Here is a 576,716-nt window from a genome sequence, read left to right as displayed (position 1 = left end):
TTCCACGATGATCGAAAGCGGCGCCCGTCCTCTTTAAGAGGAAAGAGGACGGCCGATTCTCCATACGAACGTAGTCCCCATTTTCCTCTTTGGATTTTGGAAAATATTTTTACATAATTTGGTGTATGTTAACCATAGCTATGCCCCTACGTTTGACTTTTTTAGATTTTTGTATTATTATAAAAAAAAACCGGCCAAGTGCGAGTCGGACTCGCGCACGAAGTGTTCCGTACTATTATTTATAAAAACGGCAAAAAAATATGTTTGTTGTATGGGAGCCCCCCTTAAATATTTATTTTATTATGTTTTTAGTATTTGTTGTTATAGCGGCAATAATCACGGTTCATGAGATACAGCTTGGTGACAGACTGACGGACGGACAGCGAAGTCTCAGTAATAGGGTCCCGTTTGACCCTTTGGGTACGGAACCCTAAAAATTAGGAGCAGAAAACAGATTTAAATGCATCTAACTTCTGTAATAATTAAAAATTCTAAAAAAACAAACGTAGGGGCATAGCTGTGGTTGATATACAACAAATTGTATCAAAATATTTTCAATAATGTTAAAATCCGGAGAGGAAAATGAGGACCACGTATGTATTTTCGTACATAGGTGATTTCGCGCGGGTCCTCCACTTTCGTCTGAAGGCTGGCTGGGGTACGCTAATATAAATAAATGTACAGACCGCATAGCCAACGTGTTAATCGTTAACGCTCCGTAGCGTAGCGTAGTCATCCCTCTGTATCACTCTTTCATATTAATGCAACAGTGACAATTGCGTTTCGTTCGCTACGGAGCGCTAATGATTGGCATGTTGGCTACGCGGGCTGGACGCGTAGCCAACATGCCAATCGCTTAAGCTTCTTAGCGAACGAAACGCAACTGTCACTGTCGCACTAATATGGATGAGTGATAGAAAGACACAAAGCAAGTTAAGTTAGTAGAGTAACCGATTGTCACCTTGGTGAGGCCGCCAGGGGGCCTAACCAAGATGACAAACATTGATAGAAATCAACAATTGAAACTTAAAATATATGGAAAAAGTCACGTTCCATACATTCTATATTTTGTTTAGTGTTTGTCGATGTACGATTGCCGTCTTGGTTAGGCCCCCAGAGAGCAAAATGGCAACAGTTTATAAAAAATGCCAATCGATCAAAACATAATGGAAATGATGACGTGAGATTTAAACTCAATTTTATTTTTATTTGAATTATTTATGGTTTACCAACAAATACATGCTAGTAGTAGAGTAACTGATTGTCACCTTGGTGAGGCCGCCAGGGGGCCTAACCAAGATGACAAACATTGATAGAAATCGACAATTGAAACTTAAAATATATGGAAAAAGTCACGTTCCATACATTCTATATTTTGTTTAGTGTTTGTCGATGTACGATTGCCGTCTTGGTTAGGCCCCCAGAGAGCAAAATGTCAACAGTTTATAAAAAATGCCAATCGATCAAAACATAATGGAAATGATGACGTGAGATTTAAACTCAATTTTATTTTTATTTGAATTATTTATGGTTTACCAACAAATACATGCTACGATATAACGCGTAAAAAGCCAAAAATACACTCTAACACACTTAAAATAGTTAAATTTAGTACTTAGCTTACATATAGCTAGCGTTTTTATCCAAGAAATTCTTATAACTGCTTTGACTTGAAGATAATATGTCGACTTGGGAGGCTTTAAATAACTTGTTATGTTCCCTACATACAATTGGATACTTGACTCATGTCATATTGAGGTTATACAAAAGACATATTGAGGTTATAAAAAATACAAGGCTAAAAAAATATTTAAACTTCCAAAAAGTAAAAATAAAATGGTAACATTCGATTCCTTATTTTTTTATGATAAATAAGTTGTATGACAACTATGTACGTAAACGCAATATTTCAAGGTCAAAATAGCAATTTTCTTGATCTTCCATACATTAAGGACAAACTATTGTAATGTGACGTCATATTACAATATCATTTTGTTATGCATGCATTAGAGATCGCTTACAGCGATAAGACCGCCTGTTACCTTTCTTTACATTGTAAATCTGTTTTTTAAATTTGTTTTCTTTGTGGTGCAATAAAGAATATTTTACTTTACTTTACATTTGATCCTCAGGAAAATCGAGATCGATTGACATTATTTACTAAAATCTGTCAAGCAGCCAATTAATGTTCAGTTGGCGTTTGTTGATAAAGGATTGTCATCTTGATGACGGGCCATGTACAGTCACCATCAGATATATCGGAGCGGCCAAGGAGCCCAAAAATATTTGAACACGCACTCTAACGCCTTGACAATAGAGGCGTGTTCAGATATTTGTGAACACCTCGGCCGCTCCGATATATCTGATGGTGACTGTACGGCTTCTGTACCTAACCTACTTTACTTATTATTCTACCTAAGATATTACGTAAAACATTTAAATCTAAAATATTATCAATGAACTTCGGTAAATCGTGGTCGGACCTATAAGGGTTGACATGGTTTGATTACTTTATTGATATTTGTCATTTTATAACCAGTACGGAATCAAATATATGCAAAACAACATCAACAACACTTTATCTATAAATAATTCTGTTTATATCTGCTGTGATCAAAACATTATAAAGCCGAACCTTACGAAGACGACAGAGATGGAAAATACGACAAGAGAGTCGTAAAATATCAATAAAAAATTGGTTATTCATTACAATATTCACAATATAAGTATAATTCTTCTTAAAGGTATGACTTCGTCTTTTATTTTAATATAATTTTTTACACATTCAAAATCAATAAATAAATATGCAAAAATTTCAGAAAGCACGCAATAGATATTGGTGCAACTAGAGAGCAAATTTTGATATTTCTTCGAATGCTTATTTTGATTGAATATTATTTTAATTTAGAATCTTGAGCGCAGTAAGGGTCTCAAAAGCGCACGAGATGTAAATAACTTTGATCTCGTGTTTGACACAAAACTTTTCACATTAGCAGTGAGAATGAGAACATATTTAGTAAAAAAACAACTTAAAAAATTTAATCCGTCTTCATCACTATTTCACCAATGTTTTCTTAAAGTATTCTAACAATTGAGTTTAATTACCGCAATAAAACATAATAAAAGAAATTACAATAAAATAATACAGAAATAACGAACATCAATTGACAGGTCAATTGACTACTTTTAAGGCATCGTTAAATCGGAGTAGACATCGTTAAAAGTAGAAATATTTATTTTACGTAATACAAAGCTTAGTATTTTTTTAATTTTGATTGTACAGTCACGTCTAAAAATATCGATATATAAACATTGCCAAAAATATGTATACACTACCTTAATATATGTGCAATAAAGTCGTGTATACATATATTTGGCACTTTTCATATAATTATTTTCAGACGTGACCGTACAATATAAATATGGTGTTTTATCAAATATTAAACTTTCTTTTTTCATTATCTAATTATTACGAATGAATAATCTTAGGGTGATTTGGAACGATGCGGTCTGGCTTATTTCGGGGGTGTATGATAAACCGCCAATATACCGTTGAATTACCTTTAAATTTTTTTGTCTCTTTTTTTGCTAATGACGTGAAAGGGACAGAGAGAATAGGATCCAAATATTTCGAACTTGTAATTAGATCCATTTTGGATCTATGGACTGGATCTATCGAGAATGAAGGTAGGCCCCGCACCTAGAAATGACGTTCGAATATAAAGGTCACTTGAATGTCTTTTTGTCTCACTCAGTGAGCAAAATACCAATTTTCTCACTGTTTTAAGCAGCAAATTACCCTTGTTCGAGTTGCTGAGGTGAAAATAAAATTTTAGTTAGAGCGAACAACATTTTTTTTTTCATAATGAGCACTGCAATATTCGAAGAATATAAGTTTCAAATATGTGCGTTATCTAAGTAACGGGACTGTTTTATGTACATAGATTGTGGTTATGGCCGGGTGATGTGAATATTGTGAACAAAGAGCATATAATCACTACGTTTTAAGAGACGGGACTTCCATACTAGCGAGTGGAATCCCTTTGTTTCGCAAATCATTACCAAAATGTACGACAAAGAACTGTCAAAGAACCATAGTACCAACATAAGCAATTTAAATAGTGTAGTACGCTACACGCTTGCGTTTCTTATCGATATCGATAAAATGGGGAGGGTTGAAATATAGACTCTTGTCTACAAATTTTGAACTCGAAAACAAGTTAGGATCGAGTCCACATTTAAGTTGTATGTTATATAGTGGATAGTTCTATGAGTGGACTTATACGTGGTCGAGCTTAATGTGGACTCGATTTTTTTTAGAACACCTTGTTGTTCTTCACCACTAGGAAGGATCAAAGTAGCACTTTTCTTCCCTACTAGGAGGGATCACTTTTTTTCCTCTTTTTGCATACTTCTTAGGTTAAATTATTTAATTTAATTACTGTGCTACTTAAAATATCATCTTCGAGTAAGAAATTATTTATATGCGGCGACTTTAATGTAAATATTCTGGAAAATTCAACAATGTCTTGTAGATTGTTGAATCTATTCAAATCTGGTAATCTCAACCACATGTTTATGGAGCCTACTAGAGTGACTGCTACTAGTGCAACCTGTATAGATAATATTTTCACTGATATTGTTCCTATTACTAAAAAAGTTATCAGTAATTTAGAATCAGACCACTTAGGTCAATTAATGGTATTTGAGACATTAAGGAAAAATACTTTGAGAAAACAAATAACTTTTGTACCAGTAACCTCGGACCGCGTAGAAAGAATGAAGCAAAGTCTAGTTCAGGCGCTACCCTTTTTGTCTTCCGATATGGGTCCAAATAGTATGTATAATTCATTCTTTCACACTTTTATGGATCATTATAATGCGATATTTACTTCAAAATCGGTCGTAGTTAGTGGTGCATCAGTTTTTAGTGAGTGGGCTACTGCGGACTTACATCAACGAAGACGTGCACTGTATGCCTTGTATGAGGAACGGCGGTTTAACACGAGTGATGAATTTAAAGAACATGTCAAGCAATATTCGAAAAAGTTTAAAATAGATTGTCATATAGCTAAGCGAAATTATCTAAGTCAAAGAATAAAAAATAGTCCCAACATTATTAAAGCAACCTGGAAAGTAATCAATGTGGAGACTGGTCGCTCGAAACACAGAGTGAATGATTTTAAACTAAATATTGATAACAAAATTATAGATTCCAATTTAGAAGTAGCTACAGAATTTGAAAATTTTTTCACTGACGTACGAGTTTTCACAACTAAGGATTTAAATTCATCACCCTCATCCGCTGTTACTCTATTAAAAGATAACGCTCCAGAGTGTTGTGGAGATTTTCATTTTGAACGTGTTTGTACCTCCGATGTAGTAAAGGCGTTTAATTCGGTTAATGTCAAAAAAACGAATGACCTCTGGGGAGTCTCTGTCCATGCTGTCAAATCCTTAGTAGAAATTATAGCGCCTGACTTAGTAATTATATTTAACAACAGTGTTGATTGCGGCGAGTTTCCTGATTTAATGAAACATAGTAAAATAACTCCTTTATTTAAATCGGGTAGCAACTCTGACCCCACTAACTTTAGACCGATATCTGTGCTACCAACGTTCAGTAAGATTTTTGAAAAATTAATTCTTTCTCAATTAGTACGACATTTTAACGTCAATAATTTAATGCATAATAAGCAGTTTGGTTTTACACGGGGTCGCTCGACAACCGATGCTGGTGTTGAGCTAATTAAGCATATCTTCGATGCCTGGGAGGAGTCACGAGATGCTATAGGTATCTTCTGTGATTTGTCTAAGGCCTTCGACTGCGTTTGTCATGAAACATTAATCAGGAAACTACACTATTATGGAGTTAGAGGAGCGGCACTGGATTTACTTAAGTCCTACTTAAATGGTAGAATACAAAGGGTCGATGTGAATGGACAGCGATCACCGGGGTCATTGGTCTCTATGGGTGTACCACAGGGGTCAATATTGGGACCTTTCCTGTTCCTTATCTACATAAATGACTTGCCATTCCTTGTAAAGACCCACCATGATATAGTATTGTTTGCAGACGACACTTCACTTATTTTCAAAGTCAAACGACAGCAACAAGCTTACAATGATGTAAACGATGCTATTTCAAAAGTAGTAAATTGGTTCAATGTTAATAATTTATTGTTAAATGAGAATAAGACTAAATGTATTAAGTTTGTCACTAGTAATGTAAGGCATGTAAAAACAAGTGTCATTGTGAAGGATGAGGAATTGGAATTAGTTGATAGTACAGTTTTTCTTGGTATAACTTTAGATTCTAAACTCCAGTGGGGTCCCCATATTGCTACTCTTTCGAATAGACTGAGTTCTGCAGCTTTTGCAGTAAGCAAAATCCGTCAGTTAACTGATGTCAAAACAGCTCGATTAGTATATTTTAGTTACTTCCATAGCATTATGTCATATGGTATTTTACTGTGGGGTGGTGCTTCAGATATAAATACCATTTTTGTTCTGCAGAAGAGGGCTATTCGAGCAATATATAAAATGAACCATAGAGACTCACTGAGAGATAAATTTAAGGAAATTGACATCATGACAGTGCACTGTCAATACATTTATGAGAATATTCTGTATGTGCATAAAAATATTGCCGATTTTAAGAAAAATTGTGACATTCATAATATTAATACTAGAAATAAACATAAGTTCGCCGTGCCCTTCACTCGGCTCCATAAAATTAAAAAATCATTCATGGGTAATTGTGTGAGATTTTATAATAAACTTCCAAACCATATTACTGAGTTACCAATTAATAAATTTAAGAATCATGTAAAGCGTAAACTTATTTCTAAAGCTTATTATACCACACAAGACTACATGAATGATAAAACAACGTGGGATTAATTGTGATTCGAAATGATTAATTATTTATTATATTTGAATAATGATGATGAAATGGATATTCCAATGCATGTATTTCCTTTGTTGTTTTTATTATATTTGTTTGACATTTAGAATTTATTCTAGAAACAATCTAGACTAGTATTTTTTATACATTTTTTTTTTTGCATGACTATATTTTGTGAAAGTTTTAGTATTAAATTTGATCTATGAATTATATTCATTAGTATTATATATGGAATAATATTTACAACATCAATAAATTGCTCTGATAATTAGATTAAGATAATTATATGTAATACTGTCTTACTATTCATAAGTGCTTGTTGCTAGGCCTACATGAATAAAGTATATTTGAATTTGAATTGAATTACCATTAATTAAATTTATTTATTTTTTATTTGTACCATAATAATTTCTTCATTGGTGATGTGAAAAGCAGTATGTAAATTTATCACGTGGTAGCAAAAATATTTCCACCTTAGGGTGGTATTCCACCTATCCAATTTCTTGTTTCAATGTCATTGCGTCTCACTCTGTCATTAATCAAAATGTGAGACGCAATACACATTGGACAAAGAAATTGCATAGGTGGAATACCACCCATAGGCGTTAACACTTGAACCCCTCACTACGCTAGGATTCTATTTTAGAATACCTCGTTACACTCAGAATGTAATTAAAAAATCCTTCACTATTTTTTTTCTTAATTTTTTATTATTAAAAGCACTATTTTCAAAATGATACATGTTTCAATAAATGTAACTTTTCTATGGGAAGATGTATCAGGTCTTCGTTCCCAACAAATTTAACCCACTGCCTGCATCTGAAAACATACAGCCTTGGTTATGTACAGTTTATATTCCAAGTATTTGCTAATGAGATGATCAACTGATTATTGAGCGCTAATATTCATCTATAAATCATGTTTTTTTGGCATTCAATTATCAACAACCCTTTATCAATGCTCCAACTTTTTATGTATTTATATGTCTGTTAATCATGAGAACCGGTCTGGCCTACTGGGCAGTAACCCTGCCTATGAAGCCGATGGTCCCAGGTTCAAATCCTGGTACGGGCATTTATTTATGTGATGACCATGCATATTTGTTCCTGAGTCATGTGTGTTTTCTATGTATTTATATGTATATATCGTTGTCTAAGTACCCACAACACATGTCTTATTGAGCTTCCTATGGGATTAAGTCAATTTGTGTAATAATGTCGTATAATATTTTTAATTGATCACAAAAAGAGAGATTAATTTACTTACATTTCAGATTAATATATTAAATAATTACTAGATGAAAAAAATATGTTAAATAATGACCATTAATGCATAGATGATAGATAATTTTCCACTGAAAATCTTCGACGAATTAATTTTGTGTCATATTGCATGCAAGGGAAATTTCACATATTTTATTTAATTACTTACACTGATATACAAATATACATACAATTATCGATAGTTTTAGTACATCCCTAGTTCACAACTAAAAATAATATAAAATATCAAATTTTCGATGTGTTTAAAGACTGCTGCACCAAAATAAGGTCAAAAGTATCTAAAGCAATACGTACCGGTCTTTATCCAAGGGAAATTTCGCCATAAAATCCCTTTTTTCGTGATTTTCTCGAGTGGCTCGCTTGCCACATATTTCACACTTAGTAAACCGTTTTCTCGGTGGCATTGTAACAAACTCGTTCTTTACTCTGATGACGGTTCACTATTTTCGATATTTTCACTAAATAATAAAGAAATTGCACGAAATACACGAACGAAACATTGAAGCCTTCATAACAAACAAAACAATTAGGCTGACAGTTGACTTGATGTAAACTTGACAGAATAAATAGCACTGACGTTTTATTTTTCTTCGTTGGCAAAGATTTGCGAAACAAGTTCCATACAAAACTTATTTTGTTCCTAGTTGCGTCAGCCTGATTGTGAATACATTCGCCTATAGGTAAAGGATTTGTTTGCCCTGTAACACGATTTGCTGTTTGTGGCCAGTCACCTTGGTTACGACTGCTTTCATCCTCCTTCCTTCATCGAGATTACGATCCCTTTATGAAAATGGACAGATGCCTCTATTTTACATACGCATGTAGGGTCAGCATCAATAGTAGCGGATGAAACAACGCGCCAAAAGTATCTGATATTCCGGATAACTTTACCAAATATAGATAAATTGTTAAAATTTGCGCTCAAAAGTATATCTTTTACAGTCTTAGTTATTCTATATTAAAGACTTCACTTTTTGGTAAGATTTTACAGAATGGTAGATACTTATTATTTTATTTGAACTTATCAAGACACTACGTAGTGCGTAAAGTTAGTCCTTCAGCCTTCGCATAGAGACACTTATACTATTAATCTATGATTTAACAAAAAAGGCGAGTCTTTCTTAGACACATTAGGCCTTCAGAGTTTAGCACTATGCAGAGCTCGGCCTTCGGCTTTCTACTTGTGGAAATTGCAGGAAGCAGGAAGCCTTCAGTGTACCTACCTACATTGTTCTGTGTACCTATACTTACGTCTTTGGTTGGAAGCCTTCGGTTTCGCTTAATGCTCTAATGTGTTTACTCGTAAATACTGACCTGCCGCAACTTGGCCTTCGCGCGTATTGGAGCCTTCGGCCCTACCCACAACTCGGCCATGGGTCTTCGCAATTAAGATATTTGTGGAAATTGCAGGAAGCACGCACATGTCGGAGGCTCGAGTCCTTCGACCCACGCAGAGCATAGTCTACGACCTTCGCATTTAGACACTTGTACTATTATTTTGTATTTTAAGCACTAATCTCTCGAAGCTCGACCTACGGTCTCAAATGTAGGCGCGCCTCTCCCAGTCTCTTTGGATCTTACTTCGGGCCCTACGCGGAACTCGGTCTTTGCAATAGCTCTCCAGACCAGTCACACCACGATTTTAGTAACCATTGCGACTGTGTATTTTTTTTAATGTTTACTTAAATAACTTTTTTTGTATTTAAAAAGTGCATTAGCTTCGTATTTTGATACGTAAATTAAGGAAACTATAGGTCAATTTACTGCTGCTTAATCTACTGTTCAATGTTATTGAATGACTGTTTGTTTCTGAATGAAATAAAAAAAAACTTCTAAACTATTATCTTTAAATTGTAATTATTTATATCAGATTCTCATAATGCCCGTTCATTTAATATACATTGCGATATAAATATCAAAACATTTTTTTCTCATTTAGCCCAAAAAAAAACTGTTTAAAATTCATTCATACACGTTCTATGTCCGTCTGTAGATACACAGAGTTAGATTATGTATGCCAAATTTCAAACTAATTGATCCAGTAGTTTCGGAGCAAATAGACAGACGAATACTATTAAGGTTCCGTTTTTTTCCTTTGAGGTACGGAACCCTACAAAAGCCCCAAATTTTTCTTTACAATTTGTTAGCTAATTTTCCAAATTTTGCAATACAAAATGAGTCTTAGTTAGTATGCGCACATACATGAAATGTCCCAAACGTGTATTTATTTATTAAAATATTGAATAAATAATTAAATGAGTATATATATATTAAAAAAATTCAGATAGGTACTCCAAACTTTCAAAAAATACGTGTTATTATTACTGTTCTTTCTTGCAATAATTATTATAATAAAAAATATGAGTCTCCTTACAAGGAACTCATTAAGGTCGCTGTGTAGAGTAATAATGACCGCCATCTTGAATGTCTCACTTCCGGTCAAGATCTCGATCGGGCAACCGGCAAATTCGGATTCAGCGGGGTCAAATTAGGTTAAAAACCCGGTTTCCAAAAACTAATATGATTTGCCAGTCGCATCAAGAAGGAGAGCGATTTTGATTTTTTTAGTCTAGACTAATACAAAATGTTTCGTTAAAACTTTGGTTTTTATTCAATTTTTTGGTCCTAAGTTACATCTACATGACTGAATGTAAATTAAAGAATGGTTGTATGGAAATATTGCCTTCATGAACATCATAGGGGTTCGCCGGAACATAGAATGGGTTCAACATTCGTCAATAAATCGTTGAGTCTTTTTTTTTTCAGTTAACTTTTATGCACTTTTCTTCTCTCTTTTGGCACGTTCCTCTTGGTCATTTATATATCTATAAGCATTTTGGTTCATAGATATATGCTTTTAAACCTAGATTGTTCCTTTTTCATTTATCCGCGGCCACTCTGACGGACGTTAACGGAGTCTTATTATAGTATTTTATGCAACAGTTGTATAAGAAGGGTCAAAAAAGGCGAGTGGCGTGAGTTACAATGTGAGCCGGAGCCGAAGGCGTAGGCGAACATTGTAAAGGAATACGCCACGAGAATTTTTTGACCTACTTATACAACGTTGCATACAATATTTTTCCTACGAGTCAACAAAAATAAATCTTAATTTAGGTAAACAAATTACAGCAAAAGTATATAGCCAAGACGCGCGAGCATACCTTGTTACGCGCCCGGCCCGCCCCTGGCCGCGGCCGGCCGGTCGGCGATACCTCCTCGTAACTCATGAGGCCCTGGTACTTGCTACTTGCTAAATTAATTTTTTGGACAGTTTTTTCTCAATTTTGGCCACCGTAGCCTACGGAGACTAACAAGCAACGCTAAGCGGTCTTCGTAGTCTATGGGTGTTGCTATATTACGGGTGTCACATGCGTGTTTCTGACTTATGAAGTAATTATTTTTACTATGCAACCAAATGAATATTTTGTAAGTTGGCCGCAATGCACTTAGTTTAAAACTGTATTCGTTTTGGTTTTGTTAGGTTGGTAGCCATTAATCGCAGTAACATTATAGCTTATAAAAGCACAAGAGCTTTTATGAGGAATAGACAATATAGACTTTTCTTGAAATCTTTTATGTATGTTCTTATATTCGTGTTAATGAATGCATAAATGACAGATAACAGTAGAGGAGTAGGAAAAAATCGATTTTAATTCAGTTAATGATTCGAGGTACCGATTTTCCTATTTCTTCCCGGAATTTCCTTAAAACGAATCACATCAGTTTCTTCAAAATGTTTAGTATTCTTTATACTTATATTATAATTTATAATATCCCACCGGGTTGATGATGAAAACGAATACTTGTACTTACCAATATTTTAACTTTATTCATTTGTTACAAACATATTATTATGTAACCAATGCAACCAATTTACAAGACGTCTTCACTATAATTTGTCCGTACTCGAACTGACCGCTTGTCACTTTGTTACCGTCTTTTTTTAACAATTCAAAATGGCGGGAACTAAGGAAGAGTCAATTGATAGTCTTTTTATAAATCCATAAACGCCTACCCTCTACCCTATATACTTAACAGCCTGCCCTCTGACGTCAGACAGGAAGCCAATAAAGTTAAATTTGGTAAGAAGCTGCGTAGTTACCTTGTAAACTGCATATAGTAATGTATTTAGTTACGAATTTTATTACAATATAGAAATAAGAGAGTAGAGACTGCACGAAGCCACGGTCATACCGTGTAAACTGTTTTGTGGGACTCCGTATCTATTTAAGATGTATCTTTTTATGTTAATAATAAATAAATAAGTAATAATAATAAATAAGCTAATCATAGATAAAAGTAACAATAATCAAAATATAAGCTTTTTGTATTATCCTTACAATTGTATATACTAGTTTCTCTAGCTCTTCCTTCAAGAAAGTGTCTTAATACGAGTCTATCCTTTTTAACATTAGACTCGTAAAATAAAGTCAATTATGCAAAATCCTATTACCAAGTGTTTCATAATCTAATCCTTGAATTTGAAAAACGAAATTTCCGCTTAAAATGACAGATTTTGAAACCATAGATGCAATGACACCAAAACTTTTATTTTATTTTAATAAAACTTTCAGGCAGTAAGACTTTGTAAACTTTTCTTTACTTCTGGGACACTCTTTATTATATATTATTTAAAAATGGTTTAATGACATTATGCCATTGCATATAAAATTGCTTATTATAATGTAATTGTTATTATACGTTAATTTTGTTATCTTATAATTTAAACTAAACCGTAATTGATACAATATAATGCCTGTTTTAATATAATTTTAACTAGTATAAATACATATCCGCCTGCACCTTATCTGCTTTGCCTAAAGATTGACTGGTAGAGAATGTCTTATGGCATTAAGTTCGCCTTTTGTACAGTGTGTTTTCTTAAGTGCAATAAAGATCTTAATTGAAATAAAAATAATTAATATTGTTTTATGGCTATTGTTATATATATATATTATATTTCAATAATTATAATGGTGTATATTAGACGAGGTGTAAATATACCCAAGAATAAAATAAAAAATAAATGATGACTACTTAATTTTTTTCGTTAAAACTTACCACATCTAGAACAGAATATTACGGTTACCCAATTTACGATATAGTAATTCGGTCCTCTATGAGAAATAAGTATGATTGAAAAGTTGGTAAGCTAGCATGCCTGTATTCACGATGTTTGCCGATCATACCGCCTCAGACGGACCAGTAAAAGGAGTCCACACAAAGTATTGCTAACACTTATCTTTTGTATCAAGTTAAAAACGTGATAATTAAATAGTAGATTGTTAACCAAGGGATGAAACGTCTGAGTTAAAAACTTTACTTTTTATTTCGAATACGAGGAAAAGTAAAATACATGTGTTTTTTTTTAACATGACTAAGTATATTTTTTAAAACATTTATTTAGGGTAAATTAACGTCGTTATTTATGGAAAGGGGAGTTAAATATCAGAACGAAATTTTTATAACAAACACACTTCAAACCAAATTTCAATTGCTTATAGTAAAAAAAAAAAAATGTACTTGGACAGTAAAATGCTCTAGTGCAGGAAGTGCTCTGCACACTTTTTAGAACAAAAATGACCCTCTTTCAAAGCATGAGTAATGTTTTTTTTTTTTAAATAACCGTTAAAAAGAAAATGAAACATAATTATCTTTATATATATATAGATTTTTTTGTTGAGATTTATAGTCGCGGCGGAGCAACGCTATTTATAATTTGTCACGTTATGTGGACTGGTTATTATGAATGACTAGGTGAATAGCGAATGTGCATGCGTAATCGCAGTATAATAGCAATGTCGAGGTCGAGCTATATTAAGACGTCCAGACATCTAGGGTGCAAAAGAGTCATAAGGGTCGAGAGGTGCTCAGGCAACGAACAACCTATCAGAGTTCGCCGTGTGAAAATCTTATTAAAAGGCACAACACTTAAGACAAGTGTTTTTCTTCATGTAATCCCTCTCTCCCAGTGAAATCATCTCATCAAAAATATAACTATAGACCATTGAATCTCCTCGGATATCACGGGCCTATAAATCCCGGTCTTTTGATAGGCTGCGTGGGGATATAGATGCAACACGTAGAGGCCCCTTGAAGACCTCTAATGTCATGTAGAACGCCTGCTGGAACCCTTTCACAGGCGCAACAATCGACACCCACGAACCGGTCACAGCAGACCAGCTTGGGCCCTTCGACTCAGTTCAAAGACGTGCTGTACGAATCGTCGACGATCCCAAACTCACAAGCGGTATTGAACCTTTAAGTCTAAGGAGAGACTTTGCCTTCTTATGTGTGTTCTACCGCTTGTACAATGGGCTGTGCTCTGAAGAATTGTTTGACATGATGCCCACGGCAACTTTCTATCACCGCACCGCCCGCCGTCGGCAGGGTGTTCATCCTCACACCCTAGAACCTAAATGGTCACGCACTGTGCGGTTTAAGAGGAACTTCCTCCCGCGCACGCTCCGGATGTGGAATGAGCTACCTGCCGAGGTTTTCCCGAGGGTCTACAGTATGACGTTCTTCAAAAAAGGAGTGTACAGATTTTTAAAGGGTCGGCAACGCGCATGTAACACCTCTGGAGTTGCAGGCGTCCATAGGCTACGGTGACTGCTTACCATCAGGCGGGCCGTATCAAAGGCATAGTATTGCTCCCGCGGCAGTTATGGATTGTGAAAAAACAGCTATAACTATAACTAAAAGTATAACGGGGGAGTTATAGTTTTTTTTTTATTATGTCACTAATTCCTACGAACCAAGTAGGCATAAATGAGTTGTACTTTTAAAATCGTTGCACAAGGTACTATTATAGGGTGCCTACCGGGCGTTGAATAACAAGTCCGTTGTAGACACACTATGTTTAATTTAAAAGTTTAAGGACAGTTACAAGAGAGAAGAAGCACAGGCACAAGAGCATAGAAAGCACAGATTACAGTCAGAAGGAAGGAAACACGAAAGAAAGCGAAATAACACAAAATTAGGCGTAAGCACTGCACTCGCGTATGTAGCGGATCGATAAGCGGAGAGACATGCATTCGCCGTCATACGCGAGTGCAGTGCTTACGCCTAATTTTGTGTTATTTCGCTTTCTTTCGTGTTTCCTTTCTTCTGACTGTAATCTGTGCTTTCTATGCTCTTGTGCCTGTGCTATTTCTCTCTTGTAACTGTCCTTAAACTTTTAAATTAAACATAGTGTGTCTACAACGGACTTGTTATTCAACGCCCGGTAGGCACCCTATATTGGTGACCCCGACGTGATCTATGCAATTCCCAACCATACGCTCGCGCGCTGATTCTATTTAACCGACTCCGGCGGGGAGGTTCATGCGTTAATCATGATAATTATGCTGTGTGCAGTGATCGCCACACTATTGATGTACACTTTTCATACATAGAGATTTTGCTCCTTTTTCAACCACAATAATTTTTGTATGGAGTAAATGTCAAGGTCAAATGTTTTTGGACTTTTTTGGTACTTTAACACAATTTTCATTTTGAAATGTAACAATTAAGTAATAAAAATACAGTAAAAACCTGTTTTACCATTATTTTTTAAATTTAAGTTGTAAGTCATTGCCCGCGTCAAGTATAGTTGTTACGGATCTCGAGGTTGTAGCAGTTATGGATCATACTCATAATTAGCGATCGACTTGTCTAGGGTAGACAATAAGAGCCTGCTCGAGTGATCAAACAGCTACTCTCACTAAGTGAGCGAAACTAGTTTATTTTCAAAAGCCTCTGATTTATTGGATGTTTTCGGAAGATTGCCGCCGCTAGCCTTGTTATTTTAACATTTTACCTGTTTTTGGGTTCAGTTCACAAATAAATCATTCGTAAAAGTTGTGCTCCATTACGTGGGGCTATCAGCAAGTAATATTTTTGCCATTTACATGATTTCCATGATGTTAAGCAAAATGGCTTTTTTTCAAAATAAAACATTCAGTTTTCGATAGCGGGTACGCTTTAGAGGCTTACGAGTATTCCTGAGAATTTTTACCAGGTAGGTTCAAGGAGGGTACAGTGGCTCGGTAGAAAAAGCAGGGTACAGTGGCTCACTCAACTTAATGTCAACACGAGAGAGGCGATATTTGGGCGACGCGCGGAAACGCTAGGATTTACCATGTGCGAAACCGTTATCGGTTCGGTATGTGCCTGATCCATAGCTGGAAGTAACGGCCATCAGGATGGAAGCTGTTCGGACTCAGACGTCAACTCGACAAGTTCTCTTGTCCCTACCTATATCACAGCTTGAGCTTGATATCGTATTGCTCCCTCGTGTTTTTATGGTACCTATTTTCTAAGGTCGTGCTCGATTATATATTGCTCCCTACTTGTTATTGTAATTTGTGTTAGTTTAGTTTTTGAATTGTGTTAATATATATTTATTATTCTAACCGCGTCTGAACGTTTATTTGCAACAATCCCAACACCTTGGTACTTATACCAAACTTCACTGCCAAGTTGGTGACCCGGACGTAATGTATCTCCCGCCATTTCGATGACCGTTACTTCCAGCTATGGAACAGGCACATCGGGATAACGGTACCGAACCGATAACGGTTTCGCACATGGTGAATCCTAGCGTTTCCCACTATGACTATTAATTACTATAAGGTACAATGTCTCAAGCGTATCATATATATACCTATGAGACTTTTTGTTATAAAAGATGGAATTCCGAACAACTACAAGAGGAGCCGGAAAAGATAAGTTTCGAGGCAAAGTCACGAGCGTCGTTAAACTATGTAAACATTCACAGTTTAAGTAGTAAACAGTATAGGTTATTATTTTGTCTAATTGTACTTACATGGTACCGTTTGGAATCAGATTACACCAGGCCCATCCAACAATACTTACAATTACAATTTAAAAGGGTTACAAAATTGTAACAAATTTGCAATTTTTTTCTGTTTCTATTTTATAAGGTATACATATAATTGTGGAATATATTCAAGGTATTGTAAAAGTTTGTAACCTTCACAGTCTTTTGGTAGGTAACTGGCAACAATTATATATTTGAATTCAGAACTATCGCCCTGCTAGAGGAATAAAAATCGGCAGGCGGGCATTCCGTTGGTGGCATCAGTCATTAAGAGTAGTCGATATTTGTGATCCAGCTGAATGATATAAAAAAATATGAAGTCAGAAAACTACGACGAGTGTCATCATCCTCCCAGAAAGACGTTCCCTCATTACAGTATACATATAGTGTCTCTCAAATAGATACTCAGCCTTGTACAAAATACCTATATAAACTGTTCAAATGATTTGTTCAAATTTTATCTTTGATAGTTTGCACCTTTTATTTAAAATTTATTGCACAGTAATTTATTTCAAAAAGCGAACATACTCGTAATGCCGGAAGGCTGTTAACAAAATTGAATTAACAAACAGCTTGTCCTTCTACTTTACAAGAGCCATTCAAAATCAAATTAACCAAATCAGGTTGAACAATTGAGAGGCCGTAAGAGCGCCGTAGGTAATTGAATAAAATATCTTCGTTATACGGAATTCACGTGAAAATTCCGTTGTTAAAACATTCGTAATTAATTAAAACAAATGGAACGTAACATTGCAGCACACATCGGAGTTCGTATTACAATTAAGTCTGTTTTGTAAATGTACGTGAGACTGGAAAATTGGCAAGATTTTACTCTCTTTTCGAACGAGCCAGTAAAGTTCTTACATTCAACTTGGAACACGGCTGCTAGCCAGTCACCGTAAAAACCCGTTTTCCCTAATCAAAACCAGTTTAGCGTATCAAGGCCTCGGTGAATACCATTTTTTTAACGGTAACCTGTATATTGGTACAAAGTTGTATTGTATTATTTATTTAATCGTATGGCATTATATTGAGGGCAATCAGAGTGTAGCCTTGAGGTTGCTAAGCCAGGCAACTAAGTCAGGTGTCACGGTGTTTAGGTCCTCAGCAGGCCCAGGATATGAGTGGAGTGGGCAGCGCTGGAAAATATGTTCGATGGTCTGCTCTTCCTCTCCGCATTCGCAAAGTGGGGAAGCCGTCCATCCCCATTTGTGTGTGGCTGAATTGCAGCGGCCATGTCCGGTTCTCAGCCTGTTCAGGCGGCACCAGATTTTCTGAGGAAGGTCGAACCCTTGTGGTTTTTTAGTCGGGTCGGATATATGGCTGTTCTGTGTTGCCGAAGCAGACCAATCCGCTTTCCACCTATCCGAAATGTTAAAGCTGCTCAGACTCTCAGCTGCAGTACAGGGTGGATTCCGGGATTTTAATCGCCGAGGGGGTGGGCGGCAGAATTCCTCGTGGGCAGGCATTACGGGGTTATTCGTGATCTTCTCAGCCTCCCTCTTTAACGCCTGGAGTCGTCGGAGGTGAGGAGGGGCAATGTGACTCAATGCCGGCAGCCAGTGTACGGGTGTAGATCGGATAGTGCCAGAGATGTATTGTATTGTAGCACGGGCACGCAACTCAACGACTAACGTTTATTTTGTGTAAGAAGTACAAAGTTAAAGTGCTGCTTATTTTTACTACGATAGTGTTGTTAAAAGTGAACTTACCCTTATGCAAGGAAAAAACCCTGCTGCGGGTTTGCATTCACTTTCAAAGTTCATGGCATTAAACTCTTCAAAGTCACACGAAGCCGCCACCAAAACGCCGCTCCCAGACAATCGAAGTTACGCTTTAAAACGACATTACATGGAACTTGGCATGAACATTCAATAATAGTACATTATGATACAAGTGTGCTAAGTTGGTCACGCACGAGGCGATATTGTGCGCGCGAGCTGCAAGCGAGCGCGCAATAAGAAAGCCGATGTGGGTAATGACCAATGCACACGCGTTTCATACGACGTTTTTCAACACGAAAAAACAAAACTTATAAATTCGTTTTTTTTTTTGTCAAAACAGTAAAAGTACTATTTTCAAAATGGTGACTTACAGGTTTAACATCGAATAATTGCACCGTGCTGGGCTTGTAGGCACTTATTCGCCAGTTCATTGAACTAAGCTACCAACAAGTTTTCCAAGAAAGACTGGGCGTTTTTGCTGATTTTCCATTGAATAGAAGTTTCATATGCCGCCAATTATTTTTCATCCGATTTTGATGGTAAAAGGCTATCGTTCTTACTTAGTATTACTGGCAGCGTTAATTTTGTGTGTTCTTTATTTTCAATACTTGAAAATGATATTTTCGTCAATATACAAACTAAAAACATGCAAAATAATTCCAATTTTATGACAAATACGGAAAATGGCTTGCGTGTTATTTTTTTACACACGATTTCAATGCGCGCGCAAGGCAAAGGCGCGAACGAAATCGACAAACAGCCAATTAAAAAAATTAAAAAAAAGCTAATATTTTCATATTTATATTCGACGGATGGAGATCAAATCGATAAAATGTTATGTTTATTCAAAAATGTAATTAACGTGATAATTTAATCTATAAATTATGTTTGGTGTGATAAAACCTCTTTGAACTAACATTTGAAACCTAATAGTTAGTTAAAAAAAAGTATTACTTGACCAAATTAAGAAGGCTCCGTTCCCATGCATATTATTAGCAATCAGTTCCTTCTTAACTTAGTCGGATAATATAATTAAAAAGTACGAGTGTTATAATATACTGAAAAAGCACGCGTGTTTAATATCTAGGATTATGAGCCAAAAATCGGTAGAATAAAAACGTCGTTTTGAGTCGTCGTCGTTACATTTCGGCTTTGTCCAATGGCTAGGGACACACTGTATGTTACTTGAATGTTCATGTCCAAATTCATGACTGTTCAGAATGTGGTTTTAAAATGAGCGCGTAATTTATATATTGTATGGCGGCGGCTAAATTTGTTATTATCCTAAAAGTACCAACTTATAAAAAAGTATCTTTCTAAATAATTATGAAAATTTGTTATTTGAAAAAACAGACCAGCGCGACCTTTAGATTCGCATGGTATATGTTAATGGTAAGTGTCAAAGCCAGAGTACTGTAAGGCTAAGATGGTCGGCTCTTTATCATTTGTCACCATGCCTGTCACGTTCTAACAAGATGTAAGCGTGAAAGTGACGGACATAGTGACAAGTGATTAAAAATGGAACCATGCTCCCACCGCTGTAGGGCTAAGATGGTCGGCTGAGTCGGCTCTATATCATTGGTTGGTCACCATGCCTGTCACGTTCTCACATGTATGTAAGTGCCAAGGTGACGCATGCCATGACAAGTGATAAAAATGCGACCAGGATACTGCTGCTAAATTAACACTTCTCGTTTAGTATAAGTTTTAGGTAAGAAGTATTTCCGAAGTTATCCGCAACGTGCCTACCTATTTATTTTGTTCGCAATATTATAAAAATAACATAGGATATTGGAAGACCTTTTCCAAATATCCCTTTTTATCCAATCCACATACAATAATCTATCCAAGCGTAAATGCTTCAAAAATCACTACGAGTATATCTGATATTTTGGGAGTTCAGTTTAATTTTCATGGATCGCAGCATCTCTATTCTCACAATAATGTAGCCGTTTGGAAGTTTCAAGCTTTGATGTTCAATAGAGTTAGGTATAAACATAAAAAATATTTGCGGATCCATTTTTAGGGTTCCGTACCCAAAGGGTAAAACGGGATCCTATTACTAAGACTTCACTGTCCGTCTGTCTGTCTGTCACAAGGCCGTATCTCATGAACCGTGATAGCTAGTTGAAATTTCACAGATGATTATTTCTATTGCGGCTATAACAACAAATATTATAAAACAGCATAAAATGTTTTTTTTTTTGCAGAACGGTACGGAATCCTTCGTGCGCCAGTCCGACTCGCACTTGACCGGTTTTTTAGAGATCGGTAAAAAGAAATACTTATGGGTAAAGATGCAGGACTTGTTTGTGACACTCTTAAATATTATAAATAAAAGGAGCAAAACTTGCCAATTTCCCCGTTACACGTAGGTACATATGCGCAAAACAATCTTAATTGGAACACGAACTCTGATGATTGCTGTAATGACGTAACATCTGTTTTCATTAATTAGGAATGCTTTGACAACGGATTGTTTGAAATCGATGTGCGTATAACGCGCTACGAGTATTTCACCACATTACCCACAGCGCTCGTATGTCCTTTCGTATTTTGTACAACCTGATTTGGTTAATTTGATTTTGAATGGCTCTTGAAAAGTAGAAGGATCAGCTCGCTGTTAATCTGATACTGTTAAATGAGATGCATTATTAATAAATTGTATTCGATTTTAAAAATACTTAATTATATTCCGGATCGTATTTAGAGACAAGAATGGTATATAATAGTACATTACGATACAAGTGCGAAAAATAGGAAATTCTAAACGAGTGGCGATAAATTAAAACACGACCGAAGGGAGTGTTTTAAATCGACACGAGTTGCGAATTACCTATTCGCACATGTATCGTACAACGTTTTACAGTACATATGCCCCTTTAAATGTTCGGCACAGTAACGTAATATGCTAATTTTCGCACTCGTGCGTTAAAGTAGCACCATATGTACTGTAAACTTTTTTTTAATTTGCCTAGTTTCAGAGCTAATAGCAATTACAAAAAACCTTTTTTTTTATTGTGTTTCAGTGCATAACGCCTTTTTGATGGCAATGTCACCACTATGGGACCTAGTCTAGATGCCCTTATTGACAGATATCAAGGTGACAAGGAACACTTTGAATAGACTAGTTATGGAACGCAATCTCCATAGGCAGAACTTATGCAAAAGTGTCCAGTGGTCAGTTATAAATAATAGTTCCAAATCTCTCCAGTAGCACTAGAGTAGCTAAGAACCTAGGCGTTATTGACGGAGTGAAGTGCGCTGTTTATGATTTGATTTTCTTTTCAAGTAGGTATTCTAGGTATTGTAGCACCACCTATTTAAGGTTTTTTGATGGCACTTTTTGGTATATCGAGATTCCATTCCTTATCTCCACCTTGCGTAAGACTAGTTTTTACGAAAACAAAATGTACCAATATGGTTGTTTCCATCTACAAGTCTTGGGGCAGAATTGTATCCCAATATTTTTTTATGGATTATAAGAACATGTTAAACTACCTTTAGTGGACCTCTAATGAGCATAGAGTCTGGCTAGCCAAATATTGTTGACAGATTTATCCATGTTCCATCACTAATTGTCTATGATTTAAAAAAAAACTTAAAGGATGTTGTCATTTATGTCATTCATTCAAACTGTTCGCGGTTTATAAAGGGTTTATTTTAAATAATATTAATAATGACTATACCGAGTGGGGTCCGCAAACTATTATTTAAGCTCGTAAATAATTACGACAATGTGCGAAGTTGACGTGAAGCGTTGTTTAACCAAAACTACTATGTTTACAAGTCGTAAACAATTTAGTAGGTTGGTGATCTATTACTATTTTGCTACTTTAAGTACTAGTTCTAACATTTGCCTATAACTTTAATTAAGTACGTGAATTTATTAATACCTGAAAGTGTGTAAAGAAATGGATAATCTAGAAGTTCTGGAAAATATCAATAAAATCCAAACATTGGAACGTAATGAGTTACTGAAAACCAATATTTAGAAGAAATCTGTGGAGTGAAGTGACTGGTCAGCATTGGTCAGTAGTAATTTGATTTAACAATATAAAATATATAAAAAATATCTTGGCGAAACATATCTATATACGTCTTTGTATTTTATATAGTTGTAGAAATTATGTGAGCTGACTTTTTATGTGAGCTGACTTTGAGTGCACGTCAACGTATATTTAACTGATTTCCTTAGGTACCATACGTGTGCCCAGAAAATCAAAAATATGTTCTAGTATCAAAACTATAATTCCTACTATACAAAGTGTGACCAGCCCAAGATTTTTTTAATTTCCCACCATAAATTTGTGTAATATTTCGGTAGCCAGACTCTATTTTTGTAAATATTTAATTTAAAATATCTTTTAACACACGTCACGTGACCCAGGTCGAAACGACATTGAAAATTCTGTCTGATGACGTCACGACTCTCGGTTTGACACTGGGCTATAACCGCGAAAATCGAAGTTCGTCAATTGCGGGTATTTTTCTCTGTCACTCTAATTAAGTCTTCGTAAGAGTAAAAGAGAAAGATCCCCGCAATATGCGATTTTCGGTTTTCGCGGTAGGTCCCCTGTTGTCTGTTCTCAGTACAAAATTTAATACTCAAGCCGTAGCCATTTTGGTGGTAGGCAATTAATTGAAGCTTCGATATCTTTACAAAAAATTAACATCATAGAAATGCTAATGAATACTTTATGATATAATATTTTATTAGTTGGTTAAAAACCCACACATACACAGCTTGCCCACCACCTAAATGGCTACGGCTTGAGTATCAAATTTTGTACTGAGAACAGACAACGGGGGGCCTTGGTGTTACATGAACGTCAAACCGTAAACTGTAACGTCACACAATTTTTCAAAGAGCGTTTTGGGCGCGAAGGCATGTGTTAAAATATATTTTGTTAATTTAATAATAATAAGCTCCCAGGGCAGCTTGTGGCGAGCTGAAAGGGGACGTGACGTCCTTTGGGTCCCATATCCCCGAGAGTCGGTCAGGCCCCTCTCTCCGGCTTGCCTTGATTGGCCGGCTGGAGTGAACACTGAGCAGGGGCCGCAGGACTCTCACCTCTGGCTTGCCTTTACCGGCCGTCCAGAGTACACTAACTGGGGCTTGTCCTTGGGTGCACTGCTATAGTGTGAACAGGCCCTGTTCAACAGGGATAATCGTCGGTTGGTGTCACGTTACATTTAGAGTAAATTGTCTTATTACAAGGGGCCTCTACGTGTTGGCTTCGGCCCCACGCACGCCTTCCAAATGTCCGGGACCCCATGGTCCCGAGAATTTGTAAAAAACAGACATAATAATAATAATTCAGTCTATATACGTCCCACTGCTGAGCACAGGCCTCCTCTCATGTGCGAGAGGGCTCGGCCTATAGTCCCCACGCTAGCCCAATGCGGATTGGGGACTTCACATACACCTTTGAATTTCTTCGCAGATAACCACGATTTTAAAATCTAACGAGGTGGGCGTGAAATACAAATCCCCTGTTGGGGTGCGATGGGGTTGAAATGACTAAATATCAATATGGGTGTCGTTTTTATGGTTTTTTGCTCTTCGGACCGAACCCTGATATCGAGGAGTTAGATTCAATTTAATCGACGCTCAATAGTTGTGACCAACAGTCGGACGTCGGTCATGACGCTAGCAACTGACAATGAGTCCACGAATGCTGGCGACGACAAAGAAATTGATATTGTTGCTGACAGAGAGCGACTCGGTTTATTGTATTTAAATTGATTGTTTTGTAATTTGAAATAAGTGAGACACTTACATTAATTTCTATGTTAATAACTATAAATTATGATTAAAATTCGAAATGAATCATGTTTTTTTTAAATCCCAATTCGGTTGATTTTATTGCACAGCGCAGGGGGCGATGTGACAGACTGTGCAACCCGAACGCGGGCAGACGGCGGTGAGTGAGACGTCGTTGTCAGTCGTATGATTCTTTGGTCATATGCTATAAATGCGAAAATATTGTTTTTTATAGTTACTTATCTGTTTTTTAACGTTCTTCTTTACCTTTGGTAGTTAGGTGTCTATTTCACATTTATTATTCCACTTTTGTTGTTTGTCGTAGGATTAAGCTTTAAATATTATTATAGCGTATTACTGCAATATTCTGCCGCCAGAGTGCAGCACTAGCACTTGTCGAAAACCATAGAGTAACTTATAAATACTGTGCTTAAACTGTTTTTTGACAAGTCTTCACGGATAATAAAATATGACATTGATGCATCAAGGTTTACAAAGGGCATACCGGGAAACGTTAAAACCGAAATTTAGTTATCTGCCTCTTTATCGCTCGAACACGCAAGAGTGATGGAGAGGTTAGATAACGAAATTTCGATTAGACCTCTAGATTTTGATGGATTGTGGTAGTGGCGCCCCCTGCGTAGAGTTTCGCGTAATATTCCATATTCTCACTTTTTTCTTAGTAGGTTTATATTTCCTTAGTACGTAATACCTATAGAAGGTAAGTGTGTGTAGGTAGGTGTGATAGTTTAGTTTGTTATTTATACTGTAGGTATTAGATACGCTTTTTTCATGCATTATTTTTACTTATTATCTTTTTTACTTATCTTCCCTTTGATTTCAAAAGGCTCCAGTTTCCCCTGAAGGTGTGTTTCGCCATGTCCATAAATAAGTCGCAGGGGAAAACTCTCAAATTCGCCGGAGTAGACCTACGACAAGACTGTTTTTCCCACGGTCAGTTCTATGTGGCGTGCTCCCGTGTAAGTTCACCTCTAAGTTTAGTTCTATTGCTACTACCTTCAAACATGGCAAAAAATGTTGTTCATAAGGAAGTACTTTAACAAGTATAAAGTTGTTGAACACTTCATGTATTTTTCAGAACATGATTCGAAATCTAATAATCGCGGACAATCATACATACCTACATGCGTTCATACAAACATACGGGACAAACTGAGAACCTTTTTTTTTTGCCTAAATCGCGGGCGAAGCCGCGGGCAAAAGCTAGTATAAATATCTAAAGAGAAATATTATAAAAGTTCTTTACTAACAATAACACAGGTGCATAATATTTTCAATACTGTGAAGCCAGGCATCCAAACTGGAGAGTCACTTAATATTATTATTTCGCTTTTAATTTAAAAAAAAAACTCAATTGGTTCGAGAGTGATATTCTTGTTCTCAAATTTCGTTATCTAAAATATCTCTTATTGATTTTCTTCTGCGAAACAAATATTAATATCGATGACAAATTCTATTAGTTCAGTAGGTAGCTAATAGAATTTATGATGCGGAGTTCGTTCAGATTTTATTGGGGCATTTATTCTCATATATATTTTACTGTAACAAAATAATTATGAAAATCATATTGTTTTTGCGCGAGTGCTAGCTTCGGGAACCTTTTTCAAAAGGCATAAATAAGTAGAAGACAATACGGCAATAAGCTTAATAGTGTCGTTCGCAGACGTTTTTGCTTGTTAAAAATTAATTTAGTATGAGTAGCACATTGTAACTGGTGAATATCCAATATCAAATCATATTGTGATAGTGCGAACCACAACTCCGGTAGCCGTTTTAAAAGTGTAACGCTCTTACAGTAGATGTCGCTAGGGTCCCCTAGACACATGGTGGAAAGATTCGCTGGCTATGGATGAGCTATTGGTGGCTCACTTGGCAGAGCGCTGGAGTATCGATCCAGAGATCGTGAGTTCGAGTCCCACCCAGTATTTTCCATTTTTAAAATGTATTCTAAGCTTAATACGGCAATTTTTAAACATGGTCCAACGTAAACGTTTGCAGTGTAGGTTTTTGAAAACTTTAAATTGAAAGTACTCGCCTCATTCGCTTTGCATTATCATATTTTGCGGATATTCATATTGAATACAGGAATACTTACTTATCATTAATCGATAACTAATTACGAGTATGTGACCGTGAGCTTTCATCCAATTGGCAATCCAGTGGGGCTAATTTTCAAATACGGCATTAGCTTAAATCGAAAACTACGCACACGTAGACCGATTCCATTGAAACATTTTTTTTAAGTCTTGATCTTGTTTTGATATGACCTTGAAGTCGGCTGACGCTGATTAGTGCATGCGAAATGCAATACACGTCGTGCGTGAGATGCGTCAAGGTCATATCAAAACAAGATCAAAACCATAACAAATTGAAACAGAATCAGCCTCACTCTCGACAAGTGCCTTGCCTCATATTGTCAAGGTTAAATTTGACATCTGCGTGTCATCGTGGATGGGATGACACGAACTACAATGTGATAAGTAGATTCAAATAGTTGACAATGTTAGAACCAGTTACAATTATTGCTTATAAGTCTTTATATTTAATGTTTAGTTAACAAAAAAATTGTTTAGTAGAAAAAAAACAAATATGGTTAAGAAAAGTAAGCAACTTTTCTTAACCATCTTTGTTTTTTTTTTCCTCCATAATTCGAAATTTTATTTAAATTTAAAAATTATTCAAATGATTACAAAGACTTACAGTTATGATATAAAATAATTAATAGAATTAATAGTAAATTCTCTAAGTATAGTAAAACTAAAATATTACTAAAATAAATCTAAAAATGGCCCCTGCGGCATAGTACCGAAGATGCTGGCAACATTTCCTCGCTGGATCGCTAGACTGATGCGTATGACCATATTTATATATTTACAGTATTGAAGTACTAAATATTTAAGTGTATTATGATTGTTATAATTTTGGATATTTTTCAATGAAATAAATATTATCTTATCTATCGAAGCACTGTTATTTAGATTAAATTAACATTTTATTGTTTTCACCGAATGTACGCCTGGGAATTCTTAGAATCCGAAAATTGCCAAATGGAACACGAACATGGTAATAATATGCCTATTGTATTTTCTTGCAGGTAAGTACATGTCAAATAATTGGAGGGTACGACGAGCTCACGTACACGGAAACGCGTTTTTTGAATATCTTACGAAATATTCGTATTCTCATTACTGGAATATCGGTGTATCCGTGACTGTTTGGCGAAACCTCTGAGTATCGTACTACGCGCAATAGAGGGTTTCGTACCTCAAGAAATCATACGACAAGAAAAACGCAGCAAATGAAACACCTTGGACCCGGGTACGTCCTTAAACTACGTCCAAAAGAGAGGTATGGGCATTGTAAATTTCATCTCGCTTTGTGTGGTAGGGCACAGCCAGTGGATGTCATTCCAGACCTAGAGCAGAGCCCAACTGGGGAAGTACCTCCACCTTACAGAAAACCGCAGCCAAATAACACTAGACCCTACTCATAGTGTTCCTGCCGGTGAGTAAGGTTGCCAGAGCTCAACGAGGGGGGGGGGGGGGGTTAGGGTCGGCAACGCGCATGTAACTCCTCTGGAGTTGCAAGCGTACATAGGCTACGGAGACTGCTTACCATCAGGCGGGCCGTATGCTTGTTTGCCATCGACGTAGTATTAAAAAAAAAACCGTACAATTTACAGTTGGATATGGCAGAAAAAATATTAGAACGAAATGAGCGCAGTAGAAGTGAGAGTTGAAAAATAATGTGCAGTGCGTAAGAGTCATAATTCGAATTATGAATAACATAAAAGCGGTAAAATAAAAGTGTACTCAGTAAATGTCTACACATTAAGTAAATGTTTATGTTTATGCACCGTTCACCATCGTATTTACGTAAAACTATCACACCGTTTTCCTGTTTTTAACTTTTTTCAGTAAGGACAAATTTAATTATCTACAATCATTGTCACCCTACAACATGTACTTAATAAAGGAAAAAACCTGTTTGACAGCTCTTTCATTATGTAGAATAAGTCACACTTGAGTGAGATACGATTTTCCATTACGTCGTAAATAAATTAATTAGAAAAAAACTAACGTCAATCTCACTAATACTGGTACGAAATAGTGGCTTATAATTACTTAATGCGCAGTTTTGATCCTGCTCACGTCTCTTAAATCACCATGTATGTAACAAAAATTGTAACCGCTGCCTACATAAATACATATGTCGAGATTATTTGGAAACGTGGAGAAAATGGATAAAAGAAGACTTATTTATTTATTTAATCGTATGGCGATATAGTCACATAGGCAAAATTTTATTATACATATACAGTATTATTTATAAGGCAACATCCAAGTTTTGCAACCATTGCACAGCATCGGGCGTCAAGTCTAATAGATCATCCGGGCTACCCGAGTATGCGCGGAGTGGGCACCGCTGGATGATGTGCTCCATAGTCTGGTCCTCGATGCCGCAGTCGCATAGCGCGGAGTCTCTCCAACCCCACTTATGCCGGTCGTATGAGGGGAAAGTGAACGCGATAGTTAAAAGGGGAACGGGAAACCTCGACGAACTTCCTCCGATAAAAATCGGATGAATATTCCACTTATTTCCGATAAATTTACTTATTTTTTTTAAGGCACCTATTTATTTTTTCCAACGACGGTCCACAATTTATTAATATCCACTGCGTGTATGAGAGGTAAGTACCTACCCTACTTTTTGCTACATTATAGGCGACCTCATTGAGCGAAGCGGCAGACTCTCAGAATGGAAAATTGATTACGGAACCCAAAATACGGAAATGAGTGTAACGAACAAAATGTTAGATATGGATGGTGTATATACCTATATGTAGAGGTAGGTATAAAGCTCCCGTGAGCCTCGAACATATTAAAATTACCACGCTCTCGCGAAAGGCGCACAGCACCTCCTTGCAACCTTTACACCTTATTAAGCTTCGGAATCTTTTAAGATAAGTATATTTATTATACTTAAACATTGAGCCGGGCATTAAAACAGCAATTTACTGTAAATGGATACCAAGATATTTTGTAATTACGCTATTCCAGCAGTATGGCTTACGTCATAAATTTATTAAAATGGCGGCACGAAGCCGAAAAAGTGGTGCCTCCGCCTTGGAGGTTTTATTGACTGGGCATAAATTATCCTGTCTCCCGCAGAATTGAGACAAATGAATATCAGGCAGCGATTACAGATATGCCATTCATAAAATAGGTGTGACCGCTGTAAGCTTGTTCCTTATATAAACTGATCTCGCTTTTCGTACCCTATGCGCACATTGGGGTATAAGTCTCAGTATTTAATCTCTGTGAGTGTTGTGAATAAACTTCAAAACCACAAACTTCGCGGCGATGAATGGATAAAAGGAACTTTTAGGGAGGAAATGTTTAGCTGCGTCCGGCTCTCAAACGGTAAGGTTTTTGTATTTGTTTCAAAAATGTATTATTTTAAAAACACTGCCACAAATATACAATAAGTTTTAAAAATGTCCTGTTGTATTATAGAAAATAAGTAGGTACAGTAACATTAAGGCCCCTTAGTTCGTGTTCTTTTCTCACTCTCACTGAGCAAAAACGGGAGAAGGATGTGCATGCTCAGGACCGCGGATATCATGTTTTTGAATTTAATTTGTAAGTTTTAAACTAGAAAAAAGTAATCACTGATTTCCCTCAAAAATAAAATTGTAGAAGCAATTTTTATTCGAATGTAAAAAAATCAAGATTCGAATCGCTGAAGTTCTTCGAGAAAATCCTAAAGATTGCTGATTACAATTTGGGCAACCGTAGTGCAGTAGCTTTTTAAAGTAACTGCCAACAATCGTTGACAGTAAACTCGTACCTTGTGTGTTGCTTTATACTGCGGGCTGAATTACATATTTTGTATGATTAATATTTTCATTGTATTTTTAAGCAAAATTTATCTCGATATTATTTCTTAGGGCCTATGCTAACCACTATACACACTGTACTTAAATAGTTAAAATTTTAATGGTGTTTGAAGTTTACAGAGTTTTATTGAATACCTATCAATACTATTGTAGAAAAAAGAGGACTTCTATTGCAGACTTATTTGGCTTCGAATTCTCGAAGTCCTTGGCTATTGCAATTTTTTTGACAATAACTGACGCTAGAAAATATACGTGAGAATTGCGAGAGATTTTAACAGTATATTCCTGATTATATTTAAAGACTAAAATGCCCTATGAACTTTTTTAGAATTCTTACTAAGTGCGAAACGCCAAATTTTTTAAGAAAAAAAAACCGACTTCAATGAGGGAGACCGGTGAAAGAACGATTATTGTTATTTTGGATTTCATACAATGAAATTAAAAAGAGCGTCCTACGCCTAAATATATAGAAAAGGAGGTAACATGTTTTTTTTTGTCACTGTATCCACCTTGACACATTTCAGATTTTCCCTATGGTTGACTGGTAAGATAACCGCAAAAGGGTATTCGACTGTATTTAAGATAAATTATTTCACACCATGCATGAAATAAAGCACCAGATAATTATTAAAAAAATTAAATAGGATAGAAATATCAAAATGTGCCTTGAAAACCTAACTGCTTGACAAACATGCAAAGAGAACAAATTGCCAAACGTGAACTATGCATCGTTGAAGAGTTCCGTTCTGTTCATCATCAGCAGTTCCACTTTATCAAATGTCACTTTTCCAAATGTAAATACTTGATTTATTGATGAAAACATTAAGATTCCTCGATTCCTCATAGACCCTATCGTCAGAACTCGAACTTGACAAAAATTTGTCTTGAAAATCTAATTTGCTTAACAAACAAAGCCAAGACGACAAATCTCCAAACGTGTACTATGCGTTGTTGAAGAGTTCCATTCTGATCATCATCAGCAGTTCCACTTCATCAAATTTCACTTTTTTAAATGTAAATGCTTGTTTTGTTAAAGAAAATACAAACATCACTATATGTATGCCTATCACATTTGAAGAGTTCCCTAGATTCCTCATGGACTCCATCGTCAGAACTCGAACTTGACAAAAATTTGTCTTGAAAATTTAATTTACTTAACAAACACAGCGAAGAGGACAAATCGCCAAACGTGTACTATGCGTCGTTGAAGAGTTCCACCCGCGCAGGAGGTTAAATGCCAAATATAATTAGAAAATGTTTTTATTTTTATATTTTTTTTATCAAGATCGAGGTGTGATTATTATATATGTTTCCTATAATATTTATAGTACTGTTAATGTTACGTAAAAATTTGATAATTTTTCATTGGTAGCCTTCGAAGATAAAAGGGGCGGGGGGGGTGTTTTCACATTTCCCTTCAAAAATAATTTTCTTTTCACTATGAAAAAATATAAAAGAATATATTTGAAAAGCTTGTTCAAAAAGTGAATCTTACTATCAAGTTAGCTTGTGCAAAGTTAGTGTGGTCAGAGTCTATATAATATGGTCGCTGTCGTGGCCGTTATCACTTGCGTCTTCGCAAAGTCCAATCACTAGCCTTTGGCGTGGGCATCAAACGTATACTTTGTTCATGACACTCGTTATCAAGAAAGAATGGAAGACATTAGGGGACCCGTATGCCTTATAATGGTTCGATAAATGCTCAGTATATGTGATAAAATCGTGACTCTGACAGTATGTCTATTTCGAGAATAACATAAATCTTTTAGTGCTATTCTAGCGAAGATAGTCCACTGTACAGATAAAAGCCAACACTGTTTTTTTCCTTATATCACCTTAATATTGTATTACAACTATGGAGACTAAATATTACGTTGAAACACCTGATACACTTTCAATCTATTATATTTTCACCTCACCTATTCGGAGAAGGCCTTTCTTCCCTGCTAGGAAGGACCAAAGTGACACTTTTCTTCCCTACCAGGAGAGATCAAAGTGGAACTTTTCTGATATTTTTTGCACTCTATTTTTTTAGCTTAAATAAAATAATATTTGGGAACTTTGTAATTTCCTCATAGGTGATGTGAAAAGCAGTATGACGAATAAGTCACATGGAAGCAAATTAAAAATAAATTACAGCTTGGGCGGTAGCGAAAAGTTTTAAGAAAGATGCCAATTTTATGTAGAATTTTACGCTGACATTTATCTTGCAGTAAATTATTAGCGCAACAGTCTGATATGCAAGGACGAGGTTACGTATCGAGACTAGCTGGAGCCGCAAACAACTCTCATAAAATACCTATAATCTAGAGACAAAGTAATTTAAGATGTCAAAGGAACACGTAGCTACCGTGCGTTTCGTATTCCTGCAGAAATGCCAGAACTTCAGAAACTACGTAGGGACTTCAAGAACTACTAAAGCTACATGATATGTTAAACATTTTCGGGACGAGATACCATCCCGCGGGGAACTCAAACTGTGAGTTGCTTTACTTAACCACGGTAATACTCGTAGCTACTCCGTTCCTAAAAATAAATAAATGTTACTAAACCTAGTAACTAGATATTTTATTAACCCGAAGTAACAACATGTGGTAAAAATCGGTTTATTTCATTTTAGACTCTTAAACCTATTTTTTGAATACTTGTAAAGATTTACTTCCTACTTCAGCCATAAGCTGAATAGCCCTCACCTATTAATTTTATCACCCAAATAGGCTATTTGCCGCAGGCTTTACGATTGCCCCTGTGTGGAAAGACGCCTTTACCCGAACTCATAACAATAAACTCGTTTAATAGAATCCCGCAACTTGCAAAAACGTCGCGTTCACAATGGCGGTGATAATTAAGTTTTGCGGACAACTTAATCACCGTGTATTAAGGTGTAGTGTAAGGGTGAAATATGAGCCTAAATCATTATTGGCGTCCACCTAAGTCGGTTTTGCTTCGTTCTTTTTGTACGCTTTTAATATCGAGAATAAATTTGAGGGCGCCTCATAAATATGTACATACATATATACATTATACATCAGTCTAGACTTCGGTATATTTTTGGAACAAATTATAAATTACACGCCGAAGGTGTCTTATTCACCGTTAACATGAAAAATTATAATAGCCTGCAGTGGCAGCATGGTTCCATTTTTATCACTTGTCACTATGCCCGTCACTTTCGCACTTACATACTTGTCAGAACGTGACAGACATGGTGACAAATGATAAAGAGCCGACCATCTTAGCCCTACTGGACTTAAATCGAATGGGATATAAACCGTGATTACCTTTTATATTGTTTAAGTCTAGTGAAACTAACCGTGAATCATTCAAATTTGTTATTATAATAGTCTGATTTTTTAAATACCATTAAAAAAGATGGTATGGAATGTTGGACTGTAATGAATAAAAGGGAGGAATATACCTTCGATATTATTTAAATAAATATTTACAATAAACAGAAAATCACATCAACGACACAACTAATCAGTATACATATGTAACCTGAAGTAATCGGAATGACAATTTCTTTTTAAGTCTAGTTTAAGCTATAATTCCCTAGGGAGTTATAGCTTTTTTTCACAATCCATAACTCCCGCGGTAACAAAATAGGCCTTTGTCCTTCAGTACACCTGCATGAAAGAAGATATTTTTCGAGCAAATATGATGAAAAGCTATATCTATTAAAACCACGAAATGCCTACAATCATCTTCGTCTCGAGCTCATTCATTAATTTGCGCTAATGTTAAGAAATGTAATATTATTTTTTAATTTAATCAAGTAAATTCAGCAAATATTGTTAAAACATTCAAGTCACTCAATTTAAAGAAAACGGAAGATTTATGGGGAACATCAGTTAGAGTCATTAGTCATGTCATAGACGTAATAGCGCCTTATTTAGCCGTAAATCTCACAAGGCGTCTTTCCAGATCTTATGAAATATAGTAAAGTCATACCTCTTTTTAAATCGGGTGATTCGAGTGATATGACTAATTTCCGTCCAATATCAATACTCCATGTACTAAGTAAAGTTTTTGAAAAGTTAATGTTAAATGATTTATTGGGTCACTTCAACAGACATAGATTACTTACAAGCAATCAGTTCGGTTTCACAAAGGGCCGTTCCACAACCGATGCTACTTCGGTACTCATTAAACATATTTATAATATTTGGGAAAATTCTTGTGATGCAATTGGCATATTTTGTGATCTCTCTAAAGCATTTGATTGTGTGGAGCATGGAACGCTCATTATGAAATTAGAATACTATGGTCTATCAGAAAATGCCCTAAACTTTATGTCTTCCTATCTTAGCATTAGAACACAAACCGTTGTTGTAAACAAAACCCAGTCTAGCGGAACTGTAGTCCAATTAAGAGTGCCACAAGGTTCTATTTTGGGTCCATTCCTGTTTTTGGTTTATATAAATGATTTGCCATGTATAGTAGAAAATCTTTGTGAAATAGTTCTTTTTGCTGATGATACATCACTAAATAATTTTTAAAGTTGATCGGAAATCTACCGATTACAGTGTAATTAATAGCACACTCGTTGATGTACTTAACAGGTTTACTATTAACAATTTGCTTCTTATTGCTAAGAAAACTAAATGTATTAGATTTTCTTTGCCGAATGTTAAACCAGCCGAGACTAAGATACTTTTGAATAATGAATGCTTAGAGTTGGTAGATAAATCACTGTTTCTTGGTTTAACATTGGACAAAAATCTACAATGGAGTCCTCATATAAGAACGCTAGCCATTACGAAAATCATATATAACACTAGAAATAAAAATAAGCTTTCTATCAGAAAGTTTCGTGTCCGCAAAGTACAAAAGTCATTAGTTGGGCAATGCATTCATTTTTATAACAAGTTACCTGACGATGCTTTAAGATTACCCTTGCCAGCTCTTAAGAATTACTTAAAGAAGTCATTGATGTTGAAGGCTTATTACAGAGTCGAGGACTACTTGACAGACAAACATGCATCGTCCAAACTAGAAACTGTAAAAACAAGTAGCAATTAAAATCATTGTACTATGTGTATATGTAAAATCATTGTATCACAGGTGACACAGCTCAGGTAAGAAAGCACATCAAATATTTTTTGTAGGTATAGCAATGTGTCAGACTTATATAATGTATGTTCTCATTTCTTTTTTAATTTAATTTTTCTTTTTCTTTTGTAAGAATTCGATATGTTTTCTGAAAGAGCTACGTATTTGTATGATTTTATATGACATACCTACATATATTTTTTTTATCAATTTTCTATAAAGAAAAGTAGCTACAGCTACTGTATATAATTGCATGATTTCTATAGTAATCTAAATTATATTTTATTTTTCTTATTTAATGCATGTTAATTAATTAACATGTAATTTTTTGAAAAGATATGTCCCGCCGAGTTTCTTGCCGGTCCATATTGGGATACCCTCATCCAATTGAGGGGGATTTAAATCTTCTCGGGTCAGAGGTGTAGGGTTAGAGCCGGTGTAGCTTTATTTGACGTTCATAAGCGCATTGTAATATGCCTACTTGAATAATAAACTATCTTTATCTCTTTATCTTTATCTAAAAGAAGGAATGGTAATTATAAGCAATTTTACACAATTAGTGGAGAAGTTAGTGCAGTTAGTTTACGCTTTAGTCCTATGCCGATGCCGGTTGGTACGATTGTACGATTGTTCCTTAGATCATACTTAGTTGATCTAATGCTCTAGCAACCACATTAACTCTTGGCTGCTCCTCAAAAAGGGAGTGGGGAAAGGCGGTTCCGGCGGTCAAGTTTGCGTTCTGTTTCTACCTACCCTGTAGCTGCTCAAGTCAAGTTTGGTATCATTTTCGTATAAATCAGGAACGAGGAATTTATTTATAAATTATTTACAATTCGCCGTACCTCTGGCCCGGCCCGTAAAATGACTGTTGCACCTATATGTTTCTCAATCCTATTGGCTCAAATATAACATACAATAAGTTTGAGGTCAAATCAAACATGTGCCTGGTAAATAAAAATAACTAACATAAAACTAACGTTCACTGTTCGTGCCCTGTTTATGGGTTACGGCAAGCCTCTATTACGGATTCGTAATTCAGATTGGGATAGTGAACGTGTTAAAAATGAACATTTTTGATAAAGAAAGCTCAGAATATCTCGAAACTCATTTATGCGACTTGACATGCACGTATCTTCCACAGAGTAAATTAGTCTGTCCCTATCTTTTGTTTTCATAAAGGCCCTTGAAATGAGACAAGTCGAGAGTAAAGTCAATTGGCTTTTTGTGATGTAAAGAGAAACACAAAGTTCATACTAAACTCAGACAACTTCATCAAATCAAATTAAAACGCTAGACAGTTGTATAATAATAATATTCGAAATGGCTCTGCCTTTGTAAGCAAGGTAAATAAATATAATAAAATAAATAAATAACTAAATACATTTTATAGGACATTATTACACAAATTGACTAAGTCCCACGGTAAGCTCAATAAGGCTTGTGTTGTGGTTACTTAGACAACGATATATATATACATATTTATAAATACTTAAATACATAAGAAACATCCATGACTCAGGAACAAATATCCATGCTCATCATACGAATAAATGCCCTTACCAGGATTTGAACCCAGGACCATCGGCTTCATAGGCAGGGTCACTACCCACTAGGCCAGACATTGTCGTAGGTTAGGTTTTTTTAAGAAAGCTTATTTAATAATTGGAAAGTTTTTTTGCTTTTCAGTTGTCAGATATACAAAGTATATGTATGGAAAGACTCAAAGATGCACAGCTACACTACGACTATAGATGGTGTCATTCACGAAGACGCGGGCCTTGCTTCGTTTTGTCATGTTATTAAACGTTAGATTGGACAAATCTGCGCGTGATGGCACGAATCATACACTCCAACTATGCTACTAGTTGCTACTAGGTACTATACTGTATACTGTAGAGGTTATGTCCCGTGTTTGAAATTAAATTAGGAACATTGTACGGTCAAGTCTGAAAATATCGATACGAAAAAAGTGTCAAAATTATGTATACACGACTTAATTGCCCATATATTAAAGTAGTGTATACATATTTTTGGCACATTTTTCGTATCGATATTTTCAGACGTGACTGTACCTAGTCGCATCCCTTTCGATGAAAATAGGTGTTTATAAAGCACATATTATCAATTCAAAACACAAACAACAGCTTCATATATTCATTTCGATGCAGACGCGTACGAGCATCATTTATTGTCGTAATATATTTACCACAAAAATTTCCCGCAGATTTGTTGAGCCATTTCCGTTTACAAAAGGAATTCCTCTGATGTCGGAAACGATGCTTTATGTATAGAAATAGATCTTGGTCTTTTCAGTGGCAAAAATGATAAAAAAAAATGTGCCGTAAACTCACGGATATTAATTTCCATCTTCATTATTATTAACTGGGAGTTTATAACGGCAACGCTATTATATTCGCTATTCAGATTTCAAAATCGGCTTTTAGTAGAAGATTTAATAACTGCGCTATCTCGCTTCTCCGTACGAACATAGTCCCCATTTTCCTCTCTGGGTATTGACATTATGGAAAATATTTTTACATAATTTGATGTATATTAATCATAGCTATGCTCCCACGTTTGACATTTTTCGATTATTGTAAAAGTTAGGAGCGAAAAACAGATTTCATACACATTTTTGACCACACATTCAGGTATAGACAGCACATTCAGTTGTCGGACGGCAGACCGTCAACATCTCCAGCATCTCCTGAGGATGCCTCGTAGAGAGGCGAAACACGTGTCGAGTTTAGCTAGTACTTTTGGTGGTTGGTTGTTATATTTATTTGCGTATTTATATTTATTTTTTTAACTTTAACTACATGTAAAAATGCGCGAATAAGTATAACGGGTTAGCACTAATTGACTAGCTCTTTATCTTTTCGCGGATTAGCAAAGTAATATTTTTTGTTTTAATTTATCGAGCCAACTTTAGCCTTTTAAGGTTTTGCTTAAGAGTCTGCCGTCGCAAATAGGTATAGGTAGTCTAGTTTCCGAGTGAATTTAGTCATGGTATTTGCTTTTTAATAAAACGTGTAAAAATTCAATACAAAAAATACAATTTTGCGTTAGCCCGCTCTTAAAAAGAACACCCCTCATTATTAATTTATAAGGCGCTGCTCTTAAGTTTTCTTTGAAAATACGTCAGTGGCAAACAAACATACGGCCCGCCTGATGGTAGTCTCCGTAGCCTATGTACGACCGGAGGAAAGGTGGCGTGGTGGGTGGCGTTGCCGACCCTTGCACAGCACTCCGCTCCAAGGGTTCCGTACCATTATCTATAAAAAAAACGGTCACCCATCCAAGTACTGGCCCCGCCCGACGTTGCTTAACTTCGGTGATTGGATGAGAACCTCGAGATTGGAAAGAAATATTTATTTTATTCTGTTTTTAGTATTTGTTGTTATAGCGGCAACAGAAATACATAATCTGTAGAAATTTCAACTGGCTAACTATCACAGTTCATAAGATACAGCCTGGTGACAGACGGGCAGACGGACGGACGGACAGCGGAGTCTCAGTAATAGGGTCCCGTTTGACCCTAAAAATGAAGTTGGTTTTTACTATAATTCGAAAGTTTCGAAACTGAATTACGAAAATAAGATCCGTCCGCGTCCATCCGTATTCGGTTTTAATTCAGTCCAAAACTGAATAAAAACAGTGAGCGTTTTACAGTAAACAGTGAATCATTTGACGTCCGCAGTCGCTATCGCGGACTCTGGTTGGTCAACGCGTGTCACGCGTTTGTTTTCCTCCTCGCACCTCATCCAATTTATCTTTATTACCAAATTGCCCAAGGACCACGTAGCAATATTCATAATGACCAGACAATGTGATAAATATTGAAGTTCAGATAATTATTTCTCACTTGGCCCGATATAGCTTGTATATATAATGCCCTCATTAATCACTTGGTCCATGACATATATATTATATATATCGTTGTCTAAGTACCCTCAACACAAGCCTTATTGAGCTTACTGTGTGTGGGACTTAGTCAATTTGTGTAATAATGGCCTATAATATGTATTTAATATGTATTTATTTATAACTATATGTCGTCCGGCAAACCAGGGGCCTTATTCGAGATGCACAACTGTCAAATTTCGCGTCCACATCAAATCAACACTTGATTCTATCGCATGTTGATTGTATCAAGTGTTGATTCTATCAACTGTGGATATTATCATTTGGAACAATCAAAACTCATTCATAGAAAAAATAATCAAACAAAAATCAATTTTGTTTATTACTACTATATAGTTTGAAATGGCTCTGAACTCGAAGTGGTTCGGTTTGATTTGATTGTCACCTGACTGGGGATTGCTAATGTCAAATTTTGACAAGTGTTGATTTTATTGCTAGACTTTATTGTCCATGGGCTTGGGCACCATCTTGGATTTTTTGACGTACGACAGGGAATACCCTTCCTTTCCTACAATATATGGCATAGAGTAAAGCGTCTTTTTTTTTTAAACATAAGTTTACAGGAATCAGCGACATCTTGTATTCGATAGGATAAGTAATGCGCTATGAACAATGCGGCGGCGAGTAGTGAAACTGTACCTGACAACGTCAATCAATTAAAAAGTGACCACACAGTTGATGGTCGATAAAGGCGATTATTAATTGAATTTTAACGACAATAAAGAACTATTGACATGCGATGTTTTTGTTGAACCCACACCTACACGTCGAATAATGCTCGCTCCACATATTCTCCTATAAACGCTCAAAATTGTAAAAAAAATTGATGCAATTTACTCCGCACCCAGTCTCAAGTTGCTTCTAAACCACGTTCACGAACCAAGTTGTAACCTAACACATCTGTAAATATAAGGCATATGATTTAGAGATAGTCCGTTTTTTTTTAAATTACGAGATGGTTCATGAATAACCTTTATTACCTACTATAAAAATAATACTACATTTGTCAATTTTTTTTTCTGTATTGCGCTATTACATAATGAATAAAATTGATATAAAGATAGGTACCATAGTAGCTCGCTCACTTGGTCTATCAACAACTATTTTAATGCTCTTTGTACTCGTATACGCGACCCCATTGTATGTACAGTCGCCATCAGAAATATTACTTACCAAGACCTACGTACCTATTATTTATATGTACCTACACAAAGAGAATTCCTATGTTAAAAGGAGATTAAATACATATTTTGTTATTCAACTACAAATAAAATAAAATTTATCTTTTTCAGTTAAAACATTTTTTTACCGATTTCTTTAATAAAATAAAACATTAAAGTATTATGTGACTATATTTCATTGTCTTCGGTGTAGATTATTTACTGATGTTCCAATTTCCTGTATCAGTTTGGTACCAGGAAATATAAAAACTACACCTCTTCAAAAACTTTGCTGGTAGTTCGATATCTGTAAGTTTAAATATAAAACATGATAAAAACACTTAAGTCAAAAACGTATACATAGTATATTTGCCCTATATTCTGGTCGCTCGGTAGGGTGCTCAGAAGGCTGGGTGCATTTCCGCGCTGGTTAACAATGCTGATCCTCTGGTCACCAGAAGCCTATATAAGGCGCTCTCATAGAGCCACACTAGTGCCCTAGAGTTTCAAATTCAACCCCAAGTGCCACAAATATGTAGTAAAGGGTTTAAATTCTGGATCAAGAACATGGAATACTGTTCGCTAGTAAGGCCATAGGTATTAGAAATAAATAATAGTAGGACACGGCCGTGGTCATGGTAGGTGGTACAGGTGGGCCAGGCAAGCTCTGAAATTATGCACCTATTTTACTATAACTTTGTTCACCTGTGTATATTTACTGTTTCCATGATAATCATTTTTAATATGTAGCCCGTGTAATTGGGCTGTATCATTGGTCTCATATTTTTTAACACAAAATCATAATTTTAATTCGATAATTAATGGTGTTTTACATATTAATCATTAATGTACCTATTTTGCAAAATTTTCTTGCATATAATAATATTGTTTACTTCAATTGACGTGTTTATTATTTTCGTTACTATGTCAACGTTAATACTTAAAAAATTATAACGTGAAGGTTGAGTCCGCAGTACAGTTACAGTTTACGTACATAGTGGCATTAGCACAGTCGGATTAGGACCAAACTCGAAATGTCTGAACAGTCATGAAATTTGGTATGTATATACGTTAAAGGCCCCTTTTTCATGCCCACACCATTTGACATTTGGGGAACTCGAGGAACCGCAGCCATCTTGGAAAATGTGGACCATCCAGGAGAAATTCGCGTTTTACTCTAAATCTACGTTCTTTATTCAATAATCGTGTAAGGCAACATTCAAGCTTATAAAATTCTACATAAAATAGTTTTAGACATCTTTGCGAAAAAAAATGATCTTGCTTTAAAAAATACTTGTTAAACCCAGATTTAGCCCTTATACCCTTTCATGGGATATTCTCTTAATAGGAAACTTGGAAGAATAAAAATTCCACTTTTAACTTTACATTTGTACATAATCTACCCCAATATCAATATTTTACTTGACTGCAACTTAACCAGAAAGTAGGGTTATGGGTATAAGTACTGAGGATTCAGGACACCCTGTAGCTTAGGATACTGGACGGATTTTTTAAATAACGTATTATTTAGCCCTAAACCTTTTTCTTCCGTTAATTTTAGTAACTTTGTATTGCATAGCACTTGTATACTAACTGTGGATCTACTGATGTCTGTTTTACTGTACTCCGCTCAATAGTTTAGGCGCTAGAAGAAAAAATATGATTTAATATTCGGAGTCCTCTCAAGGCGGCTGTATTGATTTTTCTTTAATAGAACAAGTAAAAGTAAGTTGTGAATGGCAAGAGGAATCTAACGATACGTCATTTAAAAAAATCCGTCCAGTATCCTAATACCTAGCTACTGGGTGTACTGAATCATCAATACCCATAACCCTTTTTTCTGGTTTAGTCATAGTAGAGTAAAATGTTAATATTGGGGTAGACCACGTACAAATGTATAGTTAAAAATAGAATTCATATTCCTCCGAGTTTCCTTTTAAGAGAATGTCCCCTGGAAGTGTATAAGCGTTAAACTTAGACTCAGCAAGTATTCTCTATAACAAGATGTATTGTTCTGCAAAGATATCGAGGACTTTTTTGTGTAGAATTTAATGTGTTGATGGTACACATTTTCCAAGATGGCTCGGATTCCTCGAGGTCCCCAAATGTTAAATGGTTTGGGCATGAAAAAGGGGCCTTTAATTTATATACATAATAAATTTCATGACTGTTACAGAGATTTCGAGGTTGGTCCTAATCCGATTATGCTACATTGTGCGTCCGCAGCAAATTCGGTTCTCCATACAAATGTAGTTACGCTCTCATTTTAAAATGACTTGCTAGATTGCTCTGAAACTTTGTACTTACAATAGGATATGGTATGTCTATGCCTATAATTAATTTAAAACATAAATGTGAAATGAGAGCCAATTAAGTTCAATATTAAGAATATGTGTCGTTGTTGACTCGCCGACAACGGAATTGAGATCTATATGGGTGCCATGTTCTGTGCTGTGTAGAAAATCCTGAAATTATAAAGGATTTGTCTTGGCTAGTTTTTACGTATAGGCTACGTATCACCGAAACGTCACAAACACCACGAAGGTTCGGCTTGTACGGGCCCTCGTTTTTCCTATATTCTTATACGCTGCGGAGACCTGGACTATCCGAAAGACAGAGGAGAAGACGATAGACGCCCTAGAAATATGGTGCTGGAGGAAAATGCTGGGGATATCCTGGACCGAGTTTCGGACTAATGTCTCCATCCTTAAAGAACTCCGTATCAAGCAGCGCCTTTCGACTCTCGTAAAGACCCGCATACTCAGTTTTTTCGGTCACGTCTCGAGGAGGAACAACGACTCCATAGAGCGTGCAGTGGTGCAGGGTAGAGCAAACGGAAAAAGACCGCGCAAAAGGCCACCTATGCGATGGACTGACCAAATCAAATCTGCCATGAAGGGTCCCCTGAACGCATTTGCCAGAATGGCCCCCAACCGCGAAAAATGGCGAGAAATCGTACGGCAAGCAACATCTGCGCCTGATATCAGCAGTTGACCACGACGCTCTGCAAAGAGTACAACGACAAAGAAGAAGAAGACGTATCATATTTGTCTAAAATTTGGTTTGTTGGTACACACACAAGGGATAGTCTCTAGCTAGGTACGGGGTGCCACACTCGTCAGCGCGACGGCGATATTTTTTACCTTTTACCTAAAAATCTCAAATTTGTGTACGGGCTCAGCTCCTGTTTCGTCTTAAGCCTGAATTTAACAGATTCTGACTCACAGGGGGCTTTGAGCATGCTGTTGCGTTCGTTTTCAAATTTTGAAAAAAAGAACTAGCCTAACAACACAATAAATGCTTGTTTTTCCGCATTCTTCACTATATCTCCCTGTCTCACTACTATCTGACCTTCTAACCCAGAGGGTAAAATATACCTTATTGGGGCTACTCCATCTTCCTCATGATAATATATTTTACTTTACTGAAAAGCAATCGGTACATGTTACAAGATGCACATTGTTAAGAGCCGGGGTTAGAACCCACGACCATTGGTTTTAAAATGAAGCTTTGTATATAATTTGTATTTTTATAATAAATCTGTTTTCTTGTTGACATTTTGTGGTATTGTATTGCTTTATGTTAATTGTCAAGATAGTTCTTTCATCCTGGACAATTGTCACATGCGTCACATGTACGTTTTATGATAGATCTACATCGACGCAACTGCATGTCATTGTCAAAGAGCATATAATCACTACGTTTTAAGAGACGGGACTTCCATACTAGCGAGTGGAATCAGTTTGTTTCGCAAATCATTACCAAAATGTACGACAAAGAACTGTCAAAGAACCATAGTACCAACATAAGCGATTTAAATAGTGTAGTACGCTACACGCTTACGATTCTTATCGATATCGATAAAATGGGGAGGGTTGAAACATAGGCTCCTGTCTACAAATTTTGTACTCGAAATCAGGTTAGCATCGAGTCCACATTTAAGTTGTATGTTATATAGTGGATAGTTCTTAATTGGACTACTATCTGGTCGGGCTTAATGTGGACCCGAATTATTTTAATACAGTTTTTAAGTCGTGTTTTTTTATTTTATTAAATGCTTGATTTTCATAATTATGTGCACATACATGTTTGAATAAATGTAACTTTTCTATGGGAAGATGTATCAGGTCTTCGTTCCCAACAAATTTGGCCCACTGCCTGCATCTGAAAACATACAGCCTTGGAAAAACATGACTTTATCTACAGTTTATATTCCATGTGTTTGCTAATGAGATGATCAACTGATTATTTCGCGCTAATATGCATCTATAAATCATGTTTTTCGGCATCCAGTTATCAACAACCCTTTATCAATGCTTTAACTTTTTATGTATTTATATGTCTGTTAATCATGAGAACGGGTCTGGCCTTGTTGGCAGCGACCCTGCCTATGAAGCCGATGGTCCCAGGTTCAAATCCTGGAACGGGCATTTATTAGTGTGATGAGCATGAATATTTGTTCCTGAGACATGGGTATTTCCTATGTATTTATAAATACTTATAAATTAGGACTATGTACATATATATATATATATATATATATATATACATTATTACACAAACTGACTTAGTACTAAAGTATGAATGGCATGTGTTGTGGGTATATATATATATATTGTTGTCTAAGTACCCACAACACATGCCATTCATACTTTAGTACTAAGTCAGTTTGTGTAATAATGTCCTATAATATTTCTTTATTTGTCATAAAAACAGAGATTAATTTTCTTACATTTTAGAATAAAGATAAAAAAAATATGTTAAGTAATGACCATTAATGCATAAGTAATAGATAATTTATGCATTATTAATCTTCGACGAATTAATTATGGTCATATTGCATGCTAGTTCTAAGGAAATTTCACATATTTAATTTAATTATTTACACTGATATACAAATAAAACTACAGTTATCGATACTTATAGTACATCCCTAGTTCACAACGAAAAATAATGTAAAATATCTAATTTTCGATGTGTTTATAGCCTGCTGACCCAAAATAAGGTCAAAAGTATCTAAAGCAATACTTACCAGTCTTCATCCAAGGGAAATTTCGCCATAAAATCCCTTTTTTCGTGATTTTCTCGAGTGGCTCGCTTGCCACATATTTCACACTTAGTAAACCGTTTTCTCGCTGGCATTGTAACAAACTCGCTCTTTACTCTGATCACGGTTGACTATTTTCGATTTTTGCACTAAATATTAAAGAAATTACACGAAATTCCCGAACAAAACATTGAATCCTTCAAAACAAACAAAGCAATTAGGCTGACAGTAGACTTGATGTAAACTTGACAGAATAAATAGCACTGACGTTTTCTTTTTCTTCGTTGGCAATGATTTGCGAAACAAATTCCATACAAAACTTTTTTCTTCCTAGTTGCGTCAGCCTGATCGGAATTTGGCAGCTAACTCCATCTTGCGTCCAGTAGAAGAATCAAAATCGTACAGGTAAAACTACTCTCTGCCTTAGGATCCCCTTTTAAATGTCATAAATCCAAACATGGCAGCCATACCCATCGACAAAAAAGTCTACCGTTGATCTAATTTCATTTGACAGTTAACTAATACGTATTCGACACGCTTATATTTGACAACTAGAATCCTGACTAGAGCTGGGACTGCGTACCAAAAGTACGTCTCTGTTACTCGTACCAAAAGTACGTCTAAAATACCAGTTTTACGAGTATGACCCCCAATAGGCAGTTTACGTATTTGCCGTGCTTAGGCGTCTTACAAATAAGGATTATTTATACAAATATCGACTTATTATTTCGGTAAGGGTCGGAAATATGGTGACGTTTTGAGTGAAGGCTATGAATCTATTGTCATATTTTTGTTATATATTATTACATTATTTTTAGATACAACAGACACCCAGACGACCATCTGTTAACAAAATTTTATTTTACCTAAAGTAACGGTAAGAATGGAGGTACGAGGTGATAAAAGTTTCATATTTGTTTTATTTCAGAAATCAAAGTCCGTATTTTTAAATACTCGATAAGCTAAAAGAAGTCTATTACAAATAACCTGTTCCAAAAACTATTCCGGTACAACGCCCCGCCTCTAGTGTGGATATTGTTCATTGACAGGTGGTGATAATAGCAATTCGACAAGTCACAATATTTCTCACATCAAATGGAAATCAACACGAAACGTCACTTTTAGCATGTCGAATAAGGGCCCAGTTTTGTCAGTAGTTTTCAAAATATTAAAATATAGGCGCGAAGGTTCAGTCTCCCGTACGAAATTTAAATTGCGCGCTTTTTTTTCCTTTGCTTGGTTTACCTCCTAAGGAGGTGAAAATTACATTCAATATTTATAAAAATTTCTACGCGAACAAAATCGCAAGCGCAGCGGAGGCTAGTAATGTAATTATATGACAGTGACAAACAGGCGCCCAAATTGTCTCGATAAAATGAAAGCGACTTATCACAAAAGTAACGATATGATAGCATATGGCTTCCACCTTCTTCCTTCCATTTCTCGAGACAAATTGAGATGTATTTACCTGTCGCTGTACCGTCTTGCTATATGTATATGTAGCTTCTTGTACTTCTATTTTTTGTATGTTTTTTATGATTATATCATGTCTCGCAATTTTTAATTTAATTTATTAAATAATGTTTAATTTTTATTTTACATGGCAGTTAATTGTTTTAGCCCCGCAGAAAACTATGCTAAAATCATCACACGTATATGTATAATCGTAGGTACAATATACGTCGACTTACTGGGCACAAGACTTTTTTCACACGAGGGTTTTGTGTTCAAGCTAGCCTTAGGCACTTCACACACTTTTAAATTTCTTTGCAAATTTATGCTGTTTATATCACGATTCTTCTTCACTGTCAAGCAAGTGTTAAGAGGCTGTCAACATCCAATGTCCTTGAAATTGATGTTACTTAAACAGTTTTTTAAGAAAGACTATTTGTTTTAGTCAAGTAAGAAAAATATATGTTCATATTAATTATATTTCAAAGACCGTGGTTGTACTCGATACACGATTGAACGAAATCGGCTCGACAGAAAATAATTGCAAAGATTGGTTTTAAAATCACAATTAAACGGTTTTATGTCTTTATTATTTTGACTTATGGGTCTGCAATGAAAATCACAATTTCAAAATATTTATATCTAAACCGTGGTTGAGTAAAATATTACACTAATAAATAATCCACTTTTATTATTTAAATATTTTTCTTATTATTCCCTTGCCCAGGCCCAGTAACATGCGACAGTGCTATCTCATTTACTCCGATACAAATAGACAGTGTGCGCGCTTTAGGTATTGACAGCCTCTTAAATACTGCATGACTACCTACGCACAACAATTAATCGAAAACGAAAACTCATGAATTTTTTACCGGAATGTCACGCAAAAGATAAACTCAGCGAATCGCAGTTACGGTTGTTATGCGCAAATGCAAATGAAATTTCATCAACTGGACACTAGCCAAGGTGACAATCCCTATCGCTACGACAACGAAACGCTTTCCCGGGGGTACGTCCTTAAACTACGTCCAAAAGAGAGGTATGGGCATTGTGAATGTCATCTGGCTTTATTTGGTAGGGCACAGCGCAGCGGATGGCATTCCAAATCTAGAGCAGAGCCCAACTGTGGAAGTACCTCCACCTTACAGAAAACCGCAGCCAAATAACACTAGACCCTACTCATAGTGTTGTGTTCCTGCCGGTGAGTAAGGTTGCCAGAGCTCAACGAGGGGGGAAGGGGTTTACGGTCGGCAACGCGCATGTAACTCCTCTGGAGTTGCAGGCGTACATAGGCTACGGAGACTGCATACCATCAGGCGGGCCGTAAGCGTATTTGCCACCGACGTAGATAAAAAAAAAACGCTTTGTGTCTCTCTATCACTCTTTCATATAAGTGCGACAGTGACGATTGCATTTCGATCGCTACGGAGCGTAAGCCAGGCCGCGTAGCCAACATGCAAATCGCTTACGCTTGGCTAGGCCGGCAGTTCCGATAAGTTCATTCGTTGTACAGTCAGCATCAAAAGTACCTAGCGGATGAAACAACGCGCCTAAAGTATCTGATATTCCGGATAACTTTTCCAAATATAGATAAATTGTTAAAACTCGCGTTTACAGTCCTAGTTATTCTATATATTAAATACATCACTTTTTGGTAAGCGTTATTTGATCCGCTACTTTTGATGCTGGCTGTACCACCGTCCACATTTTTTAACTAACATTTCATAAATGGCCACAAGTTCTTACATATTGCTTTGTTAGCAGGGCTTTGCCGATTGACTTATAAAATAATAAATATACTTACCAATTTTATTTCAGGCATACACCCCTATTAAACATAGTGAAATACAAAAACTAAAACTGGTGACTATGATAAAATTATTATGAAAACGGTATTGAAATTGAAAAGGGCTCCCTTGTGAACTATTATAGTTTTGCCAATGGCCTTCCGTTCCTGTTTGTCTGATCGCGGCCTACTAACTTATCAATCACGCCGACAAAGATACAGTATAAAATCTAGAAATACATCGCAAATTACCTCTAATAAGGTCCTCCTGAAGGTGGACGTCCAAAATGCTTTCAACAGTATCGACAGCTGCTCAGTCTCTTAGAACAAACACGCATGAAAGTACCATGTAATATATATTACTTTATTTGGCAATGTTATAGCAATGCTTCCCAATTACTTTTTAAAGAAAATCATCTCTCCTCAGCCGTAATAAGCTGCCAACAGGGCGACCCGCTTGGCCCAGCGCTTTTCAGTTTAGCAATTCACCCAATAATTTTGAAATTCAATTCCAAATTTAAGGTGTGGTACTTAGACAACGGCACCCTAGGAGGCATTTTAATTGAAAAATTCAGCGGGCTTGGACTAGAACTGAACTCTTCTAAATGTGAACTTATCTTTTCCGATACATATTCGGACAAAGATTTTGCCATATCTAAATTCCGTCATCTTGCTCCTATTATTAAAATTACAGAGAAAAGCTCACTTCGCCTCCTAGGGGCACCTGCGTTGGATGAATCATTTTCAGATTTTTTAGAGGACCATATTAAAAATTTCAACGAAGTTTCATATCGCATGTCGAGAACAAATGCTCATGTAGCTACACCATTATCCGATACTGCCTTTTGGTACCAAAATTTATCATTGACCATCTGTTATGTAATCACTCATACGTAAAACTTTTATTTACGGCTGTTGTTGTCCTAAATATTAATAAATAAAAAACCAGCCTTCAAGAGCGCGCTCGCCAGCTTGCCGCTTTCGAATGGGGATCCGGGCAGTGGCTCCAAGCTCTGCCTTCCATATCAACTGGAACCCTTCTGGACGACTCCACCTTCCGCCTCTTCATCGCTCTCCGCCTGGGAGTGACCTGTGTTGCCCCACATCGTTGCCGCTGTGGTAACCCTGTTGACCAGTTAGGTCACCATGGACTATCCTGCGGCAGAAGCGCTGGGCGTGCCCCCCACCATGCTGCCCTTAATGATACCATCCGTCGGGCCTTAGCCAGTGCGGGAGCTCCGGCCGTTTTGGAACCGACCGGCGTCGCCCGCGATGATAGTAAGAGACCCGACGGTATGACCCTAACGGCCGTTGGTCTGGGACGCAACCTGTGCCGATACTCTGGCGCTGTCTCATCTCCATGGCACCGCAGTGAAGGCTAAGGCCAATTCGACTGAGCTCTTCAAGCGGCGCAAGTTGCATAATTGAGCCGTTTTGGGTTGAGATTCTAGGGCCCTGGGGTGAAAGCGCCCACAAAGTCTTCAAAGAATGTAGCCGCAGGTTAGTCGACTTGACTCCTGACCAGAGGGCTGGGTCATATCTAGCACAGCGGATCAGCATTGCCATACAACGTGGCAATGCTGCCAGCCTTCTGGGCACGCTACCACTAGACGACGATTTGGGGCAAATTTTCTATATATGTATAGCTTATTTTTAAGTTTAGTTTTTAATTTTAGTTTAAAAAAAATTGGTATGAAGTCCCCAACAATGGGAATAATTTTATTTTCGCTTCAACCTTATGGATTAAAATGAATGGTGTGGTCAGATCTGACATGTCAGTCTGGCATGTTTAAAAATAATAGGGGTCTTCACTTGTTCTTTTTTTTATACATGAATATTTTTAAATATAATAGCTCCAAAAGTCTAAAAAAATTCACCCCTCCCCTCGAATCTATTCAATATTGATTGGATTAACTGTTTTTAAATTTATAAAATTCATGTGCAAATTCGAAAATATTCGCTTTTGCTTGTATTTATAGTTTTTAAACGTACAATTATGCGTAGTCCGACACGAACTGTTTTTTATTAATAAAATTCACGCGAAGCGGCGACAAGAAAGATTTATATAGTGAATAGCATTCAGTGGCACAGGCATGCAATAAATAAAGCTACAGAATTGTGAAACCATGCCAGGGGAGCTGCGGGAAATATTCACTTTCAATTTGTTTCTTTTCCCCAGTTGTGATATGGGCTATGGAGGAACCTCTGAATTATTCAAACACCTTCTTCATAGGTTTGTGGCCAAATAATGTTACGCCCCACTTTGCTTTTATTCGTTTTTTTATAGGATTTTGTACTTGTAAAGTTAAATAAGGGCATATTTCACAATGTCCAAGTAAAGTATTGGATAGCTAATTAACAAATAAATTAACTTCCAATTGCCCTATAAAACTTCCTACAAAACTTAGCACTTTATTTACCAGTAGCTTATTTCAAGATTGTGAAACACCAACGATGACATATAAGTAGCAAGTAGCTTATTCAGAACTTTACTTGGATATTGTGAAACAGGCCCTAAGTATAATTAACAATTACTAACATGGTATCTTTCTTTATTATACGAGTACATTGGCTGTGAAATATGTTTTTTACCACACTAGCTCGTATGCTCGTACAGCCAGTTGCATTTTATTCACATGTTTATTCAATATTGAGTTGTATGCTTATGTTGGCTGATAGAATTGACGTTTAAATATGATGATTTTGAGTGATAAACATTTAATAACGTCCATTTGAAATTGATTTGTAATGTTTTGAAGGTAGTATTTTCCTTGCGCAGGGCGGTGAAAAAATGTGTTTTTTTTTATGATACAGGAGGCAAACGAGCAGACGGATCACCTGATGGTAAGCGATTACCGCCGCCCATGGACACCTGCAATTCTTTTCACTCGGGAGCAAAGTTTGTTTAACCCTCGTGCTTTGAAACCCTCGCAACGCTCAAAATCCCACTTTAAGAACCACGGCGGCGTACGTACGTGAGCGCGTGTGACAAGTGTGACAACCAACTGGCTTGCTTTTGTACCGTGGACGGGACGAGATTCGTAGGTATAAATCCGAGCTCACGCGGAGAGTTCCATAGGCCTGATAACATGTAAATGTAGACAACAAACGTACCTTTATCTTATAACTATATTTACAGTACATATGGGGCTACTTTATAGCACTAGTGCGAGAAGTAGCATATTACGTTACTGTGTCGAACATTTAAAGGGCCATATGTACTGTAAAACGTTGTACGATACATGTGCGAATAGGTAATTCGCAACTCGTGTCGATTTAAAACACTCCCTTCGGTCGTGTTTTAATTTATCGCCACTCGTTTCGAATTTCCTATTTTTCGCACTTGTATCGTAATGTACTATTATGTAGTTAATAGACCAAAGTCTAGGCTGAAGAATAGGCTGAATTTGTATGTCAATTAAATCCGAGAAGAGAGCATTTTCCAAATTTCAGTAAATATTATTTACATATCAATTAAAGAAGCACTTTATGCTTTGACTACCCTTGCCAAGGATGGAATGCCTAAAATAGGTACCATACTTTGCAACTTCGGCATTAACTTTGTTTTCGCCTTTGCACTAACCATTTAGAAAATATCATAAGATGAAAGCCAAAGCGGGAGAGACTTCTTAATAAATCAACGAACATTTTATACCTCAATAAAAAATGCTCTTTAATAGAAAAACGTTTATTCCAAGCCAAATCATATCACAACGACATTGTCGATAACAATTTAAAAAGTGAGAATATGAGTACGAGTACAAAAGTGTTAGATCTACATGTGCTTACAGACGAATCACAATAACACTCCTTGACGAAATCCTTATTGTTGTGAATTTTCAAATCTTTTACAATTTCCTTAATAAGTGCATCTTGATTAACATCATAAACAATCCCTTTTGTAGATTCCTTCTTACTGTCATGATAATATTCGTTATCATCGTAAGGTCTTCTTTCGCGACTATCGTTGTCTTCATAATATAAATCGTCGTCTAAACGCGTTGTGAGCTTACGGCACTTGTGTTTATGTTTCCGAGGAATTTTCAAATCGCTGAATATTGGTTGAGGATAGCTAACTGTGTAGGGAATCATCGGAGCTTCACTAGCAAAATATGTATAGGGTACGTAAACTGGGTAGAAACTGTATGGATTAGAAGTTACAAAATCTTGGAATGGCTGACTCTGACTGCAAGAATGGTTAGTTACAGCGCCATAGCGCGAGCACTCGTGAGCTCTAACGTTCGGAGTAGAGTGAGTACATCTTTTTTTATTATGACTAGTACCCGAACATTTACATGGACTTGATGGATTCGTTTTTTTACACTTACACTTTTCTTTGACTCCAGGGTCAGATAAACTTCTCATCCCGATGACTTTACTGTTAAATGGTATGTTTTTTGAAGATTTATTAATTTCTGGTTTTAACGACAGTATCTTATTATGATTTGTTTCGTCATGTTCTGCAAGTTTATTTGCTTCCAATTTTAACTCCGATGCTATCTCAGATTTCGATAAAGGGTCTAAATATTCATCGTTGTTGTTTATTTTGATATTAACGAGCTTGTTCTGATCTCTTATGTCAACATCCCTTACGTTATTTATGTGCTTGAAAATTGGCCATTTCTGTTTTATTTCCAGAGTTGGAGTAATCAAATGATGCTTACTTGAAAGGGGTAAAGGATTTTTAGAACTTTCTTTTTGGTCATGTTTGTGTTCCACCACAGATAGCAGCATTTCATCGCTAAGTATTTTGTCAAAAATATTGGACTTTAAATCATTATTAAGATTGCTTGTTTTATGGTTCGTTCGTTTAAGTTGAGCAGCATCTGAAAAAAAATACGTTTATTACAGACCGTGTAACGTTTTAATAATATGCAACGGGAGAGGAAATTTACATCAAGTTTACCTCTTGAGTTGGAAATTTCTTCGAGTTCTCCTACATAATTCGTAGTCCTTATGGATCTTTGGGCGAAACAGTTTATCTCCGAATGAGTAAAATATGCAAACACTAAAAAATAGAATACAAAAAACATAACAGAAAATGAACATTTTACTGACACCAGTTGAGAGCTGCCAAGTCGTTATAAAACGAATCTATTAGGCCGTGTTTGACAATTCTTTTGGATAGGGTATTTCGATTTAGGATATTTTATTATGATAAATGTAAAATTGCTCGTGTTGTTTATTTGTGTCAGTAACATTGGTGGGTGCTGCTGTGATTACTGCAGGATATGTCCGAGCCACACGCTCTGCATGTATAAGGTGGGTTAATTACTTGATTAGTGGCGTGTCCGTGTATCCGTAGTGTGCAGGCCAAGCCCTGTATTCTATACAAGTGGTATGTGACACTTGCATACCATGCAGTCACGTAGCCATTAAGGTAATAAAGCTCCGTACGTATGAAATGTAGCTATTATTGTTACAGAAAATATTATAATAAAATGTCTTAAGACTTCATTTTCTACTGGTACAAATTTCTTAAAACAATACGACGTACGTACCCATACGAACTTACTCTATGAACATCTAGCTTACATACAGTGGTTTTCCACTGAACTCCCTAATAAATCCCGTATAACCGGTGAAATATGACCACTACTACTGGTAAGAATTAGATATAAACAGACAGATGTTGAAAACTTCAAAAAGTCAAACAATGATTGGCATGTAAGACAATATTAAGAAACATACTGGTTCTCGGAAAACTGTATAAATATAAAAAGCAGATTCAGAGATAAATAGCAAAAACACAGTGATGGAATATATATATATATACCAAGGTCTTCGCTTCGAAAAACAGTCTGTAATGTATGACACATTTTCCCGCTAATAAAGAAAATATTAGTTTAAATAAAATTATATATGTCAAACTACATTACCATTACCATACCATTACAATATTTGACGTTGTCAAACTACGCGCTGTACAGTTGAGTTCCTCGTGGCATAATACAACAAGTGGGGTCATTTGTGAGCTCTAATGACACTTCAAGAGTCTATGTAGAAAGAGAAAAGTTGTTGAATGTATGGGGCCCAATACATTCCACGACTGTTCTCTTTCCGAACAGACGCTAACAATTATTTCAGTTCATTGCAAACACACAACGCACATAACTCCAGTTCCCAAAACGGGAACTTTTTAATCAGCTGGCTTTTGAGAAAACTCACGTTGAACGATTGCCAGTTTCGTGGTTTTAATTTGTACCGAAGAACCTGCGAAAAAGTACGAAAAGTTTTAATTTAGAAAACAAACAAAACAACAGCTTTCTTCATTTACTTTTAATCAACAGAAATGCAAAATATGTGTAGCTAGGGTAGAATAGAACAACTGAAGCTATACCAAATTATACCGTTGTAGACGTCGAGATAAACTTAAAATATATTTAATTTAAAATTTCATTCTTTGTTGAGTCATTATCACAGCGAACTCACAATGATCTTTAAGCACAATAAACCCTACCTACTAGCGCTTAAGTCCTCTATGCCATCATATTCCGCCATTTTGAACCTTTCTACTGAACCTGCTCACATAATTTTACTAGAATCGGTTGAATAATGCAGCCTGCAGAGGAGAATATCCGGACATGCGAAAGAATTTTTGCTCCACCTGTAATGGAGACCTTCGCTGACGTTCGGTCATTTTTTTTGTAAGTAATAAAAAAGCGTAAAATTGTACATAAACATTAACCCCTCTTGTTCAAAAAGCTGTACCAGCCTGAATAAGTTAATTTTTGGTCTTTCCTTCAAATGCTTAAACCAAAATGACAGATAAAGACAAATGATGAGGCTTGTCGCGAGTTTATTGACCGAGGGTTAACGTAGGTCTCCATTTCAGCTTGAAATAAAATGCTTTCGTATGTCCGGATGTTCTCCTCTACAAGTCGCATTTCTCAACCGATTCTCGTGAAATGTGAGCAGGTTCAAAAATGAAATAGAATTGTATTTTCGATGCAGCATTTTTTTTTTAACATGGCGGAGCCATGGGGGTTCACGAGGTCTACAGCTCACAGAGCCTCTAATGAATAATTTAATAACGCTTTTACCACCCATATAACCATTCTCTATTAAAGCAACATAGGAATATATGTTAAATTATGTGTATATTTCTAAGTTTCACTCCTGTTGGTATGGAAACAATCGGCCCGAGGAGTCCCGGTACCCTGAATTTTTTTGGGGCTTTATCAAAGAGGCTGGTGGATGCGACTGGGGACCGTAGGGCTGGCAGCTTCCTCGCACAGCGTATTAGTATTGCAATTCGGCGGGATAATAAACTTACAAGTAAACCGCAGAGCAAGTTCGTATTAAAGAATATTGAATACAATGAATACATTTCAATACTGAATGTGCTACATTTACGCTCCTTCATTGTGCGACTACTTCGTCCCCGTAGCGGTAGCGCTATTACGCCTTAGTGTAAAGCCTGAGTGGACGCTCGAAGCGGAGCGTTCGGCGGGACGCACAGCGTGGCGTCGGGCTAACAAATGCTGTGCAAATGCTTTAAGTACGTATATCTCATTATAATTATTTATTTTTACAGAGACCGGGGCCGGGCCCTAACTGCAGATCGTACGACAAGACTGCTTTAATAACAAAGGAGGATGTCGAGACGATCGTCAACAAAATTAACCAAAGGAGGAACTTTGTCGCTCTCGGTCTGGCCAAGAACTTACCTAGTGCCGCTAACATGAATGAAATGGTTAGTCTCAGAAAACTATTTACACTTAGGTCCGAGTACAATTACTGATCTGACTTGGTAGACATGGCGGCGTTACAGCAAAGTAAATAACTTTTGTGTAAACTCATTTTCTCAAACATTTGAAAAAATATCTCGTGATTAAAGGTTTTTTTCTAATAACAAAAATGAGCAACCGAGGCATAAAACCTAAATTTTTAAATTCGAAAATGTATTTCTAGAAATATGAAATAGGTAAGTACGTTTCCTATATAATCAATTTATAGCGTCTTGCAATAGTCATTTTAATCTACGTAATGTACAAGCGTAGTTACATTTAGTGATGTCTAAATCAATATTTTCATCTAGCAACTATAAATCCCACTTTTTGCCACAAAATAGACATGCACGCACATATAAGCAGCTTTCATGCGAGTAAATATTGGCATATTGACAGTATATATTCTGTTCGTGCTTCATGCTTAATCTCCGCTGACGGGAAACTATGTGCAATAGTCCTGCAGTCTGTTCCGAATTATAAAAACTTAAATTTCTATCTAACAAACAAAAATAATATGTCCAAATGATATCAAACAGCAACAATTTCAAAAGTATCTTAAGTAATCCCATCCGAAGAGGCATGCAACTTGGCAAGCACGTAGCTTACGTAGATAAGAAAAAGTAGAAGACCCAAAATAGTTTTTGATTGCAAACGGTTTTGTATGACCGAAAAAGTTTTGAATCGCATCTGGTTACGAAGCTCCGGTTACGTACGAGGCCGACCTTCAGGCATGAGGAAAAGACGAAGAATTTCAAGCAATAACTTCAATTAAGACGGAATTATTATTTTCCCAGAAGGGGTGCCCGCTGTTATTGGAAAGAAGGCAGAGGCATTGTCTGCATCGCTTATTCATCTTAAGCAGTTGTCGGCTCATGTTGCGTTGGTTTTGTTACGTAGCTCCTTTTCCATGCCACGTATGGTGTATACTTTGCGGACATCCCCGTCATGGTTATTTCAGCAGTCGGTTAAGGACTTTGACCAAATATTGCGGCGTGGCCTTGGTCTCGTATCTCGGATCTTGTCACTCGTATTCTGTCCGTAGATGGTGGCAATTTCGAAATCCCGTTTTTGCAAGAAGCTTTAATGGAGTGGCAGCTTAGATGTCCAAGTGATGCACGACCCGATAATTTGAAGTCACAGAGGTCCTGGGACGACTTGCTTAGTAAAATGACCTATGATAATTTATTGGAGGGTGCTGTCGGTGTGGATGCTGCCCGGTTGAGAGCTGTGGGGGAGCCTGAATCTGGAGCTTGGCTACACGCGCTACCGTCGTCGCATCTGGGGACTCTCTAAGATAATGAGTCTCTTAGGATCGGGGCGGCTTTGAGGTTAGGGTGTGCGGTTTGCCAGCCTCACCAGTGCATCTGCGGAGCCATGGTTGAGGCGAACGGCCACCATGGCCTAAGTTGTGCACGATGTGCTGGTAAATTTTCGAGGCATCATTCCATAAATGATATCGTTCGTCGGGCATTGATATCCGCCCAACTGCCTTGTGTTTTAGAGCCTCAGGGTTTGAGTAGGACAGACGGCAAACGACTGGATGGGTTAACGCTGGTTCCTTAGGCGAGGGGGTAAGTAGTCACACGGTGCGGAGAACGGGGGCTACGGCGGAGGGTGCAGCAAAGCTCAAGCACCTCGTTACCCATGGTTTGAAAAATTAAAAATAAAACGCAAGTACATTGTAACAGTTGTAACATTGGTGTAACAGTGCCTTGGCCTCACCATCATCAGATGATGCTAAGGAACTGCTTAAAATTTATTTTTCCTCATTGTTAAATGTTACCTAGAGTCATACATGTAATTTTTTGGATTACGGGGGTGGCTTAGCGTAAAGCTAAAACTCCCAGGTAAAATAAATGAAAAAAAAAAAAAAAAAAAGCTCAAGCATTCCAAATACTCGAACTTGGAACCAGTTTACGACTTTGTCCCGGTTGCGGTGGAAACTGGTGGACCCTGGTGTTCTGAGGCGAAAACCTTCATTAAAAATCTGGGGCGGCGGTTAAGAAAGCGAGGTTTGGGTCCCCGTTCTGGCTCATACCTGGTCCAGCAAATATCATTGGCAGTATAGCGCGGTAATGCGGCCAGTATTTTTAGAACTTTTGCGCCGGGTACGTGTCGTCTCGGGGATTAACGGGGAGGCGTAGGTAGTTTTAGGTTTTTGGACAAAGCTTGTTGCGGATTTTATGTTGTACCTACATTAATGGCGAAGCCTGTGGCGGATTTTCACTTATGTAAATTGTACGAAGTTTGTTGCGGATTCTGTTTTGTATCTATGCTTTTGACGAAGCTTTTGTGGATGATGGTTATGGATTAAACATTTTTTTTTATTAGACGGAAGTATACCACGTCCATACAAAAAGAGAAAACGTTTTTCCACTTCTAAATATTTTCCACCCTCCATGAATTTTTGGATGTTATTAACACAATAAACAACTAGGTTTATAGGTTTTCCTTTTTTTTTCAAAATTTGCAAAACAAACAAAAAAAATATTTTTTCAAAAAAGCGAAACCTATAAACCTAGAATATATTATGTTGAAGCGGTTGACATCAAAATCAAAGTGATTTGTTAAAATTTAGTTAGTGGAAAACGTTTCCTCCCAAAATGGAATTACATAGAGAAATTACCGTTATTTCGTAAGATTTGAAAAGCTATATACTTCCTTCATAACAAAATATTCACCATTAAATTTTATACATAGGTACAATAGTTGCCAATAATTTAGAGTCTGTTGCTAGGACATAGTTTTCGAATTATGTGTGGCCCAAAGGGTGTAGCAGGGTAGCCTAGGAAAAATTGCCCCCAGCGATTTTGGGCCGAAACTGTAATCAAACGATGCCTTTAGGGGAGGTTAAACTCTGCACAAAGTTTCATCCCTCTGTTACCCCCTGGGGGTGAAAAACAACCGATTAACCCCAAAACTGTTTTAATTATTCTTTCATAAACTATGAAAGTGACGAATTTCAAATTTTGTACAAATATTAATAAGACTAAAAGCTAATCGGGTGTTTTTCACCCCCAGGGGGTAACAGAGGGATGAAACTTTGTGCAGAGTATAACCTCCCCAAAAGGCATCGTTTAATTACAGTTTCGGCCCAAAATCGCTGGGAGCAATTTTTCCTAGGCTATCCTGCTACACCCTTTTGAATAGACCTGTTTTTCTGCCGTACGACGCTGTACCAAAAATAGTTTTATTTGTCAAGGGAAATACTGTTAATCAACATTTAGTGGTCTTTATATTCATTGCCTCCTTAGCCTTTCTCTTGACATATTACCTAAGCCTTTCTTGTTTGGTTTTAGTTACTCAAGTTGCCCATAATATGATTTATGGCAGAACAAAGTCGCTCGTCAAAATTTGCACGTCACGTAATTTGAACTATAATTCCTAGCAATATTTTTAAAAGGCAACTATTGTAGTAAAATTTATAAAGGATTTATTGTTCATTGTCAGTTTTGTTGTATCTTCAATCGTTTTTCTAATAACATTGAAATACCGCAAAATGGGAGACTAAAGTGGGAACATTAATAGGAAAGTTAAATATCCACGTGACAAGTGGTTTACTCTTCTATGTTTTCTCTAAATAAATCATATTACTAACAATTAATTAAACATCCAACAGAAAATCGGAGCAGAAAATCACAAGTAATTCTTTCGGTAGGTACCCATAAATTGATAATTAATCAAGTTTATTCTTAGACCGACGGTAAGCGAGGCAATCACAATTTTCTGAGACCAATATCTAGGTGACTGAGAAAAAACATTCATTAAAGCTAGTTTCTCCGAAAATGGGACCAGCTAGGCACACTTATTATCTTTTTAACTTCCTACTGATTTGCTACTGATACTGTAAATATCAAACATTTATGTACGATTAACACCGACCGGCTGGAGTCGGGCCGCGCCGGTGAGTATTTTCAATGTGCCTGTACATAATGTATTAAACACAGTTAAAAACCCTTATGTCCTTAGTGACCGGTGTTAAGTATTATTTTTAATGTCCTCTCTTTTAAAATTTCCGGCTACCGGAAGAAGAATCGATAAAATATATACGTATTGCCCGGAAGCACTCCGATTGAGCTGTCTGCTACATAATGCAATATCCCACCGGGTTGATGATGAAAACGAATACTTATACAGTCAAGGTATTAAATATCGATGAGTGCCAAAATATGGTCACACTACCTTAATATATAGGCATTAAGCAAAATTTTAAACAGAAGTATACTTTATTAACTATTAACGGGACTTAATCGCGTATTAAGTTTTAAATTTACCTTCGACGTTTCGAGGACTGCATACGTTGCGGGGACACCCGTGCTCTCGGACAAGACTGGCTAAAGTTGACATCAACATCTTCTAGCCGCGCGAGATTCCCGAACTACCCGGACCTGGGGGCGGATTTTTGAATTTCGATCGCTCGATTTCGTGGTCTACCTTTAATAATATCTTACTAGGCATTTCAATTCCACTAATAGAATTAAAAACCGGCCAAGAGCATGTCGGGCCACGCTCAGTGTAGGGTTCCGTAGTTACTCTTCCGTCACAATAAGCTAAACTCGAGCTTAAAGTATAGTAAATTGTTAACCAAGGGATGAAACGGTACCTTTCACCTGAGTTAAACAAATAGGCAAATTTGCATAATCAGTACCTAATTAAAATAAGTCTTTTTACTATGAAGGGAAAACTTTTTGCGATAACTCAAAAACAGCTAAACTGATCATGTCCGCTATAGTTTTCATTTAATGTCTTTCTTAAGCTCTACTTCCACGATTTTTTTCATATTTTTTGGACCTATGGTTCAAAAGTTAGAGGGGGGGGGACACATTTTTTTTTTCTTTCGGAGCGATTATCTCCGAATATATTCACTTTATCACAAAATGTTTCTTGAAACTCCCTATTAGTTTTGAAAGACCTTTCCAACGATACCCCACACTCTAGGGTTGAAGCGAAAAAAAAAATTCACCTTCACTTTACGTGTAGGGGAGGTACCCTAAAAAAAATTAAATTTTTAGATTTTATTGTACGACTTTCTCGGCTTTATTGATTTATATATCCATGCCAAATTTCAGCTTTCTAGCACTAACGACCACGGAGCAAAGCCTCGGACAGACAGACAGACAGACAGACAGACAGACAGACAGACAGACAGACAGACAGACGGACATGGCGAAACTATAAGGGTTCCGTTTTATGCCATTTGGCTACGGAACCCTAAAAACGAGTGGTCAATACCACTGGATTCCCAATCTCTATCGCTCGTATTTCAAGAATGTTATTTCGCCGTTTTTCACAGATTTTCGAGTGACGAAATCGAGCGCTCGAAATTCAAAAATCGCCCTCTGGTCTTGTTTATTGACTTGAACATTTTGCGCACTAGGGGTGTCCCTCTTAAGAGGAAAGAATTGCTTTTTGAACCTAAAGAAGTAAAACTTTTCTATGAAATTCCATTTCGGAAGAAAACGTTTTCCACTAACTAAATCTTAACAAATCACTTTGATTTTGATGTCGATCGCTTCAGCATAATATATTCTAGGTATGGCTTTATAAAAAAAAATAGTATTTCAAATTTTGAAAAAAAAAGGAAAACCTGTAAACCTAGTTTTTCATTGTGTCAATAATATACTAAAAATCATGGAGAGTGGAATATGTTTAGAAGTGGAAAAACATTGTCTTGGTATACTTCTATAAAGATCTCAAATAATAATCTTGTTTAGATCGCTAAAAAACCAAACCAACCCATTGTTTAGCAAGTAAATTAAAGACAAATAATACTATTTAATCAATAAGGTTTTTTTCCTAATTACAGCGTTGGTCTGAAGAACTGGCTTTATCTGCCCAACGATGGGCAGACCAGTGCGACCCCGCCGTCCGACCCGATAGGAAGGACCTATGTCGCGATTTGGGTACACAATACTATATATTTTCTGTTAATTAATCAATACACAACTATATTATATATGTAGTCACTGTAGTCAGCCTTATTTTTTCTAGAAAAGTTAAAAATCACCTCAGTGTGTCAAAGTTATGCCTAGTACTTAAGAAACATTCAATATAGATGACCACACAGTGCACAACATCTACCTATAGAGATGGGTAGGGGTGAGTAAATACTGAGTATTGTAGTGTCCAAATACTGAGTATTTACTCAAAGCACCCGATAAATACCCGTCTTTGCTCTTTTAAGTGGGTAAAAACGATTGCTAATAAAATATTTAAAAAGTGAGATTTAAGAACTGAATTACAATACAATACAAATCCTCTTTATTGCACAACCTCAGAATATACGTACATACATACGTAATATACGTACGAGGTTGACAAGTTAGCCAAAGCTGCCTGCACGAGAGGGGCGGAGGTATATGTTACTCCAGAGTTTACAGAAAAACTACATATATACAGTAGAAAAACACGATGTACCTGGAAGGAACATTTTGACGAACGTTGCAAGGAGAAAGGTGTGTGGTACAAAACTATGCAATGTGAACCTCCTCATATACCTTGGTTCACAAAAGCAGATTTAAGTAGGAAATTAATTAAGATAGCTTTAAGGTTACGTTCTGGACACATTCCGCTTAACAAGTTTGCTTACATGATGAAAAAAGAACCATCGCCAAACTGTGAGGCCTGCAATAAAATAGAAGACGTTCAGCATGTTTTGACGGAATGTGTACGGAATGAAGGCGAAAGATTAGCTCTGTTTCGCTTACTCAGTCTGAATAGGTTGGATATGGGTGGATTCCAGTGTATTTTGGCAGAGCCTTCGTCAGTTGAGGCCAAACAAATTTATTTATTTGTGTTAGACTATTTAAGTAGATATAAGACTATAACATAAATATTGACTGTAATATTGATTAAGGTACGATGGGGCTGACATAATCATTAAGGATTGTAAGTCCCTAAATAATAAAAGAAAAAAAAAAAAGAGCGATCTCTTCCAGACAACCTTTAGGTAGTGGAGAAATGGAACTCTTAATTTAACTAATTAGAAGGTACAATAAATCTAAATAGCAGTAGAGAGAATACCTTTAAAATTTAAGTCTACAACAGTAAGACAATACGACTGAATTGTTGAGTGTTAACGTGTATTAACAATATATACATAATAAAAACAATAAGGACGCTTAATTTATAAAAAAAGAATGGTAGGAGGTAATTCCCGACAGCCGCAGGCGAGCTTGCAATATTCTTACCCCCAGAGTTACACACAATGTTTTTCATCACACTTACGAAGAAAAAAACTAAATATTAACCGAAATAATTCTTAAATACGGTGACATATCAAACATTCGTCCGCCATTTTGTAATTTCTTGATAGGTTAGGCATCGAAGGCACAGACCTATTTGGCATTCAGCCACGATTGAAAATTATGTAAAAAAATTAAACGGCTGTTAAAGTGATCAAATTGAATAATTTTAAACAAACAAAAATATTAAATTATAAACGTCAGTAATTTAAAAGTAAAACTATTTTTTTTTCACAATCCATGATTCCCGCGGGATCAATAAATATAGGTGCTTCAGTGCAACTGCATGAAATTAGATCTTTTACGAACAAGTGTGATGAAAACATATATTTCTTACAATTTTGAGTACTTACTCCAGTAGCGGCTTAAGATGAGATGCCACGGTCCGGGCTGTCAGTACCGCTACTTTGTGGGCATCTACAGTTTAGGGGAACCTCGACACGAGAGAAGAAGTAGCGGCTTAAAAAATACACCTATATTTCAAATTTATGTCCTTTTCAGCACTCTAAATAGTTTATACCCACCGATTTGGGTATCAACGAGTAAATACAGTGTAGGTATATTGAGTAAATACTGAGTTTTTACTGTTTGCATTTACTCAGTATTTACCCGTCAGTATTTACTCACTACCCATCTCTAACAACAACCGTTATGACGCATATATTATTTAGTAGTATGTAGTACTCGTACAAATAAATTAAGTTTTAGTTTAGAAAGTATAAGAAAAACGTCTGTTGTTACAGTGGACACAAAAGTCGGACAGAGCATTGCTACTGTTATGGGTCTGTCGCCTGGATTGAGCGTTAAAAGTTTCGTGGAAATGTGGTACATGCAAGCTCTAGACTACAACGGAAGTGTCACTTATTACAACCAGTAAGTAACTGTATGTTTGTTACAATTATTTATAATAACTTTAAAAACTCTCGTAAATTTGACGATATTTACGTAGATTCTATGCGTTATAGTACATTACGTTACAAGTGCGAAAAATAGGAAATTCGAAACGAGTGGCGATAAATTAAACTTGTTACGAATTTCCTATTTTTCGCACTTGTATCGTAAATAACTATTAACTTTTAGGTAGATTAGATACCTAGAATGTATTATACGAATACATTACACCTAGGTGTCATATATGACAACTAGTACTTGCCGTTCATGGCAATACACATATAACATATTGTTTGGCTTGATTCATTTATAAAGGCCGCTTTCAATAATTATATTTTTTAAACTATTGTACAATTATTCCCACTGCTATAGTTCTTGTCTACGCTGCAATATCCTGAAGTTTTCAGAATTCAATAATAACACTGTTTGCTTGATTGTGATTGACCAATCAAAGAAAACCTTTTCAGAACAGAGGGCCGTAAAACTGATGATTTCACACAATTAATCTGGGCAGAAACAACGCTAGTCGGCTGCGGTAAAGCAAGATTTAACGTGAGTATCGCAATATTGAATGACGGTAGGTAAGTATTCGACTGTTGCATTCGCTTTCTCAGGTTAAGAGGGAGAGTTTCCCGATTTTTAAACCTCATTGTGGTTAGTTAAATATACACTATAATACTACAATTTAAGCTTAAGACACATTTAGCTGGTATTTGCTAAATAATTAATTTTAAACTTAGGTACATATGCGTGCGAGTGTTCGTTCGCAAGGCAGAAAAAGTTTGATGAAAATTGAAAGGCCAATAAACTAACATAATAATACTTTCCAGATAGACGACAAAGGCACGATGATAGACAGAATCGTTTGTAACTTTGCTCCCAAAGGAAACGTTCGAGGCAAACCAGTGTACACAATTGGATACCCGGCCACGCAATGCAAAGAAAACTCTCATAAAGATGAAAGATTTACGGGCCTTTGTAAATCTGTGACAGAAAAACGTAAAATGTTCAGATATTTACTTAACTCTTTGAACGTCAAGCGCCAGACACGTGTGGTCCAGACGCAATCCCCCTAAACCTGTATGATTCTATCCACAAAATTTAGTTGATCTAACTAAATATTTAATGAATACCCATTCATATATTTAGGTTGGTTATTAGAATATTAGAATAGGTTATTGCAGTAAGTCAAGCGCTGGTGGCCTAGCGGTAAGAGCGTGCGACTTGCAATCCAAGGGAGGCGGGTTCAAACCTCTGCTTGTACCAATAAGTTTTTCGGAACTTGTGTACAAAATATCATTTGATATTTACCAGTCGCTTTTCGGTGAAGGAAAACACCGTGAGGAAACCGGACTAATCCCAACAAGGCCTAGTTTTACCCTCTAGGTTGGAAGATCAGATGGCAGTCGCTTTCATAAAAACTAGTGCCTACGCCAAATCTTGGGATTAGTTGTCAAGCGGACCCCAAACTCCCATGAGCCGTGGCAATATGCCGTGACAACGCTAGGAAGAAGAAGAGAATAAGTTATTACAGTATTTATTCTCTTGGCGTTGAATGAAGTCGTGCCACTCATGGCGTTCATGATAAATATATAATTTTGTACTCCCAAAAAGTTAAATCATATGATTTCGTTTATGAATTACTTGCTTAGAAAGCATCTGATTGTGATAACAACAACTCATATGTGTTATTTTAGCTCAAAGAACTATAGCAACAACCGAAAACAGTCTGCTGAGAATCATTAACTTGTCAAAAAATACAGTGAAGTTGGATATGGACCCTCTTCGACTCGACTACAAAAACCGAGAAATAAAACAAGATAGATTGAATTTCATGAGACATCAGAATTTGAGACATATCCCAAATAGCACGCGCGGTAAGAAGAATTAGAGAAAAATGTCGCAAAGTTAATTTTTTCTATACGGCTTTTGTTATGTATAATTAAAGAAATTTATTGTCTTTCGATTTCAGGACTCGTGCACCACATAACACCAGTAAGGCAACAAAATATACAGGAATTACCAAATATGACTCCATGGCATGATGTTATAGCTCGCCAAAACCTTTTAGGACATTCTCAGAACATTTACGGTGCTTTTTATAGAACGAGATCTCCCATAGAACATAACAGAAGGAATGACTACATGAGAGACACGGGTAACGCTAATTATTATGATATCAACCTGGAACCACTAACTTTTGATGGGAAATGTACTCGTAAGTCAGGAATTGTTCATAATGATAATACGTGCTACTATGCTAGTGAAATAGGACAACCTCAATGTACTCGAAAAGCCAAAGAAAGAAATGAATACATACTAACATCTCCTCCTTCGTGCAAGAAAAAAGACCACGCATCTATAAATGTATGTGACTCTCAAAAACTTACTTGCATACCGAATCCAGCCACAACTGTAAACAATTGCAATTACAATTGTCACTGTCTTAATATGGAGAATCCGGGCTCGGAACATCGTCGCCGCATCCCAGGCGAATATGTGTACTACGATTACCTTCCCAACTTAGCCCTTCGGGGTGGAGTAGAATTCGAGGATAGGCACCCTACAAAGCATCGCACGGGTTCAATTACCTCATTGCCTAAAGACCAAAGTATTGGAAAGTACAAAGGAGGTTATTTCACCCGCAACATAAATATATATAAGCAAATAACAAATACACAAAAATCGGTGCGAAAGAATTATCGTGACCACAATCCCTATTTCGTAAATCCTAGAGAACGGTTTAAAAGACAAATAGAAACACAGTTTTCAGATTTTTGGAAAGTAGATGAATTGCTTAAACGATCAAAACGAAATCCAAGATATACGACACTGCGAAACAATTTAAAAACTAAATTCAAAACATTTGGTAACCTTGAAATTACTTCAGAACCCATAACTATACCCGGAAAAGATTTCAATGAACATCGTCATGACAGTGCAGACAAGTCTTTGTCGTTTGACGAGTTAATGTATTTTAGAAAAAACCGCGGTGGGGAAATTGACTTTAATATAAGAAGAAAAAACAAAAACGACAAAAAAACCACTAAACCTAAAACCACTAAACCTAAAACCACTAAACCTAAAACCACTAAACCTACAACCGCTAAACCTAAATCCACTAAACCTATAACCACTAAACCTAAAACTAGTAAACGTAAACTCGCACTCGTTGACGGTGCATCATCAACAGAACCAAAGAAGCCAATCACAACACCACCAGATACAACTACGCAGATACAAATGACTATAATCGGTAGCTTTTCTCCGCAGAGCGCTTGTACACGTAGAATTACATGTACGTGGACAATGCCAAAAATGACTGATGCGAATGGCAATATCATTAATAATGGTGGTGGTGGAGGAGGTGGAGGTGGCGGTGGCGGAGGTAGCTGGAATGGTGGGGGTGGTGGAGGCTTTCCAAACGGGAGGACGCCGTGGGGACACGTTGAAAACTGTACCCGAAGATATACTTGTAGTCGCATATTCTATAATCGAAATGTACAAGCAAGTGATACTGCTGCCGGAGAAACGACCCTTCCAGATGAAGATTATTGTGAGCGACGAGCACTCGACGTAAGACGAAAAGATTTGCATGAAACCGAAACTGTACAACGTTTACATCGTTATAAACATTCCAATGAACCTACTCTAGTTACGCCTTCAATGAAATTTGAAAGTACTGGAAAAGCTTATGTCGATTGCTTATGCAACGATAAAAAGACAAGAAAAAAAAGAAGTTACACTTGCAAACACAAGGAAGATAAAGAACTTCAAGAATGTAAATCAAAGAAAAAGGAGATCCCTAAAAATTTATTGCTTTTAGCTTTTAGTAAAATTTTACAATCGTGGGGAAATAATCGTAATAAGCATAGAAAAACTCGTAGTGAGTGTCATTGTAATGCAAGTGTACCGACACGTATGTATAGTAGTCACATGTTTATATTCTTTATTTTATTACACGTACTAAATTAAACAAAGGATTAATAACTGAGCTTGTTTATTTATCTCTGGTAATATAAACAATTCACGACAGGCAATACAAGCATTGATACTAAAGGGATCAATGTCAAACATTTACTTCGGGGGAAAATTTTATTGTATTCTAACACAAATTTTTCTACTTCACTGTCATGTTTTACAGGTGACTGTTTCTTATGAAACGAAATATGTTTCCCATTAGGGCGCTCATAAAATCTCGACATCATACGTAAATCGTAGTCTAACCCAAAAGTTTTATGTTTTTTAACATTTTTGTTTCTTCGTTTTTTCCTTTTAGATGGAGTTGTTTGTTTTCTTATAGACATATCATTCAAACCTAAAAATATAATAGATTTAATTAATACATATTTATTTAAGCGTAACTCTCTGCATATTTCGCCTCTTCCCCCGGACCTCCGTGAGGAGTAGACGTGTAAACCATATGTACGCTCATTAAAAAAGTAAATAAAATGTATTTAATACCATAAAATAAATTAAATTTAAATAGTGAAAATCCGCCGTAAACTACCAGGATCGCATAACAGCTGCGCCAACTGTGAGTAGTATCTGTGCAACAAGAACACTACCGTGACACTACCAATCACGTTAGCAAGAAAGAGACAGCTATAGTTATCTTACTTCGCCGCTCGCGTGCGACGCGCCTTAACCGGCGCGAGCGCATGCTACACCACTTTGCTTTGCTGCTCGCCTGGTACCTCTCGCCTGCATCGCCCCGTGATTTGTGAAATATTGCTGAGTTGCTGAACTGTTTTGTTTTGCTGTGTGTGTATGAAAAGTACTGTTATTGGTCAATCGACTGCTATCTCCTTATAATTGTTGCTCTCCTGGTTACTACGCTACAACAAGAATCGCAATCGCCTCCTCGACCATCTACTAAACTCAAGATTCTATCATCTCTTATTATTGCTGATTACCTAGTATATCTAGCGCCCAGAATGCCACTAAAACGCACTCCACCGGTATCCCCGGCCACAGAAGGTATGTCGAAAAAGCTGGACCCGCAGTCGCAGCCACAGAGGACGGTGCCGGCATCGATGTCGGCCTTACAAACACCCGCAATACAAGGACCGGGGAGCGGGAACGACTCTGAATCGAGCCTGACTGGCATGTCGGCCTCAGATCGCGACGAGCGCCGCCGTAACGTCACTCACAGGTCAAAGCGCAAGAGAGATGACGAGCCTACTATGTCAGACGTTATGGACCAAATGAAAAAGATGTTTGATCAATTCCAAGTTCAACAAAATGGAAAGTTAGACTCACTGCAAATGTCTTTTGACGAATTAAAACAGCAGAATAATAAAATCAGTGAGTCTATTGATTTTATCTCCGCTCAATACGATGACATGAAAAATAAACTGTCAAGTTTGGAAAACGAACGCCGTGCTGACCGTGAGTATATACAAACTCTAGAAAGCAAGATCGAGGACCTGGAAAGAGTAAGCCGATCGGCAAGCTTTGAAATCAAAAATATCCCTGTGACTAAACAATTTGAAACAAAGGAGGATCTAACGAAGGTAGTAGTTGAAACCGCAAAGGCATTACAACTTGACGTGCAGCCAGCTGATGTCCGAGACGTGTTCCGTGTCAATACAAAAAATGCGAACAAACCAATTGTTGTGGAGCTTACGACAGTCATTAAAAAAGAAAAAATACTGACCGCAATCAAAAGCTACAATAAGCAAAACAGGGGAAATAAATTTAATACCAGTACCATTGGCCTGAACTGCCCTCCGGCCCCTGTGTACATCTCTGAAAACTTACTGCCTAAAACTAGGAGACTACTTTACCTTGCACGCATGTTTGCCGATACCAACGACTGCGCATACTGGACCTACCGCGGTAAGGTGTATGTCCGTCTGACAGAGGGCGGTAAACCTCTTCATATAGCATCCGAAGCCGACCTCAAGCTGGATATTCTTAAGTCCCGCGTAATATGACTAGACCTAATGTACTTTACTTTTTGCATGTTCATTATTTCTCTTTATCAAGATTATATACTCAAAATAAGTGTAAAAATCATTATTTTAGGTGTATCTACTTTTTTAGCTGCTGTTAATTGTAAAAATGATATCACGAGTTGCCAACATAATTCTCACACCAAAATCTCGTACCACACACAATACCTACACACTAAACAAACTTCAATCGTAAACAAATATACACATGATCACCTCATTATGCTTTGTTTATTTCAAATAGATTCACTGCTTACTTTAACAATAACAACTATTTGCCACGTTTCTTGCGACTTGTATTTTACCTCACTAAATTGTAATGGATGATTTCACTCTAGTAATAAATGAAATTGACAAAATCTCACCTGCAAGCTCATTGCTATGTGACCCTGAAGACTGCAAGAGTTACTTGGAACCGCACACTGAGTATCTAAAAGTTCTCCATCTTAATATCAGGAGCATAAAATGTAACTTTAATGGATTACAGGTATTGCTGCACCGAGTTGGTTTTCAACTAGATGTGGTAATTCTCTCTGAATGCTGGCTAAGTTCTGCTGGCTTAATCCCCACTTTACCGGGTTATGTCATTTTCAAATCTAAGCATCAAAATCAAAACGATGGTGTTGTAATATATGTCAGAAACATATATAGTGTAACGGTCGAAGAGCCCGCCTTACAAGACGCAAACTGTCTTATTTTAAAAATTAGAAATGATATGGCCATTGTTGCAATCTATCGATCCCCATCGACATACTGTACTAATCCTTTTGTAGAAAGCTTAGATACAACTTTATCTGCATTATCATCTTTTCGGTCTCTCGCTGTCATTGGTGACATAAATATCAATATATCTCCAAACTCTGTTGATCCTCGTTCAGATGACTATCTTCTCCTGACAGCATCACATGCTTTACTTCCGGCGCATACATATCCCACTCGAAATGAAAACTGTTTAGACCACGTAATGTTAAAGACTAATAATAAGGCCAAGGTTTTTGTCTTAAAATCTTTTATTACTGACCACGCCCCGGTGGTCTTCTGTCTGGAATTCAAATCTAAACCTTGCACCTATCACTCATCAGTTAGGGTAGACAAATGCGCAATATCTAAGGATATATCAAATACGGATTTTTCAAACATACTATCACTTAAAGATTCGGATGCAGCCGCTGAAACTTTAATTAACATACTTTCTTCAATTATAACATCAAATTCAACTAATGTACTCAAACCAAGAAGAAGTCGTATATTTAAACCTTGGATTACCCCTGGTCTTCTCCGCTGCATCAAACAACGTGACAGACTTCATTTAAAGTCCAAAAAATATCCGGATAATGCTATCTTAAAAACGACCTACACTAGGTATAGAAACTTTTGTAACAACCTCCTAAAAAATGTCAAAACCACTTACGATAAGCAACAAATGGAGAAGGCCAAGGGTAGGCCTAAGGAAACTTGGAAAGTAATTAAGCAAATAGCTAACATTCAACAAGCTACAGCTACACCAAATGAGCTATTGACCTTGTCCTCGGATCCTACATCTTCTGTTGATTCTGTAAATAATTATTTTGCGAATGTCGGCAGTGTTCTAGCACAAAATATAATTCGTGACACACATAATCAGCAGCCTGCAAGTTATATCCCTACATTGACTCGTCCCCCTGACCCGAACTCCATGGTGATTCTATATGTCCATGATTCAGAAGTCGAGGAAACTATTCTCAGTTTAAAAAATGATTGTTCAGTTGGCTATGATGGCATCTCTACAAGTATTCTAAAGTCTAATCGCACGAAACTTATACCAATTCTTACCTTTATATTCAACTTGAGCATTTCGACGGGTAACTTTCCGAAAGTTTTTAAAAGGGCTCTTATACACCCAATACATAAAAGCGGCATCAAAAATAATGTTAGTAACTATCGTCCCATCTCGGTCCTCACCTGTATCTCAAAGGTTTTCGAAAAGATTCTCAACAAACGCCTAGTTGACTATCTTAATAAACATAATATTTTGGCAGACAATCAATACGGTTTTCGAAGGGGGCGATCTACAGAAGATGCTGTTGTCAAACTTACGTCTCTAATTATTAAGAACCTGGAAGATAAACATAAAACGATTGGTATATTTTTAGACCTCTCTAAGGCGTTTGACACAGTGTCTATACCGACTCTCCTAAAAAAAATGGAAACCATTGGTATTAGAGGAATCTCTTTAGATATCTTTAAAAGTTATTTGACTGACCGATCTCAGAGTGTAATTATTAATAGAACAACAAGTAACGAAGTTCAACTAAACTATGGGGTACCTCAGGGCAGTGTTTTGGGGCCAACACTTTTTCTGATATATATTAACGACCTGTGCTCTCTCCAACTAAAAAATTGCGAGATTATTACGTATGCCGACGACACGGCTCTGATTGTGCATGGGGAGGATTGGTCTAGCGCTAAAGAGGCATCGGAGAATGCACTACATCATGTGTCGCAGTGGCTGTCATCTAATCTTCTTACACTAAATGTAGATAAATCTAAGTTTATAACCTTTTCGCCAACATCTGTTTCGCAACCGAGCGCGGAGTTCTCGGAAATTATTGCTCACAGATGTCCTAGGCAATTAGCTGAGTGTACTTGTTCCTCACTATCGCGTACTTACAGCATTAAATACCTGGGTGTAATAGTTGATAGCAACCTCCGGTGGGAAATACATATTGATACACTTAGTAAGAAAATTAGGAAATTAATCTATATTTTTAAAAACCTTCGCTCAGTAGTCGACCAAATGACATTAAAAATGGTGTACTTTGCCTTGGCACAATCACTGCTAACCTATTGCATTAGTGTATGGGGTGGTGCTGCGAAAACCTTACTCTTGCGCTTAGAAAGAGCGCAACGTGCAGTCTTAAAGGTAATTTTCAAGAAACCCTTCAGGTATCCTACCATTGATCTTTATAGAGAGAGTAAAGTGCTGTCGGTACGAAGTCTATTTTTCCGCCAAGTCATTTTAAAAAAACATAAGACCATAACCTTTGATAAAAATCTCACGAAAAATAAACGTCGAGTTCGTGTCTGTGGTATACAGAAATTTCGCTTGGCAGTTTCAGGACGTCATGTTGATTACCTTAGTTCTAAATTGTACAATAAGGTTAACGACCTTACCGATATATATGCTCTCACACTAAGAGAATGTAAGCAGAAAGTCACTGATTGGCTACAAACGCTAACTTATAACGAGATTGAGGATTGCCTAGCCTCTCATTATTAAAATATAATTCGAGCAACTCTCACACACACACACACACACACACACACACACACACATACACACACACACACACACACGAGCATATTTACAAATTAATCACACTTTCAACTCCTGTGTAACACTAATAGACATTGTGATACGTAAATAGTGTTAACTCTTTGTTTACATATTTTGTATTATTCCGATATTTTTAGTTTTATTTTATTATCAGTTCTGTTGTACACTTGTAGATTTAGTACCAAAACCTATATATTAATATAGGTATACTTAATGTTTTCTCGGGGGTGAGAGCCTGGTGAACTGTAATACAGGTTTATACCTAGTTCAGACTCCAGTCTCTCACAAAGGATCACAACCTCATCTCGAATTTAAATGTTGTTATCATACTGTGAAATTGTTACAAATCCTTTGTGAGCTGATAAATAAACATTTTTATTATTATTATTATTATTATTGTATATGTTGCCTTAACGTAGAGTCCGTCCAAGCTAACTCTGCTTCTATTTTCAGAGAACTAAGTGCAGACGTGCCTTTTTTATTATGGCATTATATTTTCAAAAGTAAAATTTATTATTTATGACGATATTTCCACGGTTTGTCATTGCAGATATAGCTTGGCCTGACTCTAGTCATAATGAACGACATATAGTTTGCATCGATTCGCCGTGGGTTTGTACAATGTACACGGTGTTCGAAAGATGGGTGCAAATTATAAATTGTCACAATATATTCATGTCACCAAACATATATTGGAACGATAGGGTCACTTACACATAATATGAATTTATCTTCTTTTTAACAAAGAATAAAATACAATTAATTAGTGAAAAAAATGGCCAAGAGCATGTCGGGCCATGCTCAGTGTAGGGTTCCGTAGTTACCCGCTTGTCACAATAGGCTGTCTTGAACAGTGGCTATTAGGTGGTGTCCTGTGTATAAGTATTTATAACAAGCAAAAGGGAGTACCATTGCACCACTTTTACTAAAAAGGGAAGACTTTTTGCAAAAACTCAAAAACTGATCAATCGATAATGATTTAGTTTTCATTGAAAGTATTTATTAAGCTTTACTTGCATGAAGGTTTTCATAATATTTGGACCCATGGTTCAAAAGTTAGAAGATTTTTCTTTCGGAGCGAATATTTCCTAAAATATTCTCTTTATCAATGAATGCTTTTTGAAGGCCGCCATTCATTTTAAAAGACTAAAGGCGAAGAAATAACTCCTTTCCTTTACATTACTGTTTTATGTAGGTATTGCAGCTTTCTAGCGATAGACAGACTATAAGGGTTCCTGATTGACTAAGGAACCCTAACAAGTCATGTAAAAACTATGTAGTTATTTGCTTATAATTTATTATTTACTTTCAGATTTTTCAGCAATATCCTTTAGAAAATTCCTCATATTATTGTAACCACTAGTTTGTAGCCTCATATCATCAGGTGAAAGAGGTTTCATTCTTGTTGTAGTTTCTATGATGGGTTCCGTTTCAAGTATTTCTTCTATAAAATCTCGGGTAGGTCTGCTTTTTCTTATTTCTTCAATTTCTTGTACTACATCTTGCTCCGGAGGTTTATAAGTAATATCATAATCAGTGTCCCTAAAAATTTTAGTTGTTTCTTCCCCGTCGTATTCAGGAAAAAAGTAATGCCCAGTAAAATCATAACTTGATTTAACTGCAGAAACTGCTTGTATTTTAATGGGATTGACAAATGGTCTCAGTATTTCTTGTGTTACTTGGTCATTTATTCCATCTGCAACAAGAAATAAGTACAGTCTGTGTGTAAAGAAAAGAGTCGTAGAATGTATCATATCATATCATTTATTCCATTGAAATCATGTTCTTTTGTACATTTTCATGTATTCCCTTACATTCCACGACTCTTCTGTTTCCGCACGGGCTCTATGAAGTTCTTAAAAGCAGAGGAATAATTATATAATATCTCATCTTCTATGCCGAAAAAAAATATATCCGTGAAATTTTATAACCTGTGTGCCTGAACATAACTGCTTCCACCAGATTAACAAGTAATGTTGAATTAACGTAATCTGTGCTGATTGTTTCGGGTTTAGTTGGTGATGTTGCCTTTTTGTAAATTTTATTCAAGAACTCAGCCACTTTTTCATCTTTAAGAATATTTCCAGACGAAGTAGGTACAGTAGTTGCAAGAATAGCTTTCAAAGCTGGGTCATCACTTAGTTTATTTTTTACAATTTTAACAATTTCATCAACTGCTAATTCGTTTTTACATTTGGATACCCCTGGAGTAGTACTGATCGAAAAATGTTCTTTTGTTAATTGAAACAAATGTGAAAAATAATCAAAAGTCGTATTGTCGTCCCCGTACAGGTTTGGGTCATCTGTAGTCAAATTTGTTGTTTGATTATTAATTACGGAGGTTTCGTCTACACGTATAATATCTGTTGTGAGTTCAGCTTCGTCAGATCCAGAGTCTTCTAAATCAGCATTATCAATTCCATGTAAATTAATTGGTTGAGAATCTGAAATAAAGTCAAAATTAATTCTTTTTCTTTCATTTGTTTGTAAACCTAATAATAATGCGGGGTTCTGATAACCCCATCGCCCGCTGGTTTTCCTAGTGCAGTCAAAATGGGACAGCTTGTGGCGAGCTGTTGAGAAAACGCGACCCCACGTACCCGAGTATTCCTGGGGAGTTCTGTCACCCGACAGGCAGGTGGGTACGACAGGATCCTCTGCCTCTGGCTTGCCTTAGCCAGCGATCCCGACTTGAGCCGTGAGAACTGCGTTCTCCAAGGGTAGAAGTGGAAACGTAAGTGGAAAGCCAACTGGCTATATGTTTAAAATCCAGTGACACCTATCGACCTTCAGCCCTCATACTTGGCCTTGAGCCATTGTATGTCGCTTTTTGTGAGGATGAGTCACTGTCAACCGTAAATGTTGGAAAGGTGGTTTTTTATTAGCCCAGTTTTTAGTCCAGTATTTAGTCCCTCGCTTTCACTCAATAGCCTAGTTCATTTTAGATTCCATCAACTCTCAATAGTCCTTACACCCTAACGGGTGCTGGCTCTGCGTCCCATGCCCCCATGACACGTGGGTCAGGGCAGCATCCACTCGATGTACCCCTTACTTTTCATTGAAGGGTCTCTACACTCATTTGTGTTGTTGACATCTCAAATGTCCGGATCACCATTGTTCATCAACACATACAAAATAAAACTTGTACGCTAAACAACTTTTATATCTATCTTCCACAATAAACTTATTTCAGAAAAAAATATTAATATAATCCACTTACTACATAATGTCTTATAAGTGTCACTAGTACCATAGTCACATTTGCCAGGTCGCCCAGCTGTATAAACTGGTTGATTTATTTGGTTCCCTAAAGGAGCGAAATTGCATACTAATCTGTATACTACTCGATCTTTTTTCTCCTCTGAATCTTTGAAATACTCCTGTAAATAAAGATTATTAATAACCACTTATTATAAAATAAGACCATTGTGTTCCATCTTGATAAATGATTACTTATTCCAACTAGATAAATAATACTAGCCTCCAAACTCAACTAAGAAATTAAATACAATTACAAATATGAAATCAATGAAATATGTAGGTATTTAGATAAGTATTTTAATAATTGCTTCTTTAAGGTCAATCAAAACTCAATTAATTATCATTGATTAATCTGCCATATACGAATAACCATGACGATGGTGATGGTGATTCGATCCTATTATCCTTCATTAGGGGCATAGGACTCGCAGAAAAAAAAACATTTGTCACGATTTTGAGCGGTAAATTACATCTCTTCACAGCTGAGACCAGGCGGGGCAGCATGGTTGCATTTTTATCGCCTGTCACTATACCTGTGACTTTCGCACGTAAGTGCCTCTTAGAACGTGACAGGCATGGTTACAGGCGATAAAAATGCCACCATGCTGCCCCCGCAGTTAAGGCAACCTCATTCTCAACTGATCACCTCGATGTACTGTGAGGCCGCCCCGACCGTCTACTGCCATTCGATTGCCAGCAAAGACTCAGCTTGGGGCGCTTGGACAGGATTAACCACTTTAGTACCTAACCGTCACGTCCGTGGCATAATAATATCTTACTTTGAATTTCACTCCTCCACACCCCACTTGGTATGAAGCTGCCCATACGAGTTGAGTGAATTGATTGTAACTGGAAGGTCCTGATTCCCTGGATCTGAAAAAATACATTATACGGCGTACAGTGAATAAACCGAGAGCCAAAAACAGATTTCCATGACCAATCGCCACCCGGGCGAAACTCGTATATTGGTGAACGGCCATGTATAGTGAAACCTTGTAGACGTCAGATGCCGCTCCGTTGGTAGATAAGGTGCCGCTCCGTGGGGACCTTATACATCTCCAAACTTAATGTATTAACCGCGGAGACTATACGTCTCTGTCATATTGTATCATATACTTGACTTGGTACATACTAGTTATGTACAGAATGTAGAATTAGTTTATGAGACTGCTAGTTTAACAGTCCAGACGCGGTTTATTTATTTAGTATAAATTTTATTTTGACACTTGAAGAGACTTTACACCTCCAAATTTTATTAGTATTAGTACTCTGACATTGGGGACCTTTTACATCTCCAGATTTAATGTGTTTTTAACCATAGAGACATTTCTATTGAATTGTAGTAATTATTTATTTTAAGATTATTATAATGTAATGTTTATCCAGGTATTGGCTGTTGTAGTTATAAATGTTGTTATGTATTTTTCATGTCACTAATGATGTTACTATAAATGTTGTATTAACTTGTAAAAGAGCCCTTGAGGCCTACTTGCAGAATACATTTTTGAATTTTGAATTGAGGAATGGCAACCACCGAAACACGAAAAAAAAATTTTTTCATCGCCTCCCGTTTGATACTTTGTCACATGATAGTTCAGATGCTATTGTTAGTTAAAAAAATCGTCAGTCGGTTTTATCGCGGTGGTAAGAACGTCAGCTGGTCGCATGAACATGTAAAAAATAAGCGCTTTTATTTTAAATTATGATAGCATCTAAACTATCATCTGACAAAGTATCCGCCGAGAGGCGAGGCGATCACTGACGATATAAGCTCCTGGCCTGGGCTGGCTGGATATAAGTCTAGACCATTTCCACTCGATCGAACAGGCCTCGGTCCGTCCATACCAAGACTATTTTTAAAAACTAAAGTATTCCTCATTTTACTGTATAAGTGTGACTTCAAATTAGGCTACGGTTTTCCTTAACAAGCGAGTGGGCCTTAGAAAAAAATTACTGTCGTAAAAATTAAATACATTTCATACAATTTCTTTCCAAGGTTATCTTTAAAAAAAATCGCTACGTAACCGAGAAAATTATACCAGGAATTGTACGAATATAATTATTTATAAAATTAAAATTCTGATTTCATTTCATTTTCATGGCGCCTACGGCTTTTCTGAAATTATATTCATTGTATCTTTGTTTGGGGAATATTATAAATACCTAAATATGACTGGAATAATAATATTAATATTGTAGCGAGTTATGACTCGCCAAGTAACGATACAATCATTAAAAACGTTCTTGATAATCACTGTTTAATCACTGGAAAAGCAGGCAGTGCAGTGGCTCTCGCTGATGCTTAATAATAGTAGGTAAGCATGGTGCCATTCACGTTCAATAGCGGCAGGCCTAGGGCGTACGCCTTGGCTGCTGTCGTGGTGTTTTCCCTTGTCATGTTCTCTATTACTAGCAACTCACGGGCGATATCTCGACATCACGCTTGCGTTCACGTTTAACAGTTGTAGGTACCACACGTCGACGAGCGCCGGCGGCGTCAAACCTGGTGCTTCGCCATACACTGTAGCGATGTTTTGTCCGACCCGCATACTCTCTATGGAATAGAATAATTAATAATATTTATAAACTGCAAGCTGTATGGTGGAATATCAGCGCCAATAGCGCCATTTATCAATACTGGTATTCTTAAAACACGAATTAGTTTACATACCTATAGTTCGAGTCATAATCATCCACGATGACGCGTAGATTTGTCAAATCTATCCTTTAATAACATGACAATACGAGTGAAGGAACGCGTCGCGCGTCGTCGTGAATAACACGACACTATCTATACCGGGTGGGCCTATACTATAACATGAGCAAAAAGGTGACACTTGTGTTCAACAACTTTTTAAACATTATGAAGTCTTTAAGCTTCCTATTTTTCATACAAATTAAATATTATCTTCAATGTATGCATCATCATTGTAATTAACGTTGCTTGTCAATCCTTAAACATAACAAAATTCACAATACATTTATATATATTATAAGACGAAATGTAGGTATTGCAAATTTAGTTATGTTTAAAACGTGACAAGCAACGTCAATTACACTGATGATGACGTACATTGAATATAATATATTTTAATTTGTATGAAAAATAGGAAGTTTAAAGACTTCATAATGTTTAAAAAATTGTTGAACAAAAGCGTCATCAGTTGAGGAGTATAGTTGATGTTTAATAAAACTTGTTTGCTCGTGTTACAGGTCACACCCCGTATATGTAGTAAAAAAAAGTCTTAGTCACAACCTGTTTCAAATGCATGTTTTTGTTTTAATATGTACAACCTACCTGATGTATTTAAAAGCTGCTACTTTCAAAGAGAAACGCAATAGGCCAATAAGTGAGAGAATCGGTCTATACAGAAAAGCGGTCGTCCCCTTTCCTCTTAACATTCTTAAATAGTTTTTACTGGTGCGTGAAATTGGTGTTTTATATTGGGTTTATTTCCTCGCCACGCTTCGCTACCTCGCTCTGCTCTAGTTCAATCTGGTGGATACTCACTCAATAGATAAGAATACGTAAGTAGCTACCTATATCGCGACATTCATCTTCCACTTCTCCAGCGTCTTTGTTAGACACGCATTGGTCGGCCCAGCGCTGCGCGGATTCGGCCAGCTCTTCATTCCACTCCTACATCGAGAAAATATGCCACTGTTATTAAGGCAAGGATATTTGCGTCGCACTGGTAGAAGTCAAATACATAACTCTGTCCCAAAAATACTCCAAGCGACAAAGGATACATTCGGGTTGTAACAGCGTTACAGCAGCGTTAGGTACTGCTACAGAGTCACTATTACGGTCAATTTCCTTGATAAATTGTGTTGTTGATGATACGATTAGAACGATCAATCCGTCACTCAGTTTATCAAGGATATTGATATTGACATCACCAGCTGCTGCAATCGTAAACGTCGCAATCACAATGCTTGTTGGTCCAGCGTTGCAGTAGCGGCAATTCGGTGATATCCAGTGATCGGCACGGACGGTGCCACACCGCGGGATTCCTATAGAAATTATAATATGAACATGAACGGAAATGACTCCATTTGGTAGTAATTTTATTGAGTGTTGTTATAAATAAGATTTTACTCAGAATCCCGCGGTGTGGCACCCTCCGTGCCGATCACTGGTGATGTAGTGAGTTGTGTTTCCAGAGTTTGCGGAGAGATTGCAATCCAGTGTTTTTGTCCTATATGTTAATCTTAACTTATGTACAAAATGATATTATGTACTTCTTCCGCAATTACTCTAATCATAGAAATAACACAGCGTAACTAAAACATCGGGCAACTACCAAACGAGCCGTCTAAGAGAAAGATGCAGTAAGTTTTGGTACCTATTCTAAAGCCTTATCTCAAAAGGCTTTATCTATTTGATCTAAGGTGCCACAATGTATTTTATGACTGACATCGGATGTTTTACCGGCTAGCTATAAAGAAGGCATATTGAAATAAAAACGAGATCGCCTACATTTTAGGGCGAAGAAATATTAACACGCATGATCTTAAATCATTATTTAAATTTCTATGCTGAGTATTAAGTTACCTATACATATTGGGCCAACGAAGGCCAATCTTAGTGACGCGGTTATGCGTTAGTGGAAGCAAGCGAAACTGCAATTAATCGGTCAATCTGTTGCAAAGATGAACGGAAAACCAACAAGTTATACACAAACAAGCATGTAGACTCTCACCTCATCCTGCAACGGCTGCAACTCACTTCGTGTTTTGTTATTGCGTTGCGTTGCGAGAAACATGAGTGCAACTCTCAAAGCAAGTATAATATAGAGTTGGCACATGCTTGCGAATGTGAGGGAGAAAACATATGCAGTACGCCATTCCGTAACGAAATTAAAAACACGTTTTAACATTCCTGACAACACACTACAGTTTTGACGTAGCAGTAGCACTTAGGCCTTTTTATATGTAGGCAGAAATAAAAAGTGAGACAATGACAAGAACAAACAATAATTGCGAAAGTTCCATAAGACCAGTTTCGTTCGGTCATCTGTCCCTCCCCTTGTCACCTCTACAGGTAGTAGTACCTATTCTCTCTCTGAGGCACAACTTAATAGCAAATCGCGAAGTAAATTGCGGTTATTTACAAAATAATGAAGCTAAACCATCTCAGTTGCGACATGGGTTTAGATATTTCATTCTAATGATGAAGGGACTAAGAATCCCAGTTTTGGGATCAACGCATATTATACTAGTAGCTCTGTGAGCTGTAGACCATAGCTTATGGCTCCTCTACACGATGGCCCAGCGTAGGCAAGTCCTAGGGGCGCATTTATGCGTTAGAGCAGCGGTTCCTAACTTGGGGTAATTACCCCCGTAGTGGTAAATCTGGTATTTTACGAAGGTAATAAGCTCAATTAAATATAGCAGAAATTAGACCTGTAAGAAAGAATATTGATATTTATTGGGAGTAGGGGTAAAATCGGGTTCCCTAGTTAGTCATAGGGGTGGCAGAACTGACAAGGTTAGGAACCACTGCGTTAGAGGGAGCAAGTGATATTGCTATCTCATTTCACCGCATAGCTGCGTCCCTTAGATTGGCCTACGCTGGGCCATCGTGTAGAGGATCCCTTAAAACTGAATAAATGTATGGCTCCGCTGTTTAGAAGAATTTATAAAAACTAAATTGACAAAAAAACATAATTATCGAATAGGATGGTCCAACTTTGTATGTAGAAAAAAGTTGAAAGGATTTTATCTTCACATGGCTCCCTTTATAGAACAGTAATCTATGTGCCAAAGAACTCATTTGCGAATGATTAGGTGGTCGCTATGATTTTGTGATTTTCAATATCCTCATACAAATAAAAAAATGTAAAGTTACCTAAAACAAAAAAAAAACGATCGGCATCTTTTTTAGCATACTTATAAATAATAAATAAAACGAATAAAGAGCCCTTAAAGACATTTCCAAAGCAGAATTATTGATGGGTCAATTTATTTTCATACTATTTTGTATAGCAGTATTGTTTCATTTATAGCGACCTCTAAATAATGTTAATAGCTTTTAATTTTTTAGACAATAGATACTTTTTCGTATATCAGAATTTAAAAAGCCCGCAGGGAAAAGGAATTTTCATTAATTATTAAATAAGAAAACTTTGTAGACACTTAAAGGGTGTAGCTGGATAGCCTAGGAAAAATTGCCCCCAGCGATTTTGGGCCGAAACTGTAATCAAACGATGCCTTTTGGGGAGGTTATACTCTGCACAAAGTTTCATCCCTCTGTTACCCCCTGGGGGTGAAAAACACCCGATTAACCCCAAAACTGTTTTAATTATTTTTTCCTAAACTATGAAAGTGACGAATTTGAAATTTTGTACAAATATTAATAAGACTAAAAGCTATGTGCTAAAAAAATATTAACCTGGTCGTTACTGCTAGAAAGCTGAAATTCGGCATGGATATATAAATCAATAAAGCCGACAAAGTCCTACAATAAAATCTAAAAATTTAATTTTTTTGAGGGTACCCCAAAAATTCACCCCTACACGTAAAGTGGGGGTGATTTTTTTTTTTGCTTCGATCCTACAGTGTGGGGTATCGTTGGAAAGGTATTTCAAAACTAATAGGGGTCTTCAACAAACATTTTTTTATAAAGTGAATATATTCGGAGATAATCGCTCCGAAAGAAAAAAAAAATGTGTCCCCCCCCTCTAACTTTTGAACCATAGGTCCAAAAAATATGAAAAAAATCGTGGAAGTAGAGCTTAAGAAAGACATTAAATGAAAACTATAGCGGACATGATCAGTTTAGCTGTTTTTGAGTTATCGCAAAAAGTTTCCCCTTCATAGTAAAAAGACTTTAATTAGGTACTGATTGTGCAAATTTGCCTATTTGTTTAACTCGCGTGAAAGGTACCGTTTCATCCCTTGGTTAAATTGTGACGGAAGAGTAACTACGGAACCCTACACTGAGCGTGGCCCGACATGCTCTTGGCCGGTTTTTTTTAATTATTTTGTTTTCGGGTCCGAGACGTTGCGTATTAAGCATGATATGAGTATAATGATTAGTGGCTACGAAATAGTACGTTTATTTTAATTTCGCAATGTTCCTTCTGGAGTAGGTCCATGAAACTTTTGTATAATGTAGAATATAAACTGGTTCATCTGTGAAAAAAAAATGGTGTGTGTACCATGAGCCAAACTTGATATACAGGGTGATTCTTTTTTTATTTTTGTTTTTTTTACAAGAAATTAAATGGTTAGGGGGTTAATATTTTTTTAGCACATAGCTTTTAGTCTTATTAATATTTGTACAAAATTTCAAATTCGTCACTTTCATAGTTTAGGAAAAAATAATTAAAACAGTTTTGGGGTTAATCGGGTGTTTTTCACCCCCAGGGGGTAACAGAGGGATGAAACTTTGTGCAGAGTATAACCTCCCCAAAAGGCATCGTTTGATTACAGTTTCGGCCCAAAATCGCTGGGGGCAATTTTTCCTAGGCTATCCTGCTACACCCTTTACTGCCATCTTTGGACACATGATTAAAACTTTTGGAACGTTATGGTGCCATCGCTCGAAACGATGCTGTCAATCATTTGGCCTTTTATCTATTAGATGGCGCCACTTTTAGGTCTTTAACAATTTTAACATATATTAGTAAACGAATAAGGATCAAAAAGATCATCAAGGAAAGGAAAGTCAAATGGCGTTCTACAAATCTCGTTTTCGTTCTCGTTTTTTATCATGTGTCGAAAGATATAGCAGCCATTTTACTGTAGTAACAAAATTTTGTTTGACAATCCACCTCCATTTCAATTTCTGTTTGCCAACGCCTACAAAATGGGAAGGAAAGAGAAAATACTCCCTTTCCCGTTTCCAAACGCCCACAGTTAGTCGGTCATCCCCTGAATGGTAAAAGTAGAACCACCTCCATCTTCGTCGGCAGAAGAAGGGCCATCAGAGCTTCACTCTGTAGTGTTTTATCTCTATAGGATTTGGCAATTTAATCCGCTAAAACATCATTTTGCTACATCGAATACCTTGACTAAAATATCAACAGAAGATATATAATAAATCTTCGGAACATTGTGTTCCTGCAAATTTGTGCCCTGAATTTTTGTAGACAAGATTATAGCAAGCATCGCTGGCTCTTAGTAATCTATATGCACCAAAATTTTCTAAATGAATGCCACGAACCGTACCGAAACTTTCTGCGGCGACTGCACGCAGGAAATATTCTAAAAAATCGTTTCCCTCTTTTAGCTATGATATATAAAAAAAAATATTAAGGCAATATAACATACATTTACGTTTAAACTTCTATTCCTAATATAATATCAATATTCCAATCTACAACTACATCTCTATAGCAAAGCCAAAGTTGATAAATTAATCTAAATGCAAAAACTGCTCAGATTTTTTTAAAACATGTACCCGTTTTCGCCTGCGCAACTGTCCGTCTCCTTGAACTTTAACGGCCGTAAAAAAAGTTGAAACAATAAAACTGAAACGAATACGCTTTGCTCGCGCTTCGTGCTCGCTTGATCAACAATACGAAATTTAAATACAAAAAAAATACAAAATGTTACAATTCAGGGAATAGATCCAGGGTCCTCTTCTCTCTCCCTGTTACAAAGCTTAGTCAATAAAAAATAGGAAATTAAAGTGCAAAAAAAAACAAAAAAGTTTCCATTGTTCGGGATTTAAGCCCGGAACCTCATGATTGTAAAGCTAGTGTATTCCAATTGAGCCACGAATGGATATATGTGACATGGTGAAATTAGGCTACTTATTCTCGAGTATAACCTAAATATCTAAATACCCCTAAACCAGCGTTCTAAAATATCTGAATTTTTCGCAAATCACTCTGTAACCATGTCTCACAAGGAGGAAACTCTTATGATATCGATACGGCTATTTGTTTAGGCGCGACGTACCATGACTCCGCCATTTTGAAAAAATTCCAAAAACTGGATCGACAAAAAAATTCTATTTGATCATAGAATATGGTCGCAAAATTTCACGCGAATCGGTTGAGAATTGCGACCTGTAGAGGAGAACATCCGGACATACGAAAGCAGATTGCGCGAGTCAAAACGTAGACCTACGCTACGCTTCGGTCAATCAACAAGCGAGAAGCAATCCCAACAGCTTTCTGAAAGTATTATCCGATAGATACGACTGTCGAATATGGAGGCACCTGGTAGTTTTGACTGGGCGACCTACGTTGTTTTGTTCCTTCTTAGTTGTATAGGTTAATTAGTAAATACTAACACTAGTTATTAGGTACGTAGCTTAGGTAAACTAACAAAATCTATGGATTATAAAGATCTGAAATAAATGATAATTTAATTTATATTTATGAGTTCGTGATACTGTGCGTACCTACCCCTTTTTAGGGTTCCGTAGTTAACTAGGAACCCTTATAGTTTCGCCATGTTCGTCTGTCTGTCTGTCTGTCCGAGGCTTTGCTCCGTGGTCGTTAGTGCTAGAAAGCTGAAATTTGGCATGGATATATAAATCAATAAAGCCGACAAAGTCGTAGAATAAAATCTAAAAAAATATTTTTTTTGGGTACCTCCCCTACACGTAAAGTGGGGGTGACATTTTTTTTGCTTCAACCCTATACAGTGTGGGATATCGTTTGAAAGGTCTTTCAAAACTAATAGGGGTCTTCAACAAACATGTTTTGATAAAGTGAATATATTCGGAGATAATCGCTCCGAGAGAAAAAAAATGTGCCCCCCCCCCCTCTAACTTTTGAACCAAAGGTCAAAAAAATATGAAAAAAATCGTGGAAGTAGAGCTTAAGAAAGACATTAAATGAAAACTATAGCGGACATGATCAGTTTAGCTGTTTTTGAGTTATCGCAAAAAGTTTCCCCTTCATAGTAAAAAGATGCAGTTCATCCCTTGGTTAATAATCTACTATACTTTAAGCTCCAGTTTAGCTTATTGTGACGGAAGAATAACTACGTAACCCTACTTTGAGCATAGCCCGATATGCTCTTGGCCGATTTTTTTTTCGATGTCGTACCGCCTCTAGATAACTCAATAGATAAAATAGCAAACATAATTCTCCGCTAGGTCGACACCCACACCCGAGAGACGTACCAAATTTACCCTTTGCAAAGATTACCATTTTAAACATATCCTCGGCGGGGGGCAATGACCGGATATCGCCTGATGCCACTTTATCGCGTCGGGCATTTATCTTGTCGAGGATTAACTGTTTGTCCTTGTCGCTTTTTATCGTCAGCTCGTAGTCGAAGCAGTGAGCGGCAGGACCCGGAGTCTGCAATGTGATATCAGTCCAAATAATTAAGAAAGAAAGACTGCTAGATATAGGTTTGCCGCCCATAAGGTTCTCCACAACGCGCGGTACCCTCATTAAAAGTTTCCCTGCGATCTTGAACAGATTATCGCCCACCTCATTAGGAGCTTTTTCATGCTACGATTTCGCAAATGAATAATTAGTGCATTTAAAACCATAATGTCGAGATTGTCGAGTATAAAGTTAAAAGCTCCTTAAAGGCAGTTGAGGCTAATGCACCAATAAACACAACAAAATAGGTTGATATATTTTTTCTTTATAACTTCAATATTGTTAGGTATTGGTAGGTAGGTAGTCTTTTTTAATTTCCCGGTAACAGTGTTTGATATTTAAGTACCTAGTGAAAGTGAAATCTTGACTCTGCGCACAAGTGTTGGCCGAACGTTAATTGCAACTGACCATTAACCATTACAAATTGAACCGTAAACCGTAACGTACGGTTACAGTTTACGGTTCAATTTGTAATGGTTAATGGTCAATTGCATTAACGTTTCAGCCAACACTGCTGCGCACCGTACCGGTGCTAAAGCTTTTGTAATAAACCCTTAATACTCTAACTGTACCCACGCTACTATGATTTAAAGTAGCAAAAGTCATCTAAGAGTAAGAAACCCCCTTCATGCTTATTACGTATTCATTTGCCAATTTGGATTCGTTGAGCTGAGTAGCGATAAAATCGCAAATTCAAATGAATGCTAGATGTGAGCAGCTTTAAATTATAATTTCTACCACAGTATTCTTCTGTTAGGTGGCGCAATTGTAATTGTAACCCTTCGCTTCCCATTGAAGCGATATCGGGTCAGCAAAGGGAATCAAAACTCAATTCTAAATTTGAAACTTCAAGCTCGTTTTTGGCTAGCAAGATCCCAGGGAGTTACAAGCGGGGTTAAAACATCAAAATCATATTATATTTCTCGATAGGTAAACTTTTACGGGACATGATACAAAGTCCATGTAATTATTCTATCTTATTATATATCTCTTACCTGAAATTTACACAAGGTATGTTGTTTTTTCATGCACAAGTTTGAATTGCAATATTTGTTAACACAATCTGAATAGAACACGCCGCAAAACAAAACGTAAAAAAATATGCGAGACAACATTTGGTTACGAAATAACGAATAAAATATAATCATAACAAATTAAAAACTGTATTGTATACAATGAAGTTAATAACATCATAAGGTCTAGGTGGCTGCGAGACTCGATGCAACAACTTGGCGCTCTTGGTAGTGATAAATATTACGCAGATTACGCGAGGCTCTGAAGATAAAAAGACCTGGAATGTTGACAAAGAAAGTTATCTTCCACCAGGACAATGCACGTGTTCACAGTCACTAAAATCGATGGCGGAGATTGCCAAATGTGGGTTTGAATTATAGCCCCACCAACCCTATTCACCCGATTTAAAAATTTAAAAAAACATATGGGTGGTATGAAATTTTCAAGCAACGCCGAGGTCCAAGCTGAAGTGGATGCCTATTTTGAAGGTCTCGAGGAAAGCTTCTTCAAAAGTGGTGAAATGGCTCTGGAATCCAGATGGAACAAGTGCAGTCAACTCGACGCCTCGACGGGGACTATGTAGAAAAATAAAATAAATTAAAAAACCTGTTTTTTTTTCCACCACCACCACCAATTTTTCAATCCACCCTCGTAATATAGAAACCAAATGCAGTAGATTTCATTAAATACATATAAAGGACGAATAGGACATTCAACCTTTAACGCAAAAACGGTAGAAATTTTACAGGTGTTGGTGAAATATCAAAAATACTCCAAATTTTCTCTTAAATGTCCCATGATTGGTGCCGTTAATACTTGACGTAAAACGTGGCGTATGAAATTATAAAGTCCATGAATCTAAATTACATATTAACACACAAACAGTAATGTCCCCTTTCACATCTATTCCAGTAGCATCCCAGTGATCGAATCCAGCACTGAACTGAATCGAATCGTTTACATTAATTCCAGTCATTTTCAACATCCAGTGAATATATATTATGATGGAGACTGTTACCAGAAAAACAATACGTTTTCACTATTTAACGTTTAATCCAGCCAGCACAAGATTGACGGTCTACATTATTCCAGAGGCGCTGATTTGGGCGAGCTGCACTCGAATAGGTGTCGTAATTGACAATCGCGCGACCAATTAGGACACCCTATTAGAGTACAGTATGTATTTTTCATGTCACTATATGATGTTACTACTGTGTTACTATTGTTACTATAGATGTTGTATTGACTTGTAAAAGAGGCCTTGAAGCCTACTTGCAGAATACATTTTTGAATTTTGAAACCTTACATACTAAATAAGAGGCAAATCCACGATCTTTCAATTTTGGGTTTCTTCGGAAAACGGTGTATTCCCATTACGGAGCGACTCAGGGCAATAATGAGTCGTGCTCGAGTTATTTTCGCAAGCATAAATAAAAACTATAGTCTGGCAAACCAAATTATCAGTTCAGTATCAGAAAATATATAGGAACAAAAAAAACTCATCCCTTTCTTTTGGGTGCCAGTACTAGCGTAAAACAAAGATAGTATGAGATGAGATAGATGAGACAGTCCCAGGTCAAATTAAACCTCCTCAAGGTTAGCTTTTAAAGCCTGACCTTATATGATCACGCGCCATATTGCGGAATTTGAATGGAACTAAATTTTTCATACTAAACTGAACTGTCACCCTATACTTGAGAATAAATGCGCCCTCTTGACAATGATCATATATTTTTGGTCGGGCTTTATAAGAATACCATTGTTGGCAATTTAATTTTGAAAACTACGTTAGTCAAATTTCCATTGATTGTATTCTTAAATCTTCGCCTCGCTCGATTGACGACGACTACACTGAGGGCCTACCGCAAACCACGTTCGACGTGTTGCCTCTCTGTCGCACTTGTAGATTCATACGCAAGTGTGACAGGGAGGCAACACGTCGAACGTGGTTTGCGGTAGGCCCTCAGTGTAGGCGAATTTCGGTTTTCGCGAAAACCGAAATTCGTAAATAGGGAGCGTGCATGAACTGTAGGAGGCAGCACAGGAGCCGTCAGATTTTTGGCGCGAGGCGTAAATGAGACGTTTATTGTTCCGATGTAGCCCACAAGATGGCAGAACCTACTATGCACAAGAAAACACGTGACGTGTAAATGTACATGTTTATGGTTCCGATTCAAGCCACAAGATGGCAGACCCTCCAACGCGCACGGTCCCTATTGCGGGGATCTTTTTCTTTTACTCTCACTAGACGTAATTAGAGTGACAGAGAAAAATGTCGCAATTGACGAACCTCAATTTTCGCGGTAGACCCCCTGTTCTCCGAACGCAATTTTAGGTACAATCTTTGGACGAAACGGAACGCAGCAATGACCTGTCAAGTGTCAAGTCAATGTCATACCAGCCGAAAGGACAAATAACCTATTTCTTTTTAGCATTTCGAATTGTTTTTCTTATTTAGGGGTACCTGTTATTATCATAAATAAGTTATAAGTTTACACATATCTTTAAACCATGACTTCACGTAATTTAAGAGCTTTAATTGGACCTTCAATTTTAAACGCAGATTTATCAAAACTATACGAAGAATCTCAAAAACTTCTCGATAATGGTGCAGATTATTTGCATTTAGACGTAATGGATGGGCATTTCGTTCCCAATTTGACATTTGGCCATCCTATAGTTAAGTGCCTTCGTTCTAAGATAAAAAATGCGTTCTTCGAAACACACATGATGGTGTCCAATCCTGAACAAGTGAGTATCTCAAAATGCTTTTTCACTCTAGTATCAATTGTTTAAATACGTTCGGTCTATATAATAACAATAGTAGTTAGTATAGTAGCCATGTATTAAACCACCCTTCAATATGAAGCTCATCCTAATAAGATTCTGATTTCAATGTTAAAATCACATTTTAAAATTGCAGTGGATTGCTCCAATGGCTGATGCAGGTGTCAACCAGTACACATTCCACATTGAGCCAGTCACAAATGTAGAGGATGTTTGTAGAAAGATTAAAGAAAGTGGCATGAAGGTAAGCAAATCTTCACAAATATTTTAGCTACATTGTTGAGTGTGCACCCATATGCTGCTCGTGATAAGTTAGTTTAAATTAAAATTTATATTTCTGTTATCCTATGTATATTGGTCCAATACAACTACATATACTCAACCTGTGGCCTGTGGCTTGTAGGCCACATGAAGCTCTCAGCTTTTTGTCAGAGGTTTGTATGGTATTTCTAGAATAATGTTACATCAGTTATTAAGTCCAATATAAAAATTTATTGTTTTGTAACCAAAGACCCCAGATATAATATGATATGACTTTGTGGCCCTGTGACAAAAAGAGTTAGCTTATGGGAAGTTATATAGTCATTCTCATCTAAGGTAACCTAAATGCCTAAATTAATCATTTTCTAGGTTGGAGTAGCGATCAAACCAGGTACACCAGTAGCAGAAGTGGAGAAATACATAAACATATCAGATATGGTGCTCATAATGACTGTGGAACCTGGGTTTGGGGGCCAGAAGTTCATGCAGGACCAGATGGCTAAAGTGCAGTATCTGAGAGAGCACTATCCACTATTGGACATTGAGGTGGATGGGGGTGTGGGACCATCTACCATTGACTGCTGTGCTAAGGTTAAAAACAATTTTCTATATATGGCAGTAATCTAATATTTAAAGACTATTTAACACAATGAACTAGTATAAGCCAGGAGATATTCATCATAAAACTAATCTAAGCTTGTACTCTGCTATTCAGTCTTCTACTAGAGGCCAAGGCAACCTAGTAATAGTTTTGAGATGGAGAAGGGGGCCTTCCCAAATTCTAAGTGATATACCAAGTCTCTAGGGGCAAGTGCTGGGTCTCTAAATTCGGGCCTACTGCTATACTCGTATTTACTATACTTGATACTAAAACAGATAAGTGTGGCATATGGGTAAGTGTGGCTCGGCTAGTCTACATATTGTGTGGGGCCTGTTAGCACATTGATTAGTGTTTATTGTGAGTTCATACATTGGCTTCTTGCACTTAGTGGCAAATGTATGAATTTGCAATAAACACTAATGAATGTGTAAACAGGCCCAATGTGTTAGCCAGCCACACTTACCTGTATTGACCTTATGTCAGTTTCATACTTGTTATTGATTTCTACAATGCTTATAATTTATAACCCTTTATAAGACATAAGGGTGTCAGGGATTATGCAAAATTGAACCCTATCACTTTATTTCAAAGTTCAAAATCATGTGAGGAATAAATATAATCCCTGTCTTATAAAGGCTTATATCTAGTGGTTTTTTTTTCAGGCAGGAGCTAACATGATAGTGTCTGGTACTGCTGTGATAGGTGCTCAGGACCAAGCTGCTACAATCGAACTCTTACGAAACTCCGTGCAAGAGGCTATTTCAAAGAAGCATTAGTCAGATTTTATGCATTCCTACTAAAAGTACATTAGGTCTTCCAAATGGATATTTTTGTAAGGGTTATACAATAAAAATATATTTAATACATACATTTTTAATCAAATCTACTTAAATCATCATTTTGTGTAGCTGTTTGTGTAGTTTCTGCCTTTGGAGCTGGAAATATAGAACTGGTAGCAACACCTTCCCCTTTGAATACCATGGGTTCATTATTAGCTTGCAATTTGCTCCGTAATCCTGAAAGTGTGACTAAAATAGCTTCTTCCGTTCTGATGGTTCTGGAACCCTGGTTGGGTAGGACATTGAGGTAATGGTCGAATAATAAACTGGCATCATCCACTTGCATCTGTTCATCACTTTCTAGTGCTGCCTCTATACCATGCAGTCCTCCAAATACTATGAGTGCATGGTTGTATTTTAGCTCCTTACTGGGAATGTTATCAATTGATTCTCCTCTGTCTGATGTTCCTATTGTCAGGTCGTATCTGAAAACGTAATTGATACCTAAATTTTACATCATAAAAATAATTGGGAGTGTGAATTAAAGAAAACAACCATGCACCATATACCATGTCAGTAAAGTTGATTCTGTGATTATAGTATAAGGCCAACAAGGTGTTTGTTATGGGTCCTAAATACTTATATAAAATAACTAATACTCTAGAGTAATCATGCCCATAACATAAACACAAAGTTATATTGATTAGCTACTTCACTACACATACTAATTATGTGAAAAGTTTTGTTATAATTAAGCCTTTTTATTTGTGCACTATGGTATGAAATACAACCGAATTTTCCTCAAAATTAATGAGTTGTGATCTAGGAAATATTATACAGGTTTTTACAGGCATAGTCACTGCAAATTTGGTTGATAATATTATGAATACTAACCCATCTTTATAAGGGCTTTGTGAGAACACTTGACTAAGATTCTGTGCAATCCGCACAGTGTAGCCCCAATACACTCCAGTCTCAGCCCTCGGAGTGGAGAGACTCACAACTTTCCCCTTCAGCTTCTTGCCTCCTTCCGGCAGCATCCGCACAGTCACTCGGATACCAGGGTTCAACAACTCATCAACAGAGATATCTTTAAGCAATCCAACATTGACTTGAGAACCTTTCCCTGGTTTAACTGGTTTGTTCATAGTTATACCTTCTCTGAAAAACCAAAATCACTAATGATTAATTACATAACACACTTGGAAAACTAATTCTTGCATTTCTGTTCATAATAAAGGATTTCATTATAAAAGCAAATCTAGTCAAGTAGTCAGTTAAGGAAATCTATCTCTTGTTTTATTTAATGTAATGCACATGTTTCTTTTTATTATGAGATAAACCGTACCTGAATGTAAAGTCATTTGATGACCGTAAATGATGTGGTGCATCCAAAGGATTGAGCAACCCAGCAAATTCCAAATCTTTATGGAGTGGAAAGAAATGTTTTCGCAAATATTGAGGGCACTCCAAGTACTGCAAAATCCGTGCTAGTTGCACACAACTCCTGCGAGCCACTTTGACACCATCCAAATCTTCAACTTTAGACTTCTTTGTGTCAATCTTGTCCCCGATGTCGTCGTAAACTATAACTTCATCAACGCAGAACACGCATGCCGCCCTTGCGATCTGGCCAGCCAGATAAGTCCGCAACTCTGCCGACTGCGCATTTTCCATAATAGAACCGGGCACCGCAATGCTAATTGTGGATATTTCAGCGTATTTCTTCTTTTTTTCCTGCTCTTCTCGTTCTTTCTCTTCGGCCTCCTTCTCCAATGCTAGACGCTTTTCTCGCTTCACTATCTTTTCCTCGTTGCGCTGGCGTTTTGAAGCTTTCCTTTCCTGGTTTATTTCTCGCCATGTTTTCCCAGGGGGCTTTATGGGAACGGTTGGTTGCGACATTTCTTTTATTAATGTATTTACCAAAAAGAAATATTAGCAACTCGAACACGTGAACTTTTATATAGTTACCATAACAATTTCATTCTCTTCACGCATGCATACTTCATGCGATCATGACATTGACGTTTCACTGACATTCCCAATAGACATAAAGCAGCCGTATTTTCGCACTTGTGCATGTAAAATGACATGTATCTTTTTTTGTCTTTTTTTTGTTCTGGCTTTTGATGACATGTATCTGTCGTTTTATTAGATAGCTCAAACAGAAGAGGGTGACCAAGCTTGCACAGAGAAACTCCCTATTTATGGGGAGCTAGCTACCACAACAATCAAAAAATCCAAACAACACATTTACTAGTAGCTGTGGAAGCTGTATACCTGTCCTATATTAATATTACTTAAAACTGAATAAATATATAGCACTGCCATTTCGAAAGAAATCCCAAAACTAATTCGCCAAAAAATAATTTATACTTACATTGAACCTGCTCACAACATATTCACGAGGATTGGTTGCATTTGCACATGCGAAAGCATTTTGTTCAAGCTTCGCTAACGCTAGGTTTGAAAATAAGTCTATTGTAGAATTTAATTTCTTTTTACGTTTGTCCTGCTTTATCATTAATTTAATTATATAGCTTTTGTATAATTGAACACGACGTCTGCAATAATGGAAAATGGTAATTTTGGTCGGGCATCACCAAGGTAATGTTTTTTTTTAAGAATGATTTCAAGTTACTTTTTTATTTTTTATTTGTAGACCACATTGTAGACTGTAAAATTGCCAGTCAGGCTGAAGGAACTAGGAACAAAAAAGTTTTGTATGGAATTTGTTTCGCAAATCATTGCCAACGAAGTAAAAGAAAACGTCAGTGCTATTATATTCTGTCAAGTTTACATCAAGTCAACTGTCAAACCTCTGCGCGGTAGCCATAGACAAAAGAGTGAAAGTGAAAGTGAACTGTCAAACCTAATTCTTTTGCTTGTTATGAAGACTTCAATGTTTTGTTCGGTATTTCGTGCAATTTCTTTTTTGTTTAGTGAAAAAATCGGAAATAGTGAACCGTGATCAGAGTAAAGAGCGAGTTTGCTACAATGCCACGGAGAAAACGGTTTACTAAGTGTGAAATATTTGGTAAGCGAGCTACTCGAGAAAATCACGAAAAAAGGGATTTTATGGCGAAATTTCCCTTGGATGAAGACCGGTAAGTATTGCTTTAGATATTTTATATTCTTTTTCGTTGTGAACTAGGGACGTACTTTAACTATCGGCAACTGTAGGTTTATTTGTATAGCGTAAATAATTTAATTAAATATGTGAAATTTCCTGAGAACTTGCATGCAATATGACCATAATTAATTCATCGAAGATTTTCAGTGGAAAATAATCTATCATTTGTGCATTAATGGTCATTACTTAACATCTATTCTTTTATCTAGTAATTATTTAATATATTAACCTAAAATGTAAGAAAATAATCTCTGCTTTTATAATAAATAAAGATATATTATAGGACACTATTACACAAATTGACTTAGTCCTAAAGTATGCATGGCATGTGTTGTGTGTACTTAGACAACGATATATATATATATATATATCACACCCATACATACATATACATAGAAAACACCCATGAATCAGGAACAAATATTCATGCTCATCACACAAATAAATGCCCGTAACATGATTTGAACCTGGGACCATCGACTTCATGGGCAGGGTCACTGCCAACTAGGTCAGACCGGTTTTCATGATTAACAGACATATAAATACATAAAAAGTTAGAGCACTGATAAAGGGTTGTTGATAACTGGATGCCAAAAAGCATGATTTATAGATGCATATTAGCGCTAAATAATCAGTTGATGATCTCATTAGTCATTAGCAAACACTTGGAATATAAACTGTAGATAAAGTCATGTTTATCCAAGTCTGTATGTTTTCAGATGCAGGCAGTGGGTGAAATTTGTTGGGAACGAAGACCTCATACATCTTCTCTTCATAAAAGTTACATTTATTGAAACATGTATGTGCAGTTTATTTTGAAAATAAAGCTTTATTAATAAATAATAAAAACCTCGACTTAAAAACTGTATAAAAATAATTCGGGTCCACATTAAGCTCGACCACGTATTAGTCCACTCAAAAAACTATCCACTATATAACATACAACTTAAATGTGGACTCGATACTAACCTGATTTCGAGTACAACATCTGTAGACAGGAGTCTAGTGTTTCAACCCTCCCCAATTTATCGATATCGATAAGAAACGCAAGCGTGTAGCGTACTACACTATTTAAATCGCTTATGTTGGTACTATAGGTCTTTGACAGTTCTTTGTCGTACATTTTGGTAATGAATTGCGAAATAAACTGATTCCACTCGCTAGTATGGGAGTCCCGTCTCTTAAAACGTAGATATTATATGCTCTTTGGTCCGTATTATGAAGTTTGGAACCTCTTTAAAAAAATAAGTGGAAAATAACCCCCAATTAATGTCAATAACATAGTAGTACCAAATAATATTCGTCCTTAATTTGTAGTCGAGAAGGTTAGTATTTTAACACAGGCTTAGAATACCATTTTAATTTTACAAGTTTCAGCTTCACCGTACCGAACGAAACCGGCACCGGCTTAAGCTATCGCAAACTTAGTTTTAAAAACTGGGTAAGTTGATTCATTTCTAATTACCAAGTACCTACTTATAACACTTTTATAAATGTAGTAGTTTATCGATGTACAATGTTACTGAAGTGATTGAAGCTCGATTTCGACAGCAAGTAGACCACAAAAGGGTTATATTATCAATTTCCTCGTGGTAAGACGTGGTTAAGTAGTGTTGAAACTTCACAAACTTTTAAGGAAAAAAAGTTGAAGTTTATACATTTTTGGAAGGTCTTGTCTAACTAACCGTTTACAGAAGTAGATACTAAAATCTATTATGAGAAAGATTTTTATAATGTGGTGCATAATATGATTTAACTAGGTACATTGTGGCTTTTAGAACATATTAAAAATTATTTCAAATGGGTCACTTACTTGACATGCTCGCTCGTTTAAAATAATTTTAATATGTCTGAGTCTTATAGGAGTTTTAAAATAATTTTAATATGTCTGAGTCTTATAGGAGTTTAATATTGTGGCTTATAGAATTCATTACATACATTAAAGATTTTAGAAGTTATAAGGTGACCAAATATTACTTATGAGTTGTTCTTAACATATTGACTTCTTAAAGAAATTCATTACCAATCTATTTCTTCTCGCTTAGTTCATTAATTTATGTAAAAGTAAATTAAGACCCTTATTGGAACGGTTATCATGAAATTTATAAATCAAATTTTCCTTCCTTGGTAATCTTCCTTAATTTCCAATTATATAACTAAATCAACTTATATTGATAATCAGCAATTAATGTTGTTTGCTCTAACTTATCAACTGACTGAAAGTGAAATATTTGTCAATTATATCATCACAGACATACATAAGGCAACAACAATAATATTTTCATCACAATGTGTATTGACGTACGGCAGTCAGGGTTGTCACATGCAAACAATATTAAATAGTAATAAATCCATCTTTGATTGATAAGCATACTTTGGTTGAATGGGGGCAAAAATGCATCAGTGCTAGTGACTATGGCAGAGGGAATAAATATATTTTCCACCTGATTTTGAACTTTATTTTAAAGTGATGACTTATAAATAACTTTCATTTACCCTCAAACTATTTAAGTCAAAATAAAATTGCCCCCTCAGACTGAGGTATGATAATAAGTACAATACAACCCTAAATATATGTCACCATAAAAATTACACAGAAAAATAAAGATGAATCTAGTCTTCATTTTCCTTACAAAATACAAAAAGTTGTACTATTCATAAATATAATTGGTTCATTCAATTCATCTATAGAAAATTATTTCTTGGCTCATAAATTAGATATCAATATCATACAGACAAATCAGAAGTATGAAATGAATAAAAAAATATGCTGTTAGGCGGGTCCATACATGGCGAGCATACGCGCGAGGCAATTTCCTCACGCACAAACCGGCCAGTGTAGACGTGCCTCGGCCGAGGCGGCGCGCTCAGGCGAGGGAAACGGTCAGGAAATTACCTCGCGCGTATGCACGCTCTGTGTGGACCCGCCTAAAGAGAAAAAAATACAGCCAAAACAATGTTGATCAATGTTCTATATGTCATAATTTTGTTATAATTGGCATTTAGGTTGATTTCATAATTTTCAGATGTGTGGATTCACAGGGCGTTAATTTTTCCCGTATACCGTATACGGAATTTTATCCCATACCTTAATGACAGCAAAATTCGTATGGCAACTTCCAAAGCCATGTAAACGATTTTGAAATTTGCTTTACAAATTTTACTGTCACTATGGTATTCGATAAGATCCCGTATACGGTATACGGCAAAAATTAACGTCATGTGAACCTAGCCGTAGTGTTTCCCATTTTATAATATAAAAAAATGAAAGTAAATCAAAACATTTTAATATAGGTGAAGCCAAGAATTTATTAAAAATAACAGATTTTGTTCAACCCTATGAATATGTAATAAACAAGATGTTGTTATCAGGAACCCCTGCGAAAGGTCATTCCATATTAACACAGGCGATTGTTGACTCTCAGTTGATTTCTACTTCTTCGAACATACAGACATGGCAGCCAATGGAAAGTTAGGTAAGTCATATATTTTTTTATAAGCAGAATGTAGAATGATGGTCGCTATGACAGTTCCTTCAAGTCTCTTTAGGTTGGGCTTAATTTAAAAAATAATTGATAAAATATTTTTTACCACATTTTTATTATTTAAATGTTACATTTCCAAATGGATTAATGTGCTAAACTTCTACAAACATTTTACGTGATAGCTAGGTATAGGTTGTAACTGATCAGGGCCCATAACCTTTTGAAACAAAGCATAAGTAATAATCCTTGAATGCTATGATTAATAATCAAAGAAGCCAGAAATACATTGAAAGAATAGTACTTAAGTACAAAACATGACCTGAGGGCCTGTTTAGTTGATGCATTCAACTCCTACAGTTAATTTCTTAAAAATTTTAGTTTACTTAGGTCAACAACCTTCCCGTTTACAAATAGAATGTAATCAATATGTAAGGTCACATGCTGTTGACTTAAATTAATGAAGATACAAATACCTTATTCGTCGAACATAGGTGTATACAACATGATACTGCATATGATGGTTATACATTTGCTTGTTTCAATATATCGTACCCAAGGCATACCAAATTATGTTTAGTTGATAATATCAATTAGCATGCAACCTGCACTAAATTAATCATCTATATTTTGTGCTTCAAGATAAGTTTCAAGTCATCAAATTGGTACAAAATTTTTGCATTCCAGCGCTTCTCAGCGTCTCCGACAAAACCGGCCTGGTGCCGCTAGCCAAATGCCTGTCAGACATCGGACTAGGTCTCGTCAGTACTGGGGGCACGGCGTCCGCGCTCCGCGCCGCCGGGCTGCAGGTGCGCGACGTGGCCGACATCACTGGAGCCCCGGAAATGCTCGGGGGACGCGTCAAGTCGCTGCATCCTGCGGTGCACGGAGGGATCCTGGCAAGGTAAAGATCTGTACTTGTTTATAACTTAACTTAGTGGTTCCCTGGGAAGGTGAGGGTATGGAAGGAGTATGGTGATGGAAAAAGTCTTAATGCCATTAGCTATATGCTTGTTAGACATCGGACTAGGTCTCGTCAGTAGGGGGGGCACGGCGACCGACATCACTGAAGCACCGGAGATGCTCAGTGGTCGCGTCAAGTTTCTGCATCCTGCAGTACACGGTCACATACTGGCGAAGTGAAAATCTGTTTACTTGTTTACCAAATAACCTAGTGGTTCTTTAGGAAGGTGCAGGTGCGGGAGAGGTGTAGTGACTTGTTGCCTGTTTTACGAGTGATGATATAATTAGCAATGTTATTGTTGCTATGTTGCTTCCAAAATTGAGTAAGATTATTAAAACTGCATTCTGTGAGTGGACCTATTACCTATAGTTTTGGTATAAAACAACAATGAATGTTTTTTTTAATGAAGGCACTTTAAATCTTGAATTTGGTCTGAGTATTTGACATTTAATACAAATATTTTAAAAAATTCTGTAAGTCTGTGTTTGAGTTATCAAGACAGTAATTTCATTAATTTCAGAAATGTATTGGTGGGATTCATCCTTACTATCATAAAATAAGAGACACACACACAACACACATTGATCAGCAGATAAATATTAATTGGTCATTGCATATTTGTATCTTTCATTTGTAATTGTCATAAAATTTCTTTCCCAGGCTAACTGACTCCGATCAGGCCGACATGAAACGCCAGAAGTTTGACATGATCAGTGTAGTGGTGTGCAATCTTTACCCCTTCGTCGACACCGTAGCCAAGCCCGATGTGACCATCGCAGACGCTGTGGAAAACATCGATATCGGTGGTGTTACTCTTCTCCGGGCTGCGGCAAAGAACCACGACCGTGTCACGATCCTATGTGATCCTAGCGATTACGTCAGTGTTATTGAGGAGTTGAACCAGAAGAAACAGACTTCTTTGGAAACTAGGTTAGTATAGCAACTGTAAAGATGTAGAACATAACTCTATGGCCTCGTTAAAAGTGGCTCAGACTTCTTTAGAAACCTGTCAATAATAGGCATTATTAAATACCAAGGGCGGATCCACCGTTGTGGGCACGATGGGCATGCCCACAACCCTAATAGGGTGCCCTATTGATTCGCTTGGTAAAATTACGCTGATTTTCGTTTCGCAGACGCTTTGGCAGAGGACGGTTTGGCAGAATTTCATTACGCAGAGTAGTCAGTTGGCAACTTGGCATAACATTGATAAGCAGATTTACTTTTGGTAAAATAATCGTTTAGTAACCGTCACAATTACCCGAGAAACCCTTGGTCGAAACACGATAGTTAGAGTGATTTTTAGTATTAATTAGAAATTCGAGCATGTTAATACCAGCTGATACTTATTTACAAGAATAATAATAATTTACTAACATTACAGGGGCCATTGTTTTTAGCTTAAGGAGTCTTAGAAACCTAAAACATTTACAAATATTAGTACAAATTTCTAAAAATAATACCAGCTTTTAATTTTCAGGCGTAGGAGTTTTTTAGCGTAGTTATCTGTTTAAACGGCTGATGAGGGGGGTGGGGTTAGGGTTGGGGGGACGGCACGGTAGAATGGTCTCGCGACCCCGTGGCGTCCCCCAATAACGGTAGAGCGGGCAACGCCGCAGGGGATGTTAGTGGGTATTCTCTTCCCCTCCCTCTGTTTAACAGAGGGAGTACCGGGAGGAGCGAGTCCCACATACCACCCCCCAAGCTGGCCTCCCCAGCCAGGGGGTGAGATGCGTAAATGCATTTACCCCTGCGTGAAAAAAAAAAAAAAAAAGGGTGGGGTTAGGGTCGGCAACGCGCATGTAACTCCTCTGGAGTTGCAGGTGTACATAGGCTACGGAGACTGCTTACCATCAGGCAGGCCGTATGCTTGTTTGCCACCGACGTAGTATAAAAAAACGGCTCCATGGACTGCAATAAATTGCTTGCGATTTCCGATACATTACTTTATACCCCGATAATACGTATGTAGTACCGCAATTGCTAAACTAACTAAACTGTTATAATTTAACTGTCACTATATTCGAAATTAAATGTAAAAAAACGTTACTCGAGTAAAATTTGTTTAATTGGACAGATTACTCTGCCAAATGAAATTCTTAGGTTACTAATGGATTACTAAGTTTTTTGCTAAATAAGAAAGTAAGAAATAAAGAAAAAAAGACACCAATTCAAAGACCCAAAAGATTACCAAAAGTTTTTTGCTTGATTCTCATTTTCCAAAGAATCTATCGCAAAAACATAAACGCCAAATAATCATTTTTCCACTCAATACATAGCATAAAAATGTATTGCATGAGATTTTTCGAAAAACAATGTTTATACATTTCCGTATTTCAAAAATTTTTGTCCCCATTTTTATTCCTCGAATTATTTAGTTGCCGTGCTTTCATAGAAAACCGGCCTTTCCATTAAATGTTTACAGTATTTTTTTTTTAATAAGCCTCATGTTTCAGCTTCCTATCTCTGTTATGTTCTCAGAAATAAATTTATAAAACTTTTTATAAATAATTAAAAAAAAAAACCGCACTGGCTAATGCGATCTACTTAAACTTTTGGTACGGTAATCTCTATGTAGATACTCTACTATCCTTTAAATAATGTTTTATTTTTATTTAAAAAAAAAAATAAAAATAGACTAAACATGTTTGATAAACTAAAAATTGTTAAACATTTTTAAACCAAGTGAAACATTTTGGTGTAATGAATGTTGTTTAATTATTGTTAGGGAAATGGTAATTTGTTAAATTGAAATCTGTCAAATAAGTATATAGGGAAAATTTGATTGAAAAATGTATAGTTGGAAAAAAAAAACTTGGGAAATGAAATTTGGTTATTTTTTTTTTACCCGACTGCCAAAGGGAGGATGTATTTCGTATGTATGTCTGTTTCTTTGTGGCCTCCTGTAGCCTAAACGCCTTGATGGATTTTGATGTATGAGGTATCGTTAGATTCGTCTTGATCACGGGAGTGTCATATGGGATGTTTTTTTGGGGTTAACTAAAAAATTATAAATAAAAAAAATAATTAAGTATTATAAAAAAACAACAAACCCGACTGCACACTAAAAAAGAGGAAAACAAGCCCCACAAGAATATTGTTGTTGATGGTAAGTATCGCAGGCGGGGACCAAGAACCAAAATGACTATAAGTAACCCTGTTGGTCCCCGCCTGCGATACTTACCATCTACAACATTATTCTTGTGGGGCTTGTTTTCCTCTTTTTTAGTGTGCAGTCGGGTTTTTTTGTTTTTTTATAATAACTATTATTTTTTATTGTAAAATAGCAATATTCCGCAATCCTTCCAATAATTGTAATTGAACGGTATGTGAACCTAGACTCTACCAAACGTTAGTCGACTAAAAGTTACATCTAGGTACGAATAAATCCCTTTGCCAAACGATGTTCGGCGAAACGTTGTCTGCGAATCGATAATCTACAAAAAAAGCGGCCAAGTGCAAGTCGGACTCGCCCATGAAGGGTTCCGTACCATTTATGACGTATTAAAAAAACTACTTACTAGATCTGGTTCAAACCAATTTTCGGTGGAAGTTTGCATGGTAATGTATATCATATATTTTTTTTTGATTTTTCATTCTGTTATTTTAGAAGTTACGGGGGGGGGCACACTTTTTACCACTTTGAGAGTGTCTCTCGCGCAAACTATTCAGTTTAGAAAAAAATGATATTTGATACCTCAATATCATTTTTAAAGACCTATCCATAGATACCCCACACGTATGGGTTTGATGAAAAAAGATTTTTAGAGTTTCAGTTCTAAGTATGGGGAACCCCCAATTTTTTTTTTTTTTTCTATTTTTGTTTAAACATCTTAATGCGGTTCATAGAATACATCTACTTACCAAGTTTGAACTGTATAGCTTTTATAGTTTCGGAAAAAAGTGGCTGTGACATAATCGGACAGACAGACGGACATGACGAATCTATAAGGGTTCCGTTTTTTGCCATTTGGCCACGGAACCCTAAAAATAGGTCTGGGAATCATTAGGTACCCCCTATACTTGTGACGTAACACTTTCACGGTCTATTGAGATCGATAGGCTGATGATCGTTCATGAACGATGATGATTGTTCATGAGTGAGTTCGTACTCCGACTCGCACTTGGCCGATTTTCGGGTGGCTGTGACCACAACCTTTTTTGAGGGCTGGATCCGCGCCTGTTAAATACCATTACACCTTCTAATGATCAGCTCAGTTGCAACTATTTCTGTGGTTTGGCATTAGTAACATTTCGCAACGCGTCTAGTCCGCAGCTTAATATACTTAATCTTAGGCATTTCTAAAAATCATGACTGTGGCAAGCTTCTTGAACTAGCGTTAACATAGATCATGTTGTTATCGTAAAACATAAATAGCCAAGTTACCAAGTGTCAATCAATATCTTATATGTGATAACCTTTCAGCTTGTCTTCAATTATAAATATTAACTTCTACCTATGGAAACTTGTAATATTGGCTTGCTATTTCTATTTCGCAACCTATTTTGTTACTGTAGCCGTAAGTTTTCCTAAGTAATAAAAAAAAAAAAATTGCCTTTGTACATCCGGCATCAGGAGTTTAATTTAATTTAGTATTGACCACATTCTAGTAATATTAGCAATAAAAAGTTATATTTAGGATATACTTTGGCTATCTAGTTTGTGATTGTTTTTATACATTTGATTTTATACCTTATCGCGATAGTCATAAAGTTTATATTCTAGATATATTACAAGTGGCATTATTCAAATATCGACTCTATTAGTATACTTAGAATTTAACCGATTTATTTGTGATATTCAGGCTGAATTCTAAAACTTATTCTAAAGAATGGTCCTGTTTCCAGGCAAAAGTTGGCCCTGAAGGCTTTCACCCACACGGCAGAATACGACACGGCGATCTCTGACTACTTCCGCAAGCAATACTCCGCAGGGAAGGCCCAGATGACTTTGCGTTATGGTAAGGGTTGTACAAACTATCCAGCTTTAGTTTAGCTTTTACATTTTGTACATAGTTAGTTTAGCTAGTTAGTAAGTAGTAATATTTGTACGCCAGTCATGGCAAACAAGAATCGTGATGTAATTAAACATTTAACACCTTGTATATATACGCTTGTTTAACGCAAATAAACGATCATTCATTCATTCATTCAATGATTAGCCATTCTAAAATACTGTCATTAATCACTTTTTATCCGACAACGCAACGCAAACGAAGGTAATGAAATGAGTCTATGCATAACATGCATGTATGTATGATTGTTCCTTTGTGGCACGCTAGCAATCAATAGTATTGGCTGATTTATTATTATTATTATTATTATTATTATTTATTATAGACAACATAATGGTCCACATAGTTGTTAGTTTTGAACTTAATCTACATGTTAGTTTACTAACGCTAATAATAAATTAATAAAAGTGATTTAGTCCTCTGGCTCATTTTGCACATAAGAGGACAATCAAACTTATTGGCTATCATGCTTAAAATGCTGTTGCCACTCCCGCGCACCCTGTCAAGCAGTGAGGCAGTTTTCTTGCGCCAGACGGCATCGAAGCCATCTGTGCGCGCCTCCGCAAACATGGAAGACGCGCTGCAGAACCGCGGGAGTCTCAACAGCATCCTAAACGCATTATTGTATTGGATGCGCAGGGCATCGTAAGCACGTTGAGTATATCTAACCCACAGACTTGACGTGTACAGCGATGTACAGTAAGCCTTGAAAAGTGTAGTTTTAACTTCAACTGTACATCGAGCAAATCTGCGGGCTAGCATGTTCGCTCGAACTGACAATGCCCTGCGCTCCCTCTCCATATCTACATCGTCCTTCAGGTCGTCAGTCAACAAATGCCCCAAGTACCTAAACTGTGTCACTCTTTCTAAGGGTACACCATTAAGTGTCACTGGTGGAAAAAAGAAAGGACATTTATTTCCCGCCCTGAACACCATGTAGCTGGTTTTATTCACATTGTAAGACAAACCATGCGATGTCGCGTACTTCTCACAGACACCAATAAGCTGACGCAATGCACTGACTGACGGAGCCAGCAGCACCATGTCATCTGCGTAACTCAAGTTATTGACACAGACTCCGTCAACAAAGCAGCCGACATGAGTGCTACTGAGCTCCTCAATCAGTGCATTCATGTACAAACTGAAGAGCAAGGGCGAGCTTAACCCTCCCTGCCTTACGCCGCACTCCAGCCGACATGGCGTCGAAAGCTCGTTTGCCCACTTCACTCGATTTTCCTGATTCAAGTACCAGTACTTAAACAGCGAGATCAACTCATTCAGCGAGATTTATTTTACTTTTTAATTTTCTTGTTTGAAGGAAAGTTGCCACTACTATTTTAAAATAAGGTTGAAGGAGCTTTAAATAAGCTGACATGACCTTAAAATAAGGAACACAAGAAAATTTTACGTAACGTTCAAGTTATTATTTCACGAAATGAAATGGGTCTTACAGCTATAGGAATAATGTGCACCCAAGATGTACAGTGTTAGCTTGCATTACGCTTTTCTATCTTCGACATTTGGCATTGCTTCAAATCAGACGAATTGACGGTACAAAACTAAATGAAATGCTATTTCAGGCATGAATCCCCACCAGAAGCCAGCCCAAGTGTTCACAACCCGCGACCGCCTGCCGCTGACAACCGTCAACGGTTCCCCCGGCTTCATCAACCTGTGTGACGCGCTCAACGCGTGGCAACTAGTACGGGAACTGAAGCAAGCCCTTGGAGTTCCTGCCGCCACTAGCTTCAAGCATGTGTCGCCCGCTGGCGCCGCTATAGGATTACCTCTTACGGAGCAGGAGGTTAGATATGTTGCTTGTAATCCTTCCAAGTCCACCGACCGCCACACAGGTCGCGACCTGTGTGACGCGTTCAACGCGTGACAATTAGTCGGGGAATTGAAACAAGCCATTAGAGTTCCAGCTACCACTAGCTTCAAGCATGTGTCGCCCGCTGGCGCCGCTATAGGATTACCTTTTACGGAGCAGGTTAGACTAGATATTTTGTTACAAGTGACATAAGGGTAGTTTGTGATAGTTAAGTGTTTATGTTACGCCAGCCGTTGACCACTACGTGTGATTATCACTAATTGACCAATATTAATTTTAGTGGCATAGCATATTACATTACAGTTGGCTCCATCAGCCACCTGAGACCACGAACATTGCTTCCACTAGTCAGTACAATTCAGTTGTCATAGCCGAAACTGGCCCGGACAGGACGATGCACTGTACGACGCCAGACTTGTGGTGGGATATGTATCTATTAACTATTAATATTTTTTTTATTTTATTTTTTTTATTTATAGCCTCATATCAGAAATACATTTTTTTATACTGTATCTATAGTTTTTCCTTAATCTACGATAACCGATTCTGTGTGCCTTTGGGCAAAGGCCTCCCCCAATCTTCTCCACTCTTCCTTATTTTGCACTAATCTGGTCCATATTTTAGTCCTTCCAGCCATGTCTTCTATTTCATCGGACCATCTTTTAAATTGCCTACCTCTGTTTCTTTTATGTCCTCTAGGATGCCATAGTGTTACAATTTTGCTCCATTTATCTCCTCCTCTAATAGTATGTCCAGCCCACTTCCATTTCAGTTGTTTTGTTTTGTATGTCACATCAGTAAATCCTGTTTTGTCTCTTAAATCCTTGTTACTTATTTTGTCAATTCTTCTTCTCTTTAAGATGCTTCTTTCCATGGCTCTCTGAGTTATACTCAACCTTTTACATTGTGCTTTGGTGAGTGCCCATGTCTGGCAGCCGTATGTGAAAATTGGTAGAATGCATGTATTGAAGAGTTTTCTTTTGATGTGCATACTTGTTTGACTATTTTTCATGACCTCTTTAAGAGATCAGTATCTCTTCCACGCGTTTCCAATTCTTCTGTCTATTTCCTTTGTTGTTGAGTCATGGTTGGATATTAGTTGACCTAAATATATATATTCTGTTACATACTCAATGGTGTTGTCATCTATTTTTATCTCTGTGGCCTCCATACTATTAGTAGTCATTGCTTTAGTCTTCTGGAGATTCATAGAGAGTCCGACTGCTTTACTAGCTGTATTCAGTTCTACGAGCATTTGCTGTAACTCTCTTGCTGTACTCGCGAAGACCACTATGTCGTCCGCGAATCTCAAATGGGTTAGTTTCTCGCCGTTTATATTTAAGCCGTTATTTGACCAATCAAATTTCCGAAATACTTCCTCTAAAACTGCTGTGAATAATTTGGGTGATAAAGGGTCGCCCTGTCTTACTCCTCTTTGTATATTTATGTCACAGCCTTCCTTTTCCAATTTAATTCTTGCTGTGGTGCCTGTGTAGATGTTCTTAATTATCCTTATGTATTTGTGCTCGACACCCTGATTTAGCAAAGCTTTCCAGATTTTTGAGTGGTCGAGTGAATCAAACGCCTTGCAATAGTCTACGAAGCAACAGTGATAATGAATGTTATATTCTTTGCATTTTTCTGCTATCTGTCTAGCTACGTGTATGTGATCCACTGTAGAGTAGTTGTTTCTAAAGCCTGCCTGTTCTCTCGGTTGATTTTCGTCTAAAGTTTTGGTAATACGGTTTAGAATAATTTTCGAAAATACTTTATACATATTTGACATTAAGCTTATAGGCCTATAATTTCCTATGTCATCTCTGTTGCCCTTTTTGTGTAATAGTTTAATTGAGGATACTGTCCATGATTTTGGTATCTTTTCTGTTTCCAGGATAATGTTGAAGATTTTAGTCAGGAGTGGTGTAATGATCTCTTTTGTTTCAAGTATCGCTTCATTTGATATATTATCAGGGCCTAATGCTTTGTCTCTCTTTTGAGTGCTGATTGCTTTTTCGACTTCGCTTTGCATAATCGATGGTACTTTGTCCGAATCAGGTAATTCAATTTGTTCAGTTGATGATTTTTTTGAGTATAAGTCGCTATAGTAATCTGTGGCAGTACTTATAATGTCTGGTCTTTTAGTTTTGTCTTTGCCGAAAGAATTTTTTAGTTTGGGTATCCATTGCTCCTTTCCTTGTAGTAGTTTCATGGCTTTTTTAGTTCCTCCGGTTTTTTCTATTAGGTTCTCCAAAGTCCGTAGTCTATGATCTTTCCTGTCTTTTCGCATATTCGTTCTTAGTTCTTTACTTAATTGAGTAATGACTCTTCTAATTTCTGCTGTTTTAGGAGAAGTTTCTAACAATTTTGCTCTGTTTTCCATGATTTGTTTTGTCTTTTCTGATAGTATGTCTTTGCCTTTTCCAAATCTCATTTTTCCATTGTTATATTTACTTAGAATATTTGCGAGTTTGTTGTAGATTTCTAGTATATTCCATTCTGAAAGATCTTCATCCATGTTCATCAATTCTTCTTCTACTTGTTTGTTTGTTAATTGTGGTTCATTATTTTTCATTATGTCTTTCTGGTGCTTTGTGAATTTCCTGGTAGATTTAATTGGTGTAGGTTTTAGCTGGGTCCGGACCATTCGGTGGTTAGTATTAAAATTCAATTTTGCAATGACATTACAGTCTTCGAATGATCTAGCACGGTTAGTGAGTATATAGTCAATTTCATTCTTATAACGACCGTCAGGCGATGACCATGTCCATCTTCTGTTTTGTTTTTTCTTGTATATTGAATTCAAAATTACTAAGTGTTGTTCAAAGGCTAAATCTATTAATTTCTGTCCGTTTCTTGTTCTTTTGCCTTGGTAGTGGGGTCCCATTATGATTTCCTCTCCGTCTCTCCTGTTCCCTATTTGAGCATTGAAGTCTCCCATCAGGATTAAATTTGTTGGACTTATTTTTGTTAATGTGTCATTTAATTTTTTATAGAATTCATTAATGGTGCTGTCAGAGGATTGTTCTGTAGGAGAGTACACTTGTACTATGGTCCATTCATTCTTATGTAAAGGTAGCATGATTTTGAGGACTGCTATGCGCTCTGAAATCCCTTGGACTTCAACAATATTGTGTTTCAGTTCTTTATGTATCATGAAACCTACTCCATATTGTCCTGGCGTCTCGCCCTTAGAGTATAGAACAAAATCGCCATAATCTTCTATTTTGTCGCCCATACGCCTTACCTCACTGATACCTATTATACTCCAATTTATGTTCTCCAGTGCCATTGTTAATTCTAGCAGATTATCTTCTGTTCTCAGTGTGCGTACATTTATGGTTGCTATATGTATCTGGTTCGTTTGTTGATATTTTTTTGGGGGGATATGGTCTAATTCCCCACGGGGACCAGCCGGGTTGGGGAATGTTATTTTTGTTGTGTTTTGTATGCTAGTTCTATTTATTTTAGTCAGTGTTTTCCGGTTACCGTAGTTTAATTGTTTTTTGATTGAGTCTGTTCAAGTGAGCTCCCTTCCTTTGTAATTATTTTATAATTATTCGTTTTTGGTACTTTATTGGGCTGAGAGTGTGGCACTCTGTTCTCTCCTGTTGTTGTACTGAAATTGCTTGGAGGGGTCTTGGGTGGGGAAGATGGAACCCGCTTTCTTTTATCATTGTTCTCTTTCTTTTCACGTTTCTCCTTCACAATAAGTTTATCATTTTTAATGATGGCATACTTGCCAGATTCTCTGGCTTCTATCATTTTTGGAACTAGAGCCTTTCTTTTTTCGAGGGTCTCTTTTGAGAAGTCCTCGGTTACACTTATATTCTTTGGGAAATTCTTTCTGTTTTTAAGGAGTTCCATTTTTCTCCAGCCGAGGGTGAGTACTAATTTTATTGGCCTGATTCTTGAATCTTCCTTTTTCCCAATTCTTTGCACTTCACTGATCTCCCACCTATCCCAGTCGTTGGACTTTATTGAGTTCTTATTGATACCATTTAGAGTTTCCAAAACTATGTCCATAAGTTCTATATTTTCGTTTTCCTCTTCTTTTATCCCAAAGAGTATTATGTTATTTTTCCTGGAATCAATTTCTAATCGCTTCACTGTAGATTTTAGTTTATCTATTTCTATTTTCATTTCTGTATTTTCTTGAATGATAGGTTTTAGTTTTTCATCAAATGCTAGGGAAAGGGATGTGTGGACCGACTCGGTAATAGCCGTGGTCTGCTTTTCTAACTCGTCCTTCAGTTTCTTCCAAAGCAAATCAAACTGTTCCTCCATTGTAATTTTTCCACCAAAGACGGGTAACTTTTCTACCCTGGCCACACTGGGTGTCAAGAACCGTAAAAAATTATAATTTCTGAACGCAATTCGATTTATTATGTTGTTTAGACTGCCGCTTCTTTTCTCTATGTCACTTTATAATTTTGACAGTGACAGATAACCTCACTTCAGTAAGATCGTTTTATATTGAGTTATTAGCACTGTAGTCACTGGATATGCCGAGTTTTTTATTTATTCCGACGCGCGGCCAGTTAAACTTTAAGGGGAAAGTCACTACTTTAAGCTATTGTTCTTTTTCACACTGTTTCGCGTAAGAAATACGAGAGCGTTCACATAAGCGTCTGACGTATTGTAAACCGGAACCGGAACTCTCTTAACTATTAATATATGTATCTATTAATTCTTAATCTATTAACTGAGCGCCACCTAGTCCATCCACTGGGCCTTACTGAAAATCAGCGTCGCAGAGTGTACCATGTGGTTCATACCGCGACACCATGCTGAGTGAGGACCATTTAGCGCAACTCTTAAATTTTGTGTAAATATTTTTAGTTAGTTTAAAATGTTATGTTATTGTGCTAATAAACGATTTTTTTTCTTCTTCATTTGAGAATTTTAGGTTTTTCGATGATAACTTTTTATGGTGTTGACAAAAAAACATGAAATTTGAGAGGGAAATTCCAGAACAGATTCCCAAAATCCTTACCAAATTCCATATATTTTTATTAGTATGGCATCGTTCCACAGTGCAAAGATGTTACATAAGCATAACCGTCTTTAACATTTTTATCATATACCTAGCATAGAATTCCATAGTCAATAAATGGTATATAATATTGAAATGGTTCCAGGCCGCAGTGTGCATGGTGGGCGACCTGCCGCCGCCGCTGCCGCCGCTGGCGTGCGCCTACGCGCGCGCGCGCGGCGCCGACCGCATGAGCTCGTTCGGGGACTTCGTGGCCCTGTCCGATGAGTGCGATGAAGTTACTGCCAGGATCATCTCCAGAGAAGTGTCCGATGGTGTCATCGCCCCGGGTTACAGCAAGGCAGCGTTGGAACTGTTAAAGAAGAAGAAGGGTGGAAGCTATTGTGTCTTGCAGGTCAGTATAAAAACATAGTTAAATAAGGACGGTTGGCGAATGGGGGCTAGGCGAAAAATGGAAGATTTTTCCATTGCAGCCCTCTTTTCTTTAAATTCTTTCTCAAGAATAAGTAGCCTAATTTCACCGACTTACAAAAAAAAAGTGTATCATATAATGACACAGTTGCCAAATAGCAACAGCTTCTAAGCAGAAGCAGATGGTAACAGCGATGATCATGATTCGATCCCCGGATGTACTTATATCCAGATATTACTTTTTTTTTGCATTTGTATTTCATATTTTAGATTGACTAAGCGTTTAGTTTCAGCTTGTACAAAAATGTTTTCTTATGTTTAGTTGTTGTTCCTGCCTGTAAGTCGTATTTCTGAACTGATTTGTGAAGTTTTCTGAGCAATTATTTCGATAGTTATTATTGTGTTGATTAAGTTTTTGATGTGAAAACTTCTTTAGCGGCGTTGTGCACTTTTTGTGATGGGGAAAAAATGTTAAACTCGCGACAGGTCACCGACAGATTCGTCTGATTGAAAATTCGTAAGACGGACACGTGACCTGATCGAAAAACTGTTACAATGTCATTGAAGCCGGTAGTCAAATTTTAAATGTAATATAAATTGTCATGTTTGTGTACAATAGTGTAATAAATGAATATTGTATTTTACCACATAAATGATAGTACTTTTATACTGATAGTTAAAGCAATTCATGCAAATTTATTCCATAACCATTCCAAAATATCAAAACTGCACAACGTTAATATTCAAGTTTTCACTTCTGCCGGCATTCCCGGAGTGCAACACGTTGTTTTTTTTTTTTTTGTTATTTAATTCCGATGGACTCATGGAAACTCATTTTAGATGGACCCCACCTACGACCCAGCCCTCCTCGAACAGAAGACAATCTTCGGTCTTACCTTAGAACAGAAGAGGAACGACGCTGTAATCACGCCGGAGTTGTTCAAGAACATTGTGACTGACAAGAAGGTGTTGCCTGAGAACGCTGTTAGAGATCTCATTGTGGCTACGATTGCGCTCAAATACACGCAGAGCAATTCAGTGTGCTTCGCTAGGGATGGACAGGTTAGTACAACTATGGGAGAACTAGTAAGGTATAGCGAACCGTCGTCTCGCGTACAGGTCAATTGACAACAGCTGGCACAAGTAGAACAAATGAGTGAATGAAAATATATATGTGTGTATGACTGTATACCGATACATGTTACACCCGTATAATGAATGTTTCGTTCATTCCATTCGTGCCAGCTTTTGTGAAACAACCAGTATATTTTTGGGACTGAAAAACTTGGTCTATCTTAAAGAAGGTTATATTATTAAGTCTAAGAACTTGGTTAATTCAGTTTGTGAGTATTTATAATGCATGAAACAATTCACGTGCGGCAACATTATTGTAATGTAGATCTTGTGAAACAGGGAATGATTTGCGTGATAGTATTAGACTTATACAATTATAACTAGTAGCATTAAGGAAAAGGGCAATCATAAGGCTGCTGGAACTCTCAAAAATGCTGTCTACAGACATCAGATATTTCGAATGAGCATCAATTTTAACTTGGTTAATATGGCGCCCAATAATGGAAAAAAAGACTTTAAATATATTTTTCTCAAACTTGCAATGAAATATTGAAATGACTTACTTCAAATTAAGCCCGGAAATACTACGTATCCGGTGCGATGAAGACAGGGTTGGGCAAAATACTGCCTTCATCGTATTTGAAATACAAATTACAAAATACATTAAAAATTGTATTTGAAATATAAAATGCAAATTACTTTGGTGACAGGTATTTGAAATACAAAATACAAAAATACTCTTTTCAAAATAATGTATTTTAAATACTAAATACATTTTACGATTTTTTGAAAACTTATGTGCCGATATTTTTTACAGGTTTTTATGAATTAAAGAACGAATTTCCTTCCATAAAACTTATTTCCTATAAGTATGTATTAGCTAGCTAGGAATATACGTATGGTAGGCATAAGGCATGATAGATTTTTTTTTAAGTGCCTTAATAAAGATTATACATTTTTTAACGACGTAAATAACGAACAACTTATTTTACATGAATCTTTCCATGCATTTTGGCGTACCCGTGCGCGCGCCACATTAATATACGCAACTTTAGAAGTTGTTAGGAAAAGTATAACAGATAGCAGGTTTATTAAAAAAAAAATCTCAGGGGAGGAAGAATCGATTGACATTCTCCAAAAATTTCATGCATGTAGCTAATTATAAGACAAGTTCAGAGTTGTTGGTGAATGAACGTATCCAGTTAATGGAAACATTATCTCGACTGGAGCGGAGGAGCAGAGGTTAAGTTATTTTTTCTTATTATTAAAAAGATAACTTATTATAATTGCTCCCAGATGCTGACGGCCTGCCATTTGTCATGCAAAGACGATAAAGACATCGTCATTATTCTTGCTAGATTCTTACAGATTCTAAATAAATAACTTTTGCCAATCCTCAAGGGAGCAGTATTCTGGATGCCATCGCATTTTATACCTATAAACACACACCCACTCACTTAGTCTAGCTTAGATCTAGCTAAATTTAATAACATTCCATAATACGACTTTATAAAATGTATTTTGTAGAAATGTATTTTTAAGCTTTAAGTATTTGAAATACAAAATACTAAATACATGTGAGTATAGTATTTGAAATACAAATACAAAATACGTAGACGTATTTCAAATACATGTAATTGAAATACTGCCGAACCCTGGATGAAGATGATATATGTAAAGGAATTTCATACAGTTTTACACACCTAGGCCTATAAAGCAACCTTCTTTTGGGCTACATTTTTTTTTTCATTGCAAGTTTGAGAAAAGCCCTATACAAATCTCGGCCAGAAACGGGGTTGCCGGCCGCGTATCCCTATCCGGGGTATATATCTACTTGGCCTGCAACCCTTCGTTTCCCGGCCTCTATAGTAATGTACTATTACTAGATGACAGATGAATGTGTAATTACTTGTGGCAGGTTATCGGCATCGGAGCAGGTCAACAGTCCCGCATCCACTGCACGCGCCTGGCGGGCAGCAAGGCGGCGCTGTGGTGGTCGCGCGCGCACCCGCGCGTGCGCGGCCTCCGCTTCAAGCAGGGCGTCACGCGCGCCGTGCAGGCCAACGCTATCGACAACTTCGTCAACGGGACCATTGGTCAGTGTTGCAGCATATCGTCAGATGTCAAACAAAACTCACTAATTAATACCTGTTCAGAGCCATTGTGAACCATAGTATAAAAACAAGGTTGATTTTTTGGTCATCATCTGGTAGTTAAAGCATCGCTATAAGACAGTATACTCGCGCCGTGCATTCTAATGTTATCGACTACTTCGTCAACGGCACCATTGGTCAGTGTTGCAGCATATCGTCAGATGTCAAACAAAACTCACTAATTAATACCTGTTCAGAGCCATTGTGAACCATAGTATAAAAACAAGGTTGATTTTTTTGGTCGTCATCTGACAATATGTATACTCGGCTTCGATGGTAGTTAAAGCATCGCTATAAGACAGTATACTCGCGCCGTGCATTCTAATGTTATCGACTACTTCGTCAACGGGACCATTGGTCAGTGTTGCAGCATATCGTCAGATGTCAAACAAAACTCACTAATTAATACCTGTTCAGAGCCATTGTGAACCATAGTATAAAAACAAGATTGATTTTTTTGGTCGTCATCTGACAATATGTATACTCGGCTTCGATGGTAGTTAAAGCATCGCTATAAGACAGTATACTCGCGCCGTGCAGTCTAATGTTATCGACTACTTCCTCAACGGGACCATTAGTCAGTGTTGCAGCATATCGTCAGATGTCAAACAAAACTCACTAATGAATACCTGTTCAGAGCCATTGTGAACCATAGTATCAAAATAAGGTTGATTTTTTTTGGTCGTCATCTGACAATATGTATACTCGGCTTCGATGGTAGTTAAAGCATCGCTATAAGACAGTATACTCGCGCCGTGCAGTCTAATGTTATCGACTACTTCCTCAACGGGACTAATGATTAGTACGGTTGTGTCATGTATTCGGTGTCGAGGCCGGAGAGAGCAAAGGCGCTCACATCGGTTTTTCTTGGAAAAATCATATTAATAAGCTATGTAAAAAATTAAGAATTGTACTAATAAAACTTCACCAGTTAAAATATGTATTGGCGCTGGCTGACTCTCTGCTTTCTTATGGTCTGGCATGCTACGGTAGACTGCTGACATTTAAGACTTATCTAGATAGGATTATGTCATTACAGATACGCTTTATGAAATTATTAGTAGACAAAAAAACTAAAATTAGCTGTAAAAAAAGTGATTATGAGGAATTATTTGTGCAATGCCGTATGCTGCCGGTTCATAGGTAGGTAGGAATTTTGCTGGCCTTAGAGCAGTTCAACAAAGATGAATTTAAACCCTACATAAACCGCCCTCGCCGTGTGGTGCCGGCGTTTAGAATAGCACCACCCCATCTCGTCCCGTGGGTGTCGTAAAAGGCGACTAAGGGAAAACCGACGGACGGGCAGCAGCGTCCGTTGAGTGCCTTCATTTATATCTACTGCGGTCCTTCCAACCACAACCAATTTCACCAACTCAAAATCTAAACTAATTCTCTATCCAATATCAAACATTTCGCAAATTTCACTCTAATTATAACACAAACCAAATTAAATTTCACCGAAAAACTAATAAAAACGCAACAACCTAAAACATAACTAAAATTTCACAAATCTCAACCTGGGCCCATGGCCGCCCGTACTCAATGCGGGGACCATGGGTCCATCAAAGCTCACACACATAAACAACGCCGGGTCTCAAAAACTGAGCATCACCATTGTTTGACTGATGGTGATGCCGGACCCGGCATCGCATAAAACACAAATATCATTCGCATATGTCACCTCGGGCACAGGGTCGCCCGTATCCCTAGCGAGGGCCCTGTGTCTTCAAATGACTCATTAAAACTTTCAAAAAAAAAACCGCCCTAGATTAACAAGAAACAATAGTAAGAAAATGTTAGAAGTTCCGTTGTGTGGTAATAATTATTATGGAAAAAGAAGTAGGAAGTATTTGGTCCCCAAATTGTATAATAAAATACCGTATGATATAAGGGAGTGTAAATCCCTTCAGATTTTCAAGTTTAAAATAAAAATGATTCTCTTAAGCAAAATCAAATTGAAATTACCACCATAAGCAATAAGATGTACTTAACAAGTAACTAGCCATTTAGTTAAGTCTACCCATCTATGTTTTAAGGGAGTCCCTCTGCCAACAAACTGTCCTGCAGTTTGGCAGAAGAGTTGTTTTGTAAAATGTGTTATAGTTATTCTGAATAAATGATTGATTTATTTATTTATCAATTGGATGCAACCGATCGGCAAGGCTGCTCTATAATGCGATTCTCAATTGGTCGTTTAACATAATATGTGTCGTTTTTATGCAAATAGTACAATATTGTCGCTTGCCACGAGGATGCTCTAATAGGTTATTCGTATAAAGATGTAAGCAAACTTATAAAAATGAACTATCATAAGGATCATCATACGACGTCATAAGTATAAGTAGTGTGTTACTAATATTACTGTAGTAACAAGTATAGTATATAATCCCACCCCCCAGGCACGGACATGCCGCTGTCGCAGTGGGAGTCCCTGTTCGACGGCCCGGCGCCCGCGCTGCTGACGGAACAGGAGCGTAGCGAGTGGCTCACGCACCTCGACAAGGTGGCGCTCGCTTCTGACGCCTTCTTCCCGTTCCGGGACAACATCGACCGTGCTGTACAGGTCAGTTATACACCGTCCACAGACCACCTCGACTACTAACTATGCTTATAAACGCTTCCCTACAAATTTAAATTTATAGTTTGACAACACAACTTGTTAGTCAGTGGGTAACAACTAGGAAAATTATGGTCATCCCTTTCTTTGGGGTCCTAGTACTAGCGTAAGACAAAGACAGTATGATTCTCTCTATGTTTGAAATGAGAAAGTACTGGGCCAAACTAAAGTATGGGAGCGCTAAGTTGCGCCCACACAACCAGTACTCGTGTAAATTGTAACGCCACACAAGTCTTATTGAACTTACTGTGGGACTTAATACATTTATATAATAATGTCTTATAATATTTACTTATTAAAGATATTGACTCAAGTTTAGCTTTGGGGGTTTAGGAAAAACTTGGCTATATGTATTAAAGGGTAATATGGTGTAAAATACAAGTCGGTTGTGCTCAAATTTTAGCATTTTACAAGTAAAACGGCAGTATGGTGAGAGAAAAGTACCTACAGTCAGCAATAAAAGCTGGTACTACTTGTAAAAATGAATTTTATTTTTGCCAAACACTTATTATGACAATGCACAAGAAACTGTTGATAAAAAAAGTTACCCATTTCGGTCGACCTGATAACGTTATCACAGAACTTGTTATCTCTTTAACGTCTGGCGCGTGTAAAGTTTTTATCACCTTCTCTTTTTACGGTTTATGGAATTCTAATATTTTATCCCTTTACACAAAAAATATCACAAAAAAAAATTAAACAAAAAGATTCGACATCCCAAAACAGTATGTCCATCATTCTAGTCTTCTACAGCAGTTTTACTTTGCAAAATGACGATGCTTTCCGAGAGCAAATACGTGACTTGGGTACTATGAAAATATCAAAAAAAGTTTATAATTTTATTGTACAAATGGCACTTAAAGTCATAAGTGAGAGTTCCCTCGATTTCTCCATGATCCCGTCATCAGATGACGATATTGACAATGGGACCAATAATCATACCCAATAAAATTGAAATCTGTCTAATAGTTTCTGAGTAACCAGTGAACATACCTTAAGAATCTCCTTTTCTCAAACTTGTAATGAAATGTTGACATGACTTACTTTAAATTAAGTCCGGAAATACTATATATCAGGTGCGATGAGTGAAGATGATATATAAATGAATTTCAAATTATGGCACGTCTTGGCATTCAACCATAAAAAACCTATAAGCAAAATACTGCCATTATGTTTTCTTTTTCTTTTTTTGTCTTTTTGTGTTTTTTTTCTTTTTTGTGTTTGTTAAATATTATATCAGGGATTCAAAGGAGGGGAACAAAAATTTCATTATTTTTGCGCTACGACGCACGGTTTAGGAGATACAGCCCCATAAAGTTTTTTTTTTCAGTCATGCAGTAATCTTTATAGGGCTATATCTCCTAAACCGTGCGTCGTAGTGTAAAAATAATCAAATTTTCGTTTCCCTTTAAATCACCCGAAAGTAATAATAACAATCATCATCAGCAATCATCATCATCCTATTTTTTTTTAAATTATTTCATTGCAAGTTTGAGAAAAGCACTATACAAATCTCGGCGAAAAACGGGGTTGCCGACCTCGCTACACTCGGCCGTCTATATCTACTTGGCCTGCAACCCTTCGTTTCCCGCCCTCTATAGTAATGTACTCTTTTTCCAAGTCCGTTAAAAAGCCATCAGTATTGTACCTAAGGTATTTTTTGGTCAACAGTGCGGCGTAGAGTACATCGGCAGCCCGGCCGGCTCCAACAACGATGCTGAGGTCATTACAGCCTGCAACGAGCACAAGATCACGCTGGCACACACCAACCTTAGGCTGTTCCACCACTAACGAGCCTACCATCCTACCCTTCTTTGGAGTCTAGGGGTATTTTGCCAGCCAGAAAACGGATTTGAGTTTTTAATTTTAGAATTGAATTTTGGCTATCGCTTCAAACGCGGTCATAGCGAGGGCTTAGGCATGAGTTCTATGTCCACGGACGCGATATCGAGTAGACAAAGACATTATGAATTCGAATCTAACTTTACAACTTGCAAATTACAAACTCTGGGACTCAATGGGTTAAGCTGTTTTTAAATCTCGGAACTAAAATGACAGTTCGGTTTGCCAAATTACTTTCTCGTTTTTGTACCAATTTTGTATTAAAATAACGGACTACTTGGACTAATTGAGGCAACCTAACTCTTATGTGTCTGCTAATATATAGCAAATCTAAAGTTGCACCAACCATAAAAAATATATGTAATAAAATATATAAATACCTAAAAAAAAATTAAGATTTTTCTGTAATTTTGTAATATAATGTACCTACAAGTAATTACAGTTGTGGAAGAGCGCGACGTCTCAACACAGGCTTTGTAAGCCTAAAGAGAGGCCCCAGCAAATGCTTACTATGTCTGTAAATAGATAATAGAAATATTTTTAATTTGTTTTTTTCATACCAACTATGAACATTTCCATAGGTATAATCAAATTTGTTAAGAACACAGACGGTTTGGTGGAATCTGCGAGTTCCTATTTGCTTTACTGTGATCATGCTAGCACGCGTATTTTATCGTCCCTCGCGAAACCATTGGGGACTCGATTAAACTGCAAAGCAATTAATTACATTTTATTGTCTATTCATCATTCCATATTTTTATTGTTACAATTTTATTATATAAGTAATTGTTAGCGTTTTTAAGAGAATGTATTTAGAGTGAATCTCTTTTATACTCGTATTTGTTAAAAGTATACATTGTGCCTTGTTAGACTTTAAGGATTCAATAAACGTATGACGTTTATTTTTTGTTTTATTTTATTATTAAAAAAATAAAAACTATAGAACGCGTTTATCGCACGATATAAATAATAGCCTTATTTATAGATGTTAATAATTTATTAAACAGCTTACATTATATTATAAGACATATCATACGACATTTTAGACATGAGGCTATTTGGAACCAATTGGAACTGCGGGAACAAGGGTCCTTTGGTTTCTTTGCTGTAGGGGAGATCTTGTCTGCTCCAATCTAGGTTCTCCCAAAAAAATGAAGAGGTAAACTAGTATAAATTGACCTGGAGATCCGAACAATATGCGTAATAGAAAAATATACTTACGCTGATTATATGAACCGATTCGATTAGTTGTCTGAGGGCCTACCCCGAAGCACTTCATCCTTTCGTTCCTCTATCGTTCGAATATGCAAGCGCGATAGAGAAGCAAATAACGATTTTCGCGATGTTGTAAACAACTACGTAAATAAAATTGATAACACGAAACTGCACGCTGGTTTGATATGATTGATTTGATAGAAATTTAAAAAAGCTAAAGCAAAGATGATCAGCCGTTTTTGAATTATTGCAAATTTTCTTAGTAAAAAGACATACACAGTGCTGCGAGCCCCGTTAACACATTGTGTTGTTTTGTATGCAGCTATAGACCACCGGTTTCTGGGGTAGTGCGCCGTTTTTTGTCTGGCAGTGAATGTGTTAAGCATATTCTAACAAAACGGTGACTACGGAACCCTACACTGAACATGGCCGGACATATTGCTCTTGGCCGATTTTTATTAAGTAGTCTATAAAGTGTTCCGAAGGTCCACTGCTGGGCAAAGGCCTGCCTCTTAGACTTCCAATCCTCCCGATTACTAATGGGTCCACACAGCAGAAGTTGTTAGTGGGCAAAATGTTCAAAATTATCTAAACCCAGGTGGGTTTATTTACTTACCCAATTTAACGATATTAGGTATTTCTTTAAATTGAGTAAGTAAATAAATATTCTTTATTGCAACACAAAACAATAATAGCAGATTTACAATAGAGATAAAGGTAGCAACAGGGTGGTTATTGTTGTAAGCGATCTCTTCCAAGCAACCTTAGGGTAGCAAAATAAAAAAAAACAAAAAAAATCTAAACAGGTAGTGCAGGAAAAAAAGAAATAAGAAAAATTACACATATATTAAGCAGATTACTACAGCACATACAAGTAAATAGTACAGTACATTTGGTAAATTAGTGTTTGTAGATCATTTTCCTTTACGGACCTACGTTTTCTTTGTGTGATATCAATGTCAAACAGAACTTTAGTAGTGACTGTTTTAACAGGCCTTGAATATAATTTATTAGTATTACCAATGCCATGGTGATTCAACGAGCGAAATTAAAGAGGAAGCCAGACACTTCCTAGTATAACTTTGTTTTTGTAAATACAGGCTACGATATTGTTTTTAGGATTCCGTACCCAAAGGGTAAAACGGGACCCTATTAGTAATACTCCGCTTTCCGTCCGTCTGTCTGTCTGTCCGTCTGTCACCAGGCTGTATCTCATGAACCGTGATAGTTGGACAGTTGAAATTTTCACAAATGATGTATTTCTGTTGCCGCTATAACAACAAGTACTAAGAAACAAAATAAAATAAATATTTAAGGGGGCTCCCATAGACCACACATGATTTTTTTGCCGTTTTTATAGATTCGGAACACTTCGTACGCGAATCCAACTCACACTAACCTTTTTCGTCTAATTGCTATACAGTAAGTAGTAATGCTGTTATAGGTAAGTACAGCATGTTTGTACTACTTGGGTGGTGGTTTTGGAAAATAATTCAAATTTTACAATAAGATGAATTAAAGTAGGTACCTATATTAATGCGGTCATCGCACTGGCGACATGGCGCCGCAACAGTTTTCGGAACCAGTGTGATAGCCGCTTAGTTAGTTATCTTTTGTAGGCAAGTACATATCTTAAACGCTTCACACAGCTTACTTAATTCAATCGTCCAACTGGCATCTTAATTAGGATCCTAAACAATACTCTTAGTTAGTGCAGACGGACTCTTACTAAACTTATTTGGATAGGTTTAGGTATAACTAATTATAACAATAAAGTTACATAATGTCTCAATACTGTTAGTGTTTTTATGTAAGTATGTACATAATATTGCGATGTGAGAGTGCTATCTTAGGTAGTATAATTCCAGTGAATAGCTAATTCAAAAATTACATTGAAATTGAAAATTGACCGAGCATCAGCGGATGTCTCCGTTTCAGCTTAAGCAAAAACTTCGTATAAGTATAAATAAATAAATATATGTCCGGATGCATGTTCTCCGCTGCAGGTTGTGTATTTCTTTAACGATTCTTGTGATTTTTTTTGAGCAGGTTCGGTACTTCGTTTTCGGTCGTTTTGTTTTTTGGAAAATATTCACAATGGCAGATATTGCCATAAAAGACTTAAGCGCCTGTAGGGTCTTTGGAACTTAAAGCTAAGTAAGTCGTAAGTCGGTTTTAAATTTTATTATTAGATTTTTTAAGCTTATTGCGAGGTCTACTGCAGCTTGTGAGCCACTAGTATTATTCTTATTTTCGGCAATAATCAAAATTATAATCATTTCTAATACTAAGGTCAATAAAATTCATCAATCATCATGCACCGAACGCGGACTCGGGGGTTTTCGTGACTCACCCGGCTGGTTCAAGTGCTGGTTCTTCCCCGGCTGTGTTACGTCATCAATATGCGAAACGTTCGGCAATACAGGTGTTGCCAGATTACAAGTTATCTTAACATTTTCTTTTTTTTTCGTCTTTTGAATAATGACGTGCCAAAGGTAAGAATAAATTAGAAAATGTGTTCATTTGCGTTGCTTTTGTGCTATATTATATACTCGTAAGGTCACGTCTGAAAATATCGATACAAAAAAGTGCCAAAAATATGTATACACGACTTTATTGCCCATATATTAACGTAGTGTATACATATTTTAGACACATTTTTTGTACCGATATTTATAGACGTGACTGTACGTTCAGAAACCAAACTTTATTGCTTTATATTTAGTTTAAATCTTGGTAGACTAGACCTGTTGTGAATAAATATATTTTCTACCTTTTTAAAGATAACTCTGCCTGTATCCATTGCCATTTGAAAGTAATCAATAAGTATAATGGTTTTGATTTTTATAGTAAAGGTGCATTGGGAATAAATTTACTGAAAGGGCTGTATTTGACTGTACACGTGACATAAATATGTAAAAAGACTTATTTTACTATTCTACTACTACCAGACCTACCACTGAAGACAGAGAATCCGTACTTCAAGGAAACAATGAAAATAAACACGAAACCTTTTCAAGATCAATCAGGTATGTTTGTACTTATGTCATTATACTTTAAAGATCATAATAAATTGATCGCATTACGTACATTGAGCTATTTTAAGTATTCGGACAAATATAGCTAAGTACGTCATTTTTGACTGTGATATTTTTTTGAAAAAAGAGAGGCAACACGAATAATACTCGTAGTAGAGCAAGAGAGGCAATTGTGTTCATACAACTGTTTCTCTCGCTCCGTTACTACCCTACCGGACCTTATTTTACTTAAAAAAAGAACGAAATATTCGAAATTATCCGTAGTTATTGTTTATCAAAAGATTAAATCTGTTCAACTTTTTTACTAACTAAGGGTTGCCAAGCCAAGGTCACTTTGCCTTCAAAGCTGGAGATTCCGAAATTATCCGTAGTTATTGTTTATCAAAAGATTAAATTTGTTCAACTTTTTTACTAACTAAGGGTTGCCAAACCAAGGTCACTTTGCCTTCAAAGCTGGAGATTCTGGGTTTGAATTTCGGTGAGGGTATTTAAGAGCAATTCCTAGCTGAGCAACTTTTCAAATCTCGAATTTTTGAAGCTATGTTTCTGTCGCGCTGCGGTGGGCGGGAGCCGGAGCTATCTAAGTGTGAGTGCGCGCACACAGACGCGAGACTCGTGCGCTCGCTCATTGCGCGCCGGTCCGTCGACATCGCCCGCGAACCAGACGGAATTTATTCTGCGCTGCCCGACGCAAGTTGTTTTTGTTGTTACCACGGGCCACGATACCACGTAATATTGTTTTTCATTTTTATATTATACTGTATCTATTACACCCTAATACCAAACACCCTATCACCTGTACTAAATGTATTTTACACCTATGATGACAAAATAATAAATGATTGATTGATATTAATTACCATATAGGTAAAAACTGCAAAAAAGAATGATGTCTCAGCTTCGGTTGTCGTCGTACAGTCAAGTGCAAAAATATGTATCGAAAGAATCGTCTCATAAATATGGTACTACGCTCTTATTACACTGGAATAAGATGCTATGGGACATATTTTTGAGTAAGATGTGTACACGCATATTTTTACACTTGACTGTACCTATCCGTATCAGTAAGTTGGGAGTGATCATGGTGTGTTGTGAAATTTTGTAAGTAGGTATAAAATATACCTATGGTTAAACTACAATCTATTTAACTTGTAGTACGATGGGGCTAAACTTGGGCCGCCTTATTGAAGAACGTATCGCAATGACAATCTGGGTAAAGTATGTTGGGATAATGCCGGACAATTTTGGGACTAATTGAGAGAACTCGTGAAAAAATGTTTTTTCGAGATCTCAACACGTGACAGATTCTTGAAGTACGTAGCGAATCGTTAAATAATAACCGTAGATTCGGCCTGAATTTTGGTAATCTTCAATATAGAACGGTTTTAGTTTTGTAACTGTGTAAAGATGAGACATACTTTTTTTTAGGGTAACGAGTGTTTTGCCATCAAGGGAGAACATTGGATGGTGAAAAAAAGTTGCTTCTAATGGAAAGAGAATAAGGTATCACAAAGAAATAGGTCCGGTGTCTACCCTTTTGTATCCGATCTTAACCCTGATACAAAAATTGATAAAATTGTGGCTCATCATATGTCATAAGGCAATTTGATAAGTAAACAATGTGCTAAGAAACCTCTTATTGTAAGGTTTACCCGAAGTAATAAAAAGAAACACTAAAATAATAGATACGTTGCGAAGTTTTGACAATTTAAGATTTCGTGAACTGTACAGGTTTAGGGAAAGTGTAAATGTACTCGTATTGTTTATTGAATGGAATGTCCTGGGAGATATTAAGTACTTAAGTAGGAGGGACAAAAATCAAAATAAAAAATATCGTGCCCAGTCATTTTTAATGAAGGTCGCCAAAAAAATAAGAATCAAACTTAGAAATCAAAAAGACTAAGTAGTTCTTTAAAAAGGTCAAGGTCACTGAGAGCCCATCTTGAAGTATGGAAAATAATTAAAATTGCGATTTTGTTGGTTTAATTTTGCAAAATTTTGTTGGTTTTTGTTTTTTTTTTGATAAAATGTAAGGATCGTATGTAAAGAGTAAAGTAAATATATAGGAAAAGAGAGCCCTCTTGAAGCATTTTAAGGAAACTAATTTCGAAGCCCTATCTCTATTTTGTATCCGAAACTAGCAATGTATGTATGCGTGCACATCTACATATGCATCCGTATGTGTAGGTACTTTATTGCGAAAAATTGCTCATTTATTTTACTCGATTTTGTTATAAATTTCAACATGTATCATCATCCCTATACAATATAAATACTCTTTATTGCACACTTCAATAAATAAATAAAATAAATAAATATTATGGGACATTATTACACAAATTGACTAAGTCCCACAGTAAGCTCAATAAGGCTTGTGTTGTAGGTACCTAGACAACGATATATATAATATATAATTATAAATACTTAAATACATAGAAAACACCCATGACTCAGAAACAAATATCCGTGTTCATCACACAAATATATGCTCTTACCAGGATTTGAACCCGGGACCATCAGCTTCATAGGCAGGGTCACTACCCACTAGGCCAGACCGATCGTCAATAAAAGAAAACAATACAAAAGAAAATTTAAAACACATAAGCACAGGTAAACAACATGCGGTCTTATCGCTAAAAGGCAACCTTTGGGTTGCGGAAATAAAAAAAATACATTGTCAGTAACTGTCGCGCTGGTAGTGGTACTGGATAAAAATAATGGTACGAAAGTGTGATCAAGAAAACAATAAATGTGATAATTAAGGTCAGTAGGTAAATTGAAGAAAATTTAAAGTTTGATAATCACTGCTGTTTTTTAAATAGGTAAAGATCTGATTGTTTCTGGTCCGATCTTTCCTGGAAGGGTCAAGATCGGATATCGGTCTACAGCAGTGCTAGGTCTGTTAACACAATTACAAAAACAAACATAGTTTCATCACAATACGCAAAATAAATTACAGAGCGAAGATCGGATAGAAGGAAGAATTCGCGAAATTTACCTTGCTCTCTGTGATTGCACATAGCACAAGCCCGACTCCCTGAGCGACGCGGGGACACTGACAGTCGAGGCGCAATGAAATGGCGTCTTACACAATGTTGCCAACATTAAAAAATAAAGCCAAATTAGGAGGGGAAATGAATGTCCTACGTTCTTCACCCGCATCCGGTATTTACCCAACATACCTTAATCGTTGAACCGCCGCATTTCAAAATGGCCCTTATTTTGATATCGGCTAGCCGTAATGTTAATATTAAGGACGCTGCTAACCTGAGCAGAATAGCAAAAGATAGAAATAAGTTCCGAGAGATGGTCGCCGACGTCAGATGATGACATGGCACAACAAGAAGAAGAAGCCGTAATGTAATACGGCGGATTATACAATACGACTGCGATACTTATATATAAATCCCCTCGTCAATGTAATTTCATTAAATTTGCTATCTAGTGGCAAACATCAAAGTAGTTATCTTTTACTTGTGACGCACAAGTGTGAGCAATGTAAAATACTATATTTCTAAAAAAAAAAAATGCCTACTACGTAATAAAAGAAAATGTGATTATTAAATTATACTACGAAAATCGCAAAATGCTGTCGTTTTATTTAAAATAATGAAATAATTAGACCAGTTCCGAAAGTACCGGGAAATCCCGGTTCTTTAAAACAGTACCGGTTCTGCAATCCCTAATAAGGATGTTATGCCCATCACTATTCCTTCTGTGTACGTATATTTAGAAACTGTCTCCGCCTCCAATTCGTGCGATAAGGACAACTGCAGCTCGGACCGAAATTCACTCGCAAAAAACTTTAAAATCGAGGTTTCGCTCTCGACTGTTTCCTCCTCCAAAACGCAACTAATCATTATGAAATTTTGGAAATTGCAAGAGGAAGAAATAATCTATGCCGCTATGTTTTGATTTTTTGGATATTTTTTGTCATATTTGTATACTGTGCCTTTTTTTACAGCCAATTCAATTTACCCGTTTTTGCGATTTTCGAGGCGCTGTATCTTTCTTCAAAATAAAATAATCCAAAAAAGCAACACATAGCGGCACAGATATTGATGATATTGATCTTATTTGAAAAAATCACTGCTCTAGGTTAAAAATCCAGGGAGGAATCAGTCGAGAGCGTTTGTATGGAAAAATCGCAACTAGGAATTCCTCTTAAGTTTGTGTTTGATACTAATATTTTCCTGTTTCTGAATTTTATTATGGTTGTTTTGCATATGTATTTATTACATATTATATACTCGTATACCGTCTACTAGACCTTATAACATGTGCTCTGGATGGAGCGTAAAGTGGGACTAGTTAGATTGATTTGATATGCAATACAATTTTAAAAATGTATTTCACAAATTATAATTATCTGGCAAACCTACTTTGTCAGTAGAAAAAAGCGAGGAATCCAAATTTTCTATGAGAGGACAACCCTTCACGCCAACGTGTTTTAAATTTGTCCCCTTTTTCAACTGACGGTAATGGCTTGCCGCACTATATATTCTTAGTCATCCAATTATTGTAAATCTTAACAGGTCGCTATATTTACACGTTTCTTTTTAGAATATCACATACTGCCTAAATATTCTTTTTTTCGTCGAATTTCGTTCGATTTCGATCGATTCTCGTTATATAGCCGGTCAAACAACTTGGTCAGTGGAAAAGGCGCGAAATTCAAATTTTCTACGGGACGTTAAATTGGCTCATTTGACCAATAAGGGCAAGCGGTATGTATGTCACCGGGTATGTTATTCTAAGCTGTAAAACTTTTATTATGGCAGGTAGTCCCAAATCTTTCTGGAAAAAAGTTATCGCCGTTAAAAGTGGTGTGAGTTTAACGCTATATAGTTTTTTTCGATACTAAGTTCCCGTGTCGCAGATCATGAAGGTTTTGTTTTTGTCGATGTTTTTGTGTCACGATATTTTAATTTATTATTGGTTTTCCTATGTTTTATTAACAGATTTGACAAGTCTCACCATACAAAAAATAGAGTATATAAAAACCTTTCCGATGGTATTCCGCTGAGCCAGTGTCAGGCCAGTGTCCATACAACTGTGTCCATCCTCCTTTATCTGTTTCATTAAAACTTGCGAATTAGTGGTAATTAAGCTGGCAGCACTTGGGATTGGATCTGTCAATGTCAGCCTAGCCAGCGAGATCTCTACAACTGAGTGCAAACAGAAATTTATATTTTATTTCGTTTCTTATTTTGATCAGAAGCGGTAGTACGTTGCTCAAAGAAAGAACAAGAACGTATTTCATTGTGAAAAATGATTCAACATTTTAGTTAATGATTGCATGATGAGCGAACAATATTTTTAGAGCACGTTCAAAATGATTTTCTTATTGTGAGGTTTTTAATCGGATTTTCCGTATTCTATTTCGCTCTGCCTAGTGTTTGTACTGTATGTAAGAGTGAGAAGTGGACAATCAAGTAATAATTGCAATTTTTAAGTTCTAAAAGTGTAGAAATTACAATGTCAACAAGTGAGCATGATACTATGAGTGAAACGGCGTCTTCGCCGGTGTCGTACACGGGGTCCCCGCATCGGTCGCCGTGCCAACAGGTGCCGCAGTTGGCTAATGTATTCACAGAACTTACGTGTGCCGAATTCAATGGCTACAATGAGATGAAAGGTAAATAATAAAATACAAAGTTGCTATACAAAACAGTGTTAACCATAATATTTTGATTAGGCTTTAATTTACGATTTGTAACAACACATGTACAGTGTACAGTCACCCTAAGATATATCGGAGCGGCTGAGGTGCTCAAAAGTTTCTGAACACGCACTCTAGCGCCTTGACAATAGAGGCATGTTCAGATATTTGTGAGCACCTTGACCACTCTGATATATCTGATGGCGACTGTACCTAGATGAAACGAGATGTGATGAAGAGGGATCAAAGTTGATAACACTTCAAGAAATTGCAGCAAAATGATGTTAGTATTTCATATTATTATAATTAAGGTCAAAGACAATTTCATTATATATTACATTTTATTAACTCAAAATATAAACACTGATACTTTTCTTTTCTTCTTTTCTTATTCACTTTAGGTATCTCAGAATGGTAAATGACTTTGTTATAATATAGAAATAATAGTTTATTATAACAATAAGTTCTTTAGAGAACACCATCTAAATACTCATACTCATTTATTGGTAAAATATAAGAATGTTACATGTCAGCAAATAAAATAGTTTGTACAATAACAGTGTTAAGTCAGGGGAAATTAAATATACAATTAACAATAGATATATAAATAAAATAATGAAATACTGGACAATCTTACGCAAATAAGTGTTTCTACATCAGATATATGTGTTTCTAAAGGGGTCCACTGATTACCAGTTTCCGGACAATATCAGCCTGTCATTTATTCACAATTGTCAGCTTTTGCGAATAACTGACAGGCTGATATTGTCCTGAAACTGATAATCATTGGGGCCCTTAACGTAAACCACATTCGGTCAACATATGCTATCCGCCTGCTCACATGTGTCATTTGACAAAAATATAACTCTATGATATGTTGTTTAAAAAAAATACAATTTCAGATAAATGAACTACAAACTTAAATAAAACAATGCATTGAGTGTGTAGATATGAGTGCCAATGCACATTTAACTGGTATTTACCTTGTATTTACCTTACTCTTATCTGGCCATTCACTAAGCATATACTAGTATAACAGCAGTCTGCAAACAATAATCCAAAGAGCCATCTATACTAAAAGTGAATAAAAAACATCAGCTTATGGATAAAATAATTATACCGCATTGGTAGCAAACAGGCATACAGCAACTTGATATGAATAAATAATTCATTATTTTTCAATGTCAGCAAAACTAAAGTCTGATGAATAATAAAATTGTACTTACCACAAAATCAATCTCAACTAAACAGTAAGTTTCAATAAATTCGCAAAAGCTTGTCTTATTTCACTCATTTTGATCACTTATTAATTTTCAAACAACTATATGATTAGAATCAAATTGATTGATTCAACTGGTTTGCCTGCCTGCCTGGATAGTAAACAGCAACTGTAACCTATAGCCGCCTGCAACTCTAGGGGTTTTACATGTGTGTTGCTGACCCTTTAAAACCTGTACACTCCTTTTCAATGGGTTACCTACATTTTTGGTTTGGTCTATCTAAATGGTCAATGGTTATGGAAATGATTTGATCTATCTAAGTGGTGAATGGTTGTGGAAACCAGAAGAGCCGCATGTTTGGAATACTATGACATGTGTTTAACCTCTAGGTACAAAATTACCTCCAATGGTTAATTAAATGAACAGTGTCGCTTTTATTTTGTTTAATTCAATTTTAAGTTGAATTAAATTTTCTAATACCATTCATTCAAATGGAAATCCCTTCTGAGAGCTCTCTGTCCCTGATGAGGGATAACAGGAATAACAGGATATCATCATTCATTCAAATTTGATCGGACTATGTAATTTTTCTTATATGGTGGGCATGTAGAGGTATATGTTGACCCTATGTCTCAATCACATAATTATTTACTTTCTTTGATATTATTTCTGCAGTAGATAATAATACTGATATCAGCAATTTTGAAAATAGAGATCTTTAGAGTTCACATGTTTAAATCCTTTGGTGGGTATATTTAGCTAAAAATAGCAAGACCTTTGTGCAGTCTAGATTATAAATGTGTTATAACTATTCAGGAGTTCAGGTCTAAGTAGCTACCTACTTTGTTGCATGCTATTGTCAGCAAACTAAGTAAACATTTTAGCTGAAAATGATACAATTGATGGTCACTATAAATTTTTTGTTCATGTCTGACTTACCAACTTACAGTGAAGACAAAATGAGACATAATGTTAGTTTTAAGAAAATAAAAATATTCCAAATTCACTACTTGCTTTTTTTCACTTCAGTATAGCACATAATAGTAGTTGTATCTAGATGTAACCTGCAGAATGGCAGACAATTCTGAGAATCAAAGCAATAAAACTGATAAGATGGCTTCTACATAAAATAAGGCATATCACTAGTTATACAGTTATAGCCATCCATGGCACTTATCAGTATTGAACATTTGAAGTTTTAACTTAGCCAAGTTCAATTCATTTAATTCTTCATCAAGTTCTTAAGGCTGACCTACACCAGTATACAGCAGAGTTGGCTGAACGTTAATTAGAATTGACAATTAACCATTACAAATTGAACCGTAAACTGTAACCGTTCGTAACGGTTTACGGTTCAATTTGTAATGGTTATTGATCAATTCTAATTAACGTTCGGCCAACACTGGTATACAGCACTGGTCCTTGCATTCTTCTTCTTACTCGCGTTGTCCCAGCATTTTGCCACGGCTCTTGGGAGTCTGGGCTCCGCTTGACAACTAATCCCAAGATGTGGCGTAGGCGCTAGTTTTTTACGAAAGCGACTGCCATCTGACCTTCCAACTCAGAGGGTAAACTAGGTCTTATTGGGGATTAGTCCGGTTTCTCACGATGTTTTTCTTCACCGAAAAGCGACTGGTAAGTATCAAATGATATTTCGTAGATAAGTTCCTAAAAAGTAAAAACTCATTGGTACGAACCGGGGTTTGAACCCGCGACCTCCGGATTACAAGTCGCACGCTCTTACCGCTAGGTTACCAGTGCTCAAGCATTGGTCCTTGCATAACACTAGTTAATTGTCAAGTAGTTGAAATAGGCGCCTGCTTGGTTATACCAGCAGGCAGTAGACAGTTGAGATTCAGGACTTGAGTTGGCTCATTGCTTGTGATAGTTTTGCGTGTCCATATAACGTAACACGTATCAGATCAGATTAAAGCTGATCAGTCAGAGCCAAACTGCAAAGAGCTACATGATTGAGCATTTTATGATGTTTTACTACATAAGCATTATTGAAAAAATTCTACAAATTTCATTCCTTAAATCCCTAACAAACTAGATACTTCAATCAATAATTAATTCAATATCAATAGTCTACATGTTAACTTATTATTACAATGGTATGGTTTTAGAAACATTTGGACTTGCATAAACTTCTGCTTTTATACATATCTTTTCCAGGCTTTTGTACCAATTGTACAGTCGTCATCATTGTTCACTGACCATTGATATATCTACTTTATACATTTGCGGCTATTGTTACCAAAAATTGTCTATATTAGTTATTATAGGTAGTTTCAATTAACAATTACAATTTAAATAAATCTCTATTACTTCTATATTATAACTATTATAAGATCTACTTATGGTCAACTTATAAAGAGATCTCACCCACACTTGCGTCTCCCAAGCGTCGGCGTCTAGTCAACTCTATGGCTACTGCTCGACGCAACGTTTGCGCAACTGCGCAGCAACGCTATTTTCCATAGCGCTGACTGGATGCCAACGCCAACGCTAAAAAACGCTAGTGTGAGGTGGCCCAAAGTGTTGTTAGTTTTGTTTATTGGTTGAATTACACAGTTACGGATTAATTTACTTGTTAATAAAGAAATATCTCATTATTCTGACGTATTATTATTACAGTAATACACAGCCTGAAATCACTGAACTACATTTAGATCATGAATCATGAGTGCCTACAGGCTGTTGACTTATCAGTCCTGCTTTAAGTATGAAGTATTTGTACAAACGTGACGCTTAGGCTGTTATTGACGATACTCTAATACTAATGCCTAATGCGGTGCCAAACGGCGTAAGCGCCAACAGCCATATGGTGTCTTTACCCGTGGAAGGTCACATATAATGTTTAGGTTTTTCAAGCGAACTATGTGTATTTTATTTACCATTTTTCCACCCCTATAACTGATAAAAACAATTTCTTATAAGATTAAGGCATTATTGATTGAAAAAGAAAAGTATCCGTCAACATTTTTATTTTAGTGCTCTATACAAAAAAATATTCATAGCAGTAAGCCCTAGTTTACCCTCTGGTTTGGAAGGTCAGGTGGCAGTCGCTGTCGTAAAAACTAGTGCCTACGCCAAATCTTGGGATTAGTTGTCAAGCGGACAAAATGCCGGGACAACGCGAGGAAGAAGAAGAAGATTCATAGCACTTATGGGATCAAAGCGGTCTTGCAAATCAGTTATTTAATTATGGACCGCCACAATTGGCAATAGCCGATAACGAACCAGTTTAAAACTTTAAAATCAACTTTCATACATTTCAATTAGGTTTACTATCGCGTGTCTAAAAATTTATAAAAGTTATTTTCCTACAGACAGGCCGTTCCTGCGCATAGTGGAGCAGCCGCAGGACCACTTCCGGTTCCGGTACAGGAGTGAGATGGTGGGCACACACGGCTGCCTGCTCGGAAAAACCAGCCTCACCAGTAAAGTCAAGACGCATCCTACGGTTGAGGTATGAATTAACCCCCTTATTCATAAACTTCCCTTTCCAATATACCAATACGTCGGAAAGGGACAAATGATTACCAGCTTGTCAACTTTAGCACACGTTTATGAATAAGGGGGTAAGAATATAAATAAGAGCTGCTGCCCGTGACTTCCTTTGGATAGGATGATGATAAAAAAACTATGCTATATCCTTCCCAGAGACTATATCTCCATACCAAATTTCATCTAAATCGGTTTAGGGTTTCTTTGAGCCGAAAATTGCTCCTTTTCACTTGAATATGCAAGAGTAATAGGTACATCGTTTTTTCCCGTTAATTTCAAGGGTGCATTCCTGAACTTAAATTATGTAACTTTCTCAGAGATACAGGTATTCTAACTCCATTTCAGAGAAAATATTTTTTTTATTTTCTAAAGTCCTTACTAGCATATACACTTGCCTTAGGGCATGTTTACATATTGATTAGTGTTTAGTACGAGTTTATACATTTGCTACTAAACATAGGTACTATCTCGGACCATTGTCACAGTTTTCAATTGTTTGGCTGAATTAAATGTAATGAAATATGCAACAGTTATATACTTTTTATATAAACAAAATATATTTTTTTTATTGACTGTGTCATTTAGTTTCCTTAAATGTACTTACGCATACCTTGGAGTTAACGGAATTTAATAAAAACACAGTGTAGAGTGAGGCAGATAACGAATTTTAGATTTTTGTGTTCCGCGGTAGGCCCTCAGTAAGTGCACTGAGTTTTGCTATTCCAACTAGTTTACTGTAAATATTGCTTATCAGAATGTGTTCCCATTTTGCACCATTACAAAGGACAATAACAACGCACATTTTATTTTTCATCTCTTCGTATTACAACACAAACGTATTTACAATACAAATAAGCACTATTATAAATAAAATAGTAATCTATATTTAGAACGCTATCACATACAGACAATAAAGGTCTATTCTAAAATTCTCAGAATCCAACCGAGTTTAGAACGCACCGCAACTGTTAATAAAAACAAAAAACCGGTCAAGTGCGAGTTCGTTTTACTCGCGCACCGAGGGTTCCGTAGAAACTTTGAATTATCTCGTGTAACTCGAAAGGCGAAAGACTTTTGATCAGAAGTACCTATACTAAATATAATTGTGTAAAGCGCTGTCTATATATCGGCAAATCACGGCAAAATGTCTAATTTGTGCGATGTAAGTAATGCACGTAATGTTGGTTTTTCGAGGATAATTCTCTATCATGTAGCTCGATTTCAAAAATCCTTCTTTTATTTAAAAATGTATTTGTGTAAATGTATTTAATGTTATCTCATAGAAAGGGTCTAGCAGGCTAAGCGAACTAGAGCTGCCCCCAACGACGGATTTGGTCATTCTTTCAGGTGGTGTATAATAAATTATACTGGCAAGTCCTAAGAACACTCTATGCTTAATATCAGTCCTCGATCTTCTTTTGTTTTCGAGTTATTCAGGATAATGTAAAATAATCAGCGTATCATTGAAAGTGGCATATTTTGTAAACTGTTCAAGTTAGATTAATGAAACAAAATTATATTTGACAACAATAAAATAGGCTACAAAATACACATTTTTAACCCACGTCATGTACTTATACTTCATTGTGTAAAAAAAACATTTTATTTTTCTTCAGATTTATTTTTTAAGTTTATAAATTAGATGTTTTTTGTCAATTACAATTTTCAAAATGGTGGCTTACAGTTTTAACATCGTATAATTGCACCAAAGCGTGCTGGGCTTGTGGGCACTTATTCGCCAGTTTATTTAAGCTTCCTACACGTTTTCCAAGAAAGACTGGGCGGTTTTGCTGATTTTCCATTGATTAAAAGTTTCATATGCCGCCAATTATTTTTCACCCGATTTTGATAGTAAAAAGCTATCGTTCTCGGCTCTTGCCTCTATTAGTATTACTGGCAGAGTCAATTTTATGTGTTCTTCATTTTCAATGCTTGAAAATGACATTTTCGTCAATATATAAACTAAAAACATGCAAAACTATTTCAATTTTATGACAAATGACAAATACGGAAAAAAGCTGGCGCGTTATTTTTCTTACACACGATTCCAATGCGCGCGCAAGGCAAAGGCGCGAACGAAATCGACAAACAGCCAATTAAAAAAATGTAAAAAGCTAACATTTTCGTATTTCTATTCGATGGATGGAGATCAAATCGATAAAATGTTATGTTTATCCATTAATGTAATTTACGAGATAATTTAATCTATAAATTATGTTTGGCGTGCTGAAACCTCTTTGAACTAACATTTGAAACTTAATAGTTGGTTAAAAAAAAATGTATTACTCGACCAAATTAAGAAGGCTCTGTTTCCATGCATATTATTAGTAATCAGTTAACTTCTTAACTCAGTCGAATAATATAATGAAAAATAATAATAATAAACGAGTGTTATACTGAAAAAGCACGCGTGTTTAATATCTAGGATTATGAGCCAATAATCGGTGGAATAAAAACGTCGTATTGAGCAAGTGTGTTGAAAAAGAACTTTAATTTCAAAATCTCATTGTCTGTACATGATTTGTTGTTGTCTGGTCGTGACTTCTCTATTATAATTGTCACATATTAAAATTGTCTTCAATAGTACGACGCTACGGTAAAACATAAAAGCAACCTTACTTACCACCACATAATCAATAATGTACGGAGCCATGTAGGAACTACTAGATAGATAGATAGATAGATAAAAACTTTATTCGTTTCCACAACATACATGGTAGGTAGGTATAGACAATAAGAAGAACATGCAGCTTAGAATTATTCTTAAAACTAGTTTACAATTCTTGAATGCAAAACCATGTGTCGTGGCAGAGAATAGGCGCTGGCTCAGCATGATGACGCGGCAAGCCACATCGCTGATATTCTGCCAGGACCTTACAAAAACAAAAAAGACTGTACAACGCTTAATTCTTATTAATATAACCTAATTATGCTCATGTTGTGTTGTGTGTGTAATGGCGTGTGCTTTTGTGTATTCGATATAGTAGGTAGCTAAATTGAGATTTAATTTATATGTTACAATACTATTTCACCTTATGTTATTCACGCGTAAAGTCGTATTAGTATTTCTTTGTATAACTATAGGTATCGTAAGAGAATCACAAGGCTTAATTACATGTTTTCATCCTGTAGTTGGTGAACTGGAACATGCGAGCACTGATCCGCTGCAGGCTCGCGCAGCACCTCAAGTCGGACGAGCATCCGCATCAGCTGCTCGAGGACGAGCAAGAAGACAGAGATGTTAGCGCGGAGGTGCCGGAGCGCGGTAGTTACCGGGTCGGGTACGTACATGTGCCTGGTGAACTACAAGCGAGCATGGTGCCGCTGCGGGCTCGTGCTCAAGCCGGAGCATCCGCACCAGCTCTTCATTTAACTTGCCCTGTTAGTATGTAAGTTTGTTAATTAGGGTGGGTCAAATTTTGGAAGCTGAATTTGACCCACTTCCTGATTACTGATTAAGCTGTAAATTTGTATAGGTACATAGTAAGTCGGGTGACAATACAATATTGTCGTACCATCGAGTTGATCTGATGATGGAGACAGGAGGTGGTCATAGGAACTCTGTGAAGAAACAACGCAATCTAATTGTGTTAGGGTTTTTAGAATTGTCTCGATGACTTCGATGACTATTAGTTGCCTCTGGTAAGAAAAGTACTGTCAGTGAGAAATGCTTGTACCAAAAATGAAATTTTTGCCAATAACTTATTTAAAGGACTTTTAGGTACATCACTTGTGTGATTAGTAACTAGTACACAGCTAGTTAATGTCGTTAGGCTGAAACTTTAACTAGCTACTTTACTAGGGATATAGGGTATAGTAATAGGAAATCTAATCTAAAATAAGACAAATTGCCCTAAATATGCCTAGTAATGCTTAAATTCGTAATCCCCTTCATTTTATAGCATGGGCCACTTTAGATTACACGTAGAAATAAGTTATAACTTTGTCACCAGGATTTTTTGTCAAAATCATCGCATTTGATTTCCTCTATAATTTTTTGTGACCTTCCTGTTCGGTTTTGTTGACAGTTTCGCTGGCATGAGCATCATACACACGGCTAAGAAAGATGTCCCTGCTCTTCTGTTCAAGAAATATAAGGATAAGAAAGGAAAACCTATCGACAACAGAGAAGTGAGTAGTCTTATATGTAAATTATGTAATGTACATTCATTTGTTTGTAACTAGACAAATACATAGCTTCTGCCTAAATCAAAAGGCTCAGTAGGTTGAGTAGGTATTTGGCATTTTAAGGTGGCCACTGGTTCATATATTTTTATGGCTGATATTAGGATATTATTGATTTCTAAAGATTAATTATCTGACTTACTAAATGACATTAACTCGTATCATGCCATTCTTCTTCCGGCCCGCTAGGGTTTTTAATGTCAAGTCCATTGAAAGGAGCAAATGTTTGTTGTAACCCAATGGAACGAAATTACTGATAATAATTACATTTTATACGAACAATGGAAAAAATTATACAATTGTTGTTCTCTTTTCACGTGATCTGCATTAAAACAAATCTCTTGCAAATTATTAACTAACACAAACGGGACTTAATCGCGTATTAAGTTTTAAATTTACCTCCGACGTTTCGAACTACCCGCACTTGATTGTTCGAAAAACTCGCTCAGCTAGAAGATGTTGATGTCAACTTTAACCAGTCTTCTCCGAGACCACGGGGATAACGCCGTCCTCGAAACGTCGGGGGTAAATTTAAAACTTAATACGCGATTAAGTCCCGTTTGTGTTCGTTAATTATGTGTAAAAATCGTGAAAGTTTAGATCAGTGTCTCTTGCAAATGTCTATTTACTTCTACTAATTAAACTACGTATTACTTTAGTTTATACTTGGCTCAATAAATATTGTACTCCACGCCTAGCAATACCGAGAACTAACTCATAACATTATCATAATAGCGTCGCGGTAGTTAGGTATCAACATCACGTGTATATTGCATCCGTATTGCCACCAAAAATATCTGTTGTCCCAGAATAGGTATCTTTAATGATGCTTACGAGTATTGTAGAGAATGTCTTTTCTGCCCTAGAGTTTGAGAGATCTTTACTCATTTAATTATATATCCTCGTGAGACTAACCATACGACAATTTCGATAAGAGTTTTAGTAGTTGTAAAATAAATTGGGTTATTTTTTAAAATTAATGTAGCAAAGAAATTTATGTAGCTAAGATGATCAAAATCTGATGATGATGAATATTCGAATTCGCGTTTATTCAATGAGTACACAAAGTAGAATATCGGTCTGTCTTACCCGCGACACTGTATGGAATATTATCGAGACGTACTTTTTACAGGACTTACTGAATGCAAAGTTAGACAAGATCTACTTACTTATTTTCCTGACTTGGCGTCCGTATTTCCGAAAGTAATTGTTTTCCTGACTTGGGGACCGTAAATAGTCTTCCTTAAAAAAGTAGCAATATTATTGGTGTACGTACTCGGAAATGTTGCCCTTCTGGATGCATAAATTTGAAGTTAGTATAATATCATACGCTAAATGTTGTTATAAGGCGTCCGTACTCGGGTTGTAAGTTTATTGTAGGTTAAAACACGGCACAAAGGCACACTGTAACTGAACGACTTATTGTACTTGGGCGTACGGGTGTCAAAGATATGTAAACAGTTTTGTAACTTATTTCAATCTAATAAAACCAATAATATATACATATTTTTGATAAGAACTGTACTAAGAGCGGGCGTGCTTTATCTGCCATTTTCTCATACGTGACCACAGTTCGAACTTTGCAGAACTCATTTTATGTTAAAGCCTACGTTGGGAGAACGTCACTTGCTCATATTGTTTCGTTTATTTAGTTCTTGCAGTTATTAGTGGCAGCGAATATAAGCAACTAAGCCCATTAAGTAACTAAGTAAAATAAAATTGTTACTCGTAATTCGCCGTGTGTGTTTATTGAACGTGAGTGACGACGAATGCATCAAGCATTGACTTATTTTTACGAGTAAGTTCAAATACAGTGTATACTCTATTTTGATCATCTTACTTAAAACATTGTGCGGATAATGTGCAAGCTTCACAATTAGCACGAGTCGTAAAGGACACATTTAGAAGGTATGATTTTGGTATTGTTTTGTTATATGCCCGGTCCGGTACAACGGTGCAACGGTGAACTTTCTGTATACTGTTTTGTTTCTCGAAATCGGGTGATACATGATCAAGTTCTGGATAATAAAAACAGAACATAATGAACACAATAAATGTCAGTTAGTTAAACCTAGAAAAAAAAGCTAATAGTTTTCACTATTATATCTTATGTTTTATTTAATAGCTTCGGGCTGCTTAAACTTTTTGTTACCACTTGAATAGTGAACTTTTATTTAACCAAACACATGCTCGTTTGTTCTCCCTTCAAATAATAATTAATGGCTCTGTTTTGTCGCCAAGCGTTATATTTATTGCTCACCCACTTCAGCTCACTGAAGAGGTTTGGATAAGTTTTTTTTCTATTTGGATAAGTTCTAAGCGTGTTACTGAAAAGTACCTTAAGTTTGACGGATAATATAGCTGAAGTTCAGCCTTGTCGGAGATCTAAATGCTGGTGACGAAATATGCTCCAATAAAGTAGTCTCGATAAGGAATACAATTATAACTATTTTATTCATGTGACAGTGATAATTACTCCCTTGTATAAAGTATAATTTTAGGAGCTTACAATCCAGCCGTGTGTTCGCGTCTAACGACAATCCCAAAGTAAACACGCAGTAAATAAAATCGCTATCAATATTTTAAACAAATTATATTACGTTTTGTTACCATAAAAGAAGCTTTCGAATCATGGCTACATTTTTAAATAAAAGCTTTGTATTATGTTTTATAAGTAAAAACCTTTGTGGCAGAACTTGTGGACCGATTAAGTATTTATTTGCATTGTGATTCTTAATTAATTTTTTTAGTAAAAGGTTAAGTCATTTAAACGCGTATATGATACCTACGAAAGTGCATATAATAAAATTTGCGTTCATTTACGTAAATGTTACTTACAAATCTGAGCTCTTAGTGTAATGATATTTATAATGTATGCAGGCAAATTCATTTTTAAGTCAAGATCTTACTAAGAAACCACCTAATAAAATTTAATAAAACACCTAATAAACTAGACTATATAAATTGTCAGGATTGAATGCAAATTAGGCTAGGGGCCAATAGAGACCTCGTGACATGGCAATATATGTATGTGTAAAAGTCTGGTGAATGTGGAAGAATAATAAATTGTAAACACGATTAAAAGTTTAACCATCTAAAAGGTTTTCATAAAATATAGACATTAACAAAAAACTTAATTTTAAACCATCTGTTATTTATACTTTAGGTATCTTAACTTCCTGTGCCTACGAATGCCTACGAATTTATCATAATTCATATTAGAGCAAGTGGGACCCATAACCACAACCTTGCTTCCCTCAGTTAGTTATAAACATTGACGCGCGGCGGTCGGACTGGCCGGATACGTCCCTAAATTTAAAAAGTTATAATATAAACATTAGTGACGTGTGCGCGGCCATATAATTCCAAATTTAAAAAAATTATGAAGGAAGTTGAGGTGTTCTATTTTACCGCACGTATCAAGCGCGCCAGAGTCAAAGGTGAGTTTTTTTTCTAGCTCATGAGCTTTTGCGAGACGGAGGCTCGAGGTATCAACCTGAACATCGTGAGGCTGAGGTTTAGCGCCCACGACATCGACACCGACCGCGAGATCTGCTCTCCGGTGTTCTCCGAGCCTATACATAACATGAGTGAGTTTTTATTCTTTATGCATAAATCTGAATTATAAAAATAAGAATAATTTAAGCTGAGTATACCTAAGAAAATTATTTTCACAAGGCCTTATTTAACCTGCAGTGTTTGTAGGTTTGTATGTAGCTAGTATATTGACTTAAAACTTAAAAAATCGAGCCGGTCTTATAATTATAACAAAGGTGGTCGTAGGAAATCTGTAAAACAACAAAGCAACCCCACTGAGCTTAGGTTCATTAGAATTGATGAATGAATATTTAATGACTAGGTGAGAGTTTCTCTTAGCGCCATATGGCAAAATATTGACTACAGCAGGCCACTATATTTTTTAGATACTTTAAATTCCGTGCCGCAGGCCACTGAAAATTCATTCGATTTAACTGCGGTTCCCGGCAGGCCATGTAGGCTGCGGGAAATGAGTTAATTAGAAATGTATAAGACATACCGGTCCAAAATGGTCTAGTTAAAATAATAATAATATTACAAGAACAGAGTAAAAACATTACAATACGTTACCTTAATTTTTATTTTTATTAATTTTATTGTAGCCGCAGGCGATAGACACTGGTTTGCTGTGTGGCACCTAGGTAAGGCGAAGAAGACAATAAGTGTAATAATGTACGACGTAAATCCAAGTCAAACGCTCTCTATTACGAAAATGACGTTTATTCGCGCTTGATTTTGGCCTGCTGGGTATAGACATTGACTTGTCAAGACCGAAAAATTACACTTGAATATGATTCCGATTTTTGGTACGCCGGCGCGGCGACCCACGTGGCCTGCTGCTGAGACTTGTGAAAATTGAACTAGCCTGCTACATTTGAATCAATGTGTTTTTCCTGCCGGTAAAGTTACTAAATATCCATAGCAGCCTGCTGGACTTGTTTTTTTTGGGGCGGCTGACAACTCATATGGCCTGCTATAGCAGAAATTTCGTATAGAGCAAACGAAATTTCTTCTAAGAGTGTTAAGACAATATGTAGTACAGCCGGCAGTTTGTTTTATAATCTCATGAAAATATTCCTTGTGTTTACATTTAGATATACATGTGTAGTGTGTGCAACTGTGCATGTGTTGTGTGAGTAATGGGTGTTATTGTGTTGTTGTTATGGTTTATTATGGTAATATGCTTTGGTTGGTAGTGTTGGTAGGAACTCGAGTGTTTTGAGTCTAAATTTGAAGAACGAGATGTTTTTACAAGACTCAGCGCTTACAAAACTTCCGAGTCTATTACCTAAGTCCAGAATCAAATTCTTTATTCAGCCTATCTTAATCGCAACTCAAAAAGACTATGAGGACTCCGTCAACATTTTTTTACGTTATATATAAAGAAAATAGTCGTTATTGTATCATTTGTATACCTATCCTATAAATATTACATGAGGACAATGCATTTAGTATTTTTATAGTTTGCTAGAGGCAGTTTCTGGTTTTTAAAACTGCCACGTGAAATCTATGTTAGAGGTCTTTCAGTTACTAATTGAATATTTGAATAATAACATTAATGACTCAGACTTTGCTCCTCTATAATCTGTAGTAAAACAGTTGTTTGTAGCTGCCCTTTTTATATTTCTACCTCGAATGCGTTTTTAGGGTTCCGTAGCCAAATGGCAAAAAACAGAACCCGTATGGATTCGTCATGTCTGTCTGTCTGTCTGTCTGTCCGCCCGTCCGTATGTCACAGCGACTTTTTTCCGAAACTATAAGAACTATACTGTTGAAACTTGGTAAGATGTATTCTGTGAACCGCATTAAGATTTTCACACAAAAATAGAAAAAAATAACAATAAATTTTGGGGGTTCCCCATACTTAGAATTGAAACTCATTTTTTTTTTCATCAAACCCATACGGTGTGGGGTATCTATGGATAAGTCTTCAAAAATGATATTGAGGTTTCTAATATCTTTTTTTTAACTGAATAGTTTGCGCGAGAGACACTTCCAAAGTGGTAAAATGTCTGTCCTCCCCCCTGTTACTTCTAAAATAAGAGAATGATAAAACTAAAAAAAATATATGATATACATTACCATGCAAACTTCCACCAAAAATTGGTTTGAACGAGATCTAGTAAGTAGTTTTTTTTTCAATACGTCATAAATGGTACGGAACCCTTCATGGACGCGTCCGACTCGTACTTGGCCGCATTTTTATTATTTTGTTTCAGATAGAGCAAAATGCTTGGGTCGGGGCGAGTCTTGCTACTGTCTTGACCTCTAGAGCTAGACTCTAATCACGATAGACGCGTCTCACAGTGCTAATATTACTAATATTAGTCAAAATTACCTCCAATGAAATTTAAATCATTATTGGAACAGAGTTGCTTTTGTTTTGGTTCGTTAGATTTTACGAGTAAAAGGAAACTCATTTCAAAAATCAATTCTATGTTCTAATGATTCAAATTTTCTGATTATTAATGACATGACCTACGTTACATTTAAACAGCAAGCCCGAATGCGGCCATTTGATCAGATTCGTCCATAATCTGCACTAAAGTGGCAAAAATAATTTTAGGTAAGCATGTATAATTGTTGCCGCTACTTTGTTGATATTCCGAAGGTCGAATGATTCATTTTACATTATTATGGTTGACTGATATATGGTTCAGTAATGTAAACGTCTCGATACTTAATCACAATAATATGTTCTTGTTAGTTGCAATAATATAATTATATATATATATATATATATTATATTTCGGTCACAGAAACAATCACAAGAAACAACCATAGAACAAACATGTATAGATATAGATGTTTCCTTGGATATATCTCACTAAGAACACAGTATATTCAGATGCGCAATGCGATAATACTTTGATAAATTTGGATACAACAAAACCGTGCGTTAAAATTGTTATATTTAATACGACGAAGCAGACGAGAAACTCTAAAGTCAACTGAGCATTTGCAATTTTTGCACTGATGTTAGTTATGGACTATGTGAGAATTATACATATATATTTAGTTATGGTTATCATTACGATTTCAAAATGTTTAATCCAACTCAAACCTTCATTGAACTCATATTACAATTACACATATACGGCGCGATAACAATAAATATAGCATGTTAAATCAGTAAAATGCGCAAGCTAAATAGCACGTACATAGTAAGCTCAGCAATAAGGCTTGTGTTGTGGGACTGTGGGTACTTAGACAATGATATACATAATATATAAATATTTACAAATACTTAGAAAACCCGTGACTCGGAACAAATATTCGTGCTCATCACACAAATAAATGCCCTTACTAGTATTTGAACCCGGCACCTTCGGCTTCATAGGCAGGGTCATTACCCACTAGGTCAGACAGGTCGTCAAAATTAAATGTTTTTGATTTCTCTACAGACGGGATTCCACCAGGGTGCAGCATAAGCATTTTTGTACTGAATATGCTTGTGTCGCACAGTGCCGCATACTGGTAGAATCCCGCCTTAATAACGCCGATGTTTCGCATGCATGTGATATTCTAAACATTCCAAATTATATGCGAACACCATAAACAAACGCCTAGGCAAGTTAGGAAGCACAGTAGTTGATATAACGTAATTTGAAGCCGCCTTCCGTGCAAACAATTTGTTATTAGAACAAAGATCGCTAGAGTATTTTAGTATTAGCAGTATCTCACTTTAATAACCGATGGTGAACCTTATCTCGTTGTAATAAGAGTTAGAAATGGTCAGTTAACTTTAGCGATTATGGTAATTATATGATTTTGGCAACAAACGCTGCTTCTGGTATTATCGAAATGCTAACTTGTACACCGGATGATGGGATTTGAAATCCTGTAAATGTATGTTAAATATCCCAAAACCCGTACACACAATCTCCTGTTTGGTTTCAGTTCTACGAGTGAAAAGATACTATCCAAAGAAATGGATTTCTTTTTAATATTTTATCCTTTCTTTGCTTCTCTCTCTCTTTCGTAAAAGATTATATCAGACGACGGGTCTGGCCTAGTGGGTAGTGATCCTGCCTATGAAGCCGATGGCCCCGGGTCCGAATCCCGATAAGGGCATTTTATTTGTGTGTTGAACACAGTTATTTGTTCCCGAGTCATGGATGTTTTCTATGTATGTATTTTATCTATATACGTATGTGTATCGTCGCCTAGATTCCATACTACAAGCTTTGCTTAATTGGGGCTAGGTCGATCTGTGTAAGATGTACATTAGATGTGTTTATATTATAGTACGGATAATATTATAGTTGACTGCTCATACCAGAGCTGGGCACCGTTAATCAAAAAGTAAACTTCGTTAATCGTTAATCCGATAAATGAAAGTTAACTTCGTTAAACGTTAAAACGTTACTTTTCAAATGTTTTAACGGAAGTTAAAGGTAATCGTTAACTCGAAATCGTAAATATACGCAATAGGAAGTACAATTTTTTTTTTATACTACGTCGGTGGCAAACAAGCATACGGCCCGCCTGATGGTAAGCAGTCTCCGTAGCCTATGTACGCCTGCAACTCCAGATGAGTTACATGCGCGTTGCCGACCCTAACCCCCCCCCCCCCCCCCCCCTCGTTGAGCTCTGGCAACCTTACTCACCGGCAGGACACAACACTATGAGTAGGGTCTAGTGTTATTTGGCTGCTGTTTTCTGCAAGGTAGAGGTACTTCCCCAGTTGGGCTCTGCTCTAGAACTGGAATGACATCCACACAAAGCGAGATGACATTCACAATGCCCATACCTCTCTTTTGGACGTAGTTTAAGGACGTACCCGGGTCCAAGGAAGTACTAGAAGAAATAATCATAAATTTTATTTTTATTAACGACTAATCTACTAATTAACATGGTAATCAATGATTACTAATCATTACTAAATAATAATAGCATAGCCAATAAAAATAGCATGTTCCACTTCATGAACATGAGAATATTAAAATTGTCGTCTGATAGCGACGCCCGTTTTGGAGAAAGAATATCTTTTCCCGCCGAAAACAGGCGTTCCACAGCAGCACTCGAAGGTATACTAGTGTTGGATTTGAGTAGGTACTTGGGTATTAACCTTAAGGAAAGTTAACGGAAGTTAACAAGTCCGTTACAGGTTTTTAAAGTTAACTTACAAGTTAATCCGTTACTAGAACACTTAACTTCGTTAATTAACGATTAACGGATTAACGGACTTCTGCCCAGCTATGGTTCATACTTACCATTAACAATCTTAGCAGAGGCACCTTTTGTGTCCAGTGCCTAGGTCCCGTCAAGCACATACCTTTATTGCAAACTTTTATTAATTTAAACTGTGATTCTGTTATCAACGTTCTTGACGTCATCATTATTCCCGAAGATGACATAATATGGCACTGTACTAGCTTTTATCAATTTTATTCCGCTATTGTTGACTTACGTTACTGTTTTTTAAACACATATGTGTATTTTTATTTCTTCTCTGTGTTTTTTACCAATGAAATCTTTGCAAGTGGTTGAGGTACAATATTACCATTAAAGCTTGTTTAATAGTATCTATGGTTTCGTCAATAAGTAATCTTGTCTGAGGTGTATGGTGCGAGGCGAGGTGTATGTATGGCAGGCCAGGCGACCGGTCTGGCCTAGTGGGTAGTGACCCTGCCTATGAAGCCGATAGTCTCGGGTTCTAATCCTGGTAAGGGCATTTATTTGAGTGATGAGAACGGATATTTGTTCCCGAGTCATGGGTGTTTTCTATGTATTTAAGTATTTATATATTATATAAATCGTTGTCTAAGGACCTTCAACACCAGCCTTATTGAGCTTAACTGTGGGACTTGGTCAATTTGTGTAATAATGTCCTATAATATTTAATTTAATACATTTAATGGTAAATGTCTTTAATCGAGTTTTCCCTAAGATATTTCATGTAATAGGTACTTAAAAAAGGAGCATTTGTTTTTGACGGGCCCGCTTTAATAGCCGCTTTCCACCAAGCGGAACGTGTGCTTATTTACCACCATTGTAGTCAGTGTTAAGTCTTGTTAATATTGTGTTGTTGATTTGTTTCCAGAAAGCGCAGCAACTAATGACCTCAAAATATGCCGCATAAGCAAATTCTACGGCCGTCCCAAAGGCGGCGAGGACGTTTACATTCTAGTAGAGAAAGTTAATAAGAGTAAGTGCACGTTTTTTATTACCCTAAAATACTTAATGAAAGACACAAAATACATAAAGTTATGCACAGTTTGATAACTCTATAGTTCAAACATTTCTCGAAGGTTTTTTAGTAATGAATTACCGTTACAACATAAAAGTTTCGAGTAAACCCAATCATTGTGTAATGGGGGCATTAAACAATGAAAGAAAGGAAAGGGGTTTCCAAGTCCACATTTTTTTATTGCTAAGAAACCCTTTTGCATGGACTTTTTAAAAACTATGCAACTTATAAATATTCTATTCAACCGAAATAAACGTAACCTGACTCTTATTATAATGATGTTAAAGTCTATTTTCGGTAAATCCATTCGTGAGATGACACTTCTATGGCTTACATGTGCAGTGGTCAGATGTCAAATAAAGGACAATCTATTATTGCGAAATGTTTTAAGACTTTTATTGCTACACAATTATTTAGTGAAGCTTAGGAGGGTTCTTTTGATCAAAATAAAGTTCTTTTAAACCGTCGACAAAGGAATATGTAAGGCCTCGTGATGAGATTATAAATGTTATCATTTCAGTTTAATTTGTTTTGTTGGAAATATTAGTTAATGATGATTTAATCTTTAAAATATATATCAGTTTTATGATTTAATCTCTCATTAATAATTAAGAATAATGACTTAATCTGAGGATTAACATTAATGATTCCAATAGTAAACTCGCATTGAACTTGTACGGTCACGTCTGAAAATATCGATACGGACAAAGTGCCAAAAATATGTATACACTACCCTAATATATGGGCCATAAAGACGTGTATACATATTTTTGTCACTTCGATCGTGTCAATGTTTTCAGACGTGACTGTACGTTAAGTATGTGTATTATATTTTAATTGATAATAGAAACCGGATCAATAGGCATTAAAATATTGTTTAATAATACTTTTCTTTATGACTATTTACACTGTAAAACGTTTTCCAAAAATGAACTTGATGATGATGATATTAATAATGTTTATAGTAGATTGTTAACCACGGGATGAGAGGCACTGATTCCGGTCAAGGTAGTTTGATGCTCGAGCGCAGTAAGAGCGCCAATAGTCCGAGACTGAAATGGTATCATTCACCCCAGTCACACTCTACTTTTCATTTCGAATACGATGAAAGTAAAATGCATATGTACTTTAAAATCATGTCTAAGTATATACTTTTATAATATTTCATGAGGGGTTTCTTTCAATTAACAATTTAGGTAAAAGTATCGTTGTTTATGGAATGGCGAGTTAAATATCGGAATGGAAATAGTACAACTAATCCCTTGAAAATCAAATTTTAATTGCTTGTCGAATAAAAATGGAAAAAACGTACTTGGGAAATGAAACGTATCACTTTTTGATATGATAGAGATATTATTAAAGGAAGAACACGAAATCGAGCGATCGAAATAATCTTATTTTTTGTTATTTTAATGTTCCGTAAGACTGGCAAGCTCTGGAACTACCATCAAGAGGTGTAATCTAGGAAATGGTTGATTTTGTCCCCAGAGAACATTGAGATCCGCTTCGTGGAGAGGAATGAAAATAATGCCATAACATGGTGGGCTAAAGCACACTTTCTTCAGAGCGACGTCCACCACCAATACGCTATCGTGTTCAGGTAAGTCCCAGTTGGTCATAGGGCCTTATTTCTTGTCAGATAAAACTCACCCTTATTAACTAGGAAATATAAATATTTAGTGCAAACAAAATTTTAATGTGACTTTTTAATAATAGTTACATCACCTACATATGAATCTTGTGAAGTCGGACTATGGTATAATACCCCGGATATTTTGCTTCCTGGCATACGTTAATTTAATAGGTAATTGGTATGACGCTTATTACTATAAACTAAAAACGACCAGTGAGATAATTAACTCAATGGGCATCAATAATTTATCACATTGATTCAGATCAGCACGCCACTCCGGTGTGAGTGAGATGGCGCTATGCACTTAAATAGATAAATAATTTCTTTATTCATACCCACAACATTGTAAACCATGGTATTGCCATCAGATAATTACAAAAAAGAAAAGTACAAGATAGAAACATGCAAAACTTAATTACTAAAAACTATTACATAATTAAGCCCTGTCGTAGCCGTAGTACAGAAAAGGCGCTGGCTCAGCATTGTGATGCGGCAAGCTACATCGCTAGTACTGTTCTGTTCTCAGGAATTGAAATCTTTATCTTTATTGCCATATTGTGAGTTACAATGATCTTAAAATTATATCAGGGTAGAATCATAACAATGAACCGCGATGCGGCGTACAATGTTAATACTGAAACTAATCTTACAGCTAAATACATCAATTACAAATATCATGCCATTACATGTGATGCGAATAAAATGATTGGTACTATGTCAATAGGTAAATTAATAAATAATATGTCATACTAATTGTTGCTCGACGGCATTAAGTGGTCACTTATCGAATAGTAGGCTTTGTCTAAGCACCATTTATAAAGTTTACGTCCGTATTAAGGTTGTTCAAGTATTTTAATTTCATTAGGCAACTGGTTAAATATGTAGTATTAGTAATATAGTGTATAGTTAGTGATGTCCCGTTCGTACACCGGGGTGGCGTGCGATGACCGTCTAAGAAATGTTTTGCATTCAGGACACCAGCGTACAAGAACCAGGAGATAACCGATGACGTGAAAGTGTCAGTGGAGCTAGTGAGGCCCTCTGACGGCCGCTGCAGCGACCCTAAGGAGTTCACGTATAAAGCAGACCCGTTCACAAAGCATAACAAGAAGAGGAAAGCTAACATGCAGTCGCCGTTTAGCTCCTTTAGCAGTTCCGGCTCTTTAGGTAACACCTCCACGTACTTGAGTCCGGCTAAGCTATTTTTTCACTGACTTGAACGGAATAAAGTTAGGGAGCGTCATTATAAACGTCATATTTTCATAGAAATATGACATTAATGATGACATCATCTTACTTTGTCATTGCAAATGCCATGCAAGAGCTAGCTTAGAGTTAGCTTGGTCTGTCTATATATTATATGGATAGGAGGATATTAGTAGTCAGATCAAGACAAATCTGCATTTGATAGCACACGCAGTGCAAGTGTTATTTTAAACGTCAGACTTCTATGAAATTATGACGTATAAATAACACTTGCACTGCCTGTGCTATCAAAATCGTTGCAGACTTGATCTACCTAACTCTAAACTCCTTTCTTTAATGAAACAAAAATACTGTTGAAAATGGCGTTAATATTGGCTAACATTCATTGCTTTTCTTACCATAAAAGGAGCATCCCACGGGCTGTCCCGTACGGACGCATTTTATTTTCCGTGTTAGTACTTTTATTTTCGGCGTTTAAAGCTGCCGAATCTGTGCTTTTTTTTACCATTAGTCACAGAAAAGTAAACTCTTGTTGCCTGCCTGCAAATATTCTGAAAATTTACGTTCGGTAGATAATTTCATGGAATGCTCCAAAATACCTTTGCTGTCACTTAATATGAAAAAAAAAAAACTCTGAAACGCAATGCTTGATCCTTTAAAAAACGTTATAAAGAGTTTACACTAAATTATTATTATTGAAATTGTTATTATCTTTGTTATAGGATCAATAAAAAGTTTTGGTCTACCGGCCACCGTTATGGAATTAAATGTAAGTATTATTGTCGTGGAAGAAACTCAATATTATTATTTTGGTTTGGTTATTTTATTTTGACATTGAAAAAAAAAATCATTTCATTAACTGTTTTTTTAGCAACAACCACAGAAGTCGGCTCTAGATAATGATGATTATATGATAAATCTGACGATGCCTAATGCCGTAAGTATTGACATAAATATAATCACTATTAATAAATTTGCATAAATGTGTCGTATAACCATACGACATATTGGCTTTCTATGAAAATAACATTAGTAAACACATAACACAATGTTATGATAATTCTCTTAAAAACAACATGAATATGTAGTATTTTAATACCTCTAGTGTCCCACAGTCCTAATATTATACTCTGTATTTATAGGAATTTAAATAAAAGTAAACCAACAGTTTGTACATTTTCGTGTAGTTATAACATTTATTGGTTAACCAATCAAATACAAAACCGCCTGAATCTGTCACTGAACGACCTGTCTTTAACCTACATTATTTGATCCTGTAATGTTTTCATCTACCCTCAACTAGCTTAAGGAGCCATTTGAGGGTAGATTTTGTTTACTTTTATTTAAATACCTAAAGATACACAGTATAGTACAAATGACATTTATCATTAATTGACATGGTTTAAAAAATGGCGGCTTACTGTTAAAATGACGCCATATTATTTCTTTTAGGTTCCCGTAATGATGGAAACCCAAACCAACGCCGATTTAGGCGACGCACTAATGGGGATGGCGTGTGATCAAGAACTAAGCCCCAATCCTTTGCAACTGCACTACACTGTCAGTCCTATGATGCCGCAGGCGGACCCGCCTACGATTAGCTTAAGTTCTACGGAGTTTGCAAACCTTCTGCGAGCGGATTTAGAACCAGATCAGAGGGATGATTTTACAGGTTAGTACTCAATTAAGCCAGAACAATAGATAGTTATTTGTTTTACAAGGGGGCAAAGTTATTGTTTAACCGCTCGTGCTAATGTTGATACCTGAGCAAGCGAAAAATTCCACAATTGAACCACGAGCGAAGCGCGTGCTTCGAAAAATGGAATCTTGAGCGTTGCGAGTCAAACACAAATTATTTTACCACACCAACAGAAGGAAAATACTAACTGTAACTTATCAAACAAACTCAAAGGAAATGAATTCAAAACTATGTTATTTAATATTTATCATTCAAAATCATCATTTCGTCAGGTGACAAGCAAAAAACTCCGTATTTCAGTATTAATATGGTTCATTATGGCTATGAAGTTGTGGTGGTGATTAGTGAGTTTTGCTTGTCACCTGACGATTTAAAAGTCAATTCTACCAGCCAACATAAGGAAACAACTCAAAATTTGATTACTTTGCCCCACATGTGGATAAAATGTAACTTTCTCAACAGTTTTTGAACAATCAAGAGAGCCTTTACCAGCTGGTGTGGTGAAATAAAATTATGGTGTCAAAAGGAAGTTACAGACCGATGTCACAGCCCTTTGCAAGTCCACTGTACCCTTAGTCCTATGAGGTCATGCCGCATGCAGATTGCAGACCCGCCCTCAGTCAGCCAATTTAACACGGCAAATACTCTATTTTTAGGGTTCCGTAATCAACTAGGAACCCTTATAGAGGTAGTTTCGCTATGTCCTTCTGTCTGTTTGTCTGTCTGAGGCTTTGCTCCGTGGTCGTTAGTACTAGTACCTGCAATTTGGCATGGATATATAAATTAAGCAATCCGATCAAATGGTAAAATAAAATCTAGAAACTATAATTTTTAGGGTACCTCCCCTACACGTAAAGTGGGGATGTTTTTTTTTTTAAGTCAAAAAATCCGGTTGTTTACAGCACTTTGCCAGCAGTACATGACTCCATCAATGACTGAGTTCATGCAAGACAGGTTGGAACCGGATTCAGGACGCGGAAAGGTTAGTTTACCAATATAATTGCGGTGGTGTTTTTGCTACTCTAATTATCTTTGATTAATATTTATCATGTATACATATTTCAGCCTATACTCCAAGGGAAAACGCAAGTACAGCAACAGGGCACCCGCCCGCAAGTGAAGACCCACAACACAACGGACAAGCCGAGTGAATACACCGCCGTCTACACGCCCGAACACGGATCGGAGGTTAAGAAAGTAAATATAAACAACGGGAAGAAATACGCATGGACGCTTGTTTCATCCTGTCACCCTAAACGGTCTGAGATTTTTGAATGTGCATTTGTCGTTTCGATAACTTAATCTTATTGGTTGCTTGCACGTTCCACAGCATTGTTTTTTTATTATAAATTTACGCTTATGGGTGTACTTCGTTTTGTTATTCTGTCTCTATTCAGGAGACATCATTGACACAGTTAAATAAATAAAATAAATAAATATTATAGGAAATTATTACACAAATTGACTAAGTCCCACAGTAAGCTCAATAAGGCTTGTGTTGAGGGTACCTAGACAACGATATATATAATATATAAATATTTATAAATACTTAAATACATAGAAAACACCCATGACTCGGGAACAAATATCCATGCTCATCACACGAATAAATGCCCTTACCAGGATTTGAACCCGGGACCATCAGCTTCGTAGGCAGGGTCACTACCCACTAGGCCAAACCGGTCGTCAGTTAAAGTAAATTAATGTTGTATAGTTGGATTTTTTTAAGATGACCGATGTTACTTAAGAGCATTCTTTAACACTTTGACCGCTAAAGACGTGAACTGACGCGCGCAATTCTAACTATAACACGTTGCACTAGCATGCTTTGTTACTTAGTAGATGACAAATTATAAAATAGTCGCAAGCAAGCCCCAAAAATGCATGTTAGTCTAATATTATAAAACTTATGATTTTAAATAGTAACACGAATTAAACCAAAGTCATTCCATCTTATTTGTAGCTATTAATATCTAGGTACTAAGAGTGTTTTGTATTTCAGTTGGTAAAGGAGATCTGTGATCATATACGGAACAAGGCTGCTTTCAAGAAGCAAGTGGTGAAAGAAAAACTAGAGAGACTGTTTGCGATGCGCCTTTCCAACGGAGACACGTGAGTACAACTCGCTGTTTTATTCACTAGTTATATATTAAATCCGAGCTTGATTGCCTATATCGTTTTTGGAATCTTAACGAGTCGCAAATGTTGTTTCATGAATTCTCAGAACACTGATGTGTTAATCTTTTGGGTGGTTTGAAGAGCCGCAATTATATAACGTCTATGAAAATCCATATTTACCATACTGTCTCTGTCCCTACTACCAAAGAGGATTTGAAATAGAGGTGGATTGTCAAAGTAAATTTTGTAGCCACAGTAAATTTAGTGCCATTCTTCGACACATGATTAAAACTTTTAAAACGGCATTTGACTTTGGTCCTTATTCTTTCATAGCCCAAAGGTCATGGCGCCATCCATTTAATAAATTTAACACATATCAGTGCAAGAATAAGGAGCAAAGTCAATGGCGTTTTAAAAGTTTTAATCATGTGTCGAAATGTAAACAGTAATGAAATAAACGTATTTGTATTTTGTATTTATTTTTCAAATAATAAATATTTCTACGCCGATGCATGCCGGCAGAATATGCTGACCTAACACCTTCTACTAACCAATATTGAAAAGATGTCAGTAAATTTACTGTAGCTACAAAATCTACTTTGACCATCCATCTCTATTTCAAATTCTTTTTGCTACAACTAATAATAATGCCAAAGTAACTCTGTGTTTTACTTAATCTCGTTTAAACCGCTGAACCGACTTACACGAAATTTCTTATGAAGACCCGGGGAAGGACTTAGGATAGTTATTTTCAATCATCAACATTCCACACAGACAAAGTTGCGGGGCGAAGTTAGTAATTTTTACACGTTTGTTACAGGTTCCTTCACATGAGCCTATACAACAATAGAGTCAGTTTTGAATACATAGTAAAATTACTGCACTCTATGAAAATGCACCATCTTATCAATCTCGCTAATGATCTCGAGCAGACGATTCTACACTTGGCCATCGTCTACGACCTTCCCCAGTTGGTGACTGTCATCATAGCCAACGGTATGATATTCTCTACGACCAAATACGCATATTTGTTCCTTTGCATGTGTTTATTCTTGACGACTGCAAAAAGATGTTTCTTGCATGAATATTATTATTATACTGTACTGTTTGCAAACGAAACTACTAAATTAAGGGAACGATCTAAATACCGCCTCATTGTTTTCATGGCTAAAGCTGGCCATACACTAGGGTATGCCTGTGCAGTTTTATCAACTGCACAGGTAAAACAGAGTGTGTGTGGCATTCACCTGTACATTTTCCTATACAGCTTTACCTGTACAGGCAAAACTGCGCAGGAATACCCGAGTGTGTATGGCCAGCTTTAGGGAACGTAATGACTTCTACTGAAAGAGCTCCGCTTGAAAATGAACAGGCGGTTTTTAACAGTTAAAAAAAGGTACATTTATTTTTATGAAATTTACTCTGCTTTGCATAATTTGCATAATTAGTTACCTATAGGGAATGCTAACCGGTTAACCGGTTAACCGGTTACCCGGTAATTTGACCAATATTACAGTCGGTAAAATACCGGTAATTTCCAGCCGTAACCGGGAATTTACCGAACGTTGTATAGGCAAATAAAAATGTAACAACCTGTTGAATTAGCCCATCTATGTCTTCGTACTTACAAAAAAAACCAATTACTACGGTTTACGATTACGAAGAGACACCTAAAATACTTACTTTTCTGCATCTTATGATCTCGTCGGAGTAGGAACTAGGAAGCAATGTTTTGTGACAAATGAGTGGTCGCTAATCCCTCGCCCTTTCCCTTCTCGCCACCCCTACCCGATCCGCCTTACTATGTTCAGTGTCCTTTGTTTTAGTCTGTAGTGTCAGACAAGTGTGGAATGCGAAAGAACATTTTCTACCGCTGGTTACTTGTGTTCAAGATATCGTTCACGAATGTCTAAGCAACGTTCTATATTTTATATATAATTAACAGAATGATTTGATGATGACATGTTCTTGATTCCAACTCCTATCTTAAGAGCCCGGTAACGATTTTAGAGCAAACATTTTAAATTGAAAGATTTAGTCGTTGGAATTGTACACCTTTTGTTACGTAATATCTAAATAACAAGTATTGGTTTCTATTAGCACGTTTTTTCATTTTGCCTTTTAATAATGAGGTCGCAAGCGTGCGTCCCCGGTAATAGGTGACGAGCAGGGATAGTTTTTAAAAATTCATATAAATTATGGTAGTAAATTATACAAAATGATGTATAAGAACAGTTTCAGCAAATGTTGTAGATTGTTTAAGTATCAAAATTACGTTGAAATTAAGTCAATTTTCAGAGAAATTGTCACTTGTTTTGAAGTAATTTCTGGAGAAAATTGATTTCGTCTAACTTTCATTTACACTACTTCAAATTTATAGTAACAAAAATGTAGTTTATTAAAGTTGAAGTACAGGATATGTGTAATACAAAATTACCATTTTTAGCAGTCCAAACTTAACGAAATTTACAAATAAGATCGACAAAATCACTGCTTTCCGCGCGTTTACCTAAACGTCCATCAGAAAAAAAATCATTACTAATTGAGTCTGTTTAAAAAAAAAAAATTATAATGAAAGATAACAAGACGTGCTAATAGAAACCAGTACTTGTTATTTTTAATAGTTAGACATTTTTGCGACTAAAATCGATAACGGCCTCTTAAAGTGCAATTTTAAAGTAACTAGTGTTAAAATGATATGAAACTAATCTGTTAAATATTTTTTTTCTTATATTTACTAGATTTTAATGAATGTTGATTACGGTTTTAGTTACTTTAATAACAATATTATATTGATAGATATGTAAATGCAAACGTGTATGACATTTAAATGACGACTGTCACTTTTTTGTTACCCTTTGATTACTGCGATTTTTAAAGAATTAATTTTTTTAATGTTGCTTATTTAATGTACAAGTTCATTTCGCTTTGAAATGATACATGTTTGATTTTTTATTCAATATGATTAGTAAATATATCTTGTTTAATGTTTATAGTTTATTTTCATTATTTTGTTTTGTCGATGTTTCCATAAAGTGCTGTTGATTACTTTTAAAGGTTACTGACGAAAATAAGGACACAATCAATAATAATGCAAAATCAATGTTTTTTATTTCATAAACGTATAACCGGTAATTTACCGGTTAACCGGTTAGTGAGACCTCGCGTCGGTAAATTACCGGTAATGAAAAACGCCCGGTTATTGCATTCCCTAGTTACCTATAAGGAAAAATACCGATATCAAAGAAAAAATATATAATAGGGGGTTAATGCAAATTTATAGTTCTTATATTGAATTATTACACGTCTTAATCAAGGGCAAATTCACACGGAAACAGGACTATATGTAACAGCTTAATACTTAGGTTAAAGTTGGCACGATAGAAAAAAATCAGGAATATTGTCTTTCGTATAAAATTCCTAGCGATACAGCCGAGAGACCTGACGAGCAAAATTTTAAACAGAAGTATATTTTTTGAGTAATTTAGATAAAAGGTGCGATGGCCATGTCTTCCGTCGCAAGTTTCGCGCGGCGCGTCATATCTTTTATTTCTTTCTGATTTCCTAGCTTTACGACCCCGCCTTACCAATATTAACTTGTCCAGGTGGCGACCCAATGCTATGCGACCAAGACGGCAACAACGCAGTTCACTACGCCACGCAATGCGGCGTCTGCATGCAGCCGTTACTCGACGCCATCAAGAAGAACAAAGTGCCGTGCGACCTCAACGCCGTCAACAAAGGTGAGAGTAGAGCAGTACTACAAAGTACAACGCCATATATTTTCTATGCAATAAACAAATGAGCGTTCCATCCATACTATTTTCTATGGGCAGTACTTTATAGTCCAAAAAAAAAAACAGTCAATCAACCTTTCTGAGGGTTTCTGGTGTCACCTGAGTTGGGCATTCTATGAAGCCACAAGCTGGTCAAACATTATATTTACTTACACTTACACTAAACTTGTTGAACTTGGTATTTTTATGAAACATGGCCTTAGTTTTTGTGGTAGACAACCATGACGAAAACCAAAAACACTTATCTAACATCTATAACAAACTCTATTGTAAAATATAAGTTATAGGTACTGAACAGCATATTTTTCTATGAGAAATTTTCATCATTCAATGTTTAGCGGCATCGTATACTGAAATCACTAATTATTGGCGACTTTCATACATACCTTTTTTGAGATTTTTTTCTAATAATAAATACTTTTTGTTTTACAGAGAAGCAAACGGCCCTCCACTTAGCCGCAGTCCCAGGAACCGAGCCCTCCGACATCGAAGCAGCAAAGCATTCCATAAGGTTACTCCTACAACACGGGGCCAGCCACAACGCACGCGACGCGGAGGGCCGCACGCCGCTGCACCTCGTCGCCTACGACGACCGCTTGGCTCTCGCTAGGGTGCTCTTGGACCACATGCCCGAGGTAGTATACATGTCACTAGTGTATACTACAGTTCATAAGATTACTCCTATAATACGGGCGTAGTCACAACGCCGCTCCACCTCTTCGCCCATGACGACCGATGGGCTCTCGCTAGGGTGCTCTTGGACCACATGCCCGAGGTAGTATACATGTCACTAGTGTATACTACAGTTCATAAGATTACTCCTATAATACGGGCGTAGTCACAACGCCGCTCCACCTCTTCGCCCATGACGACCGATGGGCTCTCGCTAGGGTGCTCTTGGACCACATGCCCGAGGTAGTATACATGTCACTAGTGTATACTACAGTTCATAAGATTACTCCTATAATACGGGCGTAGTCACAACGCCGCTCCACCTCTTCGCCCATGACGATCGATGGGCTCTCGCTAGGGTGCTCTTGGACCACATGCCCGAGGTAGTATACAGGTCACTAGTGTATACTACAGTTCATAAGATTACTCCTATAATACGGGCGTAGTCACAACGCCGCTCCACCTCTTCGCCCATGACGACCGATGGGATCTAGCTAGGGTGCTCTTGGACCACATGCCCGAGGTAGTATACATGTCACTAGTGTATACTACAGTTCATAAGATTACTCCTATAAGACGGGCGTAGTCACAACGCCGCTCCACCTCTTCGCCCATGACGACCGATGGGCTCTCGCTAGGGTGCTCTTGGACCACATGCCCGAGGTAGTATACATGTCACTAGTGTATACTACAGTTCATAAGATTACTCCTATAATACGGGCGTAGTCACAACGCCGCTCCACCTCGTCGCCCATGACGACCGATGGGCTCTCGCTAGGGTGCTCTTGGACCACATGCCCGAGGTAGTATACATGTCACTAGTGTATACTACAGTTCATAAGATTACTCCTATAATACGGGCGTAGTCACAACGCCGCTCCACCTCTTCGCCCATGACGACCGATGAGCTCTCGCTAGGGTGCTCTTGGACCACATGCCCGAGGTAGTATACATGTCACTAGTGTATACTACAGTTCATAAGATTACTCCTATAATACGGGCGTAGTCACAACGCCGCTCCACCTCTTCGCCCATGACGATCGATGGGCTCTCGCTAGGGTGCTCTTGGACCACATGCCCTAGGTAGTATACATGTCACTAGTGTATACTACAGTTCATAAGATTACTCCTATAATACGGGCGTAGTCACAACGCCGCTCCACCTCTTCGCCCATGACGACCGATGGGCTCTCGCTAGGGTGCTCTTGGACCACATGCCCGAGGTAGTATACATGTCACTAGTGTATACTACAGTTCATAAGATTACTCCTATAATACGGGCGTAGTCACAACGCCGCTCCACCTCTTCGCCCATGACGACCGATGGGCTCTCGCTAGGGTGCTCTTGGATCACATGCCCGAGGTAGTATACATGTCACTAGTGTATACTACAGTTCATAAGATTACTCCTATAATACGGGCGTAGTCACAACGCCGCTCCACCTCTTCGCCCATGACGACCGATGGGCTCTCGCTAGGGTGCTCTTGGACCACATGCCCGAGGTAGTATACATGTCACTAGTGTATACTACAGTTCATAAGATTACTCCTATAATACGGGCGTAGTCACAACGCCGCTCCACCTCTTCGCCCATGACGACCGATGGGCTCTCGCTAGGGTGCTCTTGGACCACATGCCCAAGGTAGTATACATGACACTAGTGTATACTACAGTTCATAAGATTACTCCTATAATACGGGCGTAGTCACAACGCCGCTCCACCTCTTCGCCCATGACGACCGATGGGCTCTCGCTAGGGTGCTCTTGGACCACATGCCCAAGGTAGTATACATGACACTAGTGTATACTACAGTTCATAAGATTACTCCTACAACGCGGGTGGTGGGGGAAGCCGGAACGTCATAGCGCTCGCTACGACTAAAAATGAAACCATTTAGGCTGAGGGCTTGCCGCGAAAAACTCAACTCGAAATTTTGCTATCCACCTCTCTATCGTTCTTGCATATTCGATTTTCCTTTTTTCGAGGTAGAGCCTCTAGCATGAGGTGTGGGATGTCATAAATTTTGCATATTTTCCTGTATCCATATCCAACGTTGTTATTTTTACTTTTTATCAAAAGTTTTAGTATAATTTTTATTTGTATACATTACAGAGTGACATCGATGCTGTGGACAGCCGCGGCTACACGGCCCTCCAAATCGTGTGCGGCGGGGAAATCAGAGAAAACACAATCGAATTTATGAAATTACTCATTGACAAAAAGGTAACTTTTAATCGTTTCTACTGTGGTATTTATTTCATTTATTATTTTCAACCTATTTCTGTAAAACACGGTAGTATGATAAAACGGCTAGACATTTTTGCAAGCACCGTGCGCCGCAGTCGATGCAATTTATTAAATATTAGCTTCTGCCCGCGACTTCATATGCGTATTAGTATAATGAAAATCCAACTCTTTGTATACCGAATTTCATCTAAATCGACAGTTCACTCACCTTGAGGCTTGAACGCCGAATTTATCATCGTTCATTAATATTTATGTTTATAGGCGGATCCTCACGCATACGAGCCACATACGGAGTCTGCATGGACTTTAGCACGCGACAAACTGGAGCTGCGCGCCGCGCTGGTGGCACTTCTCGACTGCGACACCGACGTCAAGTCCGAGCCGGAGGATGAGTACGAGTCGGCCGATGAGGGGGTGAGATATACTCGACATAGTCACTTGTCGCGCGACAAGACACTGCAGACACCGACGTCAAGTCCGAATCGGCCGATGATGGGTTTGTAATTGTATACATGCGAGACATACAACAATTCATGCGATAAGTCGGAGCTTTGCGCTGCGCCACCACGCCAGCAACAGTACTTTACTGCGAGTAGGTACGATATAGTATTTTGGGCAACCGTTGTATAAGAATGGTCAAATAGGCTAGTGGCGTGGGTTACTTATTCTAAAGGAATCGTCACGAGCATTTCTTGACCTCCGTATACAACGTTGCATACGATACTTTTCCTACGAGTCAACAAAAATAATAATGTAAACTAGTAGAAACAATATACTTAGGTAAACAAACCAAAACTATACACCTAAGATACGAGAGCATATTCTTACCCATCCCGGCCCGGCTAGTCAGCGACACCTTCTCGTAACTCATGAGGCCCCGGTACTTGCTCCTTGCTAAATTTAATTTTTGGACAGTTTTTTCTTGATTTTGGTATATATATATATATATAATATGTATTTTAATATATGTATGTATATGTATTTATATATCTTTTTTATTTATATTTGTATATGATATATTGTTTTGTTTTGTGTTTATTCTGTGCTAGACTTCTTTTATTGTATCTGGAACACCTACTGACATGACATAATTTTTTTTTAATTCCGCTACCTAAAGGTTGTCTGGAAGAGATCGCTCTTTAGCTATAAGACCGCCTGTTGTTTACCTCTTCTTTATGTGTTGTATTATTGTAGTACTGTTTCTGTATAGGGACCATGCGCGTTGGAGGGTCTGCCATCTTATGGCCTGAATCGGAACCATAAACATGTACATTTACACCTCACGTGTTTTCTTGTGCATAGTAAGTGCTGCCATCTTGTGGGCTACATCGGAACAATAAACATCACATTTACGCCTCGCGCCAAAAATCTGACGGGTCCTGTGCTGCCTCCTACAGTTCATGCACGCTCCCTATTGAGGTGTGCAATAAAGAGTATTTGCATTGTATTTTGTATTAATTTTGATTTTGTTAGGTTGGTAGCCATTAATCGCAGTAACGTTTTAGCGATTTTAAAGCATAAGTGTTATGAGAAATAGACAATAAATATAGACTTTTTTTACAAACCTAGTATGTTCTTATATTAGTGTTCATGTATGTATAAATGACAGATACTTAACAGTAGAGGTGTAGAAAAAGGCCATTATAGAGGTGAGTAGTATATCGGTATTAAGTCCGCATTGCACCATCTTCATGTGTAATAAGGAGCGTGATCTCTCGTCATTAGGTTCCTTCCTCATATTTTGCATTTTCTCGTTGGCATCTTAAATTAGTCCGCAGCGACGTGTATAATCCCATAAAGTTTGGTAAAGAACGTTGTATAGATCTGTACCCCTAGTGTAAATAAATTCGATTTCGAAACGTGACGTACGCGTTTGCGTTTAGTCTCATTTTGTATTGGATTTAGAAAGAGCGCGCCAAGCGGGACGTTTTGGAAACTCAAAATCCTATACAAAATGAGACTTAACGCAAACGCGTTCGTCACGTTATGATGTCGATCAAATTTACACTAGGGGTACTGATAAGGCTATTGACTACGATATTTATACGAAAATGTTGTGTACAGGAGGAGTCATGCCTGAGCGACCTATTTCTATACAGCAGTGAGCTAGCCGCGGAGCTCGACCAGTCGGGCGCGTGGCGCGCGCTGGCCGCGCGGCTGCGGCACGACGCGCTCGCCAACTGGTACGAGAACACGCCCAGCCCCACCCGCACCCTGCTGGCGCAGCTCAAGGTACTGTATATGACCAAATATAAACCTTAATGCAACTAGATAAGGTCCTTCATTCAACAGGCGATCCGTTTGCTCGTTTGTCTACTATATCATCATAATCCTGGACCTTTATCTGTATTTGGGGTCGTCCTAAGCCTCCGGTCGGTCGATATTTTGTACTTTAAGGTCTTTTTGGACCATCGTCAACCAAGTTCCAATTATTGGAAGCTAAATTTGACCCACTTCCCGATTTCCGATTCAGCTAAAAATTTGCACATGTAAGTCATCCAGCTGATCTGATGATGGAGACAGGAGGTGGCCATAGGAACTCTGTGATGTAACAACGCAACCTAATTGTGTTTGGGGTATTTAGAATTATCTCTACTTCTACTTGTGTGAATATAGGTTATGCTAGTTTTTTAATTTTGTCGTGTCTGTAGCAACGCATGCGAAAAATGCATTATAGTGGTAACACTATTTGTGTGCGTTGCCTCGTCCCCCGCGCCAAAATCGGCAGACTTTTCAGATAGAATATGTGCGCGTATTGTCTCCGTTTAGTTACATGCTCTAAGATAACGGGTTAGCATTGATTGACTAGCACGTTATTATTTCGCGGATTAGCAAAGTAATATTTTTATTTTAATCGATAAAATTATACCGATAATATATTGTGGCACTATCACAATCTATGTGGTTCCCATAAAGGGGTCTATAAACGATTTAGATTTATGCCCATCACAAGAAAAGTGATTGATCGATTGTACGGTTGTGTTTGTGACCGATCAAATCAGAAGGTGCGAACGCAAAAATGACAATTCTCAATGCTAATAAGCACGTTTGTGGGCAAGTTTTTTCATTTCAAGCGCTTGAATCTCACCATACATCTTAAGCTGTTGATTAAATTTTGTACATGTGGTTGTGGACGCTAGACGAGATTAACGTCAATTTAATTTCTGATCAAATTGTCTGGGCTGGCCAGACTAGTCTCAATTGCATACTTTTTTGACAATATCGATATGAACAACACTTGCCAAACTGTGGCAAAGAATAAATAATGGTACTGCCGTATAGAAATGACACTTCCTACAAAACCGAAGTCTGACAACGATTCAGGGACGAATCATGCTATCCCTTTCTAATATATGGCATTATCCCTTTCGGCTATTTAGGGTTATCAAAATTCAAGACATTATCTTATCTGTGGTCGTGCACGCATAGGGATAGGGACGTCAATTTGTGCCAACCCTAACCTAACCTCTCGGAGCAATGCTGAGCCGAATGGAGACAGAGCCGAAAATGCCTGAAAGAAGAAGTGTCGTCCCACTGACTATGGAAACATTTGTGCCTATTGAGTAGCAAATTTGTATAGTAGTAATTTGTTGATATTCTGTCTTTTGAACAGGAATGCCAGGACAGCACCATAACGTCGAAGTCTCTGATGCTGATACTCGAAGACCTAGGCCTGACGGAGGCGGCGCAAATTATTCGCAACAGAACCGGCACTCTCGACTAGTCGACTTGACCTTTATGGCTAGTATTATGTACAATACTCTCCTTGTCATTCCGTACTAAGTGAAAAATTACAGTCATTTTCGGGCATTGACATATATCTAAAGACGGGCCTTACGGAGCTACCCAATCGTGCAGTCTGACGCCACAACGCGATTGGCTGATGAGTTCGCATCACGCGCGCGATTGGTCGCAACTAGTTGCGTTAGACTGCACGATTGGCTCGAATTCGTGAGTGACACCACTGAACTAGCACCATTCTTAGTGCTTACGGGCCCGACCTTAGAAATATGTCAATATTTCCGGGCCACTATTTAATTGTAGCGCGCCGCTTAGAAGTAAATTTGAGATTTGTTAAAATTGTCTGTTCAACAATAAATTGAAATAACAGGTCCCAAAATTAACTTTTTACGACATTTGTTTCGAATCAAATTTGAATTGAATTTATTAGTGGTACATGGCGATAGTTATTTAGTTTATTGTTTTAGTATCATTGTGAGACAGTTTTATTATGTACTAGTTTATCTTAACCAAATGTTCAAAGAGTACAAACAAGTACTAGAATATGCAACACATATATATCATGTGTAGTTATAAGAATACACATAAATAACTTTCCTTTTATTAAATCGTATACTGTAGTTATTTATACGAGATATCTACCAATTTTAATTTGAATCGACTCAGTTGTATTACTGTACTATTTTACTGTTTATAACTTTTAGAATACGTGAGACATTAACAGAGCCCGGAATTCTCGTAGCATTATTTATAAGAAACAATAAAATATTATAATTATAATTTATATTTATAATTTCCTAAAAGTTGGTATCCAAAGGTTATCTCGAAGAGTTCGCTCATTCGCGATAAGACTGCCTATTGTTTACTTCTACTTGTAACCATATTTTTCATATTGTATTCTGTATTTATCGATATACATATGTATAATCGGAAGTCGATAAACCAGAAGTCCCTATGACAGCTCAAAAGTGCCACGAGAATTCCGGACTCTGGACATTAATTACTTGTTAGTTTAAATTTTTATCCAAATAATTTTCTTATGTGTCAAGTAAACTGAAATTGAATGAATGGAAATCGAAGGAATGGCGTGACGCGAAGCGTTTTCATGCATGCGGAGTGTGAAATGTGCCATGTGCTATTAGTAGTATTAATATGACCTCTAGCAGTCCAGGTAAAAAGGTATCCCATTCCATTCCTTAGTTTGACAAACCAAAACTGTTTTTGTCTCGGTGGCTAGAGAATGAAAATTACATATTCCAAGACGAGAAAAATATATCAGCAACAATTTATACATTTTTTAATTTTATAAGGTTTGAATTATTATTCAAACGTCAAATGGCCAGCGATTACCATTAAAAAAAAAAAATTACATTCGTATAACTCGTCAATACAATACAAATGTTCGAGTCGTTTGAACGATGTTTGCACGATGCATATGCAACTTGCGCAAGTTACGTGCACCGTGTTCAAGTGCATTCAACGTATCTCGTCTGTATGTATTAAGAACATAATTTGTTGAAACTTGTAACTGGCCCTGCGTTGAAAGCAATAGGTTATTTCAATCAGTAAAAACTTTAATGTTTAAATTACGAAACCAAACTTAGGTAAGCAGTATATTAAGAATCAATGGTGCATAATATGCATTATGCCTAATATCCTATTTTTCTAATTATTGTTATTGTTTAGAGAGGCCTTTCAGTCTGATGTGTTTGAAGACACATTTTTATTTCTAAGAGCTATATAGTAAGGAAACGTGATAATACACGTAAGCTTTATGTGGCTTACATTTTGATGTTGATAAATCAATTATATATAATTAAATCATATATTACTTGTAATTTCTATTGACAAAGTATTCGATGACGAAGTTTAAATAATTGACCATACGCTGTCGCATTCAATAGTTTATATATTTTAATAAATATGGGATAGAATATGCAACACATATATATCAAATATGTAATTATAAGAATAAAACAGGAATGAAAATGCATTTTTGTTATATGTTTATAGAAAAAATAAAGATGTTATTTTTAATTCGTCTTTCAATTGTACTCTTACACGATTATCAGTTATCACACTGATGTATATTCGCACCCCCTCGGGTGTGAGAGGTATGAGCGAAGCAGCGCTATGCACGTGTATAGAAATAGAAATGTCCCACTCGCATACCGGAGCGGCGAGCAGATCGCATCCAATGGGATGAAGCCCCAATAATATATAAGTTATAATTCATAATAGGTAATTACGACCTAAGTTCATTAAGAATTAGAATTTAATGTTAGCCACTTGCAGTAAAAAAAAAAATATTATCCTCATTTTGGCTTCGCACGGGGTTACACCAAACATTGATAAATTAAACACCTAAAGCATCATCAAGTATCACTATTGATAGGTGAAAACCGCATGAAAATCCGTTCAGTAGTTTTTGAGTTTATTGCGAACATACACACAAACAGACAGACGCGGCGGGGATTTTGTTTTATGAGGTATATTGATTATACAGGCAACAATAGAATGCGATTCTGGACAAATAGAAAGAAAAGCGAATGAATATACAAGATTTCTCAATATTACTTGCATCGGAGTTTTAGCAATCATTGGCTGTCAATCTTTCAAGCAGTATCTAAACGCACGCTCTTAGTGTCTCTGTCATACAATACGTCAAAAGCAGCTGTTTTCAGCTTTCGTAACAATCGTAATATTAATCTCTATTTTGCAAATTAATAATGGTTTTAGCTCAAAACCTTATTCATCGTATACTACAGAAGGTTTATAATAAAACAAGTATTTCAAGTTATTAATCTCTAAGAAAAAATGTCATTGAACATAGTTAAACAATTACTTAAGAAGAAACTAGTAGCCTTGCAAGTTTTGCGGATATTTAAACAAAAACCAGACGCTTCTGAAGTTCTTACCGCGTATTTGATGCAGTGTAATGAACCCCCTTGGACCTCTTACTTTGTAAAGGTAAAATCTAGCCTAATTTACAAAAATAAATAAGTTGTTTTGTTTTAGAATATATTTTATGCTATTCGTGCACTATGTAAATAATGTATATTATGATTGTTCGTATTTCTCTATGTAAGTCAATTGTAATATTCTTTTGGAGAAATAAATTCTTAAATCAAACCATAAACCATAAATATAAGATTCCTTGTTGAGGAAGCTAACTTATCGTAAAATACTCCAATATAAGTAGTACAAAATCCCCTAACTATTATTCCAATTAACTCGCACATCTTGGTTTAGGTATGTCTATTATTTGAATCTGTTAGTTCTGAGGCAACACAGTTTCATAAATGGCGGTAAACACACAGAAAATACTGAAAATTACATTGGTATTGCTAATTCATTTAGTGTTGAATTTGTGGACAAAAGTTGTAGAATTGAACTATAATTATGTGGTTTTACTGTGTAACTGTGTGTAATAGGCAATTATTCCAAGAGGACTTTATAATAAATTAAATCTTTAAATTATTTATCATTACATTATTATTCATTTGGGTCATTCTCAAATTATATGACTGCGGTCAGACTCAACTCCTTTAAACTTTTCAGACATTTAGCATGGTTCGACAGTGTTTAGACACAGGCACTAATCTGGAGAATGACCCATTTGCAATCTTTTTTCTATAACTAACTACAATTTCTCAATGTAACATAAATACATTTCCTTAACAAAACAAATTGATTTCAGTACAGTAGTGTAAAAGATGACCAGTTTGGCATGTCCAACTTCAACTGGAAAGTGGGTGAGTCCAACTACCAGATACTGCGGACCGGCTGCTACCCATACATCAAGTACCACTGCTCCCGGCGCCATGTGGAGGACCTCAGTGCTTCCGATAAGTTTATGAGAATTATCAAAGTTGCCAATTTTGGTAAGAACCTATTTTTTTGTAAGATTTGAGAACCTTCAGAACTATTTAGAATTTCAAACATAATTTAACTAAAAACATACTTAATGTGCAGTAGGTTCAGAAAACAGAGTTTAAAAAAGTTGTATATGTCATAATCTGTAGTTTAAAAAAAAGCGTTTTTGAATCACAATATGACTGCCATAAATTCAATTGGCAATTTTGACGGATTTCTCGAATGGGACTGTATTGATTCGAATCCTGAGTTTTTAACTTTTGCTCGTTAGAAAAAAGTAACGAACATAGGTCTAAAATGCACTTTAAAAATTTGTAACAAATTATGCACTTTAGCTGAAACTATGAAAATTGCTTATAGAAATCGCCAATATTATGTTTGAGGGAACATATCGATTTTTTTTATATCACGACGGTGGCAAAACCGGATTAGCACAGGATGGATGAAATGGCGACAGGTCACGGGAACAATTTGTGACGCCCGGATGCCCCTCCGACTGAAGGGTAAAATTAATAAAACCATTATAAGACCTGTCGTCATGTATGGATCAGAGTGTTGGGCCCTAAAAGTGACGGATGAAAAGAGATTGCATGTAGCGGAAATGAGAATGTTAAGATGGATGTGTGGTGTTACAAGAATGGATAGGATAAGGAATGAGTATATAAGAGGAAGTCTGAAAGTTGCACCCATAATAGAAAAAGTAAGAGCGAATCGCCTAGCGTGGTATGGGCATGTGATGCGGAGGGATGAAAGTCATGTGACGAGAAAGGTATTACGAATGAATGTGGAGGGATGGAACGGCAGAGGAAAACCTAGGAAACGGTGGATGGATTGTGTGAGAGATGACATGAAACGAACGCGAGTGAACGATGAGATGACGGGTGACAGAAAGATATGGAAGGAAAAGACATGCTGCGCCGACCCCAAATGAATGGGATAAGGGCAAGCGAATGATGATGGTGGCAAGCAAGCATACGGCCCGCCTGATGGTAAGCAGTCACAGCCTATGGACGCCTGCAACTCCAGAGGTGTTACATGCGCGTTGCCGAACCTGTAAAAATCTGTACACTCCTTATTTTGAAGAACCTCATACTGCGAGCATACTCGCTCTGTGTGGACCTGGCTATTGAAGAAATTTAAACCTTATGTATTTCTATTTTAAGTTCAAATTACTTCAATTTTATATCTCGTGCTATCAACTTCTTCCCGCCGTGTACCGAATTATTCAAACATATTCATACAGCGTGGACCATAAATATACATTTGAATCGGTTCCCAACTAGCAAAATTTCGTCATATAATGGTTGCGGCAACGTTTCTGCGGTATCCTTTTAGCTCTTACTATTAGTCATCATTACGAAATCATTACGTTTATATGACGCGATTTGGGCCCATTTTATTCAGCATTTCAGTCATATAAAAGTTGTTTAACTGCAACCACCGCCACTTATAGATCTTATAATAACCACCGACGTGACTATCTTATGACAATTTAGCTGTATATTAGCAAATTACATGACTTAAATATGACTGAACTGATCTGTAACTTCCATTTATATGACATATTTGTGGAGTAATCGCATCCCAGGCTACTAAACAATAGAATATAACTCGATACTACACGCGCGAGTTGAGTGTTGACGGTAAGTATTTTCTTTATTAGTCAGCCATGATGTTACATGTTTTTATTAAGAATGCTCATAACGTCGGCGTATGGTAGAAATGTATTGCGAAGGTAAGTTTATTGATGAAGTAAACTATGTTTAATAGTAAATATTTAATGCCCCACTATAATTCTTAGTTAATTAAATATAAATTTAATTAATATTGATGATTTTCTTGAACGCCGCGGTTATACGGCATTTATCCAGTTATAAGCTATATAATCGCATCTTATATATCAAGTTTAGCGGTCAAAGCGCCATTATACATATTTTGTCGGACATATTTTAGGGTTCGTTAGAGTTTCTGAAAAAACCTTTTTACAGATTTTAGTATTTTATTTCTAGAGACAAGTAGCACCGTGAAATATGGTCATTGTAGCTGATGTGGACTGTTTTTTAAGAAAAGAAGATCAATTGTGGAGTGATACTGATGTACAGTGGCTTTGGAGCGAGACTCATTTCATTTTGTCTTCGATGTGTATTGGATGCGGATACTCAACGTCCCCGTTGACAATTGATCCCACACATTTTATCATATCGGACAATAATATAAAAAATCTACACGACACCATTTTTTTCTGGTGCCCAAACTGTTCAGAGTACGCTATATATGATCACTATCCATTAGAGGAAAGTGAGTTTTGTGTGAATACTGACAATACTGACAATCATCCCCAAATCATCCAAATCTTCGGATCCACTGCTCTCATCAGCATTGAATTGCAGTTCCATTTCCTGTACGGAGCTATCTTCTACAGCGCCACCAACATCAACGTGCATGTTTTCCGACTCTGCAGTACTAGTTTTTTTTTCGGTCACATTTGTTATTTCTACGGAACCACTTGAAAAATTAGCACTTGTCACTTCACTTCGGTTTACCGAAATTCCTTGCGTAAGAGTAGTTTTTAAATTGGTGATAATAGATTGCCGCTTCTTTTTCATTTTCCTCTTGTATCCACCGGTCTTTTTCATGTTTTTCCATTTAATCCAGTCCATTTTCATATACTAAATGTTTATATCCAAACAACGTGTCGGATGTCTTTAAATGATGTTTAAGAGCTATAACAGTCATAAAAAGGTAGCATTTATACTAAATAGTGGTATAATAGCAAAGTTGTATCATTTACTCGACTACGTTTAATTCTGCTCCAATAAAGGCATATAAAATGTCATTACTCGACCAAATAGTCACATGAGCATCAGGTAGAGGTAAGTTATTCAGCAATATATAACATGTTCTATAATTCCCGTTTATATGACAGCATGTAACATATATAGCTATTGTGCTGTATAAGTTACATGATGTCATATAATAGCAAACTACATTGCTTTTACTCGACTGCACTTGACATGTCGTAAGTCAGATATATAAGTCACTGTTACTCGACTAAATAGTCATATAAGCCACGTAAAAACGTGACTTATTCAGCATTTCTTATATGACTTATTAGTCATATAATCAAGACGAGTAAACGTTTACTCGACTTGCTTACATGACTGATATGCTGAGTAACTAAAAAGCTGCATAAGCTGACTTTATACGACATGTGCTGTATAATTCACGTCTACATGACTTTTATATGATTTATTAGCTGAATAAGCTCAATCTTATATGACTACTTTGCTAGTTGGGTTGTTATATTTGTTCGATAGGGGATGGGATAATGCAGAGTATGTCAAAAGGAACCCCCCGCGGGTTGCCCACCTTGTCGCGGTTAAGCCCCTAAGTAGCCGTGGCTTGGTCACCCACGGTGAAGCGAAGAGGCAACCAGGGCCGGCCTGTTTGAGTTGCGGGCTGGCCCGAGGAGGACGCTCCAAGTGGGCTTGGTAAGCCCGCTTGTGACGCGTTGGAGGTGGACCGTCGAGGATGAGGAGTATCGGTATTGCGGTGAGCCGTTCTCCCTATACTCGACGGCCGAGGTGGGATCGCAGGGGAAGAGGCGTGATGGTATCACGATGCGCCACTCTCCCTATCCCCTGCGACCTTGGCGGGGCCGTTCCGCTGTAGCAGCGTTGGTGGGGCTGCAGAGGAAGAGGAGTGTCGGTGTTACGGTGTGCCGTTCTCCCTGTCCTCTGCAGCCGAGTTGTGGTTTGCGGCAGAACCATGGACCTCATCTGCCGCCGGGCGCTGGGGAGTTTTCTGGCGCCCGTGGCCTCCTTGTGGCGGGCTCGGGGGGGTCCGCTACACTGCAGGACGGAGGCCGAGGAGGAAGGCGCGTCGAACCATCTGGCGCGCCTCGCGTGAAGGGTCTTCGGGCATTCGCGAAGGAGCCGCTCGCGGGCGGCTACCGTCGGTGGGGTCGCGGATGAGTACGCAAGCGTTCCTGTAACCCCACCAATAAGGCGGCGAGGTGGCATATGGGGGATTTTTAGTGGGTATACCGTGGGCCTCATTAGCCTAGACGGGAGTCCCACATAACCACTCGGGTCAACCCCCGCACCCGGGTGGTATGCGGAATGCATTTTCCCCCCTAGAAAAAAAAGGGTATGTCTAAAGGAAGAGTAGCTATTGGGAATTTAGTAACATGATCTCATTTCCCGGAGAACAATTACCATTTCGCGCACGAATGTTACTTAAACCACGACTTTTTGCCCAGGCAACAATAACATTTTGTAATGTATAAAATATACAGAAAAACCCAAAAAGTATCAAGCCCCGCCTGCTCAAACAATTGGAAATGGGTTCAGAAGTCCAGGGACGAATGTCTAAAAGCAAAAATATTACAATCCAATAAGCCAAGAACATTACGTGGCCCTGTAAACATGGAGCAAGTTCAAGGTCAGCCTGGTTTCTTGACGACATAACGGTCTACTTTCATAAATCGTATCTGGGAAGCACTATGTAAAAGTATTGTAGATTATTTTCTGACCTTGCGTACATTGCTAGAAGTGCTCTAACCAACCTACTTGGTATCAAGAGGAAGGGTTAACTTTTCACCCTTTTCAACGACGCTATTTCAGCAGTTTGGAAAAAAATCGCCGGAAATCTTATTTCCAAAAAAGGCAATCTTAACTGATTGATTTATCTCCATTGGATTCTTCTTATCGGTTATAAATTAAAAATATTTTTTTTTGTCAGCCATAAGCTCCATTGAGGAATTCAAGAAATAAATATTTATACGGGGAAATGCAAGAATTTTTCCATCATGCTTTTCAGGCTGTAGGAAATGAAAAATTTCAGGTTCAGGTTGCAAGAGGAATAGGAATAAAACCGGTTACATTTTAGATTAATTGCTTTTGAAAAATAAAACCCCATTTTGTCTACTTTCATTACAAATAAACGTTTTTCCCTGTTTAAATGTTTTGTTATTCAAAATAAGATTTTAAATGTTGACTTATTTATGGTTCACTCTGTATAAACCTATGTAGTTGTGTCCACGACTCCGTCCGCGTAGGATTCAGCATTTTCCTAGGTAAAAAATATTCCGGAATATAAAACATCCAGTCTGTCTGTCTCAACCAAAGTTCATGAAAAGTGATTCAGTTATTTAGCCGACGTAGACAAAGTCGTAAGCAGAAGCTATGTCAGGTGATAACCAAATGAACCACACCTCACCAATTACCACAACAAGTTCAGAGCCATACTTACCCGTGCTATTATCAAAACAAGGTTGATTTTTTTGTTTAATTATTTTATTGCAATTAGTGAGTTGGTTGTGACCTTTTTACGATACGAGTATTCTATTGTTTCCAGGCATCCCATGCCTCCTGTACGGGCTGGCAGCGACACAGCTCATCCGCCACACTGAAATAGTCCATACATCGAAGGGCCCCGTTACCATATACTTCCTGCTGCCAGAACACAAAGGCTCCTTTCACTAACAAGTAATGAATACTACATATTATTGTAGATTAATTTATTGTTGATCAGTAAAAATATACGTAAGTTACACATTGAATTAATGTTTTTATGTACATTTGCTTAAGTTTTGCTATTACATGCAGGACGTAGGACTATCTAGGGTGTCGTGGGGGGGCGACGCCCCTGAGGACTAGGTATACCGGTCACCGGTCATCAAATAATTTATATGCGTGGATGGATGTAGGCCACTGTCTGTCGCAAGCAACTCATTGTTATCAATTCCGTGTGTTTGGCGTGTTTATAAACGACACCCAAGCCTAAGTGTAAGTTTATTGGGCCACTACACACTAGCGTCGGCGTCTGGTCAACTCTACTGCTGCTGCTCAACGTAACGTTGGCACAACTGCGCAGCAACGCCATTTTCTATGGCGCTGACTAGACGCTCAAAAGACGCTAGGGCGGTGGCTCAATACTCAATATTTGATTGAAAATTCACAAAGTAGTTGTACCAGGAGGATAGATGTAGGTTGTAGCCAGTAGTCGTATGATTTCGCCAGTCGCCTTCATCCATCAACCATCATCTTATTCATCCTACATCGTCCTGCATGTAAATGCACACTGACTTTACACTATATATTACCGTATTGCAAGGAAATAAAATTCGTCGATGGTTGACTAAGTGTTGCTGTTATTACAAGTGCTCATTAGTGTTGCAAACATTCATAACGAGAATGACAAAGTATCTGTAGCCTATATCATTCCTCCATCCTGTAATCATAAGTAATATCCAGTAATCATATTAGAATATAATTACCGTCTCGCGTCTTGCATTACTTGTACTGGCGCAACATGTTGAATAACGAGTATGCGTTGCTCATTATCTGCAACAAATAACTTAGGTTTAGGGTCACAGGAGCAAAGCTATCGGGTTTGTTTATAAAGCACAATTACTTAATTGTACCATTTTCCTTGTCCAAATATAAATTTACACAATAAAATAATGCTAATTTACGATTTGTTTCTGGCCGAGATGCCGAAATGTATGGTATAATTTTGCTAAGTATTCGTGCGAGCGAGACGCCCGCGTGATTCAAATATCATTAATCATTATATCGGTTTGATGTCAGTGCATGTTCGAATTGGTATGATAATATGGCATTCAGTCGTCCTCATTGTTATGATTACGAGTACTTGAATGCGTTTATTATCTTATTGACATAATGTTATTATTAGCTGGAAGTTCGTTCAGATAGTTTCTTGATGTCGACTTCCTGGTTAATAAATAACTTCAGTTACCTCTCCTTGAACAACTTGCCAGTAATATATTAATGAAATTAATTAAGTTAAATAAGGCCTTAGGCGAGCTTTTTAGGACTCTAATGACATTAAATTTTTAACGGCAATACGTTTACTTATTTGCAAATCGGTAACGTCAACTCGACTAAATTTTAAAAGATTTTTAAAGGGATTTTGTACCACCGACTTACAGCTGGTGTGATAGCCCAAAATAAAAGAGGGTACCAGCCTCGGAGTACCTACGCACTGGTGTAAAGATGCCGTGCGCAGAAAAGGAAAAAAGGGCGTTCTTTTGCGCCGCAACCCAACATTCTGTTTGGTTACTGAATCTATCTGCTCAGCCACGCATTAAGAAAGCACGCTCAGAAAACAGAGATGATGGTATTTAGGGCAGGCAGAGGTCCGGACAGGATACCGAAGTTGGTTCTAAGTGGCTCGCCAGTGCGTGTTGTAAATAGGTTTAAATACCTTGGTCACATTTTGTGTAGTGATTTAAAAGATGACCATGATATGGAAAGGGAAAGATGAGCCCTATCGATTAGGTGTAACATGCTCGCGCGCAAATTCGCAAGCTGTACAAACAGTGTCAAAGTGACTCTATTTCGTGCATTTTGTCAGTGTTTGTATACCTGCCAGCTCTGGGTGAACTTTAGTAGGAAAGCATTTTCAACTTTGCGAGTTCAATATAATGACGCTTTTCGCATCCTACTGAGGTTACCCAGGTGTTGCAGCGCGTCGGGCATGTTCGCTGAGGCAGGGGTGCCCGACTTCTTCGCCATCATCAGAAGTCGGATCGCAGGTTTTTGGGAGAGATTAAGAACTTCAGACAATCGCATACTTAAGACCATCTCAGAGAACCTAAATAGCCCTATATTCCGTTACTGGTCATCCGTTCATCAGAACCAGAACAAAAAGTAGGTCGACACGTGATATGATATAGAAAAAATATATATAATGCCACTATATTATATTGCAAAAATAATGTAAATAAATTGAGACTAGTCATACCTATCGACTGAAGCAGCTATTAGTATAAGTTTTAATTTTATTGTATTTTAGTTCTTATTTTTACCTTATTCTATTATTATGGACTTTTGTCTGAATTAAAGTGATTTTTATTTTTATTTTTTATTTTTATTAAAACCGTTTGTTGCATTGGAAAACCAGTTCAAATGTACATATTGCGCAACAATATCATAAGTTATGATTCATAAATAGGTGTCTCCAGATTGTTTGACATAAGGGCCACGGCGAGACTTTTGGCACTCCCGCTTTAAGGGCTTGCGGGTCGTCTTCAACCCGTGGGCGATTCTTTCATTAAGCAATTGAATGAGTTTTTCAATGTCAGATATGGAGCAGCTGTGTTGTATACTCGTAAGTAGTACCTATGCAAGCCATCTTACCGAAGAGAAAGTCTCAAGCTGCAAATGCGGTAGCCCGGTAAACTTGATGGCGACGGGCCGCTGCGTGCGCTGTATGAAGATGATGAGATCGGGCCGCAACAATCGCGACAATGGCGTCTCATGCCACCCGCAGTAGAAACAGCGGTCGCCAACGAAGAATCCCTGGAGACAGTAAAGTCCGCTATAGAAGGGCGTTTACCCGCGCGTTTGGGTATCTTGTCAGGTTTATTGTCACAATAGACGAACAAAGTGCAACAACGTGTATTAAATGTAGACTCATCAGTATCGATATTATGTTTTGTTTTTATTTGCTGTCTTATCTTTATGTCTCATGGCTATATTTGCTGTTGAGGTTATAAGTAAGGGCTCAGTTTTAACTGCAACTGCACGATTAAAAGAATCACATTTCTGTTGCAGCTCTAAGTATATAACTTTAAATAGTTACATGCGAGTGTGTCATGCGCTGTTAGAGAGTTGCCATTAAGGCACATAGAATTGTCTGACAGCAAAAATATGTCCCTTACTTTGTTGCGTAGCAAAGTCCCAATATAACACGGAATCCAGAGCTGCAGACAGGCGCCAATGCCCAAAATACCGAACAGGTAGTCTACTTTCCCTTCCGACAATTGCTGAAAAGTTTTACAACGATTATATGTTTTGATTATATGTTTACATTTGATTTGAAGTTAGAATTTGCACAGTTACAAGATGGAGCTTATAAGACAACACACCTAATAGTCACCACACACAGGCTCCGTACTTTACACGTAGTATGGCATTGTGACCGCTTATTTCGGTTGCGTCCACGTTTATGATTAGCCCCCGTAGCCAATATGCCAATCGTTAACGCTCCGTAGCGAACGAAACGCAACTGTCACTGTCGCACTAACATGGAAGAGTCATAGAGAGAGATGACTACGCTACGCTACGGAGCGTTAACGATTGGCATTTTGGCTACGCGGGCTGTTCTGTGTGTGTGTGAACATGGGCTGTTGTAGTATAAAATAGTGTTAGTGCATGCAGTAAATTAAGTACCACCAATATACGCACCTCTGCTACCTGATATGCCATTAAGCATATGACGATAGAACTGAACATCACTTGGTAGACCAGCGTCGGACCGTATACTGAAGATATGTCGTCTACAGAACTGAATGCAAAGTAGACAATGTAAGTAAAGGTTTCCTAGCTCGTATAAATATGCAGAGCCCGAAATTTACGAGAGAGCTTTTTCCTCTTTGCAGCTGTTAACTAGGACTTTTTGCAGCAGAAGCTTATTTTTAAAGCAAAGTGGGAAAATTTAACAACTGGCATGATGACATCGCCACCAACCACAACCACAATAGGTAGTGCCATTAGTGCACAATTTAAATTGTTACTAGACAAGTCTACCGGGCTCCCCATTATTATACTAATAAATATACAAGCATATCATACATATCAAGGAAATCAAGGGACCTACTCGAAGACTGACAGGTGCCAGCGCACAATCTGACCCATCCTGATGTTTAGCTCGTCCTGCACGGCCTGCCTCCGCGGGTCCCCGCGGTTCAGCGCCACCACCGACTCGTCCAGCCCGTCGAACAAATCGTCCAGTGCGATCAGGATCACGTCCATCAGGTTGTAGTAGTGCAGCAGGAGGTGGAATAGTATGTATACATACACTACAATTGTGGTAAAGATTTGAGCGTGAACAGATCAAAATGTTCAGGAGTTTTCAGGCAGCACTTTTTGGCATTGAGCGATTCGACTGTCTGAACCGCTGTTTATTCTGCCAATGAGGCGGATATATAAACGGTTTAGGGACGCATTAGTAGTTAATTGGTGAATGAGTAGTTAATTGTTAATTAGTAGTTAATTGGTGAATGAGGCTTGTGACTTATTTGTGAAATACTATTTTATAAGTGGAGTAGTAATAAAAGAATTTAAGGCTTAATAAATCAGTAGAAGCGACATAATTACACATATTTTTTGATAATTCTTATGAAATACAGTATTTAGTCAAGTATGTCATTTAAATATTTTAAAGACAAACTTACAGCCAAAGGTCACTAATACCACAAATATGAGTATAACTTCCAGAGCAAGAAAAATTTCATAGTTCGGTGTCCTGTAAGGGTCGTCTTCAGGCAGCCACATCGGGAAGATGAGAGGTCTAATCATATGCTCGTCTTGAGTGGCCAACGTGCTCTGGTACAGCAGGTACAACAGCGTGTTGGAAATGTACAAAAGTGATACGAAACTTATGAACACTATCCATGACCAACAGAGCCGCCAAATGAGTAGTTGGCCCGTTAAGAATGTGTCTCTAAAACATAAAAGAAATTCAATGCGTTCTTCCAAGCAATTATTGCTTATTTACAAAATCATTGTATTCTCAGTGTACAGTCAGCATCAATAGTACCGGATGAAACAACGCGCTGAAAGTATCTGATATTCCGAATAACTTTTCCAAATTACAGATAAATCACTAAAATGTACATTCAAAAGTATATCTTTTACAGTCTTTAGTGTTCTACATATATAAACACCACATTTTGGTAAGCTGTTTCAGAATGGTATATACTTTTGAAACCTTGTTTGATCCACTACTTTTGATGCTGACTGTACGAGTAGATGTTACGATGTATATGAATGATATCAAGCTCTTATATTTTCTAAAATAAACTGATATTGCCACGGTCGATTGGCTGGTCGGACGGCCGTTTATAAACCTAAGATACTTGTAACGATCGAATCGATAATATACAACACAAAGATGTTTCCTACACTAGCATTTTTGCAATCTGTGTTAGGTAGTTAGGCACTGTTAATTTATTACGTAAGACGAGTTTTTCCAGTTTTTGACCCTCTCCAACCCCTAAAAAGAATAGGCTGACCCCTCCTCATGTCTTGTCAGTCACCGAACAAAACCGAATCAAAACTTAACTAAGGAAAAAATGAATACACGTTTGGTTACTTTTAGGTTTAAAAAAAAAATTCGTACCTACAAAGGTACTGGGGTCAGACTAACCTAACTATGCATCATTTTTGATACCATAGAGTGTGGTAGTATTATTTCAAATATCAAAATTTCATCGAAATTGGAATGTTTTATGATCTTACGTAAGAACTATGAATATCTCTTCCCACCCGCTTGTAAAAAAAAGACATGTTCGAACCCCCTCCACCCCTAAATCGTCTTACATAATAAATTAATGGCGCCTTAAACTGTAATATTCATTGCATATACACCGCCCACTTTTTTTTTTGAGGTTCAATGCTTTTTATTGTTCATTCATATTGTGGTTGTACAAGCGATGGAGCTCCTACTTCGTTTTCTCTTGTTATTTATCTTTAGATTAAATAACTATTCATAAAACAGGACATTTAATTTATCTTTGCAATTGTGCTCAACTCCTTACCTGTATTCAGCCTTTAAATTACAAATAAAAAGAAAATCGTTGTTCATATTGTGCAAGAGTTTAAAGACTTTAACTCTATTAAGCAATACGCTGGAGTAGACGATCCCCACAGAGCCAAGGATGAAGAAGTAGCAAAAGCATTCGGTGGCGAACCCGTAGTCGTTCATGGAGATACCATGCCATATGAAAAATATTTCGAAAGCCACGGCCACCAATGTTATAAGGGTGCTTAGTACTGGCAATATGAATCTAAGGAAATCAGAGAAAATATTTGGTTTTTAATCAATAATTAAGAATATGATCACTTTGAAAATAAAGTGTGCAATACAAAAGAGGATTTATCATAACTATGCGTTTAAATCTCCAAATATGAGACGGTATTAACCTTATTTTCGACTCACGGTTGTTGAAGAAAACTCCATTAATCGCAAGGAATATTTGCAACTGTGGATGGAAATTTTGCAGCGTGATTTCTTTGTTCCACTCGAAATCATTTTTGTAAAGAAAAGTTTTTGCAGTGCTCACGAAAGCCTTCATGTCGCTGTCGATACTTTCGCAATATTAAGCTTACACGTGCTTACTGACATAATGGCCCTATTTAATCATTAGCAATTACAGCTTTACTGCGAAGATTCCCTAATGGGCTAATCAAGTTAACGACGGTAATGAGGAAATTGGAATAAAATCAGTGCATTATACCTTTGTCCTTGCCCTTGTCCTCTGTATTTTTATGGATCCGTAATAAAGTGAGAGAATAAGGAAGTTTAAAAAAGGAAATCTTTATGATTATAAATAAGTTTTTACTTACTTTTCTGTGCTAATTTATTTTCACCATAACATTTCACATTATATCCTATTAGGTGTAGATAAATCAAAGTACACATAAATGTGAAATTGCTGAGATTTCACTCGGAATTGTACTGCCGCAGCATATTGAAATAAGAGTATGCAGTGCTCATTATCTGGAACAATCCATCAGATTAAAATATACTATATATAATACTCGACCATTTAATAAAAATATATATTTTTTGTATACAGGATCGTCATATCGTCGTAATCGTCTGTCTTCATATATGCATCAGAGTGTGAGCTGAGTTGACGGATAAAAAGAGATTGCATTAAGCGGAGATGAGAATGTTGAAATGGATGTGTGGCGTGACGAGAATGGATAGAATAAGGAATGAATATATGAGAGGAATCCTGAAAGTTGCGCCATTAACCAAAAAAATCGGATTAAATCGCCTAGCGTGGTACTAAAATGTGGATGATGTGTGGGAGATGATATGAAAAGAAACAGGTGAATGACGAGATGACAAACGATAGAGAGGTATGAAGGAAAAACACGTGCTTGACCGACCGCCGACCCCTACTTATGGGAAAAGCGCAAGAAAATGATGACTCGTCCATTTAATAAGCCCAATAAGCTATTTTATTTTATAACTACCTGTAACCTCGGCATATTGATAAGCACTAGGCAGATTTGCTTTATTCTTTAGATGCTTAAGTAATACATTACATTACATTAGGTACTTACTTACGCCTGCCTACTTATCCTACTATGATGCTACTTAGCATCAAGAAACAATCTTCCGATATAGCTACAAAAACGTACCGAGGAGAAAGTCTCAAGCTGCAGTTCAGGCAGACCAGTAAACTTGATGGCGACAGGCTGCTGCGCGCGCAGGATGAAGATGGTGAGGTCGTGGCGTACCAGTAAGGCTAATGGTGTTCTATGCCAGCCACAGTAGAAGCAAGCGTCGGCTATCGACAATGCCTATACCACAGATAACATAGTATAGGTTTAAATATGGCCACCGATTAGAAGCGCACGATAACCTTTACGCAGGGTACAAATATTTGTACATATTCCATTAAATATCTATTTTAAAGTTTTATTGATTAACTAAGGGCTCCAAATGTAAAAACAAAACAAGTGCTTCTGGGTCTCAGGAGGTTAAAGATGGTGAGGTGCTGACGGATCAGTAACGCTAGTGATGTTCTATGCCAGCCGCAGTAGAAGTCAGACATATCGGTCAGTGATCAATTGATCATGCATGTAATCTGTATATAAGAACACACTACGATTTCCCCAAAACCACTTATTTTCGCTGAATATACCTACAGCAAAATATAGTTTGGCCGGTACTGCCCATACTGTCTTAGTTTTACGCTAGTACTAGCACCCAAAAGGGAAAGGGATGAGTATAGTTTTTTCTTATTATTTACTGACAAATTTGGTGTGGTTTGGACAAAATGAAATCGGTAGCTTTTAAGGTCCTCTATTGTTGGTGTTCGTTTCATGCCGTAGGCAGATACAACAGGCCCCCTCCCCTAAAGCTCTAATTTTACATACAATGCTGCCCCCCCCCCCCCCCCCTACTTCATTGGCTGGCTACGCCCTTGGTTCCATTGATTGATCCATTGATCTAGAATGACGCTTAGATTCTATTATATTGTTTGATACGTACTAAACGCGATCATAATGTTCATAAATTTAAAATAATTAAGTAATTTCTGTATTTACTTTATTCCGCAGCAGTGTGCCGATGTAGCACGGGATACGGGATCCACAACTGGATACAGGCGCCAAAGGTCAAAATTCCAAATAAGTAGTCGAACTTTCCAGCTGACAGTTCCTGAAAATCATAGAACTACACAGTTAAAACGTTTGAAGAGAAAATTCTGGTAAAGATAGAGGACAATTACCTATCTTCAAGGTGAAAATCCTTGGTCATTCCAATAACTTCACCTGCTTTGTATTGGTTTCGTTTAATTATGTATTTGTTTACCGTTATTTAGTCTGCGTTTGCAGGAATTATTAAGATAAAGAAACAGATGACATTGTATTGTCAACATGTTTTTATCATCCGTGTTTGTTTTGTCATAAATTAATGTAATTATTTTCTTTCTTTCTTTCTAAAGTTGAACTTACCGCTTTATACCTACATACTCATTAATTATTAGGTGTATGCCAGAAGTTTCAGGTTTAGCTAAAACGTAGGTATAAGATTGCACATATTTTTGTTTACATATTATTGTATGTTGGGGTCAATCAAAATCAAAAATCACAGCAATTACTTATGTAATTTACGTGTCTCTTGTGTCCACACAAGAGACACGTAAATTTACACATTTACATTAACATTAACACGTTACTCATTTTGGGTCCAATATCTTTATCTAAAGCTTTATTTCTGATTGAGTTCTCTTATCCAAATTCGTCCAAATAAAGGGGCAGTTACTTCTTTTCTATTAAATTTTGTTTTTAATATCATTACTTACTTATATGGGTAAATTTTATTATAGAGTGAATATACATGCCATTCATTTGCTGTAAATTTGCACGGTGACAATGAATTAAGTATGAGGCAGGATTCCAGCGTAAAAATGACCATAAATGTAGGTACATTAAAATTTTAACCATAAAGCAGATACTTACATATAGTTATCTAAGCTCACCCCTTGATATGCCATTAGACAGATAACGATTGATCTAAACATCACTTGATACACCAGCGTTGGCCCGTACACTGAGGATATGGTGTCCACGGAACTGTAAGATTTCAGTTCAATTACTTTTCTGTTTATTTGATAATAGGTTGTACGGGTAAAGTACGTCCATATGTACCTAATCATAAATAAGTAATTCGTTTTCGTCAGACAAAATTTCTCTCAAAAACATAATATTGTGCTTTAGAATCATCTTCGCAGCGATTGTGTCTGTAAGGAAACGAATCTACCTAAACCGGCGCCAATTTTTCCAAGCGACTGCCATCTGACATTTCAACACCGATGATCGAACTAGACGAACTTTTAAAATCCCGTTACTCCGATAGTAGGACTACGAGAATTAGAGAAGTCCTTAAATTCCGATCAATCGAGCCAGCGGGAAAAAAAATATTCGTATTCCGATTGATCGGACTAGCCAGTCGGACCATGCGACCTAAGGGTTCAACACAGTAAACTCTATTTCCTCATACTTGCACGTAAAAAAAAACTTTGAATTAGGAAACCTACTTGAATATGGAAAGATGCCAGCGCGCGATTCGGCCCATTCTGGTGTTAAGTTCTGACTGCACGGCCACGCGACGGGGGTCCTCGGGTGGCAGCGTGACCACTGACGCGTCCAGCCCGTCGAACAACTCATCCAGTGCGATCAGGATCACGTCCATCAGGTTGTAGTAGTGCAGCAGGAGGTGGAACAGTATGTATACGTACACTGAGAGAAAGATTAAATACACAGCTTAAAACGGGTAATGTAGTTTTAAGTAGAATTTAACACAGCAAACGATGATCAGTTTCCGTCGGGAGTTCGAGTTTCCTTAGAGATATAAGTAAGTAGATATAGATATTCAAAAACATCACTGATAATAAAATAAAATGTTTTTATTTAACCTCACAAAAAATAATTTTACAAAATAAACTGATATGCCGAATTTAGTTTTTTGGTCATGCCTATCATTACAGTTATTGTAAAGGTACCTGTATATATGCCTCATATATGCCCTGTCGTGTAGGAAAGAGATAATACTCACGACCGAATGTACAGAGCACTATGAATATCAATATTATCTCGAATGTCATGAATACTTCATAGTTAGGAGTTCTGTGGGGATCGTCTTTGGGAAGCCAGATAGGAAACATGAGCGGGCGGACCGTGTGTTCGTCCAGCGTGGCGAAAATGCTTTGCCACAGCAGATAGAATATCGTGTTTGCTATATACAATGACGCCACTCCGCAGACAAAGATCAGCCAATACCAGCAAAGCTTCCAAATGAGAAGTTGTCCATCTAAAAAGCATTTTCTGAAAACAATAACATGCTGCTCAATCTATCCACAAATCCATAATACAGGCCGCCTTGTTTTAAAACTTTTATTTTTTGAAAAAAGACGCGTACTTCGTTGGTCCCTAATACCCTGATAGATCCGGTTATATATGTATTCTTATGATATTAGGTCACTTTCATTCAAAACATAATTAAAGATTGTGGGATACCACAGCAGCGCATGTTCACTACGAGTCTTCGACTTTACGACTAAATGCGCACAATCAACCAAGCATTAATGGTAAACAATCATGCCTTGTGGCAGTGGAAATGCTTTTTCATCACACTTGCTCGAAAAAGATCCTATTTCATGCAGATGCCTTTAAAACCAAGCTACGTGCGTTTATAAATGTTTTATGTTGTGTAAATGTTTTGTGTTGTTGTTGTGCATAAATGTTTTTATACTATTGAAGAATTCTTTTATCATGACTTAGGGAATTAATTTTTTTTTTTTTTTTATTGCTGACATTTCGATTTCAATAGTTGATTACTGTTTGTTTGTATTTTTGCGCCTTTTTGGAAATTTTTACATAATAATATTTAATTTTTCTTGTCTTTTTACTTGTTCACTTTTTTATTTTATTTATTTTGCTTAATACCTTTTTACTAAGTGACATTTTTTCTCTTAATTTATAATTTATTTTCTTATTCTGACATGTTACTAATTTTTTTTCTCTTAATTTTTAAATGATATTATTTGATTAATTTTTCTTTTTACTTGTTGACATTTTTAGTTTTTTTTTTCTCGTATTTTTAATTTTTTACTGACAATTTTTTTAATTACTATTCATGTTTTATTTTTATTTTTGGGCTATCTATTTGAGCGGGCAATTTATTTGAATTAGTTTTAATATTTATTTTTATGATGTTTATTTTGATATATTTTTTTGTATGTATGTGCCTAGATTTAAGATTTTTCAAACACAATGTAATATTGTTATTGAATAAAAATGATGATGATGATGATGATGATGATGTAGTGAACTACATTGATCCCGCGGGAGTTATGGATTATGAAAAAAAAAGTATAATTCACGAGTGAGTTATATTAGCATCTTTTAAATTATGTCACTAATTCATACGTACCAAGTAGGTGAGTTTTACTTTTAAAATACTGAGGTAAAAATATTTTTACACAATTTTCAATCGTGGCTGAATACCGGATGGATCTGTGCCTTCGATGCCTAACCTGTCAAAAAATGGCGAACGAATGTTTGAAATGTCACCGTATTTAAGCATTATATCCATGGATATATTTTTTCGCTTCAAATTTGATTTTGTCTTCGCAAGCGTGATGAAAAACATTGTTACTCCGGGGGTAAAATTGTTACAAACCCGGGTCTTTAATTCACATTAACACCTTCCTCTTTCACTTACCCCCCCCCCCCCCCCCCCCCCACCTTGCACTATGTACTATTTATTGCTACATTAACAGCACTTGCTTTTTACGAATGGCCAAACAAAACAAATGCACCACACCCATAAAATTTGATGGCTACTCGTAATTACAATAGTGATACCTGTATTTCCTTCCCAAGCCGCAAATAAAAACGAAATCATTATTCATGTTATTCAGCAGCTCAAAGATCCTGGTCCTGTTAAGCAGTACGCTGGAGTAGACGATGCTGACTGAGCCGAGGATAAAGAAGTAGCAAACATGTAGTCCCTGATGGTGATGCCCCGCCATATAAACATCATCTCGAAAGCCGTGGCTATCAATGTGATTAGGGTGCTTAGGACTGGCCATATGAATCTGCAATAAACGACATCGTCGTCGCGGATTAGTCTTATTGCATTGTATCGCGATTCCTCAGTCTCTTCGCCTGTGGGAGTATCGCAAACGTGATCTTATTTAAGTTTGCAACCCTCATACGCCATTTATATTTATGTATTTAGAGCGTAGCTTGTTTTGTGGTGAAAGCGTGCTTATACAATAGTGAAGTATTGTGATTTCATTTATTTATTATCTGACGACATTGGAATGGAATTTGGAGGCTGCATCGTGTCAGTTACCTATGAGTTAAGTTGTCATTATCTTGGTAATGGGTGTCTATTGTTTCCCATAAAGTTTCAATGGATAAATGAGACAATATGAGAATTCTGATTATCAGACTCGTGCAAATACATATCAGATACTCATGGTTACACTACAAAGAATAAATACCGGCTTGATCATACTTAACGTATTAACCACTAATCAGATAATTAGAATCAAGGCTCTGAGAATACAAATAATGGATACTAGATCGAGCTTTATTATTTAGGATTAGTTACAGATCCAAATATCCCAGCATCTCCACCATGTTGTCATGACGACGCCCCATCTGATAATTGTCTAATGTTATCTATTATGTACTTAGAGACCGCGTATATTATAAAGGAAGATAGACATACATAGATAGTCATAGACAAGTTAAGCATCACGGTAGTATTTAATATACAGTTTATAATTACCGGGTAAGCATATAACCTCTCAATAGGACGAACCAACAACTTAGCTCATAGGTAGCTGGTCCGATGCAGATTCCAATTCTATTCAAATGTCGTCAGGTAATTAATAAAATAAATCACAATACTTGACTATTGAAGGCACACTTTGACCGTAAAACAAGCTACACACTATTAACCCCCTTATTCATAAACGTGTACTTAAGTTACGATGCCGCTAATCATCGTTTGTCCCTTTCCATCATACCAATACGTCGAAAAGGGACAAACGATGATTAGCGGCATCGTAACTTTAGTACACGTTTATGAATAAGGGGGTAAATACATAAATGCAAAATGGCGCGTGAGGGTTGCCAACTTAAAAGTACCTACACCACATGATCGTCGATGAAAACGTTTTGCCACTTCTAAATATTTTCCATTCTCCATGATTTTTTAGTATGTTATTGACAAAATAAAGAACTAGGTTTATAGGTTTTCCTTTTTTTCAAATTTTTTGCATATTACCATTTTATCCAGCATAGCTCAATCATTGAAATATAAAATAGGTTGGTAATATTTTTGTAACTTTGAAAAAAAAAAACTTTGAAAAGGCTAACTTTCGTTTAGATTATTTAAGTAAGCTATGAAATTAGCAATTTCTAGGGAATTGATATCAAAGGCTTAATTTTTGACTGGTGATTAAGGAATGAAATAGAATAAGGTATAATAACCTTATAATCGATTCGCGGTTATTAAAAAATATTCCGTTTATCGCGAAAAACAATTCAAACTGTGGGTGAAATAGCTGAAGCGTAATATCACTTCGGCCCCAGTCAAAATCTTCTTTATTAATGTGGTATTTTACCGTGTTTAATAAAGTCATTGTTCAAAGGGGTAGTCAGTTACAGAAGAAAATTGAACTTGCAATGCAATGTTGTAGTCATTTTCTTTTCCATCGATTTTTTACATGGAAAAAATAAAATTACGAACAAATGTCACAGAGAATCAAGACAATCAAGTTAATCACACCGATTGTATCAGTACCCCTAGTGTAACTTTGATCGACATCATAACGTGACGAACGCGTTTGCGTTAAGTGTCATTTTGTATAGGATTTTGGGTTTCCAAAACGTCCCGCTTGGCACGCTCTTTCGAAATCCAATACAAAATGAGACTAAACGCAAACGCGTACGTCACGTTTGGAAATCGAATTTATATACACTAGGGGTACAGATGGGTTAATTGCATATTACGTCCTATGGTTCTGCGACTACTACACGCATGCCTACTCAAATCTATCAGAGAGAGATCGGCAAACTTTTGAAAAGAAGAACTAACCAAGAGCAGAATAAATAATCAGTATTGAGAATGTCATGGAGCCGCAAATGTTATGTATCTGTTGATAATAACAAAGAAAAAGCGGCCAAGTGCGAGTCGGACTCGCCCATGAAGGGTTCCGTACCATTTATGACGTATTAAAAAAGCGGCCAAGTGCGAGTCGGACTCGCCCATGAAGGGTTCCGTACCATTTATGACGTATTAAAAAAAACTACTTACTAGATCTCGTTCAAACCAATTTTCGGTGGAAGTTTGCATGGTAATGTATATCATATATTTTTTTTAGATTTTTCATTCTGTTATTTTAGAAGTTACAGGGGGGGGGACACATTTTTTCACTTTGTAAGTGTCTCTCGCGCAAACTATTCAGTTTTGAAAAAAATGATATTAGGAACCTAAATATCATTTTTCAAGACCTATCCTATCCTATCCTATAGATACCCCACACGTATGTGTTTAATGAAAAAAATATTTTTTTTAATTTTATGACGTTTTAAAAAAAAACTACTTACTAGATCTCGTTCAAACCAATTTTCAGTGGAAGTTTGCATGGTAATGTATATCATATATTTTTTTTAGATTTTTCTATTTGTTATTTTAGAACTTACAGGGGGGGGTGGGGCACACATTTTTTCACTTTGGAAGTGTCTCTCGCGAAAACTATTCAGTTTAGAAAAATGATGTTAGAAACCTCAATATCATTTTTAAAGACCTATCCATATAGATACCCCACACGTATGGGTTAGATGAAAAAAGATTTTTTGAGTTTCCGTTCTAAGTATGGGGAACCCCCAAAATTTATTGTTTTTTTTTTCTATTTTTGTGTAAAAATCTTAATGCGGTTCATAGAATACATCTACTTACCAAGTTTCAACTGTATAGTTCTTATAGTTTCGGTGACAAGTGGCTGTGACATACGGACGGACAGACAGATAGACGTGACGAATCCATAAGGGTTCCGTTTTTTGCCATTTGGCTACGGAACCCTAAAAACGACGAAGCGCTTCAAGAAAAGGTAGGTAGTGCCCTTGCGCTTCGCTTAGGTAAAGGCTCTCTTGATTATTTAAACACTGATTAGAAAGTTGCATTTTATCCACATGTGGAGCAAAGTAATCTGACGCAAACTTCAAGTTGTTTCCTTATGTCGGCTGGTAGAATTGATGATTTGGAATGATAAATATTTAATCACGTTAATTTGAATTTGATTTGGTTTGACTTTTTTTGATATTTTACAGTTAGTCTTTTGCAAAATATGTTTAACCCTCGTGCCTTGAAACCCTCGCAACGCCCAAGATTCCACTTTTTTTGCTTGGATATCAAATTATCAATATTAGCACGAGCGGTTAAAGTACAACTTTTCCCCCTTGTAAAACAAATAACTACCTATTGTATGATCGTGTTTAAAATTGTATAAACCTATAAGTTATTTGTTTGTCAATAAGAAGCACACTCAAGTAAAATTAGAACAATATTCCCGTGTTTAATTAAAATGTAAGGCTTATTCCCACCAGCTACCAACAAGTTGTTACCAGTGGTAAAAATAGAGATTTTTTTTCTAAACTGTTCCTAGTGGTAACAATTGAGAAATAGTTGTTGTTTAAAACCTCGTACTTATATTTATACCCGAGCACGTAAAATATCCAAAATTCAACCACGAGCGTAACGAGTGGTTCAAAAAGTAGAATCTTGAGTGTTGCTAGGGCTTCAAGGCACGAAGGTTAAACAACCATTGCTACCGAGTGAAACACAACATTTTTCAAAACCCGAGGAAAATACTAAATATAAAACATTACAAATCAAACCCAAATGGACACTTGTAAATATTTATCATTTAAAATCATCACTTAGGTAATTCCACCAGCCATCATGAGGAAACAACTCAAAATTTTCATCTAATTTCTTTGCTGCCCTTGTGAATAAAATGCAACTTTTTCATCAGTTTTTGAAATATATAAATAAAGAGTGTTTACGAGCTGGTGTGGTGAAATAACCACCAACTCGCTATGGTGGTAACTAGTAGGATTTTTTTCTGTCCCTGCCCCTGACGCCAGAGCAAACTTTGTATGGATGATGGAATCTGGTCCAAACATCAACAGACTTGAGAGCTACTTCATTTCCTTCTATTGTAGGTATATCTCACAAAGTTTTGATGATAACTACTGATAAATAAATCCCCGCTCTTTTTACTCAGTTGTCCTACTGGGGTTGCGGAAACTTGATTTACAATTCCTTAAAGCCCTTTTGTGTAGGTTTCATTTGTATGGCCAATGGGAACAAATGAGAAAAAAATTCTCTTGTTACCACTGATAAACACTTATGGTGATCATTAACTAATTACTAATGGTAACTACCATCAATAACCCCAAATGTAATCTAGGTAGGTATATTTAGGGAAGTAAGCTTTCTATTATAATTATTTCACCAATACCCAAATAAGGTGATTGTACTTAAAAAAATAATTCCAGAGTTTTCCACAAACGGGGTTAAATATAGTAGAATTATAACAAAATTTCAAGCGGACGAAATAGCGGTCTAGTAATTATATTAATAAACATATATGGTAGATACCGACGTGATACGTTCATAATTTTGATAAATATGAGACAGGTCGCAAAGTAGTCAGTCGAGCCGACCCGAACTCACGCCGCGCGCGCCTCAAGATGTTCGCGGAAATCGTGGCCGCTGTGCTTTTCCCGCTTGTTCTGTTTTATGTGTATAAGAGCGCGTTTAAGAAGCCTGATAATTTTCCACCTGGTAAGATAATCTAAGAACACTTTATGTAGCTTTGATGGGCTACACAATTAGCATTGACGGTTTTACCATTTCCTCTTCATTCAATTCAAGTTTAAATGAGTAAAAAATAAATCCGTTGACACAAGAATTTCTCGGTCCTGCTGTCTCGTCCTTCACACATCGGGAACATAAGTGGAAATAATCCTAAAAAGAATTGAGAATCAACCCCTTAGATTTTTTAAAATCCGATAACTTTAAGGTCAAATCCCTTTGGTTAATACAGATTATTTCCCAAACCACTACTGTTGTTAAATTTATCTAATATGTTATTATTTGGAAATCTACAAGAATGTACCTCTCCCACTTTAATTTTATTTTCAACACACTTGCTCAAAACGGCGTTTTAAATCCACCGTTTCTTGGCTCATAATCCACACGCATCACATTAAACACGCGTGCTTTTTCAGTATATTATCCGACTGAGTAGAACTGATTGCTAATAACATGTATGGAAACGGAGCCTTCTTAAATTGGTCGAGTAGATTTTACAACGTGGACGGGCGGGAGACAGTATGACAGATGCAAGACTTTTACTAACCGATTTAACAATTAAAATTTGATTAATATGAAAGTTTCTTTTTTCCTCGCAAGTGTGTTGAAAAACGTCGTATGAAACGCGTGTGCATTGGTCATTACCCACATCGGATTTCTTATTGCGCCTTCGCTTACGGCTCGCGCGCACACTATCGCCGTGTGTGATGACCAGCTTAGCACACTTGTATCATAATGTACAATTATGGTATATGATTTAAATATTAAGAGTACAGATATTTCGAAGTTCGAAGCTAACGCAATTAAAATAAATCAGTCGTATTATGTTTATATGATTATGACGCTTGTAATATATATATTTTATTGTAATAATCACAACAAGTTATCCAATATAAAAAATAAATACTTAGGGATAATCTTACACAAATCGACGTACTCGTGGCCCCAAACCAAGGAAAGCTTGTATTCTGAGTACATAGATACTTAAATAGTTAAATACATATTACTTAGATACATAGAAGACATCCATAACTCAGGAACAAATATCTATGACAAACACTCAAATAAATGCCCTTACCGGAATTCGAAACCTTCCATACGAAGTCCTTGGGAAAGTATCAGTTAATTACAAACTAAAGGTAATAACCTACTGTACTGTTTTCATTGCTCTCAAGTGTAGGTCTGATGGTCTGACCCTATTTCTGCCTAGTTTTAGATAAGGACTGATTAACAGGCAGCTGCAAATTAATAGGGAATGCTAAGTCCAACAGGAAATTGGTGTCAGATAATGTGATTGGCAACAAAGGAATTATTCTCAATTTTGCAATAAGCCTGAATGGAAAAATTTAACCCATATTGATCTTCTTCTTCTTTTAAAATATGGCTTCCATCAAATCTATGATGATTTTGCCAAAGTCAAGTTACGTTGTAAGTTTTAAGTGTGCTCGTAGAGCATGACATTGTTCGGTATTCGGTAGTTGCTTTTAGTAAAGAGTTAGCTGGACTTAACTAAAAGCCACGATGGATTGCCGGGTGTTGATTAAAACATGGTTAATTCAACTCGTTTCAAGATAGTTTATTATTAGCTGCACACTTCCACGATAGTTCACTACATAATAAGCTATCAATGTTACACTTTAAACTACATGACTGAGCAAAATACAAAAAAATTGTCTCAACGACAACCCTCCACCCATATTGATAAAAATGATAAACTTAGATAAAATTGACTGTTTGTTGACATCTGCCTTCATATGGTACAGCAGTGTCAGCATGGTTCCATTTTTATCACTTGTCACTATGCCCGTCACTTTCGCACTTACATACTTGTTAGAACGTGACAGGAATGGTGACAAATGATAAAGACCCGACCATCTTAGCCCTACAGATACAGACATTGGAATTCATTTAATTTTTAGCCGTATTCTCGTGAAACAATTTCAGACTAGATGTAGGTACAATGTGTTATTTATGGTTTTTCGTATCTCTGAAAAATAAAGTAGATAACCTGCCTCACTCGTAATAATACGTTAAAATGGTTTTAAAAATCTTGAAAGTACGTAAACCGTAAAGATGAATTAAATACGAGAATAAGACATATAAAATAGGATATAGGGAAGAAATCCTCTATATGCTCTATACTATAGAAGAAAATTTACTAAATATTTTGCCAAGGACCCCAACTATTTGGAAGTAAATATATTGATGGTAATATCAGATAAGCTTTCCGACTTGTGCAGATAGTTGTCCTAATTATAAATTCGATTGTTTTGGATGTCTGCTTTAAATTATCTTATCAGTGTTATCTGCAACACAGGCCCGCCAAGCCTCCCAGTGTATGGAGCGTACTTCCTACTCTACGCCATATCTCCCAACAACTTAGCCGAAGCCTTCATCAAACTTGGTCAACGGTACAAGACGCGGCTGGTCGGCTGTTTCCTGGGACCTTTCCCGGCCGTGGTCGCCAACCACCCAGCCTTGGTTAAAGAAGTCCTGAACAGAGAGGAGTTTGATGGGCGTCTGGACATTATTCTTGGGAGGCTACGGGCTTTCTGGAAACAACTCGGTTAGTATCTTGACATTCTTAACGTTTTACGTATTGGTCACAACTCACAAGCACATGGTATGGGGCATTTTTATGTGCCGCGCGAATTTTGATGCTAGCGCTGATCATATGATGCTAGTAATAGATTCTTATACGATCAGTATGTAGTAGATACCTATTCTAAAGGTCCAACTACTTACTACGCCTACGTTTGGGCTTTTAATTTACCAAGCCATCACAGATGGACAGTTAGTTGTTCCTAGTTACTAGCTTTGCAGTAGTTGCGATCTATATTGGGTTAATGTTTCTTCAGATTTAGCATAGGTATCTAAAGTCATGTTTCTAGCGATTGTAGCGCCATCACCGTAAAGCTTTGCTCTAAGTGGTCTCGTGAGCTCGTGACTAGTTGCAAGCGTCGCAGCTCCTTATACAAAAATCTGCAGTAAGAGGTTTTATTGCAGGCATATTCTTCACTGACGGTTACTTCTGGCACACGCAGCGGAGGTTCTCCCTGCGCTACATGCGCGATTTTGGGTTCGGGCGGCGCAGCTCCAAGCTCGAAGATACCATCTCCCATGAGATCAAGGAGATGATCGACATGAGAATCAACGGCCCCAGGAACGACGATGAAAAGGTAAAAAAGAAACTAAGTTTTGAGGAAGGTGATACTGGTGGTCCAAGACTCTCTCGCTCCCGATGCGTGAGAGTCTTGGACTTGTTTTTACCTGACTAGAGCGCCTAGCCAAGGTGACAATCACTTGCGCTACGACAACGAAGCGCTTTGTGTCTCTCTATCACTCTTCCATGCTCGTATTAGTCTGCCAGTGACAGTTGCGTTTCGTTCGTGAAAGTCCCAGACGGAGTACAAAACCCTTATGTACGGTAAACTTATCCCCCTTTGGTCATTTTAAGTAGTTATAATAAATAGCTAGGTACCTATTTTCTGTAGAAATGTCACCATGCCATATAAAGTTCTCAGTCATTGGGTGCATCAGCCGACATTAAGTATATGTAGTCATAGTTTACCCAATTTTCAACAAGCTTGTTACTGTTGAATTAAAACATTTAAAACGCTTATACTTTACGCTTCACTTCACACCTTATTCCCTTTTAATAGGGTGCAAAACATATTCACAACTTGTACGTTGGCCCCAATCTCATATCATTTACGAGCTTGGTAAGCTTCTGGAAGCTGGAGCTTGTAAAAGTTCTTGCTTTTATTTTTTGTTAACTTACCTACTATCAACCATAGTAAATATTTGTATGTAATGGCCTACTTCAAATAACTTATCGGTAACAACTTTTATCATATATAAACAATAGGTTGCGTCCGTTTATAAGTGTTTACATTTACGTGTTTTGATTTCGCTGACCCGCACCTCACTGACTACGCACGATACACATTACCGTCCTCAAAGTTTTACTTTTATATAAGTTCAACCATTGAGAAATAAGTAGGTACAAGTACATAGTAAGTACCCTAAGCTAAGAGTACTCACTCCATATAACAGTTTCCTCGACCGGTTTAGCCTAGTGGGTTTAGTGACCCTGCCTACGAAGCCGGTGGTCCCGGGTTCAAATCCTGGTAAGGGCATTTATTCGTGTGATGAGCATGGATATTTGTTCCTGAGTCATGGGTGTTTTCTATGTATTTAAGTATAAATAAATAAATAAATAAATATTATAGGACATTATTACACAAATTGACAAGTCCTACAGTAAGCTCAATAAGGCTTGTGTTGAGGGTACTTAGACAACGATATATATATAATATATAAATATTTATAAATACTTAAATACATAGAAAACACCCATGACTCAGGAACAAATATCCATGCTCATCACACGAATATATGCCCTTACCAGGATTTGAACCCGGGACCATCAGCTTCGTAGGCAGGGTCACTACCCACTAGGCCAAACTGGTCGTCAAAGTATATATATATATATATTTATATATTACATATATCGTTGTCTAAGTACCCTCAACACAAGCCTTATTGAGCTTACTGTGGGGCTTAGTCAATTTGTGTAATAATGTCCTATAATATTTATTATTATTATTTATTATAATGAGAGGTGTAATAAATAAGTTTTAAACTAGCTTGTAACTTAATTACAAAATAAGTTTTCGAAAAACTCGCTTAATACTAATACATAAATGAGTTTTGATCTACGTATGGACAATCTATGCTTACTTATTTCTCTATGGTTCAACTTAAGTTCTTTATTCATATTCATAAATAGGTACCTACCTTATTTACTATTGCAAACAAATATTGACACAGCTGCATACCTAGCAATAGTATCAATCTACATAATATAACATTGAGCACTAATAGACACAGGGTTTTTTTTACAATTCACATTGCAGCAAGTTTACGAATCTCTACCGTTTCAACTCACAATTTATGTCTACGGACGGACCAAAGCAAACTTTGCGCAGTAGCTTGCGCACTGCGCAAAAAAAAATGCATTCTACAATAACAAAAAATGTCTCTGTAAGTAATTAATAGAATCAGGCGTTACTTTGCGGAAATCCATGCTAATTAAAGCAAGAATTATAACTTTACTAATCCGCGAGAAAATAACGTGCTAGTCAATCAGTGCTAACCCGTTATACTTACTTGCGTATTTTAACATGCAATTAATGATCCCACCCTCCCAGCGCAAAATAAATACACAAATAAATATACATAACAAACCACCACTAAAAGTACAAAACTCGACACGTGTTTCGCCTCTCTACGAGGCATCCGCAGGAGATGCTGGAGATGTTGACGGTCTGACACCCGACAACTGAATCATTTCAGTTGAACTGAAACTTTGGGTTAGCACTGATTGACTAGTACGTTATTTTCTCGCGGGTTAGCAAAGTAATAATTCTTGCTTTAGTTTCTGTAAGTAGAATAATTATAATTATAAATAATTATTACGTGCTAGTCAAAGGTTGTGAAAGATAATGCTGCCAGTCAGTCAGTCATCTCTCTCTATCATTCTTCCACACTAGTACGACAGTAATAGAGAAAGATGACTATGATACGCTACGGAACGTTAACGATGATACGACGATAACGACGTTGGCTACGCGGCCTGAACGCCTACTGTTGAGATGTCTTTATTTAGAAAATATTTTAGGGTGGCAGATACTTTTAGTGCGTGGTTTCATACGCTACTATTGATGCTGATAGTACAGAAAGCTGCATAGAAACTTGTTTGCAGTGGGAGTCAGTAATCACTGCAGCTTACTGTACATTCATTTTGGCTTTCAATAACCGACCGAACAGATAAGTCACATGGATAAGTATTTCATAGATTTCGACGGTAGATCACTGTTATTTTTTTCACCAATCCATTTGGTATTATTACCCATAAATTCCAGGGACTAGTGAACGGCGAACTGGTTTACCTGCCGCACTATCTCTCCGTACCTTTTATCAACGGTATGCTGCACGTGTTCAGCGGAATGACCCTGCCCCGTGAAGATTACCCCGCGCTCTGGGACCTGGCCAGAAACACCCTCAGGTGAGCTGATACAGCTGCCGCATTACCTAACGCTGTTACGTCAATAGCTCGGTAATCACACTGATGAGGAGCACACTGCTGCGATATGTGAGCGAGACAGTGCTACGTGCTAGAGCGGCTTACGCATCCGCATCCAGTATGAAGAGTTGAAGACCTACTCCATAGTCCATATGGCCTCGTAGGTGTATGCGCTCTGGCCAAAAGCACCGTTAGGCGAGCTGGTACACCTGGTACAGCTGCCGAACTATTTCCATCGATTGTGTGTAAGTGTTTAGCGGAATGACCCTACCCCGTGGATATTACCATGCGCTCTGACCAAAAAGTATCCTCATCGGCTCGTATGAATAACGATTCATCATTCACTGAACGACAGGTCATTCAATTGTTTATGACTTACTATATATGACAATACCTAAACTAAACAAAGTTAAAGCTATGGTTTATATTCATATCTAAATTATCTTATGTGTAATAGACGAACTGTATCTTTGGATTTATGGTTTACTTGATGACTCACTGTATTGACAGGTTCCAGCGCGGCAGCAACGATCTAGGCGGAGCTCTCTCCTTAACTCCGTGGCTCAAGGAACTATTTCCCAAATGGAGCGGCTATCAAGACTTGTATCAGGGGAACAAGTTTATAACGGACTTTTTCAGGGTACGTAGTAAGTAATATGTAATAAAAATAGCCACAACCGAATACAGAACCTCCTCCTTCTATGAAATTGAAGTCGGTTAATAAGGACCTAGTTATTTATTTAATAAGAGAGCACAGTTGCTCTTTATACCTCTTGCTAAATAATATTGAGACCCAGCAAATTAAAAATTTCAAAAAGAGAAATTTCGAGACAGGAGAGGTGAACAAATGCTGCCGAGTGAAACAACATTTTTTATAAGTAATACGAAGACGAGGAATATACTGGCTGTAAATGTCGCAGTCGGATCATATAATCCGCCGAATCACATTATGGCTAGCCGTTATCAAAAACAGGGCAGTTTTGAAATGTGGCGGTTCAACGATTAGTCGGATTGAATGCGGCTGAATGAAAATCCGCTGGAATGTATTCGGCGCCAAACGTTCTTCAATACGGCTAGCCGTTATATAACACAATGTAATACAGCGAATCATTACCCGCCTCTTTGACAGTTTTTAAGGTTACGTACCCAAAGGATCAACGGGACCCTATTACTGAGACTCCGCTGTCCGTCCGTCTGTCCGTCCGTCCATCCGTCCGTCTGTCACCAGGCTGTATCTCATGAACCGTGATAGTTAGCCAGGTGAAATTATTTCTGTTGCCGCTATAACAACAAAAACTAAAATAAACATACAAAAAAGTGATTTTTAGATAATGGTATGGAACTCTTCGTGCGCGAGTCCGACTCGCACTTTGCCGGTTTTTAGTTCCCATTTATAACACTCGTGGCGCTGCCTGACATAACAGGATATTTTTGTGTATATAGTAACTATGATAATTCTTGATTGGCAAGGAATATCGTTTCGTTGGCAGAAATCTGTTAGCATTTTCTTATCAAAATTGTTTTTTAATTAAATATTGTTTTATTTTGTAAGTATGGTCACCCTACAATCTAAATAGTAGTACGACGCGGCTAAACGCCGCCTTATTGACGAACGTATCACAATGACAATCTGGATAATCGTTGAACCGCCACATTTCAAAACGGCCCTGGTTTTTATAACAGCTAGCCGCAATATAATATGGCGGATTATACAATCTGGCTGCGACATAAACACTAAATCTAATCCAAATGAATGCTATTAATCAAATAAATAATAATAATAATAATAATTCAGCCTATATACTTACGTCCCACTGCTGGGCACAGGCCTCCTCTCATGTACAAGAGGGCTCGGGCTATAGTCCCCACGCTAGCCCAATGCGGATTGGGGATTTCACATACACCTTTGAATTTCTTCGCAGATGTATGCAGGTTTCCTCACGATGTTTTCCTTCACCGAAAAGTTAGTGGTAAATATCAAATGACATTTCGTACATAAGTTCCGAAAAACTCATTGGTACGAGCCAGGATTTGAACCCACGACCTCCGGATTGAAAGTCGGACGTCATATCTACTCGGCTACCACCGCCGAAAAAAAAAAATTAATTAGCATAATAAATAATTAATTTAATTTACTTAAAAGTCCATTTTACCAACAAACGTGAGGAAACAACTATTATTTGCATGACATGACTTTGCACACTTTCATATTAAAGAGAGAATTTCCAAGGTGCTGTGATAAACGATTTTAGGTATCTGTTTGCAACTTCACAGAGTAAATTACGTCTTTTCTAGAAACTAATAGAACACGCGATGGCGACGCATGATGAGAGCCACGACCGACACTTCTTAGACATGTACATCAGAAAAATGAAGGAGGAGATTCAAGACACCGGACGCACTACGTTCTCAGGTAGGCAGAGAACTAGAAAAATACCATACTTGACAACTTTTTCAGTGAGACCAACTACAAAATTACGAAAAATGCTTAGGTTATTCCAAGGAAAACTCTGAGCTTTGAGAGCTTAAATTAGGTAGCCGAAAAGTATAAAGGCAAGCGATTTTCATATTGGTACCATTGGAGAAAGTTGTTAAGTATGATAATTTTTATCGCATATCTCATTAAGGATCATGACCCGGTATTCAAAACGCCCATATACATAAAAATAGACTCCCGCGTGAAACATAAAATAACATTTGCTCGACACATAAAAGTAGGCGTTTTTTTAAATATACTACGTCGGTGGCAAGCATACGGCCCGCATGTTGGTAAGCGGCTACCGTAGCTTATGGACGCCTGCAACTCCAGAGGTGTCACATGTGCGTTGCCGACCCTAACACCCCGCACCCTCGTTGAGCTCTGGCAACCTTAAATAGAATCACGAGAATAGGGTTTGCACGATGGATCTGAAATGTGTGGCAAGATCCGTGAATCTGGATCCAGAACAGGATAATTTCATACATTTCGTATCCAGATTGCAAACCCTAAACGATCACCATGTAACATTTGTTTACATTTTTCCCTTTCTCCTTTTATGGAGTAAGATACAAAATGCCATGAATGTAGTTGGAATATAATGTACCTAACTTGTAACTATTTAGTCTATTTACCTATAATCTTCATTCTCGCAAATAAATACCTACTGCTACTACACAATATCTACATAATTTAGCGAATGGGTAAGGGAACATACATAACAGTATTCGATAGTATAGTGTCTAGGAAAAGGTAAAAAATATGGCTTGGTTAGCTTTTGCTATTTTTGAACAAAATGTGTTTCCACTCTAATTTAAATAATTAACAGTTGTTTACACTATAAATAAAAGTAAATACAATTAAATATAGATAAGATAATATATTGTTGATAGGCCAATGTCCGAACTTTAAAAGTGCATAATTACGAAATAGATAAAGTAAATTGCTTTGTTTACACTTTAGCCAATTTTTAATGAGCGGTACGAGTATAAAAACGTGTCAAGATAACGGGTAAGAAACGTGCGAATTTGGCATAACTACTCGTATCAGAGCAGAGGCTCTACCGCAAAAAAAAAAAACAAAAATCGACACTCATACACTCACTCGAATATGCAAGAGCGATAGAGAGGCAGATAACAACTTTTCGGTTTTCGCGGTAGGACCTCATTCCTCAGTTTTTCGCACTCAAGTGCCACCTTGCAAGTGCACATTCGCCGAGCGCGACGCATTGAAATTACTATTTAGTATTTTGGAAGTGGAACGCATAGCATAAAAACAGAGTCAAAGAAAACTCGGCTCTTTTCTTTCATTTTGAGTAAAATATAATAGCATAAACGGAATAGAACCAACCTCGAAATCTCTGGAACACTCCTGAAATTTGGTATGTATATAAATTAAAGGCCCTTTTTTCATGTGCACACCATTTGACATTTGGGGACCTCGAGGAATCGCAGCCATCATGGAAAATGTGTACCATCCTGGAGAAATTTGCGTTTTACTCTAAATCTACGTTCTCTATGAAAATATGGTGTAAATGTTGCCACATTAAGGTTTAATACATTCTACTCAAAAAATAAATTTTGTTGGTTTGGAGGTTGGTTCTATTCCTAATGTGCTATACAGAGTAATGTTCATCGTACAGTCAAGTGTACAAAATATGGGTGTACACATCTTACTCAAAAATATGTCCCATAGGCCATAGCATCTTATTCCAGTGTAATAAGAGCGTAGTACCATATTTATGAGACGTTTCTCTCGATACATATTTTTGCAGCTGACTGTACGCAACATGCTTGGTGTCCACGACTATGAACACGTCCACTTTTTATTTATTTCTCAAGGTGTCCGAATTTTACTGAACTTGCGCCATAGTAATCTATATTGGAAAGCTTGAAGCGTAATATTAAACTATACCGTGCGCGTCCGTAAACGTCTTTGGCATGGCAAAAAGGGTTTACATTTCTTCCTACAATTCGGAAAACTAAAATAATTCAACTATCTGTACCAAACTTTACATTTCAGCGGATCAATTGATCCTGATCTGCACGGACTACATGTTCCCGAGCGCGACGGCCGGCGAGTCCGTTATCCAGCTCCTGGTGGAACAAATGTTCCTGCATCCTGAGATCCAGGACAAGATCCACGAGGAGATCGATCGAGTCGTTGGCCGCGACCGCATGCCCAATCTGGACGACAGGAAAAAGTATGGAGTATTTTGTGTGAATTAGACTACTAGTTGATAATATGTATATATTAAAGTAAAGATAAAATACCCAGCTTTTGCGTTATGTAAGATTCAAGCATGTTAAAACAGACAAATTAATAAATTACGGTCAAAATCACCTTGAACAAGGAGCATGTTTTTTTTACATTTTTATCATTACTTTTTCCGAATATTGCTTAGATATCTGCAAAAGTACAACAGCAAATTACGTTGAAGTATACTGTAAGTAATTCATCATAAAATAAGCTTTTAAACAATCAACCATATGCATGAATAATAAGGGATCTGCTGTACCTATAACTTTATTATCAGTAAAAACCTTTGCGAGAGAACTTATGGACTGACTAGGTATTATTGAACTTTTAGTTTTTATTTTCTATTATCTACAACAAATTCGCAGCCTTTTTACGTAAGACGAATGGCATCCTGTACAAGGAACTATTCATATATTAGAGAGGTTTTACTAAAAGAAGCACATTTTACGAAAGAGACATTTTCATAATGTGACTTAAAGAGAAGGGAATGTTTTAATTACTAAAAGGACGCTTAGCGAATAGAACTAGAACTTTTTGCAAAGGCACATACCTGTTGCGTGTTTGAATGTTTAAATAGTATAGTAGCAGTAGTAGTAGGAACGTACTTTGGTTTTAAACGAAACAATTAAAATAATAGACGGTAAATTAACATTACCTATTTAGGTACCGATCTGCAAACACACGAGTAACGACAGACAAACGTCAACCATAATATCCATAAATCATAATGTCAAGGTAGTGTAATAATCCCATACAATACCCGCTCTTAACACTTCGGGATAAGGTTTTCTTTATATTTTCATCGTAAAGTAGGTAATTCATCTTTGTCTCAGAGATATGACATGTTGTTAACCTTGCATTTATAACTGTTTAGCGGCGACAGTCTTTCGTCCAAAGCTAAATAAGTTTTTTTGTAATTTTTTTTAAATATATTATTCGAGTAATAATGTCCTATAATATTTATATTTATATATTTATATCTCTGATTGTACTTTTCTTTTAATAGGCAACAAATACTCGTAGAGACAATTCTAACAAACCCAAACATAATTCGGCTACGTTGTTTTATCAGAGTTCCTATCGCCAGTATCGCTATCTGTCTCTATCATAAGATTAGCTCGATGGTACCATAATCTTGCATTGTCACGTAATCTACATATTACATATGGTACTTATGCGAATTTTCAGCTTAGGTAATTGAAAACTAGGAAGTGCCAAAATTTGATTACAGGCAATGGGACTTACGGGTCAGGTGAAACTAAATAAAAGCTTGTAAAATAGGAACAACGGACAAACGAAAAGGGACTGACAGGTCAACGACAGCAATTATGGTGAAATTTGTTCTAAAAAGAGATTATTACCGGTCAACGACCGCTATTATGATTAAATTTATTCGTGCGTTGAGAAGAAAGGGGACGACGTCATGTACCCGCTTATCCATACAAACGTAGTCCCCATTTTCCTCTGGATCATATAGAAAATACTAGCATTTGGAATATAAATATAAATATACAGGCTGCTTTTGTTATCACTGACCAAACTCTGAGGGGTAGTATACAGGGCATCCCAAAGACTATGGGACATCAAGGGAAAGTACCTTAAATATCGTAGATAGGATATTTTGCTGAAAGAAGACTTTACGTTATTTTTAAAAGTCAGAAATTCTGCATTTAAAGATTTTCTAAGAATTACTTGCTCAGACGAAGCACGTAAAGTCTTCTTTCAGCAAAATATCCTATCTACGATATTTAAGGTACTTTCCCTTGATGTCCCATAGTCTTGGGACGGCCTGTATAGGTCATACTGAACAACTTTTACTATGGGGCCAACCGCGAAATCGCAAAACAAAAATCTGCCATCTCAAACATTTCGGTAAATCGGAGTCAATGTTTTCTATAAAACAGCTATTTTTATTCAAGTGGATGAAAAGTTTTCAGACACGGAATTTAGAACTTTGACGGTTGTCCATAAATAAGACGGGCATAAAGATGCCATTTGTGATGGGTACCCTCAATTAAATATCGATATGGACCAAGTGCCAAATACATGTTCACACTACCTTAATTTATGGGCAATCATTTCTAGCTGTAGTCTACTTACTGTAGCTAGTAAACTGCATTAACATTCCAAATAAATAAATATTACTTTTATAACAATCAAACAATCGAAAAAAGTTAAGCAAAGGGGCATAGCTGTGGTTAATATACAATAAATTCTGTAAAAATATTTTCCATAATGACCACGGAGGAAAATGGGGATCGTGTTTGTATGGAGAAACGATCTTCGTCTTAAGACAGCTGCAGTAGTGCACAATCATTGGTAGCTACGTCTTAAAATACTTTCAAAATATATTTTTTGATCTGTAGCTACATGATTTTATCTCCGACTGCATTTCATCAGATTGTGTCATAGATGCTACATTTTTAATATCGGAAATTCTGAATAGACACATGACCCCTTCTTCTTCCCGCGCGGGAATATCTAGAATAACTACATGCGCGTTTTATTAAAGTACTTGTTATTGTCATTTCTAAGTTCATAAATTTGGTTTTTATTTAAGTAATATTCATTAGGTATTTTCACAGCATGCCGTACACAGAAGCGTGTCTGCGCGAAATGATGCGGTTTGAGACAACAGTACCACTCGCAGTACCACACCGATGCGTCGTCGACACCACCCTGGACGGCTACCATATTGCGGAGGTACCTCCTAGTCTTACGAGTAGTAACATGTTTAGACTGCGACTCGTAGATCTAAAAAAGTAATATATAGGTCTATGCTGCGACTACACTAAGTTTGCCCTGACTTGGCTTGGCCCATTAGGAGCGGCGTATGCAAACTTAGCGTGGTCGGGTTTCTAGTGTTTGTATACGCAGAACCCACACGGAGATCCAAGATGAGGCGGGTTAAGATTGGGTACCAACCACTAGCCGTACAACGCACATACGTCGTCGCACTGTAGCACAATCGGATTAGAACAAACCTCGAAATCTCTGGAACAATCCTGAAATTTGGTATGTATGTAAATTAAAGGCCCCTTTTTCATGTCCATACCATTTGACATTTGGGGACCTCCTGGAAGCGCAGCCATCTTGTGAAATGTGTACCATCCCGGAGATATTTACATGTGTTTTACTCTAAATCTACGTTATCTAGGAAAATATGGTATAAGACAACATTAAAGCTTATTAAATTCTACAAAAAAAAGTTGTAGATATCTTTGCGGAAAAAATACGAGAAGCGGAAAAAAATATGAAAATGGGGCCTTTTACATACATGCTAAATTTCAGAACAGTTCCAGAGATTTCGAGGTTTGTTCTAATTCGATTGTACTACTCTGTAGTCAGCTGCATTTGCGTTAGACACGATGTGTTGATAAAAAAAACATATAATAATTATCTTAACATATACTTTTAAAACATTGTAATAATACAATGTAATTACATATATTTTGATGACTCTGATGAATAGCGATAGATCACCTCGTATTATTTCCGCAGAACACCATAGTGGGAGTGAATCTGACGAGTCTACATACGGACAAGAGCATATGGGGCGACCCCGAAGTTTTTCGACCGGAGCGGTTTATCAAAAATGGCCGCCTCGATGTCGCTAGCGACAAGTCGTTGCCTTTTGGAGCGGGTAATTCTACGGCATTTCTTTCTCAATACCTGCAAGTGCATGTCCGATGGTGATTATGACGAAATCGTCATTGCATCTAGTGATACCAAAGAGTTACTGATTTTAGAAGAGGTGTGATTCAGAGTTTCGAAGGAAAAAATCGTGCCTCGAAAGGTACAACAGTTGATGAATGTGACGCTGTAAAGTAGCTGCGAAATTGCATGGCGAAATTATATGAATCAATTCATTGATAAAGTCGCCATGCAATTTTGCGGCTGATGGTACCTAATACAACGTTGAACAATTTGGTTACTAAAAGACATCCGGCATCTAGTTCAGGTGTCAAAATTGTGCGCTCAATTTTTTCTTAGGCTTTACTTACACCTCTTTTATAATCAGTAACTCTTCGGAGATACGGCCCATTTTCCGTTGGTCATGTCCGTCATTAAATACGTGCCGAGCGTAGTGGGAAGTTACAAAAAAAGAGTAAGAACTTGTCATTACAAAAAAACCGGCCAAGTGCGAGTCGGACTCGCACAGGAAGGGTTCCGTACCATTATATAAAAACGGTCACCCATCCAAGTACTGGCCCCGCCCGACGTTGCTTAACTTCGGTGATTGGATGAGAACCTCGAGATTGGAAATAATATTTATTTTATTGTTTTTAGTATTTGTTGTTATAGCGGCAGCAGCAATACATAATCTGTAAAATATTCAACTGGCTAACTATCACGGTTCATGATATACAGCCTGGTGACAGACAGACGGACGGACGGACGGACAGCGGAGTTCGATTCCCAGACGAAGCAAGTAATTCTTAGAAAATCTTTAAATGCAGAATTACTGACTTTTAAAAATAACGTAAAGTCTTCTTTCAGCAAAATATCCTATCTACGATATTTAAGGTACTTTCCCTTGATGTCCCATAGTCTTGGGACGCCCTGTATATTGCATATTACTATCCTATGTAACAACAGGGAGCTCATAGCGGTCAAGCTTGTTAACTATTATTAGAGGTGTAACACAAGGTAAAATCTAGATTTTAGATTTAGCAATATGTATTTAAATTAAAACAAAAATATCACTTTGCTAAACCGCGAAATATTATTATTTATTTCGCAGATTAGAAAGTAATATTTTAGCTTTAATTAATTTCCGCAATAATATGTAACGCGTGATTCTATTAATTAATGTGCATTTCATTTAAGCGAGATGCTCATCTTTGTATGCCAAGGTGCATTTCAAGTTCTGACATCAACTGTGCGGCTACCACGAACTTGTCACTGATCTGACACTGACATATTCGCTAACGTCTACGTAACTTACTTTCAATACATCTCGCTCGCACAGCACGCATGCCAGTACGAGCGAGATGCTTAGAAAGTAGGTTACGCAGTAGGCACACGCTAGCGTATTTGCCAGTTAAAAGCTCGTGTTAAGGCTACAGGATGCGTAACGAACGTGCCAATCGTTAACGCTTCGTAGCGAACGAAACGCAACTGTCACTATCGCACTAATATGAAAGAGTGATAGACAGAAATGCCTATGCTACGCTACGGAGTGTTAACGATTAGCACGTTGTCTAAGCACCCTGGTGCATTTAGTTATATTTTGCAACTGTTATGCAAACATAATCTACATACTTTAATTCCGTTACGGCTATAAGAAATGATAATCCTTGTCCCAATTCCAAGTCAAAGCTGTTTTTATGTAAATAGCAGTAGGATCACAATTAATATCAATTTAACTGACAGGATCATCTTAATGAATATCTCAGTCTCAGTAAAGTACATGGTCAACCGCTATTATGCAAGGGTGGGCAAAAACTATAATAGTACATTACGATACAAGTGCGAAAAATAGGAAATTCGAAACGAGTGGCGATAAATTAAAACACGACCGAAGGGAGTGTTTTAAATCGACACGAGCTGCGAATTACCTATTCGCACATGTATCGTACAACGTTTTACAGTACATATGGCCCCTTAAATGTTTGACACAGTAACGTAATAAGTATGCTAATTTGCGCACTAGTGCGGTAAAGTACTCGTAGCCCCATATGTACTGTAAATAATCTTAGTAGATCTCTGAATCGTTCGCTTCATGTTTCTCTTTTTTCAATTACTGAGGTACTAAGTGGTTAACCTTACGTGCAAAAATATAGACAATCATATTGTGTGTGTCCCAGTTCCTAAACTTGCAGTGATTCCGTTAAAACCCACGAGACACAATATAGCGTAATTTAAAAATATCTGGGGGCTTATTTGACTCGAGAAGTTGACACAGTGTGACGTGGTTGCTACATTATGACTACTTTTGCAACGTACAAATTTTGCAAATTACATAATTCTACATGTAGGTCGTGACCTGTGTACTACTCCACCTCGCAAAACGGCCGTAAGCATCAGTAATTGAATTCCATTTTGTATTAGGAATTTGTTGCGCGACAATACGGTTAAAAATATATGAATTGAGTTTTCTGATAGCTATTACTCAGGCCTGGATTTAAGGGGCCCACTGATTACCAGTTCACCGGACATATATATCAGCCTGTCAATTATTCGCGATTGTCGATATCGTCTCGCGAACTGGTAATCCTAATCAGTGAACCCCTTTAGAGACCTAAGGCCCTATGCCATTCAAAATCATTGCTAGGTTGCCTGGATCCGTATTAGGCCCGGGCCTTGTGATTTCCGCCTAGACCAGGCGGAAATCCGGCCTTACTATTATACTGTACGGTGTCGAGGTAGGCTTTCTGTCAAGTAACCAACCTAAATGTGTGTTGAATAATTGAAAGTGCTTATTTAAACCGTGTGCGTTTTTCTCAGGTCGACGACTGTGCGCCGGAGAGACGTACGCGCGGCAGTGCACCTTCCAAGTGTTCGCGAACTTCATGCAGGCGTTCCACGTATCCACGGCCGACGGCCGCCCGCTGACGAAGCCCGCCCGACGGATTCAGGGCATCATCACCACCATACCGGAGGGCTGGGTGCGCGTCACGCCGAGAATATAACGTTTATTAGGTTATGTTAGGTTAAGAGTTTTTTGATAACTTGAAATGTTGAAGGCTCATTCAGTGCATGTTCCAAGTGTTTCTCATTCAGATTTTAAAATAGATAAAAGGTTATTTTTTTAGTATGAGGGGAGGATTAAGTAAAACTAGTTTATATACCTACGTAGGTACTTAATTAACATAATTCAAACCAGCTTCATGCAGCCAAGTTGCCAACCAGTCCGTAGCTGACCATAACAACTTTTTACCAATCGCCTCAGAAACAGAGATTAATTAATGTTGGTCTGAATAAATGTCTCCTGAGGGCAACCGCGAAAAAGGAAAATCGTAAATCGTTTTTTTTTAGTTATCTGCCTAATCTATCGCTCTTGCATATTCGAGCTATAGAGAGTAGAGACGCAGATAAAGAAAACGGTTGGCCCTCAGGTTATTACCAACACTATACCAAGTTTTTCTATTAGTGCGCTTCACGAAGGACGTAGCGTTTAAACGTAACTATGCTCATGATATTGTTAGTAAATAGGTACCTAACAAATAGTTACGTGTTTTGTAATTCTTTCGCTCAGTTAGTAGTAAATAAGTACGTAATTAATAATTACGTATTTTGCATTTCTATTGCTCAATTAGCAGTTATTCAGTAAATTATCTTACAGTAAATAAACCGTGTTAATTATTGAGTTTTACCTACCTTTGACATGTTGCGAATGAGCAACCTTGTAGGGCACTTAGCAATAGCTTAATTAAGAGTTTATTGCGGCACTAGAAGCGATTATGCACATGCTAACTAGTTGCAGTAGCAAGTGATTCTAAACGGTTCGACACCTCATGGTTCACCAAGAAAAAAAGATATATATAATCTACTACGCACATAATTTATTTTATCTACACACATATCATAAACTCTCTATGATGCCTGTAAAATCCGTAAATAATGGCCAACATTACGATAAACTGTTTTGTTACAACAAATTTCTTATCTGTGAAAATGTTGTTATTACTTCATAACTACATAAGAATCGATTTGGTTATGACACTTATGACATTCAAATTTGGATAATCTCTCTGGATTCTAATATCAGTGGAGATGCCTTTTTGTTCGAAATGAAATGTCAATTGCAAACAATTTTGACAAATCTCGCATGTTGGTTTATATCGAATGATAGGGCAATAGGCCCCCGACTCTAGTTTGTCTCTGGATTTAAAAAAATTACGGATGCGTGACATGCGTGAAAAAAGTTTTCATTTACCGCCATTAGACGTACAGTTTATTTTTTAATTAGTTTATAGTATAAAATGAATTTGTTTTGTTGTTTTTAACGTAACTATAGCAAAAGTTTCGTCTAAAATGAGCGATAAAAATATTTCGGACACGCTGCCACATATCCGCGAGTTCCGTCAAGAGAGCAACGATGCCCCAACGTTGGCTGTAATTTGGGTTAGTGAATGTATCATAGAAAGTTTATAATATGTGTGTAGATAAAATAGTACGTGTAAAATACTGTACATAATTAGGCATTAAAACACTCGTGTGATCCTTGTAAGAAACTCACTTCGTTCCTTTCTTAAACCCACACTCGTGTATTTTAATGCCTTTTATTGTGTAGCAGACACATAAACTACAAGGGGGCAAAGTTGTTGTTTAATCGCTCATGCTGATATTGATACCCAAGCAAGCGAAAGATTCCAAAATAGAACTACAAGCGTAGCGAGTGGTTCGAGAAGTGGAATCTTGAGCGATGTGAGGGTTTCAACTTTTCAAGGCACGAGGGTTAAACAAAATTTTGCCTCCGAGTGAAACACAAAAATTTTCACCACACCAACGCGAGGAAAATACTAACTATGAAATACCAATAAATGCCTTTTATTATGTAGCAGTCGCATAAACTACTATAATTTTTGTAGTACTAAATGAAAACTAGGCGATTGAACTGCGTCCTAAACCAGAAAAATGTATGTGTATGTGTGTATTTTAAGTTTTCCCCGATGTTTGACATCGTATCATGTTATTCCTCTCTAACACATGAGTCGCATGATACGTTCTCTTTGTTCCTCATTAGACTGTGCCTTAATGACTACTCTGAGCAGGCGTGAGCCAAGTGCTCTCAGAAAAATGGGTGACATAGAAAATATCATGTATTATGTAGGTTTGCTAAAGTTAAGGACACTGGAGCCTAATTTCTGATCGTTACCAGCCCAAAACTAGTCCCGACGCAACTTGAATCGATACCACATAATAACTCTCGAAATTGGTTCCATTTACCGAATAAAGATTTTTCGAAACTCATGCTGGTATGCTCATTATATCGCCGGTCTGTGGCAACCGATAAGTCAGGCGCCGTGGCTGAGCCAGTTTACGCAACAAGTGTCAGGCACCAAGCAGCGGGCCCAACCCCGTCATTATATCTCTATAATAGCGCTGCGGGCAGCATATAGTCTAAGAGTTGGCCCGCAAAAAACTTAACAATTTATACAGCAACGAAACTGCCGTAGTTTTACTTCTAAGGTACTTGGAACCTAGCTTCAAATCAATATTTTTAATATTATTGAAATAGAATAGACCAAACAATTTGACAAACAGATAAAGCATTCTGTTCTGAATTAAAAACTAAGGTTAGGTGAAACTTTGGTACCTACTTAGTTAACTTACATGACTAGGTATGTATCTACATTTTTTTGCAATGTACCCAGTTAGCATACTAAGTTAGGCATAAAAAAATAAAAGTTTCGTTTCTCTATAAATTGCGTATATATTTCCGAGGCTAGCTCTCCATCTTAAACTTACCTACTTTGTGTTGTGTTTGGCAGCTTTACGTTGGGGCGTCGTGCTCCAGTTGCCGGATTTCATATCGGCAATGGTAAATCTTTACGATGAACCTCTAATGAAATTTAATGTTAGTTGGAGGTATGAGTTACAACAAGTTATGAAAATTTTATATGAATTGAGAGCGGTAACTACAAAGGGCCTGTTTACACATTGATTAGTATTTATTGAGAGTTCATACATTTGGCACTAAACCCAAGTAGCAAATGTATGAACGAGCAATGTTTGTTTACATTAATTAATGGGTAAACGGGTCCCAGTGTGCCCTCACACTTAGCCACACTTACCTATATGCCATGCTTACCTTACCTATAACAATGTTGAAACAGAATTTAACGAAAAATTTTAAGGAATTATTGGCAACCCTATGGTGTGGAGTGTTGTTAGATAGGCAAACGAATAGGGGTCTTCAACGACAATTTTTTTTTATAACGTGAATATTTTCGGAAATAATCGCACCGAAAGAAAATAAATTGAGCCGGTCATGGGATGGGGGGTTAAAGGGGGCGCGGTATCGCCCAAAACATGAACGTCCGCAATTACCCGCTGTCCGGGATTATTCCACTCTCTCCTACTAACTATTACCTACATGGTTTATTGTAAGCACGGTAAGATTATTCAACCCAAATTGTACGTAAAGTAGGTCCTCTGTTCTTTCGATCCGCCTTAAGAGTCACAAGAACCCGACACCAAAAAGTCGAACACGATACCGATGCCCTAAAACGGATCCCCACTATTTTTGTTAACTTACAAATAAATGCCCTTACCGGGATCAAACCCGCGGCCTCCGCTTTCGTACCTTCGTGGGCGACATAAATATAAGGTAGGCAGAGTCACTACCGACTCGGATACGGAGTTAACCATCTCATATCTCTTTGGTCTGTTAAAACCGCGTATTTCTGTGATTTCAGCCTACACGGCACTTCAAACAGGCGACTTGATTGGACAAAGACAGGACGACCAATTTTCAATTAGCAACTAATCAGAAACATTGCATCCTGCCTTGTTCGAGTTATGCAAACTATTACGCATGACAAGCGTGGAGTCACCTTCGAACTAACTTTACAATGTTAGTCGAACTCCAGTAGATTGTGCATTGTGAAGAGTTTACGTCTCGTACTGTGGTCACAAGTCATAACGGTCACGCCTTTCTTTTAGGTACTTGAATAGTGCCACGCCGCGAACCACGCTACGCCACGCCACTCAGTTGCATCTTATATCTTTGTTATACTTATTAATGCAAGGTGTCGCTATCAGTATGAATAAAATGTGAGCTAATAATAGATAACCTTAGGATGGGGGACCGTACGGACCCAAATTTGTCAGTGAAAATAATTAATGATTTCGGAGAATGTTATTCCCCTACTTATGTCTAAGTCAAAACTGGTTAATAAAATTAGTAGAATGTGGTATCCTGAGTATCCTGACCATTTTAAAAGCGCTTTCTACTAAGAACACAAAAAAGATAATTTGTCCAAAACCATTGATTTTCGCTGAACATGCATGGAGATGGAGGTCGGATCAGTAGTCCTTCTGGTCTTCTATGACTCGTCTTCGTTGAATTGCGATAATCTGTATAAGCTGATCGTTGCTGATTTTTTATACACATGCTTGTAGTCGTTAGTTTTCAAGCTGGTCCTTATCCTTACGGTTAACTCATTGTCTATTGTAAGTAAAACCTCACGTGCTACTTACATACCTGCAAAAAAAGGTTCGGCCACTTTAACCGATTGAGTTATAATTCCTATGGAAATTGCAATTCAAAATGAACTAATGGAAAAATATCCTGCGAGGTTGTCAGCCTGTGTGTGGTACAGTGGGTGGTCCCTCTACGGTTACTGAGTGCCGGCGAGTCGAACGCTACAGAACCTGTCTAAAATGTGTCACCGAGATGACCAAAAGCGCGTTATCGGAGCGCGCACTTACATTGGTTTTTTGAGCGTTAGACTGGCCCGCACTCAGGTGCCAATTAGAATTATACGCTAGTGACCGAACCTTTTTTCAAGAACCAGCTTGAATACTACCGTGTACCATTAGGATAGGTCGTAAACATGGACGCAAATAGAATGAGATGTAGTCGATGTAGAGTACGTCTAAGCTGATATGAACAGAACAAAGTGAGGGAGTGTTATTTAAAATGTCATATTTTCATAGAAATTTGACATTTATGATGATATTGCCACACTTTGTCATTGCAAATGCCATGCAGAGTAAGATTGGATGTATTTGGGCTCGGTTGTGCTGTATAGGGCAGAAAAATCGTTCTCGAAAAAAAACAAAAAGATGACTCAAAATTCGGTCAGGATCATTATAATACACAGAAAGAGGTAAAACTAAATGGGTTATTCCCACTAGTTACCGCCAAGTTGTTACAAGTGGTAACTACTGGGAATTTTTTTCCCACCTTTTACTACTGGTAACTACTGGGAAAAAAAATCCCACTAGTTACCACCAACTCGGTTTGGTGGTAACTATTGGGATTTTTTTTCCCAGTAGTTACCACCAAAATTTTGTTAGAGTTCAATACTACTAAAAATAGTAGAAAAAGTAAAGTATAAATAAAGAGTGCTTTAATAAATAGTAATAAGTAAGTCGATTAGTGTTTCAGTTAACTGCTTTAAAAGTGATAAAAAAAATTAAAACCGGTGCAAGTGCATAAAATTAAAAGTTAAAGAGAAATTAACGTTTGGTTGTAATTTATCTTATTAATTGTAAATTGAATTAATTGTGACTTTATCAATGAAACGTTGTATTTATATAAGAGTATCGCTGATAATGGCGTAAGCGTCATCGACTATAAGGTCCGTTTTTAGGGTTCCGTAGCCAAATGGCATAAAACGGAACCCTTATAGTGTCGCCATGTCCGTCTGTCTGTCTGTCTGTCTGTCCGAGGCTTTGCTCCGTGGTCGTTAGTGCTAGAAAGCTGAAATTTGGCATGGATATATAAATCAATAAAACCGACAAAGTCGTACAATAAAATCTAAAAAATTTTTTTTTTTAGGGTACCTCCCCTACACGTAAAGTGGGGGTGAAATTTTTTTTTCGCTTCAACCATAGAGTGTGGGGTATTGTTGGAAAGGTCTTTCAAAACTAATAGGGGTTTTCAAGAAACATTTTTTGATAGTTGAATATATTCGGAGATAATCGCTCCGAAAGAAAAAAAAAATGTGTCCCCCCTTCTAACTTTTGAACCATAGGTCCAAAAAATATGAAAAAAATCGTGGAAGTAGAGCTTAAGAAAGACATTAAATGAAAACTATAGCGGACATGATCAGTTTAGCTGTTTTTGAGTTATCGCAAAAAGTTTTCCCTTCATAGTAAAAAGACTTATTTTAATTAGGTACTGATTATGCAAATTTGCCTATTTGTTTAACTTAGGTGAAAGGTACCGTTTCATCCCTTGGTTAACAATTTACTAAGAGTAACTACGGAACCCTACACTGAGCGTGGCCCGACATGCTCTTGGCCGGTTATTATAAATAACGTCACAATTATACGAACAAACAAACAAATCAGTCAAAGATCGACTATTTTTGATCACTTTTAAGGCAGTTTACTGAAACATTAATCGACTTATAATTAACTTATAATTAATTCGACTAAATTAATTATTGATTAAAGCACCATATTTAGACTGTTTTTATTAGTATTCAACGCATACAAAATTTGGGTGGTGACTACTGGGAAAAAATTTCCCACCTTTTACCAGTGGTAACTACTGGGAAAAAATTCCCAGTAGTTACCACCAAATCGAGTTGGTGGCAACTAGTGGGTTTTTTTTCCCAGTAGTTACCAGTGGTAAAAGGTGGGAAAAAAAATCCCAGTAGTTACCACTGGTAACAACTTGGTGGTAACTAGTGGGAATAACCAACTAAATGTGTGTTGGGAGCGCCAATGCGTGGTGACCGTGAGTGTTATTTGCTCCATCTAGTGAGTAATGATATGCGTCTCAATGACAAATCGCTAGATGGCGTGCGGTCATTGTAGCGCAAAATGGGTTAATCCACAGACAATAAATGACAGCCCGACAAAGTTACTTATAAGTAGTTATTATGTTGCGGGTATCTTGATATCAGATATTGTTTGCAGATTTAAAAATTATTGTTCCTAAGAAAAAGAGAAAGAGACTGGGGATTAATTCACTAGTATGTGACATATCATCTGATGTTCTTATTGTAAAAAAAGTAGGCTAGTTAAAGGCAAGTTATTGCGGAAGAGGTGTAAAGTCTAAGAATTAAGAAAAATCGTGCCCTGGAGTTTGTCAGCTGAACTAACTAACTAAATTGCCAAATTTCTTCTTCCTCGCGTTGTCCCGGCATTTTGCCACGGCTCATGAGAGCCTGGGGTCCGCTTGACAACTAATCCCAAGATTTAGCGTAGAGACTAGTTTTTACGAAAGCGACTGCCATCTGACCTTCCAACCCAGAGGGTAAAACTAGGCCACTGGGGATTGGTCCGGTTTCCGCACGATGTTTTCCTTCACCGAAAAGCGACTGGTAAATATCAAATGATATTTCGTACATAAGTTCCGAAAAACTCATTGGTACGAGCCGGGGTTTGAACCCGCGACCTCCGGATTGCAAGTCGCACGCTCTTACCGCTAGGCCACCAGCGCTTCTAGCGCTTCTAACTAAATTGCCAAATTGTCAACTTTAAACACAACTACTCATTAACGCATAAGTATAAATAATACAATACGGGCCGTACAGTTCAAGACTCAATTTCTTCTGAGAATTCTCCTATTAAGTTTGTAGCTGGTTGTAGGTACCAATCTACATAAATAAATTTAGTAAAGTATCTAGTATTAGACACATTTGATAAGCGTGTTTAGATATAATTCATTAATCATATTTAATATAATTAGATAAAAATGTTTTGTATATACCCAATTGTATATTATGTATATATATAGTCGTCTAGTACTCAAAACACAAGCCTTAGATTATGAGCTTACCGTGAGACTAGGTCATTTGTATAGATTTTCCGATGATATTAATTATTTATAATGTAATCTATATGTTAGGTTGTAGGAACCAGTCCGTCCGGTTTACCTACATCGATGCAAGTCTAGTTTAACTTACTCAAACTAATTGCAGAATGTCTAAAAACCATGCACACTATCTTAGGGCCTCCTGTCCTGAATAAGCTATTTTGTCACTTATCTTACGAATAAATAGTCATCGTTGGCGTTTCACATTCTTCAAATAAGCTTAACTGGTAGATAAGTGCTAAGTTTTGCTTGAAGTTTTATCTGGCAGTGTTTTTTTTCTTTTTTTTTTAAATCGAAACTTAATTTATGTATGGAAATAGCCACGTGACTTTTTGCAGCTGCTGTCATCTTGGCTAGGCGTTATCTTTTCGTTTGGCGTTTGTCAATGTACGATTGTACGCCTTCCGCGGACATCGAAAATTGAAAAGTTTAGTATATATTTCGATTTCCGCAAGATTGTCAACTTTTGCGGTAAGCTCTCATGATACTGCCACTGGGAATTATGAGAGCTTACCACGAAAGTTGTTTTTTTTTCTTTATTTCACGATGAAAATTACACTATAAATTTGCATACCGGTCTGGGGAGGCGCCACTAAAACCAAATTTTTAGAGCTCGAAAGAACCGAGAGATCACTATTAAAAGTTATGCATTTTAAACCATTTAGATTTCCAACCTATTCGTATTCGTATTCGCGGGCTGGGTTTCCGCAACTCGACGTCGCAATTAGCGCCTATTTTGCGTGATGGTGGGTTGACGGCACTACTCCTGCCAACCCAACTCTACCAGGAAGCCTAGCAGACCCTTGATGTTGCCGACGACTTCTGGGAGAGACCCCGGAGAGCCGAGGTATTGTGCCCGGTATTCTGCCACCCCTGGGCATTCAAGAATGACGTGGGCGGCTGTCTCCTCCTCCTCCATGCACGCTCTGCAGAGGGGGCTATCTGTAACACGTAGGGTTAGTAGGTGTTTGTTTAGTGGGGCGTGGCCGGTTATGGCCCCAGTCAAAAGCCGAAGCTGTGGCCTCTTCAGCTGTCTCAGCCTCCTCGACAAACCGGGGTCGATTGTCGGGAGGGCCTCCTTCGCCTGCCTGCACGTGCCTAGGTTAGACCAGTACTGTTGGTGTTTTACCTTGGTGTTGCATCTCAGCATGTTCCGGAGCCAGGCATAAGGCAGAGGTATGATTGGCTCTGGTCCTGCCACCCTCAGTTCCGAGCCACCTCTCGCCAATATGTCGGCTGCATCGTTCCCTCGCGAGTTGCTGTGTCCCTTAATCCACTGCAGAGTTACGCTGGTGGTGGTGCTTACCTCTGACAGAGCCTTGTGGCATTCGTAGATTAGCCCTGAGGTCAAAGTATAACTTTGCAGAGCTTGCAGTACTGACCGACTGTCAGAGAGTATGCGGATGGGGTAGTCCTCTACTTTCCTTGAGACGATTGCGTGTGCTGCCATTATGATGCCCATACATTCTGCCTGGAAGACTGTGTTGTGGGCGCCTAGTGGTGTTGAGATATGTATGTTTAGGTCCTCTAAGAATACTCCCGCGCCAGTGCCTGACCTTGTCTTTGATCCATCCGTGAAGATTCTCAGCTCTCTCGGGTTAAGTCCTTCACGAGGTTCTTCGTGTAACTGTATCTTGTATTTCTTGTCGAAGATGTATTGCCTGGGTATCCTGTCAGTCACCGCTTCTATAAGCGGTTCCTTACCTATCGCCTCGTAGAGGATCTCGGTGTGTGGTACCCTAGGTGGTCTCCAGAGATTCGATTTTTTGAGACGTACCGCCGAAGCTAGCGCTTCCTGTTGTATAAAGAGGTGCAGCGGCGGCAGGCCCAGTAAAGCTTCCATGGCCGCGGTTGGTGTTGTCCTCATGCAGCCCGTAGTCGCCAAACAGGCCAACCTCTGGAGTCATTGTAGTTTAGCTTCAACTGTGGATAGTTTGGTGCGTGGCCACCAAACTATTGCACCGTAGCTTATTATTGGTCGTATGACTGCCTGGTAAAGCCATAGAGTTATCTTTGGGGTTAGCCCCCAGGTTCTACCCACCATTCTACGACATTGCCAGAATACGACTGTGGCTTTGTCAATTTTGCCGTTTAAGTGATTACTACAATTCAATTTGCTGTCAAGTATTACCCCTAAATACTTTACCTCCGCAGATAGTTGGAGTTCAGTGTCGAACAGTTTGGGAAGGCAGAAGTTTCCCAAGTTGCGTTTGTTGGTGAACATAACCAGCTCAGTTTTGTTGGGATTGACTGAGAGTTCGTTGTTAATACACCAGCGCTCCACGATGGCTAGTGCAGAGCGGGTAACATCGCATACCGTACCTGAATGATTGCCGCTCGTCAGTATCACTATGTCGTCAGCATAGCCGATTGTGTAATAGTGATTATTGTTTAGTGTGGTGATCAGGTCATTCACCACAAGGTTTCATAGTAGTGGTGATAGGACTCCTCCTTGGGGGCATCCTTTTGCCACTAATGCTTGTTGTGTTTCGCCCGTCCCGAGTTTGATGGTTCGCTGGCTCAACATGTTGTTTATCCATTCTGTCATAACTGCATTCGCGCCATGTCTTACCAGTGCTGCTGTAATGCTGCTGAACCTGGTCCTGTCGAAAGCCCCTTCTATGTCTATGAAGGTTCCTAAGCACATGGATCTGTTTTTGATCGCCACCTCAATCTCACTTACCACTGCATGAAGTGCCGATTCTGTAGATTTGCCAGGGCTATAGGCATGTTGGTTTGGATGCAAGGGCACATTAATTACCACCCTCTCCCTAAGGTACCTGTCACACAACCTCTCTAATGTTTTCAGCATGAAAGAGGTCAGACTGATGGGCCTGAAGGATTTGGGGTCCGAGTAGTCGCTTTTACCTGGTTTCAGTATGAAGATAACCTTGACCTCCCTCCATTGCTTCGGCACGTATCTGTGTGCCAGACAGGCGCGCAGAATGATGGTCAGCTTCAGAGTGAGATGCTTCCCGCCCCATTTAAGAAGCGCAGGGAAGATCCCATCCATTCCTGGAGATTTGAAGGAGTCAAAGCTGTTTAGGGCCCACTGCGTGCGCTGCGGGCTGATTACCTCATATGTCTGTAGCCACTCGTCTTCCGTCGGGGTGGTTGTCTCCATCTCGTCCCAACTTACTGGGTGCGATATCACGCAGTCCGGGAAGTGCGTTTGCACTAGGACCCGTTCCGCCTCCTCCGGTGAGTTTGTGAGAGAGTTGTCTGGCTTACGCAGGGATCCTAAGGTTATGGTCGAGTTGGTGGAGAGGACCTTCCTTACCCTGTTGGCCTGCGTGGTGGTCTCGATGTCTGTACAGAATTTGCGCCAAGAGTTTGTGCTTCTGTACCTGAGACGTTTTTTGTACTTGGCCTTGGTGGACTTATAGTTGTCCCAGTCCTCGTCAGCGCCTGTGTTCATAGCTCTGTTCAGTTGCCTCCTCATCTTGCCCCTGAGTCTCTCCATTTCCAACCTATATAAGCTTTCTGATGTATTAACAGTAAGACAACTCTACATATTATTTGCAACTTTAAAAATACACAAATCTAAACCATATACACCTACCACACGAAATACTAGGAGAAACGGTAACATACTTCCAACCACTTCAATAAATACCACATACGCTAGTAGACAGTTTGTCTTTCAATCCGGCAAATTATACAATTTCTTAAATAAGCACTTAAATATACATCATTTACCATTTTATGAATGTAAAATAATTATAACAGACTGGCTTAAATGTAAGAGTTATTATGATACAGAAAACTTAATTCAAAATATTTTAGGACTTTAAACACACACACGCACACGCACACACACACACACACACACACACACACACACATACACATACACACACACACACACACACACACACACACACACACACACACATATATATGGACTTGCAAGTCCATCTTCTCATTAGGTTAAATTAATCTATAAGCAATTACTTTTGTTAGTGTCTGATATGTTAATTTTATCTTTTTATTTCTATTTAAATTAAAAAAAAAAATTCTATTACTAATTAAGGAAGAGCGGTGCCTCTTAACACAAGTATTTGTTACTTAAAAAGAGGCGCCAACACTTACAACTGTATAAGTAATTCTTAAACAGAATAAACAATATTTCATTTTTTTATTTTCATTTTGCTACATTCGTCAAAAGTATGTTTATCTTCTCATCATGATCGTCAAACATTACATTATAAATTAAAAATAATAATATTAAAATTAATTGTGTCTCCCAATAAGGATCGTCATATGCAAAGAAAAATATGTTATTATTGTATTATTTTGCTTTAAATTTTGTTTTGTACAGGTGTACAATGATTTAGTGTAAAAGTGCTTTAGCAGCAATTACTTCAGCTAGACTATAAATACCTATAATTAAATCGTCAGGCATTTTAAACGTTCAATCTTATGTAAAGCTAACTAATCGTATAGGTTATAGGTACTAATTAGGTTCATGTCTCTGTCGCTGTCTAGGCACCAAAGAGTACCTAAGTATGCTCGCGTGCCTAGCAATTAATTACAATTTATAAATACAATGAAATAAAATAATACAAAAACAGAAATAATAAGTAGAGTCTGTTCGGAAAGAGAAGAGTCGTGGAATGTATTGGGCTCCATACATTCCACGACTCTTCTCTTTCCACACAGACTATAGTATCCGAATAGCTCAGTTGGTAAGAGCGAAAGCATAGTTAGACGGAAGTCGTGGGTTCACATCCGACGTCAGGTGACGTTTTGTACTGTTTCATTGTATTTATAAATTGTAATTTTCTATCAGACAGTTCTACAATTACCCAATAATTCATTTAATTTTTGACCATTTTTGTTAAAAGCTGTACCTACAGGAAAAAACCAATTAAAACAGTACCTCTGACTACTGAATTTATTGGATAAATAATATAATCCAGCGAGAAATACTAAAGGGAACACTTTATGCGAGCCTTAATCGTATTAGTAAGTTCAACGTTTTGCGTATTATGGTACAAAAGCGACGAATTGAGAAACCTAATTTTTTTAAGTCGGTTAAAAATCTTGGTTATAACTGAAACAAAACGACCTAGTCATCAGTTATCATGTTTATTATATATTTGAAAAAAAAAACCAACAAAATCTATTGCAACTTGGTAATCTGTTTTTCTAATAACGCAGCTTCTTTGGCAGCTCCTTCAAATTTTTTTTGCCTTTTTGCTTCTAGTTCTTTTTTTCTTTTTTCCTTTTTTATTTGAATCAAAAGAAGATTACAAAAAGCCTTAAACTACTAATCTGCCAAACTGCAGTACAGTTTGTTGGCAGAAAATCTCTGACTATTTCCGCAGTTTCTCTTTTTCCTGCTCTGATTTTCGCCTCTGAACTTAAATTTCCCTTCTTTTTGTGTAGATACAAGGAGTGAGCATAACCGTGGTAGGATATAGCGTCATAAACGCGTCTTTACGCAATTATAGACTCTTGCGAAAAAAAAATCACTAATATCTCCTTATTGATGGCAAAGCCACGCTCACTATAAGCGTTTCCGTGGGATAACACCATGACCATTATTATTAAATTTTGCAAGTCTTTATTTTCCTTTTTTATCAAACCGAGCCAAAGATCATCCAGTCGGTGACCATCCTTAATGGAAAATTGTTTCATTGATTTTTCAAATTCAGGTGATTTACAAATATCATTGAAGGCACTTTTGGCATTATTAACGTTCATATCCTTAAAGCCGGTTATTTTAGACAAATATGTCCAACACGTTATTGAGCCTCTCTCGTCGGAATTCTGCATTGACTGCGATTGCGGGATCAAAACAAGATATTCCCTTAGTCAAAGCATACGAAAGTGGGAATTTTTGGCACAATGACACGCAAAATTCTAACAGACTCTTTCGACAGACTTTACGAAAACGCAAGATATCGATCTTTGATATCGCGGCTATTTCGAAGAGCATTCGTTACAGCGAAGCCCGAGTCGATTTCTTTCGCGTTTATCAGATTAGACTCTTTTTTCAAGTCAATCGACGTGATATTAGTTGCAGAATCCAATACATCCGCTTTAACAAGTCTTTCACTCTTTGTATGATTTTTGTCAGTATGGCCAAAAGTGATTCATATAAAAGTGGAGCAAGTGGTGCGTCGGATTGAAATAATGTTAAAAATGGCTCCACTTGCATCGCCATCGATTGAAAAAAGGCCAATTTAGCCTTTAATAATTTGTCTTCCAATGCAGCATTTACTACTGTAAAGCTTGCGCTATCAGGTGCTTTGTTTTCGTTTTTAATTCCCTGCACATATTTTTCAACTTTGGGTATAATTTTAGTGGCGCGATCAACAACGCTAAAGTTATCGAGCCAACGTACTGCACAAAAATTTAGTGGGAATGTACTCGAGCCTGAAAACCTTGTGTAGTCTTCACGTCGCGCGGGGCTATAGCAGAATGGGTAGTCTAGAGAACGTAAAAACGCTACACATCCCCGCCGGCGGCGATTTCCGAGCAATACAGTGGCACGTGCGCCGCGCGGTCATTATGTACACATAGAGACAATTTTTATTCCCTGACCTCCATTAAATTTCCATGACTAGCGAAACTCCCTGACTTTTCCCGGTTTTTCAGAAAGTGACCACCCTGTTATATAAACAGCAGTCAGTAAAAAATATACATATAATAAAAAAATACGCATTAGTTTCAATTATTTCCTGGCCATCATTATCATTGAAATATCCCTTACAAAGACCATTAATATGACTCAGAAATAATAATGTAATCGTATGTGTAGTGCCGGAGCAGCTAATATTAACTTTCGGACCCCCCAGAGACATGTCAGTCGCTTCGCTTGACAGACAGATGAAGTGTGCGAAAGGGAAGCCATGACGTATATGAACAAGCCATAAGTGCGAAAGAGGCAGACTACATATGAGAAAACGTAACCAATTTTGAGTTCGAAGGCGGCCGAGGCGGCCAAAATCATATTTCCGTATTTTTTAACGTGAAAAATATAAGAGAATCAAAAAGAAAAATATATATTAAGTAATTTAGTGACGATGGTGTCATGTTGTGTGCCGGATTGTAGTGTTTCAGGGCCAAAAAACCCAGGAAAATACTCATTTCACAGGTAATTATGATATTCCTAGCGAAATTTTTGTAACGATATTTTATCAAATGAACAGCATAAAAAGTATAAAAAACCAATTTATACAGTTCATTAAAAGTTTTTCTTCAATTGTGTGTTAATATTTCATCATATTAGTCAATATTTTAGAATATTTTGTGTAAAAACCTAAACTGTTACTTTACGCTAGGGCTTGACAAAATGTTCATATGCCTGTATCGATAACTTGTCGGTATATAAGTAGGTATGGAATTAGTTGTTCACAAGATATCATTAAGATATTACCTTTACAACCGACTTAAAATAATAACGATTGTTATAATACCTTTTTTGAAGGTGCGCATGTTTAGCGATAAATTTAAACTTCACTTTCCAACACAGTACTTACATTTTAAACACTTTTCCACGGCTTTGCCGCCCACACAAGGAAACACAAGACAGCGTAAACTTGTACACAGCGTATACACACCCAACCCAACTTGTCAGCGGGAAAAGGCGGGAAATTCAAATTTTCTTTGGTAAATCAACTCTTTGCGAACACATTTTCAAACAACTTCAACTTTATCATTTTCAACTTTTTCAAACACATTTGAAAAAGTAGTCGATAAAGCAGTTAAACATCGATAGATTATTAATATGTTGTAACATGACATCACTATTTTTGTTCGCACATAGACAATTTACGCACACACTTGCATTTCATTTTTGGTCACACTTTTGAAGTTTGACAGTCGTTCTATACTATCATATTTCTATGGGACCCCCTCGTATCTGCAGAAGTGTCAAAGCCCTACCTACCTACCAGAATTCTCATTTTCATTTCTATTTACGTGTATAACAGGTGAAATCGTCAAAACAGCTTCCTCGAAAATACGAATACAAATATATTTTACATTATGATCGGTTCAAGGTAAGTCCAAAGGTTACGTAGTGACTAAAAATTGCCTCAAAGGAGTGTTCTACAATTGTAAATGGTACAGTTAGCATCAATAGTAGAGCTTATGAAACTACCTATGCGTTAAAAGTACCCTACTAGCATTCTGAAATAGCTTTACAAAAAGAGATACCTATAGCTATTTAGTGTCATGAACGGGTCTGCCGTGATATATATATATATTATAATTTCACCTTAAATTAAATCCGGCGTTTCAACTGAGTGAGTCACGGATGCCTGACGTCTCAGCAACATGACAACAGAGATATATCTAAACTACCCAAAAACAGCTTAGTTTAATTTTCGGGTAGTGTTGTATATTATATACCTATATCTCCGTTGACATTTTGCTAGGACGTCAGTCCGCGTTCACAGCTGCAACCCAGTAAAATTCGGATTTAAGGTAAAAATAATGAAATTATATCGCGGTAGAGGTCGTTCATATCATTAAATAAGTGTACAAAACGCGAAGGTTTAGAGTGACAAGAGATACCCGTATAGGCTGGTAGATACCTAGTTTTAGCCGTAAGCTAGTATCAGGTTTACAATGAAGATATCTAATTTAAAGTAAATTATATAGGTGGGAGTTACTTTTAGCGCGTTATTCTATCCACTCGTAGCTAGTAATAAGCTCATAAAATGCACGTACACATAGGTACAATGTTTCCACGTTCCAGACTGGACAGCGGAATAGGTACAAAATGATTCAATCGTTTAAGGATAATTTCCTTCTCAAGTCCCCCTCGCAAGACTAGGATCAAATGATAGAAATGATACAGACACCGAGATAGACAAAAACGTGTATTAACATTAACAGTTTCGGTACTTACACAGTTTTTTTTACAATTATTTACAATGTATTCTTATCGTGTCAACTTTTTTAGTTATATATGGATATATACAAAATATTATTATGGAAGAACACTTTTTGTTTACATATTTTTTATATTCAAATGGAATTAATTATGTTAGGTACAGTCAGCGTCAAATACTTCGTAGCAGTCAAAGTGGCCAAATAGTTCGGTACACCATACTAAATATATGGTGTACCGAACTATTTGGCCACTTTGACTGCTACGAAGTATTTGACGCTGACTGTACCATAAAACCACCCAAATATAGTTCAGTATAGTAAGGACGCTAAGTACGAAGAATTTCGTACATTGGACCTGTGGGGGCCATGTTATTATTTGTGTAGTTTTTATTTTATATCTATAGTCTGTTTCATATCTAGTATTCATTGACGGACGAGATCCGTACATAGTAGTTACGTATAGCGGAGACAGAGCGCCGGACGTCATCCTTTGTTCTAGTTCCCAACCGGTTGCGCGAGCGCTGTCCGCCGCAACGCGCCTGCGCCTCTAGCGCGGCGCGGCCAGTCGATCTATCCGCTCGATACTGAACGCACGTCGCTTTGCGCTCCGAAACCTTTACGTGATCCTATCTTGCTTTGCTTGTTTTGTGTTCCTTTCACCTTCTGTGCTTGTGTGCTGACTTTCTTCTGTGCTTGTGCTAATAAACTGCTGTGTCGTGAATTGCCGACTTTGATTTTTAGCGCCAAGGACAGTTCCTGCTAATTACCACAAAAAGTGCCACACTGGTGACCCCGTTGGACACGAAAACATTCGTAAACGGAACACAGGGAATAACCCGGAATATGTCAGATAACGAGTCTGAAGCAAGAAAAAAGAATAACGATGAACCGCGCAGCACGCGGGCGACATTGCGCGTTTCCACTGACGCATCCGAGATTTGCCGGGTCAGCGTCAAAGTACCACCGTTTTGGCCGGAGGAGCCGGAAATCTGGTTCGCCCAGATAGAAGGACAATTTCACGTTGGAAACATTACACAGGACGTGACGAAATTCAACTACGTCGTAAGTCAACTAGACCAACAATATTTAAAAGAAGTGAAAGACATTGTCATTTCCCCTCCCGCCACGGAAAAATATGATAAATTAAAAGCGGAATTAATCAAGCGACTCACGGCTTCAAAGGAAAAGAAGCAACTACAGATGGTAATGCACGAAGAGCTTGGGGACCGAAAACCATCGCAGTTTTTACGACAGCTAAAAAGCCTGGGAGGCCCAACCATGCCTGAAGATTTTATAAAAACCCTGTGGACAACGCGTCTTCCTATGAATATCCAAACTTTTATCGCAGGACAACCTGATACCAGCTTGGAAGATCTCGCAGAACGGGCAGATAGGATAAAAGACTTGGCAACCTCACCTCAAGTAGCCTCCACATCTACGTCCGGGCCTGGATCCCACATGGAATCATTAGCCAACGAAGTAGCCGAACTCAAAAAACAAATGCAATCAATGCACATGAAGCTGGACCGCAACAACCGCTACCCACGCTGCTCGCAATCTTATCAGCCATCTCGTAGCCAGTCAGGGCAACGATCTAACTCAAGCTACCGCAAGTTCCCAGTTTGCTGGGTTCACGCTAAATACGGGAAAAGGGCTACCAAATGCATTAAACCGTGTGATTTCGGGTCGGAAAACTTATCGGGCAATCAGTAGTGGCGGCCAATGATTGCCCCAAAGCTTCTAGCCGCTTGTTTGTAACAGATCGTAAATTGAAGACACGGTTCCTCATTGATACCGGCAGTGACCTCTGTGTCTTCCCGCATTCTGCACTCAAACAACGCCGGCCAAAGACCGATTTTCAACTGACCGCAGCTAATGAATCGATAATAAATACGTACGGTTACGTCCACCTTACTCTGGACTTGGGCCTTCGCCGCGATTACTCTTGGCGATTTGTCGTTGCCGACGTGACTAAAGCCATCATCGGAGCCGACTTCTTAGGTCATTATAACCTCTTAGTCGACATCCGACTACAGCGTTTAGTCGACAACACAACTTCATTGCATGTCGCGGGGTTTCTACCGAGTTCATCTAAAAATATTTCCTCGATTAAGGTAGTAGGCGGTGACAGCAAGTACCACGACATATTGAATGAATTCCCAGAGATAACACGACCATCAGGCGTACAGCGAGAGCTAAAACACAATACAGTGCATTTTATCAAAACCACCCCCGGGGCTCCAGTCTCTTCCTCCCCACGTAGACTAGCACCCGATAAGCTGCAGATAGCAAAGAAAGAGTTTGAAGCCATGTTAAAGGATGGCACTGCACGGCCTTCACAAAGTCCATGGTCATCTCCCCTTCACCTCGCGCCCAAGAAGGAAAACGGTTGGAGACCTTGCGGAGATTACCGGATGCTGAACGCAAGAACCATACCGGATCGGTACCCTATACGCCACATACATGACTTCGCGCATAACATTACCGGATGCAAGATATTCTCGAAGTTAGACCTCGTGAAGGCATATAACCAGATACCGGTCAGCCCCGAAGACATACCGAAAACCGCCATCACCACACCGTTCGGACTATTTGAATTCCCGTATATGACGTTCGGATTACGAAACGCAGGGCAAACTTTTCAGAGATTTGTAGACGAAATCACGCGAGGATTAGACAATTGTTACGCCTACCTCGATGATTTTCTCATTTTCTCAAGAAACAGCGAAGAGCATGAGACCCATCTTCGCCAGATCTTCAGGAGACTGTCCGAGTACGGCATGCTAATAAATACATCGAAATGTATCTTCGGCGTGTCAGAGATAAACTTCTTGGGCTATTCTATAACTGCTAGAGGAACCAAACCCCTGAACGACAAGGTCGAGGCCATTTCCAGCTTCCCAGTACCGAAGAACGTCAAGGGGCTAAGAAGATTTTTAGGAATGTTGAACTTTTATAGACGCTTCATTCCTAGGGCAGCTCAAGTTCAAGCACCACTTAACTCCCTCTTGGTTGGCCCAGTAAAAGGCTCACACCCTGTTGACATCACGGGCAGAGCACTAAAAGCTTTTAATGACTGCAAACAGAGTCTTTGCCAGGCTGCATTACTGGCTCACCCTGACTGCCATGCCAGGCTCGGATTGGCATGTGACGCATCAGATACAGCAATCGGGGCGGTCTTACAACAATTCAAGGAGAGTTCTTGGCAACCACTAGCATTCTTCTCAAGGAAGCTCAGCCCAGCTCAACAAAAATATTCACCATACGATAGAGAGTTGCTAGCGATTTATGAAGCCGTAAAATATTTTAGACACATGGTCGAAGCACGTAATTTCACCATTTATACCGACCACAAGCCTCTAACATTCGCGTTTCACAATCGCAAGGAGAAATGCCCACCTCGCCAATACCGCCATCTTGACTATATATCGCAATTCACAACGGATATTCGACATATAGCTGGTACAGATAACGTCGTAGCTGATACCTTATCCCGTATCGAAGAAATTTCATCGCCTGTGAACCTTGAGCATTTGGCCAAAAGTCAGGCCGAAGACCCAGAACTGGCCCAACTCTTGCAACAAACCACGTCATTACGACTTATAAAAACCAAGGTTCCTGGAACACACGCTGAACTTTATTGCGATATCAGTGTGAAAAACCCGAGGCCATACGTTCCGAAGATCTTTAGACGACAGATTTTTAACAGCCTTCACAGTCTGAGCCACCCAGGGGCTAATGCTTCAGTAAAGTTAGTAACAGAACGCTTCGTATGGCCTGAAATGAGGAAGGATTGCCGAGAATGGTCACGGTGCTGCCTGCCCTGTCAGCGGTCCAAGATATCGCGACACGTCTCTGCACCTATAGGAACATTCCAACTGCCTCGCGCAAGATTCAGACACATCCACATAGACCTCGTAGGACCACTACCACCTTCAGAAGGATTTCGATACTGCCTTACTGCGGTAGATAGGTTCACGAGGTGGCCCGAGGCAGTACCGATAACAGATGCAACTGCAGAGACCGTAGCCAAGGCCTTACTTTCCACATGGATCTCGAGGTTCGGCTGTCCTGAAGAAATAGTCACAGACCGTGGCCGCCAATTCGAGTCGTCTTTGTTTAAGCATCTTGCCCAAATATCCGGATTTCAACACAAGACAACCACTGCATATCATCCGGCGTGCAACGGTATCGTGGAGAGATTCCATAGACAACTTAAGGCAGCAATCTCTTGTCACTCGGCAGAAAAATGGACGGAGTCGTTACCGATAGTTCTTCTGGGTGTCCGAAGCGCATACAAGGAAGATCTACAGGCATCGTCAGCCGAAATAGTATACGGCGAAACCTTACGATTGCCAGGCGAATTCTTTGAGCCACATATGTCAGGATCTACGGATATTACTGATTACATGGCTCGTCTTCGCCAGTCAACTAAAAGACTTCGACCACTGCCAGCCTCACGCCATGACAATAAGTCAATATTTGTTTTTAAAGACTTAGCCACATGTAGCCACGTTTTCCTGAGGGAAGACGCATTGCGCGCCGCACTACAACCTGCATACACTGGACCGCATCAAGTACTAGAGAGAGATGCCAAGGTTTTCAAACTGATGATTAAAGGAAAACAGGTTTCCGTATCAATAGATCGGTTAAAACCGGCCTACATAATGGATAGCAACAATAATTCCGAAGAAACTAGAGCAAGTATGACCAAGGATCCAGTTGTAACCAGAACAAGGTCAGGTCGTGAAGTACGCCGGCCATGCTATTATCGCCCGTAGCGACGGTCTCAGGAGGGGAGTGATGTGGGGGCCATGTTATTATTTGTGTAGTTTTTATTTTATATCTATAGTCTGTTTCATATCTAGTATTCATTGAGGTACGTATAGCGGAGACAGAGCGCCGGACGTCATCCTTTGTTCTAGTTCCCAACCGGTTGCGCGAGCGCTGTCCGCCGCAACGCGCCTGCGCCTCTAGCGCGGCGCGGCCAGTCGATCTATCCGCTCGATACTGAACGCACGTCGCTTTGCGCTCCGAAACCTTTACGTGATCCTATCTTGCTTTGCTTGTTTTGTGTTCCTTTCACCTTCTGTGCTTGTGTGCTGACTTTCTTCTGTGCTTGTGCTAATAAACTGCTGTGTCGTGAATTGCCGACTTTGATTTTTAGCGCCAAGGACAGTTCCTGCTAATTACCACAAAAAGTGCCACAGACCCTCCTGTTCCTCTCTATCGCGCGCGTGTAATTATATTGCAGACCCGCCCATGCTGCCGGCGGCGGCGGTAATTGCCACGTGCGAACGGAACACAAAATATATATGCCCATGCGATAGACATAGGAACAGGCGGGTCAATGTACGGAATTCTTCGTATTTAGCGTTCTTACTTTAATACCACATCTATGATCCACAAGTTCAATATGAAATTATGTATAAAACCAATGTTCTTTTCAGTTTTATTAGAGAATTTTCTAAATTATACATTTTTGCCTCAGAACTATGGTATCTAAATAAATATTAGTCACACCTGAATGAAGATATTTGAGTTTCACGGCAATAAAATTGAAATTCAGGGGTGACTTGGGTCCATAAAATGTTTAAGTTTATAGTGTGCTTAAAGATAAAAGTCGTGGAATGTATGGGGCATAATACATTTCACGACTCTTCTCTTTCCGAACAGACTCTAAAAGTGTAGGCTGCTCCATTTATTACTGGCAGTATTGATTTCATTTCACTTAGACATCCCTTAGAATTATAAATAAAAAAAGACTGGAAAAAAATATTCTCGTCCCCGAGAATTGTATTCAGCACTGGTGGGAAATATTATTTAAAGCAAAATAATCAAAGGTAGGTAAGGTAGTGTGTTCAAATTACCAGCACGTGTACTAGGTTACTTCAAAAAGCATTAAAAACGGCCAAATAATGCGCCTTAAACGCCTTCAGCAACAATAAAGGCAAAAATAAAAAACACTTTTTTTCTAATTATGTACTTTTAAATGTCGTTACGATTGGTTAAGTTTTAGAAGAGGAAAATATCGAGAATCGAAACCTTGATTACTGAGCTTTTTATGCAGGATTTTTCGCCTAATCTGAAGTTGTCCTTATCGCACTAATTTTAGAAGCCGCCCACGTCAGCGCAATATTAGCTGGCTATGTAGCTGGTATTTCTTCTTAAATGTCCCAGATACGAATGTTATCGCCGATGTTCTGCTTTTCCAATTTGAGCATACAATAATTATTAATTAGTCAAATCAGATCTTAGCGAAGTATTTATGTATAGGCACCAGAGTTGAGGTTACATTAACATAATATGAGGTAATAACAGGGGGATTTTGAAATTACTCCTTTCGCTTCGTAGCGATTGCAAGTTCGACAGCCACCGAAGGATTAATGACATAAAAATCTTCGAGGTTTGTATTTAGCATAATATAGAGGTTTTTTTTTTAATAATAGAAGAGGCAAACGAGCAGATGGGTCACCTGATGGTAAGCGATTACCGCCGCCCATGGACACCTGCAACACCAGAGGGGTTGTAAGTGCGTTGCCACCCTTTTAAGATGGGAGTACGCTCTTTTCTTGAAGGTGTGAATTAAATTCATTCACTCGTTAAATAAAACTCTTCTGCCGATATTTGCATGCACATATTATAATATACTCGTAATTATATGGAATTGCAGCGGGTACACTCAGCTAGCTCACCAATCTCTAAAGGTCTTAGGTAGTTACTAAGTAATCTTATGGTGTCTTAAAAAAATTATCTAATTTAAGATTGAATCTACATAATATCAACAGTTTGAACGAACCGATAATTTATCATAATGAAGTTGTGATAAAGAACTAATACAATAACACAATCTGATTAAAGAGATACAATGTTATACACTTTTAACAAAACAGACAGTAACATAATGCTAGATTTAAAATAATGTGCGAGGTACAGCTGCTATGCTAGTTATGCTACCTCTGCTATGGGTAGGTAGTAAATAGGTAACATATTATTTACTAAAAGATAAAAATACATCTTTTACACTTTGCCCTACATGCATATATCCATCCCGCTGATAACCTATATTATACTTACTGATCGTGATTCATTATACTGTAAGTATTCATTAGTGTAACAGCGAGGAAAAATTATATCTCGCTACATACTCGCTACTAAACGGCCTGAATCCTGACTCTATGTGAGCGTCAATAGAGTCGACGCTAAGAATATGTTTGTAGCAGGCTGTACAAATAAATTAAATTAATTGCTTATAGAGATAATCATTCTCATAACCCTATGGCAAGGACAAGATAAACAAAGAAGATTTTACTAGTGGCTCTGTGAGCTGCAGACCTCACGATAAGCTTAATAAAAATAACTTCAAAAATTAAAACCACAGCGAATTCACAATAGTCTTAACTCAGTAAGCTTAAGCGCCACGAAACGAAAAAAAAAATCAAACTTAACTATTGAACTTGCTTACAAAATTTCACAAGAATCAGTTGCAACCTTTAGAGGAGAACATCCGGACACACGAAAACATTTTTGCACAAGGTGAAACGGGAACCTTCGCTAACGCTCGGTCAATAAGCAGAAAAAGTAATATAATTTCGAGTGACTACTCATATACCTACCTGGAGGTGATTAAACAGAATCACTCACAAAATCCTAAACAGTTTTTCCTAAAAATAACGTGACTAGTGAATAAAAATATATAATTAGTTGTTGTTACATTGTAATTTGTGGAACATGTATTTATTCATTAAACGTAATCTAATCTGTCGCTATCATCGTATAGTATCACACATTCTGAGCACGTGGTGGCCATGTTGCCGTACTAAAGACCGGAAGAGTAGCACGACGATCCATGAAAGCCGGCATAAGATTTGTCCATCCATCAACAGGCCCGGATTTAGTGACCTATATGACCTAGACACTTGGTAACGCATTTGGAATTTAGGGGGTTTCCTTCTCTATCTCAAAACCATTGCTAGGTTGCCTGTGCCCTTAGGCCCGGGCCTTGTGGGCCTAGGCGGAAATCCGGCCCTGCCCATCAACTTTTCTAGACACGCCAGCTTTTCAAATAAATTTATAGGCTTTGCCGTGAAAATTGCTAAATTCCGCAATTTTTTTAATCTGTTTCAAGAGCGTGTTGTTTTCCGTTCATTTCTACTTCTTCAGGCTCTTTTACATTTGATTTATGACCTGCCGGTCCTATTAGCGACAGGATCACTGGCAGAAACACCAATCCGTTGAATAAGCCGAAAATTATGACGAGAAGGAAAATTTTGGCAAATGTCTGGAAAGTGTACGCTTGAGACATGCTTAGAAGAGACAAGGACAGTAAGGTCGCTCCTCCACCTAACAGCACCGCACCGCCTATTGCTGTGATCGTTTTGAAAGCCCTATCGGAGCGAGACCCGTCAGGAATCGTGAGGAACGTGTGTCCAACGTGCGCAGCATAGTCTACGCACAAACCTATAGCAAGCTCTAGTCCGATGCAGCACACTATGTCCACAGTCATCCCCCATCTTTGCATAAAACCTAAAACATTGACTATCGTTAACAGAACACACATGAATATCCAAAAACACATCTGCAGATTTGTTATCAAGACTGCCGTGCAAACCATGACGCACAGCAGAGCCAGCTCTACGTTTCTCTCGACTTCGACCGCAATGATTTCATCTGTGACCCAGTTGGCGAAGACTTTCGACCATACGCTGCGATATCCATCACCGGAAGAAATGGACGCATTCTGCACTAAACCCTTTGCTTGATTCATTGCCGGTATGTATTCGTCTGGACCGTTGAATTTTGTAAATTTAAATGATAGATGAGATGCCTTTATGGTGGTTGCCGATTGACCACACTTAAACGGTTTCGAAAACTTTAAATCCGTCTGGTATCTTCCACCGATTGGGCTAAATAAGAACTTAGATAAATACAAATTGAACTGTTCCTCTGAAACAGCGGTTGAGTTGTACACATCTAAATGGAAGTTACTTTGTACATATCCGTGAAAAGGATGGAGCCAAGAAACAACATCCTTAACATACGACTTCTTTTCCAAAGATTTCGTCAAATTATGCAAATGCGACAGTTCTTGGCGATAATCCATTTCTCCGAGGAAAACCATTGCCGTATGGCCTTCTTCCGGGTAATAGTAGTCGTGAGCATTCAAATACTGTTTGTAGTCAGAATATTCGGGAATAAACCATTTAGGATCAAACCTCTGTTCCAGTTTAAGTATAGCTTCTATACTAAACCCTGTTACAGCCAATGTAAATAAAATGACTATTATTTTACCCGGTGTAGTAAAAACTACGTTTTTATAAAATTTTGCAAGCAATTTTTGAATAGTAGTCTTATCCTTAGACAGCGAGACTGGAAACTTGTGGCGATAACAGAATAGGATACCATTTCTATTCGCTTCTATTCTTTTTATATCCAGGGTAAACACAGCTACGTAGAAAGTCACAGAGTAACAAAATATGAAAAATACCCCAATTGCCGCGTATATACAAAAAGATTTTAGCGATGGTAAAATTGTAATGGCGCCAATCAGTAGGGCGACGATATCGGTGAAGGAAGTGATGACGATGGACACGCCTGCGTGTTTCAGCATCAGGCCCACTTTATAAGGGATGCTCTTTCGCGAATCAGCTTCAGATAAATTTTCCCAACAAGCTTGCATTACAAACATGTCGTCTACACCTAAACCCATTAGGAGAAATGGTAGTGACGAATGGACGGGACCAAATGAGACACCAATTGCGGAACACCAACTAACGGCCGAGATGTACGCCATACCGACACACAGTAAACCTACGCTTCCTAAAGTCAACCTTACCTCTAACCAGTTAAATCTAGAAAGGCCTAACTGTATATACATAAACATTAAAAGAATACCAATGAACAGTTTACCAAGTTCTTGCATTATAGCATCTCCGCTTACGTCTGCGAAACTACGTCCAGCTTCATAATACAATGTAACATTGCTCAGATCATTTGATAATGTGACCATTAAATCAACATATTTTTGCTCCCACAAACCAAGAGGCACCGTAACCCAGTCTTCAGTCCCTACTAAATTACCCACTTCATTCAAGTCAACGGCAGACATATTGACTTCTGTGAACCAAGTCAGTATAACAGACTTGGCCGCAACAATGTCTCCGCTTTCATCACGACTCACACCACCCAGCAACTCTGTATAATCAAAATCGTGACCCGAAACAGGATTAGTCTTAACACTATTTACTTTACTAACAATGTCATGTTTGGTTGCACCTTTAATTAAATCTAAGTCATTCCTAAACAAGTCCACAATATTATGCTGCAAACACGTCATCGGAAAGTTTTCAATAAATCCACAGTAAAAATCTTCACCGATCCAAGATGTTGGGTCTGAAAATTCACTATCACCATTTTTACTGTCTTTTGATAAGCTAGAATTATTACTTGATTGTTTCACATTTTTGGTGTTGAAATTGAAGAAATTTGTAATAGCAGGAACTTTATAGCATAGTTCATTAATGGAGTAATCACTGTGCTCATATCTAATTTGAAGAGTATTTACTTGTTCTGTAATGTTGTAGATGGCTTGTAGTACATCAGGCTGCAGGACATCATCGGCTTCCACCAGCACCCTCTGCAGGCGGAAAGCAGTTCCAAAGTGATTGATGTACCAATATGTGTCTCGGTAAAAATCAGATTCAGGTGGAACCCATAATTTCATGGGGTTCTTCTCTATACGGAACTTCATCAATCCAATTCCACTTAATAGCACAAAGGTCCAACTTAATACGATAGTCCGCACTGGATGTCTTCCAATGTGCACTCCGAGGATGAAAAATATTTTCTCCACAAAGTGGACAAATCTTGATGAAACATTCTCCCATAGTTGTTGAGGGGTCTTAATTTTCTCTTTTGATGGCATGCCTTTAATGTAACAGGATAATTTTCAATTTTCCAATTATATATGAGTAGAGTAAAAAAAGGCGCCAAATATCCAATTTAAAATGTTTGTGTACTTATGAAGCCAAATAGTTAAAATGTCATTATTTGGCCTGTCTTGAAAAACAATGCGCAGTCCGGCATTGCTTTTTCTCGCCCACTTTACTGATAAGGGACATCGCCAATACAATATTATTTTTGTCACAGTCACCGCCGCATCCCGGACAAATACAATATAAAATTAAAGCTACACTTTAACGGAATAATGAAGAGAGACTATCCATAGACTTCATGTTTAAAAAGGTCACTTCATAAGTAGTAAAAACTTTAACTAAGTTAATCCGTTGACGAACTAAAAGCGCCCGAACTTCTCGCTGATCACACAACAATGCAATGAAATGAATGAACGTGTTACACGACTTTGTAATGAATCAACACTGATTTTGTGTTCAACTGACTGGACTGACAGAAGTGGAAGTGACAGATAAGTGACAGATCGGAAATCGAATAAATGCTGAAAAATTAGCTTGCAATCGAAATAAAATCCAATGAGACGCTATAAATTTTAGGAAAAAATGCATTTAAAGATCATTTACGTTATAAAAGGATTTAGTAATTGTATATTAACAACTATTAGTGATATATTTTTTCTGCTGTGGCATCACTTATTAGTGTTACTAGCTTAAACGTCAGTGTCAGTGTTACGTTCAGTGTTGCCAGGCGTACGATAATTACCGTACTCGTACAATAATTCGGATTGTGGTACGTTGTACGGTCCAAAGAGCATTATCGTATGAAAAAGTACGATAATTTCAGCCCTTGGACGATATCACTCAAAAAGTCTAGTTTATGAACCAAAATATGAAACTTTCTTTCAGAAATAAGTTACAATTAGCAGCTTTTGAATGATCGGCTCCTTGGTTTACGTCATAAATTACGAAATTTCCTGTAAACCGTTTGGATTTATCACAAATCATACAAATATTAAACTGATTTTTGCGCAATTTAGACGAAAATAGCGTTTTCTTTGATTATACATTAGGCGTATTTTGCAAGAAATTTTGGGATAAGTGCCTTTTTGTTTTGATAGGCGTACAATAATTTTTTCTTCGGTACAATAATTTTGATCATAGATATAATAACGGTAAAGATGGAGCCTAAGCTAGCTGTCATCGTAACACAGGGTGGACACGCCATACATCGAAAATGATTTGCGTTCCTATGTGTGAACGGCACGTCTGTACACGCATCATTGTGTGAGTAAGTTGCTTAGGGCTGCCACGTGCGGCGTGCGGGAAAGCCGACGCTTGCCGATGCCGGCCGAAGTGACACGATAGGCCGCCGGCCTCGTTGGATAACCCAATCGAATTATTTAAACAAACTAAATGTTAAGGCTCCAATTGTTAATTCACTAGGTCGGTTTATATTCCAGCACGTACATTGGACATTCAAAGCGCCATTATCAAATGTGTTTGCAGTTTTTATTTCTTTTATAGCATACACTGTTTATTATAAAAGTGAAAAATCAACGCGAACGTCCGTTATAACATTCCTTTTTGCGAGAGATATAAATCAATAGGTAATTTCTAGAAAAGAAACGATTGTAGAATGTAAAAAAAATTACGTGCAATATTTGTGTATAATTGCATGTTGACAAACATTCACAAATTCAACGAACAGGTTGATAAAAATTTGTAGATGTCTTATATAACCACACATTTTACAAAACTACCTAACCGCACACGTCTTTTTGATTAAGTTCCGTCCGAAAGCCACAACTTTTTTTTAATTCGCCTTTATCGATGCGACCGATTGACACTGTCGAAGAGAAGACGGTAAGGAATTCCATAATTTAATAGCACACAGTAAAAGACTTGTCATAGGATCGGTGTTTGTGAGGCGGGATAGCCAGAGAGAGATTTGCGCTGGAACGGAGCCGGTGCCCGCTGCCATCTGCTAAAAATTTAAATCTCTCCGAGAGATAAGGAGGAGAAGAAGGAGAGAATAGGACGTTAAAGAGAAGGGAAAGTACATGTATGTCTCTACGACATACATGTACATTTTAATATTAATTGGTTTTGGCAGCACGACAAAGCGGCTAAAAGCTTCACTATCAACTTACTAAAAGTCACTGAACGTGTTTTCGCTATGATGGGTATTTATATTGTATTTAATACTAAATTATTACCAACTCAATAGTCCCCCTAAGTAATTAATATCCTACACGAAATTGGTAAGTATATTCATATAAAATGTATTAATTTTCATAAATATACAGGTCATTCATGTTCTTACAGTATTTGACAAACGATTTTGATACTTTGTCATTTTATGCATAATAATATATGTACTTCTAATTTATTTTCAGGATCTCTAATAAAATACCATTTAGTTAATGATATCAAAAGATATGCAAGAATTTTTAATCCACGTATCCGATTTAAGAGCATTCAATTCAGATGAAGATATCTCTGGTTATAATGAAGCTAATTCAATAATAAGTGACAATTATTAAAAAGATTCAAGGCTTCGATTATGATGAAATAAAAAGATTCTATTAAAATATTTATTTATTTTAAAATTGTATATGTATAGATATATTTGGTTTCAAGTGTGATGCTCAATACACACACACACCATTAAGATTAAGATATTTATTAATAAAATTATAAATAATTTTACGTGTCACACAGTAGTATATACATTGAGCCAATGTAGTAAAAAATAATTGTAGAGTTAGACCAATCAAGCTAAGTTGGCAGGGATTTTGATAGCCCAGGGTGTGTAAGTGTTATTTTATACGTCAAACTTCTATGAAATTGTGACGTTTATGCTGACGCCTGGGCCATGAAAATCGCTGCCAGTTTAGCTTGGTCTAACTTCTAAAGGTTATTGCAATAACATAAGGCCCACCGATGATGTTGTTGTTAGTTACGAAATATCATTTCATATTTAGAACTAGCTTTTGGACTAAGTAAAATGTCGTCAGAGAACGGAACTAATCCCAAAAAGACCTACTCATGTACTGTTTTTATATCATACATTCGATTGTCCAATTTCTACTTAATCTACCCATACAGTTTTGTGCTAAAATAACTATTGGACTGGGGAGATTAGGTTGTATATTGGACTTTTTCTGGTTTTGTACGAAAATGGCTGTTGAATTGGACAGATTCTTAACTAGTTTTAGTATTTTGTGTAGTGTGTTCACTGTGTAGAGATTGTCGATATATAACACGATTAAAATTGACAAGTCCACATCCCTAAAACGCACACATACACAGCTTGCCCACCACCTAAGTGGCTACGGCTTGAGTATGAGTAATTTTGTACTGAATTTTGTGGTAAATTCTCTTCCTCTCACCTGGCAACCCTGGTCACTTTACCGTCAGTCAAGTGTCATTACTGTCATTACCACAGCTATGCGCAGCTGTATGGAATATGATAGTTATTATATTGGTGAAAAAATAATTTTGTTTTATATGAAAAAATACTATTTAGCAGTATTAGGGTATTCTGTTGCTCATTTTGGATCATCATGTGGACTACAAAAACATTTTTAACTAAAACAAAACGCGGCAATATTTTGAAGGTAAGGTTATGTTTTTATTTTATAAATTCTGACCTTATATTTAAATCAAGATTACAGTAAAGTTTGTTTCTAGATTGTGAGGGAGCATTATCTGCGAGATGATTTACTCTGCGGGTCCGAAGCCTGCGTGATTTGTCCGCATAAGGACGATGAAATAGCGTTGGAATTAAAACCGAAATCAATTTGTGCGCTTTTCGAAGAACCACACTACCTGGTCCTCGACACCAACGTGGTGTTGCACCAGATCGACGTGCTGGAGGAAGACGCGCTGAAAAACGTGATCATATTGCAAACAGTGCTGGATGAAGTCAAGCATCAGAATACGGCTATATTTCAAAGACTGCTTGAGATTATAGGCAACAAGAAAAGGAAATTTTATTCGTTTGTAAACGAACATCATAAGTAAGTAACTTATTAGAATTTTTAAAATTTGTTCCACTTTATATCAGTTTGTTCCATTATAGTTTACAAAATGTGACTTTTATGTACATTGCAACCAATTGTAAGCCATAGATGTTACAGGCAAATGATAGCGAGTATATTATTATATCTTCTCAGAATTGTATTATTTTGAGCATGTCGTTACTAATATCTGGGAGACCGAGCTTTGCTTGGAAAACATATAAAAACTTTATATGTATATATATATATATATATATATGTACATACAAGAATTGTTCATTTAAAGATATAAGATATTAAGAAGAGATATTAAATGACCTTTTACAGAGACACATACATAGAACGAAATCCAGGGGAAAAGCAAAATGACAGGAATGACAGAGCTATTCGGAAAGCAGTCTCTTGGTATGCCACTCACCTGTCAACCAACAACACCGCTGGCTCATTCCCGCAGGTAGTTCTGCTTACTGATGATGAGAACAACAGGAAGTTGGCTCAGGAGGAAGGGATTGTGTGCTGTTCTGGTAAGCATAACATATTAGATTGTATGATAAGAGCATAAAACAATTTTACACTACCATTTAATCCATGAATATTAAAAAAACTGGCGAGAGGAGACCTTATCGAGTGTTTTAAGATTGTTACCCACTGTTACAACCTCCCCGACATTCACGATATAATCAACAAAAGAACTATCAGCCGCGAGACCCGAGGTCACAGCCTAAGAATTGTTCGCACTCCCACTACTACTAAAGCTGCATATCATTCTTTGTCCAACCGTGTCGTGGCGGCTTGGAACCGTTTACCGGATAGTGTTGTAACTGCTCCCTCGGTCAATGTTTTTAAAAACAGATTGGACAAGTGGCTTTTAAACAATAAGTTAGACTGATGTTACTTAGTGATGTGATACGACTTTACAAACTTTGAACTGTATAATACAGGACACTGTGTGACATAGGCTCATCAGCTAAATAGCTGCTCGCCTATAATTATATAATAATAATAATAATAATAAGTGTGAGTCAGACTCGCGCACAAAGGGTTCCGTACCATTATCTATAAAAACGGCAGAAAAAATCATGTTTGTTGTATGGGAGCCCCATTAAATATTTATTTTAGTATTTGTTGTTATAACTGCAACAGAAATACATCATCTGTGAAAATTTCAACTGTCTAACATCACGGTTCATCAGATACAGCCTGGATGGACAGCGCAGTCTTAGTAGTAATAGGGTCCCGTTTTACCCTTTGGTATGGAACTCTAAAAATAGTTTTATGGTACTAGTTTGTGATTGACCAATGGTATTTTTTTTTTAATAGTGTTCTTGTGTTTGTGTTATTTGGAAGTTTGTGTTAAGTTAGAAGGTAAGAGCCACAAATTGTCAATTATAACTATGACCAATTTACCTGCCTTATACATATTTTTCAGTCAAAGACTACATTGAAAATGTCAATGGTTTCCCCGGACTGGTTGACAAATTGTCCAAGAATGTGATACCCGAGAGCTGCACTAAGGATGCTTTGTATCCTGCCCACTTAACGTTGGGCCAGATCCGCACTGACATCAAGCATGGGAAACTGTACCAGGGTACCTTTCATGCTTCCAGGGATAACTTCCTGGAGGGCACTGCAACTGTCAGTGGATTTGATAAACCGGTAATTTAAAAAAATTGTTTAAATAACAAAAATCTTTATGAAAAAAAGTATAGTCAGCAGATACAATGCCATACTTTACAATTCTATAAGTTTAATCATCATAATCCATAAATTGGAAAGGGCTTTTTCACGATTTAAATCAGTTCCAATTTACCTCTTAATATTTAGAAAATTTGTTAAATTTGTACTAAATAGGGCAATTTAAATTTATTTAGTTAAATACATTTTTTTTTCATGTATTAATTTTATAATGCTTAATTTTAAAAAAATCTACCAATAAATCAGTATAAATTTTGTTTAAATATGTATTAATTCTGTATAAATTTTGTGTGGCCGAGTAGATATGACGTCCGACTTTCAATCCGGAGGTCGCGGTTTCAAATCCTGGCTCGTACCAATGAGTTTTTCGGAACTTATGTATGAAATATCATTTGATATTTACCACTAGCTTTTCGGTGAAGGAAAACATCGTGAGGAAACCTGCATACATCTGCGAAGAAATTCAAAGGTGTATGTGAAGTCCCCAATCCGCATTGGGCTAGCGTGGGGACTATAGCCCGAGCCCTCTCGCACATGAGAGGAGGCCTGTGCCCAGCAGTGGGACGTATATAGGCTGAATTATTATATTATTATTATTAAATTTTGTGTAAAAGTCACCTTTTAGTCTTCAATAGCCATGTAATAAATTGTTCCTTCAGATTCTTCTTCAAGGCCACATAGGCATCAACAGGGCTGTCGACGGCGACCTGGTGGCCATAGAAGTGTTTCCAAAAGGGGAATGGCGGAAGCCCAGTGACATCGTCCTTGAGGACAAGGTAACTCAATTTTTATAGTGAAAATTACTTTAATTGATAATCTCTACACATTTGCTTTCTGTGAGTGTGGCAAAACTCGGAATAATAAACTTATGAATCTCAAAATGTAAGGTAGATCTGACTCTTGCTTGGTTTTATAGTATTGAATTAAGACACTTGGAGGCTTTATACATTATTTCTGATTACCTTATGTACGCTTAGAGCCGATTCATATTAAGAATATAATATTTAGATTGACCTCCTTTATTTATAGGCAGATGACCCTGGAGACCTATTAGAAGAGGAAGCGGTGCTACTGAAGAACGCCCAACCGGCGGGCGACGATGAAATAACGCCCACCGGGAAAGTTGTAGGCATAATCAGGAGGAAGTGGAGGCAGTACTGTGGGATACTGATGCCTAGCAAATTCCCAGGTTTTTTATATAGTTTTTATCATAGCTAAAGAAATAAGACGTGTAATAATAGTTTTTGGACGGAATTTAGGTTTAAAGATCATTTATTACCATGAAGAATTTTACAATTCACTTATTATGAGAACATAAATTAATTACTTAGTAATAAGCGTTAAGAAAACAAGAAGAAGGTAGTTTACACAATACTCGGATAATAAGTTACTGATACACATTTCCGACTCATAATCAATTTGATAATGTAAAATAAAATAGTCTGTCATAAATGGCAGCCTCTGCCTCTTTTTTAGTTTTGAAGATTAGTTATTGTACTTTTGTTTTATATCATAGGTATTTAGTAACATTTTAAATAAATAAATGATTGTATTTTTATTATTTGCGCGCCCTGATGTTGTTTGCGCTACTTGGGCCTTAATAACAACTCAGTTGCTTGATATATTTCATTGATGTAAATGCTAAATTGCCTAGGTGACGGCTGATAGCAGTACCAAATGCAAAAGCGATAATAAATTGTTCCCAGGCGCTACACGTCATCTATTCACGCCGGCCGAGCGTCGCATCCCACGTGTGAGGATCGAGACGCGACAGAGCGACGTGCTGGCGTCACAGCGGATCCTAGTCGCACTCGACTCCTGGCCGAGGAACAGCCGCTACCCGCTCGGGCACTTCGTACGAGCCCTCGGACCTATCGGTGAGATAATCAAGAGACTAACCGGCTAGTCAGCTGGTTGTTAGTCAACAACGAGTGGTGATTGGCTGGTCACAGTGTGTGTTTTAAGAACAGCAGTTAGATAAGTCACATCAGATCCTAGCTGCGCTCTTTTGGCCGAGCAACAGCCGTAACCCGCCCTGGCGCTTCGTGCGAGCCTTTGGACCTATCGGTGAGTTTAGGTCTTGTTAGAAGGTAAAGAGGGTGCGACAGAGCGACGTACTGGCGTCGCAATTGGTCCTAGTCGCACTTGATTCGCGACCGAGAAACAGCCGTTACCCGCTCTTGTTAGAATGTTTAGGTAAAAAGTGTGCGACAGACCGTACTGCCGTCGTAACGGATCCTAGTCGCACTTCCCTGACCGAGTAATAACCACTACCTGCTCGGGCACTTCTTAAGAACCCTCTGATCTATTTATAAAACTTGTTACATTTGTGATATTGATATGGTTTACTTTCGTTTAGCATAGTTCTGATTTTTCTAAGTTTAAATCTTAATTCAAGAATGATAATAATGGGTAGTAACGGACTAGCTGCTCGTAACGGATCAAACTGAACTTGTTGATGAGACAGATTTTAAAAGTGTTAGTATATATCAATATTTACATTCTGCAAACAAGAATAACAGTATGTTTACATATGAAAGGAGTAGAATCATCCGAAAGAGTATTGTTTGTAACATAACTATTTACTAGTATTCTTCATTTTACCAGGGGACAAAGACGCAGAAAACGAAGTGCTTCTCTTAGAACACGATGTACCGCACGCGCGCTTCAGCGAAGCAGTCCTTGCTTGCCTACCGCCAACAGACTGGACCATCACCGACGAGGTACAACAAAAAAAAATACTGTTGCTTTTAAGTTTCAGAAGGATTAGGGCCGGCAGGTAATATCAGTTTCCTCGAAATACCAATCGTTTCACTATTATGAATGAGGAGCATATTACTTTATATGAACCTAGGACTTGATTCGGTACGTGACGTAGTAGACTAGCAAGTAAAAGTATGTCCTTTTCAGTATATTATTTTTCTTTGTATTTTTTTTCATGTCAAATATGTAAGAAACTAAACCAGTAATCAAAGACCGTTAGACAGTTATTCATGAGATAAACAATTCATCCATATTACGCGAATAATTCGTTTAAAATGTTTTAATGTCAAATAATTTATTTTCACGACAGTCCGAAACGCAATTGGAATCCATATGATAAATCCTACTCATTAGCATACTTTATTTTTGATATTTATTACTCAATGTCGGCGGTTTAACGTTTTCTCCACTTAAGAATTTGCTGTTATATGTAGATTACTTATTTAACTACTTGATAACAGGAAGTGAAAAAGCGTGTGGACCTCCGCGGCATCACTGTCTGCTCCGTGGACCCGCCCGGCTGCACGGACATCGACGACGCGCTGCACGCGCGGCCCGCGCCCGGCCTCACCGCCGACGGGCTGCAACGTTACGAGGTACACCTACATATTTTGTTTGAAAATGTTCCGACTGCCGCTTTACGCCATGGTTTTTGCAAAGAAAATGACTTTTGGTAGTTTCCATTGGTTGTAGATACGTATATGTATGGTTCCATAATAACATTTGCTAATTAAGTTTATTACACAATTTAACCGAGTTCGGTTCTTAAGGGCCGAGCCGTGGCAATGGGTACAAACGCTATGAAGATAATGATTGAATGCTGTTATAAATCTCGTGGTTAAACTTAAAATCAAATATTTGTCATGTATAGTCTCTGATTTCTTCTTGATATCTCATTAGGATTCACTAGCGCAATGGGGTTTCATAAGCTATTACAGCACCAATAAAATTACTTTGTCAGATGATGAATAATTTGAACGCCAGGTCGGGGTCCACATTGCTGACGTCACCCACTTCGTGAGGCCGAACACGGCGCTGGACAAGGAGGCCGCGCTCAGGTCCACCACGGTGTACCTGGTCGATAAAAGAATCGACATGGTTCCAGGTTAGTTGGAGTCTAATCAATCTTCTTCCTAGTCTCTCTCCTGCTAGTTTAGGTTGAGTCAGCTCTGTTTATTTCTCTCGATCCTTGTCTGTTATTATTACCAGTTAACGCCCGACATTACGTAGCCACTATTTATTATTTCGTCCGAAACGTTTTTTTGCCTTTAATTAAATATTAGTAACAGAAGTCTTATTGAGAGCACGGTGGTTTCCGTTTGGTTAAATAAATCAATATCCTAAATAAAGTGTTTTGTCGTATAAGAATGTGATCAAATAAACCAATGAGGTTTGACTCCATTTCTTTTTTATACACTTATATATTTTACTAGCTTTTGCCCGTGACTTCGTCTGTGTGGAATGATCCTCCCCCATGTCTTAGACTATCTCTATACCAAATTCATCTGTTAAAGCGTGAAGAGGTAACAGACAGACAGATAGACGTAGTTACTTTCGCATTTATAATATTAGTAGGGATTTAACTTATCATATACGTTTATTATTTTACAGGACTCAAATATTTTTGTTGATATCTATTGCAGATTTACTGAGTTCAAACCTGTGCTCGCTACGCGGCGGCGAAGAGCGGTTGGCGTTTTCCTGCGTTTGGGAGATCGACGAGAACGCCAACGTCCTCTCTACCAAGTTCCACAAAAGTGTCATCAAGGTTGATCATTGCTAGATTGTATTTCGTTGTAGTAAGGTTAACGAAGGGCCAGTTGACGCAGTACGTATACTACGTATCTTCGCCGAAACATTCATTTGTAAAGTCCCGTCAAGTTGAAATTCGTGGATATTATTCTCCATCTCTAAAATAGTAGTCTTAAAAATGGTGCATGGTTTTTCTACATTCACATGTTCATTTGCGTATTTTACAAGTATGGGTGCTCATAGCAGGGACCCGTCCACCCCTTCCCAGAAAAGAGCCTTTAAATGGCTTGGCCGTTCATCGAATAACCCCAACGACTGGCTTTTCCTTTGAATGGCTTACCCGTTCATTTGACTTAGCTCTAGGAAGGGGTTTCCGTTTCAGAGATACCGCTAAATGAAAGGGTATCCCCTTTTTAATTCAAAAAAATATGACGTATTTGCTGCCAACTCGCCAGACACCCAATCCTTCTCTTTAAACATAAATAAGCAATATTTGATTCTATTTTTACCAAGAGAAAGTTGAAAATGGCATAAGCGTTATAATTTATTATCGATACCCCTTCAAGGGGCGCTTAGGAACGGGTATCCGTATTATGAAGCGCTTAAAAAGCCAAATGAAAGGGTTTTAGTTAGCAACGGCTTTGGTAAGCAAAGCCTTAAAAAATACCCCTTCAAAAACCCTCGAAGGGGATACTGGACCGATCCCTGGCTCATAATAACATTTCAGTACCGGGCTAGGTAAGGGGCATACCTTACCTACCCCGATACTAGTTTTGTATGGTCGGTACTGGGAAATTCTCGGTTGCTTTCAAAACTAGTAGGGGAGACACTTTCAGAATTCCAGCCTTCGTGGACAGGTCAACAAAAATACTTATCACAGACATTTGTTCCTGAGTCATGGACGTTTTCTATGTATTTAAATATTTGTATATTATATATATCGTTGTCTGAGTACCCACAACACAAGTCTTCTTGGCTTACCGTGGGACTTAGTCAATTTGTGTAAGAATGTCCCTATAATATTTATATTTTATTTACTTGTTTCGTTAAGTCTGCAGCCGCGATGACGTACGAGGAGGCGCAGCTGGCGATCGACGACGCGCACCGACACGACGCCGTGGCGACGTCGCTCCGGATACTCAACGCGCTCGCTAAGAAACTCAAGAAAAAGCGGATGGACAACGGCGCGCTGCTGCTCGCCTCGCCCGAGATACGCTTCCAGGTCGGTACTAGCAGCAGGCTCGGACCAAGATAACTCTGCGTGCCATTTGTAATGACAATTTTTTTTTTTAATATGACGTTTATAATGACATCCCCATACTTCGTGGTATTAAAGTCGATGCACCGAGGTGGTATAAAAAAAGCTCAGACAGACTCTAATACTCTTAACTGATTGTGAACCTTATGTCTTTGCAATAAGGTTTAGGAATTGTTAGTTATAGTTGAAACTTTTTAAGCTGACCGTTTAGCACTTGAGAGATTTTCTTGTGAATGACATTGTTTTATAATGTTTAAGGCTAATAACAAATAATAGCAACTAATATCAACGTCATAAGATTTCATTCATCAAGAAAGCCATTATGTCACCCGAGTAAGGGTTTCAATGTCCAAATGCCATCGAATGTGCTATGCTATAGCAATTTCAACCTCAATAATTAGATAAGATGTAACATAATTCACAATTAGATAAGATGGTGGATATTTGTAGGTACAGTCTAGAGAACGAAAAAATTTATCGATTAATGCTTTACAAAGAGATAGTATGATTCGTAACCTTCCGTTGTCAAACATCGGTTTAATTAGACAGAGAGTTTAATTAGATATAGATACGTGATTTGTTTTATGAAATTATTGAAATATGGAAAATTCCTGGTGATAGAAAGTTTGCATTTTAGCTCTGTGGATGAAGACTATCAGTTTCCTACTTTTCATAGGTTCAAAATATTAAATTGGCTGATTACTCTTACAGATGCAAAATTACTATGACAGAATAATTAACATCTTAAGTCACGTGACCGCTTCTCCATACAAATGTAGTCCCCATTTTCGTCTCTGGATATTCTTAGAAGATATCGACACCAGATACTTTAATTTTATTGCAGGTGGATTCTGAAACCCACGATCCAATAGAAGTGCAAGCGAAGAAGATAGTCGACACTAACTCCATGGTAGAAGAGTTCATGTTGCTGGCCAACGTGAGCGTCGCAGAAAAGTTGGCCGCTGAGTTCCCACAGTGTGCATTGCTACGGCGGCATCCTTCGCCGCCACCGGGCAACTTCACATCATTCCTTAAGGCTGCGAGGCAGCAGGTACTAATGGCAACTAAATTGAACTTTAGTGGACCTTATCTCGTTTCAATAAGGTTGTGGTAGTGGTGTGTGTTTCTGCCAACGTGAGCGTCGCAGATAAGTTGGCCGTTGAGTTCCCACAGTGTGCATTGCTGCGGCGACATCCTTTGCCGCCACCGGGCAACTTTACATCAATGCTTAAAGCTGTGAGGCAGGAGGTTAGTACTATGAGCAACTTTGGTGGATCTTGCCTGGTAGTGGAGTGGATCAATTATGACAATGATGGGACATGTTTCTGCCTTTATGGCCGCAGAGAAGTTGGCCGCTTTTATTTCCCACAGTGTGCATTGCTACGGCGACATTGGTAGACCTTACCTCGTTGTAGTAAGGTTTACCATCGTTTAGTTAACTGTTTTGACGATGGATGGTTTCTATCTACGCGATCGTTAGAAGTTCACTGCCGAGATCCCTCAGCTTGCATCGTTAAGGCGATAAAACGTGCTGTCATGCCGGCCAACGGGGAAATTTACGCCATTCCTTACAACAGGCAGATATTCCGCAAGTTGTTAGCACATTAGCAACTTAACTGACCACAATATTGCGTTTCTAAGTTTTTAATTTTTGCATTGTATGCTTATTGTTGTATTGTATGCTGATTGTGACATTTATAAAATAAGGCAGTGCAATAACTTGCTCCAATCCCCAGGGCTTCGAAATCGACGTAGCAACAAACAAGTCGTTCTCCGCGTCTCTGGACGCGGCGCGCATCCCCGAGCGGCCGTTCTTCAACACGTTGCTCCGCATCATGGCGACGCGGTGTATGCAGCAGGCTGTCTATTTCTCCAGCGGATCCATGGCACAAGAGGAGTTCTACCATTACGGCTTGGCGTGTCCGATTTACACGCATTTCACGTCGCCCATCAGAAGGTGAGTTTTAAAACGATCAATGAAACAGTCGGCCGTTCTTCAGCACAATTGGTAAAAAGTTTTTAGTATTCCTATATGTATAATTTGTATTATGAATAATGAGACAGAGATTGTTTAGTGAACAGCTATTTCAACAATGACACGACATCACGATGGAGATCCGTTAGCCTAGGACAGGGGACAGAGATGCTTTGGCCTAGAGCAGGGGCAAAAACACAATTTTACAGTAGACACAAAAACATGTTTATTTTATAATTGTGTATAGAACACGAAAACTAGGGATGTCAACAATTTAAGTTTTCAATGGGATATTAATTAATGAGACATATGGAAATTTTAACTTCTTTCTTCAAGAAGCGGATCACATAGCGGATTTTTTTGTGTTGTATAAACCGATATGTGCTTTCTAAGACAGAAATCGTGCTATTTATTTTATAGAATATCACTTCGATGAACTAATAATCTGATTTGTACCACATAGAAACGAATGAAAATAAACATTGTTGTGTATTGAACAGTTTATTGACATCAATATAATTTAAATGTAGTAAAAATGTAACGTAATTCCAGATATGCCGACGTCATAGTCCACCGGCTCCTAGCGGCCTGTATAGGCGCCGACGTGACGCACGCCACGCTGCTCGACACCAAGCAAGCCGGCGCCGTCTGCGACAACCTCAACTACAGGCACAGGCAGGCTCAGTACGCCGGCCGCGCGTCCGTGGCATTGAACACGCATGTAAGTGGATCCGTGGAACGTATTACCTTGTCGTTACGGCTCATAATTGCTTGATATGTAAGAAGCAGGCGCCATATTTGAAAACCTCAACTGCAGGCACAGGCAGGCTCAGTACGCCGGCCGCGCGTCCGTGGCATTGAACACGCATGTAAGTGGATCCGTGGAACGTATTACCTTGTCGTTACGGCTCATAATTGCTTGATATGTAAGAAGCAGGCGCCATATTTGAAAACCTCAACTGCAGGCACAGGCAGGCTCAGTACGCCGGCCGCGCGTCCGTGGCATTGAACACGCATGTAAGTGGATCCGTGGAACGTATTACCTTGTCGTTACGGCTCATAATTGCTTGATATGTAAGAAGCAGGCGCCATATTTGAAAACCTCAACTGCAGGCACAGGCAGGCTCAGTACGCCGGCCGCGCGTCCGTGGCATTGAACACGCATGTAAGTGGATCCGTGGAACGTATTACCTTGTCGTTACGGCTCATAATTGCTTGATATGTAAGAAGCAGGCGCCATATTTGAAAACCTCAACTGCAGGCACAGGCAGGCTCAGTACGCCGGCCGCGCGTCCGTGGCATTGAACACGCATGTAAGTGGATCCGTGGAACGTATTACCTTGTCGTTACGGCTCATAATTGCTTGATATGTAAGAAGCAGGCGCCATATTTGAAAACCTCAACTGCAGGCACAGGCAGGCTCAGTACGCCGGCCGCGCGTCCGTGGCATTGAACACGCATGTAAGTGGATCCGTGGAACGTATTACCTTGTCGTTACGGCTCATAATTGCTTGATATGTAAGAAGCAGGCGCCATATTTGAAAACCTCAACTGCAGGCACAGGCAGGCTCAGTACGCCGGCCGCGCGTCCGTGGCATTGAACACGCATGTAAGTGGATCCGTGGAACGTATTACCTTGTCGTTACGGCTCATAATTGCTTGATATGTAAGAAGCAGGCGCCATATTTGAAAACCTCAACTGCAGGCACAGGCAGGCTCAGTACGCCGGCCGCGCGTCCGTGGCATTGAACACGCATGTAAGTGGATCCGTGGAACGTATTACCTTGTCGTTACGGCTCATAATTGCTTGATATGTAAGAAGCAGGCGCCATATTTGAAAACCTCAACTGCAGGCACAGGCAGGCTCAGTACGCCGGCCGCGCGTCCGTGGCATTGAACACGCATGTAAGTGGATCCGTGGAACGTATTACCTTGTCGTTACGGCTCATAATTGCTTGATATGTAAGAAGCAGGCGCCATATTTGAAAACCTCAACTGCAGGCACAGGCAGGCTCAGTACGCCGGCCGCGCGTCCGTGGCATTGAACACGCATGTAAGTGGATCCGTGGAACGTATTACCTTGTCGTTACGGCTCATAATTGCTTGATATGTAAGAAGCAGGCGCCATATTTGAAAACCTCAACTGCAGGCACAGGCAGGCTCAGTACGCCGGCCGCGCGTCCGTGGCATTGAACACGCATGTAAGTGGATCCGTGGAACGTATTACCTTGTCGTTACGGCTCATAATTGCTTGATATGTAAGAAGCAGGCGCCATATTTGAAAACCTCAACTGCAGGCACAGGCAGGCTCAGTACGCCGGCCGCGCGTCCGTGGCATTGAACACGCATGTAAGTGGATCCGTGGAACGTATCACCTTGTCGTTACGGCTCATAATTGCTTGATATGTAAGAAGCAGGCGCCATATTTGAAAACCTCAACTGCAGGCACAGGCAGGCTCAGTACGCCGGCCGCGCGTCCTTGGCATTGAACACGCATGTAAGTGGATCCGTGGAACGTATTACCTTGTCGTTACGGCTCATAATTGCTTGATATGTAAGAAGCAGGCGCCATATTTGAAAACCTCAACTGCAGGCACAGGCAGGCTCAGTACGCCGGCCGCGCGTCCGTGGCATTGAACACGCATGTAAGTGGATCCGTGGAACGTATTACCTTCTCGTTACGGCTCATAATTGCTTGATATGTAACAAGCAGGCGCCATATTTGAAAACCTCAACTGCAGGCACAGACGGCTAAGTATGCTGGTTGCGCTTCCGTGGCATTGAAAACGCATGTAGTGGACTAGGTATTATGGCTAATAATGGCTAATAATGGCTCGACATAAAAGCAGTAGGCGCGATATGTCACAACCTTAACTACATGCACAGACGAGTTCAATATGCTGGCCGAGCTTCTGAAGCAATGAAACATAAATGAACCGTAACATCTTGTCATTACGATTCATAGTCCGTTAGTGACTTACCAATTTGGTTACGTCATCGAGTGCTAGCGTCATTGGGACCTATATGACTCTTTGACATAAAACTAGCAGATGCTAACTACAGGCTCAGTATGCCGGCCGAGGCGTGGAATACGCATGAAAGTGGATCGTATCGTCTTGTCATTACGGTTCATAATCCTACTAACATCATATTATTACGTCATGGTTCTCTGAGTAGAGGATTTTATGTGGCCTACGTAACTTTCAGTACGTACGTCTCGTAGACGTCGGTAACTGATCTGTGGAATTGTGATAAAGATTAAAACTAAGTTGATCTCGTTTTTTCATAGATCCTGTTCAAGAATCGCGTAGAGACAGAGTCGGCGGTGGTGCTCGCTGTGAAGAGGAACGCCATACAAGTGCTCATTCCCAAGTACGGGTTGGAGGGGCCCATATACCTTCCTGAGGACAAGTTCACTTACAACGAGGAGGTAAATGACCTTTACAGTACATATGGGGCTACTTTATAGCACTAGTGCGAGAAGTAGCATATTACGTTACTGTGTCGAACATTTAAAGGGCCATATGTACTGTAAAACGTTGTACGATACATGTGCGAATAGGTAATTCGCAACTCGTGTCGATTTAAAACACTCCCTTCGGTCGTGTTTTAATTTATCGCCACTCGTTTCGAATTTCCTATTTTTCGCACTTGTATCGTAATGTACTATATTCACATGCCAGCCGTAGCTGAGCGCGAGGAATTACATTGACTAGTGTATGTGAACAGCGGCGGCCGGTGAATATATATTACGGATGTTCACTTACATTAAAGAAAATAACTAAAACTACCCAATTTATTAACAGTCGCATAATACCTATAGATATCGGTTTTCGTCCACCCGGTCATTGAACTCTCTTGTAGATTTTGGGTAAGTATGCGCAATGGAATCTAATGTTTTACGAATATCTTGACTACCGATAGACGTTAACTGCAGGTCATTTAACAAATGGTTGCGAGATTATGAATGTTTTTTTTTATTTCATAGAAATAATTTATATAAATAAATAAATTGCTAACACACCGGTTTCGGTCCAAACATTATAACGAAAGTTGAAGGTCGTCTTGTTGTATCTAACTTGAGTCGATTTTGTAAAGTTTTTTCAAATTATTTTATGGATGTCACGTTATATTCACTCACTTTTTTAATTCTTGACTAATTATTTAGAATGAAGAAAGCCAAAATTGCATTCCCGCGCGTACTTTAAAAAATACTAAGGTAAAAGGTATGTTTGCAAACAATGACAACATGGCGCGCGGAGTGCGCGCGCATTCGTCGAGAAGGCACAAGGTCACACGGCCTAGGAGCGCCGCTCCAATTTTACGTCTTTCTTCATAGAACATCTTCTGTTTCACGTGCGGAACTGTGGCTAAACTTCTCTTTCGCTCTGATGGAATTTCCTATTGATTCAATGTACTAAATCTTTTTTCATAGGAGCGCAATCCAAAGCACTCCGCTTCGCGCGTTACGTATGAAATATAGCAGTAGGCGAGTAGTCATAGGCTGTCTATAAACTTATAATGAATAATAATTACTTATTTAACACATCGAGTGCCGGGAACCCGCTCGGCGGGTCCTCTGTTCGTAGTCGCTTTTCTCCATAGAGCGGGAAAACGCTGGGATCGGCTACGAGCGTAGCGCTACGAAAACGTTGGTAGTAAATGTGTTAAATATTATTGACTTGTTTACGATAGATACATTAATTATGAATAAGTAGTATTATATTAATTAGGTGCTATTATTTACTGCACTTATTTGTTTTCTTTAACGCATTCACTGCCACCGACGCATATATGCGTTCACCGTCATACAAGTTTATTGTTCCTAGGCCACGCCCCCTGGTAGTGAATGCGTTAAGGCGGGCCGCTAGTGTATGTGAATCAAAAGCAATACATATTTATTTGCCTGCGAGCTCTTGAAAACAGACGATCTGTTTTATGTGTTTACTTGATTTTGCTCAGGTTAACTATAATAATATTTTGTATTGCGTCATAACGCTATCACAAATCCTTTCTTACTTTGAACGTCTGTTAATTTCGCCATCTTACTCGTATATGGGACACCGGCGTTGGCTCCTTTGTTAATCAAAATCTTACACTAATTAAGACTTAAACTTATTCACAGGAGAACATCCAAATATGCGGTGGCACGACACTAAAAACATTCGACGAGCTAACAGTCCGCCTGAGCCTGGACAGCACCAACCCGCAGCACAGGAAGCTGGCCTTCCAGCTCGTGCAGCCCCGCATCCCAGGGTTCAGTTACGAGCCCCCCGGCGAGGCCATGGACCTGGAACTTGTGGAAGTTAAGACAGGGGACAAGAGGAAGGACACCTCGGAGCCTAAGAGTAAGAAGAAATCTAAGAGGAAATAATGTTTGTATAAATATATGTTTATATAAAGTCTGTTTTGTACTTATGTTGTGTTCACACACCTAATTACTACTTACTTACGGAATGAGGCTCGAGTGTTTTCTGCAGCGATCGACTTTGAAGGTAAGTATGAAACACAATATAAGAAAGAGCAAACCTGTTAGAAAAGTTAGGCCCAAAGTTTCTGCAATTTACACATACGCGTAAAAAGTATTTATTTGAACCTAGCCATTAATAATGATTTTTTGTATTGAGTAAACTTGGGATTGGCAGTGGAGTGTTAGTAAAACATGACGTTTTATTATAGATTAATTTTAATAGTCGAAATTAAAACATAATAAGGCACCTTATAACTCGTAACACATACGGGTTTGATAATTATTTACCTAGTTACATATTTCCTTCATTTATATATGTAAATCTCACTAATTATTCACATTCATGTTACTTAATATTAGGTATTTGGTATAAAAAAACTTACAAACTAAATCTTGACTTAGGTATGTCCGCTGTCATGATCGCTCCCCGGATTACATTTGACTTGACTTTATTTTCATGCATAAATATTCGAAGAATATACTAGATAAGTATTTATATATCTCGAATATGTCTCCACAAGGAGTTTAGCTAGGTTTCTTCGAAACCAACCGAAGAATTCCTTTGACCGTCTATATGTAGTTTAATCCCGTAAAAAAATGATCTAATGATGCGTCGTCCGCCTACGAATAGGCGGCGGACTAGCTATCTGAGTCGCCGGCGGTCTTAAAGAGCTAGTACTAGAAGAAGCTTCTAGAACAGAATCGGAAGATTGTTCGCCCTCCTCCGTTTCTGGCGGCGTCAGTATTTGCGGTATGTCCCTGGCCTGGGCGGAGATGCGCGCGATCTCGGCGTCGACCTTCGCCACCAGGTGCTCCACCACGGCCGGCCAGCGGCTGGCGGGCACGCGCTGCGCCGGCGACAGGCGCGCGTCCGCCATCACCGCCAGCCGCACGCTGGCCGCGTACTGGATCACCGTGAGGGACATGCCTGGAATGTGACTAGAGTAACTCAACTAATATACATTTTGTTTGAGGTCGGTAGATAACATACTTCAGTTTGCTATAGGAAAGAATATGAGTCGTGTAAAGGGGAATGGACCGTCAGTGCGAAGTTCGCTAATGTCGTAAAACGAAATATCTACACTCGAGCATGTTGTTGTAATTTGGTGACTGAGAAGAAGAGAACAAATTCCTAGTAAATAAATCTACTTGATCTCTTTATAATACCTGACCGCCTATAGACCGCGGGCCAGGAGCATATTTCGTCAGTCATCGCCTCCCGGCTGATACTTTGTCAGATAGCTTAGATGCTGTTTTCAACAAAAAAAAACGTCAGCCGGTTCTATCGCGGTGAAATGAACATGTAAAAAATATGCGCCTTACCACTTTATGTGCGGCAAAGTATGCGTAATGTATAAATTTCGTAATCCGTTGATGGCTTTTCAGGCGTTTACGCCTGATGAAATGCTACATGCACAGTTTCATGATTTGTTATTGCTATCATAAAAGGTATGTTGTTGTTGTCCTAAAGCACCTCAGAGGTGCAAAGGGCCTTCACAAGCTCGCGCCACGCCTTCCTATCTTCAGCTCGTCTTCTGGCCTCGCTCCAGCTCAACCCGACCGCTCGTAACTCTCTTAGGACGGACCGGATAAAAGGTATAGCGATTGTTTTTTACATTTAAAAAATCGTCAGCTGGTTATATCGTGGTGGCAAGAACATCAGCTGGTCGCATGACAGCTGATATTCTTACCACCGCGATATAACCGGCTGACGATTTTTTAATTAACAACAGCATCTGAACTATCATTTGACAAAGTAAACGGGAGGCGATGACAATTTTTTTGTTTGTTTTTCATGTTTTGGTGGTTGCCATTCCTCAACCCACCAACGGAGCGGCAGCTGACGTCCACGAGGGTTCATCATAGCTAGCCGTTAACCACTACACGAGTTTTCAGCCGGGAGGCGATTGGTCATGGAAATTGTTACTGGCTCGCGGTCTACTAGCATGATTTGCGTTCTCGCGCGTGACTCCATATATCAAGCGCGCCATCGCAAGTAATGATAAGTGGTCCGTAGTGCTAAGTAATTATAATTACGTTTGATAACACGACGGCACGGAGTCGTTGTTAATTGTGTTAGTCCTTAATGCTTAAAACTTAATTGTGTATACCAATACACCGCGTCATCAAGTCCTAGTGTTGTCCTAGGCCGCGCGTCTACCAGCGCTCTAATCTCCGCATACGACACGGCATATTGCATCGATAGATTCAGAGTTAATCGTGACGTATGTGATTCAGACTTACTAATGTTAGCTTGCGGTGGCCGCCAATACACAACGGCATCGACAGTATGTCCCCAGAGCGTAGTCCTCGGGCGCGCGTTTACTGGCGCACTAATCTCCGCATAAGACACGGCATATTTCCTCGACAGCAGATTCAATGTCAGCCGTGCTATTGGGGAAGGCACGGCGCGGGTCAGAGCGCCGTAGCGTGCTTGAGCGGCCCAGGCACTCGCTAGCGCGCCTTGGCGTTGACATGCTTGTTCGACCACTGAAGCTATGCGACGCGGTGTTGCGCCCACGGGGAGAGATAGGCAGATCATTCCTGGAAAAAGTTTGTGGTTGTATAACAGTATAGTTACCTACGTAGACTAGACTAAGACATACATGGTTCTGAAAAACGACATAGTAAATGCATCTATTTCCCTCTAGCAGTAGTTACATAGTTATAAAAAAGTTATAAAAAGATTTATTACTGCAACCATCGCAGACTTCGCAGCATAATAAGTTCATTAGTAAAGATAATTTGAAATAGAGGTGTATTGTCAAAGATATCTTTGTATCCACATAAATTTACTGTCATCTTTCGACACATGATTAACACTTTTAGAACGCCATTTGACTTTGGTGATATGTGTTAATAATAATAATAATATTCTTTATTGTGCACAACGAAAACATGATTAAATACAGCAATTAACATAAAAAAACTAAGCAACAACAGGCGGTCTTAAAAACCGCCAAATTAGTTAAATATCAAAAAAGTGGCGCCATCTAATAGATCAAATGTCAAAGGTATGACACCATCCTTTCGAACAATGGCGCCATAAATTTTCGGTTGGTTTTGGGTAGATGGCGCCTATGGAGTGTAGAATTAAGAGGAGTGACATCTCTTATGGTAGAACTGTTGCAAATTGTCCAGCTGTTAGCTATAAATAATAGTTCCAAATCTCTCAGAGTAGCGCTAGAGTAGCTAAGAACCTAGGCGGTATTGACGGAGTGAAGTGCGCTGTCTATGATTTGATTTTCTTGTTCAAGTAGTCTAGGTATTGTAGCGCCACCTATTTAAGGTTTTTGATGACACTTTTTGGTACATGGAGATTTATTTCCTTACCTCCACCTTCCGTAATGGCGCCACTATTTGATATTTACAAATTTAACACATCAGTAAAATAATGTAGTCTTAGAGCATTTTACCATCCGGAGTCGCCTTTAAGAGCTTACGCCTCTGTCGAAAACCTCGGCCAATGGTCATACTCACGTCATACTTATTGTATGGACTGTTGTATTCGAGTACAAATAGCTATACAATTGACGTGCCCCTCCCCTGCAAAAATCAGCAGACTTTTTTGTACAGAAAATTACAGACAAGACGTCTCCAGTTGTTACTGCGTATTTTTTTACCGTTTATTTGGTAAGATAATTAACACATAATGATTATCTGACTGATGAACCATTAAAAAAATATGTACTTAATAGACCTAGCAATCTACAGGTAAAAAAGTAAAAATATTAGAGCAAAAATTGTCTCCACTCACCTCCCGTTTGCGACTTCTTATACTTCTTCCCATCTCCCTCGGAAAAAGTGAATAGGAAATCTTCCGGCGCGGCTCGCGCAGTAGTGAGGACCGTATCGGGCGTCCTGTTCTGCGAGAGGTCGAAGAAGGACCGCAGGGCTTCGGTGGCGGCGAACAGCGCCACGTCGGTGGAGGAGACGCCGAGAGCGCGCGCGGCGCGTTCCACGGCTGTTCGGGAAACGGGCCGCGACCAGGCCGCTACCTAAAATTATATTAATACTCGTAAGAAGCTTCTAAAGATTTTCAGAGATGTCACCACAGACATGTCTCTCAACAATTCGTTTTTTCGGAATTTGCTAAGCTCGCGAATGATATATATAATCAACTTATCAAACTTCAGTGATTGTGAAGGAATGAAGGATAACACCATGGTGTTGTTGCCGCTTTTTTAAACTTAACAACAGTATAAAACTGAAAAAAAAAACTCGGTTCTTTGGATGTTATACAAGCCTTATTTAGGAGCATTTGATACTTGCTCACCTTTCTTCCGCACAAATTGACAGTCTGCAGTTGATGGCGTTGTCCGTCATTAGCCCCAACAGTGTCGCTCCATAGCGTAGCCGGGGCCTTATAGATCTCTGCCATAGTCTGCCAAGCCTCTCCCATAGCCCGCACGGACAGCTGCGCAAGCCCAGCATACTTCCACGTCAACGTGTTGGGGTATATCACTTGGCCAGTCTTCTTCAATTCGTTCAGAGCTCGTATCTCGTCGCGGATGCGAATGGGGAGTCTCACCACCGCGCGAGTCACTGATATGAAGGTTCCGAAAGCACGCCGCGGCCATTTTCGAGGATCTGCGGTTACGAGTGGAGACAGTATGACCTGAAATCAGTATTATATTTACATTTAAATTCCTGAATCTTTTAATTTTTCCGTGATAGAAAAATATATGATCCCAGAGAGATCTCAAAAGTACTCTGCAAAATGTATATCTATAAAATGGTCTTGACATACAGACAGACGGATGGACATGATGAAACTATAAGGGTTCCGTTCTGCCATTTTACCTACGGAACTCTAAAAAAGCGTACGTAAGGGATACCCAGATATAGGTACAATAGCTACAATTGTATACCCACCTTTGGTATTGTCAAATTCCGACGTTTGCACTCTCGTTGAACCGCAGCTATAAACGTTGTAGCAGTTAGAGGCGCAACATTTCTAAACTCATCAGTTGACCTCCTCTTAGTGAGTTCTCTCAAAGCACAGGCGCCAGATATCAGTACTAAGCCGGCCACATGGAACGCACCAGGCAACGTTTTGTGGGCGCGTGGACTTTCTACAGGATCATACTCTGAGATGAATTCATTCCAAGCGTTGGATAGGTTATCACTCAGCTTCTCTATCAGTTCTGGAATAGCTGATGAGGTAGGCATGAGTTTGTTTAAAGGGCTCTGTTGCGTGTACTCGGTGTGTGGCATTCTGCCAGTGACATTGAGCGGTTCCACCATGAGCATGTCGCCGATATTGAGGGACTTCTTGCCAGAGAGGAGTAAATGGTGCACGCGGACTAGGATGTGGTACTTGGGCTCCGGTGACGTATTGGGGATGATTATGTACTGCCACGGTGACTGTTCACTTGGGAAGTATTTGGAGACTATTTCGCTGATAAATTCCTAAAGAAAAAAAAACACTATAATGAACTCATTAGTCTCACTTCATCAAGACATACCCAATAATCTTCACCAGACTTTTGAACCGATGTTTACACCTAAGTTATTTTCCCAAATACTGGAAAATTGCATTCATCAAAACTATTCCAAAGCCCAACAAAGCAGACTATTCTGATATAGCTTCATACAGACCAATAGGCTTACTGAACGTTTTCGGAAAAATATACGAAAAATTAATTGCCAAGAGATTAACTTATCATATGTACATCAACAACATAGCAAATTCCAAACAATACGGATTTAAAGAACAAAAATCCACCACAGATGCAATAATAAATGCAATAGAAATCATGAAAGAGGCAAAACTCCACAAAAAGATGGTCGTAGCTATTTCACTGGATATACAAGGCGCCTTCGATCACGCGTGGTGGCCCGCCCTATTCAGAAGACTACAATATATCAATTGTCCGGTAAATATATACAATGTCATCCAAAGTTACACACAGGACAGGAAAATAGTACTCAATTACGCCGACGCCACTGCCACCAAAATACAAAACCGAGGCTGCGTACAAGGCTCAGTGCTAGGACCAATAATGTGGAACTTAATCATGGACGACCTCCTAGATACAGAATTACCAAATGGGAACTACATCCAAGCATACGCCGACGACATCCTCCTAATTTGCACCGCCCAAAATAACGAACAACTACAAACTAATGCCAACCACATCCTTCAGACTATCTCTAATTGGGGCACCGAAAACTACCTTAAATTCGGCCCACAGAAAACACAACTGATGACATGCACGCCTAAAGCTAAAACTTGTAATATTACCATGGATAACATCCCAATCAAATTTTCCAACAACTTCAAACTCCTCGGCATTATAATCGATCAAAATTTCAAGTTTATCAACCATTGCGAATATGTCATCGGAAAAGCCTTGAAAATGTATGCAAAACTCTGCCAAATTATCCGCCCAACATGGGGAGTACATGCAGAAAATGTCTCCATTATCTATAATTACGCAATCGAACCCATTATAACTTACGGTGCCGAAGTATGGAGTAGTGCAACGAAATACAAAAAAGTGACCAAAGCGCTCCTCAGCCTACAACGTAGATTCGCAATAAAAATCATCCGAGGCTTCCGCACGCTGCCCACCATCGCCTCCATAGCTCTAGCGAACCTCACGCCGCTCCACCACAAATTAAACGAAGTAGCTGAAGTCGAAAAAACGAAACGGAGTGGAATCAGCAAATACTTACCCACTGATCTCACAATAACACCAGCGCAACTTCTCCACCCCTCGGACAGGATATCCATCAAAATTAATAAAATCCACAGTGCAACAGACCTCGAACCATACAATACAATAGACATGCACCGAATCTACACCGACGGGAGCAAACATGACGGAGGGGTCGGAGCAGCAGTCATAATACACCACCCTGATGGCCGACACACAATCAAACGCAAAAAGCTACATAAATTCTGTTCCGTATTCCAAGCCGAATGCGTAGCCATAGACACTGCCTGCGAAACATGTATCCACCTCCAAATAACCCATTGCACCGTGTTTTCCGACTCCTTGTCAGCATTACAGGAAATCGCCAATAGAAACAGCACAAACCGCATAGTCAACAGCATTCATCGGAAAATCCACCAAATCACACAAGGAGGCACAATACAGTTCAAATCATCTGTCATAATCTCCAAATTCAACCTTACAGCCTCCCAGACCTCATTAGCAGAGAAAGTACATTGACCTCATTTTGCAATCTATCCAGGACCATAATCAACAGTTTAAAAAAGTTCAACAACACATAACAACTCATCTACACCATCCATCTTCATATCTTAACATTCATTACCACCATCACCTTTCATAACAACACAACATCATCCCAGTGTCACATAATTAATTCATTAGAGATATAAAACATCCCACAGACCTTACGGATCCAGCCGCCCGTACACTTCGCGGGGACTGGCCCCAAAATTTTAAACGCATAATAAAAAAAAAATAAAAAAACTCATTAGTCCCATTTTGAAGTTAAATTTTTTGATGGTTATCAAAGGACATTGAAAAAATCGTTTGTAACTTGTTACATAACTTTCTTACACAGAAGTGAACTAAAGAATAACCTGTATGTTACTGTCAGTGACAGGTCTTCCCCGATGCACGCCACTGGCCACAATGATATGGTTTTCCGGCCTGAAGGGCACGTTCTTATTCCAAGCGTAGTTTCCCCAACAGGACACCAGCTGGTGCCGCAGCCGCGGGAATGTCAGCTCGCCGTTTTTGTCGCGCCGCTCGATCACGTGGTGGCTGAGCTGCTGCTTGATTTTCTCGGCATCTAATGTACCTGAAAAGCGAAACAATGTTTTAAGTGGATCGTTATAGCTCCTTAGCTGGTGATAAACCTAATGCCAATAGCTAGTTAGTTAGTTAGTTCTGCTGGGCATTCATGGACAACCAAGAAAAAAGAGGTAGTGCTACTCTAACCACCCTAGCTCCTCCACGAAATCTAGCAATGTCTTCAGGCTGCTAACTGCCTCCTTTAGTGTGCACGTAGTCCCTCCTCCTCCTGCGTCTCCTGGAGCTCCTGTATTCTTCAACCTGTTTATATCCCAGGAGAATTTTGAATGAGTTTTTCCTCGCTAGAGCATTTTGCGCTCTATGTCACTTACTACAGCATGGAGAGCTGAGTCAGGTGTTTTTTTAATTCTAAAAACGTTACTTTGGATGGATTTCTTTGTTTTTAGAGCCGTCTCTTTCAGTTCTCTGCCACAGTCTTTCTAGTGTTTTTAGCATGGTAACTGTGATAAAGGACTGATTGATCTGAAAGACTTGGGGTCTGAGTAGTCAATCGGTTTTGCCTAGTTTTGCTAAGAAAATCTTCACATTTATATGGTATGTATCTGAAGGCTATGCAGCTGCATAGTAGATTGGATAGGTGCTTCATTAGTTTATGTCCTCCCCACTTTAGTAGGGCTGGGTAGATTCCGTCTGTTTTCGGCTATTTAAAGTTGTCCAAACCGTTCACCGCCCAGGTCGTTTTGTTATATTTCATTATATTAAGTTACGCTATTGTCCATTCGCTTTCGGTTGGATGATAGTTTGTTTGCCGTTCTGGGTCATTAACTATGTATAACCACTTTGCATCCTGAGAAGTGAGTATCTACTAGTAGCCTTTTTGTCTCAGCTGGGGTGCTGGTGGTGCTATTATCTTGTCTCCTCAGCGAGCTCAATAGTTGTCTTGTTGTTCTGCAAGATTTTCCTTTTTCTGATTGCCTGAGTTACGGTAGATAAGTTGTCGCAGAAATTCTGCCATGCGGCTGATTTTCTGTATCTTAGTCTTTTCTTGTAGTCTGTTTTAGCTGTTTTATACCTAGGTATAAAGAGGACTGGGACAGGTGTCCCAGTCCTCTTTACCTTCAGCACTTGTGTTCATTCCTCTGTTAAGTGGCCCTCTCATTTTTGCTCTTACTCGTTCCAACTTCGGCCCCACCAGCTGTTGCTGTTATTACCTACTTTTTCCTCTAGCTGATGGTGTCGATGTGAACATGTGTAGCCAATAGCTAAAGGTGCGTCCAGATTTAGCGAATGTGATGCGAGTGCAAAGGCTAGTTTGCTATATATTGCACAAAGCATGCATTGCTAGATCTAGATGCACCTTAAAAACCGGCCAAGCGCGAGTCGGACTCGCACAGAAAGGGTTCCATACCATTATCTATAAAAACGGTCACCCATCCAAGTACTGACCCCGCCCGACGTTGCTTAACTTCGGTGATTGGATGAGAACCTCGAGCTTGGAAAGAAATATTTATTTTATTCTGTTTTTAGTATTTGTTGTTATAGCGGTAACAGAAATACATATAATCTGTAGAAATTTCAACTGGCTGATTGGATGAGAACCTCGAGATTGGAAAGAAATATTTATTTTATTCTGGTTTTAGTATTTGTTGTTATAGCGGTAACAGAAATACATATAATCTGTAGAACTTTCAACTGGCTAACTATCACGGTTCATGAGATACAGCCTGGTGACAGACGGACCGACGGACGGACGGACGACAGCGGAGTCTTGGAAGGTAATAGGGTCCCGTTTGACCCTTTGGGTACGGAACCCTAAAAATTGACAGGTGGACAGACTGGTTTGTCGGCTAGTAATAGACAGGTTGTATTAAGGCAGCAACAACTATGGATCCGATAGTTTTAGATATTGGCTATTCAAGGACATAATAAGCACTGTAGCTCTTTAAGATGTATATTTACCATTGACTGTAAGTAGCACGTTGATAATGCCTTGGTTGCGGTGCGTATCGAGCAGAGATCGCACTGTGTCGATGCGAATGAACTCCAGCTTTGAATATCGGCTGGACAGCAGCTTTAGCCATAGGTGTTGGCTGATGCTTACCACTGTAATTACAATCAAATTATTATCATAAATAGATACAATTATGTTTAAAGGCTGTCGCGTGCTGGATCTGTACTGTATTATATCCACACGCAATGTGCACTGTATAAGTTGTACGAGTGAAGGGACTGTTGAATTATAAATGAGATAAGTATTACAATTGGATTACATTATTCCCTCGCCACTCCCATGCCAGCCTCGAATGGCCTCATTGTATCAGAGACTTGACACTTGAGGAACCTCGCGGGAGCCACCTCTTTTATTATCTTGAGAATACTAAATTGAATGAAAAAGGCTTCTTGCTATTTTGTCCACTACTAGATTAGTCCACGCTTCGTTAGTCGTTTTTGTGACAACAGTTCAACTCACGTATGTAGGAGATAGCCAGCGCGGGTAGAGCCGACACGGCCAGCCAGAACGCGAAGCATATGAAGGCCTCCTGCGCGAGCCGGGCGCGCAGAGACAGCTCCGAGCCCCGCGGCGGCGCCATCGTGTCTGTCTGTCAAATGTTAAGATTCTATTTAGAACAACCTACAGGAAAATTGAAATGGGCCGGGCACGTCGCGTGCGACGCTCAAGACTAAACGACAACCGCAACGTGTTTTGCACTGGTTCACTAGACAAGCAGAGGGCATTTCGCCGCTGGGAAGACGACGTCGTGTTGGTTGCCGGAAACAACTGGACCCGCCTGGCTCAAAACAGAAACGACTGGCATGAGAAGGAGGAGGCCTTAGTCCAGAAATGGATGATCCCCGCATAGTACAGAAATTGTTGTACCTACTACCTTTATCTTATACGTTAAATAAGTTAATATGTAAACTTTTTAGGGGAATAAAGCCTATTTTAATTTTATGTTATTTACAAGATGCGGTTGCGGTGATTTTTTTAAATTAATTTATTGAGAAGTTCAACAGTGTTTACATGTACACTTATAATCATTCATAGCCAATAACAGAAGTCCCTGGAATTTATACAAAAAAAAACATCTGGGGGTAGACTTGTATTTTGTGCTGTATAAGAAATATAAATTGTAAATCATTGATATCCAAAGAAAAAGCTAGTGAATGAAAAAAAAGTAATCGTAACTGTAAATGACCGTATAATGCGTACAGTCACTACATGAATGAGGATCTATTATTTATGTTTTTACATGTCACGAAACTTTGTGTGTGTGTGTGTGTGTGTGTGTGCGTGTGTGCGTGCGTGCGTGCGTGCGTGTGTGTGTGTCGGTGCGTGCGTGCCTGAGCGAGTGTATGTGTGTGTGTGTGTGTGTGTTTTTGTGTGTTTGTGTGTGCGTGCGTGTGTGTTAGGTTAGCTTCGGGTTTCAATCATCATATTTTTCAATAACTATCACGCAATGGAGCGAGATACCGGTGCGGTGGAATCAGATCATCGGCTCTGAACACGATTCTTATCCACGAGGGACCGACTACAATGTTTGATGACATTATCACATAAAGTGATCCCATGTATCCTTGAGGAGTAAAGTATACGCAATAACTATAGCAAGCAGTGAAAATGACATGGTACCTATTCATATATTTTATATTGTCGAAAATAGTTATAAGTAGGTAAGTAAAAGAAAGGTCAGCAATAATACGTGTAAGTATTAAAATAGAGGTTACTAAGTCGAAATGCAACGTCGCCAATCTATAAATGAACGAAAATACGGATTTGATAAGTGCATAAAGTTTATTTTATCTGGTTGACTGACATGAATACCGTCGACTACCTTTGAACCGGTAAAGATTTTGATAAGTACCAGACGCTGCGTTTTATTTAACGTCTGAAGTAGGCACTAAATCAATATTAAGTACGAGTATAGGACAATTTTACACAGATCGACCTAAGCCCACAGTAAGCTCAATAAGGCTTGTATTATGTGTTCTTGAAGACGATATAATTATATAGGAAATTAAATATTGATTGATAGTTATATATAACACAATAAATGCCCGTTGTAGGCAGAGTCACTACCGAAGTACCGACTAGGTTATTAGGATTAATATCTAAAGCTGCTAAGGTTGCCGTCTATCAGTATTGGCCCGATTATTTAGTCATAGGTGTTTTCTATGCATATAAGTACGTATTTATCTTTATATTTATTACATCGTCGCCTAGTACCCATAGTACAAGCTTTGCTTAGTTTGGGGCTAGGTCGATTTGTGTAAGATTGTCCCCCCAATATTTATTTATTTACGTTTGCCATTACAGGCATTTCAATTAGATATGGTATAGTTCAGTGGTGGGCAAACTTTCATGGGGGGCCAGAAAGTTAAAGAAACTTAAGAGGAGGGCCAGAATTGCAACAAAACTGTATTTTGATATGCGATTATCGTGGGCCAATGCCATATATTTAAGAAATGTAATATTATTTTTGAAGTTAGTTAAGTAGATTGGTTCAGCAAATATTGTTAAAACATTCAAGTCACTCAAGTTAAAGAAAATGGAAGACTTATGGGGAACATCAGTTGGAGTAATTAGTCATGTCATAAACGTAATAGCGCTTTACTTAGCCGTAATTTATAATATTTCAATTTCACAAGGCGTCTTTCCAGATCTTATGAAATATAGTAAAGTTATACCTCTTTTTAAATCCGGTGATTCGAGTGATATGACTAATTTCCGCCCAATATTAATACTCCCTGTACTAAGTAAAGTTTTTGAAAAGTTAATGTTAAATGATTTTTTGGGTCACTTCAACAGACATAGCTTGTTTGTTTGTTGTTTCCAAAGCTTGTCATGTCTAAAAGTCGTATATTACGCATATGTGAGATCCATCCTTGAATATGCATCACCTATCTGGTCAGTTTGTTATGACGTTCATAAAGACCGCATCGAAAAAATTCAAAAAAAATTTGTTGCTCATTTAAATTATAAATTCAAGAAAACATCTGCTGGGTACAAAGGTAACTGTCGGGAATATAATCTCCATTCACTCGAGGATAGGCGCAAAGTGGCTGACATGAGCCTACTTTTCGATATAATTAGAAATGGTTTAGACTGCCCTGAACTGTTATCTGGCTTATCGTTTCGAGTTCCAAGACGTCGAACTCGACACACAACTCTGTTTCATGTTCCCTTCCACTCCACTAACTATGGTTCTAACGCCGTCTTATCACGGATCCCACACTTGTATAACACCGAATTCTGCTCTGCCGATCCTTTTGTAGGGTCTAAGTATAAATTTAAAAAAGACATATATTCCGTTTTGCTCAGAGATAACGAAAATTAATATAAAATCCGTTTTGTATTATATTATAAAATCCGTTTTGTATTATTTTTGCCACTTGTTCTAATTCGTTCGTAAAATAAGAAAACAAGTACAAATCTTATAATAATAATATCTAATGTGTTGATGGGTACTTGGGAAATGCAATGCAATTTGTTAGTTTTATTTTTATTTTTTAAGGAGTTTCTTTCTAAATATTGAAATTTTTATTTCTTACTACCTAATTCTACCATTAATAAAAATTCAGTTCAAATACTATGTTCAGGTATTTATTTGGATATGTTACTAATGCAAATTTTATGGTCTTCTGCCAAAAGCAAATTAAACTCGATTATTTATTAAGTACATATTTTACGACCGGTATGTATTTTTAAGGTTTCGAGCATTTGTGTGTATATTGTACATTTTCGTCGTTTTTAATTTTTTTGTTATTTTACTTTGTTATGTATTGCAATTTAATGGATGACTGTCATTGGCCTTCTTTTATGTAAGCATTTATATGTTTAGTTATATTTACGGCTGTTGTTATCCTGAATACCAATAAAATAAAAAATAAATAAAATAGATTACTTACAAGCTATCAGTTCGGTTTGACAAAGGGCCGTTCCACGACCGATGCGGCTTCGGTGCTCATTAAACATATTTATAATATTTGGGAAGATTATTGTGATGCAATTGGCATATTTTGTGATCTCTCTAAAGCATTTGATTGTGTGGAGCATGGAACGCTTATTATGAAATTAGAACACTATGGTCTATCAGAAAATGACCTAAACTTTATGTCTTCATATCTTAGCAATAGAACACAAACAGTCGTTGTAAACAAAACCCAGTCTAGCGGAACTGTAGTCCAATTAGGAGTGCCACAAAGTTCTATTTTGGGTACATTCCTGTTTTTGGTTTATATAAATGATTTGCCGTGTATAGTAGAAAACCTTTGTGAAATAGTTATTTTTGGTGATGATACATCACTACTTTTTAAAGTTGATCGGAAATCTACCGATTACAGTATAATTAATAGCACACTCGTTGATATATATATTTCCATGTATGTACAAATGTACCTAAGCTACCTTACGTATGATAACTATTAGTGTGCGTATATTTAATTGGGAAGCTGTAAATCATTGTCATAACAATAATTATTGAGACTTAATTGTAAAATCGTACATGAAAACACTTTTTGGCAAATGAAAGGGCACAGTGGAATCGGGCCCATAACCTAACACATAGTCGTACAGTAAAACTGGTAATAGGTATACAAAAAGTATACTTAATAAGCAAGTACATACACAATGTTTTCAGACTAAGTCTTTTCTTGTATTGATTATAAAAAGATCCAGTTAGTATTTACGTCATAAAACTGCCAGTCCATGCGAACCTCTACTTATTGCGAAAATATTAATTTGTCTTATATTAGAATATTATAGGCACATATGTAATGTAGGTATCTAGTAAGACCTTGTAGTAAAATGTATAATAATTAAACCAATATTTATAAGTAAATTCAATTTATCCTCCCGACGGTAGCTTAATATTGAAATGTTTGTTTTATATCACAGAAAATATTAATCAAAGAGGTAGATACGCACCGCAAGCTGTTTCCTAAACTTGATGAAATGAATTCCACCTATTTGCCCGTTGACATCAAACATGCGTGTCGGTGCCGATTGATTGCTACATTTGCAACACTGTGATGTGAATGATGTGATCCTACGAGCGTTTCGAGTGAATCACTTTCACTGGCGAGAGTGAAAGGCCCCCACTAGGCATATAGCTTCTTTGCATATTTATTTTATAAATAAGTAGGTATCTACAAGTTTTTATAAGATTCAATATTATAATGATTTTTATTTAAATAAATAAATTTCGGATAAAAATCCATAGTTGTTAGTTAAATTGACATTTAATTTATAAAATAGTGTTAGTGGAATTACAAATTAATTTTTACCTACATATTTATTTTGCTACAGTGTGGATTTTAGTCCACTGCTGCAGCAGAGGGGAGTCACCTATCCAACAACGCTATCACGATACTGTTAAAAGAGGGATAAATTTTAAAGTTTCATGACTTGTCAGATTAGATTTGGCATAACATTCGGAGGTACGTAGTTGAAAAGGGCATATTTGGCAAATACGTGTTATGGCCGACCACAAGATTTCGTTAGGAAGAGTCCGGACTTCTAGAAATCAGACTATCTCGAAAGCTGCCATTATGATTGATTAATTCATGGTGATGCTGAAATTACTTGCTCGTGTAAGACACATAAATTATGATGTTTATTGACGACACAAACAGTTTATCATAGTTATAAGTAGGTTAATTCATCAATAAAAGTAAGTAAGATAGGCAGACTTACGTTATAAATGAGATATATACATTTATCCACACGTGAAGATAGTTTCCACCTACGTCATCGCTTACGAAGAAAGTGCGTCATTTCTGACTGCCTGAACTGTGAACTTTTAGTTCGAAACCCTACTGTTTCTACTGTTATAAATAATATATGTTATACACAGTAAAAGTATTGTTTGAAGTTCATTGTGTGTTCAAACATGTAGTTGTATAAACAGAAATGAAAACCGAGATCTATGTATCTTTGATATACGTACGTCGTACATATTGTGTAATTTGAACATATATAACATGTCCTCTTCTTGACCTCTTGTGTGTGTATGATAAGGATCCTGACCGAATTTTTAGTCTACGTTGTGCATTTTTTTCGAGAAGAGAAAAATCATTTCTGCTCATGAAAGGTCATTCTTCTCGTCATATATGTTCATATGTACACAATTTGCGAAATTACTTCTCAGTTTCAGAAAACCCGTGTCTTGCTCGACCTTTCAAAGGCAAGGGCCATGTCAACTCAAAGACAGACTCTGTATATGAAAGACCATGGCTATTGCTGCCGAACGGACGTTATTCCATTAATGACGAATACTACCACTCACTCAATCGACCAATACTTGGGAACTACATAGATATGGCTGGGTATGTTTCTATTTTTACTGCCCGCATCATGTCTAGATACTGCCATCATTTGTACTGTTCGACTTGTTCGGCACACTAAAGCGGACGTCCAGTGGTACATCTTGACTCTGCCTATCGGCTCTGACCCGCTGATAGCCCTTATCGGCACTCTCTCATGCCCGTAACAGTTGACAATCGTTTGTGAAACAAATAAATAAACAAAATTAAGCTTGGCGGTCAATGTTAGTACACTTTAATTAAAATTCAAATGTAGCATTTCGTTGTAGGTTGTTTTTAGGGTTCCATAGTAAACTAGGAACCCTTATAGTTTCACCATGTCCGTCTGTCTGTTCGAGGCTTTGCTCCGTGGTCGTTAGTGCTAGTTTTAATCTGTATTTGAAAGCTTAGCTATATTGCTTGCTAAGAGAAAGTATCGATTATGATTACCTATTAAAACTATAGTTCTTCTAGATTATATTATATATAGTCAATATGAGCTTTATGTCTTCACCAGGGATCGGAACCGGTTTTTTGGAAAAACTTTGAAATAAACATATATTTCGGTTTATTTTATACTCCAAATATAGGACTCGGTTGTGTTTTTAGATAACGATTTCGTATTATTAGATTGCCCAATTAGAAATGAAATAATTAACAAAGAACGAAAAAATACCGTTTTCGTTCCCATAGAAAAAATACCGGTTTCCGATCCCTGGTTTTGATCAACCAACTGACCTTGATGAACAAACTGACCAAAAAATTTGAATATTTTGGTCAGTTTGTTCAACATACATTTTAGTCTTTTTAACAATTTCGTACGTGACGTTTTCCCGAAGGCTTTTTATTAAGATTTTCTTTAGTCATAGAGAAATAAGTAAACTTGGAGTGCTCATTCCATAAATGTCTACCCATACTTACTTACTAATAATACCTTAACGGAAACTTACTAGGTACCTACTTACAAAGCTTAAAGCTTATTCGAAATAAGCTGTTGCAAAGCTCGCTTAAAACTTACGCTAAATGGGTTTTTATCCATGTACGGAGTAAGCACCCTTAAGCTGATATTTATTGCTCTATGCTATGGTATAGTGCAAGCGAGTTTCGCCTTAAAGGTTTACTGGTAATGAGCTATTAATATTACTTACTAATAACACTGTAATGTAAACTGATGAAATAATTGAACTTTGATCTTAGTGATAATTTGTATATTTAAATACATTCATTAATGTAACTCGGTTTAGGTACATGATGCATTTTGGGATCACGGTGTGTCAAGGATTTTACCTTCAGACAGTCTCCTTCTGATAAATCGACGCATGTCATTAACGCACTGTTAACTTTAATTGCAAATAGTATTAATGAGAATTCCTTCTAGACTTGAGTTCGCTAAACCGGAATAAGGCCAAGAGTTTCCAATTACTTAATGTGAAAATAATAAAATAGGTTATCAATAGAATACCTACCTATATTGAACTCTCAGTCATACATCGTGTTTTTAGAATTCCGTACCTAAAGAGTAAAAACGGGACCCTATTACTAAGACTCCAACGTCCGTCCGTCCGGTCTTTCTGTCTGTCTGTAAGTCACCAGGCTGTATCTCATGAACCATGATAACCTAGACAGTTGAAATTTTCACAGATGATGTATTTCTGTCGCCGCTATAACAACAAATTGTAAACATAGAAAAAGGGTATACAAAAAACGTGATTTTTTTGACATTTTTTGCGTAATGGTACGCGACCCTACGCTATGTTAATTTCAAGGGTGCATTCTTAAACTTAAATTGAGTAACTTTTTGGAAGACAACGGTATTCTAATTGACTCCATTGTGGAGATAACCAATAATGTATTTTATCTTATAAGGCCACTAAGAACGTGTAAAGTAGGGCCTGTTTACATAATGATTAGTGTTTATACATTTGCTACTAAACACAAGTACTATCTCGGATTACTAATCAATATTTCTTAATGACATTGATATGTAATAGTTTTCAATTGTTTGGTTGCTGAGTTAAATACAATTCCCGTATTACACCAACGCTATATGCAGCATTTAATCACTTTTTTATGTTTTTTTTTACTTAACTACTTATGCAATTTAATTTTAGTGTGTCCTTAGCCATATTCCGAAGTTAACGGAGCTTAAAAAGAACACGGTGTAGTTAGTCTATTCTTTTTTGATCGACTTTTAAGTCTTAATTTTTAATAAGAACGAGATCGGTATCTTCTCTTGTCATGTTTTAGGACTAATCGACTTAGGTAGTTTCTAATTTACTCATTATCGGCCTATCTACTAATATTTACCTAATAGATACACCGTTAACATTGACGGTTTATCTTTGGAAAACCGGATTTTAATAATTAATAACACTATGTATAATCCCAATTGATTCGGCAGCATAATATTACAATGGAAATCATACATTTTCATTAATATAAATATAACCTAACAAACATAAGTAAAAAATTATAATCTGTTTTAAAAGCAAAGTTATTGTTTAACCCCTCGTGGTAACCCCAGCAAAAGATTCCAAAATTAAAAGGTTAGAAAAGTGGAATCTTGAGCGTTGAGAGGGTTTTAAGGTACTAGGGTTAAACAAACTTTGGTACCAAATGAAACACAACATTTTATCGTACACGTTGCAGAAATGGCCGAAATAAATAATAAAATAAATAAATATTATAGGGAGATTCTTACACAAATTGACTAAGTTCCACGGTAAGCTCAAGAAGGCTTGTGTTGTGGGTACTCAGACAACGATATATATATATATATATATATATAATATACAAATACTTAAAAACATAGAAAACATCCATGACTCAGGAACAGTTATCTGCGCTCATCACACAAATAAATGCCCTGACCAGGATTCGAACCCAGGACCATCGTCGGAAGGGTGATTAGGATTTTAAGGGTACCTAATATCCGGACTTTTGTCAGGATATTTCTGTGGCAACCCTACCCACACACGAACGTTAATAAACCGGCCTACCTACCTTTTAAATATCCTTTTCAATATTATTTCCAGTAGCGGGAATCCTTTTTAAAATTTTGAAACTCGTTTTCTGTTATTGTTTCGCGGTGCGATTTGTCAGACGTCGCGCGTGGCGTTGGCTGACCGCTGGCCAGCTTGCTACTGCCGGCCGCCCGAATTATGATGCCACCGCTGTTATCTAACCGTGACCAACATTTGCTCGAATGTTGGTTCGAGCTCCGAAAGCCACACAGACAATTAATATCCAAACTAATGGCGTTTCTAATGTAAACATTAATTGTGCGTGTTTGCAATGCGGCTTCGGCTTCATGTTTTATGGATGCAACTTCAAGGTTCATGTAAGTAGGATTTTTTAAACTCCTGTAACTGAAAATACGTACATATCTATCTAGGTAATCTTAAATAGAAAATAATATTCACACTACACAAATACATTTGCATAAGTATTTTTCAGTTCCATTATAAAAAATATTCATTTTTAATAGTTTCAGTTCACCGACTTACAATAAAATTGTTAGATATTGCCTGTTGACTTGGTTACCGACGAAAAATTAATGGTATTTATGGTTTTAACCAGATCACCAAGGATTAAATTAATTTTATTGCTTGTTCAAAATAAATAAAACCACACGCTCATGCTAACATAAAGCATGTCAACTTTAAACTGGAATTAAGTATAAATGGTTTTGACATCGGCGAACTATTTACGGCCATTACGCACGAGTTAACGAGGAGTCATCACGCACGATATGACCAACTACTTAGCTCCGCCTTGCACTGAAACGCATGAACCCACCGTGTTTAGGCCTCAGTGCAAAGTACTAAGTGTTAACATATTTACGGGACTTCTGTTCATAATTATAACACGAGTAAATTATGAATATCTAAGTAATCTCTCCAGTCGAGCTACAGTGGATGAAACCAATATTATCTGATCGTGTTTGTATTACCCGTGCAAGCGAATTGAGCGCTCTAAGTTTAAGACTGAAACTGAGTTGATGTAGCGAGGATCTCGAGATCCGTTGCATGTTTACGTATTGCTAAGCGCAGTTTTACTGGTTTGGCTGGGTGCTCGACTTCTTTTTTTCGGTAATGGAGTGTAATGTGGAATATCATCACCCCTCTTCTTCTTCCTCGTGTTGTCCCGGCATTTTGCCACGGCTCATGGGAGCCTGGGGTCCGCTTGACAACTAATCCCAAGATTTGGCGTAGGCACTAGTTTTTACGAAAGCGACTGCCATCTGACCTTCCAACCCAGAGGGTAAACTAGGCCTTGTTGGGATTAGTCCGGTTTCCTCACGATGTTTTCCTTCACCGAAAAGCGACTGGTAAATATCGAATGATATTTCGTACATAAGTTCCGAAAAACCCCTATTGAAAAATATTCACAACAGTCATAACATATGACTACTATATTTTTCACAGGCTATCTAATATAATCTGACATCCGATTACGTAGATAATACGAACCGTAAAATAGTGATACATTGCTCCAAGCTTTGCTCCACTTTAAGAAAATTTTGAATATTTTTTTAAACTATTTATTATTAAATATTCAGACAAATTTATATTAAGCAAATATAAAATATCTTATCTAACATATTTTTATTGGCAAATCGACGTCATGAAATATTGTTTTATATATCTGAAGCAATGAACAAGGAACAAAATATTCCCATTATTTGGGGTATTTTTGCTCCTACCTATATAGTTCACTTAGGGGCGCTATGTTACCCCATTGTGCTCCAAATTAGTAGGCCCCGCCAAAAAAAAGATTATTTTACGACTAAGTTAGCAAATCAATATCAATATATTCAATTTCGTTTATCTGATAAATAATAACATAGAAATATTATATTTGAATATATTAGACGTTAAGTCATTTTACTAAATTGGAGCATAGTTATTATACCCAGCGGGGAGCAAAGTAGCACCATTTTACAGAACCTCAGTGTCAAGTAAATCTAGGAGTGAGCTACACTCGGCTGTTATGGCCAATGGAAATCATTGGACAAATCTGCATTTTGGACAATCTGTCATGATTATTTTACGTTTTGTTTTAGATCCTAGACGATTTACGACTAAGGACAACCTTACTTACGAGACCATCTTGTTTTCTGGTTGGTAAATAAATTACCTATAAGTACTATGCAAGTAACCATTTTTCAGGCATAAGTAATACGATTTATCGACCATCGCACCAGTAGAATTTCAGCTTAAGTATTCAGATATAGGGTTCAAATTAGATTGTACTTTCGGGAAATGTGACTTGTCTTCAAATTAACTCATTAATAGGAATATTTCTTTTAAACCTTGTGGATTGACGCGATTGCGATCTGATCTTGCATACTCAACCGTTTGGTTTTACTAAGGGTAGCTTAACAACTGATGCTACAGCGAGTATTTTCGATGCCTTGAATGACTCGCATGATGCCATTGGGATTTATTGCGATTTATCCAAGGCATTCGATTGTATTCATCATTGGACATTGTTGGCTAAAGTAAATCATTATGGTGTCAGGGGAAAGACCTTGGGTGTTCTACAATCATATTTAACTAATAGAACTCAGTGTGTTGATGTTGATGGTTCTAAATCAATAGACATGGCCGTTGAAATAGGTATTCCCCAAGGATCTATATTGGGTCCTTTCTTATTTTTAACCTACATTAACGATTTACCATACGTACTAGAGGGCTTAACAAATATAGTACTATTCGCAGATGATACTTCGCTTTTATTTAAAGTATATACCACGGAATATCGATACAGTGGAACAAATTATTAATCCCGTTTTGCAAAAAATATTGAATTGGATCACAATAAATAATTTACTACTGAATCACAAAAAAATAAAATGCATTCGATTCTCCTCGTCAGACTCAAAAACAACACACCAAAACTGGTCCTGGGAAACCATACACTAGACTTCTCAGATAGTACTGTGTTTCTTGGTTTGACAGTAGTTGTGTTCTACTATTTATGTTGTGAAACAGATTAGGCAGTTAACAGACACAAGCACAGCTAAATTAGTTTATTACAGCTACTTCCATAGTTTCATGTGTTATGTGTCTGGTGTGGGGAAAATCTGCTAATATAGATAGTACCTATATTCGTTTTACAAAAGCGAGCCGTACGTGCCATTTACGATCTGAAGCCGCGAACATCCTTGAGAGATCTATTCAGGAAAGTCAGCATCATCACGCTACCGTCACAATAGATCTATGAAGTTATTAATTATTATGTACATACACTAGAAGAAACTACGAACACATTCCGAAAAATAAAGACAATCATACATTTAATACAAGAAACAAAGATAAACTTGCTGTGCACCGTTTACTACTTACTAAAGCTCGAAAATCAATTTATTGGAAAAGCAGTACATTTTTACAACAAAATTCCTTCAATTTGCCAGATTATAAATTCGAGAAAATGTCAAATATAAATTAATTGAAAAATCGTACTATAAAGTGTCAGATTATTTGGAAGAAAAAAGACGTAAGTATGGGATAATTGTATTTGTTAATTGTATTAGTCAAGTAATTAAAAATGTAATAGTTTTAAGGGAAAAATGTGCAATAATTGACGGACACAAGTGTATATTTTTATACTTATTTATGGAAAATAAAGTTTGAAAAGATTTAAAAATCTGTTAGCATTTGGTAAATTGTTCAAAGATCTAAGGCACTCAAGTAGCTGAATTTCATTCGATAAACCGAGCTAAATTAATTGAGTCTAACTCATCAAATTATTACGTTTATTATAACGGTTATAGTAAGTAAGTAAGTAAGTAATTTATTTGCATAAAATAGTGTACAGTAAGATGGTCAATAGGCAGGTACAATTTGGTTCAACTATTTTGCCTTAAGAAGGCGTGCAAATATTAATAGCTATTTAAATATTATACATATAGTACATTAATTCATTCATTAACAAATATTTTAATTACACAAATTATTACATAATATTAACTTAACTATGGTATAAGTCATCATGATGAATTAAAATACTACGACACAGACATTATAATAAAAATACTACACAATAACGAACAGGAACCACAATTCATTAAAATGTCATATAAAGAACATTAAACATTGAATCAACCGAATTACCTAGTAAATAGTGTAAATAATACATTTTACTCTGTCCATTATTGTGATAGGAACTCATTAATACTGTAAAATCTTTTTTCTAGTAGCCAATTATGCAATTTTGATATACAGGCTTTATATGGCAAGGATTTTATATCTTCTGGGACATGATTGTAAATTTTGATAGCCATGCAGTAACTGTTCTTGTCACACAGTTTCGTGGTCGTCTTAGGTTTTACGAGTCTTAATGGATATCTTGTATTAAAATTACATATATCTTTTAATTTTATAAACAATGATGGATTAGACTTTACAAATTTAGTAACTTCCAAAATGTATAAAGATGGTAATGTAAGTAACTTCAGCTCATAGAAAAGATCCTTGCAAGATGTTCTTGTAGGTTTCTTACAAATGGCTTTAATGCATTTTTTTTGACTGATAAAAAGTCGTTTTATTTCGCAACAGTTTCCCCAGAGTACCACTCCATATCTTAGCAAGGACGCCACATAGCCATGGTACGCAAGTAGAGCAGTTTCCTTGTTGACACGAGTTGAAAGTCTTCGGAGTGGATAAGCAAAACTGTTTAAACTTTTGCATTTCTTTTCAATTTGTGGTTTCCATGAACAATGTTTATCCATAATTATACCCAGAAACGTCACTACATCAGTTTCCTGTATAGTTTGGTCATTATATATGACATTCAATTCAGTTCCTTCTTTTCTATTACAGAATTGCATGACATTAGTTTTATTAAGGTTCACATTCAAATTATTTGCTTCTAGCCATTTAATTACTTTGGTAACTTCGCTATTGATGTCGTCGTTATAGGTAGCTGTATTATTAGATGTAATTACTAGGGAAATATCATCAGCAAATAAAGTACATTGATAATCTGTAATGTTTGGTAAATCATTAATATATAGTAAAAACAATAAAGGGCCTAACACACTTCCTTGTGGAACACCAACTCTATTCACTGCAATATCTGATCTAACGTAGCCTATGGTATTATTATCATTAATATTTTCAATTTGTACACATTGTTTTCGGTTATGTAGGTAACTTCTGATCCAGTCCAGTGCCTTACCCCGAATGCCATATTTATAACATTTATCAAGAAGACGCTGGTGTGAGACAAAGTCAAAAGCCTTGCTCATGTCAAAGAAAATGGCACAAACTGGTTGTCTTTTATCGACTTCTTCAGTTATTTTTTTGAGTAAAGTAAATGCAGCGAGTACAGTACTTTTCCCTTTCTGAAAACCATTTTGGTCCTTGTTAATTATTTCGTATTTATCGCAAAAGGAGGTTATTCTAGAGTACATAACTTTTTCGAATATTTTTGATAGAACAGGCACCAAAGTAATGGGACGGTAATTATTTAGATCCTCTTTCTCACCCTTTTTATGCAATGGTTTTACAATAGACATCTTAAGTTTATCTGGGAAAGTGCCACTAGTAAATGAAAGGTTTATTAGAAAACTTAAAACAGGTGCAATTAATGAAGCACAGTCTTTAATAACTGTAGTGGATATTTCGTCATATCCTACAGAACTAGTAGAATTTAATGATCTAATTGTTTTGATTATTTCATAGTCATCACAAGCATACAAGAACATTGTTGAGTTATGAGATGAAATATCACCCAAACTATGTTTCTCTGTGTTATATTCGTTATGCGTTAAGTGAATATAATACTCGTTAAAGACGTCGGCTATTTCTTTAGGTTTAGTCATTTCTTTGTTGTCCTTTACAATTTTGTCTAAATAATTTGGCTTAAAATTACAATACGCTCTATTTTTAACTAGATTAGAGAGACTAGATTTATCTTGGATAGTCTTTTTAATCAATGCGTAGAGCTAGGTTAAAACTTTTTTAACTAGCAGCTGCCCGTGACTCCGTCCGCGTAGAACTCGTTTATGGCACTCCCTTTTAATTTAGGAAAAAATAGTTGTAGTTACCTATTTATACGTTGTTGCTACCTAAATTGTACTAGATTATTATGCCATTGGTTCAATGTACTCGGACACAAACATAGTACATGATCAAATGGATTCGGGACGAGCAGGGCAAAATACAGTTGCCATCAGATATATATATCGGAGCGGCCAGGATGCTCACAAATACGCACGCCTCTATTGTCAAGGCACTAGAGTGCGTGTTCAGATATTTTTGAGCACCTCTGTCGCTCCGATATATATCTGTTGGCGACTGTACTTTGCCCTGCTGAATCCGTTTGATCATGTATTATGTTCGTGTACTGTAAACTTCGATATAAAGATAAGTAATTATCAATGTAATGGTGCTGAGTCAGTTCCTGAATATAATCACGATTATTTACCACGATTATTTATTTATATGTTGTTTGAATTGAGGTTAAAGAAATAAAAACCAATACAAAATTAAAACTATTTATTGAAACAATTTCAAAATAATATTTTTGTTTTACTAAAGCTAGTGGGCTTAAAACTCACGTAGATAACTAACATAGGAAAGCACTGAGAATGAATAAGATAAGCCATAAGTACGTTGAGTAACGCAAAGATGTTGTATTACACATTAATTATACTAGGTATCAATATAGGAGATTTATAATTAGGCTTCGTGGAAGATTAATACAACTTCACTATGTATGGCTAATTAGATTAAATTACGTTAACACTGATCATACAAAATGCTTTAAAATGACTTCCGGATAACACAAATGCCTGATCTTATTGTTATAAAGATACAAATTACTGTACAGATAATAACTGGCAACTTTGGTGTATGTAGGCAAATTAATGAAATCTGTCATCCGAGTTAATAGAGATTATCTTCTAAATAATAATTTGTAGCTTCATAATATTGGGACCTATAGAGGACATGTTTGTACCTATATATGATACCTACTGACGCTACAAAATAATTCTAAGGGGCAAATAAATAATGAAACAATCAATAATAGTTACAATGGTTAACAGGAAGATATAACGTGGAAACGAATCAAGTTTTTACAGCCACTCTTATCACATATTACAGCTTTATATCTACTAGTTTGTCTACCATAGAAAATCTAAGATAACCACTTTATCGCCTGTATACAAATTTGTAAATTAACCCTACAAAATTAGTTCCTGTTGTTCTTGCTAACCGTATGATACAGAGGTCAAATTTTAGCCTTAAAATTAGGATAATAAAAAATAATATGCTCTATGCAATTGAAAATTACGAAACGAAACATCAACTGTTTACATCTCAGGTCAATACAGTTATATATACTTCGAATACATCGAGATACATAATTTAATCGAAATGATTACACTTTTATAATTTGGCATCCAACAACTACTAAAGTACGCGTTCATATAGTAGCTTATTATTAGCCTTGCGAGTGGAATCAATAAATGCGAACAAGCGTTGCCCCAGCACCCGTGACACAGACTAATGGCACAATTCCTCCACACACATAGCCAGCCACGAATTTGTACCTATATAGTTTAAGTATACGATTCAAGATGTTTTTAAGTATCATGCAGTATGTGGGGAATTTATGTAAAATGGTATATAAGTATACGTGCTGAAAGCACTGTTGGCAAGTTAATGGGCCGATAATGTACATTTCGGTGCTGTCAAAATAAATCTACAAATTTTAACGAGACGCACCAGCATATTGCACAAATATTGTTACACAAAAGGCCCGTTAATAACAAATGATGCAATACTAGTGGATCCGACATCAGAATGAGAAATGTCGAATATAAATAAAATACACTTTCATGTACAAACATTAAATATGATGACGTTTGAATGCGAAACTGGCTCTCGAGACGAACGGACGCGGTTCAAACAGCGCTCGCTTTGACAGTCTTGGCGGAAAGAAACCTCTGCTCGATAGACCTCCGGGGGATACCACTGATCTTCTTCGGCGAATAACCATTACAGTTGATGGACGACGGTAGGGACTTGTATCCGCCGTCAGAGCTGTAGTCCGTGTCGGTGGACTGGCCATTTAAACTAGGACTGTGTCTGTTGCCGTTTACACTCTCCTTGCTGCTGATGCGACCATTATACAGGTCTCCGTACGATGTGTGGTGTTTGATCGTGTTCTCTTCGATCACTGCGTTTTTAGCGAGCAGCGGTTCCGCACTGGAATACGCTTGGTTGTGGAAGTTCTCAATGGAACGAGATCTGGTCGAGTATAGGCTCTTGCGTACCGTCTTCTCCCCTACGGAGGAATCCCGCTTGACGTACCGGTTGGAGTCGCTGTTGGCCAAGGCCTGGAGGTACTTGGAGCCGACCCGGCTGTTGGTCTTGAGCTGGACCGCGTCCGCTCGCCGCTCCTCGTCCTTCCGCGCACCACACTGGCACTTCACGGTCCCGTTGACTACAGGCCTCTTAGTCTTTTGTGCTTCACTGTACACCGGCAGCTTCCTCCCGCTAGCTTGTTCATTCCAACTGAGAAAAATAAATTCACATTAGTAGGTGTAATAACTTGTTTATTTTAACGGTAACTTGTTTGTTTATTTTACGGTAGATAACAAGAATCGTTTATAAAGTACTCCAGTTTACTGTTTTAAGTAAAGGATAATCGGGCTTAGAAGCTTACAAGAAAACAATCCTTTATATTGCTTGTTAACTCTTACTAGTAGTAGGTATGTGATAATAATTTTTAAAAGGGAATTTAATTTGTACTTTGAAACAAATTCTAAACAAAGGTTGTGCCTTTGAATCTCACCTTTACGTTCTGCGGGGCAGCGTGTAACAGAGAGCGATTTCATAATCAAAGTAAATTACAAATTAGTTCCAAACAAGAAAAAACTAGAACGACAAAACACTCGGACTACCTAAATATACAATACAACAATAATGCAACGTTCCTACATTCTGTAAACCACGCTTTTGAAAAAAGTGCCAAATCGTGCTGTTAAATCAATCGTTATGTAGCGTTCATACCCTTCAACCTATTCAGCATAGGCTTGAAGACAACAATAATCTCATTACATACTGCTTTAAAATAACTAGTAGTTACAGGCGATATATACATAGGCAATAGGCACAATATTACTTTTTTATTCGATTTCATCGAGTCTAACTCCCATGCATCACTTGATATATCTATAGCAAGAATCTTCAATATCCCTATCGGACGTTCTGAAGAGGTCGCTCGGCTGGTAGGCGAGATGCAGCAAGCACAACACATTGACGGAACACAAGAGGCAAACAGCGAGAAAGCAGTCGAGCCACGCTACCTGCTGCGACGGACGAACGCCCCCCAAGTGGAAACTGCACCGGTATCCAAAGACAACATTTGCCCAAAATCCAATTTGAATTAAAAGCAGCATGTGAGGAAATTAGAACATGATATTAAAGTCGATGTCGATAAAGCAGTACCACCACCAATTGACCAAAACACGGAGTTTAACTTTGAATTAGATAGGAGAAATGAAGCTAAATTTGCTTGACCTTGACCTATTGTAGTCTCTATAAGTTAGTTGTATTGAAGAAGCCAATTACTAATGTCCTGATAGTGGTAGCACTATAATGATTAAGATAGTAAGATCTAGATGAGGTAGCATTTACAAAAATAAATTAGAGATCATATGAAAATGCCTGCGAAATATGGAGGGACTGTGAGAGAGACACTGCACATCGAAGTGGGTGCAAAGGTCATCTTCATATTCATATAGTCTCTCAAGGCTAGAATCCATCTAGAGTTTCTGATGTCAGAGGCCAAGTTGTGAGTTTTAAAAACGGTGTTGTGTAATATAATGCTGCTATGTTCATTACATAATGAGAAATAATAAGAAGGGATTACAGGCGGCATGTAAAGGACGGTGATAAATGAGTGCAATGTGTGTAATATAGACTGCAACGAATTTATCGAAGTGATGATAAACCTAAAACAATAAATAATAAAATATTTAAATACATACAACAATAAGTTTATGTGAGAAAACTGCTGCTTTTAAAACACGTGTGACAAATTGAATATTTACATAGATAATAAAAGTGTGTCACAACGTAGCATCATAGGCTCGTAGCTATTGGTGTAAAATGGTGTTAAACCATAGAAATGGAGTCAAATTACCTCACTAAACCGGAATTTTCAGAACTCGTTAGCGCCGAGCTCATCGGCGGCCGCAACTGAAACGAAAACACGCGAATTTTAGATTAAACTCATGATTAATGTAATAAATGAGGTGTGATGCTAGAATACTCCAACGCAATTGTTTGTTGAGCACCTCTGACACTTCATATTAATGACTTCATAGCAGAAATGAATTTACGAGTTTATAATATAACTATTTCATCCCAGTGTGATTTAATAGATAAAGCGTGGTATTTCAAGCAACACTAGGAGTATAGCCCACTTTATTCTCTAGGGAGTAATGGATTTTTTCGGGAAATTATGTCGCTGAGTCATACAAATCAAGAAGTTTATAGATAAGTAATTATAATCATGCTATAAATGTGTTATAATACTATATAATACTTTTAAAATACGGATGCTTATTATAATGCAAAAAAAGAAGATTATAATAATAATAATTATTGTATCTCCTTGGATTTCACGGGCCTATAAATCCCGGTCTTTTGATAGGCTTGCATGGGGATATAGATCCAACACGTAGAGGCCTCTTGGAGAGCTTTAATGTCATGTAGAACGCCTGCTGGAACCCGTTCACAGGCGCAACAATAGACACCAATGAACCGGTCGCAACAGGCATTGGGACTATTGTAGTAAAGTGAACAGTATAACGGTCTATGGATTGAAGTTTGGGAGGACAATGAGACTGGGTTATTGCAAAGACGTCCGGACACCTGCCATAACAATGTTTTCACTAGTTATCGAGGCAGGCGGTGACTCGCCGCCCACTAGATGGGCCCCTGAAAATGCCGTCGTGAAGACGACCAGGAGCAACACCGGTGTGAGCGGCTCAGGGGTGTCGAGAGGTGTACGCCGCTTTCTACCCAGTGGCTGATAACAGCCACTGTGCCAACTCGCGTCTTATGCAAGTTTTCACTTCCACCCCTGGAGCATTTAGCTCTAACGACTTCTCTCTGGACGGCCAATGAAGGCAAGCCAGAGCTGAGAGTCCTGCGGGTCCCCTTGGGGTCCACTCCGACCGACGAAGACACGCCGGAGACGGAGACCCTGACCGACTCTCGGGAGTACTCGGGTCCGTGGGGTCGTTACTCCCCAACAGCTCGCCACAAGCTGCCCTGCGGTTTAATTAAAAAATAATAATAATAATTAAAAAATCAAATAATTATTATTATTTGATTTTTTAATTTTAATATATATGTCGACGCGCCTAAACAATAGTTTAATTGTTAAATTTAATAATTTAAATAAAAAAAATAACTAATAATAATAATAAAGTACCTTATAAACTTAATTAGTTTTAAGCAAAATTAGTTCAAGCGCTCTGTAAGCGGGATATCAGCGAGGTAGCTTACATATTGTGCTTAGATGCAAAAACTCGAAGATGCCGGCACCTTGCGGTGAGGGTTGGCAACTTGGCATTAAAATGTACGAATAGACAGTGAGAAGTAAACACCATTGATTGAATTTGGCGATATTCGGCCCACTTATATGGCGTCTGGACGTGTTCTCACGGGTCGAGGTTGGTAATTAATTATGTTAGTTATTTTTTGCGGCCAAGCTAATCCTAGGCGCCAGGCCAGGGATGGAGAGAGGACATTCTTTGATGTGACTTAGCGCATGACACACGCATTCGTGAAATTACGTTTCGCCTAAGGCCCGGCGCCCACTATCGGCATGGCACGGCAAGGGATCCTTCGGCAGATTACCGAGGCTTACTCGCTTGAGTATGCAAAGGCATAGTCAGGCATGCTAAGGCGTCCTCAAGCATGCCGAGGTCTGCTTGGGAATGGCGAGGCATCCCTCAGGCGTTCTCAGGCATACCAAGGTGTCCAGAAATGCTAAGAACGCCTCGGCATGTCTAAGATACCGGGCCTAAGTGGTCTATTTTAGATATAAGCTAGTTATAGTAACCATCTGTATATATCCATTATGTATATTGTTAGTGGTCTTTGCTTAGTCAGTTAGTCTATAACAACAAGTCTTGTCTCGCGTTAATATTTACGCTTTAGGGATGTACTACCTAGTGCATTTAGGGTTCTCTAAATCATTGCCGAAAATTATTTTTCGCATTATTTCATTTCATTTTGCCAATTCATGGCAGGAAACCGGGCTGGATTGGGACAGGTGGCGTTCTCTCGTTTCGGAGGCCAAGATTCTTTTTGGATCGCTGAGCCAAAGCAGTTAGTTATTATTTCATTCCGCCGTATGATCAAGTAGCAACTCAACATAATAATTCGTATTACGTATTTCCCAACCTAACAGTTAGCAACTGTATGTTGGGACAACAACTTAAAAATATACTTTTTAAAACGCAATGTTTTAAGAACCTAGAATGATTTTGTAAGTCTAATACGAAATATATTTTTATAAAAAGTATTTTTGTAATCTAACAGTTCACCTAACACGCTCCTCTTCGCTTCGCTCGTCGTCGCACCTATCTTGTCTCTGTCAAATTACTGACGTTATCGTATCATATATCTATATATCGTATCTAAAGAAATGTATTCCAAATGTTGTATATCATAAATAAATAATCTACTTAATAATAATTCCACGCACCAAATAAAACGTTGTCATAATGAAAGTTTGCCGAATGTTGCCAAAGTAAATAAAATCGAAAAGTTGGTTGGCAAGTGAAATTTGGTCAATAAAACTTCGGCGAAGAGGCAGAACACGGCGTAACAGTACAGTAGGGGCTCGGTAATCCGGTACCTGAAATTTTCCTCCTATGCCGGATTGTTGAATCTGCCGGATTTTTGTATTTGTGTGGGAAGCAAATGATCAGATGCTCACCCGATCAGTCTGCGTGGCCACGTTGCAGGTGTCGTCGGCGCGCGGCTCGTGCCCCTCGGACATGCGCAGCATCTGCGCCTGCAGCACGCGCACCAGCCGGTCGCGCTCTTCCAGTTGACTCTGCAAATGACAAGGTTATAAGGTGAACATCCGAATAATTTCTGAAGATAAAGTAATAACATTCCTCGAATATGAGAAGTTGGATGTTTGTTAGAGTGATATTACCGTGATCACGTGGGAGGTATGTATCTATTGATTGAAAATTAATAGACACTACTTCCGTCTCATTTCGCTATGCTCGATATTTTGTAACAAAAATAATTCCTGATTTCGGAATTCGAACAAACGTCGCTGTCTGTATGTGTAAGAAAGATGTAAATAATGTAAAACTTGCTTACCGCAATCAAAAAATTATGTACCTACATAATTAAATACATACATTACGAAATCTGCAATCAGTGAAGCAAAAATAGAAATCTGCCGTGAGGGAGTGCGAAAACTGCGAACAGCAACAGGTCGAGATGATAGTTCCAAACTAAGTGTGGTGTTCAAGTATGTACCTAAATGTAACAAATGCTCTGGCAACAATGGTCATGCTCCGGACAGCTGTCATGGCGCCGCGCCGGCGGTGTTAGTGTAAGGCCTGACTGGACGCTCGAAGCGGAGCGTTCGGCGAGGCGTGCAGCGTGGCGTCGGGCTCACAAGTGATTTGAGCAGCATGCCGTAAGGCCGCTCCTAAACGTTTGCATTTGTTTAATATGCACGCTGCGCGCCCCGCCCCACTGCACGCTCAACTCAAGCGTCCACTCAGGCCTTACACTTATTATATACTAGTGCACTGTATGGTGCAATACAAAACGTTTTCATTACAATCATCTCAAGAGTTATAAGAGTGAGTGAGACTGACCTGCAGGTAGAGGATCTGCCGTCGCATCTCGGCGCAAGCGTCCGGGTGCAGCGGCGAGGCGGGGGGCCGGCGCCCGTTGACGCGCGCGGGGCTCTCCGCGCACGCGGCCAGCAACGGGTCGAGAGTTTCGCTCTGCAACGCCAAAATACGTAGGTTAGTGTGGTGCTGGGTCTTAGTCTTTTTATTCCGTCTTCCCATCACCAGCAAGTATACGATACTCGTCGCGCTTGTCGCGCATGACATGATACGAAATAAAAGGAGGGAAAATATGTCGGGGTGTATCAAACAAACGCTCGAAGACCTATTTAAGCGAATAAATGGTTTATCTATCTATATATTTATTGCTCACCATTCTTCAATGGTGATATAACTTTTCTTCGTCCCCTTTGCGGGGAAATTATGGAAACTACTGAGATTCTTAAAGAACGGTTTTCCATGGCTAACTTGTTAAAGGTTCCATGTGACCAAAGGTATGTAGTTTATCTTCATAAATACGCATGTTTCTTTATTGTTGATTTATACTTATGTGGCGATAGTTTTTCTCCTTAGCGCGCGAGATCTGGGTCGCATTTTTGTAGTGCTTTTTGCATGCTGTTATTAAAGCTAGTGTGTTATCTAGTGATAACTATGATTATAGTTGATATAAAATCGGAGATTTTTAGTGGCATGCAAATATATGAAACAGTACTGCCTCACTGGTGTCACAATAAATATCACTTCAGAGCATCACAAATTAATTATGTATGGAAATTAGTCAGCCAGCCTTTATTAGTTCCTCGTCTCTAAGCATCTGTAAGAAATACCCGTAAACTGACACTAAACATCCCAGTGCTGTAAGCTAGTAACATGAGCTGTAAGATTGGAAGGAAGGAAATTATAAGCAAGTCATCTAAGTTACAGTATAGGTGAAAGTGCCGTAAAAGAAAGGTAGCAGCATTAACAGCGGTATTAAAGGCTGCCAGGACTTCATTAAATACAAATGTTATTGACTTTTAGTTGGTCTTTAATAAGAGTCAGTAATTCAAGATTAAGTACCTACAGATCTCCTCTTTTTAATAAGTGTAAAAGTATTTTTATGTACGTACACTGAAGTAACAGATTAAAATACATATTCGTACTTTTGTATTTAACGATTCCTCTGCATAAACTGTAAGCAATTCGACTTTTTAATGACATCTCATGACATGGCGGGCGAATGATCAATATTAAAAAAAAATACATTTCACTAGAGAACTGGCACCGCTTACTGTAAAAAATGCATTATCTAAGTTATAGAAAGTTTAAGTGACCACGGCGTTGTCATGTTACGAACTGTCAAAAACAAGGTGGAATTGCGTTCCATTAGGTACTTATTATTGCAATTGGCAGAGGCGTTACTTACACTCATCGAATGATGCTCGTCCCCCGGCTGCGTGCGGCAAACAAGGCGATGCAACCAAACAGACAATCGTTACAACAAACACGCAAACAAACAGAAATGTGCCAACTAGCCTATACATTAGCAAAACATTGATGCCTCATCCTAAGTGGAGCGATAAACGACAACACGACCGCAACAGTTGATAAAGACAACTGTCACTATCATGGTGATATGATGCTTCGAGTTGTCGCTTGATCGCGTCGGTTAGGACAATATATATTTATAGCGTTATAATTGACCAAACAGGAATATGAAGCTTCAATTAGCAAATTATAATTTGGAATGGAGAAAACATAAAATACTTAACTAATTGAGGCTTGTAAAGTTTTATAAATTTTTGTGCTCTAAAGAGAATTCGCTTGAGGGTTTTATAACATGAAAGTGAGAAAAACATAATTATAAAGGTTAAACGTTTGTAATACGTTCATGAGCACTTGATATGTGAGATATTTATATTTATTACTGCGACTATAGTTCGTGTCATCCACGATAAAGCGCAGATTTGTCCAATTTAAACTTTAATAACATGACATTACGAGTTAAGGCACGCGTCGTCGTCGTGTATAAGATGACTCTTTGAAACACAAAGTAACGGGCAAATAAACACCTTCCTTTCTGAGCCCACGTGCCCTGCCCTAATACGAACCCGACCTTCCTTTACTTAAGGCAAATGAACTTGTTAACCTGTAAACCGATACCGCGACATAAGTATCTATTGCACAACACTGGTTTACTCCAAACATAGCAAATGCCTTTTATTTTCAACCTTTCGTGTAACTTTATACACTTGTTTTCGCCCCGTTCATATCCTTACAAATGGTAGTGCCAACAAAGAACAAAAAAGTAGAAATTTGATAGCAAGCTTCGTGGGGACGTGATCTATCTGACACTGTTCATTGTTTCATTTTAATTATACATTAGCTACAAAAACATCTTAAATAAAGAAGATCTAAAGAAACGCAGTTTCAATTAGGCATTGTGTTAAAAAAGCGGATTGAAGTCATTAGCTATCTTAAATTTCCCAAACACTACGAGGGAACAATGAGTCTAGATTTCGATCTATGGGACCCATAGAGTAAATTGTTGAATCGCACATGGGAAAAGTTGCTTAAAGGGAATCACCACACGTACGAACACGACAGATATCGTTTGAGGTGATGACTCACACTTAATAACGACACAGTTCCACATTAGACCATTCGGCAGTATCGTTCTTCAGTATACGGTCGCGATTGAAGCTGTATGGGTGTCATGAAGTGCCAAGCCATTGTCAATGAATTACCGTTAGTTTATTAAGTGAAGAGAAATTAGGCATTAGGTAGGTGGTAGATTCGATGCTGGTTTTGGTCGCGTCATCCGAATGAAGGAAAAGAAAAAGATGTTTTTGGCCAAGCTCTTTTTGCTTGTATAATCGATTAAGGCTATGAAGCGATCAGAACTTAGGCATGATATGAGGTACCTGTATTCAATGCTGGAGTTTAGCCTCGTGGGCAGAACCGAGGGAGAGACCATGTATGCATGAGCTATTTTTGACTAACGGCCCGATTCGAATTTTAAGATGCGTCAAACATCGGATATTATATAATATAATAATAATACGGAAATAATGAACATCAATTGGCAGTTCAATCTACAACTTTTTTTGTTAAAAAAATCTTTGTAAGATACAGTCCGAATTGTGTTTTATTTTTATTTTTTTCCTTTATTGCAAACCATGGTACATATGTTGTTACAAAAGATTAGAGTATCACATGGACCCGGACAGGGTATAGCAAGTATATACTTAAAAATTATTCTTAAAGCTAGTTCTTAAAACAAATGTAATGGGGTGATAACAATTCTTACATTATAGGTCATATTAGTGTCAAAAGTGACGTTTCTTCAAACAAAAACGTCACATTTGACACTGACATATCCGATCTATATCGTATCTAGACCTAATATTTGACGTATCTTAACGTTCGAATTCGAATCGGGCCGTAAGTGGTACACAAAAATATGAAACGCGGGTCGTTCAATGTGGTGACGCCATAATGTTAACTCGCAGCTACACATGATTGGTTGGGAGGTAACGGCAACGCGTGCTATTAGAGTAACTAGGGGGAAATTACAAATGAGCACTACTTCCTACATTTACGCCCTTACTTGCACACGTCAACATAATAATCATGCTTTCTCGTTATGCATATCAAGCACGTAAATGTTACCTATATGTATTTACGCAACAGTAAATCACAATCAGAACAGTAAATCCCATTTCTACATTCAAACATGTTTCTAATGGAAAGAAAGGTCTGTAAACGCTGTTAGTTATTGCATTTCATTAACCTCCGACGTAATGCAAACTGACGGATAAGTTTAACGAGCAAGGAAATTGAGTTCACTCGTAACCTGGAAACGGAAGCACTGATTTTGATTGTTATAACCGACTTCAAAAAAAGGAGGAGGTTCTCAATTCCTCGCAATCCTTTATATGTATACATGTACATATGGTGCTACTTTAACGCACTAGAGCGGTAATTAGCACATTAGGTAACTATGTCGAAAATTTAAAGGGCCATATATGTACCTACTGTAAACCGTTACATGTGCGAATAGGTAATTCGCAATTCGTGTCGATTTAAAACACTCCCTTCGGCCGTGTTTTAATTTATCCTTACTCGTTGAAAATTTCCTATTTTTCGCATTTGTATCGTAATCGTAATGTTCTATTATAAGGTGAGTTGAGTTGACAGTCAGTGTTTAGCTGTGTATTTATAAGTTTATTACCTACTTATTATTTTGTGTTGCTCCGTTAGTTACTCTTATTACATAGAGGGTCCGTTTAAGTCCGGACGTTAAATGAAAGTACAAGGATTCGCATAGGTAAGCTTTATTCAAACCCGTTATTCTTAAACCGTATATGTAATTATGTGGGTTGATCTTCGCCTTGAACAATGTCACACTTGCAGTCAAATAACATGAATAATGACTTGTATATGTAAAGTAAAGTTGATTGAATAGGTAGATTTAGTGGGTAGAGATATAGGTATCTGGATCAAAAAACTTTTTTGCTGTGTGTGTAAATTTTCTTGCCGGATCCTTTCAGGCATCAACCTTCTACTTCTTAAAAGCTGTTAAAGCCTTAGTAAAATGCACCCAAATTTAACGTTCGAATTGTCCACAGGAAAACCGCCAGTTTCCACGAACAAGTTGCAATGCCTCTGGTTATTTATATTTTTTATTGAGATTATATTCTCAGGTTCTAATAGTCCATATTTGACGGTGTGTAAATATAATAATATTCAACCCAAAAATATTATTAAGTGTCGTCTAAAATGTTTCGTTACGGTTAATTTCATACTGCCCTATGTGCAATCTATTGAATATTGTTTACTATTCGCTATGAAACTAGATAGGTAATACCTACAAAAAGTAACAAGGAAGCTAATTATCATAGGTTAACAGACAGCTACCTGTAAAACTGTAATAAATATGATGTGAGCACTGATGAAATCAAAGACTATTTCATTTAAGAAGCACAGTTATTACAGGCCTGTAAAGTTGCTGAAAAGTAGAAAACTAAACGGATTAATGACAAAAAAAAAAACAGTTCTTGCAATTCACTACATGCATGCATTTACAAGACCGACCAATATTAACCATATTTAAATATCAAGTGTCATAAAATATGTAAGTAACTACCTAATGTTTGTTTGATCGATATGATCAAGTTAGGTATATAAAGTAGTTCGTTCAAAGGTATTTCAGTTATATTCTATTGGCCGGTAGTGTACGTATGCTAGTAACATAAAAACATAATTATTCTAGCTTATGTGTGACAAGGCACTAGCTAAGGCAGACATCCTAGGCAAAATTACAAATGCTGGAATTGTGGAAATGATGGCCATCCTCACTTGGCGGTAAGGAATCAGCACGATGATTCGAGTTACTAAGGCAAAACTGTGATTTCATAACACGCCGATTTCCTCGTGTTTAACTCACAACACGCACAAATTCGTAACTTATAGGTTGAGCGGTGAATGACTCAAATCCGATAAGTGAGTAGGTATGTCTGCGTGTGTATTCGGCTGGTCATGAAGTGTCCGTTTTGTCTTAACCGACCCTACCTCTGGTCACTACCTACTTTTATACCGATTCTGCACTGTAAAGTCAGAAAATTACCTGTAGTCGGACCAAACCAAGTCTGCACCGATATTAACTTGAAAGTGTTAAAGTACCTTAATAAACGTTATATGTATGTAGAAATTGAGGTTTATGCTGACACTCCGGCACTTTATAATTGCAAAGTCTGTGCAGTGCAGAGTCAGCTTGATCCAAATCTATCTAGGGGTCACATTGCATTGCGGCGCTATAAAAGGACTAATCATGCTATACGTGCCTCCTGTAAGACGCGTTTAAGCTGCAGCAGCAGCGTCTTGATGTCCACGACGTCCTGGAGCAGAGTCGCCGGCGCGGGAGCGGGCGACGCGGTGCCTTCGCTGGCGGCGTCGGACGGCGTCTGCGCGCGCGAGCGCTGCAGCAGCCGCGCCGTGCGCACTGGCAGGCTGGCCCTGGGGACAACAATGTCAACTTTAATAAAAGATTAACTTTAATAAATGTTTTAGACTTAAGACCAGTTGCACCCTCCACAATTAACGGACTGATAAACGAAACTCAGCAATGAGCTACAAAACTTTCCGTAAATACAATAAAATTTGGCAAACGCTTTATTGGACATAGACGGTTCAGTGCAATAGGCTAGCCAGTTTCACAAAACCATTTGTCACCGTTAAAAAGTATGCTAAATTGCATTGTATATAAAAAATGCCGTTTGTCAATTGTGATTTAATCAATTGGTCCTAGGAGTGGGTTAGATTACGTATATTTATTCTTTTTAGTAATTGCGGATGAACGTTAACTTTCTCTATCATTAACATCATTGGTTGGTGTAATGTGCCCTTAACGGAGCGTGGTTTATAGCTTGAAAATATTGTAATTGGGTTAGTATGTACTTCTCTTCCACACCGCTATTGGAAAACTTGTTCCATTTTATACCATATTCTCACGCAACTAATTCCAAACTCAAATTGGGCTTTCCACAGAGACAATATACATTTTTTCCACGGTTGTTACAGGTATTATGCGTGGTGTGGCATGCTTAGTCAACGAGATTTTATAAAATCATTTAGACATCAAAATCAATAATGTTTTCGTAACAAAATAAATAATAATCAATCAATTTTTCGTGTTATGGCTCCATCAAGGTGTTGATGATTCTGCCAATGTCGAGGTTGGATAAGACACGGCTAGTATATGAATCTTATTACGGTCATAGACAGTGTTCGGTGGAGTATCCGATCTGCAAAGAAATACAAATTACGACTAACTAATAGACTACATACAACTATTAAACAATATGAACACTACACTATGTACAGAACAAACTACAGTTAAGTATTAAATATTAATAATAGACCAAAGTGTCAACTGAACTTGTCAATCTCGCACAATCCTTCAAGCAATTCTCATCATTAATACCTGTCAAATATACCTAGCTCGTAGGTATAACAGATTGCCAATTCCATAAGTCATCGGGGTGGGTGCGAACGCGCCCTGTCAAATTAATTAGCGAAAATAGGGCGACACCCTCTGTACCTATGTCACCTGTAACCTAACACGCCTCAGTCTATATTTAGAAGCTGATAGTGTTTTGCGAATTATTTATTTATTATTTACATAAATAATTAGAGAGAGACCAGCTTTAAACAAAACTCATGAATCATATCTATGTACATCTAAACCATATTCTTGAATTTATCTATAGGTATTGATGAAAACCGCATTAAAAACCGTTATAAATTCAGAAGAAGCGTCTGCTCTCGAACCATACGTTTAAATTGTTTCATACTTTCTAGAGATGTTTTCAATTCAATTCAAATCAATTTATTGTACTTCGGACCATGTCCATAGTGTTAGTGTTCCCTTAATCCTATGTTAGTTAACTACTATACTAAATTATAATAAATTATACACTAAGCCTCTGGATCCCACATGAACATCTTCCCAGTGCAGAAGGCGCAAGCAGGCGACTCTAACACTAGGTGCAAGAGGCCGTTGGCACTGTCAGGCACGCGGCGCATCAGGGAGGCAGTTATTTTGCGTATTATTGCACCAAAACAGTCAGTGCGCGCCTCTGTGAACATACTTGACGCGCTGCAAAAACGAGGCATCCTAAACCCATTGTTGTACTGGACGCGCAGGGCAATGAGGGCCCTGTTAGTATAATTTGTCCACAGGTTGCACGTGTAAAAGGTCTGGCAAAAAGCTTTAAAATAGCGTTATTTTGACATTCCCATTACATCGCGCAAACCTGCGAGACAACATATTACAACGCACCGCCAATGCCCTGCGCTCCCTTTCTATACCGACGTCGTCCTGAAGATTATCAGTCACCCAGTGTCCGAGATACTTAAAGCGCATCACCCTTTTAAGCGCGATACCACACAAGCTGACAGGTGGTAGTTCGTCAAAAGCCTTGTTACCTGCTTTAAAAACTAACAACTCGCTCTTACTGGTATTGTACCTCAGACCATGAGCGACCGCATAATCTTCACACACCTTAAAAAGTTTCACTAGCGCACTGATTGATGGACACAGCAGCACCATATCATCTGCGTAGCTAATGTTGTTTACCATTGTTTTAAACGGTAGGGCAGATTATTTTAAATTATAAATTAAATCAGTTTATCGGTTTGATAAGCATAGATACACATACTGTAAAAATAGATACACATAATTATACCCCATTGTCATCGTGCAGTGTGTGTGGCGGAGACTCGGGGGTTTAAACTAGGCTGAATTCATTCTAAAAATACTATTTAAAAAAATAGGTATTTATTTCTAGCGAGACAGTATTTTTTAGATGCGTCTTCGACTGGCCACACTGCTTGTGAAAAGTTAGATTGTCTCATTTAATGGAACGCAATAAGAATGTTGGAAATAATGGAAATAAATATTGGGGTATCTTAATGATGTGAGTTATTGATTTGCTTCCTTGACTTCAGGAATTGTTAAAATAAAATATAAATTATTGCGCTAGCAGCCGGTATGTTTGAAGTTGGTGCTAAGCAAGTGTTTATTGCGAGATTGCGACTTCATATACATGTGCTCCTTGCGTGTACTAACTGGAAAACACCAAACAGACCCTACTAAACACCAAACAGACCTTGAAGGATAGCCACACTTACCCTTATGCCATACTTAACCATATTGCCCTTAGTTTTTTTCATGTGTACTAACACCAACACTATCTACTTAATTTACCGTGGTGGACGTTACGCCTTCACGTTACTTGACTGTTGTTGTTGTTAGACGGTGATATCACGAATTAATGTGTTGATACTCGCATTAATTTATTTCAGTAGGTATGCAGTACAGTCGAAATAATCCTTCTTTCAAATCCTTTTATCAACGATAGGACAATACCTGGTAAAAGTCAGCACTGATTAAATGATTTACAGTAAATAATGAGTCATCAATTAATCATTGGTACCTGTGACCAATTCATTTATAACCTTAAAATGCAAAATAATATTGAGATGACATCTGTCGCTGTACCCAAACTGTTTGAAAAATACAATAATACCGCATAAAGTACCGAATAATAAATATCAACATGCTTAATTCTGCGGAAGTTATTTCTGACGCTAATAGAAACCAAACTGTAGATATCTTACATATGTATTCTAAGTACCTATTCTCAGACTCTCGAGTGGATGACAATGCTCTGACATTTTGCAACGGAACGCTTCAGATGTTTGCTTGATACCTAACGCAGTTAGTAGGTCGCATATGGCACCTTATACAGAAGAATGCTAAGAATTGACACAATTATCTTTTCAAAGCGGTTGTGGAGGAAATATTGGCAAAACAAATGCATGTCGATGCTGTTGGAAATCATAAACATCCGGTTACGAAAGCATTGACTAATAATGCGTTAAGGGTAACTAAACACCCAGACAATGAAACAATAAGTCTCATTGAAACATGCAAATAGCATTGGCAAATAAATAATATCCACCTAACTGGACATTTACCTATCTTGCGGTTAACTGACACAGTTTGCTGATACGTACAGTCGACGTCAAAGATGTTTACATTTATTCACCTTATTACAAGGCAGTAAGGTGTAAATATATATTTGTCGTCAACTGTACATAAAACATTTACCTCGTTGGTGACTTCGCTGTAATCCAATTGAGACGTTGTATTAAGAACTATATTACATTACGTAGGATTAGGCACCAGGAAAAGCCTTGATAATTATTTTGGTAAACTTAATTCTTAATATAATGACGAAAACGTATAAAGTGAATCTAAATTGCACACGTTTGCCTCTCGTTTGGCCTTGCATTAGTTAGAGGCTTGGCCGAGTGTGTTTTTGGCCTTTCTGTACACACGAAACGAAACAATACTTACATTTATTTGTTTAAGATACTATTGTGTTTAATTCTTTGTTCCATCCAAGATTCGTGGAGCAAGGATCGAATAAAGAATACAAACCAATAATGCTTTATAACTATAGCATTGAACTGCCACAAACAGTTGTGGAAACATTTGTACCTAAGCGGAATATTGATATCTGATAATACACGCTGGCCTAAGATATCGTTATCGTCTTGAAAGATTCTAAGTTTGTTATTACAAATCAAACTTGCAATATGGCACAAAACAACAGTTAACACTAGATGCACTGAACTGTGTCAAATAATTTATATGGACCTGTATTGCTTGGCGCGCTGGCTGCGGAGGCTCGGGGCCGGGCTGCATGAGCGCGCCGTGCTGGGCTCGGCCACGTGCAGGTCGGTCTTCTGGCGCCGCGCGCTCGGCGCGGGCGCCGCGGGCGACACGGCCGGACGCATGCCGAGGAGACTTTCACGCCGCGCACGCACGCGGCCGACTGAAGACCGCGCGCTAGCGCTATCGCGCCCGCCACCGCCGACGCAGCTCGCCCGGAAAAATCAGATCTCGTGGCGACGACCCTATCCATTCAGGCTGAACGGATCACAATCAGCAAGCAGTTTTCTTTTTACACTCTGTTTGCAATCAACCCGATTACGCTCCATGATTCCACGTTATCGGAACCGAGTCATCACGAATCAAAAACGTCCAACTGTCAATTTAGTTTGGCAACAGTGGCATGTCGAATGCCGGGCAGGTGTGTCTGAAAGGCAGAACAGAGCGAGCGACAATAATGCCGCGTAGCACGGCGTCACGCTCACTGCCCGCACTGGGTCCACAACACTTTCTTTTGCAAGTGATTTTTGTTTGTTTTACGCGGTTGCTATCTAAATTCTCTTTCACTACTCTTGCATTCCCTCTTATAATAGCACTTGAAGTCGTCACATTTTGTTTTCACTCCAAATTGTCGGTAGTACTAAAAGTGGAGCGATGCTAGCTGTGTGGGTCAGTGTCACTGTCTGGCCCGTTTGTTTGTTTAGAGCGAAACGCCGGTCCATATGTCCTTGGTCTGGTGCAGGGCGCATGCGCTGCACCGCTCGATACCATCCCCCTCGCTCAGCTGTTTTATTTTGCGGAGGTGATTCAAGCTTTAAGTAGTAGTTTAATGAAAAAGACAAATAATGTGAACAAATATGATAAATTTTGTTAGGATTTAACGGATAACCCACAAGTTTTACGGTGGTTGTTTTAATTGAAATATTTATTATGAACATATACGTATTTTAATTAGTAATTGATATAAATAAAAGGTTTAAGTATATAAACTGTTGATAAAATCATGGATATCCACAAAAAATGCGAGATAACGAAGAAATCAAGGTAAATTGGTATATTTAAATTATAATTGGTCTTTTGTATTTAACTCCACTTTAGGCGACATGGTTAATTTAAAAAAAAGAAACGCCAAGGACGGTTCATCTAAATAAATAAATAAAATAAATAAAAAGCTTTATTTAGTTCCACACACAACAATATACAGGTAATAAAAAGAAAAATATATATTTAACATAAATGGAAAATAAAAATTAAGTATTAAAGAAAAAATATAAGAACTAAAATGAAGTTATAGGTGTGTGGACCCCTTCTGGGTAAAAGCCTCCCCCAAAGTGTTCCATGTATCTCTGTCTATGGCTGTATCGAGCCACCTTTGCCCTGCTGTCGCTACTATCTCGTCCGCCCACCTGGCGCGCGGACGTGCTCTGGCTCGCGTGCCCCGTGGTCCAAACCATTTTATTGCTCTGATGGTCCATCTATCGTCATTGTATCTGGCCACGTGACCAGCCCACGACCATTTTCGCTTTAGTGAGAAAGTTAGGTTCTAGTTAGGTCTAACTAACTAACTAACTAACTAACGGTTCATCTATAGAATCTATTTTTGTATCGCGGCCCGATTCGAACTTTATGAGATATCAAACACTTGCTAAATATACGATATGGATTAGACATGTCCGTGTCAAAAGTGACGTTTCTTTAACCCTTTTCCAGGCCGCACCAATCTACAAGGTTTTCCCAAAAAATTCAAATATATTTTTTTTATACTACGTCGGTGGCAAACAAGCATACGGCCCGCCTGATGGTAACAGTATCCGTAGCCTATGTACGCCTGCAACTCCAGAGGAGTTACATGCGCGTTGCCGACCCTAACCCCCTCCCACCCCTCGTTGAGCTCTGGCAACCTTACTCACCGGCAGGAACACAATACTATGAGTAGGGTCTAGTGTTGTTATATTCCAATTAATATAGCTTTGGTGATTTTGGTGATTTGTTTGAAGTGTAATCTAATTTGAACCTTGAATCGGAATGCTAAAGTTGAAATTCTAATGGCGCGTATGTGGTCGATAAATCGTACTACACCTACACAACGTCAATTTTGATACAGACATATCCAATCCATATCGTATTTTTAGGACATTTTTGACGTATCTTAAAGTTCGAATCGGGCCCAGAGGCTCATAGCTCATAACATAACCAAATTGTTCTTGACAGATTCTGATAAGTATGCAAAACTGCCATGGCCTTTATATCACTCCATCTCTTGGCATTTCGAATAAAGTAAAATTGACAGCTCGGTTGTGTTATCGCCCCTTCTCACAATGGCCACATCACAGACTCGCCGAGCCGCCACTTCACGCTCCCCTAGTAAGATGTTATCAAGGTATATTCACAGTCGTTAATTAGTAGGTATGTGTTTGCAGAATGTCATTTGCATGCAATACCGGCATCTATCTGAGCCACTTGATTTAATTAGCTCATGCGTGAGCGACGTGTATAATGTCATTTAACACGAGACTAAATGCCAGTAACGACCGTGGATGCTGATGAACCCGTCTGTTACGGCAGTCAACACCCAAAGCTAATAAGATTGTTCTTCTTATCTTTTACCGAGTATTCGCCTCAATGGAACCGTCATAAGCCGGAACAACTATGAGTAAATAAATAATCCTAGCCGTTTTCGACCACAGCGACTGCGTTCTACCGCTGAGAGCGTCGCTGGTGCACTCTCAGGTGACTGATATAGCCAATTTTTGCAGCAAATATACGACCACACTCGTTTCAAGTCAGCATCTCTGAATAAATATTATAGGACATTATTACACCAATTGACTAAGTCCCACAGTAAGCTCAATAAGGCTTGTGTTGAGGGTACTTAGACAACGACATTTATATGTAATATATAAATATTTATAAATACTTAAATATATAGAAAACACCCATGGCTCAAGAACAAATATCCATTCTCATCACACGAATAAATGCCTTTACCAGGATTTGAACCCAGGACCATCAACTTCGTAGGCAGGATCACTACCCACTAGGCCAAACCGGTCGTCAAATAGAGAGTAATCGGCGTACACACTGTACTGGTTTCTGGCGATAACTCTTTTAAGCTATGAGAATGAAAGACCAGTGAGGTGCATCCGACCGCATCGTTTGTTCAAAAAACGAAACACTACGGGACAGTACTAGATAATAGATAACAGTGTCTATGCCTACGTAATGTAATAGAAGGTTAATTTTATTCTCTGACAAACCCAACAAGAACGCGACAGTACCTACTGCCCTATTTCTGAATCTTGCATAACAGTTGCATCGCATAACTCGTGCACATTAGCTGCATGCGCAAGGATACCCTAAGCATCCTAAAACCCCAACAAACATTGGAACTCTTGGAAGTGCTCACTCACACTTATATATTTCTGTAACTACTAGAGTTAGACCAAGCTAAGTTGGCAGCGATTTTGATGGCCCACACTGTGCAAGTGTTATTTTAAATGTTTAACTTCTTATGAAATTATGACGTTTAAACAACACTTGCACTGCCTGAGCTATCAAAATCGCTGCCAACTTAGCTTGGTCTAACTCTAGTACTTACCTTGGTATTTCAAAACGAATTTAATACAAAGCTACGAGGAGGACTAGCAAATGAGGGTAGCTTTTAGTAAGTTTTAGAAACGACTATTAAGTTCAACTCTCGGGCTACCCCTCGGTCGTTTAAAATCCCTGCTGCTATTAAAATACTCAGAATATGAGAGCAGTAGCTAATGCGAAGCGACGCGGCGCCTGATTGTATTATTCTACTAAATGTTGCGATACAACGCACGAAGTAAAATAAATGATAAGGAACTTTTTTCTTGTATAATGAAAATGAACAATTTTATTATTCAATTTCAAATATATTATAAATAACAGTGAAAGGTAATATACTCGTATTCAGCGATCTAACTTATTATTTATAGGTACCTCTTGCGTCGAATGATAGTCCCTATATGGCAGTTCATTTTTAGAAGAGCGGTCACGTAGTGTTTGTGGTAAGTTTTTGGAGGTTTAGCACATTAGTTAATTTAGAAATGTAATATTTAAGTAATAATAATACGGTAAATACACATTTAAACGACTCTTTTTTTAAATTAAGCCCAACTAATTCACTTACAGAAACTGTCATTTGGACCATCATTTGACGCGAAAGGTATAGTACGTAGTGATTATATGCTCTTTGGGTATAGTTCAAGATCAACTGTCAATTATCAGTATTATCATTATCACCCATTGTCCAGAGCTTAAAAAAACTCCTTACTTAAAACATGTATTGTAATATTTGTAATAAAACTATTATAAGAAAAAAAAAATAATTTAGTACAGCAATGTATTTGAAAGTTCTACGCATACAAATGCTCCATAGTACAGAGGCCTATAAAACTATTATGTACCGACACAGATAGTGTTAATGACCGCTTAATAGGCCCCTAATTCCTACGTTACTTACTAGCTGGCCGTTAATGTTCCAATGTATACTAAACGGTAAACATACTCCTGATATCAAAGTTCGCGTTTTTGTTTAAGCTTCCATGGGACAACTACTGCCCTCTGCTGGGCATATGTTGCGATTGGAGCCCATTGTCCAATCATCATGTATTAAATGTATTAATGACTTATTAGTATTTAATGTTACTACTGTACTTAGTTCATAAGGATTTTTTTATGGCAATAAATATGTTTCTGATTCTGATTCTGAAATATGAATTAGGTATATGTGTCCTAGCTGAATCCGTAACCTCGTATACCTAATTGCATGGAGTGTGCTATGGTGTATCTCTAATAGGGTGACTCGGTCTCGGTCTATGAAAAAAAAAAATCTTGTGTATTGAAATCGTCATATGATCAAAAGTTGCACACATGCATAAAACATCAGAATATGAAATATTTTTAAAAATGGACGATGACAAGTACTGCCCCAACTTAATTCAAGTTTTGAAAAATTTAATGTAAAATTGCATATCAGGAATAAATTGATTTCTAATATACTATGTTAATATTATTAAAAATTAATAAATAAACAAGCAACTTATGAATACCTATATTTTGGCCAGTTAACATTGTTTTCCCTTAAATATCAGGGTAGTTTTAACCCAGCACACAACAGACCCGCGCAGGTTCTCATATGACCAATAGGAAAACTTTTGAAATACTGAAAATCTGAACTAAGTTTCTTTCAAGTCTTTTAAATGTGATTTACCAGTTATTACAAACAAATAAGATCTAAGCACAGATCAATTGTATTTGTATGATCTTTGTAACGCAATAAGTTGTGCCCATTGTAATACCAGACTGTCACGAACACATCCTGGTAATGGTTCACTCTAGGTGGCTTGCCACAGCAAACAGAATCCATAGACTCTGTTTCAATGATTTCTCCATCACTGAATTTACTACATTTATTAAATTTAATTTTGCAAGTATATGCTCCCATGTGGTTTGCGATTAAATCGAAATCGAATGGCACTGATGATGCGAGACATATATATATGTCTGTATAAAACTATTCAACTTTCAATATGCCACAATAATTAAAATCAGTGAGCTTCCTTTTTAGGGTTCCGTAGCCAAATGGCATAAAACGGAACCCTTATAGTTTCGCCATGTCCGTCTGTCTGTCTGTCTGTCTGTCTGTCTGTCTGTCCGAGGCTTTGCTCCGTGGTCGTTAGTGCTAGAAAGCTGAAATTTGGCATGGATATATAAATCAATAAAGCCCACAAAGTCGTACAATAAAATCTAAAAATTTTTTTTTTTTTAGGGTACCTCCCTCCCCTACACGTAAAGTGGGGGTGAAATTTTTTTTTCGCTTCAACCCTAGAGTGTGGGGTATCGTTGGAAAGGTCTTTCAAAACTAATACAGGTTTTCAAAAAACATTTTTTGATAAAGTGAATATATTCGGAGATAATCGCTCCGAAAGAAAAACAAAATGTGTCCCTCTAACTTTTGAACCATAGGTCCAAAAAATATGAAAAAAATCGTGGAAGTAGAGCTTAAGAAAGACATTAAATGAAAACTATAGCGGATATGATCAGTTTAGCTGGTTTTGAGTTATCGCAAAAAGTTTTCCCTTCATAGTGAAAAGACTTACTTTAATTAGGTACTGATTATGCAAATTTGCCTATTTGTTTAACTCGGGTGAAAGGTACCGTTTCATCCCTTGGTTAACAATTTACTATACTTTAAGCTCCAGTTTAGCTTATTGTGACGGAAGAGTAACTACGGAACCCTACACTGAGCGTGGCCCGACATGCTCTTGGCCGGTTATTTTAAATGTTATTTGTACTAGTTATGTAAGTTGACATGAATCACCTATTTATTACCCAATGATACAATGAAATGGTTTCTTGGGTCATGTAGAAAATATATAATTATTAATTATGCTAGATGATAACCAGAGATCGGACAAATTTGCGTCATTGCTCGCAATAATGTGGACATGACTCCAAAATTAATCAAATATGTAATCATTTAATTAATTTCTTACTTGACTTAAATTTTAATTCCTAGTCAATAAATACAAAAGTTTGTTAAAGTATAGATTTATTAAAGAAAATAATCAGTATTTTTTCCAAATTTTCTGCAGTCAGTCTATTTCTTTTTACATCAAAAATATACTTAAGTGCTGAAAAATTCCGCTCGCACTCCACTGATGTTAATGGGGCAAACTTAAGTAGTTTTATAGGAATATTATTATTCCAGTATAATTCAGAGTTTATTTTCTGTTCTTTGTTTAGTTTATCCCGATTTTGAGGTTATCGCCCACAACTTAGAACAGAAAATAAATTCTGATGTAAAAAGAAATAGACTGACTGCAGAAAATTTGGAAAAAAATACTGATTATTTTCTTTAATAAATCTATACTTTAACAAAGTTTTGTATTTATTGACTAGGAATTAAAATTTAAGTCAATTAAGAAATTAATTAAATGATTACATATTTGATTAATTTTGGAGTCATGTCCACATTATTGCGAGCAATGACGCAAATTTGTCCGATCTCTGATGATAACAGAAAGAAAGTAAAAAGTTTGGCAATACTGAAGTCAAGGGATCTTCGACTAATAAGCATAAAAATCGACTTTGCTTCTACAGATTGGGTACGTTGATATATCTTGGGCTTTCCAACAATTATATACTAACGACTAATTATAGTATTTGATGATGACCGATATGGCTTGCCTATGAAGCCGATGGTCCTGGGTTCGAATCCCGGTAAGGGCATTTATTTGTGTGATGAGCGCAGATATTTGTTCCTGAGTCATGGATGTGTTCTATGTATTTAAATATTTGTATATTATATATATCGTTGTCTGAGTATCTACAACACAAGCTTTCTTGGCTTGCTGTGGGACTTAACCAATTTGTGTAAGAATGTCCCTATAATATTTATTTATTTTTATTTTATTTATTTATTACTGAGAAACCAAAAAATAATAGTCATAATTTCTTATAAATATTTATAGTGTACTAGCTGCAAAACCCGGCGTTGCTCGGGTTAAAATAAATCGCATGTTTAATGGTATAAAAAATATTTGAGGATGCATTTTTTAACGTAGATAATATAGATTTCTATCTTAGATATTGAAAGACTTAGTCGACCATTAAATATGCGGTGTATAGAAAGTATATTTAATTAATTAACTAATTAACTAATTGAAATAATCATAAGTTAGAATAAAAAACACCTTAGTAAATGGAAAATTTATGTTTTATTCACACAATTATTTACATATGATATTCTACATACTACATATATGATAAATACATTAACATATTACACGTTATATTATACATTTACATTTTGTTTAATTTTTCTATAATACTTGCTTATAGACTACATTTATTGTTTTATTGCCCGGGCTGTAGATGAACAAATTTCGAGGTGATCCTGCTCGTGAGCATGCAACGTATAATTGACCATGTGCAAAGCATGGTTCCTTTAAGTCAACGCCACAGTATTTGAATGTTTGGCCCTGTGCTTTGTTGATGGTCATACTGTAAGCCAACTTCACCGGGAATTGTAAACGTTTAAACGTAAAGGGCAATCCATTTGATATTAAAGGTATTCGTGGTATAAATACTATTTGTCCTTTTTCTTTACCAGTCATTATACTGGCTTCGATGATGTTATTTTGTAGCTGTTTAATACAGAGTCTCGTACCATTACACAATTTTGGCGAGTTCAGATTTCGTAATAGAATAATTGGTGAACCAACTTTCAATTTAAGGCAGTGCAATGGCATTCCTGGAACATTTAGTGAATTCAAAAATTCAGAAGGAAAATTTACGCTTTCTTGTTCATCAGTCATTGTATCGATTGAGTTGTAGATTTTCTCTTCTCCCGGAATCATTTCCTGGATGATGTTGTTGATGCTATTGACAATTTCGTTTTTCGTGGCTAGAATAATGCGCTCCCGTAACCATTCTGAATTAGTATAATTTTCAGCAATACTTGGATACACTTCATTTATAAGTTGTTCCGGTGTTTCAACAGCATTACATAACTCATTAGTTAGTGTGATTTGGCCAGTATTTTCGTCTATTGGATAAGTGCCCTCTCCTATTTGTAAAAGTTTTTCAGCAAATTCTTGGGCCTTTTCATCTCCTGAAATCTGTGCTCTCATATTTGTTGTTAATTTAATTATTTTTACCTGTTCCCATATGAACGACTTCTTCAGGCAAGCGTTAATTTCATCTGCCGGCGTTGATTTCGGAATGACAGGTAGCGTTTGACGGAAATCGCCTGATAGTATTAACAATACACCTCCCATTATATTCGTGTTGTCGCGTAAATCTTGAAGTGTTCTGTTTAGTGCTTCTAGGGATTTTCTATGAGCCATTGTGCTTTCATCCCATATAATGGCTTTGCACTGTTTTAATATTTGTCCACGTGCCGATGATTTTGTGATGTCACATACCGGGAATTCGTAGTTAGCTACATCTAATGGTAATTTTAAACCAGAATGTGCCGTTCGTCCACCATCCATAAGTGTTGCCGCTATTCCAGATGATGCTAGGGCGAGAACGATTTCTTTATTTGCACGGATTTCAGCTAGAATTAAATTTATCAAAAATGTTTTCCCGGTGCCACCAGGTGCGTCTAAAAATATTATACCACTTCGCTGATTTTTATAATAATCCATTATTATGTCGTAAGCTTGTTTTTGACTCTCAATTAATAAGAGTTTGTTGTGTTGGATGTAAAGCCTCAATTCGTCGATATTATAATTTGTTTCTCTTAAAAATTCACTGTTCATAACATCCAAATGATTTCGTTTAGGAGATTGAACACCTAGTTGTATTAACGTTTGGTTAGAAATTGCTAAACATTTATCTTCTATCAATATCAAAGCTTTGTTAAAAATTTCTTCATTAAAATTAATTTCTAAGTCCGGATTTTGCTGTCGTAAATCAGCCAAGATGTCATCGCTCATATATTCTCGATATTTAAGCCATAGTCGATTTGGATTAGAAGGATTACATGTAGTTAATATGATTGCAAATAGCTCACGAATTTGACTTGCTGTTGCCGTTTGGGCTGCTTCATTCATAGCTAACTCCCAATGATTATCGTTTTCTAGTAGACCCAATCTTTGACATGCTTCACGATATGTCTCACAAATGTAACCATTGACAGTTTTTAGGTCTTCAAAACACGTTGGACCACGAATAGTGTGAAGTAATAAGCGTAGATAGAAACATTCAGCGTTTTTTGGATGCACTGTGTAGACTCGTCCTATTGTGTTACTCTTGAACACTCCATCATGTCCTTCTACTTGCATTCCACGTTTTCGAGGATTAAATTGTTTACTTGTTGTATCCCATGTATAATAGCTGGGTACTTCTGAGTAAAGTAAAGTCTTAGCAAATTGGTCTTTCTGGCATAATTCAAAAAATGCTGTTAAAGTTGTTCGAGTTGGTGGTTCCGTCGCAACTTTTTGTGCTGTTTCTGTTGTAAAAAACACACGTTGTCCATTTTCTAGGTGGACGGATAAATGTTGAACCGGTGGATCTCGATCGTGTATTGGAAAACTTAAAATTCGCCAAATTGCTTCGTTGGTATTAATGTAACGACCCATTTGATACTGTACTATTTCATCATGCTGGTTTTCATTGGTTAACGTAAAAACAGCCATATCACTGCCTTTGTTAATATATTTGCATACATATTTTATAGATTTAACAGAACTGCAGTATTCAACATTGATATGGGCATTGAACATTTTAGATAAAAGTGGATTATATGGTACTACCCATTGATTATTAACTTGAATTTCTGCATTACCTCGTATTTTAATTTTAGCTGTAAATCCGCCTTGTTCTGGTGATCGACGTCTATATTTAGGATATCCGTCTTCGCCTGTAACTGTTTCGTTCAAAAATGGCTTTGGATAACGTTTCGTACATTTTCCATCTTTCATACACGGAGAATTTCTATTTAGCTCACCACACGGGCCATGAACCATATTTTTTACGATTATACTATAAAGATCAGAATCTTCTTCCGGGTTTGGAAATTCAGCTTTGATGATATCATCTATTTGATTCGGTTGAATTTTATTTTGGAGCCAAATTAAGTTGTGTGAATGTGGCAATCCTCGTTTCTGCCATTCAATTGAAAACATCCAGCAGATAACAACACCAAATATTTGATTTTTCACAATGGCGTCTATAAATTTAATTTGTTTTTGACGGAAAACTCGGGCAACAATATCATGTCGATCGCTGGCCGTCTGACCATATTGTAATTCTTCTTTGATTTCCATCCATGAAGAATTACATGTGAATGTTATAAATAAATCTGGTCTGCCGTGTTGAGCATATTCATGCATGTGACGTGGACTTCCAGTGAATGTCGATGGCAAGATGACCAATTTTCCCATGTTATCGACGTTTCCATCATTTATCATTGCATCTTTCAAATGGATGTATTCATCCGAACGCAACTTTCGTTGATTATGGCGAATAAAATCTAATCTTTCCGTTTCAATTTTAGCATACATGTCTACAATAAACTGCTGAAATAGCTGCCGACAGTTTAAAATATGGTTATATTCACCATTTCTAGTCATAATTCGATAAGCATAGAATTGCATAGCTGATACTTTTTTGTTAGTTTCGACACCTGTAGCTGGATTGATTTGTTGAATATTGAAATGATAACCATCCTCACCTTGCCAAAAAATTAGCGGATATTGTAGCGCATCATAACTACGATGTGTTTCAGCAATACGTTGCAATTTATTACTTCGACGTTGAATAATAATATCACGACGACTACATTCGTTATCAACAATGACTACGGCAACTTCGTTCGTTTGAGGTGCATTAAACCTTCGTTCGTGTTGACCGGCTGGTCTTTTATCTGCTCGAATGACGATCTTATAATTATCTGCAGCCATTTGGTCTAGAGAAGTCTTGAACACATTGATTAGTTGATTATGATTATGAAGTAGACGTTGTAATTTTTGAATAATATCTCGTTGCAGTCCCTGAAAGTTAGAGCAACGTTGGTCTGTTTCAAGTTCATCGTTACCAACAAAGTATATTTGAAGAAATTTTGGAGATTCATTAGACATCGGCAAAAGAGAGCCTAATCGGTGATAAATTTGGCCTTGAACCTTAAAAACCGGGCTGAAATTTTCTTCCTGACATATTAATGAAGCTCCAAATGAAGTCATTTGAAAACAACAGTTGTATCGACGTATATTTTGTAGAAAATGATTGGAATCTGGTGTTTCTCCAGTCATATATGCGAGTAATTGAGGTGGTGGTACATCTAGTGCTGGTAAATTGACTTTACCACTCGAGCAGCATATACCAGCAGTTTCGCCTTTAAATTTCCGGGCATGACAATACTCGCATATCGTATCCATTTTTCCGATGACAATATTTGGATGTTCACTGTATTGTTTTTTTGCAATCATAATGGAAAGCCTGAAGTTCTAAACTTCCAACTTTACATGAAGCAGCTCGTCGTTGGCGTAAAGTAGCCATTCTTTCTTTTTTTTTGGTATTTTCCAGTTCACGTTGATCAGCAGATTGACGATTTCTGAGTGATCTTACTCGACATCTGGTTTCTTCATTAATACGTGCTCTTTCCTCTTCGGTTAAATTTTCTCTAATTCTTTTTACTCCTTTACGAATGTTTAAAACACGTTTTTCTTTTTGTTCTTCTGTTTCATTTTGACGTGCTATTTTTCTTCTTTTTGAAACCACTTTGGGTTTTGTAAATACTTTTTTTCGCCTTGGCATTGTAAATATAAAAAAAGTAATAAAATTAATCAAAACGAATATCTTGGTTGTTACAATGATAAAACTAACGAAAAGTTACTCACTTTCGGTTTATATACCGTTGAAAATCGAAATTTCTAGTATCAGAACACTCTAGAATAGTCAAATAGTTTTTACTTTTTCATTTGTTCAAATCACTTCAATTTATGTAATCACTGTTCACTCTTGGCTTCAATTGATCTTTTCGCGACTGTAAACACGGTTCAACTGACAAAAAGTCACTGATTTTCGGTTTATATACCGTTGGAAATCGAAATTTCTAGTATCAGAACACTCTAGAATAGTCAAATAGTTTTTACTTTTTCATTTGTTCAAATCACTTCAATTTATGTAATCACTGTTCACTCTTGGCTTCAATTGATCTTTTCGCGACTGTAAACACGGTTCAACTGACAAAAAGTCACTGATTTTCGGTTTATATACCGTTGGAAATCGAAATTTCTAGTATCAGAACACTCTAGAATAGTCAAATAGTTTTTACTTTTTCATTTGTTCAAATCACTTCAATTTATGTAATCACTGTTCACTCTTGGCTTCAATTGATCTTTTCGCGACTGTAAACACGGTTCAACTGACAAAAAGTCACTGATTTTCGGTTTATATACCGTTGGAAATCGAAATTTCTAGTATGAGAAAACTCTAGAACATTCAGAGGTACTTAATTACGATCTGGATCGTCAGGATTAATTTCAATAGTTGCACACATTTCGGAACTTTCTAGAAGCTTCTAGATTATTCTAGTCATTTCTAGAACTATCTAGAGCATTCCATATCGATTTTTACACTTGCAAACAATTTTGAATCTTTCTAGATCTTTCCAAACATTTCTAGAACTTTCTAGATCATTCCAGAAATTTTTAGAACTTTCTGGAACATTCTAGATCGATTCTAGCAGTCACACACAATTTTGGAACTTTTTAGATCATTCCAGAAATTTTTAGAACTTTCTGGAACATTCTAGATCGATTTTAGCAGTCACACACAATTTTGGAACTTTTTAGATCATTCTAGAAATTTTTAGAAATTTCTGGAACATTCTAGATCGATTTTAGCAGTCACACATAATTTTGGAACTTTTTAGATCATTCTAGAAATTTTTAGAACTTTTTGGAACATTCTAGATCGATTTTAGCAGTCACACACAATTTGGGAACTTTCTAGATCATTCTAGAAATTTTTAGAACTTTCTGGAACATTCTAGATCGATTTTAGCAGTCACACACAATTTTGGAACTTTTTAGATCATTCTAGAAATTTTTAGAACTTTCTGGAACATTCTAGATCGATTGTTACAGTCACACACAATTTGGGAACTTTCTAGATCATTCTAGAAATTTTTAGAACTTTCTGGAACATTCTAGGTCGATTTTAGCAGTCGCACACAATTTTGGAACTTTCTAGATCATTCCAGAAATTTCTAGAACTTTCTGGAACATTCTAGATCGATTGTTACAGTTGTACACATTCTGGAGTTTTCTAGATTATTCCAGAAATTCCAGAAATTTTTAGAACTTTCCAAAAGTTCCCATGAGTTAGAAAAGGACAGATATATATTTTTTCACATTTTAGCCACCCACAACCACCCACTTCCACCCACCGCGACCAAACTCCCTTACTCCCACCGGGAGACCAAGGGGTATTTACCACCCCAACAGGAAGTTGATTGGAAATAGTGGTGATAGAGAAAACCGTGTCTTTACTTACGCACATTAGCATTTTATATATATATTAAGATTTTAAATTATTACAAGTTGATATTCTGTAGCATGCAATTAAATAAAACATATTAAGTACCTATGAAAAAAATAGTATGTTATACAAATTTTAATGTTTATTGTAACTAGCAACTTTCTGATACCTGCCAAAATCTAAATTAGAAAAAAATAAAAAGCGATCCACCCTAATCTCTAACCCTTACCCTCTCCGTTTCATTCTAAATCTAGCGCACATAATACCCCAACGGTCAGTTGGCAAAGCAAATGAAACAATAGCCATTCTGGTCCCTGACTCTATTCAGAAAGTCAGGCCGGGCAGTTTTACATCGTCGTCCCTTTATCGTCCCTTAAATGGCTGTCATGTTCGAACAGGAGTAAATCTATAAATAAGTGCGATAGTGACTCATGACACGATAGAGTCGATAGACGATAAGGGCGGTTTCAGACTAGCGTATTTTTCTGCGCGTATACGGTTGTATCGGCGGTGCGAGCATACATGCGCGTTACGTTTCCCAACATTTGGTTTTTACGAGCTTACCCGCGGTTTAATTTTCCCTACATTTGGTCTACTCACGCGCGTATGCTTACGCTTTTATAAAACGCTAGTCTGAAACCGGCCAGAAAGCTCAACTATCCTTTCGGAGCAGATGACGTACGAATGAGGATCCTCGCGATCAATTCCATCTTGTTGGTAGACCCAGCGTAAAGCTGAATAAAATCAGTATGGATGGGTAGCACTCTCATTAGTCTCATTACCTCCGTTTGTACTACTCATGCAATGGTCGCCATGAGGCGCACTCGCTGGCTGTTGCCCCGGCAGGAGGGCAGTGTAAAGGATGTTGTGAAACAATGACGAAACACTCGACTTATCGGAACGCTATCTCACAATTATTCCGTTATTCACAATATCAACCACTATGCCACAAGAAAACTGCCTTAATTTGTGTCATTTGAAAAAGCTTGGTTCTTGCAGATTTGATACAGGGTGAACTTACACTGGCAACGAATGTACGAAGAGAAAACCCGATGTGAATACCACTCCAGTATTCTGATGAAAATGATTGAGTTACAACGCGAAAGGAAATTGGTTTTTAGAACATGGGATGTAGTGTTGTTACTATTTTCTTGGCAGTATACTCGTATTTCTACAACCAAGGAAGACAAGCAACTCGCACATGCCTAGTCAATGTGTATTATCTATATAATAACTATCATGACTGATTTATTTGTTACCTTGCCACTAATTTCTTTCACCTCACCCATAAGCTAGTAATTTCCAAATAGGTACCTCGCTTTAAACTAAACAGATCCGGTTTGCCTAAAAGGCTACTTAAAAAAAAGCCCGAAGGCTCGAATCCATTATGTAATATAATTAGGGTCATAACTTTTTTAAACACAACAATAATTTTATTATATCTGGCCACACCAGCGTTGTTATTCTCACCGTTCATCTATGAGCTTTGCCTCTAGAGAACCAACCACATTCGATCCACTTTTCGTATTGTGTGCTGATTCAAATTCAAAATCGTAGGCATGACTTCGGTCATGCCGTATAAAGCAGAAAAAAACACTCGAAAAAATGCAAAAAGATGATTGCATGAAGACGAAAAATTTGATCCTTGTAAATTGTAAAACATTAAAAGCTGACCAGCAATGAATAGAAGCGAGTGTTATTCTTTATATGAAATGAGATGAGATACACGCAAATAAGACATAGTTATTTTGCGTTTAATAGTGAGTGGTGATGAGTGAGATTTTTTAAGTGTTTTCACTTAGAATAAGTTCTCGCTGGCATTATGGCTAACAGTCCGCGATCAACTATAAATCTATCTATATGGCAGAATTGGCAGAGCAGGGCTAAAACTCGAAAAAATACTCAATCTGACGAATGGAGCCATGCATTTCATGTGTATTCTCCAAAATGTATCAGGTCAGTGCAAAGCTTTGCTTAGGTGCTTCGGATCTCTATGCCATCCATTATAACTTGTCAAGTTCACCCGAAAACTTTACTCGCCGGGGCTTGCGAGCCAACGGTAATACATTCCCCTGAATGCTGTAGTGTACTCTCCGATAAGGCTTAAGTGGCCTCTTAATTCCAGTCTGCTGGTATGATTTACTATAGCCGGCTAAGTGCCGGTATCGGTTTAAGTTAAAAATAATTAATGAGCCGTTCTGGTTTTTGGAAAGAAAATATTTACCGGTAAGTTTCTACGTTCAATTTGCATTCCTGATGTTAAAATAGCTTTGGCGGAGTAAGCATAATTGCCTTGTCAAAAGTAGCGTGACTACGACACGACAAGCGCGACTTGGCGTATGGAGTCGCCTTCTGACATAACTGTCCCGTCCCAGGAATGCTAAATGTCATTTATTGTTCTTTTTACGTGCCACATATACCTAATAGACATTATAGATAACATATAATACATATAACGCAAACCTTTACAGCACCCTCATATCTACCCATCATGAAGTGGATTTACAAGTATTACTCGTAGCTTATAAAGTCGGATATTATGCAACGATTAACTATTACAATTACATAATTATCACATTATTAAGCTGTCATTACACCATACATTACAGTACAGACAAATACCAAATATAAAGTTTACATAATAATTCCAGTTTTGTACAAATACAAAGCAAGATTCGGAGCATCCGGCCCATCCCATTAAATAACGGTCTCTTTGAGCACTCACATTTTGCTTTAGATATAAAAAATGGTTGCTGTATTGTATTGCATTTACTTACTGAAGCCAGAGCAGTCGCTAACTCAAAACAACCATTTTAACTGAGAACTCGAAAGCATTTACAACTAAGTTGAATTGGAGGTCAGAAATACGGTGTTTGGTTCCGACGATAGGGACGCGATGAGAATAATATTACGCTTTGGAAGTATTATTCAAAGGTATCCCTCGCAAATGCTCTTTTGAACGAATACTTTTTGCTATACGAGTATATATCTATTTAAGGGCAATGGGGTTTATCAATCGCAGCAACCTACGAAGAGCATGAATCATTTTAACATTATTTGATTTTGCTTTCATATTTTTCAGTACCTACCGAGTTTATTAAAATTATGGAAATACATACTTAAAAGTATTAACATTATTTAGTAATTATTATTCTGATTTATATATAACACCTACCTTTTATTTAAAACTGAATTTTACGTACAACTTTCGGCTATAAAAAGTTTAACGTTTTGACAGTGAAAGCTCATCCCGGTTTCGAAATCGTTACGATGTCGTAAAGCGATATTTAATTCTGTGGTTTACTCGTTTTTGTATGTAACCACACCGACATACAGCATATAATGCACTTAAAAACAAATTAGTTTTCGGTTCTCGAACGCACGATCTTGGATCAACAATAGAGTTAGGAAATTGTGAGCACTGCCTTGATGCAGTCGAGGTAGAGTTCAATGCGTGAGATTCAAAAAATAATTAAAAATAAAATGATCTAAATTCTAATCTCGTTTTAAACGAATGGTGTAGACAAAACGGTAGGTACACGAATAAAAAGCTAAATCATCTTAAATAAATAATTAAAATACGTACCTCTGCGCTTGGCCATTGAATATGGTAACCACCTGCGCCACGATGCCTTTCACTGGCGCCTCCTTCTCCAACATCACCGCCTTTTCCATCCTCATCACAACGCGATAATTTTCACTGCACTTTATACCATTTTCAGTTCAACGTATGTCGCGACTTTTCTAACACATTCGTTACGTAGTTTATGAGTGCAACGAGTAAGAGCTAATGTTTTACTGGCCCGAGAAAAAACGTTTTATCATAAATACCCGGAAAATTTAAACATGCCGAGTACTAATAAAAAGTTTCACTTCCTAATCTCCCCGGGGCGTATAGGAACAGCTCGACGCTTTAATTAAAATTAAGCATTTATACACGCGATCAAATACCCCATATTGAAATGGTTCATAAATTCCATTTCGTACGACGGTACGAACGACGCCATGAAAGAATTCGGCATCATAATAACATGTCAATCACTGCTTTCATTGCCGTAATGAACGAGTGCATAGCAATCATCTTTTGGGAAATGACAGTAGCCAGATTCAATTATTGAAATCAAACATGTCCGGTTCGCGTCGATGTGTGTTCGATTTGGCCTGAATTACTGATTACTACTCATATAATGCTGTTGATATTTCCGCATGTCTTATTTGCATCCGCTCGGTACAATTAATAATAGATAAATGAATTTTATTCCCTTGAGTTTTCATATAAAGCTATTGAATGTATCTTCCTATATGAGTAGACAATAAGTACATACATATATGTACCTAGCATTATTTTATGGACATGTTCAATCTTATACGTTTACCGTTTGGTGGAAGGCAAATTGGTATTATTATATGATATGATATGGTATCAGGGTGAAGTAACTGTTTAGTTTCATAATAATTTGCAGACGCTTTGAAAAACGAAATGAAACGCTACAAGTAAACAAATAACGTGCAACTTTTACCTACCTACTTAAATAAACAAGCAAACAATTCCTATTCAGCTCTAAACAAACATTTTATATAGTTTTGGCTTTCCCCAATTTTGAGTAAATTTGCAAATTCTTGAAAGTGGTAAATTCTTTGGGTCGGCTAATATTGATGACGTGATGACAATGACCACGATCATTAGGTACTGCAGCGTGAAAGGAACTGCTTGCAAAATAAATTACGTACTTTTTAAACCGCTAAACGTTATGTCTGCTAGACGTTTTTAGGGTCCCGTGCATGTAATTCGTAAAAATATGATTTTAATCCCCTTCTAAATGAGTTTGAAATTATTTTTTGTTACATTAAATAATATAGAAATAAATGTAAGTATATTATTTTAAAGAAATAGGTACTTATTGTACATTTAGTTTGGGTAAAATAAAATCAAACGATTTTATGTTTACTTACTTTTAAATAAGTACATTATAAGCTTTAGCATTTTATAAAGTTATACTTAAGAATATGACAAATAAATATACGTAAGTACATAAGGAATTTGAATTTTTCAGTAAGGAGTGCAGTTTTACTATGATTGGCCGGTTAAACCTTCTTTATATACAATTGATAACAAATTCTCGATTAAAATGTAGCGAAAATAAAGCCTTTACATAGAATATTATTCATAAAAAATATTTGGATTTTTAGGAAGATAAGGCCTTAAATTTAGCTTTTTAATTGAAATCTCACTTGGCCATTTTTTTCGTTCCGAAACGGAAAATCCGCAAAATAGACTTCGTTTTACAGAACATTAGTTACGTAAAGCCAGGTCAAGACGCTGCCAATTTGTTTTCTTCTTATTTTTGCAAAGCATTTTATTAGAATGTTACCTAATTCTCGTTGCAGTGGCTTCTCCATTATGCAGATATATATGGTAACAGTACCAATCATGAGACATTTAAGAGAAAATTTGGAGTATTTCCGATATTTCACTGATACTGTTAAGTTTCTTCCGCTTTGCGCGTTAAAAGTTGAATGTCCTATTTGTCTTTTATGTTTTCGATGTGTTAAATGACAGACACTGCATTCAACGCAATTAACAAATTTAACAATTTTTTTTCTTCAGCCATGGGTAATAGTATCTAACAAAATAAGTTCCGTAATTTTTCTATGAAATTCCATTTTATTTCGGGAGAAAACGGTTTCCACCAACTAAATCTTAACAAAGCACTTTGATTTTGATGTCGATCGCTTCAACATGTCTTCTAGGTTACGCTTTTTTGAAAAAAAAAAAGTTTTTATTGATTTGTAAATTTGGAAAAAAAAGAAAAACCCTATAAACCTAGTTTTCCATTGTGTCTATAACATACTGAAAATCATAGACAATGGAAAATATTTAGAAGTGGAAGAACTCTTTTTGTATGGAGGATACGATATACTTCCCTCTTAATTAAATGTCAAACTTGTTAATGTACAATGTGTCAATAATACTTATTTTACAGGATTTGCGGTTAATTGTCATTCTTGGTAGCGTCCATTATAGGTTAATTAACTATAGCCGAATAAAGCCGAAGTCGCAATAATTAATTATCTTTCACGGCATTAAAGTGTTTTTTTTTTTAGTTTTCCAGCATTTGATTCGCGTATAGTTTTAGATAGTTAGTCCCTATCTGCAGCGTGTCATAGGTATTTATATTACATGTAGTTATACATTATATTATCTAAAAATGACTCGGGCTACGGGTATTTGCTCCGCGATGGTGCGAGTTTAAAAATGTTAGGGATGTAATAATATTTTACTATTCTGCATGGGGACCTACCGCGAAAACCGAAAATCGCAAATTGTGGGATCTTTCTCGTTTACTCTTACTACGACGTAATTAGAGTCACAGAGCAAAATGACCGCAATAGACGAACTTCGATTTTGGCGGTTATAGCCCAGGTTATTGATTGACTTAACACGCACGTTAAGCCAGTTAAATCAGTAATATTAATAAACAATTGTTACGGCTTTCTAATTAAATACATTTCCTCTTACGTATCTATCTATAATATTTGCAGCAGTTTGATGAAATCATATAAAAATACTATTAAATGTGTAGGTATGTCGTATGTCTATCTACAGTTACATGAGCGCTTGCTAATTACCAACTAAGTTTAAAAGAAACGGTAATTTGCAATTAGGTGACTAACTGGAACCAGTTTTTAGCTACAAGTGAGTATTAACATATTCTCTCGGGTTTATGAAAGCGCAACATAAGGATCTAATTCACTAATTACTTAATTAACTCACGAGTCTCCGATACTGTTAGAGTCATCATCAATATCACAGACCGACATTTAGGTAGGTAGGTATTCTGAAATACTTAGACGCACATATATAGTTATTACACAAGTACAATAAATAGGTACGCTTAATATTACATGTCGAAGCAATATTTTTAACGCACTTTAACTTAGGATTGACCATTCGCATAATAGAACGATTGAATAACTTTAATACTGTATTTTAAATAACATTAGCACTCGAGCCATTTAGGTACCGCACTGCACAGTAAATGCCGAAAGTTACGCCGGTTAAAGCAATTCAATGTTGCCATGGCAACGGGATTTGGACAAACAGTACTAGCACGCACGCTTATACGATATCGTCCTACTCCATTTTCACAACCCCTAAAGTGAAATCACTGCTAAGAGTCACTACTGTTCTAACAAAAAAAACCCAGACTTAAAGCCCAACACACCCATTTGGAATTGGGTTTCTACGTAGCCCCAAAAAGGCAAGAGGATGCGTAGGTATACCCCATTTCATTTACCATGGCGCCCATTTTGTTGCCCGTCTCAAGTGGAATCCCGCCATGGTAAATGAAATGGGGCGCTAAGAGGATGTTTCAGAGAAGTTATTGCCGAATAATCGCTTTTATGCAGTTCGTTCGTACGGCAAACTGAATGAAGGCGAAATGAAAATGAAATTGGATTTATAATGAAAAATAACTATACAAAATTTCCATACAAAGTTACTTATTTTCTTTGGTCTTTAGTATAGATCGTATAAATGACAAAATAACAATTAATATTTATCTTAATTGAGTATTAGTTATCTAATTAAGTATTTAAGTAAAATTCACGTTCAAATTCCAGGTTTTTCTGAGCACATTCGCCCTACACTTCTTGCTGAGCACTGATTGCTATGCTATGTATCTAAGTTTAACAATGAAATCACTTGCTTGCATTCAAACGATCTAAACAATATATATTTATACTCGTATTATATAATGTATTATATCGAACCGATTCAATTGTGCGCATTCATATGGATAATGTCAATTATTTTCGATGCAGTTCGGTGATTGACGACGATTAACTACGGATGCCATGCGCCACAACACATGATATTTATTGGTGTCGAGCACGAATGATGAACATGAGAATTACTACGTGTTATGTCATGATGAACTTTGCAGAGTTCATGTTGCCCAGAATCAATGTCTAACGGTGTTAATATGTGCAGTTATGTTACTTATGTTATGATCATGCAGATCTCAATCAGATACATTGCTGCTTTAAAAAAACGTTGACGCAGCGATCACGCATCGAAATGTTATAACAAAACGGGGCAAGTGCAGACCATTCACAATTTCGAATTCGTAGAAAACGTAAAATAAAGCAAAGTCTAGAATTTTTTTTTTAAGTATAGCGGCAAAAGAAATGAACTCCTTTTCATTACAGATTTTGTAAATTGCATCTATCTTAAATTATTTTAACTAAGTACTTACGTAAGTAATATATATTTTAGACCAAAAATGTGGTTCGTATCTGTGAATCGATACGAGATTATTTCTGGAGCCGATAGAAGCTGTAGTGGAGAGGTAAATATTTGCTCTGCGATAGCCATTAGGCGTCATATCTAAAAGATAACAGGGTATTGGATTGCTAACGTGTGACAGCTAACATTCCAATAAATATGACACACAGCATAATGCATTTTATTTTAAGTACTATATCTAATTTTATTAAAGGCCTATGAAGCCGATGGTCCCGGGTTCAAATCCTGGTAAGGGCATTTATTTGTGTGATGAGCACGAATATTTGTTCCTAAGTCTTGGGTGTTACGTATGTATTTAAGTATTAATAAATATTTGTTTATTATATATATCGTTGTCTAAGTACCCTCAACACAAGCCTTATTGAGCTTACTGTGGGACTTAGTAAATTTGTATAATAATATTTTTTTAAGTTTTATTTGTTGCACGTGTTGAAACCTAAAGCTTCATGGTCAATGTCAATACTAAGGTGGTTAACTCTTGCATGGTTGTGGTTTGAAACAACGAGGATCTCGAGTTACGGATGGATAGGTATTTAATAACAATACCTATTTAGTCAGTAAAGAAATTGGTATCAGACTATGTATCTAATGTGATAGCATTTACGTTCCGTACGTTCGATAAGAAGTCGGCTCTTCATAACGTTATGAGCATAAGTTATTAATGTACATGTTGGTACATGTTTTGCGATCATGACAAATGAACGTCTTTTATCTTATCTTAAAACATATTGTAGTACTGTTATATGTCGGACATACAACCCGTTGAGTATAGTGGTGTTGGAATTTTTCAGCCTGTAATGATTGATTAAAATATATTGTACATAGGATAAAGTAACAGTATATAGATATACACGGTTTGTTTTTTTAAACGTCGTTAATTTCGGGATAAGGTACCGTTAAAAGAAGACAAACAACAAAAAAGACACTAGAGACCTCATACTATTGTCACTGTGGCAAGGTACGAAATAGGTCACAATTTAAATCTTTTGACTACATTTAAGGAAACTGAATGGCATAGTTATTTTTTCTAAAAACTAATTAATAGCGTTGTTTAACACGGACCGCATATTTAAATCCACCAAACAATTGACAACTATGACATATCGATGACATTTCGAATATCGTTTTTCCAAGACTTGCGTTTAGTAGGAAATGTATAAAACTCATACTAAATACTAATCACAAATGTCAACGCGCCATACGGGAAGTATCACACTCGTAGGGAATATCAGATAAAATAATAAATTATTGTTTATCTCCAAAATGGAGATAATTGAAATACCAGTTTCTTTGAGAAACATACTTAATTTAAGCTTAGGAATGCACCCTTGAAATTAACGGACTTAAAAAAACTCTTCTTAAAAGATATTGAAGAACTACTGATAATATAATTAAAAAATAAAATATCGTATCGTATCGTAGATCATTTCAAATATTTATTTAGATAAAAGTTTTGTCAAAATTGTATACCTAGTATATCTGTTTGAATGTTTTACCATAGCAGACAACGATTTTCATATTTAAGTTAGTCGTTATAATATTTAAATGATGACGGCGCGGCGGTACGTCAATATTTTATGTTTGGCAAGCAAGGAAGTGTGAAGAAAGGTGTTAAAAAGTTATGTCAGTAGAAAATGAAGGTATGAGAATTAGTGTCCGACCGAAGATTCGGTTTCGGCCAGTTTCGGCAAAAAACATGTTTCGGCCATAGTTTCGGTTTCGGTTAAAAAACGCCCGAACCTTTCGGCCGGGCTGAACGTTTCGGCTGGGCCGAAACTTACGAAATGGTACTTCGTACAATGAAACTATAAAACCATGTTACAAAAATCAAAAGTTGGGGAACAAGTAGGCCAACAGTTGGGGAACAAGTAGGACAACAATATTAATATAGGTACTAATTTATGTTTACAGAAATTAATTGGTTTATTAGAAAACACAATTATCCTAATGAGGGCGCCACTAGACGGTCGACGTAGTTTTAGTATGTGTATAAAAGTGGTTTTATGACATTTTTTCGCAAATTCAACAAAAGTTTCTGTTTCGGCCAAAACTAGACAAAACATGTTTCGGTTACAAATCCAATCCAAACATGCTTTATCAAAGGAAATATGTTATGAAATTGTTATCTTTGCTGTTGCAATTACAACAAATGTTATCTTTGCGCACTTATATAGAAAGTCAATGACCAGACACTGCAGTCAGTTTGAGTAATGATCCTCGTCCTGAATTATAACAAAGTGTAAACTGTTTGTATTGTACCCTACCCTACCGCAATAAATCATTAGTCCAAAAACGGAAGGACCATATTTGCTGCACGTGCAAAGCTAAAAATAAGTGCAATTTTTACATTTTATTGAACACGGCCGTCAAGGGACGGTTGCCATTTTCCGAGACCAATAAACGCAGGAGGGTGATTCTTAGGCAAATGTAAATACTAACACCGTATCACCCGCTGTTGGTCATTTCGTCTTGTTGCTGTGCTTTTAGGTGGTGCATCGGCCAGCAGGTTTCCTAAAATATCCGTCTCATTAAAAATGTATGTAAGAATGTAAACAATAATTATTAAATTTAGAACCTTTTTTTAGTAGTTAATAGCTACATAGCTATGTATGTTGTTTACTGATTCTAATTGTAACTAAATATTACTATTATATAAATTGCAATTGTTAGCGTTTAAAACGCTGCCGTTGAATGGGCCGTTCAGAATGACCCAGGATTTGTTTACGCACCGGCTAATTGAATTAACGACCTGCAAGCAGTAATCTCTGCCGAGTTTATTTATGTCAACCGGATTTCTTCCACTTCGACGATCACAATTACCCTGATATTTTCAAAACAAACGATATCTTACAATGGTGCACTCATAAACATGATATAGACATCACTAACTCGAACTTGGTGAACTAGCACATTTCAATTAGATCAATGACCCGCAATCAGATTTTTTGATTAACAATTCGATTGATTAGCACGTGTGTTGTGCCGGCGTGCAGTGCGCGTCGTGCTCGTGCAGCGTTCGTTCTCGCGCGCGACCATTGGCAGACTAGCTGCAACCCACCGCACTCGAGATGGACCGCGAAGCCCCATGCCAGGGGTGTTAATCTAATCGCCTGACGAGCGCAAGAGACAGGCGAACCTGTGTAAGCGCACGCTCAGATTACGTTTGGCTGTTAGAGATGTCGAGGCCATGATCGTATTGGTTTGCGTTCATGTTCGAGTTGCCTGAGCTCAATAAGCATTTGAATGTACCGCCAGCTGCGCCACGCTTTATCTGATTACCTCATGGAGCAAGGACCTTTCGTCACAAAGCTCGCCGTAAAATCCACCTTGAAAATTCGTGCCCGCGCGGCGAAATTCTCTTGCGCAATGCTTTTTTATGTAGATGGTTTGAAACCCGGTATTTTGCAATTATTGATTAGTTTTCTGAAATCCAATTAGGAATTTGCAACAGTTTAAGCAAAAAAGGGTTTTTACCACTGTGGAATACATTTTAGTACTTAAAAATAAAATAATAAACTTGCCTTACGGCTATGCGGTATAGGTATTTTTTATTTTAGGTGCGTTACGGTAAGTATAAGTAGTAAGTAATTTATGTGTATTAGTTATACGGAAGCAATCGGTAGTAGGAAATATGTATATCAAATATGGGATATTTATAGGTAGGGTTGCCATACGTCCTGTATATAGGTACGGAATTGTCACCGTACTGAAGAATCGCGTCCCGTATTTGTCCCGCATTTCGATACCTTTGTATAAATACCTAGAGAAATGGTCACAATCATCTCTGTGTAACCAGTTTTTTTCTCTATGTAACTACACAAAGAGACATAACAGCAAAGCTAATTATGTATTTGCACGGTATAGGTTCCAAATAATTATGGCAACCCGATGTATAGGTATATATCAATAGGAAAGTGGGGTAATAATACGAGTAGGCATCTATAATTACTATATAGTCTATATGTGACGAAAGGACTATAAGAAAGTGGAATTGCACCCGACGTTGAAATAGACAAACTGCCTAATCTAATGGTAATTGCTATATGTACTCGTACGTGACGATCCCTGAAAAGACAAAGGCAAATCTTTCGCATATCGTTTACCGCGTTAAAAAGCGCTACTAGAAGGCAGCTCCACTCTATTGTTGTGGAGCCGCTATTGTCGCACCGCGCGCACATGGAGGTCAAACAAACACCCACAATTAATATCATTGGAACCGAAACGGCTGCCTTTGTTCTAAATACGACACCTTTCATTATAATCCAATTGTGTCAACGTTAGACAAAAATACTTAGACGATCTTGTAAATTATACATTATTTTATCAATATACTGTGTATATACTATATGTATATAATGCATGATAGATAGAAGGTACCATATGACCTTCTTGCCTCAGTCCGATGACTTACTTAAAATAATATAAAACAACTGTAACCCACATTAAAACACATAAATTTTGTATTCATGTCTAAGTTTAATCAACATGTGTAGTCATTCTCGAGAGGTAACATGGTACATATCTACAGATATGTTATATATAGATTCAATTATACAAGCGAGGCGAAAATTAGTTGATACCTAGGGTTGCCATAAGTATTCGGAACGGATACGGGACAATAGGGTAGTACGGGCGTTACGGGGGGCTGTATTATTGCCACAGCTTTAACTCACATAGGTATAGAAACACTGTGGCTAAACAGAGGTGATTGTGACCAGCATATACGTATTCTCCAGCGACATTGATATACGGGACAAAGACGAGACGGGATTTGATACCACAAGTTTTAAGTTTGAAATTCAGACTGAATACGACTGGCTTTGTACAAATTAGCTTGCAAAGGGTGTAGCAGGATAGCCTAGGAAAAATTGCCCCCAGCGATTTTGGGCCGAAACTGTAATCAAACGATGCCTTTTGGGGAGGTTATACTCTGCACAAAGTTTCATCCCTCTGTTACCCCCTGGGGGTGAAAAATACCCGATTAACCCCAAAATTGTTTTAATTATTTTTTCCTAAACTATGAAAGTGACGAATTTCAAATTTTGTACAAATATTAATAAGACTAAAAGCTATGTGCAAAAAAAAAATTAACCCCCTAACCATTTAAATTCTTGTAAAAAAAACAAAAATAAAAAAAGAATCACCCTGTATATCAAGTTTGGCTCATGGTACACACACCATTTTTTTTCCAAAAATGAAGCAGTTTATATTCTACATTATACAAAAGTTTCATGGACCTACTCCAGAAGGAACATTGCGAAATTAATATGTATTGGCTCTTTGGTGCGTACTATTCATTGAACTCCCACTAAGAGCCTTGCATTATTAATAAACAATGGCTTGCGATCGGACCGCTGCTCGTGCCCGATTTGAAAAAGGTGGGGATAAAGAAGTATGAATCAAACTCATTTGTATTTATAAAAACATTTTTAGGGTTCCGTAGTCAACTAGGAACCCTTATAGTTTCGCCATGTCCGTCTGTCTGTCTGTCTGTCTGTCCGAGGATTTGCTCCGTGGTCGTTAGTGCTAAAAAAGCTGAAATTCGGCATGGAGATATAAATCAATAAAGCCGACAAAGTCGTATAATAAAATCTAAAAATTTTTTTTTTTTAGGGTACGTCCCCTACACGTAAAGTGGGGGTGAATTTTTTTTATGCTTCAATCCTACAGTGTGGGATACCCGTTGGAAAGGTATTTCAAAACTAATAGGAGTCTTCAACAAACATTTTTTGATAAAGTGAATATATTCGGAGATAATCGCTCCGAAAGAAAAAAAATAAGTCCTCCCCCCCTCTAACTTTTGAACCATAGGTCCAAAAAATATGAAAAAAATCGTGGAAGTAGAGCTTAAGAAAGACATTAAATGAAAACTATAGCGGACATGATCAGTTTAGCTGTTTTTGAGTTATCGCAAAAAGTTTCCCCTTCATAGTAAAAAGACTTACTTTAATTAGGTACTATATCACCGTTACTTCTGTTTTACTCATTTCCTCAAAGGTTAACTGGAAGAGATCCCATACAGGGATAAGTTCGTCTTTGTTGTATTTAATTTAATCTGTAACTGTGTTTTTCGTGTTTTTATTTCTATGTACAATAAAGTATATACATACATACATACATACATACATACATATATATGCAAATTTGCCTATTTATTTGACTCGCGTGAAAGGTACCGTTTCATCCGTCGGTTAACAATTTACTATACTTTAAGCTCCAGTTTAGCTTATTGTGACGGAAGAGTAACTACGGAACCCTACACTGAGCGTGGCCCGACATGCTCTTGGCCGGTTTTTTTTAAAATTATTTTGGTTTCGGGACCGAGACGTTGCGTATTAAGCATGATACGAGTATAACGATTAGTGGCTACGAAATAGTACGTTTAGTTTAATTTCGCAATGTTCCTTCTGGAGTAGGTCCATGAAACTTTTGTATAATGTAGAATATAAACTGCTTCATTTTTGAAAAAAAAATGGTGTGTGTACCATAAGCCAAACTTGATATACAGGCTGATTCTTTTTTTAATTTTGTTTTTTTTACAAGAATTTCAATGGTTAGGGGGTTAATATTTTTTTTGCACATAGCTTTTAGTCTTATTAATATTTGTACAAAATTTGAAATTCGTCACTTTCATAGTTTAGGAAATAATAATTAAAACAGTTTTGGGGTTAATCGGGTATTTTTCACCCCCAGGGGGTAACAGAGGGATGAAACTTTGTGCAGAGTATAACCTCCCCAAAAGGCATCGTTTGATTACAGTTTCGGCCCAAAATCGCTGGGGGCAATTTTTCCTAGGCTATCCTGCTACACCCTTTCTAATTAGAATAAGTGAAAAATATGTTAAGTATACAGGGTAATTTTTGAACGGTTAGCCATATTTGAATATGTCATTATAGATCAGTAGTACAACACAAAAAAGTGGTGTTTTTTTTGGCATTTTTAATCATCCAAAAAAAAAATATGGTCACTGTACTCGTTTGTTTTCATTCGTGAAATACTACGGCTATGATGATACACTAGGAAGGGATGCTAGAATTTTAGCCAATCAGTGCATCGCAAACGCCTTGTCTGTAGTTTTTGATTTAAGTCCACTTGCTTATCAAGCGCATCTGTGACCAACGCTAAGGAAAACCAGTACGAGCGTACCCCATAATTATGCAATGGGTAGTACCTCAAGGTTCAAGTTACAGTGGCTTACAAAGTACTACGTACTAACATAACTTTATTTGAACAAGTAAAATTAATGGTTGATACACTAGGAAGGGATGCTAGAATTTTAGCCTATCAGTGCATCGCAAACGCCTTGTCTGTAGTTTTTTGATTTAAGTCCACTTGCTTATCAAGCGCATCCATGACCAACGCTAAGGAAAACCAGTACGAGCGTACCCCATAATTATGCAATGGGTAGTACCTCAAGGTTCAAGTTACAGTGGCTTACTAAGTACTACGTACTAACATAACTTTATTTGAACAAGTAAAATTAATGGTACATACAATCATATAAAATAGCTACTTATATTAAAATTAAAAACTAATCTAAATTAAAACTGAGCAGTTACACTTACAGGATTGGGCGACTCGTTTAGTGCCCTCTCTTTAGTTACGGGTCCCGAGGTCATATTGTGCTGGTTCGCTCGATTGCAAGAAATCTACCCTCTTTTTATTCTTAGCGGAAAGTGAGATGGACAGATAAGGGTGTCTCGCGCTACTTGACAACGATATGGGGCATGGCACTCTACCTACGATTCGCACGTTGCTTCGTAGCGTTATCTCACTCAACTTCAGAGCGACGTCTGAATCTGACGCAGTGTGTCATGCCCCTGCCGCGTGCTTGGGCACCCTACAGTATGCACTCAGAGGCGCCGAGTGCGCACTTTACGTAGGGTGACCAATCTCGCGTTCAATATTTGGATTTTAAAAAGTAGCTACAAATTGAAAAATATAATAAAATGTATCCTTTTTATTTCATTCGGATTTTTTTGGGACTTTTCGCAACTTACTATTATTAGTTGAAACGTACACATGTAATTACATAACACGTCTGTAACACGGTCGTACAATAAAGAACTATCTTATCTTATCTTGTCTTATATTACTGTAGTGCGTCGAGAATGTTCGCGGAGGCGCACACGGATGACTTTTTTGCAATTATACGCAACAGATCGGCGTCACTTATGCAGAGACTGTGTGGCAGTACCAATAGCATCCTGAAAACGTTGGCAGGTAAGATAGATGCACCACTGCTCATGCACTGGAATGGACTGCATGTGGCAGCCACAGATGCTGAGAAGTGGTGCATCTAGATTGCCTAGTTATATTTATTTTTGATATTAATTTTTTTGTACTTGTAGATATGTTATTATTATTTTATATGTCACTAACCTTAATTAATTTTAAGATTTGTTGTAAATACTAACAATTATGGATCTATTGTGGATTCGAAATAAATAAATAATTGAAATTACCGTATGGCCAACTGCTCAAAAAGAACCCTGTGTAAGTAATAGTTACAGATTTAAAAAAACCATTTTTAATGAACAGACATGTCAAGACCCTTTTTCTAACATTAAAAAAAACGAACTTATGGTTCGTTTAAAAACTCATGCGAGGTAAAACCACGCAACACGATCAGCATCATAGCTAACTCGCAGCTTTACACTAAATTTTTAATCATGCATTCGGCCAATTAGCTTTGGTATCGGCCACGTTCATGTTACACGGATAGTTTACAATTGAGCATGGCAATATAGAAACTCACTTTAAATAAAATAACATTATTGACCTTAAACTTTACGTTAACATTAACCTTTCCAATTTATTATGCGCGGCCTGTGTCGGTATAATATTGGCAACGTGGCCCTTGGATTCTTTATGTAATTACAGTAAAAATGGACCATTTAAAATAATTGCAACTTTTCTTTCCGCATAATATTTCTCCATCTTACTATATGACTCTCTGACTATTATGTCCGCTAAATGCTTTAGTCTGGTCCTATTGAACATGTTAAATTATCTTTTAAATGCTTTAGCCTGAATTATTAGAATCAACTGTCGGGCGCTGTAATTAGCGTTTAGAAAGCTTTTGAGAGGTTTTCTCATTAATGTAGGTATTTGGAAATGAATGATATCTTGTTTTGAATTAGGGTGAAGTGAATTGAATTATAACTATACAGTTTGGAGCTTTAAAGTTATTTTATGTATAAACAAAATTACACAATTATTAATTACACGTACGAATGTATTTCTTGTTTCTTATCCTGACACCAATCTGGGTTCGTAATTTTTAAAAATCTGACAAGAATAAAGGTCGACTCATTTTAAAGACCGTAAACTCTTTCGCGTTGTCACGAAGCGATTGTTTATCGCGAAGCATGACGGCGTAGGAAGTCGTTAACGGGTTCAAACCGAGAAACGCATAATTGATATTGAGGCCCAGACGGTTAAATTGTGCATGCAGCGGCTTGGTGCATTGTTTACAGTTACAGAAGTTGACGAGACCTGATTGCCGGAAAGAGGGATATGCGCGCAATATGGTGGGATCAAGATCTGCATTAATTAAATGTTCGTTACTTTAAAAGTATCCAGGTACTTACCTACTGTAAATTGAGATTGTATAATTTTATTGTGTATGACTCGATACTTACATCGTTGCAATATCATCATTAACAAAAAGTTTTTTTTTAAGATCGCTCTTTAGCTATAAGGCGTTGACCTTAGTGTCCTAATAGAGGACACATAATATATGTATTGTATGCCTCTACAACAGGAGGTGCATGAGCTTGTACATTTGACTATATTACCTTTTTTTGTCGTTAGGTACTTAATATAACAGCGCGGCTTACGTTGGCGACGACTCGCGAATGCGATGCGGCGCGGCGTGGCGGCCTAACGGCATTCGGAGATCGCCCACGTAGGACACTTCCATAGGTATCAAAGGATTGAATTCACCCGCGCCGCACCGCCGCTTCGCGTTCGCGAGTTATTCGCTCAGGTAAGACACTGCCTTAGGAACCTAAAGAAGTGCTCAGGACTGAACTTTTAAACTTCGTTGTTGGCTTTATGCTGACTTTTACAAGCGAAAGTCCTTTTATTACACTTCCTCATTACCTATGGTATGAGAGCAATGTTGCGTAAGAAATTTCTGTTACCGTTTACCTGAAATGCCCAAAATGTTTGGTGTTACATCAAAGGCTACTTTCATACTTTGTTTATTAAATTTATTCATTGAATTTGCACTGAATAAGTTGGTCTGTACTGTAATACTCAGTAGGTACATAATGACGTTACGTCGCGATCATTTGTTTTTGTGTGAATTCCAATATTATTCAATTGTTTTCAAGTCTAATTGAAATAGCAACAGCATTACCAAGTTGTTTATATTGATTGGTATGTATGACAGTGAGTAGCCGTCATCTAAATACCAAATAAAAGGACAGTAACGAAAAGAAATTCTATGGTACATTAATTCCGCTTTGGACAGGTTTTTGAGAACACAAGAATACTCTAAAAACTACCTAATCTTATCTCAAAATCTGATAGAGCACATAGGGGCACATAAGGACAACGACAATAAATTTAAGACAGAATGAAATCACATTGACGACAAAAAAAAACCAATTAATTCATAATTCAGTCAGATGTAGGAATTCTTGGTATGTGAGTATAGAACTTATAGAAGCATCTAAACTAAAAGAATTACGGCTAAATAGTCAAGATTAGGCGCCCACACCGTCAGAGCTAGGGCAAAAATTGTAAACAACTCACCTAAATAGTAGGCAAAGTGACGGTTTTTGCTCTTTTCTCAGAATCAAATGGTGATCATATAGTGTTTCTTTTACAAAACCTAAATCTATCGGCCTGGGACGATCACTGTATTATTAAAAGTTCAGAATCTGTAATAGGTAAGTAGCTATAGTTAAACTTACCCAATGTTAGACAGGCTGGTGTTGCTCGCCGAGAGCGACTCTGTAGTGCTCTTGCCCTGCGCCATGGCAGCCAGCTGCCGGTCCAGGAAGTTGTTCTGTTCCAGCAGCTGACTCCACTGACGTACGGCGGTCTTGGACGAGGAGAGCTCCTGGCGGAGCTGCCGCTCGTCTAAGGAGTTAAGGCCGCTACGTAGAGAACTGTCTAGCCTGGCGGGTAGAAAAAAAATGTTTCTTAGATACAGTCATCTACGAGTAGGGTGAAAGTAGAAGGCGAATCGCTAAAACAAAAGTGTAATATTGTTATTGTTCTATTTACAATTTGGTTTCATTGCTCGAATCGGCGTGATCTTTTTAGACCAAACGAGTGTCCTAAGAGAAATTAGGTTTTTCCTGACAAAAAAATGTTTTGACTACCTAACCTGAAACTTTTGTTTGGCTCGAAATCTCGATGAATTGCCCCTTTCTGATACTGCAAGACTTTACCAGATTTTGTCCATATATCGTCCGAAAGGGTAATAAAAGGACGCCATAAATTAACCGTCTATGAGTTGCTGATATATATAAGAGAGTAGCTGTGTTAATTGGCGGAAACGAGCTTCCTTGTTTCCGCCATTAAGAAACAGCATCTGTCGTGAAGTAAAATAGAACCGCCACTTCAAAGACAATACGCGAAGAAAAATGACAGCGTAGTTAATATAAATGAATGACTTATTTTTATGCAAGCGTTTAAGATTCTTATTCATCTACAATATAAATTCATTGTTTTTTTTTCTTTTGAGGTTTGTGAATTAAAAAAGTAAAGTTAAGTGAATGGTAAATAAAACCGGACAAGTGCGAGTCGGACTCGCACACCGAGGCGAGGGTCCCGTACAAATTTAACTTATTTTTTATTATTTACAAATTTTTAGTTTTGAGATTTTTCCCTGGAGTACTGTAAGACGATATTATTTGCCAAATTTCATAGTTCTAGGTCAACGGGAAGTACCCTATAAATGTTGATTCCCTTGAGGGTGTCTTTTTTATTTACATATTTAATAAATTAATAGTTTAATAAACACTAGAAAAACACGCTTTTATAAATGCACGCACAAACCAAAAAATACTTCCAAGTCAATATATAATAGGTTTGTAATAACCTTGAAACCTGATCGTGTTCAAAGTCCATTACGTGACCTTTCTCACAAGTGCAAACACGACTATGATGCGATATTCCATCATGAAATGCCAGTGCCTATCTTCCGGCTTCATCATCAGACCTTGAAACCTAATCGTGATCAAAGTTCATTATTAGACTTTTCTAACAAATCCAAACACAGCTATGATACGATGTTCCATGATGAAGTTCCAGTTCATATCTTCCGGCTCCATCATCAGATCAGTTCGACAGTACCATATTATTGTATTGTCATCAGAACTACATACAGCTACCAATTTTAATGACGCTACGATCCTTGGAAGATGGTTAAATTAGTTACCTTAGATTCCATTACATAGTTACATATAGGTCGACCTAATAAAAGCGTATTAAAAAGAGCCTTTATCAATGAGATATGTCGGCTCCGTTGGGCCTCTACATTATAGTTACAATGAACTTACAAGTTATCAAAAACTTGAGAGCGTCGAAAATCGAAATATACGTTTTTTGCGGTATAAACGGCCGTATTTTACGTTAACTTTGAATGAATGAGAATGATACCTCCACGTGTTCTCAAGATCAAGGGTCTTGACAGATAGACAGACAGACCGACGGACGGACGGACAACAAAGTGATCCTATAAGGGTTCCGTTTTTTCCTTATAAGGTAAGTACGGAACCCTAAAAACTGTTAGAGATGGAATATAGCATGGTGCGTAATGTGGATATTTCAATACCTAAGGGGCCAACTAGCATTTTACGGTCACTGCTGGTCCGTAATGACAACATTGACATTTTATAACATCAACGTCTCCCACTTATATCCATTTCTAGACAATCATCCCACGGATTTCCACTTAATGACTCTATTTTAAACAAGGTTACAGTTGCGATATTTGGTTGGACAACAATATTTACCTATAGTAGAAATTATACGTATTTAAATATAAATTATAGGTATAATTTAATTTCATTTCGTGTGACTACGAACCATGCGCCTCATACCAGGAAAATTTGCTAAACAAGGCTACTCAGGTTCTTCTTCTTGTTCTGGAGCAGTGTGTACCTACGTAGCAGTATGTAGGTCGATTGTTCCACGGCGTGGTTCCACAGCCTGTACACTAACAAACAATGATACCTTTCGATGTAATCGTCGACACTCTGCAGGCTGGTGACGGATCGCGCGAGGTCATTGTCCATCATCAGGTCATCCGACGCTAGGCTGGACAACGTGTCCAGAGAAGGTGTCCGTTCTGCGCCACCATTCCGCAGCCCGTTCACTAATAAACAATACTTATTACAATAATATATTCATGGTATTTCTTTTATCTTATGTATAAGTAAATATTCCAAAATCCATAGGCATAGAAATCTACAACTTATCGATCTATCTCCTCTAATCTCCTAATAGAGTAATTAAAGTACTAAATAAGTATTACATGTTGTGTCTTAATGGTTTTTTGTAAATATTTTTAGTAAATCTTATCACTTGTTATATTTTGGTTACAGATAAAAAGTATTAGTTGCCTACCTTTACGATTTCTTTGAGCTAAAGGACTTGCGGGGATGCGTTCCCTGGACCTCCTCAGTTGTTTGCTGTTCTCAGCTTCCTGCTTCCTTGGTGGGCTCCCCTCGTTGTTTTCTGTAAACATGTTTTATACTAACAATTTTGTTATGATATGAACATAAGTAGACCAATTTGACAAATGGGTACGAAAAGTTTGATAAACGTCCTAGTGTTTCACAGACTAACACTAATAGTTGTGGTCATACCTATCATCTCTATTGCAAGGAATTAATATGGAATATGACAACTATTAGGATAATGTCACAAGCTCTTACAACAGAGAATAGATATGTCAAGCGCGATTTCAAGTATGCAGTCGCGCGTGACAACGCAATGAATGTGACCTGAAGCGAAGCACGCCGTACCGTTTAGCGCCCGGCAACAATTTACAAAATGTTACAAGCAGCTACACAGGGAGCCTAGCCAAAAAGTCAATCGTTTATCAACAAAACGTCGAAAAGTTTAGATTGGCGTTTTCTATATAGGTACAACTAATTTCACACTACTCTTGCAGTACGAATGACATTCATTCATAAAGGGGTACCCTTTACCATATAATTTTGCGACCGGGTATACCTACATGCCAGCATGCCACATGGCATCTACCTACTATGCGTTTACAGAGAAGTTAAAACCAGCTGGTACTCACTCCTGAACAGCAGGGCTGGTTGGTCGGCAATCTCATCGTCGAAAAAATCCCGGCCGTCCGAGAGCGACAGGGACCCCGAGGCGTGTGTGGGCGTGCCCGGGGACTCTGGCGACACGTTCTTGCTGTCGTCGCCATTCCGCGTCTCTTCGCTAATGAAAAATAAGAAAATTTAAATAACAAATTTATAGCGGAGATATCAATAATAGAGATTCAAAAGGCTTTTTGGACGTAAATCTCTAAAGCTGATATGTACAATTTAGACTAAAAATGAAACTATAAGGAACATCATGCTAGCGGCGTTTAATTTTTTTTTTACTAGTGTTTTAAATGTAACAGTCAAATTGTTCACTCACTTGACCAACCTTAAATCTAAATATTCTACTGGGTCAATTCTGGGAAATTTCACATCATAAGTATACCTTTACTTCCCTAGCAGTGCCTATCAAAACATGCCAGACTTTGGATTACATTGATACTTAGGCGGACACCTGGTTGCAACTGCGGACTTAAGCTAGCGACAGGGAATACCTGCTATGAGCTATGAGAAGACTTACACAACTTCATTAGCAGTCTGCAACAGCTCCCCATCTACTCCATCCTCATCGGCCGGCTCGGGCGACTTGGTCTTAGTGTTGGCTGTCTGATATGCTGACGAGATCGACGGCGGGTCTTTCTCCACTACCAGCTCGTTGACCGAGTCACTAGTACTGGTGGAGGAGATGAGGCTGTCCGCTGGAGATGTCTCGTCATCCAATAGGCTTTGGGTGGAAATCTCAAGGGCTGATATGTCAAATTTAGACTCTTCTAATGTGAGTGTTAGGTGGTGGTCCGCGCTTTGGTTTGTGCAAGTGCTTGTAGTGCTGTAATTGGAGCTTGTCATTGAACCTGTAAACAAATCGATTGTTATAATTAGAAGTTAGAATATTAGTTTACATTTTGAATTTATTGTGATGAGATTTCGAAAGATTCAAAGGTAGCTTCTCGACGTGCCGACCTACTTTTTTTAAATACTACGACGGTGGCAAATAAGCATACGGCCCGCCTGATGGTAAGCAGTCACCGTAGCCTATGGACGCCTGCAACACCAGAGGTATTACATGCGCGTTGCCGACCCTTTAAAAACCTGTACACTCCTTTTTTGAAGAACCCCATACTGTAGCCCCTCGGGAAAACCTCGGCAGGAAGCTCATTCCACAGCCGAAGCGTTCGTGGGAGGAAATTCCTCTTAAACCGCATAGTACGCGACCATTCACGTTCTAGGTTGTGAGGATGAACAACCTGCCGACGGCGAGCGGTGCGATGATAGAAAGCGGCCGTTGACATCATGTCAAACAATTCTTCAGAGAACAGCCCATTGTACAAGCGGTAGAACACACACAAGGAGGCAAAGTCTCTCCTTAGACTTAAAGGTTCAATACCGCTTGTGAGTTTGGGATCGTCGACGATTCGTACAGCGCGCCTTTGGACTGAGTCGAATGCTAGTCGAATGGTCCAAGCTGGCATGCAGGTGCTCCTGCCCAAAGGTGACAGCAATACTCCATATGGGGTCTTTGCCCCGGAGTAAAGTATCACCTCGCTTTATTGAGCACACCGAGTTTTTTGGATGTCAGCGCAGCCTTTCCTTCCAGGTGGCTACGGAATTGGACGTCACTGGAAATGTCGACATCGAGGATCCCAATATGTACCAGGGACCGGAAAACCCGTTCATTTGCCTTACCCGTTCGAATGGGTAACCCCTTCATATGATAAGCTAATCGTTTGGGTAACCCGTTCAACCGGTTACCCAACAATAATGATAACCCGTATTATTTCAGGTTAACCTAATCGTAACAAGTGGTTACCGCTTACAGGAGCTGATTCGGTTTGTGTTTTGCGTGTACTAACCGGTAACCTTTCGGTTTAGGGTAAGCCTTACCCGTCTCCCGCGCCTTTCCCCCACCGCTGCGGCATCGCGGCAGAGATGGGCATTACGTAATTGATTCGATAGGTATATTGTAACTACCGACGTAAAAGTACTTTTCGTTAATGTTGACTTACTATATAGATGCTTAGTTGCATCCGGTTTATAACAGGTTTTAGTAAGATGGCGGCCACACTCTTTGTCATAAAAATCATCATTTTTAGGTTTTAGGGAGTTCCGATTTCGAAAATGATGACGATTTTGGAATTCAAGATGGCGGCCATGCAGTAAGTCATAAAAGTCGCCATGTTAATCGGTTTTTAGGTTTATGGGAGTGCAGATTTAGAAAAAGATGACCATTTTGGAGTCCAAGATGGTGACCATGTACTATGTCATAAAAATCGTCATGGATGTCGTTATATAGGTTTTAGGGAGTGCAGATTTCGAATATCATGACTATTTTGGAATCCAAGATGGCGGCCATGCAATTTTTCATAAAAGTCGTCATGGATGTCGTTTTATACGTTTTAGGGAGTGCGGATTTCGAAAATGATGACCATTTTGGAGTCCAAGATGGCGGCCATGCAATTTGTCATAAAAGTCTTCATGGATGTCGTTTTATAGGTTTTAGGGAGTGCGGATTTCGAAAATCATGACTATTTTGGAATCCAAGATGGCGGCCATGCAATTTTTCATAGAAGTCGTCATGGATGTCGTTTTATACGTTTTAGGGAGTGCGGATGTCGAAAATGATGACCATTTTGGAGTCCAAGATGGCGGCCATGCAATTTGTCATAAAAGTCGTCATGGATGGAGTCCAAGATGGTGACCATGTACTATGTCATAAAAATCGTCATGGATGTCGTTTAATAGGTTTTAGGGAGTGCGGATTTCGAAAATCATGACTATTTTGTAATCCAAGATGGCGGCCATGCAATTTTTCATAAAAGTCGTCATGGATGTCGTTTTATACGTTTTAGGGAGTGCGGATTTCGAAAATGATGACCATTTTGGAGTCCAAGATGGCGGCCATGCAATTTGTCATAAGTCTTCATGGATGTCGTTTTATACGTTTTAGGGAGTGCGGATTTCGAAAATGATGACCATTTTGGAGTCCAAGATGGCGGCCATGCAATTTGTCATAAAAGTCTTCATGGATGTCGTTTTATAGGTTTTAGGGAGTGCGGATTTCGAAAATGATGACCATTTTGGAGTCCAAGATGGTGACCATGTACAATGTCATAAAAATCGTCATGGATGTCGTTATATAGGTTTTAGGGAGTGCAGATTTCGAAAATCATGACTATTTTGGAATCCAAGATGGCGGCCATGCAATTTGTCATAAAAGTCGTCATGGATGGAGTCCAAGATGGCGGCCATGCAAATTGTCATAAAAGTCGTCATGGATGTCGTTTTATACGTTTTAGGGAGTGCAGATTTCGAAAAAGATGACCATTTTGGAGTCCAAGATGGTGACCATGTACAATGTTATAAAAATCGTCATGGATGTCGTTATATAGGTTTCGAAAATCATGACTATTTTGGAATCCAAGATGGCGGCCATGCAACTTGTCATAAAAGTCGTCATGGATGGAGTCCAGTCCAAGATGGCGGCCATGCAATTTTTCATAAAAGTCGTCATGTATGTCGTTTTATACGTTTTAGGGAGTGCGGATTTCGAAAATGATGACCATTTTGGAGTCCAAGATGGCGGCCATGCAATTTGTCATAAAGTATTCATGGATGTCGTTTTATACGTTGTAGGGAGTGTGGATTTCGAAAATGATGACCATTTTGGAGTCCAAGATGGCGGCCGTGCAATTTGTCATAAAAGTCTTCATGGATGTCGTTTTATAGGTTTTAGGGAGTGCGGATTTCGAAAATCATGACTATTTTGGAATCCAAGATGGCGGCCATGCAACTTGTCATAAAAGTTGTCATGGATGGAGTCCAAGATGGCGGCCATGCAATTTTTCATAAAAGTCGTCATGTATGTCGTTTTATACGTTTTAGGGAGTGCGGATTTCGAAAATGATGACCATTTTGGAGTCCAAGATGGCGGCCATGCAATTTGTCATAAAGTATTCATGGATGTCGTTTTATACGTTGTAGGGAGTGTGGATTTCGAAAATGATGACCATTTTGGAGTCCAAGATGGCGGCCATGCAATTTGTCATAAAAGTCTTCATGGATGTCGTTTTATAGGTTTTAGGGTGTGCAGATTTCGAAAAAGATGACCATTTTGGAGTCCAAGATGGTGACCATGTACAATGTCATAAAAATCGTCATGGATGTCGTTATATAGGTTTTAGGGAGTGCAGATTTCGAAAATCATGACTATTTTGGAATCCAAGATGGCGGCCATGCAATTTGTCATAAAAGTCGTCATGGATGGAGTCCAAGATGGTGACCATGTACTATGTCATAAAAATCTTCATGGATGTCGTTTTATAGGTTTTAGGGAGTGCGGATTTCGAAAATGATGACTATTTTCGAATCCAAGATGGAGGCCATGCAATTTTCATAAAAGTCGTCATAGATGTCGTTTTATAGGTTTTAGGGAGTACGGATTTCGAAAATGATGACCATTTTGAAATCAAAGATGGCGGCCACACATTTTGTCATAAAAGTCATCATGGAAGTCGTTTTTTAGGTTTTAGGGAGTGCGGATTTCGAAAATCATGAACGTTTTGGAGTCCAAGATGGCGGCCATGCAATTTGTCATAAGTCTTCATGGATGTCGTTTTATACGTTTTAGGGAGTGCGGATTTCGAAAATCATGACTATTTTGGAATCCAAGATGGCGGCCATGCAATTTTTCATAGAAGTCGTCATGGATGTCGTTTTATACGTTTTAGGGAGTGCGGATGTCGAAAATGATGACCATTTTGGAGTCCAAGATGGCGGCCATGCAATTTGTCATAAAAGTCGTCATGGATGGAGTCCAAGATGGTGACCATGTACTATGTCATAAAAATCGTCATGGATGTCGTTTAATAGGTTTTAGGGAGTGCGGATTTCGAAAATCATGACTATTTTGTAATCCAAGATGGCGGCCATGCAATTTTTCATAAAAGTCGTCATGGATGTCGTTTTATACGTTTTAGGGAGTGCGGATTTCGAAAATGATGACCATTTTGGAGTCCAAGATGGCGGCCATGCAATTTGTCATAAGTCTTCATGGATGTCGTTTTATACGTTTTAGGGAGTGCGGATTTCGAAAATGATGACCATTTTGGAGTCCAAGATGGCGGCCATGCAATTTGTCATAAAAGTCTTCATGGATGTCGTTTTATAGGTTTTAGGGAGTGCGGATTTCGAAAATGATGACCATTTTGGAGTCCAAGATGGTGACCATGTACAATGTCATAAAAATCGTCATGGATGTCGTTATATAGGTTTTAGGGAGTGCAGATTTCGAAAATCATGACTATTTTGGAATCCAAGATGGCGGCCATGCAATTTGTCATAAAAGTCGTCATGGATGGAGTCCAAGATGGCGGCCATGCAAATTGTCATAAAAGTCGTCATGGATGTCGTTTTATACGTTTTAGGGAGTGCAGATTTCGAAAAAGATGACCATTTTGGAGTCCAAGATGGTGACCATGTACAATGTTATAAAAATCGTCATGGATGTCGTTATATCGGTTTCGAAAATCATGACTATTTTGGAATCCAAGATGGCGGCCATGCAACTTGTCATAAAAGTCGTCATGGATGGAGTCCAGTCCAAGATGGCGGCCATGCAATTTTTCATAAAAGTCGTCATGTATGTCGTTTTATACGTTTTAGGGAGTGCGGATTTCGAAAATGATGACCATTTTGGAGTCCAAGATGGCGGCCATGCAATTTGTCATAAAGTATTCATGGATGTCGTTTTATACGTTGTAGGGAGTGTGGATTTCGAAAATGATGACCATTTTGGAGTCCAAGATGGCGGCCGTGCAATTTGTCATAAAAGTCTTCATGGATGTCGTTTTATAGGTTTTAGGGAGTGCGGATTTCGAAAATCATGACTATTTTGGGATCCAAGATGGCGGCCATGCAACTTGTCATAAAAGTTGTCATGGATGGAGTCCAAGATGGCGGCCATGCAATTTTTCATAAAAGTCGTCATGTATGTCGTTTTATACGTTTTAGGGAGTGCGGATTTCGAAAATGATGACCATTTTGGAGTCCAAGATGGCGGCCATGCAATTTGTCATAAAGTATTCATGGATGTCGTTTTATACGTTGTAGGGAGTGTGGATTTCGAAAATGATGACCATTTTGGAGTCCAAGATGGTGACCATGTACAATGTCATAAAAATCGTCATGGATGTCGTTATATAGGTTTTAGGGAGTGCAGATTTCGAAAATCATGACTATTTTGGAATCCAAGATGGCGGCCATGCAATTTGTCATAAAAGTCGTCATGGATGGAGTCCAAGATGGTGACCATGTACTATGTCATAAAAATCTTCATGGATGTCGTTTTATAGGTTTTAGGGAGTGCGGATTTCGAAAATGATGACTATTTTCGAATCCAAGATGGAGGCCATGCAATTTTCATAAAAGTCGTCATAGATGTCGTTTTATAGGTTTTAGGGAGTACGGATTTCGAAAATGATGACCATTTTGAAATCAAAGATGGCGGCCACACATTTTGTCATAAAAGTCATCATGGAAGTCGTTTTTTAGGTTTTAGGGAGTGCGGATTTCGAAAATCATGAACGTTTTGGAGTCCAAGATGGCGGCCATGCAATTTGTCATAAGTCTTCATGGATGTCGTTTTATACGTTTTAGGGAGTGCGGATTTCGACAATGATGACCATTTTGGAATCCAAGATGGCGACCATGCAATTTGTCATAAAAGTCGTCATGGATGTCGTTTTATAGGTTTTCGGGAGTGCGGATTTCGAAAGTCATGACTATTTTGGAATCCAAGATAGCGGCCATGCAACTTGTCATAAAAGTTGTCATGGATGTTGTTTTATAGGTTTTAGGAAATGTGGTTTTCATAAATGATGAACCTCAACCATGTGTATCGTAAAGAACTCCTCAAGACATTTAAAATGAGCCTAAACTCGATAGCATTATGGGAAGTCATCGATGAGTTCCGCTGACACCTTCCGATTCCACCATCAGACCCTCGCCACCATGTGTATCGTAAAGAACTCGTCAAGACATTTAAAATGAGCCCAAATTCGATAGCATTACTAGTAGGTATCGATGAGTTCCATCGATACCTTTCCATTCCACCATCAGACCTTCGCCACCATGTGTATCGTAAAGAACTCGTCAAGACCTTTAAAATGAGCCCAAACTCGATAGCATTACTAGTAGTTATCGATGAGTTCCACTGACACCTTCTGATTCCACCATCAGACCCTCGCCACCATGTGTTTCGTAAAGAGCTCGTCAAGACCTTTAAAATGAGCCCAAACTCGATAGCATTACTTGTAGTTATCGATGAGTTCCACTGACACCTTCCATTTCCACCATCAGACCCTCGCCACCATGTGTTTCGTAAAGAACTCGTCAAGATATTTAAAATGAGCCCAAACTCGATAGCATTACTAGTAGTTATCGATGAGTTCCATCGACACCTTCCGATTCCACCATCAGACCCTCTCCACCATGTGTATCGTAAAGAACTCGTCAAGACCTTTAAAATGAGCCCTAACTCGATAGCATTATTAGTAGTTATCGATGAGTTCCACTGACACCTTCCATTTCCACCATCAGACCCTCGCCACCATGTGTATCGTAAAGAACTCGTCAAGATATTTAAAATGAGCCCAAACTCGATAGCATTACTAGTAGTTATCGATGAGTTCCATCGACACCTTCCGATTCCACCATCAGACCCTCTCCCCCATGTGTATCGTAAAGAACTCGTCAAGACCTTTAAAATGAGCCCTAACTCGATAGCATTACTAGTAGTTATCGATGAGTTCCATCGACACCTTCCGATTCCACCATCAGACCCTCGCCACCATGTGTATCGTAAAGAACTCGTCAAGACCTTTAAAATGAGCCCTAACTCGATAAAATTTTTAGAAGCCATTGATGAGTTCCACTGACACAGGAGATGTGCACAGACAGCAAACGATAAAGAAAGTGACAATAATAGGAGTAATAGGTACTAAACAAAAATATACCAAAATGAATGCAACGCCTTACCATATTAGGTAATTTGCCTTAAACCTTAGCATGTGTTTTGAAATTTACGTTGTGCGCTACTTGACTTAACGTACACTTTTGTTTGAATTAGCAATATTAGGTCGGCAAATTACAAAGCCTTTGACAAATACCGACTGCCGCCGCGCCGCGCCGCGCACTCGCACGTGCACGTAGGGAATGGAACCGCCGTGTTTCGCGTCGGGCGCTACGTTAATAGACCATATGCAGTTTACGTAAAAGCTAAAACAGCTTGTTCGTATTTAATCAGCGCTTGAAGCGATAACCCTTTCCCGGGTTTTTAGGGTTCCGTAGCCAAATGGCAAAAAACGGAACCCTTATAGATTCGTCATGTCCGTCTGTCTGTCCGATTCTGTCACAGCCACTTTTTTCCGAAACTATAAAAGCTTACTGTTCAAACTTGGTAAGTAGATGTATTCTATGAACCGCATTATGATGTTCACACAAAAATAGAAAAAAAACAATAAATTTTGGGGGTTCCCCATACTTAGAACTGAAACTCAAAAAATCTTTTTTCATCAAACTCATACGTGTGGGGTATCTATGGATAGGTCTTTAAAAATGATATTGAGGTTTCTAATATCATTTTTTTCTAAACTGAAAAGTTTGCGCGAGAGACACTTCCAAAGTGGTAAAAAGTGTGTCCCCCCCCCCCGTAACTTCTAAAATAACAGAATGAAAAATCTAAAAAAAATATATGATATACATTGCCATGCAAACTTCCACCGAAAATTGGTTCGAACGAGATCTAGTAAGTAGTTTTTTTTTAATACGTCATAAAAATTAAAAAAAAAAATTTTTTTTTCATCAAACCCATACGTGTGGGGTATCTATGGATAGGTCTTCAAAAATGATATTTAGGTTTCTAATATCATTTTTTTCTAAACTGAATAGTTTGCGCGAGAGACACTTCCAAAGTGAAAAAATGTGTGTCCCCCCCCCCTGTAACTTCTAAAATAACAGAATGAAAAATCTAAAAAAAATATATGATATACATTGCCATGCAAACTTCCACCGAAAATTGGTTCGAACGAGATCTAGTAAGTAGTTTTTTTTTGATACGTCATAAAAATTAAAAAAAAATTTTTTTTTCATCAAACCCATACGTGTGGGGTATCTATGGATAGGTCTTCAAAAATGATATTTAGGTTTCTAATATATTTTTTTTCTAAACTGAATAGTTTGCGCGAGAGACACTTCCAAAGTGAAAAAATGTGTGTCCCCCCCCCCTGTAACTTCTAAAATAACAGAATGAAAAATCTAAAAAAAAATATATGATATACATTACCATGCAAACTTCCACCGAAAATTGGTTTGAACGAGATCTAGTGAATAGTTTTTTTTTAATACGTCAATAAATTAAAAAAAAAAATTTTTCATCAAACCCATACGTGTGGGGTATCTATGGATAGGTCTTCAAAAATGATATTTAGGTTCCTAACATCATTTTTTTCTAAACTGAATAGTTTGCGCGAGAGACAGTTCCAAAGTGGTAAAATGTGTGTCCAAAGTGGTAAAATGTTGAACAAGATCTAGCAAGTAGATTTTTTTTTAATACGTCTTAAATGGTACGGAACCCTTCATGCGCGAGTTCGACTCGCACTTGGCCGCTTTTTAATATCGGTAAGCGCTAACCTGAATTAATTCAAATAAAAGGATTAGTTTCTTAACCGGTAAGCCAATCAAATGCTTACCGAAATGAAGCGGTTTTTGGAACACAGCTTTACAATAACCCGGGTTTTTGAACGGGTTAGGGTAAGCGGGTCCGGTCCCTGATATGTACTCCCTGACATGGTAAGGACTGAGCCTTGGAACTGTGGGACCACAGTAAATTATTTATTCTTATAAACGTAAAAGCTTTATGTATGTTAAGTTTCGTGCTTTCTGCCGGATGGAACCATACCTCCATATTAAATCTAGCTAAGGAGCCGCACTAAATAAGTCTAACATCGTTTCTGTGTGGTCGGACTATACCAGCAATAATGGTTAAAGGCTTTTAATATTATTATTTCCCCGCAGTGTTATGTATGAAAACCATGTAGCCAACATCCTGCTTCACGAATGTTGGTCATATTTCTCTTATAGTCCAATATGGTACAGTCGACGTCAAAGATATATTTACATTTTTCGCCTTATCACAAAGAAGTAAGGTGCAAAAGTGTAAACATATTGTTGATTTCGACTGTACCTACAATTATTGAATAATAATAATAATATAGCGATGACCTATGTATAGCGATGGAAATATAAAACCCATTAACTCATCATGCAGATGGATTTTTAACGACTAAACAGTAGTAATCTACTAATCTATGCCATCAGCCTATCAAACTTAATTCTATATTATAGGTATTCGTAGTATTCGTACTAAAATCGTAGTAATGATGACATGTGCTCAAACAATTAAAAGATTGTTGATGTTAACTATAATTTTGTCGTACACTAAGATCATCATTACGCAACGATATTTAAACATTTTAAGCGACCAGAATTGTACGAATTCAGAGCTCCCATACATGCACTAGCCAGGGAATTACCGTGGGAAGAGGAAATGTTACAATCAAAGAAGATATCAGAGGAGATGACGGCATCGAAATAGGACAACACATCATTTGGAAATACCGGATAGTACATTTAAAATGCAACAGTTTCATAATTAAACAAGTTTTGAATTTGTACCGTATCAAATATGAGAGAAATTGTGATATTAAGAAAGGTTTCTACCGCTTTAATGAATTAAATTTCTCGAATAAATTAATGCTTGATCAGATCAGGAGTATGGGATTGGTATCTTGCGGTACGATCGCCTTCTATACCGAAATTAACAATACAACCCACATCCTAGGCTGGATTTCAAGATTCTCACGGGTCCATGTTCGAAAAAAAAATTAAGCATCGCCTTCATTATGTGTCGTTTCAAGATGACTAATATAGTATATTATTTATGCGGCTGAGTCAATTGTACCTATGTAGTCAAGTGTAAAAATATGGGTGTACACACATTACTCAAAAATATGTCCCATAGCATCTTATTCCAATGTAATAAGAGCGTAGTACCATATTTATGAGACGATTCTTTTGATACATATTTTTGCAGCTGACTGTAGAGCTATATTATTTAGTATTGACTACTTGCTAATGCCAATGTTTCTGTGTGATTTGATCTTAGTATAAAGAGTTCCAATTATGGAAAAGTATTGATTGGGTTGGGTGCGTGCTACTTGATTGTCCGTTAAGGATACATTTGAATAGTATATGTAACAGCATTGCTGCTGCAGCGGTCCCGTTGCAGCGTTGACGCGGATCACTGTCAACTCCCTTGATAAATTGCGATGCTATCATATCGCGATTAAGTTAAAAAGTCAACTTGACATTGGCATCGCCCGCATCAACAGTTTGCAGCAGTAAGGATAACTCACGTTAGACCGGGCCGGGTCCGGGCCGGAGCTTCCGGCGCTTCGGTTTCTATGGAAAGCACCATGTAATCACCGGTCATCTGTCATTGAAAAGTAAGCGCCGGAAGCTCCGGGCCGGACGTCTAACGTGAGTCATCCTTAACCCTACAAAGTAAGCGCCGGAAGCTCCGGATCGGACATCTAACGTGAGTCATCCTTAACCCTACAAAGTAAGCGCCGGAAGCTGCGGGCCGGACGTCTAACGTGAGTCATCCTTAACCCCACAAAGTAAGCGCCGGAAGCTCCGGGCCGGACGTCTAACGTGAGTCATCCTTAACCCTACAAAGTAAGCGCCGGAAGCTCCGGGCCGGACGTCTAACGTGAGTCATCCTTAACCCTACAAAGTAAGCGCCGGAGGCTCCGGGCCGGACGTCTAACGTGCTCCAAATTTTATATTAAAGGAAAAATGGAATAAGTTACGCTTCCAACAGGACTTGATGCGTAACTTATTGATGCGGGTGCATGCTCCGCAATCCGTGCGTTGCTCTTAAGACGATAGGTCGGCCCAATGCCCTTGAGCGTCGGCCCAATGCCTTGCGGCGGAGCTAAGCGCTTTGTCCCCGCGCTACCCCTCTCTGACGATCGCACGCAACGATGTTCACAGAATAAGATACAGCACAGAGGCGCGCGGGTGGCGCTATTGTCGTATTTGTGTATCATCTTTTGCAGACGTTTTGTTGTTTGATATGAGTAGATCATGCATTTGGTAATAATTAATTTTTTTTTTTTTTTTTTTTTTTTTTTAATTTATTTAGAAACCAAACAGTCGTATAAACATATCAACAATGCAATACAAACGATGTACCACAACAAAAGGAAAATACAACAAAAAGACCTGGAGGTTCATAAATTATAAATTATGTTAACTGATATAAATATAGTTATATAGCTACTTAATGCAAATTTTTGAATCTGATAGAAAAAATAACTGATATCTGTACTTATATATTAAAACAACTTACTTTTAACTATATCTTTTAGACTAGCCAACGAATTTTGAAAACAATCTACTTCGAATAGATTTTGATTATAGTAACTAGGAACTCGTCTGAAAAAGGTATGCCTGGAATAGTTTTTTGACCGAAAAACTAATATGAAACAGCGACCGAGGGCGTAAGGGGTGATGCGGACAACTGAAAGTAACTAATCTTAGTAGATTAGGACAACTAATAATATTTTTTAGAATTTTAAACAAAAACATAACGTCTAAGTATATCCTACGGTTAAAAAGAGAAGGTACACCAAAATGTTTCGCCGCCAACGTTGAATTTACAAAATAAGTACCTGTTCTATAACTTAGAGATTTTAAGAAAATGTTTTGAATTCTCTCCAAACGGTCAATATGGACTTGGTATTGTGGTGTCCAAATTACACTCCCGAATTCGAGGATACTCCTAACTAAAGAATAAAATAATAATTTATAAGTATTTGGCCGTTTGAAGGGCTGTCCTACACGCAGAATCATTCCTAACCTTTTATATGCACGTTTACATAAATTATCAATATGCTCATTATAGTTTAGTTGCGAGTCCATAGTGATACCTAAGTCCTTAATGGAAGATACTCGTGCTATGTTATTACCAGACAAATTATAATTATAAATTATCGGGTTGTGTTTCCGATTAAAGCTGATAACAAAACATTTTTCTGTGTTTAAAAACAAATGATTATTAGAGCAATATAGGACAAAATTATCTAAATCTTTTTGCAATAATAGGCAGTCTGCCTCCGAAGACACGGCTTTATAAATCTTTGTGTCATCAGCATATATAAGGTGTTCAGAGCTACGGAAGCAAGCCGCCATATCATTTATATACAGGATAAAAAATAAAGGACCAAGGTGTGACCCCTGAGGTACTCCAGAGGGGATGGGGAGAAAACGAGATGTGTACCCTTTCAAGGCCACAGCTTGACTACGATTAGAGAGGTAAGATTTAATCCACCTCAGGAGGTCACCGTGTATACCGAGGTCGAGAAGTTTCTTGATCAAATTATTATGGTTAATTTTATCGAAACACTTCGAAAAATCGGTATACACGGCATCCACCTGGCCCCCAGAGGCTAACCTATTAATAATAAAATCAGAAAAGGTAAGTAGATTCGTGTCAACACTTCTACCTTGGCAAAAACCATGTTGACTGGGCGCGATATGATGACAAAAAGCAGCTGTAATTTTGTTATAAACTATTTTTTCTAAAATTTTTGCGAAAATATTTAATTTACTAATTGGCCTATAGTTTGTAACCAGGTGAGCATCCCCGCTCTTATAAATAGGCGTAATCAGGGCTCTTTTCCATACCACAGGGAAATAACCACCTGACAATGATTTTTTATAAATTAGAGTTAGGGGTGCAGCTAACTCTTGGGCACACATAATAATGAAATAAGGATGGATCATGTCGGTACCACTACCCTTCCCAGCGTTTACTCTCTTCAAAAATCCATAAACACAATCCTCTGTAACATCAATGCAACTAAGATCTATAAGTGAGTCCTCAGGTACAGGTAGACAGTCAGGAGCGACAGAAAGATCAGGCACAAAAACCGAGTTGAAAAAGTCATTGAAGTAATTACTTATAGTAAGACCATCGTTGGATGTATCGTTTAGGTATGACATTTGATCGGGTACATGATTAGTTGGAAATTTAGATTTCATAAAAGACCAAAAATATGATGGATTACTATATATTTTATCTTCAGTTAGTGAAATATATGTTTTATAACACTCAGTAGCCATCTTATGCTCCCTGGATCTTAAGAGTACGAACTCCGCCCTATCAAGGGGATTTCTATACCTTTTCCACCGTTTATGTACTGATAATTTTTGTTTACGAAGCTTGATAAGTGCACAAGAAAACCAAGGCGGGTACCCATTATTCGAGTTAACACATTTATGAGGAATATAACTTAAAATAAGTCTTTTTAAAACAGAATAAAAATAAGAAACCGATTCCTCAACATCCATATTTAATAAACATGCCCAATCGGTTTCGGACAGTTCCTTACGGATAGAATTATAGTCGCCGCGGCGGAAAATAGGCTTAATAGTATGGTTCGGTTTCAATTGAGGTGAATAATTTAACGAATTAAGAGCCAAAGATATATGTAACGCCTTATGCTGTGGATCCTCCGGCGTAAGCGGGGACGAACTAGCACTAACCTCACAAATTACGTTAGCCATAACGAGATCAAGCACTCGTCCATTTATATTATAACACGAATTAAATTGGCTTAATCCAGTCAAAGCGATGAAATCGGAAAGAACTATTGCAGTTGCGTCAACATTAGGCTCCATAGTAAGAGTATTTGAGTTTGGGCACAGGGACCAACAGGCATGAGATACATTAAAGTCGCCTACAAAAACAAAAATATCATCTGGATTGGCGTGCATTATCCTAGCGGCATTATCGAAAAAACAGCGTAATGAATTAATATGGTCATCATTGTGAGGAAAATAAACACAAGCTATATGCAATAGTGGGTCGGCCGGTCGGCGGCGGACGGGCGGCGAGGCGCGGGGAGAGCGCAGCGCGGCGCCGGCGCAGGCCCGCGGCTCCACGGTGAGCCATATCTCCTCGTGCCGCTGCGCCGCGCACCACTCGTCCCGGCGCGACACGCGGAGCCCGCGCCGCGCCGCCACCAACACGCCGCCCCCGCGCCGAGCGGAGCGCCCCGAGCGATCACGCCTGTATACTTCATACCTACTATCAAAGTATTCACTACTGAAGAAGTCAGGATTTAACCAAGTTTCGGATAGACAGATAAAGTCATAGTTAGAATTAATAACACAAGATAAGAAAGCATGTGATTTAGTCCGCAATCCCCTTACGTTCTGATAGTAAATAGAGATGTTATTACTACTCGTACTAGTCACTGATAAATAAAATACAGTTATATAGGAAATTTAGGTTTATAAATATTGGAAGTTGTATATGGCATATCTTTTTCTCAGGCAAGCAGCATGGCCTAACCTTTGAACATTGAGATCGTAAATCAGTTAAATGGGTTTTACACATTATGAAAAAGTATAAGTTACAGTCACAGTCTTGAATTATTATGAGTATCAGACACCACAAGCTTACAAAAGATACCAATAATATAATATACACTATATGAACATACTCAGAAATACCGACGAGATTCTTTGATGATAGTCATTTAAGTTTCTTTAAATCATCGTCATTGCTGATAACAAACACTTTTGAGCTATCGCTTTTGCGCATATATATTTTACACTGCCTAACCCATAGGTAGTTGAAATTCAGTTCATTTTTTCTGTCACGAGCCCGTCTAAGAAGCATCTTATTAACCGCTGTGAGGTGTTCATTCACGTAAATGGCGACCGCTGGGCCCAAAAGCCCGGCGTCGGCGCTGGTGAGGTTGCGGCGCGCGCGCACAGCCGCCAGCAGCTCGTCCTTGCGGCGGCGCTGGCAGAAACGAACGATGATAGCAGGGGGCCTGGGGTCCGCGCGGTCCCCGCTGCCCACAGACGACGTAAATCGGCGCACACGATGAATTGAGTCCACATCCGTTTCTCGCAACTCAAAACCGACTGTGACTGAAATACTACTTAGAATGGATATCAAATTCTCGCCATTTTTCTGGGGAACACCACTAATTTCAATATTATTAAGTCGACAAAACTGGTCCCGGTCGCCTTCATTGGCTTTTAGTGATGCGAAGTCAGTCTCCAGCTGTTTTAATTTCAATTCGATGGACGGAATATGGTCAAGCTTACTTTCCGTGAGGGTAAGCCGCACGTTGAAATCCTCCAGCCGGGTTTCCATCGAGCTGAGCTTTCCCTCAATGCTGGCAATACCTTGATTCGCCTGGTCTAGTCCGTTTTGCATTTTTTGCAGTTGTGCCTTGAAGCCCCTAACCTCCTTAACCAATTCGGTTAAGGGGTCATTACTGTCCGGCTGGCGGCACGAGATACACCGCCAACTTGCTTTTTTATCCGCGGTCATTCTTTTATAAGTGTTCTCCTGAACTCCAGAACACCGATAGTGATAAGATCCTCCACATTGTGAACACGGCACATCACCATCACCATTAAAAACATCACCGCACTTATTACAAAGAGACATTCCAACGACAAATTACCGGACGACCGTAACGGGCAGAGAATATGGTTCAAAGTTGAATGGAGCAGTTTAAATACGTAGTTAAGTGAGTTAACAATAACAAATATAACCGGTCGCTCGCGCGGTCGATCGCTAACTGATACTTATGTATAATTAATATTAGGTATTGGACTGAGACTTGTAGTGTGCTTCTAAATAACGCCATATTTAATTTATAAACTAAGTATTACATTTTATTAGACTAATATTCATTTCCGAGTAGTTGTGTGATAAATAAAATAAAATAATATATATATATATCGTGTCATTCACTAAAGCGCGTGCCTTGACTTGTAATATCATATTATTAAAGGTTGAATTTGATAAATCTGCGCGTCATCGTAGATGACACGAACTATAATTGGTTTCGAATTATTAGTTACTGTCGGAGACACAAGTATTTATTTACGGAATAAGTAGAAAAATAACCTACTCGGAATGTCTTCGAATGTGAGGTAATTTCGAAAATACCTACCTAAACTCTAAAACGATGTAAACGATGTAATTGTAGGTGATGTAATGTTAAATCCGAAAAGTAAAATCCTAAACCGACCGGTCCGGCCTAGTGGGTAGTGACCCTGCCTACGAAGCTGATAGTCCCGGGTTCAAATCCTGGTAAGGGCATTTATTCGTGTGATGAACATGGATATTTGTTCCTGAGTCATGGGTGTTTTCTATGTATTTAAGTATTTATAAATATTTATATATTATATATATATATATCGTTGTCTAAGTACCCTCAACACAAGCCTTATTGAGCTTACTGTGGGACTTATTCAATTTGCGTAATAATGTCCTATAATATTTATTTAATTTTTATTTAAAGATATTCGAGTTTTAGGAGCTAAACTCCGTTTTTGGCCGCCCGGGACAAGCACCAAATTTGCGATACGGCTTGAAAAAGGTCGTTATGATTGTTTTTTCAAAAACCATGTATGGAAGCAGGAACTAAAATTCAATATAATTCAAGAACCGCAAAAATACCGTAATATCCTCGCAGTAGGATACACCACGAATTATTCGTGAATTTGTGGCAGACTTCATATATCCGTAACGAGTATGGTTTAATAAAAAATGTTCTTATGGAAAAGACACAAAAACCAAAGATGTAATTTTAAGATCTTATTGATTGAAACTAGTTTTTACAAGCATTTTTATGCTAATCTATGAATTTCAGACGAACGTAATCGTAATATCCTCGTAAATGGTTACATAATGAACTAATTGGGATTTTTTGGAATACTACTCATTAATATAACAGCTGCGATTTTGTTAAACAAAAAGAGAAAAATATATCATGACTCGAAACTATTTATACCAAATCGTTTGAAATTCGTAGGTAAGCATAAAAATGTTGGTAAAACCAATTTCAATCAAAAAGTCTTAAAATTACAAATTTGTCTCTTTTCCATAGAAACAATAAACGAATGAAAAAAACCGCACCCATTACGGATATCTGCGAGGATATTACGGTATTTTTTGCGGTTGTTAAAAATTATATTGATTTTTTGTTCCTATTCCATAGATTTTTGCCAAATTGTCCCAAAAAACGTTACCATAATAATGCTAAGCAAAAACCTATTTCAATAAATAAAATTGAAAATAACAACTTTGGCTTCTATGTCAAAGGGGGCCGAATTTCAGCCTACAATGTGGCGGCGCGCGCGACCGTGTATTTGTTCCCATTGACCGCGCAGTTCTCAGGCGAACCAGTATAACGAGGTTATGGTAGGCTTGTGCAAAAAGCAATGCTTCTACATCCGCCATCCGAATATACGAGTAAGCTTTATGCTTGTGTAGCCGTTTTCAGTAATTACTTAGGTAGGAACATATCATAACTTTACCATTATTTATCAAAACTGATGGATATTTAATAACATTGATCTGTTAATATCATCAAATTCACCATTATGCCTTTATTTTTATTGTTCCTTCGAACGTAGCAATAACAACATGTTTAAAAAACTTAAAATATGTTGGATTATAACGTTATTTCACTCATATAACACTATAATGGCGGACCAACGTTATAACATTCTGAGTTATACAAATTGTACCAATCCCGATTTGCCTTACGCAGATAATTTGCCTTTCATTGTAAATGTCGAGCTATATAACAACAGCAATGGATACAGTATGGGAAGAGGAAATATAACCGTCAAAGAAGATTTGAAAGCAGACGGCAAGAGCGGCACTCTACGATTTGGCATCGAAATAGGAAACCAAATCATTTGGAAATACAGAATGAGAAATTTGAAATGCAATAATTTCATTGGCAAAAAGTTTTTTAATCTCTACCGGATTAAACACCAGAATAACTGCGACGTTAAGAAAGGATTCTACCGCTTCAATCATGTAAATTACTCACATAAACTATTTGATCAGGTTAAAGGGATGGAGCTATTAACTTGTGGTAAGGCGGCGATCTGGATCGATATCCGAACTAAAACGCACACTCTTGGCTGCTGGATCATTCGTTACTCACTTGGCGCTTGCACGAAGAAAAAGGAATAAGATTTTTGGTGGTTGATGTGTCGTTTTGTGTATTTCTATTACAAATCTAAATATATAAAAGAAGAAACTACACTGACTGACAAATCGACGCACAGCCTAAACCGCTGGTTTTAGAGATTCCAAATTTGGCACGTAGGTTTTTTACAAGGTCTAGGGGTACACTAATATAATAATTTTTCAAAATTCACCTCCTAAGGGGTGAAATGGGGGTCCAAAGATTGTATGGGGAAACTAGATTAGTTAGACTATTTTATTCGAAACTTTACATGAGTATTCCTAACGATGAATGAGCAAACACATGTTTGAGGTTTTTTGAGAATTCAACCCCTAAAAGGGGGAAATATGGTGAATAAGTCTAAAAATCAACATGGGTATTATTTCTATAGTGTATTGGGTCTGATTACGAAAATAACGACGATTATAAAATCTAACGAGGTAGACGTGAAATACAAATCCCCTGTTGCGATGCCATGGGGTTGAAATGACTAAATATCAATATGGGTGTCGTTTTATGGTTATTTGGGACGTTATTTACGAAAATGGCATTGAATGATTTTAAAATGTAATATTGTGGACATCAAAAATGTTGAAAGTATTTTTGCCAAATTGCAATTCAATCGGTCCAGTAGTTTCGGAGCAAATCGGTTGTAACAGATGGATTGACAGACAGCCACACGTGATCCTATAAGGGTTCTATTTTAGCTTTTGAACGAGACCCGCGTTATCCTAATAGATACTACGACAGGACTGTTTCTCCCACAGTCAGTTCTATGTAGCGTGCTCCCGTGTAAGTTCACCTCAAAGTTTGGTTCTATTCACCACTTTCAAACATTGCTGAAAATGTTGTTCACATGGGAGTACTTTAACAAGTATAAAGTTGTGGAATATATACTTCATGCATTTTTTAGAACATGATTCTAAATCTAATAATCGCGGACAAACATACAAACCCGAAGTGGAAGTCATATAGAACTTACACTGAAAAAAATAGATAGCCGAACTGGTTTTGTAACTTTACTAAATAACTAAACTACGGTTATAAGAAAATAAACTTTGCATAAATTTACAAACTTATTTTGTAGTGTATACCCAGTACCTGAACACTGATAGCCAAATCGGTTTTGTAACATATAACACATAGTTCGCAAGTCCCAATTTTTGTGTAAACAGTAACCAAAATTTTGTTACAGTTATGCAAACATTTCTTTCAGTGTATAGGTCCTCCATCTACACTAATTAATTGATTATTCGTAAACTTTATTGAGTACTTAAGGTCCACAAATGATCGTTCCTGCAACACTTACTACTCATATTTTTGATTAAATGCTTTGTTTCCGCCACACAAATGTTGTTTTGAAGAGATCACCCTTTAGTGATAAGACCGCCTGTTGTCTACCTCTATTTTTTTTATTTTAATCAATCGTTTATCTTTAAGCTGTAAATTTTAGTGAAGTGCGCCAATAAAGTGTATTCTATCTATCTATGATCAGTGAAGAGTATTGTTGCTGGAACTAAAACTAACCCATCATGGTCCCACGCAGCGAGTCGTGCTGGCTTAGCGTCAGCGACTTCATGAGAAGCGGATGCGGCACGGGCGCGTCGTCGATCACGATGGTCTTTATTGGCGGATCGTCGACCTTCGGGAGATCGCCGAACTTGGACTTGTCGTCTTCACAGCTCGACACGCTCAGTGCAATGGACACGTCGTCTTGAGATCTGAAAGAACACACCGCAATCTTCATTGGTATTCTTATTGCTATGCCATAATTTCTTAATACTCTTAACATTTTAAGCACTTATACATACTTCACACTAGTTTGAGATCGTCTCCTTGCTCGATACCAAGTGAGTATTAGCTATTTATTTCTCTGCTGATCTATGAAGTTATGATGTTTCAAAAACTACTGGTGCTGCATCTTACGTCTGTTACATATTTAAATCTCTTAATGTTTAGCTAGACTACTCTGCTCAATCGACAGCTTTACAGCTGTCAATTTAAATTTCTGTTCTCGACTAACCTCGTGGCCATGGCTTCGCCGGCGGCATGGCTCTGCCAAGCGCTGCTGTTACCAAAGTGGCTCTCCTCACTTTTGCATGACGGGCTCGATTCCTTGCTAGACACAGTCGTCGGGGACACCACGCCGCTTGAAGATTTGATGAATGAATTCTAGAATATCAATAACGAGCTTAAATTGCCAATCTGACTAAGATTATTTAAGCAACATGCAAATGGTTTTTAACCTTAATATCCTGAAAATAAGACAAATTTCTAATTTGACTGTTCTTACCAAGCATAAACCTTATTACAAATTTTCGTATAGCTCGCTTAAAATTAGGGAATGCATATCGGTAATAACCGTAACCGAAATAGTCGGTTATAATCGATTATTTTGACACAATTTCATAACCGATTATTGGAAACTGGATGAACCGGTTACGGTTATTTTCGGTTATTTTTTTATGGCTTGAATTCTATGATTGGTCTTCTAATGACCACAAAAACCTGCCTTTTTTGGCTGTGACGCCTGTTACTATAATCTTTGTCATTTGTGTACTTTAATAACGAAAATACGGCTTTACTTCCATTATTTATGAAATATTATGATTGAATATTGTATCACGTCTAAGGTCATATTTTCACTTTTACTGTATTTTGTGTCTTTTATTAAATCGAATATTTATACACACATTCCCTAATACTGTACCTTTATTTTCGTATTTTATTTTAACAATTTGATTGTAATTTTTTTTCGAAAATAACCGTAACCGGTTATAACCGATTATCGGTTATATTTTGGGCATAACCGTAACCGAAACCGGTTATGAAGTTTGGCCGGTTATTGCATTCCCTACTTAAAATGTATTATTATATATGTGGTTTTTGTTTATCAATAGAGTGAGAATTCTAAGCTTAACTTATTTTTCTATGGGCATAAATACTTTAGTAACTAATAGTCTCAACCACGTCTGAACAGTTTAGTATATCATACCTGTTTATTCAATTTTTCAGGTTGAGCTTTATCCAACACAAACTTCTCTTCATTCTTGTAATCCACGGATTGTATCCTGGTTGGCCTGGTCCTGGTTCGATACCGTTCCAGGGTGGACATGGGGGATTGGCGCGAGCTGTCTGCCACGGGCGATGGCTTGGGGACCACAGGGGAGGGAACAGTGTAAGGGGGAGGAGACGGGGCTTGATAGATAGGAGAGAGATCTTCGTCAAAGGTGCTGGGAAGTTTGGGAAGGGGGATCACAGTGTGACCGGTTATTACGGCATCATCTGAAAAAAGAAACATTAAAATTAGGGAATGTGCACGGGACTGAATTTGTGTGGCGATAACCAATAAATTCCCGGTTCCACGATTGATTTAATATAGAAAACTAATACCGGGAGGAGTGGAGGACACCTTAATTTTCATAAGTTTCACTTTAACTTTAAGTATATTCATAGTAGACACTATGAATATACTTAGTGACAATGATATATGAAGCCATTCACATAAATAATTACATTATCTTGTCTTGTTGACTTATCCGATAATGTCAACCAATATAATTTTATTATTTTTGGAATTTTTAAAAGTAGTAGTCGAGAAAAAATAGTAATGCGTTTGGGGTCAGTGTCGCACTGTAATGTCCAATTAGCTTTCGGGGCTAGACCTTGGTCTTCGGTTTACATCGTACCCTGCAGCATCATACGAACATGTTATGGCATGACAGATACATTTCTATAGCATGTGACGCGTTATACGGCGTCAATAACGCTTTATTGCAAAGCGCTCACTGACCCATGATGTCGAGGTCGTCCTGCAGCTCGCGCAGGTGGAAGCTGTGCGCGCCTCGCATCACCATCTCCAGGTTGCGCGGGCGGCGTCGGGCGCGCGGCGAGCCCTCCGCCTCGCCGCCGGTGTACACGCCCGAGTCCGACGACACGGCTGAGTTAGCACCTGAATACCATTTCTTTCCATTAGGATGGTGTTTCACTAGAAATAGAAGCTAATTGGTGAGGGAAGGTTATAATGAATAATATTTGATTCAAAATTAAAGGCCAAAAATTAAATAAATAACTCGCATCAAGATCAAATAATGTTTTTTAAATTGATATCTCCCTGGATAAAATGTGATAGAATAACGTTCGCTTAGTCAATGACTTAAAGGCCAGAAGAGCAGAGAGAACATGTCTTAGTAAAATATCATCGAAAAATAGCACAAACTGAAAACTTAATCGTCACGATTTCTTTTGCCCATAAAATGGGACAGTTGTCATATTTTATTCCGATCCTGTTGTCTCTCTTTGAAAATTCTGTATTATAGTTACATATAATCATATCTTACTTGTCTTGTACCTCCTACAGACAAGTATAGGAAAAATGCATTTACGAAGGTAGAGCCTCTGAATCACTGTTTTTATTTATGTGGATTAGCTGCACAGCACAGCACATACCCATACATAATATTAATATTGTTTAGATATGATTAACTATACCTATCTACGTAAAATAACGACTTAAAAATAAATGTCGCAAAAGTATTACCTTCCCTCCATCCTTCCACGGAAGCACCAGCTTTTCTGTTATTATTCACGACCTGAAAAAGAAAACTCAATTCATATCCACTTCACTAAACTTCCACTTCATTTAACTGAACTTATACTATGTTGTTATTTACACAATTTACGATACACACATAAATGGCAAAATTAAACGTCAAAGTTAGGTAACAAAAGTAAATAAATATTGACCATTGCGACGTGTCACCCAGAGAGCATAGTTCTGAATGAACCCTGGCGCCCTATTCGTTACTATGCCCTGTGTCGAAATGACCGCGCAGTTTAGACATGTTGGTTAACAGGTTCAAAAATAACTGAAAAAACTATTCCTACACGCTCTTATACTACTGGCAACGTGTCCGACGATAAATCTACTCACGAATATCTGATGTTATTTCCAATTCTTGTAAATATTTTTTCCAGAAAATTAAACCAGACGTGCATATAGAAAGCCGCCGTGTTACGGTCTAAAACAAATGAGAAATGGTTGCGTAACCGTCGTGAATTAAAGTTTTAATTGGATTCGTTACAAAATATGTAATGCGCAAGGCAACAGTAACCACAGCTCATTTAGATCGCATCTATGTAAAGTTCTTACTTGAAAATCTGAAGATATTATTGCTTAAAACACTCAAGACCTAAATTCGCGTGTATTTAATAGGTTAGGAATTTAAGAGGAAAGGGGACGGCTGCTTCTCCATACAAACGTAGTCCCCATTTTCCTCTCTGGATTTTAACATTATGGGAAATATTTTTACATAATTTGATGTGTTACATAGCAATGACTTTTCCATTTTTTGATTATTATGAAAATTAGGATGAAAATTGGTAGAGGCTAGACTGCAGAGCCTAGAACACCGTAGAAAGGTAGCCTGTTTATCGGTATTCTACAGGATACATTTCGGGGAGTGTGCGATGGGATTACATAATCTTATCCCCCCATCTCCGTTCTGCCACCGTGGGACTAGACGCGGACTTGCGTTTCACCCTTACGTCGTTACTTTACCACTGATTCGCACTAAATGCTACGCATCCAGCGTTATCATGCGTACGGCTAAGGAGTGGAATTCACTTCCTGCAAATCTATTCCCAGTCCACTATAACTTGGACCTTTTTAAATCGAGAGTGAATAGACATCTTTTAGGTAAGCATGTTCCATCTTAGACTACATCGGCACTTGCCATCAGGTGAGATTGTGGTCAAATGCTTACCTTTTCGGAATAAAAAAAAACAAAAAAAAGGAGTGAAAAACAGTTTTCACAGCACAAAATGTGAAATGATCCTAACTTTTATAATAATTAAATAAACAATCGAAAAAATCAAACGTAGTGGCATAGCTGTTGTGATCTACAACAAATTGTCTCAAAATATTGTCAATAATGTTAATATCTAAAAAGGAAAATGAGGACCATGTTTGTATGAAAAGGCAATTTCGCACGGGTCCTCCACTTTCGACTTTAAACGGGGTGGTCGTTTTTAGGGTTCCGTAGCCAAATGGCAAAAAACGGAACCCTTATAGATTCGTCATGTCCGTCTGTCTGTCCGATTCTGTCACAGCCACTTTTTTCCGAAACTATAAAAGCTATACTGTTCAAACTTGGTAAGTAGATGTATTCTATGAACCGCATTATGATGTTCACACAAAAATAGAAAAAAAACAATAAATTTTGGGGGTTCCCCATACTTAGAACTGAAACTCAAAAAATCTTTTTTCATCAAACTCATACGTGTGGGGTATCTATAGATAGGTCTTTAAAAATGATATTGAGGTTTCTAATATCATTCTTTTCTAAACTGAAAAGTTTGCGCGAGAGACACTTCCAAAGTGGTAAAAAGTGTGTCCCCCCCCCCGTAACTTCTAAAATAACAGAATGAAAAATCTAAAAAAAATATATGATATACATTGCCATGCAAACTTCCACCGAAAATTGATTCGAACGAGATCTAGTAAGTAGTTTTTTTTAAATACGTCATAAAAATTTAAAAAAAAAAATTTTTTCATCAAACCCATACGTGTGGGGTATCTATGGATAGGTCTTCAAAAATGATATTTAGGTTTCTAATATCATTTTTTTCTAAACTGAATAGTTTGCGCGAGAGACACTTCCAAAGTGAAAAAATGTGTGTCCCCCCCCCTGTAACTTCTAAAATAACAGAATGAAAAATCTAAATAAAATATATGATATACATTGCCATGCAAACTTCCACCGAAAATTGGTTCGAACGAGATCTAGTAAGTAGTTTTTTTTAATACGTCATAAAAATTTAAAAAAAAAAATTTTTTCATCAAACCCATACGTGTGGGGTATCTATGGATAGGTCTTCAAAAATGATATTTAGGTTTCTAATACAATTTTTTTCTAAACTGAATAGTTTGCGCGAGAGACACTTCCAAAGTGAAAAAATGTGTGTCCCCCCCCCTGTAACTTCTAAAATAACAGCATGAAAATCTAAAAAAAATATATGATATACATTACCATGCAAACTTCCACCGAAAATTGGTTTGAACGAGATCTAGTGAATAGTTTTTTTTTAATACGTCAATAAATTAAAAAAATTTTTTTTCATCAAACCCATACGTGTGGGGTATCTATGGATAGGTCTTCAAAAATGATATTTAGGTTCCTAACATCATTTTTTTCTAAACTGAATAGTTTGCGCGAGAGACAGTTCCAAAGTGGTAAAATGTGTGTCCAAAGTGGTAAAATGTTGAACAAGATCTAGCAAGTAGATTTTTTTTTAATACGTCTTAAATGGTACGGAACCCTTCATGCGCGAGTCCGACTCGCACTTGGCCGCTTTTTTTTTATTTCGACAACCATCGAGAAATTTTCCTTAGAAGTAATATCTCAAGATACATATTAATTAATATACGAAAAATATATTTTGAATTCAATTAAAACTCGGTGTATCTATCTCTGGGTCTTAAATCTCATGTATATCCCGCTGATGCACTCTGCAACGGTGATATTTTCAGCAGTCGCCGTCGCTACACAAATAGATGACTGATGACCCACTTCCTCGTTCAAACTAAATAGAACGTTCTCTAAACTAGAATACGGTTCATTTTAGTTTGTACTTAACTTTAAGTGTCGCGCAACACTAGAAATTCTTTTATGCGAAGTAAACATGTAGGGACCATTAAAATGGGGAAGTGTATAAAGATTTATAGCAAGCCAGTGGCTGAAGTAATGGTCGTGTCTATGGATGGACCAACCACGAAGATGCCGTCGTAAATTGTAGCTAAATTGTTCTGAAAACGGCCGATTATTCAATTGAAACACAAAACAAATAACAATGAAGTAGGTAAGTAGCTTACAATGCCAAATGGCGCTAGCAATTAATTAATCTAATTAAAAACTGAAATAGATATCATACACCAAAGAAGATGGAAAGATTTAATTAAGCTAATGTTAAGGTAATGCTTTGTTACACGTCGCGGTTTTCGCCCTTAACAGTTACGATAAGGCACTTATTACAAGAGTATCTTACGGACTTAGTAAGTTAGTGTCATTGCTCCTAACCACATACGGGGTACCGCGATCAGTGTGGCAATAATAGTTTGTGGCAACTTGAAGAGACGAGGCGATCGGTCTGAGGGGTGTAGATTCTCCTATGCGACTTACTTGTTTAGCATTCTTCGTATTCTCGATGTGCTTGACAGCAGGGTACTGGGGACGCGGTAGCTGGTTGGTTTGCAGGGTATACTTCCCCGGTGGCTTATTGTCACAGGGAGTCTGGGAGCGCGTGGCAGACGGCGCGCGCGGACATTCAAACCGCGTCTGTTTGGGACGACTTTCCTGTAAAAAAGATACAAACATGCAATAAATTGGCATTGCCTGTTTATTTACCTACTAACTGGCCTACATAAAAAAGGACGCAATCTACGACTAGGCCCGATTAACACGATTACCAACGCTTCCCAAAAGGAGATTATGTAATGAAATAAAGCTACGGTACCGTCGGTACCATCGTCGATTCGGCACTACTTTAACTGACCTTTCGTAAACTTAATTGCAACGATAGACTGGAAAGAAATGGGCAGTCGAATGCTGTTGTAAGTACCTAGAACGCACTCTCCTTTTTTTTTAGGAAAACTTATTTTACGTATCTAGTTACAATGATGAAAAGAAACTGTTAGGTACTTATAATGTTTTTTTTTTACCACACGATCATGATTGCTCGATTCCGATTTAGGTCGTCTCGGTGTTGCTTGCAGGTTAAAAAACTAGCATACAAGAAGAAAATATCGTAGGAAACTGGATCGGTAAGGGATCTCTTAGAATAAAATATTAATGTGAATATACCTGCACTGGGTACTGCTGCGTCTGATAGGTGAGGATGACGGTTTGCTTGGTGACGGTCTTCGGCTGCCCACCGGCGCCCACTATAGTGGTCACCCCGCTCGTGGTCACTTGCGATAGGGGTGGGTAATTTGTACTTTTCTTATCTGCGGAAATACAAATTCATGCTTTAGTAAAATTCCAATAAATACATTGATAATTATTACTTTGAATCAAGAGTAGATTCACCCCATAAATAGTTCCATTCCTTCATTAATAATATGACTTTCTAAGACCAAGCTGTAATTTTCAAAACATTTCAATAGGTAACCTAGGTTTAAGTTGACTGCAATGCGGCGGGAACCATAAGACAAAGTTAATCTTAAACGATTAGTTTATAAATGGGTCTATTATTAATTTTATACGTCATGGAGCCCGCCTGCTAACACTATACCAAAGGTATATTTTTTAGGAATTACCAGTTACGAGTGAGTCTTGAGTGTGGATTCGACTGACTATATCGTTCAAATGCATACAATGTATAAAAAAGCGGCCAAGTGCGAGTCGGACTCGCGCATGAAGGGTTCCGTACCATTTATGACGTATTAAAAAAAATCTACTTACTAGATCTTGTTCAACATTTTACCACTTTGGACACACATTTTAGCACCTTGGAAGTGTCTCTCGCGCAAACTATTCAGTTTAGAAAAAAATGATATTAGAAACCTCAATATCATTTTTGAAGACCTATCGGTAGATACCCCGGGTTTGATGAAAAAAAAAATATTTTTATTTTATGACTTATTAAAAAATCTACTCACTCTACTATCTCGTTCAAACCAATTTTCGGTGGAAGTTTGCATGGCAATGCATATCATATATTTTTTTAGATTTTTCATTCTGTTATTTTAGAAGTTACGGGGGGGGGGGGGGACACACATTTTACCACTTTGGAAGTGTCTCTCGCGCAAACTATTCATTTTAGAAAAAAAAAATATTAGAAACCTCAATATCATTTTTGAAGACCTATCCATAGATACCCCACACGTATGGGATTGATGAAAAAAGATTTTTTGAGTTTCAGTTCTAAGTATGGAGTACCCCCAAAATTTATTGTTTTTTTTTTCTATTTTTGTGTGAACATCTTAATGCGGTTCATAGAATACATCCACTTACTAAGTTTGAACAGTATAGCTCTTATAGTTTCGGAAAAAAGTGGCTGTGACATAATCGGACAGACAGACGGACATGACGAATCTATAAGGGTTCCGTTTTTTGCCATTTGGAACGGAACCCTAAAAAGTAAGTAAGTAAATATTCTTTAAGTAACAGTAGAAATGTGGATGACTCAACTCAAACTGATCTTCAATAACATTTCAAAGTATGCGACCTTTGCCAATACTAGCGGGAATGTCAGCCGCAAACTCTCTATCTAGATTGATATATTAATAGCTTGAGATACTGCTGCACGTTTCTATACTCATCTCTTCTTTCATTACTTCAGGTTTGATCAGATAATAGATTTCTTACAAGTCTTACAACTCCCTCAAAGTTGGCCTTGTACCTATAATGTATTTTCGAGCTCGGTAACATGTTGTTTTATTTTTCCACAAACACTTTATTGAATCGATCTACAGTACGTCCTGTTCAAACGAACACAACTATACACAAGGTATTCAAAGACAATATATCCCGCAAGAAACTATAAGGTACCTTTTAAAAATATTGCTGTTTCACAGAATACCTCGTCTAATTAGGTAACCGAAACCGAACCTTTTTTTGCAGGTTCGGAGTTGGTGGTGGAAAAATCTTACTAAGAACTATAGAAAATTGGGGTGGTCTCTTAGCCTACTATAAGTTTAAGTAAGTGCCGCGCCCCTCATATCGCTCTAAACCTTTGCACTGGGGCTTATAGCTCATGGCTAAGAGCAATTCTAGCTGAAAGCCTTTTTGCTATCGAGGCGGAGACCTATTTTCTGGCACGTGCATGGTTGGTACCACATACTTGACATACTTATATCCCACATTATAATAGTGTCTGCCGTTATTACGCTTCCGGCAATTAAATTAATTTATGAACAATCGAAATATTTTTTTAAGAATTACTGAATACATTTCTAATCATCTACTTATAATTTAACTGTCTCTGAGTAATGAGTAAATGAGTTTCTGCCTGCTTTACAATACTACTTGGAATTCTCCAAAAAATCTATAGTGTAATCAGATTATTTGTTCCACCCTTTATTAGCAATAGCATGGTGCATACATTATATTAGTATTCACAAATAACTGGTTGACCAACTTTTACTAGGTAAAGATAGGTTAGCCTCGAATACGCGAAAAAATAAAGATAAGTTAAAATTTTATTTTATTAAAGATATCCAATGTTAAAACAATCATAATACGCTTAAATAGTACTTAAGTGTATTATGGACAAACCCAGCCTCCTTGGAAATCAGGCTAAAATGAATCAAACTGGGACTATTTCTACGCAATTTCGGGATTAGTGCTATACTAAAAATCGTATAATCTATATTCGCAGGGTTGAAAAAATTGCATTTTTATTTGGAGTCTGCCACATACTCACCAAGTGCATTGTTGTTGATGGACTCCTTGTGCGTCCCGAAGGCCGGCTCGGCTGTAGGACCAACGTCGCCGACGCGCGCCGTCCTGCACGGCTGCTGCCTGAAACCGAACCTAGCAATCAGACAGTCCGTGTCAATCATACATACGTTAATTGTATTATAAAAGGCTAATAGGATTGGTTCACCAGAATCTAGAACTAAATAAAATAAAGAAGAGTGACAACAGCTCCCATACAACGCCACGAGAATCGCCATTTCCGTATGAAAACCGGTGGAAGTTTAGTTAGCAGTAGCCAAAACGTAAAATTGGACTTCACTGACCGCAGTTCAATTTACAACTGTGTTTAATTTAATAAGTCCACGAAAAAAAGCATATAAATTTATCTGGAGGCAGCTTTCTCATTGCATAGCATAAATAGATACCACAATCAATCAATTTTTGTATTATGGCTCCATAAAAGTGTTAACGATACTGCCAATGTCAAGGTTGGATAAGACACGGCCAGTATATTATACCAAGAATGGCTAGTATATTATAACAGATATAAGGTATTGCTAATAAAAAATCGCTGGGGTTTAAATTAGTCTCAACTTATTTATTGACAGTTTTTAAATACCTACCTAAATTTGGATGTGCACAGGAAACTATATTCCTTATTCACACAAAACCTTCTAAAAGTTACGGCTCATTAACTAAGTGGATCAAACAAAGCCGTACTTAACACTAAACTGTATTCGGTAGTGTGAATAATCAGATAGTGAGTTTGTTTAAGCTTCGGGCCGTCACTCCTGCTTTGTAAACAAAAGTTACCTAAGTTAATTAATTAATTATAGACTGCGGCAGCAATAGCTGCGGAAAATTAAAGCGAGCGCTATTTCCCGTTGCGTTTTGGCAAATCGTGACATTGGTTTATCATTGTCGTTAATTTGAATTTAATTAGGTATAAGAGAGTGCTGAGCTTTGTCAACTAGTGTTATTTCGATTTGTCATGTAATATATATTTACAGTACATATGGTGCTACTTTACCGCACTAGTGCGAAAATTTGCATATTACGTTACTGTGTCGAACATTTAAAGGGCCATATGTACTGTAAAACGTACGATACATGTGCGAATAGGTACTCCCTTCGGTCGTATTTTAATTTATCGCCACTCGTTTCGAATTTCCTATTTTTCGCACTTGTATCGTTATGTGCTATTCCGTATCTTCAGAATTAGAAAAAAAAAACAATCCAATCTGCCCTCGAGACAAAATTATTTTAGTTTTAACAGGGATAGGTTACATACAAGATTATTTATTTTCATTATAAAATACTTAAAAATAACTAGGTACATTAGCTAGTTTCAGATTCATTCTCCTTTAAATTGTACAACCATCGAAATAACCATATATTTCGGTTTATTTTATACTCTAAATGTAGGACTCAGTTGTGTTTTCAGATAACGACTTCGTATTATTAGATTGCCTAATTAGAAATGAAGTAATTAACAAAGAACGAAAAAATACCGTTTTCGTTCCCATACAAGAAATACCGGTTTCCGATCCCTGAGACGAAGTATCGTTTATCCGTGTATCGCTGTTCCTATACCAAATTCGAATCCGGTAGCTACATAATCCCGAATGCAAATGGAATCATTTGCCTGACTTTTTCTGTGTACTTAAGTCTCCACTAATTTGCTAAATATGTTAGCGCCACTTTTACACCACGAAGGTGGCAAACACGCATACATGCCCCTTGAGTACGCATCACAGTACGCCTACATTACTTTTATTACGTTACGACGTGTCACGTGCCCAAATGCCCATATATCCAGTTGTTTCGCCCACGAAAAACATACCGTGTCGTTATATCCCAGATTTCCCAAGATAATAGGTACAGGGAGTATGTACATATTTTTGGCACTTTGTCCGTATCGATATTTAATACCTTGACTGTACCTAACGTTATAGGTCTTCCTATTAAATGATAGACAGGCGAGTAAGTTCGCGAACTTTGGCTCGACGACTTTTTTCGCTTGTAAAGTACGCGTACTTAGGTTGACACACCAGCGAAAAAGGTCGTCGAGCCATAAGTTCGCGAATTTACTCGCACGTCTATCCAGGACTTTAGTCATTCTTATGGTAATGTTGCTATTGAGAGACGAGCAATGGTTATTATGTACCCGTAAAGAACGCCTGCAATAATGCTGCGGGCAATAGCACCATAGAAGCATCCTTTATGCGGTTGCCTCAGGCATTTACACAGCTCAACTATATTTAATTTATTATTTATTAAGGAATTGAGGATAGTATAAAACTATCATAGATCATTGATCAATAATACTTTATGTAGATACATACGAGATACTACATAACTTTCAAACGTTTATGCAAGGGCGTTTCCAACTAATTAGGGGGGGGGGGAGGCCAGGGGGGCATACATTTAGTTACAAATACTGCCACCCCCTGGCACATATACCACCATCTAAGACTTATTTATATTTACTATCTCTTGATCTTCATCTTGACTTTAGGTGACATTCGGATAGCGTCTGCAGCAGCGTTACTTTGCTGCATTGTTTCTGCTTCGGCGTTGCTGGTGCAGCATTGCAGAATAGCATAGCCAGAAATGCGAGATGTCACGAGTGGGTTTACTTAATTAATGTCGTGATCGACGTCGTGATTATTAACGTTCTACCCGTCATTCAAGTGGTCAAGGATAATCATAGTGGCGCGTAGCAATGTTAGCTTAATGAATACTGTTTGTATTTGCCGGTGTGTGTTTGTTTACATCGATCGATAAGTAATGAATGTACCTGTTGCTCCGTAGTGGCTGGCCGACGGCATCCTTACGGGGTCGCGCGAGGGGCGTCGAGCGTCCGGACAACACCTCCTCGACTCGTAGGTCCTCCGTGGAACCTGCTGCGATGATATACATACTTACATTACCTAAATTAGCAATCGGTACTTAATGTAAACATCCCAATTGGCTTAGGCAGGTAAAAATCGGTTATAGAAAACGCTAATCGAATTTAAATTATGGTATAAAAAAGATCGCGTGACTTCTCACGTTTGTCATTTTATTCATTTATTTAAATTTTATTGCACAATACATGAAGAGCACAAATGGCGGACTAAATGCCAGAAGGCATTCTCTACCAGTCAACCATGAGCCAAACCGAAAGATCCTAATTGGTGCAGGGTCAGAATACAGAGTAAAATTACAAAAAAATATCACAAAATTCAATATAAGTAATTTTACTTTTCGATTGGCGTTTGTCATATTGCCTACTGCCTCAGTTAGAAATAAGGAAAGTTTTATTACAGCATCAAATTAATAGGCTTTAAGAAACTGTCCCTACAAAATGGTAGGTACTTTGTATGTAGGTACCATGGAAGATCATACGCAAAAACGTCGTTAGTGCCAGATCGTATATGACTGATAGTACATACTACTTAGTCCTTGTAAAGTCAAGGAAAACAAAGTTTGAACACTTTACACCCCATTTTCCACTAAAGTAAATTCCACTAATGTGTCATTATGACCTTTTCTTTTTATTATAGCAGTTATCGCGGTTGTAATCTCCTCCAAGCACAGGTACAGTATTCAACAATCAAACATTCGTTATAAGTATTTTGTTGCCTTTTTGAAATACATGAAAGATGCAAAAGATATCTAGTACTAGGTATGAGTTATTGCTTTACTGGCTTATTTCGTGGTGTACCTCTGTACCAAGCTGCGAATTGTTCAATCAGCCCCCGATATTATCGCACGTCCAGTTTGATTTGTCGAGGGCCTCTGAAACTGTTACGACGGATCCAACTCACTTCACGACTGGGCTTGTCGTAGCCATTGTCTACTCTCATCAATATAATACTTTTTAGCCTTAAGTGACACTGTGGAGAGACCATACCTCCATTTCCATTATTATCCTGCGCCTTCTTGCGCCTAGCGTTGTCGTCGGCGCGAGATGTGCTGGCAGGCCGCCTCCGAAACCCGAAAGACGTGGCCACGCCACGGCTGGGCTTCCCGTTACCGTTGCCTACGCTCTTGTCGCGCTTCTTCGCACCCTTGGACTCTGAGTGACCCTGTTGAAAAAAAGTAACGATTATAGTTTCTCATTTCTCATGCTCTGAAAATGGGTCGTTGTTGTTCTAAAAAGTGTGCAAAAAATGATAGGTTTCTGCTCTAGAGCACTGTGGATTCTAAGTACGTTTTTTTTTCTCTTTTTAACGATGTGCAATTAATACTTTTCTCGTATTCGAAACTAAATATAGAATGTTCAACTCAGGTGAAAGGTGCCTTTTACCCCTTGTCAAGAATGTACTATTTATTTACTAGTAATTATGGTGATCGGAGGATTCATTTTTTCTAGTTGTGTATATTTACAGAAGCTCATCATAATGAAACTTTCGTCAATGACAGCGTATCCTGTCCGTAGGTTTGCAACGTAAAACCAAAAATGCGCAGTCATTAGTATGTTAAACCAAAATACCCGAAATACCCATTGCATTTTCCTGTTTTTGTACTACTTTATCATAGAAGTAGCTCTCTGAGTTTCCGTGATATAACTTCGTGCCGTGATAGAATTAATATCTAGATTAGATCGCCAGTCAATTATTTATGACTTACATTATAGGTAGACATAAAACCACTAGAACCATCTTCGCATTAAATACCTACATCATAACCAACACAATTTAAGTAATATTACTTTTTATTTTCCATAGCGTTCTCAAGTGTGCCGTGAGATAATAAAACCCTCGCGTGTCGGCAGCCATTTGGACTTTCTTTCGTTTTCGGTTTTCCGTCGGTCAAGGTTAGGCTAGGACTAAGCGTGTTATTACGAATATTACGATCACTTTACTAGCCCTTGCCTCAGCTGTTTCACCTCACATAAAACCTTTAGATCCATTCCACCCTTATACAAACACGACGAACATTAGGTATAATGTTTTGCTTGAGGCGAACACTTGGCATGTGATGTGAATATGCTTAAGCCTATTTGGATCGTCTACATTACTCTACATTAGAACAAAAATTACTAAACAAAATATTGTTTTTAGGTGACATTGAACTGGCCTTTCAATTAAGTAACAACGTATGTAAATAAATTCACGTTAAAAGCAGAGTTATTATGTAATCATCGTGTAATCTATGTGTTCGTGTTTATTTGATTCGGTAGACTCTAATTGAAAGACTATTTGAATAAACACGGCGATTTTTGAGTCTCAGTATAGTTATTTGTTTTACAAGGAGGCAAAGTTCTTGTTTAACCGCTCGTGCTGATACTTATCAGAGCAAGCGAAAGATTCCAAAATTAAACCACGAGCGTCGCGAGTGGTTCGAGAAGTGGAATCTTCAGCGTTGCGAGAGTTTCAAGGCACGAGGGTTAAACAAACTTTGCCTCTGAGTGAAACACTAAATTTTCGCAACAACGAATTTTTTCAACGCGACGAAAATAGGTACTAACTATGCAATACCAAAAAAATCAAACCAATTCAAATCCAAATGAACGTAATAAAAAAAATATCATTCAAAATCATCATTCAATAATCAATTCTCCAGCAAACAACTCAAAATTTGCATTTGATTACTTTGCCCCACATGTGTATAAAATGCAACTTTCTCATTAGTTTTTAAACAATCAAGAGGGCCTTTACCAGTTGGTGTGGTGAAAAAGAATAATCTTAACTGTTGCATATTCGAGTAGTATTGAAAATGACAAGGAAATACCTCCATTAAGCAATTATGCATTCCTCATAAAGTATGTATGTAGATGTATTTTTTTTTAAATTCTCATATAGGAAACTCCAATTATTTAAAAAGTTCTTACACTGGTGGCCCATTTACGTAACCATCTCAAAAAGAGGCAGTTTCCTTTCGGAATGGGAGGGTCATATAGCAGTCACCTGCACAAAACTAGGCAGGCATAACTACCTACATATCCTACCAAGACAACGCCAAAGTCCTTAAGTCATGAACTTATAAGGAACAGGCGGATGGCCAAGCTAAACAATAGCTTTGTCGATGACGCCATTCTTTAAGTACTTACAATATTTGTCCTTCCGCAGTGTGTCAACGGTAATTATCATCAAGCTATGACTATATGATATTTAAAGATTCAATTGATTCATTTGATCTAGACCTTGGGTGTCAATCACGGATACGCCCGATGAACGCAACGGTTCATATAGTGTTACATATATTTACACCATAGCCCTAACTATAATCAATACCAATAGGTATTTATACATAGGTATGTATAAACAGTAAACCAGAGGTAGGTACGAGTATGCCTATGATAGATTTTACCGTGCATAATTTACAATTACAGTGATTGCAGAAAGTATAGGTACTAGGTATATAAAGATATGTCTAAATATTCTAGTTAACACTATGTCATACATAAAGATATACACTCAGTAAACCTAAATTATATGTAGCCTTAATTATACGGCACTGTATAATAAACAATAGCAGTAATTACCACTTAAGGCATAGTAATAATAAAAAACGTATTTTACTATCTTACTGAATCTAATGAGGCTAGGTAACCTATACAAGGATAGTCATCAAGCCTAACATACTCGTATCTTAACACTAGCGACCCTCTCCGGCTTCTTCTCAGCTTTACACAAAATCTAAAAAAAATTACACACTTAAACCTTCTTGAAGAATAACTCTATTGATAGGTGAAACCCGCATGAGAATCCGTTCAGTAGTTTTTGAGTTATATGCGAACATACATACATAGTCAGACAAACGGCTGGGGACTTTGTTGTATTAAGGTGTAGTAATGACTAACATAGATTTTCAGATAATATTGTTTCTGGGCTACCTACTCTTTTATAAGTCGTTTCAATTCTAGCTTTAACTATGCAGTACCTTATAGGTACCTTTGCTTTCTTCACGAGTAAGTACTTATAAGTTAAGCCAGGGATACACTAGCCCTTGGAGTGGTAGGCCGTCGACTCCCGACCGATTATGTCATTTAACATTCAAATTTGATTAATTTAAATAAGATCAAAATTTCAATAGCTCAAAAACGTCATATGCCACTTGAAGAGTTATGGGACAAAAATTCCATTTCGGGAGAAAAAGGTTTCCACTATTTAAATCTTAATCAATCACTTTGATTAACTTCAGCATAATATATATTAGGTTTTTTGGTTTCGCTTTAGCAAAAACAATTGTTGTTCCGCATGTTTTGAAAAAAAAAAAAAGGAAAACCTATAAACCTAGTTTGTCATTGTGTCAATAACATAATAAAAAAACATGGAAATTGAAAACATTTAGAATTTTAAAAAAATTATGCTATAAGTACCTCCCTCTTAAGTCGGTACATAATATGTCGCGCGCTGTTACCAGACATGTTGAGTGAAGTCCGGTAACGTCGCGCCACATCTTGCGACGTCGCCAAACATGTGTCCCCTAGTGTATCCCTGGCTTTATTCGGGCACGAAAAACTCACCAGAAACTGTCCTGGGGGAAATACGGCCGTATATAAAATTCAACCCCAATCCCCTCACGGAAGTCCCTCGGTTGTTAAATATTAACACGCAATTTTACCCTAGTTATCATGTCGCGCGGTGTGAAATATGCATGTCTATTTAATGTCAATAATATCAGGGGCTCTATTTCCGAACGAGCTTATACTTAGTACTTAGGATTGGGATTTTATTTAAATTAGATAGTTAATATATACCGCATACCGCATACCGCATCTTTTCTTAAACATACATACATATATTACATTTGTTATTACGTTTGTGTTTTGACGAAGCGTGTGTCGGATAACCTTTGTATTTGATTATGAATAAAATATTTTATTTAGTTAAAATAAGCTTTAAGCCTATTATAATACTTAAATATACTCCCTGCATGTCATGGCCATGTTTGGTAGATAGTCCAGGTTACATTTAATTATTAAGATACTAAATACGAATACAAATAAAAATAATTTATTCATAACACCAAGTTACATGGCAGGCTTAGGTCTAGGAAATACATACCCGAGGACATCATACTACTTACATTGTTTTAAATAAGATCCTATTTGAACGTACATGGATAAGATTCAACATCGATATTGTATCAATTAGTTGAATTAGTTAAGGATTAAACTCTTTCTTGGTTTGATTTTGTCCAATAAAATTACAGAGCTATCCGACAGTAAAATGTCAATCATACTGACATCTTACTGCAATTCACGAATTTGACAAAAAATTACTTCATGAATTAAAATATGAATGAAGTTACATCAAAATGCGATCCTTCAGTCAGATCTATGTCATCCCATGAATGTATGTATGAATACAAACACGCAACGGACAGGTTGTGGGGCGATTCTATGTTAATTATGTTGCAAGTCTTACATACATAATGGTGGGTACAAGATCCGATAAGAAATTGCCAAGAGCATTCTCAATTATTGTTTAAAAACATTGAAACAAGTTGTTGAACTGTCTTATTAACCTCATAAAAAAACATTATTTGCAAACAAAAGATTCCAAAATGACGAGATAACTACATAGTTTAGAGATATTGCCATCTTAGGCTAGAGCTTAATAATCTGAATTTGAAACCTTAGAACAAAATGATCTTGGTAGATCGAATACTGAATAGGTACGAGTATATCTTACGCAGTGGCTTACGTGAGCGAATAACTCGCGAATGCTACGCGGCACGGCGCGGCGCGGCGGCCTAACGGCATTCGCGTTCATAACGAGATCGCCCACGTAGGACACTTCCATAGATTTCAAAGGATTTATTTCACCCGCGCTGCGCCGCGCCGCTTCGCGTTCGCGAATTAATGATTACTGCGGTTGAATAAAATGGATGTTTAATATGTTAAACTCCCATGTATATTTAGTAGGTACCTACCTATAGTTACGCCTCATTATTCATTTCATAATTATGTTTTTTGTTGACCCACACTGCGATGTGCGTTCTTCCGTAATTCATATGAGAATTGAGCATAATTCTAGTATTTAAGGTTTTGTTTTTCCTCCATTAGAAGAGCATTCATGTTACTTAGACGTATTGTAAGAAGGGCGTGTTGAATTACATATTTTGGATTACAAATAAATAAATAATAAAATATTATAGGACATTATTACACAAATTGACTAAGTGCCACCAAAATAAAGTAAGTAGACAACAATATATATAATTTATAAATAGGTACTTAAATACATAAAAAACACCCATGACTCAGGAACAAATATTCATGCTCATCACACAAATAAATGTCCTTACTAAGATTTGAACCCGGGACCATCGGCTTCTTAGGCAGGGTCCTACCCATAAGGCCAGACGGACCTTTAAAACTACAAATATTTCAATTAACGAGTACCTAAGAGCCATAAGGTATAATCGAATAGCTATGATGGCTAGATTATATTCTCCAAACTTATGAAGCATCATCATTAAATTACCATATCACAGACACTTTAATGCTAAACTTTCGACTGTTTAAAGTGACGCCTTAATTGATTTTCTCACGATAGGCTCAGCGTTTTGACACTGAACACAATGGAACACAAAGCGTCCAATAGCTTTTTTAAAGTTACAGATAAATTAATGTAAACAGGACATTAACAATAAAAACAACCTGATCAGGTTGACGAAGAAATGCTGCCACATACGCTGGGTGCAAAAGAAGTGCTGTGGATTCAGAGGACAAGCGTGGTCCATCACAGATATACAAGAGATGCGAGTTATAACTTCCCTCACTGTAATGTATATTATACACACAATGATCCGAAAGGCTTTCGAGGTCGAAAACTTGGATTTGTCATTACTATTTCATCACTAATAACATATATAAAAAAACGGCCAAGAGCATGTCGGGCCACGCTCAGTGTAGGGTTCCGTAGTTACTACCTAACCTATTACAAGCGTTTAAAATATAAGTCTCTTAAAAAATTTAATTCCTACTTGAACCTGCCGAACTTCCTTGGAAATTCATTACACAAAGATTTAAGTTAAAGTACTGTTTATTATTTTCACTTTAGTATAATCAATTTTATAAACTGCCGTCATTGTCGATCGAGGTTATCACAAACGCTTCGAGCGAAATTAGATTTGTACGAAGTTGTAGAACGCTCACTCAATTTCAGCCCTTTTGTAAAACGTGACTATTCAAACAAAAAGAGCACGATGCGAATCACGTTTACTAACAACACCAATATTTTTATTGTAATCCAATAAAGGCGATTTGTTTCTTTATTGAAACTTATTTCACTAGTTTCAATAAAGATATTTCAATCGATCACGTAACAAAAAGCGTCCATAGTAGACCAGTAATATCAAATTACTTAGATCGAAAAATAACGTTTTGAGGAATTAATTTCCAGTAAGCTGGAAATCATTTTAATACTTCCATTTGGTCCTAAATGAGTGTATGCTGAGTTTGCTCCATCCCACGAGGTGTGCATACATTTTGGGAGCCGTAGAAGATACATTTATCCTTCGATTGCCAAACCACTCGATGTAGAAGGAACTCACCAACAATTACAATGCCACTACCAGCAAGGTTTGGTGAATCAGACATTGGTAAAAAGGCTTTTTCGGATTTCTAACATGGTATACCAAAAATCATTCGAAGAGGTGGCCATTTTTTACAAACTTTGACTACGAATTCATTATTATATTCAAGGTACCTTTCGAATCCTCAAATATCAACTTTCACCATGATTCGAATAAATTTTTCGTCAGACGTACCGTTTGATCTATGACCAAAAAACTGAAAAAGAGTAAAAACACACCTGGGTTAGCCCAAACTCGAATTACACGCATTTAGGACCCAATTAAGGTATTAAAACGACGTCCAGCTTGCTGGGAAGACATTCTTCGAAAAAATCTAACTTGATTGGCCTATAGTTTTATTTCTTTGTTTTCGGTTGCTCAAATACTTTGATGGTTTAAGCCGATTGAAAATTTTATACCAATTCGACATAAAAGTTAATAACCCTCGCGCTTGGCTCTTCCTGAAAAGCGAATGAGCAATGTGAGCATCGCTTACTGACAACACGAAATCTTTTTTTATTATCCTGATCATTTAAATGCAAGAACCTAGTTGTGCCGAAGGCTTGCTGCCAATTGTTTTCTCCTGCAACCAATATTTTTGTTTGTCACGGGGTTATTGCACTTTGGTTGCCGCCAGCCGGAGTTATAGCTTTATTATGCAGCATTCTTAAAGCGATTGCTAATCCGGATCCAGAAACGCGAGAGACAGGAAATTATAGAAGAAAAATCTCCTGCTTACCAGCTCCTGCTACTTAAAGTTAAATCTTTAAAAAATCTGTTGCGTACTAACCTACAAACAAAGCTTAAGTAAGCACTTAATTTGCTTGCTCTTAAAACGCAGTATAGCTTTGAGGAACGTATAGCAGCAGCTTTATAGTTAGTACGTAGGTAAAATTATTCCTAAATAACATTTCCTTACGTCTGTTGGTTTCATAACGATCACGTTGACACATTTAGAAGTTAGGTACAACCCTAATTATTAGACAAATGATACCAGAAATCTAGATTAGCATTATCGTAGAATACAATTATAATTATTGGTTCTTCTCAAACGGTAATATTCTTAACAACCTGTCGTTTGCACTAGTATCTAATTATAATAACGCTTTTCCAGCAGAGCACTTGTAGTCAGTAGTTATGTGATTATGATCGCCTCGCTGCATGTTGTGTGCATGCAATGCAGACCACAAACCGCAGCCGCGGCCGGCATCCGGGGGTGCCGAGTACGCGCCCGCTAAACACAGGTTAGATACATTTAAAGATTGTAAGCCGATAATACACCATCCTTCCTAGTTTGCAAAGATTTATTGGTGATTTTTTGCAATTTGTGGTAAGGGTGCTGGAAATGATAAATTTGGAGTTACTCGGGCGTCGTAGAGACCTATTGGAATCGTAAGATCAGATGATAGGAAAAATAAAAGGTTATATTATGTTTTCTTTTCCAGTGGTCAGAAAAGGACGTCTACAGATTTAAAAAAAAATGCGGGTGTTTGGTGGTGAGTTAAACTCGTTAACTAATATAGATTGTAGATTTGGTCATTTTGGTCCAAGTTAATGCTATAATATTGTGCTATTAATTAATTAGACAATTATACAGGGTGTTTATTTAGTCATCTGTAATAATTTAAGGGTTGAATATATAGGTCATACTGAGCCACTTTTACTATGGGCCAACCCAGAAATCGCGGATAAAAATTGGCTGTTTCATATATTTTGGCTGTCTGACCTTGACATTTTCTATGGGAGAGTAAACTTATTTTCTGCAATTTCAAGGTTAGTCCCGAAGTAAAAGTTGCTCGATATAACCTATATATTCAGCCCGTAAATTATTGCAGGTGACTAAAGAAACATCCTGTATAGTTTAGTAGTTCCTCAAAATCTATAAAATAAAACAAGGTGCTCGATTACATATTTTGAAATAGGCATCAATCGTGTACCCATTGGATTTTATAGACGCCACTTACCACTGATGAACTGTAACGTAGCGTAGCCAGTGTAGCTACGTTGTCGTCACGGTCGAGCCTGCAGGCACCGTGTACCGTCTCGGCCATTTGCGTGTGTAGCTGTTACTTAACTATAAGATTTGATGATAACAAATAATGGATGACTTGCATTGCATGTGGCGTTAGGAGCAGGTTTTCTTTCAATATTTTGATGTAGCACGAAACCATTCCTTGCGTAATAAAATATATTTTTTTAAGAAAAAAAAGGACTTTAATGAGGGAGACCGGTGAAAGAAAGATTATTGTAGATTTTGGATTTCATACAGTGAAATTAAAAAAGCGTCGTTGAAGAGTTCCAAGTCATAAGTTCAGTCACAAAGATTTTTAGTGATAAAAAAGTCATAGGTACAGTTTCGCATTATTCTATGTAATATTCGAAGGAAATGGTATTAAATTTATTATTTTACTTTATTAGGTACACTAAACAGATATCGTACAATATCATGAAAAACATACAATTGCATATGATGGCTTAAAAATTAGCACGAGATTCAAAACAAGTGTACACAGCATGCTTTACAAGTAAGCGCAAATGTATAAAAAATCATGAAAAAAATACGCGGCCTCTTTAAGGTGATTTTGATCCCTATTTATTTATTTTTCTGTTTTACATGGTTGAATCGTACATAAAAGAAATGTAGGGTCTTTTATCTTTCATTAGATACTTAAATCATGTGTACTGGACTGGCAAAATTGCAACTGTACATGTTTTACCAAACCTACTCGTTGAATGGCAGTCAAAAATAAACATGTTACTGAAGAGTAGCCTAAGTATGAAGGTATTAGCTGAAGTATAAACTTTTCGAAGAACTAAATGCTGGTGAGAAAATAGCGTTATAATAAAGTAGGTTCATATAAATAAACAATTGTACCTATTTTATTTATGTGACACTGATTTTTACTCCCTTTTGTGAAGTATATTTTTTCACAATTCAGCCGCGTATTCGCGTCTAACGACAATCCCAAAGTAAACAAGTAGTAAATAAAATCGCGATCTAAATTTTAAAACAATTATAATACGTTTTGATCATATAAAACAAGCTTTCAAATCATGGCTAACTTTTCTTAACCTTTGTGACATAATCTTATGACCTGACTAGACAAAGTTGGGTAAATGTGGTAAAATACAAAAATATGTTCAAAAACCAAAACTCGACTACTAAAAATCTGGCTCATAAAAGCATGAAAAAAGAAAAAAAATCTCTGAAGTAATCACAGAGAAAATATTTTATATTTACATCTTTTAAATAAAGAAATACAATTTAACATACATAATTTACTAATTTTTGAATATACTGTGGGGACGAGTAACCCGACAGATTTTAACCACGTATTTCTGACGTCATAAGGAGCAAAAAAAAATTGACTTTTGATCAAATTTAACAAAAATGTGGGTGTTTTCTGCACACGACACGTTATTTATTTTCACATCTTGGTAAAAAAAACATTACAGCGAATATGTAATAGTTATTTGTTTTACAAGGGGGCAACGTTGTTGTTTAACCGCTCGTGCTAATATTGATACCCGAGTAAGCGAAAGATTCCAAAATTGAAGTTCGAGCAGTGGAATCGTGACCGTTGCGAGGGTTTCAAGGCACGAGGGTTAAACAGACTTTGCCTCCGAGTAAACACAACATTTTTCACCACACCAATGCGAGGAAAATACTAACTATGAAATTAAATACCAATTAAAAACCAAATCAAATTCAAATGAACGTAATAATACATTTATCATTGGAAATCATAATTTAAAAGTAAATTCGACAAGTTAACACTAGGTAACAACTCACAATTTGCATCTGATTACTTTGCCTCACATGCATGTGGATAAAATGCAACTTTCTCATTCGTTTTTGAACAATCAAGAGAGCCTTTACCCGTTGGTGAAGTGAAAAGTTTTTTTTATTATTTACAGATAATTTTTAAGGTAGGTAAATGATTATTTCAGATGAGAATGTTTTTTTGTTTCATACGTTTTAGAGCGCAATTTTCAGTAGTCTGCTTTTATATTTGAAAGTTATGTATTTAATCAATTTTGGGGCTATAATTTCATAATCAATTATTTAAAATCTTTTACATTATTTTTGTGCCATGGTGCCTTAAGCACAGCAGCGCACGCAAAGCGCCCAATGCTTTTACATGAGAGTGCAAAAGGCGCCCGTTATTCCATCGCCCGCAGCGTGACAACATACGTCAGGCTATGCTCGACTCTTTTAATATGAGGGCACCGGAGCCACGTGCATTTAATGGCCCGTATCGCACCACGTTCATTGGGCTACGCCCGACTATTTTTGCGAATGATGGCGCCGAGGGCGCCCAGATTGCGCGCAGAGGGCACCGTGTTCAATTTGGTGTGATGTCATATAGGGCTATAGGTTTTACCTATAACCAGGGGGCCTACCGCAAAAACCGAAATTCGCAAATTGCGGGTATCTTTCTCTTTTACTCTCACTAAGACGTAATTAGAGTGAGAGATAAAAATGCCCGCAATTGACGAACTTCGATTTTCGCGGTTGTAGCCCAGCGAACAATCGTGTATGCTCGGCATCGCTCCCGCGGTGCATTAGTTCGTTTCGTGGCACGATTTGAAAATATTGATTTCTTAATTTTATATTTTTTATATACCGTATTTTGCCGCCCCCTCTCATGTGCCGCCCGGGGCCATGGCCCCCCTAGCCCCCCCCCCCCCTCGCTACGCCTCTGCGTGTCAGGCCACGCGTAATAAAGGGTTCCGCGCCTTCATATGATATGAAAGAGCCATAGAAGGCAAATAAAGTTCCTTCGAGGCACTTACGACCTTTTAATAAAACAAAAAGTGTTTTAGAAAAAAGCTCATAAATAGCTCGATCGATCATCTTCAAAACAATTAGGTATCTATTACATTTTTTTTTTTTCAAAATTTTTATACGCCCGTTCAAGTTAGAAGACGATAACACATTTTCTGGAATTCTGAAGCGATTATTTTCAAAAACTTAACTAATTATAACCTTAAAGTTATTTTTAAAGCTCTAATTATTAGTGTGTCACCCGTTGATTTTACAGGTTTTTTTTACTTTTAGTTACATGTATGGAGAGTTGTAAATTTGGAAGCTATTTTTTATATTACAAAATAAAAAATATTTCGCTAATTATATCGTATGACAAATCAAAACAATTTTCAGATGATTTTGAAGTTAGTTAAGATAGTAAGGCAAAAATGTATCATATCATTCTCTTATCTTCAAAACTACTGAACTTAAAATTTTGAAAGATATACTAAAAATATTTTAGTACCCTTAGATTACAGGAAAATCTATAAAAAAGTTCAACCGTGATGTATGTGAAGGGACCTTTGGGGCACGATTCCGGCTCGCTCTTGGTCAGAAAAATGATCCCTCCATAAACTTCTTTTGTTCGTTCTAAGCAGCCTGTATAACAATTCAAGTTGCCTTACGTCATGCTAAATCGTAGCGGGGGTGGTAAATTGGTGCTGTTAGCGAATCTCAGGCGAGTCAGGCGATGTAAAATAAATTGTTCCCGATGTACCGTTTAAACGGCGGGGCGAAGCTCTGGAATGGACTGTACCGTAACGTCGAACCGACAATAAAGACGACGTAGAACGTCGCTGGTCTGTCGCAATTAGCTGGGAACATGAGATATCACTTTCAGAGTTCCTATCGAGATACTCTATAGTTGTATCGATCGATTCAACAATCTAGAATACTTAAATTCGAAAGCGGAATAATTTTGAAACAGGCAAATATTATAGAAAATATCAATTTTATATGTAGGTATTAACTATAGCTATGCCCCTCGATTTGGACCCGGATATGTCCTTAAACTACGTCCAAAAGAGAGGTATGGGCACTGTGAATGTCATCTCGCTTAGTGTGGTAGGGCACAGCACAGTGGATGTCATTCCAGATCTAGAGCAGAGCCCAACTGGGGAAGTACCTTACAAAAACCCGCAGCCAAATAACACTAGACCCTACTCATAGTGTTGTGTTCCTACCGGTAAGTAAGGTTGCCAGAGCTCAACGAGGGTGCGGGGTGTTAGGGCCGGCAACGCGCATGTAGCACGTCTGCAGTTGCAGGCGTCCATAGGCTACGGTAACTGCTTACCATCAGGCGGGCCATGTGCATGTTTACAACCTACGTAGTATTTTATAAAACAAAGGGCTATGCCCCTTCGTTGAATTTTATTTTTTTTAATATACGGAATGTAACAAAAATGGTGTGAATCCGATTCAGGGCATACGAGTATATATCATATAAGTATATATTATATATGTGTTCTGGGGGCCTACCACGAAAACCGAAATTCGCAAATTGCGGGGTCTTTCTCTATTACTCTCACTAAGACGTAATTAGAGTGACAGAGAATAATGCCCGCAATTGACGAACTTCAATTTTCGCGGTTATAGTCCTGATTAGGAAAAAGTATAAGTTATTTTTTAGGGGATTTTTTTTTTTGTCTTTCAAGTCCGCCAACCGTCCACGATACCGAATATGCCTTGAAACGGATCCCCACTATTTTTATTACATTATGTATAAAAGAGTTAGGAGCTTCTATAAATTTGTATTGAATTTGTTTATCGCTCCTAATTTTATTCCTACAATAATAAAAAAAACTAAAAAAGTCTAACACAGGGGCATAGTTATGGTTAATGTACAATAAATTGGGTAAGAATATCTTCCATAATATTAACATCCAGGGAGGAAAATGTGGACTACGTTTTTATGGAGAAGGGTCATCTACTATCTTCTTAACATCCATTGGACAAAAAACTTTTGTTAAATAATTACCAACAAAATCCAAAGCCGCAATCAGACAACAGCTATGAAAAAACATGAACTGAATAAGATGGGAAGATTTATAGGATCAATAAATTACCTTTGTAAAGATCGGTAAGCGATTAATTACCCGCTAATTCAAAGCCAATAGAAAGTTAATTTCTCTTCTATTATATTGCGTAGGCAAGTATTTACGATAAGATAATACTTACATTGTATTACTAAAGGAGCATATCGTGCCGGGCCCATTCATTGGGTACGCCGGCACGGGATCGACCCTATCCCGTGCCGGCGATATCGATTGGTTTGACATTAGCTTGAAGTGGCACTTTTCAATTCCAATTTCCAATTTCCTTTTTTTCCAATTTCCTCATAATAGGTGATGTGAAAAGAAATATGTCACATGGTAGCATAGTAGCACTACGCTCGGGATTCTATTTTAGGATCATTTTTTTATAGGATTCTTCGCTTCGTTCAGGATTCAATGTACGCCCTCGCCGTAAATATGTCATTTTGCCCCCTTATGACACAATCTACTATTTCTCTGAATATTACAAATAATCTTGTCAACAATCTCAATACCAAGTTTACTGTAAAATTAAATTTTGCTTTTTTGTTTGGCTAAATATGAAGTAATTATAATAATTAGGTAAGTAGAAAAGTGAAAATGAAAGTCGTATAATATTACCATGTTTACCTAGGCAGGCATATGCAGAATATGTGCTAGAAAACTTATTAACATCTAAATGAGCGAACTACATCGTAGCCAGCCTATAAAATCGAGGATCCAATTCCCTTTCTAAAATATTTAAGATATGTTAAGTACCTACCATGAAAGTTTACACGGCATTAATACGTTTATGAGTATGACGTTTTCGAATAACTAGTTAGAAAACACCTAAATAAAAACTAGTAGATCGCGAAAATCGTTAAAAATGGTATTAAGTTCCATATTCGAACAAGAAAACAATCATTAGGTACCTATTTACATGATGATCGATCTGGAAAAGTACGTAGCTACCTACTCGCGTTTGTTAGTCGTATACCTCGAAATCAAAAAATCCTTGTAGCTTTTCACCTATTCGCGTTTCACCGTGATAGCGTATTTTGCTGTAGCGTGTAATATCGGTGGTATATTTTGTGACTGGCATATAATTTTAATAGATTTTTACAACAGTAGCAATAAAATAAAGCTACTAATATTTAGCTTTATTTTATGGCTAGTTTAGTTTTAATTTTAATACCTAATCAAATAAATTATTCTGATATAAATAAATAAAGCAAAACAGTAGCAAATTTTAATGTAGCATGTATTTTCAATAGCCTATTTAGTTAGCCGCATATATTTTCAATAGATGTTTACAACAGTAGCAAATTTTGATGTAGCATGTATTATCAATAACCTATTTAGTTAGCCGCAAAAAATTTTTTATTGCATTTTACCTGGGTCGCATATTGTTGTATTGTATTGTATTAATCGTAAAAAAAAATTGGCTATATCACTGGAATATAATAAAAATACGGTCGCTTATTGACCTCATTGTTACAGCCATACATTAACTAGGTTTGGAGAATTTGTTATTTAGGAAATTTACCTCCAAGGTTACATATATCACACAAAAAACACACAAATATCTATCGAGGTGAAAAGCGACTACAGTGAAGAAAGGCAGGGAAGTAAATATACTATGAATTTTATACACCATTGTAATTGGCGACCAGAAATCATACTACAAGAAAAAAAATCTGTTCAGAAATTATGAGATCGCGGCGAAACGCGAATAGGTGAAAAGCTACAAGGAATTTTTGATTTCGAGGTATACGACTAACAAACGCCTACTCGTACGTACATAAATCGATTCTGAATTTAAATCTAAAGATTGAGATAAAATATCAATCAATTGATCAATTTAATTTATTTCAGGGCAAAGGTAAGTTTGTTAGTAATTAATTACCTATACCTAACATATGGGTACTTCTAAGAGTAGATGCCATACTGTTATAAATAACATTTGAAACATTTTCAATTACGGTTTATTACCGTTAATAGTTGCTTTATTCCAGGAAATATTATATTTCCTCAATTTTATTACATGTGCATAAAACTGAAGTAGAAGCTTACAATACCTCACCCAGACGGAAGAACCTGCATAGTTTCACCCGAGTACAGGTTGTGCCTTTATTGCTCCACACCGCATTACATTTTTAACTACCTACAGTTCCGTCATCCCGCAGGTTCATTATGAGCTTTTGTTCTCTAACGGTATTTTGCACTTACAAACTGATCACTTGTTCACAGGTTCCTCTGATTATCCTTTGTGGCACTCCACAACGCCTGACCCTGTCATTGTCGCTATGCTTTCGTGTCTTGATTTGAAGTTTTGACGAATGACTTAAGACTCCTAAAATTTGCTAGGTGTTTGCTAGTTACCTTAGTAATTACGCGTTATTTTTTTAATCCCTTGTGCGTGTCGTATAAGCTCACTCCTGCGTCCATAGAATTCTGAGGATGTTTGCTCGTTTGCCACTTAGATTGATTGAAATTGCTTTATTTTAATCATCTGAAGAATATTGTGCTATAAGATTCGTTAAAATTCAATCATAATCTTTTCACCGATAATCGGTATTCCCGTTAATATCCAAATGCATTTGTAGGCAGTTAGACAGTACTGCCAGCCTATAGCTACTAATCTTTAAAATATCTAATGTATAAATCGGTCCATTTTGAATAATGGTGCTTAAAGCTTTGTTCTTACTATCAGTAATTTGATCGTGTTAAGGTGTGGAAGAGCTATTTGCACCTCACGTCTTTCAAAGCATGTAGAGTAGACCGGTACTGTACCTTATTTTATTGAGTTTGCTAGGTATACATTCACATTCACAAGCTTATAGTAAAATTACATGGTGTAGAAACATGGCCTTAATTTCGTTTCGTAATTAATTATAGTGTAAAAAAAAACGCAGCAACTGAAGTGAAACTTGGACTCCTATAACTCGATGGAGTACTTAACATCATCTACTTGATAATATCTCATGCGGTGGTGTTTTAGGCATTAAGTTATAATTTTTTCTTGGTTTGTGCGATAAAGTTCAAATAAATTAATGATGATGGTAGACCACGATTTACTTCCAATTCTTACTGTGTCAGAGCTTAGAAGTAAAAAGGGTCGCTTAGATCGACAAGGGCAACTATGGCCTTGAAGTCCATAACTACCATAAGTTATCAGATCAATTGGGTTAAAAACTGATACGCAAATACCGACTCCCAAGCACCGACTGATACGCAAATACCGACTCCCAAGCACCGACTGATACGCAAATTTGCGCATTTTTTAAACACAAACCCTGGCCATCTATCAATGTACTTAACAATTTCATAATGGTGCACTGTGTGGAGCTTTTAATTTTTGACCTTACTACGACATTAGACTGGAATAACACAGGGCGCTTGTTTCTCACAATTCGAAAGGTCCCATTCTACACTGCAACTATCGGTAGTACCGCAGACCTTGACTAGTAAGAGTAAGTTCACGACATTTCTGTTGAAGTCTTCAATTACAGTGATATTTACTAACGCAATGTTTATTTATTGAAAAGGTTGGTTACAATACAACGGTTGGTAAGGTTTACATCTTAACCCTTATCACAGAATAAGTATAGTATAATATAGTAATATCAATCTACTTATTACTACAATTGTTGGAAGCTAAAGCAAGTATTTATGTACTACCAAGGTTGCCGTTGCCATTGCAAGCCTCTTCAATCTTACATTTCGTAATTCTTTACGTGTGTTCTATGAACTTGAAACGTCGAAGCTGAACGGTCGAATTCAGGTGCGATAGCATCCCCAGGGATGAGTTAATAATATAGACAGTTGTATGCATACTAATCTAAGTTATTACCATGTATATTGATTATTTAATACGTGGTGCATATTTTTACATTATGTCTAGCAAAAACCTATTTTCACACTATTTGACAGATGTCAACTGTACAATAACTAATATGTCCTAAAGCGTCGTACCGTTGAGAGCCCGGGACCGCTTCCTCCCCAATCCTATTTCGTTACCTTCTTATCATTATTTTGATACGTCAACATTCATTCTTCAGTGCTAAGTCATCCACATTTCTATAGTTATGGTCCACAGTGCTGGCATTTGTGGAGGTCAAAATGACAGGTGAAAAATACAGCTGGAAAAATGCAATACAAAGAAGTGCCCATGCTGTCTTATTTATAGAAGGCAGTCAGGGTAATGGTTGATACAATCATGTTTACGAGCTGGCACTGTGGTCAGAATAGGAATGTACTTACACGATCTGTAACTGTAGTTAAAATAGTAATGTGGACGAATTAGGAAGATGACGATTTAGGAATTGGATGCTGAAGACATGACATTGTGGACGATTTAAAAAAGTAAAGAAATAGGATTGTGGACGAAGCGATCCCGAGCCGTGGTGAGTATGCAGTTTGCAAACTCTAGCATGGTAGAGTAACTAGTTCTTAGATTAATACTCGTACTTGGTACATGCTTGTACGAGTAAGTAGTAACTTATAAAAAGCTTATTTAATTACTTACTCTTCAAAATACGAAATAACAATAAATACAATGTGGATGTGATATTTATTGATGTTAAACGGTAAAGAGCGCAACGGTGAAAAAAGAAACAGACAGTTTTTATTTTTGTCTCGTCTTTGGCATTACTAATGATTCCCATTCACCTCGCCAATCGGTTCTCATGCTCAATTAGTTATAAACGGTACGACGGTTTTGTTCTATCGTTACAGTTGCTGTACTGTCGATTGCACAAGTGACGATGTGATGACATATAGGCGTACACTACTTATAACAGGCGAAGTCAGATTTATTAGAACGAATAATGTGCTCTTAAATATCTGAACGCGGAATGTTAAAAGAAACGCGAAAAATTTATGGAAACACTCGCAGCATCAACTCCTTATTGATCCAAATCCAAAAAGTTTTCCATACTGTTGCTTGCGTCAAAAAACAATTTAATGTAGGTAGGTACCTACAATGGCGATTACACAAACATGTATTTGTGTATTCGCCAATTTCATTATTACAATACTAGCGATATGAAAAATATGTTTCTGAATTCTCTCTCTCTATCTCTCTCTGAATTTCCCAGAAATCAAAATTTTTTTTTTTACAATACTTCGGTGGCAAACATACCGACCCTAACATTCCGCACCCTCGTTACCCTCAAAATCTCCCAACATCTTATTCTTATTTGCCCTTTTTCTTCTTTCTTTTTTTAATTTTTTTTCTTATTTTTTTTTCGACTTATTTTCCTTTGGTCGCATTTTTATAGCAAATTGCATTGTAGATGTCATTTGGTTCCTCACTGCTCATCCGTTCCGGTGGTAACAAAACTGCTCATCAAGACGTCAAGTGATATAGCACTTAACTGTACGAACAATAACCCAGAGGTCGGTCCCACAAAAACGCCGGTATTGTTCGAAACGGACTCGTGGGTGCGCTGTGACATGATGGAGATTAATATTCCACCTTGCGATCGTAGCTTTCACTCACAGATCACCTCAATTACAAGATGGAGCATATAACGCAACTCGCCACACAGGCGCTGCCGATCCCATGCCCGCAGTGTTGCCAGACGTACGATAATTATCGTACATGTACGATAATTTGCGTGTCCTGTACTGTCTGTATGGTGATACGCAAAAGTACGACAATTTGAGCCCTTGGTCGTGCCATCTGAAAAGTCTAGTATTTGAAGAAAAATATAAGTAACACTTTCCCTCAGAAATTAGCACCTTTTGGGTTGTTCGGTTCCTTGGTGTAAGTCAATAATGTCGAAATTTCCTGTAACCCGTTTAGATCTATCACAAAAATACACAAAAATAAAACTGTTTTTTGCGCACTTTATCATGTTTTCTGTGATTACAAATTGAATATTAAGCTTGTTTTGCAAGAAATTTTTGAGGTAATGCCTTTTTGATAGGCGTACGATATTGTTTTCATCGTTACGATAATTTTGACACTCAAATACGACAATTCTCTTCCGCTCACCTGGCAACACTGTATGCCCGCCCCGCGCCGCGACAGCTTAATTCAGTTGTGCCGTCGGAAATTTACCAAAATTGTAAAATTATCTCATGGAAAAATTTGTAATCGAAATTGTACATTTCTAAAATGTAAGTTTTCTTTGTTTCCTGTGAAATTTTCTGAAAATTCCGAGGATTAATTCAACTTTTTGGAAACATTCCGCAACGTACACATCTGTGGTTGCGACCAATAATAATATTACGCCCTTTTCGGTTTTTTTTAAATACTAGTTCTAACCCCTGGTGCGTCTTTGTCCACGTTTACGGTCTGTATATACAGGGCTATAACCGCGAAAATCGAAGTTCGTCAATTGTGGGCATTTTTCTCTGTCACTCTAATTACGTCTTAGTGAGAGTAAAAGAGAAAGATCCCGCAATTTGCGAATTTCGGTTTTCGCGGTAGGCCACCTGAACCGTGACTATGTTATACTTAAAAATTAAGTAAATAGGGACGTTGCATTTTACAAATACAATTGCACCTCAGTAATAATATGTGTGGTGACATCGTGCTCTTTATAAACGATTCATAATGCGGTGATTTAGATTTATATTTATTTATTTTCATAATGATAAATTGCAGTATAAATTATTCTTATGTAAATATTATGATCATCAATGATTTGGTATGCGAACATATAATTATAAAATGTCAGTTAATAATCATAATAAAAAAACAAAATAAATTCAAAATTACCTAAAATAAGAAACAAATGAAAAAAAGAAAACTAAAAAATAATGGAATACATCTGTCTCCGTTTGATCGGTGCTTTCACTGTAAGTGTACTTACTTACAATTGAACTCGGAAAACTTCATCATGCACCGCACTATTTTTTTTTCATGTCAGATAATGTTACCTAATCATCATTTATTTCTCTGAATTATCTTGGCGAAAATAATTCTGGCATCACTAGGTAATTGACAAACAATTACTTACATATTTATAACATACTAACATGCTGGGTCCTCGTGTACATTTAAGCAAACAATACTTATTTAATGCAGTTTATTTAAATTTTAGTTCACCATACAATTATCTGCTAATTCAATCAATGATTCATTTTAGTTCTTTAAGACTGCACACGGTTTATAATTTTTATAAGCATTACGATACTATGATAGTCTACAACAATCTCACAAAGTCTAATTGTTGGCTTTTCATCTCCAGTTACTTAACCCGTCGCCTTTCTAAAGTATCCGTAGGTACAAAATTTTTCTTCATTTGAATAACGTAAAAAACTAAAAACACAATTGTGATAATAACCAATTCATGTTTATCACACAACAATGCCGAAACGGAATAATTACTACCATTTTAATTTAGTCCGTAAACAAACAACTACACATCAACCTCGCTCGCCAGTCCGCCACGGCACGGTGCCGTAATAATTTTAAGCAACCGTTTCACATACGCACAATACTTTACGTAATCCCTAATTAATGTAGCTTCTGGATTATGTAGCATGGGGAGTAATTAATTATCTCTTTCTCAGTTTAATTTGACCGTATTGCAACTACTTTGGTAACTATGTAAAAAGTTTGCGATATCGCAATTTCATTACGTGCTATTAAAATTATCGTTTAACGAGAGTGTTCGAAAGTGATTGCTCAGTAGTGGCATTAGTAATTTAAAATATCATTTACCAATATTTAACGTGGAAAGCAATTTTCTCGCAATTTTTATTTACTTACCTACTAGGCGCTAATAACTTACTGTTAATGTTAATGTGTACTGACTGTAATGCACCCGGTTTTGCTCGTAAAATATAAATGTATAAAAGGTATAATATGCAAGTTTGTTTTATAGAGATATAACATGCCTGTATGTATTAAGCTGAGCCTAATTAGCTTTTAAGAAGAAGAATTGTTATGTACCCTAACTATTCCGCAAGTCACGACCTAAGTAAATATGCAATATGACTGTCATGTTAACAATCTTGTGAGAAAGGAGTGCAAATATTCTTGAATCAACGCACTTAAGTGTATCGATTCATCAATATTCGCAAAAAGGAAGAACAAAATACCTTGAATTTTGTTTGATGACATTGACTTATGCAATGCGAATGTTCAGGCATCCATTTTGTAAACACTTTTTACAAGTTTGGTCATTTCATGAAAGCGAATCGCCGTTCAATGCTGTGCTCCATTGTTTGGTATGGACCATGTGACCCTGCGGCTGAGGAGATTAATGAAGATTAATCAAGATTAACGACGCCGGATGCTGGTCGACGACTAGAATTATGACGGTTGCTCTCAGAGACTATTATTATCCACTTGGGTATATAACTGAATCAAGTAACAATTTTGAAAACAATGGCAAAATATTATGGAATTTGCTTTCCATTTTATATACAAGATGGAGTACGCAAATGGGATCTCTCTCACATGGAAAGTTTATCCCTTGCAACAATAGGATATTAATCATAAAAATCAATGACGACGAAATGCAGTCATCCCACGTACCATATCGTACTGCGCGTCAGTATCGTCGTCATAGAAGATGTCTGTACAGTCGTCCATCCTGCGGCTTGACTTCAATGCTCAGCCAGGCGCCGCGGCCCCTCACCAGCCCGCCGGGCCACCTGCATCCGAGCAGTCCAAGCACACTGATACCACCAGCACAACCACAATACGCGATAACAACGAATTCGCAAAATTCGGAAGAATCCGATGAGTCACGCGATCAGACTGTCGAGATGTAACACTCAGACCCCGCGGCGGTAGCGTGTGGGTGTCCTTAACGAAACGCGACGAGCCGCGTAGTCAGATTGAATGGCTTAGACTTTGATAATGAATTTTTTGTCGATCGCGGATGAGTGCACCCAGGTTTTCCAGACGGTGTTTTTGTGATGTACTGCGTAGAATGCCGAGGCCGGGGGCGCGCGCACCACAGGGGTGCATTGATCGCACTTCTACTGCGCATGTGCCCGTGAATTTCTCGGCGGTTTTGACATTTGCTACGCCGACGCAATCAAACCTTTTATTTGGTTTATTAGTATAGCACCGGCGCTGCTGTGTAGGTGATTGTTTGCATTACAATTCTTTATTTGAAAGTAATCATTCTTGTTTGCTACAACAATGCGTCGCCTCGAAAACAAGTTGTTTCTATTACCTTCGCATTTGTAACCGCGTTATACAATTTTTATCTTGAAGAGAATTCTATTATATTCCATGTCTCACGCTCTTTCAGTTTAATAGTATAATGCCTTTGTGTAGGTACTCCTTATGCATCTGATAACGTTTTTATAAATAAATTAATCATTAAGATCTGTTGGGGGTATATAAAAAGTATGTGAATGCTGTTGCGCCCTGTATGAGAAGTTTCTCTGTCCATGAATAGAACCTTGTTTAACTGGGTTCACTTTTATTTTCAAGCCAGCTTATAATCTGTTGGCAGCGTGAGGAACTTGGTCATTAAGGATAATTTTACTAGTAAGTACATACTTATTAAAATAAGTATATACTTACAGGATCCAATATTATGCTCTATAGTGGAAATGAAATATCAATAAGCTGCCAGTAAAGTTGTGCGTGATCGCAATATATAATAACATTAATAGCTAATATCCTGTTCAAGCTCACCTCACAAGCTCCGGTTCAAATAAATTTAATCATTAGCCAGCCTTAGAGGCGTTTTACGTTATAGTCATACTGTCGGAAATCGGATTGAGCGCCGAGACCCCAACACCCCACATCCGATGATATTTACCTTTCGGCCCACATCTTAGTATTGCCGATGACATTCATCGGATATACATCGGCATATTGAAGCACAAACGAGCTTAAGAAGAGAACGAGTATCGAGGGGGACAGTGGATTCTGTCAGATGGTGGTGGCACAATCAAATAGATCTAAAGTCGATCGGTCGGTCGATCCAAAGCTACCCCACATGGAATTTGCAATGAAAACGTGTGATGATGTCAACATTAATGTAATATATCTATGAAAATATGGCGTTCATAATGAGTGATTAATGATGACACTCCCTCACTTCGTTCTATTCAAGTCATTGCAAAGGTAGCGTAGACGGATTATAACATCCGAGAGCTGACGAGACATTGTCATGGTCACTAATATTCATCATATCGTCGGATAATGTAAAATTTGTTGCATTTTATTGCACTTGCTGTCTGATCTCTGATTTAATCCTTTTCCAGGCATAGTACCACGACCTTTTCCGACCATATACTTTCAATAGAATTTCAACCTCAGCGTTCCAATTTAAGGTTCAAATTAAATTGGACTTACACAAAATGTGACTCATCAAAATGGCCTGGAAAAGGGTTAAGTCTCCGACATATCGGTGACAGTATCAGGTGACTTGATAGAGCTTTTATCGATTAAGTAATATCCTTCGCCGTCATATTTCTTAATCTCACCGTTCTACATTCTGTATTTACAAACGTTAAACACCCACTTTCAGACAAGTTGTCAAAACGTTACACGACAGGTGCAAAGTTGAACGTTGAACTATGTCAAGGCACTCGGGACTCGGGCGTTCACTTGGCTAGGCAGGTTGTTTCCCGCTTTAACCTCTTAATCTCGGCGGGTACGTTATAGTACTTTATGTGACTGCTACATAATAAAAGGCATTAAAATACACGAGTGTGGGTTTAAGAAACGAACGAAGTGAGTTTCTTAAGAGGATCACACGAGTGTTTTAATGCCTAATTATGTACAGTTACGTACACTATTTTATCTACACACATATTATAAACTTTCTATGATATATTTACTAACCCAAATTACAGCCAACCTTGGGGCATCTCTTGGCGAAACTCGCGGATATGTGATGGCGTCACCGAAATATTTTTATCGCTCATTTTACACGAAACTTGCTATAGTTACTTTAAAAACAACAAAAGATATTAATTTTATACTTTAAACTAATTAAAAGATAAACTACGTCAAATGACGGTAAATGAAAACTTTTTCACGCATGTCACGCATTCGTAGTTTTTAGGGTTCCGTAGCCAAATAGCAAAAAACGGAACCCTTATAGATTCGTCATGTCCGTCTGTCTGTCCGATTCTGTCACAGCCACTTTTTTCCGAAACTATAAGAGCTGTACTGTTCAAACTTGGTAAGTAGATGTAGTCTATGAACCGCATTAGGATGTTTACACAAAAATAGAAAAAAAACAATAAATTTTGGGGGTTCCCCATACTTAGAACTGAAACTCAAAAAATCTTTTTTCATCAAACCCATACGTGTGGGGTATCTATGGATAGGTCTTCAAAAATGATATTGAGGTTTCTAATATCATTTTTTTCTAAAATGAATAGTTTGCGCGAGAGACACTTCCAAAGTGGTAAAATGTGTGTCCCCCCCCCCGTAACTTCTAAAATAACAGAATGAAAAATCTAAAAAAAATATATGATATACATTGCCATGTAAACTTCCACCGAAAATTGGTTTGAACGAGATCTAGTAAGTAGTTTTTTTTTAATACGTCATGAAATTAAAAAAAAAAATTTTTTTTCATCATACCCATACGTGTGGGGTATCTATGGATAGGTCTTCAAAAATGATATTAATGTTTCTAATATCATTTTTTTCGAAACTGAATAGTTTGCGCGAGAGAACCTTCCAAAGTGAAAAAAAGTGTGTCCCCCCCCCTGTAACTTCTAAAATAACAGAATGAAAAATCTAAAAAAAATATATGATATACATTGCCATGTAAACTTCCACCGAAAATTGGTTTGAACGAGATCTAGTAAGTAGTTTTTTTTTAATACGTCATGAAATTAAAAAAAAAATTTTTTTTTCATCATACCCATACGTGTGGGGTATCTATGGATAGGTCTTCAAAAATGATATTAATGTTTCTAATATCATTTTTTTCTAAACTGAATAGTTTGCGCGAGAGAACCTTCCAAAGTGAAAAAAAGTGTGTCCCCCCCCCCTGTAACTTCTAAAATAACAGAATGAAAAATCTAAAAAAAATATATGATATACATTACCATGCAAACTTCCACCGAAAATTGTTTTGAACGAGATCTAGTGAGTAGTTTTTTTTTTAATACGTCATAAAATTTTAAAAAAATTTTTTTCATCAAACATATACGTGTAAGGTATCTATGGATAGGTCTTTAAAAATGATAGTTAGGTTCCTAATATCATTTTTTTCTAAACTGAATAGTTTGCGCGAGAGACACTTCCAAAGTGGTAAAATGTGTGTCCAAAGTGGTAAAATGTTGAACAAGATCTAGTAAGAAGATTTTTTTTTAATACGTCTTAAATTGTACGGAACCCTTCATGCGCGAGTCCGACTCGCACTTGGCCGCTTTTTTTTAAATTCAGACACAAACTAGAGTCGGGGGCCTATTTCCGTATTATTCGATACAAACTAACATGCAAGATATGTCAAAATTGTATGCAATTGACATTTCATTTCGAACAAAAAGGCGTCTCGACTGATATTAAAATAGAGGTCAAATCGACTTGTTTTTTTTTTCAGAGATGTTCCAAATTTGAAGTCATAACTAAATCGATTTTGATGTAGTTATGAAGCAATTACAACATCATCACAGATAAGAAATTTGTTGTAACAAAACAGTCTATCGTAATGTTGGCTATTATTTACGGATTTTGAAGGCATCATAGAGGGTTTATGATATGTGTGTAGATATATTATTATATTATAGTAAAACAGGCAGGATTGATCCTGATACCTTATACCCAAGGATGGATTTAAGGAGTGAAGCCACCAAGATTAATTTATGTAATTTTTTATGGGGTCAACTTTATCTTGATATCTATGACATTTAAGCTGCTATGCGAAGTTTGGTTTTGTTTTCGTATAAATCGGGACGTGGGATTCATTTATGGTATCATATTGACAAGATTCTGCTGCAAAAACATATACTTAGTTAAACAATATTTAAAAAAAATCTAATTCCTCTTCAACCTTAAACTGCTGATCCAATTTGGTTTAAATTTGGTACTTATAGGGATAGTTTTGAGTCTCAGGAAAGAAGATATGATAGTTTTTATTAAGGGTGTGAAAAAGGGAGGTGGGTGGGAAGTTTGTATGGGGCATCAATAACATTTTTTTTATATTTAAAATACTTACTTATACCATACGTACTTATACCATAATTGGTCTACAGGACATATGTACGGTGCTATTTTAGTGTGCTCATATCAATGAAATATTTCAAACATAAGCAATTTTTTTTTATATTGATCCCATTTGCCCTGTGTTCCGATACGCCTCGGTCTACCCGAATGACATTACGGCCCAACGGAAGTTTTATTTTTTCCCAAGTTCATTGACTTTGCCATTGCATTGATAACAGGTTAGGGTGGGAAAACCGCGTTTCCTGCTCTTGTGCAGTGTGTGAGAACTTACATGATTATAAACACTTGTGCAAGAAGTGATTTAAACTAATTGACGCGCAGGATATGAGAGCGATGAGACTGGTGAGATGATATTGACCAACATGCTAGAGGTGATATTATTGCAATGTGAGTGAACTAATACTGAAGGAACGCAGGAAAATAAATGAAGCTTAAAAAAACATGTACAAAAGCATTTACGGTTAAATTCAGAAAATGTGAATGATTGATGAATACTAAATTACTTCGAGAACAATATGAGACTAAAAATTAGGGAAGACCACTTCCATTGCTATTTTTTGTTAAGCAACCAAGATGTAGCGAAACGTGTATTTTATACCTATCTTCTAAAATACCTAGCACAGTGAGGTATCTGACAAAAACTCAAAATTACGCGTCTCATTTCGTTCACGCTCGTAGGTCGTAGCACGATCTTTAGATTATTGATACGTTGCCAAATAAGTTTTTTGTTACGTATTTAGGCACCCTCTAGCACCCATTTTGTTCTATCTATCTACTCTATGACCTTTTGAAGGTATTTTTTTATATGTACTAGGTACAAATCATGTATTAGAAAATGTAAAAACGTAGACGTTTGGTTCAATCTTTCAAGTTCTAAATAAAACCATTGACTTAATCTTTTGAATGCTTTGTAGCTTTAAAAGTTAGGTTAGGTTAGGTTCTTTTAGCTTTATCTGTCAATTACACTTATGTATTTGTAAGAAAGGGATAAAACAAAAAAATACTAATCGAGGATTGTAAAGCTTTATGAATTAGGGTGGTTATTTTTCCATGCTTGTATTAAACAAAGAGAAATAACAAATAATGACACACCGGACTCGTAGGTTTGCGAAAGATGAAGTTGCATCAGTGCAATGACATGCAGCCGGTTGCGAGTCTAATCGCTGCAATTTCCGACCGGCACATTGTCCGCAAACAATACCTACTAGGAGGCCAGTTATGTTTGAGCAATTTAACGAGTTTTTTAAATTGTTTTGACACGACATTGAGTGTTATTTCATCAGGCATCTCACGCGCACCAATAAGTTCAAGCAAGAAAGAGCGACATGCCATATGAGAGCACTCCTGATCGCACTTCCTGAGGACCAATCATGTTAGCGGATCATGCTGATTAGTACAGCAGGACACGCTGACTCAAGGTTAATCAAAATCAGATACAAATGGTTAAAGCAGAATCAGCCCCTAGGTACTTTTGTATAAAGACAACCTGAATCTCCCCAACCGTGTAATAGACGAGTGCTAAATCAACACACATCCATAAAAAGCCTATAATTTGAAGTTATCTATTGTTAACAGCATTTCAAGTGTTTACGTAGATTAAACAAAACTAGACTTAAATATTAGCGGGACAAGTGTCTTTTACATAAATATAACACGCTCATGTAATAAAAGTTGCGATTACCGAACAGTAAGGGTTTTTGTTATGAAATTAGTTCAACACTACAGGCCGTAAACGCATTCAAAACCAAACTCATCTTCAAATGCAACATTAACACAATATCATTAGCATGATAGTTGTTTTTTTATAAGAACAGTTTCATTTGATTATAAAAAACACATTAGCTGGATTTTACAATTTACTTTGACAGGTATTCTTAATATACTACACACCTTAAAGTTTGCTATCAAAACGATTTTTTATTTCTAATTGCATCATTACCTACTTACCAAATAATATCATTAACATCTAAAATTGAGATGGGATGAAATAGTAAAGAAGATACTCGTAATGTTCATGTCGTGATAATGAAAAGCTCATGCACAGCATTTGCACACTAATAGGGGGTCACACTTAAGGTCCGAATGAAGAGAGCCGGAGAAAGATAATTGGAAATGGTGCTCTTCCCCATTCCATATGATGCACATATGATGGTTTGATGAAAGAGAGAAACAAGTTGGATGGTACTTACCTATGGAAACTATATACAGTCAGAAGGATAATCATAAGAAAAAAATCCTTGTAGCTTCGATTCGAAATCTTGGAAAAACGGTTGATTCCGGTGCCGATGCGTTGCGTCATTTTAGCAACAAAAAAAATAGCAAACTACTTCCCGCTCTACAAATTTACTATTTTTAAGGTTCATCATTGGTAATGTAATTTTGACAGTTGCTTTCCCCGTTGACAACAGCAACAGCCTGTCTGTCAAACACAAGTGTCTGTGTTTATCCTACCCGGGGTATTAGAGTAGTTGTTGGCAGCCGCAGATGGCGGTCATTCCCCCGCTTCCTGCTCGACCGCATTCCTGGCCTACGTGCGTACAAAACTCCCGAGGGATTCCAATGCCATCATGCTGCATTGTGCTGTTACTTAACTCCTGATTTAATTACGCGCCCCTATTCACAGATTATTTAATACATAAAATATGTTCTTGTCTAATCAGACCATTTTTTGAGGTTCTCCCGTTTGTACGAAAATTATGTGTTAGTTAAAAAATCAGTAACGATTTTTAATTTTTCTAGTAGGAATACAACAGACGTAGAAAGGGCTATTACCAAGGAAAGCAATACGGCTTGCGGCTTGTCCAAAGTACCTGCTGACAATTTTTCTTCGAGCCCATCATGCATGCAGAAGTGCTGTAGGAGAGGAAAAGATGATTTGGACGGTTTATAAAAGTTCATTTTTTCAACAAATGAAGTCTCATGCAATGTTATTATAAGATCAAAATAAACTAGATTAAACATTACTATAATAGTTCCCATTACTAAGTCGTTTGATCTACATGTGTAAAATTTATTAGAATAAACAAAATATTCTGTAGAACTAGACGAACTCCACTGCATCGGAGCTAGTAATGTTGATATTGTGGAAAGAAGTCTTGCTGAATGAACATATCATTACCGAGAAATTGTAGGTGCCTTTCGCAAAAGAATTCGACTATAACAGATATTATATGTATATGTATATATGTATATGTATATATAATAGGACATTATTACACAAATTGACTAAGTCCCACAGTAAGCTCAATAAGGCTTGTGTTAAGGGTACTTAGACAACGATATATATAATATATAAATATTTATAAATACTTAAATACATAGAAAACACCCATGACTCAGGAACAAATATCCATGCTCATCACACGAATAAATGCCCTTACCAGGATTTGAACCCGGGACCATCGGCTTCGTAGGCAGGGTCACTACCCACTAGGCCAGGCCGGTCGTCAGATATTGTGTGTTGAGTGTGCAAGTTACCTTAATTACTACTCCTAACCTAACTTTAATTAAAATATTTTAGAAGTTTAGTAGAAGCCACTGCTTTTAAAGGACTATCATGATTTCACTCGAACCTTTTTCAACAATTTCCACTTGATTACTTCTGAAATTGCTGTAATCTAAATAACTCTTAATATATCTAGCACTTATATCAACGTCATTATGAACGTATGTCATTGCCAGTTGCTTTTTATTTGCCACCACAAATGTCAAATCAACAATCAATTGAATAGAGTTTAAGTGAAATCATTGAAAAGATTTTCTTCCATTGATGTAAGTATACATTTGTATAACGTCGTTAGCAGTAGGTACTAGGTACGGTCGAGTTCACAAGCATCTTGACATGCCAAAGTTCCCAAATAGTATATAGTACATTACTATAGAGGCCGGAAACGAAGGCAGGCCAAGTAGATATAGGCTAGGATAGTGATACGCGGCCGGCAACTCCGTTTCTCGTCGAGATTTGTAGTGCTGTAGCTAAAAACAAATTACGTTTGAATCTACTACATTTGATGGTTGAATGCCAAGACGTTGTCACAATTTGACGTTTAAAAACAAAAGAAGGTTGTTGTACACTGTGGCTTTACAGGCCCAAGTGTGTAAGGCTGTATGAAATTTCTTTACATCTCATCTTGACTCATCGCACCGGATACGTAGTATTTCCGGACTTAATTTGAAGTAATTCATGTCAACATTTCATTGTAAGTTTGCGAAAAATATATTTACATTGTCAGTGTCTTTGAAAGTTGGTTTGTAAAGATGTTTGTGAACTCGACTGTACAAGATTGCGGTCACGATAAACTCTATGATTCAATATTTATTCAAGCTATCAATATTCGATCTTTTACGTGTACGTAACGAATGTTTCGAAATATTTTGATTGTATCTTTTTGTTCAAGAACAATTTTCCAGCGTTGATCCGGTGCGGTAGGTAATGATCTAAAATTTTCTATTTATTGGATCGGTTCTTCGATGTTCTAAATCTCATTTATCTACGTTGATATTGTTACCGATACAGGCAACGTCAAATATAATACATTATCGTTTCTCATTCCTATGTGATAAGCAGGGGTCGGACAAAAAGTGCGGATGACGTAAAAATGACGTAATCTTGCACACAGGATGATGTTTGAGTTTGTATTTAAACTTCTGTGTGACATGTAGTAACAAAGTAGTATTTTAGTAGTACATTTTTTTATGAAATTACGGAAGTTTTCATTTTGTAGTTGCACCCAGGGTATATTTGCTGCTATCATAAAATTTGTAAGGTTCATATTAAATTCACTTTGCCCTTTTTTTCTACGTTTCCGACATGTCTGGTTGTCTCCAAATGTCTTTTAATATTGCTTACTTTCGTTGGTATATCTTGATTACAGCAAGAGCAGTATACGTGTTTTTCACGTACCTCCAAAAACGGGAAATTGCCACAATATTCGAGTAAAGATGACATTTTAGAGCGTTTTCTTATACATTAGTAAATATAAATTTTAGCTAAATATAGTCGTGAAGATACAATAGCTAAACAATAACGAAGTCAATTTATTGTTCATCTGATTGACAATGTGTCAGTTAAAAACGTACTTACTCATTTCAAGTGGCGATATCGTTTAATAAAGAGGTTGATAAATGATAAGTGATAATTGTTTATGAAAATCAAAAATACTATTTGAAATCATCCTATAAGTGGTTTGACGTCATCCGCACTTTTTGTCCGACCCCTGGTGATAAGGTTTCAAAATAATGGATTTTGCTGCAAAAAGCTTGGAGACACCTTTAAGAGCTTACCCCTCTGCTCTGTCGAAAACCTCGGCCAATGGTCATATGTATTGTATGGACTGACGTTTATCTGACATGGCTATTGTACGTTACGTACAAATAGCCATACATTTGACCCCTCCCCCGCAAACATCGGCAGACTGTTTTATACAAAAAATTACAGATAAGGCGTCTCCAGTTGCATGCATAGTTGCATACGCAATTTACATATAGACGATGTGTAATTTTCTAGTGAAGGGTTATTCCAAGATCCAACTATGTATCAGTGGAAAAATATTCAAGACGAAGTCATTATGATAGGTTTGTGATGTTCTTATTTAGTGATGCAAGTACGGAATAGAGCAGATTGAAAAGTGCTATAATCGATTACACTTATCGTCATGGGCGCCGTCAGGATTACTTTCAGGGAGGTGCATTATAAATGGAATAGAAGAATCGATGCACTCATTTATTTTTCTTGTGTTAAATAGTTCCGAGTTATGCTATCAAAATCATTGCAGACTCTGTATCTCTTACAAACTCTAATGCTGGTGCAGACGCAGACGCATAAAAAACATGTATTTTTTTATATATTTCTTTCCTGCCAGGGGGGTGCAAGTGCACCCCCTTGCACCCCGCTGCCGGCGCCTATGCTTATCGTTTATACTTCTTCTATAGATTCAAAAACATTAAAGCGCCTATGTATATGGTGATGCTTTATTTATTTGTTAGTTATCTACATGTCTCCGTCTTAGCAGTTCTATTGAACCTTCGAACAACCGAGCAAAGCGAAGTTCTTACATTTAATTTAGAACACCCCTGTTACAAATAAGTAAATAATTCGTGGATTTCGATTTTTTTCCTATCACAATTTGAGAGTTCGGACTAAGTCTAATAATAAAATTAGTCTTTGTACTCTTCGTTTTTTATTTATTTAAACTTTATTACATAATATAACAAATAAAATTTTAATGTAAATAATAAATGGTGGACTTGATGGTTAAAGCCATTCTCTTCCAGTCAACTATCAGACCAAACCAAAATACTATTAGGTGTACTGGCATTTAACAAAAAAATTATTACTCTTCAAATATCGTCACATTTTGAAAGGATTATTCAACGTCCTAAGTCAATTGAGGATTATGAGTGATTTTTTAGCTTTTAATAGCGGGTGGACTGAGGCACTACCCTTATTGATTGTATAACATTATAATATACATAATATATACCGTGTATTTTTTAATTTCCGTTAATTTCAATGGTGCAAGCTCAGGGATGAGCTTAAATCAAGTAACTTTCTCAAAGACACCGGTATTCTAATTAACTCCATTTTGGTGATAATCTATAATTATTTTTTTTATCTTATGAGCGTGTACACTTGCCTTAGGGCCTGTTTACATATTGATTAGTGTTTAGTATGAGTTTATACATTTGTTCTAAACGTAAGTACTATCTCGGACGATCGAGGTTCGAAATGACATTGATATGTCACAGTTTTCAATTGTTTGGTTGAGTTAAATGTAATTCCCGTGTTACAACAACGCTATATGCAACATTTAATATTTTTTTATAAAAATTAAAATAATAATAAAAAATTAAAAAATCTTTTTATTTTATTTTATTAACTATGCCATTTAGTTTCCTTAAACGTTAAGTACTATACTCCGAAGTTAACGGAATTCAATAAAAACACGGTGTAGTGTAACTCCCTTATAAACTCGTCCGAATGACGCATCTCTAATTGGGAATGCAGTCATGCTGCGCGACCGGCGCCGGCGCAGCCTCCGCTGCATACCGGTTGTACACGCTTTTCACGCAAATTACATAAAACCAATACCGATATTATATATATACGTCACTCTGGAACAAAAACCGGCCAAAAGATTGTCATATAAGGTCCCGTAGATGGCAGTGCAGGTGAATTTAAAAGGGAGTTTTTGTTTAAAAGGGAGTTCAATATATATAATAGTGATAATTTGGTCTTATTGTCTATAGAGCTAAATTACCTAGGTATATAAAATTTCTAGGATAAGATCCATTGTATATATTAAGTATTAATAACATAACTTCGTAGCATTGTAAATGATGGCCTAAAAGTTAAGCTCATAAATATGAATGGAACCGAAAGTCGGAGTCTCGAAGGCAGCTCTTAACAAGGAGCTTTCTCAAACCCTATCTTAAATCTAATATCTTTAATATCGCGCTGGTGTTAGAAGGTTAAACGCTGGTACGTCGAACTTGAAAATACTTTGAATATTAGGACTGGTTATTAGATATATGAGACCTGGAGGCCAATTCTAATGTATATATTAAATATTGAATTTATGTCATTTTGTTACCATTTGCGCGTGCATTTCGCTCGTACTTGGTCGTATATGTATTGGCGCGAGTGAATCATAAGAAAATAACATGATTTCACATCAAAATATAATTTTAATTGACCTCCAGGTGTTCAGACAATTCAGTTCAACGTTATTATGCACTTTTTCTTCATGAACAAATGGAAAGGCAAATTAGCTCCAGCTTTCCTTTAGACATTTTTTGATGCGCCGCCACTGCTACCTACATATTATAAAACTGTTATGAAAACAACATATTTTCCTAAGTAAACTTCTAAGAAATGTAATTACCTATACGAAAGAATAACAAAAGAATTAGGTAATATAATGTGAACCCGTAGCTTCACAAGTTAACGCATTGTTTTTTCATAATTAAACACTGTATGGGCAATTAAGTGCCGTGGGCGGATTGTCAAGACATGAGTTGCGCAAGAGCAGAATACACGGTTATGTTTAGAGAAATTGTTCTAAGAAATCTTGTATCACTGTGGTAAATAAATACCCCCACATTCAACAATAAAGCCTTTTTGCATGGAAAGTTTCATTACTAGATTCAGTGCGGATAGAAAATTTTCGTAGAATGTATGGGTTCTCATACATTCGACGACTCTTTCGGCACAGACTCTATGTAGGTACAAAACTACAAAGTAATTAAAAAAAGTATTAGAGACTTTTCCGAAACTAAATTATTTACTCTTTTAGCGTTCAACGACAATATTTTAAATGCTGAATTCCCCTGAATTAACAAGACAACACAACAATTTATTTTTCATCTCTCCTGTTCGGAAAGTGTAATTTTCACATAGAAATAGGATAGTATAGAACGACTGTCAAACTTGGAAAGTGTGACCAAAAATGAAATGCAAGTGTATGCGTAAATTGTCTATGTGCGAACAAAAATAGTGATGTCATGTTACAACATATTAATAATCTATCGATGTTTAACTGCTCTATCGACTACTTTTTCAAATGTGTTTGAAAAAGTTGAAAATGATAAAGTTGAAGTTGTTTGAAAATGTGTTCGCAAAGAGTTGACTTACCAAAGAAAATTTGAATTTCGCGCCTTTTCCTGCTGACAACTTGGGTTGGATGTGTATACGCTGTGTACAAGTATACGCTGTCTTGTGTTTCCTTGTGTTGGCGGCAAAGCCGTGGAAAAGTGGTTAAAATGTAAGTACTGTGTTGGAAAGTGAAGTTTAAATTTATCGCTAAACATGTACACGTTCAAAAAAGGTATCCTATAATATTTATTATTATTATTTATTATGTCTTGTGAACAACTAATTCCATACCTACTAATACACCGACAAGTTATCGATACAGTCATATTAACAGTTTGTCAAGCCCTAGCGTAAAGTAACAGTTTAGGTTTTTACACAAAATATTCTAAATTATTGACTAATATGATGAAATATTAACACACAATTGAAGAAAAACTTATAATGAACTGTTATAATTGGTTTTTTACACTTTTTATGCTGTTAATTTGATAAAATATCGTTACGAAAATTTCGCTAGGAATATCATAATTACCTGTGAAATGAGTATTTTCCTGGGTTTTTTGGCCCTGAAACACTACAATCCGGCACACAACATGACACCATCGTCACTAAATTACTTAATATATATTTTTCGTTTTTTTCGCTTATATTTTTCACGTTAAAAAATACGGCAATATGATCTTGGCCGCCTCGGCCGCCTTCGAACTCAAAATTGGTTACGTTTTCTCATATGTAGTCTGCCTCTTTCGCACTTATGGCTTGTTCATATACGTCATGGCTCCCTTTCGCACACTTCATCTGTCTGTCAAGCGAAGCGACTGACATGTCTCTGAATTTTCATGAGCAGATAGCCGGGTGGAAAATAGCTTTTCCCACCCTAGGGTGGAAAGTATTTTTTTTTAAAGTTATGATTAGCAAGCTTATGCTATATAAAATTGACCCAGTGTCTGTACCTCCATTCATTAAGGCGGTACAGACACCTATTGCTATCTCTTTCTGACTCTTGATATTCTACCATTCCACTCATTCATGGTGGTACAGACACCTATTGCTATCTCTTTCTGTCTATTAAAAATAGGTATTAAAATGTTTGAAACCATAGACAATCTAGCAGTTGAATGAATGAAATGATTGAATAATGGGTTTTATAGACTGAATTCGTACCCAATTTATCGGGATTGTATCAAAAATCGTTTGCGATTTGTTGCATGTGTTCTGTTTGTTGTCTATAGAGTAGAGCCCATTACACTGAAACTTTTTAATTGGAAACAAACTCATAGAAAAGCGGGAATAACGGATAAAACAAGAAAATTGTTCAGTTCTGAATAAAAATGGATTTATCGTGCGATTCCAGCGACGAAGAAATTAATTCAACTCCCGGATTGATAAAAGTAGAGGCGAAAACGGCGACCGATAGTTTGTTACCGGAATGTTCTAAGGAGAGATACATGAAGGCATACGACCACATTATAAACTGGAGAAGCGCTAAGAAAGTAAAGTCACTGTTGGAAACCGTGTTTCTGGCATATTTCGCAGAAATATCGAAGACATTAAAACCATCTACATTTTGGAGCACGTATACAATGTTTAAATCAACTATTCATAACAAGCATCAAGTTGATTTGAAGAATTTTACGAACTTGTTAGCATTTTTAAAACGACGATCGGAAAACTTTAAAGGCAAGAAATTAAAGATTTTCACTGCTGAAGAGGTTGAGAGATTCTTAAACGACGCTCATAATGTCCTATTAATTCGTCTTTTTCGAATTGTTCAAATTTCTCTGTAAATTTTAACTGATTTAATTTCATTGTTGTTATGTCGTTTACCTATCGCTGTAAGTATGTATCTGTTAATAATTTGTTCTAAAGAAATATAGCTATAATAAACCTACATTTTTTGTGTTTGAGTTTCCTCATAGTCGAAATCCCTCGAAATATCTCGGGTGATATGGTTCACTTTCCACCTTTGGTTAACAATCTACTATTAATTTAGAATGTAGATTCACCAGCGTATCTACGAGTATAAGTAGGTACTTATTTTCAAAATTGCCAGTTGAGTCTATATCTTCATAAAATAAAATACTTACCTAGAACCTAGAAAATTGAAAGATCGATTAAAAAGCGCAACGTAAACACTGAGGGTCTGTTTGTAATCACGATTCTCGCTTTAGCGAGTTTAATTTAACTCGTTGGGATCACGGCTATCGTCATTAGAGGCAGATTTACCGGCATTCGGAGCTAATCTTGAGGGATAGTGGTGAAAGGGCTCTCGAAAGTTACACTGGCATAACCCCTGCGCCCTGGGCGAGCATTTGAGGCTAATCGTCGGTTCGTAATAGACATGTGAATCTCAAATCACTTTGTAATGTATGTATATTGCGAATTGGCGGGCATTTTTTGGGAAGGTACTATGAAAAGAATGTCGCCGGTTTACTTCGTACCGAGAAGTATCATCAGGAGCTCGCGTTGGCGCACCGGCGAGTGCGGGAGAGGTGAGAAACCACCCTCGTTTTCGGCATAATTGTAAATACGTGAGTGACCCGTTTTAACATATTTAGTATATTTGTGTCTCGCGGAAGTTCTGTTTTTAGTTTCGATTTAATTCTAATAAGACACAAGAATTTTATACGTAACGGAACAAAAATGTTGAAAGAATTTTAGCGAATCTAACACCGACGCCAAGAGCCCAAGGCCAAGAACTAGCTTATACCTATGACGACGACAATGCTTACTTACATCGTGGTGTACGTTATGGTGTAGGAATCATATTAAGATCATATTTGCAGTATATTATAATCATATTATATCAGCAGTTCCACTTCACAAAATGTCACTTTTTAAAATAATGTAAATGCTTGATTTGGTGATGAAAATATAAAAATCACTATATGTATGCCTTTCACATTTGAAGAGTTCCGTCGATTCCTCATGGATCCCATCATCAGAACTCAGTTTTGACAAAAACGGGAATAATTTTCGAAATCGGTCCAGAAATGACGGAGTTATGAAGTAACAAACATTAAAAAAAAACATACACCCGAATTGATAACCTCCTCCTTTTGAAATCTTGAAGTCGGTTAAAAATAATCAAGCCTGTGACTTATACTTATCAGGACGGGACTTGCCAAAAAATTACATTGAAAAACCCCTTCCTTATGGATTCAATGAATGATGAAGGAATGTGCCATTTGTTTCCGATATGGTACAGCAATGTCAAAAGTGACGTTTTTGGTTGAAGAAATGTTACTTTTGACATTGACAGATCAGTAATCATATCGGAAAAAGACCGAATAAGTAAAACTCGAATTGGCCTATAAACTCTTATTTTGCATGATGATATAATAATAATAATTTGTTTTAGGTACAAGGGAGCAAAGTTGATGTTTAACCGCTCGTGTAATATTGATACCCGAGCGAAAGATTCTAAAATTGAACCACGAGCGTAGTGACTCGTTTGAAAAGTGGAATTTTAAGCGTTGCGAGAATTTCAAAGCACGAGGATTAAACATTGAAATTGAAATTGAAATATCAAACAAAATGAAATCCAAATGAACGTCGTTAAATATTCAATATCATCATTTAAAAGTCAATTCTACCAGCAAACATAAGGAAACAACACAAAAATTGCATCTGATAACTAACATGTGGATAAAATGCAAATTTCGCGTCAGTTTTTTAACAATCAAGAGAGCCTTTACCAGCTGGTGTGGTGAAAAAATACTAAGATTGGGTATTATTCAAATAACCCTAAAGATATTCAGCTTAGATGCCTACAAGCAGCGATACGATTACCTAACGGTTCCCCGAAAACCTCACACGATATAATCAAATTGCAGCTAATTCTATGGAAATGGGAAATTCTATGGAAGTAAAACGCAAGTCAATACCTTCACACAATTCTCACGCGGCCCTTGCATTGAATCTGAATAGGTGATTATTACCGATCTATAATCTAGTAATTACATGAGAACTTCCTATATACTTAATTTACTCTTTGATGAGAACTGTGTAGGTATGTGTAACGAGCATGCAGCTTCATTGCGCACCATGCGATCGCATTTTCAAAACCAAATTTGGCCTTGCAAGTCATATTAGAGCGTTCCATGTTTCCGAATAAAAGCAGTTGAAGGAGTCGCCGTCGTCGGATACGGCGAGGAGGACTATATATATATATTTATCTTCTATTTACTTGTGAATTTAAAATTCAGGTTTAGCAAGCCAGCATAATAGAAATACAGCATAATGCGTACCTATAGTAAACACCCCTATAATGGAACAGGCACCAGTAATGGGATGGTGTAGACAAATCCTGTAAAATAAGTATTTATCATCAGTTTTTAAACACAGACCACATTTTACCATAAAACAGAGCCATGCTTAAGTTTGATGTTTCATTGATCTTTCTTTATTTTAAAATTAATAGCGCCATAGGTACATCCCATGACTGGAGCAAAAAACATTTTTAGTAAGTATTTTTCATTAACACATTGAAAACATAAAGAACGAATAGGACATTCTACTTTTAATGCATAAAGTGGTAGAAATTTTACAGGTGCCGAAAAAATATCAAAATACTCCAAATTTTCTCTTAAATGTCCCATGACTGATGCCGTTAACATACCTTATTTTCGAGGCTGCGCGCACATTTTAATTTCATACTGAGCATCAATTAGCAGTCGCACTAATTTCTCAAGAAAAAAAAAATGTCCACTAACCTCAGAATCCGCTAATCCATGTTAATTATTAGTTCTGGGCTCAGGAAAATATTATCTTGCTATGGTATTCTTGCTTGCCCAGAATTATAGCAATAGAATAGTAACCGCTCTAATATTACTTACAATGAGTAGGTACCTACCTAATAATACATAATTTACCGGTATTAAGTATAAGTGAAGGAATTTAAATCGCATTTATTATTTTGCGTTGACTTGACAGCGATTGCTTACAGACTGACATGACAATTTTATTATTATGTACCTTTTTCTGTGCATACTTACTCTTTGCCCAAAATACGGAAGGTAAAACAACAGTCGGAAATGCCTGGTTACCGAGGTGGTTTATCCAAAAAGGCTGATATTAAACGGAAAAATCGCCACTATTATATTTTATATGATAATTTTGATTGATCCCGAGTATTTAATAAGTCTGAAAGAAATATCATAAAACTCTCCATCAGACGTACCTATGTAAACCGAAATCTGAAACCCGTCTATTGCAGAAAAGCCGCTTTAAATGTTCTTAGAACAAACTTGGTTTGACCTACGTATAATATATACAGGAGTAAGTACTTATAGGAACCCGTACTGTAGGACGTTTAGTATTCACCCAAGCTTTCACCTTAATCAAGGAAGATGATCTTGCGATGCTTTACGAGCTAGTTGTACGAGTAAGTACATATTACGTATTTTGAACAGAAAAGGCGGAACCGCATTGAATCTCAGTGGCGCATAAGCCGGTTTTCTTACTTCAGGTATGTATCAACAGAATGTGCTGTCATTAGTTTAACTTTACTGAGTACTTTTTAGTTTAACCTTTTTGTGATGAAATGTCTAGTTACTTTGATCTCGTTGTATTTATCATGTTATGCATAAGTTACTCTATGATGTCATGTGTCTGAAGTATTCCCATAATACTTGCGCCAGTTGATTTCTATCCTCCTCGATTTCCTCTTGTTTGTGTATGATAAGGATCCTGTCCGAATTTTTACTTTGCCAGGTCATAAGTTCTGTCACAAAGGTTTTGACTGATAAAATGTAATACAAAGCTTTTAATGACAAAAATTAAAATATTATATATGATCTGATGTGCTAAATTTGTTAAATATCAAAAAGTGGTGCCATCTTACTGGGCATCGGCTAAAGGTTGTGGTTGTTTGGCCTTTAATCTATTAGATGGCGCCACTTTTTGATATTTAACAAATTTAGCACATATCGTTGAAAGAATAAGGGTCAAAGTCAAATAGCGTTCTAAAACCTCTATTTCAATGGTTCTGTAAATCTGTATAGCACAAGCACAAGTAGCCCAACCGAGGTTTGAGTTCGAATTCGAACCCACGATTTTTGACCACCACTTGCCATCACACACATGTGAAAGATTAAATCTTGATTTTCTTTCTAAGAGTACATTACAAAATATTACAAGAAATTGATTGATAAAATAAAAGTCAATGTTTTACAGGTCAATTTGAGGTAGGTACATATTCAACTAATACTAGTAGTGACAGCATTTTTTGGATAAAATGTCACTTATTATTAAATAAAAACATGTTTAAATATATATTCGAATATATGTATGCAAGCTACCAAATAAGGGAGAGTACCTATTCCATAAACATGTTGTGTACCAATGTATGTACCTACCTACCTAATAATATATACTCCACTTTCTCGATACCTCCTGTCCTAAGTATATTGAGGCAAGTACACAATCAGGATTTTGCAGGAAAGCGGTTCAAAGGTACAACGATGCGTAATTTCCTTATTTGATTATGTACTTAGTTCCATAAAATTTTGGATTTATTCCGGCGAAATATCTCAAATTGTCTTCATTAGTGGTATTCTAAAATGTATTGCAGTTTATGATATAAGAGTAGGGGAGAGTGGGTCACAGTGGATCAAGGGTAACCTGGGTAACAGTGGAGCTTTTGCAATAACTTTGCTAATATTCTTGTACAGGGGTACCCGGGGTAAGGGGGGGAAACCACTTTTACGCCCCTCCGTTTGCCTTTCCTTAGATATAATCTCACCTTTAGAACTAAAATTCGCAGTGATGAGCATCGGCTACAAAATAGCTGTAAAACAATTTATTTACATGATTATAAAAAAAAAATCGTTGTCTTTATGGCTTGTGATTACAAATTCTCGATATGAAAAACCGATTTATAAACGTATTTTTACCATAACCCGAAGAAATACATTTTTGAGTGTTTTTTTTTTTCCAACTACCATCAATGAGGAAAAGTGAATCACATGACACAGTGGTTCAAAAAAAAATCGGGCATGTAAATTAAAAATATTCTTTTAGGAAAAAAGTTATGAAACTCCACGCCGAGTGCGAAATTCCTATTCTTCAAATTGTAGGCAATATGCCAACAATAAAATAAAAAATCATCTGAAAAATTATGCTCAACGGATATGATCAAAATTTTGCACATATACCTATTATCAAACTTAATATACCTTAATGGATAAAGGCTCAAACAATGCAGCATCTTCTATCGTTTCGTTTAATCGGACAGTAATCCACTATAACCCACTCATGGATAATAGTGGATCATTCTCCACTTTTATTTAAATTTCATCTTATTTAACTTCTAAGTTTCCTTATGGCTTTTTTCTCAATAAGGTTTAAGAGTTATATTGATACACTAGGCTAAGATAAGAAAACGATACCTACAAATTGAAGTTAACAAGTTAACGGAGCCAACAAGTACTTGATCTACCTATATGTCAAAATTTGTCAATTATTACGATGAGATTTGATGCAAAGTAGAATTGTATGTTACCCACATTACCTAATTGTCAAAACATTAAAATATTTATCAAATAATTGTAATTTAAAAGTTATTCTCAGTTTTTTTGCTACGTCGACCCAGTTGCAGTACTGAATACAGTATGTCACACTTTTTTACCCTTCTCCGCTTTAACTGTACCGCGTACTTTGATGCCTTGGTGCAAGTGAAGTATTTATTGTATCCATATTCGTCACTTTATTTCAAAAACGAATACGAAATTCAGCATGAAATTTTAGTGGAAGGTAAATATTATTATTTTAATCATAATTAAGTATGTAAAAAACATAAAATCATAAATTTTTCACTTGCCTCAGTATACTTGGGAGGTATCGTTATATAAATATTACCTACGTACCTTTTTCGTCTTTTCTATATAAGGTCTCTGCTCTAAAAATAGCCTTTTAATTTTTGCCAACAGCCAGTTGCAAGACAGTGTTGCAACACTTGTAACAACTATAAGGCCTGGCTCGAATTTATAAAACTGTAAAAGGATTTCATTTTAAAAGAGACAAGATTGTACTTTAATCAAAGCGAATCGAATCTATAGGTTTAATCTTTAAGTGTTGGTGCCTTAAGTGTGACTTGACTGGCTTCTAAAACGTGTCATTACACCAACAGTGCCAGAGATGGCAATGGCAACTATGCCGCGGTTGGGTGATAAAATGTAACTAACCTTTCCCGGTCTTTATGTAGGTTGTCAGAAATCGTAGACCATCTATTATGAGCGCTTTAAGTATTGTAAATCTTTGAAGTCGCTTAAAGGTCTTCGCACACTATATCAATTCCACACCAACTCAACTCACTTTTGGTTCAGCTTAGTGGACGACGAGTGGACGACGCGTAGACCACCCGACAGTTACTAAATGTTAAACATTGTACTGTAGGACATACAAGATAAGGCTTTAATTTCAATATTTAATTTTGAGTCGAGTGGCTGTTGAGTTGTAATAGTGTGCTAAGACCTTAAATGTGATGTTCAGATGTTAACTACAATAACTACAGCATTACTGATAGTGATAGGACATTACTTCACTTTGATGCCGCGGCCGTATTTGACAGTTTTCTTGATAAAAAGAATGACGTTCGGCGGCGGTGTGCTTTACCTACTTTACTATCACAATTATGACGATCAATCTGTAACTCATTTTATCAAGGAAATTGACAGATAAGTACAGCGGTGCCATCAACGTCCCGCAGTAATGTCGCATCGCAACAGTAGGTAATGCAGCTGCAACTTAAAACCGAATGTCACCTTTAGGTTGACAAAAAGCTGTTTCTCAATAGAACAATCGACATATAATTTAATGTCAAGTCGGAAGGCGGAAACAAAGTTGCAATGGTATTCGGGTTTTTGCTCAAAACAATGCGAGACACGAAGAGGCATTAAGTGTCTCATCAACACATTTTTGATTAGAGTGAAAGTCATCAAATGTTTCCTATTGTTGACTAATTCAATATTCATTGTATTAGTTTTTTTTAGGTCACGAATGTTTATTTTTTTCAATCCGATTCTAGTTGATTCCTGAAAAAAAAATCTTTACATTTCGTTCACCAGCAAATATTATCTATTAATTTCCTTGGCACACTGAAAAAGCGTAATTAGTTAGGTACCTACTATTAACTTACCTCCACCGCGGAATATGTGAAAAATCTAAAGCATTCTATTTAGCAGGTAATACTTAGACGCTGAATCTAATGAGAAGATTGGAAGAAAGTTAAATTGCAATTTATGTAAGCTGCTTGGCGTGACTAAACATGACAGCACCGAGTAGTTCATTTAGTAAGGATTTTTCACTGACCAGCCAAGCCGTAGGACAAATGGTAGTAAATGACATCACGACCGCACGATTGCCCCAGCTCGTGAGTCTGGACGTCATCTGGAGAAAATCGTATCAATAAATTCTCCCATAGAACTATCCCTTTCAATATGTAAGAAGAACGAAAGAGACCGGCAACACAGATCGTGAGCACAGGAAGCTCTACAATTGACACAAGCCAGTAAATAGCACGTAGTCTCGATAAAATTATCGTTTGTATTCAAGCTAACGGTGTTAAAGAACTGGTGCAATTGCCTAGATGGTTTATTCCAACAGAAGAAATACTAAGTATACACTGTTATGAGTAGCTATTGAGTATTTGGGCCAGTTTAATCTGTTCTGAGTATAGTTGTTACCGCTATAGAATAGACCAGGTACCCTGCTTATAAGTGTAGTAGTATACCAGCATATCCTAATGATTTAAATCGAAGTACCTACTTAGACTGGCTATCATTTGCTTCCTTATTCATGTCATATATAATGTCGTATAAGAAGCCATATCGGTGGTAAATGAGACGAAACCTGGTTTTACGTTCCACTTATTTCGAAACAACTTCCAGTATAGTTATTCGGAGATTACATAATTGACTGCTTCCATTTTGAGACTTCGTCGAATAATTTAGCCCATACTGGATTACGAAAAAGAACTTTATCGATAAACAGAAAAGTAATCTTGAAGGCGATATACTTTAGGCATGTATGAGTATTTACTCAATGAACTACATTATTTATTGCGCTATACCTAATTAATTACGCAATATTTACTGCAATAACATTTTAAAATATTATAAAAACGCAAAAATATTGTCGAAAAAAAATACATGGTACCTACTTTAGAAAAAATTGTAAGGAGACATTCATACAACCTAAGCGCTCATCGTCTTACCTTCTATATTCGTACAACCATAAACTCATACCTCCAAGCCTTTCAGTACACAATGAACGATGTTACCGATGCGAAACTTTCCCTCCCATAATGGATCAATTTACCTTTGTATCCATGTAGGCAATGTTGGTTTGTTTAAAATAAGATCTGTACGTGTTTTACTTTCACGCGAAATGTAACAGGAGACGTCGGTCAATCCGCGAATGATTTGTTTGCGGTCGATATGCATCGGTGCATTGGGTTCAAGTTACACGTTCAAAATTAAGAGAAATGAAGAAACACCTTTCCAATAATTTGGTTCTGAAAATGAAATGCTTTCATGAAGGACTTTCAATAATGGGTCAAAGTGCGTAGCCAACATGCCAATCGTTAACGCTCGTGTAGTCATCGCTTTCTATCACTCTTCCATATTAGTGCGAAAGTGACAAGTTGCGTTTCGTTCGCTAAATATTTGGATGTCACTAATGTTGACACTTGCCTTTATGAGTAGCCTTACTTATTTCTATTGATAAAGTGTGTATTTTTGATATAACAGCAAACGTAAATTAGACGTAATTGGTTTCAGTGCTATAAAACGATTCTGAAAGTTTTTTTAGTCTCTGAAATGAAATTTGCTATATGGGAATTTTCGGGGGCGAAAATGATGTCTTAGGTATATGTTTTCCAAGCAAAGCTGGGTCTCCCAGATATTTGTTATTGTATTGAGATCTACAGATATCAACAAACCGCCAATAACATTACGAGTAGGTAAATGTGAAATCTTTAACTATATACCTATTTATACATAATAGTTCAACGCGCATATTACATATACCATTGCAGAATATTTAGGCGCAGTCGCTGCAAGCTATGCAAGCGTCAATTGCGATTATTACGATGCCCAGACACGAACCACAGATTAAGGAAGGACCTAGTGGAAATAATGTCTCATTCGAAAGGTGATACGCGCGAAGAACCACAGATAAACTCGCGTTTATTGCATTTCATTTGCATTAATGTGTGTTACATATGTAGGTACCTAATCATAATTTAGCTAAGGAACATCGCAAAATAGAAATTCACTTCAGAATTAATTAATTTATGTATTTTTAGCTTCGTGATTGTAAGTATTAGTAGTATTTTTACCGCAGAAGTATCTCTAATTTGCATTGTTTTCTAAATATCATACTTAGATAACATGACAAACGGGAAGAAAGGAAGAAAGACTGCTCTTTTAAAAATCACAATTTGTAGGACCGATAGGCTGGATCAAGATTATGATTGCGTAGGTCTAACATAATAATGCTTAGAAATAGTTTTAAGCATTCTTACTCAATGGAAAAGATACATATGAATTCTTTTCACAAATTAGCCGCTACGTTTACATGGAGCATCGAATCGGAAAGTCTGCTCCACGACACGGTGGTGAAAACGTAATTACTATGCAATACCATCACTTGTCACGGATAATTTATTCGTAGGTAATGGTACGCCACACGACCCTGAATGGGGATGAACTTTACGATTCTTTGAAAGTTCTGTTACATCACTTTCGTTTGCTTTTTATTGGAGTCAGGGAATCAGCGCACTTTTATCTCTAGTAGCGTTAATGGTTAGGGTCATTGCCCAATGACATAATTGTGTTGAAAATAAAAAATGATTTATTTAGGGGATAGTGCAATACCGCGTAACTAACAAATGCAGTAAGGTCCAATTACCTTGCACATTGTTTGAATTTCGAACTCTTACGACTTTGTTAGTTGCGCTGTATTGCACTATCCCCGACGTAATGTCTTATTTTATTATGTCTTATTCGCGTAGTAAATACTTTCGTCAAGGGCCTATCTCTCGCATGCCTAGCAACAGCCTGCCGAGTGGGGTGCGGGTAGGGAAGCCAGATTTAAAGAACGAATATCTAAAAAAAAATCTAAATGTCAAGAATTCGCAGTCCTAAAACGTAGTGATTATATGCTCTTTGGTCCTTATCGGGACCAATATAAAGATTAACTGACTGGCTCACTCTTGCTTAGCACTAAATAGAGCACCTACATGTACAATTTATAATTATAATGTGAAGGGAGAAAAACGATGCTACTTACTATTCTTATTCACACCACTTTCAGACCCTCTAAACAAGCAAAACTGAACCATACTGAAGACGAGTTAAAAGTTGAGACTACAACGTTTTTCGGACAGATAGCATGGTCAGTGCCCCCCATTGTCCAGCCGCAGTGTTATACTATAGCAGTTAATTGAAGCCCAGGCACGGGATATCGCATTGAGCCATCTGATGCAGGCAGTACTTACTTCCATTGTTTACGCAAGTTATAAGTTCGCGGGCGCCAGTATAACGTGACTTCGAGATCTGTAACAATTCTAAGTACTCAGAGAGCGCACCTATACTGGTTAAGCTGAACTTGATCCGTTAGTGCTCGGCAAGTAACAGGAATGACTGCTCAGAGCCGAGCCTCCATTCATCCCGAGTCACGCCTCGCGGCTTTGGAAATAGATGAATGCCTGTTTTTGTAATTACCTCCGAGCACGGAGATATGATCGGATTTGAAATGCTTCGATGAAGCATCATGTTTATGGTAAAATGGAAGCGCTGTTCTGTTGTTATTACTAAGATCTTTGTCTACATGCGATTTTCGCTGAGTTATAATTCTGTCTATCATTATATCTGTGTATTGTCTATTCATTAAACCTTGCTAATATCGAGTTTATTTCGCTTTTTATTAGCTTAACTTGATAGATCTTTGTGGGAGAATATCGTAGCTGAAGCGGATCATCTAATTACCGGTAGAGTCTATATTTGTATTAATTAAAACCCTGTAAATCATGAGTTCAACTGTTTATTTAGGCTTAGGCCGGACGAGGAGTTAGGTTCTCGATTAAACCAGTTCGCATTCGCATCAGTTTCTTTAATTTAGAAAACGCATAATTTTCGAAACAGTTAGGCATGATATTAAGATAGAACTCACGTAATATCTGGCGAAACGTTACGCCGATTGTCCGGTGAGGTTATCGAACTGGAATATATTAATGTTAATGTCAAACACCCGGAATACGGGTACCTACTGCTTCTGTCTGGACTTTTTTTTTTTTTTTTTATGGAGGATAGGCAGGCGTTTGACCACGATCACACCTGATGGTAAGTGATGATGCGGTCTACGGTGGAGCACGCTTACCTATGAGATACCTATTTACTCTAGCCTTGAAGAGATTCAAATTGTACTCATACGGAAACACAGACTCGGGCAGGGCATTCCACTTTTTAACGACAGTTCGAAAGTTGAACAAAAAAATTCTAACGAACGCAGAAAGGTCGTGGCATTTAGATGACAAAGACTAAATTTAGGAAGTTACGTATAATTAGAAGCTTTAATAGGGGTTTTAAATTACTTGCTTTGGAGTTGACGTCGCTTAGCGATTAAATCGTTTAGGGATTTAAAATACAACCGAATGTATATTGGGTGGGTTGCATTGACCTCACTTTACATCATCATTGCCAGGCTAGGTATACCTGTAAGAAAATATATTATTATGCAGGAATTGATATTCCTACATAATAATATATTGTCTTACACATCTTGTCTGATCTTGTGCATTGATATGCACAAGATCAGATGACTCATTAGACGGACGGACCGGAAGTTACATATAAGGGGTCGCATTGTTTGACATTTTTAATTTTTCATTGTCATTTTTCATACCTCAACGACATCGCCAATTCTTCACTCGCAATTCCTTCCAATAAGATGGGCATATACATAAAATCCTTTACTGTTCACGCCGTTATGTTATGGAACGAGATTCTGGTGTCCGTGAGGCAATCCCAATGTAGCATCACTCAAGGAGAGGCTTAAAAAATTGTGGCTTTCCGATACTTTGGTAACGACTTACTAGTTCCATTGAGTAATTCTACTTCTTAAATTTCTTTATTTTTCTGGTCCGAATTCATATATATATGTTTATATTATATATTGATTATTTATTTATTTTTATTTGTTATATTTATATATGTAAGCATTATTTTATTGTTATAATTTATGTATATTTGTAGTAATGTGTATTCAAAACTTGCATTTCATTAATTTAAGTGATTCATTCACCGTTACTTCTGTTTTACTCATTTCCTCGAAGGTTAACTGGAAGAGATCCCATACAAGGATTAGTTCGCCTTTGTTTTATTTAATTTACTCTGTAACTGTGTTTTTATTTTTCTACGTCCAATAAAATATATACATACATGCATCATAGTAAAGTCTTAATAAAGTAACCACATGTCTGCAAGTTATTTTATTAGTGTCATCGGAGCAACATTTAACATTAAGAACTCTTTGTCATTTAATTGTTAATTAACTGATTACACCAGGTACCCAACGGTTCCATGCTTTAATGGATCGACAGTCGTGATGGCTTCAAGCATAATCGTAGGCGTCTGATGAGCAAGCCAGAGCAGGTTTAGTAAGCTATCCAGTTTTTTCAAGCGATGTAGAATGAATCATTCAAATACTGTAAAAAAGGCAACACAACGGAAATCAGGTTTTATCAGTCATTGATACTTAATGTAAAGGCTGCTTAATAAATCTGAAGAACCATGCCTTGCCGGATAGTAACCGGATAGTGCCATCGGAGTTCAACATATTAACCGGAGGGCAAAAGCTTACACAACAGTAAATATTATTCAATAGCCTACATGTGTCCCACGGTGGGCAAAGGTCTCGTCTTTCTTCCGCCACTCGTTACGCTTTTTTTTGTATGAATTTTGTACCGCCAGTCGCTACAAAATGAGTTCAAGTAGCTTAATCAAGATGAGAATCGTTTGCGCTACAAAAACGAAATGCTGTTTCTTTATCACTCTTCCATATTAGTGCGATGGAGAGACAGCGTTTCGTTATCGTAGCACGAATGATTGTAATCTTCTCTAGGCCCCCAGGTCGTCTCAACATCTCTTTTTTGGTCTGCCTCTGCTTCGGCCAACAACACCAACCACCAAATACCGGAATAAAATGAGAAACACACCTTCCAAGCATGCCGGTACCCGCTGATGCTGCTCGCGAGGCTCTCGGCGTCATAGTGTCGTGAAAACGAGTAAGGGCCCGGATGACTCCGGGACACGCATTGCCCCATATGCCCACTTGCCCTCACAAACACCGACACCGAACTAGTCACATCACTTCACTATTTGTTTATTTGGTACACTGGTTTAAAATTACCCTGTGACAAAAGAAAAAAATCCGGTTTTTTTTTACAATGACCAAAACTTTTTTGCCATGAAAAATGACTGAATGAACCTATGATTCAATGTATTACTTACATTCTAAATTAAAAGGTAGCATTATGGTCTGAGTATGCAGCAAGCCAACTGCATAAATAAATAATCGACTTTAGATATGTATATGACAATATATAAATAGTAACACTCATTCATGACTAATGAGGTCATTTTGTGACAATGAAACAGTTGGTATTTAGATTATATTGATATGGAACTATATTGAATTGAATTTAGAAGGCCATTGAAAAGCTTTGGCGCGCTTTTGTCTATCGACTCCAAGTGATGATTAATGATTTTGTTTAATGACATATACTGGTTCCGAAGACGATCTTCAAGTGCACAGGTTTATTTGACAACAAAAGCGTTCTCACAGAGAAGATAAATACAGATAGCGGAAATCTATTTTCAACTAAAATCAATAATTTATTTCTACTAAATTTAATAGAGAAGGATGGAAAAGCTGCCTCAACAGAAAAAAATAAAAAAGCATTGCGTGAATAAATACCTATTAAAGTCATTCAATAAAAGCAATTGATTTGAATTATATCTACATGTAATGAATATCGCACTCGTCCTTCACAAATCACATGGAACATGAATTGAGCTTCGACCGTGTCGATACGCAGAGGCGCGTTGAGCGCACTGCGCCCGGCGTGCGACTGCCTGCGCCGGCGCACAGCCTGGCTTAGCCTCCAAGAACCAACATACTGACAAACCAACACCTCTCACCATCTCTTACCGACGTAAGCACCCTGACAAAGACAGCATTGTGTATCCGGCTCGAAGGACCATAACTGTATGTTTACGCATTCACCATGCGCATCCTAATAAGATACGTAATGCGCCCGAAAGTGAATCGTAATAAAAAGACGATTAAGTCACACTGTCATGTGCTTTTGATATATTTCATTCGTAGATATGATTTCTTATTCCCGCAGTAATATCTCTTCACGGAGTCGATTTCCAGCATTTGTCGCTTTTGGAAAATCAAAACACAATTAATGAATAATTTTGAAATAAACAATTGGTTCATTATAATCGAAATCAGATCATTAGAAGATTATTGAAGCATTAAGCTTTAACCTCCTGACAATTGGGTATAGTCTGTCCATTTTTCTAAGATCAAGTACGCCTATAAAGATCTTAGAAATCGGACAAGTACGAGCGAAATGCACGATAATTAAATGACAACCGTTAGATATCATTCTGTACCCCTAGTGTAAATTTATTCGATAGCGAAACGTGACGTACGCGTTTGCGTTAAGTCTCATTTTGTATGGGATTTTGAGTTTCCAGAACGTCCCGCTTGGCGCGCTGTTTCTAAATCTCATACAAATTGAGACTTAACGCAAACGCGTACGTCACGCTATCTAATAAATTTACACTAGGGGTTCTGATCTCATTATACGTTCGAATTAGCCTGTTAGTAAGCTACAAGACTCAAGACTAAAAGCCTCAAAAGCACACCCTAAAAAAATATAACGCCTTTGCTCATTCTCTTCAAATGTCACTTCACTGTCAAACATTTAGAATAAAATTAATGGTGGATTGAATTGCGACAGCAATGCGGTTGCGACTACGGCAGCAACGTTTATCGATTTTGGTAATAATATCAATGAACAAAAGCCGAAATATTAGAAAAAAATACAGTACCTAAGTCCCAAAATATACCCCCTTTACTCCACTTGACTTTAACCACTAATACATATCTACCTACCTTTCTATTTAATAAAACCGGCCAAGAGCATGTCGGGCCACGCTCAGTGTAGGGTTCCGTAGTTACTCTTCCGTCACAATAAGCTAAATTGGAGCTTAAAGTATAGTAAATTGTTAACCAAGGGATGAAACGATACCTTTCACCCGAGTTAAACAAATAGGCTTTGCATAATCAGTACCTAATTAAAGTAAGTCTTTTTACTATGAAGGGAAAACTTTTTGCGATAACTCAAAAACAGCTAAACTGATCATGTCCGCTATAGTTTTCATTTAATGTCTTTCTTAAGCTCTACTTCCACGATTTTTTTCATATTTTTTGGACCTATGGTTCAAAAGTTAGAGATGGGGGGACACATTTTTTTTTCTTTCGGAGCGATTATCTCCGAATATATTCACTTTATCAAAAAATGTTTCTTTAAAAACCCCTATTAGTTTTGAAAGACCTTGCCAACGATACCCCACACTCTAGGGTTAAAGCGAAAAAAAAAATTCACCCCCACTTTACGTGTAGGGGAGGTACCTTAAAAAAATTTTTTAGATTTTATTGTACGATATTGTTGGCTTTATTAATTTATATATCCATGCCAAATTTCAGCTTTCTAGCACTAACGACCACGGAGCAAAGCCTCGGACAGACAGACAGACAGACAGACAGACAGACAGACAGACGGACATGGCGAAACTATAAGGGTTCCGTTTTATGCCATTTGGCTACGGAACCCTAAAAATGGAGTGTACGCATGAAAAAAATATTGCATGTAGGTAATAGTAATACACGAGTAACTTTGTAATCGGTCATTTTTAGGCTTCCGTACCAAAAAAAAGGGTACAAAAGGAACCGTCAGTCTGTCTGTCCGTCATATCGCTAAATATCTCGAGAACCACTTAATAGCTATCGATTTAAAATTTGGAATAGTTATGTACAACGCTAACGCAGACAAGACACATTGAAAGTATATTTTTATTTTTTATTAAATATGGAATATGCCCAATATGAAGAGGGGGCAAACTTTCAACGTCTAGTGACTAGGCCAAGTGGGGTATCATTTAAAATAACTTAAATTGTACATTGCGCTTGTAGCGCAGGTATAAATCACAGAACTATACCTAAACCGTGCATCGAATAATCAAATTATCGTTCCCCATTAAAAATCCGAAAGTAATAATAATAATAAATCCGCAGGGCAGCTTGTGGCGAGCTGTTGGGGAGTAACGACCCCACGGACCTGAGTACTCCCGACAGTCGGTCAGGGTCTCCGTCTTCAGCGTGTCTTCGTCGGTCGGAGTGGACCCCAAGGGGACCCGCAGGACTCTCAGCTCTGGCTTGCCTTCATTGGCCGTCCAGAGAGGAGAGTCGTTAGAGCTAAATGCTCCAGGGGTGGAAGTGAAAACTTGCATAAGACGCACTAAGAGCTGTTCACTTTTACTACAATAGTCCCAATGCCTGCTGCGACCGGTTCATGGGTGCCTATTCTTGCGCCTGTGAACGGGTTCCAGCAGGCGTTCTACATGACATTAAAGCTCTCCAAGGGGCCTCTACGTGTTGGATCTATATCCCCACGCAAGCCTATCAAATGACCGGGATTTATAGACCCGTGAAATCCAAGGAGATACAATAATAATAATAAAATTCTTTATTGTGCACTACTAAAGAAAAGCTCATATTACAAAGACAGGACTTAAATTAGTAGGTAACAACAGGCGGATAATAAAACAACACAAAAAGAAAAAATAAGAAAAAAGAAAAAAAGCGTAATGGCGTGCGTCGTAGCGCCAAAATAATCACATTTTTGTTCCCATTCCATACCCACGCACTGAATAACCTATCACATTAGGATATGAAACAATCATCATCATCATCATCATCCTATTTCCTTTTTATTGCAAGTTTGAGAACAGCACTATACAAATCGCGGCGAGAAACGGGGTTGCCGGCCGCGTATCCCTATCGTAGATGTCGCATGGGCAGGCAGGCAGTGGCTGCCCCTGGAGCTCAAATTTTACATAAAATGTATGTCTCTCTGCGGCACCTGCGCGACTAATTAATCGATTGAATAAGTTAATCGCTGTTAATTAATAGACGATTAATTTAATCACGACCAATGTTAATCGCAACTCTTCGACTAAAACATATTATCGTCACTTTTAATCGACGCTCGCGATTAAATTTTTCCATCTACCGCGAAAACCGAGATCGCAAATTGCGGGGATCTTTCTCTTTTACTCTGATTAAGACGTAATTAGAGTGACAGAGAAAAATACCCGCAATTGACGAATTTCGATTTTCGCGGTTATAGCCTTTGAGGACCTACCGCGAACCACGTTCGACGTGTTGCCACTCTGTCGCACTTGTGAATTCGTACGTAAGTGTGACAGGGAGGCAACACGTCGAACGTGGTTCGCGGTAGGCCCTCTGCTATGGGCCTCTCCAAACGTCACCGTCACCGATAGGCGATAATCTCATGTAATTTATAATACATTGCGGCATTTGTTTGATTGATTGAATTCGTTGCTCCTACTTAGCCAGCAATCAACTAAAACGCATTCAGTTGTTGCAAGATCTGCAGAAACCGCATGATCTACGATTGCTTGTCCTTCTTCTGAGATCTATGACGCCGTGAAATGTCAAATGTAATTGTCAATGTCAATTTATAAATAAACGAAAATAAAATAAACAATTCTAAAAGCGTTGGCCATATTGCGGCGCATATTCTTGTGATTTCTTCTAAATGTCGGGAATGATAACACGGGCAACAGTAAGAGCTTTCTCAACGGAGGCGTTACGTGTTGTCAATAATGTTGCTATGCAACAGTTCACCGTAACACTCAAGAACGGTAAGTAGCAAGTCAAGCAATAAGTTTACTGTCTTTACACCTTTACATTAAATTACGCTAATAAATATTCTAAAAATTTCAGAAAATGCGGTGTTAGGCTACCGGCTAGTAGGAAAACATATAACTTTCGATCATACAGACGTTCCACCGGTGTTTCAAGGCAAAGGCGTGGGAAAACTGCTAGCTAAGGTTCGTATAGACGTTCCATATATTTTTTTGAAATAAATGGTACCTAGTTATTGTCTTATAACCATTTCTTCTAGCTGATACTATATTAAGTATTACATATAACTCATATAAGGCATCTTAGCTTAGAGTGATGACAGTATGATGTTGTGCTACCTCAAACCATTTGTGTGCTGTGTTTATCTTTAAAAACTACTGCAAAAATAGGAGTCCACGTATTCTACATTATAAGTATAATAGTAATTCTTTGTAAACAGCATAGGTGTATTTATTTTAACAGTATTGTTTTTTTCAGTATGCATTTGATCATGCTCAAAGCAACAAACTGGATGTAACATGCAGGTGTCACTTTCTGGCCAAATATTATGAGAAGAATGCATCAAAATATAAAGGTCTGAAAGTTAAACTTGACTTAGAATAAAACACTAAACATGGAGGCAGCATGGCATAGATGTAATATTAATTATTATTTAAGAGAAAAATGTTATGGAAAAGCTAAAACCATTGCTAAACTTGCATCATCCCAGTTCCCTGATATAATAGAGTATCCGTTTTATCATGGTTTAGCTCAGATACTTGAAGGACAGATCCAAAAAGGAATAAATGAATTGACTCCATTACAGTCTGACAAAGATATACAATTGGCAGTTGTTATTGCTCTAATTTATGGTCATAAACTTGCTAGTTCTGTTGAAAGAGATGCTTTATATGGTCTAGAATCCAAACTGAAAGAGGAAAGAAAGCAAGCAACTGCAACATCATACTACTACTCAGGTTTGTTTCTTTCTTTAGCCGGAAAATATGAGAAGGCCTCTGAATATATTAACAAATGTTTGAAAAAAGACTCAAACAATGTAAATGCCATTATTTTAAAGGGTTGGAATGATATGTATATGTATATTGGTGACATGCAAGGAGCAATTTTGGATTGCTTAGAGCTGGCTCTCAGCAAGAGTGACCGCAATGTGGAGGCTTTGCTCGGTTTAGCCAAATTTAAATACTTTGCTAAAGACCATGAGGCATCTAATCTCACTTTGGACAGATTGATTGTCAGCAGCCCTGGACAAGTTGTACCATTGATTGAAAAGTTAAAAAACGAATTTGCAATGCAAAAATGGGAGCCTGTGTATGACACTATTGAAAGAATATTCCATTTGGAATGTGATAATATTGTGGCATTGACAATCCGGATTTATATTGCTTTATGCAAAAATTCTGACTACATTGAAGCTGCTGATCAATTAAATAAGTTTTATGGAGTGTTAGAGAATGAAGAGACATATAATGGCTTTCAATTTTACAGTACAACTCAGATATTTTCAAGAGCCTGTGGCAGATCAAGTGCAGTCCTCTCTCAAGTATACAGATTTGCACAATATGCTTCAGAAATGTATTCCAACAATGTGGATTATTTAAGTGAGGTGGGATACCAATGTCTCCTTCAAGGAAAGCATAAAGATGCCTTAAGCTTTTTCAAGGCGGCCAGTAAAATCGATAGTAACTCTATTACTGCATTATGTGGATTAACCCTTTGCCAGATGTATGAAAATGGGCCTACTGAACAAATCTCGCAACAAATAGAATTATTGTTTGAAATGCAAGGCTTAAAAAAGGTGCCTATTTTATATCTACTGTCAGCACAGTTGAATTTGAAAAACTCATCAACTGCTGTGGCTTTGCTCAACACTGCTTTTGAAGCTAAAGTCTCTTTAGCTAACAAATATCCTTTTGGACTGACATATGTAAAGGATCTTGATCCTGATTTCTTGCTTGAAATTTATAAAGAGTACAAAAAACATTTGCCAAAGAGACCATTTGTGATTGTTGGTTACTTGTTGTATTCACAAGAGAGCAGTCCTTTAGTTTCAAACTGCTTGAATATTCTGGAAACAGCTTGCAAAGCTTGTCCTGGCTTGATAACTGGCTTATACGAACTTGCCAAGTTAAAGTTTATGTTTGGTTATTCTAATGAAGCTCAGAAGTTGGCACAGCAAGTTGGTGAACTCGATAATACACATGCGGGCAGTCAAGTGCTGTTGGCTCAAATTTACATTCAACAACAGGCCTTTACTAAAGCTGCTCAAGCTTTAGAGTTGTGTTTAAGCTACAACTTCAAAGTCCGAGATAGTGCTATATACCATTTCTTGAATGGAGTGATTTTGAAAAGTGCTAACCAGCTTCAAGATGCTTTATCGAGTTTCAACACAAGTTTGCAGATAACCACTAGCAAAACCAGTAATATTAGTCGCCAGTTTGAATTCGATTTGAACATCATTGACAAGGCCACTTTGTATTTACAAATTATAGAAATACAAACTTCTTTGGGTCAGTTAGCTGAAGCTGGGAAAACTATGCAGGTAATATTTATATTCTTTTAAGTTTTGGAATAAGAGAACTTAATTTATTTTTTGAAGTTTTGCTTTATTAAATACCACAATAGTAGTTAATAAGTATACAGCCCGCCTTAGGCGCCAGTCGTCGAGTTGCGGAAAATCGCCCGTATTATCATATCATATCATATCATATCGATTTCCGGTCTTTACGATTCCATTTAGTATTTTGGCTTGTACAATATTTCAAGTAACGTATTATAATAAATAAATGAAGTTGGCTCCATAAAAAGTCGAAAATACAATAAATCGGTTTGGTCATGCCTTGGCTTGGTTATTTAAAAAAATAAATTTGACTTCAATAACGATTTCGAATTTAATCTGTATGCCAGCAACCCAGCAAAACGTTAATAATAACTGTGTATTTCTTTTATAGGAAGCTATTCAAGAATTTTCGTACACTTCAGAAGAAAGCCGTCTCCTTATAGCTCGTGCAGACCTGGCTCTAAAGAAAGGTGACGTAGACGGGGCCATTGACATCCTAAACGAAATTAAACCAGGCCAGCCATATTACTTCCAGGCTCACAGCAAAATGGCGCACATATATCTCCAAGAGAAGAAAGACAGAGCTATGTTCACTACCTGTTTTAAAGAGGTAGTCAGCAATCACCCAATGGCTGATGCCCATACTATGATGGGCGATGTTTATATGTCAATTCATGGTAAGCTATATAAGTGATTCTAAAATACTTTAGTATTGATATTTTACTGCAGCTTGTGTTATACACAGTACAATTTTGTAGGAACTGAAAAATGTGACATTATCTATGAAAAGGGACCTTATTGTAGATGGCGCTTACGCCGCACTGCGTAGAGCGGCGTTGTTTATAATATGGGACCATCATTGATAATGGCGTAAGCGCCACCGACAATAAGGTCCCTTTTCATAGATAATGTCACAAATAGACCTTATAAGTGCGTAGTAAAGTCCATATTAATCATTGAACAGGGGGACTTCTGAGGGTCTGGGATTGTTTTGTAGTTTTAAGTTTTTTTTTTTAAGGGTAAAACGGGACCCTATTACTAATACTCGTCCGTCCGTCCGTCTGTCACCAGGCTGTATCTCATGAACCGTGATAGCTAGACAGTTGAAATTTTCACAGATGATGTATTTCTGTTGCCGCTATAACAACAAATATTAAAAAGTACGGAACCCTCGGTGGGCGAGTCCAACTCGCACTTGTCCAATTTTTTTATCAATCAATATATTATTGACTTACCGTTCTACAAGTAAACTGTTTTTTCTGTCTATCTCATTTAGCTCACGGTCAGTGGCGTATATAAAGTTTGTATTTGTAAAGTTGTTGGGCAGGAACAAGTTAACTCTCGCGAGAGCTTATTTTGAGAATCAAGCCAGATACGAGAAATTTTTAATATGAAGTGGAGGAGTGTCTTCAAAATGCCTCTTGTATGCTTATAAATGTATGTATTTCAGAGCCAATCCAAGCAGTGGAATCATACGAGGCGGCCCTGCAGAGTAACCCTAAGGACGTGAATTTGGTCCGCAAACTTGGCGAGGCGTTGGTGAAGACGCATCGGTACGACGCCGCCGCGCAGCATTATGAGGATAACATTAAGTTACTTAATGATGATACACTCAGATTTGAGTATCTTGAGCTTCTCGTAAAGGTACGTTTTAACACGATCTTATTGAGCACTTATAAATCAGAAATCTCGAAGTTTACGAGGTATGAATATTTGTATTGTAACATAATAAGATGTTTTCTTTTCAGTTAAAACAATATGACAAAGTGGACTCGGTCATATCCGCCGATCTGAACGAAATGTTCAACAAGGGTAAAGACATCCCGACTTTAAAGCGGCGAGTCAATCTCCTCCTGTTGCAGGCCAAGAGCCGTGAGCTTAAAAATCCGACCGCCGGAAACACGCACCTGATTCTCACAGAGGCGAGAGACTTGCAGGTAAGATTAAATGTTTTTTTAGAGTATAAAGATATCTTGCGTACTATGGAACTTAGTATGCAAGATATCTTTATACTCTTTATAGGGAGCGTGCATGAACTGTAGGAGGCAGCACAGGAGCCGTCAGATTTTGGGCGCGAGACGTAAATGTGATGTTTATTGTTCCGATGTAGCCCACAAGATGGCAGAACCTGCTATGCACAAGAAAACACGTGACGTGTAAATGTACATGTTTATAGTTCCGATTCAGGCCACAAGATGGCAGACCCTCCAACGCGCACGGTCCCTATAGAATAGAACCATTCGGTCAAATGACGGTAAGAAGATGAACAGCAAACTAATAACACATTATAACATGCTTTTCTTTGTTGCAGACAGCTATATTAAAAAGGATAGAGATAGACTCGCGAGGAGACCTGCAGGAAGAGCGGCGGCAGTTGTCTCACATCCTCTGCTGCTTGGCGAAAGTCAAGTCCACGAAGGAGCCAGCGGTCGCCGCCAACCTGTACTCTGAGGCTCTTATACAGGCCCCGAGAGACCCTGACACGTTGCTGGCGCTGGCCAAGTTATTCGCACATGTGAGTACCACAGGTCTAGAACAGAATGTAGAAGATCGCCTTTCAAATATCAAAAGGGCTAAAAATCTTAATGATGTCAAATGTCATTCACAGTATCTGATCGCATAAGTTATTTTGTAACGGTGTTGTCCAAGATATAACCATCCACCGTAGCTCCTGAATAGGGAGCGTGCATGAGCTGTAGGAGGCAGCACAGGAGCCGTCAGATTTTTGGCGCGAGGCGTAAATGTGATTTTTTTTGTTCCGATGTAGCCCACAAGATGGCAGAACCTACTATGCACAAGAAAACACGTGACGTGTACATGTGCATGTTTATGGTTCCGATTCAGGCCACAAGATGGCAGACCCTCCAACGCGTACGGTCCCTATACAGCTTCGCGTATTTTCTAGTCCGCAAACCTTACGTTTTGGTACATCCAAGCGGCCGCTACGAAAGTGGTGAGGATTTTTCATTTGTAGTCTGTTTCTTTCGCACTCATGTGCATAATTGAGCGAAGCGTTAGCGAAAGTCTCCCTTTTAACTCGGGCACTTTGCTTTCGTATGTCCGGATGTTCTTCTCTACAGGTCGTAACGTGAAATTCTGTGACCAGGTTATATGAATATTAGATTTTTATGTCTATCCGTTTATGGAAATTTTTCAAAATGCGGAATTTGGCATAAAGGACTTATGAGGCCAATAACGTCTATGGCGCTTAAGACCATTGTGAGTTCCCTGTGATAATGTCTCCACGAACTAACCCCCTTATTCATAAAGGTGTACTAAAGTTACGATGCCGCTAATCATCGTTTGTCACTTTCCATCATACCAATACGTCGGAAAGGGACAAACGATGATTATCGGCATCGTAACTTTAGTACACGTTTATGAATAAGGGGGTATTTTTCACTTTTACGTTTTCTAAGCTTAATGCGAGGTTTACAGCTCACAGAGTCACTAGTTATATTTTGTTGTTTTACACCAAAGAACGCCTAGCGGAACGGAGGCAGTGAATGCCTTACACGGACCACATAAAAAATACAAAGGCTCATTGCTTCTGTAGGATAATTCCTACTATAAAAAGCGGCCAAGTGCGAGTCGGACTCGCCCATGAAGGGTTCCGTACCATTTATGACGTATTAAAAAAAAGCTACTTACTAGATCTCGTTCAAACCAATTTTCGGTAGAAGTTTGCATGGTAATGTATATCATATATTTTTTTAGCTTTATCATTCTTTTATTTTAGAAGTTACAGGGGGGGAGGGGGGACACACATTTTACCACTTTGGAAGTGTCTCTCGCGCAAACTATTCAGTTAGAAAAAAATGATGTTAGAAACCTCAATATCATTTTTGAAGACCTATCCATAGATACCCCACAAAAAAATTACGGGTTTGATGAAACAATTTTTTTTGAGTTTCAGTGTTACGTATGGGGAACCCCCAAAATTTATTGTTTATTTTTTCTATTTTTGTGTAAAAATCTTAATGCGGTTCATAGAATACATCTACTTACCAAGTTTGAACAGTATAGTTCTTATAGTTTTGGATAAAAGTGGCTGTGACATAAACGGACAGACAGACGGACATGATGAATCTATAAGGGTTCCGTTTTTTGCCATTTGGCTAAGGAACCCTAAAAATTGCATGATAAACATATAAAGGGTAAAATATAAATTCGATTTATTTGTACTGTTGAGTTTTCTTTTGTGAAATAAAGGCTAAATAAATAAATGATATTGACGCACTTTGTTTTTAGATGAACAATCCAGAGAAGTGTGAACAAACCTGCGCAATTCTTTTGAACACTGACCCGAACAACGAGTCTGCTGCGGTTATGATGGCCGATCTAGCTTTTAGAAAAGTAAGTACTCGTAACATAAATCGCGTGTGCATTATTGTACTGTCTGTTCTAAAACATATTTAACTAAATAAACTAAACATTTATTCGGCTAATATTAGTAACTGATTGGTATAGGTATGTCAAAAATAATTTCCATTCCGTTACCATTTTTCATAGACTATGTATGACGGTAACGGAATCAATGGATGGAAAAATGTACGGAAATTTTGAGACACTTTTTCTTCTTCTAATGGGATCGAAAAAGCTCGCGATTCTGAGTAGAAATAACATAAAAATTCCAAAATTCAAAAAAATTAAGTGTCATCTACAACTTTCAATAAAATAGCCCTTCTGCGGGTTAATTTTTGCTCAAAAACCTCTTCATGTCCAGGTTGACCTGGAAACTGCCCAACGCCACCTGACTCAGATCCTCTCAGTGAAGCCGATGAGCTGGGAGGCACTCGCGCAACTCATCGAAGTACAGTGGCGGCGCGGCAAGCTCGCTGACGCGGAACCGGCGCTTGACGCGGCCAAGCTGGAGCTCGGAGACGGAGACGACCCGGGTACGGAATAATATATTACAACCCGGACGGCTCGCCACCATTCCATACTGTGGTTGGCGGTTAGTGTGTACAATCACGCACGGTTACAAACTAGAATCATTATTGTAACCCGTCTTGTGACGCATTGAAAAGTATTTAAAGGTATAGCCACTATATAGTTTTTGTTTCTAGGTTACCAGTACTGCAGCGGTGTTATGTCCGTATACGCCGGTCGGGCAAACGCGGCGCTCCGCCAGCTGAACCAGGCGCGGCGCTCCCCGCGCTGGGGCCAGGTGTCGGCGCGCCGCATGGTGCTGCTGTGTCTGTCGCAGCACGCGCCCGGGGCGCACGACGCCGGCACCGAGGAGTGAGTACCTGTGTCACAGTTACATGACGGCAACGTCGCGTTACTACTGAACCAGGCGCGGCGCTCCCCGCGCTGGGGCCAGGTGTCGGCGCGCCGCATGGTGCTGCTGTGTCTGTCGCAGCACGCGCCCGGGGCGCACGACGCCGGCACCGAGGAGTGAGTACCTGTGTCACAGTTACATGACGGCAACGTCGCGTTACTACTGAACCAGGCGCGGCGCTCCCCGCGCTGGGGCCAGGTGTCGGCGCGCCGCATGGTGCTGCTGTGTCTGTCGCAGCACGCGCCCGGGGCGCACGACGCCGGCACCGAGGAGTGAGTACCTGTGTCACAGTTACATGACGGCAACGTCGCGTTACTACTGAACCAGGCGCGGCGCTCCCCGCGCTGGGGCCAGGTGTCGGCGCGCCGCATGGTGCTGCTGTGTCTGTCGCAGCACGCGCCCGGGGCGCACGACGCCGGCACCGAGGAGTGAGTACCTGTGTCACAGTTACATGACGGCAACGTCGCGTTACTACTGAACCAGGCGCGGCGCTCCCCGCGCTGGGGCCAGGTGTCGGCGCGCCGCATGGTGCTGCTGTGTCTGTCGCAGCACGCGCCCGGGGCGCACGACGCCGGCACCGAGGAGTGAGTACCTGTGTCACAGTTACATGACGGCAACTTCGCGTTACTACTGAACCAGGCGCGGCGCTCCCCGCGCTGGGGCCAGGTGTCGGCGCGCCGCATGGTGCTGCTGTGTCTGTCGCAGCACGCGCCCGGGGCGCACGACGCCGGCACCGAGGAGTGAGTACCTGTGTCACAGTTACATGACGGCAACTTCGCGTTACTACTGAACCAGGCGCGGCGCTCCCCGCGCTGGGGCCAGGTGTCGGCGCGCCGCATGGTGCTGCTGTGTCTGTCGCAGCACGCGCCCGGGGCGCACGACGCCGGCACCGAGGAGTGAGTACCTGTGTCACAGTTACATGACGGCAACTTCGCGTTACTACTGAACCAGGCGCGGCGCTCCCCGCGCTGGGGCCAGGTGTCGGCGCGCCGCATGGTGCTGCTGTGTCTGTCGCAGCACGCGCCCGGGGCGCACGACGCCGGCACCGAGGAGTGAGTACCTGTGTCACAGTTACATGACGGCAACGTCGCGTTACTACTGAACCAGGCGCGGCGCTCCCCGCGCTGGGGCCAGGTGTCGGCGCGCCGCATGGTGCTGCTGTGTCTGTCGCAGCACGCGCCCGGGGCGCACGACGCCGGCACCGAGGAGTGAGTACCTGTGTCACAGTTACATGACGGCAACGTCGCGTTACTACTGAACCAGGCGCGGCGCTCCCCGCGCTGGGGCCAGGTGTCGGCGCGCCGCATGGTGCTGCTGTGTCTGTCGCAGCACGCGCCCGGGGCGCACGACGCCGGCACCGAGGAGTGAGTACCTGTGTCACAGTTACATGACGGCAACTTCGCGTTACTACTGAACCAGGCGCGGCGCTCCCCGCGCTGGGGCCAGGTGTCGGCGCGCCGCATGGTGCTGCTGTGTCTGTCGCAGCACGCGCCCGGGGCGCACGACGCCGGCACCGAGGAGTGAGTACCTGTGTCACAGTTACATGACGGCAACTTCGCGTTACTACTGAACCAGGCGCGGCGCTCCCCGCGCTGGGGCCAGGTGTCGGCGCGCCGCATGGTGCTGCTGTGTCTGTCGCAGCACGCGCCCGGGGCGCACGACGCCGGCACCGAGGAGTGAGTACCTGTGTCACAGTTACATGACGGCAACTTCGCGTTACTACTGAACCAGGCGCGGCGCTCCCCGCGCTGGGGCCAGGTGTCGGCGCGCCGCATGGTGCTGCTGTATCTGTCGCAGCACGCGCCCGGGGCGCACGACGCCGGCACCGAGGAGTGAGTACCGGTGTCACAGTTACACGAGGGCAGCTAAACCAGGAGAAATACTTAGTGTAAATGCTGCACAAAACATTGCAAATGAACAAAACTCACTCCATTAGTGTGTTATCTGAGTGGACGGGCTAGTAGGGCGACGAGCGGGGCGTAGGCCGTGGCGTTCATGTTAAACGTCTGCGTGCCTCAGTGCCGGATACTCAAATCCCTTGGAAACTCGACGCAAGGACGCCACGCACATACCGAGGGCCGAGGGCCGCACACTTACTATTTGTGTAGCGATTGCAATACCAAAAAAGAATAAAGCCACCAGTTATAGTCAGTCTTAATTCTTAACTCCACTTTCTCATATTTCACTATCTTTCCCAGCGATACAAGAATGCTAGCGCTCAAAACGGCCGAAAAGCTGCTAGCGGAAGTAGCGCCCGGAGACCGTAAAGCCTTGCAGGCGCTAATCCAGCTCGCTACAAGACAAAAGAGCATGGCCGAGCGCGTGCTGCAAGACCTGCTGCCGGCCATTACAGATGACGCTGGCCAAGATGACCCGTACCTCATACTGGCTATCGCTAACGCGTAAGTTTTTAAAAGCATAGTCTGCATAGTCTGAGTTGATGTTCGAAGTAAAATCTCATACCAACGCGTGCGAGTGTTTTAAAATTGCGAATTTCTACGTTGAAAGGTTTAAAAATCTACTTTCCATAATTTTTACAGACTCTTTGTTGTATAACATATAACTAGTATGGAAAAGTGTTATATGTTTTTTTTATGATAGAGGAGGCAAACAAGCAGACGGATCACCTGATGGTAAGCAATTACCGCCGCCCATGGACACCTGCAACACCAGAGGAGCTGTACGTGCGTTGCCAGCATTTAAGATGGGAGTACGCTCTTTTCTTGGTTTGAAGGTCGTATCGGTCCGGAAATACCGCAGGCGACAGTTCATTCCACAGTTTAGCTGTGTGAGGCAGAAAGTTCCTGGAGAAACGCACAGTTGAGGACTGTCAACCATCTAAGTGGTGAGGATGGAAATGTTGTCGCGTAGGGCGATGGCGAAAAGAAGCGGCAGGGATTATATTATGTATCAGTTTCGTCTACATACACAGCAGCTTAAGTAATTATCCTATTATTAGACAAAATCGTTTAGCCAAACAATTTTTTTTCAGTTACAATATTGTGAAACAACCAACGAGATCCAAGAACATCCTAAAGCGGACTATTTCGTCTATACCTTGGACACCGGAGAAGGCTGATGGTTTAGAGAGGTATGCTTTGTTATTTAATATACCTAACCAAACTATTTACAAGGGTGGTTGCAGAAGTAACAGAGGGTGGTGCACATTGCTCGTAGAACAAGGGGCTGCTGGCAAAGAAAAATGAAAGGTGTGATAGACGTACTCGAGCTATAAACTCGCGAATTTAAAACCGTAAAAGGTTTTCCAAGCCAAAACAAAGAAAATTAACTCCAAAGGCCATGCCACAAGCAATCCGCACCCATAGACTGCACAAACAAAATGGCGGCTCGTGGTTCGCGGCGATTACAGACCCTCGTCGCGATTTTGATAGCCCAGACGGTTCACGGGGTTATTTTAAACGTCAAGCTTCTATATAATTATGATAGTTGCACCGTCTAGGTTATCAAATTCGTTGCCAACTTATTTTGGTCTGACTCCACGTCTGTCCCTGCCGGCGGCTACGAGCAAAATTTAAACGTGTTGGATCGTCGACAAACTTGCTCGCCGGTTTTAAAGTACGCGTACTGTGAGTGATACACGGCCGAGTAAGGTCGTCGAGCTGTAAGTACTGGACCGTCTACCACCGTTAGAATGGCGTCCGAAAACTATAGGAAGCAGCAAAAGGCCCAACTAATGGACAATCCGGACAATAAGGCGTACTTTGGATGAAGGCACTATAATAGATCCTTCGTCCGAAAGGCTGGTAAATATGTTTGGTGACAATGACTAGTCACCAAAACGCCAGCGCCTGTCGAGAAAACTGATTCAGAGTATTCCTTAAGTAAAGGCTTCCTATGCCGTCAGATGCTGGCTGGAAGTCGCTGACGGCCAAGTGAGCTCCGGCCGAGTGGACGCAGCCAAGGAACTGCTGACTAAGGTTCTCAACCACAACAACTCTTGCTCCGCCGCTTATCAACTTTTAGGTATGGTTACTTATTTATAATTTTAGTTTATTTATTTATTTTAGGGATAACAAACGACAATACAGTATAATGTAAAATGTTACATTTAGTAGTACAATTAAAATTAACGTAATGCATAGCTAATGACATTATCCACAAATTACAACAAAAATATGCAATGGCGAAAGTATACAAAAGTATTAAATTATGGAGGTGCTTAACGTTTTCACAGAACGTGTATTATAGGTTAGGTCGTGTCAATATAAACTGCAATAGCATCGAAATTTGTGACAAAAAAAATACGCCTATGTATGTACAGTCGCCATCAGATGTATGGGAGTGCCGAGGTGCTCCAACTATCTGAACAAGCACTTTAACACCTTGACAATAGAGGCGTGTTCAGATATTTGTGAGCGCTTTGACCGTTCCGGTATATCTGATAACGACGGTACACAATAGTGCCATCGGTTATAATTCGGCCGACAAAAATACGCCTAAAATAATTTGCTTCACTTTGTTCCTCTGTCTATGATTGTTATCACTAAAGAGAACACTTATGATCGATCAGGGACCGGTCTGGTACCCCCTTCGAGGGTTTTTGAAGGGGTATTGCGTAAGGCTTTGCTTACCAAAGCCGTTGCTAACTAAAACCCTTTCATTTGGCTTTTTAAGCGCTTTATAATACAGGTAAGCTGATTCCCGTTCCTAAGCGCTAACCCCTTGAAGGGGTATCGATTATAAATTATAACACTTATACCATTTTCAACTTTCTCTTGGTAAAAATAGAATCAATTATTGCTTATTTATGTTTAAAGAGAAGGATTAGTTGTCTAGCGCGTCGACAGCACAGGCGTTATAATTTTATGAATTAGGAAGATATCCTTTCATTTAGCGGTATCTCTGAAAGGGAAACCCCTTCCTAGAGCTAAGTCATTTAAGTCAGTCAATGGGTAAGCCATTCAAAGGGAAAGCCAATCGTCGGGGTTATTCGATGAACGTCTAAGCCATTTAAAGGCTTTTTTCTGGGAAGGGGTGGACGGGTCCCTGTGTTTAATAGAACCTTGTTTCCTCTCGTTTTCTGAAAATCATTCTAACGGATAGTTTGTAGTCTGGTTTTTCTATGATACTTATCTCTGTTAACGTGCAACTTACAGGCTACTTGGCTGAAAAGGAGCAGAACTACAAAAATGCTGCCCAGAACTACGATAACGCGTGGTCATTCGGAGGCAAGAGCGATCTCTCCGTCGGCTACAAGCTGGCTCACGCGTATCTGAAGCTTAAGAAGTACCCCGAGTGCATTGTCGTCTGTCGGCATATACTTAAGGCGCATCCCGACTATCCCAAGCTTAAGAAGGAGATATTGGAGAAAGCTAAGACTAATTTAAGAACATAAATATGCATTTTAAAAATGATTGTGGCTTTGACAGTAGCGACTGTTGTCTGACCCCTACAGTCTACAGTGGAGGGGCCCCATATGAACTTTATTTACGATATAGAGTAAGAGCCGGTTGACAAACTGATTAATGTCAAGTAGAAGTCATCCCATAGATCAGGGGTCACCTATTAGTTTCATCAGGGGTAAAATTAAATTAAAATAACCATCGCGGTCCGTTTCTACTTGAGTCTATTAAATAAGCAAAAAAATAAAAAACAACGGGTTGCACTCCGGGAGTGCCGGCAGAAGTGAAAACTTGAATATTAACCTTGTGCATTTTTAGGGTTAACCAAATGGCAAAAAACGGAACCCTTATAGATTCGTCATGTCCGTCTTTCTGTCCGTTTATGTCACAGCCACTTTCCGAAACTATAAGAGCTATACTGTTCAAACTTGGTAAGTAGATGCATTCTATGAACCGCATTAAGATTTTTACACAAAAATAGAACAAAAACCAATAAATTTTGGGGGTTCCCCATACTTAGAACTGGAACTCAAAAAATCTTTTTTCATCAAACCCATACGTGTGGGGTATCTATGGATAGGTCTTCAAAAATGATATTGAGGTTTCTAATATCATTTTTTTTCTAAACTGAATAGTTTGCGCGAGAGACACTTCCAAAGTGGTAAAATGTGCCCCCCCCCCCCCCCCCCCCGTAACTTCTAAAATAAGAGAATGATAAACCTAAAAAAAATATATGATGTACATTACCATGCAAACTTCCACCGAAAATTGGTTTGAACGAGATCTAGTAAGTAGTTTTTTTAAATACGTCATAAATGGTACGGAACCCTTCATGGGCGAGTCCGACTCGCACTTGGCCGCTTTTGATATTTTGGACTGGTTAGGAAATAATTTTGCACGAATTGGTTTAATTATCAGTATAAAGTACTATCATTTATGTGGTAAAATACAATATTCAAGTTTTCACTTCTGCCGGCACTCCCGGAGTGCAACCCTTTATACCCGGCGCGGCGCAGGAGAGGAGGTATCCCCCTCTCTTTCTACCGCGCGGCGGTCTACTGGCGTCAATGACATTGTAACAGTTTTTCGATCAGGTCACGTGTCCGTCTTACGAATTTTCAAACTAACTAATCTGTCGGTCACGTCACGTGACCTGCCGCGAGTTTAAGACATTTTCCCCATCTCAAAAAGTGCACAGCGCCGCTAATATATAGATAAGTGTAATATTGATTACATATGAAAATTGCGATAATAATTATGAAGGGCGTCCGCTAGCTGGGCGGATTTACGAAAAATAGTATGGGCAACGCTAACTGGCCCGGCCGCGTGAGACGCATTTTTACGCACAATGGCACCCGCGCCAGCTAGCGGACGCCCTACAAGTTGGTTGTTGCCATACCATACCATTATTCGGCTACAAGTTCATTGATTGTGCCCTTTCTCAATGCTTTTATCGTGGTCATAATATCCGTCATTTTCTACTAAATGTATAAAATACAAGAAGGTGCTTGTAAGTAAATAAGTTGTTTAAAAAATAATTGTTTAATAAATAATAAAATAGGAATATGTTGTATGGCATTGTTATTCAGGAACTGAATTCTTATAATTTGACTTATAGTTAGTACTTCATTTCCTAAAATGTCTTAGTGTATAACAGTGCACAATAAAACGAATATTTTAAAACATGCATAAATATTTAATTAATCAAACTGTTTTGTGACCTTGCTACACAAAGATTAGTCAAAATACTGTTGCGATTTAAATACTAAAATAGGGGTACCTAACCTTTTTTACCTTCTGCTGATAAATCATTTTATCATAGTAAAAATGGCAAATAAATATGTTTTTGTTTTCTGGCATTCGCCTCACTGGTTGAGAACCCCTGTACTAAAGTAATGATTAATGGAATTATTCTTCATCCTCTGCAGCGTCAAGGATCGTCTTGAAGCAGAAGGGCTGGAAGATGTAGCCCAGACCCGAGTAGAACTTGCTCATGAACTCCACCCTGAAATACATCAGTTTATATTAGTTTCCGATTTTTATAAAACATCAGTTGCCAGTGGCATGCTACTAGAAAAATATACGGTTGCGTCACTATACAATAAATAAACATTATAGGACATATTTACCTCAATAAGGCTTGTGTTGTGGGTACTAGACGACGATACATATAATTCATATGTAGACTTTAATTACGACCTACTTTGGAAAAAGCTTGACAAGATCAAGTTTCCCAAGGAGCTAACACGTATATTTAGGTGTTGGTATGGTGGCCAGAGAAACAGTGTCCGGTGGGGCAACGCACTTTCGGACGAGTACGGATTGCAATGCGGTGTAAGGCAAGGGGGCCTAACCTCCCCGAAATTATTTAATTTATATATTAATGACCTAATCGAGGGACTCAGCAGCACGCATGTCGGATGCCATGTTGACAGAGTCTGTTTCAATAATATAAGTTATGCGGATGATATGGTGTTGCTGAGCCCGTCGATAGGGGGATTGAAAATACTTATCGACATTTGCGAATCGTACGCCCGTGACCATAAGTTAAAATACAATGCGCTCAAAAGCGAATATATGGTTTTTAAAGCGGGAACCAAAAGCCCAACGTATGTCCCTCCCATTCTTCTTGATGGACAGGAACTAAATAGGGTGAGGTCTTTTAAATATCTTGGACATTTGGTTACCGAAGATCTGCGTGATGATGCAGACATTGAGAGGGAACGCAGAGCTTTAGCGATGAGAGCAAACATGATTGCGCGCAGGTTCAGCCGATGTACAGCCCAAGTAAAGATAACCTTATTTAAAGCGTACTGTACATCGCTGTACACATGTAGTCTATGGACAAGGTACACCCAGCGATCGCTAAATGCTCTGCGGGTCCAATACAACGATGCCTTCAGGGTGCTGTTGCGGCTGCCGCGATACTGTAGCGCGTCCGGGATGTTTGCGGATGCGAGCGTGGACGGTTTCCACGCCACGCTCCGCAAGCGTTGCGCCGCGATGCTTAGCAGGGTGCGTGACAGCCGCCACAGCCTCCTGGCCACAGTGGCAAATAGATGGGACAGTGGCCTTTTGAGGCACTGGTCCTCCCTGCATGTCAGTTTTAACAGGAAATTTAATTTAATGTAATGTTAGTTATTATTTATTAATATTTAATTTTAATTTTAATTTATTCAAGTCCAATAGTATTTAATTTATATAATTGTATGTTAATGTTATTTAATTTTAGTTCTAATTAATTAACTTTATAAATTATGGATTTTCAATTGTCTGAAATAAATGAATTTTAATTTAATTTAATATATGTATAAATACGGATATACATAGAAAACACCCATAACTCATGAACAACTCTTTAAGTAATCGCCCTTACCAAGATTCGAAGCCGGGACCTCCTGCTCCGGGAGGGTCACTACCGAAAGGGCTAGGAAATCGTTATTTCCCATTCTTTTTGTTTGTGCTTCGATCTAGATTCTCACCAAGTAAAGTCTGCACTTGGCACTGCCCAGTTGGCAGTAAAATTGCATACATATAGCACTTGGCGTGGTCGGACTATGTGTGCCAACCAAAGAAAATTTGAAATGACGATGGCGCCACTTTTTGATATTTAACTTATAAAATATTTGTTTCTTTTTTCCTAGCAAGTGTGGTGAAAAACGTCGTATGAATTGCGTGTGCTATGGTAATTACACACATCGGCTTTCTTATTGCGCGCTCGCTTACAGCTCGCGCTCACAATATCGCCTCGTGTGTGATGACCAATTTAGCACAGTTGTATCACAATGTACTATTAACACATATCAGTGAAAGAATAAGGATCTAAGTCAAATAGCATTCTGAACGTTTTAACCATGTGTCGAAAGATGGCAGTAAATTTACGTGGCTACAAAGTTTTATTTGACAATACACCTCTATTCCAAATTCTTTTTGGTGCCAACGTAGGTATTAATGAGGCATGATTTCAACTTTATTTGATTTAATGTATCAAACTTAGTCAAGCTGCCAGGTTACAGAAAACTAGACTTTACGATTAAGTATTAAGGTTGAAATTACCAGTGCAAACGCAGCGTGTGCAGGAAGGCAGAGAGGCCCTCCATCATGACGAGGATAGCCAGCGTGAAGAGCGCCCAGAAGCAGAACGCCACGTACAGCTTAATGGCTCCGACGTAGCCGTGGTCCTTCAGGCCCATGGTTAGCACCATGTTCCACAGTACTTCGGACAACTCTGAGGACATAATGGTATAATTTAATATTTTATATTTCGCATGCAAAAAGATCTTGTTTTTGTATAATAAGAGTCCCCACAAAAGACATAGAGACATGTTCACGTCATCCAGCAAGATCGGGTAGTTCATTGATCTGTCTGTCCCTACTTATTTTATATTTTAGATTTTTTGAAATCTATTCGTGCGAATTGTTCTGGGAAGATGGATAAAGTACCACGCATGATCATATCAAGTATAGTTCTTGTAATCCTCGATGACGCGCATATTTGTCAAATCTAACCTTTAATAACATGACACGATCTTATAGTCACGCATTGAGGTCAAAACACACAACGAATTACGATCAGTGAGGACAGATTTAAAAGAGATAACTCACCAGCGTGAGCGAGCGAAAGCGCCCACAGTCGCAGATACGAGGCGGTGTGGGAGATGGTACTGAGCACGTATTCAATGGTGTGGATGCCCTGGTGGATCATGATCTCGCTGAAGGGCTCGTCCTCGTGGTCGTGGCCGGCCGCGGGCTTGGTCGCCGGCGCGGGCTCGGCGTCGCCGATCGAGGTCTGTTCTTGCATTTCGATGCCGGCGTTCACACTGCCGTTTGAGTTTTCAGGCTGGAACAAGATGATCAATAATAACAGGCCGAGGCAGGCGACCATTTCACATGAAAAATGTTTTTTGTTGTAGAAATTTAAAGGGATTATTTTTTGGTTTTCTATCTAACGGACCTACGTATCTACACTCAGGATAAAGGAATCCTTGACAAGCTTGGTGTAGCTGGATTTATGAAGTGAATGGTGACATACCCACATATTATTTAGGTAATTTCAGTTTGCTATACGATAACTTTGTTACTGAATTAAAGACCGCAACTGTACCAACATGTAGATTCGTGTCTAAACCTAGTGATATCGGTTTTTGAAGATCTACTGAAGAATAAAACAAAGGGGTTCTCCAGCACGAACGCAGCGCGCCTTCGAACATGAAACCCTCGCACTGTTACATACCTTGGCGGCGTGCTTCTTCTTACCGGCCGCCAGCAGGTACAGAGGTTTCCCGAGCAGCATGACAGGGATACAGCACAGGGCTATCAGCACAAACGCGCGCTGGATGGTGCCCTGGCCTTCGAACATGAACTCCTTGCACGGCTTCTCCGGCTCGGCACTTGAAAACAGCATCATGTTGATGAAGAGAATCAGCACTGATGGCGCGCAGCCTTGGCGGAACGCGGGATCTGAGACAAATGTTCATAAACAATAAATTCCTGTTAAACAATAGTAATAGGATTTTAAACAATTAATGGATCAGTTGCTCTTCAGATACTTTCAAACGTGCCTATTATAATTACGCATCTAGAAATCGGAGTATTTCTGTTAACTATTCTTTCCAATGAGTTGGAAATATCTTACGCTTGTATTCTGCAATGCAGATGTGTGTGTGATACTCAGAAGAAGAAAAATTGAGGTCACCAGACTAGTGCATTACACACAACTCCCAGCTGACTGTACTATTAACAGCAACACACTTAACTGACCTTACTTATTATCGCGTTATTCATAAACGCGCTATAAGCCACAATTAGCTATTAATAGTTTGTTTCTTTTGACTCATGTATTTGAAAGAAAGGGATAAAACTTAACAAACGTTGTAAACTTAACACGGGTATTATATTTAATTCAACCTAACAATATTTAAGCACTTAACTATAAATATAAACAAACCTATAAAAACTAATCGAACAACCCACCCCGCATCGCCCCCAGCCAAAAGGTGTCCATCACGCTAGCCGCGTTTCCGCGTTGAACCGGGATAAACGACCTCTGCTTTAGGAACGACCCGGAACGGGGGTCGAGACCCCTCTCCTGCACGCGACGCCCCGGCTCCCCGAGAAAAGTTATAGCTTCCGCGCGTCAGCGGCAGACGTCTCCACGACGAGGGGAACGAACAAGAAGTTTGACAGCCCGGAATACTTGTCCCTCTTTGCAGGTGGCACCCCACAAAAACCACTTACCTCTTTCCCACGGCACCAACCATCCCGCCTTTTGCCATCCGACCGACCGAGCCCCGGCGGCTCCAGCACGCACGGGACGTCGGCTGACCGCAGTGCCCTTCGGATGGGAACCTCCCCGCGCACCGGCGACAGCTCGAGGCATGGTGCTCGTTGCTCTCCACCATAGACCCGCAGATGCATAAATGTGGTTGACAAACATCGCAGCCCAGACGGAGAGCGACGGCCACCCGCAACGACACATGGTCACACATGGTCAGTTGAATATTGACAATGATTCACGTTTTACCGTCGTTAAAAGCGCTGTAAGCGAGCCACTTGTAGAACATCATGAACACCATGTACGCGAACAGAAGGCACAGGAAAATAATCTGGGGCAGGAACTCTAGGACTATGCTGTAGCGGCGCTTGAAGAAACTGCAACAACAAACAGTGAAATATAGATACGATTCACATTAAACGGTTAGGAGACGTGAAACTAGAGTCAAAGAAATTTGAACTTTCTGTACAGTAGTTACATTCCATATTTAAATGGCAATGATCACGAACAGTCACGTGCGCATAGCCTATTTGCATCGTCTTTAACGATTGTCGCTACAGACCACTAGCTGTACCGACACATTCTAATTCGAATAATTATGCCTGAAAATGTAGAAAAGAAAATTAGGGCGAGGAAAAATCTACTTCTTTGAAAACATCCTTTATACAAATGCTGTAATATTATAGCTCATGTTTTTGTACTATCCCGTTATACCCAACTTTCAATGACTTACTTGTAATTGACGACGCTCATGCAGACACCAAAGATCATGTGGATGACACCGAAGATGATGGACAGTTTCATTTTGTACGAGTTCAGGAAGATGATTTTGTTGTCAGCAGTCTGAAAGAAAATATAATGTATTCGTAAACGTTGTTCAACATCTATAATTTTACATGATCACCTATAATTTTTGCATATTTTTTTATGTAAGTAATAGGCAGCAACAATAACAAGCAGACGAGCCGCCAGATGGGAAGCTGTCATCGCCGCCCGTGGACATAGGAGGAGCCACTTATGCATTGCGAACCTTTGAGAACCCGAAATACCTGGTTCTTGAAGAATCCCATAATTGATTGCTAGAAATGTAATAGTAAATGAAGTCGCTACTCGACAATGATATAAAGCACATTGAGTGTCGGCGTGGCTTTACAACGTCAAAATATAAACATGATTTAAACTTTTCAATCAATATTTTGTTAATTACCTGCCAGATAGGATCGATACCGATGAAATAAGGCTGGTCGATATAAGAGTCCTTAGGATCCAGCTGAAGCGCCTGATTCGCCTGCATATACGGATCGTCGTACGGAATCTTCCACGCCGAGCCGAAAATGTTCATAGATTTCGAGAATATATCGTTATACACCAGTCCAGTATACATAGAGAAGCAGCCCATGAAGAGAATGATGTAGCGACCAGCGAAGAAGATGTTCCAGATTTCGTTCTTTGATTTTTTGGCGGCGAGAGGGACTTCCTTGATGACCATCCAGGCGCCGAACATGGCCATGATGGCGCCGTGCCCGAGATCGCCGAACATCACGGCGAACAAGAAGGGGAAAGTGATGATTGTGTATAACGCTGGGGACAAAAAATACATCATATTAGTATATGCAGTTGTTACCTGTATAATAAATGTCATTAACAGGAGTCGGACAAAAAGTGCGGATGACGTAAAAATTACGTACTTAATCTTGCACACAGGATGATGTTTGAGTTTGTATTTAAACTTCCGTGTGACATGTAGTAACAAAGTAGTATTAATGAAGTAACAAAATAATCGTAAATAAATCCATGGAATTAATAATACAGGTGGTAGGGTGATGTAGTGAATAAAATAAATTTCACGAAACTTGTTACCATAAGGTATAATTATTTGAAATTAGTTAGAACAAGTCTGTGGGATCCTCAGATAAATAGGTTTAATAGTCAAAAGTGGGAACAGTAGGTAAGATTAGCAGTATACGTGTTTGTCACGTACCTCCAAAAACGGAAAATTGCCACAATATTCGAGTAAAGATGACATTTTAGAGCGTTTTCTTATATATTAGTAAATATAAATTTTAGCTAAATATAATCGTGAGGATACAATAGCTAAACAATAACGAAGTCAATTTATTGTTCAGTCAGCGTCAAATACTTCGTAGCAGTCAAAGTAGCCAAATAGTTCGGTACACCATATATTTAGTATGGTGTACCGAACTATTTGGCCACTTTGACTGCTACGAAGTATTTGACGCTGACTGTTCATCTGATTGACAATGTGTCAGTCAAAAACGTACTTACTCATTTCAAGTGGCGATATCGTTTAATAAAGAGGTCAATAAAGAAATTGATAAATGATACGTGATAATTGTTTATGAAAATCAAAAATACTATTTGAAATCATCCTATAAGTGGTTTGACGTCATTCGCACTTTTTGTCCGACCCCTGATTATAATTCACCTTGTGAAGAACGCATGGCGTAGCAGATTTATTGTCGTTTTAAGATAGGACTGACATATTGACATAAAAGCGTACAAAGCCTATTTTTTACGTGAACAGTCACAAAATCAGGCAGTTATTACATCGATGACAGTTTCTATACTTTTTTTAGAATACTATGTATTTACTCAAAAATATATGAATATCAAAAATGCAGGTGAATAGTTCCTGCATCAATTATTTGGATAAGGTTTAGGGTTTCTGGTTTCTCGACATTTTTATTTCTCGAGGCACGAGAATTCTCCAGAAATTTCGTAAGTTTCTAAAGACACCATGTCATTTTTTTTTGCTTTATTACAAATTAAACTTATAGGAGTCGGGTGAGATAAATAATCAAACAAATGTTTAATTTTTAGTTACCATAAATTGCACTTCATAATCAAAATTTCAACAACAAACAAAAAAAACTATACAGGCAAACGTGCGCGCCGGCGATGTGATATGCTATAGTGTATTTCTTTAGGTATTTAACAAAATGTAAACAAACGACATTATGTTAGGTATTTTTAGTCAAGAATATTCAAGTCAATTAATTTAACTCGATGTGACAAACTTACAGAAGTTTTACGACGTAATAGTAATTTATTCTTAACAATGACGCTGCTAAAATTGTGCTATTTGGCTAATAGTATATAATAGATAGTAATTTAGTTTTGTAATATTTGGTATTACATGGCCCTATAAGTAGTTTTTTTTTAGCATTTAGAAAAAGATAAACGATCTTGAGGTGTCTTTTTATAGAAAAACACTTTTGAAAACTAGTCACGGCAAATATGTAACTGTTATAAATCATATACGATTATTTACATTATTTTGCTTTCATAAGTAGTAGTAGTAATAGTTACTAATTGTATAAAAGCGTTTTGCAATAAGAAAGACACGTCAAGATTGTTTACTTTTTTTTTAATGCTAAAAAAACGTAGTAAAAAACCTAAAAACGAGACGAATTTCTGGACATTTGAGGGTACTACTTCAAAAGTTTCAAAACACGAAAATCGATTAAAGCCAGCACGATATAGGGGACGGATTAAGGCAGTTTTAGGGTTCCGTAGCCAAATGGCAAAAAACGGAACCCTTATAGATTCGTCATGTCCGTCTGTCTGTCCGATTCTGTCACAGCCACTTTTTTTTATTTGGTTGGTTAACTAATAAATGTTTTAAGTAAGGACTTGAAAATGTAGAAATAATAATTGTTTACATTTATTTAACTACCCAATGACATACACTATAGACACATCACGTGTTATTATTTTTACTTATCACAAGAGATTTATTTCTCGAGTTCTCGAGGCATTGAGCTGTTTTTTTCCGCCTCGCCGAACGACAAATTTCTCGAGATTTCTCGCCTCGAGAATTCTCGAGCAGAAACCCTAATAAGGTTGCTGAGTGGACGCCAGAGGGCCTACCGCGAACACCGAAGTTCTCAAATTGCGGCTATCTTTATCTTTTAGGTACTCCAATTAAGGCGTAATTAGAGTGACAGAGAAAGATGCCCACACAATTCGCGAACTTCGGTATTCGCGGCAGTCCCTCAGGCTCACTTAGCGAGTTGTAGCAAAAAGCTCAGACAACGCTAAGAAAATGACGTCGACTTACCAGGGTTGCATTCTCTGTAGGAGGCGACACCATAAGCATCGATAAGGGTCTGGAAGCCGCGCGTGAAGCGGTTGGTGCGGTTGAACGTCGGCGGCTCCTCGTCCGCTTCGATGCAGTTCAGGAACGAGGGGATCGAGCTGCCGCAGGCGTTCTGGGGATTTAACACTTTATGTTATAGTGGTAAAATTTAAATTACATTGCAGTTTCTTAGGTTAGGTAAGTATTACCAATGATTCAAATATATATAATAATTATATGCTAATATGTCTTACAACATGCGGGTGCGACTAATCATAATGCGCAAATAGTGCACTTTTTAAACGACAGAATTTAAAAAAAAATGCTTGTTTAATATTTTTCTGGCAAATAAAACCTTATCAATACACAAATAGAGCGCATTACCGATCCGTCAGCCAACGCCTTCTGCACATTCGGCAAGTCCGCGGTGGGCACCCAGCACTCCCCGATGAGGCATTTCTTGGTGACGTCCATGTTGAACAGGTTGAGTGTGTGGTAGATGGCCTTCATCTTGCGCACCATGATGGTCCAGCTGGCCAGCTCTTTGGCCACGCTGGCTAACACGCGCTGTCTGTGGTCGCGGGTCTGGTTGAGTACCTTTAAAAAACAAGATTATTTATAAATTAGATTATGTGGGAAGGGCGTGGTTGGGGAAAAATACTGATAACTGACGACAACGCATGGTGAGAAGAAAGTATGGACTTTCTTAGGCAATTTATCGTCACCCTACCCTAGTACAGAATCGCGGAAAATTTAGTCGTAATATAGACACTATGGTACTCATTGCAACAATTTTTTTGCCATAATTAGTACGATTGTGAACTATATGCAGAGAGAGGCGGCGTTAAGCGTGGCGTGGGCGACGAGGGCTACCACCTACGGCCTCGCGGTTCGAGAGGCCTCGCGCCTCAAATACACAACAAACATAACATATAAACATATATCTCGGACACAACGTAAAACTATTCGTTATTTCTTGCGCCACCAGAGGGCCTCGCTAAATGTATCTTGCTCATATAAAATTTTGGTCTTACCCCGCCACTGACTATATGTATAGGGTGACGATATAGCTGTGTCATACAGCGCTACAGAGTGAATATAGTTAGACTAAACTAAGCTGGCAGCAATTTTGATAGCCCAGACTGTGCAAATGTTATTTAAACGACATCATCTCAAGAATTTTGGCGTTTAAAATAACCCTTGCATAGTCTGGGCTATCAAAATCGCTCCCAACTTAGCTTGTTCTAATTCTAGTTTACACGCTACTCGTATGATAAACAAATATAAATACTAGTGGTTCTGTGACCTGAAGACCTCACGAGCATAACTTCAAATTTAACAAATATATGGCTCTGCCATTTTGAAAAACAATCCATGACTAAATCGACCAAAAATGTTTTAACGAGAATCAGTTGAGAATTGTGACCTGCAGAGGAGAAAATCCGGATATACGAAAGCATTTTTGCCCAAGCTGAAACGAAGACATGCGCTTATGCTCGGTCGATAATAAACAGCTCAAATATTAAAAAGACACCTTTATATGAACAGGACCTACGTAAAAAAATAAAAGCATTTTTATAAAAAAAAATGTAGAGCAATTAAAATCTGTTTCCTCAATGTCTTACCATGTTGAGATCCTCCAGACGGGTCCTGACGCCCTTGACCATGTCCTGCCGCTCGCCGTTGGAGGGCGGGCACGGGTACAGCGACGCGTGGAAGCCGGTGCACACCTTCTTGATGCGGGACTTCAGCTGCTCGCCTTGGAAGAACGCCACGAACACCGTCTTGTAGATCTCGTTGCCCTGTGCAGAGATTTGGGAATTAGGAATACTAATTTTATGAATTCATTCTCTAATACTTCGCTTTAAAGCTTGCCTTCCATTTCTTTAGAGACTGGGAAAGGCTCGCAGAACAACGGACGGACGGAGTACTTTGCCGCACTCGCTGATAAGAGGCAAAAACGATGACAATACGTTTCAGTACCGTTTTCCGCAAACCTCTCTTGTCAAGCCTACGCTAGACCATGTCCGTCTCGCATCGGTCAATTCAGTCACCAAAAACGGTGTCTCCAGTCTTACACCTTAAATCGTTTGCAATAGACGACAAGGCTAAAAGTACTACCTACCCGCGTACAAATCACGTGTTCTTTGAAGCGCTAGTGTTTTCATCAAATTTGTCTCATTTCGTTATAGGAAAGGGAATTGATTGTAATAGAGAGGTAAAGTCTAAGAAAAACGTGCCCCTGTTTACCATCCAAAACATGGCGCTGTCCTGCGCCATATGTTATGCGGTCACTAAATGTTCAAATGTCTTCAAAAGTAGACATTTGGCGGTCACAAAAGTAATCAGAGTTATCGCAAAATTTACAACATGTGTAATGTACAGCGCCATCTCGTTTATCTGTCAAATTCGAAGCATGAAACTGTCTTAGATTTTACGCATCTTGCTCAATCAATGTATCTTTGGTTATATATACTTGTAGTATAGACGTGATCAGCTAATAATTTAACGATACGTGTATTACAATGTTTCCATAAGCTCTTCTTGTGTTACATCATCTTTTTGTCGGCTTTTAAGTAAATATTCTTAATTTTAACTACCTCCACCAAACAGCCTCCTGTCACATTGGCGGCGCCCAACGTGGGGCAACCAAAAAAACCTAGTCCCAGACCTACATTCTCTAAAAGCAACAACGCTGGTTTTTTGCCTTTTTGGACAGGTGTGCCGCTATATGTATGCATACTTGAAAGATAAGGAAGGGTCCTCCAAAGGTTTGTCCAGCCCACCTCGTCTTAAGAACACTAGCCACGCGATGTACGCGAAAACACGCGCTCAAAGGCGGGCACGCACTCGTGTTATAATAACAAATCAACCACTAACGCTTTAGGATTTAAGATACTTGAAGGATAGTTACAGTATTCGGGTCCTCCAAAGGTTTGTCCAGCTCAGCGCGGCGCAGGAACACGTTGCCGCGCGAAATGCGCCACAACATGCGCTCGAACGCGGGGACGCGCTCGCGCTGCACCACGCCGGCCACGAAGCCGAGGCGCCCGCGGTTGGCCGCCTGCTGGGCCGACTCGTCCGACATCAGGGATCTGGTTAAATACACATTCAATATTATAATAGGTATATACATGTACATAAATACACATGAAAAAAGGTTTTTTAACCTAATTGGTAATTTATGTCCAAATTATCATTTCATATTTCTCAATAAGGCCTTTCAACCCAGAGGGGAACCTCTGGGTTGAAAGGTCAAAATAGTCTTTAAAATGATTCCGTTTTGTGTTATCAGGGTCTACGACCAACTTTATCAGAATAATCATATAAAGCTAGTATACGTGAACTGTAGTGGTCAGTTTTATTGGCACGAAGTGATAATACACCGTGGGCCAATTAAACCCGACAGATTTCAAAGGTGTATTCTTGACCGCATTTAGAGACTAAACTGTCATACAATGTTTTCTGAAATCGGTCTTGTTTTAGAGATAATGACAATTTCTGTGAAAACTTGTTTCTTTTATAACTTAGTCAAAAACGCCTTTTTAGCTGTGACGCCGCTATGTGACTTGGTTTAGACATACCTACTGACAGATATTAAAGTTTTAAAGTAAACTCGCAATTTTCGTCTGTAAATAAAAAAAAAAACTTTACTTATTCGTTGTAATATTTTTTTTTCACCAAGGTGTAAAAATAAATAACGTGTCGTGTGCAGAAAACACAAAAGGAAATTTTTTTTTCGGAAAAAAAAAATTTTTTTTGGCGAATTTGGCCAAAACTCATAACATTTTTTGCTCCTTATGACCTCAGCAATGCGTGGTTAAAATCTGTCGGGTTTAATTGGCCCACGGTGTATACTTATATGTCAAGTATAAGCTTGATGGCAGATGCAGATGCACCAAAGTGTGCATGATCTGTAGAGGACAGTAACTACGTACGTATTGGCTTGCAATGTCAATGTCAAGTTTACATTTTCGATTTAGATCGCCTTTGAATGCGCACGATTCTTATAGTTATACCTACTGCATTTCGCGTTATAGGTTGTGCGCCGGTTTTTATATATGAGTTTTAATCACTTACCTGATTTCATAAAGTGATCTGCAAAATTAATTAAACATAATCAGGTAACGACAAAATCGACCCTTCATCTCAAAGTTGTAATAGATAGTTTTAATAAAAAAACGATTTCTTAGTTTTAAGTTCGGTTTTATCGATTGTCCAGCTGGGTAGTTTTTGACCTTAAGTACGTCAGTTAGTCACTCCTTTTTTGGGCAGTCGTGTAAAAAGGCCAATTTTTAAACGTTAATAGTAAAAGAGGAGATCTTGCTTAGCTTCTTAATTTCACATGTTTATGTTATAATAGTACATTACGATACAAGTGCGAAAAATAGGAAATTCGAAACGAGTGGCGATAAATTAAAACACGACCGAAGGGAGTGTTTTAAATCGACACGAGTTGCGAATTACCTATTCGCACATGTATCGTACAACGTTTTACAGTACATATGGCCCTTTAAATGTTCGACACAGTAACGTAATATGCTACTTCTCGCACTAGTGCTATAAAGTAGCCCCATATGTACTGTAAAATACATTTTACATCAAGGAGATCAAGTGTTCCGAAATAGTTCGTTAATATAATACACAACTGGGGCGACCATTACTTTTTCTTGAACTTGGCTTAACACGCTGCCACATAATATTATGTATTAACAAAACATATGTAATAGCACTAACAAAATTCTCATATCTAACAAAACCGATGATTGACAGCGTATCACGTTGTTCTTATCTATAACTATCTAGGTACAAGTCGTATAACGCGTTCTTTTTTCCACTCATAAAGCTGCTAGCAATTCTAGCTAGCGAGCGACTGCTAGCAATCGTGAGCCGAGCGCGCTCGAGCAATTAATTGAAATACCACCGACGCTGCCGAGTGCCTAAATCAAGGGAAGGCAAACCGTGACCCTTTGACATTCCTAAATCTGATGCTTTCTAAGGTAGGCTCTTCTAAAGTTTGCCGACCTCTGTTGATCATAAAATATGTAATCTTACTTGGTCAAGGAGTCCATTCCGATTTCCTCTTGCGCGAGGAAGAACGCCTCAGTCTTTTCCAAAACATGACGCAGCTCGGTTAATTCCAAGTAATTTTGCTTTAGGTTGACTGCGTTGTGAGACAGCTCCAGGATTTCATTTTCTGTCTTCTCCAAATGCGCCTGAAAAAATTATTAAGGGTCAAATGGACTTAGTCCTTAAAAGTAACCTACTATCCAGGAAAACAATATTTATGCTTATCATACAAATCAAGATTACGACTAGCTCTAAATTGTTGCACTGCCAACTAACTGCGTCTTTAATGAGTCTCATAACTTGAGTCACATCTTGATATAGGTTGGTTTGTCTAATCGATTAATTTTAGCATACGAATATGCGTCGTACCTATATGTCGGTTTAAAATACACATCTTTAAACTAATAACATACACAATACACATCTTGATCACAACTTTTGTTTTATTACTACCTACGAGTCCTACGACATGATGAATTCGTTGCGCGCCATTTTTTTACCACCAATTTATATAAAAACGAATAACAAAACACCTATTGTGTTAGAATGTTACAAGTTTTATCACTTTGGTCGCCTTATCGATTACGAATTTTTTACCATAACGTCGAAAGTACCGCGCGTGAAACTAAATAAGTACCTGTATAAATATTATACACGTGATGGAACAAAAACAACAAACATAAAAATATACAACATATAAAATATATAAATCAACTAAATGCTAACGGACCTAATACAAAAGCGTTGCAGTTCGAAAAGCAAACTGAATACAATACCGTTTATACCTAACCCATTGAAAGCGTTTCGAATAAGGGCTACTAGGGCCTTGCAGTATATAAGGGTCAGCTGTTTTTTAACATTTTAACAGTAACAAAATGCTCTTGTTAAATTCAAGTTTCTGACCTCGAAAGCCCGCCGGATCAAAAAATCCAGTAACTTTGGGCATCTGAAGCTCAAAACCTATGAGGTCTATGTAGACATCATTTTGATGCAAAATTTAGTCTGCTCAAAACTATTCTCATTGATATTTGCCTTAACATAAATCATTAATAGGGAAATTTTCAAACACAGAATAAGATTCGATATTATTTGACTATGAGCCGCTCATGGCCTTTCAAAATCAGAAAGTGAATTTAACAAGAGCATTTTGTCACGAATGACATATAAAAAACCAGCCGACCCTTAATTAATTCAAGGAGGAATGTACCAATTATATGTATATGCTTCCATATAATTAAATACAATGACCGCTCGCCTGTCATACTGATACGGGGATATAGGACAATGACAAAAGAACTGCAACTGCACTTATAATATACCAATGTATATTATAAAGGATTGCAACAAAAGTGTTACCCCAGCTGTATCTCTTAAATCAAACAAGAAGAAACATTTGAGTTCAGCAGTTAGGGCCAGCTGCACTAATCACACATAACGGACTGATCTACGTCACTTAGCAATGAACTATTGAAACTTCCCATACCATAAAAAATTGCGAACACTCGATTTGGAGCAGCAACCCACCCCTAATTGCAAGTCGATGATCTCAATGAAATTAAAACTTACTGGCCCCTCGATTTCACGAAGACTTCCGTGCGATAACTCGATAAAGATAGGCCTACTACAATTAAATTACCTACAGTTCAATTAAGTTCGGTTGTAAATGTTCTATATTACGGCATATATGTATATGGTTTTTAGGACATTGTTTTCCACGTAAAATAACATTACCAATTCATAATGCACCTTACCGCAGTTAAGTTACAGTTCAACTCACCTCCAAGTCGATGATTTCCCTAGGATTGGGCGCGCGCGGGGCCTCCTTGACGTCGGGGACATGTACTCCATCTTTGTGAACTTCAGTTTCAATGTAGCGCAGTTTCCGCTCCATCTCGTCGCAGCGGCGGACCTCATTGACGAATTTGCGTTGGAACGCATTCACGTCGGGGTTTAGCTGGAAAAGGAAAAAAATCGTTGGTTATCCATGCACTCAAAATAACTGTTTAAAACACAGCGTCAATCTCAAGAGGTCAATTTCCATTTAAATCTATTTTTTCTACAAGAGTAGAGAAAGTCTAGCGTCTATATAATGTACAAGTCTAGAAGTGTGTAGACTTTAGTCAAGTGAGGGGCAGTATGATGTTTTACTCGTAGGGGCTGCCCGTGGATAGGAAGGTCGGTGAGGGAGTCAAACCTACAATGGCTTAATGAATTGTCTCACCTACTTACCTGTAGGTAAAATACTGTGGCAAAACAACGAAGCATAGACTAAAATACTCCTTTAAATAATTTTTGTGACAAAACAAGTCACAATTTAAAAATGAACGTCTCATAACTTTTATTACATGTGGACCAACCATGCCTGCCATACCCACTTAAAGGACCAAACAAAGTCTTCTAGTTAGATTAGTCACGCACAACACATTACGTGATGTTTAACTCTTACCTATTCTCTACCCATATCCGCCAGTCGCGTTCTAAAGCCTCAAATTGCCATAATTGGGCCTTGCGTGCTATCAGGTAAATGTGCTGTCAGGTAATTGTCAGTAATAAAAGACGATTTTTCAATAGAAATCCTAGGGAGTTACGTTTATTACGAATGCTTATCCGTCATCACTCATCTCCGTGAATTACGATGACTGCATAGACTTCGGACTTTGTAACTAATCATCAGTGGACGCAAAGTTCCTTGAAAGCTGCAAGATTTTGCTTCACGTTAAAGTAAGCGAAGGCACTGCACGACCTACGTATGTCAGCTATAAATATTATTATAGTTTTACATGAATTGATTTTAGTAATTAACGACTTTTGACAATTGACATGCATGATGTAGCCATGCGCCGCTGTGGGATGTGGGTAGCATAGTATAATCGCATTTGTGTCTACTTAAAGCTTTCGGCCGTCTCGCATTTAATTTTATAGGTTTATTATATATGGTAGCAAAGTGTATGTGGCATTCATTACTATAGTTACGTAGCAATGGTGATCTGTATCTTGCAAAACTCTTAAATCGCGGAAGTTACAATTTTGAAATATTAAGGAAGTCAACCAAGCCAGGTTACGACCTACAAGTTTTAATAAAGTTTACGTTTTCTTAATATAATATAGAACGAATAAATTGAGCATTAAGATGTAAGTACATACGCATGTAGACTGTATTACATTAGCGTAACTATGTGAGCTAAGACAAGTTTCCGATACATGCGGTGTCGCAATTGGTAGAAGGAAATCTAAGAATACGTGGATTATTATGTGTAAAGTATTACGAAACCCACCCGTCTGATCAAATCGGGTGAGTCAAGAGCAGGGAACCGGTACTAAACCGGCCTAACCTTAAGTACCCATCGTACAAGCGGAAGAATACAACCGACGCAACTTATACGCTAACATACGTCTTTTTGGTTCTGATGTGACTCCAGATCGGTTGAACACGACACGGGAAAATAAAAGAGAAACGATCGCTGACATAATCGTGTTTCTGTCTTCGCCCGAAACCAAGGTCTAGAGGCGAATTCGAGTTGTCTTGGTGATAGCTCGTGACATGGAGACCTAGTTTACTAAAATATTAGATTTCTACTATTCGCAGGGCTAATTAATATACGATAATATCAGGATAATTTCAGACCATGATATATAAAATAAGAATAATTTGAACTGCAATCCTTTTGTTATAGGAATATGCGGTGTTGAAACTTATTTTGACTATATTGTGATCTGAAGAAAAACTGACAGCTGTCAAAAAGCAACCTAGGACATCATAATGAAGCCTAATTACTTAGGTGTTCATTCACTCACCTATGTCTAAAGTTCATTCCATAGTAAATTAGGTTAAAATTGCATAATAAAAGGTAGGTACCTAATAAGGTCCTACCTACTGGCTAACAATGCGAGAGTGAATAAAAGCTGATAGCACAAATATATTATATCAACAGACCATTGTGCGAGACTTGAAACTACATATTGTTACTAAAGTATGCATATGGTGTTTTATAGGTAACCGAGCGTTCAATTATACAAACAATTCTGCAAATATGTTTGGTACTACTCGAACGAAGAAAGAATACGTGAGTAATAAACTAAGGTCAAACTCCAGGAGCACTTGCAACATATGAATGAGACCTCAGGGCTGCTATTATCACTGCTAGGCGAACATTGGCCTCATACGAACCAGCAGGCGTATTACGGTCGCACATAATATCGTGCACGCTACCTTTTATTAAAAAGTGACATTGTAATAACAGTGACATCGCAAACTTCGTAGCAATTTTGCTACAGTGTTGTTAAATTACAGAAACCCATATATTTACCTAATTAATATTTTTTATGTGTGTGTGTGTGTGAGTGTGTGTGTGTAGTGTAGAAGAGGTTGATGTAAAAAATACATGTGATTATTGATGTTGTTAATAGAACTCTTATACGAATTATGTCGGAAGTCGGAAGCCCAATTTGACAATTTGAATATAGCTACTTTTGCGATAGGTTATGGCACGGCCAATTCGACACTTGCTCCACTTGAATTGGGTCACTGTGCGAGACAATGTAAAAGAAATTTTTACTAGTAAGGACCATATATTTACTAAATAGTTAGGACCAAGCGAATATTCGCTTGTAGTCGGCACGCAAAGCGAATTACATTTCAGGTCTCGGCGGCCTCGAACAAGACAGACTGGATAGCCTTTGATTTAGCATGCGTGCTTCACTGATCACCTATGCTATAACGATGAATGAAATGAGAATCGTTTCTAATCTAGAACATGACAAATCTGTTGCAGTGAAATGAATAACGTAAAGTTATGGATTTTTTTTCCAATAAAAGCCATTATAATGGTGTTTAACGAAAGTAGATAAGGATACCTATGGCTAACGCAACTCAACATTCGGTAGGTATTGTTATAAAATGAAACAAACCTTTACGTAACGTAAGAAAAGATGCAACATGGTGTTGCCGCACACTAATAGCTGTGATTTGACAAATAATAAAGGATAATACTCACATCTCTAAACTGCACAGTGCCGGCTTCTCCCAGCTCCGAGACCGAGGTGTACGCCGCCTCGGGCTGTATGAAGAGCTGGCAGAGCGCCATCTCCTCGCTCCGGAACATAGCCCCCATGTTGGCCGCTTATGTTCCTGCTTCTGCAAACAAAAACAAAAAGTTACTTCACCTGTTGTCTGCTTGCTACCCAATTCACGATATTTTTCTTTGTTTACTCTTTTTCCCAGTACTTAGGCCAGACGTAACTTGAGACATGTAACTTTGTCTAGGACTTTCTGACAAAATGACATGGCCTATTATGTTATTTACGTTATGTTGGCTTTCCTACTCTCGGGAACAAGTACCTCGATCTACTTATTGAATATACTAGATACGATATCACCAAAACAAATGTAGGTAGGTACGGCACCGTTTACAGATGCGTCATCTTATGCGCGTTATCAAGTGTGTACAATACAAATATGGGCCCGGTAAGTATAATAGGTACCTACCAATTATTTTAGTTGTTTTCAAGACTAAGATAGTCACGATGGATTTCAGATAGCACTGGATCTAAAAGTGCCTACAACATTGGTATCACTTGTTTAATGCGGTCGCGATCAAATTGTGCATACAATAACTAATTTGACACCTGTGCACTTGCACAGATGCGTTTTCAGCGTTACAATGTAGGCAATTAAAATAACAATTTGTGTTCGTGGCCACATCCGGACAAAACGGGGACAGCTTTAAATTATAAGTGTATCAAGTGCTAATGTATTGTAGAAGGTTGACTTTCATTGCTACACTTGTCGAGTTGTTATCATTGACTTGCATGTGTTCATTCCATTTGAAACTAGGTAAAGGTAACAAGTGTGGGATTACTTATCACATATTGTCTTATTTGTATCTTGAAGTGCATTTCCCCCACTCTAAAGTGGCTATCATATCAACCTATATATGTAGGGACCTACTAACTACAGTAGCTAATGAATTGATGATATCATTGCGGCAAGCAGGTCTTTATTTAAGCCGAAGTTAATTTAAATTATTTACTTTTCAGTCGGGCGGCCACACTGAAGTCTTTAAGGGGAACATCTTAGCAATTGGACGATAACGAAGTAAATTGTCTACAGCAATTTCACACCACTTTTTTTATCGAATTAGACTCGAGTTAGTGAAGACTGTGGGCGCGGAGCGTGACCAATAATCGACACGATAACTCGCGCGTAACTCGAAAAAATCGCATGCCGAGATTTTTTTTACAAACTAACCGAGTTGGTATAGAGACAAAAATAACCCGTAAGATAGTTATCAAAATTGCCATCACAGATTACGTTGACGTTCTCCTTCAGTGAAGCAGGAATTAAATTCGCGGTCAGCCATCACAAGGCCAGCGGTTTTTGTCGTTCAAGCGCACTCGGCCGTTATAGTTTTTAGCAACAATCTCCAATTTAGCATGAATAAACAACAATTTGGAACAATAGGACGTCTCAGGCTAAGAATCCATTTCCGAAACATTCCCGGTAGTTAAGTTTCTTTGGCTACGCCTTAGGCATTAAATTGAATTGAAGTCTAGTGCTCGCAATCAAGGCTGAGATATTTCATATAGCAATCGTAAATCATTTTTATTGATGTCGCATACCGTACTTGATTAAACGACGGCTACCAGCAAAATTAAAATAAGTAGATTAATAATATAATGTTTATTCGCTTTAAAAATACTGAGTTAGTAATTTCATTTGGAGTGTTGTTGTGGTAGACATAACGTCTGGTTTACGATCTTAGCATCTTGCCAAATCATTTGTCATGCGGTCAACATCAAACAGGAATGGCTGTTTTAAACAATCATCCTAGTCGTTTAATACCATCTGCTTGTTTATGTCAATTGCATTAAACATGGGTGTCGCCAGGCGGGGAGTTTTGGTCAGAGAAGCCCCCCTAGAGAATAACATGTCTAACTATATGTATGCTCCACCCCTCCCCATGGCCATCGGCCATATGAACTGATCATGGAAAATATTCTTTCTCGTGACTTAAAAACGGTCAATTTCGAGTATGTTTCACACAGATACGGTCAACAACACAAAAAAAATAACAACTTTTACCTAAAACCACACAACGTCCATAATTTCACAAGCGGTGCTGAACTGCTGAATAGTGTTTATGTTTATAATCAGTGAAATAATTAATGGTTAGAATTTTTGCTAGCCAAAAAAGAAAATAGAAGTTTGGTAAGTTTCAGGTTATTTTTCATCCGCGTTCTATTTCCTTAATAACCTCTAAAATTAATAACAAGCGACTGTTTTATTGATGTCATAGACCTACAGAGAAAAACATAAAGCTAGGCTCATCTCACAGCCACATTTACATAATAATAAAAAAATCAAAGAGATGCTGAGACAAGGTTGTTTTAAAGACAATAGACAAGCACTAATTACGTTAACCATGATACTAACAACCGATGCCTACTTATCATAATAATAGGCGGCAAAGATTTTTGTCCCGGAACGTTTGAATGTTTGGCTCTCATCTGTTGATGAGTAAGAAGCGACTGGTAGCTTAGTTTTCGCGTAACAACGCATGTATTAGCATAATTTATTTAAAATATGCTCGATTTGTTTACATTCACTGACTATTATTTTTAAGCTTAAGTACCTAACTACTTATACAGACTAATAAAAAATATATTAGGTAAGTATTTTCTTTATCACAGATTGAACACCGTGTTTACGTGTTTGTTTTTTTTTTGTGTGTGTTCTATGTGTGTTTTAAGAGAAAAACCCTCGTATTTTAGTAGATTGTTAATCAAGGGATGAAAGGCACTCATTTTTGTCGAGGTAGTTTGGCGCTCGAACGCAGTGAAAGCACCAATGGTACTCCGAGATTGAAATGCATTGGATTGAAAATTTCACCAGAGTTAAACACGCTACTTTTCATGTCAAATACGAGGAATGTGTAGTAAAAAAACATGACCAAGTATAAACTTTTATAAGGACCTTTCCTTTCAATTAACAATTTAGGAAAACGTATTGCTCCGTAAATATCAGAATGTAAAGTGTACAATAAATCCATTTAAAACCAAATTTTAATTGCTCATCTTAAAATAAATTTAAAAAAAATACTTGGGGAGTAAACTGCTCTAGAGCAGAAACGTATCACTTTCTGCACACTTCATAGAACATGAATGACATACTTTCAGAGCATGAGAAATGAAAATATATTTTATATCTATGCGGCTGGCCTTGTTGCTTATTCAATTGTTTAGGTACGTAAGTATCTAGACTTGCTAGGTATTAATGGAGTAAGTTATGGAGCAAATGAATTTAGGGGTATTAATATATGAATTCCTACGGGAGATATAGGAAATTATAACACAAAATGACTAAGCCCCAGAGTAAGCTCTTACCCCGTCAGTTGGCGGTTATGCCGTCACAGATGCCGGTTAGAAAGGTTGCCAGAGCTTAATGAGGGTGCGGAGTGTTTGGGTCGGCAACGCGCATGTACTCTGGAGTTGCAGACGTACATAGACTACGGAGTCTTCTTACTTCTAAAAAATATCATAACAAAATTAGAGTTAATTCGGCTCCAAGCGATAGACAGGCTTCCTAATTATAATACAGTGAAATCTCGATAATCCGGCTCTTCGATCGTCAGGTACACCGAGTAATCCGGCACTAAAATAGGGGTGCAAGGATCATTATATATTTCCAAATTTACTATGTGCGCTTACATTATCACTCTTGAATATATATAAATATCTTTATGGTATGCCTGAAATCCAGAGACAGTACAATTTTCTTTGAATATAATATACTATATAATATAGTATGTCGAAGCAATATATAGTATAGTATATATTGCTTCGACATACCAAAAACACATCAATATAATAAGCAGATTTGCTCTAACTTCCAGTAATCCGGCTCTCTTGTGTCAATATTAGTGCCGGATTAGTGCCATAATCTGTTGAATATTATAACATAATATATGTATTATATTATATGTAGTAAGGTAGAAGTACTAGTGCTTGTTAGAATAATAAATTAAAATGGACGTCCGAGCAGATAAAAGCAAACCCTGCTGCTATACAAACAAGCAATTGAAACAGAATTAATAGTCAATATTACCTTAAATTTACAATACTGCTTGATAACACTAAGTTAGCTGTATAAATTCGGCATAACTTGTCATCAAGTTATTTATTTACCGATTCAGAATTATTAGAAACTGCCAAAACTATCACTAGATGCTATTTGGATTACTAGTATGATAAATTAAATAATGAATAAATATAATTGAAAATAAGACCTTTTTATTATAGTTAATAAACCAATTTATTAACCTTATCACCAACAACTAATAAATACAATCACTAATACTTTATAATTCACCAATACATTATTTAATAATTAATTCATCAAATTAATCAAGTAAGCACAAAAACATTAACATAATGATCAACATAGTATTTACTTAACTTTCAATATTCCTGTGGCGACGATTAACTCAGTGCTGCAGCGCAACGAAGAATCACAATGAGAATGATCCAAATGAAATGGGTCGGGCCCTTTTATATCCACTGCTAACCAGCCACTCACAACTGGTTAATCATGCCATTTGTCGTTCGAGAAGTGACGTCACAAACGTATCTTCTCATTTATCGAATAATGCAGAATAAAATGATCACAACATCTTTTCAATAAACTCCGTTATACATAATTACTAATAAGTAATGTTAATACATAATATAATCACTTTAAAATAGTTTACGAATCTTATTAGAAGGTTAACTACCGTCTCAAAGTTATCACTATCCATGTTTCTCTAAACAACCGTGGTTTCGTATCGTACCCACATAAATCACAAATTGTGTAAACTTCGCGTGATATTAAGTTAAGTGTTTAAATAATGAATATTTATCAACATTGGAAGTCAGAGAAACAGGTCAGTTTCATACATAATACAATTTATAAATAATAATCTAACACGGCCATACTGACGTGTACTTCGTTCCCGAAGTACTAAAAGCATAATTCAAGAAAGACAACCACATCATTAATTAAGTAAAGCCAATGTTAAATATTATTGACCGGATGAATAAACATGTTACTCTCATTCAATCGCTACTCTTTAGATTGAAACCAATGCTTAATAAACAATAATGCTATGTCATACATTATTATATAATCAATATTATTAACTGTTTGAATAGACATCTTAGCACCATTCAATCATCGAATCTGTGGGTATTGCCAAATACCTAGACATGCCAATTACATTCACCCGCTGCTAGTGAGAACAATTGACACCAAGTATATGACCGACCAGCGGATACCCAAATAGTGTATCACAAATGTGGGTATTGCCAAATACCTCGGCATGCCAATTACTTTCACCCGCTGCTAGTGAGACAATTGACACCAAGTAAATGACCGACCAGCGGATACCTAAATAGTGTATGAAAAATGCCAAACCATACCTAGACATACCGATCACATTCACACTCTGCCAGTGAGACCAATCGGTATCAAGTATGTGGCCGACCAGCGTATTTTTTTTTTAACCAATCTACAGCAGATAATAATATTATCTTGTACAAAATACTATTTCACAAAATGTATATTTACCAGCATTACATTATTAGTAAATTGCACCTTCAACATTTATTCAGCGAACAGGCCACCAGGGCACTTTTACACGTCAACGTGGGAAATACCAATGAAAACGTCAAATTAAAAAAGTAAATAAAAATATTTAAAAAAATAACACAAAAAAAATATCAAATTATTGAGGTGTAAAAGTCTCCAAGTGTCAGAACTAAAAAATTATACAGTTTATCATTCAAAATTCTGTATAATTAAAAGATCCATTAAGGTTCGTGTACATAAATACATAATGAAATGAAAAGGTGAATATCCTGTAGATTTTCCGACGGTGCAGGTATTTACTGTTTGTTAAACTCTCTAAAAACCGTTCGGCCAATCTGACAATTCATTTCACATTATGTGCAGTTTTATAGTACAGCAAATTATTTGTAATATATAGGCGATTCTGATGTTGAGGTAACGTTACTATAAAAAATAAAATTTTAACATTTACATCATTATAGATATACCAGGACTCTGCTCCACTGTCGCTTGTAGCAGGGTCGAAAGTAGGCAAAGCGATGTCCACTTCTTTTCCAATAGCACCGGAGACAGCATCCTTGATCGCTTTCAGAAGGCCACGCAGAGCCTCCAAATCTCTCTGAAATTACATAAGCATTTTTTGAAGTAAGGCTGAATACTATCCCAACTTCTGATGTTAGAATAATAAATTAAAATGGACGTCCGAGCAGATAAAAGCAAACCCTGCTGCTATACAAACAAGCAATTGAAACAGAATTAATAGTCAATATTACCTTAAATTTACAATACTGCTTGATAACACTAAGTTAGCTGTATAAATTCGGCATAACTTGTCATCAAGTTATTTATTTACCGATTCAGAATTATTAGAAACTGCCAAAACTATCACTAGATGCTATTTGGATTACTAGTATGATAAATTAAATAATGAATAAATATAATTGAAAATAAGACCTTTTTATTATAGTTAATAAACCAATTTATTAACCTTATCACCAACAACTAATAAATACAATCACTAATACTTTATAATTCACCAATACATTATTTAATAATTAATTCATCAAATTAATCAAGTAAGCACAAAAACATTAACATAATGATCAACATAGTATTTACTTAACTTTCAATATTCCTGTGGCGACGATTAACTCAGTGCTGCAGCGCAACGAAGAATCACAATGAGAATGATCCAAATGAAATGGGTCGGGCCCTTTTATATCCACTGCTAACCAGCCACTCACAACTGGTTAATCATGCCATTTGTCGTTCGAGAAGTGACGTCACAAACGTATCTTCTCATTTATCGAATAATGCAGAATAAAATGATCACAACATCTTTTCAATAAACTCCGTTATACATAATTACTAATAAGTAATGTTAATACATAATATAATCACTTTAAAATAGTTTACGAATCTTATTAGAAGGTTAACTACCGTCTCAAAGTTATCACTATCCATGTTTCTCTAAACAACCGTGGTTTCGTATCGTACCCACATAAATCACAAATTGTGTAAACTTCGCGTGATATTAAGTTAAGTGTTTAAATAATGAATATTTATCAACATTGGAAGTCAGAGAAACAGGTCAGTTTCATACATAATACAATTTATAAATAATAATCTAACATGCTCGTCGCTGCACTTGTCACCGACATGGGCACTTTATTTCATGGAAATATAGGTTAAATTTGTACAACGAAGATTTTTCTGTATTCGAACTTAATCTTTGTCACTTTGACATAAAGTGCCCATGTCGAGTACTGTAGTGAAAAAGGATCGCTTCCTAATCTGATGAAAATCTAGCATTCCGATGTAAATATAACGGTTTAGCACAACGAGTTCAAGGCATCTGATGTCAGAGCATGTGAAATGGCAAACGAGACAAGTAAGGGCGATGAAGGCCACATATGCTGTCATGTTATTCACGGTGCTCATGGAGGGCAGGTGAGCATTCGACTCAAGTATACCAGAAAATCCAGGAATAATATAAAATTTAAGGATAAAGTACAGAAAAAAAACAACATTAGGTAGAATCGCAGCGGCCGCTACGCTGGTTATACGAACGCTAGCCGTGTAATGAGGATAAAATCAGTAAAAGCTAGACACATATAGGTAGTCACATATGCACGTAATCTCAAAGGCCACAGCACCGATATCCGACCGGAACTGATCACATTTCCTACAACCTGACCTTTGGTCGAACATTCGAGATCCGTGAGAAGCCCGCGCTGTTTTAATCACAACCAGCGGCAACTTTGTCAATATGGTCGGTCGTTAATTTTATTTGGCAGACTACGCTTGCTGGAATTAGCATAAACTCAATGATGTCTTCACCTTCATGCATATATGTGCGAATAATTGTATACCTAGGTACCTACCTAGTACCTACTTAAAAGCTCCAATTAATCGCCTAATTGATACATTAATTTATCCAAATTGTAACAACCTACTTAACATCACTAATGTCCCTCTTAGTCTGCCTCTTATGTCGATCTATTTTGAACATAAATGTGCACATACATAAAAATGTTGTGGCCAAAGGATATGAAAAGAGTGCAACAAGTAAAAATTACAGGTATTTAAAAAATTAACCGGAGAAAACTACCGGGGAAATACTTGTAGATAACTTTTGCCACGGTAACAGGACTTTGCTAGTTACTTATCATTACATACTTTACCTATGTTAATTTTCTACTTGGCGCAAACGTTCGTGACTGTTGTGATTCTTACGACTTAGACATTTCGTCGTTAAAGGACAAGCGATGAAGACTATTTATTCTCTTGTAAACTTGGCAATCCTTGTGCTAGATGCCTACACTACATAAGGCGTTACATTACTTACATTAATGGGGCTGCATTTACAAGGAGATAACTAAGCACTACAAACTTGTCAATTTTCTTTTAGTGCTAAAGTGGAATAGGGTTGCTTAAGGCGAGGCCGAGGTATACCCAAACCGCATAAAATATAATCGTGTGCCCATTTAGAATCCGCAGCTGAGATAGCGCCAGATAAAACATTAAAAATCATATATTTATTTAATCAAGAGTAGTTTACAGAGTGCCTACGAAATGCTTTCACGTTATAAGTACACAGAGAAAAAGAAATTAAGCCCTTAAAAAACCTAGAAGCTAGACAGAAAGATAGTCCTAAGTGTAAATGTCATTTACGCCAGGCTCGAACATTGTAAATAATTACCGTCTAATCAAAACAAACCTATAATTTCAATGCATCCTTGTATACACAACAGCGGTACCAGCACACCACACATCAAGGTGTAACGTATAACGTAAACGATTTATCTGCCTATTTATTACGAAATTTTCTGATATAAACAATGGGAACAGATGAGGTAAACTGTGATGTAAATTTAGTAGCCAGATTCTCAGCTTCCGTCGAAAGCAGGGCTGTTCTTCGCGCCGCTATTCAGGCACTGACAAACGTTCAACTAAACAAACGAACTTTTCATGGTTAGTATGATTATGGGCTGTTTCCTCTTAGCTTGAAGTTTTGGGGCTAGGTATAGTACTGTCAATAAGAATGCTAGCTGGGGTTTTAGCCGAAACGTACCTATGTCAGTGGTGTAAACCCCAAAAAGTCTGCAAGAAACAAGTTATTTTTTGTGGCTGTTTTAAGCTGTTATAATGAGTTAAAAAGTGAGCGATCAAATGTTATTTTATTTTTTAGACGCGTATAATTTTGTTAACACATGATAAATTAACGAATTTAATAGCGGAAACTAAAACATCCGGAACGACATGTGCCAACGGTTAACCGGTGTTTATTTACTGAAACCGAAACGCGATTCTCCGATCATTTAAAACTACATATCGTATTGGTTTATGTACGCTTCCGCTAATACAAAACCAAATGTGCGCGAGCACGACTTAAGGTAGAAGTACTAGTGCTCGACGCTGCGCTAGTACTCGACATGGGCACTTTATGTCAAAGTGACAAAGATTAAGTTCGAATACAGAAAAATCTTCGTTATTTCCATGAAATAAAGTGCCCATGTCGGTGACAAGTGCAGCGACGAGCACTAGTACTTCTACCTTACTACATATAATATAATACATATGTTATAATATTCAACAGATTATGTCATTAACAATCCAACACCCATTGGCAACTTTAAAAAATGGAAATTATAACCGCAAGAAATTGACGATTTATTACACACACATTGACACTGACATATCCGGTCCAAATTATCTAGACCTAATATTTGACGTATCTTAAAGTTCGAATCTGGCCGAAAATCTGACGTTTATTTAACTCCATGTACAAACTTACTTACCTAGTATATTTTTTGCGTTCGGGAAGAAATCAACAACGAAAAAGACTAAAACAACTTGTATGCATGTAAACCGGTTTGAGCAGGTCCTAAACCCTTTTTATATCAAATGAGTGTATAGTCTAGCTCAAACCAGTCTATATTAACTTCTAGAAATGGCGTATCTCCTAGTTAATAATAGCTGGCGGCACATTACATGGCGTACGTTCCACTGAATTCATTACGCCGTCCTATCCCATACCTAATTCGATATCGTCATACTTAGAAGAAAAAATGGTTTCATTAAATGGAGTACTTTATTTAGAAGACGAGGCTGAGGATAAAGCTGGAAGATGGCTATTGAATGTGTTCCCGGGAACTAATATTCTATATAAAATCTGTCCCGAAACCGGGGATTCCCGGGATTCGTCATACAATATGAGTCCTGGGAGCATTCCCTGCTATACAAGCTCTGTGATAAAACAAAAAAGTACATACCTACATATTTCTTCACATGTAACGGTCGAGTTCTCAAAAATCTTTACTTTTACTTATATTTACACGACCTAATTGTCAGTGTCTTAGAGGCGTGTAAATATATATTTGGAACATTGCTTTATAAATTTTGGAATGTTGGTGAACTCGACAGTACATATATATACATATACTGTATTGAAAGATAAAGATTTACCTAATTGCAAGTCAACTCAGGAAGTTACGAACACACAATTGACAACTAATCATAATCAAAGCGACAATCCGCTGGTATTAAGCACAATTTTTTACATTTCATTCTACGATCTAGATATGTGTCTGTGCATCAGTTTTTGAAATAAAAACTGTCTCGCCCAATATTTGTTCATTGTGTTTCAATGGCGGTCACTAATTGCGTACATGTAGGTAGTGTATTCCTAATGGTACGCAACTCAGTGCTATAACCGCGAAAATCAAAGTTCGTCAAGTGCGGGCATTTTTCTATGTCACTCTAATTACATCTTAGTGAGAGTAAAAGAGAAAGATCCTCGCAATTTGCGAATTAGGCACTTTGTATAGATTGTGTCATTCACGACGACGCGTGCCTTGACTCGTATTGTTATGTTATTAAAGGTTTTATTTGACAAATCTGCGCGTCATCGTGAATGATACGTACTATACTTTTTAAAGCAAGAAAATAAAATTAAAAACCATCCATACAGTTTGAAGTATGCGATCTTAAACGGCTTGACTCCCCTACTCCGAGTTTCTTGCCGGACCTTATTGGGATACCCTCCTCCAATTGAGGGGGGATTTAAATCTTCTCTGGTCAGAGGTGTAGGGTTAGAGCCGGTGTAGCTTTATTTGACGGTCATAAGCGCATTGCAATATGCCTACTTAAGTAATAAAATATCGTTATCTTTACATCATGTTACTAAAAACAAAGCCCAAATATGTAGTAAAAATAAATAGTTTAGGTTTAACAACCTAAAATATTTATCCAAAAATCCAACAGAAGAGTTAATTTTGTAAGAATTTCAAGTCGAATCAAATCTTTCCGTGTAAACTGACATATGTATAAAAAAAATATTTTTTAGTATTGGAGGAATCTTATAATTTTCACGGAAATACTCTGGACCAACTTCCCCTTAAGAGGGGGCTAACGTAAAATTGTAGTTTTTATAATGAATTTTTACACGCTTTAATCAAGTTCAAGTGCCAAGACAAAATCACTCGGCAACTAGACTATATTTGCGAGGGCAGACTCTAAGCAAAACCTTAAAAGGTTAAAGTTGACTCGATAGCAAAAAATCACGAAAACATGCCTAATTTTCTAATATTTCCAATTGTACATCATAGGAGTATCATTTTAGTGTAAAATAGCTAGTGATATAGCTGAGACTTGACTAGCGAAATTTTAATCAGAAGTTTACTTTCAGTATTATTAAAGTAAAACGTTAAAACACGCGTGAACGTCAATCAAATCTTCCATATCAAGTATCGCGCGGCACACCATATTTTTTGTTCCTTTCTAATTTCCTAGCTTTACGCTCTTTGTGGCTATTGCATATTCAAGGACGATATTCCATTTTTCGATGTTGGCGGCCTTCTGGCTCGCTAGTGCTCGATTAGCGATCGAAACGATAGCATTATTAACAGCAACACTCTGAACTGATCGTCGTTGGACCTTATGTAATTGTAATAAGGTTTACGAATTATCATTCAATTTGTGGACGACGGTACAGTGGGAGTACCATCGAATTAACCACCATCAATGGCCATTGCCCTAGTTGACGTTACATAAACACATGACTAAAGAATACAATTTAAATGGCATTAACAGGTAATTTGGATCAACAATTATGTATGAAAGCGCTTACTCTAATTATTTTGCTGACGCATCCGTATTTTATTAGACGAAGCAGAATTAATTTGCTGACGCAGCTTTTAAAAGGAATTGTGTAATCAATGGTTCTTATTACACTTGATTTCACCTAATCATGTAAAAACTTAGATTTTAATATGTGTACTTTCTAATGACCATTTAATAAAAAGCAACGTTGCGAAAACATCCCTATTAAATAAATTAAAATAAAGTCTTGTATACTTGTATCTTCTATGTAGATAGTTAACTTAACTCCAGGCATTGACATATACAGGTTGTTTATTTAGTCACCTGCAATAATTTACGGGGTGAATATACCATAGGTCATACTGAGCAACTTTTACTATGGGACCAACCCCGATTGGTCGCAACTAGTTGCGTTAGACTGCAGGATTGGCTCTAATTCATGAGTGACACCGCTGGACTAGCACCATTCTTAGTGCCCGTAAGTCCCGTCTTTAGATATATGTCAATGACTTCAGGACTTACATTTAGTAAAACTCAATTTAATTCCAAATAAATTTAATTTTATATGATTATTAATTTATAGAAACTGGACTTAATCACGTTTCTATAATTTAATAATGTGTAAGAATCGTGAAATTTTAAATCTTTTTTTTATCAGACAGTCAATAAGTGGCGCTCTAATACATTTGGCGCATAATTATTAGGGCAAGAATGTGTCTGCTAAGCCAATATTTTTAGATCCATAAATGTTCTATTTTTATTTGAAAGAACAACTCTGCACTAACTGGAAAAACACGATAAAAATATTTTATCACCATTATCATAAAACTACAGATTATTTTAAGAGTCTCTTCAAGTATCCATGGTCATATAAGATGAATCGGTGACAAACAAACGTCAAGAGATACGTTAGTTGCACGTGACAGCTGACAGTTACATAATGACGTCAATGACTGTTGGTAATGATGTTCGTGAAGATAATTAAACGGTTATAAAGTCGTTTTAGGTGCTCTGTCGGTTTATACAGTGATTTTATTGTTTTTTTTTTTGGAGGGTAGAGGTAAAGAGAACCATCGATGTGTATCCATCAAAAAACCAAATAGGTGGCGCCACAATACATCGCGAACGAATTTTTGACTTTGATAAAAAAAAACAAATCACTGACAGCGCACTTCGCTCCGTCCATAACGTCTAAGTTCATGTCATGTACTTGTGCTACCTAGCGCCACCGGAGAGATTTCGGACTATTAATTACAGCTGCTAGCTGGACACTTTAGCAACATTTCTTCCATAAGAGATTGTTCTCCTTACCTCTACCCTCCATAATCTGAACATTGTCTGAGAGATTCATAATTAGGCTTAGGATTTTGCATGCCTCCATGGAGTCGCAAAATTTTATTTTTTCAAAGTCAAAGTAAATATTACATGTACCTATATTTATATGTAAAATGGATATGGGGTAGGAGGGTCGTTTTTGGAACATTATTTCTTTTCTTTTTTTTTTTTACTTAAAACATCGTAAAGAATTTGTTTAAAAATAAGTATGTTTTGTTAGATATAGTTTTCTCTCCAGTCAATATTTAATAAGATATTGGGGTTCTTCAGTATATCGCGGTAAATATTGATCGGAGAATAGAAGTGAACATAACGTAACATTCTTATTTAAACACATTTCTTTACATTGGTAAAAGAGAAAAAAAAAACATCAAAAAATTTCTGTCCCAAAACCAACCTCTAGGAGGTCCCAGGCCGCCACATTTTGATATTTAACAAATTTAACACATATCAGTGAAATAATAAGGATCAAAGTCAAATGGCGTTCTAAAAATTTTAATCATGTGTCGAAAGATGGCAGTAAATTTACTGTGGCTACAAAGTTTTCTTTGACAATCCACCTCTATTTCAAATTCTCTTTGGTATTTGTTACATATTCACTTATTAGACATAAAATAACAAATTAAAACACCCTGTGTAGTCTTGCAGCCCAACTTTGTCAATAAAAGACAGTTCAGTTTTCGCAGGTTTTTCACGAAGCTTTAAAATATCCATGAACGTAGGTGGTCGGTTACCAATAGTTACGTTTACCCTAATATTAAAAGAAAAATGTTCTGAAAATAGAAATTGAATTTCAATGGAATATATACGACGATCAGGAATCGCTCTGTAAAAAGAGACAGAATAACCTTTCAAAAGTTTATTTTACATTTAATCTACTAGTAGTTTATAAGCCTCTTCATCCAAACCAAAACCAACGAAATTCATTTAAAGCGCGATTATAAAAGGAATTATTTATCTCAGTTTTACCTCGAAATGGGTATAATGATGCCCACTATGTCTAACAAGAACTTCTATTGAAGTTTAATAAAACAGTGATAAAAAATGTCGTTAAACAGTGATAAGACTGGGTATCTCGTTTGAACAAGACCATGGTTGCTTAACTGAATAACTCTCTGAACGCAAATTATGTGAGTGTTTTGGTTGGATGGTGATAATGATAAACAATGGTTACTGGGATACGTTCCTTTTGCAGGGTGGGGCCTATTTCTCACACGATATTAGACTAATATTATTAGTCAACGAACTGTTAATTCGTATGGGTTACCATGGTAACACACTAATAATATTAGACTAATACCGTTCGAGAAATGGGTCCCTGTCCTTCTTATTCCACAGTTGGCATGAATTAACACCAACAATTCATAGAGGCCATTTTAATCAGCCAAAACTAGACAACATTGCGGTTTCTGACATGAACTTAAAAGCTGGTTAAATGTTGAGGCAGTTTGATAATTTGATAAAAGTAGTTACTACTGTTACATTTCTCAATAAATAAAACATGTCACATTAAAATTTAATATAAATAAAATAACATTTAAACTACAACCTATAAAACTAAATCTAAAATAATTCCCCCTGGATCGTACCTGGCTCAAATGTTCCCATTATTTCCGCTGCGTTTCCCCGCTGAACCGCAATGGAGACCTGCTGAACCAGATACGACCCAGAGCGAGGATCGCAGCCCCTATCTCACAAGCGACGCCCTAACTCCCTGAAAGAGGAGCGAGCCTCTAAACCTTAAGGCCCCGCTGTTTCAATTGCCACCGGCACAAAGTCATAAGTTGATTCCAACGCGGAGTACTTTGCGTGCTTAGACTTTGCCGCGGACTCCGCTGCTGAGCCAGCACAACTTGTGGTCTGCCTTAAATTGGATGCAGCGTAAGTGCTGACACAAGTTGCAACCCATGGGTCAACCGCATTCGAGGGGAGCCAGTGCTGTCAAACTGGTCTATCTTGACAGACATTCAGACGTACTCTCAGAGTAAACAACAATTGAGGTGGATATACATTGATGTCAGATAAAAGGCAGCGCCCCCTTCGCCATGGAATTAAGGTTAGTTCATCAGGCCTATTTGATAAAAGTGAATCACTTAATGAAAATCTCATAATAAAGATGGAAAAGTGTCCGGTTTTAGGATATCTGGGGGTGATATCTGTAAGTGAATGTTAGCCATTGGAAAATGTAGTAAATATTCGTATAGTGAATTGAAATGACCTAAAGTCAAGTTTCCTTGGCTCAGTACAGCTCTACTCAGCAGGGATCGGAACCGGTTTTTTGGAAAAACTTAGAAATAAACATATATTTCGGTTTATTTTATACTTCAAATATAGGACTCGGTTGTGTTTTTAGATAACGACTTCGTATTATGAGATTGCCCAATTAGAAATGAAATAATTAACAAAGAAAGAAAAAATACCGTTTTCGTTCCCATACAAATAATACCGGTTTCCGATCCCTGCTACTCAGGATAGAGTTGATTTTTGAATAATAATAAAAGGCGATAACGCGAAAAAGCGAAACCCATGGTGGACTAATCAAAGATTTGTGAATAATATACTCATAAGTTGGATGAACTCCAAACAGCCGAAACTGCATTAACTGCAGCATTACGCCCGTATACTTGATTTACAGTGCATGTTTAAACAGGCTAATTATGTTTTGATTAATTTTGGTGTCAATTAAATTCAACCAACCGAGAATAACCCCCTAAACTTTATCCTCTAATCTCATATTACGTTTGTGTGTTTATGTCAAGGGGTTTTGGATAATTTCTAAAAACTTTGGGTTTACTCGTAGCAGAGAGTGAACATAGTTTACAGTATTGCCAGATTTGGAAACTTTTCCCTTGGAAAGCTCTCACGAAATTCAATTTTTGTATAGGCCATGAAATTTCCCATTTCCTAAACGGAAACTTCCTTCATTTTTCGTAAAATTTTCCAGAGTTTTCTGAGAACTCGCGCAACTTTCTGAAACTTTCCTATAGGTAGTCATTGTGATTTTTCTTCACTATGGATAAATCCAAATAAATAATTGTTCAACCCTAGGGTACCTTTTTAATAACTCATTAAATTGGTTAAATAGTTTAGCAGTTAAAAGGTTTTTCACAACTGATAAGGGCTTACATTTCGCCCTAAAAATTAAATGTAATATGATGTTTACCATAGTTAGTGAGTCGATTGAGCGTGGCGCGTCAGTGGGACGTCACGGGCCCACTTAACTATGCACCCCTCCATTATGAGGAAGCCTACAAGAAACTATTAACGCATATGGTGTGTTGTAAAGCTTATAACATTACGTAACATAATTATACAGTAAAAGCCTACGTATTCTATAAAATATGTAGCCCCAATTAATGAACCTAGTGTTTCATTAAAACGTATGCGACTTTAGTAAAACGCCTGTTAGCTAAAATACAGGTGGATGCTTAATAATAATAACTAATGGGTCATAGGCTTATTAGCCATCATCACGGGTAGTCTTATTGCAATTTTATAGCCAAAATAATAAAACTGGAAGAGTGTAAGTATAGTTAAACCTTCTTGAAATAATAACGTGGATATCAGAATCATTTACGCATAAGAATATTAGGCAATATACCTAGTAGCTCCTAAACTAAATGTGCAGTTCAACACCTACATATAAGATGTAGGCAAAAGCAATAATCAATTTTAAAACAATAAGGAAAGTATTGTTTATAAAACACACATCATAGTTATTCACATTCGGCCGTGATTTATATGATCTTTCTTTGGCTTTCTTTGATGAGGCTATTAATTTAAACTAAAGTTAGACACCCAAACTTCACACTTTACAAGCGAATAAAAAGTCAACAAACAAAATTCCGATCGTAAATTAAACAGAAATGCATTTAAATTATTATTAAGCGCTGCTATCCAAGCGATCAAATTATGGTTTACTTACGGCGAGTCAAATTCGATCTTATTGCACTTATAACTAGTTATAATTTGTTTTGGAACGCACCGTTGTGGATTCGTAAGGACACACGACTGGCGCGGTGGTCGCGCGGTTACTGAGAGCGACAGCGAACGGCAATGTTGGTGCTGAGCATGTGACCGCCAACTTCATCATGTGTGACGGTTTTCACGTGTTAATACGAAATTAATAAAGAAAGCTATGAAATTGTATATACTTTTATTTAGTTATAATTCTATTGTATTCTTCAGTCCGTTCTTGTATTTTGGGGACGTTCCACTTTATCCTTTATTTTGAAATGAAACTAGCGGCAGCGGCAAATATCGGTTGCAGATGAGTTTTTAATTGAAGCAAAATACCACCTGTTTCCCATGAAGCTGGGTAGTTGCTTCACAGGATTTTTCATTAAAAAATAATAATTAAAAAGCCTATTTAACCAAAGTATCTTTCCAAAGTCAGGAATGCGGTACGATTCAAATTAAAAGTTTTATTATCGCTATAAAAAAAATTAAACGGTGTTTTAAGTATTGTTTAGTATTGCATTCGAAATACGAGATCAAACTCGTTATAAAAAGTTCATAAATAATCCTTTCTTTGGTGTTAGTTGGAGCAGGTATCTAAATAACGTACTTAATCAGTATTTTTTGTATAATTCGTATAATTACTTAGGTATATTTATCAAAAACTGTACCTTCTCTTTTTAGAACGTAGAATAAAATAAAATAGTAAAAAAATGGGAATAAAAAAGGTAACTCACCAATAAAACGATCCTCGACTGCAAACAGTAGCGCGGCAGTTTCTCTGATAAGGAAATCGAGCTATCTCGTGATCGTGCCGAGCAGTTGACAGCACTGGCCGGCGGCGGCGCAGCCTCCGCGGCGCGGCGCTCGCGCATCCTACATCGACTCTTCCGTACACACGTTCGTGTAGATATGGACGGCGGGGCTTGGAAACCAGAGGAATACACCTTGGTCCTGTACTTAAGAAATATTAATAGCATCATTGCAGAACTAATTCAGAGTTTTGAGCTTATTAGTGTTTTTCAAACACGATGGGTACGGTCACAGGTGTCATCTAGCATAGAATTTATAACCTTGAACTCGATATACCTATCGCAAAATTGTTTTGAGATGACACCTGTACCCTTCGTGTTTGAAAAATACTATAGCTTTGTTTTAATATCCAAGGTACAAAAATAACAGTTCGATTGGCCCATTACAACCCTCACTGCCCACAAGGTTCTGTTTAAAGTTTCAAAATCATTTTCAATCGGAATATAGATGTATTTGTTTTGTTTCGTTATTTTTTTACCCAAATCAAAATTTCCTCCACTATAGGTTTAAATTCTACTAGCAAAATGTTGAATTTGTTTCTTGTATGGCTGGGTCTTAGCACATTCAATGCCAGCGCGAGCTACGCGCCACGAGCGTAGCCGACAACAAAAGAGCGTAGCAAAAACCGTATGTAACGAAAAGCGAATACGAACAGAGAACCCACCTAGCGGGTCGCTGGCAGTGAATGTTAGGACTGGGATATAACAACAAGGATTTAGTAGGCTGGATCAATTTTTCTGATAAACTGTGGTATTGATCTCAATGCAAAAGGCTCCTAGCAATGTTGTAGCTATTTCATGCATTATTCATAGCTAATTATTGTCATTAAAGCAGCAGAGGACACGCAATAAAACCATGTATTTTTCAACTAAACATTTTTTTTATTTGCAACAGCAACATTACAAGGCATGGTGGGACACATTAGTTAAAAGCGGCCAAGTGCGAGTCGGACTCGCCCATGAAGGGTTCCGTACCATTTATGACGTATTAAAAAAATTAGTTAGTAGATCTGGTTCAAACCAATTTTCGGTGGAAGTTTGTATGGTAATGTATATGATATATTTTTTTTAGATTTTTCATTCTGTTATTTTAGAAGTTACAGGGGGGGGGGGGGGGGGGGGGGACACACACTTCTGTTCACTTTGGAAGTGTCTCTCGCGCAAACTATTCTGCTTAGAAAAAAAATGGTATTAGAAACCTAAATATCATTTTTGAAGACCTATCCGTAGATACCCCACACGTATGGGTTTGATGAAAAAAATTATTTTTTTAAATTTTATGACGTATTAAAAAAAACTATTTACTAGATCTCGTTCAAACCAATTTTCGGTGGAAGTTTGCATGGTAATGTATATCATATATTTTTTTTAGATTTTTCATTCTGTTATTTTAGAAGTTACAGGGGGGGGGCTCACTTTTTTTCACTTTGGAAGTGTCTCTCGCGCAAACTATTCAGTTTAGAAAAAAATGATATTAGAAACCTAAATATCATTTTTGAAGACCTATCCCTAGATACCCCACACGTATGGGTTTGATGAAAAAAGATTTTTTGAGTTTCAGTTCTAAGTATGGGGAACCCCCAAAATTTATTGTTTTTTTTTCTATTTTTGTGTAAACATCTTAATGCGGTTCATAGAATACATCTACTTACCAAGTTTGAACAGTATAGCTCTTATAGTTTCGGAAAAAAGTGGCTGTGACATAATCGGACAGACAGACGGACATGACAAATCTATAAGGGTTCCGTTTTTTGCCATTTGGCTACGGAACCCTAATAAAAAGGATGTAGTTACAGGAACAGTATTGAACTGAAATATGTGTAATTATGATTGACATTATTTTATATTATGGTTTAGACAATGTTATCCATGTAATTATCATCCTTACTGTATATGTCAGAAGGTCCAAATTGAAACATCAGTTTAGAAATTATGGTAATCTTGATAATTTTAACAGAATAATAAGTAGACGTATTTTAAGTGGACAAACACTTCAAAATAAAGTGTGGAAATAATAAGAAGTGTATAATTAAAATACCTATGTATTGTACGTACCTACTTCTAAGTGCAGTAGAAACCAACTGCTAAATCGCTAAGCATTAAATTCAAAAATATAGTAACAAAAACACAAATTCACTAAAATGGTACAAAACAATTATAAAATAAAAATTAAATAAAGAACACAATATAGTATATCATTTAAGTCGTCAAGGACTTCAACGCCTCTAGTTTAACCGCTAAATTATTTGAGCCAATAGGCAAATAAACATATAATTGATTTACATAAATTACCTATTTTTAGGTAGGTACCGACTACTCACTATTTGAAGTCAATGAGAACTGTTCAGTTCTGTTTTTACCCGATTCCAAAATTTTAAAGGAGCAGGTTCTCATTATTGGGAATTTTTTTAACACTATAACTAAGAACTAATACTATAACCCATGCATGTATATCATGAGTGAGTCACTAACCAAACAAAACAAGCACGTTCCTGGCCCCTTAAAAGTAGTTATAAGAAAAAACTTAGGTGAAGCCCTCCTTGCATGTAGTTGTGTACAATTTATTATAAAAATATAAATAAATGATATTAACATTGACCGCTATTCCTGTGAAACCATCGCTAAAAATACTTTTACGCAGGTTTGATGTAACTTCAGAGCATATTACAAATTTCAAACATTGTAACGTGTATCCATACACTTCACTACTGCATAAAACAGGGGCTTGATATAAGTTTTTCACCTACACATTTTCACTATTAACACTACGATAAGCTAATTATAATGGAAATTGATTTATAAATTGTCAACAGCGAAAATTGTGAATTTGGGTAACTGTTTCTTCAACAGTTAAGGCTTAAATCAATGATTTATTATAACTCAACATAGGTTATAGACGTTCTAAAATTTAAGCGCTTACCTTGTGACAAATTGTACAGGTTGCCTTTAGTCGCATCTGGGTAAGCGAAAGATGTGCATTGTGTACGACTGCAGGTTCTAACGAGCTCCCGCTCACAGAGAGAGACAATCTTATGTTTAACAACGAGAATGACAAAGATAAATGGAATGCGAAAATTAATGAAGATAGAACTGAGACCTCGCACGTAGACCAATCAGTCACTTTTATTCAACATGCAATTTTTGTTAGTAATCTTGCGAGTTAAATTAGAGTTTAGACCCACTTCCCAATCTTCCCATTATTCGAGTGAGCTGAAACTGTACATGCATTATGTACGTTGGGTAGCAATACTATATTATGTTACCATCAAGTTTATGTGCTGATGGACACAGGAGGTGGCCATAGAAACTCTGTGATAAAACAGCGCTACTTACGCAACCTAGTTGTGTTTAGATTTGCTATGGTAGAAGAGCCGATTGCAAAATTTCGTACCGACTTGATACCGCGATGAAATGCACAATGGTTTCCCATAAAAGTGATGCTAAATCCTAATTTGATAGTTTGTCACGGCGGAACTTGCCGGAATTACAAAAACGAAGGCCACTTCCGGTGCGAAAAAGGGGGACTGATTTAACCCAGCTAAAACCCAAATAAAATTTATGGCAGCAGTTAGAAATTTACTGACAGAAAAGCGAAATATGTCAGTATTTTTTTTTGCCGGAATATACCAATCTGGTACCACCATAAAACCAATTCCATGAGAATCCTCATTTCAGAAATATATAAATAAATAAATGTCGACGACCGATGATGAATGTAGACTACCGGGCTGGCCTAGTGGGCAGTGACCCTGCCTATGAAGCCGATGGTCCTGGTTTCGAATCCCGGTAAGGGCATTTATTTGTGTGATGAGCACAGATATTTGTTCCTAAGTTATGGATGTTTTCTATGTATTTAAGAATTTGTATATTATATATATCGTTATCTGAGTACCCACAACACAAGCCTTCTTGGCTTACCGTGGGACTTAGTCAATTTGTGTAACTTACACAAATTGACTAAGTCCCACAGTAAGCTCATCACAACCATAATAATTTTAAATTTAAATTTAAATGAAACTACAAAAAAAGCTTGGTATAAATAATATATGGTATGTCAGTTCCGTGATAGCTCCTCATGTCAGTCTCAGAACACTACAAGCTACATAATCGATACTAAAAAAAAGAATATCATGACCAACCAATTTAGCTAGGACCCTTAATGGCTCAACAATCATGGAGCATCACTGTACAGTCGCCATCAGATATATTCGAGCGGCCCAGTTCTCACAAATAACTGAACACGCCTCTATTGTAAAGGCGTTAGAGTGCGTGTTCAGATATTTTTGAGCACTTCGGCTGCTCCGATATATCTCATGGATTTGGGATTGTACACAAAAAACTCCTTGATTACATTGAAGATGTAACCTTAAGCCATCGTCGGGCAGATTAAGAGGCACACGGACCCGCCACCAGATAGCCACTCCCATACAATCCAAGTTACGCTCTCATTTTAAAACATACTTATAAGTATTACATGAAATTTGGCATGAACATTAACTTATGTAACATATATCTAGGTCAGGTACTAGTATTTATTGCTAAAAATTGAACTAGTAGAAGGTTTTTTTTTTTATAAAACTACAGATGATAATAATAATAATATTCTTTACAGTACATATGTTGCTACTTTACTGCACTAGTGCGAAAATTAGCATATTACGTTACTGTGTCGAACATTTAAAGAGCCATGTACTGTAAAACGTTGTACGATACATATGCGAATAAGTAATTCGCAACTCGTGTCGATTTAAAACACTCCCTTCGGTCGTGTTTTAATTTATCGCCACTTGTTTCGAATTTCCTATTTTTCGCACTTGTATCGTAATGTACTATTACAGTACATATGGTGCTACTTTACCGCACTAGTGCGCAAATTAGCATATTACGTTACTGTGTCAAACATTTAAAGGGCCATATGTACTGTAAAACGTTGTACGATACATGTGCGAATAGGTAATTCGCAACTCGTGTCGATTTAAAAAAATCCCTTCGGTCGTGTTTTAATTTATCGCCACTCGTTTTGAATTTCCTAGTTTTCGCACTTGTATCGAAATGTACTATTATTGTGCACCAAGTTTAAAGCTTAAAATTAGAGAGAAAACGAAATGCAAGTACTACTAATAAAAACTGAAAATCTAAAAATAGGTACATTAAATGGCATGCACACCAAGTTTCATGTAGGGTTTAACTTGCAGGCTTTAAGCGAGAAGAATAGCTTTCGATCCTAGCGAAATAACGTTTTTTTTTTAGGCGGAAGACGTTTTCCACTAACTAAATGTTAACAAATCACTTCAATCGCTTCATTCAGCATAATATATTCTAGGTTTCGCTTTATTTATTTATTTTTGTTTTTTATTCTTAAAAAAAAAGGAAAATCTATAAATCCAGTTTTTCACTGTGTCTATAACATACTAAAAAATCATAGAGAATGGAAAATATTTAGAAGTGGAAAAATGTTTTCTCTTTTTGTATAGACGATCACGTAGTATAACTCTTAACAACCGGAGTCGCCTTTAAGGGCTTTCCCCTGTGTCGAAAACCTCACCCAGTGGTCATATTGTGACAGACGTTTAATCTGACATGGTTTGACGTGGAGATGACGTCACGTACCAATAGCCATACATTTGACGTGCCCCTCCAACGCAAAAATCCACAGACTGTTTTGTACAAAAAATTACAGACAAGGCATCCCCAGTTGTTAATTCCTCCAAGTTTGAAAATGAGAGCGCAATCCGATTGTATTGCGTCGGCTATGTTTGTGTGATTTAATAGTTAATTAACCTTATTTTATTGTAAGTACCATACCTATAGAAAACGAATTAATTTAAGTTTTGCGGTTGATTTACTCAATTTGGTATTTTCCATGAATCCTTATGAATTTGTAACATTCGATATATAAACTAAAAGTCTACTTCTATAACTAGTACTTTTACAGTACATATGGTGCTACTTTACCGCACTAGTGCGCAAATTAGCATATTACGTTACTGTGGTAAACATTTAGGGCCATATGTACTGTAAAACTTTGTACGATACACGTGCGAATAGGTAATTCGCAACTCGTGTCGATTTAAAACACTCCCTTCGGTCTTGTTTTAATTTATCACCACTCGTTTCGAATATCCTATTTTTCGCACTTGTATCGTAATGTACTATGACGTTTGTTCCTTTGCTAATTTCATTTCAATAATAGTGTCAAGCTTCATCAACCTGAAACAAAAGTTATAATGTAAAAAACTTAGAGTACCTGGGTGGATCAACTACATATTTATACTTGTAATTCTTTCCCGTCAGCCAAGGGACACCGGGACACTAGTAGAACAGTTTGCTAGAAGGAATGTTGTTTACTGTTTATTTCAAAATGTAACTGTACAGGGATAAACCTAAGTTGTTATATTTCTTAAACCGAAGGCATAGAGAAGTAAGAAGTAAGCATATGGTGCTCATTCCATACATCAGTTTTGGTACCAAAACTCTGATTACTTTCGTAGTCGACATCTACCAACGAGTAGTGAAATTATCAGTACTGCGACAGGCCGGGTCCGGCGGACTGTTAACCAGTGGGCCCCTTAAGGTCAATTGAGAAACAGTAATAGTAAATATGTGGATTAACAAAATAAAGATCATGTCACGAAACACAAAAGAAATACACTATATTATTAGGTCAGTAACTCGCATATTTTCAAATAAGTCTAAGTCATTGTCCATAACCGTTCAGCCGTCCGGAATGTTGCACAATGATCTACTAACGTGCGTTATAGATAGGTCAATCGGCCCATTATGGAAAGTAAAAAATAACTACCTACCACAATAATTAATGTCTGGTTAATTGATATACCATAAAAGGGGAGTTTTAAGAGTGACCCAGGAGATCGTAAATAAGTAACGAGAAAAAGTCAATTCATCCAAACAAAATACAACGTTTTCAGCCTTCCTATAGGTCAAGTTGGTCCCTGGTAGCTTAGTTGGATAAGCGAATTTAATAGTCGTGGCTGATAATAGGCGTATCATGTGTTACACATTATTAAGCAACAAGGCAAATTTTTACAAGCATAAATGTCTGCGAGTGACACTTAATTTTATATTAAAGTGTAGGTTTTTATGCACCTCCGTAAGTCGTGTCAAAAAAGGAAGAAATGGAAGGATTCGCACACGTCTGGTAAGTTTCGGTAGCTCAGTTAATTGAGCGATGGGACCGGTGTTCCAAAAGGTCGAGTCTTGCCCAAAGCGGTGAATTTTTCAATTTTTCACTACGGTTATCACGCTTAGTCCTTTGGGCTTAGCATAGGAGTGCCGCGACAGGATGTTGCCAGCGATATAGACTATTACCCGCCTTTTTGTACACTGTATAAATTATAGAGGGATGGAACGGGTACTTTATATCGCAGCGAAATACTGTCGTGGCGCTCCTGTGCTAAGCATACTCGAGAACTATAGATTTTAGAGTACTTACTTTGTAGACTGGGCACTTTCATAGACCACAGAAGCGGGTGGCTGCATTTGACCGTTACTGTGTCCGATTCCGTGAACGTGTTAGACGAACTGACTAGCTCTCCGAACGCTAAGATCTGATTGTCTGAAACAATAGAAAGTTTATATACTAGGTGATATTTTTAAATAATACAAGATATATATAGTAGACACACTGGAATAACATAAAAATCCTGGTTTGCATAAAATTATCGAATTTAACTTTAATATTTAGAATTTTTATTTGTTTTTTTTTTTTTAACTATTTTTACGCAGCTCTATTTATTGATATCTGTTTATTCATAAAGTTATTATTTTTAAATTTTACTTGGGCGAAGGAGACCAACGTTTAGGTTAGGGTTTCCAATGGTAGATATAGTTTTGCCAACCCATATGTTCAAAGAATTACAACAATGATAACGGAGTTACAAAGATTTGAGGTACAGTACACCACTAGCCGTTTGTGGAGACGCTTGAACAAAGGTGAAATGTGTGTTTTATGGCCGATATGTGGGCCAATTTTATATTTGTTACTGGTTTTAATTTATTGTCAAATTTTGATAAACCTTGTTTGGTTTCGTATTTCACCGTACGTTCTTAAGAACTTCCTCTGAGCACAGGCTCGGAACCGGTTTTAAATATAGCGGTAAATATCGGTTTATTTTGGTTTTACTGCGAACTTTCATAAGAACGCGAACGTTTTAAGAACTTTATTGAAACCTAAATAAACCGGTTTATTCGACGATCGATGAGACGGCCGTCCGGCCTGATGTTGTGTCGCGTAGACAAAGACGCGGTTTTTAGTATACTAAACCGGTTAATCTGACAAGAACTTTATGGAAATTTTCTCCTAAAAACCGGTTTAAAAATAACGGTTTTACGAACCAAACCGAAATTAAAAGGTATTGCGCCAAGTACATGATAACGGTTTGGAAATTTAACCGGTTTTCGAGCCTTCCCTCTGAGTTACGAATACGTAGTTATTTTTGTAACTCCTTGATAAAATACACACATTTGTATATGGACAAATTGGGATTTTATATTTATTTCGTTCAGAATGAGGTGCTCTTAAAAACTACCAAATGTATCCAAATATGATGAAAAAAAAATCGGCATGAATAAAAATTGGCTCATGTTGATGGTTTGAAAGTCGGTACTCACTCAAGTTCCATTTAAGTCCAGTAGAAGTGACAACACAAGGCTCTCCAACAGGCACCAAAGAACACCAAGCTCTTTTATGTTTCTTTGATTCTTCCGGCACAACTATCACGTGATTACCCGGAGAGAGTAACCAAGATATAGCATCGTCAGATATCAGGTACAATCTGGTGGCAGGACTGAGGAGTTGCTTCTCTTTGGCCAGGAACAACGTTTGTACGTTGCCGAATATTTGGTCTATCCTTCGGGACGATTGTGCTATTGCTATGACATGGTCCACCTAAAAGAAGGAAGGAATCAATCTTGATTTGATGTGTAATATTATTAAATTCATGAAATATAGCAGCTGACCTTATGTAAATAATAATAAATACATATTATAAGACATTGTTATACAAATCGACTACGTCCCACAGTAAGCTCAATAAGGCTTGTTTTGTGGATACTTAGACAACGATATATTGTATAATTATATAAATATATAAATAGGTACATAGAAAACACCCATGACTCGGGAACAAATTCTCGGGATTTGATCCAATCAGGACCATCAGCTTCATAGACAGGTTCACTCACTACCCATGCACGAGGCCAGACAGATCGTCAAAGGTATAGGTATAAACAGTGGAGGTTTCCTCCTCTCATCCATATTGATACCCAAATCTCCAATATTTGGGGATCGATTAATGGAAATCATTCCCCATGAGTCCATCAGTTTATAATAGACGATGTTACGTAAGTAGGATTAGGAATATTAGGATGTTACGTAATCTATTCCGGTTCTTGGCAGCATGGACTACTTCGAAAACTTTAATGTTGAGTGTGATGCAGACTAAATCAGTCCAGCGCATTGGACTTTTCCCTCTTGAAGCATGAGTAATAGGTTTATGTATGTCACCCCTGGGGTATAGAACCCATAGTATATATTAGCCTGTTTCTTTATATGAATGTCGTTCATCAATGGTATCCAACTATCTATTACAGCAAACGCTTTTTCATGGTCAAACTAGCAACTTATAAAACAATAGGCTGTTTCTTAGGATTCGATTATCAAGCAATATGACAAAATGTATTTAACATGAGACAGAAAACCATAACCATATAACACTCGACCTTACTCATAGTATTGTGTTCCTGCCAGTGAGTATAAGGTTGCTAGAGTTCAACGAGGGAGTTTTAGGGTCGGCAACGCGCATGTAACTCCTCTGGAGTTGCAGGCGTACATAGGCTACGGTGACTGCTTACCATCAGGCGGGCCATACGCCTGTTTGCAAACGACGTAGTATTAAAACAAGTATTTTTTATATAAAAAGTGTAAATCAGGTGAACACGATTCAATCGAGAGCCTCGGGAATGTCGTGAACGCATAATTACGTCCACATGAAGCGATAATGCCTTTAGGTCACGCATTGGACATGTTGTCGCAAATGGATCTCAAATCACTTACAACAATATACATCTAGTTATAATATATACACAGCGATTTACACAATCTTATGACATAGTAAGTGTAGTAAGCTGCAGAGTTAAGTGACCCCCCCCCCCCTGCATAGAAATTTGTGTCTAGGGGGGTCACTTAACTCTGCGGCTTACTGTAAATTAAAGCTTACTTTATGCACATGATAATTTATGTATTAAAGAATAGCGCCATCTACTTTTAACCCTCTCAAAGACATTAATATACTCTAATATATTTTATTTATATAAGCAAGTATATCAATACATATATATTTATGAAATAGTAGTATGTTATTTAGCATAAATATTTGTATTTAAATAGAGAAATAAATATTGGAGACAATCTTTCACAGATCGACCTAGCCTTGCAAGCAAAGCTTGTACTATGGGTACTAGGATATGATTTACATAGAAAACACCCATGACTCAGGAACAAATATCTGTGTTCATCACACAAATAAATGCCCTTACCGGGATTCGAACACGTACGTCACTACTAAATTTCCCATATACTTATACAAGTACAGTCAGCGTCAAATACTCTGTAGCAGTCAAAGTGGCCAAATAGTTCGGTACACCATACTAAATATATGGTGTACCGAACTATTTGACTACTTTGGTTGCTACAAAGTATTTGACGCTGACTGTACCTATTGTAAATATTTTCCGCACCTATTACTGTTTAATCTCTGTTAAGCCCATTGGGTTATAAATGGTATAGAATGCTTTCTGGCATTACGTTCGCCTTTGCAAATTTTTCTCTAAATAGCTTAAGCTGATTCTATTTATCCAAAAACGCTACCAAGAAGAAGAGATCACCAATGTATGTATATTGACAAATTATGGCATTGTTGAACAATATAATTATAAATGATGCACGCACATCTGTGTTAGTTTCCCGACAATGCGTGGATAATTCCATCAAGGCCTTCGTGAAGTCCGTGTGATTCTGGTCTGGCGTGTGTGTCACCTGTAAGACAATTGCATGTTAATTTTGCTTACAATAAGATGGTAATTGGTAACACATGTTGGATTTAATGACATAATTTAAGTAGTTAAATGGATGGAGAATGAGCAGGAAACTATATCTAAATTGAAATTGAGAAAATTTCTAAATAACTAAAAGTGGTCGTATATTTGCGATTCGGAGCGAGAAAAAGCGAGCGCCGCCTCGGCCGAGGCACGTCTACACTTGCCGTTTTGTGCGCGAAGCAATTGGCTCGCGCGTATGGCTCTGTGTGGACTCGCCTAATAACTGTTATTTATTTACGTTCACTTTTTTTTACTATTTTTATTTGATTTTGAAAAAGTCACTCCCTAACGCCTTGGCAGAATAACAGTGTTGCAATTTTGTTTGCTTGCGAATTGCAACAAAATACCAAGTCAAAGCCTTTTCCTTGCTGCACACATTGCTGGGACCCATGTGTAATTTTTGCACCATGCATTATTACATGAAATATGTGCCAGATACGAAGATGTCAGTTTAAGTTTATAGTAGTGAAAACTCGAACAATTAACAGCTTAAAGTAGCAAAATGAACAATATGACAACCACCAAAAATAAAACCTATAAAAAGTTTAAAATAAATATACATTTGCAGCCCATCAAACATATTAGTAGCCAAGCCGGAACTAATTCAACTTTCCTTTTCTCTGTGAGCTGTAAGAGATGGGAAAAGGAAGGGTGTTGGGCAAAAGATGAGATGGGAAGACGAGTTAAAGCAGGTAGCTGGAGCCTTGTGAAGAAAACAGGCTCTGGTCAGGCTCTGGTCAAAGACGCATGAAGGAATATAGCAGAGGCCTCTGTCAAGGGCCACCAGACAAAGCGTCTGTGGAGAAAGGCTATCAGTAAGTAAGTAAGCAGAAAGTATGAATACTAAGTATGGTGAGAATCAAGCTCTATGGACACCTCACTGCTGCAAACATGACTAGGTTCTTGAAAGAGTGACTTATAAGGTTACCTCTGCTAAAGTAAATGTAGGCACACTATTGTAAATATATTAACATTAAATATATTAGTAAGATTATTGTCTAAATAAAAGTTTCACCTTACAACCTTTCTTTCTGTATTTCTCTAAGTCATCTTGAGAAATTGAATCAAAGTCCCCGGTCACAAGGTCTGGTAATTTAATGTGTTTTTGTATTTCTTCTGAACAATTATTTATAAATGTCTCCCATTTGTTAGTACCGCCATCCACTGTTATTCTTAGTTTTGCTGAAAATAAAAAAGCTGATTAGACTATTGTTAACTTAACATTTTGTCTAACAAACTCATCAAACCAGGCTCTGTCTAAAATATAAACTGTATATAATTTTCTATGCACATTCTTCAAGTAGATTCTGTCTACTGGAAACAGTTGTTTTATTATTGCATTTCTTTAGGTCATATCATGACTCCAACATATATCTCTTAAAGAAGCATATGTTGTTTTTCAGTTATTGGAATTTTGATTTTCTATTAATTAATCAACTTTCAAATTTAAATGACATATTTGGTTGGGAGCCAACGGCCTACTACTTTAAGGGATAATGCATTATAATCAAGATTGATTAAATACATGTAAAAGTTTAATTATTTAGTGATATTCGGACAATCAAATTGCAAGTGAACTACTAAATGAAAAAAAAAATATAAACCATGTTTAAGCCAATAAATAAATGGAAAGCAATGGAGGAGACCAATGTCAAAGGATAAGTTGCAGTTAAAGTTGTGAAATATAATTAATGAATTCCTCATAACTGAAAACTTCAATAATAAAGGCTATTTATTATTATATTATATGAGCCATGTTTAGATAGATAATTTTATAAATTGCATAACTTACCATTATTCCATAATTGTGTAAAAAATGCCTGACTCTGTGTGACTGGAGTATTAAGAACCAGGACCGCATAGTTGACTGGTTTTGTGTGATATATGATGGGGCTGACATCCCATTTCCAGCAAAGTACAGGATTGCATTGAGAGTTGCATGGGTTTTGCTGAGCATAAAAAAATAATAACAGAAATTAAGACTGAATTGCGACAGCAGTTTCTTAGAACTATAAGCCTAAGACAGTTTAGGGTACACATTATTTAATAGAAAATTGATTCAGCATTGATTGATTCTTCATAACTTCAATCAAAACGGACTATGAAAACAGAACCCTATTAAAATTAAATTAAAATTAAATTAAATAAGCCTTTAATCCACATATGAATCACTTGTAAATACAAATATTAAGTTGTCTTATTATAAAATGTCTCTTAGTGTGGTGTGCCTGTCGGCATAGGCCTCTTCCAACTCTTTCCAGTGCTGTCTGTCTAAAGCAACTCTGGTCCAGCGGGGTCCTAGAGTAAACTGGATGTCATCTTCCCATCTGGTTATTTGTTGACCTTTTTTGCGCTTGCGAATGAAAACAGAACCCTATTAACACTTACTGAAAGTGCCAAACGGCATATTTCCTATACATAATGAACCCACCTAGTAGGTTCTTGGCAGTTAATTTGTTAAATAGATTTATAGGAGTATTGTAAAAAGAGGGATTTTTATTATGAAATTATACATAATTCAATGTAATCCATACCCATATTAATTAGTTATTATAAAAGGCTAACTTCTAAATACTTTCATTGGAGCATTTTTATTTATTCAGTATTTATGTTTACCGTCAAGAATACAATAGGTTGTTTACATGGATATATTGTAAGCATGTTTACGTCCTACGCACGTGGACTTACGTTTACCTAGTAGTTGGTGACGTACTTTCTTAAAATACTTAATTATCCAAGTGTTTTGAAGGTTATTCTCGTTACGATAATAATACAAGATGCACGTAGCATAATAAAAAGAAATCCCTATTACTATAAGAACTATCAAAAAAGGTGCTAAAGAGTACTTACTACACCATTCAATGTTACTCCTCGGAGAGCCATGCCAAAATGTTTGCTTATTACGCACGCTACTTCGCGCACTGGAAGTTTCAGTATCATTAAATCAATTACAATTTACTCAAGTAATAAAGCTTGATAGTATATCACCTTTATAACTTAATACGATAACGGAAATCAAATAGGTTACTAATCACTCGATATTTACAATTCAGTTCAAAGTATGAATGAATGTAGGCCTAGGCCGGTTATTGTTTTGACTTTGATATAGTGACATTGACACTTGTTGGTTAAGTTGGCAGCCTTGCTGGTGTTTTCACAAAAAAATTAAGTGTGTGAAATGTTCTAAAACGAATGGCCTCTCTAAGCATCACGATAATCGAATGCGTTATTCAATGCATTGCTGCATTTGACTTTGATCGATCAATTAGATTCGTTGCTTCTACGCAATCATATCAGAGGGCCTACCGCGAACCACGTTCGACGTGTTGCCTCTCTGTCGCACTTGTAAATTAGTACGTAAGCGTGACAGGGAGGCAACACGTCGAACGTGGTTCGCGGTAGGCCCCCAGAGGCCCGATAAAGTGTGGATGTAACTGGCACTTTATTACTAACGATCGGCAGCGACATCGATGCCGACGCCAGGGCGGCTACCGGGAAAATCGAAATTCGTCACTTGCGGGCATTTTTCTCTGTCACTCTAATGACGTCTTACTAAGAGTAAAAGAGAAAGATCCCCGCAATTTGAGAATTTCGGTTTTTGCGTTAGGCCCCATGTAACTCATGACCTATAATAAAATTGTATGAGTATTGTATTCTTTGATAAGCACACTCGGGTTATCTGGCTTTACATTATATGGCTGGTCATTATACAGACTACGGAAATGTCTTATGTCAGTGTCATTGAATTGGATTTTGTTGTTCATTGTTGGTCGATTGTGATTGTTGGTTGAGTGAGATCAGGGAAATTTTTGTACTATAAGTTACTTTGTGAACAAGAATTTATATTAAGGAAAGAGTTCTTATAAACTAATCAAAATGAACAGAATATTCGGCAGAGGAAAACAAAAGACTCCGGGTCCAAGCATAACGGACTGCATTAGCACTGTAAGTAACATTAAAAGATTTGTTATTTTGTCTTGGAGGTAGGTCTTAGTACTTTTAGTTGATGATTCATGCGCCGTCAAAAACGAGATATTGTTGTTAAATCACTGGCTAGTGTTAAAATCATAGTATTAAGCTTTACTTTTGCCAATTCCCTGCCAGTTATGGACAATTTACACAAATTTCACATCACAAAACGTAAATGACCTAGTAGACTAATACAACTATCAACTAAATAATATCTATTTCCTGTAAATAGTTGTTTGTAAACTTGTTAAATGTGTACTATCTACTTCATTATTTAGGTTTATAAATAAATAATAAATAAATAAATAAATATTATAGGGACATTCTTACACAAATTGACTAAGTCCCACGGTAAGCTCAAGCAGGCTTGTGTTGCGGGTACTCAGACAACGATATATGTAATATACAAATACTTAAATATATAGAAAACATCCATGACTCAGGAACAAATATCTGTGCTCATCAGACAAATAAATGCCCTTATCGGGATTCGAACCCAGGACCACCGGCTTTATAGGCAGGGTCACTACCCACTAGGCCAGACTGGTCGTTATAGATTGCGCACAACACATAAGAAAAGTAATAAAATTATTATTTATATTTATTATTTATTTATTTATTTTTGACAACTAATGTGGACTATTTTCTGTAGGTATACTGTCGGTCTTTGGCAACCTCTGCAAACAAAAGGCTTGATAAACTTTAATGTAATATGGAGTTTTATACTGTTTGTTATTGGTTATGTGAGCGAAATCACTTCTTCTTCTGTGTTTCCTCATGATTGAGGGCAGCACCACTGAACCATGTGAGGTTGTTGTTTTGTGCACCAAGGCTCTTATTCTACATTTTCCATTTTTGTGAGCCAAATTGACAATTTAAAAATAACACTGACATATAGTGTTTAGTTTGTTGTTAGATTTTGTGTTTTATTCAAATTCACAGGTGGATGGTCGAGCAGATAATATAGAGCAGAAGGTCAACAAGTTAGAGACAGAACTAAGGAAATATAAAGACCAAATGGCTAAAATGAGAGAAGGACCAGCGAAAAACTCTGTTAAACAAAAAGCTATGCGGGTTCTAAAGCAGAAGAAAATGTAAGTTTGTACAATATTATCTTAATACAAAATTCTTAAATTATTTTTATTTTTTCTTTACAAATATTCAAAACCCAATTGAAAATGAAGGATTTTTAGTCTATCATTGTATAAGAAACTAACTCAACTCAGAACTCAACTTGGGAACAGTTGATATGGCCAATGGCCAAGGAGCGGACAGAGGCATACATTTTGTTACAGATTTTTGCCCCTTCCCCCTGCCGACACCATGGCCTAGGTTTAATCATGCTGTGGTTTAAACATACCTGTAAACTTTATTTATGGGAGTAGTGTAGCATCTTTTGATTAGCTAAAGTAATGTTTCTTTCTCATAAAAGAACCCTATCTGTCATTAAATGTGACATTTTCAACAAAAAGGTACCACACTGTTGGTTGTCGACAAGGTTGATTTCAAATTGAAGCTATATGGAAATTGCGCTTTATTGACAACTGACAATTAGTACCCTTTTGGTTGAAAATGGCACAAATTTTGTCCCCTAGAATCTGATGTCTGGACATAATATATGAAAGTTACTTTAAAATCTTGAACTTAAGTTTTCATTATGAATTGAATTCAGGTATGAACAACAGCTGGAAAGTCTCCGAGCTCAATCTTTCAACATGGAGCAAGCCAACTATGCCACACAAACATTAAAAGACACGCACGCCACAGTCCAGGCCATGAAAGATGGTGTCACTCAGATGAAGAAGGAGTTTAAGAAGATCAATATAGATAACATTGAGGTAAAGTGGGCTGTACTTAGTTTTTTTATTTAGCATTAGAAAGACTTGACGTGTCTTTTTATTGGAAAACACTTGAAAAATAAGTCATAGCAAATATGTAACAATTATAAATCATACAATCATTTACATTATTTTGTTTTCATAACTAATTGTTATTAATTTTTTAAAAACGTTGAGCCATTTGAGGGTAGATTTTGTTTACTTTTATTTAAATATCTAAATATACAGAGTATAGATTGTTTACCTTTTTTCTATTGCTAAAAAAACGAAGTAGAGAATACTATACAGATTTGGTATTTTAAATGGTTATAAAGGACCTTAGACCTTAATTAACTTTTTTTTATTGAAATTCACAGAAAAAAAAGCAGCATTGATGTTAATCAATCTTATGTCTATCCAAGATCTTACTTCTATTAGAGGCCTATCAAGATTAGGGTACTTATACTAGAAAACGCACTTTGGCAATTGGAAAACAAAGTTATCCTTTAAAATACAAATTTGCACCAAAAGTTAATTTTTATTACTTAGTGGCTTATTTAATTATTGGTCAGCATAAGCTGACCCTTTTAAAAATTAAGCTTTCTTAAATCCTCTTGTTATCTGTAACAAACTTAAGGCTTAGCTATGATGCTAATAAAGCTACCTACCTACAATATGCCAAGGATATCAACAATTAACTCTTGTCTCATTACTAATCTATTTACTGTCCAAAGCAGCTTAATAATATAAATTAATTACAAAGATTTTTTTTTTTACAAAAAACCTATGTACATTTCAGGATGTGAACGACGAATTAGCAGACATGTTGGAGCAAGCTGACGAGGTGCAGGAAGCCCTGGGCCGCCAGTACGGCATGCCGGAGATCGATGATGACGAATTAGCTGCCGAACTTGACGCCCTAGGTATTTATTTCTATTTTTCATCAAATGTTATAGAAACAATTCTTGAAGTACAAGTTCTATGTTATAGTGATCTAAAGTTTTGGTGCACTTTTTGAGCATACATGTCGCACCCATTTGGTTTAATATGCTAGCTACATCTAGGCAGTTCATTAAACGCCGGCATTTCAATTTGATACCTAGGAATCACTCAACCTTTAACAACTTGGCGTATAAGTCAGCCCTTTGAAAATGATTGAGTGATTAAGTAATAATAAGTCTCTAATAAAGTATTTATTATTTCATAGATTCGATATTTGTAATTGTTTTTTTTTTTTAATTTATTGTTTGTAAAAATGGACATGTAAAAGTGCCCCTGTGGCCTATTTGCTGAATAAATGTTTGATATTTGATTTGATATTAAAATTTAACCAAAAAAATGAAATAAAAGAAATAAATACATTTAAAATAAATAAATATAATAACCTAACCTTCATCTATGTCGAATTTAACTAAATGACTACACGACGTTTAGTTATCTGGTTAAACATTGCTTTCAATGACAGGGCCGGTTGTCGATCAGCCATTTCGTTAGATGCTGGCGTTTAATCAACGGCCTAAGGCCTAAGCGTCTAATCTGGTTAATTCAATCAATTCAAATGAAAATGTTGTTTTCGTTTCCAGGCGACGAGATAGCCCTGGACGACGACACGTCGTACCTGGACGACGTGGTGAAGGCGCCGGCCGCGCCCGACCGGGAGCCGGGCGCCGACAGCGCGCGCGGCAGGGACGGCGTGCCGGTCGACGAGTTCGGCCTCCCGCAGGTGCCCAGCGCCGCGCAGACGTCGCGCTAGGCTTCGAGCGAGCTGCCCTTGTTGCCGACGTATTTCAGATAAAGGTGCGTACAGATCTGGCGAATGCGACGCGCACTATTTGCGAACCGCTCGCACTGTACGAAGCACAAGTACAGATCACAGACCACCTCATCCACAAGACGGAGCACGTAAGCGCTTCCTTATCAATTTATTATTTACGCCATTTACGACCTCGTGTAAATTAAAAACAATTACAAAAATTTAGCTTTAGGGGTGTACCTGAGTTGTTATAGTAAAAAAAGTGTAGAATACGACTCAGTTGTGCTGCTTGAATCGAACCATGTTACAAGTAAAATTGCACCTATGTGTGGTAACCTCGAGCTCTTTGTAAACGCTTCGATCGGCGGTCGGTGTTAGTTATCTTTTCGCAAAAAGCCGCGCGAGGGGTGCATTCGTCAGATCTGGACGGACCAAAATAGCCTTTAATATGATAATAATAAGAGTTGAAGTCAACAACACCTCTTCGAAATGCAGGAACTACCTGTTACACTCGCATTAGATGCGTCTTCACTGATTATTGTTTTCGCTGTCATTCTCTTTAATAATGTGCGCTTTTCTATCTATAAACATGACTTATTTGTGTTATTTTTGCTACTAGGACACAACTTATTATTTCAGTAAAACCTATAAGTTTGTATACTTCGTCCATATAAATTAAAACAATATATTATAATTTTTGTCTATGTCTGCGTCTAATAACAATTATTCTAAGTAACTTTTATAAAACAGGGAATAGCTATTTTATAGCAATCTTGAGACCTTTCTCTATTAACTTTATCGATTCGATAAAAGGGGCGAGCGGCAAAACGAAGAAAGGTCTAAAACGCACCATTAAAATTTTGTAACTTTGTATGCATAAAAGCCATTAACATGAAAATTGCTTCTGAAAATGCGTTGTTATTTTTTATCAAACCAATCGATTACTTTTGTTAAAAATAATAATTAAAAAACAATGAACTCCGCGATGCCGGTCACGCATAGCCGTCCACTCAGTGCTCAGCGAGCTGCTTTCGGAGAAGGACTTGAACTCACTGTACCTTAAGGTCCACAGATGGTGAGTTAAGCATGTTGCTCTTAGTACTTTTCTGCATTGGTAATAAAGTGCTAAGTAGTATTCTACTAGTTGTCGCCAAACATGTTGCGATCTTGCGCTAAAAATATTGCACTTAATTAACAAGTAATATTATGTTGAAATAAGAGATGTTAAATTTTGTTGCTGTATGTCTGATTTTTATAAAATATTGTATAATCTAATGTACTTTTAATAAATGTAAGTTGTTTAATATAGGAAATACTTATTATTGGAAATATAAAACCCTATTCCTTCAAAATGCAAAATAAACTGGGGATCTAGTTGGAATGATAAATGGTTTTAATATAATTGATTTTCTTCCTTATATGTTACAATTATGAGATTATTTGACGTGAAGCCTTTCCACTGCGCGATTAGCCACACGACTGACCGCAGGGGTAAATGCGATTTTGGCACCTACGTATTGGCCCCATTTGTAGTGCTGGTAATGCCGGTCTTTACGAAGTACATAAAATATATATATGTTTATGGTCGTGGAACATTCGGTTGGAACGACAATCTGAAACTGGAACGTTTAGCTCGGTGCTTCACACTCGCTTAATCAAAAATGTGAAATTGTAGTGCAAAAATACAAAAAGTAATATAACTGCATACACGTTCGGGGATCGAACCCGGATCGTCGCCGTTATCACTTGTTTCTAAGCGGTTGTTTGCCAATTGCGCCACTATAGAATATACGAAAATTGGTGAAATTAGGCTACTTGTTGTCGAGAAAGAATTAAAAGAAAAGGGCCGTGACGGAAAAATCTTACACTTTTTTTCGCCTAGCCCCCATCCGCCAACCGTCCGATAAGGAACTTCGTTGCAAAAAATAGGGGTAGAAATAAAAACAAAAATATAATTATAAGGCAAATTGACCTTTAATAATAATAATAATTTAAGGGCACTGTAATATCAGTCAACTCTAAAATACTGTTATGTTCATTTCATACATTACACTAATAAGGCATTACATATTTAAATACTGCATTCAATCACAGTAGTGGTAACGAGCGTCGGATAGGTACCCATTCGAATCGCGACACAATATTCTAAGTATCTCGATAATAAATAATACTTAAGTCCTCAATATTTACATCCTAAATGATATGTACACTAAGGCCCTTGCCTGACTTGTCGGTACACTATGCAGTACGCAATACTACGCCCCGATTAGCCAAATCTGAGCCAATCAGGTAGCGGTATTTTACGGTTTCATTACTGCCAAATCAGAAAAGGGCCCAACTCCGGAGTGATTTCTACACAGACAGTCTAAGTCACTAATTGATGGCACTTGTTGGTAGTTTAGTCCAGTGCCTCTTGGCCTGTCTTTGGCAAGAAGAAGCAGAGGACGGCAGCCACTGGAAAAGAAAAAAAATGTTAGTATTTTTTTTTTGTAGTAATAGTACGCTATTGCAGATCGGCGGGAAAGGGCAATTCGTGGATGAGTTTCGATTTACGTCCGACAAAGAAAACGAATCCACGAAATGCTGTTCCTGCCGAGGCAAAATATAGTGCTTTTATCCAAACCTTCACATCAAAAACTTCAAAAACAATTTCCCTCTTTAATTATTAAAAAAAAGTTAAAGGCACAACTTATCCTGCCATTCGGTACCATTCAGTATTCGTTCATTCAATATAATTATGCAATATAAGCTGTTTGTGCACGCATGAAATGCTTAAAAAAATATAAAAGTTATATAGTCTTTGATTTTATTAAGTTGTATTAGCACGATCATACACGACGGTCTTGTAAGACCGAGACATGTAAGGTCGTTTATCTTACTATCTCACTCTATCCTATAGTTTGAAATGATGCTGACCGGGTCGTGTAGACGGAGCCCGCGAGCGCGGCTATATTAGATAATTGGCGGTTTGCGTTTTTCTTAGTGGATACATGTTTTTAAAAAGTAAAAAACAATACAGTAATAACTTCCCGTCCGCTATAGCTATAACACGACAATAATGGTTTGAATTTGAGTTTGACCATAATTAAGAACTTCCCGTATTATTTTTACTAAAATAAGGTGAACCCATAGACGAATGAATAGGTGGGCAACGTTAGACAGGTGTCATGAGTTTAATTAATGCCGTTATTTTTTATTTCATAATACTTAATGTGATTTTTAATAATGTTTCGATGTTTATTTGGGAACGGTAAATGGAATTGGCTCTAACTGATTCCATTACTACGGGCATAAAGTTAAATAAAAAATGAAGTGAGTCGCCGCGCCGCGCCATTAATTATTAAGGCCAGGTATGCCAGATTGATTTGTTGAATGAACTACATATTTGATTTTAAATTGCGTAACAAATAATGACTGTCGTTAGTTTGGTAGATAGAAAATCGAATCTAAAACACCGTAAGTCGTCTTGGACGTTTAGACTTTTGCTGACAAACATAAATCTCGTCACTGGCACTGAATCCTTTTATTTAATAACATATTCACAGAGTTGACAGAAAGAGGTCGGGTTTTAGTCATTCACCGCTCGCCTTCGACTTGTGAATGTATGCGTATCATGCGTAAACACAAGGTAATAGGTGTCTATTTCAACTCTGTGGACATAGTGTTGTCTCTTCATAACCTTGATACTCACTGAAGAGTAGGAATGAGAAGAGCGCAATGGGCACCACGCAGTTGATGTCGATGAGGTACCCGAAGGAGAGGTTGCCGATCAGCCCGCCGCCTCGGCCCGCCGTCAGAGATAGCGCGGCAGCCATTACCCTGGGACACAATTATTTATTACTCTCTATTTATAGAAGGCATATCATTGAGAAAATGAACACGCCATTTCTCTTTTTTCTTTTTTTTTTCTAGTAAATTGGTAAGTATCTATTTATTTTTAGAACACATACAACAGAAATAGGTAAGTACACATGTATCCAGAATTAGAGTAAATTCACAGTAGTTTTTTATTTATTTAAGCATATTTATGTAAATATATGACTGAGAAAGACTCGAGCCACTTAATCATTTAATACACTAGTACCTAAACGTCAGTTTACTCATCTTTAATAAAATTTTGATTATAAGATTGGCATCTAATCATCTTATGAAAACAGTATAAAGAAGTGAACATAATTATATTAATTTAGACCTTAAAGGACAAAGAATAAAAGGGGTCTATCGATTCGCTTACCTAAGGTTCGTAGGGAACAAGTCGACAAGCACGCAGAAGACGAGCGAGATGGCGAGAGAAGTGAGGGCTTCAAAGATGCAAGACATCACCAAGTTCTGGGTGGAGTTCTGCACGTAGTACATGGCGACTGTGACGATACCGGCGACCGTTAAACTGAAGACTGAAGGACAAAAGAACGCGTTAATTACTTAATAGAGAACAGTTACTGGTGCGTAGAGATATGGCGAGTTTTTGGGAAAGGCCCGCTAACTGCGCACTTGCATTACCTACGCAGTGTGGTCACAAATGGTGCGCGAGCGGCGCATTCGCCAGGTTTAGACGCAGTGAGAAGTTCACTTGACACAAAACCTTAGTTACGGGCCACGCAGAACATAAGATTCGATGACAATATATAAATACCATACCACTTCGTTTCAGGTGTTTTAAATCTATAAAAATATAAAAACTGCCCGTTGTTTGGATGGATATATTCAGTCAATCAATTTATAGGTGTTATTCTACGTGTAGAAGTAGCAGCTATAAACTTGCGGGAATTTCATAATTGACTTAGCAAGTAACGAGCAAGAAAGTAGGAATTACGAGCTTATGTCCAGGCGATACTCACTCAAGAAGAATTTAGCTCCAAGTTTGTGGACGCACAGGGGTAGCCAAAGCGACGTGGGGATACACGCCAGACCGACGATCAGAGTATGCATGTACACGCTGGAATCAATTGTTTTCAAGCAGTCGAACGGATCGTCGTTGGCTTCCTCGGTGACGATGCCGGATACGTCGCAGACGGAAGCGGACACGTTGGGGAACTTGTGCTCGAATTCCTCGTAGCGGTTGAACAACTCAGGGAACCAGACCATGAGGGTGTAGTAGCTGGAATAAGATGACTTAGAAGAATTGTATACCGATAAGGGTGACGTGCGAGTGCTCGTGACTGTCCCAGCATATTTCATGCTTAAACTTTTTATTAGCAATAGAGGTGTTGTCACCTCTATGATATCAATTGGAACAGGTACCTTACTCGTACAAGCGTTTGATTTAAATCTTTGTATGGTAGAGTAGGTAAAAGTAACTTATTGTCTAGGTACACACTGCTGTGCTTCGTACGTTTGTCAGTCAGTGCATTCGAGGGTAACTTGTAAGAGTGGGCTGAAAAGTGTAGATAATAATCTGCTTACTTGGAATATGTTGTTAGAATTTACGTCGGTGGCAAACAAGCATACGGCCTCCGTAGCCTATGGACGCCTTATAGCTTTTTTTCATAGAAAAAAATTGTAATGTTCTGAGGTTTTTCACTAGTTACCACCAAGTTGTTACCAGTGGTAACTACTGGGAAAAAACTCCCAGTAATTACCACCAAACCAACCAAACTGAGTTGGTGTTAACTACTGGTTTTTTTCCCAGTAGTTGGTGGTAACTACTGGTTTTTTTCCAGTAGTTACCACTGGTAAAAGGTGGGATTTTTTTCCCGTTAACTTACGCCGTAGTAAGGCCGAACTGGATAAGGCAAGTCAGCACGGTGTATTTGAGGTAAGGTGGCTTGCAGAGCGCCTTGGTCTGGGCCCAGATCTCGCTGAACAGCCTCTTCAGATCCTTGGGTTTGCGCATACTGAGGCTGCGTACAGACTTCTGTGAGTGCTGGGACGCCACCGATATGGTTCGCACTTTCTCCTTGAGGCTCTTGATCTAGAATTGAAAGCAAATTACATAATTTACATGTCTCGTGAAACATTACCTTAGATGCTTAGAGGACCTTCTTCGTTCCCTCATGACTGAAGCGCTGATAGCCTAGCGGTAAGAGCGTGTGAGTTTCAATCCGGAGGTCGGGGGTTCAAACCCCGGGTACCGATGAGTTTTTCGGAACTTATGTACGAAATATCGTTTGATATTTATCAGTCAATTTTCGGTGACGAAAAACATCGTGAGGAAACCGAAAACGTGAGGTCTAGTTTACCCTCTGGGTTGGAAGGTCAGATGGCAGTCGCTTTTGTAAAACTAGTGTCTACGCCAATTCTGGGGGTTAGTTGTCAAGCGGATCCCATGAGCCGTGGTAAAATGCCGGGACAACGCGAGGAAGATGATGATGGCCTGCGTTCACGACCTTACTGTCAGGTATAGGCACCTCTCGGGCCATGGCCCGTGGCATTTTGCTTGCTTTGCCACCCTATACATAGTTACGCCACTGGTTAGATCGCTTGTTATAGTAGTCTTCCGTCACTTCCGTGTGTCGCGCCCGCTCTCGACTTTACCTAGTATTATATATTGTATTTATGTATTTACTAAGGTTTGCCAACAGGTGTAATACAAATACAATTGGACTTAAATAATAACCACAAAAATCATACCGGAGTATTCACCCAATTATAGGCAAACACAACTTGCTAATACTACGCGCTAACATTTTGTACTTATGTTAAAATTCTTAACCTTAGCCAAAACAAAACAAACAAAAAAAATGTCTTGAAAGCTAAATAAATGAAGAGAACTCAGGAGTGAGTCGTAAGAGAAGGAGCGTGTTTATAAACCATAATGAATAATCAAAGTATGAGATTCTCTCCAGTTTCATATGATCCTTGCACTTTTGGCTTCATATACATTTACTTCTGCTAAATTCAGTCATAATCGTTCAGGTAGACACTTAACACTCACACATCTACTGACAAGACATAGATTTATAATTAATTTCCGCTACCCAAAGGATGTCTGGGATCACTTTTTAGCGATAAAACTGCCCGTTGTCTCTACTTGAGTTGCTGCACTCTTTGTATTATTTTCTTTGTTGAGGTGTGCAATAAAAGAGTATTGGATTGTATTGTGTATACCTTTGACTCCACCAGTTTCATAAATTCTAAATGGAAAGCTAGAGAAAGAAATGAAACTCACGGGATAGTTATCGGGGTCGTCACCGGTGTTCTGCTTGTAGACGCTCTTGAGGCACTTGAGGGCGTCATCGTAGTCGCCGCACTCGATCATGAACTTGGGGCTCTCGGGGAAGGTCATCAGCCAGAAGCCCAGAATGAGGGACGGCACGCCGCATGAGGCGACGAACCAGTTCCACGAGTCGTAGGAGAAGGCGCCACTCTCGATGCGAATGCCCGTGATGGGGATGATGGCCCAGGCGATCACTGTGGCACAGGAGTTCATGGTAGGATTGGTAGGTTAGGATCTTTGAATAGTAAGAAATCTTTGCTCTTAGAAGTTTGATATAAAACTCCTGAAATTTAATACTAGAACACACGTTAGAATAAAAAAGTGCGTCTATGTATGAAGTCATTTCTAGTTTTTGGTTATGTTATGTTTTCAAACTGAAGCTTTGTTTCTCAAAGATAATAAGTATAGTACGTACAAGGAAGCAAGATGACTCCTAGAGTCCAGAACATTTCCATCCAGCAGAGGATCTTTTCTCTGTATTTAGTTTGCTGGAACTCTCCCAGGTATGGGAAGCAGATACCCATGGCGCCGGCGACACTGAAATAAACCAGAAAAAATATTAGGAAAAGAAATATATTGCCTAAAACCCTCGAAAAACTAATTCAGACGTGAGATTGTTACGAAGCGTGATAGGCTCACTAACTGACCCCTGTGGCCCAAAATTAAGCAAATTAGGTAAGTAGTTACACATTTTAATTTGTACCCTATTTATTAATCGCTTTATGATATTGTACCGCTTCGGGCATTATAAACTAGCGGCCACGATCGAAAGAAGATTCATTTTCAGATCAATTTCAGATGTCACAGACTACGAATACAGTCAATAACAACATCTATGTCATCTCTATTCCCATTGTTTTTCCTTGATGCCCTCAATTAAAAAACGACGGTCTATTATTTTACGATCTAGTAATGGTCGTGGGAACTCTGAGAGCGATGTTCAATAGAGCAGATACGACGCGTGGATGTTCCCATCGCTCTCTGAACACAACGTGTTAGTCTTAACAGTATAAGTAGTATCTCGAGATCCGTAACAATTATGTGCAACCGAGGATCACATATTGGTTCCTCTGAGAAGCTAACCGTGGAAAACTTGCAGGCTCATCATTGTTCCTAAGTGTCAAACGTGTCATTTTTCCATCGCAGTTAAGCTTCGGTACAAAATGTCACGTGTACCTATCTATTGATCTATCGATGCTAACATTATTACAAGAAACCGCTATGCCATAGTTGACTAACTTTGTATTTTCACATAACTTGCAAAAAACGGATGGGTCAAAATAGCCTCTAAGCTGCATCCCCAATAAGTTCGTCACAGGTCATCGTCTAGCCGATTTAGCTCACGACTCGACTCACGATATAGCAAACGAAAGATCGTTTACTGTGGTTTGTAATACAAAAAGGTTAATAAAATAAAATAAGAAATAAACATACGCAAAGCCATTGATGAACCGGCAAGCCATGAAGATGGAGAGGACCTGCACGAAGGACGAGATGATGCCGCAGAAGCCGTCCAGCAGCAGCGTGGACACCAGCACGATCTTGCGGCCCTTGGTGTCGGCCAGGCAGCCCCAGAAGTACGAACCGATCACCATGCCTGCAATAGAATATTTTACAACTTAGAAATAGTACTCATTACTCATTAATCTTCGGACTTGGTTCGACCCAGCACATGATCATTCGCGCTGTTGTATCCGCCCATAGATATACTCTTATTATGAGCCAACCGGTAGGAGATGATATAAAGAAGACATAAAAGAGATGTACCTATGCCTTATTTCTAAGACATCCCTTTGATACGATTTCATTCGACGTTTAAAAATTCAGGCTGCGATTAAGTACGTACTATACTCTGAAGTATGTCATCTACTAAATTATATTTTTCTTTGTTTTTCTGTGAATAAGGACGTGTGTCCTTATTTACAGGTAAGTAAATAAGGACACACGCTTACAAGCGCAGGGTTTTCACGAGTCCGGAAGAATAATCCTTCAAATCCGCATTTCAAATCTCATTTGCAATTCAGATTTAAATTATGCAGATTCATCCGCGCACTTCAAATAAGACTGTAATAACCAAAATAGCACATATGTTTTGAGAGGAAAGGAGACAGCCGCTTCTTCATACAAACGCAGTCTCCATTTTCCTTTCTGGATATTGATATATGAGAATATTTTTACATAATTTGATATTTATGAACAATAGCTATATCGCTCCGTTTGACTTATGTAAAAATTAGGAGCGAAAAACAGTTTTCATACAAATTTCTAAATGCTCCTAACTTTTGTAATTTCCAAAAATTCGGCAAAAATCGAACGTATGGGCATATAGTCTACTCAACAAACTGAAAACGATAAAAAATAGAGAGAGTACTCCTAAAAATACGTGTGATACCTCATTAGATTCGTAATGATGATATTCGAAGAGTTTATTAGCACACAAAAAATATCAAAAGTTATTAACAAAAAAAAGGGGGGAAAGTATATAATAATTCTTATTTCCTCAACATCTCAAAAGTATTTATATTGTAGAAATCAAGTGTCATTATTAATTAGGAGGATATTTCCAATAGAAAAGTTCATACTTGTGAGACTAAATAGACTGTGGTCAATAAAATATTTTCAATAATGTTAATAAGTATCCAGAGAGGAATATAAGGACTACGTTTGTATGAAAAGGCGACTTTGCGCGGGTCCTCCACTTTCGTCTTAAGTACCTACGTGGCAGAACACTTCGGCTATGCTACTGATGGGAATACTTGTACCTATTAGTCAAAGTATTGACTGGAATATGCTGCCGATGCCGATGACGGCATAAGTAATTTTTCTTGTAGACCGAATTAGTATAAACAATGTATCTATACGGATAGAAGGCAACTAAGATGTTAGTATTTAGCTCAAATTTACAATATGCAATAAGCAAAAAATAGCTAAAAGCACTTAATATAATTTTCCTCATGTTTTGAACGCTTAGCGAACATCATCAACTATATCTACTCTCATTTCTGAATTATATATTAGTCTAATTTTAGTGAGGTCCTACACAACCTATTAAATGCACCAACTTAACTAATGTAATTCTTTACATTTCTTCAGAAAACCTAACGGCTAATGACATAGAACATAGACATAGATTTTTTTTATTTAACACCACATTGAAAAATGTTTACAGGCAATGCTACAAAACTTTACAAGCAAGCATGGGGTTGACAACTGTTAAAGGTTTGTATAGATGGCACCAGCATAGGTTTTACTGTCGCCAGACCGTAAAATTCTAAAGAAAAAAACCTACTATTTGAAACTTTTCTTAGGACTGACGAATAAAGTCTATGCTGGGGCCATCTGTAAAATACTTCGGCCGGCCAACCGCATTTAGAAGCGCAGGCAATGGCAGAAAAGTAGGCATCAGCCCGCGTAGCGTAGCGTAGTCATCTCTCTCTATCACTCTTGTGTATTAGTGCGACAGTGACAATTGCGTTTCGTTAGCTACAGAGCGTTAACGATTGGCATGTTGGATACGCAACAAATGATCATGGTTGTACAAAACTACTTTCTATGCTGTTCACATTCCTCCTTAATCGAGAGTTTGTACGGGTGACACACAGATTAAAAAAGTACTTGTCACTCTTGTGGTCAATAATTAACAGCTCGTGTGCATATAAGTAATGACTATCACTAGGTTAATAGAAAAGGGACCCTTACCTACCTCTATGTAGATCCAATTAGGAAATTAGGCTTTATAGCCTTTAACTTTGTATATGGCCTCATGAGAGACGGGAATCTAATTGCTCAGTAGGTGTATGACCCACTACGTACAATCGGCACTTACCCAACATGGGAGCAGCAGTAAGCCAGCCCTTATCGGCGGAGGTCATGCGGAAGTCGCAGGTGGCCGCGGGCAGCACGAACGACACGATGGTGATACCGATGGCCGTGTTGGCGTAGATCAGCCCGGTGATGGCCAGCAGGCAGAAGTGGAAGCGGCCGAAGCCTGTCCAACAAAAAAAAGCTTAGAAAAAGTACACAACGTTTACAATGTATAATCAAGGCTTGGAAAATATTCCTTTAGTGAATGAACAATTGAGCATGAATATATTTCAAAAGTAGGCAAGCAATTTGTAACGATTTACATGATGTCAATAGTTATTTGTTTAACAAGGGGGAAAAGTTGTTGTTTAACCGCTCGTGCTGATATTAAATTGATACCCAAGCAAGCGAAAGATTTCAAAGTTGAACCACGAGCGCAGCGAGGATATCAAGGCACGAGGGTTAAACAAATTTTGCCACCGGATGAAACACAAAAATTTTCATTGCACCAACGTGAGAAAAATACTAACTGTAGTTGGTACAAAATTATATTGTATGGATGATGCGACAGCAGCGATGTAACAAACATTCCTAAGCCATCATCATATATGTAAAATTTGATATTATAGGAGCGATAGGTCAGTTTGCCAGCTATAATGTTCTGTTAGTTTCGAAGTGTTAGCAAAACTTGTCCTTTTTCCGGTGACATAGCTACTTTTCTCAAATGAGGTCACTAGTGCTATGGTCATTAGTTCCATTAGGTAGATACTGAATATTTATGAACTGCTCCTGTGGGGAATTATCTATTAAATATGTTTTAACACTCATTTTAAAATTACGTGGGCTTATCTCTTCAGCAAACATTTTTTCTGGAAGCGCATTAAATATTTTCGGTACCAAGTATTGAAACGTCCGCTCTCCATAGTAATTAATGGGAGTAAAATTATCTAAGAATAGTTTAGGTTTTCTTACTTTTTTTTATATATATGTTTTTTTTTTTTGACATCATTACACAAATTGACTAAGTCCCACAGTAAGCTTTAATAAGGCTTTTGTTGAGGATACTTAGACAACGATATATATAATATACAAATATTTATAAATACTTAAATACATAGAAAACACCCATGACTCAGGAACAAATATCCGTGCTCATCACACTAATAAATGCCCTTACCAGGATTTGAACCCGGGACCATCGGCTTCACAGGCAGGGTCACTAGTTCACTACCCACTAGGCCAGACCGGTCGTCACGTATCACTTTTTGCATACTTTTTAGAAGAATAACGACCCTCTTTCAGAGCATGAGAAATGAAAAGTTTTTAAATCAATATATTTAAAAACTATTTTGTAGTTATTTAAATAAATAAATAATGAACTAAATTGACTATGCCCTACAGTTATCCATGTTCATAATACTTATAAATACCCTTACCGGAATTTGGACCTGGGGCCATTGGCTTCACAACTCAATGTTTTCGATACCGACATAAACTTAAACAAAGTACATAATAATACATATTCAGAGAAATAAACATAATATTGCGATACACAAAAAGACAATATATGTACGACAGAATATTTAGCCTCGAGCCGCATTAGTTTTGGTAGTAGGTAGAACACCTCCGAATACTTCGTACATTTTCTAAACAGTAAGGTGTTGTTTATCGATAAAAGTTGTAGCGGACTTATATATTATTATAATGTCTTTATCACATAGTGATTGTTATTCTACAACAGGGCAAAAATGCAAGATTCACAGGTAAGTAGATCTGTGATCTTTTATTGACTGTAGTTTAAATGAAGACTAGTTAAAAATATTGTGCTGCACGTCTGGACTTAAAATATGCTATCTAATATTTTTACAGCTGTAGTCGGCTTCTGGAGCATATTTAAGTATGAAACATAGCTTTGATGATGTTTTTTTGGAGAAAATTGGAAAACGAAATTGCTACGTAAAACCCTCATCATTGAACAGATTCTGGAACCTTTTTTACCTCTTAACGTTAATAAAAGACACGTTGATTAAGATATTTAAGACAAACAATTGTTGACATGCCAGAAAGTGATTTATAAACATATTGTCAGTTAAATGCACATGATATTATTTTTAGGTAGATTAAGAATTTTATTTTGTTCGGTAAATGAAAACAAAAAAAAAACATATTTAAAGGTTACTTAATTTCTATTTGGAGTTACCTAATTGTTTTAATGTAAAGTACCGTCTCTTAAAATATCGGTACGTAAAGAATTTGTTAGCACCTTATTTATCTACCTATAAATTAGAAAATAATGCAGTCACAGATAAATAAACAATATTAAGCAAATATTACTAATAACAACTTTTCTTGTAATGCCGTGTTAAACTGACCTGTTGCCGAAATGGCTGCCTCGAAGTCCGCCCCATGCTCTAAAAAGTCTAGACCTGTAAGAAAAAAAACACTTATAATTTTCTGCCAGTACACATACAGGTTTAGGATAGGTACGGTTAGTAAGTTTACGGAATACGGATGATAGTATGTATTTATTTAACGCCCGGACACTTATCTACTAGAATTGGCTTGTCAACGTATGTAATCACAGTGGTCACTAACTCCTCGCTCATTTTCGATCGTAAATCGCACATTCATGTTGCGGAAATAACCTAAAACGCCCGCCGATTCAACCGATAGCTGTAATTTACTAAACAAAACAATTCCTGTGTACGTTTATTACGAGTTGTTGTTAAACTACTTCATCCACAAATAACTAAATAATTGGCACGACGCTTCGATGTGCTTCGAGTTTTCTTACAGCCAATATTGGGTGACACTAAATAATTAGAATTCCGCACTGCAACATATGCCCTATTGTGTTGTTATAACGTCTGCTTTTGATCAGCTAAGATGACTAGATATTTAAACGCATCTGTGGGTAGAAGTTTATCAAAGCAAATTAAGCTTTGTGGGGGTTTCCAAATAATTTCACATAGCTGCACCTAACCTTGACGAGAAAAAAATTCTATAGTTACTTCGGTATAATTGGGAAAGTTATATTTAATGAAGAAGCTTTTACAAATTTACAAAGTTTATTTTAGGTCTGAAGAGAATAAAGGGTAAATAATATTATTATCTTTTCCAAGGTTAAACAAAGGCCGTTGAAATACAAGAAAACATACCACATTTCTCCGAAATCTATGACAGCCTGATGAGAGACTGAAGTATTTATGTACTTAAAATTTATCTGACGGAGTATAGATAACGTCATTGTTCACATTACGGATAAATATTTATCTTTTAGCCAAAAGCAGAAACTGGCATACCATTTCTACCTGTGTACCAAGGTATCTTGTACAAACACTACAAACAGCATGGTCTAGCATACTCGTATGTAATGGGTAGAGCCTTCTTAACCTTTTGATAGCCAAGAACACAGATAGGTCAGATAGGTGTTATGGCGGACGCTGTCAAAGTAACCTTGACGCCCGGGAGCTTGGCGTTTGAGTGATGTTTGTGTTTATGACATAAAGCGTTTAAAGGGTTAAAGAGATGTCACAACATTTATTCGCTTCGTCGTGCAATATATTACCGTAGTTTAGAACTGAATTCGATATTATAGGATAGGACTAAGTACCACTTATTTCAGGCGGTTGATAAAGAAGTTACGCATTTTTTTCTAAAAAGAAGGTAAAGTAAGGTAAGGTAAGGTAAGGTTTAGTAAAAGGTAGCAGAGTTTTGAGACGAAAGCCTTCAAACTGTATACAGCTAAACACAATTGAATTGAATTTATTTAGTATTGCGATACAACGAGGAAATGCCGCCAGCATCCTTGGTACCTACAATGCCTCTAGGTCCTATTTTAGATATAAGCTAGTTATAGTAATCATTTGTATATATCCATTATGTATATTGTTATCTCAATAAATATATTTAAAAAAAAAGGAATTTATAACTTATTATATATATCAACCGCTTTAGTTAAATGGTAGACCAGCATTTGCCAAACTATGGGTTGCGAGTGTTGCGACCCATTGGTGGGTCGCAAGCGAATATTGAGTGGGCCTTGAAACATAAGACGACATTCCGACCGATCGGGCTATCTGAGCGTTATCAATAATATTTTATGCCCCCTTTTTAAGACGGCCAAATGTAGGTCCCATAAATTAACGCACTTAAAATTAATACGAATGTGTGTGTGTAGCCAATAGCCACACTAGGCTATCATTATAATCGGACTTTTGTTATAAAGTAGCGATGACATGGGTTCACGGCCTGTGAATCTTTACAGTTCCACGTATGGTTTGTCCTGTTTCAAAATTGTACAGTCCTATTGTGACACCTATCTCAAATGTAGCGATATGGCACCCCATGTTACCGTTTGTCACTTTCAGCAGTCCAATTGGCCATTAGCTACCTATGTATTTGAATAACATTGTTTAGCCTAGCTGCACCTAGCTGTTATATTAATTAATCATAAAATAGTTTTATCTGTAATAAGTATGCTATTAGATAGTATAATTTTCGATATACTCGTTCGTCGTATTTTTATATATATTCGTTATTAACTAAGACAAGGAAAATTCTTACAGAAAATATAGGCTAGGTACCTACATATTTGATTAAACTTCAGCATTTAAACCAAAAGTAGGTTATCTCGTTTAGTTAAAGTTATTAAAAATAAAGCCTGTTCAAATATGTATAAACTTATTAATTACATGCGTCCTATACATATATACTTGTACAGCTACTTAAACGCTCTTATCTTATCTTTATGAAAATAAACGGTAGCGGTATTTACAATACGGAGTGCATGATTAATCAATTTTATAATGAATGCGACATGGGGCTTTTGGCGTCGTAAATAAGTCAGCAGTGACATGTCCAAACATGGGTTGTTATCAGCATGGCAGTGCGTGCACTGGCAAATATGCTTGACTGACAATGACACGACCGTGTGGCATTGTCAGGCTAAGGTTACCATTTCGAAATACTGTGGAATGATAAGGAATTGAGTAGGTAGGCCTAGTACAGGAGCGGCGCGACAGTATCGTATCCGTCCCTCTTTAATTAATACATTTAGTAAAAGACGGGTAGTGTGAAACTTTTACGGGAGGTTGCGGATACTCACCTGCTTAGAGTTGTATATTTGGCTCTGTGTCAGTCTATTTTAAGTTATTGTATACTCGCTTGGGGTGGTTCTGCTAAATCAACTTTAATCACTTTAGAGCGAGCACAAAGAGCAGTTCTGAAAGTCTGCCTAGGACTCCCCCGACGGTATTCTACTTCTGAACTTTTTATTAAAGCGCACGTCTTAAGTGTTCGTAGATTGTTTTTACTGCGTGCTTCCCTTTACGTACACAATATGGTCAGTCGTCAGCCTAATCTACAAGACATGATACTAAAAAGAGTGTACAAAATTCGCAAGCCCCCTGTTAAAACTGCTTTTGCTATGAGATTCTCGGCTTATCTCTTTCCGCATTTATACAATAAATTAGTAAAAATCTGCGACATAAGGCACTGTAACTTAACTGAAGCAAAAAGGCATATCCAACCCCTACTACTTTCTTGGAACTATGATGAGTCAGAGGATATTTTGAAATGACTGTAGTAGACGACAATATTCAATTGCGTCTGCTCCCGAAAGATGAATAACTTCTACTGCTACTTTTCTTTTATCTTGTTTTCTCTCACATTTCGTAGTTATACACACGCACAAATTCATACAAACATACTCACATATATACACACATACCACTTTCACTTACATACAACTTACTGCGACCTTTTTAACTGTTGTGCTTAGTTTGATAGTTAGTCATATAATAAAAAAATCTTATTTAATTTAGCTTTAACAATAATGTATTCTGTTAAAATGAGAACCGCACCATTTCGATACTTCTCTGAGATTCCCACGTGACAGGCTGAGCCTAGTGTGGGGATCAATGTACTGCTGGTCTTGTAATGCCAAATTCTTGAAATAAATATTATTCTTATTCTTATTCTTATTCTATCTCGCAGGCTAGATACTCTCGCGCCGCTCCTGTGTTATTTGTGTTAGGGACCTAGGCTTATAGAAAATACTCACGCTAGGCACCGTGAAGAGTCTGTGTCTGATAGATGATTTTGACTTGGTAGATTCGTCAGTTAAACTCGATGGCGGACAGTCGTGCCCGGAAGAGATTTACTCTGGAGTAACTTTAATGGTTAATTAACGTTTTGACCACCATTTGTCATATACAAAAGTGTAACTCACAGTCACACGTCAACATCGCTGGTACAAGCTAGCTAATAAACCAAGCCCAAAGGGTAGGAAGTTGACTGAGGCAAAAGCGCAAACTGCTTTTTACATTTCTGCACTTATTTGAGTACTAAATAACTTAGTACCCTTAGGGCCCGGGCCCGGTCTAGCGTGAGTCATCCTGTACTTGGTAATATGAATAGAAAGTATAACCTCATACAGGATCACACTAACATAATTAACCTTGTACATGCCGTGTACATTTTATTTATTTCTAGAGTCCTGTTTCAAAAGCGATGGCAGACTTTATCGATAAATAAACATTGTAAATTAAGAGACCAGCCAAGCTCATAAGAACTTATACAATTTATGAACCAAATATTCTTCATAAAAGAGATAGGTGTATGCTTCGTTTGAATTAAAAAATTTAGCAGTGTGATACGGCGTCTCAAAAAAAATCAGCTTGATCACCATTTACTTTTTTGACTTCTTTTATTAGAAAGGTACTTCCGCTTGTTGTACAAGTTACAAACCTTCGTAAACCGGCCCTTAAGCTAGAAGTTAGTATATATGGTAGCCATGTCATCTTCTGTCTATTTCTCGAATCAAATTGGGTTCCAATTAGTTACGAGATTCCGAATTCTCTGAACAATCTATCGTATTGAATGTGCTCTGACTGCATGTGTGTTTGCACAGTTGGATTCGGAAGGATAGAAAGACAGTTATAATGTTAAAATTATGTATAAGTATAAGCATTTTGCAACTTACCACCCGCATCAAGGATATTTTAGCAATAAACGAGCCAAGTATGGGCGCTGAATGGGTCATAATCATCAGATCATTAATTACAAAGTACCTAAACAACACGTGAGACCCCTGTAACGCAATCTAGCCTTAAGGACGAATGTAGATTTTAAGTGCAAGTACTTATACCTACTTTAATCTCAGGTCACATTAGAGGCGCTAGCATGATGTCTTGTATGACGGATAGGGTACCATGCCCAAACATTAGCCTCCTATACAAGTATACATATATCGGCTACCACAAAAACTATGTAAATGGGTAGAAGATTGAGTATCGCATATATGTAGTTGTGCCGTTCTCGAGACCGTTCTCCGTTCTCTCGTGGAGAACGTTCTCGTTGAACGGCACAATTATGCATCTAATTTTAGGTCATAAGATCACATAAAGCATTATTTATCTTTCGTTTTCAGTAGCAAATACTAATACCACTGAAATAAACAGGATCACGTTATGTCGTTTAACTGTTCATAAAACATGCTTATTCTTACGTTTTATTACGTAGGCACCTACTTGTTTAGTAAGTATATACCAAATATTTTATCCGCTACGTCAAATGACAATACGGCCATGCCGTCATTCTCGCCGGTCAAACGCCATATAAACTAAAGACGATCAATCATCCTAATGGACGTTTCAAATTTATCAGCTCTTTTCAGTAGGATATTTTTGCCGCACGAGTCGCACGACGTTGCCCTGTACTGGGTGCCTAGCCAACGTTTACGTATTGGACATTTGTTTTGACCCAAAATTGGATAGAACAGCTACATACCTTCGACACAAAAGTACCTATGCTGGTATTTATTATTATTATTTTATTTAAGTAGGTATACGAGTCTAGAGTGTCCTACTGCTGGGCAATGGCCTCTCTCCTCCCATTCCACGTCTCCCGATCTTAGCCCATTTTCCACCAGTTCCTATCAAAGGTATACCTACTTAAATAGGTACGTTAGAAGTTAACATACAGCAACTGATCCTAGCGCTTACGGAGCGCGATAGTTGTTTGACAGACAGTTCTTTGTTTTAGTAGTTTGCCTGAGGATTCCCCGTCTTTACTATTAACATGTCTCTGCCTCGGATATAAATGATACGAATGACGGCTTATGGTTCTTGATTAGCTTCGGGGTCTCGTGACAACGTAGGGCTTTGCGCTCGGGTTGGGACAAACACACGCAATTCAATGGACACATTAATTTGCAGTCTCCTTGAAATAATTGACGCTTCTCAGAGCTTTAGGGCAAGCATGAGTGGGATCATGACTCAAACCTCAATTTATACCGACTCTGACAACTAAGGCGCACCATACATAGCCTTAAAATTATCAGAAATTAAGCACCGGAATTTCTATGGTCACGGAATAAATTCAGATATTGTTTATAATTCCATACAAAAAGTGTGCCAGAAAATGCATTTATTTATTTATTGTTTTTTTTTTAGTTCATGTGTAATGCGCCTAACGTAAACGGTACACGTAGTTCCTGATTTTATTTGGCTTAACGTCACTGACGAATTAAGACAAGATTACATAAATACCTACATACTATGACCAATTGAACAAGTTATTTGGCACGTTGGCTGTGAACAAGAGTTTTGCATATGAATGTAGAAATTAATGATATATCTCATTGACAATTAGCATCGACGTTTTTGGGCTTTGTGAGTAAACATGATTGATACGGTAAGAATACGAAGATTGGCCATGGCTATAAATTTCTTATTAGTCTTGGTGATGGCTGCTTTTAGTTGATTCCAATTTGTGACATTATCTATGAAAAAAGACCTTATTGTCGGTGGCGCTAACGCCATTATCAATGATGTTCCCATATTATAAACAACGCCGCGCTACGCAGTGTGGCAATACGGTCCCTTTTAATAGATAATGTCACATTTATTGTTTTTGAATGACAATTTAATGAATCAAAATTGCATTTTGGAAAAAAACTCTAATATTTTATTTATTTATCAGTTTTTTAAATTGCCACGTTTTATTAAATTGCACTTTGCACATTTTCTATCCATTTGACTAGAATATGTTTAACAAGCTGTAGTGTGCGCGCTACGCTTATACTCACACTCCCTTAGCTTTGCCCTATATAAACATGTTTAGTGTCATATTAGACATATTATATTCAACTTCGGAGCATACAGTTGTTTCATTAAGGCCGTACACTATATGGCGACCCTGCCAGTACGGCCCTGCACGAAGAGAAGATGAGAAAAGATTTGCCTGATTAAAAATCTACAATAAAAATTGAATGTAAAATTATGCTAAATATTATCAGTGTTGCAAAGTGGGCAGTTATAACTACTATTATTTATTATTATAAAAAAAAAACCTCGGACTATATACACACTGTTAGTGAATTGGTTTGATCGAAAATTATTTTATAAATTAGTGTTAGAAAATAAGTGATAATGGACACATTCGACTAAGTAACTAGATTGTAATAAAAAATGATTGAAAATTAAATAAAAATAAGTGCCTAAGTATATTCCTTGGACAGTGAAATAAATAAACTGTTTTGAGTTATAAAAAAAACAAGTGAAAGCTAACAACTGGTGAGTGTACAAAGGGATATAAATAATAAAAAAAGCGGCCAAGTGCGAGTCGGACTCGCGCATGAAGGGTTCCGTACCATTTAAGACGTATTAAAAAAAAAATACTTACTAGATGTTGTTCAACATTTTGGACACACATTTTACCACTTTGGAAGTGTCTCTCGCGCAAACTATTCAGTTTCGAAAAAAATTATATTAGGAACCTAAATATCATTTTTGAAGACCTATCCATAGATACCCCACACGTATGGGTCTGATGAAAAAAAATTTTTTTAAATTTTATGACGTATTAAAAATAACTACTCACTAGATCTCGTTCAAACCAATTTTCGGTGGAAGTTTGCATGGTAATGTATATCATATATTTTTTTTAGATTTTTCATTCTGTTATTTTAGAAGTTACAGGGGGGGGGACACACATTTTTTCACTTTGGAAGTGTCTCTCGCGCAAACTATTCAGTTTAGAAAAAAATGATATTAGAAACCTAAATATCATTTTTGAAGACCTATCCCTAGATACCCCACACGTATGGGTTTGATGAAAAAAAATTTTTTTTTTAATTTTTATGACGTATTAAAAAAAAAACTACTTACTAGATCTCGTTCAAACCAATTTTCAGTGGAAGTTTGCATGGGAATGTATACCATATATTTTTTTTAGATTTTTCATTCTGTTATTTTAGAAGTTACGGGGGGGGGGACACACTTTTTACCACTTTGGAAGTGTCTCTCGCGCAAACTATTCAGTTTAGAAAAAAAATGATATTAGAAACCTCAATATCATTTTTAAAGACCTATCCATAGATACCCCACACGTATGGGTTTGATGAAAAAAGATTTTTTGAGTTTCAGTTCTAAGTATGGGGAACCCCCAAAATTTATAGTTTTTTTTTCTATTTTTGTATAAACATCATAATGCGGTTCATAGAATACATCTACTTACCAAGTTTGAACAGTATAGCTTTTATAGTTTCGGAAAAAAGTGGCTGTGACAGAATCGGACAGACAGACGGACATGACGAATCTATAAGGGTTCCGTTTTTTGCCATTTGGCTACGGAACCCTAAAAATGGACTTAATTAAAATATACCTAAAATCAGATGAGACTCGACTTAGTGATTACGGCATACTGCTGGGCGTTGTTCATGTCTTGGTCGAAGGGTGGTTGATAGGGAATGTAAGGAGGGCACAGAAATTGAGGATTTCTTTATATTATTGGAAGATTCATTTATATACAGGATGATTCAGGAGACGTGAGCAGGATCAAGCCTGCGCATTCAGTAAGTTATAAGCAACTGTTTCGTACCACTATTTGTGAGATTAACGTTAATTTATTTTTTACTGTTCAAAAAAAAGGTTTAATTTATTTACGAAATTTTTGGTCACCTACTTTGTTTTACTCATGACAAGTAACAAATTGAATGACATCGGAGTCTGGTAACTTTAAAAAAATCGTATCTCACTTGAGCGTGACTTTAATTTTTTTCTGTTCTGTCATAACGGTCAAAGACGTTTTAACTTTGTTAATTAAGTGTTGTAGGGTGTCCATGATTGTAGATAATCAAATTTGTCCTCACCAAAAAGTTAAATAACAGCCAAAAAATGATTGATTTATTACATATTTTGTTTCGAGACAATCATATGTTAACGTAAATTTAATTCTTTTTAATAAAGTTGCTCAAAAAGTGCTACTTTTACGTAGCTATTTAGCGCGCGGAAAGTTGGTTTTCGCGAACTAGTGCTTTTTACTTTTCCAATTTTCATGACTACTTATTGATGAGTGTTAATGTCAGTTTCCTTTAAAAGTCATAATGAACATAGAAACGTACCTACTGTTAATGTAAGAATAATAAAAATATACCTGTTCATCATTATAACACGTTTATTTTTTTATATTTAATATTGAAAAACCGTTCTTAATAAGTTTTGCCCTAAGATTTGTAGATGGAAACAACCCTATTATTTCTGTCTTGAAGAACATGCATTAAAAAAACTACTTGTTGTTTTTCTTATTTTTTCGCAAGTGTATTAAAAAACGTCGTTCGATACACATGCGGAAGTGTCATTCTTCACTCGTCCCGAGTCTTGCCATATCTCGGTACTCGTGAAGTAATGACATACTTTCCGCACTAGCATCGAAATGTACTATTTTTAGCTTGTGTAATGCCCATAAATTTATTACGATGCCGCTAATAATCGTTTGTCCCTTTCCGACGTATTCGTATGATGGAAAGGGACAAACGATGGTTAGCGGCATCGTAACTTTAGTACACGTTTATGAATAAGGGGGTTAATAGTTAGATAATAAGGTGCGCTTGATGACGAAACATCAATATGGCAAAAAGGTTGATACATAATTATTTTATTTGTCAATGTCATTTGTTTGAAATTCTTTTTTTTATGTTGACCACTATTATTATTTTAAATTTCAAATATGATCATAAATTTTAATTCCAGCGTTACATAAGGTTTTATTTAAAATTATTTTGAATACATTGCACTAGTGAACTATAGAGGTATGTTTTCATAACTTGCAATTAAACCACTTTAGTCATTTTGCCACCGGCGCCCTTCAAGTATGGATTGGTATGCGACACGTCTGTCATTTCAGCTCAAATTTCACAGTAAAAACATGTAGCACTGTGCAATTTTGCATCCATTTATATCATTAAAATATAGTACCTTACCTACTCACTATTCCTTGTTAATTACAAATACAGATCCCACTTTTAACCATATACTAGGTGTAATGATTTAGATTAGTAGACACAATTAAGGAGTTGGAATTTAAAATATTTTTTAATGCATGCATCTAACTGTATATTTTGTACCTACAGTACAAAAAAAAATTAACTCTGATCTGACAAATAAGACATGACTGTATAATTGTGGCTATGACTTTTAAAATATACAGTGGTGTAAACTATTTGTAAACGACGAAATTCAAAGGCGTTTGGCACGAATGGTACGGTTAAGTAAAGATTTCATTTTGGATTTTAGGGGTTGAATTTTAAGGATTTAAAAATATTTGTAATTGTGTCAAAGGAAAGTTCTAGAAATGTTTAGTTGTAGATAGTTTGGTTATAGGGTTATTAACTTTGGAGATGAAACTTGTTTGATATTAGATGGAGCGTTTGCAGTGTTCGGGTAAACTGAAGCAGGAAAGTTTTTCAAAGAACTACTAGCCTAATCAACCGAGTTGTTTAAATTCTTATATGTTTAAAAAGTTTTTAAGGCGTTATAGTATGTGGTTGGTTTTTTAATGTTTTTAGGGTTCCGTACCAAAAAGGTACAAAAGGAACCTTTATGGTGCGACCCTGTCCGTCCGTCTGTCTCTCTGTCACATCGCAAAATATCTCGAGAACCACTTAAGCTATCGGTTTGAAATTTGGAATAGTTACGAACAACGCTAACCCAGACACATCGAAAGTATTACTTTTTTATTTTATTTTTACTAACTATGGAAAATGACCAATATGAAGAGGAGGCAAAATTTCAAAGTCTAGTGACTAGGTCAAGTGGGGTATCACTTGAAAGAGCTCAAATTGTACATCCCAAAAATAAACCTTTTAATCTCATGGTGAATAATGACGGAAAATGTGAAAAAATACCAACCCCCCCCCTTTATCTCCGAAGTTCACCAAAGAAAAATATTATAGGTACATCCTAACATGTAAGTAGTTCCGTCTAATGTGTTAAAAGTTGCGGTGAGAGCACAGTTCCTGTTACAGGAATATTAATTTTAGAGTAATTATCGAGGGGTTAAAATTATTCATGCTAAATATTTAGAAAATGTACTTATCTTCAAGTATTATACAGTGGATTTGTTATTATTATTTTCTGTTATGAGTTAGTAATAAATACGAAATTATGTTAGGTTTTTATATTTGCCGTCGTATTTACACAAAAGAATTGTCTAATTATTTATGTCAAAAACGTCTAGTTAATTTTGGCTGGTACATGAAGACATTGTTATCACTTCTCAAAGCTGCATTGTTCTTTAGCAAAAATTTAAGCTAATGCCATGTTTCAAATCGAAACAGGTTTCATTTATTTTTAGCGGACATGTAGATTAATAGTTAAAACTTGTGAATGTCCAGAACACGACATGTCGCGTTGAACGACAACCGCGTAATCGTGTTCTAAGGTACCATCGATCCATTGAACTTGCTTGACTCACCGTGTAAACTCCATTACAATTTAAAACTAAATTCTGTAAAATAAGAGCGACTAACAAACTACTTTTTGTATATTAGACAATGTCCAAAGTTAAGAGACAAAATGCTTGACAAGAGGAATAGTTTTTCCGGCTACTGTTAACCTTGCCAGACATGAACTGTTGGTGTACAAAAGTCTGAATTGGAAAATGTTTGTATAATAACTGCTGTGAACTTTTTTAATGCTAATGTGTCGAATGATTATCTAAGCGTTGCTATATAGGTATTACCTATTCATTAAAACTTTGGTCATGCACCTACATTACTAATTAAATGGTCAAGCAGATGGATGTTTTTGAAAATCACACTAGGTTTAAGTACTTTAAACGAGAAAACCTGAAGACCAAGGAAAATTTGCAAATTGGGTACTTGACACATGTTGAATATTACAACAAAATTTAGATAAAGGGATAAAAAATGAGCAATCTATTATAAAAAACCGGCCAAGAGCATGTCGGGCCATGCTCAGAGTTGGGTTCCGTAGTTACTCTTCCGTCACAATAAGCTAAACTGGAGCTTAAAGTATGGTAGATTGTTAACCAAGGGATGAACTGTGGGTGTACGTCTTTTTCCTATGAAGGGGAAACTTTTTGCGATAACTCAAAAACAGCTAAACTGATCATATCCGCTAAAGTTTTCATTTAATGTCTTTCTTAAGCTCTACTTCCAAGATTTTTTTCATATTTTTTGGACCTATGGTTCAAAAGTTAGAGGGGGGGACACACATTTTTTTTCTTTCGGAGCAATTATCTCCGAATATATTCACTTTATCAAGAAATGTTTGTTGAAGACCCCTGTTAGTTTTGAATGACCTTTTCAACGATATCCCACACTGTAGGGTTGAAGCAAAAAAAAAAATATTCACCCCCACTTTACGTGTAGGAGAGGTAACCTAAAAAAAATTTAATTTTTAGGTTTTATTGTACGACTTTGTTGGCTTTATTGATTTATATATTCATGCCAAATTTCAGCTTTCTAGCACTAACGACCACGGAGCAAAGCCTCGGACAGACAGACTGACAGACGGACAAGGCGAAACTATAAGGGTTCCTAGTTGACTACGCAACCCTAAAAAGTGGAATTTAAAAAGACATATTGAGATTATAAAAAATATAGGACTCCAAAGACTAAATTTATTTATTTGTTTTTAACTTTTAAAATGTAAAAAGAAAATGCTACTATTTGATTCCTTACATTTTATTGAATAACAATTATACATAAACACAATATTTTAGGGTCAAAATAGCAATTCTCTTGATCTTCCATACATTTAAGACAGACTAATGTAATGTGACGTCACATTACATTATCATTTTGTTAGAGGCGTTTCAATCGTCGAGTGCAAGCGTCAGACTTTAACTCTCATTTCTGACCTTTAATCGTATGTTGCTTAAATGGTATGATATAGGCATTTGATCCCCAGGAAAATCAAGATCGATTGACATTATTTATAAAAAAATGTCAAGTAGCCAATTATTGAATGAAATTGGTAGAAATATTTCGCAAAACGATTTGAAATAAACACAGGCTACTTTTTAAATCCTTAAGTATATTAAATTTTAAGGGAGCTAGAAAAAGTTGGCTGGGTTTTTACTTTTGCACTTTACTTTTACTAACCAAATGTCAATGTTTTCTATGGACTAGCAAATTTTTTTTTGATGTATTCGTTCGTATACAAATAAATTATACAAAGCTCTAAAATTCCGGTGGGGGTAGGTTTTAAATAATCTTTACATAGGTATTAATCATTTTAAATATTGATTTTAACTTTCACGAGTTTCACACATTATGTTAACAAAATGGGACTTGTCGCGTTAACTTAGAGTATTCATTTGTTTGTACGTGATGTTTATTATGTTATTCTATGCTCGAAAACTTACATCGACTAATAACAACGACTAATAAATCTATTTATACGCACGAGTTTACATTGAGCTACCCTCATCTTGCTTAATTAGTTTAACCTGCCTGTGACCTACACATAATGACATGCATCATCATTTATTGTTGAAAACTAGCTATTCGCGATTAAATATAAATGAAGTGACAGTTTTGCGATATGTGGGTAGTGTACCAATTCCAATGATAAATATGTAAATTCGGAGGTATCGTTTATTGCTTTATTTGAATTTCGGAGGTACACTTCAAGATGTTAGTAAAACAATGAATTTCAATATATCAAAGTGATATATTTGCGTTTCTCATGAAAGTATGGTAAATATATAGGTAACATTATAATTTGTTCACAATATATTAACTGCTTACCCATTTTGATTCACACGTTTCACTTCACTTTTATAAACGTCCGATATGAGATCACGTAATCGAGATATGTCGGCACTACCGTTGTATCATCGTCACCCTCGCTACATAAGGATGCGCGTACGCCGATACCTCGAGAGCCTGCCTCAAGGGTGCGCGTGCAGTCTCCGCAGACTGTCCTATGCGAATGCGTCCCGAGCTGCCGCGGCTGTTCAAGATTCCTTCCACACGTGATAACGATAAGGCCCGATCGCTCATCTCGCTTATCTCGACGGTGACCATCGATCAGCGTTCTGACTTCTAGGCCACCGTTGTAGCTGGGCTAGGCTGGCTGTTTTAATGGCGTTGCGTAACGGTGACGTCACATGCCCTACCGAGATTTATCCTCTGAGAGAGCTTGGTCATGACCATGCCAAGGTTACTGCAAACTTTGGAAACCTCCAGATATCGATGCTTAGAACCCTCCAGAAATTTGGCAAACCAATGGCGGTAGATATTAACTTATGTAGTATCACGTCAGGATATTAATTGTGCCATCAGGACATTAATTGTGCAGTGTAACTACTTAGGACTTAATTGCTGAGCTGTCCGGTTTGCTGCTAGAGGACCATTAAGTGGAATCCAGACGGGACCATTTCTCGCACAAACTGATTAAATTGCCAATTTGATTGTGTGGTGCGAACACAAAAATGAAATTCAAAAAAGGCCGTCAACGCACTTACAACCCCTCTGAGGGTGCTCATGGGCGACGGTAATCGTTTATCAGGCGATTCGTCTGGTCGTTTACCTCCTATATCATAAAAAAATGTCTCGTCGATCTCACTACTAAATGACATGTACCTGTGTGTGAACTTTAGATAAGTTTGAGGCCAATCTAATTTCTGATCATATTGCCAATTTGATTGGCAGCCGCCTTTAACTGTAACGCGTAATTTGAGTTCGTATTATCGAATAATCGCATTCTATGCTTAATTAAATATTTCTTACTCGTATCTACGCCCCTTCACAAGTTCTTTTGACTTCCAATATTTAATTGTTGAGTACACCATGTTTCATTAAAGTTTGATACGCCTGAGAAACTACGTCATTTATTCTTTAGAATCATTCGAGTATTGGCTATGTACGAATTGGTGGTTAATAGTTACCTATCTAATTAGTGATTTCACTTATTGGCTCTGAGCTAAAGGCCTGACGGGGAAAAATTAACAGATTTCAGCTTCATGTAATTTATCCGAGTATGCATTTGTTACTGCCAAGTCAGAGTCTAGGTGGTAGGCGAGCCCCTGAGGCGAACGCTCTGTGCTCTGTAAGCTACCACAATAACAACCCTGCTGACGTTGAGGGCTCGTTACAACTGTCGACTGCTTCAGATTGTTATTTTCCAGCGGCGCTCCCGGGGGCCCTCGCCTAATGAACTGCTCATAAAATCCTGCGCTAAGCTTTCTTTCAATAGAATTGAAAAATGCTGGCTATCTATTTAATTTAAGCACGTTAATTTTGTTTAGTAAACGTTATTAAGGCAGAATTATTGAGCATTTCAGTTTCTGGTAGAAAATTTAAAATTGATAGATATCAAGATGGATTTTTAAGTGGCAGGCAAGATGCCTTATGTCCCGTCCCATAAGATGAATACTTAGACTAAGTCTATGTTTTGGCGAGACGAACTTTAGTTATTATTTCTGTCGCACATAAATTGAATATCAAAATCGATGGCATATCTTTTTCAATATACAATATAAAATACTTTGAAAACAGTATATTGTTTTGTGGATATACCCTATAACTCAAGGCTATTGAATTCAATATTATCACAAGAGCTGGCTTACTTAAATAATGGAATATCCATGAAGTGCCTCTTCAATATTTCAGTATTACTGCTAAGTCTTGTCAAAATGCACCAACTAAGCCTGATATGATAGTGTGCAGCTATCGTTTTCCAAACGTTGCTATATTGTACTTATGTTTTATCATATCTTTTACCACCTACTCGTTTGAGTGGGTTAGACAAAGTTGTTCTTGATCGTGTATCAGAATGTGTTACTTCGAGACACAGTCATTATACAACTGAAAAAGTTTTTGGCAAAAATTTCATTTTTGGTACAAGCTTTTATCGCTGACTGTACTTTTCTTTCCACAGGCAACTAATACTCATCGAGCCAATTCTAAAAACCCCAAGCACAATTAGGTTGCGTTGTTTTATCACAGAGTTCCTATGTCCACCTCTTGTCTCCATCATCAGATCAGCTCGATGGTACCATAATATTGCATTGTCACTCGACTTACATATGTATGCAAATTTTTAGCTCAATCGGAAATCGGGAAGTGGATCAAATTTAACTTGCAAGATTTGATTATAGACAACGGGACAGATGAAACTAAATAAAAGCTTATAATTAGATAGTACCATCGCCCAAACTGTTAACTGTCCATCTGTGGACCTTATTACAAAAGGCATAAAGTCCACCGATGGACAGTTAAGTGTTGCTGTTTGTACACACAAAACAGGTCGATGATTCTTGGAGTCCTGGAGGGAGCTTTCTATTAGAGCAGTAATGGTTATCTTTTCATTATAGTTAGAGCGTTTTTACATTCGGACGTAGGATACTACACCCATATGTCGGACTGCGGGGTGTATACTGGGACGCGCCCGCGCCGTCGCTAGCTGCTTCAGCGGCGCACTAAAGCAAACATTTTGCCTACACATATAAGTATGCACATAAACATACATGCGAACAAAATTACCGGTCCGATTGCTGATGGGGGGTCCGACATTCTGAAATAATCGGAAGTGATATTGGAAAGACAGACGTTACAGAGTGTCATGTCGCGTGAAGTCTGCCTTTTTGGGGTTAACACTCGTTTTTTGCCATGCAGATTTTTTTAATGAATAAAATAATACACAAAAATATGTTAATACATTTTTATTTTTATTTTTTTATTTTTTTATTGATAAAAATGTTTACATGACATAACAGTTGAACCAATGCGTCACGAAACTTAAACTAACTAATAATTATAAGTATGAACAATTATAAAACAATAATGGCACATTAACAGATTAAATTGGGACAGTAGAGCACCTAGCATCCATCGCCTCACAGAATCTCAAGCATTCACTATACACTGCCGCCCATCGCCAAGCAAATAGATCGCATTCAGGCGTCGATGCCAGAAGCGCATTGAGCAGTGAGAGGGCGCGGGGCAGCGGCGAGTTCCTGCGCGATACGGTGCGCGCCGGCGGCACGGCCAACAGGTCGCGTTGTCGTGCTCTGAGGGCCATTCTCGGGACGTCCGGAACAAACAGGCGCACGAGACCAGAAACAACTTCGGGACAGTCTGACTCCCCACGCAAGGCTCGGCATGCCATGACAAGGAGTTGGTAATTCCGCCTGACCTCCAAGGAATTGTACCCGAGGGAGCCGAGAAGATACTTTGTCGGGTACAGGTACGGATAGAATCCGAATATTTTTTTATAAAGGAACCTTAAAAACGCTTTCTGGACCTTCTCAAGCAGTAAAGCATACGTCGACTCGTAGGGGTTCCAAATGATCGACGAAGTCTCCAGCTTACTCCTTACTAGACCATTGTACACCATTTTTATGGCCACCGGGTCATGAAAATCGCGAAGGTTTCGGATTACAAAACCCAGCCTTTGAAAGGAGCTCTTCGCGAGAGAAAAAATATGCTCGTGAAAAGTTAGCCGTGCATCGAACACTACGCCCAGATCCTTGACGGAAAAGACACGATTTATCGGCTCTGACCCCAGTATATAATGCCCATATATAGCGGAACATAACGTACATATAACATATATTTAAGTGCTACCTAAGATTCGGATCGGATAGTGTGAAAACTAACGGACCAGTTTGCAGCAAGGAGATGCACTTTCCCCGATGCTGTTCAACCTAGTGCTCGAGTATGTCATTAGGAAGGCCAGAATTCCCGATGGCGGAGTGGATTTGATTGGCAGACATCAGCTTGTTGGATATGCCGACGACCTAGCCCTTCTAGGAGAAAGTGAAAGGGATGTCCGCAGAGCGTTCCAGAATCTAGAAGGGGAAGCTGGCCTACGAATTAATCACGACAAAACTGAGTACCTTCATATGCAGAGATACAAAAACACGAGAATTCGTAGGAAAGATCTCACAGTGGGAGATACCTCATATAAAGGCGTGGAGAGGTTCAAGTAGCTTGGCTGCATAGTCACGGATACCAACCAGAGAGAGGGCGAGATACAAGTCCGGATCCAGAATGCTCTACGCTGTGCGGCTGTCCTGCATAAAGTGTTAGTATCCAAGCTAATGACTAGGAACACTAAGCTCCGGATATACAAAACGGCCATAAGGCCAATCCTTATGTACGGATGCGAAGCTTGGACACTAACACAAAAGTAAGAGCGCGCGTTACTGGTAGCGAAGAGGAAGATCTACCGAAAAATCCTAGGACCCACACGTGAAGAGGATGGAACTTGGAGACTCCGCAGGAACCAGGAGATTGAAGATGTGTTGTCCGAGGCGAACATCAAACGAAAGCCGCCAGACTCCGATGGCTCGGGCACGTAGTCCGGATGGATGAGGATCGTGCAGTCTGGAGGGCGTACTCTGGAGTTCCAAATGGCCGAAGACCGTCTGGACGCCATAGGTACCGTTGGAGAGATGAAGTGCAAAAAGACCTTAGTGAACTCGGCGCCGTCGACTGGATAGAAACGGCTTTGGACAGAAAAGCATGGCGGTTTTTGGTGTCGGAGGCCAAATTTCACCTCGGGTCGCTGCGCCACAGCAGTAAGTAAGTAAGTAATGTGAAAACGTTCTAAAACTGAAAACCTGCCCCTAAAAAGTGTCCTGAATAAGAAAAAAAAACCGACTTCCATGAGGGAGACCGGCGAAAGAAAAATTATTGTTGATTTTGTATTTCATACAATGATATTAAAAAGACAGCGTCCTACGCCTACGGCCTAATTATGTAGAAAAGGAGGTTTTTTTTTTGCTGCACCCATCTTGACACATTTCAGATCCGACACTGGTGACTGTATTTAAAATAAATTATTTCACACCAAGCATAAAATAAAGCACCAGAAAATTATTAGAAAATATATTAAAAATAAAAATGGCTATAAGTTTGCTTAAAAGAGTTGTGAAGTACCCTCAATTCCTCATGGGATCAATCATCAGAACTCAAGCTTGACAAAAATGTGCCTTGAAAACCTAACTGCTTCACAAACATGCGAAGAGAACAAACTGCCAAACGTGAACTATGCGTCGTTGAAGAGTTCCGTCCTGTTCATCATCAGCAGTTCCACTTCATCAAATGTCACTTCTACAAATGTAAATGCTTGATTTGTTGATGGAAATACTAAGATCACTATATATTTCACATTTCAGGAGTTCCCTGGATTCTTCATGGACTCCATCTTCAGAACTCAAACTTGAAACATTCAAACTTTCTTGAAAATCTATTTTGCTTAACAAACACAGCGAAGAGGACATATCGCCAAACGTGAACTATGCGTCGTTGAAGAGTTCCATTCTGATCACCAGCAGCAGTTCCACTTCATCAAGCATTTTTAAATTTAAATGCTTGATTTGTTAAAGAAAATACAAAAATCACTATAAGTAAGTATGTATGTATGTCTTTAACATTTGAGGAGTTTCCTCGATTCCTCATAGATTGTACCATCAGTTCTCGAGCTTGACAAAAATTTGCTTTGAGAACTTAATTTGCCCAACAAACACAACGAAGACGACAAATCGCCAAGCGGGAACTATGTGTGGTTGAAGAGTTCCATTCTGATGAGCATCATCAGTTCCACTTCATCAAATCTCACTTTTTTTTAATGTAAATGTTTGATTTGTTGATGAAAATACAAAAATCAGTATATGTATGCCTTTCACATTTGAAGAGTTCCCTCGATTCCTCATGGATCCCATCATCGGAACTGAGTTGACAAATACGGGACCAATTTGTATATATATATATATATCAAATCAAATAAAACAATAATTTTCAAAATTGGTTCTGAAATGACGGAGTTATGAAGTAACAAACATAAAAATAAACATAGGTAGGAAGGAAGTCGGTTAAAAAGGTAAGATCTAATGAGCCATTTAATCCGTATATAAAAATACCTATTCCAATGAATTAGTGATTTGTTTTTAGTACCAGCTCTGCTACCTTCATAAAATGGCTGATTTACCCCTACGAGAGTAAGTAAGCCCAGATTCGAAACCGCCGTGCTGGAGTAAGATGGTATGTTAAGGCGAGATTGCGGAGACTTGATCTTCTAAATTATAAAACTACACGGAATTGCCATTATATGTAAAACTAGTGGCTCTGTGAGCTGTAGACCTCGCGTTAAGTTTAGAAAATGTAGAAGTGAATAATACTTAGTTCGTTGAGTCGTTATCACAGTGAACTTACAATGATCTTAAGCGCCATAGATTCTATAGGCGTTTAAGTCCTTTATGCCAGATTCCGCATTTTGAAAAATTTCTGTTCACATAAGTTCACGAGAATCGTTTAAGAATCGATACCTTTAGAGGACAAAATCCGGACATACGAAAGCCCGAAAATGCCCGAGTTAAACGAATTAAACCCTAAATCGCCTCTTTTATTGGGATGTATGTAGACAAATAGAGACGGTTTCCTACCGTGGCCCTGCCACAGGACGGACGGAGTGCAAAAGCTTGATAGCTCCCTACAAAGTCTTTGTTGCCATGCTAGGTTGCCATGTGTGTAGTGCGATTGGGGCAATTTCTATATTGATCCTTTGAGGTCACCATAAGATAACAACACTGCATGTGTTTTTAGTGTGGCATTCGCAAACGTTGACGACGGCAGGTGGGTGTGTAGTGGAGTAAAATCCCGAAATCGCGCCCGATATGGGCTTTGCGTCGTATGGGTAGATGCCGTAGCTAGCTTAGTCTTGCTTACTAAGGTTACTAATTAGCAAAAAATAAAAAAGTTAACCTGTTCAATAGTTGGTATATTATGACCATGTTTGCTGTACTTTGTATGATGTAGAGTAGACAGGCGCTAGGAGTCAAGTGTTTCCGTAGATAGATAAATACACCTTATCATCAACTTGAAATCTGCTTCCCTGTTTACTGACCGATCGATCAGAATGGTTTGTAAAATAAGAAAGGGCAAAATGTGACAAAATTTAGATACCCTATGGATTTATAGTCGCCTCCTGGGAGGGAGCAAACTCGGATTAGACGCATTTAGGACCAAATGAAAGGATTAAAACGATTTCCAGCTTGCTGGGAATTAATTACTCAAAATGGTATTCTTGGATCAAATCTGATTGGATATTATTTTTATCATTTTTCGGAAGACTTGCAGTAAAATTTTTTTTACCACACCAGCTGGTATAGGCTTTCTTGATTGTTTAAAAGCTGGTGAGAAAGTTGCATTTTATTCACATGTGTGGCAAAGTAATCTTAATGCAAATGTTGAGTTGTTTCCTTATGTTGGCTGGTAGAAGTCACTTTTAAATGATAAATATTTAATGACGTTCATTTGGATTTGATTTTGTTTGATATTTTATAGTTCCTCGCGTTGGTGTGGTGAAAAATTGTGTTTCACTCGGAGGCAAAAAATTGTTTAACGCTCGTGCATTGAAACCTTACGCTCGTGGTTATATTTTTGAATCTTGCGCTTCCTCGGGTACGAGCGGTTAAACTACAACTTATGCCCCCTTGTAAAACAAATAAATGGTATTTCAATGTATTTTTCTTTATTATTAATTGTGTAATGTAATTTGTAGGTAAATATTTACTAATGTTATTTTAATGTCTTTAAAAATGTTTTTGATATGTAGTAACGTATGTGTGCAATATCGAAATAAATGAATACGAATATCACGAAGATAAAGTAATATAAGGTTTGCCTTTTTATAGTCCATATTGTGCTACCTTCCCACATGCGTGCGGGAATGAGCACTGTCCGCTCATATGTCAAAACTTTATATTCTACACGTGCGAATATGTAATTCGCAACACGTGTCGATTTAAAACACTCCCTTCGGTCGTGTTTTTATTATCACCACTCGTTCCGAATTTGCTATTTTCTGCACTTGTATCGTACAACGTTTTACAGTAGGTACATATGGCTCTTTAAAGTACATTATGATAAAAGTGTGCTAAGCTGGCCATTACACACGAGGCGATAAGAAAGCCTATGTGGTTGATGACAATGACCAATGCACACGCGTTTCATACGACGGCTTTCAACTAGGGAATGCTAACCGGTTAACCGGTTACCCGGTAATTTGACCAATATTACAGTCGGTAAAATACCGGTAATTTCCAGCCGTAACCGGGAATTTACCGAACGTTGTATAGGCAAATAAAAATGTAACAACCTGTTGAATTAGCCCATCTATGTCTTCGTACTTCGTACGGTTTACGATTACGAAGAGACACTTAAAATACTTACTTTTCTGCATCTTATGATCTCGTCGGAGTAGGAACTAGGAAGCAATGTTTTGTGACAAATGAGTGGTCGCTAATCCCTCGCCCTTTCCCTTCTCGCCACCCCTACCCGACCCGCCTTACTATGTTCAGTGTCCTTTGCTTTAGTCTGTAGTGTCCGACAAGTGTGGAATGCGAAAGAACATTTTCTACCGCTGGTTACTTGTGTTCAAGATATCGTTCACGAATGTCTAAGCAACGTTCTAATTAATCGCCTAGATATTTAAAAAACGCAATTATTTTATATATAATTAACAGAATGATCTGATGATGACATGTTTTTAATTAGAACATTTTAATTAGACATGTTAGAATCAGGAGATTCCAACTCCTATCTTAAGAGCCCGGTAACGATTTTAGAGCAAAAATTTTAAATTGATAGGTTTAGTCGTTGGAATTGTACACCTTTTGTTACGTAATATCTAAATAACAAGTATTGGTTTCTATTAGCACGTTTTTTCATCTTGCCTTTTAATAATTGACGACCGGTTTGGCCTAGTTGGTAGTGACCCTGCCTACGAAGCTGATGGTCCCGGGTTCAAATCCTGGTAAGGGCACTTATTCGTGTGATGAGCATGGATATTTGTTCCTGAGTCATGGGTGTTTTCTATCTATTTAAGTATTTATAAATATTTATATATTATATATATCGTTGTCTTAGTACCCTCAACACAAGCCTTATTGAGCTTACTGTGGGACTTAGTGAATTTGTGTAATAATGTCCTATAATAATATTTATTTATTTATAATGAGGTCGCAAGCGTGCGTCCCCGGTAATAGGTGACGAGAAGGGATAGTTTTTAAAAATTCATATTAATTATGGTAGTAAATTATACAAAATGATGTATAAGAACAGTTTCAGCAAATGTTATAGATTGTTTAAGTATCAAAATTACGTTGAAATTAAGTCAATTTTCTGAGAAATTGTCACTTGTTTTGAAGTAATTTCTGGAGAAAATTGATTTCGTCTAACTTTCATTTACACTACTTCAAATTTAGAGTAACAAAAATGTAGTTTATTAAAGTTGAAGTACAGGATATGTGTAATACAAAGTTACCATTTTTAGCAGTCCAAACTTAACGAAATTTACAAATAAGATCGACAAAATCACTGCTTTTCGCGCGTTTACCTAAACGTCCATCAGAAAAAAAAATCATTACTACTTAAGTGAGTCTGTTTAAAAAAAAAATACTTATTATAATGAAAGATAACAAGACGTGCTAAAAGAAACCAGTACTTGTTATTTTTAATAGTTAACAAAAGGTGTACAATTTCATGCGCTCAATCTATCAATTTGACATTTTTGCGACTAAAATCGATAACGGCCTCTTAAAGTGCAATTTTAAAGTAACTAGTGTTAAAATGATATGAAACTAATCTTGCTATTAATTTTTTTTTCTTATATTTACTAGATTTTAATGAATGTTGATTACGGTTTTAGTTACTTTAATAACAATATTATATTGATAGATGTGTAAGTGCAAACTTGTATGATATTTAAATGACGACTGTCACTCTTTAGTTATAATTTTTGTTACCCTTTGATTACTGCGATATTTAAAGAATTAAAAAAGTTTGATGTTGCTTATTTAATGTACAAGTTCATTTCGCTTTGAAATGATACATGTTTGAATTTTATTTAATATGATTAGTAAATATATCTTGTTTAATGTTTATAGTTTATTTTCATTATTTTGTTTTGTCGATGTTTCTATAACGTGCTGTTGATTACTTTTAAAGGTTACTGACGAAAATAAGGACACAATCAATAGTAATGCAAAATTAATGTTTTTTATTTCATAAACGTATAACCGGTAATTTACCGGTTAACCGGTTAGTGGGACCTCGCGTCGGTAAATTACCGGTAATGAAAAACGCCCGGTTATTGCATTCCCTACTTTTTCAACACACTTGCGAGGAAAAAACAAAACTTATAAAAAGGATTTTTTTTTGTCAAAACAGTAAAAGTACAATTTTCAAAATGGTGGCTTACAGTTTTAACTTTGAATAATTGCATCAAAGCGTGCTGGGATTGTAGGCACTTATTCGCCAGTTCATTGAAGTAAGCTACCAATAGGTTTTCCATGAAAGACTGGGCGTTTTTGCTGATTTTCCTTTTAAATGCCGCCAATTATTTTTCATCCGATTTTGATGGTAAAAGGCTATTTTTTCTAGGCTCTTACTTCTATTAGTATTACTGGCAGCGTCAAGTTGATGTGTTATTCATTTTCAATGCTTGAAAACGATATTTGTATATAAACTAAAAACATGCAAAACTATTTCAATTTTATGACAAATACGGAAAATGACTGGCGCGCTATTCTGTTTTTACGCACGATACCAATGCGCGCGCAAGGCAAAGGCGCGATCGAAATCGACAAACAGCCCTATTATTTTCGTATATCTATTCGACGGATGGAGATCAAATCGATAAAATGCTATGTTTATTCATTAATGTAATTTACGAGATAATTTAATCTATAAATTATGTTTGGTGTGATAAAACCTCTTTGAACTAACATTTGAAACCTAATATATAGTTGGTAAAAAAAAATGTAATACCTACTCGACCAAATTAAGAAGGCTCCGTTTCCATGCATATTATTAGCAATCAGTTACCGTCTTAACTTAGTCGGATAATATAATGAAAAAGCACGAGTGTTTAATATCTAGGCATATGAGCCAAAAATCGGTGGAATAAAAACGTCGATTTGAGCGAGTGGTTGAAAAATAAGTATTAAAGTACGGTTAGGGACAGTCTCACCTAATGGCTAACATTCTATAGTCAGAGAGGAAAGAGTACTGTGATCCATCTAATATGTAACTCTTCCATTTGTTACTGCACCACCAGAAGCTCGTAATACTGCAGGCGCCATCACGGCTGACTAGTGTTGCCTGTTCATCTATTGATTTATTTGGACACCAAAATTGCCTACGGTCGGTGGTCGACCTTTTCCATCTAGGTAGTTGTTATTCTAGATAAATGGCAAGTACCCCATAGTTGAACACGATATTTACTTCAAACTCAAAGCATGCAAACGTGCTGGAACAGAAAAAGTACATAATAACACCAAATTAAGCATACAAGAAGTTTAGGTACCTACCTATATAAGTATAGGCGCATTTGTGGTTTGATAATCAGAGGAGCGATTGAATATTGTTTAAAATTCAAAATTCAAAAAATTAATCTGCAAGTAGGCCTCAAGGGCTCTTTTACAAGTCAATACAACATTTATAGTAACATCATATAGTGACATGAAAAATACATAACAACATTTATAAATACAACAGCCAATACCTGGGTAAACATTACATTATAATAATCTTAAAATAAATGATTGACGACGTAAATTTCACTCTTGACAGATGACGTAAATTTCACTCTTTTTGGTACCTTTAAACTTCCCGGGCATGGGCAGACGCACTTCCGGCCATATAGGAACTGGCAGACATTGGTTTCTGTAAATTCATATTTGTTACCATCTTTGTATCCGTACCCCTAGTGTAAATAAATTCGATTTCCAAACGTGACGTACGCGTTTGCGTTTAGTCTCATTTTGTATTGAATTTCGAAAGAGCGCGCCAAGCGGGACGTTTTGGAAACTCAAAATCCTATACAAAATGACACTTAACGCAAACGCGTTCGTCACGTTATGATGTCGATCACAGTTACACTAGGGGTACCGATGACGTAAATTTTACTTTTTTTGTAACAGGAAGTGGTACTTTTTTTCATGTTTTCGGTCAATTCTAATTTTTTTAACTATGTTTTCTAAACTTCATCACTTTTATTAATTGTTGCCATGGGGCTTATCCTTGTATCAGATGACATAGTAGATCATGGTCCCCGCGATCCCCGTCCGAACTATTAATCTACTATATGTTGTTTATATGAAATAAGGACACAATAGAAAAAGAAACAAGTGAATTATTGCAAGCCACCGCCGTATTTAGAATGGAAAATAGATCGACCCTCTTATTCTGTGCCACGAAAACATGATTGTGTATTCAGAACGTCACTTGTATGGCCTTAGGGGACCTTATTACGATATTTAATGGAATCTTCACCCAAACCTTTCAAGCTACTGATCTCTTGCTCACTAGATAGTGTATATTAGACGACTTGCACGCACTAGGCATTGGAAATCTAAAAAGTATGAGGAACTCGCCACTGTAATCGGTAATTATTACGCATATGTAAAGGGGTCAAAATTCTTTTTGTTGTTTTGTTTCTGACCACTCTATCACGCTTGTATCTACGTCTTCTTTCAAATAAATAAAAAATATGGAGTGCTATTCTGAGTCTTTCTAGCTGTACATTATATTTTACATTAGAAACATTAAAAACAAAATTATATCTCATACAAAAAGCTCCACCCTGTCACATTTTTTGGGGACAAAAACAAGGAACCGAAAAAATGTTGACCCAAAGAATAAATATTAATGAGATTCAGTTCTAGAAATAACCATGGACTGTTTTAGAATAAAATCACATCTCTCATTATAGAACTTTACAAGTAAGTAAAGAGTTTAAGGTCCGCCTTCAATAAAAGCGCCAACGTGTGTCGTGTGTGTTCTTCAGAATGCGAAGACTATTGGAACGTAATCTTTTATTTCAAGCCAACTCGGCGAATATTATATTATGCTAGGTTATTAAAAACTTTAATACTATTAGACATTTGGAAAAGTTTTGATTAATCCGACAAACTAATTAGTGAATCTGTGTAATTAATAGTTAAGGAATTCTGAACGGACTTTAGGCTATTGGACCTCTAGAACAATGTGTGTGTGTGTGTGTGTAAGTCTAAGCGCTCTTTCACATTGTACGATAGGCTTGTTAGTGATTTCGGGGCTGGTCTCATAGTAAAAGTTGCTCAGTATGACCTACATATTCACATCACAAGAGATTGGACAGTGTTGAACAAACACCCTGAGTAAAGGTATCGTTTAACAACGGTGCGACGATGCCCATAATATGTACGAGTAAACCATTCCTCAATCACAATACATTATCTAACAAGAAACCACGTAACAGAGGGTCGCCTCTTCGCGGTCGCCTAAGTTCGCGCCTCGAATCAATAATTTGATTTGAGGAAATACATCGGCAAGTGTAGGCCTCGACCTCTTTGCATAATATTACGAAATAAAAATGACTTATGGCCCACATAACAATTGCCAATATATTCTTGTTATTTCGTGAATGTAGCGGAAAAAGAGTTTGCAAAAATAAATGCTCAAAATAACGTTCTTCAAAAGATACTTAGTCGTAAGTACAGGAAAATTAAAGTGTAGGTAACCAAAAATATTCCGATTCCTATGTTAACAATCAAATCGAAATGATTACACATTTTTTTAAAGTTCGCTCAATAGAAAATAACTTACCAAATGTTAAAATTCGCTATATAAAAGTTTCCATTGATTTTCATGCACTTAATTGGATCCATTCTGCTGTTATGTGACAAGGAAATATAATATATGTAACATTTTTCCGTAAGCAGATTTATTTTAGACAGCAAAGGTAAGACGTACCTATCTTAAAGATGTTGACCTATTAGGGCATAAACAGAAGAAAAAAAATGTAATATAGGTATCTACTTAACCATAGTTTTCCGTTTTTTTTTTAATTTTATAATTTCCTTCGACGATGGTATTACGGCGGATGTTCCGTGGGTTCTAATGAAATAATACAAGTGTGGTCTTCGATTACCTACTCATAGTTTTACAGTTCTTATGGCTATATTGCACTGATTTTCCAAAGAACGCATTTTACATACTTGTGCTCGCGCAAAAAATGCGAATATACACATGGGGGCAACCGTATACATCGAAAATCAAAGTTTCGTATATCCATCTCTATCGCTCTTGCGATTTTTGAGCGCTAGAATGGAAGATAAAAAAATCTTCGATTACTATTTTTCGCAGTAGATGCCCAATAGGCACGCCATTGCACCTTGGACTAGTGTAGACACTTAATAGTTTAGTTTGCGGCCATTGCCAATAGTATCGCTGCCTGAGCGAATTAATGTCACATACTCATTGAGGATTCCGCACACGTTTCCTCAGAAATTTGTCACTACGCATAACTCGATAGCGTTGTTTACTTGTTTGTGCACAATATAATGTCCGCAAACAACAGATACCGAGTTCCGGATAGTTTCCTGCACTGACCGGAAACAGTACAGGCTTGTCTATTTCCGGAATTCGATTGACAAGTAAAATCGCCATAAATGATATGACGGGTAATAAGGACGTGATAATGATAACATTTGTGATATATAGCTAATAAAATTTAATTTACATGAAACCTATAGTTTCACGAGAACAGTGGCATAAGCCCTGAAATCCGAATCCTATTTCTAAATTTAAAAAGACCTACTTAACAAAAAAAATGTTATTTTTAGCACATTGTATTGTCACCATTAGATATATCGGAGCGTCCACAATGCTCAAAAATATCTCAACATGCACTTTAACGTAACGTCAATTTAACGTTCTATTATCAAGACGGGCAAGGCAAATATCTATTTGTGAACCCTGGCCGCTCCGATATATCTGATGGTGACTGTACCTACTTGAGTTATTTTGCAGAAAGTATTTTTTTTCTAATCAATTAGGCAACATGGCCTACGGAAAATCCAAAGACATATCTTAGATATTTTAGATATTTCCGACAACATGACAGATATCTTGTCACTGACGTGTTCGTTGAACGTCGAAATTTTACCCTTATCGCTTTTGATTAATGTTGGCCTGTACTACTAGTGTAAATTTATACGACAGCGAAACGTGACGTACGCATTTTGTATGGGATTTTGAGTTTCCAAAACGTCCCGCTTGGCGCGCTGTTTCACAATCCCATACAAAATGAAACTTAACGCAAACGCGTACATCACGTTCCGCTATCGAATAAATGTACACTAGGGGTACTGAATGGGTGTGTAATGTTTTTAATAATAACAATTTGCGAAATTTCATTTTGCATAATTTGAATGGCATAATTTTGAAATGCAGAAATTATGATTTGGTATAAAAACAAATACAATAACAACGAATTGCATAATTTCGAAAGTAATTATAGTTTAGTAGCATAGTAATGTATTTGCATAACAGGCAACCAGTATAATGTTCACTTTGTATACTATTTTATACTCAGAACGTTTTTTATTCATGAAAACCAACAGCATAATATTGAAGGTGTTGTTTCACAATCAAACCACGGCAAATCGTTCATAAACTTTATTTGATTGAGTTTGCTGAAAGTTTAACAACACTGAATTACTAATTAATAAAAAAACTTAAACATAATATTTGCATGGAACATAATCGATTTTTCTAAGCGTCAAACTTACCTACATCCGTACTTTACGTCTGTCGACATATATCATTTTACCGCAAAGCAGCGGCCAGTGTGAGTTGGAACCTGTGTGGTTCCTAAGGGATTCAGATAAACTTCATATAAACGCCTAGTGAAAATGAACAAGCAAAAATACAATTTCCGAGACATATGGTTCTGCCCATATGGTCACAGTTCTACCTAACACTCCTCCTCGCTTCGCTCGTCGTCGTACCTAACGGCGACCAGCTTTAAAGTTGAAAAGGTAGATTGTTGTATAATTTAATAGTTTGATTGACACCAAGCATATCATAGAGCACTATGTCACCATTCGTTAAAATTTAGTAGGTACTATATTTTAATTGTTATACGAAATGTATGTTATAACAAGTAAAATTATTCCTAAGGATTGTTATGAAGAATGTTTTTATGATTATAGAGCATTCTGTCATTAAATTAGTATGACTAACCACTTTATATGTTTTGTTTTTATACATAATGTTTATTATGAGTTTCAATAATTAAAATTGAACGGCATCGGCACCCGTACTGAATACCTACTACAGGTAGGTAACGTAAATTTTCGTTTCTGAAATCAAGAGTCATAGTTACCGGGGTTTTCTTTCTATATGTTTATTTTATATTTTTAACGACTTTAACATAATTATTAATAATATGTTTAAATTTTATGCTTTTGGACTTATTTATTTAGCTACACGTTATCATCACTATCACCCCATATATATTTGTTATTGCCTACTCCTTTTTCTTATTAAGTATTTTACCATTTTTAGGATTCCGTAGCCAAATAGCAAAAAACGGAACCCTTATAGATTCGTCATGTCCGTCTGTCTGTCCGATTATGTCACAGCCACTTTTTTCCGAAACTATAAGAGCTATACTGTTCAAACTTAGTAAGTGGATGTATTCTATGAACCGCATTAAGATGTTCACACAAAAATAGAAAAAAAAACAATAAATTTTGGGGGTTCCCCATACTTAGAACTGAAACTCAAAAAATCTTTTTTCATCAAACCCATACGTGTGGGGTATCTATGGATAGGTCTTCAAAAATGATATTTAGGTTCCTAATATCATTTTTTTCTAAACTGAATATTTTGCGCGAGAGACACTTCCAAAGTGGTAAAATGTGTGTCCAACGTGGTAAAATGTTGAACAAGATCTAGTAAGTAGATTTTTTTTAATACGTCATAAATGGTACGGAACCCTTCATGCGCGAGTCCGACTCGCACTTGTTTAATTAAGTATTTTCTAAAAATCCTTTTAAGTGTGGCACTGACCATATTTGTACCTACAGGTTGTGTTCTAAAACAATTTGTATACGTAAGTAGTAGGAGACGTCAGTGACGTCGAAAGCCGAGTTTAGCCGCGTCTGATGAAGCCCCGCGATCAATCCTATTAACACGCCATCGCTTAGCTAACTCTGCGAGTAAAGCCGGTGGAGTAGCGACTTACGGAAATTGTAGATTGTAGAAATGCAATATTTCTTCAAGAGAGACGTGTTAAATCCAGATGTGGATTCTTGAGCTCGTCACGCTCAAGATTCGAAAGAAAGCATATTAAAACATTATACGTTATTGCTTCTTTAAAATTATTTCATCTGATTTAACGCTTTTCTCATCAGATGGAGACAAAACATTAAAAGGAAGGAAGTTATAACAATGTAAATATTGGTATGCAAGCTATATATATATATATATATATATATATATATATATAATCGAATATACATTTATTAGTTTTACTATGTTACAATATTAAGGAGTGTTCACAAAGTTCCGTCATTATTTTGTGAAAATCTCTATTGACAGATGAGATAACATGTAGTGTCGCTACAAATGAAATAGAATTGCATTTGTGACTCACGGCTTGCTTTATCTAGGTATATTTTAACGTATTAGACAATATACAATATCGTGATTAACTGTCAAAAACGCTTTCATTAGCCTTCAGCAAGGAGCTGAAAGCATCTGACCATACTTAAGTAACCACCTTGATAATAGAGTGAACTGAGTGAAGAACGTTCGCTTGGATACATTAATGCCCCCGAAATAATATTAATATCAATGATTAATATCCCCGAAATTAATCTATAGGTCATGTCATTCACGATGACGCGCGAATTTGACAAATCGAACCTTAATGGCATGACAATACGAACCAATACACGCGTCCTCGTGAATGACACGATCTATAAACACCTAACTGGTAAATACGCGTTAGTATCATATAAATAAAGGTTACGTGGGGTAAGAGAAACATTCTCAACACAACAGAAAATCCTTCAATATCAGTATTTTTAAGTAAATCTTATTTATGCATTCGTTTTGATTTCAGTCTTACAATTTAATTTACTTTTTAATATCTTTAAGGATCTGTAACAGTTTATTTTCCCTACAAGCGTGTCTTTCCACCCATAGTTTATTTTACCCCACCTAACCTTAATCAAATATTGATAAAAGTAGTAAGGCATCATTTTACCTATCTTTCTTCTCAGATATCCGTAACTTTGAATATATAGACTTTTCGTAACTGGATAAAAAAAATAGAACACGAGAAATACAAATCTCTGATGTGCTTCGTCATTTTAACCTACTTGACATCAAACAAGAAGCCTCGATGTTCTCATAATCTATAATCTTTATATCTTTTGATGCTAGTGCAGAAAGTATGTCATTAGTTCACGAGTACCGAGATACCTTATACGAGTGAAGAATGATATTTCCGCACGTGTATCGAACGACGTTTTTTAATACGGTTGCGAAGAAAAAGAAAAACAGCAAGTACTTTTTTATGCATGTTCTATAAGACAGAAACAAGTGTAAATATAAAATATTCTACTATTATTATCAAAGTATCATTATTTACGATTATTTGTGTATCGTATATTTAAATCGTATGAAAACAATATCGAATGTTGCCTTTGGAAACTTAAAACATTCTTGCAGTAAGAAAAAACGCCTCTGCTTTGACAGGCGTTTCGGCAGCTATTCCGTTCCATTCAGACAACTTATTAAGAACGGTTTTTCAATATTCAATATTAAAAAATTAAACGTGACATAATGATGAAAAGGTAAGTAATAAAATATGGAATATGCTTATATTTATTATTTTTACTTGAAAGTAGGTTTTTATAAGTAAGTAATATGTTGATTACGACTTTTAAAGGAAACTAACATTAACACTCATCAATAAGTAGTCATAAAATTGGAACAAGTGGAAAAGTAAAAAGCACTAGTTCGAGAAATCCAACTTTCCGCACGCTAAACAGCTACGTAAAGTAGCACTTTTTGAGCAACTGTATTAAAAATGATATATATCTGTTTTATATAAGGTACAGGACGTATTTATTATGAAGTAATGGATGGATGTAAACGGGACTTAAGTTTAGATTGTGAAAGTTTAAGTCAGTGTTTAACTATATAATATGTATTAATATTAAATGCTTGATATAATTACGCTTTATGTGGCCTAAGATAGAACGTAAAATACATTCAGGTAGGTTGGAGAGAATCATGCATATCACCGGAAGTTTTATCAAAGGTAAAACAAACATTAGCTGATCCCGCTGACGTGACGTTTGATTCGCAGAATGACAGTGACGTGATACACTGTCTGGTGCTCACAGTCATGACACTTACCTACAATATAAAACTGCTGATACACAGCGATTGCACAGCGATATATTATGATGTCGCTGACGTGTACAGAAATCTGAAATTAGCAAAAGGCCTATCTTAATAATTACAAAAGTACGTTCATGTACGTACAAATATCATGCACAAATTTAACCAAGTAAAATTATCGTCTCGAATTTTCAATTTTTATTTATCGAACGGGTATAACCCCGAGATGGTCCCGTTGGCACCAAGTCGGGGGTCTGATGATGGGATCTTGAAGAAATCGAGGGAACTCTTCAAATGTTATAGGTACATGTATGGCGCTTTTGGTAATATTTGAAGTCGGTTTTATTTTTTGTTAAAAAGTTTTATTATTTTGCTATTCCCGAAAGTTACGATTAAATAGTTCGTGGCGCTGTAAAACAGGACGCCAGAGTTAGGTTCCTGGGATAGGAGAGACGTTTTTAATTTTCTATGTACCTATGATAGTATAGTATAGTATAGTCTCATCTGCTTGTTACCTTTTCAGGGTTAAATTACTAAATGGTCAAAATTTGGCGTCGAGAAACTTTGAGCCCTGAGTGAGGGTGGACTTGGGATAGGTACTTGTTTTCCACTTATAAAACGGGAGGCTATGACAGCGAACGACATAAAAAACAGCATTCAAGCCGAGTGATGACCGTTAGAAAAAAATGAGTTGATAGACACACATTTAAAAATGACTTTTCGATAGGAACACATTTAGAAAGCATATTAAATTTAAAGATGAAATGTGTCCAGCAAATGACACAAGTTTACAAATACTACTTTTATTTAGATCCTTTTCCAAATAAAGTAACTACCTTATTAAAAAAGCGGAGAGGCATTAAAAGTTAGGGAGCGGTACTTACTTTTTGCTCAGATAATCAGAGGATGCTTTTGGTTTTCCATTAAAATTAAATGCAAATACTGTCTAAATGTGCCCAACTAACGTAATGAATGAATAAAGAAAGAAAAAAAAATATTTTTAGCATTGACAGTACATTTTACTGCTTACTACTTGCATCTAAAGTTGCTCTTTCAAAAACTAAATGTTTTAGCCGTGGAGATAAAGCTCGCAATTAATTAGCTCACTAGTCTCATTTTATTCTTCCATTTAAATTATTTTGTATTTTTGTGTCTATTTCTCCCTTATACGTAACAACGTTTATAAGGATTAAATTCTAACTAATTGAAAATCTGAAGTTTGAACAAAAGTTCCCCTTTCCAAAGGCTGGTAGTAAGTAGTAACTGGTAAGAGGCTTACCCGCGCGCACCCCATACCGGGCGGAAGTACGTATTTGTTTTGTGTTTACGTATTCATTCATTTTATTTTTAATGTTTATTAAAAAACGAATTCTCAGCGTGTAATTACCTAAATCTAAATAAAATCGTAAACAAGTTTAACAAAAATCAAACAAACCATACACTTAACTAATGAACAAAATTGAAAATGGGTATAGATAACAATCTCAATGCGAATTTCGCGAAATGTTCGTTGTAATTTCCGAGCCCTTTACTTTCCTGCGGGACTCGCTTAACATTTTTTGTTTGCATTTAACAGACATATTGACATTAAAATATTAACGTAGTGAAATTAGTTACTTAGTAACCCTCCCTCCCTATGAAGCTAGTGGTTCAAATCCTAAATATTTTTGCGAGAAAGTGTGAGCGCAAGTGCAAGTAAGAGGAGTACGAATGCTTGGACACGATCAATTATGTACTACGATTGATTCCTCTTGTTTAATTGTACACAAATGTCTTTTTTATACGATAATTGTGAAAGGAAAACATTAAGAGTCCGAAGAAATAACTGCGATTACGAGATAACTATTATTAGCCTTTTCCTGAAAACTAGGGCTACTTATGTTAACGGCACCAATCATGGGACATTTAAGAGAAAAATTGGAGTATTTTTGATATTTTACCGACATCTGTAAAATTTCTACCGCTTTATGCTTTCAAAGTTGAATGTCCAATTGTATTCAATGAATGCTACTGCAATTGGTTTCAATATTATCAACCAATTAAAACTATGGTTTTTCGCTCTAGTAATGGGATGTATGGCGTCATTAATTTTCAAACTAACAAATATCAATGAAAAATTAAACTTAAGCAGCTCTTTGGCTCTTGTTTATGGTAAAATGTTGTCAGCTTTTAAAAACTGATGGTAAATACTTGTTTTACAAGATTTGGCTATACGATCCGATTACTGGTGCCTGTTCCAGTATAGGGGTGTTTACTATATACGATCCGTTAAAAAAACAACGAACACAAAACAAATGTAGAAAAACTGGACTCAATAAATGCAAATAATATATTGGAAGCATCAAACGTACGTGTAGGTTGTATCTCAGAACGAGTTCAGTCGGATAAGGCTGGCGCCGTTATCAGTGAGATGTTTTTATAAGAGTTACAGCCGACTGTCACCTGTCGGCTTGATTGATACACGAGGACGGATGATATGGAAATAACCGCAGGGTTGTACTGGCCTTGAAATTTCACTAATCTTCCCATTATCTATGGTATGTCGCTGATTGTTTTTTGAGCCGAGTGAGCTACTTGTGTAGGTAATTATTATATAACGTCATACTTTTGCTATAAATACTTCGTTTTTTTAGAATTAGAAAAGACTACACGATCTTGACGTGTCTTTTTATTGAAAACGCTTATAAAAATAGTAACTATTACTTAAAAAACCAAAAGAATGCAAATGAACATATTTGCTACATAAAGGATGACACGTTAGACCGGGCCGGGTCCAGGAGGCCTACCGAGAAAATCGAAGTTCGTCAATTGCGGGCATTTTTCTCTGTCACTCTAATTACATCTTAGTGAGAGTAAAAGAGAAAGATCCCCGCAATTTACTAATTTCGGTTTTCGCGGTAGGCCCCCAGGCCCCAGGCCGGAGCTCCGGCGCTTACCTTTCTATGACAGATGACTGGTGATCACGTGATAGGTATGTACTTTCCATAGAAAATGAAGCGCTGGAAGCTACGGCCCGGACCCGGTCTAACGTGAGTCATCCTTAATCAGTATATATTATAAAAGAAAGTGTAGGTACAATATGCTTATATAGTTTATTATTTGCGTATGCCTACATAGGTATGAACATGAATCGTTGAATGAGGGCGGCGCAAGACCGGTATTTGTGGAAATCCATTTGAAACAGGAATGAAAAAAAGTAATAAGTCAAATAAATAATGAACAGTTACGTAAGCACATCATAATTATAATTAAAAGCTATTGTAACATCTGCACTGCGAGAAAAACTTAACTAGTTATTCCCGTTTTTTGTGTACCCTTTGACAGCAATAAATAGGTACCTATATAAATAATCTGAAACCTTCAATAGAGTGCTATATTTAAATTAGGTGACCATTTCTATAATTAGTTGACTTTGTTCTTCCAAATTTTCAATGCGTGACGACAGCCATTATCTCAAAAAAATTAAGGTATAAAATGTCAAACGAGACTGAAATTAATCAACTTTTGTAAGAAAACCGCGAAAACAAAATTTGCATCTACGTAAAGGTCGGAACGAATGCTGAATGCGAATTTAATCTATTTTAATTTATCAACTCGTGCGTTTGCTTGCGCATTTCCTACTCTAGAAGCTTCTGTCGGTGCTCACAAAAGTATTCAAATGAGTTGTTCTCTGTCTTTTTGTGTGTGTGTCACGAAGCCGTGCAGTGGGCAGCCTTGTCACGTTCGCGTGACACTCGCGCTTGTTCGCAACCCATTGTGACACCCTCACAATATTCTGTTTATTTTCCTCACTAAACAAATAATATAATTTATTAACGTCCACATTAATAGCTATTTGCAACATGATATTTTGAAATGGGAAAATATGTGTTTTATGATATCATTGATTTAAACAATGGCGTGTGTGCTTTGAAGATTAGTTTTACCAATATTTTGATGCCGGCCTGGTGCCAGCATAGGTATAGGTACAAATAATAGAAAATGAATTAGTACCAGTTTATACAAATTATCTTTACATTGTGGTTATTGGTGTTTTCGCTTGCATGCTGAATCATACTAACATACCCTTGGCGAGATACAGCGTAGTAAATACTGATTCTATTACAAGATCAACGGCGGAAAACCGATTAAAGTTCCATTTTCACGAAGCACATTGGCACACAGTCTAAGCGAGAGACTTTTTGTAGCTTTTTATAGCTTTTCATGGGGCGTACTCGTATCTATTATGTATTACAAATTTGACCAGTGCCATGCCAAGCAATACCAAAAATTGATACGGATTTCCAGATCATTAAAAAAATCGCGAATACTTTACATTAAATATACCTGAGTGGAAATTTATATATGAAAATTACTCATAGAAAATAACTTTGTTGAAATGTACCTATTGCATTTATTCTAAGCAGATTGTGTAGGCAGTTATGTGTTTACACCAAATCAGAACCAATCGCGCACAAAAGTCACCCCGTAAATCGTTTACGTACATTACATTTGATCTCACCCAATAAAGCGTGGATTCACATTTGATCGTGTCAAATGGGCCGCGAGGGCGTGGGAGTAATAAGGCCATCTGTTTGTTTATATACGGTATCGGAGGAAACAATCAGCCGCGAATCGCGTCCTGGGACGCAATAAGCGTAATCCCCGAGGCAGGCTGCGCTGACAAACATAGATGATGCAGAAAGTGACTTTAAAGGAACAGGCAGTAGCTAAGTATGAATCAGGAGAAAAAGCTCTGACAGAAATATGTATATCAATTTAATTTCATTCAGTGACTTAGGTTTAAAAGTTAAGTAAGTAAGTAAATAAATATTCTTTATTGTGCACCATACATTTAAAAATAAGTTAAGTTCGTTCGCGTTAATAATGCAGTAAAATCATCACTGTCCGCCGGCCTAGCGATGCTTGTAACCGATCAAATCGTCCCTGATTAGAAAGTATTCCTTTAACTGGTCATTTCAAAGTCAAAGTCAAAGTCAAAATATTCTTTATTCAAATAGGCCTAGCAACAAGCACTTTTAAATCGTTTGTTAACTTGATTATCTAATCAATAATGATTTGGTTGGTCATGGGCGTGGCTAGACCTACTGCATTTTAACACGAACGAACTATACAGATATAGTAGGTGGGCGAACCAACTTTTAGACCGGCACTTTTCATCTCTCTGGTGGTGTTACCGAAATCACGTTTCAAATTTAATATTTATCTAAATTTGAGGTCTAGCAAAGAACAAATTGCAAAAAAAAAACGTAGAACATAAAATTATATAAAACTTTTTTTTTTACATAAGTACTGTTTATAAGCGGAATTTTCAATTGAAATATTGTCCCTTCAATTGAAGTATTGTGGTGTTGTTGTGGACAGATTAGTGTCGGTCTAAAAGTCAATTCGCCCAGGCTGTTCTATAGTATTTACGTATATACACTATTGCTCTATACCGAAAACGAATAGTGACTTTATTGTTTTAAAACGTTATATTAAGTTTATAGCTAAAAATTAAGAGTACATACACTATCTCACGTTATTGCGTATCTTTAGTTAGAACAGTTTCGGCTGCCTGTGTTATTATTATTATGATTTCTTATCGTCAATATGTTTATCTTTTGCTAGTCAAGTGACTATAAGTACCTATTGCCTTTTCTTGACAAGGTTGAATGTTATAGATACACAATTAATATACCTTTAGTTATGGTACAACCTACCATATAAATCCATATAGATATAAGAAATTGTATGATACACATATATCATATATTATCAGTTTTATTGGAACGAATCATAGACATAAGTAATGTTAATTTTCCAAATTGAATAAAAACGAAATTTTAGAAGAAGTTGCAAAATAACCCCACTTCTAGTTAGAATTACATTAAAATTGAAACATAGTTTGTTGTAGTTAAATATTTAATATTTACCTACAACACTTACTTACTGCTTGTTGTTATTGTATGTTTTACCTAAAATAAAAAGTTAACTAAAAAACACCCGAGAACCTAATTAGTTAATAGCACCAATGACCGATCACAAAATAATAAGTTCTTCTATTTAAGTTCGATATCTCAATGTGGGTATCTGTAAATAGCCAGACAGCTAAATTTCGCGTCACCAAGGGGGGCAGGGAAGGGCAGCTGCCCCCTCCTAGAGAACAAAATTTCTAACTAATTTGTTCAGTATTTTTAGGACTACAGATCATCAGTATTGTTCGTTGAAGGTTTTAAGTTTACATGTCATTACAACATGGCTAATAATGGAAAGGTTAATAAATAACAACAATTTAAAATTGAGTCACCTTCAGCACCACTGAAAAGCGAGTTCTCGAAACCCACCTGAAAGCGGAAAGGTGTAAATAACATAAATAAAGCCTATTTACGCGTCGAGATTACTGTGTGGAATATTCATACACGTGTGTTCTGTACAAATTGTACCTTTATTTTCAAATAAATTATTATGTTCCTAGTAACGTAACGTAACCTTTGCGCTTCATTTATTTAATAAAATCTAGTGATATTCAGATATCCTACATCAAATAGATAAACCAACATACTCGTAGCATAACAGCTATAGTCTGAATAACATGCTATCTAAGTAAACATTATATTTATACAGCGTGTATTTTTGATACGAACACATAATCAAATGGCAGTTAGTTTAGGCTGTAATTAACACACTTTCATAGGTTTTATAAAAAATGGACGACTTTTATTTTTTCATACAAAATAATTCAGCAAACAATGTATCACTACTTTGTTTTAACTCAAAAAGTCTCATTAATGACGCGGCGTCACAACTGTCACAAGTGATCATGATATACGAAATACATTGCCGCTCGAAAAAAAAAAACAAATTAATTATGCTCTGTTAGTGAAGACTAAACGAAAAAAATCTTTCAGAATAGTTTTATATCACTCAAACTTACGTTTAGTTTGAGGTTATATCAAAAATACACACTGTATGATCATAACTCTCGCTATATGTGACATCTTTAAAAGTGTGAAATAATTTTCTATGGATGTTTGCAAATAATACTAGACCGCTTTTTAGCGATAAGACCGCCTATTTTACAGTACGTATGGCCCTTGATATTTTCAATATATATCGTTACGTAATGTGCTAATTATCGCACAAGTCCGGTAAAGTCGCACCATAAATGTACCTACTGTTAAAGAGTATTTCTATTGTATTGATACTAAAACGAGGATACGGGAACGGGGAACGCATTTGCATTAAGTTGAATGTGCAAGTCTTTTCCAGTGCATTTATACATCCTTCGTAGTTGTCGCGCAGGGCGGGCGGGCATCGGCGAGGGCGGCGCGCGCGCTCCAGTCCACTTCCGCTCGCCGGCCGCGATAACTACTGCCCACTGCCCAACTTAACTACTTCCAAACTTACCTCGTTACCGACTTCAAGTGTTATCTAATTCTAAAATTAGAACATCAAAACAACAGTTATCTATTCTACAAATAAACACCAAATAGTTGAAAGGTTTTAGGGACATTCTGTAAACAGTTTGTTGGAAATTCTCCTTTCATGAGATAGTGAGTTCGAGGTATGGCTGATAAGCTCCATGAATACCAGGGGGTAACAGGTCGGCTGCACGGGGTTAGGGATAAGTGCAAAGAAAAGTGGTCGCAATGGAAAGAGGAACATCCAAAAGGAGTGAAGGAGACTTTTAAGGATTCACTGTTTGGGATTCCTCATTCTGAAGGTCCAGGGAGAGTCTGGCAGGAAAGCGTGTACAGCGACATATTCAGGTAAGATTTGCAAAACCTCTTGCTAATTTGATTATCTATTTGAAAATGCCATAACCTACATATACCTACTTGAGTTAGAAATCCTATAAAGAATTCGACGGAAATTATATTCTAATATATTACAATAATTTAATTCAATACAAAAGTCGTTTAAGTTCCATAAAGTAAATATATTTCGCAATATTAAAGTAATTCTATTCAAATCAGAACAAACTTTAATATAGTTGAAGTGGATTTGGCGTTCTGCAGAAGAACATTTTAGGCAAATTTGGAAACTCGAATATCTCTGTTTAAGTAAACGTAAAGCAGAGTTAAACTTTAGAAGAGAAACGTTTTATGTGCTTATGTGCTCCATAATCCGCGAGCCATTTTTGTACCAAAGGTTGAGTTGTCGAACGAGTCGGTCCCCCTTTCATACCTATAATAACTTCGCAAATTGACTGAGATTGATAGCGGAACCTGAGAGCACCCGGGAGAGAGTTTTATAAAAGTCAACACGTTAACTTTCCGAAAGTCTTATATTACACAATTGTACAATTACAAAAACAACCTTGTTACCTGCTGTATAAAATTAACCATCAAATACAGATAAACTAGATGCAGTAGGTTTATAACGCTTATAATAAAATATTTATTGTACCTTTTTTATCATGCGCTTCTGATATTTTCGAGTGGAAAACATTTAAAATAATAATACCAGTTTAAAGTGGATTAATAACGCACCAGTTTATAATTTAATTTAATGATGTGTTTGTTTCCAAGTGAGTAAATATAACTTGTTTGGTGTGACATTGCGAGGAGGGTTTTTGTCTTTTAATACCTACACAATAAGTTGTCGGATAGGTTCTGGTAGTCCTGGTCCTTTCACCTCTCCACACTTATGTATCACCTTAAATATCTAGAAATACGCAGCGCAAATACAGTGTAGTCGCAAGATTAAATTACTGACAAACTTATAAGATGAGCGCAGCGCGCGTTTCAAGCCTATAATCAGGTTTTTAGCTGTTTCATTACGTTCATTACCTGAGACGACGTCTAAAAGGGTTGCCGCGGATGGGTTTAAGAGACGTTATTATGCATTTTAGATACAGCTACAAATCAATAATAACTTCAATATAATTGTTGGGTGTGCCCATCACCCAAAAACTTAAATCAGGTTTCGAACCCAGGACCATCAGAGTCGTAGGTAGGGTCACTGTCTAAAAAGTTAATGTGAGGCCACATTAATAAATGTTTATAAGTAAATGTTTTTTTTTTTACATAAAACGTATTCAAAAAAGCAAGTTACTTCATGATGACATAATAAATCATCATTTGAGAGAATTATAAACCATTACTGCCTATTCCTGGTATCTATGAGTGCATTATAACCCTTTGCGAGCAAATTCGATAAAAACAAGACTTCTTCGGCACAAGGAGGAAAAATGTTTGAGAACCAAGATTTTCTATTAAAATTAACTCATCCGTTATGTCCGAGTATAGTATAGCCTTCTGGTGTAGGCAGTTGTTGATGTTCTTACTAGTACCATAAGAAATTAAGTAAGCTATTTCTTTCAGAAACGGGTTAGTAAAAAAAAGAAGCTCTATGCATTTTTAATTTTAATAAAAGTAGGTACATTACAGTCTTACTGGGTACCTTCTTAAGCTTGTGCTTATTCATTTTGATTAAAAATTGTATTGTTGAAATTGTAAGCACTTAGTAAAAACATGTTATAATTTGTGAATATATATTATACAGAAGGAAAAGTCGGATCGAGCTGATGAGGATATCAGCAGCCGTGATGGGCATCGAGTTCTCATACGCAGGCGAGACCGCGTTCGTCTCCCCGACCCTCCTCCAGATCGGGGTGCCCCACCAACAGATGACGCTAGTGTGGGCCTTGTCCCCACTTGTGGGCTTCTTCATGACGCCGCTGCTGGGCTCTATCAGTGACCGGTGTCGCTCGCAGTTCGGAAGGAGAAGGCCGTTTATTGTTATGATGTCTATTGGCGTTTTATTAGGTAAATATTTTATATCCACTTTCCGGGCATTTTTTGTTTAATTCTTTAAGTATCAAGGAGTCTAAATATAGATATATGTAGAGATCAATAGTGCCAAAAATGTCAAGGTCGTAGAGTGGCTATGTGAAATAGATAATACCATTGAGATTTTTCAAAACATAGCACGTCGTTGAAGCTTCGAAATCGAATTATCCGAATAAAAAGAAAACTGTTATTTTTGTTCCTTGGTTTAACTAAAAGGTGCATGTTTCACAATTAAAAATGAAAAAAAGCATGCGGATCAAATTGCCATGTATATGTTTATACTTACATTACAACACATCTACTACGCAATATGATTACCTATTACAGGTATACCACCAAAAAAATCTCATATTTTCAGGGCTAATATTAGTGCCAAACGGCGAAGCCATAGGATACGCGCTTGGCGACGAGAGGCCAGCCAATCGCACGGAAGCACCCTCGGTGCTTGGCCCACGGAGTTCCATCCTAGACTCCACCGACACCAACTATCATCCCTGGGGCGTGTTATTTACGGTGCTTGGAACCGTCTTTTTGGATTTTGACGCTGATGCCTGCCAAAGCCCCGCGAGGGCTTATTTGTTGGATGTTACGGTGCCAGGTATGTACATTGATGAGAAATTAAAATAAGGAAAGTAATATAAGTACGACAAAGTAAACATTAATTGACAATTTTAAACAGTGCCAACTGTGCCTAAAAATAGGGACTTATATGAAATTTATATCAAGTAGCAAAGTTAATGATTGAACTGGATTAATAATTAGGAGGTGTGAGAGAGTAAGGTGTCGGCTTACGTGAACGAATAACTCGTGAACGCGAAGCAGCGCGGCGCGGCGCGGCGCGGGTGAATTAAATCCTTTGATACCTATGGAAGTGTCACTGTCTAAGTAAGCCACTGCGTAACACTCCTTAATGTCGATCGAAATAAAAGCGATCGAAGTTAATAATTGGAACAATTTACTTACAAAACATGTCAAATAATTATACCTCTACATAGAGATGTAACTTTAAGTTAGTTAGGACTCCAAGTTAAGGACATATGATTGTAGAGACAATCATGTCCTTAAAAGTTTTGAGTAAATGTACTAAAAAGAGCTCATATCTCCCCAATATTGGCTGAAAGAAAATGTCTAAATATGGAATCTTGAAGGGAACTTCACATGGTTTGCCTGACACATAAAGTAGCATACACTAAAATATAATATATAATGAAACTCACTCTCAAGAAATATAATGAAGATGAAGTTAATAATCCCGAGATATAAATCTGCAGGATTCAAGGGAAGTTTCAGGTACGCTGCTTCAAACATATGGAATAATTTACCACCTCCAATTAGGCTAGCAAATTGCTTACTCTCCTTTAAAAAACTTACTTACTTACTAATAAAACTATTATACAACAAACAGGCTGAAGCGGCGAATCTAATATAATATATATAATATCTGACTAAATTACTTGTATAAAAAGTACTATCTTTTCCTCTCTTTTGCTAATTGTGGAGGTGCGAATTGAGCCTGGTTCTAGCTGAAAAACAGCGCTGAAGTGTCACCCATGTGGGCGGATATTTTCATTATCATGCTGGTGGCAAATCCGTTTGCCACATTATTAAGAAATACGTATATTAAATTTAACTATTATTATAATACATATTTAATTTACCTTGTTAAAAAACATAATAATGTAGTAACAAAAAATTACTCTTAAATAAATAAATCTTTTTTCCTCTACTCGCAATAATAATGTACGTATACTTAAGTTCTTAAACATTTTGGAGTTCTCTATTTACCTATTATGAAGTTACTGGTTCTTTATCATTAACAAGAAATGAATAGGATTGTTTCAATAAAATCTAGTCAAAGAAAATCTATTAATATCAACACATTACATATTTTGAAAAAGTCAATGCACTTCAATCAACAACAAGGACGATTAGTCCAAACATTTTTGATTAGATAGGTATTAATTCATTTATATCTCGTACGTATCGCGTATCCAAGAACCTCAATCCTATGTTAGGTAAGGTTAGTTTTTATGTATCTTATTCATAAATAATTTAGTTAAGTCATTCTTTATCTCCTATGGATTTTCCGCCTCGTTCAGTTTTCTCAGTAACGGAAAGCCTTATAATAGTTATAATCTACCTAACACTGAGTATAGTGCTTAAAATAAACCAATTGATACACAATACTGTAGATAAAAGCGGATTACTCACGATTCAGTAGTGCCACTGACACTGCTTATATATAGTAGCTACTTACGGCGTCACATCTATCTGTAGGTAATTATACCAACAACACCCGTAAAAGAAATTAAACGTAATAAAATAATTTTGTTGTTGAATTTAATATGTGTTCTTAGATTAAGCATATTAATAATATAGGTATCGATATTTAACATTGTTGGGGAATCTTTGTTTGGGACGTGACACGTGACAATGACTCGAATAAATTCGATGTCAATGCATTTGTTTGTTCGAAATAAGTTTTCCAAAATGCATAAAATTACCTACCTGCAAATATTTGTCTTACGTTCGTAAACCTTTAAAAGTAATTATATAAGATACTCAGTCCCAAAGTCACGATTCCCAAAAGTAATCAAATTCGTCTATGTAAATTACTCGCTCGTAATTACGCTTACAATAATTTGCTCCAAAACTCATTACCATCCTTCACCTACTTTGATTATTACAATTAATTTTAATTCAATATTTGTTCGGGTGAAACGTCATATCATGTGATTCTGTTATTTAGAACTTTGGGCGACACGGGTAAAAGTGGGTGTCAAAAAGATATTTGGATGGTCGTAAAACGAATGTTTATACGCCTTTCTAGATTAGAACGTTTGAGGCTTTAACCGCTTATCTGTTCTGTCTGTCCGTGATTGATTTATCTAGACAACGTTTTTAGTAGCGAGACCATATTAGCTTTACATTGCTAAAATTATAAACAATTGTTTAAGATAAGTGTAGCTAAACGGAACCATTTTGTTTTTGACATGACATTACACGTGCGACCAGCAACGTCTATTATTAGTAACTAAAGCGTTTAATGAGTATGATAATACTCGTATCTCTAATATTTCGGGATTAATGAGCTCACATCACTAAAACTGTAGGAAACTTACGCAGCTATATATATATATTACAATTAGCTGCGGTATGCTTCCTTAACAGTAGCATCACGTCGCTCGGATCACAGAGTGGTCATTATTTAACAAACACAAAGCAGAGTTTCAGCGTATACAATATGTATATGCATTACCTACCTAATATGCATATTCTTTATTCTTTATTGTATTGCAGTCATGCTCATTATACATTAGGTGTTACAATTTGAAGATGGTAGGTACATGACACCCTGTAAGGGCACTCAATATTTCTTAAGTCTAGGTATTTAATACTTATGGCAACGAGATCTATATTTATAACGTTATATTTTATCGACGTTTATGCAATATAAGATATAAAATGTCAAGTTCGTTTATGAAATTAATAAAATAATGATGGTAAATACTAAATGTAATGGTTATTTTATTAATATATTAAAATAATTCTTTCTTATATCTTTCATGGCCATGTATCACACGTTTGCGAATTGCAAGGTTTATAAATTCGATTATTTTAAACATTCAAAACCAACTTTCCAAGTTAAATTAACCTTAACAGAACATATATAAACCTAAATACAATTTGAAAAGGGTACCTATTAATCATATCGACATTTGTAAATAATACCAGAATATATGTAGTATATCTGAGTTTCCTTAGAATATCAAAAATATTGTAGGCTGTATTTTGTCTTCTTCCTTTGGGATCTTACATTAATTTGAAAGGGGAATGGGGTTTTCATCAATTACGCCCTTAGAGATTTAGCCTAAATAAACATGTTAGTCGAAATTCAGATAATGTTTACGAAATTAATGTACATTTAAATTATTTATTTACTACTTAGGCACCTAGATACTTTTCGTACTTAAATATTGTTTTTTTTTTCCACCCAGGGTGCGTAGCCACCATGGCAATCTTTAACACTCGCACTAGTCGCACTAATATGGAAGAGTGATAGAGAGAGATGACCACGCTACGCTACGGAGTGTTAACGATTGGCACGTTGGCTAAGCACCTAGAGCGGCTATTTTCACTTTGCATATAAATACATATTAATATGTCACCAACTGGTAACTAATTAATAAGCAAATTTATTATTTCATTATGTTGGATTTACGTAGGTGCAAAATAAATATTTAGCAGGCCCAAATATTTAACGTACCTAATGGCTGATAAATCTGTTTAGTTGTGGCCAGTACTGAATTCAAAACTTCAAGTTATGTCATTAAGCATTAAAAAATATGTACTCAAAAAATCCCGTCTTCGATAAAAAACAACTTTGTTTTTTTTTACAAGATTTTGGTGGCAATTTCTCTGTACTGTGCTCTAAAATTAATGACGTGGATATAATATTGACACGTTCGCTGCGGCATTGGATCTATTTAGCCTCCTACAAGGCAGCAGCTATGTCAATTAGCGTCTAGTCTTATTATTTATAACCTTCCAAGACCCAGAAGTTTTGAGATCTAAAAGAACAGACATAAGACCTCAGGCGGTTTGTTTTTGAATTAAGAATCATGTATGTATTTTTGAATACCGGTTAAATTTAAAATAAGGAATATGGCCATTGGCACCCGGGAGGATATAAGAACTCCCTTTCTTACTACTCAAATAAATGTTTTATTTAAACTGGAACCTTTTTTTACAGAGGATCATGCAAAGGGACTTAGCACATTCACGATAATGGCCGGCTTAGGCGGCTTCATGGGCTACGCCCTCGGCGGCATTAACTGGGATGAAACGCGATTAGGTAATGTGATACTGGTACTAAAACCTGCCTGTTTCGGTGTTTTAGCCTAATAAAGGTTGACGAACTTGTAAATTAAAACATAATATTATATGTTAAAAAGGCCATATGTAATGTAAAACATTATACGATACGCTACCTACATATTTAAGTAAACTAATACGCACAATGTTATTTGAGGCAGAAAAAAATTGTTTTCCTCAATTTACCCTGTGTCAACGAGTATAGCTTATTAAAAAACCTGCCGGCCTAGCCAAAGTGACAATTACTATCGCTACGACAACGACACGCTTTGTGTCTCTCTATCACTCTTCCATATTAGTGCAACAGTGACAGTCGCGTTTCGATCGCTACGGAGCGTAAGCGATTTGCACGTTGGCTACGCAGTCTGAACAGGTAAGGACAAAATCTGCTTAAATTGTTTTATAAAAATTAGTACCTGTCGAAGATAAAATTTATAAAATTTTTAGGGGAGCTGTTTGGAGGCCACGTCAGAGCAGTGTTTTCACTGATTACCGTGATCTTCGTGGCGTGTGTGACAGCCACCGTTACGAGCTTCAAGGAAATTCCTCTCGGGGAACTGCAGGAGCAGGAGGAGTTCAGGAAGCTGGCTGAGACGGAGAGGGTGCAGGAGAGCTTTGATGCTGGAGACGAGCCCGTGAAAAACTTGAAGCGGGACAATACAACGTATGGCTCATTGAATCAACCGGCTGAGGGAGATGACCAGGTAACGTCAAAAATAATAATGATGTAAACTTTTATTATAACCAATACAAATTATATTATATATTATCTTCTCCAAGACTGAAGGACGTAGGTACGGGAGAACAAAACCACCGTTTGACTAGTTTTGGTAGGTACAGAAGAACTGCAGTCAGTTACTTTCACTAAAAAGTACAGATAACTTTGCTTTGCTCAGAAAATTATCCAAATAGCGCTATTCAGCGACTTTCAGCAGCGTTAGTGTATCGCGTAATTTTCATCGAACACTGCAACCAAAATCGGCAATCCTTTTGGGGATGTGGAAAGCTTAATTTGTTTGCATAAACACACAAACAATCAACCTCTCACCCTAATCTCATCTCTCATATCTGGGACAAAATTTTACCTTTAAAGAGCGATTCTACAAGCACTGCTTACTTCCATTAGGTTTCAAAAATATTTTCAACGCCAAAAATGTTTCCCGTAACCGGTTACCTGCCAATTACATACGAGCCTAAATGAAGTTACGAAATCCAATCTCTCTGCGTGCCGTTGATAAGCGTGTGACATGTCACATAGCGTTTCGCTAGTCCAGGATATTTTCTACATCCCTTATCTCATAACTTGTAAGTCAGCCGGGAGCACACATATTACATATACTTAAGTAAAAGTGCGCAAGGAATATTTACCTTGTAGCATAAATACAACTCCGTATAAGATAAATAAAGTCTAAGAAAAAACGTGCCTCGAAAAATCAAGAAAAATTTATGCACGCGAATAGATGGCGATATACCTTTGGCATATACTCGAGTAGATAGCGAGACCGTTTGATATATAACACATATCAGTGAAAGAGCATGGGTAAAATAGCCATATGCCATTCTAAGAGTTTTAGTCCTGTGTCGAAAGATGACAGTAAATTTTGTTGATTACAAAGTTTACTTTGAGAATACGCCTCTATACTAAATTCACTTTGCTTGAAGTCTTTCAAAAAATATAGAATACGAGTACATATATAAGTACCTAATTGAATTAAGTAGTAAGGAAAGAAAAAACCGAACAATGGCGAATCGGACTCGCCCACCGAGGGTTCCGTAGTTTTTAGTATTTGTTGTTGTAGCGGCAACAGAAATACATCATATGTGAAAATTTGAAGTGTCTAATTATCATGGTTCGTGAAATACAGCCTAGTGATATAGACGGATAGCGAAGTCTTAGTAATAGGGTCCCGTTTTACCCTAAAAAACTATCAGTCAACATATGCTTTTTCAGGTTCACTAAAAGTGGTCACTTGTCATCTGTGTCACACGTTTTATAGGGAGCGTGCATGAACTGTAGGAGGCAGCACAGGAGCCGTCAGATTATTGGCGCGAGGCGTAAATGTGATGTTTTTTGTTCCGATGTAGCCCACAAGATGGCAGAACCTACTATGCACAAGAAAATACGTGACGTGTAAATGTGCATGTTTATGGTTGCGATTCAGGCCACAAGATGGCAGACCCTCAAACGCGCACGGTCCCTATAATTATGTTACCGTTAGCTTTAAAAAAATAACGTTTGTCGTATAGTACATTTCGAAAAATAACCCTTATTATGTGTTTTACAGAATGGTACAAGCTGCAACGTACCCGAAAGCAGTCACGGCGAACACTTGTCTCTGCGGCACTACCTCCGCTCCATCGTGGTGATGCCGTCCTCACTCCGCGTGGTGTGCCTCACTAACCTGTTCTGCTGGATGGCACATGTCTGCTACTCACTGTACTTCACTGACTTCGTGGGTGAAGCGGTGTTCGGTGGGAACCCTGCTGTAAGTACTAATAAAGCAGTCACGGCAAGCACTTGTCCCTGAGGCACTGCATTGGCTCCATCGTGGAGATGCCGTCCTCACTCCGCGTCGTGTGCCTCACTAATCTGTCCTGCTGGATGGCTCATGTCTGCTACTCACTCTAATTTACAGACTTCGTGCCGTGGGGCGGTGTTCGATATGCTGTAAGTATTAGGTAATCGACAAGCTAAACACCTATATATTGGTGCTAGTGACATAACGGATATTAATTAAATTAAATAAGCCTTTAATCCACATATGAAACACTTGTAAATACAAATATTAAGTTGTCTTATTATAAAATGTCTCTTAATGTGGTGTGCCTGTCGGCATAGGCCTCTTCCAACTTTTTCCAGTGCTGTCTAAAGCAACACTGCACTGGTCCAGCGGGATACTAGAGTAAACTGGATGTCATCTTCCCATCTGCGCTTTTTTGCGCTTGCAGCCGAGTGGGTACCAGTGGGTCACTTGCTTGCTCCATTTTTCTTTGTTGTCGCGCAGCATGTGGCCTGTCCACCTCCACTTTTGTTGGTCGATACGCTCGAGTATGTCCTTTACTTTTGTTCTTCGCTTTATTTCCTCGTTCCAAATACTGTCCCTTAGTTTTGTACCAAGCAGACTTCTCTCCATAGCTCGTTGGCATTTGACGAGTTTGTCTCTGTGCTCTGCTGTTAATGACCAGGTTTCACATCCGTATGTCATTCATGGGAGGATGCACGTATTGGACGTCTTTCTCTTTATATAGGTACCTAGGTCCTTACTTTTCATTATTTCTTTTAGTGACCAGTATTTTCCCCATCCACATGCTATTCGTTTGTCGATTTCTTTGGTCATTTGGTCTTTGGGGGAAATAATTTGACCCAGGTACACATACTCGTCGACATATTCAAAAGCGCTTCCATCTATTTTTATGTTTACCTTGGTTGCGTTTGTCATCATCTTTGTTTTGTTTGCATTTATTTCCAAACCCACAAGTTTACTCTCCTCGCACAAGTTTTTGACCATGAACACCAATTTTTTGGGATCTTCCTCCGTCAGTACTAGGTCGTCAGCGAATCTGAGGTTGTTTAGTCTCCTGCCATATATGTTAAGCCCGTACTCCTCCCAATCCAATTTTATGAAGACTTTTTCTAGCACTGCAGAGAAAAGGACAAAAACGAATATAAAGCCACTTTTAAAAGAGGCGAAGTTATTAGCGCGCAAAATTTTTGTAGTTAAAGGAGTTAAAATGTCATTGTGGCTAGTTTGCATAGAAACTCTATCTTTTCATTGTACGCGCACGGTTTATTCATTTGTTTCTGTCGTAGGTATGTAAATCTGCAACATTTGGCTTCAATAATAGGATGAATATTTTTGTCAACCTGAGATATTGTCAGCTCTTATCGAGATTTCCTGGATTGTATACACGGCACGTTTGGATGATTTATTGGTGTCAAGATTTTCACGTATCATTTTTTCTGTAGATAAAATTCTAAAATAACATTGATTAGGTATGAAACTACATTGCGTCACGATAAATGTTTTGTTCATATTGACTACCGGTCTGGCCTAGTGGATAGTGACCTTGCCTATGAAGCCGATGGTCCCGGGTTCGAATCCTGGTAAGGGAATTTATTTGTGTGATGAACACATATATTTGTTCCTGAGTCATGGGTGTTTTTCTATGTAATTATCTATATACTTATGTACGAGTATATCGTCGCCTAGTACCCATAGCACAAGCTTTGCTTAATTTGGGCCTAGGTCGATTTGTGTAAGATTGTCCCCTATTTATTTATTTTATTTCCGGTGTGTGTCGTAAGTTATTGACTACCATCATTAACATATTTTACTTTCGAGTTGTAAATCTCATTTTATCAAGGAATATTCAAAAAACCCGACAAGTGCGCCGTTGCAAAAAGCCGGAATAGCGCTAGGAAAATGATTAATAATAAATGACCGTTAAAAACAAAGCAGACATAGGGCTCATCTCGAACTATATTTGAGGATTTTTGAGCCAAGATGTTTTACTTTACATCTCTTATTTTCGGCGCCCTTTTCATCAGTAGCTTCCTCTTTATTATTACCTTAAGGTAAGTTACCTTACCCCTTACCTTATGTTCGACATCTAGTCGAGTACTAGTGTTTTGTCTAGTTACATGGCCCAGATATTTTAGTTTATAGTTGTGAAATGTTAATCAACCCAAGCAGTAATCATGTCTAGGAACTCAAGTCAAAACTTTCTAAGCATCAAATCTACAAGTGCGTAAATAGGCAGTGGCAGTTTACAACTCTGTACCTAAAAGTGAAATTCAGCTTTGTTAGCATATACTTTAGAAGCGCTGATAAGAGATAGTTGCCTACAGGTAAGAGCGTGCGACTTTCAATCCGGAGGTCGCGGGTTCAAACCCCGGCTCGTACCAATGAGTTTTTAGGAACTTATGTACCTACGAAATATCATTTGATATTTACCAGTCTCTTTTCGGTGAAGGAAAACATTATGAGGAAACCGGACTAATCCCAATAAGGTGTAGTTACTCTGGGTTGGAAGATCAGATGGCATTCGCTTTCGTAAAAACTAGTGCCTACGCCAATTCTGGGGATTAGTTGTCAAGCTGATCCCAGGCTCCCATGAGTCGTGACTTTACAAATAAAGGTATTATGATTGTACAACAGTTGGTAAAAACAAAATAGGTCTGTGAAAATTGTAGGTCACGTTATGTAAAATGTCTCGCTTATTTCATAACTTAATTTTCTGCCTGATGGATACGTTATGTGTATGTAAACATGATTGAATAGATTATACATATATATTTAACAAACCCCAAGAACGCTTACCTATTTATTAGAATATGCGTTTCAGTTTTGGATTTTGATCAAATACCTTACACAGATTTTTTTAGGCGGTGTTTTCTTCTTAGGGTTTCGATTTTACAGCTCTGGTGATTTAGTTCCATTGGTATCGATCAAGTCTCGATCCACCTTTGCCCTCGCTCCTTGTTGGAATTTGCCTGGAAAAGCGATCAAAATTTCGAATATGCGAATTGTTTCCTGAGAATAGTTATTTGTACAACAAGAGAGCAAAGTTTGATATTTCTTCGAGTGCTTGTTTTGAGTCCCGTGCAAGCGAAAGATTCTATAATAGATTCACGAGCGTAGCAAGTAAATCTAATTTAGAATCTTGAGCGTAGTAAGGGACTCAAAAGCGCACGAGATGTAAATAACTTTGATCTCGTGTAGTACACAAAAATTTTCACGTCAGTCAGCTATCAAAATATACAACCTGAAAAAATGAAATCCAGACGGACGGATCACTATTTCACTCATGTTTTCTGAAGGTATTCTAACAATTAACTTTAATTACCGCAATAAAACAAAACGAAAGAAATTTCAATAAAATAATACGAAAATAATGAATTAACGAACATCAATTGACAGTTCAATCGACAACTTTTTTTTTATAAAAAAAAACTTTGTAAGATCCGGTCCGAATTGCGGATACTACTATTTGTCAACTATAGTAGAGATCGTTAAAAGTAGTTAAGTAGAATTATTTACTACGTAACAATTGCGCAAATTTGTATAAGTTTATTGTTTTGATTGTATAATAAAATACGTAAAATATGGTGTTTTTATTAAATTTTAAACTTTTATTTTATTAATTAATTATTACTAAAATAAAAGTATTTTATATTATTTTTATGTGACTTAATGTCTGCGCAAGATTGTTTGCATATATAAACCACGTGACGTTTATTATTATAGGCGCCAGTAGGCTCCGAAAGCCGTGTGCAGTACGAGGCTGGAGTGCGCTTTGGGTGCTGGGGCATGGCTATGTACTCGCTGTCATGCGCCTGCTATTCCACCGTTATCGAAAAACTCATCAAGAGACTGGGGTAAGTCTTGTTCAAGTCCCCAAGCTACTAGCTAAGGAATGCCGAATGCAGTATATATGTCTATATATGTATGTTGTACTTGTAAGTATTCTAATTAGTTGAATTTATAATTTCATTTCTCCACTACCTAAAGGTTGTCTGGAAGAGATCGCTCTTTAGCGATAAGGGCGCCTTTTGTTAACTCTGTATTTATGTATTATGTGTGTTTCTTTGTAAGTTGTCGGCTTACGTGAGCGAATAACTCGCGAACGCGAAGCAGCGCGGCGTGGCGCGGGTGAATTCAATCCTTTGATACCTATGGAAGTGTCCTACGTGGGCGATCTCGTTGTGAACGCGAATGCCGTTGGGCCGCCGCGCTGGGCCGCATCGCATCGCGAGTTATTCGCTCACGTAAGACACTGCGTAAATATTTTGAGGTTGTGCAATAAGGAGGATTTGTATTGTATTGCATGAAGGGGTGTCTTACGGCTTGGGAGGCATGTTAATGTGATATCTGTTTTTTAAATCGTAGCGCCTTTTTAGATCATAGCACGTTTGCCAAAAAATATGAATAGCAATCTTGAGGCATTTCCGTAGTAAATTCGTTGATTCGAAACCTTATTAAACAACTTTCGCTCGATAGTTAAAAAAATCATGAACATAGGTCTAAAATGCACCAATAAATATTTTTACACAAAAGCTATTAACATGAAAATTGCTTCTAAAAATGCGTACCTACTGTTATTTATGATTGAGCTCATTGATTACTTTTTAGTTAAATATAATTAAAAATAACAATGATATACCGCCCCACAAATAATAGCACCGCCCACAATCTCTCTGCTTTACCTTAAGGTTGACTGGTAGAGAATGCCTTTTGGCATTAAGTCCGCCTTTTGTACGATAAGGTTTCTTTTGTGCAATAAAGTTTAAACAAATAAATACGCAATCCCGGGCACGCACGGCCGTCCGCTCAGGGCGGAGAAAAATCTGAGCTTACTACGAAACTACAGAGCGCGTGGTGAGTGTTGTTCTAGTAGCCTGTGCTACCAGCTAAGGAATGCGGAAAGTAGTAATTAGCAAATCTAGCACAACTACGTGAATCTGGAAAAAATGCTTGGTATGATCATCAATCTGGCTTGACGACGGATACCAAGATAGTTAAAGAAACTGTTAAAAAACAACTCAACCACATTAAACTCGGGCTCGTCAGGTTACTTTTGAATCTTGATGAGTTGTAGACAACTATCTAAAGAAAAGTGGACGCTGAAAACTTGTCAAAACGTTCAATAAAATATCACACTTTGACATCTACATCTGTAACAATACATACTGTACCTAGCTCCAATGTACGAGTTTCACTGTGTGTGTTTAGGGTTTAAACAGTACCTACAGCGTCACCTACACCCCCAGGTGTGCAATGCGCAACTCATGCCCACTGAGCCGCGTTATTGCGCGCTTGCTGATCCTTGTAAGACGATTTGCGATGCCGTATGGGTCACTGCCGGCGCACTTCGTAAACACATTAGGTTAGGAGGGGATAGGGGTTAGTAAAAACATGTTTTTTTCGGATGGAATTAGATTTTATTCAAGCGGTGTGTTTGTATTCATAGTTTATTTTTTTATCCACTCTAGACTCTCTGGAACTATAAAAACAAAACAATTTATAAAAATGTTTTGTCGTAAAGAATGAATGATGTAGTATAAGTAAACGAAAAACAAACAATCTAATGTATTTTTCCTGAATTTTGCGTTTAAAATGATCATAATGCGGTATTTTTGTGGGTTTTGGGCAATCCATAGTAGTAAGTAGGAATAACCCAGATTCATTTTTATGACATATATCATCACGGACTTCAAACACACTAAAATCTGAGGGCCTAAGATCGTCGATACATCCGCCGAAGACATTTGACGCCAATGACGATGACGCCATGACTTCAACTAATTAGATTTCACTTAGGTATAAAACGATACCCTTACGCGATGCTTGGTCCCCAGAACTCTACGCGTCTCGTACTCGTAACGTTTTTACGACACGCTTATGCGACGCTTACGCTTACACTCCGTGTGCTGAGGGCCTACGCGTAAGAGACGCGTAAGCGTATCGTAATACGCGCGTAGAACGAGAGTGCTACGAGCACGTACAAGTTCAAAGAAGTCCGCACACGAAGCGTCGTCGTAGCGTATGAGATTTCTGTTGTTAATACGACAAGCGTAGCGTAATACAAACGTAAAAAAAAACAAAACTTCTGACATAATCAAATGTAAAAAAATCTTCTTCATCTGACGAGAAAGTAAGATCGTCGATACATCCGCCGAAGACATTTGACGCCAGTGACGCCATGATTTCAACTTATGAGATTTCACTTATAAAACGACTACGCTTAGCTTACGCTGCGTGTGCTGCGCGCCTTATCACCAATATTAAAATGAAATTAGGTAGGTATATTATCAGTTTAGTGTTCAGTGCCTGCGTAATAATAGTAGCAAGTGGTCTCCGCCTCGTAAATCGGGCTTGCTTTAGGTTTACTTAGGCATCAGCAGCACGTTTCAAGGTTTGAATTAATTAATGCGACGAATGGAATTCACTGTTTTCTCTTACTTTTTAAGTAGGTTAGAATAACGCTGAGATTTATTCTAATTCTATCGTGCTTAAACAAACAAGAAAAGAGATTTTACTTTATTTTAAATGGCTTTACTTATATTTTTCTTTCATTTAAAATTAACATTTCAGACGAACGGAATGCCTACTATAAATATAAGCAATGGACTTTTCACTTAAACTTTTTCCCGTTTTCTCATTTTGCAGACCTGATTCCTAGCATCATTTCATTATCAACTTTGGCAGATTAAATTAAACACTTCAAGAATGGACTCGCGAGCGAGAACGCAACTCATGCTAGCTGGTCTGATGTTATATGATCCATCCATCCACAAGAAATTATCAGAAAAAAATGTCTCTTGATAAATGAAACCTTAAATGTCTCAAAATACATACAAACACAAGAAGATAATTCGATTATATTACGACATTTTCTAAAAGTATTGCATTTCGAAATCGTGAAATAGGTGATGGAAGTAGCTATCAGTGGTAATACCCAGACTGATAGATAGTCACTTGAAGTTGTCAAACGGCCCAGATACCGCAGTTATCTCGCTCCGCCCTTCAACTTGACTGAGCGAACATTTCCTAGTGCTAACAAGATCAATCCACCCTTGACTTTCAGTTTCCTGTTGCACTTGCTCGGCTTCTCACTGATATAATCGATAACTGACTCAATCGCTATGTTGTACAAACCAAACATTACGGGACTTTGATGAATTTTCTTTCTATCTCCAATCACACACGCTAACATACCTATTCATAAATATATAAACATTACTCGTCCATCGCGGCTTTCCGGAAACACGATTTCCGGATTTCAATTCGCTAGATGAAGGTTAGATCCGTGTTTTATCAAGAGTTATGAATTCTTTTGAACGTCGTTTTCTTTAATTGAAAACTGTAGGTCGTTAAACCGAGGTATCCAGGTTTAAATTTCCTTATTGGGAAGGAAATTTGCGGGTGCAAGATTTTAATTACGAGTGAGACGGTGGCCATTTAGTTTTTTCAACTTTCTCTTTTATGGTTTTGAGAATGATCAAACACAAAAATCAGAGACAAGAGAAAAATCACAGTTTTATCTTTAATAAGACAAGGGGCATAATTTACACCCACGATTTAGACTTTATTTAAAAATGGTGGAGTTAAATTTTTTCGTAATTTCCGGCATGCTTCTACTTACTTATAATACTTTAGAGTTAGTATGGTAGTAACTGAAGTATTTTATTTCAGAGCTAAGAAAGTGTACGTCGGTGGGCTGTGCACGTACAGCTGCGGGATGTTTATGCTGTGCGCGATCAGAGCGCGCGCAGCCGTCATACTATTTAGCTGGACAGCGGGCGTCATGTACTCCACGCTTTTTACTATGCCCTACCTATTGGTGGCACATTATCACGCCACGGGCACGGTAAGAAAATTTTACGGTATGAATTTTTTACAAGATGTATATGCCTTAAATATTTATCTTCCCTTGCTGAGAAGTATGTTTCCAGTCTTTTATTTCCACTGGTTTTCGTCCAGCCATTTTTTTCCTTTTCCTAATCCCTATGATTCATCTTTTGACCTATTAAGATTTTCGCGGAAACCTCTGCTACTCAAAAGGAATATAACCATGTTTAGCCATTAAATATTTGCGAATGAAAAAGTTTCGTATTGTTATTCACATGCTTTATGTTATTGTAGACAATATTTATGTAGGCTAAGGCCTACATGCAATAAGCGCACAACACAATTAAACCTATTTACTTGTTCATTCCCTTTAATGGAGAAATAATAACTAGTAAACTATTACTTATACCTTTTCATATTCCAGTGGGACAGCGCCGGCGGCGGCAGTGGCGACGCTCGCGGGCTTGGCACGGACGTGGCAGTGGTGAGCAGCTGTGTGTTCGTGGCCCAACTGCTGGTGTCGGTGTTGATGGGCTTGGCCGTGAGCGCCTCCGGCTCCACCGCCGCCGTGGTAGCCGTCGCCGCCGCGCTGGCCGCCGCCGCCGCCTTCACTGCGACTAAGATCACTTACTTAGACCTATAAGATTGTTAACGCATAAGCATAAAAGCTGTATTTGATATAGACGTCGGCTGGGAAAGCAGTTACTTAATTGTACGTAATACGGAGTCCATATTCGAAGGCCACTCTTATAGCCAATTAAACTTGTAAGTTGGCTAAGACCAACTAACAAGGCTGTGAATGTGGCTTATTACTAGCTTAAGAAACACTTATACCGGAGGAATTCAATCAGAAATTCTACAACTTTGACTATTCTGACACTCTTTCAACAATATAAACTCTGCGATCAAAGTAACTCCATTCCACAGTCCATAAGTACCTAAACGAAGTCCTGTTAATGCTTCGGATTTAGTATTTACGCTGCTTATGTCTTGGTTCTGAAATACGATAGTAAAATTAAATAATTTCAGGGTTTCTGCTTTAAGCCGAAAATGTGCTAGAACTAGATGCAAACAAACTCACATTATTAGAATTCTTGGGAACATGTAGCAGCTGCAACTAACAAGGAAAGGTACCCAACTGTCCGGTTCCGATTTGATTTATATTTATATATGTTATAGAGTAGTCTAAAATAACGGACAAGTATTTTTTTTAGCTGCCCAAACTCAACCTATTGGGAGAAATTGTCCTCCAAAGTACTAAAACGTTACTAAATCTTCTAACTCCTATAGAAAGTGATGCTCAAGCAACTTGCTAGTTAATGGCTTGTTTGAGTATATGTTTGAGAACAGGAAAAAATAATGTACATGTGTTTTGTTATATCTGCTTAAACTCAAGTTTTCCTAAAAAAACATCCGTCTTTATGTCTAACTTTAGCGATAAGATATTATAAAACTTCGAATGTCGATTGTTTTGTCGGTCTAGCAACAAGCACTTATGAATAGTAAGACAGTATTACATATAATTATCTTAATCTAATTATCAGAGCAATTTATTGATGTTGTAAATATTATTCCATATATAATACTAATGAATATAATTCATAGATCAAATTTAATACTAAAACTTTCACAAAATATAGTCATACAAAAAAAAATGTATAAAAAATACTAGTCTAGATTGTTTCTAGAATAAATTCTAAATGTCAAACAAATATAATAAAAACAACAAAGGAAATACATGCATTGGAATATCCATTTCATCATCATTATTCAAATATAATAAATAATTAATCATTTCGAATCACAATTGATCCCACGTTGTTTTATCATTCATGTAGTCTTGTGTGGTATAATAAGCTTTAGAAATAAGTTTACGCTTTACATGATTCTTAAATTTATTAATTGGTAACTCAGTAATATGGTTTGGAAGTTTATTATAAAATCTCACACAATTACCCATGAATGATTTTTTAATTTTATGGAGCCGAGTGAAGGGCACGGCGAGCTTATGTTTATTTCTAGTATTAATATTATGAATGTCACAATTTTTCTTAAAATAGGCAATATTTTTATGCACATACAGAATATTCTCATAAATGTATTGACAGTGCACTGTCAGGATGTCAATTTCCTTAAATTTATCTCTCAGTGAGTCTCTATGGTTCATTTTATATATTGCTCGAATAGCCCTCTGCAGAACAAAAATGGTATTTATCTCTGAAGCACCACCCCACAGTAAAATACCATATGACATAATGCTATGGAAGTAACTAAAATATACTAATCGAGCTGTTTTGACATCAGTTATTTAATTTAATATTTGCGAATTCGACTGTAAAAAGTCCACACTTAGTCCACTTAGTTTACTTTCTAAGCAATCTGCGTCAAATCTACCTCTGTGTTAATCCTAGAATCGCATATTTCTGCTATTCGCTCCGTTCGCTTGCAAGACTTGCCAACACGGCATCTTGTGCTGTTTGGGGCCTCAGCTCATAACGTATAAGAATATTTTTTATTTTATTTTCAGTACTATTTCGGTATAACCATGTTTGTATTAGAAAAACTCAGTCATACTTAGTTTTAAACACGAATAAATTTTAAATGCAGTTATATTTAAAATTCTCATGTAGTGATATTTTACTCTCATAAATCTTTTTCAGTAGGTATTTCCAATTAAACAATAAGAGAGTTGGAAGGAAAAAAATCATAACTTGTGACTCTCGATTCCAATTACAAACATTATTTATTGGGTTGGGTGATCTCTTACCTCACACTTATACAATAAAAACCTAGTAATTAAATATACAGAAATACAAAAAAAAACATGTATCGTAACATAACACTAATATCAATATATAAATTCATCACAATAAAATCATTTAACATTTATTTACCCATTTATAACTAGATAGTAACAATTACTGAGGATGTCGTTAGCATGAAAGGACACCGAGGTCCATTAAAGGATTATCTACCCTTCACATACATGTAAATATTGGTTCCATATAATGCCTGAAAGCTGTTGTAGCTACGTAGATAGTATTTGCTCATGTGAGTGATATTTCATCCCGGTTCTGTTTTAATTGTATGGCTTTATGTACTTAGGATTATAGTAAGAATTATTTAATATGTCCGAATTGTATGTAGTACAGTCGCCATCAGATATATTGGAGAGGCCGAGGTGCTCAGAAATATCTGAACACGCACTTTAACGCCTTGACAATAGAGGTGTGTTCAGATATTTGTGATCGCTCTGGCCGCTCCGATATTCTGATGGCGACTATACCTAAGCAATGACTGATTGATTGATGAGATGTGTGATGTCTAAGACAAATTCGCTCTTCATTTGCAGCAAGGCGAAACCGGAAAACTAGTTTTAACATGAGAAAACGAGTTTCACTAAAAACTGGTTTTTACAATTTACTATTAATGATAATTATTACACATCAAGGGAATAGTAAATCACCGATGCGGTATGTCAAATATCGTTCCAGAAAGTATCCCGTAAAGAGACCCTTTTACCTAATCAGATAGCGGCAGCTTTGAACACCCCAGCCATCCGGCTGACCGCGGTTTCCCGAACAACCCGACTTCTTTTCATTTGGCTCTGGCAGTTCATGTTAAATGGACAATAAAACCCAATGTCCGCTTCGAATTACCTAACCGTATCGTGAACAATATCTCGGGTCAAATAGGTTCTCCGGAACACTAGCAGATGTTTTGCCCAATACAAATATGTAGATACATTATTTGTCGGTATTGTGCGCTTCTAATGGGGAGTATTACTGCAATGTTCTGCCATCAGAGGGCAGCACTAGCACCTTTCTTAAACCATAGAGTAACACGGTCCCTTAACTGTGTCATGACAAGTTTCCACAGATAATAGAATATGACATTGATGCATCAAGGCGGTTTGTTTACAAAGGGCCTACCGAGAAACGTGAAAATCGAAATTTATTTATCTGCCTCTTCATCGCTCGAATATGCAAGAGTGATAGAGAGGTTATATAGATAACCAAATTTCTTTCTTGTGTCGCGGTAGACCCTCAGATTGTGATGGATTGTGGTAGTGGCGCCCCCTACGCAGAGTTTCCCCTAATATTCCCTATTATTTCTGCGTAAGTTAACAAGATATACTAACGCATAAGCTAACCTATAAGTATTTATACGATTTTGATCATTTGTATAAATAACTAGGTATAAACCGTTTGAAAATGTTTGTACGCGGTAGTAATTTAGTAGAAATATCAAAAATTACAAGAGATTCAAATATGTACTTACATTAATTTGCATTAACTAACATTTTTTCAGTATTATAGTCTTTTTGTTAAAATATATTACCTTACAAAAGTCAGCTTCAGGTACCTATAAAGCTGATATTCAACCATGTATATAATGTGTATAGATGTTAATCATATTGTTACAGAGAATCTGGATGGTATTTAGGTGATGTTTACTTATATAGAATAATATAAAAGTGTTCAAATATTTAAAACGTTTAAATGGAATTTATAAACTATAAAAATCATGCTAAGTTAGAATTAATTAATTAATTTACTTAGTGGAGCTATGTATGTTGCTGTATATATATTTTGCTAAAATGATTGGTGAAGGAAATAAACACAGGAGCTTCCTAACAGACATGAGTGACATGACATATAAATTTTACCTTTTCCGTCACGTGCATTGGATGCCTTAGTTAGGTACTACATATTTCTTGAGTAGGTATACCTACCTACTTCTATTTATTGACCCTTTATAAAATTTTCTATCTCGTACTTTGCTGGTATTATATGTTGATTAAAAATTTCTTAACGTCCTTGAAAACAAACAGAGAAACGTTCATAAGCTTACTATACTCTTACTAGTATTCTGAGAGCCTAGCCAAGATGCCAATAGTTTGCGCCGTAGCGAATGAAACGGTAATGTCTCTATCACTCTTCCATGTAAGTGTAGCAGAGATATATATTAGCGTTTTGGCGCTACACCGCAAAAAAAAAGAAAAGAGAATGGCTTACACTACTTATAGTCTATGGATTGGACATGGGTCCATGGTGGGTTAGGCAGGGCTTGAGTTTGCCGATTGCATGTTGTAAATTTTAGGATGAAATCTAAAACTTATGTCTCAGACATTATTATATCTGAATCTGAATTAAAACTTGACTTGACAATAATAACTTTATCTTATAAATAAATACACAGCACGCTGTCCTTGTATATAAATAAATGTGTAACAGGCTCTCTGATCTTTATTCAAATTACCTACCTATAGTAGATTGCTAACCAAGGGATCAAAAAAGTGATGGTTTCTGTCGAGGTAGTTTAGCGCTTGAACGCAGTGAGAGCGCCAATAGTCCGAGACTGAAATGCTGCCTTTCACACGAGTTTAACACTCTACTTTTCGTTTCGAATACGAGGAAAGTAAAATACATGTGTTTAAAAAAAACATGACTAAGTATACACTTTTATAGCATTTCTTGAGGGTACTTTCAATTAAAAAATTAGGTAAAAGGTAAAAGTATCGTGATTTATGGAATAGGGAGTTAAATATTAGAATGGAAATTGTACAAAAAATCCATTTAATATCAAATTTTTATTGTTTATCGTAATATAAACGAAAAAAAACGTATTGGGAAAGTAAAATGATCTAGTGCAGAACCGTATAATTTTCTGCACACTTTTTAGAACAACGACTACCCACTTTCAGAGCTTGAGAATAGAATTTCAAATGGCTGTTCATATAAGCTCTAATTAACAGTACATATAGGTATTATAATTATTATATTACTTAAATGAAGTTGTTAAAGCCTACCTATTTTTTAACTCAGTTGGATGGAGCATTTAGCAAAAAATTAATTTTTGGTACAATTTTTTATCGCTGACTGTACTTTTCCTTTTTTCTTTTCTTTTTGATTTGCCCTGTTACCTCACTTCGAATAATATACGCACACATGTCATAAACATCTTATTAAACTCTAATTTTTTCTACACTTTCAACAGGCAACTAATACTCATCGAGACAATTCTATAACAACCCTAAACACAATTACGTTGTTTTAGTACAGAGTTCCTATGGCCACCTCCTGTCTCCGTAATCAGATCAGCTCGATGGGTCCATAATATTGCACTGTCACCAGACTTACATACTTATGCGAATTTCCAGCTTCACTGGAAACCGGGAAGTGGAGTGGGTCAAATGTATACTTACTTTAACTTGCAAGATTTTATTAGATACATACAACGTATGGTGGACTGATAGTTCGCCATTCATAGAAATAGAACCTCAATTTTTAAAGTGATCGTTTTTTATTGAAAGAGCTTTATTTAGATTATATCCCAAAATTAATATAAGTGAATTTGCTCGAGGGAACAATTTATAATAATTAATTTCGCAAAATATGTATGGAGCGTATGGGAAATAAGTTTTTGGCAAAAAAAAGTACATTTTTTCTTCAAGCTTTTATCGCTGACTGTACTTTTCTTTTCACAGGCAACTAATACTCATCGGGATGATTCTCAAACCCCAAACACAATTAGGTTGCGTTGTTTTATCACAGAGTTCAAAGTACTAAAATTCTAAGTATGTAAAAAAAAACAGAAATAATTGGTATTGTAAGCATCTGTGACCTTTTAGTTCCAGATTTTTTTCCATTTATAAATTATTTTCTCGACCACCAACCAAATTAATTTATATTCATTTTGAGATATAGTTATAGCTAAATAAAGCTCTCTCAATAAAAAAAAACGAACACATTTATAATTGAGTTTTTATTTCTATTATAGCCGATTTTCAGCCCAGTTTCAGTAAATAAAAGCTTTTAATTTACAGCTTGATTATTTTCTGACAATTTTTTTGCGTAGTTTAATTTTGTTAAGCACTCGTTGCTTAACAAAATTAAACTACGCAAACCTGAATCGATAAGCAAATCATATCAATATATATAAGAAAATTATAGTGTGTGTAACTCACCGAAATGTAACAAGAAAACTATTGCAGGCACGCTAATAAATTAAGTTTTTTAAATACACCGTTACTTAGTCCAATCCTTCCTTACTTTCTGGGACACGCTATAAATAAAACAGTTTCAACGGCGACATATCAGGGTGAGCAGCTGCACTCTAGAATCCCAGGTTTATTCCTACTATTATTTACTCCAGAAACTTATTAAGCTGAATACTTGGAGTTCTCAACAAGCTCGCTCAAACTGTAAGTAAGCCAAGGATACCGTGTGTGCCAATAAGTGTTCCACAAGGGCGACGTATTTGACAACACCTATATAGTTAAACATAACTCGTCACTTTTCATGACAAATCGTCTGAAATTCATACCTACTCGTAGGTTATAAAAACAATGCTGGGCAAAACCTTTAAAAAAAGATCGGTTTCTATGTCAAAGATTGAAGAATGCCGAATTTCTGCCCACAGTGGCCCTCGGGTTAGGGGTACACCTATACAGATCTGCAATTTGCGGAAAGAAAGAAAAAGTGGAAATTGAAGAAAAGACATCACAAGAAATAAAAATGTTTTCATTTTGGAAATGGAAAACTGGAGACCGGCTCTTAAAAATTTGCCGACCCCGCCTTAGGAGATAAAAAGTTACCTATTTTTGATACTCTATATAAATTCACTATTGGCTTCGAAATTCTCTCCATAAATTTTGCTGATAACACAATCAAAAGCGCCCCTGTCCCTGCGTCATTCAAATATTAATTAGCATGAAAACACATTCCAGGGATTTCGATTCTCATTAGATTCGAGCCTCATCAGAATATCTATTGAGCCGCGAATAACGTTTGAATTCCTACTAATTCTATAATTTATAGCCTTACGATAACAGTTAGTCGGTACAGTCAGCACATTGGTAGCGGATGAGACTATACGCTTCTAAATATCTACCTACCTATAATATATCTTCTAATAAATTTACATTGTACAAAAGTAGATTGCTCTCTAGATTAAAAACATTTAGAGTGTAGCAAATACTGTTGACCGCATAAATGGAAATATTTAACCGTTATTTTAACCGCTATTATTGATACACGTAGTATACGTACATACAGTCATCACGACTAAGTATTGATATTTAATTTTCAAAAATGCTATTTACCAAATAGTTTTACGCTAATACCTAACACAATATAGAAAACGCCAAACTATACTTAAATAATGTATGTAAAATAGTCACGTGTATTTCGTAGCATTTGTCATCCCGATATTTGATTATTTTCGTATAGCGTTTGTAGATGTAAGATGGTCATCT

General features: G+C 37.4%; 22 protein-coding genes, 1 long non-coding RNA gene and 1 pseudogene across 42 annotated transcripts; 12 read left to right on the top strand and 12 right to left on the bottom strand.

The window, feature by feature from the left end:
• Nucleotides 1-52,518: 52,518 nt before the first annotated feature.
• On the bottom strand, nt 52,519-54,020 carry LOC133520571 (uncharacterized). The gene is made up of 2 exons (XM_061855077.1): nt 53,753-54,020; nt 52,519-53,672 (listed from the first exon to the last, which is right to left on the bottom strand). Exons 1-2 carry the CDS (start codon nt 53,877-53,879, stop codon nt 52,555-52,557), a joined length of 1,245 nt encoding a protein of 414 aa, XP_061711061.1. The 5' UTR covers nt 53,880-54,020; the 3' UTR covers nt 52,519-52,554.
• On the top strand, nt 54,001-68,705 carry LOC133520569 (venom allergen 5-like). Of its 3 annotated transcripts, XM_061855071.1 has the most exons (8): nt 54,001-54,108; nt 56,384-56,542; nt 62,386-62,482; nt 64,567-64,696; nt 65,182-65,266; nt 65,545-65,713; nt 66,412-66,591; nt 66,687-68,705. In XM_061855071.1, exons 1-8 carry the CDS (start codon nt 54,001-54,003, stop codon nt 68,687-68,689), a joined length of 2,931 nt encoding a protein of 976 aa, XP_061711055.1. In that variant the 3' UTR covers nt 68,690-68,705. The 3 variants fall into 3 exon arrangements, with proteins under 3 accessions (XP_061711055.1, XP_061711057.1, XP_061711056.1); XM_061855073.1 differs by lacking the exons at nt 66,412-66,591; nt 66,687-68,705 and having other exon boundaries at nt 65,549-65,681; XM_061855072.1 differs by lacking the exons at nt 54,001-54,108; nt 62,386-62,482 and having other exon boundaries at nt 56,524-56,542.
• Nucleotides 68,698-89,096, bottom strand: LOC133520570 (uncharacterized). 2 transcript variants are annotated; one of them, XM_061855074.1, is made up of 9 exons: nt 88,542-89,096; nt 87,361-87,516; nt 80,789-80,888; nt 79,670-79,802; nt 78,028-78,121; nt 77,208-77,367; nt 75,919-76,431; nt 75,294-75,683; nt 68,698-69,032 (listed from the first exon to the last, which is right to left on the bottom strand). In XM_061855074.1, the coding sequence occupies exons 1-9, from the start codon at nt 88,692-88,694 to the stop codon at nt 68,719-68,721; spliced, it is 2,013 nt and encodes a 670-aa protein (XP_061711058.1). In that variant the 5' UTR covers nt 88,695-89,096; the 3' UTR covers nt 68,698-68,718. The 2 variants fall into 2 exon arrangements, with proteins under 2 accessions (XP_061711058.1, XP_061711060.1); XM_061855076.1 differs by lacking the exon at nt 68,698-69,032 and having other exon boundaries at nt 75,268-75,683; nt 88,542-89,094.
• A 1,832-nt stretch (nt 89,097-90,928) lies between these two features.
• On the top strand, nt 90,929-93,073 carry LOC133520567 (ribulose-phosphate 3-epimerase). Its single transcript, XM_061855070.1, has 4 exons — nt 90,929-91,311; nt 91,484-91,591; nt 91,978-92,199; nt 92,872-93,073. Exons 1-4 carry the CDS (start codon nt 91,072-91,074, stop codon nt 92,983-92,985), a joined length of 684 nt encoding a protein of 227 aa, XP_061711054.1. The 5' UTR covers nt 90,929-91,071; the 3' UTR covers nt 92,986-93,073.
• On the bottom strand, nt 93,067-95,027 carry LOC133520566 (putative methyltransferase C9orf114 homolog). The gene is made up of 3 exons (XM_061855069.1): nt 94,337-95,027; nt 93,883-94,149; nt 93,067-93,473 (listed from the first exon to the last, which is right to left on the bottom strand). The coding sequence occupies exons 1-3, from the start codon at nt 94,888-94,890 to the stop codon at nt 93,083-93,085; spliced, it is 1,212 nt and encodes a 403-aa protein (XP_061711053.1). The 5' UTR covers nt 94,891-95,027; the 3' UTR covers nt 93,067-93,082.
• A 2,241-nt stretch (nt 95,028-97,268) lies between these two features.
• LOC133520565 (bifunctional purine biosynthesis protein ATIC) lies at nt 97,269-121,405 on the top strand. 3 transcript variants are annotated; one of them, XM_061855068.1, is made up of 11 exons: nt 97,269-97,446; nt 99,494-99,597; nt 100,291-100,507; nt 101,228-101,497; nt 105,416-105,528; nt 107,163-107,386; nt 112,552-112,800; nt 113,658-113,879; nt 115,810-115,987; nt 118,444-118,607; nt 120,333-121,405. In XM_061855068.1, exons 2-11 carry the CDS (start codon nt 99,576-99,578, stop codon nt 120,450-120,452), a joined length of 1,779 nt encoding a protein of 592 aa, XP_061711052.1. In that variant the 5' UTR covers nt 97,269-97,446; nt 99,494-99,575; the 3' UTR covers nt 120,453-121,405. The 3 variants fall into 3 exon arrangements, with proteins under 3 accessions (XP_061711052.1, XP_061711051.1, XP_061711050.1); XM_061855067.1 differs by having other exon boundaries at nt 97,269-97,562; XM_061855066.1 differs by lacking the exon at nt 97,269-97,446 and adding an exon at nt 97,569-97,713.
• Nucleotides 121,406-124,653: 3,248 nt separating this feature from the next.
• Nucleotides 124,654-168,215, top strand: LOC133520560 (nuclear factor NF-kappa-B p100 subunit). Of its 3 annotated transcripts, none has more exons than XM_061855059.1 (21): nt 124,654-124,747; nt 134,971-135,110; nt 138,281-138,429; nt 139,177-139,279; nt 142,791-142,923; nt 148,917-149,021; nt 150,552-150,663; nt 151,670-151,863; nt 152,625-152,671; nt 152,774-152,839; nt 153,355-153,574; nt 154,504-154,583; nt 154,667-154,798; nt 155,604-155,713; nt 156,540-156,715; nt 159,325-159,462; nt 159,949-160,151; nt 162,303-162,413; nt 162,699-162,851; nt 164,502-164,669; nt 166,051-168,215. In XM_061855059.1, exons 1-21 carry the CDS (start codon nt 124,711-124,713, stop codon nt 166,159-166,161), a joined length of 2,688 nt encoding a protein of 895 aa, XP_061711043.1. In that variant the 5' UTR covers nt 124,654-124,710; the 3' UTR covers nt 166,162-168,215. The 3 variants fall into 3 exon arrangements, with proteins under 3 accessions (XP_061711043.1, XP_061711042.1, XP_061711041.1); XM_061855058.1 differs by lacking the exon at nt 124,654-124,747 and adding an exon at nt 129,924-130,394 and having other exon boundaries at nt 154,667-154,789; XM_061855057.1 differs by lacking the exon at nt 124,654-124,747 and adding an exon at nt 129,924-130,394.
• Nucleotides 168,216-168,619: 404 nt separating this feature from the next.
• On the top strand, nt 168,620-175,617 carry LOC133520563 (uncharacterized protein C15orf61 homolog). 2 transcript variants are annotated; one of them, XM_061855064.1, is made up of 3 exons: nt 168,620-169,148; nt 169,879-170,062; nt 175,413-175,617. In XM_061855064.1, the coding sequence occupies exons 1-3, from the start codon at nt 168,996-168,998 to the stop codon at nt 175,538-175,540; spliced, it is 465 nt and encodes a 154-aa protein (XP_061711048.1). In that variant the 5' UTR covers nt 168,620-168,995; the 3' UTR covers nt 175,541-175,617. The 2 variants fall into 2 exon arrangements, with proteins under 2 accessions (XP_061711048.1, XP_061711049.1); XM_061855065.1 differs by having other exon boundaries at nt 169,010-169,148; nt 169,884-170,062.
• A 571-nt stretch (nt 175,618-176,188) lies between these two features.
• On the bottom strand, nt 176,189-182,301 carry LOC133520562 (odorant receptor 4-like). 2 transcript variants are annotated; one of them, XM_061855061.1, is made up of 8 exons: nt 182,009-182,301; nt 181,624-181,872; nt 180,259-180,527; nt 179,682-179,883; nt 179,270-179,369; nt 178,744-178,848; nt 178,220-178,381; nt 176,189-176,401 (listed from the first exon to the last, which is right to left on the bottom strand). In XM_061855061.1, exons 1-8 carry the CDS (start codon nt 182,158-182,160, stop codon nt 176,351-176,353), a joined length of 1,290 nt encoding a protein of 429 aa, XP_061711045.1. In that variant the 5' UTR covers nt 182,161-182,301; the 3' UTR covers nt 176,189-176,350. The 2 variants fall into 2 exon arrangements, with proteins under 2 accessions (XP_061711045.1, XP_061711046.1); XM_061855062.1 differs by having other exon boundaries at nt 182,025-182,164.
• A 143-nt stretch (nt 182,302-182,444) lies between these two features.
• On the bottom strand, nt 182,445-190,968 carry LOC133520564 (odorant receptor 49b-like; annotated as a pseudogene).
• A 1,712-nt stretch (nt 190,969-192,680) lies between these two features.
• Nucleotides 192,681-212,746, top strand: LOC133520561 (probable cytochrome P450 304a1). Its single transcript, XM_061855060.1, has 10 exons — nt 192,681-192,974; nt 195,322-195,570; nt 196,011-196,183; nt 198,932-199,074; nt 199,603-199,732; nt 201,388-201,505; nt 203,591-203,771; nt 206,413-206,530; nt 207,329-207,470; nt 210,278-212,746. The coding sequence occupies exons 1-10, from the start codon at nt 192,881-192,883 to the stop codon at nt 210,460-210,462; spliced, it is 1,533 nt and encodes a 510-aa protein (XP_061711044.1). The 5' UTR covers nt 192,681-192,880; the 3' UTR covers nt 210,463-212,746.
• Nucleotides 212,747-227,097: 14,351 nt separating this feature from the next.
• Nucleotides 227,098-238,803, bottom strand: LOC133520559 (protein patched homolog 1-like). Its single transcript, XM_061855055.1, has 2 exons — nt 232,336-238,803; nt 227,098-227,478 (listed from the first exon to the last, which is right to left on the bottom strand). Exon 1 carries the CDS (start codon nt 238,045-238,047, stop codon nt 235,237-235,239), a length of 2,811 nt encoding a protein of 936 aa, XP_061711039.1. The 5' UTR covers nt 238,048-238,803; the 3' UTR covers nt 227,098-227,478; nt 232,336-235,236.
• On the top strand, nt 227,967-228,836 carry LOC133520315 (uncharacterized). The gene has a single exon (XM_061854684.1). It carries the CDS (start codon nt 227,967-227,969, stop codon nt 228,834-228,836), a length of 870 nt encoding a protein of 289 aa, XP_061710668.1.
• Nucleotides 238,804-241,443: 2,640 nt separating the features above from the next.
• On the top strand, nt 241,444-256,906 carry LOC133520574 (exosome complex exonuclease RRP44). Its single transcript, XM_061855079.1, has 17 exons — nt 241,444-241,656; nt 241,730-242,058; nt 242,386-242,582; nt 243,488-243,714; nt 244,413-244,529; nt 244,783-244,942; nt 245,460-245,630; nt 246,361-246,476; nt 246,978-247,112; nt 247,501-247,621; nt 248,160-248,284; nt 249,320-249,490; nt 250,371-250,577; nt 251,263-251,483; nt 252,054-252,222; nt 254,791-254,931; nt 256,627-256,906. Exons 1-17 carry the CDS (start codon nt 241,603-241,605, stop codon nt 256,873-256,875), a joined length of 2,910 nt encoding a protein of 969 aa, XP_061711063.1. The 5' UTR covers nt 241,444-241,602; the 3' UTR covers nt 256,876-256,906.
• Nucleotides 256,907-257,169: 263 nt separating this feature from the next.
• On the bottom strand, nt 257,170-276,392 carry LOC133520575 (uncharacterized). Its single transcript, XM_061855080.1, has 9 exons — nt 276,012-276,392; nt 267,178-267,307; nt 266,667-266,810; nt 264,533-264,753; nt 261,847-262,383; nt 261,248-261,589; nt 260,729-260,969; nt 259,216-259,515; nt 257,170-257,899 (listed from the first exon to the last, which is right to left on the bottom strand). Exons 2-9 carry the CDS (start codon nt 267,296-267,298, stop codon nt 257,574-257,576), a joined length of 2,232 nt encoding a protein of 743 aa, XP_061711064.1. The 5' UTR covers nt 267,299-267,307; nt 276,012-276,392; the 3' UTR covers nt 257,170-257,573.
• Nucleotides 276,393-282,499: 6,107 nt separating this feature from the next.
• Nucleotides 282,500-422,482, bottom strand: LOC133520552 (uncharacterized). Of its 9 annotated transcripts, XM_061855045.1 has the most exons (24): nt 422,321-422,478; nt 421,560-421,754; nt 371,185-371,359; nt 370,087-370,192; nt 367,291-367,400; nt 364,728-364,870; nt 364,047-364,220; nt 360,407-360,458; nt 359,660-359,818; nt 358,862-359,151; nt 357,890-358,038; nt 357,394-357,587; nt 337,251-337,581; nt 336,697-336,845; nt 336,012-336,122; nt 335,619-335,760; nt 333,347-333,553; nt 295,695-295,866; nt 291,275-291,301; nt 289,894-290,025; nt 288,987-289,106; nt 286,173-286,228; nt 285,334-285,367; nt 284,397-284,539 (listed from the first exon to the last, which is right to left on the bottom strand). In XM_061855045.1, the coding sequence occupies exons 2-24, from the start codon at nt 421,665-421,667 to the stop codon at nt 284,531-284,533; spliced, it is 3,150 nt and encodes a 1,049-aa protein (XP_061711029.1). In that variant the 5' UTR covers nt 421,668-421,754; nt 422,321-422,478; the 3' UTR covers nt 284,397-284,530. The 9 variants fall into 9 exon arrangements, with proteins under 9 accessions (XP_061711022.1, XP_061711020.1, XP_061711024.1 ...); XM_061855038.1 differs by lacking the exon at nt 285,334-285,367 and having other exon boundaries at nt 282,500-284,539; nt 422,367-422,482; XM_061855036.1 differs by lacking the exon at nt 285,334-285,367 and having other exon boundaries at nt 282,500-284,539.
• Nucleotides 422,483-426,123: 3,641 nt separating this feature from the next.
• Nucleotides 426,124-434,197, top strand: LOC133520553 (tetratricopeptide repeat protein 21B-like). The gene is made up of 10 exons (XM_061855046.1): nt 426,124-426,366; nt 426,449-426,555; nt 426,848-428,909; nt 429,319-429,604; nt 430,378-430,571; nt 430,676-430,864; nt 431,239-431,442; nt 433,179-433,283; nt 433,654-433,825; nt 433,997-434,197. The coding sequence occupies exons 3-10, from the start codon at nt 426,984-426,986 to the stop codon at nt 434,173-434,175; spliced, it is 3,255 nt and encodes a 1,084-aa protein (XP_061711030.1). The 5' UTR covers nt 426,124-426,366; nt 426,449-426,555; nt 426,848-426,983; the 3' UTR covers nt 434,176-434,197.
• Nucleotides 434,198-435,774: 1,577 nt separating this feature from the next.
• Nucleotides 435,775-440,740, top strand: LOC133520557 (tetratricopeptide repeat protein 21B-like). The gene is made up of 5 exons (XM_061855053.1): nt 435,775-435,887; nt 436,410-436,613; nt 437,204-437,302; nt 438,077-438,195; nt 439,329-440,740. Exons 1-5 carry the CDS (start codon nt 435,829-435,831, stop codon nt 439,565-439,567), a joined length of 720 nt encoding a protein of 239 aa, XP_061711037.1. The 5' UTR covers nt 435,775-435,828; the 3' UTR covers nt 439,568-440,740.
• A 509-nt stretch (nt 440,741-441,249) lies between these two features.
• On the bottom strand, nt 441,250-478,403 carry LOC133520554 (V-type proton ATPase 116 kDa subunit a 1). Of its 3 annotated transcripts, none has more exons than XM_061855049.1 (15): nt 478,253-478,403; nt 460,012-460,151; nt 456,795-456,971; nt 455,003-455,163; nt 452,862-453,042; nt 451,573-451,749; nt 450,332-450,544; nt 449,930-450,080; nt 447,056-447,429; nt 446,582-446,691; nt 446,098-446,225; nt 444,808-445,034; nt 444,180-444,414; nt 443,631-443,802; nt 441,250-441,579 (listed from the first exon to the last, which is right to left on the bottom strand). In XM_061855049.1, the coding sequence occupies exons 2-15, from the start codon at nt 460,126-460,128 to the stop codon at nt 441,483-441,485; spliced, it is 2,520 nt and encodes an 839-aa protein (XP_061711033.1). In that variant the 5' UTR covers nt 460,129-460,151; nt 478,253-478,403; the 3' UTR covers nt 441,250-441,482. The 3 variants fall into 3 exon arrangements, with proteins under 3 accessions (XP_061711033.1, XP_061711034.1, XP_061711032.1); XM_061855050.1 differs by lacking the exon at nt 478,253-478,403 and adding an exon at nt 477,544-477,623; XM_061855048.1 differs by lacking the exon at nt 478,253-478,403 and adding an exon at nt 477,484-477,602.
• Nucleotides 478,404-483,688: 5,285 nt separating this feature from the next.
• LOC133520556 (thiamin pyrophosphokinase 1) lies at nt 483,689-492,820 on the bottom strand. The gene is made up of 7 exons (XM_061855052.1): nt 492,296-492,820; nt 491,238-491,394; nt 490,461-490,627; nt 489,297-489,383; nt 486,959-487,235; nt 485,781-485,903; nt 483,689-484,537 (listed from the first exon to the last, which is right to left on the bottom strand). Exons 1-7 carry the CDS (start codon nt 492,383-492,385, stop codon nt 484,533-484,535), a joined length of 906 nt encoding a protein of 301 aa, XP_061711036.1. The 5' UTR covers nt 492,386-492,820; the 3' UTR covers nt 483,689-484,532.
• Nucleotides 492,821-493,191: 371 nt separating this feature from the next.
• LOC133520558 (charged multivesicular body protein 5) lies at nt 493,192-498,365 on the top strand. Its single transcript, XM_061855054.1, has 5 exons — nt 493,192-493,390; nt 494,357-494,508; nt 495,087-495,252; nt 496,031-496,154; nt 496,815-498,365. The coding sequence occupies exons 1-5, from the start codon at nt 493,322-493,324 to the stop codon at nt 496,982-496,984; spliced, it is 681 nt and encodes a 226-aa protein (XP_061711038.1). The 5' UTR covers nt 493,192-493,321; the 3' UTR covers nt 496,985-498,365.
• Nucleotides 498,366-498,936: 571 nt separating this feature from the next.
• LOC133520555 (synaptic vesicle glycoprotein 2C-like) lies at nt 498,937-524,197 on the bottom strand. The gene is made up of 11 exons (XM_061855051.1): nt 524,005-524,197; nt 510,317-510,370; nt 507,967-508,128; nt 505,575-505,737; nt 504,556-504,677; nt 504,093-504,334; nt 502,690-502,895; nt 501,823-502,082; nt 501,219-501,378; nt 500,676-500,803; nt 498,937-499,438 (listed from the first exon to the last, which is right to left on the bottom strand). Exons 1-11 carry the CDS (start codon nt 524,006-524,008, stop codon nt 499,383-499,385), a joined length of 1,557 nt encoding a protein of 518 aa, XP_061711035.1. The 5' UTR covers nt 524,009-524,197; the 3' UTR covers nt 498,937-499,382.
• A 26,197-nt stretch (nt 524,198-550,394) lies between these two features.
• LOC133520550 (proton-associated sugar transporter A) lies at nt 550,395-573,697 on the top strand. Its single transcript, XM_061855035.1, has 9 exons — nt 550,395-551,204; nt 552,943-553,205; nt 553,588-553,827; nt 557,983-558,084; nt 558,552-558,808; nt 560,390-560,590; nt 564,353-564,483; nt 568,301-568,475; nt 568,881-573,697. Exons 1-9 carry the CDS (start codon nt 551,002-551,004, stop codon nt 569,097-569,099), a joined length of 1,791 nt encoding a protein of 596 aa, XP_061711019.1. The 5' UTR covers nt 550,395-551,001; the 3' UTR covers nt 569,100-573,697.
• On the bottom strand, nt 560,641-569,002 carry LOC133520551 (uncharacterized). The gene is made up of 3 exons (XR_009799773.1): nt 568,866-569,002; nt 563,477-563,598; nt 560,641-561,744 (listed from the first exon to the last, which is right to left on the bottom strand). It is a non-coding gene; the product is annotated as an uncharacterized LOC133520551 (long non-coding RNA).
• Nucleotides 573,698-576,716: the final 3,019 nt, after the last annotated feature.

This window comes from Cydia pomonella, chromosome 8, assembly GCF_033807575.1.
Source record: "Cydia pomonella isolate Wapato2018A chromosome 8, ilCydPomo1, whole genome shotgun sequence".
Lineage (NCBI taxonomy): Eukaryota > Metazoa > Arthropoda > Insecta > Lepidoptera > Tortricidae > Cydia > Cydia pomonella.
This window is presented reverse-complemented; position numbering and strand designations above follow the sequence as displayed.

What these genes read in the sequence shown, in the direction of transcription:
- LOC133520571 (XM_061855077.1), bottom strand. Translation starts at nt 53,879, where the DNA reads ATGTTTTTTGTATTCTATTTTTTAGTGTTTGCATATTTTACTCATTCG. An exon ending in AGAAATTTCCAACTCAAGAG is followed by an intron (nt 53,673 to 53,752) that starts GTAAACTTGATG and finishes ATTTTTTTTCAG; the next exon opens with ATGCTGCTCAACTTAAACGA.
- LOC133520569 (XM_061855071.1), top strand. Translation starts at nt 54,001, where the DNA reads ATGATAAATGTAAAATTGCTCGTGTTGTTTATTTGTGTCAGTAACATT. An exon ending in AGTGTCACTTATTACAACCA is followed by an intron (nt 64,697 to 65,181) that starts GTAAGTAACTGT and finishes AAACCTTTTCAG; the next exon opens with AACAGAGGGCCGTAAAACTG. An exon ending in TAAATCTGTGACAGAAAAAC is followed by an intron (nt 65,714 to 66,411) that starts GTAAAATGTTCA and finishes GTGTTATTTTAG; the next exon opens with CTCAAAGAACTATAGCAACA.
- LOC133520558 (XM_061855054.1), top strand. Translation starts at nt 493,322, where the DNA reads ATGAACAGAATATTCGGCAGAGGAAAACAAAAGACTCCGGGTCCAAGC. An exon ending in GTTCTAAAGCAGAAGAAAAT is followed by an intron (nt 494,509 to 495,086) that starts GTAAGTTTGTAC and finishes AATTGAATTCAG; the next exon opens with GTATGAACAACAGCTGGAAA. An exon ending in TCAATATAGATAACATTGAG is followed by an intron (nt 495,253 to 496,030) that starts GTAAAGTGGGCT and finishes TGTACATTTCAG; the next exon opens with GATGTGAACGACGAATTAGC.
- LOC133520562 (XM_061855061.1), bottom strand. Translation starts at nt 182,160, where the DNA reads ATGAAGGCTTTCGTGAGCACTGCAAAAACTTTTCTTTACAAAAATGAT. An exon ending in GGACTTTGCTACGCAACAAA is followed by an intron (nt 178,382 to 178,743) that starts GTAAGGGACATA and finishes TACTGTCTCCAG; the next exon opens with GGATTCTTCGTTGGCGACCG. An exon ending in AGCTTGAGACTTTCTCTTCG is followed by an intron (nt 176,402 to 178,219) that starts GTAAGATGGCTT and finishes TATTTGTTGCAG; the next exon opens with ATAATGAGCAACGCATACTC.
- LOC133520559 (XM_061855055.1), bottom strand. Translation starts at nt 238,047, where the DNA reads ATGCCATCAAAAGAGAAAATTAAGACCCCTCAACAACTATGGGAGAAT.
- LOC133520563 (XM_061855064.1), top strand. Translation starts at nt 168,996, where the DNA reads ATGTCATTGAACATAGTTAAACAATTACTTAAGAAGAAACTAGTAGCC. An exon ending in GGACCTCTTACTTTGTAAAG is followed by an intron (nt 169,149 to 169,878) that starts GTAAAATCTAGC and finishes AATTGATTTCAG; the next exon opens with TACAGTAGTGTAAAAGATGA. An exon ending in TATCAAAGTTGCCAATTTTG is followed by an intron (nt 170,063 to 175,412) that starts GTAAGAACCTAT and finishes TATTGTTTCCAG; the next exon opens with GCATCCCATGCCTCCTGTAC.
- LOC133520561 (XM_061855060.1), top strand. Translation starts at nt 192,881, where the DNA reads ATGTTCGCGGAAATCGTGGCCGCTGTGCTTTTCCCGCTTGTTCTGTTT. An exon ending in GCCTGATAATTTTCCACCTG is followed by an intron (nt 192,975 to 195,321) that starts GTAAGATAATCT and finishes TCTGCAACACAG; the next exon opens with GCCCGCCAAGCCTCCCAGTG. An exon ending in ACGGCTACCATATTGCGGAG is followed by an intron (nt 206,531 to 207,328) that starts GTACCTCCTAGT and finishes TTATTTCCGCAG; the next exon opens with AACACCATAGTGGGAGTGAA.
- LOC133520567 (XM_061855070.1), top strand. Translation starts at nt 91,072, where the DNA reads ATGACTTCACGTAATTTAAGAGCTTTAATTGGACCTTCAATTTTAAAC. An exon ending in TGGTGTCCAATCCTGAACAA is followed by an intron (nt 91,312 to 91,483) that starts GTGAGTATCTCA and finishes TTAAAATTGCAG; the next exon opens with TGGATTGCTCCAATGGCTGA. An exon ending in TTAAAGAAAGTGGCATGAAG is followed by an intron (nt 91,592 to 91,977) that starts GTAAGCAAATCT and finishes ATCATTTTCTAG; the next exon opens with GTTGGAGTAGCGATCAAACC.
- LOC133520554 (XM_061855049.1), bottom strand. Translation starts at nt 460,128, where the DNA reads ATGGGGGCTATGTTCCGGAGCGAGGAGATGGCGCTCTGCCAGCTCTTC. An exon ending in AGGCGTTGGCTGACGGATCG is followed by an intron (nt 450,081 to 450,331) that starts GTAATGCGCTCT and finishes TTAAATCCCCAG; the next exon opens with AACGCCTGCGGCAGCTCGAT. An exon ending in GCTTTCGCTCGCTCACGCTG is followed by an intron (nt 443,803 to 444,179) that starts GTGAGTTATCTC and finishes TTATGTCCTCAG; the next exon opens with AGTTGTCCGAAGTACTGTGG.
- LOC133520556 (XM_061855052.1), bottom strand. Translation starts at nt 492,385, where the DNA reads ATGATACTGAAACTTCCAGTGCGCGAAGTAGCGTGCGTAATAAGCAAA. An exon ending in TACACAATTATGGAATAATG is followed by an intron (nt 490,628 to 491,237) that starts GTAAGTTATGCA and finishes TTTTATTTTCAG; the next exon opens with CAAAACTAAGAATAACAGTG. An exon ending in ACAGAAAGAAAGGTTGTAAG is followed by an intron (nt 489,384 to 490,460) that starts GTGAAACTTTTA and finishes ATTGTCTTACAG; the next exon opens with GTGACACACACGCCAGACCA.
- LOC133520555 (XM_061855051.1), bottom strand. An exon ending in CGGTTCATCAATGGCTTTGC is followed by an intron (nt 504,678 to 505,574) that starts GTATGTTTATTT and finishes GGTTTATTTCAG; the next exon opens with TGTCGCCGGCGCCATGGGTA. An exon ending in ACGACCCCGATAACTATCCC is followed by an intron (nt 502,896 to 504,092) that starts GTGAGTTTCATT and finishes TTTCAATTCTAG; the next exon opens with ATCAAGAGCCTCAAGGAGAA.
- LOC133520566 (XM_061855069.1), bottom strand. Translation starts at nt 94,890, where the DNA reads ATGTCGCAACCAACCGTTCCCATAAAGCCCCCTGGGAAAACATGGCGA. An exon ending in TCAAATGACTTTACATTCAG is followed by an intron (nt 94,150 to 94,336) that starts GTACGGTTTATC and finishes TTGGTTTTTCAG; the next exon opens with AGAAGGTATAACTATGAACA. An exon ending in CAAAGCCCTTATAAAGATGG is followed by an intron (nt 93,474 to 93,882) that starts GTTAGTATTCAT and finishes TTACGTTTTCAG; the next exon opens with ATACGACCTGACAATAGGAA.
- LOC133520315 (XM_061854684.1), top strand. Translation starts at nt 227,967, where the DNA reads ATGTCAGATAACGAGTCTGAAGCAAGAAAAAAGAATAACGATGAACCG.
- LOC133520560 (XM_061855057.1), top strand. Translation starts at nt 130,235, where the DNA reads ATGTCAACAAGTGAGCATGATACTATGAGTGAAACGGCGTCTTCGCCG. An exon ending in AGACGCATCCTACGGTTGAG is followed by an intron (nt 135,111 to 138,280) that starts GTATGAATTAAC and finishes TTCATCCTGTAG; the next exon opens with TTGGTGAACTGGAACATGCG. An exon ending in CGCCTTTCCAACGGAGACAC is followed by an intron (nt 155,714 to 156,539) that starts GTGAGTACAACT and finishes CGTTTGTTACAG; the next exon opens with GTTCCTTCACATGAGCCTAT.
- LOC133520557 (XM_061855053.1), top strand. Translation starts at nt 435,829, where the DNA reads ATGGTGCTGCTGTGTCTGTCGCAGCACGCGCCCGGGGCGCACGACGCC. An exon ending in AAGGCTGATGGTTTAGAGAG is followed by an intron (nt 437,303 to 438,076) that starts GTATGCTTTGTT and finishes CTATGCCGTCAG; the next exon opens with ATGCTGGCTGGAAGTCGCTG. An exon ending in CGCCGCTTATCAACTTTTAG is followed by an intron (nt 438,196 to 439,328) that starts GTATGGTTACTT and finishes TGCAACTTACAG; the next exon opens with GCTACTTGGCTGAAAAGGAG.
- LOC133520553 (XM_061855046.1), top strand. Translation starts at nt 426,984, where the DNA reads ATGGAGGCAGCATGGCATAGATGTAATATTAATTATTATTTAAGAGAA. An exon ending in AAGCTGGGAAAACTATGCAG is followed by an intron (nt 428,910 to 429,318) that starts GTAATATTTATA and finishes TTTCTTTTATAG; the next exon opens with GAAGCTATTCAAGAATTTTC. An exon ending in CCGATCTAGCTTTTAGAAAA is followed by an intron (nt 433,284 to 433,653) that starts GTAAGTACTCGT and finishes CTTCATGTCCAG; the next exon opens with GTTGACCTGGAAACTGCCCA.
- LOC133520552 (XM_061855038.1), bottom strand. Translation starts at nt 421,667, where the DNA reads ATGGGGCAATGCGTGTCCCGGAGTCATCCGGGCCCTTACTCGTTTTCA. An exon ending in GGTACCGGCATGCTTGGAAG is followed by an intron (nt 371,360 to 421,559) that starts GTGTGTTTCTCA and finishes TTTTTTCAACAG; the next exon opens with GGTCACTCAGAGTCCAAGGG. An exon ending in ACGAGCATCATTCGATGAGT is followed by an intron (nt 290,026 to 291,274) that starts GTAAGTAACGCC and finishes TTGGCGTTGCAG; the next exon opens with AGCGAAACTCTCGACCCGTT.
- LOC133520574 (XM_061855079.1), top strand. Translation starts at nt 241,603, where the DNA reads ATGTGGACTACAAAAACATTTTTAACTAAAACAAAACGCGGCAATATT. An exon ending in TCAGTGGATTTGATAAACCG is followed by an intron (nt 243,715 to 244,412) that starts GTAATTTAAAAA and finishes TTGTTCCTTCAG; the next exon opens with ATTCTTCTTCAAGGCCACAT. An exon ending in ACGGGCTGCAACGTTACGAG is followed by an intron (nt 247,113 to 247,500) that starts GTACACCTACAT and finishes TTTGAACGCCAG; the next exon opens with GTCGGGGTCCACATTGCTGA.
- LOC133520570 (XM_061855074.1), bottom strand. Translation starts at nt 88,694, where the DNA reads ATGATTATATTTTATTCGTTATTTCGTAACCAAATGTTGTCTCGCATA. An exon ending in GTGATGTCGAGATATCGCCC is followed by an intron (nt 78,122 to 79,669) that starts GTGAGTTGCTAG and finishes GTATTTTTTCAG; the next exon opens with ATCCAGGGAATCAGGACCTT. An exon ending in AGTTATGTTCAGGCACACAG is followed by an intron (nt 75,684 to 75,918) that starts GTTATAAAATTT and finishes TTCTTGTTGCAG; the next exon opens with ATGGAATAAATGACCAAGTA.
- LOC133520575 (XM_061855080.1), bottom strand. Translation starts at nt 267,298, where the DNA reads ATGGCGCCGCCGCGGGGCTCGGAGCTGTCTCTGCGCGCCCGGCTCGCG. An exon ending in CGTGCTACTTACAGTCAATG is followed by an intron (nt 264,754 to 266,666) that starts GTAAATATACAT and finishes TTCGCTTTTCAG; the next exon opens with GTACATTAGATGCCGAGAAA. An exon ending in TAAGAAGTCGCAAACGGGAG is followed by an intron (nt 259,516 to 260,728) that starts GTGAGTGGAGAC and finishes AACTTTTTCCAG; the next exon opens with GAATGATCTGCCTATCTCTC.
- LOC133520565 (XM_061855068.1), top strand. Translation starts at nt 99,576, where the DNA reads ATGGCAGCCAATGGAAAGTTAG. An exon ending in CCAGATGACTTTGCGTTATG is followed by an intron (nt 105,529 to 107,162) that starts GTAAGGGTTGTA and finishes ATGCTATTTCAG; the next exon opens with GCATGAATCCCCACCAGAAG. An exon ending in CTTCGTCAACGGGACCATTG is followed by an intron (nt 115,988 to 118,443) that starts GTCAGTGTTGCA and finishes CCCACCCCCCAG; the next exon opens with GCACGGACATGCCGCTGTCG.
- LOC133520550 (XM_061855035.1), top strand. Translation starts at nt 551,002, where the DNA reads ATGGCTGATAAGCTCCATGAATACCAGGGGGTAACAGGTCGGCTGCAC. An exon ending in AAACTCATCAAGAGACTGGG is followed by an intron (nt 564,484 to 568,300) that starts GTAAGTCTTGTT and finishes ATTTTATTTCAG; the next exon opens with AGCTAAGAAAGTGTACGTCG. An exon ending in ATTATCACGCCACGGGCACG is followed by an intron (nt 568,476 to 568,880) that starts GTAAGAAAATTT and finishes TTCATATTCCAG; the next exon opens with TGGGACAGCGCCGGCGGCGG.